Source organism: Bradysia coprophila, assembly GCF_014529535.1.
Source record: "Bradysia coprophila strain Holo2 chromosome X unlocalized genomic scaffold, BU_Bcop_v1 contig_173, whole genome shotgun sequence".
Lineage (NCBI taxonomy): Eukaryota > Metazoa > Arthropoda > Insecta > Diptera > Sciaridae > Bradysia > Bradysia coprophila.
In genome coordinates, this window is record NW_023503302.1 from 4,097,984 (window position 1) to 4,515,780 (window position 417,797).

Consider the following 417,797-nt stretch of genomic DNA (forward strand, 5'->3'; position numbering starts at 1 on the left):
TTGTACCTGCTTGACTCGTTAAAGACAATGTTGTCGTCTTAGGCGTTGGTGTTTCGGCTGTCGATGGTATTTCAAATTCTGTTGTTGTAGGCTCCGTCGTCGTTACGGTTGTCATCGTTGCAGTTAATGTTGAGCCGCTCACTAACAACATTTCTGTAGCATTTGTTGCATATCTGGATTCGACATTTACACTCGATTCGAATGATTTGTTGTAAGTATTTTGTGATTCTGACACTAGCTCGCCATTATCTTCAATATTTGAGACCGTTTGAAAAATAAACCAATGACAAAATACATAAAATGCGGTGAGAAATGCGATAGAGGCGAACATAAATTTTAGTATTCGCATGGAACTAAATGTAAAGCCGAGAAGACACCATCCACTATCAGATTGATGCACTTGCGGTACTCCAACAAAGGAAATCAATCCTTGCTTGTCCGTTATCCCATTGTCATCTTCAGGTGAATAGGAAACAACCACACTTTGTAGATGCTTACTGTCCATTGCGCTGCTGAACGAACGAAACTATTGTTCTCTCAATTGCACTTGTTGATGAATAAGTTGTGGCTGTCTTGAACTTGATGATTTTAAAGTAATTTTCAACAAAATTTATTAAACATACGAACAAAGAACTACCAGGCACGTAGCTACTGTATGCATATTTCTGTTCCAGTGGGTTTGAGCTCATACCAAAATTAATAAGTAAACTTGTGACGGTTCTGGTGTATGTTATATCTTATAACATCCTTTTCTTATCTCCTCTTTGTTCTTATTCAATTGTGAGAATTCTCTTTTGCATTTGTATAATTTTTAAATTCCATTGTTGCCTTGCTGTTGCTCCATAGATAATTTCCTGAGTGTCTCGACGATGTCGCAATAATAATTCACACAGTTTAGTTGTTCTCATTTCAAAATAGTGTACTCGTATGCGTATCGAGAAGTGATACATAAATATGTTTTGTACTGATTGTATCATCTTGGACTTTGGGTGAACTGTCGGACAAAATATTTCTTGGTAGTTGTTGCCATTCAAGTACGCCACATGAACGTCACATGAGATAATTTAAGGTAAAAATTAATCCAATACTACAGCTGTCGAATGTATAACAGACATTCTTGATTTTTTCACAACGCAGGCGAGAAAATAGTTATTTTCTCACCTCAACGGAAACTTCGGAAGTCTTTGTTGTGAATAACATTGCCTCGAAAGTGAGTTCAAGTAACGGTGGATAAAACTCGAAAAAGATATAACATTGCTTTAACTCCGGAAAAAAGCTGGAAATTGCCTTTTCTCGGGTGAATTGTGGCCCTTCTGGTCACAAACAACACCATAGAAATGCAATTTTCAATTTTTCTTCATTCAAATAAATAACTATTTTTGTTCTACTGAACTGTGACCTTCATTTAAGGCGGGGAAAAATTGCTCGAAAAGAGTATCTACACATTTCTTGGTACTATGTCGTTATGTTCTGATTTTGATGTACAGTCAATGAATGTTTGTTATTTGTAGCACATTTTCTGATAATTACGTGATAAAACAAAACACTTTTACCACCAGTCGACGAGTAGAACAATTAAAAGAACATTGAAAAAATTCTCGAACGTTTTCGGTAACTGGAAGTTTGGATGAGCCAGAAATAGTTTATTGTAATACCTTCAAAATCCTATGTTCTACTATGGTCGAGACTGGTGGTTATGAAAGAAAAAAACATTTGAGCTTATCGAATTACCTTGTAGTTTGAAAAAAAGAAGTGAAAAGTCGAATTGAAACTACACGAAAAATGATGGGGCATTAGTTTCAATAAATCGAAAATGGAGTGCACCAAACACGAATTGTTTGTACAGAGAAAGTTAAAAAATATTTTTTGAACTTTTTAGTCTCTCGTACTTGCATATCTCTGACTTCTAACAAAGAAAAATGGAAATTGTTGTTATGCTAGTAACTTTACGTAGAGTAAAATAGTCACTGGTATAAAACGATAATAAGAAGAGAATTGAAAACTGAATGTTGTAACATATTAGAAGTAGTTATACAGTTCGTTAATGCGAGAGAGATCGTCATTCGTTTTTTTACAGCATTGTATACCACTTCTTTAGATAAGCGAGTCTGTCAGCTGTATCAAAGTAATTTCACATTGCGACATTTTAGAATTACATCATCGATTTTGTGGAAACGGTCGGTGATGCAAAGGGGGCATGTCCGACTTTTTAACTTGAAATCATCTGATGATTGAATTTTAAGCGAACTTTTTGACCAGGCGTGTTAGGATTTTAGCAGCGCTAATTACCAGGGAAATGGTAAACAAGATGAAAATGTGTTCTCAACATTTACGTTCCCTTTTGTCGATTTTCTTTCCGATCAATTCAACCATCACTGAAAATCTATGTACTAAAACCGCCAAGCAAGAATATTTAGTAAGTTCTACGAGATGATGCTGTTACAAGCGCCTGATCCGGTAAATAAAAGCAAAACTTCTCATTTACTTACTTACTTCTTAACAACAGCAATGTATCTGCTTAGGGCATGTTGAGATTCTCCCTGTATTTCCTGATTCTTATAGACTTCCACGGTGAGGCTGAGTTTAATGGCTTTTTCGAGATCAGCTTGAAATACCACATGTGACATGTTTTTAACCTTAGCCAAAACATTTAACTCATCTTCGGTTAATGTTCGATTGTCCTGAGCTGCAGCGGTTGCATCCGAGACAGTTTCCTGCCGCTGAAGGTCAATGCCATGGTCGACGAGATATTTTTCCAGAATTCTTTTAATCGCTTTGGAATTGTGATAAATTTCGGTTGGCAATGCCTCGACCTTTAAATTTCTGTCGACTACATGGATCGTTGATTTATATTCGATTCCAAATGTTTTGGCTGCCTCTGTTGAGTTTATTTGCTTGATCATAAACTCTTTCTGAAGATGATAGTCTAGCGTTAGCTCATAGCCAATATGTTCGTTAACCGATGATGGATAGACTAAAATTGCGTATTTTACTGCGTCCGTCACATTGTCGAATATGTCCTTCGGTTCTGCAATGCGTTCCAGTGGCCTTAAGTCTGGCCAATGCGGCGGAATGTTTGTCTCGTTTTGTAGATAGTTCACGGTCAATGCTTTCATCACACTGATCTCACGGGCCGTACTCTGTATACCCAGCTGTTTCTCTTCTGGATCGTCTTTCAGATATGGTGAAAAATACCGAATCGATGGATAATAATGAATTTCATATTCTCGACATAATTCATCATTTTCGGAACAATCGATTGCTGCTACTTTGACGACATCGTTCCATGTATTTATGTCTAATGCAAACGATTTCCACGTTTGTGAATAACGACGGCAAGCTCCACAAAATGAATTGTAAAACTCTACGATGGATGCATAGTCCTTGTTGAACACAAAATCTCTGAAATCCACTTGGGTCAATTCAACGACATTCTTATCAAAACCGTAAAAATTAGCCGACGACATTTTCACAGCGATCAAGTGAATGAAAACATATTGCAGAAGCCTCCAATTCATGACTATATTCCACCCGCACTTTGATATGGAAAAATGCAAATTCAGTCGGTAAAAAAAGTAGGTGCAACCGTTCTATATGTATGCACAATCTAAGTAATTTATTTATTTGAATAATCACTCGACCGTACTGGGTTTTATTTTTATTTTTTAATTAAACTAAATTTTTGTCGCTTTGATAACAAATCGACCTCTCCGTTCACGGTTCGCATTCGACTGTTTTGTTGTTTTGCTTATTTTAGGATTAATAAATCAAGTGCGGTGAGCATGTAATGGTTTCGGTTTCATTGAATAAACAGATGTATAATACTCAGCCAGCAATCGTTCGTATTTGCTGTGCGATAGTACGATTTTGCTAATGACCACAACAGCTGTAGCATAAATAACTTTTTGTTTGTACAAGACTTTGCACTCCTTGCAACCGTTCTTTTACTGCTATTACTTTAGGCTTTTGTGTGGCATCCGAAACCACAAGTTTGGAGTTTTCCTATGTCCTAGATCATTATGTACATTATGCTAGTTTATGGAGATGTCCAAATTACTAATGCATGGAAGTATCGACTGGACAGGTACACTCACTCGCCCTACTGGTATAGTACTAGGTACCTTCCTGATAATCTAACTAAGAAAAACTTCTGTCCTAGAACGATTTGATGTAACAATATTGTGTTATGAAAACATTTACGTGCACCCAACTGATTAGCGATCAGTAAAATGTTTATTTTGTAGACAGGAATTTCAGCTTTGCTAGTAATAGTATATTACTTTCGAGATTCCAAGTTGTGTATTTGATAAGTGGGGTGTTACAGCCTGACCCGAAGGGGAGGGCTGTATTCCCCACTTGTCAAATAACAACTTGAAACCTCGGAAGTACAACGCTTTACGTGATTAGGCAATGTAAATGAAAATGAAACATGCATTAACACGTAAAATGCCTTATTTAACGATGAAACTTTCCGACGTCAAAAAGTCTTTCGACCGTGAGTAAATTACAATCTAAAATTAACCAATGAGTGACCACAATGATTTAATTGATTTTTTAGGTCATAAGCTTTAACACAATGTTGTCTTTATTTATTATCTGTTATCCTAGGCACTATAGGCTGCAACAATAATAAACCTTTTGAGACGAAGCAACTTCAGCTGTATAAACAGATCAATACTCAGTTATTTGATTATATTCAAGAATAATGTCCGTTAGGCTGGATAGAAATTTAAAAAAAATGATGAATTTGAGATTGGAGAAGCCATTCATCTATCAGGAGTGTTCAACGAATTTGTGGGACACTCAAATTTTTGAGAATCCTACGCCCAATGAAGAAATGTTGTAACTTACAGGGTGTGTACGTGTCGCTTATACCTGTTAAAAGCTTCTGTTTTCTGACACAACGACGAACGCCTCAATAAAAAAATATTTTTTATATTTTATCTGTCATGTGGGTCTAACAACTTTGGGTAACTTCCTCAATATGACGGTTGAGCTATTTAAGGCCCGGCCATAAATCCCGTCTCCACTTGTTGCAGATTTTTAGATCCCATCATTCACATGTTCTGCACCTTTTCTATGCCTTATCATGTTACAGACGGCAAGCATATGACTAGTATTATTATCGGGTCTATTACTTCCATCGATCAAAGTATTTTTAATCTGTTGATTTCAATCTTGTACTTCAATTTTTTAACACGTATTTTACGTGTTACGGCATGTTTCATTTTCATTTACATTGCCTAATAACGTAAAGCATTGTACTTACGAGGTTCCAAGTTGTTATTTGACAAGTGGGGAAAATACACCCCACTTATCAAATACACAACTTGTAACCTCGGAAGTAATATACTATTACTGCATAAAGGACCATATTACCCAGAGCTTGTCAATATTTTTGTCGTCGTTATCGATAACAGATGAATATGTGACAGGTTATAACACGCATGTACCTATAATTGGAACTAATATTTAATTCTTAAAAGAAAGCTTGAAAAAAGTCTTTCTGTGGTAGAAAGAAATTAGGAATTAGTGTAGTATCAAACCGTGGCCATATGTTGGACTGGTATGCACACAGATTCTTTATTTTCCATTTATTATTTCTCTATGGTATAACCGTCAAGCATTGAAGCTGCGACTTTGACATCACTCAATTAGAAGGCCAAAATCACATCGAGTTAGCTATTCCTTTTAAATTTTTGACAACCATTGTATGAAAAAGAATAACGAACTTTGATTGTTTCAGCCCTCTATTTGAGTGACGTCAAAGTCAGCTAGCTTTGCTGCTTGATAGTGCTTTGTCTATGGGGACAGTAATTGATAGAAGCTAAGACAAAATGAAATGTTGAGAATCGAAACGACACAATGTTTTATTTGACTTGCAATTAGTGAAGGTAATTAAACTTTACCTCAAAGAAAACATTTTGATTACAACAAAATGCCATCATTATAACTAATTCGAGGTTTTTTGTAATCAGAAAATTGCATAATTAGAAATAATGAACGAAAACACTGACATTACAAATTAATTTCGACTTTTGTAGGTCGTAAGCCTTACGCAAGGTTTTCAGTATTTAAATTCCTATTTCGAAAATAAAATCCGAGATAAATCCTTTTTGAAGACGTACGCAGGTAAATTGATAAAAACAGCATAAACCTTGATCTGTTTCTCTTCTCTATTTAGTTGATGTGGTAGTTGATGCGATACGTATCGATTCAATGAACCCACACAACGACTATGAATTTACGATAATTATCACTTCCCTATGCATAGAAGTGATTAGTTATTGACGATCGCTATGTTGTAGATATATACAAAGTCCGTCTTATTATTATATAAAATGCTAAAATCGATTTAGTTTTAGTGGGGACCTCATTGGATTTTAACTGTTTTAACATTCACTTTTGCCCGACAAGGAAATCTACTAGCGATGTAATGACAAATGATCATCAGTTCAATAAAATATTGCATAGAACTGCTACTAGCACTAACACTCGTCATAAATTCTCAAAATTTATACAGGTACGTGTTAACTCACACCAAGAAAGCTAGCTCCTGTTTTAATGAAAGAACTGCAAAGAATATTCTGATACAGTCTCCAATTATTTTGTACGTTATTGCTAGGAGCTGTGCTATAGGTATTGGTGTAGAATTGATGTAGACTGTCTAGCTCAATCACGAAAACGACATTCCGTGTATGTTGTAATACTACAAAATATTACAAAAAGCTTATGAAAATTAAACCTTTCGAGGTTTTCATAAGCTAGTATTGAGAATCTAATGAATAAACACTAATGTTGTCTTCCGGTAATTCAATTTTTTGTGGCGGGTTCCGGCGTAGTGGGTTTGCTTGGGTTTGTAATTGAAATCCCCTTTGAAATTCCGGTGGCCTTGGATGTTGCCGGAGAAAAGTTTCGCCCAACATTGTTATGTTTAATGCCGCATTCACGTCTGTTCCACACCTACATGAGAAAAGGAAATGCAATTTGTGTTAGAATAGCCTTGAATATGGAAATCACTAATAGTGTATCAGTTACCTATCGTTTACCATCGTTACAGCGACATTGAGCAAATCGTTCTGGTGGTTGTGCAATTTCGAGTTTCTTTCGGCATACGTAGCAAGCTTCCGTGGTATTGTGTTCGTCTTGCATCTCACATCGCAGCGACGACGCAGCTCCCGGGGAAATTGCCGTCTACAGCCGATCTCGGATGACCTTTCATCGATGAATCCGGCGCCATTTTAAAATTGCCAAGTATGATGAGTGTGGTTCGTTTGGCCGTTTCAAATTTGCCCTTGTTGGCATGCCGTTGTTCCGGACATTTGAATTTGTGTTGATGCTTGTATTGAACCGGACGACTAGGAATAACTTGGCCGGTTTCAGCTAATTGCTTGGCAACGTCGACAGCCGTTTTCGTGATGAAAATTGAACGTTTCGATTTGTAGTGGGCCAATACCGGGTTGACCAACATGTTCTGTACATTAATCAAATGTTTCAATTCGAATTTGACATAGTCCATATAATTCCACGGCTTTTCGGAAAGTTCCATACGGTGCCGGTAATCTACTTTGTTGAAGCCTTCTCTGCGATGCAACATTTTCTTTTGCCGGGCTGTAATTTTATTCTACGCTTCCAGTTTTCTCAGCCAATCCAACCATTTCTGCCGATTCCTTCTTCGGCGTTCGCACAGTTCCTCATCACGTAAATCCACGTTCAATTGATATCCGTTATTTTGGTTGTAAATCGGAGTATGAAGTTGAAAAGTTTCCCAGTCTTTTTCTACTTGCTCAAGAACATCTTCCGTTATAAGATGCTGCTTTTTCTTGAAATGTAACTGGCCGCTATCGAATTGGAATGATTTCGATTTGTATTTGGTGATTTTTGTGTTTACTTCCCCGGTGTCATTGCGACATGTCGCATGGGCGGCCACCAGCAATTTCTGTCCTTCGTCAATGCCGGCTATGATGTGGTATTCGTTGTTTTGGTATTTTTAGCGGATTCGATCCAATTCGTTTTGTTTTGCAGCTGTCTTTTGTTTATCGGTTATTGTTGGTTTCTTTGGCCGGGCAAACTGGAGTGAGACATAAGACGCTCCATCTGTAGTAATGGAGAAGTCGAAGTTCCGGTTTCCGGTTTCGAATTTCTGGTAATTTACGTACGGAGCCCAGGTGCCGATGAAATCCATTCCATTTTGTTTTATTATTTTCTGTCCCCGAGGTAGAAATGAGTTAATCAATCCACACATTGTCAGCGTATCAATGTGGATTGATTTCCGGCCATGGCTGAATTGCGGAATTATTGTGAAGTTCGGCAAATCATTGGCTTCGTTGAACCGCTGCAGGCGCCACAGATTGGGAATGTAGGCATACCATTGCTCATCCAAAAATTGAAAACTTTACCGGTTCATGACATGTTCCACCGTTGATATCAAATCCGGATCCGGAATTACTTTTTCTTCTTTGTTGAAGAGGTGCTGCAGCGTATGTTTAATTTTTTGCCGGTTTTTCTTACCGGGATGAGTATGTTGCAGCAACCGTCGAACGTGTCTCCGGGTGTGTGTGACGATGTTGCTTTTGAAATTTGTCCAGAATAGCTTAGCCGCGAACACCATTATGTTTCCCATGCGATCTTTGTTGTGCGCCGGAACAGTTCGAATTGCCTGATATGAAGAATGGAGCTTTCCTTTCTTTTGTAGTTGATAAAAGTACGGCAGAAAATATTCCATTTTCGGCTCTACGCGGCGTTCGAATTCTTCGTATATTTCCTCATCGCTTCCGGTAGCCAGCAAGTTGTATAAGCAGAAGTGGATATATAAGCTCGCCTCTACCATCCACAATGATGCCGTTAAAACTGTGGTGTTCAATAGTTGTTTAAACAATGCAACATTAGCCGGTGTCGCCACTTCAATTTTAGCTGCTTTTATTTTTTCCAATGCCTTCTTGTGACCCTTGCCATATTGCCGATCAAATGCTGAATGGAGTTCGGTCTTGATGTTGAATATCTCGTATTTGATACCCGGAACCTCGTACGGCTTCAATTTCTTTTTGGCTCGTGTTTTTTTGAGCTACTAATGATCTAATAAATAGCTATTTTTAGCTCAATTGCCTAATGATCTAATAAAACGCTATTTTTAGCTCACTTCTTTTTACAATTATTCCAATCTCATTTCTTCAATATTGCCCATCTACGAACTTAACCTCATGAATGTCATTCTCTCTCAATTGACAAAAAAAAATTAAAAATCGATTAAGAACTACTCGAGTTATCGCGTTTGTCGTTCAAAAAGCTATAATATGATAAACATTGCGAAAATGATTATGGAGAGAAGAGTCGAAAATGTGGATTTGTGGACTTAAGTATCAGTGAATATATTGAAATAATTAGGACTGGAAAACTGTGGAGCTCTGCTCCTCAGCTAATTAGCATTCACAAACACACTCATGCATCATTTTTATATCATTCAATAATCGACATGCTTGTTCGAAAATGTTCGAATCGAATAATAACATTTTGTGCAACATAAAATCGACTAAAACAGTAGATGAGAGAAGGTACTTACTTGCAAACAGAGCGAAAATTTTCTTTCATTAAGCTGAATCTACACATTTCATAGAGTTCTCCGCTTGGGCATCAACGGACCTTCACAACAAATTGTTAGTTCAAATCCGGCAGCAGATAATGATGATGATGCAGTTGATGATAATGCCGGCACTTCATTGGGCAAGATGAAGAAACTACGTTTAAATCCGGCAGCCGATAAGGATGATGATGCAGTTGATGATAATGCCGTCACAATTATTGGGCAAGAGGAAGAAACTACGTTCAAATCCGGCAGCCGATAAGGATGATGATAATGCCGGCACTCCAGCCAAAAATGCCAAAAATCCGTCATCAGCTGATACTTCCAAAGTTGCGGCATTACGGCAATCTCTATCTGCATTGGGAAAGAAACAATTGTCGGCCTTGATGGAGACAATTGGATTAGATTATGGCATGGCAAGGCGCAAAGAAGTTATGATTGAAGAAATTTTGAAAAATCATCACCCGGAAAAATTGTATACATGCAAAAGAATGAGGGATTTGTATTTCGACAGGTTTCAGTCAACCATCAGAAATCAGTCAACAGCCCTCACGATCGCTGCAATCCAAAGAAAAATTCCAAATTTCGATGGCATCCAACGCCCGGAAATGACCGGTGACGAATGGTATGTTTATGTTCAATTTATGTTGAACTTTTTCTTGGGCAGTGCCATAATGCGCATCGATCATTTTCAATTTACATTGACGGCATGGCGGTCGGAGTTTGCGTCTCTTGATTTAACTGAACAGGAAAACCGCCAAAAAATATTAACAACATGGAACTTTCTGAGATTGTTACCTCAATTCAATCACTATCTGAGTGAAACTCAGAGACAACAATATCAGTCACAAATGGACGCTATTATTAATTAGTGTTACGTACTCTACGTAGATGAGAAACCATCTACATAGATATGTGATTCAAGTGGTAGGTGGTTTAGTGGTGCGACTACTTCCTACTACTTCCCAGTAAATGTGCATATTTTGTTTTCTACAAACAAATAAATTTTGATTTTTGAATTGTTTGTTTAATTGTTTATTTGCCTAACTAGCATCTACGGGTGAACCCTTGAACCGTCGAAGTAATGAGCAAAACATGAAAAAAAAAAGTTCCATAGGACTAAGGAACATATATACACGACTTTTTCGACGTTTCCCCCTTCGATTCTACTATCTACTCTTCAACGAGTTATTGCACGCTTCTTAAAGTTCAGATTTGACAGTTCAGATTTGGGGTGTGTATTTTTGTAGTTTCATATCCAAGGAAAGAATGATGGAACAAACGTTTTTCGTTAGTGCATACTGCCGGGAATGCACTGAGTTGCAAATTGTAGACGAATTCAAGGTTAGTGATGTGGTTTGAATAAAGCAAAAAAATCATAACTTGTTCGCATGGCAAAATGCTGCTAATATTATATGGTAGTTATGCCCTCAAAATGTAACAAACAATCCACAACAACTCTCAAATCAGGAAAATAAAATAGCAATACCCTCTTGGTGTGTTTGGGACTAAACCTACCTTGTCCGTTTCTCTTCTATATACTCATTGAAGAGTATAATCTGAAGTGAATCATAATTTGCCGATCCATGAAGCAATTGTCTTCTTCTCGTCTTTTCTACCTCTTAACACATTCATTCCTGAACCCAATGCCACATCTGTATATAGAAATACAGTTAAAACAATGCTCTGATACATCTCGCAATGAGAATGGACATTTTTACCTGTCGTCTTAAGAAAGACGCACAGGCGTTTAGAGGGTCTACGGATTATCTGTGTAAGAAAAGAAATTTCGTCCACTGATCCACCGTTCACTCAGAGTAAAAAATTCGATATATCGATATTTCGGTCCGAAAATCCGATATTTATCGATATATTCCGATTTTATCGGTACATGATCATGAATTTTCAGATAAATATCAAAATAGCGATATTTTGATAATTATCGAATTTCGATATTTTGCTAATTATCGATATTATCGAATTGTCGATAACGATATGATTAATCGATTATCGATAATTTCTTTTGATTGATACTATCGATAATTTTGAACGTCTCCCATCCCTAATTACCATTTTCCTTATTGTGTCTCAGGTTCAGAAAAAGTTGTTTGAAATAAAAGTGACTCGTTTTATTGATACTTTAATTAGATTATGCCAACCACCCTTCACTAAAATTTCGACCGATAAGAGTCAACCTCAAATAACATGACCAGCATTTCACGCAAAACAACAGTAAGTCCGACACCTATGTTTTCATTTAAAATGACCCAATAGTTATTTGCACCATGAAATTACAGTATACATGTAAATTGGTATAGCGAGAGAATAGTTTTTGCATAAGTATGTATGTTTCGTCGAGACGAATCATCCATACGTATGCAAAAATTATTCTCGTGGTATACGAATTCACACATATTCTGTGATTGAGTGGTTTCAATCCTGTGACGCGCACAATGTTACACTCGTCACACCATGAAATACACAAAGAACAAAATCAAATATATTTATTTATTATTTTTTACCAAATATAATACACACCGTTCAAGGTTGAACTTGAATGTATAGAAGAAGAATGAGAATAAAAACGAAACCGAAAATACGCGATATAAAGCCGAACGAGTTGATCGTTCGATGTGCATCACACTACTCGTTGATACGGAGAGTAAGCTCCGCCTTCGAATCAAATTTCTCTCTTTGACGAATAACATAAACAAACTCCACCATTAAGTAAAACGTCTCCTGGATCCCTAGACCTGTTTGTAAGGTCTGCTGAGAGAGAACTAAAAAATTGTGGTTTCCGATAACTTTTGAAGCGTGATGATATTCAGTGTTTTCATGGTTTGGCGAGTGTAAAAATTATTACTTTGGTCGACTCAATGAATGAATGAACAAAAATAAAACTTGGCACCCTTGCATTGAGTAAGCACATGCGAGTAAATTCGGTTGTTATTCTTTGGGCCCGTACTTTGTGCTCCGATATTTTGCTGACTTATGCTTCACATATTATTATGTGATGTAGATAAGTGTATACATTTACTGTAAATTATTCTCTTCATAAAGCAAATACTTTTTCGTGAAGATTGTCTGGAATTCGGTTGCATTGCTCAGATTTGTAAGTGAGTGATTTGAAAAACAAATTTGTTTTTAAATTATAGACTGAAAATTAGATTTTGGTGGTGGTGGTTTCTTCATTCGGTTCATTGTTATAATTTGTCAAAAATTTGTTGTTGTCAATTAATAATAAATTGATTGAGTATTTTAGCCGAAGGCGCATCGGTTTTCTTTACATTATAAATTAAAGCCTAGACGACAAGGTTTCGTGATCTGAAAAATTGAATTCCTCAATGAATGTAGGTGGATCCTCCATTTTATTTACGTGTTTTTGATCAAGGCTGTATACTTTGGGGCCCCAAAGTATACAGCTATGTTTTTGATTTGTTGTGTAATGTATTGAAAGGTCCGCCACACTTGCCGATTATTTATTAGTGCAACAATGATCTGAATGACATGAATCATTTTCTGAGGAATGGAATACTGGTTATAGTTCCCACTGGTCCCACTGTTCTGTTCACACCCACTACCATGGCCTCTGAAGTATACTAAATTAATAACCTAACTAATGGTTTCTTTTTCAGCTCTTCACTGCTTACTAAAAAAAATGTCTGGGAAATCTACTAACGGTAGCCGCACATCCACTTCCTCACAAGAGCGATCAAAATACAGTGTCCCGGTTAGAGGATTATCGAGCATTAGACAAGAACCAAAAAGAAATCTGACCGCTTCGCTTGAGTCATTATCATTAGGTGCTACTTATTCCAGATTGGCAGGTCACTCAACATCAACTTCAAGATCGAGTTCAACGGTAATTATTTATTGAGTCAATAGTACTCCTTCAAATGCTCTAATTCAAAACTGGAATCGATTCACGATCTGTTTTGGGTTTTCTTCACTCTATTGATTATATTACTCACTCAGCAAGCCTTCACTTTTCTTTTTTCAGGAACAGTTCAAATTTCTTTCTGCTAACTACGAGAAAATCCGAATCAAAAGAAATTATGCGGAGATTGAAGCTTCTCAGCCGACATTAGATTTTGTTTATTCGACCCGATACCTGTCCAAAGGGAGAAGTTTTGGCGTCGCGGTAACTAAAGTTGTGAGCGAACGTCATTCCGATTTCTCGTTTATCATTGGATTTACATCATGTTCGTCAGCATCGTTACACACCAACAAGAAGCAACACTTCACGGTGCCATGTTCCCCGACCGGATGTGGTGGACACTCTCAACAATTGAAAATTTTCAACGCCAATAAAATTGGATCCAAAGTAACAGTCGAGCGTCAACTTGATGGGGAAATTTATTTTGCCATCGATAAATCGATGCCGATTCGCATTCAATTCAATCGGAACTCTTGTGACATTAATATGATTGGTCAAGAGTTGCTAACACCGTACATACAATTGTCCGGTAATGTTCTAGCTTTGACGGTATCGACCAATATTCAGAAGTTAAATATTCGACGAACAATGTTACTGGGAACTTCAAAGGCATATGGGCCACCAATACACAAACAGACATCGATTGAAACTAATGAGGCACATAAGGCATTCGTTGCTCCGTATGACGTTGATAATAAATTCATCGTATTGAAGTATCCACAAAATGATGTCAAGGTGTCCGTTAATCGACTGGCTGTTCTTCGCAAGAATGAGTGTGGCGAACGATTTGTATTTTATATCGACAAGATCCTCAAATTAAATGCCCGGATAACGATTCAAGTGACCAAAATTTACGATTCTGACAAATACACCAGCGATTTTGAGTTTGGCGTAATGACTGTCCAATCTAACTACATGGAAATGCTCGAAAACGAATTGTTTACGGATTCTCTCACCGAGACCGTACGAAATGCTACACATCGCTTCAAAATGCATCATAATTCGAAAGTGAATGACAAGTATACATTTACGCGCACCGGTAACGATGTGATTGAAATCAAGAAGAATGACATCGTCCACAAAATGTGGAAAATTGAGAGAATCGCGCGGGTAAAGAACATATTGCCATTTGTTATACTCGACGGAACAGTCAGCGGTCTAATGATCGTCAATAATGAAACAACCATGAAATTTGCTCAAACGTACGAGTTGCCAGCAATGGATATGAAAACGACATCAAATGTTAAGCTGACCAATGAGACATTACTAACATGGAGTCCGAACAGTGTGGATGGCGTTATTGTTAACGCAAAGCCATTCGACAACCTGCTGAGATTCATAATACGTGAAGTTCGAACATCCATTAATGGCAAGAGCCTGGCCTTCGGTCTAATAAATTCAACGAACATTGGATTTAAGACTCCGCTTGAAATGGCGACATGCCTTGATTTTAAGCACGACGATTTGATTCCATTACCAGCCGTGGGACTGAAGTTCAGTCTTTACAAATCACCTTACGGTAAAGTTACTTTAAAATGCGACAATGGCCACAGTGATCCGACAACATTATTCGCGGTGGAACCGACGCATTGCTATTATCCGATCATAATTCTAAACGGATCTGTGGCGGCAATTGAATTACTTCCAAATCACAAGACGACAATTAAGCAGATCGCTGGTGCGGCTACATCTTGTCCGCAACCATTTTCAGCATCAACAGACGATTGCAAGATTTGTATGGATCGCACAATCAATTCAGCATTTGTTCCGTGCGGTCATCGCTTCGCGTGTCACGATTGTGGCAAAGAATGGATGCGAAATGTGAGTGCAAGCTGCCCAGTATGTCGAATGAAAATTGATATTCTTTTGAAGACGTTTGATTGAAATCAAACTTTCGTATCGTTGACTCTTTGCAGTAGGACATCCTACTTCAACGTATTGGCCGTTATAATAAATCTTTATAATTTGTTACATTAAAGACGGTAAAAGCCAGATTTGCTTCTTTTGATATTCGATATTAGCTTGATCGTCCGAGGATGGAGTTCAAAATAAGGTTCGACCGACATCCATCCCCAATTTTTCGTTCAAGACTTTTTCCTTGACTCTATGTCACTAGTGTCATTAAAATTTCGAGAATAATAATCAGGTCGTTGGCCAGAAGATCTAAATTCCCGAGTCTGGAACAAAAGGAAGCTGCTGATTCCAAGCTGGAAAGTATTGGGAATTAACGCATTTAGGACTACTCTTTGACATAAAAAGAAGTTTGAATCATGGTGTTTGCCTTGAATTGCGGGCATTTGTTTTTGTTGTAGCTTTGTGAATCAAGATACTTCAGTGACATAGCCCAGAAAATCTAACTATTCCAGGTGTAGTACTTAATTCAACCGCATAAAGGAAGCAGAGGGTAGATGAACAAATAACCCAAAAATACCTATCTGCCTAGAATGATAATCTCGATGTTATCCCTCTAGGGAAAATTTGTTTCTCTCGATATATCTGTTCTCGGCAGATAAAATGACGTATGCACCTCTGTCCTAAATGTTTACTTTGACGATTTGGATTATGTACCACGCCTTCGGCTTGGTAAATAACTTCGAAATCGTCAAAATAAACATTTTAGACAGAGGTGCATAATCTACTCCTTTTTCATTTCGTTTGTAAACCTGTCTCGACTCACACTGCACCCAGGAACTGGCCAGGAAATATTTTCACCCAAGTTGCGTAGATAACTTTTCCATTGAATCAAACTGTAAAGGTTTTTCTTGCTTGGATATCAGTCTCCCTATTAGAACTCTGAAGAGTGCGAACGAAGCAATACTACACAATTATTCAGCTTTATTTGGACGGAATGTAATTAAGAAGATTTTATGTGAATATTTGAAACCGATTCCCACATTGATCGCCTTTGAATTGTCATTATCTTCATAGATCTGAACCAAAGGTATCCGCCCTGCGAGAGCAATGTTCTTGGCGAGAACCTTCATCGTCAGCTTACCAAATCCTTTTCGTCTCTGATCCGGTTCCGTATGAAATGCATGAATTGAACCAAATGGTAACGCTACTGCAAAGCTTACCAGCCTGTCCGGAACGGATTTATTAACATCGTCTACAATATACACACCACCCGAGCTACAAAGTTCAATCGATGCTTGTAGCATTTCTAGGTATCCATCGACCTTCTCAGGCCATCTATCTTGGACCATATGAGCATCACTTGGATGTAGACTACTTGCACGAATGTTGGAGTTAGAAATTGATATCTGATCTCTGTGAAATGACAACGGCTCGACTTATATGGTTCAGAGTGTAAAAGCATATCGGATGAGTTTAACAGAAATTACTTCTCAGAAAGAATGGCTAGAGCTTCTTCTCTAGTCATATAGTAAAGACCAATAGGATCGTTTTGATTCACAGAGCCATATTTAAGCGCCACTTCCACCAAAGTTGGAGAGATACTGGTATCGACACCTTCAAACTGAATTTCCTGTGACCAATCAAGTGCGGAAAGTAATGCTGCCACAGTTTCTTGCGTCGATCCAGTTGGCGGTCCACTAAATACGATAATATTTCGAGGTAGTCCCTGCAGTTGAACCAACCGTTAATTGTGGCCAACAAAGCAAACTTATCTTAATTCGAATACCAAAATATTTATCGCACCCATGAAAGTTCCATCGGAGTCCAAAGACCACATTTCTTGGCAATGATTATCAGCGTAAAATTTCACTGATATTTTATTGCCTATATTGAGAGACTGCGTTAGTCGCAATACATTGTACAACTGAGGAGAATGCAAGTTTTAGCAGCTGAGCAGGGCTTCTCTCCAAATATTTTTGGTCAGTCAAAGCTTACCATTCCTGATTTAGGAAGTCTACTTTCCAGCAATGCTTCCAACTTCGAGTAGTCCTCCTCTTTAACGTTAGCAACATCGGCATTTGTTTGCATTATGCGGTCAATATTTCTGATTTTTCTTAGCTTCTGTAATGTTTAACGAGATAAATTTTCTGTTGAAGTGAATGTGTGAACTAAAACTGCTCAATGTAATAAGGCTTATCAGTCATTTTATCAGTCATTTTTTTTTCTGACAAGATATGTCTATCAAATCACAGACATGATGTTTTATTTACAGTTTCTCTAGTCTCCTTAGTGATAGCAATAAATCAATTACCAATGGGTAGAAAATATTTACATGCTTGAGAGCGGAACATATATGACATATATATCTGTGAAGTCTGTATATTTATGCACTCAATAGAAAAATGAATAGTCACGTTAGCTTCTACTCAGATGAACATACCATACACCTGATGCCTGCAGTTTTCAAGCCTGCAGAGTGGTACTGAAACGGGACAGTGTATCAAACAAATTTTGGCACTGTAAAGAAATGTGGACAAATTTTTCTTTCTATTTGGCAGGAGTCACTCGAAGCATTTTCGCTTGAAGTGTGATGAAGGAAGATATTTTTTTGTACAAAATATTTTCATTTCATTTATTTAAAAAAAAATCTTTAACAAATGATCCACTCAGCTCCAGTATGTGTACTATTCTAAGGAGCTAGTTTGGCGTGGATTACAGCCTTCTAAAAGAATATGTAAAGAGCGGTGTTACGTATTTTCTTCAAACCGAAAATCGTGCTGTGCTCAGTGCTGATGGTTTCAAAGGCTAGCACTGGCCACACAAAACCCCAAAACGCCAGAAGGGCGTTGAATGGAGAAAATTTGAAAATCGCTCTTGTAGACATCCGATGAATATAACCTAGCAGGTAAACGTTATCAGCCCGCCAGTTACAGTAGACTGTGGTTTAAAAAAAATCTGAAAAGGAAAGATTCTCTGAGGCTCCTTCAATAAGCGTTTATGTTACAGTTTGTACATGGGGAAATCCCATGAGCGCATCAATTTACACCCCTGTAAATACTTTTTCTAATTTACTAATATCTTTGCCCTAACAAACACATCATCCCGGTCTGCACAATAAAAATCTTACTACCATTTCCATTCGATGACTGCTCTTATCTTAAATGCCCTCCCCGAAAAAAGTCCAATGCCCCAAATCCGAAAATTTTGTCCATAAAAATTGTAAAAATTTCAGTTTTTCATCTTTTCATTCATTTGTCAGTAACTTCTCCGTAATTTAAACGATTCGAACCAAGAGGTTTTTGATAATAGAAAAATATTTAAACATTTGGTGTTGCACTCTGAAAAGCCTACAACTTTTTTTAAATGCACATTGCAAATTTTAAAAATTCTGATGCCCGTATTCCCGGGCATCAGGTATGAGCTGTAGTCCACTTTTCCGGGTTCTGGATTGCTAAGCGAGTTAAGTATTAAGTCAAAAGTCATAGGTACAGATGAGTGGTAAAATATAACAAGGAAGCAAAAAAAAAACTTTGATTTATTTCTGACATTTATTTAATTTTCTTTATTTCAGTGTAACGCATCTTTATATTTATTTTAGTTTTTATACCCTAATAAGTAGCTTACAGAAATCATATAATTACAATCATTAAAATATTATCATCACATTTATGTTAAACTAATTTTTTCCATTTTTCTCTTTAAATTTATAATGTTTTTTTCATCTTTAAATTTTATTAAAATTTCATAACTTCGAAATTTGTTGTCTTTTTTAGTTTTGCATTAAAAGTTTTCTTTAATTTTTTGGATTTTTTTTTATTTATGAATTTTTTTCTTGTCTCATTAAATACGATTTCTTTTCTTTTAAATATATTATTTGATAAAATTATCTAAAAATGTACGTTTTATTATTTTTCATTTTTGGAATTGCGGGTTGTGTTTTAATGTATTATACTCAATTTACTTTCTTTATTTTATTTATTATTTAATATTTAGGATACCACAGGATCTTTTCTGCCGGAAAATGAAACTATTGATCGTATTCCTCTAACTGATGTCTACAACAAAATATTGAACGAATATTTGATGTAAAAATATTATCTGGAATATTTTTTCGTTAAATTGTAGGATATATTTATAACGAAACACAGTTATCAATGCAGCACATATTTAAAGTAATCTTTTTTATTGAGGTAGGTCAGGAGCGACATTAGATCAACGAAAAGTGGAAAAAGTTCACAAAAAAAAAATTTCGCTGTAATTAACGCGATATTACACCATTGCTGTTTTAACACTTTCATTATGTTATCGAAAGGCGTTCTATGTAATGGATACTCTTGACTCTCATCCTGTTCTTATTTCCATCATTTTCATGAAATCGTAAAATTAAAGAAACTATGATTCTTGCGATTCTCCGCAAGAAATATAATGCCTTGTAGCAAAACTGGCCATTTATATAGATCATCTTCAAGATACGGTACTTTCAGACGTAACCTCACTTAAGTTTCGTTAAGTGTTTCGCTCATTCATTCATTCATTTGTATGAGATTTTTTTAACGTTGATTAGTTCGCGCAAACAGCACAAGGAGGGAAAATGACGTTTTACTATGTAAGCCATAGAGTTACAATCGATAGATGCCAAGGTGGCGCTGTCATTATTTGAACATGTCTGGTTTCCCATATAATTTTGTGGTTTCCCTTGATCGACAGCGCCCCCATGCCATCTCTCGAGTGTAACTCTATGATGTAAGCGAACTGATTCGAGTACGTAGTGTCTATTCGCAGGCGCCTGCCAATAGCCAAATTATTCAAGACACTATTGGCAGGCGCCTGAAAATAACATCTTCCTTACAAAATGCTATTGGCAGGCGAACTTGCCTGCGAATAGTGTTTTCCCTTTTACACAGGCTATTGGCAGGCGCCTTCCAATAGCATTTTTCCTTTCACAAAGACTATTCGCAGGCGAAATGACGTGCCAATAGCATCTACGATTCGAGCATACTCTCCATGCAAACGAAATGGGAGTCTACTCTCTCTTTCTCTATTGCTGTTTTTATAGTTTCATTTGGGGTGTTCGTATTACGACTCATGTAAGACTTTGTCCATCACAGTATACCTAGAGAATTTTACATACATGGGTGCCGCCTCGTACACATACATCCACACTTAAAAACAATTCCCTCGTTATACAAATTCACCCTAATCCCGCATTTAGGTGAAATATCTATTTCAATGCTTTGAACGTGAATAATTTCTCAAAATTTGTGGGTATTACCTTTACATCATCACTCGATCACACCTGACAGTGGTGTAATATCTCGTTAAGTATTAGAGTTTATACGAATCGCACTTCCACTAATAAATAAATTTTACAACTGATTATGGTAAAATCAAGCAGCGCAGTCCATTCAATACGTTATATTTATTAGAGTCAACAGCTGGCATAATGTTAGCAAGGTAATTTCTAATCACGAGCACGACTTTTGTAATTTTTAATTAGATTTATTGGCACAATTTTTTCGGCAAATTTAAAACGAAGTTGGTTGGCTGAGCTCAGTTTCATTATTCTTTACGGACGGCTAAGTCATCTGTTATCGACAACGGCAACAAAAATAAATGAGAGCTCTGACTCATTATAGCGAAATGAATGTTAATCTCTTTAAAATGCTTCGATCAATACTCAAACAGACTCAAACAATATTTTGGTCATATGTTTGCTTTCTGTCAAAGATTAACTTGGTAGGGCGAGGGCATGAGTATCCGAAACTATTTGGAGTTGGCTGCAAGTTTTCTCTCATTTTGATTATTCCCTGGACTGTTATCGTAGAGTAAACTCTGAGAAACTTTCCTCACGTTCACTGGTTTGCGTCAATTTTTTTTTTTTTCAATTTCAATCCCGCTTTTCAATTACCATAATCAACGATAACGTTCTAAAGAGGATTACTTTTTTGTAAGCGATTACGTACTAAAATTGAAAGGAAAAAAGAGAGAGGAAATTGCAGCAATACTTTGAAGCGGTAAAAAGATGTTTAATTAAAATATTAAAACAGAGCGTTTCTAACAGCAATAATATCAACTAAAAGGTCTAAACGAACCAACACATCAAGAAAGAAAATTTTCTTTTTTTTAACAAAAACATTTCATTTATGAATTACCTAGTCTAACAATGATGATATCTCTATGTTGCGCAACTAAGTTTGATTTCTTTACAGAAAAGAAACTACAAAACTAACAGTAGCAGCAAAAAATTAACAAAAAAAAGAAAATTTCAAATAAAAAAAATTTAATATTATTGATTTTGTGTTACGTATGTGGAATCAATGTAAAATTTTTTTTTTGATATTTTTGTTTGTTTTTGTGTTTCCTCTATTTTAATTTTAAATACGACTTTATTCGAAAAATTAAAAACAAAACTCGAAACCACAAATAGTCTTGCTTCGTGCCTATTTAAATGAAGCTGAATTCATAAAAATTCATGGAAAAAATGTCAAATTTTTACAGCCAATTATAACAATCTAACCCATTCTATTCATTCCATACACGATGTGGTCGTTATCACATCGTTATCTACATACACTTAGCTCAAAATCTTTATGTGCATATTTCTGGTACAGCTGCTTGATCGCCAGCTGGTGTTGTTCGTTCGCCGGTCTGTAGACCGATGTACTCGCTTCGACCAATCGAATGAGCGTGTATGTGTTTTGCGGCGGTGTCAAAACAAGCTGTGCACATACAAATTTCGGACCAGTGGTACAAACATGGTGTCGGAATGTTGATTTTCATGTGACTTGTTTCATTATATTTTTCCAGAATTTTTATGAATCGAATTTTCAAGAATGTGCCTTAGATTTCTGTTAAGCCGACCATATTATGTATTTGTATGGTACTGGTCAGTACAACTGAAGATGGAAACTAAATTTCTGTAAAGATTTTCTAAGAGTCTATCGGGAAAAACAAGATAGAAAAAATTGGACCAAATCTACGATTAATTCCAACCTATAACTGGGATATATACAGGTCATTTTCAAAAAAAAATGTCGTTTTAACTAATGCGAAATTTTCTGATTCAAATATTACTATTATATTTTTTGTACAATACGTGATTCTAGAGTCAGCGCGCTATTGAGTACATTTTATGCTACTGTCGTTACTGTTGAACGGTTTTTTTTCTTCTGTATTATAAACTATTTAAAGCTCATTTCTTATGCGTCGTATAAATCTGTTGCTGCTATTTCTTCAAGTAACATCATCAGAAGACAAACAAAAAAAATACACCAAAGACTGGGGACGGGGACCTAATTTATAGTAGCTTCAAATCATGCGAAATAGCCTCTTCCCTGCGTCTGAAAGCAGTAAATACGCACATACTTAGAGTATAAGATTGAGAGTAATCTGTTATAGGGCAGATTATGGTAGGCAAACACAGAATTTTATTTTACTGGGCAGTAAAATTCATTTCCCGGAATTTAGTGAGTAAGATTAATTCTGTAATTGTTTGGAATTTTGTATTTTGCCTTGTTTGATTGCAGTTCTTGCCTTCGGCTCAAATTAGAACCGTCACACTTGGCAAAACCAAAATTTACAAATGAGGACATAATCTACTATCTATCGTCCCTCCTACATTTTGCTCTTAGCCCTACGTAATCCTAAGTGCCCACTGACGATGCTCCTTAAATTCATTTTAAATTAGATAAAAACTGTTTTCCATTAAAATATTTATCCAACGCTGTTTCCCTCCTATAAAATTGTACATCATTTAATCGCACTATTTTAAATGATGACTCAAAACTGGCAGTTACGTTAATTTAATTTGTGAAAGCTTAAATAAAATCTCAAAAAAATATAAAATAATTGAGTTCTTTGGTATCTCACATGTAATACTATCAGGTCGTGGTCGATTATTTTATCTGTAAAAATCTGGTAACATGCAATGAAAAATCTTAAATTTTATTGATTCCTAGCCTACGAAATTAAGAGTGTCGGGAAAACTCAATATTATTCATTGGAGAGCGATAAAAATCCATTTAACTTTAATCAGAGGTGTGGTTTCAATTTGACCAACGCCGATCTCTGTGTGAGAAATTTCTTTTTGGTTGGGTTCACAATTCCTTTCTGTTTGGTTTTACAATATATACCTAATGCCAGGCGTCAGAGCCGCCTTCAGAATACTTTATTTGTAAGAATTTAAATTCGCTAACGCACTCCTAGCAATAAATTAGCCTTGGTCAGATGTCAACAATGAAGATGCGGAAGATCTCAGACTTTGCTAACACTTATAATTTAGGTGCGTAGGTGTTCGACCTCACCCATATACGATAGACCTTGTATTCTATTTCCCTAACTACTACTTTGATCTATATAGGCTTAGCTGACTCTGCAATTGGCTACGACACCATCAATCCCGATTAGGGGTTAACAATATCGTGGTAGTTGGTGTTCAGTTGTAATGTTTTATTTCATGATTTTTATTGAAAAATATCAATTGATTGAGATTCATCTCCAGTAAAAATGCTAAAAGCGCATTTGCTAATAATAATCGAAACATGCGTAGAACTTGAAGCAATTTATTTTATTCGAGTTGAAGTTTTCTATGACCGTTTGTTAAACTCTAAAGCATTTTGTTCGATAAAAATTCAATTTCATCGACTCAAAAGCGGTGACAAAATGAAAATCAATTTTTCTAAAAGCCCAATTTCGAGTAAGACATTCAGAGTCCATGGACCTTATCGTCCTTTGTCGAATTGCGGATGGTGATTTGTGTAATATTGTTATAGTTTCCAAGATGATGTCTACGACATTTGTTGTTGATAATTGGACTTTTCAGGCATGCCAGACCTTCCCACAAAAACATTCATTTTCAATTGCATTCTTCGTTGACTATAATATCTTTATTTTGGCATCAATTTGGATTTTGTACGATGTGTGACGGCTAACATATATAACTAGGGCTGCCCTAGTTAGATCCCTGCTAGTGTTCGAAAACACGTCGTAGAACAAATGTTTTTCACCTTGCAAATCTAAGGGTTCAAATCTCCATCCGCAATACCATGAGGAACGACAAAACCAGTGAGCCTGAGTTTTTTCTCCATTTTCTTACCGCTTAAGAGTGAAGAAAATAGACATTTTCGTCCGGTCGCCGCACTGTGTGGCTCGCAAACATGATAATATAGAGAATTTACATTAGGAATAAAATATTTGTTCTCTCTATCGTTGTTCCTCTCTCTCTCCTCTCTCATTGTGAATATTCTTGCTTGTTTGTTTGTTTTCTTTTATTTGTTGTATACTTCTGTGGGATTGTCAATTTTTGTAAGATAGATGTAGATTTTTGTTTGTTTGTTCTGCGTATTTATATATATTTTGGTGAAGTGTTTCTCTTTTCTCATTTTTATTTTTAAACACAAAAAATATAAGAAACATATACTCATGATGTATGTATGGTATATGTGTGTTTGTCAAAGGATGTGTATGTGTGTACAATATAGATTCTTTTTATATATAAGTAAATTAACAAAATAAATTATTTCAATAAAATTTTTAATATAAAAAATATTTTGAAAAATCAAAAAACATATTTAACGCTTAACGCCAAATAGATTTGGTATCGATTTTACCTTCTTCTTTGAGCCATTTAAATACTCTTTGTACATATCGGACCGCAAATATCTTGAATATGAATCACTTTTCATTAAATGGTATACATGCGAGGCAGCCACATCGAAGCACCAACGATTCGGCGCCCCAGTCGTGTGCACTGCTTCACGGGCCAATTCCACTGATTTAGAGTCTACATTCACCGGACACGGTGCGTCTGGACCGAGATACTCTTTCCAAATATTATTTACGGCTTCTTTTACCTCAGACTGCGGAAGGGCTTTCATTTGTTGCACCGATTCCCAAAACCTTGAATTATAGTTTGTGAATTATTGTTAACTGTACCGTCAGTCATATATTCTCCTTCAAGAGAGTCGATAAGTTTAAAGGTCAGCTTGTTTTTTTACAACTAAAAAATTGGTGCATGGAAGCATTAGTTATGGAGAGCAACAATAAACGATAAACTCTAGTTCCATAGTCTTACATAGCGAAGCAAAATGTATGTTAAAATTAATGAAGTAAAAGATTTGGAATGCAACCTGATCCAAAATACTATGATCAAATGATAAATACGAAAAATGTGGTAGTACAGTTTTCGCTGAAAAGACTTCCACCTAAGTTTAAGCTCTGTCAACGAACTTCAGGAAAAAGTGACTTGAAAAAAGCTTGTTTTTTTACAGTTCTATGATACACTGTCCAGTTTCAGAACCCTATTAAGAGTTCCACTAATGCTTGAAGTGCTTTGGGTGTGTTCATAACTGTCCTTAACTTTACGACTTTGTTTAACAATAACTGATAAATACGAAAATAAAATTACTTTAGATTCTCTCCGCTATACTCCTTTTCCAGAAAACGTGTAAACTGCTCACGACCAACTGGATCATTTAACAATTCCCTTAAATCAAATCCCCATCGTTTCACCCGTCTTAATGGCACATCTCTGCTGCTCATTTCCAAAAAGAAATAAAACAAGCATTTAGACATCCCGTTCAAATTGCCTCCGAACAAAGTCTCACCTATTCTTATCCACATCCCACAATTCCGTATTGTCTGTTATCCAAGGATTTGGCAATTCTGGTGACGTTAAGAAGTGATCGTACTCACTATATTGTTCGTAGTATGAAATTAAACTGGAAAAAGGAGAATAACACAACTTTTGCATTTTGCATTCTATATCAATCTCATCCGATATTCAACTTACGATTCTGCCACTTTGGACACTTTAATGGTTCGGCGTTCTAACTTCATTTTTCTTAACGAAATCAAACGATTTATTTGCTCGATGGGATTATTATTAACTGCCGCACCGGACGAGCCACTACCGTGACTGCTAGCTCCTCGTCGGTAAGCTTTCTTTATATCCATTTCGGTAGTATTCACACAACCCGGCATCGGACGATGAACGTCCCAAAATGCTCGCTCCTGTGAGTCGAGCACCTTCCGTTCAAGTTTATCACGCTTTTTGTCTACCTTACTTTGTGCTTCGGCCTTAAATTTACGTTAATTTTTATCGGTGAGTGGCAGGCAATTGTTGTTAACAGATAAAATGAATCTCATTTGCTCTTGTAAATGACTAACCTGCATAAATATAAACTCCCATTTTCTCGAAAACATTTTTTGAAGTCGAGCTAAATTTTCAGCTTCGTAATCAGCCAATTCTAGACGTGTCTTATTTTGCATAGTTCTTTTACACAAGTACACAGCGTAGTCAGTATTTTCAGGTTCCCAACAATTTGACGGCCAAAAGTAAGGTGTTTGAAATCTGAAAGTTTAGAAACATTTTTATTTTGTCCCATAATTACAGTCAACCTCTGAATCCTAAATTTGCGACCTTGATCCTAAGCCACATTTTCACTTAAAGTTTGCATAAAGCTCAGATTCGAACTGAGTCCGCAATTCCAAATGAGGATGATGTCGGAAGATGAGTTGCAAATTTTACGATGAATTCGGATTTTTTCTACACTTACGTGAACCACAGAGCTTTTTTGAAAGCTTGAAAAAGTTTACTAAAATGGAGGGTTCGAATTTAACCAAATTTTAAAAAAATCGTAGCTGGTATAAGCTTGGAAATAAAACTAGACAGAGAGCATGAAGCTGTACGTAACCTAGTACGAACCGAATAATTTATGAATATAAGTTGAATCTAAGAATACCAAAATATTCTCCCACTTGACCTCACACTTAGAAGAACGTACCCGTTATGGGTATAACAACATTCACATTAAACAGCCTTTAATTGTTAGGCCACCTTAACTTTCCATAATTCAGTTGTGGGCCTTCATACAGTCACCTGTCATTTTCTACATTGAAATCCATTTTTCTGAACAGCAAAGTACAGATTATTCAGCATTAACTTCCCCGGACGGAGGACGACTTAGCTCAGGGACTAAACTAAGGAACATCGCAGGTGGGAATTTTCCCACCTGCGCCCCCCGAATTCCCACCTGCGAATCCAGATTTCTCCGCAATAAAAATCATGTAGACCTTACTTAAAGTAATCCAAAAGAAACAAAAATTCAATCAAAAATTTGTAACATAAAATGTTCCCTATCCTGTGATTGAAAATATACATGAGTGTAGACCAAAAACCTTAAATGTCTTTGGATAACTCAAATAATTCTCGACGTATTTCCAAAAACTTTTTTAAATCAACAAAGAATCAAATTCCTGAGGTTTAGTTCGAAGATGGGCTATAACAGTTTGGTGGCCTTAGAGATATTCGCAAAAGAAGTTTGGTGTCGTTGCTTTAGAAAACAACGTGAGACATTTTCAACGAATTTCCAATATTTTTTTGTAATTCCTGGGGTTGAGTTGGACGATGCGCGATTTAAAAAATATTCCTAACAGAATATCTCTCTCTCCTCTTTATATTACGACAATTTGATGAAATTAATTTTTTAAATAATTGGATGCGTGGTTTAGGTTTTTAAATTGAGTTTATTTCCTAGCTTTCGGCTGCCATCAGTAGTGTTCATCAAAAATAAGAAAGAAATTTCAACAAGTGTGAAAGTCGCTTCGCTCGAGTTGCAGGGGCAAATTTTCAGGAAATTTACTTGCTAGAAAGGTCTTAGAATATTGACAATTTCAATGAATGAACGTTTCAGCCAGACCAAATATATGACATCTTTTCAGCGCCTTACTCTGAAAAATTGTTTTTAAGAAAATAAACGGAATGAACAATTTTTAAATAATCAAGACAAAGAACTGCTTTGAGTAAGACCATTTTATGATATTTTTGTAACAATTACAAAATCTATTATGGATTCGAAGTAAAGGTGGAATGTCCTTCGATGTTCTGTGGCTGATCTAGCTGGATGATAATTTTGTTACTGGCGACAGATGTTATGGTCACACAGTCCTCGTTTTGCCTACTATCCGCCGATAGTACGCAAAAAAAGGACTGTGTGACCATAACATCTGTCGCACAGTGTTCCAAAACGTTACTGCCACATTCATAAATCTATTTTTGACATCATTACGTCACTTTGTGACCTCTTTATGTACTGAATTACCCTACAGTAACAGTAGAATTTCGAAAAACCAAGAAAATTTTTTCTTGGTTTTTTGGGTTTTGGAGCCCATTTTCCCCTTGAGGGTTTTGTAAATTTTCCTTGTTAAATATAAAAATCCTAAGGACGTTGCAACTTGCATTGAGACACCTCAAGCATATTCCTTATGGTATTTTCTATGTTCCCCTGCCTCTCGCCTTCACTTACTGCTGCAGAAATGTTAGAGACAACGATTTTATTTCATGAGGCTTTTTTGACATTTTTTGGTTATTGATGAAAGTGTGGAATAAGAGATCTGTTTTACAGCGATTGGTGAGCAGGTTGGTTCGGGAACATAGACAATACCATAAGGTGTATGCTTGAGGTGTCTCAGTGCAAATTGCAACGTCCTTAGGATTTTTATATTTAACAAGGAAAATTTACAAACCCCTCACGGGGAAAATGGGCTCCAAAACCCAAAAAACCGAGAAAATTTTTTCTTGGTTTTTCGAAAGTCTACTGTTACTGTAGGGTAATTCGGTACATAAAGGGGTCGCAAAGTGACGTACTGATGTCAAAAATAGATTTATGAATGAGTTAGTAACGTTTTAGAACACTGTGTGTCGCCAGTAACAAAAGAAAATCTATTGAAAATCAGTCAGTCAGGGGAACTGACCCACCGAAATGGTGAGGCCTAGTTCGGTATAAGCGAACATAATTTCCGTTTTTATCTTCATTTGTCGCTTTTACCTCTTAAAGTCGAAAAAGTTTTGAAGGCGAATTTCAATTAATAATTGAAAAAGAGATTAATTTTCTAACTGCAGGTTCCGAAAACGGGGTGGCTTGTCTGAAATATTTTTTTATGACACAGAGGCATCTAAAGTTTGCAAATTTTGCATATTACGATGCTAATTGGCATAAAGATATTTTAATTTCTTACACCAACTACTTTCATATCGAAATTATTCTGATATACATTTCGTAATCGCGAGGATACAATTTCATCGAATGCAATCTATCCATAGTAGGAAATATTTTCAGAGTCCTATTCTTGTCTTTTTTTTTAAATCGTAGGTGTAACGATAAACTAAGATCAACGTTTAAGCGCATTTTTATTTTTGGATAATTTGGCGCCCAAATATGCTTTTTAAGCGCCCCTTGGTGGAATTTCCCACCTGCACAAAAATCCTTATTTTAGTCCCTGACTTAGCTCATCTTTGATGTCTTTGATCAGACAGAGAAATAATTTCTGGAGTTAGATTAAAGAATTTTCGGGGTCAGCAGCAAACAAATAGCGTACGAAGTCCTGGATTCCAATTACCAAATGCTTCAAAATTAAAAGAGTTGACAGAGATGTTAAAAGCGAGATACTTCAAGTGTAATAGGACTGCTTTTTAAAATTATTCGTTAAAACGTTGAGGATTTTGTGGTGAAGCTCAAACAAACCTATAAAAAGTCCCATCGTTTTTAACTGTTAGTGCATGATCGTCAATCGGAAATAAGTAGCCATGAGAAGACAGTAAATATGCTAAATGTAAAGCATCCGTCACATCTTCAACTTCTAAATTTTTCAATATCCACGATATCAAATCGGATCCAGTAAACACGGACGGCCAATTTCTAAATTCAAACAAAAAAATGGAAACAAATTTCGATCGGTTATTTCACTCATATAACATTTAACTGTAATAATGTAATAACCTCATGAAAGCCTTTACTGTACGTACGGATACACCGCCATTTTCTCCTTGCATTTTTTCAATTATTGCTTCCATCTAAAACGAATATAATAAAAATCAATAAACTCGTTCAACGATCCCCGTAGGCTTGCAAATTCGGGTCAATTTTCAATTAATTTTTTAATTTCGAATTACCTTCTTGTAAACTAAAATGTTAGGTGCAACCTCACTTATTGAAGCTGTCGGTGCTGTCAGTACGTTCGACTTTTTCGTTAATGAAGACGACGCTTTGTCTGAATTTGATTCTGAAGTCATAGTTACCATTTTGTTGTACTATAGACCTGTAAATTAAAATGTTTTAATTTATTTTTTAGTTCCTTATTTTACTGCAGCTGTGACCGCTGCTAATTTTTTCCTATTTCGATTTTCATGGTTGATAGAACATACTTGACTGCAAAAATATTCCTATACATGCTAGCGAGCGGTTGCATTTTCACTGTCGCAAACAGTAACGTAATAGTTATTTTCCTAACGTATGCCAAAAAGCCCTTTAGCATAAGTTAGGAAAAACGTTTTTCTTAAACACTAGTTAGGGAAAGTGTATTTTACCGCACGCTTGCTTTGCTTGTATACTATTGTGATAGCAGATTATGCACATCTACACCTACTAGGCATATAACTGACAAATCGTCAAAAATACTTATAGATTGAGGAATTTGTTAATGTATTGTCCGTTGACAAGTAGATCGCCACCGGTTTCTGGTGGGTTTTTATTTTTTCACGTTATTGATAATTTCAAGATATTCTAATTGAGAGTTTACGCCGATCGCTTGGGGGAAAAAGGACTTCACATGGCACAAATTAAAGACTTTGGACATATGTTTGACATTGCAACGTACATAGATCAACTTAATTGCAAAGGCCACCGAAACATCGTGCTTCCATCTACATAAAAAACACATACCGAACGAGCCAATCTTAATCTATTGTCGATAACAGATAAACAATTTTTGCACTAGAGTGCGAGATTATCGTTCTATACGGATAAAAATCTTTCACTTCATTCACTCTACTACATTTTACTAAATGAAACCACATTAATCGGGGGTCATCGCTTATTATTAACTATTGATTGAACATATGAATAGCCGTTTCTGACAGGGTCAGACTAGCTACTAAAAGGCCCACCAGGCAATCGAATCAAACAAACAAACAAAATCGAAAGGCACAACAATATGAAACTTTCATACAGAAATTAAAAAATCCCAGTAACAGTAAGGCTAGTACGGGCCTGGTTTCTTAAAGATTAACTATTATGCAAACAGAAGACCTGTAAATTTTGTGAAGTCTCTTATTACTGCCAAATTAGAACATTATATCCTACAGATCGTTCAACTACGATTCGAATGAGCAATCACACCTGCAATGTTGAAATTTGAAGGCTAATTCTAAACAGTAAAAGTAAAAAAAGTTGCACTTTGGTGTGTCCCTTTTCTCAATATTGTATCCTTTCACATAGAGCAACCATTTCACTAGTCTGATACTTCCGTTGGGTTTTTCTTCAAACGATAAATTAATGAAATTTCGTCGTACATTCAAACAAATAATGTGTAAAATTATAATGAATAGCAGAACGACTGCATTTCACTTGAAAGCTTGAAAACACACAAAAAAGACGAAAATTTAAATAAACTTGGACCAGAAATAATTAGCTTTATAATCGCTGTTAGTCACTATAGCGTCGCGATAAATGGCACAAGAAGCGTTCCTAATGATATTATGGGATGAAATCACAATTTGTATAACTTGTGCAAAGTTAGTGGAATAACTATAAAAACGAGTTGCAAACTTTTTTACTCGTCAGTTTGAGTATTCCACATTAAAGGGCAAGGAAAAATGAAATTTTCAACAATTATTCCATTTTTCAGTTGCATTACGATCGCCACATGTTACCGTAAAAATTTTTCCCATTTATTGCTTCGCTAAACAAATTTCTGAATATTTTTACGATGACTTGGCAGAGTGTAAATGGACTGCATGTGAAGGCAGATTGATGAATGGTGATGAAATCTGTGGCCATTACGGATATGCTGTATACACAGGGAAACGGCGAAGAGGCGATTGTAATTGGGATGCGGAGGAGAAATTATGTTGCTCAAAACCTCCGCCAGTTGGTAGTTTGCATACCGCAAATTGGAAATAATTCTCTTTTCGTTTCAATATTTCCGATGATGTTACAGCCTGTAAGTGGTCATCATGCGAAGGAATATTTAAGAGTGGCAATGATGTCTGTGGAAGAAACATAATTGGTCATTACACCGGTAGAAAGATTAAAAGCGATTGCAAGTGGGATTCAGCGAGAATGGAATGTTGCGACAAAGCCCCAATGAGTAATATTGGAATCATTGAAACAAAAATTTGTTAACGAAAATGTTTCAGGTTTGGGATGTAAATGGGTTCCAACTTGTTTGTTAGAAAGCTACGAATCTCGAGAAGCTAAGTGTGCCAATGAATTTGGAGCCGAATATATGCCCACAAGAACTTTGCGTTGTGCTAATTTATTTGGCGTTGCGTATGAATGTTGTCCAAGCAATATAGAACAAGAAGAAAATTTAGTATTCGATGAGACACATTGAGGCATTGAGGTATACGACGCCAAATTTGGATTAAACCATACACGTCGCACAAAACTAAATTTTCTTTTCTTTTCTCAACCATTTCTTAGAGTTAGAAAAGTCGGTAACGAAAAAGGTTGCACTCAATGTTTAGATACAAACTACGTGTACCAAAGGTGAGTGAATTTCTAAAAATGTGCAGGACCGTTGTCCTCTAATACTCCACGGTGAGGTGAAGTAATTATCAATCGATCAATTGAAAAAAATTCTTAAGTTGCACAATACCCATGCAATATAGTATGCAATACTCACTTCAACATTTTCATTGGAATTGGACATGGGTATAAGTCTTTATTTTATTGTGGTACGTGAAGGAAGTTGATAAAGTCCCAATCTATTTAACTTGTCGAAAACATTGTACTACTAATACAACATACTCAATCGAACCGTTACGACGAATAGTTCTACAACGACTATTTGAACATCAAATCGTTTAGCTGTTCAATATCAAGAGAGTGCATGCTACGTTAAAACATCCATTAACACTTATTGAGTGTATTGTGGTAAGAAGTTTTTAAGTCAATACTGGGCCTGAAGGTGTTATTGTAACACGTTAAATTGAAAAAAGAAAAAAAGGTTTTCGATAAAAACTACAATTTAACAACCACAGATTTGGAGCAGAAAAATTATTGTGGTCTTGCAGTGATGATGGTACCGTTTTGAATCAAAGCCATGATTGTAATGAAATTTGCCTACTTCTGAGCAAGATTTTTTTTATTTTACCATTTTGTGTCCTCTTTCTTCTAGTCCAAAAAACTCCAAATGGTACTGCTCTACGCGAAATATTAACGGAGTTATTCACTCGTTTAACCAACAAGATGAATTAGAACGACGCACCGAATTCTATTACAAGCCTAACATTCCATAATCCAATGATTAAAGTTTTAAAAAAAACGAAAAATCGATGCCCAAATTTGGTATAACTTCTAATCGCCCAAAACCACTTACAGTGTAGGTGTGACGCAAGTCCTGTTATCCACTTACAAAAGAACTGATATCGGTGTTTGTGACGCTTACAGATTCGACACGCAAAAAGATATGCGTCACAAATGGCAGCTGATGAGGGAAGCACGCGAAAATTTAATCAACAAAAAATTTACCCGAAAAATTTTAGAAAGAAAATTATAACAAAAAAAAAATTGCGTCATAAGTGGCAGATGTTGAGGAAGGAAGATTTTTAAAATTGTGAAATATTTAAAGAATGGAATTCAAACGGAAGAAATCCGAATCATCTGCCACTTTTTGACGCAAATTTTTTTGCTATAATTTTCTTTCTACAATTTTTCTTTCAAAATTTTTGTTGATTAAACTTTCGCGTGCTTTCCTTATCAGCTGCCATTTGTGACACATATCATTTTGCGGGTCGAATCTGAAAGCGTCAAATACTTGGGTCACACCTCCACTGTAAGTGGTTTTGGGCGATTTTAAATCATTTCAAATGTGTCTGGCAACACTGAATTGTGGAATTGTCTCTTTCTCTCTCGATGCCGCATTTAAAATATGTCTGACATTTATGGATGAGCCCTCAGAACTAAAAGCGACATGCGATCTCAGGAAGGAGGAAGAATTACACATCTAGTGCCTAAAGAAACATTTACCACTTTGCATAAATAACAACTACAAAATTGGTCCTATCTGGCTGGATCTGTATACGAATCTCGTTTTATCAATCGGTTAATAAACATTTGATTTGTGAACCTGAAATAATAGCCAATAATGATGATAAGACTTATGTAGTTTTAGATTCTGTATCAGATGCTGTGCAGTTTGGAGTGCTCACTCCATAAGATTTATCTTGAATTAATTGAAATGTTAAAAGCTGTGTTGGTTATTAATATAGTGAACATCATTATGGGGAGTTTAACCTTTAAGAAACGTCAAAAGTATCGCAGCCAAATCTATTACTTCAATATGTTTATCATGAATTTTGCTATATATATGCCACTAGCCAGAGCACATCGCTTATTCCAGTCTTTATCGATAACAGATGATTTGCCGTTAAACGATGGGCTATGCTTTCTTATCAAATCAGAAAAATTGGCAGGTGAACCAGTGAGAAGGCGGAATTATCGAGTGACTTACAACTTTCAAGATAGTCGTATGTAGACTGCCAAGGATTTCTTGTCTACATATACCGAATGACTCAGTTGAATAACTTGGCGTAGATTAATTGTCTTCACTTTTATACCTTCGCAGTATGATTGAATAAGTTTACGACAACGTAATCGCCCAAAACCACTTACAGTGGAGATGTGACGCCAGTCCTGTTATCCACCTACAAAAGAACTGATATCGGTGTATGTGACGCTTACAGCAGATTCGACACACAAAAAGATATGCGTCACAAATTACAGCTGATGAGGAGAGCACGCGAAAGTTTAATCAACAAAAATTTTACCCAAAAAAATTTAGAAAGAAAATTATAACAAAAAAAATTGCGTCAAAAAGTGGCTCAAGAGCTTAAAACGCTCACAGTTCCGAAATTATAAGCTTTTATGAAAATTCCTTCACATTAATTTCGAATTACGTCCTTGACATACCCTGAAAATTTTAGCCAAATCCAAAAGTTTCGTTGTAACAGAAGGACAAAGTAACAAAGGTTGGTAAAATTCATATATTTCAAAATGTATGGAAATCTTCTTCATACAAATTTTCAAGTTTTCAAATTTAATATCTCGGCCAAATCTTAACCTTATGAGGCGTGTGATAGCTCGTTGAACTCGTATAAAATTACGTATAAAATAAGTGGGCGGTAGTAAGAGCGAAGGTAGAAAAGTCAAAACAATTGTGTAATATGTTCCTCAGTCAAATTTTTCAATGTGAACGGACTTGCGTCACGACCCTTTGACTAACGTAGGGCCATGATTACTCAGTTCTACGGGAAAAAAATGTTGTCAAATTTATCATTGTGTACGGTCTTGCGTCACGGCCCTTCACTAACGTAGGGCCATGATTTAGAACTTTAATAGACTCATTTCGAACCGTTTATTTATAGCAACAAATTGCTTGTTATTTAAACGATATAACTGCCATGGGTACGGGACAATGAAAACTATTACACCTTTGGTCGCAGCAGTTCATAGTTCACAGCCGCTATTGTCCTAATAATAAATCAACATTTGAAATAAATGTGTTGGTAGATAACTGTATATTAACCATCATCAGCAACAGAAATGAGAAAGAGAGAGACAAAATTTCATAAAACGCAGTCAAGATGAAAGTTTTCAAAACTTTCTATTATAACACGCAATTCGTTTTTCATGCCTAATTTATTTCCTTTTTTACGTTTTTTTTTCTGTCTATCTCTCCATATGTAATAGTAGACTACAGACACGTATCATGACCATATTTTGTCGAAATAAAACTACTAAATTATGGAAGGGGTTTTCTTTCTGTGGATTGCCTAGATGCACAGTTGATGTGAGTTTTGCAAAATATAGTGGAAACAGACACATATTCTTCGACCAGTCGCAGTCGTTCTCTATATCATAAACTTTTAATAGTGGTTCCTTGTCTGAGTCCTTGAAGAAATGAAATTTTCCTCGAAATTTTACCCTGTTTCAAGGTTTACTCTATTTGACACATCATCAATGTTCTACTACTATGCTAGTTGCGTTGATCAATGAAATCGGATTGGGTACTAACAAAACTCCATACAAATTTTCCCTTATTTTTTGACCATTTGAATTTTTACACATGCTATCTTCAAATTCTCAAATTTTTTACATTTCTGTATCAGTACAGATATGTGAGCTTCATTTAGTAAATGTTGACCTCAGAATTTCCAATGACTGGACATTTTTCGAAAGTATTAAGTTACTCATCAACAAAATTTAGCAAAATGGATCATAATTCTTTTGGGTGCTTTTTCCCCAATTGTTTTTTTGTCGCTGAAACCACCTAGAATTTTGCGCCTGGTGGTCTTCCTTCTACCGAACTCTGTTTCCTAGAGAGTGAATGTGCCTCACTAGGGAATGTGTCTTTCGCTCACTAGGGAATGTGTCTTTCGCTCACTAGGGAATGTGTCTTTCCCTCACTAGGGAATGTGTCTTTCCCTCACTCGTAAAGAACAAGGCCATACTATACACGTGAAATAAGTTGAGCCATCGGATTCTTTTACTCATCGGGATACGTGATGTGAAATTCCTTCACTGGTATAGTAATGTACTATTACCTATCTAGGGATACAGAGGGATTCTTTTGAAAAACAGCCTACCGAAATCGGACGCATTTTCTATTGGAAATTTTTATATGTACCTAGAAAGGACTTCGACCCTAGAAGCCAAAACCACTTTCAAAAAAATTCTTCGAAGCTTGTGTGGCTGGTAAAAGGTGAGCAAAAACCGAAAAATTGCAATTTTCTTACAAAAATTTCTTCAGTTACACGAGCCGAACAGGGTCGTGTGGGGTGTCATTAGAAAGGTTATCACATGTTCTATTGAGCCGAATAGGGACTTGATGGATTTAAAATTCATCCACACTGAAATATGTGCAGTTGAAGTTTTCAACCGAAGACTTACACTGTTCTTACAGAAATTTCTCGAGGTACACAAAACGTACATGGTCGTGTGGGGTATCATTTGAAAGGTAATTGTATGTGCTTTTGGGCCAAATAGGCTTTTATGTGGTTTGGATGTGGTTTCAAAAGAATCCCTCTAATACATTTCCCACAGACTATGATTACCGTTCGTACCACGATTACTGTTAGAAACCATCATACGATGCTCTCTGTTTTAGTATCTGCTTCAAACGGATAGCGAAAATCATTGGACACTAATCACAACAAAAATTGGAACACAAATATATGTTGAATTTATGAACATGAAAATTGGTTGATTCTCTCGTATAACTCGCCAAAAGCAGTGTAATAAGATTAGCTTGGAGGTAACATAATTTCTCACAATGAATGATAACATGAATTCTGATATTGATTGAACCAAAAATATACAATGAGTCGTTTCCGGACGGTATATAAGGTTCGATTAACTCTGATATGGAGCTACCCGCCCAGCAAAAAAAAAAAACGCTGTATAGCGTACTTACTAGCTTATCATTTTTTTTTTCTTTTTTTTCAGAAAAATTCCCAAACGTATACTAAGCTGTGTAGAAAAACTTATTAAAAGCATTGCTTTTGGTACACATCATCGTTAAGCCATAATATTGGAAACACATTTTAGCTGTACATATATTCACATGGCGATCGTTGACGTAGAATAATGCTGATGAGATAAACGGCAATAATTAATAGTGGTCGTTAAGCTGTGTATGTGTTAAATTGGTATTACCCTCATTTAAGCTGTTTCACGGGAAAAGTGTGTTATGCGTGTGGTTATGGGAAAAGAGGCCTCTGCTCGAATGATCCATTTGTTGGGATGTAAATAAGTACTTATAGTCCAAAATTACGAAATTTTGGGAGGGAACAACAGAGAGAGTGGAGCCAATCAAACTCAAATATTTTGAATGAACTATTACGACCACTAGCGTAATTAGCACAAAAAATAATCATGAAATTCCTGAATTCAACCATTAGTTAGCTTTCAGCTCGATATCATAGTCTAAGTCTATATGGAAGAAACGAATCATAAAACTCAACCTGACCTGACGTTCGCTGTCATTAACAGGTTTGTGGCTTTATGCAAATTACGTACATGTTTGGATGATGAAGGTATCAAGGATTTCGTATGTTCCATAGAAAAAAACATTTTTTTATATGGAAAAATCGTACTTAATTTGTGTACAACTCCTTAAGATACCTCCAAGTTGATAACTAAAGCCGTGACAACAAAAGATCTCTGTGGTGCCATAAATTATATGACAATGAGTGCGCTTAATTTTGCTGCCGCCGTGGTTCTCTTAACCTGTCCTTTCAGGACATTGTCTACTCAACAACTAGACGGATAGCTGACGTAAATATTAGAGTTTCATAACTGTTATGTCATATATAACGTATATAACATAATGTTATGTAACCCTTGGAGATGTACACTAGGGCAACGCTACCTCCTCGCAGCGCTCAGAAGCAAAAGATAAACTTTATAGCGAACCGTGGCCTTATGAGCCATTTGTAAGGTTGTTTCAGTTTCTATTTACAAATTAAAGACGATAGCAACCCATAATTAAAAGTGATGCTACGGTGTGAATGTGAACATAAAGTACATAAGAATTCATTGATTCTCGTCCACTATATGAATGGCTTGCATACATAAATTTTGAATTTTGTAGAATAAAATGAACAAACGAAAAAAACCCTCAAACTTTTTTAATATCAAATTAAAATTTATTTCTACAACAAGGACACTGGTTCTATTATAAAGCATAAACAGTTACCATGTCAAACATACAGACTACAATAATTGTGACTTTTTAATTAGCTTTGAATCGAAAGCTATATATAACAAGGAAAAAGAAAACTTCTGCGATGAATTTAGTTCAATAATAAATAAGAAAAGAGCGGTCAAATTACGAACATGAAATCTATTTTTGTTTTACAAATTACAATTTTAAAGTTAAAATGTTTTTATAAATGCGATAGCGAGTTTCCCTCACCACAGTTCCATTATAGTTAGACAGAAAATATTATCAAAAACTAAAAATCAATTAGGGCGGTTCAGTTTGAAGTATTGGCGAAAGTACAAACAGTAAGCTGAAGATCATTGAGCCACCAAGCTCAGCTTAGTGAAATTGAGACATAAATTTGTTTCTTGCAGCCCTGATTGCAGCCCTTTCCTTCAGCTCGGGCTGCAAACCTCATACCTCACAAAATAAAAAGATGTAAACAAGGACATAATCTAATGTTACTTGAATTGCCGACCAAATGGCCATTTTCGAAATGGAAAATGGTTTCGGTATCGATTTCTGAACCGAAAGAGTTTCAATAGTACAATAATTCGACCACATGGAAATGAAAATGAATATAATTTCATCCCATTCATTCGGATTTGATTTGATGAATGCAATTATCGGCTGTAAGCAGATGGCATATTATTGGAAATTCGTTTGGATAAAATATTATTTCCACCGAACACATTATCGGTTATCTTAGTGAGTTGAGCAAAACTTGGTACAAAGTTGGAATGAATTTTCCTGAAAAATAATTTGTCAATTTCCGATCAGTCCGTATGTTCATTACGTAGGAGAGAAGCCTCGATGGAAAATGATGTCATCGAAAGAACATCATATTTGAGAGAGACTGTTCTCAATCCCATACATTCACAAAGTGTCACAAACTCTTCCAAATATTGGATTGTCATTTTACCTTGATACAAACGTCCACATACTCTCCGAATAGGGACTCTATTTAATCAACAAGAAACGTTTTGTGTCAATATCTATTTCCTCAATGCACTTCCAGATTTAAGCTTGAAAATGTGACACAAACAACGAAGTCTAATTTACTACCTGTCGTCAATAGTGTGAAGATTCATTTGTTTGGAAAGATGCACCGGTGAAGGGTGACACGTTTTTCCACACAGCTTCACCTTCAGAACATTGAGAATATGCCAACATTACTTTTCCGAAATTGCATCTAAGGAATAGTGAGGACATCAAAAATCATTGGGAACCACCGGAAACTTGTAAATTATCAAAATCAAATTGCATCTGGAAAATAACAGAATTATACTGAAATCCAGATAATCTCTGTGAATCAATGTTCCCATTCGACAAAATTATGAAAATTCCAGTGCAATCCAAATCCAAATTAGCATTTACAATGAAACAAAATTCAGTGAATTATCTGTTATAGACAGCAATGACAAAGACAAGCGTTGGTCTTCGGTCTTACGCCGAATGAAATAAAAGATTTTGCATCAGAGATCAAACGAAACCGATTTTGGTGACAAACAAAGATTCTTGACAAATTTTAAAGCGAAATGTTTTAAATTTGATTCAACATCCTTGTAACAGTTCATCAAATGCGCGCCATCTCTTAATTCGTTTCGAGTTTATTGTCCGCCCCATGCGAAAGTAGATTATTCCCTTGACTGAAAGTCAGGGTCTTACGCCAGAAAATACCGAAAAATGTCTGTAACCATACATGTACACTTTGATTGAAAATTTATGAAATGTTATGAAAAACGTTAAATGTCTGTAACCGTTTTTTCTTGTGGGCAGGATAACTCGAGTAATTCTTAACCAATTTCAACAATTATTTTTTAAATCGATGTGGAATTAAATTCTCGTGGGAGAATTTGGAGAATCTGGAAGTTATTCCAGAAAAACCTGATTTTACACTGTTGATTATAGCCTCAATCGAAAAAGATTGCTTTGATGAAATTTGATTTGTTGAGTAGTGTGTGTAAATCGTATAAGTATGTTTTCGATAATGTGCATGAAACGAGTAGTAAGAAAAATTTCGTCAGTACATGGCCAGCCTCTAACCGGTAAATATCTCTTGTTAGTGAACTGCTAACAACTTGATAGTTGACTAACAAATCTGATAGTTGACTAACAAATCTGGGTGTTAGGGAATTATTATTATATTATTATATTCGAGCCCGCTGTATAACTGTATAACCTTACCACTCTTTTTAACAGTGGCACGAATAATATACGCATAGCATAAATTGGGATCAAATGTAGGCATTTGTATCAGTGATGCTTCGGAAGTTCAACAATGAAATCGATCAACAATATATTTAAAAAAATTGTCAGTTAGTTATTACATAAACGTTTGTTCCCCGCGAAAATGATACATTAAATGAATAATATTTTCGGTGAATTTCTTTGTTATCAAAGTTGACATACACAAGAAAAATGAAACTTTCTCTCAAAAAAGTGATGCACAACAAGCTCATTGGCAGCTTAGGTGACTAGAAACGATGGATTTCCTTACCCGTTATATCCTATAACCTAATTCTAAACTTGTCGAATAGACCGTTACAGAAGCTTTTATTGCTCAAAAACACACTTCTGAGTCTGTCTTTATCACGAAATTACATCATGCATAATGATTTACTTTCGCAGCAATGAATGTAATCTAGTATTTATCTCGGGCCTAATTTAATTCAAAAATAAAATGCAAACCATCGATCCATCCTGAAAGCATTACCGAAGCAAAATGTTAGTAATTTCCAATGAAATTTATTTTTGATAGCCGTAAAATAAAACAACGTTCGTTATTTAGAGCTGGGTGTATGCATTAAAATACGTTCCAAGACGTTAATGGTATAACGATCAATAAATTTCAGTTCAAAGGCAAAAAATAAACACAAAACTATTATTACAATCATAGTTCATTTCATAAAAAAATGGAGTAGTAGAGTCATACCATTGATCATTTTGTGTGTATGGGAAAAAAAAGAAAAGGTCATCAGCCTAATGTTATTATTCTAAGAAATTGTGTGTACAAACAAATTATTATGACTACGAACTATGAAACAATTACATTTAGATGTATGTTTGTATAAATTAGTACTTATATGCATAACCCAGCAGTGTTAACCCGGAGTAGGCAATTATTTACACTCCGCTTTTTTTGATTCGTTACAATAAAATTTTCTTCCATTCTCTGTTTTACTTTCTTTAAGTATATTTCCATTGTGAGGTAAAATATCGTCCATTAAACCGTGAAAAGCAACGAAAATACAAAATACAGAAGAGAAAAAAAAATTATAACCTGTGTGGATACGGATACGGTTATTTACTATGAGGGCTATATATCTCCTTTACCTTATGTATATTGGCACGATTTGCTAAAGATAGAAAAATCAATAAATAATTGAAAATCTCCCTTTCCGAATGTTCCTATCCGATCTGCCGCACACATACAACCAACTAACCGACCAACAAAAAAAAATTGTATGGAAGAAAAGGACTCACAAATCACAGAGTCGACATAATAAAACATACGAAAAATATAAACTGGCAAGTCGTAATATTGGAATGATATTGCTGAGGCCGATGGATAGACATGTTTTTTTGTTCGGAGGATCATGTATCCGTGTTGTCAGTCTCGCGTATGTGATTTCGTATGGTTTTCAGTTTTTTTTTTCTTCGTCTTTTTGTCAAAATATATTAATGTTCCGTTTGATGTAAAAATACAGACATAGAAATATGTTTTAGTAATTCGGTCTTTGGGCTTGGGGAAATCGTTCCTACACGGGGACATTGAACTTGATTTAACTCAATTTGTTACAAAATAAAAATTTCATCACATTTTCGGTCACAATCGTTTTTAGTTGATGTTATATCATAATAACGTCGATGTATGGTAGGGTATATAATACAATACACTAACTGATTAATATTAAATTTTAACGTCGAAACAAGAGGCTTCAATTTATAAACATATACGTGTGTGTCACATGTTGATGGGGTAATATATTTATGCTCTGAGCACATCACATTGAAACATCATAATCGTCATTCCAGGATATACTTTTACTATGAATTTTATTTTCTCAAAACAAATGAAAGAGAAAAGAAAGAGGAAACAAAATTGAAGCGAAAAAGGAAGTTTTTTTTACTGTTATCTAAATAACCCACTCACCTAATTAGAAATTGCCACTATACACCACCGTCAATTATGTCTCTCGATCAACAAAACTGCAATTTTCTAATTAATCTCATCATTTTTATGTGATTAAAGTCTTTCTCCACTTGATGTCATTCATCATTGCCATGCATTATGCATGTGTGTAGTATTTAATACGGAATGCAGATTTAAGTTTTACCACACAATTCTTTTTTTCATACTTGTACACGATATGATGATAAACCCCCATCCATACAGTTTATTAGGGTGCACTGCACAGTACATAACATGGAGAGGTAAAAAAAGTTCTCTTCTAGGTTCACTTGAACTGTTACTTGGTATAATTTTTCCTGTTCGTTTTTTTTTATTCTTCTTCTATTTTTTGTGTTCTATTTTTTGCACTTTACATAATAGGAAACTCACAAAACTGGAATCCTCATTTAAATTTTGTGTTTTATTCGTTCAGTCACAACTTCTGGTATTATTCAGACAATTATGAAAATCTTCACACCGCAGTAAAGGGGTGCTTTTTAATGAAAAATAAAATTTAAAAAAAAATTCTTTGCACTGATATGAATGACAAATCTTTTTATTTTTGTTTTTTTTTTTTCTCTATATGGTGGACACGGATGGTAGCCTTTTCTTTCTTAAATTTTCGTTTTTCACGGGAAAATCCAGAGAGAAGAGAAAAAGCAGCCCACACATTTTCGATTTTCCTTTTTTCTTTCCAAAAAAAAAATAGAATAACTTTGTTGCCGAATCTTAATACACTTTTGCTCCACCAAATCCACCAAATTTTATGCTGTTTTTCTTTCGTTCTAAACAAAATGTTACGTGCGATTAAGCGAACATTTGTTACTGATTTATAACAATTTATCCCAAAGAAACAAATTCCCCGTTTTTATTAAACTTTTCAACACACCGAACACACAAAAAAATATTAAAAACAATCAACCTACTATGCGCGATACATAGCATCCTACTACTGCCGCTGAATCCGACACAACTCTCCAGCTGAACAATTATTGGTACTTTGATAGTAGAGGAACATTTGTTTAAAAAAAAAATCCGTATCTCTTCTTCACCTAAAACGATTTTTTTTTATGTTGAAATTTATTTTACTTTGCTCAAAACGATAGTTTACAACCGGTCGGGATGCATAAACAGATAAACGAACTGTTAATAAAATTAATTTTTATTATCACTTTAATTTTTGAAAATGTAAATTGGATGCGTAATTATGTGTAGTTCGGAACAGAGTGGTTTTTGTACAATGTACAATCACTGTAAGAAGAATATCCCGGGTGAATTGGTGTGTATGGTGGATATATGTGTGTATAAAATGCCCCGATCTTGACAGTTTTCCAATGTGGAAAATGTGAAAGGGACATTCGAACAGCACCATCTATATTTACTATGGGAGTTTGGTTACTCGTTTAAAAAGTATGAACAGTAGACAGGCATCAATAGTAAACAGAAATTTTCAATTAATTTGTACAAAACGTTTTTAAGCCCACAGGCCCAGGATATGGTATCACTGGGATTGTGATTGGACGTTTTTTTTATTCTTAGATTACAGCGACGTCAACGGACAAATTGCGAACTATAAAATTTTGTTTTTAGAAAATTTTCGGTTGCTTTTTTAAATGACCCCTAAGTTTCAGATATATAACTGAAGAATTAACCAAATGATTCGTAAAGTGACTGTTAAAACCTCATTTTTCAAATGAATTTGATTTCCAACACTATATCATGAACGTTAACCACGACTAAATTTCATGCAACATAGACTTGTACATGCGTAATAGACCGTTTGAAAATGCTATCTAATTCATACGGTGTAAAACACTGTATGACTGTCCCCATCAGGAGCACAATGGAGAAGACTGCTCTTTGGAGAGTCTATTTATAAATTTAATTTTGGAAAGATGAGTCGCGGAAATCCGTAAAATTCGTCACATTCTGATGAAATAGCATAATCAAAAATTAGCAGGATCTCAAAAATGAAAATTTTGAGAAAATCACGTAAGGAAAGTTCAAACACAATTTTGTAGAAGTTCACCAAAAAAAGAAGATTTCGGAAAACGTACCTACAATGTTACCCCAAAAATCATTCTCACCAAAAAAAAAAACTTCTATGTTCATATCCGTGTAATGCACATGCGCCCAACCAAGAAAATATTAACGATCAATTCTGTTAGTGTATTATATATTTGATGTGATGATGGGTATGGTTGTTGGAAATTTGTTGTTTTGCGAGCCATGTTCTATGTACCTCTAAATATGCGCTCTTTCTCTCCTCTCTCCATATGGAACGATTGTACAATGTATGAACATGAACAATGTCTTGCCTATATAAGTATGTACACTATGTCTCTGTTTATTTTCTGTGAAATTGCAATGCATACGATGTAAAAGAGGATGCAAGTTCAAAATAATATAATTATGCATCTGCTCTGGATAAAGTCAACGAACAATTTATTGTCTGAATGCCTATTTGATTTTTTTCAGACACTCACAAAATCTTTCCTTCACATTTTTCTTTAATTCGACGAATTTTTTTTCTTTAAACTTTGTTCAACTCGGAATGTTTGTTGCACACTTGGGCATTAATATTAAGAGTATACAATAGAAAAAATGTTGAATACGGTAATGAATGTTTGAGGAATCTTTGTTGAGGGTCTGGAATATGGGACGCCTGTGAAAGTATTTTTTGTAATATTCCGTTTGTCTGCATTGTCTTGCAACACTTTGAATATAAACTACATCAGATTTTCACTGCTTTGAATTTTTTATAATTGTCCGTCCTTCCAGACTTCTTCCAAATCACAACATGACGAAAAACATTGAAATTTCTCATTAAACAAAACTACTGTATATTTACAGCACAGCGATCAGAACAGTGCCTACATGAATTTTCATACATTTACGCACTAGTGCGTCAAAGTGACATTTGTACAAATCAGGATCCTCCTCATGTATATAAAATCTTGTTCCTAACCAGTGCCTAAATGCAATTTTAAATTTCTGACTTGCGCTAAAATATTACATCGAGTGCGAAGTAGGTTATTAGGCTCTAGTGGTGAATCTCGCACAATTATGACTTTTCGCGTGTGAGAGATTCCCCGACACCGGTCTTTTTTTCACTTGTTGCGAAAAGTATTTTCGCAACTAGTGGCGAAACAGTTATTTATACAACCGATGTACAAAGTACTTACTTAGGCTCTAGATGTGTCATATATACACAATTAATACACATCGTGAATAAAGTAGTTTGCATTGAGTTGCATGCATTTAAGGTTTCCAAATTTTGTATATTATGATGCTAGGTGGCATAAATGACTATTTCTCATCTCTGCTGATACTTCGTGTGCCTTTGATGTGAAAAATTAAGTATTAACCTCCGAAAAAAATTAGGAAATTTCATTTTCTCGGGAGACTTGTACAGCCCTCACTGCAACCTCGCCACAAACAACACCCTTGAAATTAACGACGTTTTCCCTTTCTTCATTTAACTTTTTCAGAATTCCAGGCCAAAATAACAACCGTATCCCATACATGGTTTTCATTTCACTGAATTTCGACCCGTTCAACGTACTTCGAGTGTGAATAATACTCAACATAAAGTACTGAAACTGAACAGTGTGTCATGCAAAATTTGTCACTGCAAAAAATTACTAGAACCAATACCCGCTCTGGCAACCTAACTATGTTTATTAAGATGGTAAAAATGCAACATAGCCTTTGCTTTTTACATGTGAAATTAGAAATTAATCAACAGTGTATGATTCTTCAAACAAAGGAATAGGGTGGTATTTTGACAGTGTGAAATCAAAGTTTGTTTGCTAGAGAGGGGTTTGACCACATTGCGTTGCCAAAACTTTTAAATTTTATTTTCGAAACAGCGAAACGTTAGTTATAGGAAACCTCCGTTGGCCTGTAGAGGCACCACACTTTTCCTTATTACTTCTTACTTTGCGATCTATTTTCGGGTGAAATAGCTTCACTCTGGTAAATATCCGTGAAATGTCGTAACAGTTAAGTTGGTTAAATTGGCAAAATGTAATAGAATTAAGCAAAAATCTATTACATTTGAGCTTTAGTTTCCAAACAGCACAGCGCAAGGAATTTGTTCTCGCATTGTTCGTTCGTCAATGCATTGGTACATTAAACCCTCTGAAAACCCGTGCCTCCACCTACGTAATAAACACAAACGAAGCGAGTTTAACCTTAATCTATCTGTTCATGAAAGCAGTACTGAAAATTTTTCCAAACAACATGACGATTCTGCAACGTCTCTAGTACATATGCTTCTGGTTTTGACATGTCGAATGTAAACAAAAAATAATGTTTAATGGAAAAAATGGTTGAAAAAAAAACTAATTGGAAAACCTTTGTTGACATCTCATACAATAATATACCACCGATATTTACATAGATTGTGTCTTGAAATTTACTCTTCATTTCATCCACTCATTCATCAGAAACACTCATACTACAATACGATACGAACTTTACGGATACTTTAATTAAGAGACGTAATTTTTTTAAGCCGAACATTCAACAGACATAACAGTAGATCGCCGCATATGGTAATTATTAATATCGACAAAAACCGCATATAATCTATTTTATATAAATGGATTATGTATACACGATATACACATACCTGACGTATACTTTCTGAAATTATGTTATTACTCATATGGACACTCTCCCATTTCTCTGGAAAAATGAAATTTTTTCCCAATCGAAATGTCAAATAGTGTTTCAGCATGAACAAAAACCCACTGTTCTCTCCCAGCAATTTTTAGCTTTACGATTCTAATGAAAAAAGTGGGATTATCGACGTATATTTAAAAATGATGAGCTGTGTGTTTGGTGTACTGAGGTTTCCGGTTACATCTTGGAAAAGTAGAGCCAATTGTAGAAATTGAAAATATTATCACAAAGTCGTTAAGACGAGACTAACTATTAGATTTTCATCGATCATGTGCATTGAAAGTAACGTTCCTAAGCGTACCCAAGCTGCATATACTGTGTAGTCGAGGTGTTTGGTGCTTTCAACGAAGCGTACATAGATAGAAGATTGGCATGATAGACGTAGCCCATTTACAATGAATTCTGTGTACAAATATCTGAAGTTTACCTTCAGGTGCAGATATAGGTTTGTTCCAAGGACATTTCGAAATTTCATACACAGAATTCAATTAAACCTTAACTTGACGAAAAATTTACAAAGAAATTTGTTGACGTTTAGGTTACGTTCTTCTCTGTGGATGAAATCGTTGTCGTTCGTGTTGTCAACATTCGGGTTTACAGTTAATTGGAACAAACCTATAATTAGCACCAGACGAAAAATCCTAAAGCTTTGCTAACAGATAGGCGTGGTTCGGAATTCACGTTAAGCATATGGTTCACACTCATATCGGGAGGCTTACATCCAGTAGTGGATAATAAAGGCTACAAATATATGTGCATTGCACGGAAGGTTATGCACTCGCTTTTAGTGGGAATCAACAAAAACCATAGCAACACATACAATTTCCGAACATTGATTTTGTGCACTAATTTCATTAGAAAGGTAAATTTTAAGTTAGATTTATGAAATACTGTGAAAATATGTCGTGTTACTATACACATCAAACGATACGATTCATATGTCAAACATGAAATCTAACTCACTTACCAAAAGAGAATTTTTTCAATTTTTCCTTTGTTTACTTGACAGCTTTCTCACACGAAGTACTTTTAGTTGAGTTGAGGTTCTGAAAGAACTGGTTAGGCAATGTCACAAATACTACTGCTAAAAGAGCGTAAAAAGTGGAAAACCCAGTTAGTTTAACTGAGCTCGATGGGTCAAAATTTCAATCTTTTTTATGAGTGTGTACAGTAATGTTCGGTGAAGTTCTCTGTGAAAATTTTGACAGGTCTACCCATATAATTTATAAGGGTAGATGTGTCAAAATTCACTGGTTAACTTAAAGAAGAAGTACGATCTCTAACACTCGATATAGCATTTTGCTATGTAAACATCATGATACAGTGTCTCATCGATACACGAAATAACATCATGCACATAGAAAAGGAATTTTAACTGGCCACACAGTTCGCAATATCCACTTTCCACACTTTCGATATAAAACCATATTTGACAATACATGTACACACGAAAACCGTGACCCTTACTAAAGCAGTCGATACGTATCGTACTTTTCATTTTATTATTTCGAGCAATTCAAAATTACTCTCGTCGAAATTCCCACACTTTTTTTTGTTCAAAAAAGATACCTCTCACTAAAAATCACTGGGAATGAAAGAGGGTTTTCCTTTCAATATGGCGCGCAAAATAGTAGTTCCAGATGCGGCTATTGTCTGTCAAACGAAAAACGTACATCGGTCATCGTCCATTTTGAACCTGGCAAGCTTCATCGTGAAAATACATTTTGCAATATCGTCAAATTACAGTGCTTAAGTCATAGTTAGTCAATTGAAAAAATTTGTGTTCCAACGCTGGTAAGTGCCGGGAATAGATTTCTGCGATCGGCGTTAGCTCATACATATGTCTATCGCCGATACAGTGAAATAAAAAGGAAGATGACATTGCCGAGTGCTGCACGAGTCTACGCGGATGTTAATTCTCATAAACCGCGTGAATATTGGGATTATGAAAACTACGTTGTCGATTGGGCGAATCAGGATGACTATCAATTGGTGCGAAAATTGGGCCGGGGCAAGTATAGCGAGGTATTCGAGGCAATCAATGTGACCAACAATGAAAAGTGTGTGGTGAAAATTCTGAAACCAGTGAAGAAGAAGAAAATCAAACGTGAGATCAAAATTTTGGAAAATCTCAGAGGTGGAACAAATATAATTACGCTGTTGGCGGTTGTTAAGGATCCAGTGTCACGCACTCCGGCCCTAATCTTCGAGCATGTCAATAATACGGATTTTAAACAGCTGTATCAAACGCTCAACGACTACGATATTCGTTACTATTTATACGAGTTGTTGAAGGCATTGGACTACTGCCATAGTATGGGAATCATGCACCGCGATGTGAAGCCACACAACGTGATGATCGATCATGAGAATAGAAAGCTACGTTTAATCGATTGGGGACTAGCTGAATTTTATCATCCCGGCCAGGAATACAATGTCCGGGTGGCCAGCCGATATTTCAAGGGACCCGAACTACTAGTTGATTACCAAATGTACGATTATTCATTGGACATGTGGTCATTGGGCTGTATGCTTGCGTCGATGATATTCCGCAAAGAACCGTTTTTCCACGGTCACGATAACTACGACCAACTGGTTCGCATCGCTAAGGTTTTAGGCACCGAAGAGCTGTACGCATATTTGGACAAATATAATATTGAGCTCGATCCACGTTTTAACGATATATTGACGCGACATTCGCGCAAACGATGGGAACGTTTCGTTCACACAGACAACCAGCATTTGATATCACCAGAAGCATTAGACTTTCTTGATAAGCTACTTCGTTACGATCACTACGAACGTTTGACAGCCCGTGAGGCCATGGACCATCCATATTTCTTGGCATTGGCCAATGTAACGAATGCCGCTTCAAATTCAACTTAAAAATTCATCCAATCAAATAAACTTTCCGTTTTCAACGTCCCAACTCCCTTCAATACGCCCGTGGTTTCGCAGTTGAATCACGGATAAACATACATTACACACACACACAACAAACACCGTTATAGACATCAACCAGAACAACTATTTATCCAACAAACAACAACAACAACAGCAAGAAAGTAAATATACAACGCGCCCGTTTTTTAAAAAAATGAAAACCATACCACTACACAATTTGCATTGGAAATCTTAAGTTTTCAATTTTGTTTTGTTTGTTTAAAAAAATAATTTTTTTCTTGAATCTAAAAAAATTAATAAAATTTGGAACAAAATGAAAATCAATCTTAACTTTGAAACAAGACACCGATTTAATGGGACCATACCCCCCAGAGCAAGAGAGAGATATAGAGTTCTGCTAAATCGACGTTAAATGAACAACAACAACAACATCAGTACGAAAAATATGGGTAGTGCAACTTGACAGTAACAATGAAATTGAAAAACCATAACAAAAGAATGAAACAGCATCCCGACACCAACTCAAAATCAACATCAAACAAACAACAAAGTAAAAGAAAATGAGAAAAATTCCTACATCAATCAACATCATGGTGGACATTTTTTTTTTAATTAATTATAAAAACAAAATTAAAATAATTTAAAAAATGATGAGAAAAAATGATGAAAATACAAGATTAATAAAATATATAAATATATTAATAAAAATAAAGAAAAAATGGAAAGAAAAAGTAAAAAAAGTAAATTAAACAAGAGAGAGAGAGAGAGAGAGAGAAAGTAAGGAAAAAAAACACTGCAAAAATTAATAAACAATAAATCGGTACTGGTCAATTTAGCATCTGAATAGACAAAAATTTAATTGTTGTTGTTCTTCTTGTTAATCCTTTTTTTTGTATAACTAATTAAATTCCGGTGATTTTTTTTTTATTAATTGAAAACTCAAATTTTTCCAACGAAAAATTCAGAATCTATTCCACAAGTTTAAGAGAAAAACCAAACATTACAAAAAATACAATATAATTCACGAACTGGACGAGTGTTTTGAAGGCATTGTTGTTGTTGCATTTGTTTTTTTTTTATAAATTTTATTTTTTAAACAAAATCAAATTTAACAAATGAGCCAAATTGCGCACATTCGATTTATTGTTTATTAATTCATGTCACGGCTCAGTAAAAAAAATTATAAAACACAAAAAAATTAACAAAAAAAAAATTATGATGAAAAAAAAAACAATTTGTATTAGGACGATCTTCTAACGTATTTCTGGTATTGTATTTATTCAATTAAAAATCCAAACAAATACATAATTTGCAATTGTTTACTCGACAATTTTTCACTTGAACTTTTTTTCCGTACAAATTTTTCATAATTGATTCAGATTCAAACAGAACAAAAACAACGAAACAATAATTTCATTTCGCGTTCAAATCGAAACAATTTCTAATTTTCATTCAAAATTTACACATTTTGTGTTGATTGGTGGATTAGTAGGGATCAGCTATGGGGTGGATGTAATTGTAGTCAAAGAAGTTCGGTACCCTTCGATTGTACATTGCAAATTTTTTAAAAATTTGGTTCCTGAACACCCCTTGACATCCAAAACTATAGAAACCATGTAAGATAATACAAATCCACAAAAATACACGGAGCCTAGTTTCTGCGTGAATCCAGAACACCGCGTTTTGTTCATTGCCGCACTTACGATTTCAATGGAAATTAAATTCATCCGACAGTTGTTTTCCGTATTTTTATGTGATTCACTGAAGGTTTGTATTACCTTTAGTGTTTATATACTTTGGTCAGGGCTCTAACCTTCAGGAGTAAATATTTTTGAAGAAATTTAATTTCTGATTAATGATTGTTTTTTCAAATTCTGCAAAATAATGAAACCAAACAGATTCTTGCAGAATTTGGAGAATTTTATGTTTAGCAATTCCACCAAAAAAAAATCGGCCCGGATCGATTCTCATTTTGAATAAACACTTTTCATTCAGTTTGTAAATGTAATTATATAACGAAAAGCGAGAATGTTTACCAGCTGAAAGAAAACTTTTTGACGGTATTCAATAAATCCTACAGTTATACTCGATAGGTGACTTGGTGGATTTTAATCCCAACAATTGTATGGGCACATAGATAAGCAATAAATTCAGAAAAACATTGATTTTATCGATTACAGACACCATAGACAAATGGGTTGAAGGCTTTATATTCAGAAATATGAGATTTTCAATCCTGATTAGCTTATTCTGAATGTCCACTTTCTCAGTTTCTATATGGAACCATGTAGAAGTTCACTTGGACAGCTTTCCTTTTTGTTCATCGAAATGTACTTTCCTCTCGGTCTGATCAATGTTTTGTGCAGATCATTTAACCAGTTCCATTGGAGTCGTTCAATTATAGATCTTCTCTGTGACCTAGAGTCATTTTCATTTTGATTGTTCACCAGGCTTACTGGACTTATTTTCCCAGAAATGTTTCCTGAACTTCCTTGATATTTTGAAAATATTTCTTAAAGTTGTTCATTTCACAGATTTGAACAGAATCAAGGCTCGCAATAGTTCAACCTGAAGGAAAATAAATTAAATTGTTTTTTCAAAGGGCGTCGGTTAATGCATTTTAGTAGGACTAATCTGTAAGGCTTAAGAACACTTCAACTTCAGGTTCAACTAGCCTCACGGCAAAAGATGTCCATGCAAAGGTAAACTTATAAACGAATTAGATTGTTGTTGAGTTTCTAAAAACCAAAAAATTTCAAGAATAGGCCATCGTTTAAATAAAAAAAATTTGAAACTCATTCGATATCAATCACTGCAGTGGTAAAATAGCTTATGAACAAATAAACGGAAGGTCAGGTAGAAAATTTCATCGTCCATCAATTACCGTGAAGAAAAATGATCTATCTGTGTCAATATGCATAGCCGTCGTGTATGGCTTCCGTTTATTCTTTTTTTTTTTTCAATCGGCTACACGATTCCATTAATGTTTTCGCCCACCAAATTCTTTTCGTGCATTACCACACGAACAAACAACTTTCCATTTTCCCTGGATATTATTGCATGCCAGATCACATTTCGCATTAAATTTTTTGTAAATAATTTTTTTTCGGTTCTAATATTTATTGGGTAACTCGTAAACAACCGAATAGAAACAGAAATTTATATTTTCAACGACTTCAAGTTTTCGGAATTTCATTTTTATGAAATCACTCAATGACATGTTATAATAAGTTGTAAGTAGGTGGTTTTACCAGAGACGGTTTTTGTGATTCCAACGATATTTAACCTGGCGATAAAGTTATTGATTTTTATTTCGAAACACAAACATAATTCTATTATAGATTGAGCCGTAAACAAAAATACCTAGACGAGAATATACTTTGCATGGTGATGGGTATAAATATGTTATCGTTGATGTGGAAAAATATCGTGTGACGCGTTTGTATAATATCAAAATCAAAAGTTTAAATTGCGTTCGGAGATCAAACCTAATCAAATAATTTGTAAAAAAAAATCGGTCACATTACTCCTTGCGGTGTACTGGGCTCTTCCACTTCCGTCTATCCGGCGGTCCCAGCTCTCCATGAGTCATAGTTTATGAACCGTGTAGCAAAGAATTTTTCTTTCTTTGCTTCACGCTCTAAGGAGTCATGATTATTGAACTTGACCTGTAAATTCTATGACAAACACAATTTCTGTACTTTCTGGTGGACTAAATCATATCTACTGACAAAATTCTACCAAATGATGCACACTGTTTGTCTGGTCTTAGAACTCCTATACTTCCCGCACACCGAGCATTGCAGAGACTCGACGCTGTTTCCCTACAATTATTTGTTGCAAATTATGCAAAACATTTTCTTTTGGCTGTCGATGAAACTGTGTCGTATACGAGCGCAAGGTAAGGAAAAGAAATGTCTCATTGAAGTTCCGGATAAACCACTGACAACAATTACGCTGTAAAAATACTGAAACCAACTCTCGACGTTTTGTGCGTCTATCGATATTTTATACGATTTTATCAAGATGATTAGACCGAAGGCGATAAGACAAGTGTAGTCGTCTGTCATCGACAACGACGACAAGAATGTGTGGAAAGTCTAACTAATATATCGTCTTGTATAATATCAAAAATGTTGTAAGTATGTTTCAGCTTCAACCAACGCACGTGCGTTGCTTCAACTTACACAAAGTGAACGATGTTGCACCAGACACTAGGCGGTACTTTCAACAAACAAAGTAACAGGCTATACGAGTTATAAAAAGTGTTATAAAAAACAGTCTGGACTGGTTGCAATTTGAATATCTTGCGTAAGAATCATCTCAATGGGAAAATTTAGATATAGTCAGTCAAAACCCAGAAAAGAAAATTCACTTAGCCATAAGATACATCTATTATGTTGCAAATTGACTTAGAGTTGCATACAAAGATTGACTGTTTTCATTCAATCCATACAGCGAAAAAATCTTGTACTGTCGAGTTCCCTCCATAGAATCGATTTTCTGAGCGTTGTTGAGTTGGTATGTCTCTATAAAAATACTCGAAAAGCCTTTCAAAATGCTGTTAGGCTCAAGGCTGTATACTTTGGGGTCACGCAGATCGCCCATTTTAAATGATGATTTTACATATAGAAAAATTCACCACATCATCAAGACGACGAGAATCATCACAAGAGGTGAATTTTTGTATGAAATCGGGCATTTTATCATCAACTGTGGTGTGTAACCCGCGTATCTGTATCTGCGTGACCTCCCTAAAGTATACAGCCTTGGTTAGGCTCAGGAATCGATTAGATTGTGATTCAATCAGTGTCGCATCAAGCCTACTTGTCCTCTATTCTATTAAAATATATGATTACTCGCTTCTCTTGTTTGTCAAAGCTACGACAACTAATCGAATCAAATCAATAAAACCTCCAAATTTGACACTTGTCAATTCAGTGTTCATGCTAGGAGCAGTGCTGTGCTTATGTAGAAAGTCAACACAATGGAGGAATTAGCTTGTCCGATTGAAACAACAACCACCAATATAATCAGATCTTTTTATTACCACATTCCTATCCAATGAAGTGGGCTAAACATTCCATTCAAAAATGTGATTACTCGCTTCTCTCGTTTGTCGTCGTTTTATTTTTAATTTACGCTGCAAATGAACATCACATGGAAATAGTTTCAAGCAGTCTGCATTCCCTGAGATAAATTGATTTGTAAATCAGCGAAATAAAAGGAAATAAATCAAGTAAAACGTTAGCTCACCTAATCCAAAAGCAGCTGCCTTTAAACTTTCCAGAATTGATGTGTAGGATTTTTTCGGTGTCACTTTGGAAGATAACCAGCTCAATCCCAAGCTAAAATCAGAATAATTCATAGAAATTATGTTGACCAATCATCTCGAATTGCTCCAATATAGAAAAATAGGAGGCTGAAGAAATCACGCTAGCGCTCAATGCGAAACTTGTTTTCGTTGCGTACGTTCAATGTTAATGTTGGGATGCATTTTGCTACGTCTCAAATCATAGTTGCTCACTTAACTGAAGAAGTCAATGTGCACTGCAAATCTCGAAACTGAATATCCTCCGCCAAGAAAGAAACTTTTCCTATAGCGACAACTGGAACATTCTTAAGGAACTTCTTTAGATGGCTATTTTAGTTCTATTATTTCCTACATTTAAAGAGGACACAAATCGGTGTTGATGAAGTCGATCTAGGGTGTCTTCTGAGAAACTTAAAGTTTTTGGAATTTAGAAAAATCGACAATTTTCCTTCCTATCATCTGTTATCAATAACGAATTCAGGAATAAACGATGCGCTTTAATTATTCGCATGTTCGTAAAAATGAAATAAAAGATTAGAAATCGATCTCTTGAAAATAATTAGATCAAATGAAGTAACATAATGCTAAACCAAGATCGTTAATTTTCCATCAATTAGTCTTATCGTACTCACCCCCAGACTGGAATCCAAAGTCTTTGATTGTCCTTCAGCTCTCTGGAATATTTGTTATTTTCACAAATTGCATTCCATAAGCATTTTCCGTTATCTTGATCTGCTATTTGAACGGCGTCTATTGAAAGCAGAATTTTTCGCGACAGTTCGTTCATCTAAATTCAGAAGAAAATTATTTTTCGAATTTTGGTTTCAGTAATTGAAAGAGATCTTACGTAAAGCATTGCAATAGGTTCCGCAGAGCGACGTTTTCTTCGGACCTCTTCAGTACTAGCATCAATCAACAGTTCTGCAGGCTCTTCTCCACCACCTCCCCCCATATCCGTCATTGGCATCATCATCATTCCAGTGTCTGGCTTTGTCTGTAAAAATTGAGAATTCATTTGGGAATTTGGCATATGTAAAGTGCTGAACATTATGTTTTAATGTTTACCATTGTGATGCACATTAATACTTGCAGTATGAACATTCCGAACGATAAAAAGGCTAATGTGGTCAATGCAATGTCAAATAAATCCTTTAGGCCCATTTCTTTTGAGCCCTTATCGTAACCTGCGTCTCCGTAATGTTCGTATCCTAATCGATAAAACAATTTGAAAATCAGCACTTAGAATCAGTTTACTAAAGAGAATGGTTGAAGCATATATGAATGAAGCTTGAAGCTTGTGAGTGGGTGTTAGAGCTTTTTTATGATCGTTGCAGATTGAAAAATTATGTTAAAATCAAAGCTTTTTAGTGAATTAATGTTAGAGCCGTCTAACAGGCTTCTTGTATGTTCATGTGAGTTCTTACGTTTATGTTAGGGCGTGTGTTCAATGCTTTAAACGGATAATGAGGGACCAATAATTTTTTTTAAATCTCTTCGAAAAATGTTGATTCCATGGATTCCATCCTGCTTGCTGATCGCTTATCATTATCATACAGATCCAAGCGAATTAATCTAACAGATTGTTTAACAATGTTGATTAATCTACCTCCAAAATAAACTGGCGAAACTGAATATGATAAACAAGAAGAGTTAAATTGATCAGCGCGTCGATACAAAAAATTGACCTTTTGATATGCATTGTTGAAGACCTAGAATTTTTATAACTTCTTGTTATTCCTCTCTTCTCCGTTTAAAACATTTTAGAATTTTCTTTGGTGTTTGACTAACAAGCCAACAAAAAAGGTGCGAATTGCGATCGTTTGGGTTAGTTTTCTTAATCCCTTCCGTATCACCAATCAAGAGTCCATAAAGCTGTGATTGGGGTGTTATTTAATTAGTTATGTATTAAGCTGAAGCAATCTTCACCGAACATTTGAATAAGATATTTTCAACGGTGAAATCCAATAAATCTTGTTGAAGAACCGGAACACAAACGTTCGACCGGTATCAATGAGAATCTCTCGTTAACGTGAAATATTCCTTTTTCGCAACAAGTGACGAAAAGCAGGACTTTCCGTTGCCTTTATTGCGAAAAATGTTGTATACAACTCGATGATAAATGTTTTTTAGGCATACGATGTCTACACATCTAGCCTAAAAGAGCATTTATCACTCGGTTGTATAAATAACTATTTCCTAACTAGTGTTAACTAGCGACTTCTTCGCGTATTTTTTATATCGTTTATTCCTAACTTACGCTAAAAGGCATTTTTAGCAAATACGATCCCAGAACTCGCCTCCGGCTGGAAAGTCTCATTCGCTAAAAAAATCTTTTAGTTAGAAAAGAACTATTACAAAATGTAATATTGTGAAGCACCCCGGTGCGGCTCGAGATTGATATTTTCACAGCAATTCGACGTCGATGCATGTCATACTACAATTATGCTGTCAGTATTTTATTGAAGTTAGCCAAACTTATGATTCACTAGACTTTTTTATGCAAGACGGTATGACCTACTTCGAAGAGATTGTCATTTCTTTGCCACTGTTCAACTCAAAACCGTTCGAAATGATCGCTGAAAAGTATGGTCCAATTTCGTGTTTGTTTATTGTCCAATTGGTAGTTGCTTCTGTTTAACCTTTTCAACCTTTCTTCGTTGCTATAGATAATAGATGACTAACGCCTAGCCGTTTCTGAAAGGTTTGATTATTCGCACACCATTTTGCACCACAATATTAGTTTCTATTGCCTTAGTCATTAATTTAGTTAACAAAGCTGCAGTTAAGACCAGCAATTATATTTGTTGGTGGTCTGATGTGTGCGCTATGTCACACATCGCTACTTAAATACCTTTATGGTCTTGTTGTGGCTCGTTTTTATGATGAGAAAATAATTTCTTAAATTTCTCTTTTAGTTGCGTAAATGGATGCACTCCATGGTTTGTATTTGCATGATATTGTGCTGCTTTCATTTGCTCCAAATATTGATTATAAAGCATTAAATTGGACTGCTCGACATCAATCAAATATTGGTTTTCATTATAAAGATCAGAGGGATACTCTAGCGGATGGACATTATACGGATAAAATGGATATAATCGCGTCAGACAATTTTTTGAGGGATGGCACAGACAAAAATTTTAAATTATTATAATTAGTTTAAAACAAGCAAACATTCGGGTACCTATTTTATTTCCGGCGACATGATTAACTGAATGGGTATGATGATTGTGCAGATTGTCCAGCATTGGATTCATATGGGATGGCATGCCATCATTTGAATTCTGCAACTTTATTGCAAATCAAATTTTATCTTCTTAGCCAATAAGCCGTAAAATGCTTACCATAACACCAGGATGTTGCATAGCATACCCAGTCACATCACCTTCTTCATACTCGTTCTCATCATTTTTATCTTGACGTCGTGCAAGTTTATTTGTGAGCAAAGTCGATGAAATTAGTGAATTATTCGATGGTGTCGGTGCCATCATTATGTGACGGTAAATATCATCCATTGTAGCAGTTCTACGGTTGCAATATGTAAACGATCGTTTTAAGTTTTACAGATACCCCTGTTAGTCGTTATCAAAGCTCAACTTTGGACCAAAGCTTTTGGCTTTGATAATGACCAACATTTTCAATTTAGCTAACTTTGTCAACCAGTCTTTGTATCCGGTGGAACCTTGATCGTAACGCATAGAATCTTGGATGTCACTTGTTTTGATGGACCGGGAAACTTTGCGATCTGATTCGGTAGAATTACCTAATCAATTGTTAGAAAAATGTAAATAAAAATGAGCTTTCAATCAAGTAAAAGCTTTTCGTATAATGACTTGTTGTTGTTGCTGCAAATCCGAGTCTGGACTGAAAGTGTGTTGGAGCCACTTCACTCAAAATCTGTTCGGCTAGGAAATTACTGCATAGATATTCTTTCATCATTTTTCTGCAATTCAAAAAAAATTTAATATCATTGGAAAGTCAGACGAAAGTCAGCTAGGCGAAATTGTCTTGGAATATCAATCAAGGTCTTATAAGGTATGTGCAAATTACAGTAAAAATCTTTTCTTTAAGGTAAATAATATCATCTGATTCGCTCAGGCTGTTTTAATTAAGGCAAATAAAATGTTTGGTCTCTTATCTTGTTGTCTCTGCACTTGTCTTATAACAGCTGATTACGTAGACATCTTCGTAACATCGGATTTATAACCTTCACCTCCTCTACAAAAATAATTCACGCTGTGGAAGCCAAGTATGTTTAAACGTTCAATGGATTTTCTGCCAATGAACGGTAAAATCACATTTATGTATACAACTGAAAGTTAGTTTTACAGTTAACTGCTCATGTATTCAACGATATTTGTTTGTAATTTTATTTCAATTTGGAAATGTAGCTAAAGTAAAGATTTTAGCAGAACAGTAGTTAACAACAGTTCCATACCACTGCTGCTAGTAGCAGAGCTGTTTCAATTTACGAAATTCCAAAAATGGATCGACTCTTCTTTCGCATTTTTCATAAATTCTAGGAAGCCCTCTCAAAGAAGAACGAACTAACGACAATAGTAAAAATAGAAAACTGAAAAGACATTGAGTACCTTGGTACAGTGGATATTTAGCTGGTCTGGTACTCACATTGTTTTCTTCGTTAGATTTTCTCCAATCAAGGAAATACAAATTTAGAATCAAATGACCCGATTTTGATTGTTTACACTAAGATCAAAGATATTACTGAAGGAATCAGATAAATGCACAATCAGTTGAAAGATGGAGTCAAAAATTACAGAAAACGAGAATCATGTTCCCTGCCCTACTTTGGAAGAAAAACATTTGTTTTTTATTCAATTTATTTGTCGCCATTTTTCGAGAAAAAGTTTTTTATGCGATTTTCAAAATTTCGTCAAAGAAACTGCATAAAAAAACTTCTTACTATTTTGTTCTAATTAAAAACGCATAAAAAACTTCTTGGCGAAAAATGACAACAAATAAATCGCATAAAAAACATATTTTGACTGATTTTGTATTGAAATTTGACAAGAAGTTTTTTATCGAAATTATTTGTAAGAAAAGTTTTTATTGCAATTTATTTGCGCCTAAACTGGAATTCTGAGCACTTAAGCTGTAAAATATATACGAAAATCCATTATACCAGGATAAAACGTGGCAAGAGAGCTGGGATAATGTAGTAATTTCAGAAAATATTCATTCATTGACATTCAGTTCAGAAACAGAAAAAGCAAGATTCTTAGCATCAACAGTCCATGAATCAAGCGCCTGGCTTACAGCTTTACCATCAAAATTCATTGGAACTTTGCTGGACAATAATACATTCAGAATTTCAATTGCTTTACGTATTGGAGCTAAAATTTGTAAACGTCATAAGTGTAGATGTGGTGATATCGTCAGTGAAGACGGTTCTCATGGACTGAGTTGTTTATATAGCACTGGCAGGCTTCCACGTCATTCTGATTTTAATAACATAATTCATAGATCACTCCAGTCGGCTAATGTACTATCTATGCGAGAACCTCCTGGGGTGTTCAGAGATGACAGAAAAAGAGTAGACGGCGTTACTTTGATACCATGGCGTAACGGTCAATCAATGCTTTGGGACGCAACATGCTCAGATACTCTGGCCCCATCGTATCTACATTTGTCAAGCAAATCGCCCGGTCGAGTTGCAAATAAGGCGGCAAACGTTTAACTGAGCAAATATAAGAAATTGAAAAAAGACAATTACATAATCATTCCATTTGCAATAGAGACTCTTGGTCCATGGTGTACTGAAGCAATTCAATTCATTGACATCTTGGGAAAGTTGTTAGCAAGTGTAACGAACGAAAAAAAATCGAAGATGTATTTGAAGCAAATAATCTCTATTGCACTTCAACGTTCTAACGCCGCTTGTATAATGGGAACGTTCGAAGGGGATTTGAAGAAGTTAGATGAAGTCTATTATATTCTGTAATTTTTCTTTTGTATTTGTGTGAGATTAGTTTAGTTTAAGTTCGCTAAGCTAAGTTATCTTTCTCCTGTTTCTCCTGAATCAGGCCAGTTTCCACGGTTCTGGATAAATAGATTAGGGTAACTTTTGTTAAGAATAGAAGCCACTCCATGGGTGGAATTTGTTTCATATTCTGATACAAATTTAGGTTTATAAAAATGAATAAAAATACGAACAAAAGAGGAAAAGAAAAAAGGATATAAGGGGCATCAAAATAATTCAATTCATCGTAGGGCCATTATATAAAGGGCAAAAGTATAGGTTCTGTTTGAGATCGAGGTTAAACGGAAGTCTCCAGAAATGGGGTGAAGATAAAGTAAAAGCTTCCTGAAATGATACCGCTTTCCCATATTTTCCTCATTTTCCCAAAAAAAAATTTTTTTTTGAAAATTTAGGAAAATGGTCGAAAATATTCTCTTAAAAATGAATGACTGAACGTCTTACCTATGAAATCCCATCGTTGAATAGGCATTATTGAACGTCCCATCGTAACTACTTTCGAAGGTCCCGGTGTCATTATCCAATGTACGAAATTCACTTTGAAACTTTTGTTCTGGCAGATTTGTTTCCATGAAAAACAACGAGGCCGGCATTAACTTTTCACTGAGAATATCATTCAGATCAATCACAGAATTGTCATCCGTCATCCCGGCTGGATGGGAAAATTTCACATTCGCCAGAACAACAATAACGACCGTGCCAATGTTTCGCAACAACGTCATAGTGGCATCGATGAAAAATCACAACTGAAACTGAAATAAATTTTCCAAATTGTCGCAACATCTTTACTTGGTGCAGTGTGTCACAAGAACCACGTACCATGCATGTACACCAAAGTGGTTAAACCAATTCGTAATTAGATTTCGTTCGTTTCGTTAGAGTAAATTTGAAAATTGTTTAAACATAACTGTTGAAGAGAATAAATTTCTTTCAAAATTATCAACACTTTATGCTGTCATCTCATGTACTTGCGATGTTACCTCAAGTGTTACATGCTATCTTAAACACAATTTTCAAGTGCATTAACCTAAATTACTTTTGACGAAATTTACGTTTAACTAGAGATACACATCGTTGGACGAATGCATGCCATTTGATAGAATTTTTAGAGTTCCATATCCGTTACACGTTTAAGTGTTAAGGGTTTCGCCGAATACATCAGTAGGGTGGTTCAAAACAATATTTCTCGACTCAGTGTGAATATTTATTATGTTTTTACCTATTACAGATGGCAAGTATCACTATCGGATCTTTCACTTCATTTGATCTAAAGTTGAGCGATTGATTTCAAATCTTTTACTTCATTATTCTCACTAAGCTACTTGAGACCATATTAGTCGGAGCTTCTTGTTTTTTCCTGCAGAAGCTATCGATAACAGATGATAGCCGTCCGTAACAGGTTAATTCAGCATTGATTGAAGTTGCTTTGTTTCTGTTTTCCTTTATTGAAGACAATAATGCCATTTATGAAAGTGGTAAAAATTAGTCTATCGTCACTTCATCACAGTCTATTTGTTGCAATATCACCAGTACCATGTAGGTACTGGCTTTTGTAATTTGGCAAAGTACCATTTATATCGTTCAAAGTGTATTGTTTAGTCGTCGTTTACCTTTAAAATTAAAGAAGCCAAAGAACCGATCTAAATATGTCCATATTGGAACTTGAATTCACAATTTCAATTACCTTTCAGATAAAGTATTTTCATAATGACATAAGATCTGCTCAGGTTATGCTTTCAACAAGTGGACTATTTTTTGTGAATTTACACATACAAAAAACGATTTGCTATTACTATTTCGAATTCCATTAGTTCAAAATCATCGGTAACCTACATTTACACTTCGTCATAAGCCATACAAAAATGATGGGAAAATTTTTTGTAAGAGCAGCAATCTCTACCGTAACATTAAAATAACTGAATTTGAAATCGAGCCACTCTAATTGTTCTCTGTTTATGTTTTTATCCTTATCTAGTTGATACAATTCCAAGAAATTGTATTTTCACACCTTCCACCAATAAGATTTGATATCATCACATCAGTAAGGAAGCTGCAATAATAATACAAGACGATGGGCGGAGTTTCTTTACTTCGGCAATGTTGGAAATATAATGTACAATCATATTGAATATATATACCGTGGTAGCGCCGTACATAATAATAAAATATTTTCCGATTGTAAATATTGCTGACCATATTAAATGTGATGCGATAGGTGTTACACTTATTGTAACATGTTATAAATTCGAAAAATTCTTGTATAATGAAATCAGCTCCTTCACAAAAATGTTGACAGACTAAGAAGTTAAAAAAAAAGTTTTTAAGAAGAAACGACTTGTGCGGTATGTATCAGGTGCAGAGAGCGCGGAGTATTATAACATTTCTGACGGTATATTTTTAGGATTTTAACATACTGGTGTCAACCTAGACACATTACCATAATCAAACAATGGAATGGTCATTTTTAAGCAAATTTTGTAAATCATTTTTGTTGTTTTTTGTGGATATTTTTCTTGGCTAGGTTTTCAGTTTTTGTTTTCCTTGTTAAAACATTTTGAATGATTTTATCATATTTAGTAATTATCAAGATGGTGCAAAGTTTTCCATAGATATTAAATTGGCTTTTTAATGACATTTTACGAAGATTTTATTGTGCCATATTGCACACTGAATAACTAATTACCTTCCCACCTAGTATCGTACGCCAATTGATTTTTAGCAAAATGTATCCTCGAATAAATTACGCAATTATCACTAGCGCCGATGTTGGGCTTTAATAAATTCAAAAATTAATAGCAGAAAAAGCGGTACAGACAAAATCGTGTAGGTGTGATCAACTTGTCAATGTAACTCATAGGTAGCAATTGACTGGAAGTTTAACAGTAAGTACAGAAATACATATATTATAGACGACTTCGACGACAGAAGCAGTTTAAGTCTGAAAAACTGTAGAAATGCAAAATTTTAACTACAAGTGCAAAATTCTAGCACAATCAAATTCTACGATTTTAAAAATGAGTACACAATTCGTGAGGAATGCATGCAAAATCGACCGCTGCAAAATAATTGCAAAATATGACAGAAAATGTATGAGCCAAATGTCAAATTTTGTGTCATATTTTGCATGGGTCCATTTTTCACGATCTGTGTACTAGCCTTTAAGTCTAATACAATAACAAAAGTAAAAGTAAGAAAAAGGGATTATTAATAAAACTAAAAATTCAAAATGGAAAGTGTTAAGATCCAATTAACGCAGCGTTAAATCGTCCCATTCTCATGTAAGGAAGCACTGAATTTTACTTTACAGATCATTGATTCACTTACTCCTTCAATTAAAGTTTTTAAGTGCACTTACTGCGAAATATTTGTGTCATCGCCTCATATCGGTTGTCGAAATTGTGCGACTAGTCATTTCACACGTAATGCCACCTAACACCTATCTAATTCATGTCAGCAAATTGTTTTTTTTTTTTAACAACCCTCAAGACCGTCCATTTTCATAATTTCTATTTAATAACCGTGATAATAATCGAAACTTATTGCTAACTATATCGTGTCTCGTTTGAGTCCACAATAGCAGAGGGTCTCAGACCCTAAACAAAACAATTTCTTTTTGTCGCTGTTCATTCAAAATATTACAATAAAATATAATGCAATTTATTGTTTGTTATGGCATTTAAGTATACGTTCCACTACAACAACACCAACACCACGCTGACGATGAGATGAAAATATAATTAATGAGGTTTTAGAGTGTGAAAAATCACTTAACAGTCTTACCCATTATCTATCCGACAAATTAAAAAGCATTACAAATACCGAAATTATTTAACACGCAATCTTATTTTTTTGATTAATGTTCCGTGTGAATTATACTGCTGTAAATAGACCATTCGAAGTGCAAACGAATTTCCGGTATTACTTAAAAACGACAGCAAAATAAATTATGTCTGAGAGATAGCAGCAAATTTTTAGAATTTAGAATTTAGATGTAGAAGATTTAGAATGATCGTGTGCCAGGTTAAAGTAACATTTTTATATATACATAGATACTGTGGCTCGACGTAGTTTAAAATTAAAATTTGTTTTTATCATCGACCTACGTTTCACTTTCATATTTATAAATTATCTTTAATTAAGGATATCTTTTAGACACGACAGTCTGTCGTTAATAATTAAATCTACTACTTCTCTTGTCCGATTAGATCATAATCTATCACTCCCGTTGGTCGTAGCTGTCCATAACAGATGAGTCGTCGCTCATGAGTCGTGTGATTATTGGTGACCAGAAATTGACTGGCTTTTTTATTTTTAGTGCCCAATAGAAAAAAATCAAAATACGATTAAAAAAAGCTCGAAAAGCCGTCAAGAATCAGAATTATCTGAAATTTCCGATCAGGTAATTTTACAAAAAAAAATGACCTGAACCCGGTTTCATTCAAATCCGTTAAATATTTCAAATAATATTTAAGGTCAAACTTGATCACTATAATCAGGTTTCGGATAAAATCAGTTCCGGTAACTGATTTAATCAGGTTAGTGTCGAAATAGATTAAATTATTTTCTGTAGAGGTGAACCTGGCCTCTTCTGAACCTCACAAAAAGTTCAATTTGAAATATTTTTTTCATGCGATTCAATTGTGAATCCGACAAGACAACTTTTTTTTTACGCCGATCAGAATTCAGCTATTAATCTAATTGGATGACACTTCCACAGATTGAGGTGTGTAACAAGGTAAAAGGTTTTGTGTTCTAACTGAGAATGTGAATGTAATACAGCAAAATATTCGAAAATGGTTATTCGTTTCTTGATATCTCATATTCCTACAATAGATTGTAAAGTTGGTGCAAATCCTTTATCAATTTTTCGATTTCTATTTTTGACAGTGAGCTTATAGATCAAATGCTAAAAAAGACTTCCAGTTCCAGCAAATATGGTTTGGTTACCATGTCACAAATCGACACAAACTTTTCAAAACTGGTTACATTCCTCAGCCGTCTTTTATAACACCTGATTACTTGCTTCTGACAATTGGAGCTGCAGTAACGCCTAGGTCCATTGACATTTGAAGAATCCTTAGAAACTTCTAAGTTGATCTCTTCGTATCAATGACGACAATAATAAGCGATTTACTCTGGCCATTGCTCTGGTATGTAGCAAAATCTAAATTAAATTCAATGAAATCGAGGACTACTATACTCAATATACCGTCATTGATCAAATTAAGTAAGAGATTTAATCAGGGCATTGTGATGCACCTGTCATATTGATTTCACACCAACAAATCACCACGAACAATTCCACTATCACTCGAAATTTATGAATGAAATTACTGATCGAGGTAAAACAGAAAAAAATAAAATAAATTAAAATCTCGCTTTCTTTTCACACCATACCGGTGTAACCTTTATATCTTCGGATATCTTGCTGGTATATAAACACATTGATGAAAAACGATAATTTGTTATTATGGCACTTACGTTACAATGGACCAATGAGATTTTAACAGCTGTTTAGAAGTTTATCTTACGGCGGCGGTTATAGTGCCCTCATATAAACCACTTATCATATAAATCTATTTATATAAGCGAAATGTTTGGTGGTTATTATAGGGAGGTGGCTGAAACGATTTAATGGAAATAAATATAAAGGTGATCCATAACAAGCTATCAAAAAAGGGGCACACCAGAGGAAAAAACTTGTATTGTTGATTAACAATGCTTGTAGTGTTGCTGTGGATGTTGTATTTACATGAAAAAAGCATCCTAACCTTTCAAAACGTCTTATACATAGTTTCAATTGAGTAACTTGAGCTGATCTTATCTGGGTCGTTTTATTTGAATAGATTGTTGATGTTGGTGGTAAGTAGTTTTTAAATTATTGTGTTATATTTCTTGGGGGTGGGAGGGGATAAGCGTGAACTGAACATGGTGATTTTTAGTGATTCTTTTTTTTGAATTAGAGCTGACTCATCATCACTCAAGAGATATCGTAATAATAAATTATGCTATAAAGCTTTTACATACAGACTGATCTATTTGTTAGGACTAGGCAATATCTAGAAATTATTCACATACGGCGCATGTCGCCAGTGTAATCTTTGCATTACCTACTTGATTTTATTTTTATCATGTTGAAACGAAATCTTTTACTTCAATTATTTTGACAGACATGTTCAGGTTTCTCATTAAAATTACCTGAAACTGGCCTGATTTACCGAAAGCCTGTGACGGTGGGCGTTGTGTCGTCTTTTAAAAATCTTTTCAAATTTCAAAGGATGACTGTTGCATAGTCCAGGTGCTTGTGTCAATCCACTCGCTTTGCGTTATTCGAGATTTTCAGTTAGGAGATTCGATTGGAAACGAAAATCTGTGTAAGAATTACGTTTTTTTGAAAATCCACTTTTTCCATACATTTTTCGCGATTTTTTATGACACAAGCGCCTGTAATATGAGCAATAACAATATTTCTAATACAAAATACTCGAAATTAGAGCTATAAGTGATTGGCCTATAATATCAATTCAATTTTCACACTGAGTTTTCCACAGTTTTCCTCAATTTGTCACAACAATTTTGGCTAAAAAATTTCATTCAATGTTTTCAACAACTGTTTGTACCTACTACGAATCCTATCAAGTGATCAAATTCAAATGACTAGTTTTGCGGAAGATGTGAAAATTTGTGAGCCATAGACAAAGCTAAGATTGTCATGAAAGGTGGATTGTAGAAAATTTCGCTTGTGGTGAAAATTTTTTTGAATCGGACACACCATTTTTGTTTCCGGACGTTTATGGTGCTATCGATAGGTAATTTCAAGGTGATCATTTCGTAGAAGAAGAATTTTTTTAAAACGACCTTTCCGGCTCGGGACGACTCTAAGAAAATTTCAAAATTTCAAAATCATGACTTTTTCAGAAAATTTTTCCCCGAAATGAAACGACCCGGCCGGTTTTGATCTAATGGTAGTTTGTAGAGAATTGACAGACGATTCTAATAAAAGTATCGTCGGGTCGAAAGGCTGTAGCTGTGAGTCAGAATGAGGCATCAAAGTCCAATTTTATGGTTTTGTCAATGAGCACCCCAACCGATTTTTCATTTTATTGGCTTAAAATGAAGGCTAGCACATCCCATTTAACATATCAAAAAATTGGGAGGGGGTTTTTCAATTTTTTTCAACAAATCTAAAAAAACTTTCTTATGGGTGCCCACATTCCTGAGATTTTTTAATGGAAATGTATGGGAAGTTCTCCTAAAAATGAAATTAATTGCTATATACTGGTTGTCTCTGGTCTACCGAACAATTATATGCACTAACAAGAAATTTAACATTTTTACTTTGGGAATGTGGACAACTTTGACTGATTTTCTCACCATTGGGAAGCTTTCTGGTCATGTCTAGCTCATCCACTGCTGGGTATAGCTTCATTTGCTACTATATCGCATAGCCTGAGACCGCACCTTTCCAAAAATACCAAACTTGCCCTATTCGCAATCTGGCTTGTATTTTTTACGATGTCAAATATGTTGGTAAGTCGACCTACTCGAATGATTTTTGAGGAAGTTTGTTATTTCCAATTTTAACCGAAATAAAGTTACAAATTCTCTTGTGCAAGTGAATCGGAGCGAGGTATTTATGCCGAATTACCTCAAATTTATTCAAAAATCTTCTATTTCCGTTCCTTTAGCATGAAAGTGGTAATGCTCGCTTCAGGAATGCAGATCAGAAGATATTTCTGTGTGTTTTCTTATTTAGAAAAATATTTTCATCTTTTAAGTTCAGAAAGCTAAAAGATTCACTTCCACCATTTGTCCTATTGGTAAGTAAGGTACTATTGTAAACAAGCTTTTCAATCCTGCTACACACGACATATTATTCGTCCCATGATTATCTTGTTTGATTTCTTGTCTGTCCTACACTTAGCGGAAAATGTGCAATTTTTTCTCACAAAAATGTAAGAGCAACACATTTTCCATTGCAAACCATCAAACATACAATATTGATTCCAACCCATATCAACCATCATTTAACATCGCAATAAACTTAAGTGGAAAGCAGAGGTGATGATGATGAGATGTGGTAATGTGTAACTATAACAATATCTCCGGTATTAATGGAAAGAATGATTTTTTTCCTCTTCGTTGTTATATCTTACCATACTTAATGTTGATGTAGATGGTTTTTATGAAATTGGTATATCCGTATTGGTGTAAAAAGTAGGCGTTACCAAAAGTGTTAAATGGCCAGTATAGGTGGTTTAAAAAAGTAAATCTCGATGAAGATTTTTATTACAAATAATATTCAAGTGTGAACTAAACAGCTACAATCTGAAAAGTAATGTTTCACTGAATTCAGTAAGCAGTTGTTAATCGATTTAAATGGTTGATTGATCATAAAATACAGATCTAGGCAAATGCGTCGGTTCATATTTAAATGAATTTGCCTGTCGTTGAAAATAAATTTTATTTTTTTCAAAAACGAATTTCTTATTCGAATCCAACGAGTTCATATCATAAACACATACGTCCCTTAAAGAATGAATAACAAAGATATGGTGGAATATTCGGATCAGAGTAGTGACACCGATTCGGATTCGCAGGAAATTTGCATCGATAAGACGTTGGAATTGAAAACGTTTCGGTTGTGCAGTGATGGTGAAAATCGACGCTACTTCAAAGCGTCGTCAAAGACAGTGAAAAACAAAACATTTACAATTGAAAATATTTTGGGATTAGAGGATAACAGTGACGATCTGAAAAGTGATGTGAATAATAAATCGTGCTACGGTAAACCATTTCCCATTATTTCGCCGACGGATTTAAGGCAAATCAGTAAGTTGATGAAAATTGTTGTATGCTTTAGCTTCAAATTTAGCTACAAGTATAAAAATATTGGTAAACCTAGAAACGACATCCTGTTCCCACAAGACAAACCTCGATCGCCGATTTAACGATTTTTATGAATTTTCTTCGATTCGTTGAAAATCCTCAAAAAAATCCTTCAAGTTTAAAAAAAAAACTTTTATTCTTAAAACTTGAAGGATTTTTTTAATGATTTTCAACGAATTTGATGATTTTCTTAACAACTTTTTTTGTTTTGAGGTTAAAACCTATTTAACCTATTTATCTGCCCCACGACTAAACTCGTTCTCCACTTTAGTAAAACTTAGACAAATTTTGTGTTTGATGAACTTCAATTAGTCTTGATGAGAAAAAGTGCCTTCATAACTCTATTTTTTCACCTACGGTGAATTCCTTGTTTTAACGAAGAAAGGCCTAGCTTAAAATGAGTTTTTTAAGCTTGGCCTCGTCAGGAAATTACTCCTTAAAATATCGAATTGTTTTTTTTAAATAATCTTTGGTTTAATTTCTTAATGACGGCAAGCTCATGACCATTATTCTTATCGGGTCTATTACTTCCATCGATCAAAGTATTTTTAATCGGTTGATTTCAATTCTTGTACTTCAATTTTTAGCCCCGTACGAAGTACTGGGGGCTTATAAGATTAATATGCCGTTTGTAACACGTCGAATTGGAAGCAGACAGTAAGGGCAAAGCATTTGGTTATGTTCATAGATAACGAATCCGCAATAAAAAAAATGTCCGTCCGTCCGTCCGTCCGTCCGTCCGTCCGTCCGTCCGTGACCCCTCTAGCTTGAGCAAATCTCAACCTTTTTTCAAAATTCTTTTTTTCCCCGATTGGTATCGACAAAAGTAAGGTCAAGTTCGAAAATGGGCATGGTAGGGTCGGCCCTTCCAGAGCTAGGGCCCTATAGGTGTTTTTCAGTCTTTCGACGATATCTACCGAAATATGCACGCAATAGCTGCTTGTGATATATCAAATGAAAGGTATTGACGAGTAGAACGAAGTTGCTGAACATTGTTTTTGGGTAGGATGCAACGCGGGCTTGTTGGGAGGGCTCAAAGGTCGTTACTCGGCCCTAAGTATTTTTTGCACATAAATCGAGTAAGCCTCATCAGATTTTGCTAGATTTAGTTTTTTATGGAAGGTAATTGAATACCGAAAAGAACGTGGCGAAAAAAGTTTCAAATTTGGGCCCTTGGACTAAGGCCGCTACTCGGCCCTAAGTGGTTTTTGCACATAAATCGAGTAAATCTCATCCGATTTTGCTAGATTTAGTTTTTTATGGAAGGTAATTGAATACCGAAAAGAACGTGGCGAAAAAAGTTTCAAATTTGGGCCCTTGGACTAAGGCCGCTACTCGGCCCTAAGTGTTTTTTGCACATGAAGCGAGTAAATCTCATCCGATTTTGCTAGTTTTTGTTTCATTTGAGAAGTAATTGAATACCCAATGGAAAGTTGGCAAAAAATTTTGGGTTTCTAAAATAATGTCGTAAATTGTTGGTTTTATTTGAAAGGTACTTCGTACGGGCTTTCGTAATTGCGCTATGCGCAATTTTAAAATGAAACAGTTTCAGTAAATTTGACAATGCCCAACTTGACTTGCATTTTGGTAACAGACGCATTAGAGGATTGTAGACGTATTAGGGTTCCGGGCTTTTTAGGGCTACGGACGTATTATGGTTGCGGACGAAATAGGATTACGGGTTGTACGGGGCTAAGTCGCAGCAAACGCTCCGACTGTTCTGATGCCTTGTTTTAATATGTATTTTACTTTATAAAGGACCATATTACCCAGATCTTGTCATTATTTTTGTCGTCGTTATCGATAACAGATGAATAGCCGTATGTGATAGGCTAAAAGCTATAGGTTGTGCAAGATGCATCGTTTGACTGTCGCAAAACCTTCGTTTCAATTCTGAAAATTGTCGAAATTCTTTCCAATTTTCGGGATTCTATGAATTCTGTTTTCAAAGGCAAACCACTTGTCATTTTCATTGCTTGGTATTTGACCGCAAACATTGGCCAGTCGTAAAATTGGTTTCTTGGACACACAAATATAAACTAAAAAGTTGCAATCTTCTTAAACAAACAGGTTTGTTCAAATATAAATAGAATAAGTTGAATATACTTTAGTGTACATCAACGTCAACCGGTTGTCCTTGAGATGAAGCAGGGTACTATGTGCCATTATCGACATTTCCGTCATCGGAACGAAGGACAATCTCTTTTAATATAAAAACTGATGATTCGATTAAGATAGTCTATGGATAATTCCGGACATGAATAAATGCTTCATCGTTAGAAAGGTTGATCAGTTTAGAATTTGTGTTGTTCAAGATCAGTTTATGATGAGTAGACACGCTCATCAAAGTGAATGATAAGCTTAACAAAAAGGGTTTCTTGAAAATTTCCGTTCAATAATTCCTTGATCTTTCTATCACTTCTTCTGTCCTAAATATTTTCAACAGACTGAAAATCTTTTACTTCTATAGTTTTACACATGCCACCATATAACGCCTCCATATGCCAGAGCTGATCTCTCATTTTTGTCGTCACTATTAATGTCAGATGTCACTCATATAGGAGGAACAGCATAGCTGTGGATTTATTGCCCATGTAATGACACATTGTGCGAACTTATTATAGGTTATAAATGAACTAAATTTATCAAAGTCTAATCCCGACTCTGGGCCTATTTTGAGATATCGGTCTCTCAAATATTTCCGATAATTTATTCAAATCTTTTTAATAAGATTTTACCACTTCAAAAATTTATTACATTTCTACTGTAAAATTTCTCAGCTTTTTAAATGATTTCTCAAAAATGGACCCTACCATTAGAGGTAAACGATTTGATGATTGTGGTATATGCAAAGGCTTAAGGATTTTCTTAAGCGAAGTATTTTCCATCCGTTTGAATGTCCGTCGATGTTAGCCAGTTTGCGCAAATGAAGTATAATTTATCAGTCAACTTATAAGTTGGAAATTATAAGTAACCTTCCAGAACTTTTTTGTATGAAGACCTGACTTATAATTTTCAACTTAAAGGTTATCAATCAAATTATCAATCATTTGCGCAAACTATCTATTACGTCCAACAGTTTTCATTCAGCTCTTTCCATTCCCAATTCAAATTCCCCCGAAACGATTTAACGATTTTAATTTTCTTTTTTCTTTTTTTCAGCAACAGCACCAACTGTTTTAGACTACCTCAACTCACGCACGGCAAGTCTAATTGATAAATTACCACTAACAAATTCCACACAATCGCCAACTGTTGGTTCATACGATTATCACTCTACATCATTACCGATCAACAGTCCTCACACAAGTTTTATGTACTCAAATTGGATTGGATTGGCCAAAGCACCCAGCCAAACGAACTATTTACTCGGATTACAAGGTAAATAAAAAATAAAAAAAAAAAAAAACAAAAAAAATTCTATCAACACAAATCGTTTAGAAAGAAAAAGAAAAACAAAAATTTTGAAATAGTGTTAAGTTCGTAAGTATGGTCTTTCTTCTGGTTGCTTTTTCATTTTTGTTATTTTCGCTGTAAATAAGACATCATTTTGTTGATGCGTTTGTTTACAAGGGCAACAGTTTTTATGTAGAATTTAAGAAGACACATATGAGACCTCTGTCTTCATGAACGTAGACAACTTATACCATACCCAGTATAAAGCAGCTATTTTAAATATTTACCATTTTATGTGAAATACCGAGAATGCCAGAAAGTCTTAAAAAAAGGATTTATCAAAAAATATAAAAAAAATTCAAGAAAATTATCGTTTTGTTATTTCAATAATTAACAACTTTGTGTCAATTTCTCGAGGCACAGAGAAGAGAGTGGTCAAGTATGAAACATTATCATCATGGGTTGTGTCTATATATTTCAAGAAAAATTCATATCTTTTTATGTTTGACGAGCCATGTAAACGATAATGAATGCGTTAACTATTTTTAATATTTGATTAAGTTGTGTAGGCAATCGTGAATATTCAAGTAATGGTTTAATAAAATCTTATTTATTTTTCCATTCTTTTATTTTTATTGAATTTTTAAGTCGTCGTTGTTGTGTGTTATTTATTTTAAATGTGTAATATTAGACTCATCTCACTCATTTCGTCATTTTTTTCGATGGGCTATACGCGATGATCAAATCAATTGATTTTCGCGGGTCCATATGCTGACGATACATGTATAAATCTCGAGCGATAATGAATGGTAAAACCGCTAAACATAATGACATATCGATACAATTTCTAGGTGTTGATAAATTTTGTGTTGTGACCATAAAAAGACCCATAGAACTTAGTAACATATTTTTCACCGAGACAATTCTTCAAATACATTTTTTACCGAGGGGTGACTCACTTCTAGATTAAATGGATTAAATGGTATTAAATGGAATAAAAATTGGATTAAATGGATTAAATAGGAAAAAAGTTCATTTTACCAAATACTGTAAAAGTCTTAAAAATTGTTGATTTTGATCGAACCACGTACTACAACTCATACTACAATGTTAAAAAGCGAAAAAATCCACTTTTAGGAGTTTTTGGTGTAAAGTGGATTAAATGGATTAAATAAATTTAATACCATTTTTAACAAAAAAAAAATTCCTATACCTCACGAGCACTTAAACGAGCTGGGGATCGTGCAAATCTATTTTTCGCAATTACTTTACAAATTCTTCAGGTGGGTAGCCTAATTATTTCGGTAAAACTAAAAAAAAAAATTTGGATTAAATGGATTAAATGGATTAAATGGAAGTGCGTCACCCCTCGTTTTTTACCGTGAGGCTGTAGGCTCATTTTCGGGAAATTTTTTAAAAATGTGGACCATGTTGTCTTTTACACTAAAACATTAGCGATCTTGGCTTCATGGTAAAAAGAATGATTTTAGGAATGTCTCAGCCAAAAATATATCATTAAGGTACTTAAGCTACGCAGACTTCTTATTACCTGAACAACACACATGTGAAATAAATGAAATGAATGAAAGTCTGCAATCCACATTTCGTCAATTTAAGCCGTTAACGCACGAGTAGTATTGCGTTGCTAAAGATCGACAATTATGCTACATTTATTCAATGTATGCTACAAATCGTATTACAATGGAAAACACAGTATCAAAGAAGTTTACTCGCTGCATCCTCTGAAGACTCTTTTTCTTTCACTGGCACTAGCGTTAAAAATCGTTTCCGGTGGTCTTCACGAGTAAAATATACTATGTTATGGTTTGGATACTACGTTGACTTCGCTTTCGGTGCAAGTTACAAAAGCCACATTATTATGAAACCTAATATACGACTGTTGTATTTGAGACGGCCTGATTTGTATCAGTTAGTGTGCATCATTCTAATTTTTGACAAAATGGTACCTAATTATGCTATTAGAAGATAAATTTTAATTGATAGAGGTATGTCATGCAAGACCTGCCAAGTTTTTTACTGGTCTGGCACAACACATTTTCTTACAAAAATATAATTTTTCAATTACTTTCTTCATTTGGAATTAATTTGGATTTTCTACGATGTGTGACAAGAGGATACATATACTTGGCATACCCTCATTAAGACACACCCGCCCTGAACAAAAATAAAGTTTTACTGAAAATGCACCCAAAAATTGATCGCTGTTCTGAATAGAGGGACCCTAGGGGAGTTCAAAACGATGGTCCGTTAAGCTGGACCAGATGCTTCCCCAGCCCGTACAATTTTTTCCTTAGTTGTATGGGTGTGGGGGAAGCATCTGGTCCAGCTTAACCGGCCATCGTTTTAAACTCCCCTAGGGTCTCTCTATTCAGAACAGCGATCAATTTTTGGGTGCATTTTCGGTAAAACTTTATTTTTGTTCAGGGCGGGTGTGAAGAACACTTTTAATACTCACAAATTAAAGTAGTACAACAAATGTTATCGGGTAGTGTAATGATGGTGTTGAGGAATTTCGCGCCGAGTCATTCACAATAACCCACAAAGTGACATTTTCCTTATACAAAATGTGTCATTTTGTCAGTTATTGTGAATGACGCGGCGCGTAATTCCTAACAGCCCTAAAAGTCTTTTTTTTAGCGTGTGAGGTGAGAGGTTTCCAGACAGAGCCGAAGGCGAGGTCTGGAATCGAATACGCTAAAAAAGACTTTTAATCCGTGGTACGAATAATATTTTTCATACCCGACGGAGAAAAAGTGCGACGAAGTCGTACTTTGCGGTCCTAGATATGAAAAAAAAAAATTGTTCCTCGAAATTCTCAGGATGAAGTCATGACTTGTTTGAGTTACATATTTCACTTTGTATGCTTGCTAAGAGGACCGAAAGTAAAGCTGTCAATTGACATTTCTTTACTTTCGGTCCTCTTAGCAAGCATACAAAACTTAATACGTAACTCTTTTGGCCTACTCAATCGATACGTAAATAACTATTTCATGTGTCGGGGCCGAAAATGAGGGAGTTTCGAGATTTTTCTCGGGTTTTCGACCCCTTACATGAAAAATTTTTTGAGTATCTGTTTTGGACGATTGATTTTAGGCACTTTCGCATGTAGCCCTCACTTCGTTCGGGCTACAACTCGCGAAATTGCCTAAAAACAATCGTCCAAAACAGATACACAAATAACTATTCCACTTTATTTACGGTATGTCATCTGTTTTCGGGAGGTGTTTATGACGTAAATAATTTTTCATTACCTTGTTGCAAATACGAAGATCAAAAGAAGTAACAGACTCTACCTTGACCTTGACCAATTTAAACTTTTGATCTTCCTTTTAATGTGAACAGTTAGGCCAAATTTTTCATATTAACAATAAGCAACCCATTCTAATTTCCCGTGTCATTGTCGATCCAAAATTTGAAATCAAGATTAAATTCACGAAGTTCGTTTTTTTTTAAATTGAGGAATAGTCAAATCATGTCCAACATACTGGTTCAGATACAAAATTGCGTGGGAAAAATATTTGGTCATTCGTTAGCCGAAATTTGTCTAAATTCAGCAATTGGTGTTGTTTGCGGCTATTTGCTGATGAGATTTGCCAAATCTTCTGCTCTCGTTGCCGGGGCAGTATTACTTGCTGTTGAAGTTGTAGGTGAAAATTCATCTGTTCTGGTCGAACATTGTAGCACAATTGAAGAACGTGCAAGAGCTTTTCTGCAATTACTTACACTGGACGAGATATATCGAAGATGTGCTGCAAGAGGATTTGTTGGTGGATTGCTGATTGGAATTAGTCTAGCATAAGCAAAACAAATGATTTATCGCAGCAAATTTCATTAAATTTTCAGTAAAACATTTTTATGTAAATAATATCGAGTGTTGAGGCGTTTACTAGTATCGACTAGCGTTCTGTAAATATTTGCTTTAGCTAGTGATTTTCCTTACTATCTACTCTCCAAACTTTCCTGACAAAATGATTTTAATCAGGGCCTATTTTCGATAATTTAAATTCTCGAAATTATCGAAAAATTCTCTAAATTCTACAAAAATTATCGAAATTCTAAAATTTATTTTTGGAGAATTTTGATAATTTTTCGATAATTTCAAGAATTTTTTGATAATTTGGAGAATTTAAATAATCGAAAATAGGCCCTGATTTTAATTACAAACAATATCTGTTGAGTCATCGATAACGACGATTAAAATAAGCAACGACCTTTTCGAAGTGTATGATAAAACAACTGAAATAAAAATTTTACTTGCAGCAGGGGGCACACCATTGACACATGCGATAATTTTCATTTTCGCAGGGCTTCGCAAGTAATAGTATATTACTTCCAAGGTTCCAAGTTGTGTATTTGATAAGTGGGGTGTACGTGATTACGTAAATGAAAATGAAACATGCCGTAACACGTAAAATACGTAATTGTTTGGAGATTTTTATTTTGCCACGAGGGATTATAGCCCTCGCCCTCGGCTCTGGCTACAAGCCTCCTTCTCGGCAAAATAAAAATATCGAAACAAGGATAATGTGATATTGTTGAAGTAGTGTGTCATGAAAGACGAGCCAAATTTGTTGTTTGTCTGACACGAAACCTTTTCTTAAAATATTATTTTTCAATTGTTTTTTTCATTTAGAATCATCGATATAATATATGGTAGATTGGTACACACTAAGAACGAAAATTCGGAAATATATCACACACACAACGACAAAATTTTTTAATCACAACACAAAATAAAGCGAAGGGACATTAGGACATTCAAAAAGGAAGGGGACATTAAGATTTTGAAATGTGTATGGCTTTCTTCCGCGCTCTTTTTCAGAACGTAAGTTACGTTACACATACATTCTTGCATTATTTCCGCACAAACGTTCTTCGTGTGTACCAATCTACCCTATATTACATCGATGTTTAGAATCAATTTGGATTTTTTAAGACGTGTGACAGCTGATATATACTAGGCATACCCTCGTTAACGACACTTTTAATGCTCAAAAATTAAGGTCGTAGAACAAATGGTATCGGGTAGTGTAATGATATGACATTGGTTGACGCGGAATGCTTTTATGCATACAAGTTCTCGGTATGTCTTTTACGGTATGTCGACTGTTTTTGGCAGTGACGACAGAAGTAAAAGATCAGCTCACAATTGTTTATGACGTAAAACATTTTGCATTAATTTGTTGCAAATACTAAGATCAAAAAAAGTAACAGACTCTACCTTGACCTTGACCAATTTGAACGTCTGATCTCGCTTTCTATCTGTAAAGAGTTAGGCTATTTAATGTTTTCCCAAATTTTTCATGTTAACAATAAGCAATAAGCAATAAGCAAGCCAATCTAATTTCCCGTGTCATTGTCGATCCAAAATTTGAAATCAAGATTAAATTCACGAAGTTCGTTTTTTTTTAATTGAGGAACAGTCAAATCATGTCCAAAATACTGGTTCAGATACAAAATTGCGTGGAAAAAATAGTTGGTCATTCGTTAGCCGAAATTTGTCTAAATTCAGCAATTGGTGTTGGTTGCGGCTTCTTGCTGATGAGATTTGCCAAATCTTCTGCTCTCGTTGCCGGCGCAGTATTACTTGCTGTTGAAGTTGCAGGTGAAAATTCATCAGTTCTGGTCGAACATGGTAGCACAATTGAACAACGTGCAAGAGCTTTTCTGCAATTACTTACATTGGACGAGTTATATCGAAGATGTGCTGCTAGAGGATTTGTTGGCGGATTGCTGATTGGAATGAGTATAGCATAAGCGAAGCAGATGTTTTATCGGAGCAGATTTCAGTGAATTTTCAGTTAAATAAATTTTACATTTTTATGTAAATTATATCGGGTCTCAGTTGACTTTGCTAGTTCCCGGGAGATTCTGGTATATTCAATCCTCACTGCCTTCACTACTGTACGTGAGTATAAGGGCGAACCAGCTATTACAGCTCTATCACAAATTTATACTTCTGGATTTCAGAGTTTGATTCTAAGTATCGTGCAGGTAAACATGGTCCACTTGTGTAGGCCTAACACCGGCATCTTGTCAAACCACATAGCGTTGCTACTAACGACACAAACCTTGAGTGTATTTCACTAGTATCGACTATAGCTTGTGATTTTCCTTACTCTAAACTTTCCTGTCAAAATGATTTTTATACAAACAACATCTGTTGACAACGACGATTAAAATGAGTCACAACCTCTTCGAAGTGTTGAAACATTAGAAGTAGTAGATTCATTGATTATAATGTGATGCATTTCACTTCCGGCTTCGATTTTAATTTCGCTCACATAACTTTTGTCCAGCATCACCTCTGACATCTGTTAGTTTAATCATTATTGCAGTAGAAAACCCTGCTAGACAATGTGCATTCCCCCTCGCGTCGCATTATAGTAGTCGCATTAAAATCGTATTTTTAAAGTATGTTTGCGTTACGTATAAAAATAGTTGTACGTTTAGTACCGAGTACATTATTCTCAATTGACCATATTATGCAAATTTGTACGTGATAATTGGTAAAAAGAGTAACCGACCAATAACTCGTGACTTAAATTTTCTAATATTTGTGGTATTGTTATAGTTAACAATATTAAAATTTTGATAAATTTAAATTGGTTAGGAAGATTTTCGTAATTTTTAACGCCAACAACAGTTGTAAAGTTACCGAAATTGTTCAAACGTTGGCCATGTTTATTCGTTTTATCGACAGTTTTTAAATCGGTCCATTTAAATATTTCACAACCGAATACGTGTGACAATGGAAAAGGGTACGTTCCAGAAACGAATTCCACATAACTTAGATTGGGTTTTGCCTGAAGACTGCCTAGTTATACTGTTAAGTGATTTAAATTTATTTGCCGAGAGAGTTGTTTCATTGTAATAGAATTCTAGATGGAAGCTGTCCAGATGTAAACGGAAATTTTAAGCCGGAAAAGTCAGCCATTATTAAGTACTCCAGAGCATGCACAACCAAATGTATAAACCACATTCAATGATTTTTGACTTTTGAATATGTGTTCACAATAAAGGCATTTCGCCGGAATGCCTAGATGTTTCCTCTTGGGTTTCGCTCTGGTTCCGTCATCTTCGATACTTTAGCGTTTTCATTTCAAAGCGAAACTTTTCTTTTTTGCTGTAAAGCATGTCCATTTTGTCTTCTACATTCTCTTTTTGGATTAATTAAATACTTCACCTATTATTGATTAGTCACAAAATATTTATTTCGAACTTTAATCAACTGTTATCGACAGCAACAACAAAAATCACGAATGGGTAAACAGATGAAGTAAAAGATTCTTTAACAAACGCTAGGCGATACTATGAACATAGAAGTAATAGATTATAGTGATTATACTGTGATACACTTAAAGGTTAATCTATTTTATTTTGTTGGTACATTTCGTCGTGAAATTATTTAGCTTATTTATGTTGTGAGCCAACTGCACTATTACATCATTTATTCTGCATGTACAAGAGTGAAGTGGTTCATATGTAAATAGGCTACAGCGAATGTAGCCCTACAACAATATTGAATGCCTTGTCAAATTTGCCGACGGTAAATTGTAATGTAATTCAGCTGCTCGTTGAGAATACAAATTTGTAAGTCTGATATTTGGATGCTTTAAAATGAAGCCCGGAATAAGTCGAACGCAGTCAACAATTAGTTTTATCTGAAATTTCGGGATAGGCCAGGTTTCAGATAACCTAAATTTTCAAACAAATTTTCAGGTCAAACTGTCAGGTCTTATATTAGATCAAAATTGATTGATTCAGGTTTAGGTCCCAACAGGTTCAGGTATTTTCAGTTAAGCTTTCAGGTAGACCGGACCTGTTCGAGTCTTACTTATTAATACTATTATTCCTATAATTAAAGACTTTGAGAAAATTCGTACAATTTTTCCTCTTGATTTTCTGAAAAACATTACAAACTATCAGAGACATTAAATATTAATGATGAAACCGATTTTCATTGTTTAACACTATCACTTTACGTATTATTTTCTTCTATCAACAGCTCCGAAACCATCTGGTAAACGATCCCGCAAGCCTGGCGTCGATCGTAAACCACGCCAAGCATACAGTGCAAAGCAATTGGAAAAATTAGAAAGTGAATTCAAACAGGACAAATATCTGAGCGTCAGCAAACGAATGGATCTGTCGAAAAGTTTGAATCTGACCGAAGTACAAATAAAAACATGGTTTCAAAATCGCCGAACAAAGTGGAAAAAGCAGCTAACATCTCGGCTGAAAATAGCCCAACGGCAAGGCATCTATACCAGTCATTATCTAACGAATAGCTTCGGTGCTCATTATCCAATTTTCTCTCCATACTACCCGAATCCGCTGTGTATGATGAATGCAACGTCTATGCCGGATGGTAAAAGTAAGACAATTTCGACGGCGACACCATGATAAAGAATTGTGTATGTGTGTGTGCATTTTTGAAACAATTTATTTTTCACAAAAACAAAATTTGTTGAACAAATTCATTCTGCACAAAAATTTACTATGCAAAATATCGACATCGAAAACGCTAACCGCAGCTGTTATGTTTTGAAAGACAATGGAAGGAAGTAGCTAATTTTGACAAATGTTTTAGCAGTCACTTCAGTCCTGTGATCAGTGTCCTTAACAATGTATGTAAATACGTAGGTAGAACTGAGCTTTTCGCGACAAATATTTCACTAATTTTTGAACTTAGCAGCAAAGTCCGATGATTGTGCTATTAGACAGAAATTTGAGTACCGCGGAACACATAACATTTTTGGATTTTTATGAACCCTCAACGGTCGTATAGGTATTGTTATTAGCGGCAGTTGCTTTATATCAATCACTAGATTGACAAGTGTCGCTAATAACAACATGATTCTGATCACGGAAGTGTTGCATACAAGAAAAAGCGCAAAATTGTTATGTACGTACCGCTCTCACTTGTTCGATTAAACAAAAAGCTTTGTTGGTGAAATTGACAGTAGCTCACCATTATCGCAAGAAGGACATTTGATTTAGCAAATATCTACCCATCTGAATGTCCGAAACAGACGAACAGCAAATTTCGTATTTTTCATGCGAAATTTGCTGAACGTATGCATACGATTGACACATTATTGCTAACTCTACAGCAGGTACATAAGAAATGAATGAAATGATAAAAGCTTTTATGGGGGCAAAACTAATTGACCCGAATTTATTGGCCTAAGAGCTTTCACGAACTTTTATTTGGCAAAATTCATAGGCGAACTATAAAGTTAGAGAAACAATGACAGTATCACTCATCGTTGTTTCGTAACGTAGCTCGTTGGAAAGTAGATTGGACGTCTGATCATAGAGTGTGAAAGTGGCAGGTCATTTGGATGTTAATAATTGTTTGGAAAAGCTTCAAGCTTTTCGTATTTATTGTGTCATGTCATGATTGGGTTACAATGTCATTTGATGTCGATATTTTGACGGTGATCTTTACTATAGAAAATTTCTTTTTAATGACGCCAGTAGAATATTTTTACTTTAAAATGAAAAACTAAATTTTTATCTCAATAAAAAAAGGAAATAAAAAAAACAATTCGGAAACACAGGAGACATAAATTTTACAATTTTTTTTAAACAAGTTTTTCATTATTTTAATGGTGAATTTACTCTACACACAGTTTATGTTTAGGAGTTTGAGACAAAAATAAAAAACAAAAAAGAAATGTGAAAGAAAATTTGATTTGATTTGGATAAACGGAAAGATAATTTTAGCTTTCTGTTCTTCACTAGGGTGGCTCAATTTCAAAACAACTCCTCCGTTTTATTCTTCTTCATTACAACTTGAATGATTCTTAGGCTAAAATCAGAAGAGCTTGCCGCTTGCGGTACTCATTTTCAGGGCCGAATTGGCCAGCAGACGGCACCTACTCATCTGTAATATTTAGTCTAACCAAAATTAAGCTGTTGACATTTTCGTATGTCTTATATTTTCAGCGTGATCTCCACGAAACAATTATGAAAATTTTAACAAATTGAGAACAAAAATGTGTAGCGAGCCCGGGCTATTAATCTGCTAACAGTGGCACCGACTTCCACTTCATTGCGGTCAAAAACCTAAAACTCAACATATTTAAAAAAAAATCCTCTAATTATCTGTCGTTTTGGACGTGGCGATCGATACTTGGGTGTACACGCGCCCTACAGAAGTGTTGCTAAGACTTTTGTAAAATTAACGAAAATTAATGGATTTTGGAACGAACACCAGAAAACTGTTTGAACAAGCGGGGATCGCGTTGTAAAAGGAGAGAGAGGTTCAAGAAAGTCAGATATCGAAAAAAGACTTTCTAAGATTTTGTAAAATTTGCTCGTGAAGTAGAATCACGAGATCGCGCATTTGTGCAATGCGCAAATCCGCCTGAGGTATTTATTTTCGCATACTTCGAGTATCTCTCTCTATGGAAAATGATGTCCCTTCATTTACAAAAGTTACTTCTCATTCCGAGAACTGATATTCAAATCGAAGTATTGAAAAGATTATATGTGCAGTCATTTCCTCCGCTCAAAGGGTGATGAGAAAATGGTGTTCGTCTGATGACAGTTCGGGTTAGAAAATGCGTATTTTCTCTTTTTGTTTTGAAATGGGTGAAAATAGTCATTTTATCTTCGAACTTTGTTGTTATTTTGAAAAATGCTGTACCAAATTGATGTTTTTGTTTCGTGGAGAAAACGGCTAATCCCTACACGCACATATGAAAAACGTTGTATTAACCACTGGAAGAAAATAGGAAATTCCAACAAGATCTATGTTTGCGGCAAGAGAGAGAGAGAGAGAGAGAGACCAATAAGTTTTGGGATGACATTGATCGTTCCACTAACACACTAATTTTTCGCCTAATTTACGAAGTGTCTCTCTCGGAAAACAGATAACCATTTCTGTAGTTAAGGTTTTATTGAGTCCTGAAGATCGTCCCAATTGTAAATTTCGAAATTGGGTAATAAATTGAAATAATATTTTTGCGAATTTTTGCACAACGAAAAGCCACAGCACGACTGTCATCTAAGGTCCAACGAAAGTCTTTGAAATTATGCCATCCTATCGAATTAGAGCAGGGCTCATTTTGGGGAATTTAATTTTTCCGAATTTTTCGAAATTTTTCAGAATTTCCAAAAAATGAGCCCTAAGTTAGAGTCATAATTTTGGATGAAATTGATCATGAATTTTAGTTTAATTTTTTGATTGTTTTTTAATCAAATCCAAACATCAAAATTTCGCTCGTAATTTACACTTAATTTTAATTAACAATGAAAATGATAAATTAATACTTAAAAACTACTACCGCTACGGATTGTTGTTTTGTAATACTAAATTTATGCTATTAAGGAATTTGTAAAGTCTCTTCATATACTTTTTTTTTGTTGTCGTAAAATTTCTTTTTTGTTTCTTCTTCTTTCGGTTTATTTCATTTTGTTTCAAAAAAAAATCCAAAACCAAAAAAAACTTTTTTTTCTTTTGACTAATTTAGATTTTTATAATTCTTTCTATTTTTTTCTTCAACGTTGATGATCACTTTGTTTCAATCCCAATCTCGATTGAGAGCACACTTTTCCTAAGTGACGATTATACCTCTAATGTAAAAATTAAACGAAATCAATTCACTGTGTGGTTACAAATTTCTCATGGCTTGAATGAGGACTCATTGAATAGTTTTTCCTTCCTTCTTACTTTGCTTCCAATATACAATATAAATATAAATATCGATGATAATATGTGCTGTATAAATTAATATAATTAAAGGTAACTGGATTTAAATCGTATAATTAAGTTTTCTCTCATTTCTCTTTGTTTTTCTTTTAAATACTTTGAAATTATGTGAAATATTTTGTTTTATATAATTTTTTGCTTTCATTTCTCTCTTATCTATATATGTAAATCATTAATAATTAATTCAATTTATATTCTAATTCTATACGTATATTTTAGTCGAGAGATTCGCCTCCGGTACTTGGTAGAAAGAAGCAAAGGATTCCGCTTACTGAAATTAAACAAAGAAGAGAAGAAGAGAAATTGAGATTTTTCTTTTAAAGTCAAATGGTTGAAACGGATTAGCGTTATGCCATTTTGATATATTTTTATGTTAATAAAACTAGGCTAAAGAAAACATTGTATGCTGCATAAGAAACCACAATAAAATTTAGTTTGACTTTTCAGAATAATTAGACAAGTGATTTTATTTGGAATAGGTTTACGTCCTTGTTAGGACTGTTTTGACCTATAGACCTATAGATCATCTTCAAGGCTGTTTGAAATGCCATCCACGTCAAGAAATGCCATCCACGTTAAAAAAATCTCATACAAATGAATGAATGAACGAAACATTTAACGAAACTTAAGTGAGGTTACGTCTGAAAGTACCGTATCTTGAAGATGTTCTATTGTTCGTCAGAACTTCACACAAGCCGTTTTCCATTATTTTTCGTATTGATGAGTAATGTACTAATTAATCGGAAAGCCCAGCGGAAGGGAAAATTACCCTCACTCTCCCGTGTTACGCCAATAAAACGTATCATATTTGTGTCTTTGCTTTTAAAGAGCTTTCGAGCTCTCCTTTTATAATCCACTAAAATACTGCATTTTTCCAATGGAATCCAAAAGACTTTCCAATGCTTTCGAAAGCTCTCCAAAGCACACACACAATGTGATACGTTATTTTGGCTTACCACTGGAGTATTATCATCAGGTAATGAATCATTTCCGGTCGTTTCTGCGAGAACACTACATCCACGCATGGAACTTTTTTATGTTGTCAAGTGTGAGACGAAGGCATTGGTTGCAATCACCTAAATCCCAAACACTATTTGCCTTGAGGTTCTCTTTACATGCTTGTGGCCGGTAAAAAGTGATTATTCAGATCGTACTAACAATGAAGTAGACACCAACCACATGGGCACTACGAAATTATTTACTCTCTGTATAGGTACAGGCCGTTAGTAAAAAAAAATGAATCATCAAGCTGGCGCTCACAATTCTAAAACATTAGATTGTTTATCAACTTGAATAATGTTGATTTCTTCAACGTTCACTTATGACATAATTGTCGCTGTACTTGAAAAGTTCACTTGTTCAACATGATACACTCAATGTTTCCTGCAATTCATTATCACCATGATAGACGAAACAAATAAAAAAATTACTTGGAAAGTACGATGCTTGTAAGGCCATACAACATTTGGGAATTCTGGTAAACTTTTCGAATTTGTACAACAACCAACACGTTTCGTATAAAAATCAAAATCGTTGTCACTCAACTCGTTCGCTCGGTGCAGTGTTTGAAAGAGAAACCATTAAAGGCAATCTTAACTTCATTTCATAAATTTCAAGTCAGTACAATTGTTTTCTGTTTCGAGTTGTCCTGCTAATATTTAGTTAGGACTCTTAGAAAATTTACTGTTACTATTGACATCGAATAAAACACTCGAATTAGCGCATAGAAAACGTGCAAAGCTATTTGGGTTCATTCGAAATTTTTTAGAAGATCCACATCAGGAGATCAGGCCGAACTTAATAGGAACGAGCCTGTGTACACTCCTCAGACAAAATAACGAAAAGTCTTGGAAAAGGTTTTTGGTTACCCCCCGCCCTTTTTGTTAGCCGAAATAATATTCCAGGTTGGTATACTTACTGAACAACATTGCAGAAAATAATACTATTGGTACAACACAATTTAGATCGATTAGAAACCCAAAAACAAGATTCCCAATTAAGGCACCTCCTCTCCCAAACGTTAGTGATAGGGCTGCTGCCATGACCCTGAAACCAAACGGAAAAACAAAAGAAATCAAACCATATTCGCTTACAGCTTCCAAAGTGTACCTTAAATTCGTCGGAAACAGGTCAACCATCACGCAATAAACTGTACTTATTCCTAAAGAAGTTAACGCTTCGAATATACACGATAGAATGAGATTTTGCGTTGAGTCAATTACGAAATACAATCCTACGGTAACTGCACCAGCGATGACAAGACTAAAGACTGAAAACGGAAAAATTTAGTTAGACTTGACAATTGTGAACGCAATTCATTGTAAATCGCCTTACTCAAGAAGAACTTGGCTCCTAGCTTGTGTACGCATAGCGGTAACCAGAAACTAGTCGGAATGCATGCTAGACCAATAATTATCGTATGAAAGTACACACTGTCGTTTAACGGATCACCACAGAATTTCTCTACGGTCGTTCTGTGAAATGAACAAAAAAATGTTTTTCTTTCAGTTGAGAGCACGACTAAATGTTGCGTCTGAAAACACTTACCCATTTGTTAGAATAATCGATGACACTTCACAAACGGACGCATGTTGACCAGGATGTGCACTCTCGAATTCTTCAAATCGATAGAACAATTCCGGGAACCATATCATAAGTGTGTAATAACTGCACGGAACGAAATCGGAAATGATTGAGTGAATCGACGATGACGATAGTTTTACTGATGAAAATTACCTGGTGGTCAAACCGAATTGAATTGCACATGTGAGTATAGTATTACGTAAATGTGGTGGTTTGCACAGTAGTTTCGTTTGTAGCCAAATTTCCGACAGAAGTAGCTTCATTTCTCTCGGCTTTCGCATACTTAAGGCACGTACTGATTTCGATGTTTTGTGTGATATGGCACTGATTTTCTCTTTTTCTTGTAACGAAAGTATCTGTAAATCAACGGAAGTGTTTTGTTGTGGATCCTAGTTCCCGTACGGATAATACAAACTATACTTACGGGATATAATGCTCGATCATTTCCAGAGTTCACTTGGAAGATGTCCTTCAAAACTTCCAATGCCTCTTCCGTCTCTCCACATTCGATGAGAAATTTTGGACTTTCCGGAAAGAAAAACAACCAGAAGCCTAGGAGTAGACTGTAAACCGACAATAAGGTTAGTGAGTAATAATCATTTCTCGGCCGCGCTTCCCATCAAATGGCTTGAACTGTACCTGGGTATTGCACAAATTCCGACAAATAAATTCCAACTGTGGAATAGGAATCCATCCTGTTTGATTTCAACATCTAATGGAATTATGATCCATGCGATTCCTAAACGAAAATAAATAATTGAAAACCAGAAAAATTGCACCATGAAATGTTCGCCTTAAATTCTTATCAGGCGCGGTGAATGAATGGTCGGTGTATCAGTCTACTACATCGCAAATTAATTTATTACGCGCAAATGAAAAATCTTTTCCTTTCCAATCAGTACACGATCTTAATTGAATTTGTTATTTGGCTATAACGACGACATTAAGCGTACATATTTACGAGAGATTGTTATCAACACTAAATGGCCACATGATTGATGGACAGGAAAGCGTTTCGGATCTGGAAGGTGTATATTTTATCTCTGTTTCAACCATACCATTAGTGTTGTGAATTTGTCCGAAAGTCAAATGGCCTCGCGAGTGGCAACAATTTGTTTCACGAAACTCGCGATCTTGGAAGTGGAAATGAAGTGACGACAACAAATAACTCAATACACTCACGTGATTTCATTGATTGTACAATCTTGTTCAACTTATGTAAAAAATTAATCGACCAGACAAAATTAGCGCGAACGAAAACACAGAGAACCTGTAGTAGCGCTGATTTTTGAGAAATGATTTTTTGTTGAAATTTGTTGAACTTCCAATTTTGAGAAATTGAGAAAAAATATGATAATTTCGAGTAGTTGGGTGAAGTACGGCACCTAGGCCAGTGAGGCCTCTAGTCTCTGGTATCGGAGCATTGTACTGGAGTATTGAGAGTTTAGGATCTGTTCGAAGAAACTAAATGTTCACTCAGGAGTCTTTCGATGCGTCGGGACTGTTCATTCCGTTCATGTGTGTTGATACAGGAAATGGCAATAAAATTTCAGCCGAAATTTGCTTCAGCTAATTTTCGACTCATTCACTCATACAAAGAAAACTTACTATTGATGTTTATACGCTTCTACTACTCCCACGCGCATGCGTGTACTGTTAAATCCGTATAAAAACCAGTTTTGTTTATATGAGTGAACCAGCTGAAAATCAGCTGAAACAAACTTATGCTGAAATTTGATTGCCCATTGTTATAGTAAATCGATTTCATATTTTCGCAGACTGTAATTACAGCTAGAGATTCGGTTTAATGGTTAATGATCCAATCTTGGTCATATATTAATTGACGATGTCTTCATTTTTTTAAGATCCCCGGTTCCACTTGAATAAACATTGTTCATATAATTTATCACTTTAGGTTTAGTAGGTTCAGTGAGAGCAAAAAAAAAACCTCAGCGCTCTTGAATCTGACCTGAACTCACTTACCCTGAAGTAATAGATTTCAGGTTCATTCAGGTTGAACCTGAACCTTGACAAAAAATAGTTATTAACTTATCTGTTGTGAACGGTATATTTTAAGCAATTTCGCGAGTTGAAGTCCTAACGAAGTGAGGGCGACAAGCGAAAGGGCCTAAAATAAACTGTCCACATCAGATGCGTATACAACTTTTCATGTAAGTGGCCGAACACCAAAGAAAATTTTTGCAAAGTCCCCGTTTTCGACACCGACGCACGACAATTTTTAATTTAACGTTCAGGTCACATAACGCCTGATCAATTCCGAGCGTTACCAAAATTCAGTAAGTGAAGGTAAGGAAATGAGGCGCAACAAATAAATACGACTTTCGACGTTGTGCATTATATGCAGTTCAAAAAAAAACCATTTCAGATCAGACCATGGCGACAGTGTTCTGAGAACACTGTACCAATTTGCACACGAACAAGTCTAGCGAATCATAATGAAATTTGAATTAATCACTAACTTTGTTGACTCGTGGCGAGTACTGTGCTATCACAAAGCGAAACAACGTTAAGCTTTGTACATGTGTATGGATTATGGTCAATAGTTTTACTTACCAGGAAGAATGATAATTCCCAAAGTCCAAAACATTTCCATCCAGCACAAAATCTTTTCCCGATATTTAGTCGGCTGAAATTCACCTGTAATCATACATTTAATGGCAAACAATGACTCACTGAAGTTTTTCCGTTGCTGTGCATTATTTACCTAAATACGGAAAGCAAATACCCATAGCTCCGGCCACACCGAATCCATTAAAAAATCGTAACACCAAAAATAAACTGTAGTATTGTGACACCGACGAAATGAGCCCGCAAATGCCATCCAACAATAATGTAGCAATAAGCACGACTTTTCTGCCTTTTGTATCGGCTAAGCAGCCCCAGAAATATGATCCCAGAAGCATTCCTATCAGCAGAGAAGACAGTACAATTTAAATTATGGAACCGGAAAAAAGAAACATTCGAATGAAATTCTTATACGCACCGAACATTGGAACGGCCGTTAACCAGCCTTTGTCTTTGGATGTCATTTGAAAATCGCATGTTGCTGATGGTAACACAAACGATCTGGGGAAATGGAAATGAGAAATTAATTATTAAAATCTGTAAGATAGTGCAATGCGGAATCGTCGTGCATGTAAATGCAATTTGACGATGATTGAAATCGAATGAAATTACTCACAGTATCGTTATACCGACTGCTGTATTCAAATAAATTAGTCCACAGACTGCTAATAAATAATAATGAAATTTTCCGAATCCAGCATTTAGGAGGGCATTCTCATAATCCACTCCGGTGTTGTCCATAAAATCCAACCCTAAGCAATTCGAAAATTTTATTTAGAAAACCTTATTGAACAAACAACACTGACAAACAAGGACACAACAAAAAAAAATATCTCCAATTTACCCATGACGCAGGAAGTTCTTTTCGCTTGGGATGATGAAAAAATTGATTCAAGCGTTGTTCTCGACTCTTGGACATCAATTGAATTTATCGGTTCCAATTCTATGTGAATGGGCCGACTATTTGGCGAATCCAGTATATCACCTTTATAAGTATTCTTTATCGCAATAAAACACGGCTTCTTATCTTGTGAAAATGAGCCAGCGCGAATCGGTGTTGATCAAATGGTATATTGAGTTCAACGTTCACGTTCGACTGTATTAGAAAAAAGAAAAGAAAGCAAAAAATTTCTCAATGAATTTTGTAAAGAAAAAAGATCATTTCGTACACAATCAATGCACTAGAGGAGATGTCATGTATGTACACAAAGTAGAGACTAAATTTGAAGTATCAAGGTTCTTTTTGGGTGTCATTCGCAATTGCAAGTTTACACCAAAAATCTTTATTCTACCGGAAATTATTCGAAGGGCTAAACGTTTCTCCAAATTAAAGATTCAGCAGATTTTGTTTGGCTGTTGAAACTTTTAGTTTTTAAATTTTAAATAATTATCTCGGGTTTCAATCATAATTTAGAGGGCACTTTTTAATAGTCATGGTGTTGTTTCATCAACGTAAACGTATTCGAAAGCCTGCAGAGTGTAATAAGTGGTTTCGATGTTATATTAGTGGCACATTATTCTTAGTAAGATCCAAGTATTCCAAGAAACATACAACCGTTGTTTGCGAGTTTAAAGGTTCTGAACGAGTTGTGACGATAAATGACGATAAAAATGCGAACAAATTAATTGAAAAAGTTAAAACTTTTCGAATGAAAGTTGTCTACAAAAAGACAAATTGTGTCAGGTAATTGTTTATCTTTGCTTCGCAGTCATGTACAAAGGATGGACAAGGAATGTGTGATGTGATTGGAGAAAGTTACTGCGAAAAAGGTCCGATTAGAGGAAAATGCTGGAGGAGACCAAGACCAATGATGTGTTCTCGTGCCCGCTAAAGTAAAGTAGATGTAATTAGTCCGAAAACTCAACCAAATGAAGTCATAAAAATGAAGTAAGAATTGGTTTACACAAAAACCTCTACTTTATAAACATTTCCACCATTTATAAAGGTTATCGTTTAATGTTTACTGTTTACAGAGACAATTTTTTTGTTAAAAAGCCAGTTTTGAACTTTACGAAAGACGAACAAAACTTTGAATCAAAAACACTTTAGTTTTGCAATTACTTGTGATGAATAGTTCATTCCTTTTAAAATCAGGAATTCGGATGTTCGAAAAATTCACCCAATTTAGTGAAATTGAGCCGTAAAAAAAATTCTAAATATTAGGCCCTGAACAAGAATGTGGTGTGGTTATCAGGAAGTTCGAGATCTTGGTATTCCAGTGGATCTATCTAATAGCACACATGGAACGAAGATCGACGAGGGCCAAGATTATATAGTCAATATCGAAAGGGCAGTTTGGTGCGAGAGCATTAGGGGTGTAGTACACTGTGAGATCAGAACTAGAATTTGCTTCAGTCATTTGGTATCCATACCAACAGAATAACAGCGACGATATTGAGTCCGTCCAAAAACAATTTGTTATGTATGCATTGGGTGACATGAATCGTATCCCGCCGTATCGACTATTGCCATATGAAGAAACTTGGAAACTTGGATTGGACAAACTATCAACGCGTAGGATGATGACAAATGCATTAATGGCATACGATTTGTACAACAAAAAGATTGATGATGAGGACATTGAGGCGAGGTTCGTCAGAAGACATCAACATCGATTGCCGGGAAATGAAAGATCATTAGCTGAAGTTGTTTACGAAACGAAATACGGATACAATCAACCGCTTGCTAAGATGATACGGATAGTGAACGAATTCAGCGGGTCTTATTGTGTTGAACCGGAATCAGTTTAAAGTAGAAGTGAAAAAGAAACTTGAAGAACCGCCTGATGTCGTATGTGATGAACTGTTGAGTGACGAAACTTAGATTTTTCTTTTTGTGTTTTTATCAACGTTGACAATACTTTCCGTGATTAACACATTAACGACTACTGCGGCCAGTCGGATTTCAGCTCCCTAAATTTTTGTTAAGGAGTCTGGGAACTCCTCAAAAAAAATTCTAAAAATCAAAGATAAAATTCTAGAATTTTTTTTGGAGGTATGTCCTAACTCCATAACATCAATCGAGGGAGCCGAAATTCGGAGAGCCGCAATTATTATAAGAGTGAAGTAATTGAGTTGTTAATTTTTATACTTTGATTTAGATTGCAATTGGTTTTCATGTCTTTTGTAATTATATTCAGCTGATATATCGGGGATGACTAAATGAATTAGAATTTGAAATTTGGTGAAAATTAGTAAAATAATTCTCAAATATTAGGCCCTGAACAAGAATATTGTATTGGCGTTTCTTGTTCATCTGAACGAACAAAAAGTCAGAAGAGGGATCAAATCTATACCGGGACCGGCTCCAACTAACCTTTTCAACCTAATTTTCACCGTTTCCAATTAATTAATATGATGTCGTAGCAATATTGAATTAATTGACCTTCCCATCTGAAATCTCAATTACACATGCGTTAATGTGGGCTACGCGGGGCTACGTCGTGAGAGTCAAGAGTCACTTACATCTAATTTGTAATACAATAATGCCATAAAGACACTTAACGTCGACAATAATTTAAGAATTTTTAATCTATCACATTCTAACTACAAAAAAGACTTTGATCAGATTCTAAGAATGAAAACCTTGACCTATTAAGCATCATACCAGTTCAGTAACATTGACTAGACGCCGATAATGTCACAATAAAATTGTTTCAATCACATTTCACATACATGAGCAAATAAATTATGGATTCAGTGACACCAAATCAATACACAATAGAGATTAGGCGGAAAATTGATAAAATAAAATTTGTGAATCGGTTTGAATTGGTTATTGCTTAGATTGGTCAAAAATGATGAACGATTAACATTCCTGATAATAATTGGTCGAAGTATCCACTTAAACGTTTTAGACGTCATAAAACCAGAGAGCTTGCACTCGATAGCGTCTGCATTACAGTGGCAATCGAATTGTATATACATTCAAGATATGAACATACCTAGAGAACATCGAGGCGACACATCACGTTTGCGAAAATTTCCATTAGTATAATGATATAACCAAAAATTGGTCATTCAGAAGATGAATAAGTGAGATTACATGCCACACGCCGGTACTGACGCATTTGAAGCGTTTATTATCTGATTGCTATAAATGAGATAGATGGGTTGAATATTAAGCTATCGTTTGATTTTTCATGATTTCATCAACAAAATTAGTTCGATGAACGTTCGTTTGTAGCTAACCGAAGTACTAAAGCAGAAGATTAAAATTTGTCTTCAAATCAATCGAAAAACATCTGTTATTGCAACAGCGACAATAATTAGCGAAAATCATTGAAGGTTCAATTATATCAAAAGTACATGAAAACACTTTAAACAATAGAAGTAGTAATAGATTCAGTTAGTATGGCAATATAATACATTATCCATAGTCTACTCCGAGAAATCGAAGTTGAACGGACAATATGACTCAAAATTAAAGAGGTAAGAAATAGTACAATTGACTTTTTCGAAGATTTAGAAATTTCAAAGATCAGTCAAATGTCGGAGCACAATTCAAATCGTTAGTAATCACAAGGCACGAATGTAGCTATAGTCTTTCTAAAAACACACAATCTAAAAAGTTATTTACATTTTTGTCGATCAGATGATAAAATAGTGACTAGTCCCTAATTATTGCCTAACTTGTAACTTGACTCCAAACGAGCTTTACAATAGTTCAAACAAAAATTGGAACCAAAATAAGAACTGAATGAGTCACCAAATTCTGTAAATTACAAGTTTTGTCAGTAGATTAAGCAACTACTTCCAGATTTAGTTTGCATTTCTGTCAATTATTTCGTAAATCGGCGAATATTCACCCAGCAATTCATGAAGTGTTTAAATGACTGTAAAATGTTTCGCTAAAATTTTAATTCAGTTCAATACACTCTACATCATCCACAGAAAGTAAACCGAACTCAAGCTGACTTGAGTCCGAGGGAATAATTTTGAAACTTTTAAGTTACAGTCAGGAGGAACTGAAATTTCAGCATGAATTTGCTTCATCTGATCCACACATACAATCAAAACTGTTTATACTATATAATTGATATTTGATGATTTCATGCCAAGAAAAGGTAGTCAGGCTAAGCCGTGACTCCAACTTGTAAAAACTTGGATCTTTTCAATTTACAAGTTTTTGGAGTTACAGATAATATATTTGATTTAAATTTACACTTCTTTATAGGGTTGAAGCTTATAGACGCACGTGCGTCGTAGTGGTAATTTCACTGGCTTTAACTGTATATACATACACATAGCTAAAACAGCGATCAAAAATGAATCCATCAAAAGATCTCAAATAATCGAAGGAAAAGCCTCAGTAAGGATTTCATTATTAAGCCGCACCATTTATAGCAAGGTCAATAATAAACTAAAAAAAAATCGAAGACGTTTCCAGTATAACGATTACGTTCCGTTCTTATTAACCAAATTCAATTAAACACCAGCCTCAAATTTTCTAATGTCCTAAGTGCCTTATCAAAGGTTCAAGTTCAAAAACTGTCAACAAAAATTGATGAGCGATAATCAATCGAAATTTAATTTAACTTGTCAATAAAGTGAAAAAAAAGTTCAATTTCATTCAATTCAACTAGTTTAAATTAACAGGTGCAGCCTTGAATTACTATATGGATGTCACGTGTTTCCAAGTATAATCGTGTGTCCACAAGGCAATTATGTTGACTAAATATACACTGGAAAAAAGTCATATGGTTTTCCACAAGCAAGAATTTCAAATAAATCGACCATTTCTCCTTTATAGCGTCGAACGAAGCAAAAATTGGATATAAAAAAAAATGTATGTGAGAAAATACACCGGGGAGATACCAATATCGAACGGACAGCGAGTTGTTTTAAAAGCGATTTTGTAGTTTAAAAATCATACCTGACTGCTATCGAAGTTATCCGTACAAACATTTTTATTAGTAACTGCTTATGAGTGCCAACATTTTCTTTCGTGCGTTTCTTGTATCACCGTCACCAGAAGAAAAATATTTGAAAAAAAAAACCATGGAAATGAACTGAACGTAGAAGTTATTATACTTAAATAGCCACAAGGATTTTACTACACACGATTTAACACGATTTATTAATTGGACTCTTCGATGTAACATTAGTCAAATACAGACGGAAAAAAGTACTTTGTACATTTTTAATCGAAAAAATGTCTATTTATGTGTGATTATTTCGTGAGGTAGGTAACAAATTATTTGTGTTTCACCAAAAGGAAAGAAGGAAAAAAATGTGAAGAGAGAAAGAGGAAAACCGAAATGGGGAAAAGAAAATAATGTGTAGGTAATGTGTGTCCATAACTTGGTTCGTTAGCCGTTGTTTTTTTCTGTTATTTTCGTTTTATAAATAATAAAACGCGTCTAATTTTTATTTTTATTACGCCGTGCTCAGTTTAATGAAAATTGGAATAAATATTTAGTTATTACATTGGGTTAATTAATAACAAAGCCACTTATAATTCCGGTCGTTACACACAGGGATAAATTGACTTCCTCAACAGCTTTTATATAATGGTATATAATTGTTGTTACTGCCCGTTGGTCTTGTTGTTGTTTATACCCCGACACACACTACGGATTGCACACAGTACTAAAAACGATATCATAATCTTTCCATGGAAAAAGATGCTCAAAATTGTTTCGGGTCGCTTTTGAAAGTAAATAACGATACGGACACACTGACGTTTATACACTTACATTACTTGGCTAGTGTGTGGATGATGACAAAACCCATTTTATGATTTTATCACATGTGAAACTCATTATCATCCTCCCTTACGCTTAATAAAACATAAATTCTATTCATAGCCGCTCGGCTGATGTATTTTAATAGAATTAAATATGATAGCGTGACACACTCATTTTGTAAATGAGAAAATTGAATGGAAATTCAATCGACGACAATATGCACAGGTGGACGGAGTTTTTTTTTCTCTATTTTTCCGTCGGCGAACTTGTTAACTATATACGTTCCCGAGGAAACACCGACTATTCAAATTCCGATGCGAGAGAAAGTGTGTAAATTACCAAAGAAAAATTCAAATTTGCCCCGAAAATAAACAATTTCTCGCCAAAATAAGAATTTTGCATTTAAATGGACACCCGTCAACGGAACGAAAAATAGGCGAAGAAAAACAACAACAGCCCCCAATATATTTACTTTCACTAATGAAACGTATCCAAATACTAATCATTAGCGGAAAAAATACGCTTTTTTTGTGTTCCGTCTCCAATCCATATAGATTTCGAGTATAAAAAGGGCGTAAATTTATATACACACAATACAGTACACGTTGTGTGATGTTGTCCTGTCCAGTGTGTTCTCAAATTATATGTATATACACCTTCGAGAAGGCTGGAGCGTCGCCGATGGTCGACCGAGGCCAACAGTCTCTGCTGTTGCTTTCAGTTCGTTTTTAATTTCATAATTAGCTGTTAATCAATGTTTGATTGGATTTATTGACGACGCAAAATATTTTCATATCTGTGAGGACATTCGAAAAAAATTGGCCAAAGTTAAAAAAAGCTCGATTGAACAATAATTGTTCACTTTAGCAATGACGCATGATGCCTTTCTGTCATAACAATCAATTTTTTGTGCAGATCTGATAGTGTTAAAGGAGAGTAGAAATTTTTGACGAGCTCAGACCAGTTCATTTAACAGAGCTCAATGGGAAAACACTCTTCTTGACACTAAAAGATTGAGACGTTACAATCATTTTTGGGGGGCATTCGCGGATTTTTCTTTTTCAATCGGCTCTCGGCGCTACCTTCTACTCTGTATCATAAAAAATACCTTATTTTATATTCGTTTTCATATGCCCTGTGTACACCTCATTCCGATCATATATCAACTTATAGATTGGGAATGTATACTAACCGTATTAATAAATATACATCCGAGCCTGTAGGTGTTTACTGTCAATGTCACGACTTATTGACTTTTTTGGTGATATAGATTTTTTAATATTTTATTACTTTGTTATGAGCGCGTTATTATTAGGCACACGGGAAGGTTGCAAGAGCGGCACTTTCACGCTAGGAAATAGAAATTAATTTTGTAAATTATTGAGAGCGACACCGACTGACGACGGCTCTGGATCAATACGATCAATTAGGATTGTCATGAAATTTTATTTGCTTGAGTTTTTGTCCTGGCTAGGTGGAATGAAAAGAAACTATTCTCTGCAAGGTGGGCGAGTGACAAATATTTATTTAAAAAAAAATTATTCGCTCAATCGGACAAAGGTGACACAGTTAACGGATGAACAGTAACCTCAATATAAACTATATGCACAGATCAGTTATTTTGCATAGTACTTTTGGTCCGAATCAGAAATGACAAATGGAAGGTAGCATTCTGCTTTGATTTATGAACAAATCTCACATTAATCATATGTTAAGCTAAGACTTGAAATCCATCCGGTTTGATTATAATCGTACTTTAACTTGACCGCTATCAGTCAAGTGTGTGGTATATGTACGTTAATCTCGCACAATTGAACGGACGCACGTGAGTGTATCATTGCATCGTTACGACACGTTTTTTCTGCGTACACAGTGACATAGTGTCTTTTCGCACAGTGTCAACAAGCCATCATCTGTAGATAACGGGTAAATATTCTATTGAATAAAATGACTCGTTGTATTGCTAAGTACAAGGTACAAGGAGCATAAACTTAATCTACCTGTTGAACTAAATCTCCTTAAAAATAATCTTTCTGCGAATTAATTTCAAGATTAAATTTCCTCTAGTGAGAATCGGTCTGCTAATGACCCGCATGGGCGAATAGGATCCGAAATAATGAACGAAATATTTACTCGTGAGAGTATTTGGTCGATTTTGTTTGGTAAAACACAAATTAATGAATTGACAATTGCATTTAAAATTAATAAGGAGTAGACGACGACGGTAAACGTTTTATGGAATGGTGGCTGATATTAATTGGACATAACATTCATTATCGAATGGACACAATGATAAGCAACATTTCTATTTCGAATTGAAAATTGTTTTTATAAAATTTCTAAGTAGTCCAATTAGTCCAATTAAGAGTTCTGAGTAGAGATGCTTCATCTTCATATTTTATATGCAAAACTCATACAGAAAAGAATTGTCTCAGATTAATCTTCATCTAACAATGAATGCTTAACGAGGATGAACCAGTGTTAGCAATAATGAGAGTCAACCCAACGAGGATGACCTCTGTTGTAATTTTGTTGACACTATCAGTATAGTTGCTTCCATGTGTACTATGTCTAGCGGCTTCTTCTCAAGGTCTATTTTTGAGAATCTAATTCCTAAAAATTCCTAAAATCCTCAATTTTCACAAATTCCTAGAAACTAATTTTCAAAAATACAGCGCCTAATGGAAATATCTCTGATAGTGGAAGCAAGGTAAAGTATGGTGCAAATGATCTTTGATCTGGATTTCTGCTTCTCGAGAGGAGGAAACATACCAAAACTCTTATAGAGACTTCAAGTGACTACTGGTTTATTAATGTATTCTGTCAGTTGTATAACTAACGTCGAACTGACGTCGATAATTAGTAATTTCGCTGAACCTGGGGTCGATGAACACATTAGACGCAAAAATGTGTATTATTATCCTTTCACTCTGAGACACAGTTGGGTTCGTTTCGGTAGCCCGCCTCCGAAACTCACTATCCACTATTATGGTATGAGTCTGTTTACTCCAAACCACTTAACCGTTGCAATCAATTTAATTATGAGCACGAAGACCAAAAGAAGCGTTACATCGATAAAAGAAGAAGCGAATACACGTGATACATTTCAGCAACGATTACGTGGCGGGAACATCAATCAATCACGAAAGTAATGACAATTATTGTTGCCAAATTGTTGCTTTGTGCATGCTAGTGATGTCTTTTGTCGGAAATTAATTGACTGAACGAATCCATACTTTTAGGAATTCCACAGCAATTAGGAGTAAAACTCTTGAATATTAAGCTGAGATTTTGCGACATGACGTCCGGCTACAGACATGTTAATTATTGTCAGTAATTTAAAGATTTAAATTGCTACGACGGCAATCATGAGTTGTGCGGATATCCGAATATTCTAGAATGCTCCTTAAAAATTACGTTCAAATCAAAACACGAGACAATTGTTTCTTTACCAGACCACCAAACAATGCTCACACATCTCAATATGTTACAAGAGATTCTTAGTGACAGCTGCATAGCACAAAACAATAAAAACAAAACAGCGCGATAATCATCAACTTCCTACAATAAATCAAAGAGTTACAAGTTTATGTAGAATGCAAATTTTTTGTTTACAACCAAAATATAACAAAACTGAGCCAAGTTCTTGGCTTCAGTTATTTTCGAACAGCTACATAAACAAAAGTGTATTCTTTACCATATACATAAGGAAGAAACAAATTTGATTTGATGCTCGGAGACGTGTTAGTTGATATATTCCGCTAATTTCTTTTTATTTTTATTTTTTTTTAAATTGGAGATTAATTATATCGGTACGTACCTCGAATCAATGAGAATATCCTATAATGGACAAGCAATCACTTTACAACTCGGTTTGTGTATTGTAGCTAACCGCCGTACAGGAAGTTTCAAAATTCGATTTCTTTCCCTTTATTTTTTCCTCACTCCACGAATAACAGAATTCTTCTTATGTACCGAATCCAATACGTTCACAATACTTCTGCCCAATTGCATTAAGGTAAATATGGAAATCGACTAATTTTGATAAAAGAAGGATACGAATTTTTTGTTTTTTTCTTCTTTATATTTTATTATTTGAAAACGAACAACGAACGGAACATTCGATCATGTCCTTTTAATAAGAAAACTGTTAACCAACTATATTTACCGAAGTGAAAAGAATATTTGAAAACTTCTGTTTGCCCAATACACGTACAGTAACACGTACACACGATTTTAATAAAAACTGAAACGGACATTAATAGACTAATACACAACGTAATAAATATGAAGCAATTTAATGAAGCACTTTTCATTTTCATTCAATTTTTTTTTGTTCTCGTATACATAATTTCGTAGGGATAACATTGAGTTTCCGAGTTAATTTTTTTCTTGTTAATAAACATAAAAATAAAAATAATTTCATTGGATATATGAAAATGTAGCCGACTCTGTATCGGCCAATCAGTCAGCAATCAACTTTTTTTATTATTATTATTTCGGATCGAAGTTAACACAACTGGGTGAAAAGAAATTCGAAGGAGTTCCAGTTCAATATGTTGTAGTGGTAGTATATAGGTTGCAGTAGCGTTAATTTATAATTGAAAGTAATTTTTCCTTTTTTAATCAAAGAAAATCCATCCCGGAAACATTATGGCATTTTATAAAGTTTAATTGAAAAGGGATGAACAAAAAATTGGAAGTTAAATCAACAAGTTTTGATCTTTGTAGACTTCGGGTAGGACAAACAGCAGTACTATTTTTAAGAATTTCATTAAATCCATAAATTCATTTAAAAAAAACCTTCAAATTCGTAAATTTACAAATTACAATCAGATGCAGTGAAATTTCAGCATGAATTTGCTACAGTTGTTTTTCAGCAAAAAACAATCAAAACAGTCTATACTTATACTGTTGAAGCAACACGCACGCGCGACGTATAAACAGTTTTGATTGTTTGTGTGGATCAGCTGAAGCAAATTCATGCTGAAATTTCACTGCCTCTAACCGTAAGGAGTGCTTGGGATTATTATTATTAGAGGTATCACCTAAACTTTTAGGTTATTTACGACGGGACGAGGGAAGAGGAGGTCTATTATAGTAAACATGGTAACTATGGCTTATTGAAAAAACGGAGAGAATTTTTTATATGAAAATGTAAATATAGTTACTAACAAGGTCGATACAATTTGTGTTGACCATTTTAACACAATGACTAAGTAATTTTAGGAGTTTATAGCTTTCCGATGAAACGATACTTTTCAAGGTTATGATAACCTTACACGCGAATAGCATCTGAACATTCTTCTTGTTTGGATTTACATAAATTGCTTCATAATATGCAACACAATTTTAGACAGGTAGAACTCGGTAGCCTGAGTATAAAACAGACATCCGTTAAACTTAATTCACTCTGGATTCAACGGGAACTTAACCAAAATTGTGCACGGATGTATACAAAAACAAATACTGCAGGCCTCTCACTCTAAATTTGGACTCCTTATAAAGGAATTAAGGAGGTTTTAGCACAAAAATAAGGAGAAATAAGGAAATTGTTAGTTGAAATTAAGGAAAAATTAAGAGAAATTTTTCGATAAAAATCGAAATTATTCCAAGATATAGCAATTAACATCGGAAGTCAGCCTCAACTTTAAAATAAAACGCATTTATGTTTATTTTGACGTATCGTTTTTGTAAAGTTCACTTTTATCACGATGAAAATTTGAATATTTCATTTAATGCTTGAATTACATTCTATAGCAAAGCTTAGCTTCACCAATTATCACTGTAAGTGCGCTTCAAAATTCAAAATACAACGCATCACTGTTTATTTTGACGTACCTATCGTTTTTGTAGGGTAACAGTTTTCAATCAGTTTTCGATGCGACAAAATTTTTGATATTTAAAACGTACTTACGGCGTGACCTCACCCTCAAATTTAAAAACTTGCTGGATTAGAATTTGATCTCGTTAACTGCAATAGCTGTTGTTTGTTATCCCGTTCGAATTTCGAAAAAATAATAAATTGGTGAAAGTATAAAAGTATAAACTTGAAAGGTGTAAATAAGGCTAAAACCTTGAATTGTTTGTATTAAGGACGCAAGACAATGTTGAGGGAGATGTACATGTTAAATCAAATAGTTCTACTCGATACTCTCGAGCCGAGAGGCGGCATGGAACCACAAAAATATATGTTAAACCGGTCATTAATTATCTAACGATTAGCCGTTGATGTCTGAAGTTTAAATGCTCAAATCTATCGAAAAATGAAAAAAAAAATCGATTTTGGTACTGTCCACCCTGTATTTTTAGCGAACTGACTTCTATGGAGAGTTTTGTGCAGAATACAATACTCTGACGAATTGCCGAAGAAAACTATAATTTAATTTGTACTACTTTCCGCTAGGCGATGTCAAATATGTGAAAAAACACAATTTTTGAGGTTAGGATACCCATAGCCCGAGAATGACCAAAAATCAAGCTTATCACCCAAACTATTCTTTATCCGTTCCCACGCCTTGTTCCATAGCGAGTGTAGCGAGTTCTTTGTGTTAAATAAATATATAAAATTGTTATTTTTGCTGCGCAGCGATTTTTTTTTTCTTAATTTTGATTTCCGTCGATGAAATTTGCGAAAAATAAGGAAAATAGGGATTTTTTTAATAAAATAAGGAGGAATAAGGAGGTATTTATAACAATAAGGAAAAATAAGGAAATAAGGAGGTGTGAGAGGCCTGCAAATACTGTGTGTCCTGTAGCAACCATCCCGATCATCTAATTTTTAATTTGCTGTCTAGTTAACTATGCCACCATCAGCGAGGAATATTTGAAAAGTTTAAAATTATTGCCTAGTTGATTGAACGATCTTTATTACATAAATTGGCTGTACTACGTACAAACAACAAGTCGAAACGAATAAGTCGTCATTTTTCAGAAAAAGCTACATTGTCATACTCTTTCAAATTAAGTTTAAAAAAAATTATAGCGATTCAGTTCCGTTCAGAGACAAATATTTGATTTCTAATCACTGTGATACATTGTTCGCATGTGTGTGTATGCACTGTGCATACTCTTGGAAAGAACGATCTATGAAACAAGTAGGTTGGCCTGTAGAGGCGCCACATTTTTTTCTTAGTAATTTATTCTCTGCGGCTTATTTTCATGTAAACCAACTTCACATTTGTCATTTCAAAACAAATGTCACCATATGAAGTTGGTTCACATGAAAATAAGCGCAGTGACAGCAGTAATTTTATGACAGAATGTACTAAAATATGGAAAAACTCTATTACATTTCTTCTTAGTTTCTAAACATCATTCTCCTTTTAGAAAAGGTTTTGTCGTCTGTTAGATAAAACAACGTCATAAATAAGCGTTAACGTTCACAGCAGATGGTATTTTCGAAGTAATAGATTTTGTATTGAACAGTAGATTTTAGTTAAAACAACAGAAGTAATCGATTGATCAGAACATCATGCGCATGTCCCTCGGAAACTCTTAAAGAATGATGAAGTACATTTGACGCACATTCAAAAGAATCATTTAAAAAGATTGTGACAGATTGATAAATTTATTTGAATATGCAGCAATGCATTGATGTAGAAGTTTACAAAACAATAATCGACAATAAGTCTTGGTGGTCCTCTACTTGTAAACAATTTAGCACTTCTTACAGCAGAACTCATTCACAATCACATTATGTTTATAAACACTGACCAGGGGATGGTATTAGTGACAATCAGGACACTGTTTAATACAAGTTAATAAAAGAAGCTGTCATATTTACCCGGTTATTTATTTGGGAAGGGTTTCTGCTGTCGCAGAATGTCGTTCGACTTTTAACATTTTCATTTAATATCTAATTAGATTTGGATATAATCAATTTATCTAGCTTTAGTGTAGTATATGGATAACATACACCCTCACAATATGTAAATTTACGCAGCACTCACAAGATAAACTTTAACTTTGCGTCTTACAGCATTCAACTAATCACTTTTTTACGAACAATCTCTTTATTCCATCACTCAACTTTTATCAAAAACGTCTCTTTACTAAGTCATCAATAGAAATAATCTCGTTCCTACTTAGGAAGATCGTACAGTTTGTAGACTAAGTTCTGGGCAATCAATATTTGATCCAGCGAGTTTCCGTAAACAATGCAGGTTAAACGTTCACAAGTTCCTCATCACTTCCGACTCTATCAGCGACGAAAGTGTACCGTTAACGTTAGAAGAAAACGAAAAACATAAGCACAACAAACGAAATAAGTGCACTAATTTTGTCACTGCACATTTTCGCAGTGTATTACCTGGTACACAATCAAATCATAGAGATGCTACACAATATATAACTTAACATTGAGATCAAGGGAAAATCTTGGCCGTTAACTTGAATTCGTAACGAATGTATAAATAATGTCGTCTTGAATTGACGATTAATTAGATTAAAAATAGAGACAAAAATTCTGTTTTACATTATATACCTCTGAGTGAAGTAATTAATGTTTTGAAAATACATCAGTCATGAGAGAAGACATGTGTCTGAATATGTTACGGGGAATATGTAATGTCTTTATCTACGTAAGTAATCGATTGTGATTTGATGCGGATACAATATCGTGATTCAATTTATAGATTGGGTGATGAAATTGTTTTCAGTTGAATCTTTAAAGCCTGCTAATAATGGTTTCAGTGTTCTCGATTTTCATAGTTCGTCACAAGAATACAATACCAATCAAAACAATGGACAGGATATAAGAACCGTTCGAAGAATGAAATTAACATTCTAGAATTGGAAGAATATTCGTCAAATCGCTGGAAGCCTTATGACGACCTATTTTGTCTAATTTCGACATTTCTAAAACTGCACTGCAAGTCAGCAAGCGAAATGCGCCGAAGTTTAGGAAGTGCAACTACAACATAGAAACGAAATTACTCGACGAACTAATATTTCTATTGGTAAAGCAATTTCGATTTACGAATTGATTTGGACATGGGGCAAAAATAGATCAACCATTTTTTGTAGCATCAACTGAAGTAGCCCATTTATTTTATTTAGCGTATGGTGTTTACATCTATTACAATTCTTATATTACATATACATAGGACTTATATCTAATACTGGCTAAGTTAATCTCTTCACCAGGGCCTATTTTACGGAAACATGTTTCTCAAGTTTTAGAAAGTTTCCAAAATGTTTCTGAAAAGTTTTCTAAAGTTTCTCAAAGTTTCCTTAAGTTTCTAGAAAAGTTTCCTTAAGAAACTTTAAGAAACATTTTGGAAACTTTCAGAAACTTTCAGAAACTTGAGAAACATGTTTTCGTAAAATAGGCCCTGCTCTTCACAGTTAATTGTTGTGTTGATGTCTGCCGGGAGGATGGCCTAGCCAACTGATTCGGCAACCGAAGGTAGATGGCATTTTCGTCTTTCGACATCGTGAAGACCCATTTTTGTAAAATGCATACTGGGTTGCCATCATTCACATTCACGTCACACTCGCAGGTTGTAGGCGCCATCTTATGTGCAGATTTGTAATGACAGGTTCCATTGCTGGAGAGGTCGAATCGAACACACCATGGCGTAACGGTACGAGTGGCAAAATATTCTCTGGATAAAATTGTAATTTTGCGTTGAGAAACCTGGACGAGTTCGTGAAAAGTATGTTTGATTTTGTCCCTTACTTATAAATTTAAATGGAAGTTGTCCTCCTTTTCAGTAGTTCGCATATAGTTCTCAAAAACTGTAACACATTGATGTCCCTGATGAGTTCCTTAATGTGTCTGTTTTCACTTTATGATTCTCGGGAATTATGAAGATCAACTTCGAGGTTTTTTGTTTAATTTTCGTTTTTCGTGATGACAATGGACAATTTAATTTTCTGCCTTTGTAAATTTTAGAATTGTCTAGAGTTTAATTAGTGTAAAAACTATCTCGTTCTCGCTTCGCCCGAACCGATTAGAATGAAAGAAGTTGATTTAAACATGACAGACTGTTTCGGGGGATTCTTTTGAAAAACAGCCTACCGAAATCGGACGCATTTTCTATTGGAATTTTTTATATGTACCTAGAAAGGACTTCAACCCTAGAAGCCAAAACCACTTTTTAAAAAATTCTTCAAAGCTTGTGTGGCTGGTGAAAGGTGAGCCAAAAACCGAAAAGTTGCAATTTTCATACAAAAATTTCTCCAGTTACACAAACCGTACAGGGTCATGTGAGGTGTCATTAGAAAAGTAATCTCATGTACTATTGAGTCGAATAGAGACTTATTGGTTTTAAAATTCATCCACACTGAAATATGTACAGTTGAGGTTTAATAATAAATTTAATAATTTCGTTTTCGATGGCTCCAGATTTGCGAGTAGAGTGACTTCGATTGAAAACTGAATCATCAACAGCACTTGTTATGGATCAAGTATGGCATGTTTGGTATCGTTATTAGCTTATTCATCAGGCTACAATAATAGGCGCAAATAAGTTTGAAATAAGGCTACCAGAAAGGTACAGAAGTGGCCAAATTTCACCGAGGGTAGCGGAAAAATTAACTTCTCTGAAAATGTAACTTAAAAGAACATTTTCAGTTTTTTTTTTTCGCCATTCGAAAGAGCTTATTTACCGCGTCTAGAATCAATCTGGACTGGCTGGTTCGGTCACTTTGTCAAGGATATATCACTCTTCGAAAATGGTGAAATTTTGACTTTCAACTGTTATTGCTCCGAGAGCAGATGATCGAAAGAAATATTTTTTACACAGTATATCTTAGAATTGTTCCCTCTACCGATCCCCATTAAAATTTGTGATCAGGTTGTGTCTGACTGCTTGTGGTGGCGCATCCACTGGTTCTCAGAAACGGCTCAGGGGTTCGAGCTAATTTTTTCCTGTGTGATGTTCTTGTCCATCACTCATTATAAATATGAAAAAAAAATATAGGTGGTCGGCGGTCCCTATTTAATCTCGTTTCAAACCAACCGTGACTTACTTTCACTTTATAGTAAGAAAAAGAAACGTAAACTTTAGCCCTTGTTGGAAACGTGAGGAGGATTAAAAATCTTGAAAAAGGAACACGAAATTCGTGTATAATTCGAGACATTTTTGTAAGAAAATTGCGATTTTTCGGTATTTGCTCACCTTTTACCAGCCACATAAGCTTCGAAGAATTATTTTGAAAGTGGTTTTGGCTTCTAGGGTCGAAGTCCTTTCTAGGTACATATAAAAAATTCCAATAGAAAATGCGTCCGATCTCGGTAGGCTGTTTTTCAAAAGAATCATTAAAATTTTCTATACCAATTTTTGATATAAGTAATAGGTTTGTTCCAAGTAACGGTAAACACGATTTTACACTGGCCAAACGAAATAATTGTGATGAGGTTATGTCTATATGGATGAAATTTGACAGTAATTTGACAATTCGTATGGCCCTGGAACAAACCTATAAACAAAATTGAAATTGGAGAGGCAAGCAATCAAATCACGGCCCCATTTATTGATGGAAAGGAGCCCTCCATTTGTCACCAAAAAACCGGGACTACCATCAGGAGAACCCAGTCGAAAAGTCGGATTAAAAATTCTGTCATTTCTGATGAAATTTCTCAGAATTGGTAATTCATTCATAAATCTCAAATAAATTTACTTTGGCAGCGTTCACACTTCAATCGCCTTAGAACAAAAGATTCGTTTCGTCAATACTTGGGTTACTTCATCCATCAATGGTTTTGTTTAACAAAAAGAATTTCGATCCGGTTCTAAGTGGTTTGAATTGGTTTAGAGGTAAGTAATTTTAAAGTCAAGCAATTAAGAAATTGCAATTTTTTTCCACCAAGTAAACAAACAAAAAATTTACCGGAAAATCAGATCAATGTCTTCGATTAACTACGAACATAATCAATTTTACTCGAATCCATTAATTGTTAGGCAATGCATTCGCATATACACGCCAGACATATTTCTTAATTAAATTAAATATTTTTTGGTTTATTGTTTTCCGAATGCTGATAACGAAACGCTCACAACGAAATGGAATTTTTAATTCGCTTTTGCTAGAGCTTTTGTTTTCCTCATTATTATTACAGAAAAGAATAAGACGCAGTATTGTTGTCGTCCCATGGGAAATTAATATGGAATATTTATAAAGGATTTCCTGTTACTTGGAGTTGTTTTATACAAGCAGATTATCATCGGTCACTGTTAAATTACGTATCCAAGTTTTCATTTTAAACATAAACACAAGTCAACGAAAGTATTACACAGCATTTTGCAGCATGTTCAGGCTGTCGGTTTAGTGAGTGCTCTTTTGTTTTTTTTTTTTCAATTTTTTTTTTGTTAATTTATCAATCACTTACCCAAAATGCGTATTCCCTCCATTTAACTCTTCTCAGCTTGGTTGTCTTTTTTCGCTAATTGAACAATTCACTCAATGACAATGTGACACAAAACACGAAACGTTTAACATTGAGCCTCTTTTACATTGTTGATATGTTTTCAATTGAATTGTTAGGAATGTGATCTTAGGTTAACTTTCATTATTTTATGCTTCAATTTAAATCCAACCAGCAAAAAATTATTGTCTTTTTCACCGAACGATAAGCCGATTATTTACATTTTGTGTTTCACCGAAAAGACGCACATTTAATAATAATTGTCATCAGCATTCGATATCGTTCGATTTGAGCAATAACAACACTGACGGGGGTTGTGTTAGGCTACTGCTGTGATTTAGCCGGTGTACTCGTCACAACAGCAATGAAACTGAAAAGAAATAGTTTGTTATTGCAATATGGCGGTCTTTAAGGCTAGTAATTAGACTGCCAGAAAAAAAAATTGCCAACTCTGATTTTAGCAGAGAAAATGTTTTTTTTATGAAAATCCTATTAAATTGTTGGAATGAAAATAAAAAAATATTTATCAAGGTTTTGTTAGCGTACAGGTTTGCTTTAATTAACGCTATAAGCCTTCTTCTAATTTTGAATTTTGGATGAATCAATACGAATTTTGACTGGCCGATCGAACACGATTTCATCCACAGAGATCGGTTTACATATAATATAAATGTGGATGAGGTTATTTCTCTATGGATGAAATTTGACAATTCATATGGCCTTGGGACAGACCTAGAGATGAACAAATGAAAAATAAATTTCAACGTAGTGTGAGTACATACTAAATAGAGTATAAATTGAGAGAAATTGTCAGCTTAATAAGATGCACCGGTATTTAGCTAAAATTGTAGCCTACATTTGCGTCTCTCGTATCCCATTTTCGACTATTTCTTTTCATCCTTTTTGAAAAATGTACTACCGCAATAACGACCACGAATGTGGTACCTTTAAATAAAAATTAGTTTTGGTTGTTGAAGTTCGACCAGCTCTGAGAAAAGCGAGCAATTAAACGAAATTTTCATAAACTGCTCATTGTTCTCAGAGCTGGTCAAACTGCTGCAACCAAATCTATTTTCTGTTGAAAGCTAACAACTTAGTGGTCGTTATTCCGGTCGTACATTTTTCAAATAGGATTCTGGTAGAAAGATATCATCGAAAGTAAACAAAAAACCAAGGCTGTATACTTTGAGGAGGTCACACAGACCGCCATTTTATTAGATACGCGGGAACACACCACTTCTAATGATTTTACATGTAAAAAAATTCATCACATCATCAAGACGACGAGAATCATCAGACCCCAAAGTATACATATACAGCCTTGCAAAAAACCAGTATTTAAAAATCGCCTAAATGTATGCTTTTCAGCAAAGCACCGATGCCTCTTAAGCATGGATCGCACTACACTCACGGCAGAGTAAAATCAACCAGGCGGGAGCGGTTAATTTTTAAAACGTCATATAAGGGACCTAATACGCTGTATGAAAATGAACTCAAATGAACACTGACATAAATTGAAAAATTTTGTTCGTAAATTCATACAAATTCACACGGTCAACACAACATTCATTTTTGGGTAGGTCAACTCTCCATTATTTACCCTACAATTTCAGGAAATATTTTCATCAGCATAACAAGAGTCAAATTTGGAATGTTACGCTCTATTTTTTGTGAACTAACATAACTACTATGACATTTCATGGATATTTTATGAGAGTGGAGTTATTTAATCAGAAAACAGAGCACAAAGTATGGAGAACTGAAAAAAAAACCGTTATGCGTCTCTACTAGGGTGTAGCGTTTTGGCACGATTCTTGTTACATAAATAACTATTTCATCTTCAAAAATGTTTGGTGAAGAGTATTTATTTTCATCTATTATTTTTAAAATTTACCACCAAGATTGTCTTGTGCCGGAACAAAAATGTTTTGCCTCTACCCCACAAACATTTTTGCACAGTCAAACTGAACATGTACGAACTTTTTTATTTTATTTCTTTCAAGCTCACCGTGCTGGACAATATATCATAAAAAATTTCCATACAAAATAGAACTATTTAATTTAACAGTGCGAATAGAAGGAAATCTTCAATACACGCACGGAATTTTGAAAACCGACACATTTTCTGTTTCTGTGTTTTACTTGAGTTTTTGATTTCTCCATACACGCAAAATTCACAAAAAACAGAAAACGTGTCGGTTTTCAAAATTTCGTGTGTGAACAAAAATTTTCGGTGAAATTGAAGTTCGCTGGATTTCTACGGTATTTTTTTGGCATATCTTTTCAAAAAAAATTTCGTTTCCAAAAAATATTTTTGTTTCCAAAAAAACGTTTTGTAAGTATATAAAGAATTTTGGTTTTCAAAAAAAAGTTTTGATTAAGTATTTAAGGAGTTTGGTTGAAGAAAAAGTAACTAAAAAATACTTGTTTTTTCTACATATGAGAAAATATGGTAATAATTGATTGCAAAGAGAAATTTAGAAATGAAAACTAAAAGAAAATTGAGAAAATAGATAAAAGTGAATAAATGAAAGGGAATATTTTTAAGGGAAAGGATTGGTCTGAGCAATGGATCGGTGGTTGGATGTAATATTTTTTGTTTTTTGTGTAAAATTGATTTCTAAAATTGAAAAGGAAATAATTTCCGTATAACAAGTAAAAGAAAATTGAGAATGCAGATAATAGCTATTTTGCTAACATGTGCCTAAATGGAAATTTTGCGCAATAGATGTGACGATTGTCAATCCGAGGCGAAGCCGAGGTTGACAACACATCGTATGCCCAAAATTCCAGTTTAGGCACAAGTTAGCAACAAGATTTTATGTACTGTAGCAATTTTACACTTCATCGAATGCATATTTACGCACGCAAAATGAACATATGCGCACTACAGTGCATAAAAGTGATTAGATGCAAGGAAAAAATCATTTTCAGTTGAACCATCGAACTTTTATTGTCCAATTTGTTTTTATGTATATTTGCCGTCTATAATTTGGTTTTGTAAATTTAATTTTTTTGAAAAACAAATTACTCAGGCTAATTATTGGACGAGGCGAGAAAAAAATTAACTCCTAAGTTACCGACACCGTTCCGGCGCCCGGCTCGCATTGCGGCCCTCCGCTTCGCTCCGGATAGATAATCTTCAAATTGCAAATTTATAAAAAAAAATTCCATGATTTCACTTTACTCTCTCAATCTGTTGTTTTCTGATTTTGATTTGAAGTTGTAGTTGTACCTTCGAACTTTTATTGGAAAAAATCGCCAGTGGAGCACAGTGAAATATAACCACAAATACTTTTTGGGAAAAGTTGCTTTTTGGAGAGTGCAAATATATTCTCTTCATTCATGGATTTTTTATAAATTTGCAATTTGAAGATTATCTATCTAGAAGTTCGAAAGTTCAACTCAAGCCGTTTCGTCTTTTTACGAAATGAATACCAATTTTTATTGCACATAAAAAGTGTTTTAACACGCCGAGCGATCCGGCCCATTGCCCCGGAGCGAAGCGGAGGGCCGCAATGCGAGCCGGGCGCCGGAACGGTGTCTGTAACTTAGGTGTTAATTTTTTTTCTCTCGCTTCGTCTAATAATTAGTCTGTGTAACTCATTGCAAATAAAAAGTGTTTTAACACGCCGAGCGATCCGGCCCATTGCCCCGGAGCGAAGCGGAGGGCCGCAATGCGAGCCGGGCGCCGGAACGGTGTCGGTAACTTAGGAGTTAATTTTTTTTCTCTCGCCTCGTCCAATAATTAGCCTGTGTAATTTGTTTTTCATAAAAATTAAATTTACAAAACCAAATTATAGACGGCAAATATACATAAAAACAAATTGGACAATAAAAGTTCGATGGTTCAACTGAAAATGATTTTTTCCTTGCATCTAATCACTTTTATCTGCATTCTCAATTTTCTTTTACTTGTTATACGGAAATTATTTCCTTTTCAATTTTAGAAATCAATTTTACATAAAAAACAAAAAAAAAATATTACATCCAACCACCGATCCATTGATTAGTTTCAATAACATTATCATCCACAAACTTATAGTTTTTGCGCAGTCATAGGTAATAATGTAGAAAACAACAGATCAAGAGAGCAATATTTAAAAAGAAACTCAGCCCAATCCTTTCCCTTAAAAATATTCCCTTTCATTTATTCACTTTTATCTTTTCTCAATTTTCTTTTACGTTTTCATTTCTAAATTAATTTCTCTTTGCAATCAATTATTACCATATTTTCTCATATGTAGAAAAAAACAAGTATTTTTTAGTTACTTTTTCTTCAACCAAACTCCTTAATACTTAATCAAAACTTTTTTTTGAAAACCAAAATTCTTTATATACTTACAAAACTTTTTTTTGGAAACAAAAATAATTTTTGGAACCCAAAATTTTTTTTGAAAAGATATGCTAAAAGATATGCCAAAAAAAATACCGTGGATTTCTGAAGTTCCCAATGTTAAATTTATTTGAATCCATTTTATCTCATAATAATTATTTTCGCAATCGAGGTGCAAAGTACTGTATTAGAAAGTTCTTTTCATTAAAGTTGCATACAATGTTTAACGCATCAGAGACATCTAAAGTTTGCAAATTTTACATATTATGATGCTGAGGGGCATAAAGTATTTAATAATCTAAGAAGAACTTCACCGCAAACTGTCGTAATTATTTAAAGTAGCTGTTGTGGTAAAGTAGTAGCTAATCTTGTTCATTAAGACTGAACCAAACCGAATTGAATGTTCCTAAATCTTGCAAAAAATGCACTCATCAACAGGCAAGTTATCCATAAAATCGACCCCATATCAACAAATGCATGGACAAACTCAATAACGTAATCTTAGATCGATCTGTTAAGCTCTTCAGACGGGCAAAGTGTTGACTTACGGAATGAATAGACCACCATTGGTCTGTTGATTGAACTAAAAAAGTGAGTATATTCAGATCAAGAGGTGAAACAGAACAATGAAACAATACACAGTTCTGGTGGCCGTTGTCTGTGGTAACACGTGTATGTACTGCATTGAACATATGAATTTTGTAAGTCGAACTCTTTTTTCTACAAAAAAAATCTCACAGGCGATCAAATAACTACACCGTGTATGGCATATGATACAGATCTGGATATTACAATTTCTATTATTATGTTAATCACTTTCATAAACGTCCACAAATATCTAACGTGTGGCTGCGCTTTTATATTATTATATTATAATTAATGGATACAAATGCATAACTATAGAGCAAAGTGAATATTGGTTTACCACACAAGGATGTGTTGTGTTGGTCGTGTGGCCAGTTTTATTGATATTATTTATGTTTCTTTTGGTTGGTCCGTTGCTATTTATTTAAACCGATTTTTTTAGTAATGGAATAGGTAATTGATATATCTGGTGACAGTAATAATGTAATGAATATAGAATGGGTGATATATATTGTGTTACCTACCACTAAATACCTTTCTCACACAAGGTCAATAACGACTATGGGGACCAATAATTAAATCAGTTTGGTTGCTATAAGCAGTTTCATGCAAATTTCGTTAAACTGTCCACTTTTCTCAGATCTAGCTGGTTGAACAACTACAAACAGAAAAAATAAAAAAAACGCACAAATGTAGACTCATGAGAAGCATTCATAACGCCAAAATATATGCATGAGATTAGTGGAAATTTGTTCGATTGTGGAACTAAGTATTAATTCAAGTCAACAGGCGCGTTAGCAAGTATGGACAAAATTGATTGAGTGTAAAAGAATGTCTTGCCGTCGGTGGAAGACAATGTCGGTCCAAAATAAAGCAGGCTTGCCATAATTCGAAGAAATGTTAGGCTTCTTCAGCAGATAGAAATGTCTTGTGTCATAATGATAAGCAATCCCCATCGAAGTTAAACAAATTATCCCCGGGTGTTTCCTAACTAGCGCTGAAATATCGCCATCTAGTCGCGAATTTTCGGCTCATGCTGGAAACCTGTCATTTGCTAACAAAGCCAGTATATTTTAGGAAAATAACTAGTAGCCACCCATCACTTTCGAATGTTACAAACGTAACTTTATACCCATAGCAATTACATTTATTTCACGTGGAACACTTTAAACGGTAAAGGTAAATAAAAGTTAGCGTACAACGTAGTCATTAGAAAATTCAAAACCGGGTTTGAAACCAGTATCCAAAGCCGCTTCTAACAATTTTGAAAACCAGTTTTGATGCGGCAACAGGTTTCTTCCAAGGCCGTTCAAAATGTCAATCGTCATCCATAGAGGAGCCAACACAACCTCACTTTGAAGTTTTCACCAACAAATTTGTTTGAGTTGCTGTTATGTTTGCTTCTGTGGATGACGGTCGGCTGCTTTCGGCCTGTCAAAATCCGTTTTTACCGTACGATGGAAGAGACCTACAGTGGATAATGAGTATTTTGAGAAGTATTTCTAAACAACTGTTTTCATTGAATAAGCTTTCGTCTGACATTCTACGAAATGTTTTCGGACTTGGTTAACAATATGGTCTGAAATTTGGAAATGTGGCATTTATTCAAGGTGGAAACTACGCGAGCAAACTCTGTCTCACCCACCTCCATTGGCGTACTATTTCCTTCTATTGGTTCCATTGGTCTAATATGAATGGATATTAAACATCGCCTATTTTTGCGAAGACATTTTTCCACTATTTCCCGACATTTTCTCATTTTTCCATTATTTTCCAAAACTTTTTTCGGGAAAAAAGAGAAAATATTGGGGGAAAGCTGGAAAGTATAAGAAAAATTGGTAAATTTTTAGTCGTTGAGATTATGCGAGATGGCTTATAACGAGAAAATTAAAAAAACTTCAATGCAAAATATCAAAGGTCTTCAAAAATCCGATACAAGAAATGAAGTACATTTTCATGCTTCGGGGCCGAAAATGAGGGCAATTTTTCGAATTTTCTCGGGTTTCCGGCCCTCTGCATGAAAACTCACATGTGCACCTGCTTGGGACGGTTGATTTAAGGCACTTTCGCTTGTAGACCTCACTTCGTTCGGCCTACAATCCGCGAAATTGCCTAAAATCAATCGTCCAAAACAGGTACACAAATGACTATTTAATTCCATTTGTACCGACGAATCAATCAAAACCGACTGCTAAAACTCGACAGAAAGGGTATAGATTTGAGCACACACTTTTTTTTATTTTTAATTGTTCTATGATGATTCAAAATTATAACACATTTTAGATGAAAATTCAAATAATAAAAGAAGCAGAAACGGTTATTGACTTCGATATTTTCAATATTTGCTCAAAGCATTTTTAATGTTTGTCTGGAGAAAAAAACTGTTGGAATTAAAAAAGTGCTCAGTAAAGTGACACAAAAAACTGTTAAGACCCACCTTTGCTTTAGTTTAAAAGTTTAGACTTTTTATAACATTTATTGAAACTATTTCAAATGTCCTTATTAGAAGAAAGATGGAAATTGATGACAATAATTGTGGACTCTGGTGTTCGAGAATCTGTTTTTTATCTTATGGTTCAACATTTTCTAAGAGTGATATCATGTAAATTTGGAAACATTGAGAAAATTTACTTTCATTCTTACCCCCCGAACATTGAGTACATTGTCTTTGACATGGCTTGTGCAAGAACTGCTCAGGAAAGTATAGGTTTCATTTTTGGAAACCGATTTCCTGAATATAAGTTATCGATTAGTTGCTAAGAATCCAGCAAATTTTAGGGAATTCCAGTTGTTTAATTTACAAGGTCCAGCAGTAGTCCGGTAATGTCATCTAATATGTCATTAACGCATAGAACGTGTTTTTAAAATCCTGGGCGACCTGACTGAGTACCAATTTTCCAAAAGTCTAAAAGTTCGAGGCTGATCATACGCTATTTTACTCAACAAAGCGAAAAATCCACAAAACAAGAATCGACACAACATCGCGGGTGAACTGGTTCCAAGGGGATGTGAAAAGATGAAATTTTATATGTCGCCATTCACTCTTAGAATACCAACCCCTAAAACATGTCCATTTTACAATTCTCCAGAAAATCCTAAATAACAATATCTCTTTTCCGCTTATTCTAAATTCATAGACTAAACTACTTGTTGCTTTTAATCGTCATCGTTACATAACATATATAAAATGTAGAAGCTTAGTCTGTTATGTGTCGGATTTTCCTCAACATTATTAAAACAATGTGTATACACCACACATTTTCCGTTCGCAAACATTTAAATGCGCAAGTTTTGCAGATTGTGGTGGTGGAAAATGAAGTATAGAAATCGTATTGTCAGTGTTGCAAAACCCTCTGTAGCTGCAATAGTTTTTTTTCCAATTCATCACATTCGATAGAAATAGCGTAACAGTTTCATCTTTGCAAAAATTTAAATGCCGCAAAGATTTTGAATTTCAAAAAGAAAATCTCAACGTTGGTTGGAGGTGGATAATAAATTGTGAATCCGATGAATATATTTATCTCTTCATTATTCTATATGCTTTGTTGGTGCTAATAAAATGTTATTGATTACGGATTATTAAAGTCACTGGATATTAAATTACGAAAAGTTACACTTTTGTGCTGTGCTAGGTAAAGGAAAATTGTTTAATTGGATTAACGGTCTTTTCATTTTTGCTCGGTATTTTTAAATTGAACGAAACCGAATGTGAATTATTTAAAGTGTTGATATTATCATCCAAATTGTAAATTGTTAGACACGAATTTTTCTTGCATCTGTAGCAAGTTACTTTTGCGTCACAAGTTAACCGAATCAAAAATTTTGTTTTTGTCCAGAGGACATTGCTTAGCGAGCCATGGAAAAGTTACACTCATATCAAGGTTGGACGGGCAGATTTCATGGATGGAAGGACGATTTGAGGGCCCGTTACGATAATTGGCGTGAAGAGCATCCGGAAACGGTAATTGAATTAGTGAAACGAGTAGCGAAGGAACAGGCAGAACGCGGAGGAGAAGCAACAGATGATTATTCGCACATTTATAGGTGAGCAATATTATTATTTTGGGTAGTCAATTGACAAATGACTACATTATAGTCTTATCCAAAATAAAATAAAAAATTTTGAATCGGCCCTCATGTATCTATCTATCTAAACAATAACTTATGTTACGTTGAGAAGAGCGTGTTAAACGTATCTGGAGATAAAAGTGAAATTCGACACGTTTTCTACTTGGGGAGTTGTTGTGGTTTGTAATTGATTCCACAGCAATTTCGTTGAACAAATGAAAATCTAGATTTTTAAACAAACTTTTTGTAGAAACATTTAGAATCCACAACCACTCACAAAACAGAAAACGTGTCGAATTTCACTTTTATATCCCTGTTTCTGATTTTACTAACGACACGTAGAAATATAATCCCAAACGTCTTCTTTTTAGAGGACATTTCCTCTTTTTTTCGTCGAATTCTTCTTTCTTTTCTTTTTGCAGAAATTCTAAGAACATCACTTTTTAGACCCGTACGAAGTACTGGGGTCTTATAGGTCTACGCATACGTTTGTAACACGTCGAATTGGACTCCCTGAGTAAGGGGAAACCTATTGTGGTTGTCTAGAGATGCCAAATCCGCGAAAAAAAAAGTCCGTCTGTCTGTCCGTCTGTCCGTCTGTCTGTCTGCACGATAACTTGAGTAAGACGCATCCGATTTTGAAAATTCTTTTTTTTCCCGTTTGGTAATGTCAAAAGACAGGCTAAGTTCGAAGATGAGTGATTTTGGATCGACCCCTCCCGAGCTGTGGCCCAATAAGTGCTTTACGGTAGATATCTCCGGACATTTCAACGTTAAACTTGTAAGTGATACGTCAAATAAAAGGTATTTACAATACCGATCGACAAAAGTTCATGGAAATCGGATGACCGACTCGTGAGTTAGACCCCTTGGTGTGGAACAGGCACAGGGCGGCAAGCAGTTTTTGCTTGTAGGTCGGCCACATTTGAACATATTTCGTCTGTTTTAGCTTTATTAGATAGGTATTGACCGTACCAATCAGGGAAAAAAAATTTATGAAATTATGTTCTCCGGAGCGTGAGCTAGGTCTCTTGGAGTGAGCTCTTATCTGGCTACTCGGAAGTTCAGTGAACGTGGTGTATTTTGACAATATCTCGAGTAAATTTTGACCGAATTTCATGAATTTTTTTTTTGTTTGAAAGGTATTGACGAATGTAAAGCGTCGGTACTATTTCCGGTCTCCTAACAAAATGGCTGCCGGCGGCCATATTGGATTTTAGTAAAACGATATAAAGTGGGGAAAATGATGCTTAGAGAGTTTCTGTTAACATGGAAATAATGTTTTAAGTGTGAGGGGTTTCAGGGATTCCATATATGGACATCTATATATACCTATATACAGCTATATTGAGCTATATACAGGCATATAGAGCTATATAATAGCATATTCCTCTGTGAAATGTTTATTTACAGTGAAATATAGGTAAATATAGCGGTATATGGCTGTTTAAATAGGAATTTATGAAATTTGACTTCGTACGGGGCTGTCTATATTGCCTCCGGCAATTTAATTGTATATGATAACAAGGCAAAGAGTGGATAATGTAAGTGATTTAAAAGGAAGAATAGTTTTTCAGCAGAGAAGAAAATGAAGTAAGAGAAATGAAGAGTTTCACATTAAAGGCTTTTGATACGAATAGGTGTTTCGTACGGGTCGGCGTTAGCTATGTTTTCATATAATGTCCTCGTTTGTCCTCTTTTTTCATGTAACTAATTGCTTTGCTTTTTAGTAAATCTTTGTAGATTCGGAAAAATTTTAAATTACAAATTTCACTGCGCGGCTATTTCTTTACACAGTTTATGAAACATTGGTAATTTTTAAGGCTCCAATATCAAATGTCATTTTTCTTTGCTCATGTTCAAAAAACTTTGCTCGCTTCGGCCGCATTTTTCGTCACACTTAGACATGAAAAATCTTATGTAATTCAAGAGAGTTGAGAGAAGCTAACCAAAGAAAGCTGTTTCAGGCCTAATTACGTTCAAATGTAAATTTATTATGTTATTTTTAAAGGAAGAAATTAGTACACTTCATCAGTAGTAATAAATTAACGTCAAGCTAAGATTGTACTATTCATACCAATAAAAGTGTTTTTGAAAAAAAAAATTCAATTTCGATTGAAAATGTCATTTTTTCTGACAAAATTTATTCGTACATTGTCACCTACCGTTAATTTGATCGTTTCGCTTTCGTCCCCATGTAGTTTACCTATAGTTTACCCTACCCGTTGCATTTCACAGTAACGTTTAATTAGGTCAAATAATAATAGGCAAGCTATCCACTTTTCCAAATAAATCAGCGTCCCCTTTTATGTCAAATGTCCTCTTTCTAAAATTCACAATCTGGGAACCCTACCATATTACCAACATATTTTCCATCTTTGTATCTCTTCTACGAAAGGATTAATAGAATGAATTTAAGTTATCAACCAATCAATATATAATCACGTAAAGCACAGTACGTCCGTTGTCAAAATAAAAATTGGGAGCCACAGACGTAGTGTACTAAGTACTATGGTATCTATCAAAAGATTAAACAATTATGCAACGTTTGTATTAGGTTGAGTCTTTGTCATTACTGTGCAAAAAATTCCATCTTTTTGTGAGAAATGACACGATGGCACCGTCGAACAAATTAAAACAATTATTTTGAAATAGAGCAAGGCTTTGTATGGCTTTCGAAAGAGTGCATTACTTTCGAAAAAGAGCATGACTTTGGACACGGAGCAAGGCTTTGGAAACAGAGAGAGACTTTCGATATATTTTTTGTTAAGCTTTCGGTTATTGGGTCTTTTGTTACCTTCGCTGGCAAAATCTCATCGCAGGCATGAGCGCCGCCGAAAATAAGCCGCCGATCAAGCCGCCGCCGGCCATTTTTGAGCAAGCCGCGCCGGTGCCAAAAACACGGCTCAAGCCGGCTTGAAACGGCTGGAAAATGAAATAAAGATTTCGAAAGGTGAATGGGTGAAATAATTTTGAAAACCGAGATTCCTGTTGATCCTAAGCAGCTCAAGTACTTTTTGAATTTTTTTTTTCAAAATTAAGAAAATTTTGAAAATTTTCTTGAATTTTCATGAATTTTCCAGAATGGTATATTACGTCCTCGCTTCTAAGTTTGTTGTTTTGGCAAGTATGACCTTTGCGGAACGAGCCGAAGGCGCACAATCAGTTAATTCACAAATTTGAGAAAACTTTATCGATCTTTGCGAATTTTCTCGATTTTTTTTCTTTTCAATTTTTACTTGATTTTCGTGAGCTTTCGATTTCTTCTCGAAAACCATTTTCTTAATGAGTTAAATGAGTGTACCGGAGCATGATTTTCCATTTAGTTCAAGTTTTGAGGCAATAAAACTGGACGTGTTAGTGAACCTTAGACTTAGAGACTTGCTTGTAACAAGACCAGTTCCACTTGCACTTTGAACAACCTAATCTACCTACATTTTCGCTTTCCGTACAATTTCATTTTCATGCTTACTAGTTCATTTTCCATGAATTTATCTAAACGTTTTTATTTTGAAAAAAAGTTAAAAGGAACCTCCAGCCGAGCCGTTTTAAGCCGGCTCAAGCCGATTTTTTCGCCGCCGCCGAGAATTTTTTTTCGGCTAGCCGCCGCCGAAAGTATGACGCCGTCGGAGCTCATGCCTGTCTCATCGTCAAACGAGTTCAAACAGTAAAGCTGGGAAAATATCATAAACCTGTCATGACCTGAACCGGATACAAACCTGACAAGTTTATCTAAAAATGTTATAAAATTTATCAGGAAAGACATAGCACCGATTCCAGCATTATCACTGAATTAACAATCGCCAAATTTCGAGGCTTCGATGATGAGAGCTACCACTTAAGATTGTAAATATTGTATTGTATGCTTTAACTCATACGACGAAAACCGGTCATCTATCTCTGAAAGAAGTTGAGTCTTAACCGTAGAGGTTAAATTTTATGCCGTCGCGTCGCCTTCGTCCTAACACTTTCTTCCAGAACGTCGATACATCTTTACTAAAGAAACATGATGTGATTGCATCAGCCTTTTCTACGTTAATGCTAGGAGTAGAGCGCGAAATATTTCATACAAGTTGCAATAACTGAAACCAAATTTCCGTCTCCAATTCGTAGTGGGCATGATAGTGTCAGAACCCAGTTTCGGTCATTAACTCTATTTTAGACTGTCTATTTTAATCAACAAACTTTTTATTGCGAAGATTCTTATGGAAACCTAGAATAACATCTAGAAAATTAGGCATTGTATCAAGTGAACATTACGATATAAAGTCAGATCCACATCATTTACCATTTATCGTAACACAATTAATATGAACCCTTTACTTTGTGTACACCCTACAAAAGGCTCTGACCGAAATAAAAATGTCCAACTTGTACAAATGGACTCATAAAATCTGAACGAAACGGTTTAGTCGGAACGGATATTGTCAATTTGAAACAATTTAGCATAATCCTAAACACTGCGTCAATAAATTGTTTTTCAAATAATCGTAAACACCCATCCGAATCCATCACAATAAAGCGTAATATTACTCTGGCATACATTCAATTCAATTACACGTTGTGCGTCGCATACATCTATTTACATATAAGTAAATACAACGTGATAGTGTAAATTGACACCCTCAGCTAAAAAAGTTGAATTTATTTTCAGAACTAAAACGCGGTTGGAACTGATACAAATCTCATGCGCCGTTATGGGTATCGAATTTTCCTATGCTGCTGAGACTGCTTTCGTATCGCCAACATTGCTGAAAATTGGCGTCGAACATCAACATATGACGTTGGTGTGGGCTCTATCGCCGTTGGTTGGATTTTTTCTGACGCCAATACTTGGCTCGATAAGCGATCGATGTCGATTGAGTTTAGGTCGCCGACGGCCGTTCATTGTTCTTCTATCGATTGGCGTCTTCTTGGGTTAGTTTTGGTTAAACATTTCGAAATTTCATTCGACATCCCGATATTTATTTCTCAGGATTACTGCTCGTTCCAAATGGCGAAGATTTGGGATATCGATTCGGTGATTTCAATCCGTACGAACAAAATAGCTCGTACATTCCGAAGCCGGTTACATCACATCGATCAACAGCAATTGACGATCCAACTACAGAAAATAAAAGTGGAATAACGCCCCATCCATGGGGTATATTGTTCACCATATTGGGAACGGTTCTATTGGATTTCGATGCCGATGCTTGTCAGAGTCCGGCTCGAGCTTACTTACTGGATGTTACAATTCCCGGTAAATATTTGTTTTTCGGCAAGATCGAATTAGGAGTTGAAATAAAATGTTTCAGATGATCATGCGAGGGGACTGTCTACATTTACCGTTATGGCAGGACTCGGTGGTTTTATGGGCTACTCATTGGGCGGAATAAATTGGGACGCAACTTTTATTGGTAAAAGCAAAATTCTGAGCTGTTGATTGACGGTGATGTAACAAATTAATTCGTAACAGGCGCACTACTAGGTGGACACGTACGAGCTGTATTCACCTTAGTAACAATTATCTTCATTATTTGTGTCAGTGTGACCGTTACAAGCTTTCGTGAAATTCCCCTCTGGCGACTTGAAGCTCAACCGGAAAAACTACCCAATTTCTTAGATGATGAGAGTGTGCATGACCACCAGGAGGCAGAAATGACCAACGAAACGAAATTGATTGACAATAATGAAACGACCGATAAGATGACAAAAACATCTTCTTATGGTGCTATGGGAAATGAACAACTCGATGTTCCACCTGTGCACGTAATTTAAAGTCAATTATTTCAGTAGTGATGGTATATTTGGCCATTTTTTTTAAATTTAAACAGAACAATAAGCGACGATACACTATGCCGCCACTGCCAACGAATCCAGAATATGCAAGCCTATCCGGACAAAATGCCGACGAGAACACATTCAATCAAGGTGCAAACATTCAGCCATCGATACCGATCGGTCACGAGGAAGGCGTCGCATCATTGTCCCATTATTTGATGTCCATTGTTTTTATGCCACATTCTTTGCGAATGGTTTGTCTGACCAATTTGTTCTGTTGGATGGCTCATGTTTGCTACTCGTTGTATTTTACTGACTTCGTTGGCGAGGCTGTCTTTGGGGGTAATTTGTTAGGATTTCGCGTTTAATATGAGCGAATAAAAGGGTCTTGTTGTCAGGTAATCCAAAAGGAGCTGAAGGCAGTGACGAACAAATGCTGTATGAACAAGGAGTCCGCTTTGGCTGCTGGGGTATGGCTATGTACTCTTTGTCATGCGCATGCTATTCATTAATTATAGAGAAATTGATTAATCGATTTAAGTGAGTCTTGCGTAATATGAGGAATTTTTCGAGTGTCACCATGCTAATCAATTGTTCATATTTCTGAAAGGGCAAAGAATGTGTACATCGGTGGTTTGCTATTTTATTGCACCGGTATGTCGTTGATGGCTCTAACCAGGGCTCGTGCATCGGTGATAATATTTAGTTGGGCTGCGGGTGTAATGTACTCGACATTGTTCACGATGCCATATCTACTCATAGCTCATTATCACGCTCAAGGAACCGTAAGTATTGAACATTTCGTTGCATTCAATTCAATGGATTAATTTTTCCGCTCCTGCCAAATTAAAAGTTCGAAACGCACGTCAATGGCGAAGCGAAAATGGGCACCGAACTGCGTGGCCTGGGAACGGATGTGGCGATTGTGAGTAGCATGGTGTTTCTAGCTCAGTTCATTTTGTCACTGTGCATGGGAACTATTGTGTCATGGAGCGGAACAACCACTGCCGTCGTTAGCGTTGCAAGTTTTCTAAGTCTTTGTGGTGCATTATCAGCTACTCAGATCATGTATTTGGATCTTTAATTGGAAGTGAAATGTGCGATAAATTACAAGAGCGGACGCGGGGAAAATATTCGAATTTCGTGGTCTGATCTTCATAAATGTTAAGATTGTTGTGTATATGTTACTGGCTGAAATAATAATCAATATAGAATACATGATTACAAAGACACTTCTCTTTCATTTAACATTGCAACAGAAATTTAAACAAAACAGAAGACGGAATCACACAAAAGTGAAGATAAATGCAAAAGAGCAGTACATGCTCAATTAATTCGTTGTTCACTCCGGCATGCATTGTACTACATTATACATTGATTATACTTGCATCATGTATTTAGATCTGTAACAATTTTGCAGGAATTCATTGACTTCGTGTAATGACCTACGACAGCTTCTGCTAATTTTATTGCTACTGTTCACTTAACATCCATTTGAGTCAAAATAGCTATTTAGCTAGCTAGTTAGTAAAAAGGGGTTTTTGCGAACTAGATGTGAGTTCGGCAACACATCGTGTGCGTAAAACCCCCTATTTACTAACTAGTTAGCAAATAGCTATTTATAAACTGAAAATGTCCCATTAAAATTGACCTCAGTTAACTTGCACGAAGCTGATTAAATTTCCCTGAATTTTATTTTTAGGTAGAATTAAGAGATTCCTTAGGAAAAGAAAAGATTCCTTAAATTTAAACGTTAAATTTTCCCGGAGATTTACGAATACAATAACGGAAGACTTGGATCGCAAGTAAGTCCTTACACTGCTAATTTCGATATTGACTTCGACTACCATTTTGTTGATAGCACTTTTTACTGTTCTCTACGTTCTCCGAGCCAAATATTATTCAGAGATTGTTTCACTTTCATCCACTTGTTCATGAGCTCGGTGTACTTGGGACTAAACCTGTCTTGCCCGTTTCTCTTCTATGTACTCATTGAAGAGTATAACCTGAAGTGAATCATAACTCGCCGATCCATGAAGCAATTGTCTTTTTTAGCAATCCACAAACCAACCGTCTTCTCGTCTTTTCTATGTCTTTACGCATTCATTCCTGGACCCTCAGAGTTCGCTTTCAATCTGTGGAAGGTTTGTTTAAAAAACCAAATCGGAAGCGAATATTGGAAGTTGCAGTTTATGTCGAAAAGGGTTCTTTTGGGATTGGATAGAATGGAATTTACGCTGTAAATTAACTAAGAAATTTCAAACTTCCGTCGCCTCAATCACGACAAAAATTAACTGCAAAGCAATTGGAACCTCTCTAGTATCAGCCAATTTTTCTGACACATCCGATCTGCGATACAGCCAAAACACTACTGAAGAATGTAGCTAGGACAAAGAAAATTTGCTATCGTTTCATGTTGACAAAACCATCAGGATTCCGAAAATGAGTGTAGCGACTACGACGAAAAAACGGATTAAATTCCTCATTGCTTTGAGCTTGGAAAGCGGCATAACATGCTCGAAGAGTGCCATATTTGAAAAACGATAGAAAGTTCGTACTGCACCGTTACGCCATACATTCTCCTAACACAACGACAACAATGAAATGTGGCAGATTATTTCGACAAAATTAGAACTTCAATAAAACAGAAAATCGGTGAACACGAATAGTGTCAGGCGTTCCAGTGCGTAATGCAGTGTAGTTTAGTCAATAATGCACATACGAAAAACTGAAAAAATGTTCAAACGGATCCGGAAGTGGACCTATGGACCAGCACTCGGCGAATTTGGTACCATTCGGTAATTATCCCTGCTACACGATAAACATTTTAAATTGAAAACTGTCGTCCATCACCAGGGGCTATTTAGTTGAATTTTCAGCGAATTTTGGCGAATTTTGACGAATTTTGGCGAATTTTGACGAATTTTGGCGATTTTTTGTGAATTTATACATGATTTTAAGAAATTTCAAAGAATCGTAGAGCTTAGTTACATATTTTTGGCCAAGACATTCTAGAAATCTATTTTTAACGGGGAAGCCATGATGGCTTTTTTTTGGAAAAACGATGAAAAATGTCCTAATTTTGTGAATTTTATATATTTGTGAATTTGGTAGATTCTTGCATATTTTTGTTATGCTATATCACAAAACTAGCAAAATATTTCAAAAAACATAAATTTGGAAGAAAATTTTCAAAATTTGAATTTTTTAATTTGGGAGAATTTCGGCGAATTTCGACGAATTTTGGCGAATTTCGGCGAATTTCGGCAAATTAATTCAACTAAATAGCCCCTGTCCATCACTGAGTTATGTGTGTTTAAGTACGGGTTAATATGTATTAATATACGTGAGTGGGCTAGATGAAAAGCAGCTGAAGCAAATTGCGTTACAAATTTGGCTGTATTTACCTATAAACTCTTGATGAGCACAAATTCAAACCGTTTAAAACAAAAACAAAATATTTTTTTTTCCAATTTGTCCGATTTGTCGATGCTCACTGTAATTCACTGTAAATTATGTGTAGCCAGATATACTCCACCGAAAACAGTTTCTTTAACAGTCATGAGATTCCACATGTGATTTATAAAAATGATTAAATGACTCGGTTGACCAAAGAAAATCTAAAAAAAGGCAACGACCCTACGTATTGTGGAGATAATAATTTATCCCAACAAAAATCTCTTCGAGAAAAGTGTGACGCAGTCTTTGAAATACAATTTCTAAAATGAATGATATCGCTAGAGTTGACGCTTTCAGCTTCGTTACGCAAAAATTAAATTGTACACCCAATTAGTTCAAACAAGCTGGCTTAGTTTTCCTCATCATCTGACAAATAATTTTTACGAAAAAAAAAATTGACTGAAAACGACAAAAATTTTACCAAAAAAATCTGCGTCGCAAAGTGGCAGATGTTCCGGAACAGACCTACAAGAAAATTTATCTGCCACTTTGCGACGCAGATTTTTTTGGTAAAATTTTTGTCGTTTTCAGCCAATTTTTTTTTTGGTAAAAATTATTTGTCAGATGATGAGGAAAACTAAGCCAGCTTGTTTGAACTAATTGGGTGTACAATTTAATTTTTGCGTAACGAAGCTGAAAGCGTCAACTCTAGCGATATCATTCATTTTAGAAATTGTATTTCAAAGACTGCGTCACACTTTTCTCGAAGAGATTTTTGTTGGGATATCAGTCGTTTTAGAAGTGTAGTCAACACTGCTTTGCAGAACAGTTCTAATTCAAAAATTTGACGAAATTCGAAAATTTGACAAAAATCAAAAATTCGACGAAAATCGAAAATTTGACGAAATTTGAAAATTTGACGATATTTGAAAATTTAACGAAATTCGATAATTTGACGAAATTTAACAAAATTCGAAAATTTGACGAAATTCGAAAATTTGACCAAATTCGAAAATTTGACGAAATTCGAAATTTTGATGAAAATCGAAAATTTGACGAAATTCGAAAATTTGAAAAAATTTGGCGAAATTCGAAAATTTGACGAAATTCGAAAATTTGACGAAATTCGAAAATTTGACGAAATTCGAAAATTTGACGAAATTCGAAAATTTGACGAAAATTGAAAATTTGACGAAAATTGGACGAAATTCTAAAATTTGACGAAGAAAGAAATTATCTATCTGTCACCATTCAAGAAATACCTCTAAAAACATAATTAAACATAATTAACCCACCCATTTCTTTTTATTATTTTTTTTATTATTTTTTTTAAGGTATTTCAGGTTTTAGGTATTTAGAGTGATATATATTTGATCACCCTAAATACCTAAAACGTGAAATACCTTAAAAAAAATAAAAATAAAAAAATTTCCACAAAAATCATTTGCGTTTTCAAAAATTTCGCGCACAATAAAAATCCATATCACCCTCATTCATTTGTTGTCATAAACGGCGGATGTAAGGAACGAATCCAACGTTTAAAAATCGGTCAACTTTTGCCTGGTATAGAGCCTTTGATGGTAGACAATTTAGGCGTATAAAACTGTTTGTCAAAAGGGCCTAAATTATGAGAAAAATTCTGAAATGAAATGAAAATAACTAAGGTAACTGATTGAAAGTTGACCTAGTGGAAAAGTGATCTTAAGTTGTCCGTGTAAATTTGTATGGCGAAAAAATTATCGGTCAACTCAACATTCAATAAATCGTGATATGTCCTATGACTTTTGTATAGATAGGACAACTCACGATTCATATAGGTCAACTCTGTATTTTTATTAATTCATTAACTTTATTAGACGAAATCGGCAACAATTAATAAAATTTATATTAATTAAGTAAACAAGAGATAAATCTTTAAAATAAAAGTGGTTCCATGTAACATAGTTCCAAAATCGCTGAGAAATTCAAGTTCAAAGTTGAGATTTGTCAAATTAGGTCAACTTTCAATCAGTTACCTTAATGTCACGCAGCAGAGATCTGATGGCTCAGTTAAACAAGTTCACCCAATTTCGATATCGATTTCAATTGAGATTGTGCCGATGATGTTTCTCTGCGTGACAGAGACAAAAATTGTGTCACACCCATCAGTTGAACATTTGAATATTAAACAATCGTTGCACTGTCGTTCGTAAATGTTATGTTGCACGTTAATTTTTACGTTTTTCATTTTTATCATCAAGCGAAATTGTTATCACGTCAACAGGTCAGAAATAATAGATTTTTTGACTATGCATCTGCATCTGAATCTGCAGCATAATACTAAAAGTAATAATATCCGTATTTTAGACGGACGACAACATGTTGCCCATTAATGTGACTAATACCACTGGTACATGCCTGCATCATTTGAATGAGTATTGCCTCCTCGACATATTCTCGAGCAATTCGTTGACACTGTTGGATTTGTGTTCACTGGCAGAGACTTGTAGAGATTTCCAGCGAATAACGAAACGCGTCTTTTCAAGGGAATTGAAGATGGTAGTCGGACCTCACGCACGTCGATATTCATTCCAAGCAAAAAACTATTCCATTCGTTCCAAAGCTGCCAAGGATATACGACGAATATTGAAAAATTTCGGATCATATCTGACCGAACTTAAAATATCCCGCAACGACCCGATTGTTACCGATTCGGTGATAAAGTATTGCAGAGCCGGTACATTAGGGAGAATCAATATTTGTGGAAAAAGTGGCAAAAAAATGATTGAAGATCTCACAGTCAAATTTGAAGCGATCTTTAAACGGCTACTGGCGCTGTCATTTAATGGATTATACACGAAGTATCAACTTGGGGATACAAGTGTACAATTGTACTGTGATTCATTGTTGGAGTTGAAAGTCATCAATGTAAACGCTGACGCGTATAGGTCAATTCTGAACAATAATTTCCCGAAATTGGTACGATTCGAGCTTATGATCTCTAATTTTGATGTAACTCATGCTTTAATTGAGTTTATTGGACGTCATAAAAGCCTTCGATCTCTATTTTTGTGTGTTAAATCGATATGCATCCACGATGACTTAATGGTTGCAATAGGCAACAATTGCAAGGATATGCAGGTATTGACCTTATTTAGCTCTGAATTGGAAAATTTCATTTCGCTGGATCTTTCCAAACTGCATTGTCTTACCAAACTAAGGACATTGGATGTTGCATGTTGCTTACAAAATCAAATTCAGCTCGTTGCACTTTTGAAAGCATTAAAATCGTTAGAAATTGTGATAATGTGGCACATAGTTCTGACATTTGAAATGGTTGATGCTCTATCACAATCACAGAAGTTGCGAGAATTGCATTTGGTCGGTTTCATAGTCAAAATTCCACCTTGGACAATATTAACGCAATTAAAGAAATTACATTTGGACAATGCACAAGGACAACTTTGTGCAGCAGACGTTATTGATATTGTCTCGCGTCTGGTAAATTTAGAAGAATTGACAATAATCAACAGAAGTGAAAGCGATGAACTGACCGAAAAAGTGTATTCTGAAATTGTTAATATTGTTGAACGTAGACCAAATGTACTGACACTAAAATCTAATTTTAGACAGAATTTCCTGGAAAATTGTGATGTGAATCGAAAAGTTCAATTAATAAATTTTATTTGAAAATTTTAATCAATTATCCAGCATTTACCTGTTCCGAGATGCCGAGACAGGGAAAAGCGTACACAAAAGCCAAATTAAACTGAATTTCATTTTACATGCTTACACAAGGACGAAATTGAGTGAGTTTTGCGCATTTTTTCTCGTTATTTCGGTCCATTGCATGCAAATCTGTAACTGTTTTGGACGGTTGATTTTTCGAGAATATATCCCTGATTTATCAACAGAAGTTCATACATCCAAAGTTTTTTTTTCTGTTTTAGTAACTGGAACGTTGGGTCCTTCACTACAAACCCATACCAGCCAGTTATGCCTTATGCCCATAGAAGGGTTTTTGTTTACTGTCAATTCAGTTAGATTTTGAGAAATTTTTGCTTGAGTTGATATAACTCGACCAAAATAAAAAAAATATCAGAGGCTTCCAGTACGAGCCTCTACTAATCCTACTAGCATAAGTTAGCAACAACGTTTTTCCTGAACGATGGATGTTGGAAATCCGCAACGAAATGACGATATTTCAACACTACTTAGGAAAAATGTTTTTAAAATCTTTCTTCATTCTCTGTAGATTTATCTTTAGTATGAGCCGTCACAACAACATATCCACTGATTTTCGACTATATTTTCGAGTTTCCAATTTGCTCGGAAAATCAACCATCGTGAACTTTGATCTATCATTTTACCTTTTCCGAACTTTTTTCATTTGATTATGATAGGGTGACCTGTAGAGAGGAGAAAAAACATAGAACTAGACGAAAAAATTTTAAACCTTTTTTTTTGGTGAAGGTGAGAATAGTATAATGTACCGCTACCAATTGCAGTGGTCTAAGCACTACAATCCCCTAAAATTTTAAAGAAGTTAAAAGAAGTTATTCTCGATTGTTCTAAGAATGGACGATTTCACTGTTTAAATTTTTGTGAATTAAATTTTAATGGTTAAGGGTCAATTCGCCAATTCGTCAGCCAAATTTTCAATTTTTGAAACAAGCTATCTCCGATATTATTGAGTTATAGCTCATTCGATTCGTCGTTCAATTCTAGGGAACGATTTACAAAAAAAAATCCAATTTGGGTGATCAGTCAAAGTATGGTCAACTTTCAAAGAGTGCGTGCTGTATATCTGCAACATCATTGTTCTGAGGGGCCGACTACATATTATGGTAGCTGACCTCAGCCACCATCACATATCAAAATGTGACCTAAGAAGTTTTGTGTTGCAGGATTTGCGGACCATTTGAAAAAAAGTTGACCTTTACGGCTGCAATAAAAGAGTAAATTTGAACCAAATTTTCGTCCAAAATCAATACCCTCTCTAGCAACCAAACTAGGAAAATTAAGGTGGTAAAACTTTACAGTGTATTCTGACATAGAAAATTTTACACTTTTAAAAATAAATTAAATGAAGTATGAGCAGCGATTTCATTTTTTGTGTTGAAAATATTACGTCTTGATTAACCATTTCGGTGTTCGAAAATGAATAATTTGTGATTGTGACGTGTTTTTTGTTGTGCAAAAATGAAATAAAGTTTAAAGTTTGTCTTTTTCGTGTGACGTCAATATTGCTTTAAAAAAGAGCGCGGCACGGCAACTCTATTACAAGAAAAAGTCAGTGTCACATTTGTCAAAATAAGGTGGTATTTTGACTGCGTCAAAACGAAGTTTGATTGCTAGAGAGGGTATTGCCAAAATAGGTTTTCTTATTAGTAACGTGCCTGGGGGACAATTCTAGCCCATAACCGATCGATTCCGAGGGACTCTTTCTGAAAAAACACAATTTTTTTTACATTTTGCTCATAGTCGGGAAGCCACTTTCACTGTAGGGAAATGGTGTAGCGATGCAGAGTGAACATAGTCCTGAAAGCTAACCATACTTTGAATGATGGCTGGCCATGGGTGGTGAGTGCGGAAGTCAGGAAGGGCTCAAATTGTCGGCCGTGGACAGGCCAACAATCCTACAAAGTTTTAACTTTTTGGGTTCCCCCTTCCTCAAGATATTGCTAAAAAAAAGTGTATTCACCATCCCCTGACATCATATGACATGTATACACATTACACCCAAACTGGATTTTTTTTTGTAAAAAAATGGCAGACACAAGTTCGCTAGAATTGAACGACGAATCGAATGAGTTATAACTCAATAATATCGGAGATAGCTTGTTTTCCAAGTGGTCGAAAAATTTGCGAATTGACTCTTAAATTTTACACACAGGACCCAGTGCGTTTCAGAATATATTGTTTTTTAAACAAAAGTCAAAAAGAATTTCACTTGTGATTTATTAGGGTGACACCATCAGTTAACAGGTTAACCCGACCAGTGACCTGATAAGAGTTTTCAGTTCCAGATGCCAGTGATGTGACTGGATTTACAGGGTTTATTACAACTAAATACTGGTATAGGTGCTATTTTCTATTGGTGACCAATAGAAGGAAATAGTACGCCCATAGATGCGCCAATGGAAGTAGGTGGGACAACGTTTGACTTAAAAATCTGATTCTGAAACTTTAGTCTTCGTGGAAATACAAAATCCTCACTAGACGAGAAAGTTGTCCAAGATTCAGTATCGGTCGTTTTGAATGAATTCGTGAACAAAATTATCTGCAAACAAAATTGGATTGAGCTTTTGAGCGAGCATCAGCATAAAAATGTAATTGGATTCGCGTCGATTGTCGATTGGGCCTCATCTCATCTCATGAAAATAATTTGTTATCGCCTTCTGCAGAACGTACTTCCTTCTTTCTCATATAGATCCACTTTATACTCGCAATTTGCTGAACACTAAAAAGCGTGGGACAAGGGCATTTTCTTTAAGTTTATTTTGAGTAAAAATTCCGGTCAATTCACTTCTAAACATTTATTTCATTGTGCCTCATTGTAGTCAAGCCAACTTCTACCTATAAACAGGTCTTAACATCGTAAATTCGTTCTGGATTTGTCCAAAATATCCTTTTTGATGGACGGATAGTCGGGATACATTTTTAACACCTGCTGGCATACATCAATCGCATCCGCGTACCGTTTACTTTTCATGTGATTGTATGCCAATTTGTATCCAATGGCTGCCTTATTTTTCCCGCTTATACGCCAAGCCAGATCATAGTTCACTGCAGCCAATCGGTGATTTGGTTCTTTTTCCGCGATCATTCCCAGCAGTTCGTAACACTTACAACAGGATTTATTGTATTGACGCACTTTGTTCAATATTTCCACGGCTATGTCGGTCTTGTTCGATTGGATGTAAAGATCACCCAGCAGTAACCAGCACTTTTCCAAATATTCAGCATTTTCAAAGCTCCACTCGTGCTTCGCCACTCGTTTGAGTAAGTTGCGAGCCCGTTGCGATTGTTTCAGTAATACATGTGCTGTAGCAATACCCAGGATTGGGCCCGGATGTTCTTTGTACTCGTCTTGTGATGCTATTTTAGTGAAATTGAACAGTGAACTTTCAACCAAATTCTTAGACCGGTAGGCCATATCAATAAAACTCTTCAGCAATCTTTGATGCAGTGATTCGTTGTCCAAACCACCTGGCCGAATGCGCAGTTCCGTTATCAATCTTTCAGCCGTTTTCAGAGCAACCAATCGAGATTCACGAAAATCAGTCTCGTCATTCATGTCAGTTATCTCTGCCGGTAGATCTCCGTCCGGATTGATGCAGATCTCGATCATATTGAATACTGCCTGTTGACCCCATTCCGGATCTAGTCGGGAATGGTTGAATATTTTCAGGGCGCCGTTCGGATTGCCCGTATACCATTCGTAGAGGGCTTGGCAGTAGAGCAGACCTGCAAAATGATATTGTTAGGAATGATGAGGAGACAAACGACATTTGTGTCGAAGCAAATCAAAGACCTGGTTCATTAAAGTTTCGTGCTGTTGCATCTTCGGCTCGTTGTAGAAAAGGCAAAACTTCCGAGAGAGTGCCACTGCGACGCATAACTTCGATTAAACGAGCCAGCGCGGTCCAGTACGTCGGTTGCGCGATAAGAAGTTGAGAAAAGTGGAAACCAGCACTTTCGAAGTCCATCTACAATAGATACGTTCAACTGAATGATACCAAGCCTCATGCAAACAGATAGCCATCAACTTACTTGGAGAAATGATAGGTCTGCCATCATTACAGAAGCGCCCTCATGACTTTCGTCCCGTTTCAAAATATCTGCGCAAATTTTCTGGCACTCATCGATCTCATTATGGTGCAGATGTAAACGGGCTAAGGCAATCATAACGCTAGAATCATCGGGCATGACCTTTAATGCACCTTTGTAATGTTGTATAGCCTGACGATGGTCACGTAGTCCGATAGATTGCTCGGCCATCAGGACACAAATTCTACGAAAATTACTTTGTGAGCAAGGGGAAACAAATGAACTATCTGCCCGTTCGGTACGACACTTACTTCGATAATATTTTGTTCTGTTCCTGCATACTTCCACTCTGTTCCAGAGCCATTCGTCGTTGGATTCGAAGCTGATTTTCGCTGGCCTCTTTCAATGTGGATAGAGACGAATTCAAATGACCGGAACGTTCACGGATTCGTGCCAACAACAGTAACTGTTTGGTTCGTGTTTGTAGGGCCACAAGATCTTCGTTCTCACTGCATTAGCAAAAGAAGCGTTTGAGATAAAAATTTGAGCAAACGAAATACGTGTAAACCAAACACCAACCTGGTCAATGTTTCAATCTCACTGACTAGTGTCTGTTCCGCGTTTGTATATTGCTTCAGTTTCAAATACAATTCGGACAGGTCCAATTTGAGCGATGAATGGTCTGCATTCAGCACCGCTTCATTGTAATAATTGATGGCTTTCACATACTGATGGGTTTTTACATATGCCCGGCCAAGTTTAGAGGCTAGCAACGCATCGCTGGGATTAAGTTTTACTGCCTTTTTGAAGGCACTGATAGCCTCGTCGGGCTCTGCGAATAAAACAAGTTTTTACATTCCGCTTTCCATGTGAAAGGATGTGTCAATGTTTACCCTGAATGGACATGTAAGCATCTCCAAGCATCAAATAACTCTCTGGTCCAGGACAGTTGTCGACCAGCTCTTTAAAACATTGAGCGAATGCCAGCCGATCCTTTTTGTGATGAAGAAGGATGTTTGCCAGTTTTGTTTTCGCCTGAATTTGAATTTGAACGATCTGAGTAAGTCGACCGATCGGCAATGCTTTCACACAAAAAATGTCCTTACCTGCAAATAGTACGTCTGTCCGGGATGAATATTTTTTAGCATTTCAATAGCCACCGCCAGATCATTTTTACCCAATGCCAATTCTGCACTCGCAATGAGTAGTCGGCCTTCTTCCGGCGTACCGACAAACTCTTCCAGTGCGATTTGCATTGTTTTTGCCGCCTCTGCACTTTGATTCGTTACCATATACACATCCACCATTTCCAAATACAATGTCGCCTTATCCGACAAACTCAATCGATGGATCTCTTTAGCGGAGTTTTTTGTTTTGCTGGGCGATGAAGCCGATTCCAATCCGCTTAAATTCATCGTTGTCACGTAACACTTCAAGGCCTCTTCGTACTGGTGTTGGCTCTTTTTGATGATGCCGCTTAGCAGGTGGTACATTGGATTATCGCGTATGTTGAAGTTGTGGCTGAGGCAAATCTCTAGGCTTTGAGCGGCTCGTTGGAACTGATGCTGTTGAATGTGGATTTGAGCAATCAACAGATGTGCATCGGTGTATGTAGGGTCCAGGTCTTGGAGTATTTTCTGCAAAGTTGCCGCCGATGCAGCCATCTCTCCGCATAAAAATTCCACTTTAGCGAGTTGATAAACTGCTTGAACCAGCCCCGGACATGCTTTGACGATTGCTTCCAAGATATTTAGACTGTGTTTGATGGACAGATGGAGTGTCTCTTTGGAGACGGTAGAGTTGACAGCAACAGTCGGTTGAATCGGTGAATGCTGTATCAGTTCATTGGTCACTTGCAACAGAAATTCCGGATCGAAGCGACGTAGATACTCGACGCCATAGGACAGAGTCTTAAGGTTTTTAAATTGATACTCGCACGCTTGAACCAAATACGAAATAGCTTTGTCAGAGTTGTTTTTGACAAGTTTGGCTGTCATGTAAAGTAGCAGAGGAGTTTTGACCGATCCTTGTATCTCGTTAAGGAATTCAATTTGTTGATTTACTTGCTCAGTCGGTCCGGACTCGGCCAATTGACACATAGTTAGGCCGCACAGAGCGTATATGGAACTGTCGTCAAGTTTTGTCGCCGATCTAAAGTACTTGGTAGCTTCTTTATAGTGACCCAAGAGTATCGAATGATATCCAAGCTCTGTGATATAGTCAGCATTTCCCGGTGACATCTGAGCAGCCTTCTCAACAAATTTGAATGTAAATTCGATTATGTCCCTCCGCTGACCGCATATACGAGAAAACAATTGACCGATGTGAAGGTAGAGATCGCCATTGCTCGGTTCAACTTTCGCCACCGAACTGTACAGTGTATTCAAACAAGCCAAACCGTCCTGATACTTTCCGTCACGACACATCAAAATTAGTACTTTGACGCGCAATGCCTCAATGTTTGTCGGCTCGAGCGTCAAAATTCTCAGTGCCGTTTCCAGTGCATGTTCCCAATTCCAGCTGGCCAATTGAGTTTTCATCTTTTCAACCAATGGAATATTCAGCTCTGGATAGCGAACAGATAATCGGTTCAGAACGGAAATGGCTGCTTCAAAGTCGCTGTTCAATTGATGATATCGCATCTGCCCGAGGTTGGCGTCAATGTTTTTACCTTTTGTCAACGCTGAATCGAATAATTCCAAGATGCCGGAGTACATTTTTTGGTTGATACTCAGCTCGGCCCAGCCCTTCATCACCAGCGCTTCCGTCGATGCTGCGTTCAGCTTCAATGCCCGTTCTGCATACTCTTTTGCTTTCTCGTGCTTGCCACTCAACAGCAAAAATACCGATGCAAAATAGGCCGAGTTGGACGTTAGTTTTTTACGTTCATCTTTCAGCCGTGCGTCGAATGCCACCAAAGCCTCCTTGTCAACAACGGTGCATCGTTTATGAGCGAATATCAGTCCCAATATGGCTGACATTGCAAAGTCCTTTTCCACTATCAGCGGATTCAGCTCACGGATACCCTCCTGGATTCTATTGCCGAGCACCAGTGAAAATCCATTGTACAAGCGAAAGCAAGCGTTACCGGCAAATTTGCTGAGCGCTTCCAATGCGGCATTTTGCATGAGATGATAGAATTTCTCGCGACCATAGTAAAGTATCAGCGACTTGTATTCAAGGTCGTCCATTTTTCTGTTCTAAATATTTTATTTCAACTTGTGGCCGTACAATTTACAAATTCTTCACGATAATCGGTTCGTACTTGGAGCCATACTTGTCGTAGTAATGCTGGAGAAAATCGCAAATCAATTCGGCTTTTAGACCTTCCCGTGTGCAATGCGTGAGGACAGCCTATGCGGGTGAAAGACACAAAAAGTAATTAAAAAGTCGCAGTTTTGCATCATAGAAGTAAGAGTGAACCGAGGGGTCACGCACTTCTTCAAATTTAATCCATTTAATCCATTTAATCCATTTAATCCAAGAAATACATGGGATTAAATGGATTTAAATCCATTTAATCCCGAGTGCGTCACCCCTCGGAGTGAACTGGTTTTAGAATTTTGTGTTTGGTTGACTATTCAAACATTAAAAAAGAAAGTTTTTGCTGCGCCATTTCTGCTGCAAAAGAGAGTTTTAAGTACAATATTTTAGAGATTTTCAAAGTGATGGTAAATGGTCACGCCAGAATGGGTCGATTTCGGTTATACCTCACAATCCGAGGTTTTTGAATCATAACCTCGGATCGTGAGGTATAACCAAAAATGACCCATTCTGGTGTGACTATGAAAGATCAACTCGAAAACTGACAAATGGCCAGAAATGGTTAATAGAAAGTACTAGTCGTTGTGCATCTCAGTCGAACAAGATTGAAGTTCAGTTCGAAAATATAGCAAGTTTTTAGATCTCTGAAAGTTGATTCAGGGTGATGAGTCTCAAGAGATATTTTACATCAGTGAACCGATCAAGAAGTTTAATAAAATTAAGAAAACGACCGTCGTGGTGGTTGCAGCAAGTGACCAGATGCAATAGAGCTCTTCTTGCAACTTTTGAACTTGAATCCACTTTGGTTGAGACCAATCGTGATAACTTCAATAACTAAAATGAATTGCCAGACTTGTGAAAGCGAGTCCCATCAATTCTTATTTGAATGAGACTTTTGATGAGTACCGCTTCGAATTCAACCAGTTGTGCTATGTATACTAAAAGTGCAGTGTAAACAAAATTGATACTGAGGTTGGACACATTGTATGTCGATGAATTTTGCTGTAATTTTCGAACATTTTCGAAGCAGTCGAAATTTTGTATAAAAGACAGTAAAACCTAGCGACATTCTTACGGACCTCAGAAAAGAAATGACGTTAAATACATAGCAAATTGAATGTGTGGCATTGTTCGCAAGTCACACTAGTCACAATAATTAATATATTCTCCGCAACACAGCAAAGTTAAATGAAATTCGTCAAACCATATTGAATTGTCTACAAAATTCCGAACCAATCCACCCGATAGAGTCTATAATGTATAAAAATGTCCATCACACACACCTCTGCCAGCACCTTGCCCACACCTTTTCCACCAAAAATTTCAGGCACTACAGTGTGATTCAATTGCATAACATTTCCGACTAATGAATACTCAATGAAAGCTTTGTGATCGCCTAGTGTAACATAGAAATTCGAATTCTTTGTGTCGTGTTGCACACTTTCGGTTGTTATTGCCGATGTAAACTGTTGCACTTGCGATTTTGTGTACATTGCGGGTGCAATTAATCTACTGAGGTGAAGAGAATCATTAGAACCAAATTGAAGAGGAAAGTGTATTAAAGCAATTGAAACCTGTTGTGGTGCAATAGATTGATTCTGGACACTGTTTGTTTGAATACGCTGCTAAACATCACGTACAGTGCAAGAATAGATCTTTATACAGATTTTTCGTTTCTTTTCTAAAATCAACGATAGTAAATAGCGACTAAGATTACAAGCGATCTACATGCAAATTACGGGGGAAAAAAACATTATCAGCTTACCTGTTACGACGCAAAATGTTCGGAAAATTTCAATTTATTGTTTGTTTACACCTTGTAACCATGGACACGTCAAAACATTTTATGTGCAGATGATCTGTCATAAATTTGAACCGGGTGTGTCGCGATGCAACACAAAAACGGCGAATGTCGAGACAACATTTGAGCGGGAGTTTTCAAATGATTCAGGGTATTGAATCGTTTTCTGAGAATCAGATTTAAATTAATTTCTAATTTCAGATGTAAATAACATAAATATCATGTCGTATACCTGCAAGTCGGTGATTTTCTTGAACTTAAATAGGTAGATTTATGAACAGAAGATTTATTGGATATTAAAGGAAAGCAATAAGAAAACTCGGAAGGAGAAACGGAAAAATGTGTCACTGTCACTCAATTAAACAAAATCTCTTGTTTCTATCAACCGCTCATGCCATGAAACGTTATGGAGACACTGAATCCGAAACTTGCATAGGTTCTTAACTTACTTTCACTGTGTGCCGTACTATCACTGTAAAAAATCAGAGACGGTTTACAGAAACGGTTTCTTTAGTAGAAAGGGTAGTATGTGATCGATTGTTTGGTTAGGTTACCGGTTTGATTCGAATCAAACTGATAACCAAACCCTTACATTTAACACCCACGGTGAACAAACAAAACGTAGTATATAGGTTTGTTCCAAGTAACTGTAAACACGAACTTTGACAACCCGAACAACGACAATTTCATCCACAGCCGCTTACATGATATTTCATACAAATCGAGCAACGTCGCCTTCGCGATTAACACAGAAATATTATTCAGGTTATGGTTCTGTGGATGAAATTTGACAATTCATATGGCCTTGGAACCTATAATGATTGATTGTCACCAATTTAACGTAGTTGCAAAATTCGTAAAAGGTTTTTTTTGCAACTCTGACTCTTAGACTAATATTATGATTAGTCTGGGATCTTACTATTATGTATTTTTCGTAAGTGTAGTGGAAACCTTGGCTTTATAAGAGAAGAGAGATGTGGGATCTCAATAGAAAAAACTGACAAACCCTCTCAATAGAACCAACTGACAAATTAAAATAATTTTTCAATGAATTTAGCGTCATAATTCCTCTAGGTAGTCTACCTCTATGCTCGAATGTATAGTAGCTGAAGAGTATCAGTAAGTACATAGTACTACTACTTAAGGCTCGGAGGTGAACTGAACATGTTTACGAATAGAGTGGATGCCACGCACTTCATGCGTGAGTAGCACTGAAACTAGACAGTATATAAATTTTAGAATAGTAGAAAATTTTCGAACATATTTTCACATAAAAGTCTATTTTACAGCTACTTCGATAACTAATGCTTCCAGTGCGTTGGTGGATGTCATGTAGAAAGAAAGAAATATTTAGATTAACGAGCTTACCTACCCGAAGGCTTAACCTCTCTAAGAGGAGTAGATTAAGGTACGCTCAATCCGTCAATTGACTACCTTTTTATGTCAGTTTTCTAGCACCAGCATAGCCAAAGGAGAGTCGTTTTTAGCGTTAAAAAATTTGGTATTGGTATTGTCACTGAGTGGGTTTTCTAAGTTTTCAGTTTAAAAAAAGTGTGGGTACCATAGCCTGTTTTTGTAAAAAAAATTCTGAAATTTTGAAGAATTTCTCCAAAATTCCCAAATTTAAGAGTTTTTAGAAATTTAGAAGAATTTCACAAGTTTTACTAATTTTTTAATATTTTGAGAATTTGTAAGAATTTTTGGAACTTCTTTCTTCAAATTCTCGATAAATTCTTAAATTTAAGAATTTTCAGAATCTTTTGGAATTTTATTCGTAAAATAAGATACGGTGAAGGACCAATGCTCTTTTTAGCAGAGGCGAACAATTGGAAGCTTTTCCTGTTGAGAATTACCCTCATTTGGATTTTTGTATTAAAAAACGAGCCGTCAGAACAGTCGGAGCGTTCGCTGCGACTGAGCCCAGGGACTAAAATAAGGATTTCTGTGCAGGTGGGAAACTTTTCAAAGGGGCGCATAAACACGAAATCTTGGGCGACAAAGTAAGAATTTTTATCCAAAAATAATATCATGCGTACACGCAACGAACTTCAAGCAAGAGTGCTTCGAGTGACAGCTGCCAAATAGAGTACTATTTTGTATAAAATTTTTTTACAGATTTTTTTACAATGCCAAAATTTGTTCGATACACTGTTCCAATTCAGTACTCTATTTAGAGTACCGCTCATGCTTGCTTGAAGTACGTTGGTACACGACGTGTACTTCATGTTGACGTCAATATATCATCGATTTAAAAGAAATTACTCCCTTTACCGTAAATCTAAGGTCTTACCCAAAAAATCACTCAAAATGTCCGTAACGCACTATGATTGAAATGTTAAAAAAAAACGTTAATTTATGAAAATGTCCATAACTCGAGTTTCTTACCCGGTTTCGAAAGACTTTTTTTCGACAAAGAATCAAATTCCTGAGGTTCAGTTCGTAGGTGGACAGATGGACTGACTATGTAAGAGATATTCTCGAAAGAATTTTCAAATAAAATTATGCCTGTTATTTTGTCAACACGAAAGGCCAATTATGTCAACAATTGTTAATAACAACGGTTAACGCAATAAATCGTTATCTTCATTTGACTCATCGCAGTCAAACAATTGCATTACAGTCAGAGGCAGTGAATTTTCAGCATTAATTTACTTCAGCTGTTTTTCAGCTGATCCACACATATAATCAAAACTGTTGATACTTGCTTATACGGTTGAAGCTGCTACATGCACGCGCGTGGTAGTGGTAAAACCGTATAAAGAACATATAAACAGCTTTGATTGTTTGTGTGGATCAGTTGAAAAACAGCAAAAGTTAATTCATGCTGAAATGTCACTGTAGATTCCAAATATTTTTTTTTACTTCCATATAAAAAGTTGTGGTCAAAGACTTTTGAACTGATAAGAAAGTAGCGAGAAAAGAATCATAAAACTTACTGACATATTTCTGGCCAAGACATTCCTTAAATCGATTTTTCACCATGAAGCCATGATGGCTCATTTTTGGTCAAATGGAGAAAAATGTAGATCACAACCAAATCTACATTTTTCTCCATTTGGCCAAAAATGAGCCATCATGGCTTCATGGTGAAAAATCGATTTAAAGAATGTCTTGGCCAGAAATATGTCAGTAAGTTTTATGATTCTTTCTAAATATAAATTTTTGGTAGCATTTACATGTTCGAATATTAGTAAAAAAACAATATTGACTTCAAAAACCTTGTCCAAGTAATAAATTGATTCAAAAAAATTAAAAATTACCTTAAAAATGAATTATATGTCAAAAAAATTAAATTAAAAGGTTTAATAGATTGCCGAGTCGATCTCATATTTTTTTTTTGAAAGTCACTTTCAAAAAGTTATTAGCTCCAACTATCATCTTCGTCTTTTATTTTATGCGTAAAAGAAACAAACTTCAGTGGAGTCGATGAAATCTACTGTCAATATCTACTAAATATTTATGACAAAATACTACTACTATTCGCATAACTATTATTCCCTTATTTAAAAACTGCAATTTGGAAAATATCGTTATTTACAATTTCTCATTGTTGGGAGCTGCCGGTATTCTACTCCTACTGCGCTTTAGTGGGTTTAGCACTGCTATAGGTACTAAGGCGCAATATTCAAAAATCCTTCAGAGTGTAAAATACTTAGAAGGCGTGGTTCGGAATTCACGTTAAGCATGTGGTCCCTAGTGTTAGGTCATTACAATACCATGTAAAAGTACCTTCACTAGCTATAGCAGCAAATGGTAGCCGAATCTGTCACTTAAATGTGTCCTCCCGGCTGAACAATAACCATACGCTATTATTATTATTTACAATTTCTCATTGGAATTTTTCTTTTCAATTTTATTAGTATTTGGGAGAGTAAAAGCGACAAATGTGATACACTTTGAGTCTGTATCTGTGTTTTCATCTAAATGATGATAAAAGATTTAAAAAAAATTGATATCGGCAATGCCACTATCATTTCCCAATTCCCAATTACAAATTTGTATTAAAGTTAGATTCTTTTGATTATTTGAAGTCAGATAATTATAATTTTTCTCGTGGGTAAATCTGGATTTGCAGGTGGGAATTAGAGGGGCGCAGGTGGGAAAATTCCCACCTGCGATGTTCCTTAGTTTAGTCCCTGACTGAGCCCCGTACGAACCCGTACATCTATTGCGTACGCGACCCTAGTTCGTCGGTCGCCCTACTCTTACCCTAAACCTACTAACCTAAAATTCTAATGAAATGTGCACGTCTTAAAAATTGCGTATAGCGCAATTACAAAGCCCCGTACGACGTTCCTTTCAACTGTAACCCAAACTTAAAAATTTTTGCAACAATTTATATTAACCCATATTTACCTATAAATAAACATTTTACGAATAAATATGCTAGTATATAGCTCAAAAGAACTATCTACACCGTTATATAGCTCAATATAGCTGTATATATTTATAAATAGATATCCATATTTGGGATGCTTGAAACACCCCACACACATAACCAATCACTTCCCACTGATCAGTAACTTTGTAAGTATCATTTTCACCGATTTCTATTGTTTTTACAAAAATCCAAAATGGCGGCCGACGGCCATTTTGTTAGGAGGTGGAAATTAGTACAGCTGCTTTACATTCAATAATACCTTTCAAACAAAAAAAAATTCATGAAATTCGGTCAAAGTTTACTCGATATATTAACAAAAAACACCACGTTCACTGTACGCCGTACGGCCGAGTAGCCACATATAAGCTCACTCCAAGAGACCTAGCTCACGCTTCTGTAAACCGAATTCCAAGAACTTTTTTTTCGACCCAAAATTACCCATCTTCGAACTTAGCCTCACTATTTCGACTATATTTCAGGAAAAAATTTTTTTTTTTGAAATCGGATTTGATTTACTCAAGATATCGACGTGACAGACGGACGGACGGACGGACGGACAGACACAATTTTTATTGCGGATTCGTTATCTATGAACATAGGCAAACACTTTGCCCTTACCGTCTGCTTCGAATTCCATCAATTACACACGGCATCGTAATCCTATTAGCCCCTTCGTACTTCGTACGGGGCTAAAAAAACAAACAAACAAAAAACCAAAAACGAAACATTTTACTGTTATCTCTTTCATTCGTAAAATTTGTTCTTTATGTCCGTCGCCTACGAAGTACTGAACGCATCTGCAAAATCATTTTTCCATTTTAAATTACTTCTGATCGAATTGACAATCTCGGCCATAGTTTTCCTGTCTTTAAATGTGAAGAGGTCAGAATTGGCGCTGTAAAACATCTGAAACTGCAACGGAAAAAGTTTTCACAAAGCATTTAACATGACTTTATGTAAAGTTACCAATTTGTAATCGTATGTAGTCGAAATACCCTTCAGCAATGTCTTCAATGTTGGAAGACCGTGCATTTGCTGCAACTGTTGAAAGTTCGTATAGAAATATTCCAAAGCATATTTCTGTCCGATTTGATTGTCATTCATTGATCGAACTATTGTACCGGCATAGTCCTTGTATTGGCTATCCAATAAAAGTGAAAAATATTCGCCCAATATTCGCAGATCGGTAGAGCATCCAAGCGAATACAATAAAGCTTTATTGTAGTTGTGATTGTTGGTCGGATCGAAACTGTTTCTCACTAGGTGCCAACTTTGTGCATCACCAAATCTTATGACGGTACAGTACAGTTGCTCAACATCCGTAGCTGATCTCTGTGACAGCGTTAATGTGTCGTTGATGATTAAATTTTGGAAATCTTTCTGGGCATCAGCCACACAATCTGATAGCGCGAATATTTGACATGACCATTTCTTTATCAATACTTTCAATTTATGCGGCATTCCACCTAACGGGGATCGGACAATGTTTTTGTAGGCACGTTGAGTTAAATTGCTGAGTAAAGTCTGATCGAATAGAAAATTTTGGTTAAAAAACACAAATAAAATCTTCAAAATCAACGAACTTACATTAAAGCCATTGCCAATGGAAAAGTCGATGGAATTTTTGTAGACGAATTCCAAATTAACGAGTGCTGCCTTCCACGGCAAATATTCCATTTCCTGGTCATTCCAACGTTCCAGCAGCTGTTGTACGATCGAATAATCGAGGTAATTGTATTTAGCCAAATTGAAGGCATCGTCGATTAAAACAGCACGATCGTTCGCCGATAGTATTTTGTGATTCATTTGAAGGGCCTTTAGTATGGTCTGCCAACGATCACCATCGTAGTTTACTCGGAAATATCCTTAAAGTAAGTGTTGGTCAGTTCAATCGAAAATGGTGAGAATAATAAAGAAGAGTAGACGATTTCCATGTGAGACTGAGCCAAGTGAGTGGATTGGATAATTGCGTACACACATCTTTAGGTGCATGACTGTAGAACACCGTAACCATCCTCTCTGCAAAACTTTAATCCGACTTATTGTTAGAGGTTGTACTGAACGTCGCCAAACTTTTACAAGCACCTACCTTAGCGAATCTTCTACTTTATTTGTTCAAACAAATTTTTGCTAGATAAAAGAAGGCTTGGTAAAGCTGAGTCGATATTTCTGTCGTACATTTCGATAACAAGTGACTATATTATACAAAAATGACTTGAAACCATCAGCCTATCTGCTTCAGAAATATGCTATATAAAGCGCATGGCCAGATATGATTTGGAATCATACGACAGTTTCAATCCTAATTCGTGTCAAGGATTGTCTCATCCTTAACATTTCATATGGAATTGCCCATTACTTTCAACCGAGCTCTGAGCCGGTTACGTGAGTCAGAATCGTTTGTGCTTACCTGTTGATTTTACTGTTAGCCAGTCATCCTCAATATCGAATTTCGTTCCATTGTTCTGTAACCAGAGTGTTTGATTGTTGATTGTAATATGTGTGCTCCAAAAGTGTGGATTGGATTGACGAAGATTCCCCGATGCCAATTCCATTTCTTCAATCTGAACTTTGTTAGCCCCTATTTGCCGGATGTGAATTATTGGATAACCAATCTGTTGAGTCCATTCGTGAATGCATTGTTCCATCGACTTTGATGAATCGGCATTTAAGTTACCTAATGTTTCTAGAAAATTCGTCGTACCATTCGATCTGGAAGGAATTTTTGAAATTTTTTAAATTTACGAAAGGAAGGTACCGTCGTTGCCCATATGTATACTTAAAGAATCGTTGTAATCCCGTTTGATAGATTGGTTTTGTTAAGAGATCTTCTAACAATGTCAAGACATAGAGGCCTACAATAAAGTAGACGTGTGCAACTCATTGAAATCACCCAGGTCTCTCTCGCTATAATACCTTTACTCTGTGCCACATAAATCCAATTATCATCCAAACTTCGTTTCCTAAATTCCTTTAAATTAATGTCCAAGAAACTTTGCTCCCGTCTCAATGACTCCATACGTTTATTGATCATAGATTCGGAGCTTAAATTACTACTGGTATAAGATCGGTCGCCCAACATAATCAATTGCATCGAAAGAGCTTCGTTAATCCATTGTTGATCTTCGAATTCAATAATTTCCCATGGCTGAGACCATACTTTTCCGACTACATGCGATATGGTCAATTCCTTATTTTGTTTATCCGTATCGTCGTAGGCAATAAAAAACGATTCGCTGAAGGTAGAACACAGCAAAATTATTTCAAAACTTTGTGCGATGCGAATATATGCTACTGACCTTGCAATGACCAAACCCTTTTTGATTTCAATGACGTCATGGGTGGAACTCGGCATTCCAATGAAACTTATTGATTCCAATGGGTAGGTCGAATTCGTGTACCATTCGATTTTCTTTAATAATGACGGAATGACGGAGTCGATGAACGTTATATTAGGAAGAAGTTTCGGTCGAAAATATGAATTTATCATCAAATCTGGTGTTACTGTTACAACGACCGCCGGAATGTTTGTGATGACAAACCCAAAATTGTTCAACATCATCGGGTAAGTTCTCTGGTATGCATCTAGTGTCCAATCGTTTGTTCTGAAATTTGCCAAGGAAGTGTATCAATTTAGAGCGAAATTTGTTTTGTTAAATGTGAACTTGTAAGTCGAACGTTCTATTTACACCTCCTATGCCTAGACTGTTAAACAGATTCTCGAAATTCTCGAAAAATCGCTCTTAAAAATTCTAATGTAAAATTGAGGATTGAGGAGCTCTACAATACATACACCTGAAAAACAAATTCTTGACCACGGTTCTACGTACATTTTCTGTGACCTTATTAACTTCGACACTGACACCGACTGATGATCATTACGCCGAATGAGATTCAACTGAAATGTGACGTCTTTCAAGTAACTGTTGAAGCATGGGAAAAGAACAGGCGTATGATGTGGATCGGTTACAGTTGCTGCCACAAAACTGAAAAATATAATCATCGACATAACTGAATTGATAAGCGAATGTGAATTTAACTAAACTCGTCACCCGACTCCGATGTACCATCGTATGATTTGTACACCAATCCGTAGTCATTGGTCATATTACCGCTGAAGAAAACTTTAACGATGTAGTAGTGACCTCTACGCAATGCGGTATTCAGTGTGATTATTAGCTTCTGTCTGACCGCATCGAATCGAATGCCGTCAATTTGTAAATGGGTTTGATCGTCAGGATTCGGTTCCCTCAACATTGAGTCATTTTGAAATAGACCGTCCCACATTGTGTTGGTATCATTGTATTCGACAAATTCAGTTACCGATGGTTCCGATGGTACCGATGGTTCCGGTTGCTCCGATGAACTTTTTACTTCGAATTTAGTTGTTTCATCTTCGCTTCCTGTTTCGTTAAGTTCTGTTGTTGTTGTGTCAATATCATTTCCCTTATCCTCTCCAGGTAATTCCTGCGATTCTTTTTCCGCACTCGTATCGGGCGTATTTGAATCGATCCATTCGGTTGAATTTGACATCAATAAATCGGATTGATCATCTTCCACGGAAGCATCGTCCTCAACTAGCTGAGCTGATCGTTCATCTCGATCGTTTGTTAATTGAAAATTAGAATCTGACAAAATACGGCTACGATACACGGTCACATCGTCGGCACGGATATCTAAATTTTTCGCATCCAGTTCAATTGTTCTAATGTGATCGTGATTCGGCGTTATTGTTATCCAAACGTTTCCGGTAAACGAAAATTGATTAAGGGATTCGTTTAGCATTGAATTGAATATCAAACGGTAGTGCTTCGGTGCGATTGTTTCTTGACTTATTTCGTAGTTTTCATCTTGAGAGTTTTCGATAAACTCTTCTATCGACATTAGTGGTTTGTTCTGAAATGGAAGGTGAGGTGTTCCAACATTCATATCATTTCAAAATCGAATTCCTGGCTAAGTTAATAATTAAAATGCTGAAAATTTTCGACCACATGAAGTAAAAGATCAGATAGTAAAACTGTTAATATGCTTGCACGACAGAGCAAAGTTATTTTACTCTGCCGTGATGCTTGCCGTCTGTGACAGGTTAAAAAACCTAAAGCTTTCATAAAAAAATGCAGTTAGGATTCCTCACTGAGGAAAGAATGTGTTGCCCTTTAAAATTTTCATAAGCAAGTAATGGACAATTTTACCCCTTACCTGATATGCGTGTTTTGTTGTGTAAAATACGAGTAATCCCAAAAGAAAACCAAAAATAATGAACAAAATTGTCAGAAGTACTCCTTTCGATATTGTAACGAAGCAGCCACCTTTCCTGAAATTAATAATTTGCATTTTTCATTCAATCACATCAATCTCATGATTCGAAATACATCAATTTCTTTTCCTAAGTAATAGCCCTATCCATCGAAGTATTAGCGAAAATTGAAAATATCGAACGTGCAAATCAAAGCATTTTTTTTGTAAGTCAAGGTAATTCGGTGTACAACACTCGTTCAGCGTTTACGATTAGTGTACGCAACTATAATGAATTATAATGTGGGTGTGGACATTTTTTATATTGTAACAAATTAGCATTTGACGTCGTTCTTTATCACTTGACAGAAAATTAGTTTTAGAAAAACCAAATTGTTGCTGGCCATTTTTTCATTTAACTTATAATTCTATGAAGTTAGTGCTTAATCATCCCTATTCCCTAAAAAGTCAAGTAAATCCTTATTCTATTCACCACAAGCATGAACCACAAAAGAAATTCAAAGGCTGTTCTGATATAATGGTAATGCTAGGAGCAGTGCTATGTCATCGTTGATTTTTACAGACTATAAATAGATTAGTGAATAGTAATACGGATAGAGATCGTTCCTACTACCTACCAAGAATTACTAAAAGCAAGCTTCGTAACTTTCGGTAAAATTTAGTACATGAGAGATGCCCTATATGCCCTGTCTTGGCCTGAAAATTTTGTTCGTATTGGGTTGCACAATGTTGGTTTTTTCATCTGTAGTGATAGTGATATTCTTCTCCACATGAACCATATATGAGTATGATGTGGTGTACAAAACGTCACATCCAAGTTCAACTCCGTCTTACTATTCAAAATACCTATTTACGAATCAAAGGTACCTACGGGTAGATCAGAGGGATCTGAACAAAGCGTACGTGTCATGCATTTTCAACTACTTTTCCATACATTTCTGCAAATTTTGAATATACCTTTTCAAATTGGTGTTGTTTAAGATATTTTGTTCGAGGGATTGCTCACTTTGATTACGCAAAATTTAAAACAGCGATTAACCGTAATTACTCGTGATAAATGACTGTTATCAACGCACTCCAAGCATGAGTGGTACTCTAAATAGGGTACTAAAACGGTACAGTGAATGTATCAAACAAATTTTCGCACTGTAAAAAAATCTGGAAGAATTTTTCATACAAAATAGTACTCAATTTGGTAGCTGTCACTAGAAGCACTTTTGCTTGAAGTGCGTTGCTGTTATACATTAAAAAAATCACGATTTGTATCTGACTGACGATGTTTGACCTTGTTAATCAGTGGTTAATCAGTTGTTAATCACTGCGTAATCATGTTAATCAAAAGAAGTGAGCCACCCCCTCGATTTGGTTCAGAACAAGACTTTCGATAATTGGTTGATGAAAGAAAATGAACATTAAGGACCAACATTTTAGCGGAGAGATGGAAAGAAAAGATATCACCTTTATCTGAAGTCTCACGCTAGAAAAGTCTCTTTTTCCATAACGTTCCATCATCCGCGTTGTGTATTTGAAATTTCGTGTTGCAATCAAGTGTTGCAAAGAATAATTTTTATGACGACTAATCTATGGGTGCATAGAAAATTCCTCCATACCTTTCATAATCCATACTATCAACGGGCATTTCACTAAACAGAAAATTGTCCACTTTGTTTTTGAACTTGTGAACCATTCTTTTTGATGTTACAAGATTGTCACTTTCATTAATTAGAACGGTAGCACTTGACTGAATCAGTTAAAGCTAAAAATTGTTTATACGTTCAACGAAACACTAGTTTTGAACTGCCGTTTTTTTTTTAAACTAATTTTAAAATAATGTCCTCTATATCAGTGTTCGGTTGCAACTGAAACACCTTTACATAATAAATATTCTCGATTTCAATTCTGGGCATATATAACAAATAAAAACTATTTTCATTTTCTATAACAATTAACTACTGACTGGTGTACGTATATGTATTTAAGTGGTACTTATGTTATCAATGAATTTTAAGTATGTACTCCATTTGTTGTGTTATTTATATAAATAAAAAAAAAACAAATTTTGACTCAAAACTACACATGTTCGGTTGGCATTTAATATTCTAAGGTAACAACGACTTTCAAATTATCAATTTTATTTAAACTTTCGACGTTAATTAATGGTAAAATTCACTTGTTATCAAGCTAAACTGTTCATATTGCACACTCCATTTTTCATTGGGTGATGGGTGATTAACAATTTAATTCATTGAAATCGACTAAATTAAATTAGTCGACAAAAAGACGTATTTATATTCCAGTGTCGACATTTTTTTATATATTTTTTTTTCGTTTAACTGACAAAACCGATTACACACTCATACGGTTCGATTGAAATCGGTTAGTGCACAATATTTTTTTTTTCACATCCAAATGTTATGCCCGAATGAACATGAATCTGAATTCAAAGATTTTCTGACCCATGAGTGTTTTTTTTCTCTGTATTTCATGTTCCACGTATTGTATTGTTTCGATTTATTGGTTGAACTTTGGAAATAAATACATGTGACTCGAACGATATAAAATGTAATGGAAAAATTGAAACGACACATAACATGAGCCTCTGCTGATGAGGTTTAATATTTATTTCACAAAAAAAACGAATTGTAAAAGTTGTTCGATTTGTACTCGAATCATCACGCACATCAACGAAATGTTTGTTAGGAGTAAAATGGAAAGAAGTTGATCATTTTTACATTACGATGGATGTTAGTGGAGGTGGAACTTATAACATTTATACAACCAACTTCAGTTTTCCCAGGCAGCGGTACTATGTATCAGTATCATCCAAGTGGTAAAACAGCCACCATCGGTGAACGTTCTGTTCAGAAGAATCTTTAAATCTTCAAAAAGTATAGCGAAATGCTTTTAGCAACTAAACATTAAGTTTAATAGACTTTCCTATAATTCTATTACATTTCTTGTACATTTCGTCCTAAAACTACTAATGGCAGCGCTCTATTTCTTGTGAACCAACTTCACAGGTATGACATTTTATGGATATTTTACCAAAGCGAAGTCATATCACCTGAAAATAGAGCGGAAAGAACGAAGTACTGAAAAAAATTGTGGTATCCGAGATTTACCATTTATTATGGGAAATAGTTTGGATATTCTGGCGCGCGATTTCTTCAAAAGATTATTTTGATATCGTCGAATCGAAATATAGAATTGATCGTTTTAATATCGTCCTCGACGTATAAATTTGATTTCCCTAAAAAAATATTTTGATATCCCCTTGGCATGTTCTCTGAGAAATGTCATCAATCGATGATAAAATTTCTAAATAATCATTCAAATGCTTTATCGATATTCGATAAAAATTGACTACTAATTGGATTATCAAATTATTGTAACATTATAATATTCATAATTAAAATTGGAAATTTACCAGTAAATATTTACCGATTGACAGTCCATATTTAAATTTATCGATTATCTTTTGATCTTTCAAAAATTCGTTTGAAATTGATTTTTTTCAATATGTCAATGCAGTTGGAGACAGTGAAATTTCAGCATGAATTTGTTTAAGCTGTTCACGGTGGGGTTGAACAAAACTTAAATAGAGTCGCGACACCACCTCTGATTTTTTTTTCATGTTCTGGTTGAGGGACTCGAGTACTATACGAAACTGTTTTCAGTTTCCGGATCTGTCCAGCCGTTTCGGAGAACCGGCACACGTGGCCGTGCGGGACCCACGAGTCAGATTAAATACAGATTGTTATAGCAACAGATATAGGGACTAATTGTAAGTTAATTCGTGTCAAAATTGATTGTCTCAACAACCTGGCCACGGAGCAACAGCCAGCTGAAATCGAAATTTCGACATTTTTAAATCGTGATGTGTCCAACGTAAAGGGAGTTTGAAACTCTTTGAATGACGATATTGGTAGAGGATTCCATGCTTTGAACGCCGAGAATCGGTTTTTCAAAATTTGTCTGAATTGTGCAATATTTCGCTGCGAAACTTGGACTCCTCTGTAATTCACAGGTAGACCCTTCTTGCAACAAAACAATAAGGCCTGATCAGCCTGCAGTGGCAGTCTAAGCTTTACAACGATACCACATTTGTCATACCAGCTTCACAGCAAGTATCTGTTTAGACATTTTGTTTGCATCAAGGTCACTCTACGACGAAATTTTCAATTTATTATCCATCTACTTTAGGATGACTGGAATTGATATCCATTCTTCATAAATAAGTGGTTTAAGTTATTTGAAGCAATTCTGTCGGTTAAAGCTGATTTCCACATATTTTTGGGGTAAATTTTCTCTAACATGTAGCGAAATCAGCTTTGGCCAAAAGTAATACTAGAAAATTTTCAGGTCATTTTTTGTCCAAAAATATGATAATGTCTTCAGTTTATAGAAAGATTGTGAGATCCGATTTATTACACACATGAACTGATTTTGCTTATTAAGAGAAAGGAGAGCGTTAAGTGTAAATTGAAGAACAATGCATGTGTGGATAAAAGAGAGGAGCTTCAGGCGGAGTTTTCCCGATTGCGAAAACAAGTTAAAGAAAAGATTAAGAAATGTTTCAGTAATTACGTGGATGATTGTGAGGTCAAGTTGAAGTCGAATAGAACTCCTTTCCCAGCAGTATGAAGTTCGGTGACGTGATAAACTTCGATAGACAGTCGATATGTGATTCGTTTGCACAGTTTTTCAGTTCGGTTTATAGCGTTGATGCTGAGGTCTGAGATGATATTATCTATGACCCGTTCACTCATCAGTGTGATGATCCGGTGTCGGGTGACTCGTTTAGCAAAGAAGATATCCAAGAATCTATCAAGGGCTTTAATGTGAATAAGGTAGCAAGTCCTGACTCTATACCTATGATGTTTTTTATGAACCTCGCATTGTCTCTAAGTCTGCCTCTGTCAATTTTGTTTAATAAGGCTTTGTCGGAAATGAAATTTCCATCCGAATGGAAGGTGAGTTACGTGTCTCCTATTTTCAAAGATGGAAATAAAGAAGATGTAATGAATTACCGTCCGGTCTCCATCATGTGTGCGGTCTCAAAGATATTTGAAAGATTAATGTTTAACAGATTGTTTGAACAGTTTAAATCGCGCATCCATCGTTCTCAACATGGGTTTTTCATGAAACGTTCAACGCAGACGAATTTAATGGAATATGTTTCTACAGTTGCTCAATCGATAATTAATGGTGGCCAGGTCGATACCATCTACACGGACTTTTCAAAAGCTTTTGACAAGGTTAACTATCGTATGCTTATTGACAAATTAAAAAGGATTGGATTCGCGGATAACTTGCTTGAATGGGTTAGATCTTACTTGAAAGATCGCACTCAATTTGTTGTGATTGGTGCCACAAAATCGTTTTCAATTGTTCCTACTTCCGGGGTTCCACAAGGATCTATCCTAGGGCCACTGCTGTTCATCATCTTTATCAATGATCTATTGTCGATGCTACCATCTGGCTCTGGCTTCGCCGACGATTTGAAAGTTTTCCGTAAGATAGAAGATGTCTACGATTGCGAGACATTACAGCAAGATCTAGTGAAATGGTGTGAGGCGAATAAAATGGTCATTAATGTTAAAAAATATGCAATTATGTCTACTACCCTCAGCCACAACCTACAGGATGCTTGGGTTCGTATTTCGGTCCGGCAAATTTTTCAAAAATCAACAAAGTATGAAACTTCTATATAATGCGCTCGTCCGGAATCGCTTAGAGTACTGTTCGATCGTCTGGAGTCCGATGTATCTTAATGCAATTGATCAGTTGGAACGTGTTCAAAAGAAGTTTACACGGATGTTCTTTTTCAAGTTCAATATTGAGACCCCTCGTCCGCACTACCATGTTCGTTTAAAACGATTGAAGATGCATTCGCTTGAATCCAGACGTATTGAAAACGATGAGATCATGCTTTTTAAATTGGTTCGTGGATTCGCTGATTCATCACTTAGCCAGGTCCTTACATATCATCGACCGGTGAGATCAACGAGGCAAAATGCGACTTTCTATCTTCCAGTTATGTCAACGAATTACCAACTGAACTCGCCTGTTTATAGGATGCAAAGGAATCACAATGATTTCTTTAATGTTGTAGACTTGCAAAGGGGAAGTTTGGCAGGTTTTAAAGGAATGATTAGATCATTCTTTAATCTCTGATTCGCAATGTTTTGATTTCTTTCTTAATTCTTCTTTACTCGGCCATGGCTGTTTCTGATTGTTTGATCGATTTTTTTTTCTTTCTATATGTTTGTATTAATGATAGGTGAACATGTAATTGGGTGCAAACCTGTTCGTTTATCTTTAAATTAAATAAATAAATAAAAAATAAATAAAATAAAATTTCTCAGGGTGTGCTCTAGAGTTTTCACTGTGAGCTCAGGTCACCTTCGCTCCTATGTAGTCCTGAAGTGTTCGCTGCGTGTGGTCGTAAATATAAATGCCGAATACATGGTCAGGTCCTTTATTCCATGCAGAAAATTTTTTAGAAGCACTACTGTCCCGAAGATGTGATTTGCAAAATTTTTGATGCGAACCTATTTACTTGTCCACCCTACTAGACATAGAAAACTTAGTCGTGCATCGCTTTTGCACTAAGTTTTTTATGCGTTCTAGGGTAGCCCTACGCAAGACCATGTTTGAATGCAGAATCTTAAGATTGCAGATTGCGGATGCACCATATCAACTCCTAAATAAAAACTCAATGCTTGCGTGTAAAGACTCGTTTGTGTATTTATTAAATTTTGTATCAAATTACTATGTATCGTCAAAATTGTACACGCTTTCTCTACGATCTTGTATGTTTCTTCCTTAATTCTAAGTTATTGTTCAAATCCATTCAATAAAATCAAAATGCACTCGCCCCTATTATTCGATCTGTGCCTACGAAACTCTATCCGCTAAATTTACTCTCCAATGTGTTGGCACGCTCCAAATATTTATCCAGCCACTTTTCAATTATGGGCAAATTCTCGTCACTCCATTTCGTCTCCTCTTTAATGTGTCTCAGTGACTTTTCAATAATATGTTCGGCACTTCCGAATTCACCCTGTCGAGCCACATACAATTCGGAAACCATATCGTATCCTTCCTGCGTGGTAAACACTCCGGTTGCTGATCCAATCAAGTTGTCCCAGAGGTTCGTTTTGTTTTCAAATCTATGCAAGGCGATTAACAAAATTCGATTAAAGTAAAAAGTGTTAAAACAATGTGAAAATAACGTACCTCTGCCGTATCAAGTCCCAATTGTCAGACAAGAAATTGAACAGAGTTAAATAGCCGTTTGATCCACCCGACAACATGTTGAATTCCAAGAATATATCGTTCTCGGTGAAATTGCCATTTTCTTCCAGAATCGTTATGTTCAAAAGTCTTTCAATTTTGGACGATTGCATGGGACACGATACCAGGCATTTCAGCAAATAGGTTCTCTCACTCTGCTTTCGTGATGATGGGAAATTAATCACTCTCTGCAAACCGAATTCCCACTCTTCTTGGGTACCCCATTTAAAGACTGGACAGATGTACTGATTGCTAACGCTAAATTTAAACTTTATCAGAACGATCAGTCGGATGTAAAATATTGGAACTTACGGATTTCCATCGTCTGGATTTTCGATATCCATCCATTTTTTGTATGCAGCCTGAGCTTCTTCAATGCATGGACGATATCCAGCTTGACATAAGAACAACCTGGCTAAAGATCTCAGGTTGTCTTTCCACTTTTCTTCGTTCGGTTGTGCATATGGGCCTAATTCCTCGTAAAGTGGTGTCAGTAAGATACGGACATATGTCTATGCAAGAACGATCATTTAAAATGAGGAATTGAGATTACATTTCAAAAACAAAGAGAAATCGTGGAATTACTTGGAATTTCTTGTGCACAGAAGACATGTCAATGTGAGCGCCTATGTGATCGATCAGTGTGAACACTGGGTTCCAAACAATGTGATCCCTTTCATATTTCATAAAGAGGGTCATATTGAATGCTGTGGCAAAGCTAAGGTCTCCAGCGTAGGCCAAATTCCAAGCATCGTGAAGAAGTTTAGCTCTAAATAAAAGCAAATCGAATTAATTTGATGCACCAGCAAGTGTTTCTCCTTCATTCTGATCTGGATTACAATAATACACGCCTGTACCCACCTTGTGTACGTAGGAATGTGCTTCCTTCCTTCTTCTGTTTGAAGATAGTTGGACAATAAATTCCAATTGTCTGCATCATAGTTCACTGGGAATGGACCAATTTCTTCCGGATTGACGATGATATATTTATCGGCCGCTGGTAGACCGTCCAACTGCACATCACGGACTTTATTCAACCAAATTGACGGCGTCGTGTTACGGAAATTCAATTTGTCTTGCGACAAGACTACCAATGGAATCCACCACAACATTTTGTCTTGTTCCGGCACATCGTGCGGACGTTCTCGCAAATAAACTTTTTGTGTTGCTACTGCCGATTGAGTGGCATATTTTCGCGATACTGTAACGACCGGTAGGCGATCCTTGAATATCCATGATTCGACGATTTCGTTAACAGTAACCCCTGGCGGTAATGTTTTATCTGCGTGGGCTTGTTCGGTCAATGCTTTCCAAACATTGTCACCCACAAACGTTCCGCAATGACTATTTCCGCACGCACACACAAATTTTAAATTAAAATTTTGCACATTTTGCTCATAGAAAGTCTTACCCATCGGCGAAGAACTTCCTCAACCCTTTCTTGAATGTTTCGGCACCAATTGTGTAATTTAACATGCGTAGGACCAATTCCGTTTTTGTACATGTTGCCTCTTGTTTGAGGCCGGTGATGCGTGAATGGGGATATCTTTTGCTAAATTCATAGTAGACACTGTATAGTGTCGTCATTGGCCATTTACCATCGAATTCTTGACCATTATCAATCTACCATCAAACGACAACGAATGGTAAAATCGAATGTATTGGTAAGTAGAAAAAAGTATTGGATGTAAGTCTGTTGTTAGTGTTAGGCTTCGTCAAATGGAATGCGTATCAATGTTTAAGAAGTCAAGAAGTGTCTTACTTCAGTTGGTTAAAATATTTTGTGATGTTCGAAAAATCTTTTACTTCATAAGTTCTATCATCAATTTTGCTATTTAAAAGAACACAGCCAGAGCTGATCACTTACTTTTGTCATCATTACCGATAACAGATGACAATTACGACTCTTTATTTAAACAGAATGAGAGATCAGAGAAATCAAGGCGATCAGCTGAGGTACGAATTTAGGATTTTTTACGTGTACGAAAAAGTAGACAAAAATTCGGTTTGAGGTTAATATTGTGTTGCTTGCCAATTCTTTTGATTTAACTTGGTAATCGTCCATTTATATATAGTTCATATGAATCGAAATGGTTAAAGCGATACAAAAGGGTACATTGACAAATCTCGTCCTCAATGAATGAACGAGGAATGCTGTTTCAAAGTCTTTACGATAAATATTTAAATAAACATGTAAAAATCAACAAGGCCAGGGAGTTAATTCTGCAGGTGCAGATGGTGCCCAACGCGGGTTTAAAACAGGCCCGCCGAAGGGCTTATTAATTTCGTATGAATGAAGGGCAATGAATGGTTTTTTCAAATTTTTTCATACAATACCCGAAGTGATTTTTTGAGCCATTCCACCCTTGCTTCGAACGATCGCAAAACATTGATTTTATAACAATTCACGTCAATTTTGGTGAAGATATTTTCAAAGATATTTTTGGTTCGTATTAGAGTAAATTGTCCTTTCCTGAAGAATTAATTATTTTCTCCTTCTATTCAGCTTACTTTTTCTCTAAAAATTCCCAAATTACTCAATAAGCCAGCTGAATTATTGAGTGGGAGGCCCGTTTATATGTAGTCGGATTATTTAAAAAAAAATACCTCCAAAGCAGCAGAGGCAGCCAAAAATCCAGCCAAAGCTTTATTTAAATGAGCATCACTCCACCACAACGGCGTTACCCACGAACCTAACCATTGGTATGCAAGCTCTTGAGCTAGTAAATAGTATCCTTGATTCGACAAGTCGCTTTCTCTATAACATTTAATCGGATGATTTGGAAAATTTAAGAAAGAAAACCTCAAAAAATTACTTGAAAACGATAAGACCCCAGTTATCTACCGGCTTCAATGACGAAAATCCAGCTGGTAATGCTACAATATCCAATTTGCATAGCGGATAATCTTCGTCCCAATAGTTTCGCAGATATGTCAGCACTTTTTCGACCTTTCCATAAACATCCTGAACAAACAAACACAAAAGTTTGTTAGCGTTGTATATCTATCCCAACCAAAATCTAAGCAGCACGGTCTCAACGGCAGTAGACCCATTCAAAATTTGATGCAAAGGAAACATTAATTTCCTACCTTCAACTCATCCTGATAATCTTCCCTAGCCCAAATTCTGATAATTGGTTTCAGGAGTGGCGTTTCCGTAGTGATGTTCAGTTGGGTCAATTGTGAAATAACGAAGCCGAACGAAATTGTCGACATTGGCGGTGTTGTTTCGAAATGATCAATTTCGTAATCACCGTCCCTGTAATTGAACAATTGAAAATTGAACTCATCGTACTGATCTAAAATGGTTCGATAAAAGGCTCTACATTTCAACAGTCGATTGCACTCGAACGTTAAACAGTGTTGTGTAGTTTTTCGGTCTAGATATGCTCACAGTAAACGGTACTTTGAAGCCAGGTTCATCAAAGCATGGGAATATATGACGTGCGTTGTTCGGTCTTGTATGTGTGGCTAGATAATGTCTAAATCAAAGAAGCGAAACGTCTAAAATACGTTATCCGCAGCATTACTCACATTCGGTTACCTCTTATCGCCGTTACTATCTGAATACGATCCTTTGAACAAACCTTCAGCTGTTTCCCATATTATGCCACTAAATTCGATATGTAATTCCAGAAGTGCGCCTTTCTTTAATGGACTCTTCAGGAAAATCTGATAGATTGGTTTCTTTGGCATACGATTGGCCCTTTGGATCTCGATTTTTTCAGTTAACTCCTCATCGGTCCTAATCGATAAAAAATTTCTTTTATTTCTCTTTACTTCAAATTCGTTCGACGAGGAAACACAAAATGGCCAGCCCAACGAGAGCTACAAGTCCATGATTGACCAAGATCTAGATTTCTTCCATAACAAAATTTGTAGCTACCTCAGGCTGTATATATTTTGTCGTAACCGTATTCTGGATCATAAAAGTCATACGCTCATTTATCGCTTACGTTTCATTGTTTTTGAGTCGTTTGATTTTTATATCAGCCACCACAATTTTCATATCGAAATGTGAATGTAAGGCGATTTTATTTGTCTGTTGTTCGCAAGACATGTTAATTTTGACGATGCCGGAAAAGGTGGAATTTTCCAAATTTGGTCGCAAGTCCAGTACATAGCTCAACGGAGTGAAATCGGTTGGTAAACGCACGTCGGAGATTAATTGATGAGCAGCTGATAGTTCTATGCTTCGTTTATGCTTGCGCTTAATAATAATTTGAATTAATTTTCTTTGGCTTACAAAGTTTCTTTATCGAGATTCAATTACCTGTGGCTCTGCTGTTGCCAATAGACCGTAGCCACATAACAATATTGCTACAAGAGGCACCTCCTTGCCTCGCATCTTGAACAGACAATCTGGAAACCTGAAAGGAATCATCAGTTAGATGCCTGGTAATGCATTGCACTGATAAAATGAATGTTAAAGCCGTTGGCGTAGAAATTTTTCTTGTCCTTCAAATGCGTAAAATTAGGTGCAAAGGCTAAGATAGACTTAGCTATTTTATTTGTAATAAAGTTCGGTGTTATTCGAGCCTGTCCATTAAAGATTAATAGAAATATTTCTCGTAACCTGACAGGTTTCAGACCGGGCTTGATCTGATTACTATAATTAGACTTCAGTTCAATTAAGGTGAGGTCAATATTAATCATATCAGATTTAATAAAAAATATTCCATATTTTCCTAAATTTTTCCAAAAATATTATTAGGAAAATTTATGATTCGCTTTCACAAAAATAGTCTCCGCTTAATAGGTCCCGTTCAATAAGGTTTTAATGTCAGACATTTCATTAATTCATGCCTAAATTTCAATGACGTCACCTTTAAAAATTACAATTTCTCATACCTACTTCATAGAATGTGGCCTTAGGTTATATGTTAATGGAGATAAGACGTAAACGCTTAGATGAAAAGTATTCCGGGCATCAGGCATTCTTTGAAAAATCTGCATCATTACTTTATCGAATCCGTTTAGCTTAAGTATCTCACAGCCGTTTGAAGGAAATTTCGGGCTATCGTGAAAGTGCTCGTGTAAACTATGTTAACTTAATAAAAGTAAGCACTGCATGTACTTTCCTTAACGCAGTCACTTGGAAGGGCTGACATTTGGGGTTTAGCAAAATGTCAGGATCTCCCCTATTTCAAGGGAATGCGTTCCTCACATGGAGTAGGGCAGTAACATCAAAAGTGTAATTTTGGAAACCAACACTTTACGAAACTCATTTATGAGTACTCGAAACTAAAATAGAATTAGTCTCAGTTGGTCAGGGTGCAGTTAGTCTCAACAAGCTACGAATGGAGATGTGTGCGGATTTTCAAATTGGTAACATCGATCCACCCTAAACCATACGTCAAATTCAGGTCCAACTAACCTAAATCCGATCTTTATTGTTTGCATGAGTAACGAGAAATCGTTTTGCATCAATAATACCGGCAAATAAACCGTCCATACAAACTTTATCATCCTGATGCTAATGTGAATAAGCAAACATTGGCATAAGAGTCATTCAATTCAAACAATGTTGAAACAATTAATAAGAAGCAATTTCCGGTCGAAAGCGTGTATCGAAAAACGACAATAATTAAATTTCCTTATCCGAAAATTAAACAGAAAAAAAAGTTCCGTTGAAAATCATTTCTGATCGCATAAGGTAAGTAACGCAGGTATATAATTGTCACAAGAAACTAGACGGTATGAAAAGATAAACAGGAAAAAAATTCTTTTCAGAGAATTAATTTTCTAATAAGCTCAAGTAAATATCCGCTGTAAATAATTGTGTACTTAACTTACTACAATTAAATACTTATCGCGGCGTGTGTATATAACAAGAACCTACAATACAAAATACATCGCAAGAGATTTACTATTCTAAAACAAAATATAAATTGTTCAAATTTATTTCAGGTTAAATGTAATCTCAATATTGATCGTGATCACGTATTAATATACGAGTTACAACAAACAGAATGAAAAAAATCGACAAATCGAACAAAAAAAAACGGAAATGTTGTTCGCAACTTCAGTGAGACAAATGACAAATTAGAACAAATAAAATTAACTCATTTTACACCTAGAATGTGAGTGAGTAAGCACTTTTAGTACCTATATAAATACATATATTTTATTGACTTATTTGTTATCAGTTAACAAACTGTAAAAGAACAACATTTTACTCGCCACCATTCGTTCGTAACACATGCTTTCAATTCTTTGTGTTTTCATATTTTCTTCAATTCTATAAGATTTTCGACATATCAACAACTTGCATGAATCATTCATCTAAAACTGAACGGAATCCAATTAATTAGGTTCATAAACGACATATATATTCACATATTATATATATATATATATAATATGTGACTGAGGACCTGGTGTGTATTTATTGCCCTACCTACACACAAAACTAATATATGGAAAATCTCTGATTTCCATTCTATTAATTAGAGGCTATACAATTAAAAAGCAAACACTGTTCCGCAGCTCATCAAAGATAACAATACATACACCTCGGCAAAGATTCTTTTTTCGTCGTTTTTTTTGTTGTTGATTAATTGGCCAGAAATTCTTTTGTAATTGTAATTAAATGACATTTTTGCAGAACTGTTAGTAAGGTGTAGTGGCGGTTCTTTTCTTTCATTGCAATGTCACACAAAATACCATCATAAAATCTGCTACTTGTTTTGTTTAAACAATGCAGCTGCACAGTCCGAAAAAAGTGCTTTCCTCTTATTTCGCTCTCGAGTTTTCAAACTTTCATTGGTTTAATTATGTTTTATTCAGAATCTGTTACTTCATTTGTTTTAGCATACATTCTACTACACAAAAAAGGTAGTCAGTCGATTATTTTGTCGTCATTGTCGATGCCAGATGAATAACCACTTATAGCGGCGCTAAAAGAAAATTCCACTGAAAAGTCATTTTGTGGTCTGGAAAACGATCAAAATTTAATGCGCTGCAACTAAGTTTGAAGACAAGAGCCGGGTTGTGACTCTGTCATTCCCTCTTTTTTTACAAAAATAATGTTTTTAGTATCTGTAACATGTTTGCTTTGTAAATATTAAAAAATATTGTCGATGAAGCTATAAAGTTCGGTAGAAATTCAGGTACAATTTTTTTTTATTTATTTTAAAATTGTAAACGTAAAGTAAAATATTATTAAATAGAGACAAAGGTATCTTTCTGACTATTTTACAATTTTAATGTTTTGAAGTGAACATAATAATTGCAGGGTATGGCCGTTTTGAACATTTCCATATGCAAAATGTGCATTAAATTTGTATCTAAAATGACCGGTAGCGCTACACATTCATTTTAGATACAAATTTTATGCTGTCCGGGGAGCCACAATTTTTTTAGTACTTCATTACTTCACTCTTTGCGTTTTTTGGTGAAATAACTTCAGTCTTCATCCATCATAGCATTCATAGCAGGTTCACAATAAAATAGAGCGCTGGCATTAGTAACTTTGCGAGAAATGTAATAAGAATTTGGCAAAAATCTTAATCATTATTGGGTTAGTTTCCAATTAAACTTTTCATCTTTGTACGGCCATACCCGCCTAATAAGTGTTCACTGGGAGCTGCAACATTTAAAATGTAGTCAAAACAATAGGTGCTAGTTTACCTTAAATCGTTATATTTACAAAAAGAAACATTGCGACTCGACTTGTTGTGGTTTAGTCGTTTTATTATCTTTTGTCTATGAAAATAAACAGTTCTGTATAGTTTAGTCTCAAATGTTTTCACTCAACTTGAAATTCATCGAACAACATGCACGAAATTCTCGTGGAGTGAGTCAAAAGGATGCTTTCGTAAACAAAACTAAATCCCAGAAAAATTTACAAGCAATTGATTGTGCTTTTATTTACATTGCCCCACATCAAAATATGGATTGGGTGAAGAAAAATCGCTCTTCAGTCTAAGGACAAGTTAGGAATAAGAGTTTAGGTACTGCAGCAATTTTAAACTATCATCGAATGAGTAACGCTCACGCAAAATAAATATTAACACACTGGATTACCTACATAGGGTCGAAAGTGTCTTATTACAACCCTAGGGATAACAGTAATTTGAATTTATGCAAAAGCAAGCAAGTAAAATTCGTCACATAACTGGGGATAAAAATTAAATGTCTTATTTTCGTGTGTTTATTTACCTCGGCTTCGCCTCAGATCAACATAATACACACGAAAACTCTACTTTTTATCTTTTTATCCATAGTGACGAAAGGTAAAACCGTTTTTTTTTAGGAAAACGTTGTACGCAATTCGGTGATAGTAGTTCTTAACGAAATTTATGACCTCCTCCTCGTGTGACAATTACACATCTGGTACCGAGTTCGTAAGGAAAATTTGGGCTTGTGCTGAAAAAATCAACATTTCAAAATTTTGTGCACAAGATACTATTATGTACAGTAATAGTGCGTATAGTGCGTAAAAGTGATATTTGAAAAAATGAGGACCCCACTACTATAAATATAAAATCTTGTACCTAACTTGTGCTTAAACAGGAATTTTACGCAACTTCGGCTTCGCCTCGGGTTAACAAATTTTCACATCTATTGGGCAAAATTTCAATGTAGGCACATGTTATGAAAAAAGCTACACGATGTGCTTGCGACTTGCATCATTGTACATCAAACAAATAACAGAAAAGTAAAACGACTGAAAACTAAACTGATAACGAGACATTTTATGTCTGTCACCCGAAAACGAAAAAAAAAACATTTCCATCAAAAGCACCTCACTATTCTAATAAACAGATTAAATTAACATAAAAAATCTTATCTACGATATGTAGAAGTAAAATTATGTACTTCGACCAAAATAATTGTTTCAATTTGCCGCAACTTAAACTCTCGCTTTCAGTTTAATCGGTGATGCCGAGAAATTCGGTAAAAAAGTGAAATATTAATTCGTTGAAGCAATGAAACGACTATTGAAAGGTATATACAATCGTCAATGACAAAAAAAACGTTTTTAATTACCAAATTACTCAATGTTTTGATGTTCCGATTATTATTCCATTTATATACCTTTAATTCTTGCATTTGTTTGAACAGTGTTTCTGGTGTATCTACTTTACGACAGTGTTTCATCACAAGCTGGATCTGGACCCAATTTATCTTTGGTATGTTGTACAGGTCGTACATTTACTAAAAACATTACCAAATGATCTCAAGATGCCAATTCAATTTTTTCTCTTTTTTTTTGAACTCTAGTTCTGTCCGAACGAGATAAGTCTGGACGATAATGGTACATCAGCCCTTTGGCCAGTTACGGATAAAAATCGACGAATCGTAACTGATTCATCGCCACAGTGTTTGGACGATGAAAAGTATCTATTGACCAGAGAATGTTCAGCTGAAGGTTGGATACCATCGATACCACCGAACTGTTCGTACACTCAACCGAAATATGAAAACTCCAATAAATGTCCGCTCGGCTATGAATCAGTGCAGTGGAAAAGTAAAAGTTTGTGCGTTCTTGTGACTGTGCCACAGGTGTGGAATAATACGTGTTTAATGACGGGCTCGGTTCGAACAATATTCGATTTTGATAGTGATGAAAGGGAAGCGATTTTTGTTTATTTACGTGATCGACGCATGCAAAAGGTGTGGATGCCCGCGAAAAGACTGTGGAGTTATGGTCCGGTAATATGGACGTTGCCGGGTAAAACGTTTGGTGAAACGGTGGAATTTAACGATCTTTCCATTCGGTTGAGTGAGGAGGAATACGGAGACGGTTGTTTTAGTCTGAATATTCAAAATCGTGGACAGACTGGAGCGGTGGAAAACTGTAACAATATCTATCCGATACTTTGTGCAACTCGCGAAGAGTCTATGATTCAATTGGCTTGTCCAAATGATTTTTATACGACGCGCTATGAGGGATACCAAGAGTTTTGCTATTCCACACATCTGATCCAACAGCCTCCTATCGAAGATATCGGCCCTGTTAGCATAACAAGAGCCTTGGAAGATCCGTCTTTAAATTGGGTCACTTCGGAGTGCCGTGGTGAATTATTTACCATGAATTCAGTCGAAACAACCGTGATTTTTGAACGCATAGGCAAGTATGCGGAATTGCGCGACAACGATCGATGTTTGTTCGGAGTGCAGCCTAATTTGTACGTGGGCAGTGCTGAATCATGGACAGACATATTTCCGCTTGTAGATTATGTGAATTGGGCTTATCCGAAAGAAAACGGTACGGTTGTTACAGCTGATCGTCATGGAAAATGGCATTGGTCGAGCGATACATTGACCTGCATAGCCTGTCAACGACGCGTAGAAGTGCAGATGCCGAAAATTTATTTAAACTTTCTCGAAAGCAAGGAACGACTGTATGCGGTAGTATACGAGCAACGATTCTTGTGGAGGGAAAACAGTGACGATCCGGGAATAAAATGCTTCACCAATTCCGATTACGAATTGGTACGAACGGTGAGCGTAGAAGATGAAGTTTGGAGCGGTCTGCTGTCGATCACGGAAGATGGTATGGATATGAGCAACTACAAAACGAAAACAATTTACGAACTGAAGACGTATGGTGACGGTCCCGGTTATTACTGGTGCGAAGGACACGCCATACCGAATTTTCAACACATCCGATCGGATAATGTCGTAGCGTATAAGAAGGTCAAAGGGGAAATATTTGCCGTTTTAGTGGAATTGAGCTGTCGTGATTGTGGACAATATTTCCAGGAGAAGCGGATCAAAGACTTGGCTAAACGATTTCGCGAATATCTGGAAGACTTGCAGGACCATTACCAACATCACTATCACATATTTGAGGTTTCGATTGAAAACGTTCGAGCCATGCGCATCAATTCCATTGACAAAGTGAATGGAAAAGCGGAAATTGTTTTCCATGTCACAATTTCGCTGGATGACTTTGACGATGACGAAGAAGATATCTTGGAAATGTCGCTTGATATGATCAAAATCTACAAGATAAGAAACTATTTGCATGACTTAATGACTTCATCCCAGTCGCCGGAGTATCGTTATCTGTCTCTAAATAGTACCGAATATTGTTTACCAGATTCCATTTCAACCATAAACGAACTCAGTTGGATTAATGCAAAGATAGGCGAGACTGCAGCACCGCGAGAATTGTGTTTACTGCCGAATGGATTGCCCGTTCATCGTTCGTGTGTGGGGAATTTTATCGATGGTGGTGTATGGGTAAACAGCAGTCTGCAGCAATGTCACACACACGATGTGACCAACATAACGCAAACACTTTATGAAATCGATCGAACTTATAAGCATCCAAATGCTACGGCAGAGGTTGTGGAAACGGTTACGCAACTGTTGACCAGCAATCATTCATCACTGATTCCGGCCGACTTATTTTATTTGAGCAAAATTATGCAAACAATAACGAAAATTAGCAACGACTCCTCGCAGTTAAATCAAAACGAATCAAAAAACATTTTTACAATTTATAACAATTTAATGTTCGTGAATGAAAATATCACGAAAATGTCTGCAGCTCTTAATTCGACCAACATTCTACTCGACGCTTTTGATGGCATATTAAGTCATTTGTCGTCATCAGCGAGCAATCAAATGAATCGCATTAATTTAACGGAAAATTTAAATGACGGTACAATAGCCGTTGTGTCGCCCAAGTTGATTATGTACGCAATAGATCCGATGGTACGAAATTATTCCGGCATCGCACTCTATCGAACGGCCTCTAATGCATCGACGTTCGGCGAAATTGACGATTTCACCAATCCACGCTACTACATCCGCTTGCTGTCGACCAATGAATCCACTGCATTCCTACTGGAGGACGAAGAATTGGAGGTTGCATCGTTCGTGCCACTATCGCTACTGAATCGGCTGAATGAGACGCGTCGCTTGGGCAACGAAACGAATACAACCGTCGTTGATGTGGCACCCAGAGTCAGTATCGTCATAACGATTTACTTCAATGATCTTTTGTTCCAAGAGTACAAGAAAACGACCTACGCCAAATCGGGTGGCAAGATAATCAGCGTTTCGATACCGGGATACGGTCCTATGCTGCCTGAATTGATACCGATTCTCATCAAAACGAGTAATTTAACGGGAAACGCAACGGCCGACGTGTGTGGCTATTGGGATTTAAAAGGTGACAATGGATGGGCCAGAGATGGATGTCAATATGGTGGTAGATCTGGCTACTTTGAACCGGTAGTTTTATGTGCCTGTTCGCATTTAACGCATTTCGCTTATTTGATTCTGGGCACCTACGTTCATTCCATATCCGAAGAAGTGATCATAACCGAACTGCACCATGACGCTCTGGACATGATAACATTGCTCGGTTGCTCGTTGTCTCTGATTGGAATATTGGGAATTACGATTACAGCGATAATCTTTCCGACATGGCGAGAAAAACCGAGCTCCAAGGTACTTCTGCAATTGTCAGCGGCTATAGCACTGCAAATGATTCTGCTTTGTTTCGTCAATACCGAGGTGAGCTTGTTACATTTTCACGAAGTGGATAAGTGGTACGAATGCGTTGCACTCGGTGCTGCTCTACAATATTCGGTTTTGGTGGCTTTTTCCTGGATGCTAATTACAGCCTATCTGCAGTTCATGAGATATGTACGCGTACTGGGATATATCAGGTCTTCGCGGTTCTTTTTAAAATCGTTTCTGATTGGATGGGGCGTACCACTCATTCCGGTGCTGTTAGTCGTATGCATTACACCGAACTCGTACATACCCGATTTGGACCTTTTGCTGACGGGAATTTGCTATCCAACCGGATATGCTCTGTATTTCGGTGTGATTGTCCCGATCGGACTAATCATCACCGCTAATTGCATCATATTCATTTTAGTCATTTACAATATTGTCCGCGGTCCCGACGGTAAATTACGCACTAATGAACGAGACATAACACTAGCACAGTTAAGACTTTCCATATTTTTGTTCTTTTTGCTGGGTTTGTCGTGGATATTCGGATTCTGTGCAACGACACGGGCAGGGTTGGTGTTTTCATACTTATTCTGTTTAACAGCCACATTACAGGGATTCGTACTGTTTTTGTATTTCGTCATACTGGACCCGGTAACGCGGAGTCTTTGGACGAAATTCTTGAAAAAATATTTTTGTTGTTTGGGAAAGTCTATGAAGTGAATTTTAATGTGACTTTCGATTGCGAATCTTTTATTTTTGGATTAAAGAAGAAATTATTTATTTTTTTGATGGTTTGTCTGTTTGTCTGTTGTAGAGAGAGAGGCGATATGTAAATTAAATTAAAAAAAAATCGTTTGTAAGATTTGCATAAATTTTTTTAGTTGCTTATGGATAATGTAGTTGTTGTAAAAATAAATTTACTTTGTGATAAATTGTGATGTGAGTTTTAACGAATTGTTGGTTTTAATATGGAAATTAATTTGCAGACTTATTAGTTCTTCCAAAAATAACAAAAGGATAGACTCTTAACTTCAACAGTTTATTTTATGAATTATCCACACAACTGATGTAAGTAGTATTTGCCAACTCTTTGTAGGGTCTATTATTATAAGAACTGCCTAAATTTAACAAAATTTACCGAAAAACACTTTCGCAAAATTTTTGGTAAATTTAGCCTTGTTCTCCAGTTCGATCAACGTTGTGGTCGTCCACAGATAACGTCATGCAAAAAAGACTAAAAATGGACGAAAATCCATAAAACTTTCACACTTTGTTGAACACTTCCCCTTTCTCTAATGGTTTGAATAGCATTTGTGAACAACCCTTATCTCCCTTTTGCTACGCAGCAAAATAGGAAAATTTTTCTTTTTTACTGTACAACGAAAGAATTCTGCGGTCTAACCAGAAAAGTCAGTGCATCCAGGAGTTTTTTTTAAAGAACGAAAGGACATCTATTTTTTAGAGGACAGCATTTACTCAATCATTTACTGTTGATTAGATATAGAATCGATCGGATTTATTAAGCAATTTTCACGGCAAACAAAGAAAGATATTCAAATTTTGATACTTCTTTGGAGTGTTTTTCACAACACTTATTTTAACACTACCTGAATCCATATAACATCCCTTCAAAGAAAATCTTACCACCATTAAATTCAAACGCATTCTTGTGTGTTTGCAATAAAATCAAAAGCACTAAAAACTTCACAACCTTTAATTGAACCTACCTTAAGGGAACTTTAACGGAACACAAATTGTACTTTTCAAACTATTTATTCGGAGAGCTCAACGTTAACTGACTTGATTTGTTTTTCAAAAGATTCAGTGAAGCCAATTTCCATTTCAGAAAATTTACTAATTTTTGATCAAATTATTCAATTTACAGTAATAGAGGATTTCGTCTTGTTGAACCACATATTGTTGTGTGTTAAGTTGATTTGTGTTGGACAATCTGTAGTTTCTTTCTTGTTTTTTTTTCCTACTCAAAATGAACTACTTGTGTTTAGGTGATTATATTCAATATGAAAAACTACACAGCATGTGGTGATTGTGAGACTTGTACGAAGATGACCGCGTAAACCAACGTAGTTTCAATTTAATTAATTTGTTATGACGAATTTGCCATAAATTAGGATCTTTTCATCCAGTTCTGACCGGCCTACATTGATAGAGCACAATTCTAATGATTCAATTAAATATTTCAACATTGCCTGCAATGCGAACGGATGTATGATTTCTTGCATATTTTCTGATCGAATGTCTACTGTACTTTATTGTTATTGAAATTTCTCGGAGCTTTGATAAAATTCTGCTGACCTAGGATTGACAAATTGGGGACACTAAATGGAATTTTCATTGATCGGTCGCTTCATTGACTTTCTGACGAATTCCTAGGCGAGTGACGACCAGAAAGTGGTTTCTTAACGGAAGCATATCATATGGGATCTATTACTACATTTGATGTAACTATTTTCAAATCTTTTACTTCGTTTTTTTAACATTCAGAGCTTGTCGTTTTGTTTATTTCTAAAGTCATTTTCGATAACAGAAAATAGACGTTTCTTACAGGATTGTCAAGACAATAAGCGAACTATCAATAATTTCAACCAGTATTTTACTTGGTTTTTAACAACCACTTTCCGTTTTCCTGTCGTGTGGACGTCAATTTTATAACTTACCTTCTCTATTTGATATATTGTTGATAAATGTTTGGATTAACATTAAAATGCGTGGATTATACGTTACGGGGTCAAGGCTTGACCGTCAAGCTTATCACGAAGATATTTTTGAAAATAAAGGGAATGTTGAGAGCAAAATATTTAGGGATGTTCAAGTGTCCAGTCATGGGCGGTCATACTTAAAAAAATTCGGTGATAGACAATTCTAGGACTTCGTTTGTTAAGCAGACAACGTACCCTTACCAACAAACAACATAATACGATGAAAACTGTAATGGTACCACGCTATTGGAAAAAGTTATGATTTTAATCTGTTGGGACTATTTCTTTTCAATGGAATATCCCAACTTCCCAACTTCCTACGATATTCGAACCCAACTTCGAGTTTTTGACTGTTGATCTCGTGTGTGCAACTGCCTGTGAATTTCATGAATTATAAGACTGTTGTTGAGACACAATGAATAGTAAATCTACCAGTGGGCTGCGTTTAAGTAGGAAATGTTCGTCATTATTTTCTAAGGGATTGTTCATAAGAGGAAGAGATTAATGGACGACTTCTAAGGTCTGAACTAATTTTTTTTGTTTAGTTACAGTTTCACTTAGAGCTGCAACGGGAGACAGCAGCGCTTATCGGTTATTTCAGGTTGCACTATTGCAAAAACGAAAAAGGTAACGATGCCGCATTTTTCAACATTTTGCTAATATAGTCAAAGACAGTCAATTTTCAGCATAAATTTGCTTCAGCTGTTTTTCAGCTGATCCACACATACAATCAAAACTGGTTTTCCTTGTTTATACGGTTGAAGCTGCTACACGCACGCGCGTGGTAGTGTTAAAACCGTATAAAGATTTATAAACGGTTGTGATTGTTTGTGTGGATCAGCTGAAAAACAGCTGAAGCAAATTCATGCTGAAAATTGACTGCCTTTGACTGTAGCACGACACACTGGAAAAATTGCTAAAATAGTTATTTATGAAACAAGAATCGTATGACGCTAATAGACGAATAGAATTTTTAAAACTCATATTTCTTGTCTGATTCCAAATATACCAAGAGTTTATTAAAAATGTACTCAACTCAAAAAAACAAGCTTTAGTTAGAAGAACAAAGAAAATTTTCCGTCATAATGTGAGTTACTATTAAACACTCATTGTGATTGAATTGATTGATTAATTTTCATTTTGCATCTGATGAATTTTTGGTGTTGTGCTCTCTCTTAACTTAAAATATTAATTTCCGTAAATGTTATTGATCCAATAAATGTTCCACGAAAAAGGCAGGGATGAATACACCAATTTGCTCAAACTAGTATTCGTCTCCTTCGGCCAATTCTTCTGTAGAATCGACGCCAACTTCTTCGTAATCTTTTTCCAAAGCAGCCAAATCCTCACGTGCCTCGGAGAATTCACCCTCTTCCATGCCTTCGCCCACGTACCAGTGTACGAAAGCACGTTTAGCATACATCAAATCAAATTTGTGATCTAAACGCGCCCAAGCTTCAGCGATGGCTGTGGTATTTGATAACATGCAAACAGCACGTTGAACCTTGGCCAAATCACCGCCGGGTACAACGGTTGGCGGTTGATAATTGATGCCGACCTTGAAGCCAGTCGGACACCAATCGACAAACTGTATCGACCGTTTGGTTTTTATGGTTGCAATAGCTGCATTGACGTCTTTCGGTACAACATCACCTCTGTTTTTATCAATAAAAAAAAGTAATTGTACACGCAAAAAAAATCAATTAATTAATTAATTTTGGTTAATTACCTGTACAGCATACAACATGCCATATATTTTCCCTGTAAATGAACGACATACGATGAGAGATGAAGCACGTGAAATTTTATGGAAATTGAAATTGGATATAGAGATAAGAAAAATATCACCGTACATGTCTCGGGTCGCATTTCACCATTTGATTGGCAGGCTCGAAACAGGCATTGGTAATTTCGGCCACCGTTAGCTGTTCGTGATATGCCTTTTCCGATGATATTACCTTTTGATCGAGTAAAAAATGGTGATTATCGAATTCAATAATGCGGATGAAGCGAACATAAAAATTTATTATTTTGTGCACACAAAGAATTGTTGGGATTCCTTTTTAAATCTTTCAATTTGTTTTTAATCAAAGTGCATTCCGAACGAGGGGGGACTCACTTCGGAGTCAGTAAATCAAATTAAATCAAAATAAATCACATTAAATCACAACAACATTTTTAATGGCACTTTATATCATTTATAAGCATCTTGCCCAGTAATTTACAAAATTAAATTCATATACTAGCCCAACTTGATGCAAATTGACCCAAGCTGATGCATATTTAATACAAACGACATTTTTGACTTTGTTGATTTACCGTGATTTACTGTGATTTACTCTGATTTAATGTGATTTACTGAAGATTTACTGGAGTGAGTCCCCCCTCGATTCCGAATCACTTGCTTCTTCCGTTCTATCATGAGTTTTGCTTTAAAAAATCACCAAAGCACGTCTGCCAATATCTGATTTATCTGCCAATAATAAACATTTTGGAAGGGTTGACGAAAAAGTCCCTTTCTATACAAATTCTGCAACAACCTGGACGGTATCACCCTCACTAGCGGTAACTACTTCATGCAAGTCACTGATATCGCAACAAGAATTACTTAATGGAAATATCGAGACTTACGATTTCTTCACAACTTCCACGTGGGCTTAGAGTATTCCTAAGTAATTCCTGAATGCAAATATTGTTTTGAAAGTCTCAAATCCTTCTGAGTTACAACCCTTGAGAGTGGTGACTTATTATCTCTTGGGGGAATGATATATATTGTTGATGCGGTCCATTTGTTTAAAAAATTAATTTCGGCTGTTGTTAAATTTAAAACACTTTTGAGCCTTGAAGATTCCTTCCGAAAGTTGGGTTCAATCGTTCAATTTAACGACCAAAGTAGAGTTTATATTGCTCAGTCCAATCGAAACAATTTCGAACTTCGAATTTCAACTTTCAGATTCTTTTGACGAATTGAACTGAGAAATCATTCAAGGGTAATTCTGTTGTGTCGCATTTGTGTCTTAGATATAGATAGATTGCGAACGTTTGGAGCTTATATTGAATAACCGACTTTTTCAATGGAATCCAAAAGAAGCTTAAAGCTTACCAAAGCTCTTGAAAACAACAGTTGGAGGCAGTAAATTTTCAGCATGAATTTGCTTCAGCTGTTTTTCACATCCACATAAACAATCACAACTGTTTATTATTACCACTACCACGCGCGTGCGTGTAGCATCTTCAACCGTTTTAAAAGGTATAAACAGTTTTCTTTGCTGAAAAACAGCTGAAATTTCACTGCCTCTGACTGTAATTAACAATGTGATACGTTGATTTGGCCTACCACGACACATTTGCAAAGTAGTCTTGCCAAAAAAGTATTCAAAATCCTCCAAGCCCACTTCCGCAATAAGACATATGGGGCAAACATCGCGAATGATTTTTTCAGGAGCGCCTCCCTAATTTATATTTTCAATTTCGTGGTACAAACAAAAACATTTTCTGCGATAATTTTTCCAAAAATTTTCATATCTTTCGATCCACCCAGAAACAATTGAATCCAAAAAAAGTTTCTTACCGGTGCATAAGTTGCCAAAGGGAAATGAATACGAGGATATGGCACAAGATTGGTTTGAAATTCAGTGAGATCAACGTTCAATGCGCCATCAAAACGAAGAGATGCAGTTATCGACGAAACAATCTAAAAAGAAAATTAAAAAAAAGAAAAATCATTTCCTGTCGACTGTAAGTATTGCCAACCGCATTAAAAGACTTATATACCTGTCCAATTAGACGGTTCAGATTGGTATAAGTGGGGCGGTCAATATCCAAATTACGTCGACAAATATCGTAAATAGCTTCGTTATCGACCATAAACGCACAATCAGAATGTTCCAATGTTGTGTGCGTAGTTAAAATTGAGTTATATGGTTCAACAACCGCTGTGGATACCTGTGTGATTCGAATGTTTTAATTAAAAATTTACGGTAATAATGTGGTCACCACGACCAAACAACAAAATAAAAAACGAAACAACACGTCAATTACTTTCAGTTACGAATTGAATTTCCAATGAAAAATTGAAAATGAAATTTCAAACAATCGAACGATTTTCATTTTTAAATGGAATGGAAAACATTGTGAAAATTTAGTATATCAACCAGCTGCAATTATGTTGTTGGTTATAATTGGGGAACATTATTTAATGGTCTGACTAGACTGAGTAAACCTACAAAAAAAATCAATTATACTAGCATTATCGTTGAATCTACATGGATAACATGGGTTTTGTAGCGTGAGTGCGAAACTCGCATCCCAATGACGTCTGTGTCTCTGCTGCAGCCGCTTCACAAAAAACGTTGTAAGAATCTCAGGTATTTCGGGTGTCGTGAGTTAAAATAAAAGCTCCATAGGTCTCCCCTACCTATCGTTAGTACAAGGTCTAAGGTATACTGTATGAGTAATTTTTGTCTGCCTTCGATATTGTAGTAACAATAGATAATGAAGACCCTTAGAGTGGTTATTTGATCTCATTGCACCAATAACTGTCCCGTTCCCATTGCTTCTTCATTATTTTTTTGTGAGATGGTTCCAGCGGAACTACAAATGTCATCGGACATATTCAATGCACTATGCACTACTATCCGTGCACATTCCAAAAGTTAAAATTTGTTGCCTAGCGTAATATGCGTAATATATCAATTGATCATTGTTTCAGCGTAGTTTTTCAAAACGGAAAGTATTTATCACCACATAGATCTGTAGTAGAGTACATTTCACAACAACATAAAAATGGCTAGTGAATCGTTTAAGTTAATTGCCAAATTTTTTCTCGTCTAGCAACGTATGTTATGCGTCTTTTAGTAATACGCTCAACATCATTGTATACATTATGAGTTTCACAAAAAAAAATCTGGTAAATCATTTAGTGGTTTATAGTCAAAAATATCGGACATACGATTGTACTCATTCACACTGAAGTTAACGGTGCCTTGGTTGTAATTAAAAATGGTCAGTGTTCGTAATTATTCCTCCTAGTGAATAGAAATGTGCATTAAGATCCTAGACATAGCCGTGATATTTTTCTTTGCTTTCACTTGCGTAAATTAAATAGCATCTTTACAAACAACGTATGTTCAACGGATATAGAATGCTAGTCAAAATTCCTGTGCTAGTCAAAAAGATGTTGGGCAATTTATTTATCAATAAAAAGGAAAAACCATTTCATTTTTGTGCTTTCCCAATGGTCGAAAGTGGCTTATTACACACCTAGGGAAAACAATAAAATTTGTTTAGTTTTCAAAAGCATCTAATAGTATTATTCCATGTTACATGCGTCGAAAACAGTACTTTTCATGTGCCAAGCGCTTCTTTCGACGCCCTGAACATATAAAATCCATTACATAACTCGAGATACAAATGTAAAGTTTCATTTTCGTGTGTTTATTAACCTCGGCTTCGTCTCGCCTTCAACAAAATCGACGCGAAAACTCTACTTTTCAACTTTTTATCCCTACAAAACATTCTAAAAATGTAACAAAATTTGGACTCCGAGGCTATTATCCGTAGGGTACGTGTTGTTTTTTGAGGCTATTCCAGTGAGAATACTTAATCGAAGAGAAGGAAATCTTGTCAGGAGCAAAAAAGTTTCTGGCAATCAGATTACGTTCTGTGGATGCTCGTTCTTATTTTTGAGAATGTTATGTCTCGAAATCTCGAAAACATTTGTCACTGGCACTATCCTCACAATATTTTAACTAACATTTTCTAGAGCCAGAGAATGAGAAAGAATTTGAAAAAGTATGAGAGTCCGTTTGGGTGTGATTGCAGATTGACCGACACTACGTCGAATGCAGCCTGTGAAATTGTTCAGAAAGTCATCGATGGAGTGCTGTACAGTTGCGTTAGTATCGTTTAGATAGTCGATTTTGAAAGTGCATGTTTTTGTAATTCATAAATTCTGTTTCGCCAATTTTCCAGTGTGCTCTACACAAACATCGAGTAAAGTTATCTTGAAAATATGATAACCCACGCCCGGAATATGTTTCGTTTTTTTCGGAATAATTTCCTTTTATTTACTGGAATACGTTGTACGTTCTGTTCAAATGTAATTTTCAAATATATACACAAAATAAACGATTTTACGGTTGTTTAATTGTCGAAGAATGTATTGATAAATATTTTGAGGTTTGGTAAATTTGAGCTCAATAAACGAAAATTATGTGAAAAGCGAAAAACTCAGTTGGACGCCAGAGAGTTTCGGTTTATTTTTCTTTTTTAAATATTCTTATTAATTCATTGTATAGCAGCAATAAACAAAAAAAAAGTCTGGTGACTGTAGCCTGTATAACCAAATCTTACAAATGATTCAGTCGATGAATCAGAATTACGCTCTTCGAGGAATGAAACGCTCACACGAAAAATTAGTCTAAATTGAACGTAAATTTGAAGTTTTCAAATTCTACGTTAAGCAGACATCTGCTAACACTTACATCTGATAATGCGACAACAGAACATAAGCACTGAGCGTATGAATGGTCCGACTAACGAAGGGACAGGTGTTTACATAACTAGAGATGAAATGTAAAGCTTATATGTCGAGTTTACGAATATGTACAAGAACTAACACACAAGCTATGGTTACAAAATACCCATTTCACAACTGTATGAGATGTGCCATAGTTATAAATGTCAACAAGTGATAAATACTCCTTTAGGTACACCGTATGCCGGTGCACAAATTACTATATTATTGTCTATCCCTTCCGAAAGTTTACCATTACACAGCAGGTTTCCTAATGCGAAGGCAGGACATAAACCGAGATACATCAAATGCTGCTGAGTAGTTCATTAATTCGGAAAAAGCTTTGTGATTCTCATTCGTGTCTTTTTCGTAAAGTCTAGTCACCGAAAGAGACACACTTAAGGCTTTTTCTTTTATTACAAAATGGTTACCTTACAGGCTTTAACATTTCAAATGTCTCACTGTCATTTTTTTCAAAGAATTTCATTGTGAATTCTCAATAACACAATGAAACTCTCAGGCAAATTTGACAGTGAGACATTTGAAATGTTAAAGACTGTATGTAATGAATTACTTTCGCAGCATCCAATGTAATCTACTATTGCATCAAATTTATTAGAAAGAAGTATTTCTTTCTTTTATTGCACGTGTGTCAGACATTGTCCATGTTCCAAGTTGTCCAGATTAATTTAAAAAATTCAATAAGATTTTCTATCGATCGTTTTTTTTAAAGATTGATTTGAAAAGACACAACAACTTTGTATTCAAGAGAGTATACATGAAGACAAGCAACAAATTTCACAATTCCCGTTTAAAATTTTTGAATTTACAAAACACTATCCACAAATTCATGTTCATCGTAAGCCACGTTTAACACCTTGCAGTCGAAAGCTTGTAATTTTTTCTCGAATCCAAATAATGTAGTCACCTTGCGTCCAGTTTGAATTCGGCTCTCGTACCTGGATAAACGGAGTCGGTGCGAGAAAAAATTCATCGTTACCAGACTGTAACACTTTCATCACGGCATCGGAGCTGTGGTTGCCAATGTATGAATAGTTATGTTCTTTAGCATCGCTCCAAAACTCTTCCATGGCTTTTAAGTCTAGGTCAATGGTTGCTTTTAGCACATAGTCAGCTTCTCTACCTTCTTCCCTGAAGATGAGTTCATTAATTCACTCTCAAAATGACAACACGAAACGGTTTGCTTATATCCCCATACCTTTTGTCTTCGGCGTACGTGTTGCTCACGGATCCAACGGACTTAGTCGGTTTTGTTGATGTTTCTGGCCAAAAACTTATGTAGAGAAATGACTCAACAATGTACAGCGATACATGACCGACATCACCATTTCCGCCATACCAAAAATAAATTTCAATATCCACTTTTTTCAGATTTTTTGTTGCTCCTGCACCCATGGTTACGTTAATACGAAAGAATAATCAATGATTTTGCTTTGATGACAACAATCCGGTGTTTGCACATTGTTTACACAAAATCAAAATACTCTCACTCTCAACCTACGAACATAGTCTGGTATGATTACAAAAAAAAAATTGGTTTAGCCAATTGGACTTGCGCAGGACCGAGTTCCAAAAGATGCAATATAAAGACGTCGAAAAAATTTAAAAAAAATTGTTTTGGTTTCTCACAAATAAAGTTTTCATTGAGTTAAAAGAATTCAATGCCAGAAGGTGTTAGTGCCTTTTGTTGTTGAGTATTAAGAAGATGGTGAGTCAGTCAACAATATAGGAAACCCCGTTTAATTACTGTAGAGGACACAACGAGAACTATATAATGTCACATCATTGTTGAGGTTTTCAAAGATAGAAAACTATAGGTGACTGTCAACAGAATCGTTATCATTATCAGATCTATTACTTCTTTTGATATGACAAGTCTTTGCTATATTTGAGTTTTTGCATTCAGAGCTTGTTCTTAATTTTTGTAGTCGTTATCGATAAAAGATGAATAGCCACCCGCAACGAAAGAGAAATTTAGGATCTCTGCTGGAAAACATCAGCTCTACGAATTTAAAATCCGTGTAATTACTGTACCATCATCCTAAACAAAAGGACTGATCTGCAACATTCAAAGACTTTATGTGATATTAAGTCTTACAACATCAATTTTCCATATCTTCTTGGTATTATAAATTATCGATGCGTTCGAGATATTAAAACCCTTGTAGCATAATATACACACTACATACGCACATAAAAGCGAATGCCTTTACGAAGATGTTAAACCAGTAAATTTATGTTCGAAATACCTGTTCGTGTTATGTTACAAGCCGTGTAACCGATTAATTTACGAGCGTTTTAAATGCTGTTTTTCGTGCTGAATTGATCGTTCACAATGTTCATAATAATGCGGTCGTTTTTCATATTACAGAACATTATTCCAGCAATAGATTGGGTTAGAGTTATTGTGTGATTTTCATAAAAATTATAGTAAAATTATGGCTACACAGACCCGTAGGATTTGGCATACTTAAAACATGAATTCTAGTAAAGGCAGCAGTGTGTTTACTATACGGACTTCTACGTACATTCTCATTGTCTCAGTCAATTAAGTGATTAAGTATATCGTATATGATATTTTGGCGCAAAATTTGAATTCGATAAGTGATTGGCGAATTTTGTGTCAAAATATCATAACCTGGAATCACTCTATTAGCTGGGAACATCGATGACTGTTATACTCTAAAAAATCTCAAATATTTTCAAAATTAAAAAAAACTTTAACTCAAGAAAAACGCATTTTTGCACCGGACAACTGAAATACGACAATCTAGCTTATGTATTTTCTCGCACGAGTTGTGGTAGACTACTTCATTATTTGATTGGTCGTCGAAGTGATTTATTTGGTGTTTGTCTATTTCAGTTGTCCTGTGCACAAAACATTGTTTGTACCTCGACATGAAAGTAATTTTTTCAGCAAAAGAATCGGGTTTTTACTATTTCAGAAGTTAAATTTAAGCTGTACCACCCCTTCAGACGGTCGGTCATACATTTGAATTTTCAGAAAATCATATATGGAGTTATCAATGATGTATGGCAACACTGAATTGCGGAATGACCATTGTGATACACTATTCTCACACATTCAATTAAGAGTTTCAATATTATACGACCAATACTTTGTACGGGTCTTGAATAAAATGGGTTATCAAGACGTGTTGCTAATCCATTGATTATATGCGTGAAAATGGCAAAATTTACGTAGTGATGTTATGTATACACTGGAAGTTTTGGCTTCAAAAATAACAAAAAAGAAGTTTTCGGATTTTTTTTTCTTTTAAAATAGGAAATCAGAATTCGTAAATCTTTATTCCAAATGCCAATTATGTCCGAACATGCATTTTGGTATTTTATAAAAATGTAAATTTTATTAGCCCAATTCAATCACAATACACCAAATGAGTATTTCATTATGAGGTCAATAGTCTAGTCTATGTACGACTAAAATTAAATTTATTCCAGTAAATGGAAATTCAATCGATACATTCGTAAATAAATGACGCAATGTTCGTACTTCATTTAACACGAAATTGAAATTATGTTCCGATATATAAGTTAATCGACCTACCTGTGGTGCTGGGTAAATCGAGAATTCCAATTTACTTTTTTTACCATAGTCAACCGACAACCGTTCCATCAAGAGGGACGTAAATCCACTGCCTGTTCCGCCACCAAATGAGTGGAATACAAGGAAACCCTAAAGATGAAACCGGAATTAACACTCAGTTAAAAATATATTTTCACCCAAAATTCATACTTGTAGCCCGGTACATTGATCAGCTAATTTTCTAATTCGATCCAATACCAAATCGACGATTTCTTTGCCGATGGTGTAGTGACCACGAGCATAATTGTTAGCAGCATCTTCTTTTCCGGTGATTAACTGTTCCGGATGGAACAGTTGACGATATGTTCCCGTACGAACCTCATCTATTAAATAGAAAATCAATTTTCTGTTCAGCATAAAGCCAACAATCATGTCGATAAAAATACATACCGACTACAGTTGGTTCTAGATCAACAAACACGGCCCGTGGTACATGTTTACCCGAACCTGTTTCACTGAAAAATGTATTGAATGAATCGTCACCGCCACCGATGGTCTTGTCCGAAGGCATCTGAACGGAAATAATTTATTAGTTCAATTTTCGCGATCGAAATGTTTACCCGTTTAAACAGCTAATGTACAAAATTACTACCTGTCCATCAGGCTGGATGCCATGTTCCAAGCAGTATAATTCCCAGCATGCGTTACCAATCTGAACACCAGCTTGTCCAATATGTACTGAAATGCATTCCCTCTGTTTGTAATAAAAGATAAATATTTTCGTTAAGTTCATTCATCCATAGAGGCACATAAACAGAAAATATTTAAATAGCTAAGCATGTGTGAACGTATTGTGTACGTTGTGATGCGTATTTTAAATGTTAACATAAAAGGCGGCCTCAATTTAATACGATAGTAAAAAACGCAGCACTTGACGAACGTATTTGCTCTTTATTGCATCCACATAATTTGTTTGGACGGTGTAATAATAGCGATGACTATTTAAGTACAGTCAGATATCGAATTGTCGAATCTAGTACATATGGAGTGTAGCTGAACAGAAAAATATTGAGAACTGCCAAAATATATGGATGGGAAATCGATAATTTGACTTTGCCCACATTTCACTAGAATAAATTTCGGAGCTTCTACTGTATGTGCATAGTACATTATAGCAAACTCGGCAGAAAAACGAGGATCAACAAAAAGAAATTATCGAAATTATCTTTTCATATTTTCCTTGTAGGAGAATATACCACAGTGTCTATATACAAAAATACCAATTCTAAATTAAGTACCTCGGCTGAAGTAAGTAATCAGTAAACAATGTTGAAATACATCGTATGAAATTGAACACCACCACAACCACATAGGTATATCTATATTAGAGATGATCGGTTCCAGACCGACCTGACCGGATTAAGTACGAATTAAATTCTCGAAACCCGATAACCGAAACCCCATGAACACGAAACCCGAGCCCGACTCGAACTTCATTTTTGAAACGCGAGAGTCCGAAAGCCTGGTATAACTAAATCGAGTCGGGTTCATGTCGGGCTGGGTTTTTTACCAGTTTTGGGAATCTCTATCATCTCTAACCTATATTCTAAGCGTGAAATATCTTCCAATCAAAGTTTTCTGAAAATTTAGAGTAGGACCTAATCGTTTTTTAATCGATCAAGTGTCACCTTCCTCCTGGCAATGACCGATAAAATCATAAAAAGAATATTTATTGGACCATCGATGGAATATATTTCAAAAATTTGAAAATTCTAATCAACTTATGTGGGTTTAATGGATATATATATCATCCATTCCATATTCATCAACAAGAGGTTTTGAATAATGTAACTACAACTCAGATACCGCCGTATTATGTGTTAGAGGGTATAATAAATAATTCCAAATATTTTCCGTATTTAAATAGACAGAGTTCAACGATATTTTTGTGTATATAATACAACGAAATTACATTTTTGTCGAAATGAATCACACAAAATAATCGGAAATCTTTGGTTCAATCTTATTTGCATTAGATGGAAGGTGTAACCCATTTTAAGCTACAGATTAAGTCGGGAAGAATAAATTTTCGCAAACAATGCATATTAAACCAGGAGCCTCTAATTGTACACACATGCTGTTTTTCGCCCTTTAGACGTAAAACGCCTACACGAACACCACACAGCGAATAAATGTACGATGCTCAGTACTGAAACCAGAATATTATGTGCTTGCAAGTAATAAGTCTGCCTGATTTATTTCATTTTGCAGATGATTTGTAAACCTAAATGAAGAGGCAACAACAATAATAATTGTTGTAAGAAAAACAAACAAAAATATTTTTTCTTCGTTCTTTAGCATATTTTTGCTATGCTATTGACTCGAGGTTAATAAGCGAAAATTGGATTTAAGATATCCATAAATAGAGGAGTGCCAGACGTTATTAATTGTTTGGCATTTGGAATGTTGAAAATGAAAACATTGCAACAGTGAAGCGTAGTCTGCAAAAATTGTAAGTGTAGCAATTAAGAATTTAAGAATATTTTTCAGCAGTTCGTTGACGTAAAGTCTTCGAATACGTACACAACATAAATTCCGGGCGGTCATGTCAGCTGTTACGGACAGAATCGACAAAATTAGATGATGAGTTTTGTTTTGTGATGTCTTTTATAATAACAAAATGCATGATAAAACTAATGAAGTAGAAGATTCTGAGAAAAAGTAACAAACTCGATTGTACTGAGGATTGGCGACAAGATGATAGAATAAATCGTTTCTCTCCATCAGATACATTAAAAGAGCGAAGAAAATGAAAATTAAACAATGTTTTTCGATGGGTGATATGTTAATTTAACTGAGTTCGATGGGGGAAAACTCTTTTTGACATTCACTTTAAACTCGCGATTAGTATAATAGCTTCGCGCTGTGGGATAGTGCTAATGTTAGAAATAGTCCGTTTCGCAATTGTAACGTTAAAAAGCACTTCGCATATGTCAGAGTCACGGATGTTTGCAAAATTTATGCAATCAACCTTAATATGGTGAATCTGTTCATGTTGTGTCTGAAATATTCTTAATACCATATTCACTTTAAACACTCTGCAGATTGATTTTGTGACACGAAGCTCCACATTTTTGGATGTAGCTCAAAAAAACAATCACAATAATTTTCGGCTATTCTGCAATATTTCTATCCTCATCATTTTTGATACAGTGAACGACATCTCAAATGTCTCATTGTCATTTTTTTCAGAGAATGTCATTGTGAATTTGCAATGACACAATAAAATTCTCAGAAAAATCTGACAGTGAGACATTTGAGATGTCGTTCACTGTAATTTGCAGAAAAAAACCATGTCATTAACTACTGTATTGACTGAGTTACAGTTATATTGTGTAACATGACTTACGCCGGAATGTCACACCCTTGAGCAGGAGCACTGTGTTGAGCCCAAATCGGTTAGACATATCCATAACTGATTTCTTCAAATATTATCCCTTTCTAGTTCAAATGAATTGGCATATACGGGTCAATGCCACTCGATTGGTTGAACCTATTATTATATCGGACTTTCCAAATATCGAAATGACATCACCCATCTAATCAAATTGAAAACTATAATCCGTCAGGCAATCGGCATGGGGGCATCTTTTAATGTTTCGTTTAAAAGTGAACTGAAAATTGTTTTTTTTTTTTGTGTGTTGAGTTTTAGTTTTGAATAATTTACCGGCTTTTATTACCAACGACATCACGCAAACGAATACATAAACCATTTTCTGTGTACAAAATTATTACAGAAACGTTCAATGAACGTGAGGAACATAAGGTTTTGCTTTTTTGTGTAATAATGTTTGTTTGAAGTATGCTACTTGTATAATTAAATGCAAATAATTTTCGACAAAAAATGAATCAGCGATTTTTTTAAGAAGTCAATTCTTATTATTTGTTAACAACTTCTACACTTTGGCCACGAATAAGATTATACGCTTTTCGGATCCTTCTTTTAAAATAAAACTCCTTCAGCATGTAATAGCTATTTTCCCATTATAAACTCCAAGATGAGGATCTACCATCATTAGATTGCAAATGCCGTAGCGACTTCTTATCGTAAACAGGGAAATTTCTCTGATAGAAGTATTAGGGTCAGTGAACAATGATGGTGGTGGTGGTGATGATGATGATGATGATGATGATGATGAGGATCTTTGATCTGGGTTCCTGCCTCTTGAAGAAGCCTCCCAAACTCTAATCTATCTATCTAACCCGACTTTTTTGTGGAAATTTGTTATTCATGGTGTAAAACGTTCAGATAACACGAACCCGACCTGATGCAACCTGAACATTTCAGGTACAGATCACTATCGGGCCAAGCCCGAAAAATTCAGATTCGCGTTGAGCCCGAAATCGAAAATTTCAGTTTTAGGTAAAGTTCGGGTTGAACTTGAAATCATAGTTCAGGTTCGGGTTGAAATCCGGTTCGGATCAACATGAATTGATTTGAATCATTTAAACCGAGCCCGATCCAAGCCCATGTAAGACGAAATTGCAAATATAATACTGTGTTGTATACTCATACTCACGCCATAAGCTTATTATGGAGCATGACAATTTTTCAATTTAAGAATTCGTTTCATTTGAACAGTTTAAATTAATCTCTCAATTATTAATTGATTCATTTCTGTCGTAAAATTCAATTATCTATTTACACTCAAACGGATAATTACATGGGGTCTCCTATGGCTAATCAGTCTCTTAATTTTATTTATTTTAACATATCCAAAAGAAGCGGACAATTTTGTACACTTTATAGGAAATTTAATTTTCAATAAAAAAAGATTCCAAATTGTAATGTTCCATTGGTTAAACAGTAAATGAATGATAGAATGATCAAAGAAATTAGATCATCATAAACATGAAGACGAATGACTATTATGACTCCCATGGCTGTTATGCCTTTTGATATACCATTTAATATTAAATCGAAAAAATATGAATTTCTCAAATTTTTATTCGACATTGTTTTAATAATCCATTGCAATTGCCGTATGGAACGGAAATGAAAACGATAACACACCCACATTTTGTATCTAGGTATAATGAGAAAAAAAAAACAGAAACCAAAATCGTTGTACAAACAATGGGTTTCAATTTTTGAGATCGATTTTCTTAAATTTTAATCATTTTCTATAAGACGAATATATTCGGTTGACATTTAAGTCCTACCTACGTCATCTTCAAAATTAATTGGACGGTTTTGTAAACGGTCGTATTATTAGTTTCGGAATAAATTGGTCCGACTAATCACATATGCTCACGAAAATTAATGGCAAGTTGTTTTGCTTTTGTATTAATTTATGTCCAGCTCTAGATTTACAATTTGAATACAGTTAATTAATCAATTCGAAAGAAATTATTCCAGTTTTTTTTTCCTCTGTTGTTATTATGCTGAGCGGAAGTTGTAAGCCGTATCACGCAGCACATTCTTCATTTAATATTCCTGACTGAAAATGTTTTGTTTTAAAGTCGAATTGTTGGAAGATTCGAAATTTATTTACGTGTGTGAGTATGTTCAAGCAATAAAGGTAAGCCCATCGTCAATTAAAGTTAAAGTTAAAGTAAAATTGAATAATTCGAAGTTCCTTCTAGGTTCAAGTGAAGCATTGTATAATATTCGAATATTTATAGATTTTCTTTCTGTCTATGCATTTTGGTTGCCTACTTGCCATGATATGTAAGAGATCATCACAAAGAATGAGTATGTCATCTGTTATCTACGTCAAGATAGACTTTAGATATATATCAAAATGTATGTAAAGCACTGATCCGTTGAAAATTCTTCAATCAAAAGAAGTAATAGAGCAGATGTAGTCATATATCCGCCGTCAAAGAATAGTAAAACTAAAGACATCGTAAGCCTAAACGTATTAGGCGCTTTATATTAAATGTCCCGCAGTGCCGTGTCTACATGGAGACCATGTGAACCATGGTCCAAGGAGCTTGCAGACGATAGGACACGAAATATTTAAATATTTAAATATTTAAATGTCCCAGTTATGAATATAGGTGCGTGTAAAATTGATTGAAAAAATAAGAAGTCGCTCGATTAGATTCGTCCCGACCGTGAGCTGGCCGTGCTTGTTGAAATTTGCTATTCTCTTCTTATTGGCTGTTTCAATTTAAAATCAATTATTTTTTTACGTAAGTGAGTCGATGTTAATCGTATATGTGTATGTATGGACTGGACACTAAACCTCTTTTTTTATATTCCACATAATTGTGACCATAAAATATGGGATCAATAAAACTGAATTCCTTTATACTAATTTTTTTAGATAGTCATTGCAGTTGTTTGCGATGAAAACAATAACTTTTTTAATTTATGAGAATTTTATGCCACTCGTACAGCGTATACAAGCAGTAGTATACAAGAAAATCCATCGTTGAATAAATATAATCATCCTGAATGAACAAATCAATTGAATTAAAAATCATATGGTAATCGACAACGGTTATATAGATACGGAAAATTGAACCGCATGTTAGATATAATCAAAACATTTTCTGATTCTTGTTTTTCTGTTTCTTCTTTTTTTTATTATTATTTTTATTATAAAACAATTTATATTTTATGATGGGAAAAAAGAGTGTTCATTGAAGAATTTTCGATTATCGTGCCACATTGTACCAGTTTTTTGGTTAATACATTTTCAATTTCAGTAAATTCCATTAGATACATGAGTCTATATTTTCATACACATTCGACATGCGGTTGACTATATAGCTGAGGTATTGTAAAGAGTAAACACAACGAAAATGTATGTTATTGGCGAAAAGGAGTGAAGTACACCAACTGTATGGAATCGATATGAATAACCACTTACTAGGAGTGTCCGTTATTCATTTGGTAATTTTTTTCTGATATCAAGGTGGTGTTTAAATGTAATTTATTAATTACGTTCGATGGCCTATAGATACACAAAGCATTTGTTGTTTATTAAGTTGTAATTGTTGAAAGCAGGGGTTGGGTGAAGTTTGCGAAGGATTTTCTAGTGAAAGACTTGATTTTTTTTTCAAAAATTCAAACGACCTACATTACGCTTTATATCGCTGTAGGGGTATTTATCAGTTGGTCGATTTAGAGGTGTGAGAGCTCCGAAGACATTGGACGACATTCGAGGATAGATTGTTGAAATATATTGGCTCGAAAGCAGTGTGTTTAGGCATGGTCGATAATGATAATGATTATCGGTAATTATAGATAATCGATAATTATCAACTTTTTTTATCGAAAATTATCAAAAAAATATCGATAATCGATAATTATTGATATTTTGATAATTATCAAGATATCGATAACTCGATATATCGATATTTCGGTCCGAAATTCAGATATTAATCGATATATTCCGATATATCGGTATATTATCATGAATTTTCAGAAAAATATCAAAATATCGATATTTTGATAATTATCGAATTTCGATATTTTGATAATTATCAAATTATCGATAACGATATGATTAATCGATTATCGATAATTTCTATCGATTGATATTATTGATAAATTTGAACGTCTCCCATCCCTAAGTGTGTTCAACTTTTGACTTCTATACCTCAGAGAAATCTAACGTATTGTTATGCTCGCATTCTTATGGGTACGATTCTCATGAGAATTCCTATAATGGAAAAATTGTTTTTGAAAATTCAAAGAAATTTTGAAGAAGAAAAAAGTCGTAAGAAATTATCCAGCGGAGGTGACTTTGGACATATTTTTCTCTCTTCTTATGGATAAATGATGAGGAAAGATAAAAATGTGGCCAAAGTCCCACCGGCTGGCAAATTTCATTCTTCAAAAATAAAAAGACGTTTTCCAATGAGGACTCAGTTCCACCAATTTCAGTTACAGTTGAGCTTATTCCTATTCATCGAGTAATCAGAAATACAGTTCCTGCATAAGCGACATAATGGATGGCGTAAATATTGACGGATATAACACTAGCTAAAGATAATAAATCAATCGCCAATTCGGAAGTTCAAACCTGACTTACATGCATTTGTGCCCCAAATGTCATATCATCAGTTTATTTGACTAAAAGTCCTTCGAAATTTCATTAAAAAATTAAAAATTAGATCAAGAACGAACGAACGAGCGAGTCAAGCAAACGTATTAGATTTAAACAAACAATCATCGGTTTAAATGGACTAGCTGGACTAGTTTCAAGAGTATCGCGATGTGATCATTAAATTTTTCTTGCTCCGCATCGCGAAGTATTTGCTACAAAATCTTTTACTTCATTTATTTTAGCGTACATTTTATTAAATCAACTAGAGCTAATCTAATTTTTTTTGTCACCAGGGTTTATTGATTACAAATTGAAACCGGCATAAGTGTTGTCTGTATACCATACTAACAAATTGTTGATTAAAAAGCAAGAATCACCTCTTAGAGTAGTTACACAGTAAATTGTTAAATTGATAAGCTACTCACCATTCTGACTTATATATTCCTAAACGTTCACACTTAAACGAGTAAAAAAAGACGAAATTTTGTTGAATCGGTCACAAAAGAATTTTAACCACTTTAAAAGTAATCAAAATTACAGAATTAGAGAATATAATCACGGTTTACGTTTACGATAAACAATTACGTTTTATTGTACCGCCCCAACTTAACAACAAATCAGCAAATTTGTCCGTTATGCAACAAATGTGAAGATGGACTGAGCTTAAATCCAAGTATAGACCGACTTTTATAATCCAGAAATTATATGTAACAACCAATTCGTATATAATATATAAATCATATATAAAAATTCGGTGTTAGAGCACAACAAAAACAACGAACTGATGGATATATTCTTCCTTTCTTTTTCGTTTGGTTAACAGAAATCATATGTTGAGTTGCGTGTTTTATTTTCTTTTTCATTTTTTTTTTGTTATTGTATGTAGGTTAGGCTCCAAGAGTAGGGAGTGATATGTACTAATATCGAGACTAACTATTTTTTTTTGCTTTTGAAAGTTAGTCAAAATAGTCTCAATAAATACAGAATTATATTGGTCCCATGCGGTACTGTGTCTTCCATCATGGTTTGGCATCAGATTGTGCTAGAAAATGAGACCAAAAATTTAGTTTAATTTTTATTGTGTGGTCAAATTTGTCCAATGCACCGAATTATTCGAGTATCGGAACTGAATTCTCAAATATGCACTTCAAAGGTTCATTCACCGTGTCGCTGCCCAATGGGCAGTGTCCATCCATGATTAGTGGCCCTGAAAACAGTTTTTTGATGTTAGGGGCCGTTCATAAATTACGTAACGCTAAAAATGGCATTTTTTAGACCCCCCCCCTCCCCCCTGTAACGCTAGCGTCACAGAAGCTCGAACCCCCCCCCCCCCCCGGTTTGTCACGTAACACCTTATAGAAAACCAAAATTTTTAAAAACAGTGTTTATAAGGGTAAACCATTATGAGTTGTAAGTTCGTGAATATAGTTAGTGAAATAAGTTTCACGAAATTTTGTAAAATTCTGTCACTTGTTTACATCGCTATGTCGCTACACATACGAAGTTGAATGAAATCGAACTTTATTTATGACGCTATGACCGCATGTACCTCGCGTGAATTTAGTTTCACGGAAGGACTTTACGATGTTCTGAATTTCGACTAATCACATCGGTTTATTTATTTTATTGTATACGTGATGATAAGTCGTACTTTATCAGCAACTTTTTGAGATGGTAAATGTGACTTTATTGACAGTATTTATCCGTCTAGAGGGATAAATTCCAGTGTCTAGACGGATAAATCGCACTTACCATTGTATGTCACAAGGTACAATATTGTTGCAACTGTTGTTACAACTGATGTTACAGTATATATACGAGTGTGTTTGTGATGTTCGACATATCATCACTATTACAATAAAATAATATATTGTCACTCAGCGGAGTCTCGAATAACCATTCTCGTGTATATCACACACACTCGCTCACTTCGTTCGCTCTTAGTGTGTGATACACACTTGACTGGTTATTCTCTACTTTCCGCTGAGTGACAATAATCTTATATTACTAACGCATTTACTATCTGTGTAAATGTTGTGAAACTAAATTCGTATAATGCAATTTGCGACTTTTATGAATGAAAACTTTTTCAAGTTGACTATTGTCATCACATCAAATTCGCTACAACTTACGCATGACAACAAATGGCTGTTTTCACGCACGGCTTTCCAAAATCCGAACAAGTGCGCACCAATAACTTCGTGGTTTACAAACATATTCGGATGATTCGTTTACTCATCTAAAGGCCGTATTTCACGTGGCAATGGCTATATCCAAACATTCAAAACTCCATTTATTGCTCACAGACATTCTTTGTATGAAATCTGCGGTGTGACGTAACGCTACGGCCTAACCCCCTCCCCCCCCTGTCACAGAGTGTAACGTTTCACTAAACCCCCCCCCCCGGTCTTCAGCGTTACGTAATTTATGAACGGCCCCTTATCGTTGCATGTTGGAGTCGGGTGTAGAAGAACTGTTAGAAATTCATCGGTTTACTAAAATTTTCATTAACTTTTTCGACTGTTCATATCTCAGTGTGGACAAATTTTAAGACCCCACGACGTTTCATGTACCTGGATAAATTTCCATAAGAACAATGGTTCGGTTTTCGATCACCTCCCACCTCTCACACACACTAGGAACCAATACTTTTCTAGGCACATATAAAAATCATTGAAATATGCGTCCAATTTCGATTGACCGATTTTTTAAAGAATTCCTCTTATTCCCTTGACTGCAAGTCATGGGTTTTACAAAAGAAAATACACAACACGTTCACTATGATTAAAGATGTATGGAAATGTGATTAAAAAACGTTAAATGTAACAACTTTCTGCTCCTTGTTAACACGATAGCTTGAGTAAATCACAACGGATTTTCAAAAACTTTTTTTTTATTCGATGAAGTATTGAAATCCTCAGATCACGTTCGAAAATTGGGTGGTATCGGTAAGTTCTCGAAAGAAGCCTTTTCAGCTTTTTGTTAATACGACAACTGATGGAGTAATTCTCAACCGATTAAAAAAAAATGTTTTGTGGAGAATGGAATGAATTCCTGAGGGTAGGTTCTAAGATAGATTATGTTGGTCTAACGAACAAGCTGATGTTGCTAACAGAATTTTTGTATCTATTCCAATAGTATTTTTCTTGTTATGCGACTTTGCATTGTAAACAAAATCGAATAAATTGAACAAAAATTAACGAGTGTGAAGTTTGTGGCCAGAACGAGGCGAGGGCCGCAAATCACACGAGTCTAAGTTTCATTAGTGTGTAGACAACGGTTCGAAGATTTTTAATGAAACTAATCAGAATTAAATCTCCAATGAGAGAATTCACGGTGTGGTTGAACAAAGTCTAATTAAAAGTGTAATGCAAAGTAATTTTTTCTCCGAATTATTATTAGTGATGGTTTCCTGATCATTTTAGACCTAAAGAAAGAAACAAGTCGGCGGGCGGTTTTTGATATAAATTGAATTTTATGAAGTGGTGGTTGTGCAGCATGTCCAGATACGAATGTAGGGCTCAAGAACAAGGATTTTTAGGTATCTCTATCCTTGTTCTGCCGCCCTACATTTATATCTGAACACGGCATGCTCAGAATCCGCCACTGCAACACCTTTAGTTTTCCTCTAAATCTAACTTTTAGTCCTCATTCTGGACGCAGAACGCGACTTTAAGACCAATGGTATAGCATTTCAGAATCAGGGAGCCAGTCCAACTAAAACATACTAAACCGCCTTTCCGGAAGAGTCGAAAATTTTTTGTTGTGGCCTAATGATGTTTAAAGTAAAGTTGATAAAAAAACATGCCTATATTGTCAGTAGCATGGCATGCGTGGTATCGTTGGAAAGCTAGTGACATCAGCTACCCGCCACACAAACAAAAACAGAAAAGAATGTTTGATCCAGATCTCTTAAAATGGCATAAACTTTCACTTTCAATTTATCTCAAAAACCACCCGCCGACTTTTCTATTTCTTTAGGCCTAAAATGATCAGGAGATCATTACCAATAGTAATTAGGCAAAAAAATTGCACTTTTAATTAGACTTTGTTCAACCACACCGTGAATTATTAGACCGTTCTTTAGACCGAAGCTTTTTCTACTCTTGGTTAACACGATAACTGGAGTAATCTCAACGGATTGGTTTAACGGAGTAGTTCTCAAAAGAAGCCTTTTCTACTCTTTGTTAAAACGATCTGGAATCTCGTTATTTTATTTTGCCTTGTAAACAAAACCAAATAAACAGAACCAAAATTAATGAGTGTTAATTAATGAGCGGCCAGAGAGAAGCGAGGGCCACAATTCACACGAGCTTAAATTTTATTGTAAAATACGCCATTTTTTACCGGGCAATTTATAAACAAAGTTTCGAAGATTTTCAGTGAAACTAAACAGAATTAAAGCATCAATGAGAGATTTATCAGACCGCTCTAGTAGTTCTTTTTCTAAATGCGTTTTTGTGGCCATCAACATACAAAATTTCATTTCATTGAAATAAATCAATAAATCATTGCCAATAAAAATACTATTGAGAAGCTCAAACAAACAGTCAAGGGATCTGACTCACCCAACATGTGGGACCTAGTTATTACGCATTTTAATACTTAAAAATTCCGTAATTCTGATGAAATTTAATAATACATTCACGGAAAAGTGAGATCCGACATGCTTTCTGATTTGAAGGTGCTTGTGGTCTATAATTGTTCCCATATACATTTTGTTGAACTAAAGAACACCTAGATTTTTATTTTCAACTTATTAGGTCTGCTTATAATGGTGGTACGTACCTGTAGCAAAATTTAAACTAAATACTGATAGATTTGGTTCAATCTGTTTAAATTGTTCTGGGGCTGGGGCCGTCCATAAATAACATCTTTCCATCTGTGAAAAGTTTTAAAGAGGTCACAAAAGTTTTTTGTTTAGGTAACTTCCTAAAAGTATCGGTTATTATAGGGACAAAACCATCTATAAACAATTATTGTGTCATTACAGCTCCCAAGCTACCAGCTTCCAAGCACTAACATCCAAAAAAATTCGAGTCTCCTGTAATCGTAGTACACTCAGCATATACGTTTTTGTATGCATGAAATAGACTCCAAAATTGGCATTTAACCTAACATATTTTGTTGAACCCGATGTTTGCTACAAAATCTTGTACTTCTTCAGTTTTAGCAAACTTTTTTCAGTATAAGAGAATACTATAAAGGGCGCAGCATAAAGGGATTTATTTTTGACTTCGTCTGGATTCGCTGAACATTTAAAACCTTTATATCTATTACAGATTACAGATTACGTTAAACAAATGGTTGGGGTAGATAAGAATGTATCTACTTTTCAGCACAAATCTCTCAATTTAGGAAAGCACTTCGTCTGGAAAAGTGATGGTTGGATAACGACAACATTTTTGTGGAAATTTGTGGGTCGTCGTGTGGACCCGAGCCGCTCATAATAGTTGAATTTCTGGTTCAATAGGTTGGTAATAAAACACTTACAGATTGTAATAAAAAATTGTTTTTAATTTAGAACGATGAATGCACGACACTGTATAAGTTCGAGTACCAGCACCAATGCAAGGGTTGAAAGTGTGTTACGCCTACACGTCCACCATTCGCTGTGATGAAGCAACCTTCCGAGTTCCGCGACAGTCCTACGATACCATTTTTTATGTCTCAATTTTCATTATGTTGCTGTGCAACGACGCTACATGTCGTTTCATTGCGCTCTTATCGCTAAATGGTTTCGAACAAAATTCACATTCGAATTTTCGGCCAGTATGCACCAAACTATGACGACTCAGACCGGATGCATGATGAAATGCCTGGAATGATGGCAGTAAAAGGTAATTGCAGACCCCTTTTCGTTAAACGAAAAACCTACCTTCGAGCATTGCTGACATTTGTGCAAGTTGATGATCGGATTTTTTGAATGTTTTCGATTTATGTGTTGTTTGAGCATGTCCCGCTGCACGAAACCCTTATCACAGAATGTGCACTGATGAGGTTTTTCACCTGAAACAGCAGATAAAATTAGAAACGGTAATTTGTTTGAGATCAACCACAATTACCGGAGTGGATCATCTGGTGCCGCTTCAGAATTTCTTTCTGCACGAAGGCTTTTCCACATTCTTCACATCGGAACGGTTTTTCGCCTACAAAAAATTGATACGATCATTAGTTACCGCTATCGATTGGGACGAATAAAATTCTTTAAGCACCTGTGTGAATGCGTACATGACGAAGCAGCGAACTTCTACTCGGAAACCATTTTGTACAAAATTCACAGCATAAGCCTCGCTTCTTTTCGTTGGGATTTTCTTTGAGTCGCTTTTTACTCTCCGAATCGTTACTATTTTCCTGGATGCCAATGTAATACGTTTTCTCTGGATTTTCGGCAGACGTCACGGCAATTTTCGTTGATTTGCCATTTTTCTTGAACACCTTACATTCGATACCTTCACGGTCCGGCATAATGCCCGTGCACGCAGCAATGGTATTCTGTGTTTTCAGGATTGGATTAATTGGATGGAAATTGGTTTCATACTGGTTCACTTACACGAATAACTTTGGTCATTGAACTGAATTCAAGCGGAATCACTTCTTCATCTTCTTTTGCATCATCGTCATCAATCTCTAAATACTCCGTGTTTGTGTAGTCCTCTAAAGTATAGAAAGAAAATTATTCAATATTCTGATGTGCATTTGTAATGGAAATTGACATTTTTTTTTATTTCAATTTTCCAGCAATAAAGCAGTCAACAGGGAACAGTGAATGGTTCTACTAAACAAATAAAAAATCAAAACATAAAATTTGCGCTGAACCATCAACATTTTGCTTGTACTGTCCAATTAAAGCGATGTGCTACAGATACAGATTGACAATACCAAGCAACGACGATATCAAGAAACCGTTTAATTTGAGTATGTGGATGTGATGGTAAACAAATTCATGTCGATATCATTGCTATCAATTTTAAAGAATAAACACAACGAAAAACGACAATTTAATAGACTACGAAACATACAGTATATTAGGACCACTTCATGGAGTATGATTGCTTCTTCCATTATTTAGGGGCCATTCACATAGTGCGCACGCTAAAAATGACGAATTTTAGACCCCCCCTCCCCCTGCACGCAAAAATGTATGGAGATTTTTTTCCAAAATGTATGGAGCGCACGCTTTCGTCTAACCCCCCCTCCCCCCTTAAAAGCGTGCGCACTTTATGAATGACCCCTTAGGTTTAATCATCTAGTATCGTCGTAGATGATTTTAAAGAGATTTTCTTGTTTCAAAATGTCTGAGATCTGGTGTCGCAGACCAAGGAATCCAGTACTGCCACCAGATTTTTGGCGCCATGTGGAGACATTGTTTTCTCTTCAAAAATTTGAACATAGGCTATGGCTATGGAACATGACTGCGTTAGGAGAACGTTGATCAAACTATAAGACTTGAGTCAGTATTTTCAGATTGGTCTACACCCAACGTTATCTTTGTGAAGCGTCAATTGATAGCGACCCTTGTTCCATTGCATTTAATTCTTCAAAATCTATATTCTCAACAAATTGCCCGTTTTGACTTGAAAAATTTGAGAAATTTCCTATTAGTTTTAGTCAATTGAAAGTGAGCGATAAGATATGTTGTACCGAATGTTAGGTGAACTTTAAACCAAAGACGTAGTAGATTTAATCGTAATGTTGCGATACGTTTGCCGTGTAAAATGCTATGGACCGACGTCACATATTTGAGATGATGATTGGAAAAGTTGTTACTACCGGTTTAGTGCTTCCAGAAAGAGACTACCAACTGAAAGTTTCAAAACTCAATTACGGTCAGTAGTGACGATGCCTACCAGTCTTGTCTTTCCAAAATGTACCGAAAATACTTTTATGCTGAATTTGGAGAAGTTAAAGCACTGCTTTAAAAGCGTATGACTTCAGAAGATAGATTAGAATTAATTGAAGGGATGCGGAAAGGGTCGGAATGGGACAGACGTTAACTCAACCAATCAAATGAGGAAAAGATTTTTTTTTAGTATGAGGTACCCGTTTCGACAATAAATGAGATTCGAGACATCAATGATCTATCAGCAAGAGCACAAAAATGACACTGTCGCTACCAGTAAAAAGCCGAATACCAAAAGCTTTGTACTTACCGTCATCCTCTTTTTGGCTCTCACCATCACCATCAGCTTCCGTAAATGATATTTCAATCTCATCATCGTTTCCACTTAAAATATAATTGGTTTGGTCGCGATCAATAACATCGTCCCCGGCACCTTCCGATTCCTCTTCTTCGTCTTCAAACATCGAAGTGTAGTTATTCGCTTCATCGGTTATCATTTCATAATTCTCGTAGTTATCGTTTGATTCGAGAACCATTAATGTTGTCGAATATTCTTCACTGTCCATTTCCGTCGAATCGCATTCCTTCGTTTGTTTGTCTCTGACGTTCGGTTCATTTTTGATAATAAGCTCCTGGTAAGTGTTGTCCATTTCAAATGCGGATGTTTGGCTTAGAAGTTTTTGGTATTGTTCTTGCTTTTCACGCCTCAGATTCTCCAACTGCTCGACCTTTTTCTGCAGCAACATCTTGTCCAATTCCCATTGTTCCTTATCATTTTCCCATTTCCGTATCTCCAAGTTCCACTGGCGTTTCAAATTCTGAATACGGTCGTCATTGTGTGCAATTTGTTTATTCGCCTGCTGACCCTCCCATTTAGCGAGGATGGCAATTGACTGTTCACATTCTTCACTGTCATCATCCTCTTCTTCGAATACATTGCTCACTTTGCCAGCATTCACCAATCGCAGGTGCCGACGTAATTTTGTGTCTGCGTTTTTCGATTTTTTCCGGAACAGGTAGAATTTCTCCAGTCCATAGCGACACTCCACACACATGTTTTTCGGCAAAGCGTCACTTTGGCTTACCTAAAACATTGTTTTGACAAAAAAACTCACATTTTTCTTTCTTACTGAACAAAATAATTCGTTTACGAACCTCTAAAGCTGAACATGCCATTATCCTCATCGGGAGCGAACAGTTTTCATCGTTTTTGAAGATATCAACTAATTCCTTTTCCGATTTTACACTTTTCAAACACAAGCGACAAATTTTACTTAGATCGATGGCCATATTAGAATCACTTAGTTGCAGGTACAATTTATTAATTTGCCTTTGGCTCGAAAATCCATTTATACACAGTTTTGTGTTTGATTACACAAATGTTTTGATAAACTATTTTTGGTAGATTCAAAGAAAACAATAAATAAGTCGTGCTGCGTTAACAGCGTCTCTCTGCTTTCCCGAGGTTATACAACCAAAGCGTCAAAGACACATCAAAGGGCTGTCATCACTGTCATTATTGGTAACTTAGCGCCATCTTGTGTTAAAATTCTGTCAAACTGCATTTTTATTAGTAAATATTTTTGAATATTAGCGGGAAAAATTGATGGGTTTGAAAACTCTTCTTTTATATAATTGCTCTACCATTTGCAAGAGCAGCGATTCGCAATATCATTTTTGAAACCATAAATGAAGTGAGTCACTTTAAGTGACAGTTCGAGTAAGAATAGTTCTATTTTTTCCCCACAGGAGAAGAAGCGATGAACTTCTCACACTAGAAATGTCATTCGGCTGATCGTCAGCAAAAGGAGGAGAAAATAAGGTGAATCACATCGTAAATACAAAATAGTTATTTGTTAACTAAGGAGAGGTAAACACAACGTTTTTGATGCTTGCGTTTTGCGAAAATCCACATTTTGTTCTCTTTGAAGAAAATAAAATAAATAACGTGTTTTGGTATTCAGCCGTTTTAGGTGAGAAAATAATCATTTTCTCCCCTAAAATGGCGAGTTCAGCCATTGGCCGCTCTCAGAATAACTGCAAAACGTCATTTTCACTTCATAGAGGACAAAATAAGTGACATAATTCGACGTTCGTCAATCCGATCGATGTGTTCAGTATTTTGTCGCTGCCAATACTGACCTAAAAAAGCATGAGAAATATTTATTTTCTTCCTGTAGTACCAAAACCGTCACATTCACTCACCAAATTTAGTACCGAAAGAGCAACATTCTCCCCTACTATTTTCTCTCAATTTTCATTCCCGCTTATGTCATTTTCGATCCTATCTTTATTCTTTCCCAAATGTGTCAAGTTGTTGTATGTACGCGAATGTCTCCGCTCCGCTTCGCGTCGCTCCATCCCTGGACGTTTTCACCACCTGGGTCTAAAACACACCTTTTTGATCCTTGGTATGTAACATACTATTATTTGTCTGTGGACGGTAGATTTTAGGAAAATGATGTTTTGTTGACGCTTCATCTGATGACAGTTAGGTAGACATTTTCTCCCCTCTTCTTTTGAAAATGGTGTAACTATTTATATATAGCATTTTTGTGTGACGTATTGAGTTTTTAATGCATGCTGAGCTGAGGGAACCGAAAGTAAAATAGTTATTTACGTATCGATTGAGTAGGCCGAAAGAGTTACGTATTAAGTTTTGTATGCTTGCTAAGAGGACCGAAAGTAAAGAAATGTCAATTGACAGCTTTACTTTCGGTCCTCTTAGCAAGCATACAAATTGATGTTTCTGTTTCGTGGAGAAAATCTGTTTTTTATGTGTCGGGGCCAAAAATGAGGGGGTTTTGAGATTTTTCTCTGGTTTTCGACCCCTTACATGAAATTTTTTTGAGTATCTGTTTTGAACGATTGATTTTAGGGATTTTCGCATGTGCGAAATTGCGTTTTGCGAGTTGCTAGTACATGCGAAAATGTCTAAAATCAACCGTCCGAAACAGATCCACAAATACCTAAATCACTCAAAAGGCTCTGGTTTTGAGCAATGTAGCCTTTGCATATTTGTAACCTACATGTAGGAGGAAAAATATTCGTTTTTGTGAAGATTCTTTGAACCAAAATCTATTTTTCAAAAAGTTAAACCAATAAAGTACTCAAAAATGTGTTACTCTTAAACTCTTATTCAACTTGGAAGATACTTTGCAGATTGTTTAAATTTATAATCTGCACAAGGTTTCTCCAGTGGGTTAAGTTATGACTCATTTTTTCCTTGAAAACTTACACATTTTCACGCGCTTTTATGGTTTTCCTTTTTCAAAAAAATATTTTGGTTCAGAGAAATCATCAACAAACGAATATTTTTCCGCCTAAATCTAGGCTACATATTTGCAAAGGATCCATTAATATGTAAAACAACTGAAAACGTCGTAAAAAGGACAGTTACACTGCTATCTATATCTATTTATTCATTAATAATGTAACTATATCTAATTTCACCTCTGGAAGAAAATAGGAAATGGAGGCTAGAATCTGCAACCATTTTTGCCTATGCAACCGAGATGTTGTGTGCCACATTAGTATAGTAGATGAAATCATTTCTCTGTCTACAACAGACTGAACGGATTTTTGTGAAAATCAATTAGAAATTGAAATGTAATTTTCATTCAGCAATCGCAGCGATAAAATGTAGACAAAGAAAAGAAAACAAATCGGCTCGTCTTTGTGAAAAGTAGGTAAAAAAAGAGAGAAAAGAAAACAAAACGTCGTCGTCGTCTTGATACAATAATATAATATTTTCCATTGAATAGGGACTGACTAATTAAATTAACTTAAAAATCGAACAGCGTTTATACCCAGCCAGCACGTTTTTGTTGTGTTATTGCTTGCTTCAGTTATAATTATGTTATTGAGCAAATATATCTATACAATAAATTTTCTCGGTGCGTGTATAAAATATTGTTTGATCTGTAAGCGATAAACAAATATTTGATGTTAGATATCGTGTTTTTATTGAAATTGATTTCTGAAGGAAACAATGGATTTTTTAAAAAGTTTGTTCAATTTCAATATTCGTTTTTTTCTGAAGTAATATAAACATTTCATCTAAGCACCAGTATATTTTCGCACTCTCAATCTATACCTAATATAATATATACTCTCAGCCAGTCCCCACATTTTCACGGAAAACTTTCGATGAAACACATAAATTAATTTTAAATTATTTATCAAATTTGTTTTTCATTTTATATCAAGTTCATCCTCTTTCTCTCTCCCATGAATAGAAAACATTTGTATATAAAAATGTATACACAAGAGTGGACGAAAGGAATAACATTTTTGTATATTGAAGTCGTGACTGTACGTCCGTTGAATGGATTCGATATTTTAATTTTTGGGTTAATGTTAATTATGAGATGAAAAAAATAAAAAATTTGTTTGAGTATCTGAAACCAGATTTTAAGATTGTTACGATTTCGGTTGAATTTCGTTGATAGACTCATCTCCAAAGTGTGGTTCGTTCCTTTTTTGCTTGTTCAACAGAAACAAATCTTATCGAGGAAAATATATTTAGAAATTAATTCCCTCAAAATTCGATGACATCTTGTGGGATTTATTAGGAGAATTTTTGAGATTTTCGGTGAATTTTATTGGTTTTAATTTCCGGCAAATTTTAGACTTCATCCCAATGCATACCATCATTGTGAGTACATGATTTATGCGGATAATGCTGGCATAATTATGTGCTGCTGTATTGTAAGGGATAACATTCCCGGCATTAGTACATGGTATATTGATTCGGTAATGGGTTTCCGAGACATTGACTGCATTTATTATGACTATCGTGTACGTTCAATGTTGTCACGATTTACAATTCCCCGGCTAGATCATTTAGAAGCGATTAGTTGTCTCGTATCGGCAACAACATGGAAAATGCGATATCAGATTTGATTAATGTGGTCCTATCTTAGGACCTAATCATTCGGTCCAAGCTTAGGCAATAGTTAGGAACAAGATTTTATGACAGGAGTGGGATCCAAATTTTTTATAAACGTCACTCTTACGCACTAGTGCGTAAGTATGTGTAAAAATCCATTTACTACAGTGTCACTCGGTGGCACAAATAACTAGTTTACTTTTATTGAATTCACCAGCTGGTCAACAGACGCACACTCCTCGTATAGTAAACAATTGAAACACAGTTTAAACTGTGTCAATGTAGAAAAGATGCTACATGTGTGATCTCTCTTTGAAATATGTTTTCTATGCAAGAGTTTGTGTTTGCGGACCAGAGTGTAAATTCATCTGGAGCAAAAAGAATTGCATATTTGAACAATGCGGCTGTATCAATATTAAGAACCCTAGTTGACCCCGGTATTTCGATCCATAATTGACATAAAAATTCCTTTTGTCGGAATGCCAAATGTCTAGGCTCCTATAGAGAGACAAAAACACAAGCCTTCTTCATACATTTTCTTTTATTGCGGAATTTGTTAGTTAAAGTTAAAAATATTACATTACTCGCTCAAGTTCAATTGTTTGCCGTAAGTTTGGACGAAAATGGTTTTTCTCTGTTGATACACTTCAATGAAATACAATCCCATCGTCTGCATGGATAAATTTCAACTGTCAGCTGGAAAATTATTTTAGAAAAAAATTGACTCACCAGAAAGCTCATTGCCTGATCCGTTTCCATTTTATAGAAGAAACTGTCGTCGCCTTGATTTAATAAAAAGCCAATAATCACATGAATGGAGTGAAACACAAAAAATTCAGTTTCCATCACCAAATGTTCCACATTGTCCAAATTTTCATTCCACAAGAAATTGTTCATCGATTCCGTTTCTTTCAAATATTCGGCTATAAATTTACGTCGCCACGCTTCGTCAGGATAATCGCAGCTTCTACATAGGTAACCATCATTGTTTTCCACAATTTTCATGAGGAAAATTTGTCCGATATCTCGACCACGAAAATCCATGGAAAAACCTTCGTAATCGATGATCATCACTCTCTCACCAAACTTATCTGGCTTATCGAGTACTAGAATGTTGTTCTTGTTAATATCGCCAAGAGTTGTAACTATCCGACCACCAACTGAACTCTCAAGCTTTTTCAACCAACTAATCTCTGATTGAACATCAAAATGTTCATAGGCACTTATGTCGGTCATGCCAACATGATCAGCGACTTTCCGGAACTTTTCCAGGTCTCTGTTTTGAAGTTGATGCTCGCACGCCTCAAGTATTCGATTACGTTCCTTCGATATTGGTAAATTTAAAGCATGGAAACGAGCCAATTTCCTTGCAAGTTCCAAAACTGTTTCCGGTCTCTGTTCATAGTCTTTTTCACGAAGCACATGCGAAGGTACAAACTCTTCGACACGACCACCGTCAAATGAACCGTATAATCGCGGTCCTAAACCCGCCAGACTGATGGCATAGAACACAAGAGTCTCGTTAACTTCACAGCTATCCGTCTTAAACGGGTCGTCTTCATTTACTAATTTCCCACCGTAAAGACGAATCAGAAACGTTTTTGTTTCATTTGATGTGGAAGAGGAAATGTCCTCTAGTACATACAGGCGGCTGCTGAATCCTCCACTAGAATGTATTTTCATTAGACGGAAATATCAATAACATTGAGGCGGATCACTTCATGAATTTTCTTGAATGTACCTCATAACGGACAGTTCCACTTCATTTTCATTCACCGATTTCCACTGACTATCAACATAGCGAGCACCGAGTTCGATCGCTCTTGTTTTGTCAATATCCTACCGATCCATTGAAGTACGATCAATTAAACATAATTCATGTCTACCATCATTGCATTGATCATGGAGAAGTAAACCAGATAGGAAAATAATGTAACCCCAACACGATCATCAATAAAATACTTACAGAGAAATCGCAAGGGGAAAATGAAACGTTTCAACTACCAACTACATTCATAAATAACAATTCAATGAATTAACTTGTTGCCTTTGATATGTGGCTGATACAATTGACAGCTGATGAAACAGATGATTGCAAGTGCGGAAATGTCATTGCATTCAATCGAGATTTGGGGACGGGCGCAATTTTTCAAACTTTCTTCTGTGCATGAACATGTTAGTAATGAAACTTGCATAAACTAAGAAAGTTTTGCTGGATGTTACAGCCTCACTATCAACGGTGAGTGAAAAAGCTCTTAGGTATTTTCTGTTGAACGTGGAAAAATTTACTAAAATGTTTTTTCGAGTGAATTTTTCACACCCTTGAGTATCTTCATTTTCGAATCCTCCATTTCTGCGTTGCGTATAAATTTGAAATGCAGCATTAAATTCTAGATGAACAAACTTTACTTCCATCAAAGCAAATCCGTTGCAATAAAATTAACGAATTCCACCTGAATTTCACAAGTTCTATCTAGTCACTAGTCACATCAATTCAATATTCAGATGAACGCGACCCAATGTACTTAACGACGTAATTGTTTAGAAATTAATTTTGCAGCTGCTTCACACTCAAAAGCTTTACAAAATGAGCATTTTCTTCAAGTGGTGTAACCAAACCACACGACCTTATACCTTACGCTTGCTTGCTTTTAACGGTTTTAATTATGCAACGTTTTCGATGCCTTGAATTGCAAAATTGCTTGACTTACATTTTCAAACAAAATCAATAATTTAATAGACTGATATTGAGGTTCAGCTAATAATACTATATGCACACACTTTTCCATTCGACTGTGTACTCTGCGGGTTCTTCTTCACTCGACATACATTTTCATTGATATGTTACAGCTAGATAATATATTATATTGGCCACGCCATATAATATGTTAAGAGAAAAGTTAATGCACTCTCTGCGTTCATGGCATGCATATATGATGACGTGTATGCCATGTTACGTTTGAGTGTAATTTCCATACGAAAAACATTTTGAAATTTTAAATAATTTGTGTATAGTCAGACCGTAGTTTGATGAGTTCCGTAAAGAAGATCATTTCTGCAACTGGAGTAAAAAACGATCAATAACGCACATTATGTTAGACAAACGTTTTCCAATTTCAATTTGAATCAGTACTACGAAAGCTTTCGCTAAAAAGTTTGATTCTTTTCACCAGTTGGAAAGTCTGTTGGAACGCATCCATGGCTATAGGTGAAAATATAACGTCAAGAGACGAAAAAATAAAAATCCATTAAAGAAAATCCTCAACTTCGCCAAACCACTCCCTCGAGACTATTGAAGCTTCAGGGATATCCTTCAAATAAAATAAAATTCTTAAACTTCGCAAAACGCATCCGTTTTGGAAATCTGTGAAATTTTTTGGATCTTTTGGAATGACAACTTTGATCGGTTTTCCGAATAAATCGAGTCCGATAAATCGTTCGTAGATTACATTTATTTTTGTTCAAGAAATACCAATTAAATTGTTAAACCACTCACTCATAAATACTATGTACGATTGCCTACACACACATCGAAAAACTTTTTCATAATTCTTCCTATTTGCAACGAATTTCATTTCCGCATAGTGACTCACAGATTTAAGGCTCTTTGCAAACTATGTCTCCTCTATCTCTATAGTAGATTTCAATATACACACACATCAAACAAGTGATTAGAGTGTACACCGTATGCATAATGTACAACTTACGTGTACCTTACAGTTCATAGGGTGAAAATTGATCACTACTATATACGACTTTGACTTACCGTTAGAGAATATTAGTTAACCGAGTTAACTGATCCCCTGTTACGTCCATTCTAACTAAACTAAACTAAACTAACCGAGTTAAATAAAACCATTTCTTCCTTATGCCTTATGAGTGACTCATTACTGATATGCATTTAGGCTGTGGGTTTTCTTAGTTTGAGTATAACTAACTCTTATAAACTTAACGAATAGGTTGATCTGGAATCCTCAGCAGATCGGTGCAGAAAGTAAATGGTTCTCAGTCTTGGGATGAGGAGGAGGATTTATTGGTAGGCTCTAGCTAGTAGTTGAAAAATGTTCTTTTTCTATATAGAATACTGCAGCCGTAACTCCACCCCAGCTTAGGTCTCCTGTTACGGCACTGAGCAGTGCATACAAAATATAAGAAAAATTTGGATTGGAATTGCTTACTGTAGAAGTCATAAAAGTTTTCCAAGTAAAATTCAAGCGAAATTTCGAAAATTGTTTGTGTTTTTGTGTTTTTTGTTTGCTTTGTTGTGCACACTATATAAACTTTCCCACTACACATTGAAAATGGAAGAAAATATTTACACTCCAAACAAGAGCTAGTGTAGACGGTGTTGTGTATGCATGCACGGAAATTCATATTAATTAACCGAAATAAATGACGAATGCAACTCACGGTTTCATTATACAAAGGATTTTCCTAATAGAACTAAATCATACTCTATAGCAAAATAATCTTGTACGGCGTCTGCAAGTATCCACACCACACACAATCCATAAAACTTTATTTAAAATCCAATAACCAGATTATTGTTATACTCCATGCAAAAGCTTATGGAAATACGCAACAATGGATTAAGTCGCAAACAAACAGCTCGAAGAGGAAAATGTGCTATGCGAATAATTAGCTGAAAAGGAAATTTTTTGTTTTGTAATTACATTGCACTGAGTGTGAAAATTTTGATTTTCCTTTTTAAAATGGAAAATAAATTTATTTTCGTATGTCGTTGGCAACGAGTCGTTGAACGAAATTATCTTTAAAGTTATGGTGACAAGTTAGGATACTCATATCCATTGAACTTTTACCTTCAATGCAATAATTGCAAGAACGTAGATTTTTTGTTATTCCGAAGAAAATTCCTAATAAATGGACAAGTGAATTTTAATTGATAACCATAGTTTGGGGTTCTAATTCTGAACGACAGACTATTCGTAAAGCTCTCTTTTGCGATTTTTTTAAAAAACAATATCAATGCACTGCATTCCTATCATATCAATAAACTCAACTAGGCACTTACCAAAATATGGGAGTATTTGTATGGAACCTTTACTTGACGAACGTCTATATTTCTGGAAGGCGAATAATTATACAGAGTTCAACATAGCAGTTCTGAATCGGCGACGACGATTATCATTCGACAATTGCAAATTCCATCAGCGTTCAGTGTAGCACAGAGAATAGGAAGGAAAATACCGTCGTTCATTTGAACGATTACGAGTTACATGATTGACTCATTCGTAAATTAATACGAGTAATTCGTTAAATCGTACAACCTAAGTGTGTATACAATCGGTAAATTTGACTGGTGTGCCGAAAAACAGCTGGTCTTTAATCAGCTGGTGCTCATGTTATTACTTATATCACTAGTGTATTAGCGAAATAAACGTAAATTGTAATCGTCTTAAACGTGCATTCGTACTGCCGGTTCTTAGCGGACGAAGGTACATAGGAGTTAATCAATTGTTCTAATGACTGACAGAAAAAATTAATTTCCACCAGCTTTCAGTGGAGCGAATTTATCAAAGTCGCAAATGGATCACCTAATTATTCCGGTGATGACTGACAGACAAAATCATTTAAATACGGATTTTATGTCTCTAGACAAACTTATTTAAAGGTAATGTTCCCCTACTCTGACGTACTTCCATTTTATTGCTGCAAGCGGTAGGAAAAATTTAACAGCCCACTGTATTAGGCTTTAAAATTTTGTCAACCGAATCATATCCTTTATGCCTACACACATCATAACAAAAAGTTAAAATCAAAATTTAAGTACTCTCAATTATGCTGTTGCGAGCACACCATATTATGTATCTTGTGAAGTCCAACATTTTCCTTTTATTAAATTCGCAACACCCACCAGCAAATCGAAATTTATATCATACTCTCTTGTGTACCATATCCACCCTCTCAAACAACACCAACGCCAAATATTCACCATACATAAACACTAGTCCCACAAACAAAAACAAAAAAAAATGTTAACTTATGACACATTTTCATTTATACATTCCCGCAGGTATTCTACCGTCCATAAAAATTCCAAAAATAAAACTACAGAAAAAGTTTCTCTCGTTCGGCATTGGAAAAACGAGAGATTCGTACAATGTTACATCGTCCCAACCAGATAACCGAATATTTATTCCAACTATTTCGCTGCAAGTACATGAAAGTGTCGACGAAAATATGGTTCACAGTAACCCCGACCATGTCATCGGCGATAAACAAAAAAATCAAATAAACTCCAACTTTGCAACATCATGTATCCACAACAACCAGAACAATTTACAAAATATACTGGGTGCCAGTGCTACCGGTGGCGGTGGTATCACTTTGAATATTCCATTGAAAGCAAACAACAATGCAAGACGTGCACCGCGTGACATGAATCATGAAAAATTTACCCCATGTCAAAGACGCTTTCAGCAACATGAAAACTCCATTACCGACTACAATAAAAATGTGAAATTCTGTAAAGGTACTGGACCCAAACAAGGTGATCAAGATAGAGTTTATTATGAAGACAGATGCTGCAACGAAAATATGGTGAAAATTGCACCACCACCACGGCAAAGAAAATCCAAATTGAGACGAAACACTCCCGACCGAATGACAGAAATTGGAGAGACGATGGATGCGAAGCAACCAGTCAACCGAGCACTAATAGCTGGTGGCTTTAATTTCATGTCGTCTGATGAATGGGATTCAGACTGTATGAATACGGCGAAACGCTGTCATAATAATCCGAACAATAAATCAGATCCCTGGACGGTAAACGTAGATTACCGGAAATTAGGAAAAACACAGTCGCTTATGGCTGAAAATACAGATGTTGCGTCCGTTTTTCACACGTTTGAAGATGAGTTTGTGAATGGGGACGTGAATGGTAGAAACATGAATGAAAAACAGCGGCCGTTATTAAAACAATATAAGCGCCGAGAAAGTGTCAATATATTTGAGTTGGGTAAAGCAATCAATGTGTTCCATGATTTTGATGAGATATTCGATACGAACAAAGCCACAACCAACCAACCGGCGGCGGAACAACTGAAATCGAAATATGATTGTGATCGTAAAGTGAATAGAATGAAAGGGCAGCAGCCGCATGCGGTAGATGTTGTTAATCCGACCAACAAAAGAACGTTTGAAAGTAATAACACGAAGACCGTATCATTTGTGTCCAGTGATGCATATGCAAAAATGAAAAAGGAGCAAACAAATATGGCCAAATACAATGGAAATATTTTCGTACCGAATCATGGAAGTGAAAACGGTTTTCCGACATTCGAATGTAGCGGAAATCAAAATATTGCAGTAAATCATATGCTGAACCAAGACTTCTTTGCGGATGGTGGAATGAGAAACGATTCCAGTTGTGCTAAGAGGTCGGATAGATGTGAATGGGAAATGTTTGAACATTGTGCCAATGTAGGAAATAGAAATATTTTTTCCCTTAAATTCAGCTTGGACCAATTTCGGAACAACATTCAACGAAATAATGTGCTTCTCGATGAAAAGTGTTTGACAATTGTGCTGGATTTATTGGACAGTGAATGGAGCACCGGAAACATAAATGGTAAGTGATTTGATGTTGTATTTTGCCAGACTGTGGCGAGGGTTAGGTCCGAGGATGTTGCAATTAATTAAAAAATAATTTATGGTCACTGTCTGAGAAATGGATGAATTTAAAGGCTTAGAGTATGGTTTTCGGTTAACCTGAATTTAATTTCACATAATTACTTCATTCCGTACCTTATCAAGATGATGGTTATTTTCGATGTCGATATCCACGTCTGCAAAAGAACTTTCATCTCACGAAACCAATCCATGATTTCGATATATTTCATACTCCGGAAGTAGGGTGGCCACTATAAGCTCCAACAGGATAAATAGGATTATACTCAAATTGTGTAAGTTTGAGTAGCTCAATGAGGCATACCTTTTGGACCGTCAATGATCGACGTACGAACATATTTCTACGGCTCAAGGTGACTTAAGGAACGAGCAACTTTTTTTTTAACTGTTAGTATGCACTGTGCATTACAGCAAAAAAGGCAATGACTGGCGTCACAGATTTTTTTTTACAGAAAGTACTTTTTCAGGGCATTAATATGGGCAGATATTTGATAGTTTTTCATTAATTTTTGATAATTTTGAGAATTTTTTGAGAATTTTCATTTGAATGTCAAAATATTGTTAGCCTCACTTATCAGTTTTCTGGTGTAAATTATCGAACGTAATTATTTTAACAAATAAGTTGCCAATTTTTTGCAACCAAATTCGAAAAAATGTAAGAACATTCAGCTGTTAATTTTAGTGATTACGTTTTCGTTTATTAACTGTTACCTTTTAACTTAGCATCCGGATGAGTGTCATCACAATAGGAAATTATGCAAGAACAAACACCCAAATCCCAGTACTTCGGAAGCAATGAAAATGAGCGCTATGCACTCAAGCATAGTTTTCTTATCCGAAAGTCTTGATTTTGCAAGTTTTAAATTTCCCTATGTTTCTATAATTTTCTTGGAATATTTTTACTTTCATTCTCTTCTCAGGTATATGTAATCTCGAAAAGATTCGAAAAGATTCGAAAAGATCTAGATCTAGCCTTTACTGTATTCTATTCTTTGAATACAAATAACAAATTTCTGGAAGTATCAACCTCACACTCTTAGAATTTAATGAGCCAAAGTTTAAATAAATGAATGGGCGTTAATAGGGTTGTTTTAAAAATATACGGTCGATAACACGTAATAACTGCCAGTTTCGTATCTAAGATGTTCTTCACCGTTTCTCTGATTTTCTCATTTCATATGTTATTTCAAATGGAAAATCAGATAAATTAGAGAAACGGTGAAGAACATCTTAGATGCGAAACAGGTTACGCGTTATCGACGGTAAAGTTTTAAATTTAAAGAATTTTCAACTGAAGGATTTTTCCTCAATTTTAATTTCGCATAATTTTCTATTCCCTTTATTTGTCTCGCTTATTATTACCTAAGAGTCACCTGTACACACCTTTTTTTGTTTTGCTGTATAAGGGATTTAGCGATTTCGCTAAAGGCAGTAATCATAATATTAATTTGTGGCATTAGTTTTTATGAAATCTCTCACTTTTTGCTTTTTTGAGTGGCTAAATCGTATAATTTGAAATTTTGATAATTTTTTGATAATTTTTGAGAATTTAAGAATTTTTGAGAATTTTACTTCTACTTTCCGTCTCTAAGTTCGTTTTTGACGCGACTTTTTCTTTTTTATATATGTCGTTTTATTAATTTGTAAATTTGCTATTTTTTGTTTTTCGCGCAGAACATTAGTATAAGAATCTTCCTTTTTGTTCTTAAATAATTATTGAATAAATTGAATTAAATTGAATTGAAAAATTTAAATTTCAGCTTAATTTTCTCTAGCGAAAAAAATCGACGAAAAAGTATATCATTTCCCAACGAATGCTGAGGTACATATGTACACACCCTTTCTTCGTCTATGGTTGTGTTTATATATCAGTACATCTCAATACAATTCCGCACACTAGTGAAACATAAGGCTTCACCACTATAAACTAACATACTCACGACTTTTTTGGTGATTAAAAAATAAAATTGTTTGGAAAGTGTTCATCTTTTTACATAAATTGTATAATACGTTCGTTTCAAGCCAACTAACAATCCAAGCTGACGTTAAGACGCGAATTTTAAAGTTGCACATATATGAACTGTTTAATGCAGAAACGAGACATGTTACATTATCGATCTAACTTCGTGACTAATTTGGGTACGCTGAGTTTGAATATGACGAACAACGGCTGCACAAACATCTGTTTTGACACTTCGACCGACTTTCTTCAGAATGCCTAATATTTCGAGAAAAGACTCACTTATGTCGTCACTACCGATGTATGTTAGATATCACTGGAACTCTTGGATACTAGTACATCCAGTCCAGTACAGATAGAATTCATGATCTTTTGTATACAGAAATTCATTTGAACGATCAAGAAGGCTGTATTATAATACACATTGCGATGTGATATAAAGAGACGCGTTGAATGAAATCGAGTAGTCAATACTTAGTATATACGCTTCAAGAATAGGAGAATGGAGTTTAGAAACTAAGGGTAAAATCTATTACAATTTAGTACTTTTCTTCATCAAAAGTCTGCTGTCACTGAATTATTTTTTCATGAACAAGCGTCACTGCTGTGACATTTCATGTGAATGAATCAATGTGAAGTTGTTACACAAAAAAATGTGGCGCCTCTGCAGGCCAACCGACTAGGCGAATACGTTCGGTATGATTGTGTGACTCTATAGTCGAATGGCTATAGTCGCTGCGTTGTTTTTAAAAATCTTATGGTGTCGGGGGTTCGATTTCTGGTCAATGCAAGATTTTTATTTATAAAAATTTAGCCTTCGTTGAAGGTAATAGGTTCTTCAGCGTGCGAAAAAAAATTTCATATTGCACTGTGTCCGGGAATACAGTGAAATAAATACCTTCAAAACGACATTAAATGGATGCATGGAAAGGTGATGATTATGGACCGGAATTGCGAAAAATATTGGAAATTTTTCGCGTTTTTTTTTTAATTTAATTTTGCGGCCCCGAATATATTTTGAAATTTTTAATAGATGTTTTTGTTTCGTCGAGAAGAACGATTTACCACACCTCGCAAATATATAAAAATGTTGAATTAGTCAGGAAACAACGACTTTTTATAATTTATTTTGACAAATAAGCTTCTTCAAAATAAAATGATCGAGTCTGGTTTTTGACAATTGAAATTCAATTGTCAAAAACCAGACTCGATCATTTTATTTTGCTTTTACCTTATACTACAACATATGATAAAAACACAATTTTATATTTTTTAAATTGAAATGAAAATCCACAAAACTCACATCAAATTTATACAACAACCGGCAATGTCGTAACATGGCTCCGAAATGCCTTTGTTATTGTTGTTGTTTGTTAAATAAAAGTACTAAACTGTTCTAAAAAACTTACAGCCTCCTGACGGGGTAGGGTAATCTCGCACACCACACAAATTCATGGTGTGCGAGATTCACCTCTAAGTGGTGAATCTCGCACAGTCATGACTTTTCGTTACATGTCGTAAAAGGACGGATACTATGATCGCGTGTGCGAGATTCCCCGACACCCTCCTGACAGTCTCTTTACAGTCTTTTTGAATAATCAAATAATAGCTAGTAGCTTTTTCTTTCGTTCGAGTTAACGTTCGGTTTGACACCCAGTGATGTTACTAAAGATGTGGATTGAATTCATCATTGTCTCTTTTGTCATTTTTGTGCCAATCCAATAATACTTTTCTTATTGTCCTTATCACCAAAGACTTCGATTTCATAGAGGAAGAGCTGACAAAATCAGAAACTCAGATCAGACAGCAACATTTCGACGAAATCAATTTGCCAAATCATATATTATACAGTAAGCACTTAGCAATGTACGTTTTATAGTTAGGAAAGCACTTTGCACCCATTTACATAACATAAAAAAATGGTACAGTCAGTGATGAAATTTTAGAGTGAAAATAATATTTCGTTCAATGCACAGGGACAGCTAATTGATAAATTTTAAGTCGGGATAAAATTGAATTGATATTGTTTATTAGCAGAAAAAAAGTAAAGACTGTTTTATAAAGAATAAAGTCATTGGTACGGCCGTGTAGCGTTATACAGATTTTGCGCAGACATCAACATTCTACATTGAGCCATATAAAACGTAAAATGTGTACTCTCTGGGCGTTAAGTTTAAAAACACCGGTTAAGGAAAAATAAACAAACGAAATAGCGGCTTTCGATGTAATGTAATATACCCCAGCAATACTCAGTACACACATATCAAAATTATTAAAGTAAAATGTTGTGATCACAGCATTAAATTCCTCTACTGCTGTGGTGAAGCAATAAATCCTTGGCAGAGTTAAATTTGCGACAAAATTATTCTTGTACAATTCATATACACATTTTTGTGTTAACATTTACATATATGTATGTATAAAAGCACCTTTTCGTTCCACACATCCGCACAAACGTAATATACATAATAAAGTGTAAGTTCGTTGTGTTATTTACATTTTGCTACGTTTCATTTTCGTTCAATAAACATAATAATACAAGCTATGTTATACTTACTGTTTGGATATTTGTACGATACACGTAGCTTTTAAAGCGATTTTCATTATTCAATATTTATGAGTAGATTGGTGACCGAATAATGTTTAGACCGAAGAACGAAACCTGAAAATGAACGTATGGACGATAACCATGATGGTGGTTTATTCGAACAGTAATTAACGATTTAGCGAAATAATGAAATAAATGGGGTTGTTTTACGCACTCGATCTGAGTTTGCCGATACGAGTGAAGAGAGTTCGGCAACACCCCCATGTGGCAATAAGATTTTATCTACTGCTAGTGAAAATATTCATAATTCTCATGCAAATCCAGATCAACCCGTAACTAACACAGAATTCTACTGCACATGAGGACTAGGATTCTCTTAAATGCGTGCACAAATATTTGAACACGGAAATTTTCTAATTTGCTAAACTATGAATATTTTCAACTTATAGTAGATAAATAAACTTTGTTTACATCGCCATGAGGATTGTCAAAAGTTTGTGTCTATAACTAAATGTAGCGTCTTTAGACTTGTCTTACAGCTTTTCAAGCAACGTGGGGCGAAATAAAGATGAAAAAATACGAAATTTGTTATTTGATGACCGAGTGGAGAAAATAGGAAATTCCAACAAGTGCGACGGTTGCGACCAGAGCGAAGCGAGAGCGGTAATTTCGCTCAAGTTGGAATCTTCTATTTTCCCCCAGAGGTGAACACAACGTTTTTCATAACACAGGCGAGAAAATAAGTATTTTCTACCATCCGCTGAAACTTTGTAAGCCTTTGTTGTGACAAACGTTGTGTATGAAATATATATTTGTTCATCGAGGGGGGAAAAAGTTGGAAATTTAATTTCGAGATACACAAACGGAATTTTGAAAACCGACACATTTTCTATTTTGTGGTTTACTGTTTTTTTGTGCATTTTTCTTCTTTTTTTATGGAAAAATCGAACACTCAAGTAAAACACAGAAACAGAAAATGTATCCGTTTTCAAAATTCCGTGTGTGTAATTCTCTGTGAGAAAAAAAAAATCCAAAAAGAATGACGTCGCTCGAGTTGGAATATCCTATTTTCTCAACTATACAAAACAAAATCTTCCCGTCCACTTTTTCCGTGTGAACCCTCCACTTCAAAATTGAATATATTTGCAATCCTAGTCTAACGTCATATTTCATCGAATACCTTATCACGAGCAAGACAAAGTGTTATTACCTCACGTCCGACAAAACACTTTAAATCAACCAACTCAAATAGAAAGTTAAACAAATTCAAATTTTGAACAATCAATTCTCTAGAGTTCCCTTTCCGCGCTCTCCACATTAGAACGTATAAGTAAGACTTTCGGCAACTCAGCCACAATTTGGTTAACTTATTTTATGATCGATATTTCGGCTAAATTCAATATAACATGTACCCAACGAACAATACACTATAGATTTGCATATATGCACTTTTCTTACAACCAACGGTCCGTTTTTCTTCAATATGTGGAAAACGTTCAGAAAGTCATAAAACTCTTTTGTATGTATGATATGCATTTGGAAAACGTGTGTACCGCTACATCGTAAAATTGCCAAATTTCTTAGAACTTTTTCTTCGCATACATAGTTATACCAATCCCAGATGGAATATTTTATGGTTAAACTTTAATCGATAAGGTGGAGATGAATATACGAGCATTTTATATCGGAAGTGTTAGCTTTAGTGTTCCCTCGGTGTAAAAAAATGGCATTTTACTGGTGCGGTTGGATTACATGCTCTAATACACATAGCACACGGTATAGCCACTTCTCAGTCATTCCTTGCGTTTGGGGTGTGTGTGAAGAGGTAATTAAATTAAATTAGATATACTTGACGACGGGGCTCTGAATCCAACTTCGAAATTACGAAATATAAACAATTCCACTTTTACCTGAAAACTTTTAACTCTAAAATAGAAGCGGAAATAAATCTTTCTCCCTGATTACTTCTTCATTGCGAAATTCGCACGAATCGTATTAGTGCCTTTAATTAAAGGTTTTCTCGGGTGTATAAAACACAACATGCAATCCAATTGAAATTTCCAGAAATATAGAGCTTTTAGCATGCAGATAGACGAGTTAATCCTTTGGCTTATACACATAATTCTACTTCTGACTGAAAATGAAAAGAACAGGATGACTGTGTGAGTGTGTATGAATGTATTATACAGTGAATCTCGAAGAAAAGTTAAGCCTCTTATTACAATAATTCGTTTGGCTTTCAATAACCGAAGTTGTATTCAATTTTTCTTGGGTTATAGTATAATCGATGTTTTCATTTGAAAATCGGTCTGACGGCAACAATTTGTTCTATGGGATGTTGTATCATTTACCTAGCGCAAAAATTGTCGGTTCTTTAATCCCTCATTCAGCTCGGAATAAAAGTTCTGAGATTTTAGTACCACAGCTCTTTGGAGCGTTACGTATTTTATGAACGGTGTGCTGTCTTGCTTTTCCATTTTCTTTTTTACGCAGACATTGTTTCAGTTGGAAACGAATTGAGTGCCACTCAAATGGGACAAATAATGGAAATGCTGCTTCTTGTGTTAAATTTGTTGATCCGAGCGAAAGACCATGTAAATAATGACACTTCCACCATTTATCCCATGAAAATTTAAGGTGTTTCACTCAACCGTGATGTAAATTAAACTTTCGATCTCGTTGAGTAAAATGAAGAATTTTGTTTTCGCACATCAGTGGCGAAAGGTAAAACTTTCGTTGACTTTATTGCGATAAACGTTGCATGCATTATTTATTCAATGCGGTGATAAATGCTACTTTAAGCACATGATGTAAAAATCTCAACAGAACGAACACTTTCCAATTTACAAATATACAGTATTGCGGTTCTTCACATTGTTTACAGGGCCGCACTTACAATCTCCTCAGTACAAATTAATTGACCACGTTCACCTTTAATTGGAAATTCTTTTGCTGAAATGTGTTTCTGCAGAGAACAAAAAAGTTAATAAAAATGCCTCGAACCATTTACCATTTCTCGAACACAAAATACCCATCACAGTTCTCGTAGCATGAAACATTGTTGAAACCACTTAACTTCTGTTATTTTTAAAGAACAAAAATTTATTAAAAAAATTGTAAGAATCGAGAGAAATTTAGTTTGTCAAAAGTTTTGACATTTCTCAGTGTTTATAAACATAAAAGTTTAATGATTGAGTACAGCACTGCCTTTGTCACAGGTGCTTCATAAGGACGAGAAAAACCAATATAGCAACCAATGACATTAGCTCAAAAACATTGAAAGTTTACAATTACATATAATACAGTAGCTGATTTTAGAATGTTGGTCACTGTGATATGAAGATGTTGAATTTATTGTTCCATTGTTACGTTCCACCAGAACTAGTAAATTTTGCATTGTACATGAATAGCACGAAGTGACAACAATTTAACTATCTGCACTCGTACCCCTCAGTCTACTGCTTAGTCTCACTCATATATTAATATCGCCTGTTCAAGCAAACCTTCTAAACAATTTTCCAGATTCAACGGAATAACTGCATAACTTTAGTGAAGTAATATTTTGCATTTTACTCATAGCTAAAAGCTTCCACAAAATGTACATTAACATAATATTAAAGCTGTCTTTTGACTATAACTATCTGTAACGTAAAACGATCGCGAATTCAATTAACTCTGCATCTCCATACTCTCTCGTTTCTATTTATATCGAAACGTTCCGTGTTTACAAAGTAATATTCATAAACAATTTTCCCCAATATTGTGTTTATTGACGATATGCACTTGATTGCAACAACAAATTTTCCGTTTGAACTACACAATGCACACACAATATTAGATATATGTGTGTGTACATACGAACAGTATACATCGGTAAAATTTCTGTCGATGGGAAAATCTATTTGGCTAAATCTCACAACAACGAATCGTGGCTTTCGGCGTCACACACCATACGGCAAAATGTCGAATGGGGATACATAAGCAGATGATTGTGAGAAAACGATTGTAGTGGAAGCATAATGTAAAATTTTCGTTTTGTAGATGTAAACTTTAAAAATTAAAACCACTTAGCATGGTGTGTGCAGTGCATGTGAGATTCCCAGATTAGATTTCAAGTCATCGCAGTTCGTATTGGTGCAATATGTGTGCATAGATTGGGTGGATATATGTGCAGCAGTTTGTACTGAGGAATTTACAAAATGTACACATCTGTCATTATATGCATTACTCTTGTAGTATAGCTGTTCATTCATGTGCACATTGGAAGAATGTTTACATCAAATCTGTGTTAACCAGTGGATTTTTCATTTGTATTTTTGTTTACATAATTTATCTGCTTTGGCGCAGATAAAAAATAGCGCCGAATAAACGTACCATCCGAGGTAGGTTCATTCGGCGGTGCATTTTGTTCAATGGAAAATTGATTTTCTTTACTTTCTTTCCGAAGCATTTTTGCTCGATTTGGCTCACTCAGCTCTTTTACATCTAACATTCGCTAAGTTCTCTAAGTTGAAATTAGTAAATTTTGTTACGAGTGATGAAAACTTGTAAAGCTTTAGACTGCCGGCTGATTATGCATTATTGTATTGTTACAAGAAGAGTCTACCTGTGTATTACAGACTCTATAATACAGAGGAGTTCACTTTCGCTGAGGATGGTGAAAATAAACATTTTAAAATATTGTACAAATCAGATGATTTTTGTAAAAAATATTTTCTCGGTGGTTAATAGAGCAGGCAATCCTGTACCAATATCGTCATTCAACGAGACTCAAACTCTCTTCGTCTTGGACATATGATCATTGAAAAATTTCGAATTTTCGACTTTAGCTGTCTGTACCCAGGTTGTCGAGAGAAGCCATTTTAACACGAATTAGCTTAGAATTAGTCCCTCTATCCTTTGCGATAACAATCTGTATTCAAATTGACTCGTGGATCCCGCACGGCCATTTGTGCCGGTTCTCCGAAACAGCTCAGCGGATCCGGAAACTGTAACTGTTTCATGTAGTACTCGAGTCCCTCAACCAGAACATGAAAAGGTGGTGTTGCGACTCTATTTAAGTTTAGTTCAACCCCACCGTGTAGAAGGATAAATCGGTAATTATTGACAAGTGATCGTTTTCGATCATTAATAATATTAGTAGATTAATGTTTATTTTGACGATTTGCAAGTTATGTACCGAGTTGAAGGCGTGGTACATAATCCAAATCGCCACAATAAACAATTTTGGACAGAGGTACATACGCTGTTTTGTCTGCCTAGGACAAATATATCTAGTTCAAACACATTTTCCCTAGAGAGGTAAATACGAGATTATCGTTCTAGGATATCTAGGATAGGATATAGATACATGAGATGCAATCTCGGCAAGTCTCGATATTCTTATGTTCTCGCTAAATAACTCTGGTCATTTTGTTACAGCAAAAAACTAACTTTGCACAGGAAGTGCATGTTTTGCAGAGAATAATAGATGATTTCTCTCTATGTCAGCATTTATCGACGCTTCCTTATCGTTAAACGATAAATTAAAAAGTTTCCAAAAATCTAAGTAAAGTTTACAAATCGCCGAAATTCCACAATTTGCTACGACTTTTCGTTTTCTTGACCTGGTACCAAAAGTTTCTGATCGGCTCTTCAGTCTGCATGTGTAAAAATATATCGGCTTTGAATTAAATTCAGTTGCGATTTTCTGTTTTGACGATTTACTGTATTATTATACACAACATATGTCTGCATAGAGAGAGCGTGAACAGTTGAATATATATTTTTGGCTGGTTGGAAAATGCCTGATGTTTTCATAAGTTTTGTGAATGAGAAAATATACGAAATTTATTTTCGTTCGTTTTTAGTTTTAAGTCCGGCCTCTAGACGCACCGATCGAAATAAAATGTTTCAAAAAAAGAATTGAAATAATCGCGAACGACTTTCCAGATTCACATATCTCGGATACTGTTAAATTGAAAATTATTGTGCTTTTCGTTTCGTTTACAAATATTTTCTTTTTGTTCTGTTTTCTTTTTGGTGATCGTGATTTGTGTACGATAAATTTTCTTTTTTGATTATTTTAGTGCCAAATAAACTACAAATCGCATTGGTTCCAACTGTTTTTTTTTACATTTGTTTTTCCTATAAGATTCAGTACGCTACATAGTATGTTGATGTACCTTGCTATTTAGGAAAAATCGTTTTTCATGTCTCCGATCGGATGATTCTATTCAGTTATTCAATCATTTTCGCTTATATCTTGCTATTGATATCATTTTAGCTAAAAGGAATTTTATTTGACCCAGTGACGAAATAATAGTTTGTGTGATGCTTCGTTGTAGTGTAATTTGTAGATCGTACCAAGTACGCGAAATGCCATTTCGAAATGTTTCCTCAAGCTGTGCGTAATACGTTTTCACAATGAAGTCTTGTTAAAAGGTAGAGAAAAGTGTCAGTTACTGTTAAAACTGTACTTTTTTAGTTCAAATATTAGTCTTAGTTATTAGACAATAAATTAAATTTTCATTTTATTTTCGCCTTTTAAATTTAAGCGACGCACTCCAATAACTTCTGTTCTGTTATTGGAGTGACCCAAAATACAGGGTATATATCTTTTCTAGCGTGAAATTGCTCATTTCCAGACCCGGTATGGCTACCAAAAGACAAGTTGGGTTGTCTGCTTAAACTTAGTAAATTAAGCAAATTTCACTCGGAATGTTCGTCAATTTAAGAATTTGAAGTACAAAAGCATATATGCTCTGTCCGGACCTGTTCATTTCAATTAGTAAGTTCTGGTTTCGTTTTTCTACGAACTGTCTGACGCTCTAAGAAGGTGCAGTGACAACACCTTTATATGAACGCACTGCTAGCAGCGCGTTGGTTATACCAAATGGAATTTACTAAATGAACCAAATATTTATTTGCATGACAAATACACTTAATGCCAAACGGAATCACTATTACGCATTATAAATGTTCCTTCCGAAAAGAATGTTCGAAGTAAAATAGGAAGTCTCAGCCTCAAAAAAAAAATATTCTCATCTACTCAGGTGATGGTGACAAATGAACTCAATAATAACAATATCTCAAGGGTCTGGTCGTAGATTTCTTTTTCATTTTACGTAATGATTCGTTGTGTACTTACATATGTTTGAAAAGTTTGGCAAACAGCCAGTGGCTTGAGACTAAGAATTATTCACGAACTTTGTGTACCGTTTTTGTTAATATTTTTACATGCTTCCGGGCCGGCGTCTTCTAGTTAACATAAAATTCGGCTTCACCTTGGATCACACGAAAAACTTGACTGTTCGATTTGTGTGCTAAGTTTTCTAAATTCACTACAAAAGATAATAGTGAAAGATTTCGTGCGTAACGTCCGCCTACGGAAATGAAACAGACGTGTTAACGTTTTTACCCATCTCACACTTGTGACGATATTTCTCCAAGCAATTTAAATAGCTTTTTCAATGTGGTAGCACAATTTTGTTTCTGAAATTCATCCCCTATATTGAAGTGAAATACAAAATCTGTGCGTGTACGAGTAGTCTCACATTGTATTGATTAATTGACGATTTTTTTTTTAAACAATTTGTTTGGAAATTATGTACCACACTTTTGAACTGTAAGACGAAAGTCTCGATAAATTGGCTCCCAACAAATTTAAACTATTTAACCGGATCTGAATTTTATGTAATTTTATCCCTATAACAAGAGTACTAAACAAAATTGATTAAAAGGCACTCGAAAGTTATTTTCCACCTGTTTGTTTACAATAGAAAACCGATGTGGATGTTGTAAAGCTTTTAAGTTCTAACAGATATTTCTCATTAAATAGACAAAGGGAAATAAACGTGGTAAAGATACATAATTTATACCATAAAGTAAAGTTGGTGTTGCGACAAGAATGTGTATAATTTATGCTAAGTCTGAAGCTCTCAACGTACTTTCGATCTAAAAAAAAGAGGAAAATAATCAGTTTGTAGTGAACCGAATCCATTTCACCATTTAACTGAAAATCGTTTTGCGCAAATTGTCAATTTTTAATTAACCAGAGTGGGTTGTCCAATTCAACGAATCGTACATTCGATATACTGTGTAAGAGATAATGTGATTGGTGGTTGTGCAACTATACACGTATTAACCGGCACGTAATTAACTATTCAATAGTTTCGGATGCGGTGCATTATCCGCCCCCACAGAAAAAAATAGCCATCAGTATGACTTACAAGAACCACAATTTTAAAGATTTTCCGAACAAAATCCTTTTGAAGCTTAAATGTAACCATAATTACTATGCTTTCGTGTAGTTAACATTTGGTATAGCTGTGCAGGGACACACGGCGACATGAATGTGTAATGAATTCTGTTTACCAGTTTTTATATTAGCGTTTCTCTTAATTTTTTTGCTTTCTTTAAATTGATTTCGAAAATTGTTTCCGAGATAAATGCTGCTCATGACGAAATTACACACTTATGCGAGTGCAGAAACTTCACGAATTAAAGTGAGGTTAACCCTCAACATTTTCTTGTTTGACAAATTTATATGCTCTAAATGATCTGACAAGCATCACAGATGTTTGTTAATAATTCGAATTGCGAAAGGAAAGAAGATTATGTGTGCTGAATGTTGTGTAAATTAATTGCATTATTGCAATACATTCCATTCGTATAAATATATGTGATTCTATAAGGGTTGATAAATAATCACTGATTTTAATTGTAATTTTATTATTGACATTTTGCCATATTTTCTATGGGAATAACATTGATAGTGGCAGTATAATGCTAAAATTCCAGTAAATGATTTCTGTGAACGAATTTATTTATTTAATTCAAAAGTAAATTTCTCAGACAAAAGTTTTTCGTATCGGGTAGTAGAAAAAGTTTCAAACCGTGGCCCTATGAACATGATTTAGGGTAGAACTTGTGAAAATTATAAAAAAGGCAAGTTTGGTTGTATCGTTCAGACGTTTTCTGCTTCTATTGTATTGCAAGCAGGGCCTATTTTTAGAATTTTTTTTTCCAATTTTGTCTTAAATTTTCCTACATTTTTCCGAACTTTTCTACATTTATCAAATCTTCCCATTTTTTTTTTGGAAAATTAAGCAAAATTAGTACAAATTTACGGAAATTTCTTCCCAAAAACAGTCTCTGATTGCGAAGAATTCAAAAAGTGAAGCATTGATCGAGACTGAGAAATTTCAACAGTCTGAAAGCAGTGGGCTACGTAATATTATGCCAAGGAAATCATCTGTAAGAATTTTAATTTCGCCAAAACGGCCAAGATAAAGAGTCCGATCAGTCTCTCAATGAATTTCAATATATTAAGTTGTTGTCCAGAAAGATGAATATTGCTTGTATAAGATTTTTGATCGCTCTTCTCTTAAAATTGATTATTTTCTTTCGAAATTAATCGGTTTCTACAAAACAAGACGAGCTTCATAAGTGAGTCATCTCACGATTTCTTGTTTTTCTTTTAATCCGAATTCCATCACAGCATTTTTCGACTGTATTTCACTCAAGAATCGAATGTATATAATGTTTTTCATCGGTTGATTTCGAATGGACCCATGTACATAACTCTTAAAATGATCGCCCTCTATTACGCTAATGCGATAATTTGTATAAAAAACGCATAATTATCACATTCATAGCAATAAGTCATAACAAAAAGTTTCAACCTTGGCTCGCTGCCAGTCATAATTCGATGTATATAATATTCGAAATAGCAAAAGAAGAAGAAAAAAATTAAAAACACAAGAAAATATTTGAAAAAGAAAAAAGAGACGAGAAAAAAAATGCTAAAGAATTGCTTGAAACAATGCCAAGACATTTTTCTTTTCAATTTTTTTTTATATGATTTTCTGTTATGTTTTATTATTCACCGATTCCTTGTTTTACATTTTCTTCTTATTACACACATCGTGGAAAATGACATATTTCCTCGCGATGGAGAACGATCGCGTATATCCGATATCCATGCCCAATAACATGTCTGACTTTATTATAAATTGTGTGAAAATAAGATCTCATCTCCAGATGAATTTCTGCACGTGTGCTTAGCCCATGAAATCAAAGTGATAGCCGTTGATAGCCGTAAATCTCATGGATATAAAATGTTTCCAATTTATTTTCACTTCGAACAATCTGTATTATGTACACCCTAAACGTACACATATACATACGAGTCAATAGTCTTAAGCTATTTGCCATTTGTTACGGGGGGTTGCAATTCGCAAAGAGACACTAGCACAAAAAAAAGTTCTTATCAACAAAATAATGTCGGACTTATCTGTTTGTAATACAACATGGATTTACACATCTCGATGGTACGAAGGGTTTGCAGACGAATACATAAATTTATTTCAAATTGACTGTTTAAATTGTTGTAAATTTGAAGCGATTTTCGTTTGTTTTACCATGGATTATCCAAGGATTTTGGTGAAAGAGTTACATTTCGATGCATTGCAAACGAGTCACAAATATACTACACACAACATTCGATTCTTTGTGTTGAACAAATTAGCAAATCGCATTCCATTCAGTTGTTATAATAGCATTACCCATTTCAAGGTCGAAAAGCTTACAAACATTTTCTGCGTTTATCACAGCCATGACGTGCGCCCATTACACCGACAAATAATTGAGCAGGTTTTGAAGTGAAAAGGTAATTTTCGCTTGATCATTGAACAACTAAAAAATCTGTTAAAAGTGGAGGACGTCATTTACTTCCAATGGTGATTACTTTTATTAGTATAAATGCATGCATTCTACATTTTACGAGTCCCACGTAGCCATCTCCATCCTTTCTTTCTGAACTCACTCAGACCTAATCTAACTAAAAGTTTCGTTTAGAAATAAATCTTTTGAACAAAGTTGTCACCTTCTAGCTTCCACCCATTCACAAAAATTACAATCAGTTAACTCTTGAATAGAAACGAAAATAAATTGAATTGTGAAAAGTCTCGCATAAAACCTAAAGACGGTGCTTTAACTTTGTCGCAAAGTTTTCGCCATCATTTCAACAGCATGTGTGATAAAAGCTAATTAGACTAAACGCCACTAACGAATCTAATTTCGTTCTTGCGATGCAGGTATTCCATGATCTCAGAGTTAATTTTATTTCCTGGAACGGAAAATTTAAACCGAAAGTAACTGGCACCTTAACAAATATTTCATTCATATCAACGATAGAGGTATGGACTTGACATTAAGATTTTAATCTGTGTACATGCACTCCCCGTTTGCCATTTAATTAATTTTTCCCTCATACAAATCTAAATTAAAATGATTAGACTGAGACTGGCTGTTGGCAGGACATATCTGGAGGTAGGCCTAGAGCCTAGTAAATAACTTAGCCGTCAATCATTGCATAAAATCCAAATAAGTGCAGAAGATCTTCCGTGTCTGGTACATCTCTAAAAAACAAAAGTCGTATCGGACAGTCCCACGATATGGTATGGGTTTCAAATCGTAGTCTTATGAGAGACTGATATGAACACAGGTTTTCGTACTATTTATTGCACGTTACTTCCGTTGATAAGTTTTAACACCTCATTGCATTACATCCGAGGGGTAAACAGCTCTCGACGGGCGAGAGGATTTTACTTTTCGGAAAATTTACAGGATGATGATTTTCCTACACACCTGGACATTCCAGCTTAAGTCATGAACACATGAAGCTGTATCTCAGCTCAGCCAATAAGCAGCTAATGATATGGTTTCTTTTTGAAAATTATCAGAAATTATGAAATGAATGAATAGAAATATTACAAATTAACCGGAAATGGTTGCAAACGTATTTGCGGAGCTACATCAAAAAAGTAGAACTTCATGTCACAGAAATTCTGTGACAGAATGCCTTGAATTTTACCGTGATTTTCCGTGACGTTCTTGAGTCTTGAGACACTATTTTCCGAAGCTGTTCGCCCCCCGATTTTGTAGATGTAGTAGGTATGTGAATAATAGTCAGCATTTGTGAATTCTAGTTTATTATACTCAAAGTTTCGTCATCATAATTTTCTGTAACACTATTTGGAATTACTTCCATTCATTTTGCAAACCGTTGAGCACAAAATGAAAACATTAAAATGAAAATTACGTATACAAGATATCGTTTTTGCTGCTACTTAATCTTCAATTTACGATTGTTTGTAAGCTTATGTTTTGACGATCCATTTCTTTTCATTAAATTGTATCACATAGCCAGACAAATGCGTTGTTTTAAGAAGAATTTACTGAACACTTTGGTTTGTGAAACTTTGTATTTCTGACGGATTCATTGCTAATAAATTTATGATGTCGAACGTTAGCTGTATCAGTCGATGTGTCTCTGTGATTTTGAGATACCATCTTTAACAGTTTTGAATCACGTTTCCAACCAAGGACAAACTTGTACATACAATTGTCTTCTAAGTGGCATAATTTTCGGGAAAAAAGTTTCGTAAGTATGTTGCCGGTGCAACTATTACAACTTTTACTTCTTTCGAACTATGCAAGTGTTTTAAGTAGATTGATCAATAAATTTGGTATACTGTACGTGTACGTGCACATGTGATGCTATTCCATGCGAAAATTAGGTTGTCGAAAAGTTTATGTAGAATGGACGGAAAGAGAGATTACATAAAAACCTCATTTTTTATGATTTCCGCGACTTCCCTCAACTACCTCCAATCATATAATATGCACGTTTATTCATGGAGCAAATCTTTTTCTATCCGGCGATCGAAACTTCCGACAACTTAGCTATTTTTGACAAATTTAATTGAGATCACATTGCCTTCATCTAGCGATATTCGCTTAAATTTGTCATACCATACATTGAGTGAGTTCCACTCAGAAATTAAAAAAAGGAATGATGAATGAAGATTAAAAAAAAAAATCGTCGATAGCGTACACTGAGAAAAACGTTGACAGTTCTGTCCCCAGGTAATGTAATTGTGACAAGTAATGCTGTTTTTGTATGAGAAATTACATTACCTGGGGAAAGATTATCTGTCACAGGTAATAAAAAAATTTTGGCAGTGTATACGTACAAATTTTTCTCAGATGTAGCTGAAAAAGGAATAAGTTTCTGGCACGTTCAGTTTTTTCCGTTAACTTTTACTATCTCTAACCTTTCACATAAAAATCTATTACTTCAATTGATCTAAGTTGTTTTCAAGAGATCGATTTCAAATCTTTTACTTCATTGTGATCAATTATGGCACGACTAAAACAAAACTTAGCATCAAGCACATAATTCGGCATAGTTTTCTCACACACCAAAACCGTAAATCTGAAAATCTGTTTCATTTGTTTACAAGGACACAACGATAACACACACAATTAAGTTTAATGCTGTACACGTTTCAGTTCATAGCCATTAGAAATCCATTGACCGATTTTTAGATTTACTTATTTCTGTTCTGTAACCAAAGTTTGTCCTACTTAGCCGGTTAAATGCTGCAAATATTCGAGAAACATTTTCAAAAACAAAAACGAATAAATTCGCGCATCTACATAAAACATTACAATTTATTTACATATAATACAAAATGTGAAATAGTTGTTCGGAGCTTTGTCAGTTTTATGCCATCGAGTAAAATAAATTTTTATTTCTCATGTTTACGTACGGATATTAAGTATAGTTTTGTTTTCGCTAGGATAAAAGTTGCAAGCTGTATGCATGCATACGGTTGATGCATTTTTTTGCATCCTCTTGTATACTGGTTTCATTTGAATTTAAGAGTTAACAGCTACAACATGCATTTTTGTTGTTGTTAAATTTAACGTATCGATAAAAATGAGTATAACGATTCAATGTGTACTTAGGAAACAACGGGAAAAAAATAATTGGAACCAAATGGAATTTAATCTTGAATTTTTAACGTTTTACGTTTAACAAATAAAAAAAAATAATCGCGAATTTAATTGTTAAGACGGAACCTGACGTTACATAGCCTCTCGTGTTAAATGAATGCTTTTAAGAATGACATGAATTAATGCCACCACCCATTCTTTGACAGCTAATTGGTCATAATTTGAAATACATCAGGAAGTCGTTTTTCCAATCATTTCTTTTCTCATCACCTCAAAATACATATTGAAAAGTTTGTCCGTTGTAGCAAACTATTATGCCCGCCCAGCCCAAGACGCAATTTTTTTTAAACGATAAATGTCGAGAAGAAGCGGTCCAGTCATCGAGCGAGTAGAAAAAAATTGAGGGACAAAAATTTTCCGGGCGTCATGTCCCTGCAGTTATCTGAAGATTTCCATCTCAAGATTATTTCAATGAGGGACTAATATGTTCCTTAGCTATTGGTCTTTATAGTAAAGTTACTGAGTCGTTTCGATTTTTTTTTGTAGATTCATGTTATTTTGTACCTAATATCAGCGAGTTCAGACAATTGAGTGGTTATGCAATGTGTTGAGCGAAATCTTAACAGGAATTGCTTTCTTAGCCAGCAAAGTGCACGTCTATCATGACTTCGTCCAGGATAAGTGATCCGCAGACATTCATAGAAGACAGTGAAAATTCGATAATTAAATTGAAACTAAAAAAACCGAAATCATGGAACTGGGAACTGAGCACATCAAAGTCGTCGCCGAATATAAATTTTCCGAAAATTCTTTTATACGACCATAAGAACAATCTATTGGCGGAAACGGATGAATCAAATTGCATTGTTAACGACAAAAAGGATGGTAAATTGACAAACGGAAAAGTGGCTGGAAAAAATAAAATTCTGTCGTCATCGTCCACTATTTCAAGCAATAAAAACGAAACAAAACGGTCACCAAAGACCAACATTGATAGTAATTGCATTTACAACAGCATCGACCCCATTCAGAGCCACTCAGCCCAATTACAAAATGAAAGTTTGTCGCATCAAAGCAAAATCGAAACAAATTCCACCAGTACTTCAACGGAACCACTTAAATATCTTGGCTGTCGCAAACGATCCCTAAGCGTCAGTTTTAACGAGATGAAACATTTTCTGAACAATTTAAAGCATCAATTAAATGGTAGCGGCATTGATTGCAAAATAACGAACCACAGTAGTGAAAGAAAATATCCGAACAAAATCGGTTCGACTAATGAATACAAGCATTTAAACGAAAATTTCAATGAAAATCAACTTAGACGGATAAAATCAATTTCGGATATCAACCAAGCAAAAAAGGGATCGAAACAAAATCTACCTGAATCGGCAACAGCATTGATGTATAATGGAAAGGTTGGTGAAAAGGGTGCGTTACGTAAATCGTTTAAAGGAAAAGAATACACGGGAATGTCGTCATCATACCGAACAACATGTAACGTAGAAAATGTCGATGAACATGAACGAACAGCCACTGAAACCGTCAATGGTACAGACATTTTTGAAAATGATGTTTATTTAACCGGAAATCAGACAACGCTTAAACGAAATAATTTTTTACTAACGAAAAGCAAAAGTTCAATGGAAGTGGTTTCAAGTGGCGGTGACGTTCAACGAAACGAAAAGAAAAAATATCGTCGAGCACACAGCACAAATTCATTGAGGTTTTCGTCATCAATTTTGGAGCGTATTAGTGAGTTTAAGCGCCGTTCATCCTCAACGGATAGCGAAGATATTGGAAGCAATTCCACCGAGCACACACCAACAAAACCAAGATATTTTTTGAGAACCAGCCAAGCCGGTACACTGTTGATATGCAATGAAAGTTTCAAAAATAGAAAAATTCGTCGTCGACCAAGAAGTTACAGTAAAAGAAATGAAAATGGTGAATGTAGTCCGGGTAGTCGGGCTGTAAATGATGTAATTGATTCTAAAGAACGAAGTAACTGTGGGGAACACAGGGATGATACACATTTTTTTACAAATGGAACGTATAAGAGAGCATTGCCGGAGGAATCGTATGAAAATTTTGATAAATGTTCAAATCGTTATGAAACAGCTATTGCAAACATAGATGACCTGATTGCGAAAGTAGTTTCTGCTAAGCGAACAGAATCAATGAATGGACACGCGAACTGTAAAGAAAATGTTTTGGTTAAGAAAAAAAGTTGCTGTTGCAACGATGAAATACCAATTATTGATGAGCATCGAATCGAAAATGAATTACACAAAAACGAGAGTGTTGAAAATGTAATTAAAAACAGAGATAATCAATTAGACAAGTGCATTAATTTCTCCGACAGTGTTGGTAGTGAAGTTGTACGAGAGAAACGGAAAAAAAGGGCAAAAAGTTTGGGGAAAAACGGTTATTCAACGAATAAGTGTAAAAACGACAGTTGTGGGAAAGTGCAAAAGTTTTCCGGAAAAGTTCGATGTAGAAGTGCAAGTGTTGGCAGTGAATGTCATTCATCTTCGTCATCGGAAGAAGATTTGTCTATGAGAAATGCACAACGCGGAAGATCTAGAGTGAAACGGCGGCGTCGACAGCAGAATCAACTTCAAGGTGAGATTTTACACTCTAAGTTTCCATTATGCTTTGAACGATGGATGGAACAATTGTAATGAATGGATGTATAATTCAATGACTGTTTTTGGAACCGGTGGCCATAAAATTTATTGTAGGATGTTGTATAAGAATGACGTTCGATCATAGATGGGAGACATACTCTTTGCATTAGTATTTGTTGACTGACGTCATTGTTTGGAAGCGCTTATTTTGACGAGTGTGAAGTATGCAGCGCTGAAGGTGCACTAGTCAAAGTAACAAAGCACCAACAATAGCCTACGTACGTGGTTTTATTCGAAGCCGCGAGAAAATCAAATGCCTGTGACGCAAGACCCATTACAAGAATATTTTAAAAAAATCTGCAATTGACTTCAGATAATGCGTCATTGCCGTGGGATATTTCTATAACACAAAAGAAGCCTTTTCCAGCATTCCATGAACTGTTTTACGCTAAAGTTTTGCACGACGTCAAAAGAATTCAGTTTTACCCCTCACTGTAAAGTGAAAAGAAAAGCTTTTTCCCTAGGTCAGTAATCGACGTTCATTTCCATATATTTTACCATCTTTTCCGATGAGCGAAAACTTTTTTCGTCGAAAACAGTAAAATTAATGCTACACAACCCAAGACGTCGTTTAGGAAATGTTTTCCGTTTTCGTATAAATCGACTTTCCATTACACCATAGACTATAAATGACTAATTAATTAAATGTTGTTCCTTCTCTCATTTAATTGCAATTATGCCATTCTTTATTTTAAATGAAGGCTTTGCCGGAATGCAGTCAACTTGAAAATTCTATTTTGTGATAGCTCGACTGAAAGTAATTTTCAAGACAAAAAAAATTTCAAAAATAAAAATAGGTCAGTGGCAGTGATACACTGTTTTGTCACGGTATAAATAAACAGAATACGGACATTTATATTCGCAACAACAACTTTTACCAATCCATATAACAACAGCTGTTGTTGTTTTATAATCAAAAACCAAATTATTTTGGTGCGTGGGTTTATTTTGCACATTTTTTATTGTGTTTAACGAGAGTAAATTTGGAAAATATATTATTTATAAAAGCAACTCAACACAAAAACAACAGACGAACGGAAAAAAATCCACGACGTCAGATGGATATTGTATACACTGTTGTATACTGTTCACGTATAAATATAGTTCAGTAACGAAAAAATAATCGTTTCCTCTATGTACTCGCTTATATAGTTTGGTTGTTTAGAGGAAAATCAATAGGTTGAACTTCAATTCACAAAATCAATTTATGAGATTTTTAGACTCGCACGATATGCGAAGTATTTTGGATTTGGTGGCGTTACAAATTAACCAATTTTATCTGAATTAAGTTGCAGCGGTAACGTAGAAAAGTGTGCAAAGTGTATATTTATAAGGGTAGTATGGATATATGGGTAATATAGATAAACAGCCAATTAGGTTTCTATTGCCTGTAGAAAACGTTTTCAGATATAGATTTCGCAGTGCAAAAGGTTTCAAAAACATACAATCTTCTAGTAGATAAAAAGATGATTTTTATCCCGAGGTTTGTAATGGATTTTACATGCTGAGGAAGTCGAAAGCAGTGCTCAAAAGATGAAAAGTTTGGGTATCGACGCATGTAGCTTGTAAATCTAATTGAAACCTTTGAATGTGGAATCGTGTGGAATTTCTTTTAAAGGTATTCACTTAAACATAATTTCCAATTCTGTTCCAAAACATTGTACAAGAGTCTAATTTTATCAACTTATCGCCCACGTATTTGAGCGAGTACCATATGAAGCGAAGTATAGGAAACCTCAATTTTTTTCGGTGCTTCATTCTTTGCGCTCTTTCTCTATTTTTACTTCACTCTGAGTACTACCGAAATCGATCGTATTTTCTAGTGGACATTTTTATATGTGCCTGTGCCTTAGGCTAGTTTTTTTTGTATGAAAAAAACATTTGTCGGCTACGGAAAACCTTGACCCCCTCAAAATATTGTGCCATTAAATGCATCTCAAATATATTTATTTTTATTTTTTCATTCAGCCTTGGCGGTGGAAAAAATTCAGTAAAGAGCAACTTTCCCATACAATTTTTTTTTTCAAAAAACTTCAATGATTTTTTTCACCGCTAAAGCTGCATGAAAAAATTTAAAAAAATATATATTTGAGATGCATTTAATGGCACAATATTTTGAAGGGGTCAAGGTTTTCCGTAGCCGACAATATTTTTTTTTCATACAGTCAAAAACTAGCCTACTGTGCCTAGTAAGGTATTGAACCCCAGAAGCCACTTTCACCACTTTCAAAAAGATCTTCGATGTTTGGGCTAGTGAGAGCCGAATATACATGTACTTTTATTAAGAAAATTTCTCCATGTACACGAGAAGCATGGAGTGTGTGGTGTCATTAGAAAGGTAATTGCATGTACTTTCGGTGAAAATAGGGTCTTAATGGATTTGAAGTTCATCTACGCTGAGATATGAGCAGTTGAAAGAAGAAAAGAATTATTTCAGGAACATCTATCAGTTCATCTGCATCTGCACCGGAAACCGTAACAACTATGTCCAGGGCCAGGTAGACACATACCGTAAGACAATTGATTTATACCATAGGAATATAACAGGGGAATTTGAGTATAATGGAAAGGTGTATTTTATTGCCCGTTATTGCCCTCATCATTTAGAAGTTCAACACAAAAGCTATGCATGCCAAGAAGTATATCAAAATCGAAAGAACATGACCTCCATATGTAACAAAAACGAAAATTGTCGTCACTACAAACGTTAATTAAAACCAATCTCGCTTGCTATACATAACACTTCTACTCTCATACTTCACTGAAATCAATCAGCACATCTGGTATAACATTGTAATTTTTGACATAGGTAAATAGCGTACATTAGTCAATGAAAAGTTTTGTATTTCGGATGATTTGTCAATAAATAGGAATGAGGAATACACTTAGTCTTCAACGTTTCCGTTAAAAATCCATCAAGTGACGTAATTTACGTTTTCGCTTAATCTCGAGTAACTAAATTCTTCATTTTACCACTATCCACCTCATCAAGTACACGTGGACATTCCAATCAATTGCAAGCACAAGTGTTTAAAACGAGCGAAGTGAGTTCTATCGAATTGGTTTTCGTACGAGTCTCATACTAATATTTAGGCAATACGAAATTCCTACCAAATCCAATATTATATTAGTCATATGACAGACAATGTGTTGTATATAATGCCGACAAACATATGTTTCACATTACAATATATATATATATTTACTCGAGGCATTTATTTATACGAACAGACTTCTAGGTGTAAAACACATATTGCTTTTTAACTGCCGCTTATAAGACAAGATGAAATTATGAAGTGACGTCACACGTCTATTTGGTAAAGTTTTTATTAAAGGAGAACTGTACGTGCAATTGTATTACATTTAATTAGTATATGAAGCAATTCATGATCCGTGACTAACGAAATGTCTTTTGGAGTCGGTTCACTAGCAGATAAGGTAAAGTGACCATGAACCATGAAGTGTTGCTTTAAGAAAAGTCCTTTATAAATTTCGTGCTATTTCAAAGCGAAATTTCGTTCGTCATGGGACAGCTCATATCATGGAATTCGCCATATATCTACACAACGTGTTTAAGTGTGTATCACAAACAATTTCGCATTGCAAAACTGGCGTAGTGCATATCAATTCTTTTAACTTTTATTTTAGACTGATTTATGCCGTTATAACTCTGTCTATTAGTTCGTTAGTTAGTTTAGTTTCTATAAATAAATATTTTCCTAAGAAGCTTTTAAACTAATGACGTTGCAAAAGAAATTTTGTATATTCCATAATATTTGAAAATAAGATTAATGATTGAAAACTTTTCACTTTAAAGTGAGAATATAATAAATTGATGTGTATGTATAAATCTATGGAGTAGGAGTTAAAAGATGAATAATTAAATTTATGGGTTAAGTTCCTCTTTACCATCAAATGCTCTACTTAAATTCATTTTGATATATTAACGACTGTTTAATCTTTGAATAGTGTAACAGTGCTGGCATTCGATTGGCGTCCGAATACTAGAACAAAAGCACTGTTATTCGGTCGTTCGATTGTTGAATTCAGTTTTGTAGTTTCACTATCAAGATTTTCGTTTCAATTGTTCTGTCTATCACTGTGCTCCGTGAATTAGTTTATAGCTCACCCATAAAATTTGCTTGCGAATTTTCAGACGCTCTGATGAATAAGAAAAACTGATTAAATTGCATGAATTGAGAAACGTTATCTCGGATGTGGATGTGGTAAGCTCCTCGACCTCGTCTGACCGTTTACTCCCATCCTTGGTCCTAGATCCCATTTTACAGTTTTACAAGAATTAATAATTAAATAAATAAATTTTCATTTTGGAAATTTATTGTAGCTTTTCGGCAAACAGAAATCCTCTGAGGAATTCTTCTCAAAAACAGCAGACCGAAATCGAACGCATTTTCCATTGGAATTTTTTATATATACCCAGTAACGCATTCGACTCCAGAAGCCAAAACTACTTTAAAAAAAAAATCTTCGAAGTCTGTGTGGCTTGGCTGTGTAAGGTGATCAAAAACCGAAAACATGCTCATTTTTTTACAAAAATTTCTCCAGTTACGTGAGCCGTACAGGGTCGTGTGGGTGTCTTTAGAAAGATAATTGCATGTACTTTCGTGGCCTTACAGGGTCTTATTGGGTTTAAAATTCATCTACACTGAGATATGTGCAGTTTTTGCTTTTAAACGAAAAAAGGCTGAAAACTTACACTTTTCTTACAAAAATATGTCGAGGTAGAGTAGGCGATGCAAATGTGGAACACGTTCGTATTGTGGGACACCTCATTAGTTTTATAATTACCGCATTTCTACAACAATTTTTTATTTAAAATATAAAAACAGCGAAGCTGCAATCACTATTAGCGAGTTTAATGATTCTATTGAACATTTTAACCGATGCCAGATCCACTTAAAGATTTCAACCGTTTAAAAAACAAAATCACTCAGCATGCTTTTGATTTCGATGTCATAGTAAAGTCAATAAAACCTATATTGTTTCGGCTTATACAGTTTCGGCGTTCACTGTTTTACGATATTTAACTAAATTATTATCAAAATTCGGCAGGTTCTGAGGTAAATATTGAAAATTCTAGGATTGTAACTTGTGCAGTTAAAGTGAAACACCTGAATGATGTAATTGTGGAACACTTGATAATTTAAAGGTCAAACAAAATGCCGAAAAGAGGAACGAAGTCACGCGAATGGGACAAAGATAATATGGCCTCAGCTATTAGAGCTGTTCAAAATAAGTCGATGGGACTTCGCGCAGCTGCAAAACGTCACGGTGTTCCTGTAGGAACTTTGCATCGATACATGAAGTCAGAAAACCCTTGCTCGAAAATGCTTGTAAAAATGGGTCGAAAGCCAACACTCGGAGACGAAACCGAAAAGCAGTTGGTGAAGTATTGTCAACAAATGGAAAGCATTTACTTCGGACTGACACGTTCTGACATCAGGAGCATGGCTTATCAGTTAGCTGTGAAAAATAACCTGGTGAATAAATTTTCCCAAGAAAAAAATATTGCTGGTCGCTATTGGCTCAAAGGGTTCTTGAAACGTCATTCGGAGATGAGTTTTCGTCGCCCCACGGGTACATCCGTTGCTCGTGCTAAAGGATTTAACAAGGACAGTGTCGATGAATTTTTCAAAATACTTGGAGATATTTACCTCAAGCAAAAATTCCTGCCGCACCGCATCTTCAACGTCGACGAAACAGGATTCTCCGTTGTTCCGAGCAAACATCCGCAAGTGCTAGCATTAAAAGGAAAACGTCAAGTTGGATCAATCACATCTGCAGAACGGGGTTCCTTGATAACAGCTGTTACATGCATGAGTGCGAGCGGAATTTTCGTTCCACCGCTTTTCGTATTTCCTCGAAAAAATGAAAATTCATTGTTTATGAAGAACTCGCCACCCGGTTCAATAGCGAGTTTCCATCCATCCGGGTGGATACAAGTCAACAGTTTTACCAAATGGTTCAAACACTTCATTGGAATTACAGAGCCGTCCCAAGACGATCCTGTTTTGTTAATACTAGACGGTCACTACAGCCACACAAAAAACATTGAGGTCTTAGATTTGATTTGGCAAAAGCAAATTCCGTTGTCGTCATCTCGTTGCCCCCGCATTCGAGTCATAAAATGCAGCCACTTGATAAATCGTTCATGGGACCTTTGAAGACTCACTACAATGAGGAAATTCGAAAGTTCATGCGAGATCTGCAGAGAAAAGTCACACATTATGACGTTGCTGAATTATTTGCGAAAGCTTATCTTCGAGTTCAAACAGCTGAGATTGCTGCCAACGGTTTCAAATGTTCCGGAATCTATCCATTTAACCCACAAATATTCAGTGATGCGGATTTTATTGCCGGTAACAGACTCTTCATTCAGGTTGTAATTTGACGTTAGTTTTGTTTACGTTTCTAGCTGGAATACAACCGCAAGGTGATATGACTACACAAATACACCAGACGGCAGACTCATCGGTGCAATCAGTCCAATCGAACGAGCATATTGTCTCTTCACAGTCATCGACACATTCGTCTATCGCTCCTAATACAAGCACACTTCCAGCTGTCGTTACTCCTTGGGAAATATTTCCTCTACCAAAGTTGACCAAATCGGAAAATTCCCGTGGTAGAAAACCTACGAAAGCTAGATTATTGACTGACCCAACTTTTAAAGAGGAGCTAATTAAAGTTCAAGAAAGAAAAGATATTGCTCAATCGAAGAAGGAAGCTGCCGCTTTGAAGAGAGCTGCAAAGATGCTGGTGAGCCATTCTGAAGGTGGAACAAAACTCGTAAAACCTGTTGTTAAGAGCCGGGGACGAAAGAAAAAAACACCTGATGCTATTCCGACTGGTGATGCATCACCTTCTGCAAAACCTCTCGTAAATCGCTCACGAAAAAGAAAGGCGGCTAAACCAACCAAGCCTGCAATTGTCCAAGTAAAACCGCCCTGTCGCAAACAAACATCAAAGACTGCCAAAGAACCAAAACGATTAAAGAAGATGATTCACAGTGATAGTTCGTCATCGTCAGAGGAGGAGTTTCGTGAATCGGACGGGTCATCTGAATATAACGAATTCGACACTCCTTTGGTAAGTGATACTTGCATGTACTGCAAACAAACGTACGGGTCTGACGTTTCTACGAATAATTGGATTCCATGCCTTTTATGCAGCATGTGGACTCATGATAAATGCACAACCATGGGCCAGGAATTTATCTGTGAACACTGTCAATTATTTTAAATCGATCCTAAATGTTAATTTGATTGCTGGCCTGTAACTGGTGCCAGTTATTTTGAACTGATCCTAAATTTTATTGTGATTACTGGCATGTACAGTACAATGTACATTGTATACATGGTGCCAGTTGATTTGAACTGATCCTAAATGTTAATTTGAGTGCTGGCATGTAAATGGTGCCAGTTATTTTGAACTGATCCTAAATTTTAATATGATTGCTAGCATGTAAATGACTTATCATTAAACTGTTAAGATACATTTATACGAAAACATGCTTATTTTATTTCAAGTACCAGAACAAGTAGAGTGTCATATAAAAATAAACCATACGCAAAGGGACGCCTAGATTTTGATTAGCATTATTCAAGTGGCTCTCATTCTATTGTCATACCAGTTTAATGGGTAAGTCTCTTCAACAGCATATTTAACACAACTTTTGACCTATTCATTTATGTTCCACATTAACATCGCTACTGTTCCACATTTAATTCACTTTTTACAATTCGACAAAAAGTACTTCGACTACAATTACACTATTTTTTCATACTATTTATAATTTAGCTGTCATTCGCATATTTTTTTTTTGTCCTCAATACTCTGTAAAACATCTACTGAACATCTATTTTTGAGTTTGTATCAATGAAGTTTTCTCAAAAAATAAAAAAGTGTTCCACATTTGCATCATCTACTCTAATTAGAAAGGTAATTGCATGTACTTTCACGGCAAATATGGTCTTATGGGGGTTTGGAAGCATCTACGATGAAATATGAGAAATTAAAATGTTTAAGCGGTTGTATTGCATCGTAGGCGGCAGCAAACTTCTGTAAGACTCTACTTCCCCTGAATGTATATGCAATTACCTTTCTAATGACACCCCATACGACCATGTACGACGTACATTGTACGTTTCGTGTACCTCGACAAATTTCTGTAAGAATAGTGTAACATTTCTAATGAAAACCCACACGACGACTGGAGAAATTTTTGTAAGAAAAGTGCATGCTTTCGGGTTTTGATCACCTCACACTAGCCACACAAGCTTCGAAGAATTTTTTTTAAAAGTGGTTTTGTTTTCTAGGGTCAATACCGTATGGACACATATAAAAAATTTCAATGGAAAATGCGTCCCACTTCGGTCTGCTGTTTTTCAGAAGAATCCCTCTCTGCAAGGAAACAAAACAATATCAAAAATCGCTAGAAATTCCTGCAGATTAGAGAATTCTCGAATATAACAACTGTGCGAGGCATTGAAGCCCTTGCCTTCGGCTTCGGCAACAAACCTCCCTCTCGACAAAATAAAAATCTCCAAACAAGGACGTAATGTACTATTTCACAACGCAGGCGAGAAATAGTTATTTTCGCAACAAGTGACGAAAAGTAGAACTTTCCATTGCCTTTTTTGCGAAAAACGTTGTATATAACTCGTTGATAAATGCTTTTTTAGGCACTAGATGTGTAGATTGTCACTCTAGGCCGGCAGGTTGTATAAATAACTAACGCCTGCTAAAATGCTTTTTTGGCGAATGAGAGGTTCGAATTGAAATTCGCTAAAAAAAACCTTTTAGCATAAGTTAGGAACAACGTTTATCAACGCTACATTTCATAGGTAGCAAAAAAAACTATTAATTGTTTGAAACATAGCGAACGAAGGAAGCAAACGTATAGGGTAAAATTAAAAATGCATGAGCGGTGCTTCAATAAATCTGAATTAATGTTTGATTTTTGATTGTAATTAAAAAAAAAATCGAACGCAATCCATTTTCATAATTTTTCTTTCCATTTTCACCGTGCAAACCAATCTACAAGACTCGTATGTAATCTCCATATTAAAACAAGTCTAGGCAATCAACTTTTATGTAAATTACTCTTAGCTAAACACTTTTATATGAATATTTTAAAGATACAGACGTTTGCGAAAAAAATCTTTTAAATTTATTTATTTTTGATGAATTATTTATCGGGTTGACGAAGTGGTGGTGCCTTCAAATAAAACTTTAAACATAAGAAAGATTCATATTTTCAATACATCTACTACAATAATGAAAGAAACGTATTGTCCTTGCTTATTTAACATAAAAAAAATAATTTCAACTTTTAGCTGAAAGCTCTTTATATTTTTCCACAGTTTTATTATTGTTGCACATCGTTTTCAAAGTTGTCATGGAAAGAAAACCTGATTCACTGATGCGATGAAATTAACGTGGAACGAATAGATCGAGAAGATTTTTTTTTTAAATAAGTTCAGTGTATGACCGAAAAGTCGTAGAAGTTTTTTTTTATAAATTTACTCATAATTTTAAAAGTTTATTTTTCCATCGTTAAAATAAGAATGCAAATTGACTCATCCCTAAAACATTTTTTTAAATTATACTAGAAAAGTGTTTCAATTATCATTAGACTGTAAATATAAAGTTCTCAAAGTTTTGAAACGACTAACAAACCTTTTGCAATAGCACCATTTACTAAATATGGAGAATTGTTGTAATAAACTACATAGATATTGGTTCTGACCACAAATTCAAAGCCAAGCGAGTGTCCTATTATTAAGTTTTTAGACCCGTACGAAGTACTGGGGTCGTAAAGGTTTACGCATACGTTTGTAACAAGTCGAATTGGACTCCCTAAATAAGGGGTCACCTAAAAAACTGTCCGTCTGTCTCTCTGTCCGTTCTCTAACTGGAGTAAAACACAATTGATTTTGAAAATTATTTTTTTTCCCGTTGACCGTACCAATCAGGGAAAAAGTTTATGAAATTCGGTTAACCGGAGCGTAAGCTAGGTCTCTTGGAGTGAGCTCATATTCGGTACAGTGTACGTGGAGTATTTTGTCAATATCTCGACTAAACTTTAACCGAATTTCATGATTTTTTTTTGTTTGAAAGGTATTAATGAATATAAAGTGTCAGGACTATTTCCTGTCGATCAACAAAATGGCTGCCGGTGGCCATATTGTATTTTAGGAAAAGTGAAATATATTGGGAAAAATGTTTCAGAGAGGGTATCTGTTAACATAGAAGTAATTGATTATTATGTGGGGTGTTTCAGGCGTTCCATACATGCAGCTATATTGAGCTATATACAGGCATATAGAGCTATATAATAGCATATTCATCTGTGGAATGTTTATTTGTAGTGAAATATAGGTAAATATTGCGGTATATAGTTGTTTAAATAGGATTTTTTTTGTATATGACAACAAGGCAAAGAGTGGATAATGTAAGTGATTAAAAGGGCGAATAGCTTTTCAGTGGAGAAGAAAATGAAGTAAGAGAAATGAAGAGTTTCACATTAAATGCTTTTTATACGAATAGGTGTTTCGTACGGGTCGGCGTTAGCTATGTTTTTTTTAAATATCGGCTGCAGTTTAGTTTCGTCAAAAATATTACCAACTCAGCCGTCAGAACTGTAAACAAAGGAAAAACACTGGATTCAAAATATTATTTTCTTTTATATGTGAAGTTTTACTATATAATATGGCCCATTGGGTTCACATACAAATCTATTCGAAGATTTCAGGCTCGAATCAAAATTGACCTGAACCTGTAAAAATGATTTGAAGAATTTATCGGCTAAAAATATGTCACTAAGTTCTATTGGTCTTTCATATTTCTTATAATTCGCTAATGTGACATGTCCCCGTTCTTCATTTAACTATTCATACAATATGAAATATAATAGCAAATAATACCAAATAACAAAATAACCCATTGACCGTTGAGAATTTTTCGCTGCAAATCAAAGTTTCTCCGAACTCAAAACAAAACGAAACCATCAAAATAAAGAATCTAGCAAATCCTCCGGTAAATCAGTGTATGCATAAAATTTAGGTTTAATTATGCAGAAAAACAATAAACAAGAAAATTAATGCTTATTTGAAAGCATCAAAAGGACATTATTATTCATCAATTTCCTGTATAACATGCTCCTATAATTGACTTCAATTACCGTAGATATTGATATTAACGTACATACAAGAGAGACAACTATGTGTATAAAATGTAATATAGATTATATATAAGTCTGGCAATATACCAGTATATTTCTGTGTAATTGGGTGTTGCCAAGTGGATAAGTCAGCACAAACAATACATTTAACAGCACAGGTCAACGATCACAGGTATTCTGATTCCACATACCGTACAACATTTCTATGTTTTGTTATAAAAGCACCTTCCATTTGAAGATAAAATAGAATTCATATAAATTAAGCTTACAAGCTGCATTATCGTTTGCTTCTTGTTTGACTTAATTGTTATATAAATAATGCGAACTATGATGAGAAGTAGAGAAGTTCTTTATTGGAAAATGTTTTTTTTTTATTTTCCATTCGAACAATTTTTTGTAGTTGTTAAATAAAATCAACAAATTATACGATTTTTAGCTCCCGCATAAATGATTTTTATCCAATTTCACGTATATTACGTGTATATGGAAATGTTGTTATTCAAAGTCCACAATATTCCAGTTGATTAAAAATTAAAATTAAATTAAATATTTACATTTATCGTGATTATGGGATTGAAATAATTTACCTCACTTTGTTTACATGTGATTTATTACACGTAGACAATACATCAACTTGCCACCCCTTTACATGTAAAAAAACACGCGTATGGCGCTTGCTTTGCTGTCAAAATACACATTAACGAACGAAACAAGTAAATTAAATTTTACTGTAGTCACACAGAGGAATAGTACATTACTATGCAAGGGAAGTAAAGTGATATCTCGTATCCAGATGAGTAAAAGTAACCGAGGGCTTTAGCCCGAGGTACATTTACTCATCGTGATACGAGATATCACTTTATTTTCCGTGTGTAGTACGACGTTTTACTATGCGAGTGATGTAAAGGCTATTGCCTATACATGTAATAGCCTTATTACATGCACCAGCATAGTAAAATCTGTTTACCTTTCACTGACCTTTGCTGAGGTCAAATTCGGTATTTCAGATGCCCAATGTGCACCAATTTGGAACAAAATATTCGTATTATGAATATTTATACAAGTCAAAGAGAAAATATGTTCATGGAACGATTTATGTTCAGACAACCACCTGGAGGGGAGACTACACTTATAAGACTTCGTGGCTATACAGGGCTAATTTTTGGAGAAATAAATTCCTGACAATTCGCTAATTTTTGCCGACCGTTGTTTCTTTGGTCTTTTTCATGTTTTTCATTTTAAGTGACTTGTGAAATCGTTTTCTTAAATGAAAAAACCCCGAGTCAACGAGAACAACGAGCAACTCCGTCGCGAAAAGTGAAACTTCTGCTGCCTTTTTTGCGAAAAATGTTATTTGCAACTCGTGATAAATGCTTTTTTTAGGCACACGACGTGTATATTAAAGCACGGCCTGCGGCCTCGTTTGAAAAAAAAACATGTCTAGTGCCTAAAAAAGCATTTATCACTCGGTTGTATAAATTACTATTTTATTTAAATTGCAATCAACATGTTTCATCTTTTTGAGCTACACTTGCTAAAAGTTTCCTATGTGCAGAATGAGCACCAGCTGAATATCATCAACTGGTGTACAAACAAAAACACTTTGTACTGTAAACAATTCAAAGACAACCTACACACAACGCATTTCTACGTTAAAGTCATCTATGCGCGCACATAACACGTATGAATGAAGTAAACACATTGTTAAGAATGTGTTTTGATTGTTTATCATACAATAAGTGTGTGTTAGTAAATCCAGCTGATGATATTCAGCTGGTGTTCATTCTGCACATAGGAAACTTTTAACAATTGTATACAGATGACATTCGGATTCGGACTTTTTATTATGAGTTTTAATTGAAACCAAACTTCAGCAATTTTTTCAACTTTTGGAAATTTAATTTCCCTAAAATAGGCCCTGATATATTGCCAGTTACGAACACTGTAAACATGAGGTATTACAGGACCACTGATCATAGAGTTAGTTAAATCGTTTGTGTGCTCCAATACGGACCGAGGAGCCAGTTTGGCAACACATTTTTTTTTTCAAAATAGTTCCATTCGTTAGGGGCCATTCATAAATTACGTAACACAATAGAGGGGAGGTGGGGGTCTAAGACTTTCTTGACAGTACGCACATATTATTTTCTACTTCGAATGGTTTTGCGTTCAACAATAAACGACCGTTAAAATTGTATGTTTTAATTTTGATTTGCTACTAAAGTTTCTGTCTACATACGACCATTATCAAGCCATAATCTTCTCAAACTTGTAGTAGTTTAATTAATTGAGCTATTGTTCAAAACTTCTTCAGATATCCGTCGCATGAAGTTTGTTTTTAAAATCTCATAAATTTTGCCCAAAATTAACGTTTCGCGATACGTAATTTTTGAACGGACCCTTACACATGTTCTTTCACCGCTCCAAACAATTTTCGAATTTAGAAGAATTTAATATAGAACTGGTGATTAACTGGATAAAATACTCAGTGGGCATTTTTCCTATGTATTTTAAAAAGCAACGTCCTCTGGCATGGTTTGACCGCAAATATGGGTTTTATGGCATTATACTCAACATTAAATAAGATTATGAAAGTAATGCTGTGCTTCTTACGAAAATTTGCAAATAGTTTGAACCTTTTTGCCCTTGGTTGGAACATTAAAGTCTGTCCACATTTTGAAATATTTTTTTTTCTATCTAGGCAAGCATGCATTAGGAAATAGTTGTTTGCTGATCGATAGAGAGAACATGAAGTTCCAACAAAAACGATGTTTCGCCCGAGTTGGGATCCCTATTTTTCCGCGGGTTGACATGACAAAATGACATTTAGCTGTCTGATGACAACTCAGGGGAGAAAGTTTCTACTTTCCCCAATGTTTCTCACCTGAATTTTGTTGTTTTTAAAAACGTTTTTAACTAATTGGTATTTTTGTTTTGTGGAGAGAAGCGGCTATTCACACCATGCACACATCAAAAACGCTATTTGCTATTTTCTCTCTACCAATATGTGTCGTTTAATTGTGGCCCACTCAGTTAAAATCGCTTATAATCTGTTCGTGCACTCGTGCTACACAATTCGCTCTTTTTTTAAATTTACCATTTTCGCCCCCCAATACATACGTCTGACTATACCTCGACGAAATGATTTACATGAACAAACTTAAAATGAGGTAGAATGACATGATTTAAGGGTGTTTTTCTTTCATTTCTGCATGTGAAAGTGAATTGGCAACGGAATTGTATAAAACGTAACACGTTTCGTGTATGTGTTTTTGTATGAATAATGTGCCTTGTCGAAATTCGTAAACTAGCTGAATAACAACAATTTAGGAAAATTGGGATGTTCTTTTTATGATATTCTGCAAGTTCATACGAGCTGCTATAGACGAAAATGTGATGCAAGTTCAAGGTAGTGTGTATTCTGACAATAAAATTTAGATCGCGTGAGGTGAGGAGTTTAGACAAAAACGCTCAGCAATTATTATACAATTTTTTCATGCGTTTTTCCATTTAGGCATATGTTATAAAAGTAGCTATTTAGATACATATGATGAACCGGTATTTTTTATATCCCGTGTTTCGAAGTTTCGATATCTATGTCCAAAAATCCACACTTGTAACTATTTCGATGCATGTCACGGTGAGCTTGAAAAAAGTCTAAATAAAAAAGTCGTTGCATACGAATTTTTTTTATGGATAATTATTTAGGACCATGCGACGAGTTTATATCAATCATTAGCAAAAAAAGTTAACGGTACTTTTTTGAGAAAAGTCAATTTGAAAATATTATCAACCCTAAAATTACAAAAAATTTCATATTTCGAAATCTGTAATATTAAGCAAATAAATCCCTTTTCTGAACTTACTCCACTGCTTATGTTAGCCACTTTTCTTTAATCCACCTGAATATGTGTTTAAAAACACATTGGCGTCACAGAATTCGACAAATTATTTTAGGCATTTAAGAACTTCCACTGAGAATGGTTGAATCGTAAACTGGCAAGTAATTGTAATGGATATAATCAAACATATTTAACGTATTGCACAAAAACAAACGCAAATCCAAAGAAAATAGAGTAAAACAAATACTTTCTTGATCAATTTAATAACATTTTGAGTAGGACCAGTTATTGGTGGGTCAGCTCTAATAGCATGGTCTATGCAGTTCGAATCATAGCAAATGAGGTGTCGTTGTAAAGGTAAGACGTGAGGCTATCAAGTGGTGAATGTGGCATCAAAATATATTGACTTTCACAAGTCAAAAACTTTCAGTAGGGTTGACAATATTTTCAAATTGACTTTTCTCAAAAAAGTACCGTTAACTTTTTTTGTTAATTATTGTTTCAAGCTCACCGTGATGTGTCGAAAATAGCTCAAAATTTTTATGAGACTTACTGGCATTGTAATATTCAGGTGGATTAAAGAAAAGTGGCTAACATAAGCAGTGGAGTAAGTTCAGAAAAGGGATTTATTTGCTTAATATTACAGATTTCGAAATATGAAATTTTTTGTAATTTTGGTAAAATTTATTTCGAGGCTCTTATATTCGTGGCAATTCAGGGCTCTTATATTTTGTAGAAATACAAAATTAGTGCTAGATCAAGAATAGAACTTCTGGCCTATCGAGCTTCTCAAGTTGAAATCTCCAAAATTTGATTTGTCAGGCAAGACATGCCTTCCAATAAAAAAATGTAATTTTAAATTTTATTCTTTATTTTGGCATTAAAATGCAGCAGAACTCTCCCGCCTATCTATCAACAAATAAATACTCCCGGCTGTATTTATATAAACGTCGATGTCTTTAGCTCGACAACAGTATATATATATTTATAATGCTCGAATAAGTAATCAAATAAAAAAAAGCTCACAAAAGCATTTTTAAAAGCATATAAGTAAATACTCCAGTATTTTCTTGTTATCTCTTTAAAATAACCAATTTCATTTTATTTTATTTTATTTCATAGCACAGAAACCGTCTACACCCCCGAAACAAAAAATAAAAAATGTTACCCAAGACCCAGCAAATCCGTTTGTGAGCAAAAGAAAAGTTTGAAGATTGAAAAATATTGATAAATTTGTATTATATTATGAAGGGGTACAGTAATTTTTTTAATCAAAATTTTTGTTGCGTGCTGTGTATAAAATACTTGCAGAATGTTTCAAATGGAATGTCTTTATTCTGTATTCTTTATGAACGAAAATTGAAAATGCTTTACTGTCAAGTATACTTAACATAGCGAAAAATTCCATTTAAGACACAAGTTAGGAAATAGTGTTATATTAGGGGTGTGCGATGGATAAAGGATCGAGACTGGCGTAGTCCACAAAAAATTGTTATTGTCGTCCCTTGATGTCAAAAATCGATTTTAAAAATTTTGAAAAATTCATTTACAACTTGCGAAAAATCATAGAAGCTAAATTTTCGAGTTTTCGGCCTCCCACCTATATCGACCTCTACCAAAAAACTTCTTTGAGATTTTTGCTAGCTATTAGTCCTATGCTATTAATTGGAGTCCAATGCAACAGAATAAAATAAAACCCAGAAGAAGTTTGTCGGAAATTTTTTCTTCGTGAGTCGTCAAACTTCGCCGACTATTAAAAATTGAGTTGATCTTGAACTTGTAAATTGAGAAATTTATCAAGAAAATAATTCGATTTTTGCTCAGATGAGCTTAAATTCTTTGGAATGTTGTAGGCTATCCAGAACAGAAACGTTTGTGTCGTGAGTGTTTGTTTGGAATCGAATTTTTGAAAAAGTGTAAAAAATCTTCGATTTTAACTTGTTTGATCGAAAAGTGTCCACAGATATTAAATTCAATTAAATGAATCAAAAATAATGTTTTTCCTGCATATTTCAAAAATTCGATTTTCTCAGTTGAGGCATTTTGCCCCAATTTTAGGTCAAACAAACACGACAGAAACGTTTCTCCGATGATTTTCAAAAACTTTTCTATTCTGGATAGCCTACAACATTCCCAAGAATTTAAGCTCACTTGAACAAAAATCGAATCACTTTCTAGATGAACTTCAAGATCCACTCGATTTTTCATAGTCGGCGAACTTTGACGACTCACGAAATAGACTTTTCCGACAAACTTCGTCCGAATTTTATTTTTTGCCATCGATTTGAACTATCACTCATTCCTGTCAGTCAATCCAATTTTATGGGTACACCATACCCATCATGGTTTACACATCGTCGATATAATGTGTCGTACCGAAGTACTCGTATACATGACCTGGATCATCAAATCAATATGTAGACGTAACACAATCGATCTCATCGACATTGCTTGAGTAGTTTACCGAAGACAAAATTGGATACGCAATAACTGTTTCTGTTGTTCCATTTATGGTTTCGATTCGGCCTCTCTTCTTTATTGTCTCTGTCTTTTTCGTACCATCGCCCAACATACTAGCCTCACCATTTCCGTGGAAGCAAACACTCACTAAGAAGTTTCTAGAATTGTAAAACAGTCGCAAAAACCGTTGGTGTAGCACATACTCCGCTTAAATTCATGATTTTTTGAAATAAACATTATTCGACCTGATAACTCAAACGATTTTGTGGCTGCAATTCAAATAATATTCAAGATTTCTTTTCTCGCCAATGAAAAATGGCTTGACATATTTCACGCATTTTTTATTTCAAACTTCAAATAACATTAGGTTATTGCCTCGCGGATAATTTTTTATATGATTCCGTATATCCTCCATTCCTTATGTGTATACATAATATCGAACCGTGATTGAAGGCACATATTACCGTATGTTTCAGTCTAGATATAAATGTATATCAACTAGACTTGTGTGATGCGCCACGTCGTCTTGTTTTGCGTTTGATTTATAACAATTTGAGTATAGCGGAAGCGTCAACTGATTTTACATGCTTATGCACGGTAAAGTGAACTTTACATCACTGTTTGTGACAGGAAAAATGCACTTACCGTCCACAAACATGTAAAATGTGTTACGTCACTGCTTGTAAATATTTGTTTAGGCACGTGTGATTACTTCACTCGCCTTCGGCTCGTTCCGCAAACCTCACACTTGCCTAAACAAATATTTACTAACAGTGACGTAACATATACTATTACGATTCAACTGATACTAGCGGAGTAGAGATAGAGAACTGTTATCAGAGCACATATTTTATGATGCCTTTGGCTTTGGCATCTTGTTGGTCAATGGTGTCGTTGAACTACTTACCCTTTAATAATTGAGGGTAAACTGTGTCTCAATTTATGATAAATAGGCTACATTAAAAACAAATGACGGGACAAAATGTCCTAGCAGATTCATATCAATGGAAAATCGCTTTGTCTAAAACTATTTATATGTCACAATTTCGCAGTTTAAATGCAACCACGAAAATTGTTGGAGCATCATATCTAAAGTCTACCAATAAATTGAAAATGAAAAATGAACAACAAGTCTACAGTCCTCACCGAAAGCAATTTGTTACTTTTTTCACTTGCTTACTATAGGAAAAAATACAAGTATGTACAGTGCAGGTCCTTCCATGCCACCATCATACAGTCATAACTTTTTAAAACAAAATGTAGGTATTTCATTTGTTTTAATTTTAAAGTTTCGAAAAATATTTAAATTGAAAAAGTGCAGCATTTTTCCAGCGATATGAAAAATAAAAAGTTTTATCATCGGCTAATTGCAAGAGAATTTTTAAATTCCGAATGGCGTATATTTCTTGACGTAGTGCTTTTATTAACGTTGGACAGTAAATTTAATTTAATTTGACAGTAAAAAAAGCTTTTGGCGGTCGTGAAATTAGTCTTGTAGTCTTGTGTTCCAAGTGTATAGTAATGACGCTAAATTCCTAACTTCAACTTCCTGAAAAGTCTCAAAGGTTGAACTCTTGCCATATTTCTTGTAAGAGTAGCAGTCAACAATAGACTTATACACTGATAGACTAATCTGACACTGTTTAAAATTTTACACGAATACTAAACTTGTGCCGACCCAATAGCGCAGTTAGTCTCTAGACTCACACTGAATGCTGCGACAATGATATTGAATGAATAAGCAAATAAATCGTCATTCGTCAGTTGTCAGTAAAAAATCATAGATGACGTAGCCAGAGGAAAACACAAGGACAGTAAATAAGCACTGTGCACTGATGATTCTTGCACGATATCATTCGTTCCTTTCATCTGTTGAAATACATAACAAACTCATCAAATGTTATACCTTTTTCGAGTTTCTTCCACCGTTGCTTGAACTCACTTTTGAGTGAAATGAAACAAAACAATTCACTAAAAATTTTTCTGTATATATTTCGATTGCATAAATCATTACAATCATCCTCAGGAAGATGCGGGAAAAGGCAATAAGAACGCATAAGATTCTATTCAGTACAATTAGGCCGTGTGTCACCGCACATTCTTTAAAAGAATTAAAAAATTCTCAAATAAGTTGACATTTTTAGTCCGAACATTTCTGACAACAAACTTAATGTAAGCCTACACGCCAAATTTTCCAATTTTCAACAAACTAATCCTCGCCGAGTTAATACTGCAAAATACGAATACGACACACAATTTGTGACTTGGACTTTGCCAAACAAAAACAAATTGACAATATAATAGCATTTCAGTTGATCGCTAACAAAAATCGAATACACACAACATCGTGCTACAAGTTCACCACACTAATTTTAACTGAAAGCCAGACTTCCACTTCCAAGGACTTTAGGCAATATATACCTTGCGCTTTGCGTATTTGTGGGGAACATGCAAAAGTTCATCACAGTAGGCTATTGAACCCACTAAAATCTAATTTTAAATCGCTAGAATAATTCCATAAATCTAAATGTGATACTAAGAAACCACGTGTTTCAATAAGTCCTGGGAGCGATCCTGAAGACATGGACCTAATCTTTTTGGGCTGAACGGCGTACTTTCGTTCATTTTTCCAAGCCCTCTCAAGAAATATCACTAAATAACTAAAGAAATCCAACATTACATCTACATTACACATTACATTACACATTGCACATTACATTACATTACATTGTAATGTAATGTAATGTAATGTAGCGTTACAAACTGCATCTTTGATTTCTGAAGCCAATCGGCGAGATAAAATTTTTTGGTTTGCGAACTTTTAAAGTACTCACAAAAGTTCACCAAAGTAAGTTCACCAAAGTGCGCTGCTGAACCCAGAAAAAGTTAAGCCCGACTGTCTAGATTCGCTCCCTGAACCTTGCAATATTACGTAATATTACGTAATATTGCAAGGTTCAGTGAGCGAATCTAGCTACTAATACCCAACTTTTTCTGGGTTCAGCAGCGCACTTTGGTGAACTTTTGTGAGTACTTTAAAAGTTCGCAAACCAAAAAATTTTATCTCGCCGATTGGCTTCAGAAATCAAAGATGCAGTTTGTAACGCTACATTACATTACATTACAATGTAATGTGCAATGTGTAATGTAGATGTAATGTTGGATTTCTTTAGTTATTTAGTGATATTTCTTGAGAGGGCTTGGAAAAGTGAACGAAAGTACGCCGTTCAGCCCAAAAAGATTAGGTCCATGTCTTCAGGATCGCTCCCAGGACTTATTGAAACACGTGGTTTCTTAGTATCACATTTAGATTTATGGAATTATTCTAGCGATTTAAAATTAGATTTTAGTGGGTTCAATAGCCTACTGTGATGAACTTTTGCATGTTCCCCACAAATACGCAAAGCGCAAGGTATATATTGCCTAAAGTCCTTGGAAGTGGAAGTCTGGCTTTCAGTTAAAATTAGTGTGGTGAACTTGTAGCACGATGTTGTGTGTATTCGATTTTTGTTAGCGATCAACTGAAATGCTATTATATTGTCAATTTATTTTTGTTTGGCAAAGTCCAAGTCACAAATTGTGTGTCGTATTCGTATTTTGCAGTATTAACTCGGCGAGGATTAGTTTGTTGAAAATTGGAAAATTTGGCGTGTAGGCTTACATCAAGTTTGTTGTCAGAAATGTTCGGACTAAAAATGTCAACTTATTTGAGAATTTTTTAATTCTTTTAAAGAATGTGCGGTGACACACGGCCTAATTGTACTGAATAGAATCTTATGCGTTCTTATTGCCTTTTCCCGCATCTTCCTCAGTCAGATTCCTGAGACTAAATCAAAATCATCATACTAATCATAGCAAAACATTTTAAATTTCAAACCGAACAAAGCTTAAACAAAAATAAAAGAACAAAAAGAGCATTATGTGAGAGGAACATCATAAAACAACTGTTCTTCAGTAAAAACGACATAAGTAAAACAGAGACAAATACGCAAATCAAATTAACGAATGATAGTAAATAAGCGAAGAACAATTTTAGAAGAAATCATTGCGTACAGTTCTCGTGTGATAAGCTCAAATGTTCCTGAATTGATTCAGAATAGGACATCTTTTCTTCGATTTTTCTTTTGGAAATAGTGGCTAGTGAAAAACGTCAACGTTTCACTAATAACATTGGTTAACGAATAAAACTCTGTTGTGTTTATACAATTCCAAAGGCTCTTGCAGTAGAGTTATCAATCATATAGTGAATGATGATGAAGCTAGCTGTCCACGCACTCGAAATATTGATCACTGGAAGTTTATCTGATTATCCGTCCAATATTCTACAAAAAAAAAATTACTGACCAAAAATGCACTGCCTTTGAATTGATTTTACTGCCAAAACATTAAAGTTACTTCCCAAACGGATTAAATTTTTTGTAAAAGAAAATTATTTGATTCACCTTTATAGGGTGATTTGTCTCTAAATATTCTCCATGTGTACATAGAAACGATACGTTTAATAAATTATTAACATCACATGTGCAGACATTGATAAGGCTCTAAACATATATGCACAACTGTGCCGCCTGCCTGTATAATTTTAGTAATAGAAAATCGACACAACGGCGACATAGAAAGACTCCCCAGTTTGTGTATGTACTGTAAGTTGTATGTCTGACTTGTACTTTTATTGTACTCGTATAGTTTCTTCACCCATATTCCATAAATGTCGATGTAAAACTAGTAAAGTTTTCTTTTAAAGTTTGCATGCACGCCCTTCCTAACCATTTCATACATATATGGTGTATACAGCGACATAATGCATACATTTTCCTTAACTCTGTGGTACACACACAGAAAAAAAAAGAAATAAGAAAGACGCAAACGGAAAAAATTTATGTATTTTTGTAGTACATGAAAACATGCGCCAGTATACTTGGATGCAAATGGGGATAATGAATAAATTATTTGCCGAGTAAGAGTTTTCATTTTGAGGAAAATTCATTCGTTTAAGAAGTGTAATTCGAATTCATTAAATGTTTTAAAGAGGAAAATTGAGATGATAATTACAAGATAAGTTTTCTAAGAGTTTTCTGGTCGTTTATATGGGGATGTTATATATGTAAGCGTTTGGATCAACTTATGTCATGAAACGAGGAAGAAATTAGCACAGTTTTATTCATTGCGGGATTTAAGCATGAAACTTTTAATTTGTTAATTTTGCACAAAATTTTCGTTTCGAATTAAAACTTGAAACATTTTCTCTTCGACGCAGCGAGAATATCTTATATATGAATGAATGGGTGTGATAAAAAAGTAACGTAAGATTATTATAGAAATGCAGCAAGTGCTTCGAGACTTTTTACACTTCTTTTCAAACTGGGTTCATGTTACATAAATCTGCTCACAGAGCAACAATTTTCTTTGTATTTCTTTGTATCAAGAAACAAATTATTCTTTATGAAGACAGAGCGGCTCATCAAACATGATTTGTTTGCATCCAATTATGATAATTTTAGCTAATATACAAAAGTCGAGACGAAAAGAACTTTTTTGATATTTAATAAATTAGATGAGACATTCAGTTAAAATCATGTCTCCAGTTTACACAGGTTGTTCAAAAAAAAACGTGACACCTGCGTGTTTCTATATAAAAAGGAAAGCAGCAATAAGTAGCAATAGAATTTTTTCCTAACGCTAATGTTAAAATTACTTTTGAAGGGAGGTGATCCATCTCACCTCGGTTCAAGACAAATTTGGGGTCGGAATCAGATTCAAAGTAAACAATTTGTAGTTGGGCTAATAGTAGATTTTCTTTCGTCAGAAGAAATGGAAGTATAGGGTTCACGAGGCGAACGATCACTTTATGAACGTATAATGATAGGAGGTATCTTTCGTCTTGTTCGACGGTGTAAGATGCTAACAACGCTAATAGATCCAAGAACAGTCATTTTTTCACCGCAAAAAAAATTGTAAATTGCATTTTTGTTGTTCGAGCCACAAGTCACTCGAGAAAATGCTATTTTCAGCTTTTTTCCCGGGGTAACGACAACGTTTTTCACAAAAAAGGCGTTCGAAGTTTCAGCGGATAAGAGAAAATGTGTTGTACCCTTGACGTAAAGGGCCGTGTTTAGGATTGTAGCTCTTGCTGGTTAACAGACATTGAATCGTTTCCGAACAAATGTTTGTCCCTAAAGTAAACATCCGGCCGTTTCAATTCACTAATTCAATTTTATTAATTTAATTTTTTGATATTTCAAGAAGTTCTCTCCAAACCTAAATCTACACTTCAGTGTCAGTTCATTTGGTCTTTGATCAACAATTTTACCAATTTTCGAGTACAGTTTTTCGCTCAATAAATAATTTGAGTCCCAGTCATAAATTTCCAGTTCCTCTAAATTTGTCAGCTGAGAGATTATGTTGACAAATTCCTTCGTAGTAAATGCATGATTGATTAGACGTAGCTTTGTTAGACGAGGAAACATCGGCCATGGAATGGAAGAAAATGAGCAGCCGATCAAGTGCAGTTCATACAAATGTTGCAGTTGCGACAGAGCATCAACCACTTCGGCTTTCACATCCATATTTGATATTTTCACAATTTCTAACGACTTTAATGCTTGCAATAGTGTAACTAATTGGTTGTTAACATCCGAGAAAATTTCAAAATCCAACATCCTTAATTTGGTTAGGTTGTGCAGTTTGGAGAGGTCGAGTGTTTTGTCATTTTGACAACTTCTCAAAGTCAATTCCTCCAGTTCCTTGCAACTGTTGCCGATTGCACGCGCAAAATCATCGCGAAAGCTTATCGAAAAACCAGTATGCCATTCGAGTGCTCTAAGGTGCTTATGCCGTCCAATAAACTTCAACAACGTATCACTTCCCTCATCGTTGGACTGCTTAAAACAGAATCGTTCCAATTTTGGGAAAGTATTTTTCAGAATTGCATTGCAACAGTCCATATACACGACTTCCAATTCCAACAATGAATCACATTTAAATTGTATATCTGCAACACCAAATCGATGCTCCGTGTACACCCCATGGAATGAAATTGCCATTAGTCGTTGAAAGATTTTTTCAAATTCAACTCTGAGATCTTCAATTATCCGTATCGCAAAGATTTCGATTCGCTTTAACGAACCGTCATCGCAATGCTTTGCTACCAAATTCGTTACAATTGGATCACTGTCGTGCATTGTAAGTATGGAAAGAAATGATCCGAAATTCGTTAAAATTCGTTTGACATCTTCCTGGGATATATGATCTCTCGAATAGTTTTTCGACTGGAATTTATATTCGCGTGTGTAGTAGTCACATTTAGGTCCAACAACAATCTTGAATTCCCTCGGAAAGACGGCCTGAGTGATTCGCTTGAAACCTGTACAAGTCTCTGCCAGAGAGCACAAGTCCAGCGGAGTTAAGCAATTCTTTGAAAATATTTCTAGAAGACAAAAGTCATTCAATTGGACGAGATTTGTGCAGGTAGTATTCGGGATCACCTCCATTGGCAACGCAATATCAGTGTTGTCCTCCTAAAGCACGAAAATAGTTTCTATTAGACTTATGTCAATAAAGCGCCGAAATTCTATTATTTCTGACCTGATCAGTTAATCTGCCGTCTATGCGGCTTGTTTCATGATGCGCGTCCATGACAAAATTTCTTCGATGGTGGCAAAAGTAAAAAACACAGTAAAATTGACGAGTACAAAATTGTTGGACGTTTAATGCTCAGTTGTTCAGGAATGAATGGCCGAGCAGCATCTAGCTATATCTCTGTCTGTCTGAAAACAGACCTAAGCGCAATGATAATCGAAATCGATATCGAAATTTTAAATACTTTTTTTCAACAGAGCCTCCGTTACACAGTGCAGCAGTGTCAATCCTTCAACTTTTAATTCTTTCTATCTAAATCGCTTCGTGTTGCCAACTACTTTTTCATGAGTGGGATGTGATTAACCTTATTTTCTTCATTCAATATACATTGACAAAATTGTATTTTGTAGATGTTTAAATATATAATTTCGTTTATTGAAGACTAGTTTTTACAATGTTTACAATATTACATTTCGTACCTAGAACTAAAAGTCTTTTTTAGCGTGTGAGAAGTTTCAAGACGGAGCCGAAGGCTAGGTCTGGAATCGAATATAGCATTGAAACTGAAACAAATTCAGAGGCTTTTTTTACGTTACAATTTGGCATACACGGGCTGAGCATACATATATAACGCTCGGGGTCGAGGACAACTATGAGTAAATCATCAAAATCTCCTTTTCACATTTTTATTTTTATTCTGGGCAACAGCTGAGACATTAAAACGAAATTGCTTTAGTTTTTATTGCAAGCGCAGCGCGCAGCGCTGCGCCTTAATACATGACTGTCCCGGCATCTATTACACGATGCCCGCAGGGCATCGTACTTTCTAAAAATATAAAAAGTAGATAGGAGCGTTTCTTAGGGTGGCGAGATGGGAAAAAGTCGAGTTCGGACCTAGGTTAGGACTGAGGCCGTACCTCGGACCTAACGATTTTACGGTTGATTTCGGTAGAGCTTTTGATGCTGATTCAGGAAATGTAGGTCAAAAAAAAATTTTATGCGTCGCTTGGCCGCTAGGTGGCTTCAAAGTCGGAATTTTTGAAACGAAAAATGGCTGCCATTTCGCGTAAATACAATGGATTGTAGTGAAATTTGTGTCTAAAGGGTTTTCGAGGTCGGCGCTTCCGAATAAAAACATTTGAGAGCGGCCACATGCATGTGAGCCACCGCAAATTACCAAGAAGTGGTTTTTTGGGTGGTTTTTCTCAATTTTCTCAAAAACGGTACATAGAATTTTTGTGCAAGTCTTACCGTTGATAGCCGCTAAAAATACCTATCGATTGAGGTACATATCAAAAAAATCGGCGGAAGCGTTTTCGAGAAAAGATGGAAAATGTGTCAATTCAGGGTCCCAACTTTGATGTTTGTACGGTCACAAGATGGCGTCGTAGAGATTTGGTCTCTTCGGACAAATGTTCAAAAATGAAAGTTGTGGGGGGTCCTAGAACAAAATTTTTATGTCCGAGGTCATTGGACCGATTTTAGATTTTAGGTCACTCGATGTTTCCGGAGCCTCAAGGTGTGGCACCAAAATTTTATTTCACAGTTGAGATCTTTGTGTCGCTTGAATTTCGTGTTTACGTAGACAATATCATCATAACGCATCGATTCAAAGAAAAAGAATCTGTTTTCTAAAGTTCGGACCGCAATAATCTAATCTAATATAGTTGATGCTGGATCATTTTCCTAAAACAATTTTTCGAAAATAAAAATTTGGATCAGTGCATGTTTACGAATTAAATTACCTGCGAAAAGATAAGGCCTATCGATTGCGCAACATTTGATCATCAAACACTAAACATTTTATATTAAAATATTCGATTTTCGATTCAACTTTACAAAATTCCAATTGCATCAAAGAACCATTTTGTGGTTTGTAAACATCAACATAATGTTTCTGATTGATGTACGTCAAAATGGTAGTGCTAAACGTACTAGATCAAAAGGTGTCAAAAATGGTACGCTTTTTGTGAGCGCTAAAATTTTTAAAAGTTTATGTTCGTAACACATGCAAATGGAAACTGATTGTTATATTTTGTCATTGAATCAATAAAGTTGCAGTAACAACTGTTGTACGCACTATTTGGATTTTTCGAACATTGCAAACTTTCATAAAGAAAAAATATGAATTTTTTTCGGTAATTTGCTGAACATCGATGTCGTGGGATTGTTGTCACGTGGCGATTGTGGTTGCTTCTTTTTGCGCTATCTATTTTACTTTTAAGAAATGTTAAAGTGAAACATTTTGTTTGGGAAAAGTGTATTCATCCTTTTACAAATTGTTACAGTCGGCGGTTTAACCGAATTTATTCAATTTACGCCTTTAAAAATCTTTTGCGACTTTCGAACGGATCTTAAATAAATGATTACCAATTAAACGTTTCCCGTTATTCATTGAAAATAGGCTAATCCAAGGAAGTATACCGATGCGCTTCGGCTATTATTGTAAAACTTCTTTCGAAGAAAGAGTTAAAATCTTCGTGATTGTTTGTCCATTTTCGGATTATTTTGAATGTTCAGCGGAGTCATAAAGTGAAAAGTCGTTAGAGGCGTAAATTATGGAGAGGTTGTAATTATTGCTCATTCTAATACAAATAATTCACATACCATGATCGTCGTCGGGATGATAGAATGAATTTTGTTATTATGTAAAATCATTAAAGGTCCTATAAAAAAATTATTTTAGGAGGATTAAATTTGAATAAATGTTCAAACGCAATCTTTGATTCCAACAGATTATACAGACTGCAGTTTTTGCACTGAGTCAGTAATCCAAAAATATCCTATAGTCTGTATAAAAGTTTTCAAAACCAATTTATCTGTCCCATAAAGAAAACCTAGGAGGATGGTTAAGCAGCTTTAGCTGCTTCAGATGTATCTCCTTTTGAGTTTACCACAGTGTTTTGATCTTGAGCAGCGAGTAAGATATATAAGAGACTAGTTGTTGGTTGAATTGAATGTTAGGTGAAAGCAGAGACGCACGTTTTCGATGCAACGATTTTCCGACATAAGCAATTTGCTTTTGAATCTCTGAGAAATTTTCTCAATTTGGTCTTGGATTTTCGGTATGTTTGCAATTCTATGTAGATCATACGTAGGAAAAGTAATAGGAAGCCCATATATAAGTTTTAGGCACTTGTTTTGGATAGTCTGAAGTTTGACAATTTGTGACGATGCACACTCGCCCCAAACCGGATAAGCGTACAACAGAGTACTTCGAATGATGGCTTTGTATATCAGAACTTTATTCTGGACGTTTAACCTCGACCTTTTATTTAGCAGCGAGTAGAGGGACCCGAAAAGTCGTAGAGACTTTTCAACAGTAAGGTCAATGTGCTCTTTGAAAGTCATTGTTTTGTCGAGTGTTAGTCCCAGTATCTTAATACTGTACTTCCATTGGATCTTATTATTGAGAACAGACACTTCTTCTGCCGGATACCACTTTGTAGCTCTCCTTCTGGTAAAGAACGAGGCTTGGGTTTTATTACCATTCAGTAATTACCATTTATTGAGACTCTTGACGATTATTTTAGGACTCTTCGAGGACTTTTGTACTGACGTATCGTCTGCGAACATTCCTTTATCGCCGTATGAGATCTTTATATCAGACATGAAAATATTATACAGAATTGGATTAAGTACACTGGGGTACACCAGCTATGATGTTATGGGTCTTTGAGTCACTACCATCAATCGATACATGAAAAGACCTTTTGGTCAAGAATGATTTCACCAGGTTTGTGATGTACATTGGAAACTTGCTTTTGATCATTTTGAATAGGAGGCCCTTGTGCCATACACTGTAGCACGTTTTTTTGACGTCATAGCCCAGCATACCTATCGATTCTCTTTTTACAAGAGAGCTCTTGATTGATTTAGAGATTCTCTCTCATAAGTTGATGGTTGGCAGAGTGACCTTCACGAAAACCAAACTGATCTTCAGAAAGTACATCACACGCCGTTAAGTGATTTTTAATTCTTCTAGCTATGACCTTTTCTAGAATTTTACTCAACGCGTTGATGAGGCTAATTGGCCTATAATTGTTCGCGTACGATAGATCTTTTCCTGGCTTGGGAATTGGAATGACTTTTGCATGCTTCCATGAAGATGTTTTGTCTGATACAATTTCAGCAAAACTCCACTATTGTAGACTCCACCAGAATCTACTATTTTTTCCTCTCTGTAAACAAATAACTATTAGCCAACATCAATTCATTGTATAAATAGCCGAATGAGAGCTCGGCGTACGAACAGTTTAAAAAGAGAAATGACGAGTAAGCTACTTCACTGTTGAAACTAATACCAATCAGCGCTTCTTTAATAAAACCGTAGTTCTCTTCCCAAAAACGTTGGCTTCGAAATAGAATTGTTTTTCGTATTAGGTTAACTTGTTCTTTAAGAAGAGCCGTCGTAATATGTTAACACTTCCGACAAAATTTTCGGAACTAATTTTCAGGTTGATCTGAACCCTAAGCATAAAAACTAGTTCCAGAAAACCTTCAGGTTGAATCTGAAATAATACAGGTCAACCTGAATCTGATCGCAGTTACCGACTGTTCTTTCAATTTTTGAAACGATTTATTTTGACGCAAACAACTTTTCATCACCCCATCTCCAATTCTTCCGAGTAAATTCCTTTAATCATCCCAGCATATTGAGTACGTAATAGTTGCACATCACTCAAAGAATTTTCTCTTCTTATGCTTTTGGCATAAAATTTTCTAAATAAATGCAAAAGAAAAAAATATTTTAAATCAACATTCGGTTAATAAAATCAGACAGATATGTTTTCGTATGAAGAATTGCAGAAATCCGGAAAAGGGGAAATTTATATCAAACGAAAATCGAAGTCGTTTAAAGAGATCATTTTTTTTTGTATAGAGAAAATATGTTGATTATATCAAGGTTCTGAAAGAACAGGTTAAGACACCCACGAGGGCGGCTGACACACAAATTTTGACAAATAGATGCTATTTATTGAACATACTCATTACAGATTGTTTGAAATGTCAACTTGAACAATCTGTAATGAGTATGTTCAATAAATAGCATCTATTTGTCAAAAATTGTGTGTCACCGCCTTCGTGATCAACTCAGATGTGTCTTAACCTGTTCTTTCAGAACCTTGGATTATATCAGGAATTCCATAAATACAGGCCATTTACATTTATTCTGAAATATTTACTCTTTAAAGTTTTTGTTTCGAATGAACAACGAAATCGCCGTTAAATGAGACCAGGAAAGGAAAAAAAACTTTCCATTTTCCCCGAGAAAATAAAAGAAAAGTCGAAACTGAAAATCTTTAGCTGTTTTCAATTCACCAAGCACTGACGATAAGCAAGTATATATGGCGTAACAAAAAACAAGAAGTTAAGGGAAAACAAATCTCTAACCGAAAAGTATTTATTCAATATTACAGACGACAAACCATTCTTATGGATGACTTTCAATATTTCTTCGAAATAACTTTCACTTTGGAATTCCGAAAAAAAGGAATAAATTATACAAGGGATTAATAGAAAGTTTAAAAGTTTACTTTTAAAGTAACCAACGACCAAACTCAGTCGTTCCTTACTTTTGTTTGTCCTTTTTTTCTCGGAGCATTGTGTAATATATTGTGTATCCATGTACATTTCGGAGTAGAATACTGATTTCTTTCGTCACAGAAAAAAATACAATCAGATAAAATGAATCGAATAAGATCTTAAATTCGACCACTTATAAATTGGCACACTTTTGCCATTGCTCGTTGGTTATGTGCCGCATTCACCATTTTTCTTTCTTGTACGTTTTTTATGATTGATTTTTCTATTATTTTTTTATCTTTGTTGTGATATATTGCATATATTGCATATTGTGGGACTGCTTCACATACCGTGTAAATATGTTCAGAAGACTTTAACTGTTCAGAACCCGTAAACTACAACGTTTTTATTAACCTTTCGCCAACAATAATTTTTTAACCGTGGAAGAAACCTATAGACAAATATGATCCGATCAGAGTTGTCATGCGATCTGCTGATCTGATCCGATCTGCACTATCTAATTGAGTTACAAACAATTTTTTTTTTTATCGATGGAGAACCTATATATAAGACACTTTGTCTCGTATCATATGCCAAAAAAAGTTAAAACTTTTTTTATAAATCATTTTGAAAGTCACTAAAAACACGAAAATTCGAATAGAAATACAGTATATCATCAAAAATTTTTGTATTTCGATTCGAATTTTCGTGTTTTCAGTGACTTTCAAAATGATTTATAAAAAAAGTTGTAACTTTTTTTGGCATATGATACGAGACAAAGTGTCTTATAATTAGGTTCTCCATCGATAAAAAAAAAAAAAAAAAATTGTTTGTAACTCAATTTCTCACATATTTTTGCGGAATTTTTGTAGTTCAATACCTAACGATTGCTCGCACTTACCCTCAAGAATAAAAAGCATACAAGAACTGTTGAGCGATTCATCTTGAGGCAATGTAATAAAAACAAAAGAACGCAACCCGAACCTGATTTTAACTCGAACCTGAATCAGAATTTCAGGTTCAACCTGAATCTAACGCGAATGTTCAATTTAAGGTTCAACCTGATCTGGAACTAAATATTTGATTTCGGATTTGACCAGAACCTTAGCTGACCTGAACCTAAAAATTTTCAGTTCAGATCAGGTTAGGTTCGGGTGAGCAAAATTTTTTTTGGTGAAAATTCAGTTTCAGGTCGGTTACCGGTTTAACTCGAAATTAAAAGTGCAGATTCAGGTCAGTCAGAATCGGGTCGAACCATTTCAGGTTTCGGTCAGTTCAAGAACAGGTTCCGAATTTTACTCACAATGAAGTAGTAGACGAAGACCATAGTAACAGAAACAGAGTGTAAATAACTTGGAATATGTAGCTTTATTGCACGGTACACAGTGGCAGTATAACGATTTGAATTTAGATCTTAAAAAACGATTGCAAATACTTCACAGAAATTTATCTGTTCACGTTCCATACGGACAGAAACGATGACCAAATTTGTCTATTTATTTTGAGGCAAAAATGTAATCCCAAAAGATAGAAATTTAATCCGAGATTTTCCTCACCGATAAATACACGAGAAAACGTATAAAAATACTGCAAAATATTGCAAAAGTGCCTACAAAAACAGTCGAACGACTGGCATCGAAATTAATGTTAAACATTGAAATCAACGGCTGTTGAAATATTTAATGAAATATATCCTTGTCGAGAGTTTGTTCGACATTTCGAATAATATGCTGTGTGCTTCAGCATAGATAGCTGAAATATTTCCAACCACGTAGAGATTTAAAAATTTATAGACTACTGACCGTAACATCAAAATCATTGAAAAAGTTTTCGCATAAAAAAATATTTTTACTCTTATGGTACTTAGGAAAACTTCATATACATTTTTACGACTGTTGTATATAATACTGTACTAACTTTTCTAATGTTGAAGTGTAATAAAAAAAAATTGATATTGGCATATACACACATTTTGCCGTCATATTAGATGTATGTATAATATAGAACCGAATAGGATTGATGGAAAATATAATCCGAAAAGTGCTTTTCACCATTAAATTTGTTAATCTCTTTATCGTTCCATGTCTTCGCAGTGTCTATATGCTTAAACTCAAGATTATTTTTTTGTGATATCTTTTCAAAATTCGTCTATATATCCATCCAGAGATATCCAGGCATGCATACATATCACATACACACACACAAATACAAATTCATCTCCATCGTCTTCGTGGATTCTTATATGACTAAGGAAATAAAAATAAAAATTGTTCATGCATACGAGTGAAGTGTTATAATATGAATGCTACTCAAATAGAATATTTGATGGATTTGGATAACCTTTAACGGCTTTACGTTAAAAACTGAAAAGAGTATTAGGTTGAAGAAAGCAAAAAATAATAGAAGAAAAAAAACCGAAAAGGATTCCCAACTTGCGAATTTTTGGTATTGTCATTCCTCCATATAATATAGAAAAGTTGGGAGATATAAAAAAGGGAATCAATTCGTTTTAGTTATTGATTACGAACAAGGTGTTTAATAAGCAGTCTATGTTTAGATGGATTTCTTTGAGAGAGATCCACCCCACGAAACGACAAGAAAAATGTGAAAATATTCGAAATATTTTGTAGGTTAAAAATACCGAAAATATATTCCGCATTGTGCATCCGGAATTCTTGGTTAAACATTGAATTTTGGGTAAAAGTTTTCAGATTTTTAGACTTGTATTCATCAATTCGGATATTTTCGTTATAAACAAAGTTACATTTTCAAGAAGGCTTTGGTGATATCGATGTTCTTAGAAATTCGCCTTCGACTTACCTTTAATCTCATAAACAATTTTCGACATGTTATTCTAAGATACCTCAGCCGACCACTTGAGCAGTTCGTTTGAACTGTAATTCTTTAAGCAATTCGGAATGGCCATTTGAGTAAATTTATACTTTTACACGTTTGACTCGTACCCCACGACGCGACGTTTGAATAGATTTTTTAACAGTAGGGTGTTTCACACGAGATATACTTTCTGTTAGGTTCTCAGCTAGTTTTACGATTGAATTCGCAGGTGATCAATTCTGATGTACGTATTTTTGTATTGAAATTCATTGTCGAGATGTGTTCGAAGAAGGCATCTCTCTACAATGTGTATGCGGTTGCTAGAAAGCTGCCTTGTTTTGCCAATTAGTCAGATGAATTTTATATTTTTTTCATGTTCGATCCACTTTGGGTGTAAAAAACACTTTTTAGCAATAATTTGAGCAAGGAGCAGCACTAAAATGTTCATTGGCCTCATTGGATCGTCAATTCAGCAAAGGATTGTTTGTCGAAAAAAATGCAAATTGGAGTCAAAATGAACGTATTGGATGTCTTGGAAGTTGGAACGCAAAAAAGAATGTAATTGAAATTGCAGTTAATGTACGAGGCAAATTTTCATCTGATCACGCACGCCCAGCCCGCCAACGATAATTTTAATTTTCAATTCCATTCTTCTTTGGACTCCAATAGCTTCATTTTGACCCAATTTCCTGCGATATGTGATCGTTCTAGTCCTTCTCCAGATAACCAAATTCGTAGAACAAATGTTTTTCGTATCGGGTAATTTAGCAATCCAGGAACTAATTATACCGGAAACACATTTATTTCACATATATGTGGTTACATATGTGCCACATTTATTTCAAGCGACACAGAGTAAAGAACTAAGCAACGAAATTTGAGTCTAGGTCCCAGAAAATGGATAAATTCCGGTAAATTTGAACCGCTTTCTTTAAAGGAAGGTAAGAACTATTGAACTGAACGACGAACTTTATTATTTAACAAAATTCAAATACGACTAAAAATGGTGGCGCTGATGTTAATCGGCACCCAAAAGTTACATAGGCACCCAGACATGTTTAAAAATGACAGCGCCACCATGTCATCTCTCGAGTGTAACTCTATGGTTTAGCCTAAGAACGGCTTTTCAACTTAATTTAGTGTTAGTGTGTTAGTTATTTACATGGCGATGGGCGAGCTTTACTAATAAATAATTGATATGAACTATTGATTAAGAAGTGTGGCAATATTTGTTAACTGTTTCCATTAATCGTAATACAAGTTTTAATGGTAGTAAGATCACAGAAAGTAAATACAACACGCAAATTGAACGCAAATTTTCGTTTCCGTGAATAAAAAATCTTACATTTCCCCGCAACTCCCCATATGTGAAGCCACTTCCATTGAAGTGTCGAGAAAGATTTTCCTCAAATGTTATTACTTCGAGTGCTCTAGATGAGATTCAGCATCCGTAAAATCAATAATGAACTTTTAAAATTGTGAAATTATGTTGATAATAATCATCAGCCGGCAAATAAAGTCATGATAATGTCATCACGCAAACAAGAAAGCAAGATAAATTCCGAGAAAAAAAAATCGTATTGACCGTCTAAATTTGATAGAAGACGATTTTTCCCTTTCTTCCCTTTCTAATTCAAAAATTTCACCCTCGCGCAACTTTTGTATAAATTTAACGAGAATATACTAAACAAAAAAAAAACTTTTTGTTTAATAAGACAGCCAAGATGTTTATCAAGTTTAGCTTGGGGAAAAGTCTGAATACCGTACCAGCCAAATTGATACTGGAGCATATGCCCGGTGAATGTAAACTTTTTTTCCATTAAAATAATAGAATCCTGCTACCCTTTACTAAAAGGAACTTCTAATAAATCTAATATCAATTACACTGCATCTCTCTGTGTGCAAAAGTTAATTTATATGTTCTCCGTAATTCACATTACCTTTCACATAGCATCAGCTGACTCACTTATCGTTTACTTTATAGCATTATGTAGAAATGTGACAGTGGCATATGTGTTTGCCAAGAATCTAAAATATATGATTTCAACAGAAAAACTATAACTAAAAAGGTGTAATGAACGCTCGGTTCGTGTAATTTGTGTAATATAGTAAATATGACGAATAAAATATGGTTTAGTTTCATGTATCTCCAAAGCACTTAGTAATGTAAAACTGGTGTATGTCGTTTTTTGTCATTACTGTTAAGTATATGTTAAGCTGTAGACGCGACGTGTAATGATGTGAGTGTGAGACTCGCCAGAGCATCGCATAGGTTATTATTTGGCCATTTGCATATTCTCGCACTTTAAAATTTAAAGCAAACAGCCGTTTGATCAGACATTATACGATGACTTCTTTGTCCAAATAGAAAAATGGCAGCTCAGCAAGCAAATAACTTTATTGTCTACCCCATGCGAAAGTTGATCATTACATGGCTTTTTGCCCCCAGTGAAAATGATCCATTACATGAACGCAACGTAATTTACTATCAAAATAATTTTTTTTTACAAAACCTAATAGATGTGGAAATTGTAATTAGCCTTCTATATCGGACTTGACCCCACTAATGAACTAACACCTGAACAGAACTGCTTATTTCTAAAAGACTGACTTCAGATTGGAATATATCCAAACTTTCTGCAAATACCCCAAGCAAAATTCAAACATGGAAATGTCTAACTGAAATAAGTTCAACATCAAACTTACTGAAATGACCCTAACGTCGTACAGTTTCTTGAGAAGATTAAATAGAATTTTCGAAAATAATCTCTAAAGTGATACTTTCACTGGTAAATGTGAAGGCACCAAAGCAATTCTGAAAATGCAATTTTCTTGGGAAAACTTATTGTGATGATAATTAGAGTATCTTGAAGATATGTTTCACATATCCTCAATTTACCAAGAGAAATTTTATTCGCCGAAAAAATACTCGAAAAAAAGTTAGAAAAACCAGCCGAAACAGTTTCCTCTTCCCACAGTAAATTAATCTTTTTTTTTACAAAATTTACGCTTTCTCTGCTTTTCAAAATTTCAATATTTTCAAAGTTTCTCTCGTCAACCACGACCTAGGCTTTTTATTTAAAGCTTTTGTTCTCATTGTTTGTGTGTAAACCTAAAATACTACTTATGATGCGTCTAATAAGCAAATAAGTAACAAGCGAGAATACGGTTCCATGTACTTACAGCCAAGTAAGTTCCAAAGTACTATTCTCATATAACACAACCGATCCCAACGGGTCACATTTCGCGCGCATGGCAATTAGAATGCAAACGTTTTGTTTGTTGTTTTCGTTTTGTTGTACAACATGAATGTAACATGTAAATTCTTTTTTTTCTGTGTGAAAATACTCTATACACACTCTACACAACACAAACAGACGTTCAGTCAGCTGATTTTCAGTCATCTAGAACGGTAAAAGAGAGCAACATTGTAACCAAACATTTTTCGTTCCTTGAACCTCAATATTATAGCAGAGACTGGCATTTACACTGCTTGTATTTTATGTTAGGTTCACTCTAATATTCTCAAAAATGTTCTCCATATAGTCAAAATGCATAGTTACGCTTCGTCACCGGTCGGCAAACGTTATTGGGTGCTGTGTTGGGTAACACTGGAGAATAAAACACAGAAGGCAAAAAAATAAGTTCCACAATCAGACAAAATTTGTTCAGTTCTATCGGGAATATATCAGAGTGCGGTAGTGTGTTTATAACGTTGCTGCGCGACGATTCGTTTCGTTTGATGAATATTTATATTTTCATGTGTTTCTCATTGTCACAAGATTTTTTTTATTTGGAATATTAGCGTATTAGCGTATTAGTGTAAATAATATATAAAAACAATACGATCGCTCGACATTAAGTGTTCTCGTGTAGATTATACACAAAAGTTATATATGAAAGAAAAACATTTCCTTGTCGCTATATTTAGTTGATGCTATAAAATAAAAACTTTAACGAAATTGATTGTCGAGCAGCGGAGAAACAAAAAAAAAAGAAAATTAATAATAAAAAGAAAAAAAAACACAGAAACAATTTCGGTCGGTTAGCAGTAATATATTGGAACGGTTGATTTTTATTCATATTGTGCGGGTGCGGTTAAATTTTATTTCTTCGATTTTATTGCCGTCTTTTAATTTTACAAATTTTTGTTGTTGTACTTACAAGACAATTGTTCGATTACATAGAATTTAAAATGGTCTATCTTGAGTGAGTGTTTCGTTCGTGAAATTAAATTAAATTAAAAAAAAAATTAAACTCAACTTTGTGCTAAAAAATAGAATTTATGTAAGAAGAAAGTTAAAATTAACACCCGAAGTGGTATATTTATAAACATTGTATTGCATTATTCGCATCTCAAGCATCTCTTCTCGTAACCACAATAGATTGATTCATCATAATACAATAAATCGGTGTGTGCGTGCATTTTCTTGTTTATGTTTATTAACACTAAATTTTTGTGTGTTGTGATGATATAACGAACGGCACTGCAATTTATCAATCGACTTTTATATACGCAAAATATCCAGAGAAGTAATTTATTCAAAAATCTAATCGGTCAAATCAATTTAATTCCGTTCCGGCTGTCGGATAATTGGCTGTTTCGCAGAAGGTAAATTCAATATGAAAACAAATATTTTTTTTTTGATAGCCGGCAATGTGGTATATGTGTGTGTGTTTCTGCGAATGTGTGCGCTCACAACGTTTACAAGGTAGTTTTATCGCTTTTAGAGGTCGTTATGATAAATTACGTTTGAAAATTGATTTAATTTCCCATTGTTCGTTAGTTAATAAATTGGTCGGTCATTTGTTTGTTTTGTGATGCCTATATTATACCTACCAACCAGGCAGGTGTAGTTCAATCATTGCATTTCCAAATGACAGATCAAATATCACAGAAAGCAAACATTACAACAATGCATTTCTGATGCATTGCACAATTATTTTGCAATATGCAAGCGCATTCAATTTTGTGGAATAAAAATATTTACTTACTGAGTGTATGGAATGAAAAAGACATACGACACGGTTCCAAGGATATATTAGCTTCGAGCAGCACTTTTTTTGTCATAATTTGAGCGAAATTGAAATTCAATTGTTAAAGTGGTGGATTATATTGTTTTGAAACCAAGGCTGGTTTCAATAGTTTCGGAGAGATATGTGTTAATGACCTAAATTTTCCATCTGTTACTTCAAGTGTCAGCATGAGTTTGATAGTTTTTTACATGCTTTTGTTTCCTCTAGGGTCGAAAGTGGCTTATTACACGCCTAGGGAAAACAAGAAATTTGGTTTTGGTTTCAAAAGCATGTAATAGTTATTTACATAACAATGTGTAAAAAGTTGAAAAGTTGAGTTTTTGTTTGTTTATTGAGCTCGGCTTCGCCTCGAATCAACAAAATTCACACGAAAACACTGCTTTTCAACTTTTTATCACTTGATATGTAAATAACTAAACACACTGAAGATAAATGCGGATCGCTGTATTTCGGCTCCATCGATTGCTGTGAAGAAGTCAGGACATACCTCCAAAAAAAATTCTAAAAATCTAGAAATTTATCTTTAATTTTTATAAATTTCTTTTGAGGTGTACCCTGACTCCTTTAACAAAAATCAAGGGAGCCGAGATCTGACTAGCCGCGATTGTCGGTACTGTGTTAAATGAATTTGTTTTCCCGTGGGTCGAAAGTGGCTCTTTGCACACCTTGGGAAAACAATAAACTTGTTTAGGTTTCAAAATCATGTGAAATCCATTACATAACTCGGGATAAAAATGATAAGATTCTGTGTTTATTGATCTCGGTATCGCCTTAAATCAAGAAAATTCACACGAAAACTGGACTTTTTAACTTTTTATCGCTTTTTATGTAAATTACGCAGTGTAGGAATTACACGGTAGGAATAATTCATATTCTTCTAGTTCTATTTTTTCAAGATTAGTACCCACTACAAATTCGTGTTGACTTTTAAACGTTGTCGACAATCGATGATTTGCCGTTTCTAAAAGGTATTAATAATAGGTCCGCAAACATTTTTTTTAAATGACAGAAACCTACAACTGAACAATTATTCTGTTACTTCTCTTCTTCAAACTATTTTTAAGAGTTTTTGATTCTAAATCTATTACTTCATTAGGTTGAACATTTTTCCTACAAAATATATAATAGAACACGAGCTAACGTACATCGCTTAATTTAGTCGTCGTTGTTGACAGATGACTATATCAGATATGGAAATGATATTCTCTAAAGATCTCATAAAATAAATAAACTCAACCCAAATGTACCAATTGTAATAGCACAACTCTACGTGTTAAACAAACGTAAGAGTTAAATCATAATTGTCGCTATTGTGTATACGAGTACGGATAAAAAGATTTATCCGAATGTGTTTTTTACTGCTAATATCCTTATATTGTCAACAGCAATGAATGGATAGAATATGTAAAATATTAAATTCAACAAGTCCGGTGTGCATAAGTGAAAAATGGAAAATTACCAGAGATTGTGGACGTAACATTTTTCTTTCCCGTAATTCAGCGTTAAAGTACGAAAGAAAATTCTGACGTGTACAAGGTAAACAATAAGATTGTGAATGTTTACCAAACATAATTACCGAGCAAGAAAATCGATACAATTCCATTATAACCGAGTATCTCATGCACACAACAAACTAACAAACGTTTCGGTCATTGTTACCTAGAAACAACCCCGGCTTAGCATAATATACCATTGCATTATAGTAATCATGTCTACACCCAATGTTCTTATGTAGCGTGGACCGATTTTTTTTTCTTGCCATAATTAAATGTCCTCGGGCTGGGCTGATATTTATAATCCATCAAATTATAAGATTCATTTTGTTGTCTAAATAAAACATTTCAACGGTTTAACGGGAAAAGCATACCATCAATTATCCGACTCTTCTTTTACTTCTTAACCCAGAATCTTAAGCCAATCGGCAATTAACATTGTATACGGTTCACGGAAAATTATATCCACTACAGATATAAGTAGAAAAATTAAGCCATTGGCTAGGGTGTATAATGCCAAAAATAAAAAGTTTCAAAGAAATGTCTGTGATTCGAGAAGAAAATTTGGAACGAATCTCGTAGACAGTTTTCAAGATAATTTTCATGTCCAATTAATTATAGATACTTAATAATGGAGAGTGAGAGCCTACACATACATGTAGCTTTCTTACAAAGTCACGTTCCGAAACTAATACAACCTATGCCATATTGTCACTTGAAAAATGTGTGCTCCAACACTTATGTTTTTAAGCGCTAGAAGAGCGCTACTGGGAGGGTATTATCTACTGGAAATTAAGTCTGGAAACTAAGGTTTTTAGACTTATCTTGTCATTTGGCATTAGTACCTACATTGTGACACTAATTCGATTCTTCTGTGATGTATAATATAACCGGAAGGAGATTTAACCTGGGCCTATCCTATAGTTCTAGTTGGGTAAATTGCGACAACAAATATTTTTGGTCTTTAGTAGTGTGGCGATGCAACAACGATTCAATTCTCTGTCTCACTCTGTGTATTCACCTGTAACAGCTACGATCTAAGTAGTTGTATGAGCCCAGTTGATGCTGAACCACTTCTTCAATCGATTGTTATTAGTTGCACAACTCCTAGGAGGGTGTTTTGGAATATCATAACTTTGAGTTTTGACATCAGAATTTCGTATTTCCACTGATTCAATCGATTTTAACAAATATCTACTATAGCGATAGATAACTAGGAAAAGTTTCTCATAAAGTTGGAATAATAACTACAATGGTATGTACACCGCCAAGTGTCATGACAGTGTTGTGAAGGTGCAGTTTTTGAATGACGATACTATGAAACTTTCGCTGTCTGTCTCATTAAACCACAGTAAATGTTTGCAGCAGTCGTTCCTGGAAGTATATGTCTGTTTGACATTTTGTGCTAAAATTTAATTTGTTGCTTCTGGTTTACGCTACCCATACTTATTATATAGTTTCCACGCCTCGTTTTTTTTTGTGCTACAGGTCAGTCAAATCAAAAACATCATAGTGTACGGGAAGTGGCATGACCTCTTTGAATTCTATGTTGATGAATTATTTGAAGAGCAAAAAAGAAAACTTGATAATAAAACGTTTTAATGCAATGTTGCAGGTGTCTCAAATGTTAAACTATTAAGTGAAAATGAAGTTGAGTTGGGTGATGCGAAAGTTACACGCTTTCAACGTGGGTAGCTTTCAGGCGAACAGCATGAGTATGAGTTGCATTTGAAAGAGTCAATTAGAATATGCTTTTTTTATAATAACTAGGTACTTGGAACGGTGAACAAGTTGCAATAATTTTCTTTTACATCACTGCGTACGTAACATGATTCAGTGCCGGACTGGCTCAAAAAAGCCCTTCGGGCATTGTATGCAGAAATTTCTCGAAAAGCCCTTCGTCGTCATTTATCCATACAAAAATCAAAAGGCCTTTCGGTAATCGCCCGAACGCCCATAGGGCCAGTCCGGCACTGCATGATTGTTGATTATGTTATAACACAATGACAATTTTTCATTGATTTTTTTTAATGAAGTTTCTTGTAGCTAGACAATGCAAGCATGATTGGAGAGGATTTTTTCCACCTTTTTTTACAGTGCCAAAGTTTGCATGATACACTGTCCAGTTTCAGTACTCTATTTCGAGTACCATTCATGCTTGCGTTGAGCTAGAAAATCTATGCACTTAGAAAAAAAGTCTCTGTATGGTCGCATTGACAAACTTAAGAGTCCTTTAGTCGGTCGCAGTAGATAACAGTCGACGTAGACGTTCAGACCATGTTACATCAAACTGAACATAGCTTCAACGAAACGAATGTACAAAAAAAAATCGACCATGACATTGACCGTACTCTGAATGACCAATAAACAACACTAGAATGCTCACCACACAGACGCTTTCTTTTTATTAATCAAGACTTTACGAACGGAAGAAGTTGCCAGATTTCGAAATGGTTATTGCGATTTCAATTGAAGCTTCTACTGGCAATATACCAAGAAAATGTAACTATGTTTTATGTACAACACTTGATAGAATGGAACCGCATACGTTGAAGTTTTTATAAAAATTTGCTAAAACTAAACGACAGAATAAAAAAAGGGTGAGAACAGCAACAACAAAAACAAAATTCGAGCAATTTATTGTTGCTGAGTTGATTAATTTCGAATTTGTAAACATGTACTGTACAAGTAATATGTACAAAGCTAGTGTACAGCTATGTTGTCGTATACAGACAGTGTATGAAATGACATGGGAGTTTTTTTTCAACATTTTTCCCCGTTCCTAAAATAATCCCATCAGTCGGTTACATTTGCACGTATCATTTTCACAAAATTTTTTCTGCTAATTTTTTTAGTCCGATAAAAGGGTTAATTGTAAAATGGTTTCATTTTCCGTTTTTTTTTACTTTTCGTCATGTTTGAGGGCAGGCATTGAGTGAAAGTAACTGAAAAACTTGACAATGTAAATTAGTGTCATTTTACCAAGAATTTTCTAAATAACTCTTCACTCCTCACAAAACTAAAAAAAATTTGACGAATTTGATCGATTTACGCGTTATTGCATTGAATAGAGTCGCCAAAAAAATATGCGAAATAAGTGTCTGAAGCTTTCGACTTTTTGACACTCAAAGAGTATTATTTGGAACTGGAGGCACCATTTTAATTAGATGTTTGCTCCCCGCAAAACAATGGATTAACTACAATGTAGGATTAGGTAACCACAATGTAAGTACAGTGTCTTGGACAATATTGTACTTTAATACTGTTCTTATTTAGTAACTCGCTTGAGCAATCTAAAAAGTTTTAGTCAAAAGTGAAGTCGCAAAGACATTTATTTTCACCGGGGCATAACATGGACTATTTTTGGGGAAACGTTTTCCTCACGACAGAGTAAAGTTAACCAGGCAGGAGCGCTGATTTGACTAGGGACCTGAATAATATAGTAGCCCTACATTTTTTGCGAATAAAATTTTTCAATTTATGTCAGTTTTCATTTTCATCCAGTGTATTAGGTCCCTTATTTGACTTTCCGAACATTATTGTTTGTATGATTGGATCAGCTGCCACGAAATGCGGCACTTATTTCAAAGTCGCCGACTTTAGCTGAGGAAATGGGATGAACTTTAGGTCAGGTTTCTTCAAAAAATATTCCTGACCTGACCGGAAATTTCTGGTAATATGATCTTTTGATAGCGGTCGACATTTTGCGAGCATTTACTAAAAAGCCCACATACATAGTCAATTTTAGCAAAGGTATAATATGAATAGATCATAATATTCTTTTCTAAAATCACCTTAAAATATCTTTCGGATTAGTCAGAAACATTAATTTACTCCAATATATTAAATAAAATCGACTTCAGTAGAACATTTACCGCCATTTTTTTTTTGTATCTAAAAAACTCTTCCAGCTTTACATTATACTGTCTGTTTTGGCTATCAAAATTGGTAAATTAGGTATGAACGGATGAATAATTGAATTTACTTAATATCCATAAATTTCATAAAACTAATTCAATGCGCTAAATATTCAACTGTCATAATATGCAAATTTTACCAATATAAATTGTGAAATAAAATAACAGCCAAATATACGTATACATATACGGACAGTAGATTACTATGTACGTAGGGCATGCATACACATTTTCTAAAAAGCCAAAAAATTTAATCCAAATGGAAAATTGTATTTTCTCGTTTAATTTTTAATGAATACTCCAAGTTACATGTCAAAAACACAATTTGATATAAATTTACTAGAAATTTTTTTTTGTTTGGGTGGCGAAAAAAAAATAGGCAAAATTCAAAATGTAATTTCTCTGTGTGTTGTTTCCCATGTTTAGGCTCCGGCACAATTTATATAAAATAATTTGTATGTAGAGTCATAATTATTTTAATGTTTGGGAATTGTATGTAGTATATGTTTGAATGAATGTTATACCCATACTATACACACTCAACCAACATACACGCTCTACCTTTATTCTAATTAAAATGTGTGTATACCTTTTTTAGTCATTTGCATTCAAATAGCTTTGGCACACGGATAAGCAGCCTATACATTTTGAATTATAGTCTAAAGAAAATATCACAAAAAGCTTTTTTTTCGGATATTTCCCTTTTTTCTGTCTCTCTTACTCTCGTTATGAAATGTAATTCCGAAATGACTATTCGCCAGCGCGTGCGAATAGCATCTTATAGACTACTCGCGCGCGAAAAATAAATCATTTTTAGATTTTGAAAGCCCAGAGGAGAAGAGGAAAAGTGTTTAATTCGATTCTATTCAACTCATCCTTTTACAAATTGTATATAAGAAAAGTGTTTTGAACATTGTGCAACTACCCAAAGTATTACAGAGTGAGTCATAGTCAGGGTTTTTAGGAAATAAAATTTCCGAAAATTCCAAATATTCCTTAAAACACCCTAAAATTCCTACATTCTGGTTCCTCTTAAATCTTACAAAATACCATCCAAATATAATCGATTAGGCTTAAAATCATGTTTCATCGTAAAATGGCCATAAAAATAACGGAAACGCTGCGATCTATTGCTATTCCAGAGCAGCAGATAAAATGTGACAGAAGAATTATCGACTTTTTGGGAACTTTATTCCCTTTAAGTAGGCTCTGCTCACAGGATATTTGTTCTCGTGTGCGAATAGTCCATAAGATGATATTCTCACGCGCGGGCGAATAGTCTATAAGATGCAACGACCATGAAATTTTGACTTTGTTCGGTTTTGTTATAAGAAGTGAGTTTTGTATTCAAATTAATATAAATTCCGTACAGACGAGGTTTATATTTTATAAAAAGTTTTTCGCCATATCATAAGATCCATACGGTTTGTTTTCATAATACATCGCATAATAAAAAAGTCATTCTGCGATATAATTTTTTTCCTCTCTCCTGCTTTGTATAATTTCAACCTAATTTGATTGCCCTAATGAGACTCGGTGTTTTATGCCAACTTAATTTCCACCATTTATTTTCACTGGGAAATAACATAACGATCTAACTAAGGAAAATTAACCATAGTTAAGTTATATATTCGTCATACGTTCCACGTTCGTATACACGGTGTGGAGTTGAAATGTAAGGTATGTATTCAGTGTTATACTTGACGTATGCGTTGTCGTATATACTCCACCTACAGTTTAACATACAGCCAATGTCTTCTTTTATACACGAAAAAAAAACTCGTTCTAGAGAAAATGAGTTTACGTGGAGGAGTTTGCACATTTTGGTTAGTGGTGTGACTAAATGCAGGATATTTTTTTAGGTACAAGTTTCATCACAGTTTATAATTAATTTAGGACAAAAGATCTGTAATTCGATTAGCCTCGATCGTATTTGTGACTGAGTTCACATTTTTGGTAAAAAAGTATTAGCAGCCGAAAAAATACCTTGGTCGGCCGCTGAATTCGTCTGAGAATGGAATTCAATTGAATCAGGACGGTCGCATTTTCGATTGTGATCAGTGAAAATTTAAATATTCTAGTCAGAAGTTATCAAGCAGTAACAATCTCGCGGAGATTTTTGTTGTAATACATCTGTACTTTTTTGACAATTGACATTTTGTAGAAGTCTTTGTATTGCTAAACATTATGATCCTTATCGTTGCCTCGACAAGTTGGCAATTAGTAATACAAAATCCAGCTTTTCATCACTTAGTACAAAATATTCTTTTCATGTGTACGGTGTAATTAGCCTTATTTTCACCAATCAGAATACCTTGATAAAATGGCATTTTGTTGATAGTTTGGGAGATGAAAATTTCGACTTCGCCCCAGAAAGTTCAAAACGATGGTCTGTTAAGCCGCACTACATGCTTCTACATTTTCATACAACTAAGAAAAAAATAGTATCGGGTGGGGAATAGGGTATAGCGGTTCTTACAAAATGTGTTAGTTCTTTTAAGGCTCCTGGCGGCAGCACAAAATTAAAAGTTGTAATTTTTTTTCTTCCATAAAATGATCAGATGGACCAGCTGAGTGGATTTCCGGCGGAGGCGGAGCCTTAAAAGAACTAAGACATTTTGTAAAAACCGCTACAACCTAGTGGGGAAGCATCTAGTCCGACTTAACTGACCATCGTGCCTCTATTTAGAAAAGCAATCAATTTTTGGGTGCATTTTCGGTAAAACTTTACTTTTGTTCAGGGGATGTGTGGGAACACAACGTTTTTCACATGACAATTTATCAATTTGTTACACAATTTTTCAAAACAAAAGCAAACATGACAGAAAAGTGCCAATTTTATTTTAACAAGAGGAGAGAAAATAGACTACTTCTCCTCGACAAGCTCTACACAAAACGAGTTGTCGATCCATCCGCGTAATACATGATCATGATGGATTTTTTCTGATAAAAATTGAAAAAACTCTTGGTTGTTTCAGCGTACGTACGAGTGAAATTAACGAATAGCTTGATTTATACGACGAACGGTATGATAACATTAGTAATGTGTTAAAATTGGGAAAGCTCACATTTTTTAAATGCACTCAGAAAAGACGTTATGTTATTACGAAAAGTTTTTATTCAAACTTCTCTCCAAGTAAAACATTTCTTTCTCATGGAATATCCCAGAATTTTTCATTGGAAAAGTATGCTCGAAAGTGCATTTTTCACATGATATGCTAGAAGAAAGTCTTATTGAAACGGTTTCTTTTTCGACTGTAACAAAATTAACAATAAAATGTTGTAGTGTAGTATTACGATGCAGTTACCTTTTTTCTCGATTGTACATTGCACATTGTACATTAGTGCTCGAAAGAAAAATTTCTCAACCGTAAGAGCACCCATTAATTTCATGCTGTTGAATTCGTAGCTCATTTACATTCGTACTTTGTTTCATGAAATTATGAATATTTTGATTAGAAAAAATTACGTTTCACTTGTTTTACACAATCAGTACCGAACTGAACGTTGTGTCAGGTGAATTGAATGTTTTTGAAACCTTACCGAAAATTTAAACGCGAAAATCGCACGTAACAAGCGATAAAAATTTGAACAGGCAAGTTTTCGTGTGCAGATCCGAGGCGAAGCCGAGGTTAATTAACACACGAAAACGTGACTTTTCATTTTTATCCCGAACTATGTAATGGATTTTACATGCTGAAGGAGTCGAAGTGCTTGCAACATAAAAAGTACGGTTTTCGACGCTTGTAGCATGTAAAATGCATTACACCGCCGTAGGTGATGTGTTCAATTTTATGTGCATGTGTTATTTGAAGGAATGTAGCAGTAATGCTACTAATTCCTTAATGATTTAGTGAAACGCTTAGTAAGTTTTTCTCTCTCGAGAGCAATAATATTTTCGTATTCGTGTGTGGTATGACGCGACGCTAGTTACATTACCAGATATTTTTATAAGCTCAAGACTATAAATTGTCTTCGGTTCTTAAAAATCCTAAATTCGTTTTATCTGTGATAAGATGATCTATTTCTATCCAATAATGCTCAGCGCGCGAAATGCCTTTAGTCCCTGCAATGCACTGGTGTTGAGAACGGCGTCAGTAATATGTAAAACAAATGGTAGTTTATACTGCCCGCATATGCTAAGAATTACACAGTGCATGATTAATGACTAATCTACCGGGTAAACAAGTCACGATATAATCTTTTTGTTTAAATTATGGCTTAGTATTCGATAGGAAATCGTTAGGAAGTGCAATTGTGCGAGTAATGTCCTGTTTTTCATATATGCTCAGTTCTACCTGAGCACGGAAGCGGAAAATTTCTTTCATGAATAAAATATGTACTGCAGCGATTGAAGAAGTCAAAATAATGCCATTTTATTGACCATGGCTTCCATCTAAATTAGATTGTGCAATTCCTCTTGAAAACACTCACTTTGGATTTAAATAAACATAAAAGAAAATAATTTCTTTTGATGCGATAATATCTTTTTGTGCCGAATGATAAAAGAGCTGCAGAAAAATGGAAAATTTCTTATTCTTTTGTTGTTTAGTTTTTTTTTTTCATCTTCTCCAGTACACTCCTCTCAATGCTTATGCTATAACAGTGAGCTTACAAAGATTTTTTTTTTATTTCGAATTCAGACAATAAATATCTCGTTCTTTTGCAGATTTAATTTAATATAAATTTGTAGTACGGCTACAATTATGAATTGGATCTTCGTCTTTATTTTGTCTTCTATTTCTTTTAAATACTGTTTAAGACGAGAAGAGACAATATCGCGAAAAAAATCTGTATTGTTAGACACAGCGCTTTGTTGTCAAATGAAAAGATCTTATTCACACATTTTCTCGTCTCAAGCGAGTACATTTTGAAAAATGGAAAATTCGTAAACTACTCATTGTCCTGCAGTGGATGAATTTCGTCACAACACTACTGGTCAACAAGGTCATATTAACAGTACATTACGTCCGAGGTTCCAAATTTTAATTTTGACGAGTGTGGAAGTTATGGCTCGACCCGAAGAGGGGGTGTGTATTCCCATTCGTCAAAATAAAATCTGGAACCTTGGACGTACAGTGCTTTACGTGAATAGGCAATGTAAATGCATATTTCATATGAGCGAAAGGGAAAAAATGTAAACACAAATTTTTACTCGTCGCACTCTACGTAAATAAATCGTTACCTTCAATAACGTTATAATTGATGTGAGGTAGTTTTTCCTTTTGACAAGTGTAGCAATGCAACTAAACATGTCAAAACATTATTATCCAAAGCATTGCAAGGTATACCTTTATTTGCAAAGCGCCCTAGAAACGAGGCTAAACGGTGATGTCCGTGAAAGAAAGCGAGTGTCCATGGGATGTAACGAGTAAAAAAACTTAGAAATTTCTCTTGGAGCACTGGCCTTATAGAGGGCTTCAAACTTTTTACTCACTACCACTCAATACAACAAACTATGTCGTAAGTGGTACCAAGAAAATAATTAGAAGTTTTATTTGAATATTTTACTTTGTAGAACTTACAGCTGCTTTTTTGTGTCATGGCACGGTCATAATTCAAACCGGTCATACCTGTCATAACGTGAACATAAAAATCGTGTTTTACAAGAAAACCCGTATTCCTGATCGATAGTTTCGAATTCCGATTGATTAATTGGCACAGCTCATTAATTTTAACAGACGGCTATCATTTGTTATAACAACGATAAAATCTACACTAATATACCCTAACATAGCAAAAAACATGTTCAAAAAATGAAATAAAAGATTTGGCATTATAGTCTTTGGAAAATGCGTCGATCAAATGAAGTAATAGACTCAATAGTAAAACTGCTTTAAAGGTTTCTGTCTATGTTTTCGTTTGTCCTATCCGGCATACGCTCAGTGACCTATAAAGTATCAAAATTGTACTTGACCATCTAATCGAAACTTCTATTTTGGACTGCATCCAATTGACCTGATCTTCATAGGTCCAGAATCAGCACAATGACAAGAATTTTCGTTCCCTAATTCGTATTCATCGGAAAATTACTCAACCGTCTATTCCATATTACAGCAATGTGGAATGGAACATGTCAGTTGAATAATATTCCTTGAAGTTTCTGTTCAGAAAAGAAACGACAAAAGAAAATCGAAATAAAAAAACTTTTACTTGCAGCTTCTGAATATATCCAAAATGACAGAAAATATGCAATAAATTTTACACTTAAAGTTATTGCGTTTGATTTATTGCAAAGTTAAATATTTATATAAAATAATAACCAACGAAACATGGAATGCCATAGGAAAAAAGATGTTTAAAAAGGTACACCCAATCTCCGCTAATGTTAAGATAAATTGTCGAGCGGTACCCATTAATATAACCGGGGCGAATATATAATGAAGTAATATGCAAGTGTTTGTTATTACGTTCAAGTTGAAAATAAATTGTGTTTTACGAGTAAAATACTTTGTATCGCGAAATCGAACGTTTTAAAGCGCAAAGAGTTCATTCCGAGTTGTCCCTTTAACTATTTATGTCATACGCGACGTAATATTACACAAAATAAACGTTATCTATACGTTCACGAAAGCGGAAAACTTCATAATTTAACTACCACTATATTATACAACATAGTATAGACTGCGCTGTATGTAATGTAACAGACGTTAGCATAACATGTCTTTAAAGTTTAGCGAATTAATTTATGTTTCTTATAGCGAGCTTCGTTCATATTATAATAAATGGTTTGGGGTGTAACATTCTTGAAACTTACAAAATATATGCTAACCCTTTGGCTTTGTTGAATGTCTGTCTAGTCTTTAAGGGTTCCAAATGACTTAGTTAGTGCGACAACTTTTGTGAGTTACACACCGTATACGTTTATTAAAACTGGCTTCAACGTCAGTTATAGTTACCACTTTGTACACTTTGCATCTAGTGTCCAACAGAATTAGTATTCAAATTTATCATTTTGCAATGACTTCCGTTTGAAAGTGATTCAGAATAATGTTTTGCACCATACGGACATTGTGGTATATAGAGAGCATAGATTTATACCGTCAAGATTTCGACTGGTGGTGTACATTTATGAATATTTCTGTCAACGATATGTCGTTGAAATTGTCAGTAAGTTCGTTTCGTTTTTTTTTTGTTCTAAAGATTAGCACAATTTGCACAGAGACAATTCTATGAAAACTTTTATGAGCAAATGAAATGTTCGTTTGGTTATTAGAGAGAAAATTTTCGCTTTTTGTTCGGATAGTAATGTTTCCCATTAATTTCAAATTTAAACAAGATTTTATCATAAAAGTGTGAAGAATTTTCATTCAAAATGAGGACAATTTGTTACAGTCGTGTAACAGTTTGCTCAATAAGAAAGAAAAGATTTTTTTTGCGACATTCGGACAGATTTATCTACCATTTGTTTGCACGTAATTATCACAAAATGGGATGAGTCGAAGCTTACTTTTTTATAATAGATTAACTAATCAAATATTTAGTGTGGTAACGCACTACAAGCATGAGTTATTGTAGTGACAGCTGCCAAATAGAGTACTATTTTTGTGCATTGTTTCGATGCTTCGTTTTTTTGTTTAATATCAACCCAAAACTATGCATTCCTCAATGGTTTTGGTCTTGATGAAATGTGTCTACTTAAAAATGAGAAGGTTACCCGACCGGATTCACTTTTATCGTGTTTCAAATTCGGGTATGATTCGGTTTGGGTCTGTTTTCAGGATACTTTGGACTTCAGGGATGTGGGATTTAAAAAGATTAAAGTCCATGACCTTGACCCGCTATTGAGTCCGTCTATGAATTAGAAGAGCTGATTCAACGTGTAATTTTTTTTTTAAATGTCAGTCTTTCCGTATATGACTGAAAACTAGGTCAAAATTCGATTGAAATCACTAATCTATGTACTTCTTATTTTTTACCATTCTGTCCGAGATATGTGTCACCCCTAGCTTTGATTCCACACTCAAACGAAGATGACCCTTAACAAGGTAAAATCTAGGCACGAAAGAAAACTAGCGTCTGATTACAAATTACTTATTGTGTGAATTGACTGAATCGCTTATCAAATCTCATTCTACGAGACATGTTCTCAGAATAACACTATAAAGAATCAAAGGTACTTTCTATGTCAATTTGCTCAGTCGTATCAAAGTGCGTCCATTCGACCTTTGCGACATTTCGTCCATAATTTTTTTAATGACTGGACCGTCTGTGCAACATATTATTACTATTCCATACCTTAACCATCAATGTAAATAAAAATTTCATTCAAGAACAGACTCACAATCTCTTCTGTAATTATGATCGTTACACTGCACAGCCAGTCGAGATTTTTCTTTTCAATAAGATGTAACTAACTTATTGCAAACAACGCCAATAACAATTTATTACGGTTTATTCGAATAACCTCAGACTCCGCAGATGTAGCAATAGGCATATAGACGTATACCTTCCACCTAGCAAAACACACAACCAGTAAAAAAATGTGTAATAGAAAAAGCAGGAGAGAAAAAAGCAAACAAGAATATGCCAACAATATTGCGTTATTGCTAGTATCACAATAAATTTGCAACATTATTTCACAAATGATATCATACAAAAGAGCTTTCTGGAAATAATTGTAGACCTTTTGTGTTAGTGAAAATAATAAAATACCTTTTCGGAATATAATTTGTAGAGCTTGGGAAAGAAAAAAGAAAATCCGGAGTGAGGCAAGTTGTTGGAAGGGATTTGAATGAGAGTAATAGGATGATTCGTTCTTGTTACAAGGCATAAATAACTGTTGAACTGTGTGGTAATGCTTAGGGGTGATTCAAATGTATAAATTGAATGGTAAGCGCACATGGTTGTGAATATAAAATAGTTGAGCGCTTGACACTAAACCTTTGACTGGTTTCCGGTTTTAGATATCCACCGTAGAGAAACGTTTTAGAAAATTCACCGATAACCGACGGGAGGATTTCTAATTTATTTGCTGTTCAGTTCATTATAGTCTTCTATAACTCTCGTTCTAACTTTGTGATTGTAATGCGGAGAATATTTATTTCCACTTATTACGAGCCGTTTAAGACCATAACTCAGTCGTTTTGATCATGAAGGTAATAATAATATGAAGTTGCAAATTATAAGTCAAACCGCTATACAAGAATTTCTGTGTTGTTACTTGTAATTTACAAATCATAAGTTATACGTCGATTGCGCAATCTCTCTAATATCAAGGAGAGGTTAACACTTTGCTTCCTATTGCAAGCATTAGTAACTAAGTGAAAGTCGTAAAAGAAGCTGCGCGATTATTCCGTATAGTTTTGTCTGAGGTACAGTTAATCCCAATTTTTACGCTGCTTTTCAACTGGTCCCATCGGTTGTATGATTGTTTTATTGTATTATATGAGTTTTTATAAGAGTTTAAAAGTTTAAAGTTTAAAAACACGCGCGGGGTTTGTGGTAAGACTGTATAAACACGAATAAGACAGTAAGGATATATGAGCGGACCAGCTGAAAAATACCTGAAATAAATTGATTCACAAATTTCATTTGGACTCACTGTATGAATTAAAAGAACAACGACTTTCTATCGTATGCCTTATCAGATTGTATGACTGTCATTTTAAAGGTTACCGATATCTGTGACATCGTCCTTTAATTGGATAAAAAGTTCAACTTTAACTTCTCTTTAAAAAGGATAACAATCGAATGATTGACGAGGCTAACATCGCATCGACGAATTAATTTTAGTAGATGTGGTATCTCACATAAGGATTCTATATGATAAAAACTGTATAGCTTTTATGTCACAGAGTTTCGCTGGCATCGAATCAAAGCTCCTAGCAACTGATATACAAACATAAAATTAGATTGAAGTCGCATCCATCACCATACACTCTTCCTTTTTTTAAAGCCAAAGTGTAATTCATTTCTTCATTCCGGAATCACTTCGATTAAATTAAAATCACAAGTACAACGTCCTCGCCTAATCTAATTAGACAACACAGTTCGGATGCTCTTGACAACGAAATGACAATGTTCTGTACGAATGTCTTTGTTATTACAAATTACTTTTATTGTGTATGAAGGACAAAGTTAAATTAATGAATTAGTTATGTTTGATATATAAAACGAATAATAACAGCGAGAAAATTATGTTTATAAATTTATAAGTTTGCGTTGCCGTTTATTTTCCATTACAATTTCCTCCAGAATTTTCTTATCTGTGCCTGTGTATCCAATTTAATTAAAGGATACTTTCGTTCAATTTTAAATGAAAATAATGGAAAGACAGACAGAGAGAGAGAGGGTATGACCTACTTTGGAAGTAAATAAATTTAATTTAAATTGTCTTTTTTTGTAAAAACGAAACTTGTTGAAATATTGCCAAATTAGTCATTATGCAAATTGAATTGAATGAGTCAGTTGTCAAAATGTTGTTTCAAACACCTGAAAGTGGAGATAGATATAGATTATTGTTGAATATTTTATTTAAATCTTCAATACATGTTAAAATTAATCCTAAATTTGTACCTGTACATGACACAAATTCCACCCATGGAGTGGCTTCTATTCTTAACAAAAATTACCCGACTCTATTTATCCAGAACCATGGAAACTGGCCTGATTCAGGAGAATCAGGGGAAAACATTAACTATTGTTTTTTATTCTCATTCGAAAGAAGATAATAAATCTCGTCCAATGCTTGGGTTGACGGCAATGTACCGACCACAGAAGCAGAATTTCCACGTTGAATGTCTATGGATAGTCTCTGCCGAAGGAAAAGCGTAGCTCTCTTTTCGTTAGTGACATTCGAGATTCTCTTGCCTAATTCGGAAACAAATTGTTTTGCATGAGGACCCCATGGACCAAGCGTTTCAAAACCTAAAGGAACAATTAAAGAATTATATTAAAAATTGGCCAATTCAAGAATTATATAGTGTGATCTTTTTATCCTCTGCCGTTTCTGCCACCCAACCAACATGTTATTGTTGAATGTTGCATGTCCAATATAAAGTTGCATAAGTTTGCCTCAGCAGAGTGTGAGATTATCTGGTAAAACAGCTGAAGCAAACTTAGACACAAATTTAGGTGACGTTGACTGTAATGATCTGCATGTTGTAAATTTAAATTTGTCAGTCGGAGATAAGCGGAGGCTAGGAGAGCTTTCAGATGCATTGGAGCTTCACTCAGGTTTACTGGCATTCGATAGACAGCTTACGCCGCGTTGAAACATTCACATGTGAATTACGAAACGTAGAATACACATCAGTATAAAATGGAAATGTTAGTGTAAGATCTATGAAGTTTGTACATACATTTATGAATCTAGGATGATCTCTGAAGATTTAATGAAATTCATATTCTCAAACAGTTGAAAATATAATACGTCTGCCACGTATTATATTCGCGCCCTTAACTTCCCTAACACATCTATAACGTAGGGCACGTAATAGTTATTTGTGTATCTGTTTTGGACGATTGTCTTTAGGCAATTTCGCGAGTTGTACATGCGAAAGTGCCTAAAATCAGTCGTCCAAAACAGATACTCAAAAAGTTTTCATGTAATGGGTCGAAAACCAGCGAAAAATCAAAACTCCCTCATTCGGCCCGACACATGAAAAATATATGTATGTATACGTAACGTACCCTTGTTATAAAAGGTGTTTGTGTAAGGTCTATTGATTTTACAGGGAAAGAATTGACAATAAACAATAAGCTGTAAAGGGACTTAAATGCTCCAGAGGGCTAAAATAGGAGACCAAAATTTTTCGATTGTTTTTTTACATTCTACGGTTCGTATCAATGCATTCTTTCAAAATGTTGAACATCCCATTAAATGCAAAAAAAAAAAAAAAATTGAGGAACTAATAGTTCGTACACATTAAAGGCTTAAACAAAAAGGATTGTGTTAATGCTTAAATAATTGAAAGTACCTAGGCAGTGGAGAAATGATCGAAGTGAAACGTTCATTTTATACACAAAACCAGATTAGAAAAGATTAGAAAAGGGTATTCCAGAAATAGTAAATTATGGTCGTTCGTTTTTGGATTGTCTATATTGTGTGTTCCATTTAATTACCGAAGGTTTAGAATCAAACAAACGTTTAAGCTCCATTAGAGGCGCGTATTCACATTTACATATAGGCAAAATTACGTATATCGTCAAACACAATACAATGTATCCGGAATGCATGATATGTTTGATTTTACTCTCGCATTTCTCTATGGGATACAAGATTTATGAAAACAAAACCAATTACACGCAGATATACGTTCAGTCTTAATCTAACCAGTTAAACATTTTCGCAATTGGCAACAAAATGCTGTGGTTGAGGCATTTATTGTGCTATAATTAAACCGAGCAATATAAAGATAATGAAATAACTAAAATTTAATTACATCGGATTAGCCAATACTATTTCATGGATACGAGCCCCCCGACCCCATTCCTTCTATACCCGTTTTATGCTATACAACAATACTCATTCGAAATAATAATAATAATAAACTTGTTACAATTTCCACCGTTTTAGGGGGTGGTTAGGTGTGCATTCATTTTCATAGAGGAGAAACAATAAATGAAATCATATGTGTAGTCGATTAATTCATTTGGGGGCGTAATCTATACTTTATGTTGTGAATGGTGTAACTCCACTAAAATGTTTGCTATTTTGCGATATTACGGTTATCAATGATGATTATATTGTATGGCGGGTGTATATACAACAACCACCGTTTGTTACGCACTGAATACATATTTACATTGGTATCTACTTATATCGAGTTCCATTTTATAAAGTTTGATATGAAGAGAAATCATAATAATGTAATGTGCGTAACTCAATAACCTGCTGACGATGAGCACATAAACTTCGGGTGATATTGCGTTAGAGACAAACAAGTGAACCATGTGTAACATTTATGCAAATTATATTCCTAAAACTATACGTGTGATATATATCCTTATCCCATGTATTTATCACGGTTTCTGGCGAGGGGTATGACAAATTTGTAATTAGAGACCGACTAATTCAACTGATCTCTTTGCCATGAAGGAGTTAAGACAATATTTTTCAAGCGATGTTTTAAGGGCTAGCAACACCAATTATAGCAGTGACAAAATCTTAAAGGAACCAAAACCGAGTGTACTTTGCTGAGCTTTTTGATTTAGTTTTCGTAAGTTGTTCGTCACATAAAAAAATTAGAAAACCCATGAGAACTTAAAGATACCATGCACTTCACTGACTTTTCATTTATTTTTTTTGGCCTTACTGACCTGTAACCTTCAACAGACGGCACCCATCAGTATTGACTTTGTTTCTGAATCTTTTACTTCATCAGTTTAACTCAATTCTAATAAAATTATTGTAAATATTCGCCAGTGAATACCCCTCTCATTGTCAGACCGACACTAAACTCACAAACTTAGCTTATATTATACAGGCATTACACCCAACAGCAAGACCTAGTAAAACAATATTATTACTAATAATGCCTTCAATGTTGCTTCTGACATGTTAAAATCATAACATAAATAATGTGAGCTGCAAATACATTGCCTTCACAGATTATGATTATTTGCTTGGAAATATTAGTATACAGTATTAGGCTATCAACTTACTGGAAATAATTATGATGTGATGACTGAGTCAATTAGTTTTCCAGAAAAAAAATTTACTCTGCTTCCTTCTTAGTTAACTTAGTAATTTATTGTAACTCAATTATCTTGGGTCATTCTTTTTTCGACAGACATACCTGACGATTCTTTAGATACAAAGTTTTTTTTTACTTCTTCTCTGTATAGCCTATGCATAAGTAATGAGGCGTTTCATTTCTTTCATAAAAATGGTAGTCGAGTCTCGGGTGGATTTTATCCATCACATTTTATTTCGTTTCTACACCAGTGTTCATTAGGGGTGTCCAAAATTGTGTGAAAAAAATTAAACTGCCGAAAAACATGGGGCACCGGACGGAAAAAAACTGAGAAAAGGTGTCCCAAATGTCGTTAGGGATTCGTCAAAAGCAAAATTTGAAGAAGAAAGCTATATCGGAAATCCCTTAAAATCAAGTTTCTCATAAGATTTAATATGTCGAACTGATGATGCAGAGTGTTGTCGGGGCAAGTGTGTATCCCAATAAATCGTGTTTTTTTTCAGTCCACAGGTGTATCAAATTCATCTACATTCCGGAAAAGACTGTGAAAGACATGGTCATTGGTCATATAGGGTCATATAAACATATTTATGTTTTCGACGATTGAGATCTAAGCTAGTCTTTCGTCAGTATGTATTTTTTCATGAAAGCGTAGTCCGATATATTTCTAATGCCATAAGTTCCCGGATAAATATAACTTTGTACATAATGTGTGGTTGGACGATTGTTTAGGTTCAGCGAGAAAATAAATAACTTGTACGATATGTCACCTCTGTCCCTTCGGTGAGGTCCACCCTCACACACACCTATCTCTTACACGTAAATAACTACTCGTAAACATGATCGTTCCGTTAAAAAAATCACTTGTGATTTCACTTTGATGGTTGATTTCAAAACAAATTTCAATTTTACCTCTCACATTCTGCCTTTTTCCTTTTTTTTGTTGTGTAACTTTTAACCTTTAGCAAAAACGGATATGAAACAATAACTTCTCGTATTAATATAATCTCTTCCCTCCAGTCGATCTATCTTTCGTTTTATATGGAGATGTGCGTTTGTGTTTTGCTTTTTCCGGATACAATGTTTTCTTTGATGAAAAATTGAATCAATTTTAAGATTTGGTCTAAACAGATTTATTGTAATTTATTGGAGACAACAGAATTTAATAAAAAGCGGCATAGAATATTGAAAATTCTAATAAATTATGTATTATAATGTGAGTGCGTGTGCATGTTATCAAACGGCACACAGTTGGTGCTATGGAATATTTTATTTCGAATTCCTTTGAAATTCTCATATTACTGGATGGGTTAAAGGTAAGAAAAACAAATCTGAAGATGGGGGAAATAATTTAGGTAACAACTCTGTATACACACACTTTATAACAGCATCGTTTTTCGTTCCCTTTTTTGCACTCTATGATCAAACAGTCAATTTATTTAGAAAAATTTCCTTATTCCGATTTGGGGTGAAGAAAACGGATATCCGTCAACCCGGTGAATTTATCGAATAGTTTTACCATGTGTGCTGTTCATGGCATCTCGCAGACGTGTTCTAGATTTCAAGTAAATTGATCTTGAAGATGGATTTGTTTTAGCACAATATACAGTGGTTTTTTGAAGACAATTATGAATTCCTATGAATCCGTTGATAGAGGTTGCGGAATGATTTGTTTACATTTTGACATACCAACAGTGGCTAAGTCCCCCACATGTTGGATTTTTTTAAAAATACGGTCATGAGATCATAAGGATCAAACTTAAGGACGACGATGGAATTGGTAGAGGGACAAATTCTAAAATCTACCGCCTAAAAATCGCCTACGGCTCGAGCTGGAAACATCTCATTCGTTAAATAGTTTGTTGTGTTACAAGTATTGTAATGTTGATTTTTTCAGCACTAGACCCGAGTTTAGACCCCATTAGGTCGTGTGCTGAAAAATTTCATTACAATACGTGTAACACATCATGCTTTGTGCCAACCGAGAATTGAAATAGACAAATGTCCAAAAAATCATAATTTTCATTGTAAACAATCACTCTTCAAATTTGATCGATCACATTGCCTTGCATTTTCTCAAACGAATGCTGTAACAACTCATACAAATTCCATATCAACACTGCGTTGAGTGTTGTAATATCACATCAAACGGGTGCTGAAATAAGTCACTTTACAACACTAAAATTAGTGCTGAAAAGAGTCGTATTTCAATTCTCGGTGGCACAAAAAGCATTACAATACTTGTAACACAACATACTATTTAGTATGCGTTAGGAAAATAACTATAATCGCAAGGGAATTACACTTGTCGCTTTATGATAGTTGCGAGTGATCGCACGTACTTCGTCAGATGTCATGCTCACTTCCATAGTAATAAAAATTTAGGTTTAGAGCTATTGGTATTGGATTATATAACGCTCAGCGTTGAGAGTTTTTGTTGTTGTAAATATTCGTGTTGAGAAAAATCATGTTTTGATTGTGTTTCATTTCCTCAAACATCAAATATCCGCGTTCGGTAATGAATGTAGATATTGTAAAGCAAAATATTTTGGCTTGCAGTATTGACATTTTTATTACAAATAATCAGATAAATAGGTGCAAATAATCATAAACAGACAAAAAACAATGTGTCGATGCCAGCGATGCGTGAATCTGACGCCATGGTGCACACATCACTTATTCCAAATATTTTTCATTGAAAATACTTCAACAAAACGGCAGAGTGAAATTACACTGTCTGGCTTTTCCTTTATTTTATTTTTATATTTTTTGTTGATCAAATAATACAAATCCAAAATTCCATAGTAGTTTATGAACAAGCTTCCACAGATGATTGATGATGTTGTATATCCATTTCTCTACATTCCGTTCTACAACAAACTCACATTTTGTGTAGCGTAAATATGAAATTTTCAAGCATTTTTTTGATTTCTCATCTTCATAGCTCACAAACTTTATATCCGTTAAATTTTTTCTTCTTCTATTTGGTTGTGCTGGTTTTCCATACATGAAACTATGCTCATGCTTAAGGATTACTTGAACGTATTGTACATTACAATAGACGCATTACCATGCTATTTTCCTTAGTAATAAAAAAAAATATTCAGGATGTACACTCACACAGCTCGAACATATTTAATAAATTTTGTTAAACAACATATTTATATGCCAATATATTATGGTCGAAAAAAATAACAAATTTATCGGGAATGAAACCCAACGAAAATCTAGAGCCCAACATACCTACTGACTAGCAATTTTTATAATTTATTTGATGGATTCATAAATATTGACTCAATCTGATTAAAAATGATTTATACTTTTCTACCAATTTTATTTTTCGGCTTTTTTCGCTGTGTTTTTCTTTTGTGTCGTTATCCTTTTCCACAATTTATTAGTAGAGAAATTCTGAACTGAAATGTTTTTCGCATTTTCTTTTTTAATTTTAATACGCTTTTCGGAAGAGATAGGTCGAACTGCTTTTTATTATTATATTTACGTACCAAGGTAGAATACACAAACAAGACAAAAAATATAAACAAACCAAATGGCTATATACCGAACCGTGCGATTCTGTCGAATTAAAATAGATGTATCCTTCGGAGACTCTTCAACTCTTTGATGAGGAAATGGTTCAAATTTTGTAAACATTTACACCTATTTTACCAAGAACTAAACTGCAGTCATCAGTTATACACGGGGACTGGTACATTTTCTACAGAATCGAACAAATTACACTGGACATCATACAGCTCTCGTTACGAGGACAAAATCTTTTACTTCGTTTATCATCTTAACATACATTTTACTGAATAATACAACACTACTCAGAGGTCATTACTTATTATCGTTAATACCATATGTCTAGCCGTTTCTTTAAACTTTAAGTGACAATACTTCGTACGCGTCTTTGGGTTCTTTCTCGAGTAAAAGCGTTTTTTTTCACGATAAAATCCAGTATCTCTCTCACTTTCTCTGTATGATATTTTACCCTTCAATTAAACGAAATTTTATTGAAATGAGTCCGTCTATCTGTTTACACACTGTCTGTATATTTTTACGTGTATATGGTGCTACATTATATATATACTGCGACAGGTACACAATTTAACAATATTAATTATGACGGAATAATGTCACGCGGAATAATGGGTCAGATTAACGTGAAAATTTGAATTTGAGTTTAACAAGGTTATTAATTACATTAAAAAAAAGTCTTCCCTTTGTTGGATGTTGTCTTTTTTGTTATTATTTTCGTCGGATAAAAGTGTAAAGAGAATCATCATAAGAAACGTGGAAATAATTTTCATTTTGCCATTTCTTTTGTTCAACTTGTTTTGTTCAACAAAATAATCTTTTCCCTGAATAGCACAGTCAACGCTAATCACCATAATACTTTATATTCCTAGGCATGGTGAAACGAAACTCTTCCCCTTCGCAAGTTGTTATTGAATGCGAAATGCGTCTTTAACGTTTTCCTTTCTCTATCATTTTCTTAATTCCGAATTTTGGTGTATGGCTAAGTTATGAACCCATTCAACGGATTAAAGTGGCTACCTTAAATTTAATTGACTACACTACTAATCGCAGTGATAATCGGGATGTAATTTTGATTCCAATGTTAATAATTTGAGAGATTCGTAAGACCATTGTAGGCATTAATGTTCTGATCAGTGTGGAAAGTTATTGTAATATTGCTTCGGTACACAAACTTTAACTCTTGGGTGTAGTTTATACAGCAGGCACGCCCTGAAAGTTTTCGTTTGGGAAAATTGACCGAGGCAAAAACGTTTGAAATTTCGTTTTGATATACCAGGGCCCAACTGTTGTGTTGGTCAGGTCTTTTGATTGACCGAAATTTGGTTGGGACTATCGGACTTCGAGTCCTTATGTCGCGGACCAGTCAATACTTTTAAACCAAAATATAGAGAAAATAACAATCTGATTTAGGTGCTTGTCTTGCCACTTATCATTTCAAATGCTTTTTAATTGCTCGATTTAATTCTTTCTTGTGCCAAACGTAGTTACGAGAATACTCCACATTATTTCGTCCTCCCACAACTTGTTTATTATTTCGTTACAGCCAGAATATTAATGAGGAATCCGATCCAGCATTTTTAACTATAAACTCGAACATTACATTAATTAAATGTTTCGTACACTCAAAGTTTGTTTCTTCGTTTGCAAGCTGTTTAGTGTTCTTCAGTCATTTTTAAGTGTATGTGTGAGAGTGAATAGACATCGTAAAATCAACTTTTCGAAACAATTCAGCAGCAACCGACACGACAATTATTTTTATTATAAAATTAAAAACTTTTCCAGAAAAAGTTTCGCACAAAATGTCAGACTAAGTCTCTCAATTTATTTAAGAAAATTCTTTAAAAGTACTTTATCTCCATTTTTCACATTTACATATTTAATTTGTTCGTTCTACGGTGCGGTGTAAGAATGTATGTTCTTTTTTTCGTTCCTAAATGTTACTCCTTTTCGCTGCCATTCTTTATCTGTCTCGGCGGGAAAAAAATGATTTACACCGAACAATTGGATTGGATATTGTTCAGCAGACTCGTACGATGGAACGAGTCACTTCACATGGACGTGCAAATTAGTTCAACATTTTTCGAAATGAAAACGAAAGGATCAAAATTCAAAATCTAACGATAGATTTACGATACTCGCAGGAGGTGAATGCACCATCAACGTCAAGGTTTAATTCACTTTCGGTTTAAGATTATATGTCGGCAACCACGACACGGCTTACTTTCTACGTTGTCTTTTGATAGTCCGGAGAGTGATATCTATTATAAGGTTTCCAGAGAAGGGCGGATAAACGTTAAAATTCCTTTAGAAATTCTTACTGTGGTTTGGGAAATTCTTCGAGGAAATGAAAAAGCAACAAAGAATATCCTGTGAAATTCCTAGGAGATCCACTGATACTCCTTCTGAGATCTTATGTTAATGTTAAAGAATCCTTAGTCCCTCACGATTATCCGCCTCTCGGTATCCAGTATCGCCCATAAAATATATATGTTAACTCTAGACTCGAACCTGAACTGAACTAAAATTTTAAGTTTAAGTCAATACTGAATCTGAAAATTCAGTCAAGTTAGGATCGAACCTAAAATTTGAGTTCAGGTTCTGTTCTAAATCAGGTTCGGGTTCCTGATTGAACCCGTTTCGAGCATTAGATTGATGAAAAAAGCAATCGCTCGAGTTGGAATTGTTATTTGCCTCCGATTTTTAGAACTACGTTTTTCGTGTCTGTAAAAAAATAGCAAAAAATCAACCGAAAAATTGAATTGACAGTTAGGGGACAGAATAGTTATTTCACTAAAGAGAGCAGAGACGAAATAAACATTTTCTCTGCTGAACTGTCAGTTGTGCACTCATATTAAAAACCATTTTGTTTAAAAAATCGATTCAAAAATACCTGAAATGAGTTTTTTCAAATGTGTTCTGCTTTACTTTACATTAAACTTATATAGGCATCATATCCTGCTAGTATAGTAAAACCCACTCGAATACATTCTTCTTAGAGAAACCATGAATTTCATAATATTGTTGCTTGCACTGTATTGAATCATTATATTATATATTATATCGTACAAATTCAATTACTTAGCTTGTTTGTGTACAAAGTAATTTCGTAATAACTTCGTCGTATCCCGTTTCCGTATATATGCCCGAATTGCGGATATTCGTCAATTTCAATCGAAGATAATGTTAGTGTAAATTTCCTGCTAATATGTATGTATGCGGTCAATCGCACAGGAATAACAAATAATTCATGCCAACAATAGCGCAATTAATTACGTAATTACATACATTCGTGATCTAAGTTAGATAATGACCCATTAGCATCCACTCTAGGATCCCAAACGAACAATTATTTATATACACAAGAATTTCTTTTTAAATAGAGAGAGAGAGAGAGAGAGAGAAACAACTTTCAAGTCATTAATTTGTACTAGGGTATTTGACCGAGAGTTGAGGGAATGGAGGTACTTTTAATTTCGAGGCGTTACTGCTGGAAACCTACTTACAAAAAGAAGCAAATACAATTTTTATATTGAAGATTCATCCTTTGGCATCGTAATTAATCAATAATTAAAAAAAACGAGAGTTGCATTATGGTGATCCTGGTTGTTGGTATTTCATATAAAATCGCTAAACCGATAATTGGTTGTATTAGAAATGTAGTAACACAACTTACGGTTCATAAAAGTATCCATAAGCAACTCACAGTCAGGTTTTCGCTACTGTAACTCTCGGTCAAACACCTTACCAGATAATTAAGAAAATTTTAGAATTCTAACCATTTTAAGGGCAGAAGAGTTCCACTTCACATGTTATAATTAACAGTATGTCTAGTTGGGTAAATTTCAGTATATCTACTATAATAGTGATGTATGCACATATAGGTTATTATAAGAGCCGAGCAAAACATGAAAATGTTACAGCATCAATCGAATAAATTTTCATCCGTTTCAAGGGATGATAGAAAGAGAGCGAGTCAGAAGTGGGGCCAAAAAATTTCGGAATTAAATTCAATTTGCCACAAAATAAACCATTAAAAAAGTTATGGCTCAATAATTGTAACTTTTCTAATCTCATTTAATTTATTCAACGTACGAGTACGTGTCTCATTCCGGCATTTTTCGGGTCAAAAAATAAATTTTAACCAACAGCTTGTTTTTTAATGGTTTTCCTTAATGAAATTAAAGGAATTTTTTGTTGTTTAGCTCGAAAATGGCCCCTTTTTATTCCAAAATATACCTCTCTCTAAACAACCCTTAAAACCAACATTATGTACAAATAGTACTTCATTGTATTCTATGACCATATGGCTGCTGGAGATAGGAATATTAATGTTATCTGTGAATATGCTCTTTCCAGCTAGTCAGTGTTATAAACTATATTGAGTCTCAGTGGCTATTCCGTATTTTATACATGTAGGTACATTCCTCGTACGACTACTTTTTCAAAAGAAATGTTTTTGTGTAATGTGTGCGGTTCACAGTGTATATAATGTGCTAACATATCTGAATGAAAAAGTTGTGTGTGTGCAATGGCATATAGCGTAATAAGGACCAAATCGTATTTAACAAAAATTGGATAAAACCCAAAACTAGTGTGTTAGGAGTTTGTTGACAGAGTAGTGTATTTTGTGTTTTGCTGAAAAGTTTTTAACTAATTATGGGGTTTGAGATTGAGAAAAGTCCTATTTTATATGTCTCGAGAGATTAAGCTGTTTTTAATAGTAATTATTATCATAAATTATTCCCGTTGCATGTTAGAGACTCGCAACAATAGATGGCCAGCTTGTTTTCTCGTTTCGATGTCGCTGAACACAAGAGAGTTGCGAGGAATTGTAATGGATGAGCCTCAAAAATTTTTGTTTAAATTCTCCCTGAATATTTCCACGAGGATCGTAATGAGCACATACGAACACACCATGTTTAGAGCGGCCAATTCCAATGCCCAAATGCTCTGAGCTCTTCCAAACCAGTTGCGTAAAATGACCCGTTTTCATTAAGCAACCGCCATTATTATAATTGTATAGGGAACTCTCATTGTACCAACTCTTTACTGCTTGAGCAACAACTTGTTCATCCGTCCCCGCGGAGTTTTCGAATATATTTTCGCCAATACAATGTCTTGATCACTGTGCATATCTTTGCATATCTTTCAGCAGAGGCGTTTAACTAAATAACAAGAGCAAAAAGTATTATCCGAACAAAATGTTGGTCCTAAATAAAACTTACCCTATCGCAGAGAGACAATTTTGGCGCACGATGTTTAACACGGTAGCGATTATGAAGTTTGAGTCCATCGTCCGTGAAGTCGGCAATAGCCAGACCTATTACCGCACAAAATACAATCGCAAGGCAAAATGCTGGTCGCATGGTTTCGGTGCCTGATATTGTTGAAAAATAGATATAGGGAAATAAAAGTCCTTCATCAAAATACTTTTGAAAGAGGAGTTTCTTAAGCTATAGAAATGATCCGTAGAAAACACTGACAATTTTTATTTTAAAAAATGTCCTTGGTCGATTATAGTACTTCTAAGCTCTCACTTACTTGTAGAACACAGTACAAATACTTGATTTCGATGTGTAATGAAATTCACTGGAACTAAGTTCAGAATTGAACAGCTTCTATTTATATGTCTTTTCTTTTTCTTTTTAATTATTCTGCGTGCGATAGTTGTACGATTGGACTGTTTTTTCCATTATTATTTTTATCAATAAATTTTGGCAATTAACCGCATTGCCATATATTATTTGTCAATTTAATAATAGGTGAAACATTGGCAAGATTCATGATAATATTGAAATTGCGAAATTAGCCAGAATTAAAGTGCAATTAAGTGCAATCATGAGCAAAACAGTGGCGTAATCATCTTAATTGAACCATCTATTTATTGGTACAAAGCAATTTACACATTTACATTCGTAAAGATAAGATTTTTTTCCAATTTCGTACAAATGAGCCCAATTTGTTCATTGAATGGCAGTTGGCAGTGGTATAATTATGTCGGTAAAGTATAGTTACCGAATGGAATTTCGTTCACCTGTAGTGAAGAAATTTGTAGAAAAATTGGGATCATTAATGAAAAAGGCAACTGGTGAGGCTAAATCAAAGGACTATCTTTTGCAACGAATTTCAATCGCTATACAACGTGGAAACGCCGCCTGCATTTTGGGCACATTAGGGAAAAATAGAATAGATGATTTTTATTTATAGTAAATTTAATTTTTTTTTTGGAAAAGATCGCTTTTTTACAGGCTGCGTCATTATTGTGAGCAGTCTTTTTTTGCGCATTTAAATAAATTTACAAAGATAGTGTAAAAAGTTCACCTGTAGTCATGCAAAAAAGATTACGTCTGATACGTATAAAGTGTGGTAAGGAAGGCATGTATACGCACTTACACACGTCACGTATTTCCATATAATATACGATGACTAAGGTAAGAAACATGCCACTCGTATTTTATACAAGATGTATGTATAACTTCCTTACTACACTTTGTGCGTGTCAGACGTAATCTTTCTTATTACGTAAGTTTTGACAAGTTACCAGCTTTGATAGGCGAATGGATAAAAGTTTGGGGTAGGCTATTCCTCAATTAATTCTGATCTCTCTGGGTAATTTATTTCATTTTTTTTTAAAAATAACATTTACTTAGCTGCTGAACCTCAGCATTAGGTCGTCATGTGATTCTGAAAGAACAGAGGTTTTGACTCCTGTGGGTTAATCACAATGTCAGTGGTAACTTTTTTCTTTTTACTTTGATAGCGTCAGCCGTATAGGCTACTCGAAAATTTTAATTTTTTAATTTTTCGCCAGTTGACATTATTTCAGTCCATAGTCTTAACAGTGGTTCTATGGACCACTAGAATTTTTTGTAGACTGGGGTCTTTTGTGCTCCGTAGAATCGACAATCCCTAATTTAACATACAGTTGAATGCATCTAACTAATTCATCATCATTTGCCAGAGGATGACAGAAATGCTCAAAACTAATTTCGTTGGGTAGGCTGGAGGATCGTTGTAGATGCATTTTAACATCTAGTTTTGCTTCACTTTTGCGCATTGTTTGTGATGTGCACAAGCAAGTCAATATTATGCATAAGAGTTGCTTGTTAACGTTAATGGTCTCATCAACGTCATCATCGTTAATTGTCAGTTTATACTTGACATTATCGAGCAAATGGATCCACCATCGGTTGTAGTCGATTTGTAATAATTAGGCGCTAGCAATCACGATAGCAAATTTTTCCCATCAATTTGATACTCTTCATATTACTATACCACCATAAACCAAAATGTTGGTACCATCGAAGTTGTTTCTGATAATTCCAGATTTGTTTTTGTTTGCAAAAATTTCCTCCAACATAAAACTTGTCTATGTGCCAACAACGGAAAAGTAATTGGTTGACAGTTTCTTTCAATACCGTCTCGTTTTTAATTTTGGCAATCCAAGCACTTGACGAGTCGTTTGGTGCTTATTTGGCAACTCAATATTACATGTGTAGTACATACCGCCAATTATTTGGAGACTTGAATTAGATCCTATTATAACGATAAAATCGACGGAAAAATCTTTAAATTGCATTTACTTCAGCCGAAAGATATAATTTTCGGCAAAAAAAAATTCTTTAAAGAAAAGGTTCAGTTGGCGGCATTAAAAATGGGGTAGAGGTCTAGTGCAGATTTCGTAAACATCCGCTCCCTTTTATAAGCTCAATAATTAAACGGAACAACAGAAAGTGTGAACAGCAGAAAGATCCTAAGACAACTAAAACTGTGAAGCTCGAGTTGTAAAAAAAAAAACAGTGACCTTCCTCAGGCTCGAAATAGCCACCTTAAATTCCCTAAAAAAACACCATTCTGTCGGCTCTATATTTGCTGGAAATAAGCGCCATATTTTGGACTTTAATTCATTAGCACTCCATTGGATTATTTAAATGGTATTGGAAATCATGTTCACCTTCCATTCAGTAGCACCAAGCATCACAACTCGCTGTAATCCTTAAAACCTATCAAATTATTTATACTTGATATAGCACACACACAACATAAACTGGTTTCGGTTAGAAAAACATGTACATACATCTACCTCGACAGATATAATTTCTATTAGATTTTGATGACAAAAAAGTACATTACAGCGCGAATGATTTTACGATATAAAATATGCCAACTCAATTCCGGGAATATCGAAAATTATTCGATAACGCAACTGGAAAGATTAAAATCGGTAAATTGGATTAGGCCTTTTCGGCCAATTTACTAAAAAAAATTTAGAGTTCGATTTTTTTCGCTAAAAAAAGTTTCACTTGAAATTTGGTCTGAAATTTGTCGCTAGACCGCTTTTGTTTCGGAACAAAAAGCGGTTGAGAGCAGTCATTTCGCGACAATGACATTTACATGCCAATATAAAATGCAAAACGGGAAAGTGTTTAACTAAACTAAAATAAAAATCGACACCGCGGTGGTAAACTGCTGGGTCTGTTGGTTGAGTGATTGTTTTTAGATTTTCAATCTGAGACCTCTCCCGAAAAAATTTCTCATTGGTTTTGGAAAGATTTCATTGACAGTCTAGCCCAAGATTTTATATGAAGAGGTTACGAACGTTGGCACAAAAAAAACAGAACTGTGCTGCACAGTTTCAGTTCAGTTGACATTTTGTAAATCAGTTATTGTCATCGACATTTTCGGCAATACGAAAATTGGCGGTCTGCGCACAATTTTAAACGTTTTAAACCAGTCCCAAAACGATTTCAACCAAACTTCAAAACCCAGGATTCTTCTATTCAATCAAGTAATTAGGCAATCAACAAAGAAAAAGAAAATTAATTTGTGATGCGTAGACACGTAAAGTTAAACGTTGAAAGCTCAAAAGCTTCCAACATAACGACAACAAACTCAACATGACACCTACTTGGCTAATGTATGGATGGAACGGATGGAATGAGTTTGTTTTTTTGTGTAGTAGATGGCAAAAACGCATGGTTTCACATTCGTCTTTTATGAATACTGAATAGTTCCTAATGGGTTTTCCGACTTCACTTTCAAACACATCACTTTCAAACACATCACTTTCAATTCCATTTAAACTGTCTGTGTCTACCGTAACAGACAGAACCGCAAGGATGAATTTTCTTGTTTTTTTCTTCTATTTTTCAAATGTGTTCTGTCATACATTAATACTAAAGTCTAGAGCAATGCTTCTGGAAAGGATAATTGTTAGCTTCTTTGAAGGAAAGCGCACCCTCATTTCACTGAAAACATTTTTTATTTTGTAGTGATACTACGTTGTTGTCATTAGTAAAATAGAAAAAGAGGATAAACTAAGAGCCGTATAGCACAGTTCATTCAGGGAATAGTTAAACCAACAACGACTGTTTATGCAGTGAATTAAATGGATGTTTGCTCTTTTCTTCCAACAAACATAAGGAAGCACACACATATAGGTTATTTAGCTGAGTGATAGTTTTGGTTTTGTAGTTTGTATAGCGGTAAGCCGATTGTAAAAGCTGCAGGTTTGTGTTTTTGTTAATTTTATACGTTAACCGAATGAAACTTCGACATGTTCGATTTTATTGAAGTGTATTGATCTGGGATGAAGTCAATTTTATATTGGATTTCCACTTACGCCGCTTTGCCTACGTTCAGCAAAACCACCCCTCTTTTATTTTGTAAAAGTAAACGGTGAGCAAACGGAGTGTAAATGGTGTAAGTGGAAATCCAGCATTAGAATGTTTCGTGAACGAATCTTTCATATAAAACTATGGAAGTCTTATGTGTGTCCAGAATCCTCTCTAAAAGTGGTCATGTTACGATCGATAACTTTACTACCACTTTTCCCTGTTAAACAATTCTCAAACAACAGTACTATTACAACATTGAATCTTTTTCCATTCTTAGAATCACTTCCACTGACTGGTTGTATAATATAATGTACTACCCACTCAAAGTTGACGGCGAAATTTCGCTCAACAATTCGATAATCTCTACTCAATATGTATATATACGAATACGATACATGCTACCTCACGGAATTGTGTAATTTATAGAATTTCTTTAAATTATTCATTTTTGTGAAAATTTCAAGTCGAAAACATATGCACAACAATTTTACCCGGGGAAAAGTTGTTTCATTTAAATATTTTAGCGAAACAAACTCGAAATATTGAATGTTTTCATACATTAAACTGAGAACGGAGAGTGGAGGTAGTTTGCAGATATAATATGTAATGGTATTCCTTCGTCGGGGGAGGCAAAAAGCAATAATGTAAATGTTTGAGTTTGATTTTTGAAAATTGTTCGCAAGATTGCGAAAGATTATCCTAATTTCATTAAATATGTTATGATTATATGCGGTGAATCTAATGGTGTAAGTAGAAGTATTTCATCATTGCGTAATAAAGTAACACTGACTGTTACGGCTTCACGAAGTTATGCTGGAAACAAAACCTATCTTATAGCCTTGCACGTTCGAGTTAAACCAATTGACCTATTCATAATCGCACATCAGAATGTTGCTAGTCATATTTTCCCTTATATCTCTCGATATGTTATGCAAGCGAAACAGATACTCTTTCAGCTACTTTGAGTCATGCGAGTAGTCTGCCTAATGTTTATTAAATAATGTCGTCGCATAAAGTGTACCTTTGCATTGTGTGTGGATTGTAATTATCGTTAATATCTCTATCTGAATCGAAGCCATAGAACTGAAACATGTAACAGTTAGACCGTAATTAAATTAATCAAAACTGTAAGTTATCGTGAAAACGTAAATTAAATTGCTACTTTTACTAGCACAATTATTATAACTAACGAAAGTAATGCACATGAGAATTAATTCTCTTGGGCAATCACTCACCAGAACGTTATTGTAGAGAGTATGTACATGTGTGTTGTTGTTCAATGAACGCTGTTCGTTGTAGGCGAAGGCGTTTGAATTTTATTTTCAATTTTTGCTTATCAAGATTGCAAACTATTTCTGAAAAAAATCGGCGAAATAATTCAAATTAACTGGAAAAAATGGCACACTTTTCAAATAAGTGAAACGAAATTTAGGTTGAAAACTGGAAAAATTCTAAGAAAACCATTTAATTGCGGGACAATCCATAGAGAATTTGTACTTGGGTTCATTGTGTGTTAAAGGAAATTTTTTCAGTACTTCATCCTTTGCGCTCTATTTTCAGGAAAACTTCACGCTGTTAAATGTCCGTGATGATAACCGATAACGCCAACCGCCTTTCCCTATACATATCCATATTGAATTCCATAGCACCACACTGATATGACTTACTTTCTTACTTAAGCGGGTAGTACAACCTATTTCTAGTTTTGACCCCATCCACTATTATTTTCCAATAGGAAATAGGGGGTGTTCAAAAATTATGTCACACTTATCTTCGATACTACTGTTGACTAGCAACCCATAAGGTAAAAAAAAACAAAGCAAACAAAAAAAAACATTCACCCCCAGCGTATAGAGCCCATTTGTCTGGCATTAGTAAATTGTCATGTATTTGGTCTTTTTTTCTTTGACTTTTAGACCGAACTCAGCACTTACATATTCAATATTCATGAAATTCTCTGGAATAATATCATTCCGTCGATTTCTAGGGTATTATGTTTCGAAATCTGACCTTGTCTCTCATAAGTGTAGTCATATCACTCTCTGCTTGATGGTCCGTTGTTGAGCGATCGTTGCGGAATCCGCCTTGATTGCACTAACGCTCGATCCAATAAATCTACGGCTTCAAGACAATTTAACATTTACCATATCACTCAACCTATCTCAATAGCTAACATTCTATCCCTAGACTTTCTGTACTATTCAATTCTATTAACAGGAAATGCATTCGAATGCATCAGGGTACACTGATTATAGTTATTTCATAATTCTCACGTTTTCTAATTTACTTTTTCTTTTCATTTCAGGTATGTATTTAGCCGTATCACAGCATTGTCGCGCATTGAATATGGGGTCTGTTTGGTCTGTAGAATTGATTGAACGCAACAAAATTGTATAGCGTTTCAGCTGTGCTGACGTTTCAGAAGTGTAAGTTTTACAACAATACTGTTAATTCTCTGTTAGTAATTATGATATTGGATTACAACAGCGTTATCACATATACCGGTTAAAGTAAATTAAGTTCGAAACAATTTACATCGATATTTAATTAAAGACTCTGCGCTAAAAGCAAGCAACGATTTATTAAGATGCATTGAATATCTAATAGAGAGAATCTGAAAATGGATTTTAATTATCAACAGACAAATCTTACTAATGAACCAGTTTAAATTTGTGTTGAGTGTTGGAAGATCCTACTGCGCCGATCAAAACTAATGTTAAATAAATTTATATTGAAAACAGAAGAATCTGTGTATACTGATTTTCATGGACAGGTACAGCGATTGTCTTTCAAAGTAAATATAAAACTTTTCCGGTACAGCTGTGGAAATATAGTTGCCACTGTGGCATGCACTTTCAATTGAATTCAATTTATTATACATACGAAATCTATACTAAAGTACGTACTACAGACTGTTACTACGGGTCAGGTCAATCTGAAAATATCAGGTTAGGTTATATCTATATGAGACAACCCTGTCCTTCGATCACCATTTATTTTATGTTTTCTTAACAGAACGAAGCTAAATATTTATGAGGATTTACCTTTAACCATACGATGTATAGTCATTTTATAGACTGTAGATCACAGTATATTACAGATTTTCGCTTCTCGCGAAACGGAAGTAGTTACTTGCACAGATATTGCATTACTGCTTTCCCTGTCTTCTGTGCTTCATTTCTATTCGAGAATTATTGAAAATTCTATAATTGGACGTAATTGACGATCTGTCTTTTTGTAAGCTTTTCTGGAATTTCAATGGTTTCGGTACCCTAAAAAACTATTTCTGTGGAAAGGTCTAATCTTCATGCCTACTTCTTTCTTCCTACGGGACTTTTGGACGTTTAACTAGTTTGAGGCAACCAGACGTCAGTTCCTAAAAATAAGTAATGGCATCGTGGTCGACTGTCTTGCCTTTCCTAGAACTATAGAACCCCTGGTGAAAGTAAAAATCTCAAAAGTTCCAAGAGCATATGTTCATTACCTGCTGGGCGTGAGTATACAGTTTTTGTATTTTTAAAATTGTTATTTTTACCAAGGACTACAAGGAATTCTGACGATGGCTCTCTTTGGCTATAAAAACGATATCGAATGGTTATTGTTACTTGTTAGTGGTTGGTGGTTACGTGTTGAATCACGACAGAGTAAAATTAACCAGGCATGAGCTCAAATCAGCGCTCATGCCTGGTTAATTTTACTCTGTCGTGATTCAACACGTAGGGACCTGAATAATCTAGTAGCCCCATTTTTTTTGCGAATAAAATTTTTCAATTTATGTCAGTGTTGATTTGAGTTCATTTTCATACAGTGTATTAGGTCCCTTATTTGACGTTTTGAAACTGAACCGCTCCTGCCTGGTTTATTTTACTCTGCCGCGGTTGAATGAATTATTTTGTCAAAATTTGTGGGTCTTTAAATGTGGATTCTGTTTGAAACAAAAATTGTGCTGCTGTGTTAAATGATCTGATTTTGTTCTTTTCTTTAAAATCTAAAATATGTACAATCCGATACATAGCACAGATACTAACAATTCAGTCCAGAGGTTATTTCCGTTGTCATTAAAATAAAGTACGGATCCTTCTTACTCGAAGCCTATGACCCAGCAAGCTGACATTTAAGCCAGCATCAACACATTTCCTATGCCTTTAACGGCCAGCCTGTGTCAGATTGCTTTTTGTTTCCACTCCACAACGATACAATTTTTTTTAAACAATTGTCTATTAAACAAATTGCTAACAACTCTACTTGTCCTACCTTGCAGAATTCTTATTAGTTTTTGCTTAATTTTTTTTTATTACAAACGATATAAATCCTCAATGTTTAAACGTTGCTCTTTGGATGCGTCATCAAAATTCACAGTCGTAACATCAGCGCTATATAATACACTCACAAATACTTGCGTATACAGAGTGAAGTATTATAAAATAAAATATAAAAAAAAAATCAGTGGAATGTAGTTCTGAATTATGCACTTGAATTACTTGGAGCACAGCAACGTCATACATACTTACATGAATATATAAATAAATATATACATTGATAGCTTATAACGAATAGAACGAATAAAAAAAATCATTTCATTACTCAAGTCAGACCAAAGAAAGAACAACTTCAGCTAACGAGAAAGAAATTTTTAACAGTACACACAAAACTACCTTCGCTTCAAGTCACGGTAAAATGTCTTATTACGTTGAACGATTTTGGTGCGCGAAAGAATGATAAATAAAATCGACTTAGGTGAATTTTTTTGTTTGGTTTTGTTGTTGTTGAAATTTTTTTTTAAACAAATTTATTTTGATCGCAAAATGGAAAAAATAAAAATAAAAAAGATTGTGTGCTCTATGGTTCAATGAAAGAGAAAAGTTTTTGTTTTCGTTATAGTTGTGCCTTTGTTTATTTATTATAAATAATATAAAGAATGCGATTAATCAAATTGGATTAAAATCGGAGATAAAATGTGAAAATGTTTCGGTTTATATTTTGAGAAAAAAACAGTAACATTGAGTTGATTCAGATGAATGTAAACTCGGTTTTTAAACTCTTTTTCAATTTTTAATTAATGCATTTCGTGCCTTAACGCTGAACTGAGAAATGTTGTAGATAGTTTGTCTACCAATCTTTTTTTCTTGGAATACAAAAATCACTATAGAAATGTATAAAAGAATACGGTGAATATGGTTCATGATTTGGTACTTATAGAAAGATAAGTTTAGAAGAGACTAGACTAGAGATTTTAACATAAAAACATATTATTTTTTACTTAAATCGATTCCTTCAAAGAATGAATAGAGAGACATAACCTTACCGAGCTGGGTTGAAATAATGGAAGAATAATTTCGCAAAAAATTCTCAAAAGATTAGCCTTTCTGGTCAAATCAATATTGTCTCAAGTTCTTTGTCGCTGGTCATTGTTCTTAATAATAAAATCTGCACACAAAAACCGACTTTACCACCGTAATAGCGGTCTAGTGATTTACTGTTTGCCAACCGAACGCGGTACTTTTGGTACTTGCAAGTCAGCAATCAATCAATCGAAGCAATCAATAAAACAAAATTCAATCTTTTAAAGTTCATTCATTGAAAGGTATAGCGAAATACACTGCGCCAACCAAATAAATCATTTCGTAGAGACGCATTCGAGCTCGTCTGATGTCTACCGTCTTCACATCGATATTGTATACATTCTAGAGCTTAAAATTGACATACTCAGATCGGTATTGTTCGACTCGTACGATGTAAAGTAATCGTAATGGTATCCTGGAATTGGTAGTAGTTTAACTGACTTGGAACGCTCTTAATTACTCAAATTGAATGACCACCAGTTTCGCTAAATTTTTATGTCTGTAGTCTGCATACATGAAGCAACAGATGTCCACGACGGATTTTTATCATTTGTTATTGATACGGTTGCAGTAGTAACCGACAAGCTCTGAATAATGCTAAATTAATTAGCAAGAGCCAATAAAAAATTAAATTAAAAGATTTATACTTCGATCAAGTGAAGTAATAGACTTGATACTAAAGCTGCTGATATGATTGTCATCGGTAAATTGACTGAAGCCTGAATTTATAGAAAAACATTGTTCTGATAGTGAGCCCAAGTACTTGAAGATAATGAATACAAAGCTTAACCTTGTATTTACAAAAATAACATTGATCCAACATTACATCGAATTGCATATATCACGACAAGCCTTGGCCGGTCAGACCATGTTGGGCAGTGTGTGCTCTGAGTTAACGTTTCCAGTTGGAAATTTAAGCTACACAATATATAAATGGCATACAACTCTATACTTTTTGACTATCTCTACTAGAGTGTATGCAGCTGATGATTGCCATTTTATTCTTTTTGTCAAAGAAACGCAACTTTTTTTCGGCTTTTCGGTTTAAACATCAAGGCAAAACTATAAATAGTTCGAATTATCAACGGAACAATGAATCTCAACAGTGAAGAACGGATTAAACTCGCTGAAGTTGCAAGAATCAATTCCGTCGTACTTGTTTTTTTGTTTCATTTAAATAAACAAAATCAAATCGCAACACACTGTACAAGCCGCGTTTAATGGGCAACCTCTTGAAAGAATTTTTTACACATCAGCGACATAAAAGTGCATACATAATATGCAAATGCACTCTAAAATAATTGTTGAGTCCACATTCTGGTTCTACTTTTTCAACCCAGCAAAAGCAAAATAAATTTTAATCGACCCAATGATTATTAGCACGACCGACGAAATTTCACATTTAAAATTATAACAAAGTGCTCGAGTTCACAAAATATCGACGCTAAAAGTTTTTTCTAAACATTATGTTATAATGGCAGAGCCGATTTATTTAGTATATTGAGCCCGTTCCATTCTATATAGATTGCTTTTGCTGCATTTAAATGAGCAGGCATGAGTGAGTATCAATTGTAATTAAATCTCTCTGAAATTTTATACATTGCATTTATAGGTCGGTCATAAACAATGAAGAAAATCTATTTCCATTTTATATTTATTTAGTTTATTTATGCACTTTGTCTCATAAAATGTAGTCTACATACACACAGAGACAAAATTTGTCGTTTCATTGATAACTTTTTGCGATTGTTATTGATAATTGGTTTACAGATCCGCTCGGGATTAATAAGTTGTGACGCTTTAAAATTTTAGCATCAGCTTTTAAACGTATACTTGAACGTGTGCGACAAACGCAAACGAACAGCTTCTCATAACCTTTTAGAAAGGGTGGGCGTACCGCATTATAACCATTAAATCTATTACTTTTTATGTTTAAAGTTTCAGAATGTGTCTGACCAAGGCAGCTCTCTAGCAATATCACACCAATTGTTTACAAAATTGGGAGGCCAAAAATCGTACAGTGTCCGCTTGTAAATTTCATTACACTGTATTCATACACTTCTAAAATAATGAAATTTACAAGCGGACACTGTACGATTTCTGGACTCCTAATTTTGAAAACAATGGGTGTGATATTGCTAGAGACCTGTCTTGGTCAGACATATTGCGAAACTTTAAACATAAAAAGTAATAGATTTAGTGATTTTTATTTATTTATCGTATGGTTTGAACGACAAAAATCATTAAACATTTTACAATCGGATTACCAACATTAAACACAGCAAGCAACATATTAAACGATTGCTAATGACAAACAATTGAATCACACTACATCAGCCCGGGATGTCCTATTCGGAGTTCAGCAGCTATTATGATGAGCACAACGATCAAGAATCCAGTCGAAGCAATCGGTCGGCTAGAAATGATCGGACGGTTCATGATGTGGGAAAGAAAACGATTGATTGGTGAATCCACTTTCACAATAGTCCGGGATGTCCATTCGGAATCAGCAACTAAATGATGAGCGTAACGATCAACCATCCAACCGAGACCATTCCCCATTCCAAACTTGTTTGCCAAGTGTTCATTGACGTGGATACCATTCGAATGTTTCATGTTTGGTTTCGATCTTAGCAGTTGTTGATTCCAGTCGTTTTGCCGTGATGTCCCGCAGGAGTTCGACAACCAAATAATGTTATTTCTTTAAGCAATGCTTAAACGATGGACTCTTGTATTCGAGTTAACATTTCCCATCGAAGAACAACATTTTCCGAAGAAGATTTTGCTAGTCAGATTTAGTGATTATAATGCGGTACGCCCACCCTTTCTAAAAGGTTATGAGAAGCTGTTCGTTTGCGTATGTATAAGCTGCCTTGGTCTGACTCTAAATCTTTTACTTTATCATGCCCGCACGTTAGTTAGCGGGCGTGACGCAAGTCCACTACCAAAAATGTTTTAACAAAAATTTTTTGAGGACGGCGGAGCATATTTACAGCAACTTTTTTAGTTCTCCCTCTTAACTCCAATGACCCCCAAACTTAGATATTTGGAATCTGGGCATCAATACGAGTTCAACGAGCTATCACACGTTACTACAGCTTCAAAATTGGCCGAGATATTGAACTTCGAAATATTGATGTTTGTATGAAAATAAGCAAAATCTCGAATTTTCATGTAATGAAAATCGCCTACGTTAGTTAGTTAGTTAGTTAGTTCCTATGAAAAAGGACGATTTCGTAACTCCTAAACGTTTCTTACGATTTTCCTGAAATTTTGGTTATAGGTCAATCTCGGGCCCTAGATCAAAATAAGATTTTAAAAAATGGGGGTATGCAAGCGTTTTTGGGAGCTAGGACTCCTGGAAGTTTCCATACAATGCCATGTAACAGCGTGTGTTGTGTGTGTGTGTGTGAAAAGAAATAATTTTTTTTTAGCTAATAATTATGAATGTTGGAAAAAGTGTTTTGATGGATTTGGGTTATTTTCGTCATAAATCATGTGTTCCAAGGTTGGTTCCTAAATTTCGGGATGAGAGATGATTCCTCTGGCACTTCCTACCTTCCATCGGATTTTTCGATGGATTGGGGTTATTTTCGATATAAGTGAAGTGTTCCGAGGTTGGATCCTAAATTTTGGATTGACAGATGATTCCTCTGGCACTTCCTAACTTCCATTGGATTTTTCGATGGATTTGGGTTATTTCCGATATAGGTGAGGTGTTCCAAGGCTGGTTCCTAAATTTTGGAATGAGAGATAATCTGGCACTTCCTAACTTCCATCGGATTTTTCGATGGATTTGGGATATTTTCGATATAACTAAGGTGTTCCAAAGTTGGTTCCTAAATTTTGGGATGAGAGATGATTCCTCTGGCACTTCCTAGCTTCCATCGGATTTTTCGATGGATTGGGGTTATTTTTGAAATAAGTGAGGTGTTCCGAGGTTGGTTCCTAAATTTTGGGATGACAGATGATTTCTCTGGCATTTTCTAAATTCCATCGGATTTTTCCATAGATTTGGGTTATTTTCGATATAAGTGAGATGTTCCGAGGTTGGTTACTAAATTTTGGGATGACAGGTGATTTCTCTGGCACGACCTAACTTCCATCGGATTTTTCGATGGATTTCGGTTATTTTCGATATAAGTGAAGTGTTCCGAGGCTGGTTCCTAAATTTTGGGATGACAGATGATTTCTCTGGCATTTCCTAACTTCCATCAGATTTTTCGATGGATTCGTGTTATTGGTTCCTAAATTTTGGGATGAAAGATGATTCCTCTGGCACTACCAAACTTCCATCTAATTTTTTGTTGGATTTCAGCTGTTGTCGACATGAGTTGCTTACAAAACTAGGTACCCTTACACCTAAACTTCCAAAAGAACTGATATCCGCCAAAAAACCCTAAAGGGTAAAAGTGTGACGCAAGTCCTTGTTTCTACTTACAAAATAACTGATATCGCTGAGGGTGACGCATTTTTCGCATCAACGCAAAAGTGTTATCAACAAAAAATTGAACCAAAAACTTTAAGATAGAAAATTTTAGAAAAAAATTGCGTCACAAGTGGCAGATGTTGAGGAAACTACTGTTAGGAAAATAGTTCAAATAGAGAAAAATATGTCCTGAATCATCTGCCACTTGTGACGCAATTTTTTTCTAAAATTTTCTATCTTAAATTTTTTGGTTCAATTTTTTGTTGATAACACTTTTGCGTTGATGCGAAAAATGCGTCACCCTCAGCGATATCAGTTATTTGTAAGTAGAAACAAGGACTTGCGTCACACTTTTACCCTTTAGGGTTTTTTGGCGGATTTGTTATATCAGACATTCTGATTCATACGACTAGTAGGACTGAGTAGGGCTTATCGCTTACTTTCGCCGTAACTGTTGTTAGTAGATGACCAGCTGTTTCAAAAATGATCTTCCATCAAAATCAAAGTTGTAAGAGCCGGTTAGCTTTCGCGCTGTTTTTCATTTTATTTTCAGAATATTTAGATGCTGAAATCTTTCATTTACCTCGTTTTGCATTTCCGTTAGTTTTAGTCGTCATGTTTCTTCAGTGTATAACTTACTGTCTAGATTAAGACCTCTCTTTCCTTATTCACCTGGTAAAAGTTTAATGGTCTTACTGTACAATTTCTGCTACTTACACAGAGGGTAGGATCAATATTGATTATTGAATCATGTTTAGCCATTTCATCGAAATTTTCTGATTTTCTTCTTAAAAAAAACGTAATCGTAATGAGTAATTTAATTTTTTTAGTAAAAAAAAATCGGAAAGAAAGAATGGTATGACGGCAGTGAACAAAGACTCAATTATAATACTTCTCTTGCAGGAAAAAACCCAAGCTGGTGTAGGATTCAAGTCAATACCTAATGTGTAAATGACTTTTATTAAGTTTATTAGAGTACCAGTGTCGAAATCAATTTCATCCCATCGCCGGTTTGATCGCGCCGCTGCTAAAAATGAATTTCATTTCAGCAGTTGTAGTGTCGTAAAGTTGTACTTATCACTATACTAACGGAAAACAAGCAATTTTTTTTTGTAAAACGAAATTTCAAAGATATATCAATGTTTCAAGGCTTGCTGATAAACCTACATTTGAAGAAATTAACGAATGGCTTATCTGAGTTACGTTTTTAAATCCACATGCATTTCTTCGATTTGAAGATAAATTTTCGTACAATGATTTCGATTTTTTTTTTATGTGACATAGCAATACATACTTTCCCGCAGTAGTGCGCTTAAGGGCTAAAGACGATTTTAGCAAGTAGACTAAATCTGGGTTGTCTTAGTTATATGAAGTGTTGTTAAATTCACCAGCGACTCTCATTGACAATTTCATATATAGTAATAGTATGCAAAACAACGCTGGCGCCAATACCCTCTCTAGCAAACAAACTAAATTTATTAAGGTGGTAAAAACGATTGAGAAACTCTGCCAATTGTTTACGATTCGTGAGTCTGTTCTTTTTAAGCCTTATGAAGAAGCATAGTTTCTCAAACTTATTTTACACCCTAATTCGATTTTTTAAGAGAGTTTGTTTGCTAGAGAGAGTATTGCTGGCGCACATTCCCTTGGAAGGGCTGACATTTGGGGTTTAGAAAAATGTCAGGATTCATCCCATTCCAAGTTAATGCGCCAACCTTAACTCTTGCACCTTCTGTTGTATCAGCTCTGAGATCTTTAGATGAATTCTTATTGAAAACTATTAAATTCCCTGAGTGGAAGTAGATTAGATTAGATAGATTAAGTGGGTGAAGAAACTAGGGGAGAACACTGCACCTTGGCCGCCAATGGGCTTGTTATGCGCGTGATAGTGGAAGTAAGGCAAAATATCTTTGATTTCTTCTTGTGAAGAAGGAGCCTCTACCTACAAGTCTAATCTAAAACCTATCCATTTCGATACATATTGCCGAAAATGGGTTTGTGGCGCATCTTTAGTCCCTTATTTTTCTCTGTGTGTACTATTATACAACAACACACGTATAAGCGAGTGTGCACCAATGTCTACCATATAAGCTTTATTTATAAAAATAAAAACTTTTTTTTTCATTGAATCGAAAAAGGTTCGTTATAAATCGAAATGCTGTGTACAACAATTTTGGTAATGACGTAAACTTTTTACTCAATAGCGCTTGCATTCCGATAACGAAACTGTTATCTGAAATAAATAAATAAAGAAAAAAAAAAACAACAACAACAACATTCAAACCATATTACATCTACATTAGGTGAAAAGATATATAGCATATGATTGATGAATCATTAGTATTGCTGGTTGCTCCATGCATGCATTCCATACGCACTTAATCAATTGGACGATATCGTTCAGCTTTGGATGTTTTTCTCTTTCTTCTTCAAATATTTTTAATTGATCAGTGTTATTAAAGTAACGAACGCTAAACTATGTGTCTGGTGTGTAACGCTGTTCCATCAACGGAAAAGCAGTGAACTTTAAATTGTGCGGTTTCTGTTTTTCTCCAACGCAACGAGTGAGTTTAACTAGTGAATGTGTTTTCAATAATAAACATTGAATTAATCGTACATCGAGAGAGGATCAATAGCATCAGAGGCTCAACATTTTAATCAATCTAGCAATATGGGTAACGTTTTTTTTTCATTAGCCATTCAAACTGTAAAGAATTTGCAAACAAAAATTTTTGTTGAATGATGAATATATGGAAACGTACCTACTCCACGATTTCGAAACTATGTTGAAAATCGTCGGGGCGGGGAATTGTATTCATAAATTTTAAGAACTAATTTCATTAACAATAAAAAGTTGTTTGATCGATATAACCCTCATTGTTGTCCGTGAGAACAGCAATTTAATCCCACTAAGTTTCGTTCTTGTTAATATGGTAAAAGCATACATTTTTGACGTGTGTCGATTAGTTCATGTGGATTGACTTCCTTTATTAATAAAGTTCAAATATTTACCTTACAAATGTTTGAAGAATAAACCAACTTTGAGTTCATAAAAGAAAATCAGTGAAAAGAAATTCGGCAAAGAAGAGAACTAAGTATACGGAAAATGGAGAAAATTTTGACTGAATCGAGGTATGCAATTTAATAAATTGAATTCTGTGCAAGGAGCTCGAGAACTTCATTTTTATGATTTATAAGTGATTGAAGTTAGATAAAGTTTGAGAAAGCTACAGTCCCAGTAAACGCAATTTGTATTTCGGATCTTTCTTTTTCATTTAATGGATTTTGAGAAGGCTTTTTTTTACTTTACCGATATATCACTCAATTTCGACCAAAATCACAGATAATATGAATGTAATGCCAAAAATATGACGATAATGTCGAAAATATGTCGGCACTTCTATATAATGCTTTACGTTCGAATAATATAATCGTTGAGGAATTTATTAAATTCGAAAAAAAAAATCAGAGATTGACATACAATTCCAATATACTCTGGAATACATTAATTGTAAATGTGATGGCATTCATAATTTCCATTGCTTTCATAAATTTACAAGTAGAAAATTTCACGTTATTGAGTCACCATTCCGAAATGTACCCAATTCAGTTGCGCTCTCAGATTCGTTTGGATGGAAATAGAATTACGAATAAATTAAGCGAATATATTTATTGTGCATTTTGTAGTGTAGTGCAAAGTACCATCTTAATAAGCGAATGGTTGTACATAACATCCGATTTTCCGGTAATAAATTTTTATTGCTACCTTTATCCGTATCATCAAAATACAATCATGCTATCATCGGTCGTTTGATTGATTGATTGATTGCATTCCAATATTAAATCAGTACATTTTCGTTTGCACATTTTTCATTTTAATTATTGATTTTGCGTAATAAAATTTCGAGTAGTTTCAATTTCTAACAACGATTGTCGCTTGCGTTTGTAGTGGAAAGGGAAGCTATTAGGTTTTTTCACATAGTCCCTTGTTGTCCCTGTGATGTTATTTAATGTTCACTCGATGAATTTCCTATTTTGATGAAGTTCTGAAAAGCTTTGGAGGATTGAAAACTTCCGTTATACCGAAGCTGTAAGGGGTAAATTTGTATGAAGTGGTGAAACTTTCGAAGTTCAGTATCAATTTTCCATATCCGTAAATGATGTTTTGGTCTGGAAGTACGAGATTTTATTTGAATAAAATACGAAATCTAGTACTTCAAAGTCTGATAGACATATTTGGCTGGGTGTGGAGGTGAAAAAAGGAACAGAAAATCGTTTGTAACGTTGTTTATATAGTTAACATAAACAACAAAAGTTTGATAATATTATATCTTGACATAGATCACATGTGATTAACTCCAGACCGTCATTGTGCGAAAATGACGATCACGTTTGGATGCGTGGATGCCACAATCAATAGTATTATTGTCACAACTACACCTCTCAGGCTATATGAAACTTTACATTAAAATGAGACGATTAAATAGACCAACGTCAACCAAACAATACGTTAGACGACTTGGCATTCGCTGTGAGAAATATAATTGTAAGTGGAATTCCTATAGTGTAAGGATTTAAATTCGAGAGATTAATTTCAAATGAAATTAAGCGTCTGCTATCCCAACTTTCTGATAAAATGAAGGAGCACTTTCCATCGTAAATTCAGACCCGTTTATACATATAAAAATACACTTCGGTATAACATTTTGCACTCGTAATACGTATACAGTCCGTGCTGTTACTTTACATAATCGCTCATATTATGAATCTGACTCTTGCGCGCTTTAGAAGATTTTGTTCTGAATCCTAAATCCATCGAGTATATTAACGTACATGTTTGTTCATAGTGAACTTAATGAATATAATCACCAAAACTATGTGGCTGTGCACAATGTTCACCCAGATAGTGGAAATAGTGGTTTTCATTAAATTCTAAATGCAATCATCAAACTAAAGACAAAATAATATAGTCCATGGTTCCAGCAAAATAGCCACTTACTGAATATATTTCTATACGTGACACTTAATATAAACGACAGATAGCCCGGTCAGGTGTTCCAAATAGGTTTTCGATTAAGACATCCAATTCAAATTTTACAAGAACCAGAGTCAATTTAATTTCGGCTAATTTGGGACGGTGAATCTTTAACGTGACGCAAGTCATGGAACAGACAAGAAAAATCGGCACAGTACACAGTGGTATTTGTAAAAAATCGAAGTCGATATCACAATAAAATTGCCAAATGATCTTTCAATTGTGTGATCGCTGTCAAAATTCTATCTTAAAACTAGCAGTTTGCATCATTCATGAAGTCGGTCACGCGTGATGACTATTTTCATCCATTTCGGATGCCTGATATACTGTATATACGATCCCATCCGGATACATCTACTGACGCAATTGCCTGTATGCGTTTCAATATAAATCAATCATCTCCCTATATGAAAAATCACTTCTACGCACTCATGCTACATGTTACTGAAAATTCATGTCGCTGCTGTTATTATGTTACAAGAAAGTGATTGGCGTCACTCTATCATGCTATAGCTTCATTTAGTTTGCGTCTAATGAAGACATTGTTAAACGACCGAGTGGATGTGCTGTTGCTGTAGCATGAGCATGAATGAATTTAGGATTAAAAACCGACTAAAATATTACAAAGCGCCGCGTCGTTTGCCCCACACGAACGCGTTCTTCATAGGTCTAGCATGATTTGCATAATAATATGTCAAATCCGTCTCTGCTCGGAAAACTCTTTTTTTTCACTTCTAATCTAAAACCATAAGATTTAGAATTCTATTAAATCTACAATTTTCACATTTTCTCACCTACTTTTCAGTCTTCATTTAGCTTTCGAAGAAAAAATACTGTTGCAATAGGTTAAAATCTACTCAATTACGTGCAGAAACTCTAGCAGGACTTACTCTAAATCCAAGTAATTATGATCCCGTGAACTCATATTTATTAACATATTTTCCCTGATTGGTCTATCGGCCTGTTCTTTCATTCTCTACTCTATTAACTGTTTTTCAGTTGATTCTTCTGCATATTTGTTTGAAAAATTCCTCCTTAATGGAACTTTATCAATCATACTTAAATCAAGCGATTTTCTTATCTTTGAAATTAAGCCCGCAACTTCGAATTATTTTCAGCAAAAAGAAAACTTAAGATCGGTCTAGATTTACTCCGGGCATGCTCTTCATGTACAGACAGATAGAAGGAAAGACTATTTTTAGTGTATTTGTTATAGTAAACCCCCGCTCTTATTCCTCTTTCGGAATTAAAGTGGCAAACCGTACAGTAAACCTAATAGCTACGTCGCGACGTACAGGACTGTGAAAATACATGTGATGGGTTAAATTTCGATGGAATTGTATTCTTTTTGTTCAAACTATTTCCGTTTCCAATAATTATGCATTCCATTGTTACGAAATGTTTGCACAAATTACCGCCGCACCAGCCACATATAATACCATTTTTTAACGTCAATGTCAAAAATTGTCGCGTAAGAGTAGACACATTAGTCATGAAAAGTGTAATGAATTATTATGATGTACGGTTCCATGACTACGTTAAATGAATTTAATGTTTTTTTTCTCTCTCTCCTACTCTTTCTCTCTTTCTGTTTGTATTGTAGCTATGTGTTTACACACAAAATGCAAATTTTCAGAAGTGAATGAGTTTTTTGTAAACAAATTTTTGGATATGTATAACACGAAGGTATAATACAACATCCATATCATGTTTATACCCGTTGGATGCTTGCTTCTCTCTCGCCCACTTTCTCTCTTGCACGCATACCTACCATAAAATGAATAAATTTTTGGTTTAATTTTTCCTTATTTTGTTTGCTTTTAAATAAATCATTGCAAAATTGAAACTCATTAATTAAGCCGAAATGTACATGAATTTATTCGATTCGGGAGCTTTGCAGTGAATATGTAATTGCGTACCTATCTACCTATTTAATATTTTCAATTTCCATCCATTTATTGGAATTAAAAATGTGTAAGTCATATGAATTGATGATCGGATTGTAATATTTGATGTGCTAACATATTTGGCAAATTGGTCGTTTCATTTCAGAAGTAACTGAAGTAACGGAAAAAGAGCGGAAAAAGTATACCTTTTTCAGTGATGAATGCAGCATCCAATTTAAAAACTCAGACCTTTTAAAACGGCTAATCATCTGCTGCTGATTGTCAACTGTAAATGACTTTTCAAAAGCTCGGAATAGTCAACCGCGCTCAAAAACCAGTATTACCTGAAATTCCAGAGCGGTCAGGCAATTTTAGAAACAAGCCTAAACGAACTTGAACCTGGTTTCAATCAAAACTACCAGGTCAGGTTTCAACTCAGCATCATAACGTGTAAAATCGTCACACTTTCGATGCCTACGTTGCATAAAACGTTATGTGAATCTCGTTACAAAGTCTAATCATGTCCCTAAAAATTCATTTATCACGGAGTTGCAACGTTTTTCTCAATAAAGACAACACACAAAGAACTAGAGTGGTGTAACTTCACATTAAAACAATTGAATGTCGGGTAAATTGAACTGATACCGAACTGCCACGGAACTGTATCTCTGGATTTTAAATGTGGAGTTATGCTTCAAAATGTCACTTGCCAAAGGGCTTAAGCTATGGTTGTTTATAAAACAAAAAAGGAAACTATGGAACATATACACAACCATTCCAATTTAATGTTTGGTCTGTTGAGATTCCACCATAAAACTTTACGTTCTTCTTGGTTTAATTTTACGCTTCTTATTTAGAGGTTAATTTATATTCAAAGCATAGCATGTCACAGTTGTTAAACAAAAATCTCCTGAATCATACAAAACGTAGTTTCTTTTAAGCTTTGGGACTTTTTGTCTGAGCAATTGTTGTCTTTTTTTTATCAAAATGATTCAACCATCAAGTTTAAAATGTTTATGTGTACAGATATGCTTCACAAATGAGACTGTCATCCTAGTACATCATTGTGGTAACATTAGTTTCAATTTTTTTTTCTTAGTAATTATTTGGATTAATTGAAGATTGAAACAGGGAAAGGATTTCATAGTCACAGGCGTGCGAGTGGTATTGGTAAAACCTTATCCGTAAAAGCAGAGTGATTGTATGATAGGACCAGCTGGTAAAGCACGATTTGGGTTGACATTAACTGTAAATTGAAAATGAAATAAAATGTTGTTAGACACAATACCTTACTCGTCACAAAATAGATTTCATCATTCGCTTACATTTCCGACTGGTGTCAATTCATTTTTTCACGTTAAACATATTGTAAGATAAGAAGGTATGATTTCAGACTCGTGGATATGGAAGCGTTGACTTCAATGTTGACGATCGACCCTCCAGCGAGAAAGAAAGATTTGTTCAATCAGTTTTTTGTGTCACATGAAGAAATGTTTTTTTTTACTTGAACAGTGAAACAAAACATAGCTGAAGCTGATGGGGGAATTTATCATTCTCCCACGTCTGTTTTCTCGTTTTGAAATGAAATATCGTATAGACATATGAGGTAAAAAATCGAAAATTGAGTAAACGTTCTTTATGTAAGTAAATTATTATTAGCTTGAAATCAAATGTTGAAAGTGACAAATTTGGTGTGACAATGAGAGTTGACATTAAATACGCCTAATATCCAAATATTTATGCTGCCCATGTCTTCCAACTCGTCAAAATAAAAAGTGCAAAGCATCTACTACAAAGTCACTAATAATTATTTTCCTAACGAATGCTAAAATGCTTTTTTAGCGAATGAGAGGTTTCCAGCACGAACCAGGGATGAAACAGTGAAACAGAAATAAGCGACGAAATCATGATATTTCAACACTAGTTAGGAAATATCTGTTTCCTTTACTAGGGAGGGAAAATGGACTTTCCGTCCCTATAGTGGACCTGCTTAGGCAAATATTCGTGCATCTCGAAAGATGCACGATTAAGCCCTTTTTTCAGCCTAAGCAGGTCGGCTTCGCCTCGGATCAACAAAACTTACACGAAAACTCTACTTTTCATCTTTTTATTCCTAGTCATGTAAAATACTACTACTTCGTTTGTTTATAAGATAAACTATACATTTCGCTAACGAGGATCTAGAACTCATCGCTTATTCTTGACATCATTGTCGAGAACTGTTCCTGAAATGTTATGTTTCAGTCTTCTGTTTGTTCTTCCAATCCCACACGTGCACAAAAAAGTTAAGTCTGCAATCATTAATCAATGAGATTGTGTACAGATGATTACGTTAAATTTTTAAATAAATTTTGTAATACCAAAAGCCTGATAAACATAAAATGATCTGAATTTGTAATAAGCGACAAAATTTATTCTGGAAATCGAAACAAAAATTGATTCAAAATTAAAATTTTATATTAAAAATACAAATTGGATATTTGCATGGATAAATCTACTCCCATTTATTACGATCCATATTTTTCGATTCCGTTTCAACAAACATTCACGGATTAAAAAACAAAATTTTATATTTTCGATCATTCGGTTTTTGTTGCCATCGTATGTACCGGTTAATGGTTTACAAAGTCATAAAAATAAAACTTTTACGATACGGTTGAATACACACTAATCAATGAAAAAAAAATATGTGTAGTTCCAAATGAGTGTAACCGATTGCATTTCTTTGAAATTGTCCATAAACATACACTGAATACTGATGCATGTACACATTTGTTTGGCACTACATTAATTTTGTTTTTTTTTTTTTGCATGTTGTGTTGCGGTCGGTTTAATTATTTTTTAATTTACAATTTTTCTACATATACGTAATAATGCATAACAGAATCCAGTAATCCTCTCGCTCTAATTTATTTTATTTTTATTTTTGGTTCTTGTTTGTTTTTTTCTGTTTTAATTCACTGTAAACACACGTTTTTCCCTCTATGACTATTAAAAACACCCCTCACCATCACCAATTCTGATACAGTGGAGCGACTAATTGTTTAGAGCGAATAGTGCCTTTGACATGTACACAGTAGGTCGCATTCGCACCATGTCGATGTTCGATGAACTATGTCGCGCCATTAATCAGGAAATGGAGGAAGTGTGAAAGTTTTCGTGTGAGTGATGTTGATCGCGGCTCGGAATAGACTGAGTTTGACCTGAGAAGCAAAAGCCTGAATTGACGACCTGTTTCAAATTCAACCTGAAATGACATGACTTTCAAGTGGCTACTTTATATGGAGACGGTGGGTGTCTGTAGACCATTAAAAGACGACGGAAAAATGTGAAAACAAATATTTTCGGTATTGTCTTGTAGCCACAATGTTTTGTGTGCCATGTAGAATCGAAATTTGAACAACAACAAAAATCATACATTAACAACGTTAAAAAGATCCGTAGACTATGTGAAATATATCTGAAATATTTTAGTCGTTACCTGATAATAAAGATTATTAAAAAAAAAATTGTCGATACCAGATATGTTAAAAACTATTTCGCCACGAATTAGCAAATGTACCAGGGCTATGCTCGCTTGAAACGAACACTGGAATATCACAAATAATATATATTTTACGTGTTACGGCATGTTTCATTTTCATTTACATTGCCTAATCACGTAAAGCATTGTACTTACGAGGTTCCAAGTTGTTATTTGACAAGTGGGGAATACAGCCCTCTCCTTCGGGTCGGGCTGTAACACCCCACTTATCAAATACACAACTTGGAACCTCGGAAGTAATATACTATTATCACATAAGCGAAAACGAGACAACAACATAGAACTGAAGTGTAATTTTTTAATTATTCTTCTAGTTAAGTAATTTTGACATCCGAACACCGCGCGTATGTGATTAATTATGGAGTATCTTAATTCTATTGATCTAAATTCTTTAGAAATGTACACCCAAAAAAGCTACATTTCTGCTTCCGTTTCCGAAATCGCACGTCCTCTACGCGAATCCGGATATTCGCCTGTGTCTTTCATTTTTCACAAAGTTCAATAGAAACGGAACCAATAAACTATAACAACAACAAAAAAAAAAATCACAAAAAAATCAAACGATTGTGCTCAGAATATTAAAATCTTTTTATTTCGGATCGATTAAACGTTCAATTTGATGTGGAATGTAATAATATGGATGCAAACTGTAAACGACTATACTACGATGATAAAGGACCATTCCTATGTTATAACTATAATATACAGAGAAGCGCATATGTCTACGATATATGAAGCTAAATATGCCAATCCGAATGGTTGTAAGCTGAACGTACACACCGAACTAAAACATGATATGAATTTCAAAGTAGATTAAAAACCTTGTAATTCAATAATATTATTACGTGTACACAGTTCCAATTGGAACGAGTGGTTACGATGTACGGAAAAATGTCTCGACTATGTCAATGAAAGTACAAATTTTTCAAAAGAAGTCAACGTCCCATTACAATTAGACTGAACATTTTCAACATCCCTTAGAGTTAACAAATTAATTATTTAACAATAGTTCAGGGCTGATTTATCGACACACATTTAATGATGCAGGTTTTACAGTGTAAATTAAGGTAAAGAGCTCTTTTTCAAAGTTTTTCGAAGCTGTTTTTCTCTGATTTTATTCTTTGTAAGTTCGCCTAATTAAATTTTTAGCATTTTATCTGTCCACACACTAGAATACCGCACCAGGCTAATAAACTTATTATTTAATCTGAAATTACTTTTCGACTTTTACGGTGGCTGGATGAATGTAATGCTGTTATGAATAAAGGGTCAACTCTGATTACTGACGAAATTGTGGTGTAAGGTGCATAAATCTAAAACAGAAACGACCTTTGGTATTGTAGACTTATACTATAAACATAAGAGTGTCTTATGTCAGTTGTCTTAAGGTGAATCGTTGAGATAACTATCCCAAATTTCCTGCGTTCGAAAATAGAAAGATTCCCACCTACAACGGGCCAGTTTGGCTTCAAAAGGAAGTACTTAGAAAATAAGTGTATTCGAGCCGAGGAGTGACTCACTTCTCCGCACAGTTTATTTAATCCATTTAGGCCGATACTATCTGTTTATTTTGATAAACATTTATTACGACATCCCTCGGTTTGAGTCTCACAATAAAGTGTCCATGCCTTAGTTGTTATGCGTGCAACATTTGCGGAGCAGTAATCGTTCTATGTATATAGTAGGTACATGCAATGCATTACAAATTGTTTTTCGTAGTTCTTACACTTTGAAGCAATTTAGATTCCACTTAATTTTTCCTTTATTGCTGGAATTCTCACGGGACAACTTGCTTTTACCATATGCAATACATTTTTGGATTGAAAGCAAATAAACGTCTGAATGGGTACGGACGTCAGACACAAAGCAAATATCAAAAGGGTATATATAAGCCGGCTTAAGCTATTTATGTATGCTGTAAACTTTTGTTGTTGCGACTTAAATTCACTGCAATTTTCTTGAATTGGCAATTGTATTTTATTCTTTATTTTTCAGGTGATCAGGTTCTAGCCGTTACAAACAGCTTATCTCTAACGCAACTGGACTCTGACTGTAAATATTGTGATTCGACCGATCAAAAGGTAATTAAATTTAACATCACATTCAGTAAAAGGACATTTGCAAAGTCGGCCATCGTCAAAATTACAAGTTAATCTACAGAATGTTTCATTCCAATCGAACATTTTGATTGAAATATTTTCAACGGACGACACTAAAATTTTTTAGTGTACTAAACGTCCACTTCTCAGTTGATGTGTGAGAAAATTTAGCTGTCACTGTCCTCGTGATAATCTCGAACACGGGCTTGACGCTATTCATGCTGTTCTTCATTTTTTAAATGCTGCTATTCACAGAGTGTGCAGCCCGTGATCTCGAAGGAGTCTATAGCGTGATCTTCGTGGAGTTATTATTAAAGAAATTCGTTGTTTTTGATGAGGCAATTTGCTGAACTTTTGTAGAAATTGAATCCGACACTCAGGGAGTTCCATCATTAAAACTCCTTGATATTGGGAACATTTCTCGACTAATTATATAATATATTCAGACCTCTACTTTTTCAATTTGTTGTTTAGGCTCTTTAGCCTTCTTCATCTTCTACCAAACCAATGGTTCCGGAAAAAAACTCTATACAAAGCAGTCATTACATTTTTTTAGGCCATTTAACCGATGAACATTTAGTTAATATTTGACTTCCACGAAGCACAACCAAGTGCTCAAAATGGATTGGCAATTTTCGGGCTTAGGCAGGTTAGCCACTGCCTGATTCAATCGCGGCCTCGTGTGACAATTCCACGTCCTCAAAAAGCACTTATCACTCGGTTGCATAAACGACTCCTGATTCTTAAGATTTCAATAAAAAATTGATTTATTTGTAACCATCACTGAGAAAATGCTTGCATTTTTCAACAAGGATTTTTGTAAAAAGATATTAGTGAAAATACAATGCGAAACGCCCAAATGTATACTCTAATTTCAGCTAAGTATCCATGCCTCTTAAACTTCCATTTTAGAGACCAAACTTTTCCGCTTAATTTTCGATGAAGCGAAAGAGAGTTGAAAGAAAAAATTCAAAACGTTTCTCTTAAAAGAGCTTTTAATTTGAATACCGATCAAAAGAGCCATAATAATGAAGTAAAATTTATATTTCATGCCATAACAAACGAGTTCCTTTTGAGCCGTAAAGCTGCTTGTGTATACAATCAAATGATTAAATCCTACAATGTCATTTTAATGTAATACCGTTCGGTAAATGGTGCATAGTTAAATTGGTAAATACATTTCGCGAACAGAAAGTCTGTCATAAATTAATTCATATCAGTGAATCACAGAAAAAAAGCAACTTAATTTTCACCCTGATATGTTTGTTTGAATTTTTTATATAATCAATTAATCCTGCCCATATATTTTCGTTTCCAGTGAAATGTTTTACAAACAACAACAAAAAAAAACGAAAAAAAAACGAAAAAAAAACATTTTGATGCGATAATCCGAATTGAAATGTCCCGTAAATTTTTCGTTTTTTTTTTGTTTGGTATTTTTAATTTGTTTTGTGCCACCGAGAATTGAAATACGACTCTTTTCAGCACTCATTTTAGTGTTGTAAAGTGACTTATTTCAGCACCCGTTTGATGGGATATTTCAACACTCAAAGCAGTGTTGTTATGGAATTTGTATGAGTTATTACAGCATTCGTTCCATAAAATGCAAAGCAATGTGATCGATCAAATTTGAAGAGTGATTGTTTACAATGAAAATTATGATTTTTTGGACATTTGTCTATTTCAATTCTCGGTTGGCACAAAGCATGATGTGTTACACGTATTGTAATGAGATTTTTTCAGCACACGACCCAATTTTCCTTACTCGCTCCGCTCGTAAGGAAAACTTGGGTCTAATGCTGAAAAAATCAACATTACAATACTTGTAACACAACATACTATTTGTCTAACGATGTATGCTCAGTAAGTGTACTGCAACGTTATTTATTTCGTTTCTCTTTACGGAATGATTATCGTTGAAAGGTGGTCGGGAGCAAACTTCTTACAAAGTTTCGATATGGTAAAAGCTTTAATTCACCATCAACCAACTGAAATATTTATTATAAAAGTTTATGGTTCACATAGTCGACTGGCTCAAAAAGGTCTTCGGGCGTTGTATGAAAAAAAAAATTGTAAAAAAGTCTGTTATTGCTCTTCAAAAAACATTTCGATCATCGCCTGCATACCTACAATACCATTTCGGGTCTGATGTTTCGGCTTCATATTATGTGGCATAATTCCTTAAAATGTCTTCTATCAATAGCATTTCAATTGCATTTCCATCATATCCAAGATCAAGGTATAAGAAAAATGAATTGATTGCAAGTTGCACTACAAATACAAATTAAGACTATACGTCGTATTACCTATGTCTATGCATCGATAAAGTCCTTTTTAAGGAACTTAAATTCTTAAATGTTGTTGGGTGGGTTTACCAATATGTTGCCTAACTCAACAATATAAAATCAACAGATATGTCAGTTGGTTATTTCTTTGTCACTTTTGCTTTGACATGATTATATTGAAACAACGTGTCGCATCACCTCAATGACATGTTAAGTCGACTGTTGGAGGTTTGGTGTATACAGCGCCTTCGTTGTTCAAAAATATTATTGTCTGAAGCAGCAATCAATTCGATTCTAGACCTAAATCGAGCCACCCTTCGAAGGAATATTTCTTTGTTAGAAGGCAAAAGATGTTCAAGTACAAAAACGACTAGTCGGATAGTATGCAATTTGTTTACTTCAAATCCTATTTCCGCAAAATCAAACGAACCACCATTATAATGCTGAAAGTGCTGAAACATATTTCAGAATTTGAATTATACCTCCAAATACGTTGCACCTTCGATGGAAATATTATGAATTCTCGAAACGATTTATGAAAATCCAATTGAAACAATAATCCTCATAATAAGAATTTAATAGGATTGGTATCAAATAACGAGGAAAAATAAATTCACTGAATCTAAAATATTTATTAATCAACGAAATATGGACTCCAATTATCAGTTGAAAGCTGGGTCACGGTGTGGAATATATTATTTAGAATTTTAATAAAAAAAATCATTTTTCAGTTAAAATATTGAAATCATTCTCAACGTATGCAGTAGATATAGATTGAATTTTTGACGGATTTAAACGTTTTCCGAAACAAATTTCTCAGCTGTACGTTTTTTACACATTTCCCACATTTGTGTAATTGATTTTCAATAGTTGCTTACGTATCTGTTGTGGACGGTATATTTTTTTGGAGAATTTCGCGAATTGTAGCCCGAACGAAGTGGTCACTTTTGTTTGTCGCCCTCACTTCGCTCGCTACGCTACATTCGTCCACAACCGTACTTTTCATGTTTTCGACGCACTCAACATGTAATCGTATTTTATGTAACTACAGTGAACGACGTGAACGACATCTCAAATGTCTCACTGCCAAATTTTTCTGAGAATTTTATTGTGTCATTGCAAATTCACAATGACATTCTCTGAAAAAAATGACAGTGAGACATTTGAGATGTCGTTCACTGTACCTCGGCTCTGTCTGGAAACTTCTCACGTGCTAAAAAAGACTATTAGTCCTAGGTACGAAATGTACTATTTTATAACGTGTACATAACTCGGTGACTTAAGCATTAGTTTAGTTGCTTCAATTAATCTATAGCAAAATAATCAAGAGCCACCATGCTGGAGTAAAATTCGGTTAAGGAAATGTGTAGCATCTTATACAAAATCCTACCATTCAAATTGTGTAGGGTTTTTGTTGTTTTCGTTAGCTTCAACCCTCATTGGAATGTTTGAAACTCGATTCCCGTGCATCACAAACATCACGAACTATATTTCACGATGTATGCGCATTCATAATATGAAAAAAGAACTTTCTAACAAAATCCAATTAAAGACTGTTCCTGATAGCAATATACAGAAGCGTTCACCGAAATCTAAAACAAATTCACAAAATCCACATTTTCTATTTACCCTCTTGTACAGTAACAAATTATTTATGTTTCAGCAAGTGTTGCTGGCGTTAGTACGGCGTCTTGCATCTCTGCAAAATTATTCTCATTTACATTATTCGGAAGCACCACATAGGAACGTTGATAAATTTAACCCAGAAATTCCGAACACCAACAACAGGGAGCATATCAACGGCAGCAGCAGCATCGGCGGCACTACTATAGTAGCATTACAGAATGTTAATGATTCTGATAAGAAAAGATTAAATGGTTTAAGCAAGTCAACTGAAAAGACAAATGCTGCTAGTTTAATCGGGAAAAATGAAAAAAATAAAGAAATAATCAAGCAGAGTTGTGCCAGTGGTGAAACGGATATTAATATGGGATCAAATGTGTCCCGGCATTCTGGCAAAGGATTATCTGGACGAAGAACTAGGTCGTCAGGTAAAATTAATTTCATTTCTTTCTTTTTTCGTTGTTATTTTCATCGGACTCCTTAAGTCCCCATAATCCATATAATCACCACCATGCATAGCACTTTATATTACAAAATCATAAAAACGAATGGACAGAAAAAATCCTTTTCATCCACATAACCCAATTCTCTACATCCAACACCACTCTTCCATGAAAGTACATCAAAAAACATTTTTTGTTGTTGTTGTTGTTTGTGATAATGATTTGATTAAGTATCTTAGATTAAGCATAAGAGCAGCACAAAAACCGATTTCTTTTTGCACATTCCATCCCTTATACAGCACCTTCCTCAACATCACGATTCTTCTTCGTAATAATCATAATATACCACCGCCACCTAACACCGTATTTAATGTTATATAGGCGATCTGTGCAATGAAAATGATGAAATACCAAATGGTTCGTGTAATACGCCAAATAATAAACGAAAAAGTGAAAATGGAAAATCCAATGCCATTTACGAGCACCACCACCACCACCATCATCATCATCAGCAGCAGCAACATGATGAAAATACAGCTGAATCATGTCCTGTTAATACGGCCACCAAACTAATGATGGCTCCATTGTGTGTTAGCAAAAAGGACCGAAACAAATTTTGTGGAAGTTTGCCTAATCACTTGGATGCTGATGATGTGTGCGGTGAAAATGGTATGTTATTTTCACGTTTTTTTGTTTGTTGTTGTTGATTCTCGTCTCTTCTCTCCGTAACGTATAAAACACTTTTTACATAAAATAACCGATATCCAAACACATCGAGCATAATACACCGAAAAGCATTTTTATTGATATAAATTTATTGATGGGTTTCTCTGCAAAAGGTAAGGGTTACATTCGCTCTATAGTTTACTCGAACATTAATTTTAACGAAAAGTTACGAATATCTTACCGACACATTTCTGTACACCTAATGAATTTTTAGTCGAAAAACTTCGACGGCAATTTTCATTAGCGATATTTATGTTACGTTCCCAAATCCATCACTTGTTTCTATATCCACATTATTGCCGAAGAGGAGGCATAATACATTGTAACAGACGAATGTTTAGTAATAAGACAACGATATCACAGCCTTTTTCGAGTATAACTTCAATTCCTACGCAAGTTGATTTAAAAAAAAATCAAAACCAGACCAAACCTAGTCCACCTACACGTAAATATAATTTTGAAATCGTATTTGATATTGACGTAAAAATACGCTGATAAAATAATTTACGGGGTTTAAATCAGTTGAAATGGACCGCATTACATTTATCAAACCATTTAATACCGTCGAGCACGAATAATGCCTGCGGATGCTTTTGCAGTTCATGCCGAATTGAATTTGTGGAGAATTTGTTTAGTTTGTACAAGATAAACTCGTAAACTCTAGGTCCTGAAGCCTGTATGCTTATCATTCTCTCATAAGATCACAAGGTTCAAAACCCATACCAATGCCACATAATTATACCATCAGGAGAAACATCTGTTCTGCGAATTTTGCGTTCGAAAGTTCGAAAGTTCGAAAGCTAGAAGAAACCTAACGTCTCATTGGTTGTACTTTTACCCAGGCTCTTCGCCTATTAGCGTCTCTTTTTTATCATCGTATTGAGTTCGATCATTAATGGTTTTGAAGAATTTATGCTCCACTACATTTTGCAATTAGTGGCATGTCCCTGCTATCACGTATTTGCTCTTCAGGATGAATAACAAATGAGTAATGTTTGTTTATTTGAAAAATGTACCTCATCTTAATATTACTCAGCGTTAAATTTGAAATTGGTAGAGTTTCAACCACACCTCTTCACCTCCAAAACATACAGCAGACCGAGCAATTGTCAATTGCTGAATACCAATACAACGATCCGAATTCGATAAAATCTGTTATTGAGTTTATTGTCTAAACATCTTATACAACGTTATCTGCGTAAAATAATTAAATCCCAAAAATCTAATTACCAACCATTTTCAAATCCACATCTTCAACACACAGCTCACATCGATAACAACAATACACTAGACAGAGTTGAGTACGTGACAGTCGCCCCAAAGAAAAATCACACCCCACATCAAATAGAAAGCTCACCATACCACAATAGTAGCAGTGAAAAGGAGTCAACGTCTTCCTCAACAAATTTGGGCAGCACGTTTCGCTCTAATCACGGTAAGTTTTACTGCGTTTATGAGAGGGGTTTTCTTCTTATGTAATATATTAAACGAAATGTTCCTTTAAGTACAATTAGACCATAAGAAAATTACGGTGAGGGTGTCATCATTATAGAAATTATTTACACATTACACACGGTACAACAAATCTATTAATTATGTGACCAGTTAGGCAATCGATGCCTTTTGAATAGCTCTGGTGAATGTTTATTTTCTGTGACAAAATTTCATTAAAGATCTGACCAAATAATTTCGATAGTTACTGTACCTGTCCGGAAGACAGATTATCTAAATTCAAAACATCTATCGACTTCGACTTTACCATGACCTATGACCAAGGCAATTATTCTGTTGATAGAGTACCGAACAAATAGGAATTCATATCCCTCTCGTTTGTTATGTTTCGGAATAATTTCGAACCAAATTTCACTATATTCCGCATAGCTACACATCATTCATTGCCGTTTGCGTCTTTTCGGTATTATTAAAAATTTAGGTGGCAATTCTGTGTGTTGAAAACAAGTGCCAAGCCTTAAGAGTATTTTAAATACCTAATAAACCCGGAGTTACTGTCAACAATCATCCGTATAGCGAACTACACCAACAACACTTCGGCGAAATGAATCTAAAATGCTTCGTGTACGAACAAAATGTAAATCCCACACGTAAAATGATGGAAAGTTTTACTGATGGTGTGAAAGAGTTTTTTTTTAAGAAATGAATTAATCTGGCGACGTTGTATTACACCATCAGTCCGTAAGGAGGGCTTGTAATAACACTCTTTTTAAGTTGCAAAATTTCTGAAATTGAAAACTTTTATAGATTCCAATTTCTACTCTTTGTGTGCTTATACGAACATCTTCAAATTTTCTTATTTTAATTTCTTCGGTCGAGGGGCGTAGGTAATGTAAAAAAAATCGTAAAAACGAGTAAATGCTTGAAAAATGTGCTCATATATCAAAGTAACGTTGAAAGAAATTCGAACCTTCAATTGAACGATTGAAATTTTCTTTCATTTTGCAAAAGCTTTCAATTTGGAATGAAAACAATCCACGTTTGATGCACAATTACCCTAAGAGGCTTTCATACCGCTTATCGGAACCGATTAAATTCAGGTCATGCAGTTATACTCAATCTAACCAATAGATCGAAGGTGTTCAATGAATCGCAGCATAAAATCCATAACATAAGTCGGGATAAAAATGAAAACTCTCGTTTTAGTTCGTTTATTGACCTCGGATTCGCCTCGGATTATTGTATTACATAATTCGAGCTCTCCATTTCTCTGTACACACACTAGATCGAGTTCGCACCCATTTCAAATTTTCTACTTCTCAAAAAACCAAATCGAAATCACAACTGAAAAATGGATCGGCGCGAAATTCCTGTCTAGAGATTCCTGAGTACGAATCTCACTCCTGTTTTCACCATATAAATCTTGGAATTTCCCGAATTTCCCTCTGTATACCAAGGTTGTCTAGCTGCCATAAAAGGTGTTTTAGCTTATGTCTTTTATTCAGAGTAAGTAGCTTTCAGTTGCACATACCGTTGTAGAGAACCACTTCAATCTCCTATCAGATAGTTCAAGTAGATCCGTCCGGTTGAACGTGAAGTTGGCTTGAATGCGTCCTAATGTAGCGGCAACGTATACAACGGGAATATGAGAAGGCATAAAACGTACGGCCGACGGTGGAAGATTGACAAAAATGTGTTCACGTTCTTCATTGCTACCCCCAAGACTATAATATTTTATTTTATAATCGTTTTCTACCCTGCGAAACTTGTGTACATTTTCAGTCGTTTTTCACACTATCTCTGGGTGTAAATTCTCAAAAAAAAAATCGAAGAAATTCTTTTTTTCTGACTGATCTCTAAGCCTAGTACTACGTACACTGTGGGTCCCAAATCAATGTGTTTAGACTGTAGAAGCATCCCACAAGGAAAAATCTCCATGGTGTTTAGCATAGAAAACAATGATTTTGTTTCCTTTATTACAGAAAATAGGCCCGACATTCAACTAAAGCTACCAATAAATCGTTCCACTTTCGATACAGGTTGTGATCAAGGCTACGCGTCGGAACGATCACCCGAAGACGAGGTGCCACCACTATTTCCTCCATTCCGTGGCCCGTCGTACCATTCAATGCATCATAATACACAACAACACTGGGACTACGAGGGACGGAATCCTTGCGATTATAGTTTCATTACTCCAGGTGAGTAAAACGTTTTTTTTTATTTTTAAAATAATTTTTAAGGTTGTCCGGTCCCATTTTTCGATGTCAAAAATTTTATTTAAAACACAAATCTTGAAAACAATAAGTGGATTCGGATGTGCTTTTCTTTCCTTTTGAAAAAAACCAAACAAAACAATATGTTAGACGTCGCATTATCCATTAGCATTAGAATAGGGAAAAAAAAGTTTTCTGCTCTGCTGTGTGACACAAAAAGTGTAAAAAGGTAAAAATAAAGAAATGAGCACATCTCTCAAGCTCTATCCATTTTCAACATTAAATTAATGTACAGAAGACATTACGGTATACAGGGAGAAGATGATCGTAAAAACCTCGTATGGCTTGTGAATATTTTATGTTAATAGTGAAGGTTGAATGGGAATTACATGACTTAAGCAAAATGTATTGTATTGGAGTGAGGGATGCGTAGTTGAAAATGTTCCAATATTGTACATTAAAAGTGCCGTTATACTCATCATTTATGTCATTTTCGATAGGTGGGAGAGTAGTAAAGGAATACAAAAAATAATAATCGAAGACGAGGGATGTGTTATGTTCTGGTTCGATATTTTTTCTTTCTTTTGTTTTAAGTTACAGTCATAAATATCTTTCATAAACTTGGCAATTTATTATCGAAAAACATATATCCCTTCATAATGACAAAAATTCACTCTCGAACCCGAGTCCTTTATCTTTACGTTGATGCTTTTATTTATGCTTTGTCGGAGAAATGAGTCCACGATGTATAAAATTGTTGTGTGTTTGTGCACGTTATCGCTATTTTGATTGATTATTTTTATAGAAATTTCGTGTAGAGCGAACAAAGGTGTGTACGTAATCCAACCGATCATCATATCGGTCGTTATTATATAAATAAATAACTCACACAATTCAGAATGTAATTGGTGACATATTTGTTTACGAACATTTTTCATTAAACCGAAGGAAATCTTGCATGGATGTCCTTGTACACAGGTGCGGAATTTCGGCTAAGATTGATTTGCTTTCCATGCAGGCAGAATCGCAGAATTGTTTTTTTTTCACAGCTTTATTGAAAATCGAAATTTCACGTGGACATAAAGAACAAAACAGATTTCCACACAGGGCATTTGACGTATGGGGATGGGGCTTTTATAACTGTAGATAATAAAAATGTTACGAGAATCTGGATCAACTATTTTCGATATAAGTAGTGAATGTGATTGTTGTAAAATTATACGACCTGAAGTCGAGTTTGGCAACGTATCCTGTTTGATTTGAGCAATAGTATCGGAAAGTATCCCGTTACAATATGACAGATTATGATATTGGAGTGATTTCTGTTGACATATCTTTATATCAACCAATTTGCCCGTTTAACTTAACCCGTAATGTAACCCTTCGTACAGATTGACCATGTGATATTTCCATCTATATTTCATCCTAAAGGCCTTTAAATCAACCAGTTCTACCTTGTGAGAAATTAAAAAAAAAACGAAAATGAAGCACAAGAAGGAGAAAAATGCTCCACCACCAAACATTCTGTCGAGCGTTTAATATCGAATTAAAGACATAAATCTTTATCCCTTTCTATAAAATTGTTTATATTATTTCCACGACTGTTACGTTTATATACACGACTATACCTAAGATACTACATATACAATAGACATAGACATACATATAGCCCAATAGTAATTCTTTTGCCACGAACATTATTTTCAAAGATTTTTTTTTTGGTTTTATTTACAACTTTGTATCAGCAGAACAATCAACGAATCAAAGTACATATTACACAATCCGCAATACGTGACTTATTTTATGGATTTTTCTTACGGCCCCTTAAGATGTTTCATTAAATTTTCCTTTCAAATCATGGATAAAATTTGCTGACTGGAATTTTTCTTTGCTTTCTCTTTCTCTCTCTCTCTCTCTCTGTAAAGAGTTTAGGTAATTTACGTCGGGTTATTTTGTACATTTATGTTCAGATTTCCTTGCAAATGTGTATGTTTGAAAGCAACAGTAATGTTTGTTTTTCATGTCGGTAAATATATTGCTAGCTGAGCGCAGTTTTATTTAAACTTTCAAAATTGTTGTAATCAAATTAACATGAAAATTTCGGTTCAAAGTCTTGGTCAGAAGATGAGTGTATGCATTCAAACGGTTTGTATATGTTCCGGCATTATATTCGGTTCTAACCATGCACCTACGTAAAGTCATACTGACATTTTTTTTATATTTTCATACAAGGCAATCCAGAGATTCAATTCAAGTCCTTTGGGTATGTAGGACTAAATTTTTTTACAAACTAATGTTCTATGAAAAACATTTGACCCGTAAAACAGTAGCCCTTGAAAATAGGAATATTTACGTTATATAACATTAGGCAACACAGGTGCAAATGATAGTAGATAGTGCGTTGGATCAACGCACTCCAAGAACAGGCACGAGAACAGAATTAAATAAGAAGCCTCCACGACACATTAGTCTAAAATTCTCATATACATTGAATTTATTAAATTCAGTTTTTTTATGTTGGTATAGACCCTTGCGTTACGGACGTTCCATACAAAATATGAGGCCAAATTAATGACCGTTAAAAAAATCTGTTCCTGTTATTGGAGTGCGTTGGTTAGAGTTGGATAGGTCTTGGTGCTTGGAATAAGAAACGCGTATCCGTTGGTCGTAATAACGCCTGTGACGCCCTGGATACTTGTTGCACCAACAACTACCCCGTTCCCATTACTTTGAATTTTTTTCTAAAGTGGCTGCAGTGGAACCACAGACTTCACGTTCACATTCCAAAAATGTCAAATTATTTCCTGGTATATATAATTTATGAACAGCTCAAATATTAACGGTCGTAACGTTGCAGATTGTTGGTCAAGTCACCCTTTAGGCCGCCTATTAAGGGAGATTTTTGATTAAACCAATCTCATTATCAATATTCATTGTATGTCAAGGAGCGACATTCGCCTCTAACATTCGCCACTCGAATGACTTATCTACAATCCGTCGTAATTTATAGTATTGACATCAGTTCAAAGCAATGAAGTGTTTGTTCTGAATTTTCATTGTGTCCTTAGCGTAGCATCTCGACGCTAAGTAATGACACTGACACAAACATACACACTTGAAAATGCAAACGTTTGTCCTCCATTTTATTGTTATTTCGGAATGTGTGTTAACATAAAGGAAGTGGAAATCAGTTTTAGTCAAACAAGTATATTCTCTGCACTGGAGTACGCATAACAATTTACTTCCGGTAGACAGACACACCCGAAATGTGTGTATATTTGCGAGAAATTCTATTTACAAAAATGTATTTTCTATCTTGAAATAACTTCTATTCGTATTATTCGCTTATAGCAATTTCCATGGTTAAAAGAATTCCGTTTTTATTCAGAGAACATAAACTTTTTTTTATTGAAAAATATGCATCGAGTATCATGGAAAGAATGTTTTTTGTTTATTTTCTTCACTTAAAGCACAAAAGAAAACGAATTATTCCATTGCATAAAGTACATACAACAAGTAAAAACTAATAATGTAAATGAAAAACTACGGAAGCATTCACTTTATGTTGTTGTGGTATAAATATATTCCATTGGTGCTCATGCACCAAGTACATTTTTACCGAATTTCATTAGCGTCCGCTTGCAAAACCTTCACTACACAGCATTCAGCATAAGTTTTGTGCTCAAATTTCTGCTTTATTTGTTCAAATAAACATTTTGCCAACCTTTACTTTAGGTCTTTGACTTAACATTAAACAATGGTGGTGGAAACAACGACTCTGGATTGCACTAAAAATGAATAAAACAACTTCCAGTTGAGCGCATTGATTCCTAGGAGAAATAATTTATTAGATTTTCTCAGAAAGATACTCTTTGTTACTGACCAGTTCATTTTAATTGTGCATATTTGTATAGAGTTGCACCCGTACGATTTCGTGCAATCGGACTAAAAGATGATCGTAATTTGACCAATTTGGAAAGGGAAAGTCATGAAAGGAAATTATTATCTTTTGCAATGTATACCAGTTCCACCATTTTACACGGATGAATAATTTCTAAAACTGTTAGGGTTTCTGGAAATTTCAAAAGGCTTATGTAGGGAACTGATTACAAAAGACATTTACGATTTCTAGAATACCCAGAAGACTTCACTTCTACACTTCAGAGTAAATTCTCTTTTGATTAAAGGTAATGAAGCGGATTGTAGAAAATCAAAACTTTGCATATGTGAACAACATAAGCAAATTAGGTTTCAAGTTTTACAGAGCTGTCATTATTCTGCGTGAAGTCATGTGACGCTTGAACAATTAGTTAACCTTCACTCTCTTTAATAGCACATTTATGTTCCTGCCAAATTGCTTCACGATTTATACACTAATATTCAAACACTCAAGAACATAGAAAAATAAAAAAAAAATCAGAAAAATAGAAAAACTTGAGGTGGGTAAAGAAAGTTGTGAAATAAGGTTGATACATCAACCTCAAGATCCACCGTCACAATCACATATAAAGCTCTGAATTTTATGAAAACTTATTTTAATATTTTCTTTGCTGCTTTCAGCAAAAGAAGAGAGGAAGAAAATAAAACAGGAAATTGTATTCGACGTTAAATAGCCGATGTTTTATTATAACTTTAAATGTGATGGACAGTTTTGATGGCAAAGTTTGACTTGCTAAAAGCTATTACGATATACGCATTGTAATATATTTTTTTCTCCTTCTTTGGTAAATCATTTTTCCTGTGATATAAACGCCTCGAGCAATCTGCAATAATAAAAAAAGTAATCCAACTGACTTACATCGGCATCGTTACGTTTACGTAATACGGATTTCTCGCCTTACTTTTTTTTATTTAAATGTATAAAAGGCAGATCCTTTTATGACGTTTAATGTATTAAATTTGCCGAAAAATATGATTTAGCCGTAGGAAATTTAATGAAAGACATTAAGGTTTAAGGGTTAAATCTTTAAGAACGAGTAAAATAAAAAGCGTTCCCATGTGAAAATGATACACCAGACACATGACACAGTAGAGTCCTGTTACCGACCAATTCTATACTGTTTCTGGATTCAAGTTCCAGTAGTTGAAGTATTCATTTAAATTGTTTTCACAATTAAAATAATAAAATTAAAATAACATTTACACCGCTGATACCTAGGGACGATGCACTAAGGCCTCTTTGATTTTTTGTGTGAACTTTGTCTTTTGGACGGCCAGCGGGGCCTTCTCATACAATAGTAATGCAAAAGTAGCTTTGCTCATATCAAATATCCATTCACATTGCTTAATCATGTAAAATGCAATACGTACGTGCTTCAGAATTCGAATTTGGACGAGTGAGGTAACAGCTCTTTCCTTCGGGTCAAGCTACCCACTCGTCAAAATAAAAATCACGAACGTAATGTAGCATTTCATGTAAAGCTGTTAAAAAGATCTGCTTTGTACACTAAATGTGGTATTGGCGATACGAGCCGAATACGAGTACGTCAACACATCATCATATGAATCGTGTGTGTGAGCTGCACATTTCAAATTTTCATAAAAAAAGAGAAATTTTGAGGACTATTTACCGTGGTGAATGTTGTAAGACTCTCAGGTCTTTTTTTCGCGAATTTGAAGCTAATTTTCAGGTGAATTTATTTCTATATGAAGTCAGACATATGACACTGTTGTATTCTGTTCGTAAATACCTACAATAACTTCAGCCGAAAGCCGAAAGATAATTTTCACATGGGAAACATTTTCTATTTATAAGCCGAATGTCTGGAGATAAATTAGTATTTGTTGGTTTGAAATCTTGATATTTCGGAGCGGACAGTATGACACTGTGATAAATGCCTATACGTAGGTGTTTAACATAGTATTGCATAATCGATGTGAGCATGTGGTATATTTTATATAAAACACCTAAAATCCTTTTCATATCGCCCAGATACGACCAGACAGGACCGGAGAAAAAAAATGTTTATAGTGTTGACAATAACAGTTAAATATTTTTACGACCATTTCTGCCGAAAAAGAGTCTTAAAAAATAATTTTTATGCGACCGTAAAAGAGTTTACGATTATATTTTCTGTTATATGGTTTGTTTGGCCGATCTATTTCATTTCATTTCCGTTTTCCAGTTAAAATATGGCTTCGAGAAGCTTTAAGATTTTCAATTGTCTGTTCCCATCGTTTGTGAAAATTTCACTATTTCTGGTGTATAAAATATTCCATAATTCATATTCTTTAACAGGCAGAGTGTTTTATTTGTCTGTCTGTCTTCGTTTCTGTCTTCATGTACATCCATGCGTCAGCGTCATGTACCCGTCAAAATTGATGATGCACAGAATTTATGGTTTCCATTTTTTTTTCGACCTAAAATCCCGAAATTCGAGTATTTATTTTACAATGGAATCTTAGGGGTTCATATTAAGATTTGGAAAAACTTGGGGAAAATGATAAATAATTGTTCGAGTCTTGCACATAACCTTGGAAAATTAAGTTCACTCATGATTCGAAATCCCTACCACAAAAACATTTAGCATAAAACAAACCAAAAGGTGTAATTTCCGCTTTAGCGAGATGTAGATAATAATTAGAATACTACACTCGGAGCAAATATTTTGCGGAATGTGGTGCATTGTTTGCGAAAGAATTTCATACACCTCATTCTCGTGACTTTTCAAATTGGCACTCTATTTATAAAATAATTTTCGAAAATATGCTCCGTTGAGACATTTTCTTTGCAAGTACATGATATTCTCACATAGATAGACTGGAATCCCATATGTTTTCGCCCCATAACAAACATAACAGGAAAAACAAAAATTTCTGCCGCATTAACTACGGGCAGATTCAATTCATTTTTAATACTTGAGAGGCACCAAACGAAAGGACGATACACACGCGAAGTATATATAAATAAAGCACACATTTACCAGGCATAATCCCCGACCAAATTTCACGTTATTATTTCTTTCTTTCTTTTAAAAATTTAATTTCTCCTCTTGATTGCATGAACCAACAGATTGCTGTTTTCCGGTTCAAATAACACGAAGTGAACGTGGATTAGGTTTATCCGTTTCTGGTGGTGTGGACACAAATGCCGCATTTCCTGGTTTAATTCGTATCAAAAGATTATTTGCGCACCAAGCCGCTTGGTCTACTGGGATGCTTCAACCGGGTGATATACTATTAGATGCTAATGGAATCACACTTACCGGCCTGACAAACAATGTAAGATATAAAATGAATAACGACACAAAGAGATATTCCGGTTTTTCTTTTCTTTTCCCAGAATTGTTATGGTGTTGATGATTCCTCGATGATTTTTTATTTTTTTCTCGTTCATTCGCAGGAAGCGTTAGAGGTTCTTCGCACCACATCAAGCATAGTCAATTTAACCGTTTGTCGTCCCCGTGACGAACAATACCGGAAATTATCACCACCCGCTGAACCACCCAAACCGCCACAGAGAACACATCCCAACTGTTTGCCGCTGGACCCGCTGTATCCCATTCAGACGTATTATAATGGAGTGAGTGTGTTGTGAATGAAATATTTGCTTTACTTTTTTCGTTTGCTGTGTGTGCCTCCCCCCATTTTTATTTTATTTTCGCAAAACCTCTCCCGGTAAAAAGTTGTTCCATGCAATGTGATAATGGATATTAATTTTTTTTAAATTCTTTTGTGTGTTGTTTTGTTTTTATAAATGGTCGCGTCGTTTGACTGGACTATTGTATTGTATTGTGTACATTGTGTACCACGGCATTTTCTGTATGTGTTGCTAAAATGTTACATCTTATTTTTGCAGGAGTTTGAAATAATTATGGTAAAACAGCAAGGTTCATTAGGTTTTACATTACGCAAAGAGGATGAATCTGTACTGGGACATTATGTACGAGCTTTGGTACGAGAACCGGCAACAACTGATGGTAGGATTAAGCCCGGTGATAAAATTATTGCGGTGAGTGTGGAAGAAAAATGTTATGAAAATAAACTCATTTTTATTTGCCATTCTCCGGTGGTTCTTAAATTAAAAAATAAAAAATAAATAAAAACAAGAGAAGCAGAAGAAACTTTGTTAGTTATGAATGTGGTTGATTAAACAAGCTTTTGGAATAAATCGGTCTGGATAGGGTTGTCCAATGGTTGTTTGTCGATGAAAAATGTTTGGTTTCATTTCGTTAGCGCATCCCTAGAGACTAGTAATTGTTTTTTAGGAATCAATGAATGTGTTTTGGTACGCAGCCTATTATCGGCGGATAATTCCTGTTGCTCCACAGAGTCAGATTTTTTTTACACCTTCACTAATCATCGGGATTTTGATCATTTATTAATTTACCAGGATTTATGGAGATCCAAAAAAAGTAAAGTCGCAATTCTGTAAACCTAAAATGCATCAAAAATGTACCCAAACACAATCACACAATCCTAATCCCTTTCGGGACTGGCAAAATTTAACTGTTTTAAATTTATCCTTCCTTTACAGGTAAACGATGTACCACTGTGTCCAATGACCCATGAACAGGCTGTGATATTTTTAAGACAAGCAGCAGATAAAGTGAAATTGAGACTTTATCGTGATGATTCCCAAACACCAATAGCTTCAATGTCTCCGTCGAACAATGAAAATCGATCGATATGTAGTAGCAGTTCCAAATCGAAAGTTTCCTTACGGTAAATTGATATTTTCTTTACTCATTTTTGTATACATTTTACTATTCTGTTTTTCATTCTTGGTCTGTATCAACATATCCAGTCCGGAGGCTATCAATTTGTTAACTGATTTAGCGTATAGACAAAAGAAGAACGGTCCGAATCCCGAGTCGTCGGGGTCGGGTTCGTCATTTAGATCGAATACAACATCACCTCGTCGGCTAAGGCGTGGCAACAACAAGTCCGGTTCGTCGGGTACAACAACTTCCAACAGTGAAAATGAAAAGACTGATTCCAATAAAAGTAAGTGAATGCCCATTTGTGTAAGTGCATGAGCGAGAGAGGATGCCAATTAAAGGAGATCAGATCAGATCAGGGGCAGGGGAGAGGTAGACAAAACCGGACTAACAATATATATTCGTCGGCAACATGACTAAAGGGGCGATATCTCAGGAACTACTGAACCAATTTTGAAAAACTTTTTTTTCCTGAAAAGTAGTAACAAACTATGAATTGTGAACTTTAAAAAAATTCAGTAAAATCAGTATTTTTCGTCGTTCTCTCTAAAGGCTTTTCAATTTTTCCATAATATCTTCCGAACCGTATGGCCGATTGATTTCATGTCGAGCTCAAAATTCATTACTTTTGACTACCTTTCAGGGAAAAATAAAAATAAAATCAAAATCGGCTCAAATGTCTCACAAATTTTGTTTAAAAAAAGCTGTTTTTTTAAGTTTTTCGACAATATTTTCTGAATCAAATGGTCGGTTGACTTTACGTCGGGCTCAAAAGTCACAACTTTTCACTGCCTTTCAACGAAAAAAAAAGTTTATCAAAATCGGTTGAATAGTTTCTGAGATATCGGAGATACACCCTTTAGTTATGTTGCCGACGATATGTGAAAAATATGGACGTAGGAAAGAATGGTCAAAGACTATCAAAAAGTATGGACGTCTTTTATTGGACGTCCCCTGATTGTTTCGTCATATAATTGAATACAATTTTGACCACAAAATCTCAGACCATTCCCAAATTGTGATTTATTGGAAGTGAGCAACCCCAAACCCGACTACCCCATACGACAACCATAATACTTATGCCGTCCACTAAAATAATCCGAAAACAACTTGTAAGTAAAATTTAACAGCAAAAAAAACTTTCGGTAAAACTTTGTTCTCTACAACTTTTCCTTTTGTTTACGTTAAACGTACAATACCATCTTGGCATGGAGTTACGCTCCAGAGATTTTTTCTCTACTTGTTTAGAACTCTATGTAAATTTTTCTTATGTCATCTCTGGACTGGAACTAGAAAATAGAGTGGATCGGTGGCTTGCGTCCAAAGAACTATGCATTAGTCGGACTACCGGAACTGCACAACATACGCTGTTTTTCGGAAAACGTTCCTATTCCGCTCTTCAGAAATAATTTTTTTCACAGCAGAAAGTCGGCGTTCTTTCCAAATTCTGAACCACCTATGGATGTTGTAGTTACTAAACGTATTTACCTTGTCCACAGGTTACATACCTGCTGATTATATCATAACAAGTCAACCGTCATCTTCAGTGTGTTCCGATTCCGAACAGTCGACCATAAGCCAGTGTTCCTTTTTCGTTCCACCGAAAAACGCTGTCGAAAATCCACTGAGCGTCACCTACACCATTCCCGAAAATGAGTCAACCGAATTCTATGGCGAAGATGAACTATGGAAAATGGACGACGAAAGTGATAATAGCGACAAGCAAAATCGTCCCAGCTATCTCGACTTGGCGGGCAACAGTGGCAGCACGCCCGTTGTGTCACGCAAACCTCGATTCCAATTCACAGGTAATATGAGGCTTATGGTCAGAGACTCGCTTATCGATCAGACAATTGAAATTCTGGTAATTTTCAGCTGCAGCTAATTCGTACGAATTAAACAATCTGAACAACGATGCGTTGGATGCGCCTATTTATAATAATCCCGTATTAAATAGTCAACCAATCGATGGCGATAACAATCAAAATTTTAGCAGTCTACCATGCGAAACGTTTCTGGTTGCATGCAAGACTGAAAGTGATTTGAGCTCAGGAAACCGGAATTTCAATCACAACAATCCATTGTATCAATCCGCCCAAGTTCAATCCAAAAACAATTCCGACAACTTGGTGTTGCCGAAAGCAAGTGAGTGTTACATTGATATCCTTTTATAGTTAAACCATAAAATGTTTAAACTCAAATTTTCATTTCGTTGATTCCCGGAGTTTATCTTATTTTTCGTTTATACATATAAGCAGCGTTCAAAACAAAACAAAGCAATAAAAAAACATAGCTAACGCCGACCCGTACGAAACACCTATTCGTATCAAAAGCCCTTAATGTGGAACTCTTCATTTCTCTTACTTCATTTTCTTCTCTACGGAAAAGCTATTCGCCCTTTAAAATCACTTACATTATCCACTCTTTGCCTTGTTATCATATACAAATAAATTGCCGGAGGCAATATAGACAGCCCCGTACGAAGTCAACTTTCATAAATTCCTATTAAAACAGCTATATACATACCGCTATATTTACCTATATTTCACTATAAATAAACATTCCACAGATGAATATGCTATTATATAGCTCTATATGCCTGTATATAGCTCAATGTAGCTGTATATAGTTAAATATATAGATGTCCATGTATGGAATGCCTGAAGCACCCCACACACATAACCAATTAATTCTATGTTAACAGAAACTCTCTAAGTACCATTTTTCCCACTTTATATCACTTTTACTAAAATCCAATATGGCCGCCGGCAGCCATTTTGTTAGGAGACCGTAAATAGTACAAACGCTTTACATTCGTTAATACCTTTCAACAGGGCCTATTTTACGGAAACATGTTTCTCAAGTTTTAGAAAGTTTCCAAAATGTTTCTGAAAAGTTTTCTAAAGTTTCTCAAAGTTTCCTTAAGTTTCTAGAAAAGTTTCCTTAAGAAACTTTAAGAAACATTTTGGAAACTTTCAGAAACTTTCAGAAACTTGAGAAACATGTTTTCGTAAAATAGGCCCTGCCTTTCAAACAAAAAAAAAATCATGAAATTCTGTCAAAATTTACTCAAGATATTGACAAAATACTCCACGTTCACTGTACGGCCGAGTAGCCAGATAAGAGCTCACTTCAAGAGACCCAGCTAACGCTTCGGTGAACATAATTTCAAATACCTATCTAATAAAGCGAAACCAGACGAAATATGTTCAAATTTTGCCGACCTACAAGCAAAAACTGCTTGCCGCCCTGTGCCTGGTTCACACCAAGGAGTCTAACTCACGAGTCGGTCATCCGATTTCCAAAAACTTTTTTTTTTGTCGATTGTTATTGTAAATACCTTTTATTTGACGTATCACTTATAAGTGTAGTTTTTAAATGTCCGGAGATATCTTCGAAAAAACCTTAAGCACTTATTGGGCCTCAGCTCAGGAGGAGTCGACCCAAAATCGTCCATCTTCGAACTTAGCCTTTCTTTTGACATTACTAAACAGAAAAAAAAATCGTAATCGGATACATTTTACTCAAGTTATTATCGTGTAGACAGACAGACAGACCACAATAGGTTTCCCCTTACTCAGGGAGTCCAATTCGACGTGTTACAAGCGTATGCGTAAACCTATAAGACCCCAGTACTCCGTACGGGTCTAAAAAGAGAGAAGAACAAAAAGTAAACGAAATTTCTATTTGTTTTTTTATATTTATTGTTCCATGTTCGTATTAAATGTTCATCAAACTATACGAAGTTGATGTGTTAAATGTACAAAGTTTCTATCTCAAAAGTGATTTTTTTTTCTTCTCGTCTCGGTTTCTCTTGAATGGATGATAATGATGGTTTTTCTTTTATTATTTCGACAAGGAAAAAGAACGCTCTTTGCGAAAAGCACAACAATAAAACAACTACGAAAATTGTGAATTTAATGGCTAATGGAAATTGTGTTATTTTGTGCTGGGTGTATGGTGTATGTAAGGAAATATTTATCGGGCATTGTTATTAGCTTTCAAACATTTACAGAACAGTGTGAGTGTGTGCATGTGGGTGCTTTCGGTGCGATTTAACCGTTGCCAATTATAATAACTCAACATATTTCTGGAACACACTAACAAAGCCTTCCGTTAGCATCTTCTCGTTCATATTAAGAATGGTAAATCGGATAGGATTTGCTGGCGGCTATAGTGTTCTCGGGTGCTTAGTGGCGGTTGTTAATCATACAAAACAAAGAAAATTTTCTAAATTGTTATAGTGCGAGCGTTTAAACAATGAACCTTGGGATGCAGCGCTAACAAAATGATCACGATTCTCTAAATTTTCTTTTGTTTATGCATTTGCCGGAAATAACTCCTACTATGAGCGTTTTTAACATAAAATCCTCTTGCATTTGTCACCAGAATCACAGTCAAAACTTGTGTAAAAAGCCAGCGCATTAGCATTAAAGCGCTAAATGTGACGCCATTCAATGGCACCTGTTTCGATTTTAGTGCTTCCATTTACATTCCACGAAGGGCCATTCACAAATGACGTAACGCTCTTTTTGGGATTTTTCGTCAACCCTTCAGACACGCAAGTTTAGGTTTTTGTGAAACCTTCCCTTAACGCCGTGACGTCATTTGTGAATTCTTAGGATTTATGGTGTCTGTATTGACTATATCGGGAAAGAATTGGGGCTATTGTGGCTGTTGATACAGCTCTTAGCAAGGATGTTCGTACGGGGCTTATAATAGTAGTTTTCTAAAATCCTAAGTAACTTTAAGATCCTAAATGGAAATTTTTCCTAGTTTTCAGGTTATTCGGTATTAACCTTTCACAGACAAGCATGTCACTAGTATAATTGACGGATCCTTTTTTCTTTGGGACAGGGCATTTCCATATCTTTTCTTACTTGGAAGAATCGCTTGCTTAATTTTGTCGTCGCTACCAATAATCATCACAGCTGTAACTCCCAGTTATTATTATAACTCTGTTGTTATGATTTAAGAAATTCTTTGCTGTTGTCCCGTTGTTTAATATAAATATCATTGTCATCATATGGGCTACTTTTAATTTTCGATTTGTCTTTTCAAAAATGTTTGTTTTAAAATCTTCGAAAAAAGTGTTAGAAGATATTGTGAAAATACGGTTTATCACCCCAACTTTAACCTTTCATAGCATACGATAGGATCTGTTACTTCTTTTGTTTCGAGGGGTGACGCACTTCCATTTAATCCATTTAATCCATTAAATCCATTTAATCTAAAAAATTTTTTTTTAGTTTTACCGAAATAATTAGGCTACCCACCTGAAAAATTTGTAAAGTAATTGCGAAAAATAGATTTGCACGATCCCCAGCTCGTTTAAGTACTCGTGAGGTATAGGATTTTTTTTTTGTTAAAAATGGTATTAAATTTATTTAATCCATTTAATCCATTTAATCCACTTTACACCAAAAACTCCTAAAAGTTTTTTAACATTGTAGTATGAGTTGTAGTACGTGGTTCGATCAAAAGCAACAATTTTTAAGACTTTTACAGTATTTGGTAAAATGAACTTTTTTCCTATTTAATCCATTTAATACAATTTTTAATCCATTTAATCCATTAAATCCATTTAATGCATTTAATACCATTTAATCCATTTAATCCATTTAATCTAGAAGTGTATTTTTCTTGACTTGTGTCAAATCTTTTACTTCTTTAGTTTTACAGTATTTTTTTGCGATATAAGAGAACATTGGTCGGAGCTCATGTCTTATTTTTGTCAGTCGATAACAGATGAATCAATTTACTCTTAAAAACGTCTAGAAATTTAAAACAATAAAACACGCTACACACATTTTTTGAGCTTCTGCTTTATAGTTGCACTCAACTTGGTACTCAATCCCCGGTTTCATCTTCAATTCTAAAAATCAAACAGCAAATCCAATGATGTTACAGAACTAACCGCCGCACAAAATTATTTATTTCTTTTTGATTCACGTCAAATAATAAACGAGTGTCAAACTGCTGAACAAATCAAATAAAACATTTCAAATTAAATAAATAAAATCCCCTTACAAGTTGATAAATGACGTGAATTTTCGATTTATCAGAGAAGCAGCCATACATGCAATATACGAGGATACTCGCAACTAAACATTTAGTGTGTGAAACAGAAGAGATAGAGAGAGATGGAAAGTTTGTTAAACTTGTTACTGGAAAAAAGAAAGATTGCCTTTTATGTTGGCACCTTTATCAATTAAAATTAATTTGCAACCTCAAAATGGAAAAGAATTATCAATAACAGATTAACCACTCCTCAGTAACGATAGATAGATACAGCCCTCTGTCTGTATTATAATTTATATACGCACCGCTAACATCAATTAATAATCAATAAATTTTCCAATCATGTGGCCTATACATTTCCACACGCCACTCCAGCTAACAATTTATTCATAGATAAATTTTCGCAAGAAAAAGATTTTCTTTTACCGTTTGTTTCTCTTGTTTTCGTTCACTTTATGGTCGACTCATAAAACGATCTTCCAATAATAAATTACTTCAGAAAATGCTTCCTTTTCTACTTTCCTTGGTTGTTCCGTTTGATTGTTGTTGTTGGTGGTGGGTGCGGGTGTTTTTTTTTCTTATTCTTTCGTTCATATACGCCACCACCGAACGTTTTTGTTATGAAGGGAAATTTATTTTTCTCGCTGAATATGTTCGGAAAATATTTATTTATTTTGCGAATGTTAAACATCTACATCTTTATGTACACAAAACACACACATAACGCACTCTGCGGCATCATTTATTTTGTTTGCGCGAATGTGTGACAGTAGAGTAACTCTTTTCGTCATAAATATGTCGATTTGTAATTTAGTTCTGGAAGTGGAATAAAGAACTTGGGCACAACGATTAGATCAATGATTGTAAAATCCCAATAAAATGTTAGTTGGGAAATGAAATAAATTGAATTGCTAAAGCGAAGAAAAATGAATATCTAAATGTGGAAAGGAGACATGTTGAGCTAGCGAATTATAAGAAAAATAAAATTTCATTGACTTGGCTTCATCCTCAATAGGCTGACAATGTGTTTTCTTCTGTAGTATCGAAAAACTTCTATTGTCATCGTCAGACTATTCGAAACGAAGTTAAGCTTGGATCAGGTCAGGTATCCTCCTATCCACTAGTCAAAAACGTCGACTTATGAATCAGACTTTAATGCACGTGATTTGATTCCGTTGAACTATATGGCTTAGATAAATCAGAAACAACTATCAGTTCCAGTCAGCCCTTTAAATGTAAGAAAATTTCTGTAAATAAATTGAGCACACCGTGGTTGAAAATACAAACATAGACGTGAGATCAAGCGCACAAATTGGTAATAACATATCCATAAACATGGCTTCACATAATTCAGGAAAATCCATAAAGTTTTAGAAACCTCCTAACGACCATTTGGTGACACCTTCGATTTGAAATATATTTCTGGGTTCTTCTCTGTAATAGCACGTACTTGCTCGCAAAATTGTCGATAATTTCAATAACTTCTAATATATATAAGACCTAGTTTTGAGGATTGATAAGTTAAGAGTAAAAATGAGAGACACTTTTATTGGTGTTCACAATTTTCGCACAGGTCTCTTTTATCAAGTCGTAAGATGAATATGTAAAATCAAATAAAACAAAATTTAATTTGGCGTCTCTAAATACAAGACCTACATTCGCCCATAATTCATACATCTCAAACTCGGCTACATTTCCTTTTTAACTTTAACTTTTTCATTCCATCCAAATTCACATTCGAACAATTTATTATCAATTGCATATCCGGGAAGCGAGAAAAAAGATTCCACAAAATGTTGTCCATAAGTTTGGATATTATTTGATTTACGACAGTTTGTGTGATAATTTTCAGCAAACCATTATCAAGTTACCCGGCCACAAACCGCCAAGCATTTATAAATTGTGGATTATACTCACATTCCGATCTCGTATGTTCGACCTGATTTGCTTTGCCAATAAAAAATAAATCCGATAATTTCGTAAATTTGATAGTCAATGGCTGTGCTTTGTTGGTGATATGTTTTGGAGAAAAATGTGTGGTTTGTCCTCGTTCGATGATTCTTTCAATAAAATAGAATTGCAGAGAGGTGAATGATGTAACGAATGCACATCAAAAAGTGATTTAAATTTACAGAAATTTGGTAAAATTAGGTAGATACGTTTACGGTCGTTTTTTCGGCTGCTCTTCCTATCGTAGGCTATTGTTTATGGAAAATGGATCAAATTTTTCCCATGAGCAAGGGGTTCATCGGGTTTTATACACAAAAAAGATTTTTGATACTGTCTTCGTATCGTTTACAGGTTCGACTCGCTCCGCTCTTCTTCAATAAAATGTATAAGAGTTTCGATAAATTTTTAGATCAATCATTTCGTCTTTTCAAGTACGTTCCTGCTTCGACAAGACGTTGGACAAGTCGAAAAATAATATTTTTATTCAAAACGAACTTTCTCTAATACCCGAAAAAGGCTAACCCTTTCGATTTCCCATTTACTTTTACGACAAATTCGATAGTTTTGGATAATTATTCAAATCATATACTTGAATTGGTAAATCATGTTCATCCCCCAATGGTGCTTGGGTCTGAATAAGCATAATGATGTGTGGTTGGCCAAGATAAAAAGCTCTACATTTCTATATTCCGTTTCGCAAGGAGACACACATCCATATTAGAGTCGGAAAAAAAAGAGAAGAAGCACCCACCAATATTTAACATATTTTTTTGTTACTGTTGTTGTTGTGTGTGATCGTCGTCGGTCCCCTGTAAGCCGGTATAGCAAATAATAACGTATTTATACACACTTGCCTTTTTCCGATAAAAAATTTATTTATTTTTTTTGCTTTACATTCCATTTATAGCAACTAAAAGTTTGCTGAAGTGGAAGGGCGTTATGTTTTCATCGGATGAGGAAAAGGAAACACCCGAAGGAGATTCAAGTTGTGCAGCAACTGTTGGTACTAATCCTACCCCAGGGACGGAAAAAGACTTTGATTTTAATGGTCTAACGACAGATGAAGATGGACACAAGGTAAAAAAATATTTTTTTTTTCAGTTTACTTTTACATCTTGGCTGTTATATGCATGTGATGAGGTTTTAAGCGGTGGATACGGTTTCAAGTTTTTTTTTCTTGTTCTTACATTTTTTTGTGTCAGTTTTTCCTTCTGCCGTCAAAACTTTAAAGTTTTCTTCGTAATTTTTTACGTTCGTTGAACAAAAACACTTCCTAAATAAATATCTTGTCGGAATATTTCGGCATGAAGGAAAACCATTTTCGTTTGAACACCCTTCCGCTGCTTGGTATATATATGGATATTTTATTTGTAACCGTCGTTCTCGAGTAAATTTATTATACATAATCTTGTCTATTGTTTATCTTTATCTTTCACTTCGTCGTCGTTTTTGCGTCTTTACTCTTTACATTATTTTGTGCGAAATGTGTGCCGTCATATAACGTTTGTTATGTTCTTCAAATGGATATAATGATGTAGACTTTTTACGTATAGAACCGACTGGCGTAATAAATGGATATATCGGTGTGGATGGCACACATCGACATGTTATCGTACACTGAGTGAAAGTTCGGATTAAATTTGAAGGTTTTAACCGATTGGATAGCAAACTTTGTATGATTTAAAAGATAAAATGTCGGTGTAGACATAGTGACACGGAGACTTATACAATTTCAGCAATCGTACGCATTTTTGCCATCTAAGGAAGGCTTTGAAAATGAAAATTTTAGAGTTGTTTGTCGTTCGGGCAGAAGTAAAATTTTACTGAATTCGTTTAAAGACATAAGGAAAGCTAAACAAAGCCAACTTGGCCATTAATCAAACTTGGACGTCATTTTTAGAAAATGTCCGCAGAAAGAATGCGAAAGACTTCTCTAATACAATTCCACTCATATTATTTGTTGTTACCAAACAATGCACACTCAAATGTTTCGTACGGTCGGTTCTCATGTGGAATGAATAGAATAATTTCTGCAACACCGCACCCAAGTCTACAAGTTCCAATTCCATTATTTTTTTAAATTTCTCATGACCTCTCCGAGCTTAGAGAAAGTGCAAAAGTTTTTAAGAAGAATTCAAGATCTTATCAACGATATTTCACAACTTTTATTCAAATTTTATTTGGAAAATTGTCGAAGAATCCACCGAGTAGATTAAATGTAGAAACAAAAAAAAGGGAGACAGAGACAGTGATTCACTTTCTTTAATCATTTGACAGCAATTTGAATATGTTGAGCCCAATATTTCCTTCAAAGCCCTTTAATCCGAAATTTTTCTCTATGTACACATACACATTCGCCAAACAAATAGAAAACACAAAGAAACAAAAAAAAATTCACAGAAAATGTCGATAGCAAATAAATGGCAAAGCATTCATTTAAGAAAATGTTTTGAATTTCAGATTCTAACCGTTGAATTGAATAGGGGTTGGAATAGTCGTTTAGGCTTTAGCCTACAAAGTGATTCAAATACGAAAAACACTTTCATCAGCGCTATTTACAGCGACAGCGTTGCGGCTAGGGATGGAAGATTAAAAATCGGAGATCAAGTGCTTATGGTAAGTTTATGTTTTGTCGTTTCATTTATTCTTCATTGACATTGTCTTATATGTGGATGTGTTGCTGTTGTGCGTATTGTATGAAACACTTTTTTCTCCTTTGCATTAGCTTAAATTAGTGATAATTTATAAACATATTCTCGTTAGTCATTATTAACTGCCGTTTTTTATTTATATTTTGATTATCATGCAAATATTGCGAATGTCAGCTGAGAAAGTTTTATTAATTCGGGAATGTTTGTGACAACACTAGCAACCTCAATCGTAATGTGTATGAGAACTATTTTAGGACTGTATAAAACAGGGACTATTTACGCGAAATTGAATCCTACAATTCATTGAATTTTCCTAATATTTACCGACATTTACTGAATTTACCGGAAATTAAATTTGGAAATTTTTTTCGGAATTTTGTAAAAGTCGATACATTTTGGAAAATTTCAGAAATTTCAGTAAATCATCACCAAAAATAGGTCCTGCTCTGCGCAAAGAATATATGGAAAAATTAGAAAGAAAAATGAGATGACAGCTCGTGATCTTTACATTTTCACAAAAAATATTTACGACATCTACAGTGTATCGGAAGTGCCACTAAATGAGGATATTTTAGGATAATTGCTAAAGATTTTGGAATATTTCGACCGTGAAAAATCATGAATATCACGTTGTCGGTTATTGTGACTTGTCAACTTTAGGCAACACCGGAAAGTGCTAAGGGAGTCGAGGAATACCTCCAAATAAATTTCTAAAAATCAAAAATTTGACTTTTGATTTTTAGAAATTTATTTGGAGGTATTACTCGACCCCTTTAGCACTTTCCGGCGTGCCTAAAGTGCCTGCTCGAAGCCCTACGTGATATTATAGTGATGCTTAGAGTATACTTAAAATGTTTTTGATGCTTTCACGTAGCGTCAACACTTGCTAGAATTTGCCAATTTTAGCAAAACATTTTCAAATTATGGAAAATCATTTTCCGGAAATTATGTCATGGTAACTTAGTAATACGAACTTTTGGAATAATAGATTGTGGATTTGAACACTACTTCACAGGACAGTCAATGATTGACGCTGTCAGCAAGTTGGTCACTTCTGTCACTTCACACGAACAATATTTTCATGGGCTATGTTGATTGTAAATTTAAATTTCCTAACAAATGATTTCGTTTTTTAAATTCCCATCGCTGATTTTTGCGAGAGTGACGATCAGAAATACCAAAAACGAGCTCTCGAAATCTATTCAATTTAAAAAAAATTGTGCTCTTATCGCTGCCTAGTCAATTAACATAATTTCCCAAAGTTCTCTTTCTTTCTTTTTTTTTGAGTCATTGCATCACACTGCAACATCCTACACTTCCACATTTTTCAAAGAATCCAAAAAAAAAAAATCGAAACCAGTGACCGTGTCTAAGAATTCATGTGCAGAGTATACATCTTTCTTGGGAACATTATTCCATTTCGCCTTTAACTATTGTAAGAAGTTTAACATCTGATTCGTTTTATTTTCATAACTTTAATATTTTTCCTTTAGTTTTTTGATTCGATCAAAATGAGTTAAAGGAAAAAAAACTTCTCCATTCTTTTATCTAAGGGATTTATCTGAACAAGTTAGGATGAAAGTACTTTGTGTGTGTGTCTGCAATAAATATAAAAATTGTATAATATCGAACAGAAAAAGAGAGAGAGAGAGATGAATGCATAAAAGTTTTTCTGTGGGGAAAGATGTGGACGGTAAAATAAGTTGTACGTTCGGTTTATTATGTTCTATTATATGTATATTGCGGTTAGAGAGTAAAAGCATATTTTAATGTGTACATTACGGGTAAAAGATATTTAAATTTATGTGCATTGCGAAAATAGCAATTTCTTGTATATGTGTAGTATGGGGTAGTACTCGTCATCAGTGTGGTTTGGAGGATAATGTCACAATTTTAAACTTTTTATATGTATACCAGAAACGATGTGGTTGGATAATCAAAGACCATTTTTATTGAGCTGGTACGTGTCCCTATAATTATGTTGCTCTAACGATATTTGCAATCGCAATATTAGACTTGAGTGGAGGAGAAGCCACTTGAAATGAAATGGTTGAAAATTCAAAAAATATTGTCGGGTAATTGAATTTGAATAGAAAGTTTTATTTAAGTTTTTTTTTTGAATTTCCTTTTTAATAAAAAATCGTACTTGAAGGATGATTGACTTCTCAGAGAAATTATTTCGTATTGTAGGAAAATTTTCGGTTCGTGGTTATTAGCCCTTGTATTGTGGTACTTCTATTGCTTCTGAAGTATGCCAAGTAATTCTTTGATCAGACTACAATCGTTTTGGATAGCTTTGCATTATTCTGCCCAGAGACTAAAATAAGGGATTTTAGTGTACCAAGTGATGTTACTGTTTTCATTCCAATCGAAAATATTACAAAATTTTGACAATTTTTGTTATTTATGGACAAGGCATAGTTAAATAAACCAGGCAGGAGCGGTTTATTTTTGAAACGTCAAATTAGGGACCTAATACACAATATCAAAATGAACTCACATGAACACTGACATAAATTGAATAATTTTATTCGCAAAAAATATGGCTACTAGATAATTCAGGTGCTAGCCAAATCAAGCGCTCCTACCTGGTTTATTTTACTCTGCCGTGATGGAAACATATAAACGCATCTTTTTCATCTTTTTGTCATCTGTTATCAATAACGAACACTAAAATGAGCATTAGCTGTATCTACCGTAGTCTTAAATGGAAAACGGGAACGTGAAAACAAAAGATGTAAAAGATTTTCTAGCAACCTGTTGAGAATACGTTATTACAATAACAGATTCGATGATTATAATGCCAGTGAAATGTTAAATGGATCATATTAAAATTTTGTTAATTTCTAATTGTTGTATTGCTGGTCCGGTAATACTAAATTCCTAAGCTGTTGTATTGCTTTGTTCCGCCCATAGAGGTAGACTACCTATAGGAATTATGACCCGAAATTCATCGAAAAATTATATCACACACACCACTAACACGAAAACGTCAACTTTGCTTTATTTTGACGTTATGGGTCCCTTTACTTTTGACATTAAGAGTCCCTTTCTACTATCTGCACACGAAGCTGTCACACACACATTTAAATATATGATTTTTCATTTTAATTTGTCAGTTTGTTCCGACCAATGTTGAAACATTTTTTATTTCAACGAAAAAAATGAAACGTGTTACCGTTTACACTTTAAATGAAACGTTTTACCGTTTACATTAAGAATAGACGAATACAAGGACAAACGATGCTGATTTCGGCGTATCACGCCTCATCATTACACCTATGTCTTGCCAGGACAATATGTAGATCAGCACGTAAAGCAAAAAACAAGTTTTGAACAGATGACGAAAAGTGTGTGTTGCCGATGCAATCGATGTGACTATGTCACTCCAGTTTGTGTCGTACTGATACACATTGTCCTGGCAAGACATAGGTGTACTGATGAGGCGTGATACGCCGAAATCAGCATCGTTTGTCCTTGTATTCGTCTATTCCTAATGTAAACAGTAAAACGTTTCATTTAAAACGTAAACGGTAACACGTTTCATTTATTACGTTGAAATACAAAAATGTTAACATTGGTCGGAACAAAGCAATACAACAGCTTAGTAATTTAAAATTTTGTTTAGTTACTGTCTGCATCTAAGTATTTCGTTGCGCGCGTACGAACGGATAGACACTAATTAGAATAGAAAAATGTAGGAAATTTAAATCGAGAATAGTGTATGGTCAGTAAATTTTACCTAAAATGGCATAGGTACTTGTATGGTAGGTCGGAATGATCAATTAATATTGCCAATGTCAAACGACACTCTGGAAATTCTTTCTATGTATAGCCAAACCACAACATACTTAAGTCTAGGGGTTAATTTTGAGTAGAAAATAACTGAGAGATTCAAGCTCTCGTACTCCAACTTTTAATTTTTGTGTGATGTTCCACAGTCTTATTTGCACCACATCGGGGTCAAAATGACTTCAACGTTAAGAGAACTGTTATGCATTGCATTCAGGGACTATTTTTGAGAAATTTTTTGACAATTTTGAGAAATTTGAGAAATATTTCTTTAAATGTCTCAAAAGTTTACAAAATATTTTTCTGGTTTTTCTGAATAAAATTGAGGAAAATTAACTTTGTTAAGTGTCTAACGATGTTGATAATATATTAAACATTTTTGGAACTGATTTAGACAGCTAGTTTTGATAAATACTTGAAAACTGAATATCGAAGGCTTTAATTACTTCTCTTTGCTCTTTTTCGACTGTACGAATTCTCTGGTTACTTGTATGTCTGTCTACATATAAAATTACTTTGTTATAACATGTTTTATAGTTTTGAAAAATTTGAGAAATTTCAAGAAATTTGATAATTTTGAGAATCCGATTTCTCAAAAATAGTCCCTGATTGCATTGCATCAAAAGTTAATTACAACTATTGGCTCCAATGGAATCCATAAATATATATGACTTAAAATTAGTTCAGTCCTCATCTGTGTAACATTCGTGCCAAATTTGAATTTATGAAATTGAGAGAATTTGACTACTTTTCATAACTAAATCCTATATCTGTGAAGAAAAGCCTACGTGTTTTAGATAATGTCTTTCAGTCTAAGTCTCTATAAAATGAATCTAATCAACGAGGGCACATATTCGACGTTCACATTATCTTAACAACCCACAAAACGCTCAATGACTTGCTGACTGAAATGACAAATTAAAATTTTCGAACAGACAATCCACCCAATTTCATATCTTTATGAGCCGGTTCGCCATTGAATCACATACCGAGAAAAATGACAAAATGGAAAACCCATTGTGCTGCATCGTTAGTTATAAATATATAAGATTTACTGATCGAAATCTGCTATTATTTTTCTGTCGTTTTTTTTTCTTCCTTCTCCCAATGTTTCCCATTCATATCCTCGTTGTGTTTGCTTCATTATTGAAAACCGAAAAGATAAGTGAAATTGAATGAAATTGACTAGAAATGGGTAGACAAATATATTTTAAAATAAATGCCAATTACGCATCCCTTTTTTTGTTTGTGTGTGTGGTTGGTTGGTTGGTAATAGCCGTTTGAACTGGAATTTTTATTTTCAGTGGATTTTTGTTGAGCCCTTAATACGACCATTAAAATGTGCACGTGTCTGAGGAAATTTTAAAAAAGAAAATGTTTCGTGCTTGAACTGAGCTTTTCACTCTTTTCATAGTAATTTACCAAATATTTAAATTAGTTCGAATTAAAACTGTTTTGCTTGGCCATGCTAAGAAACAAACAAACGTAGAAATTTGCTTGTTATGATTTACACACAACCATGATGTATCATACATTTCGTTGTGCAATTAAAACTTTTCATTTCAACGGATTTCCGTTGTTTCTACATTTAGAGCATTTTTTCCATGTTGCAAAGATTTTTTCAGAACTTTTTCGGTATTTTCGTTTCTTATTTACATTTTCTATTCACATTTTTGACGACACAATTGCCCTAAATTACTTCAATATTCTCAACGTTCCACACATTCCATTTAAAAAATTCAAATTAAAAAAATTTACAACAATTTAAGAAAGTTGTAGATGCTCTGTCAGCACTGTGGTGCGAATAGGTACTGCATTTTCGAAGGCGGCAGTCGAAATCTAAACCGATCCATGTTGCGGCTGGGGTTTTGCAAATTTCGTTTCGAGTGAGGTTTATCAGCAAGGCGAATGCTTTCGAAAATTTTTGAATGTTTTCTATAACCACTTGCACAATGACAAATTGAGGTCTGATGCAAAAGAAGTTTATCGCGATGCAACCAGTTATTCGCAGACGGATGTGAATAGTTACATTGTATGAAAATTGGGGCAATTAAGGAAATTATTTTCTCAAAACTACATTTACAATTTACGGTTTAGTTCCAGTTCATTTCATTTCTATGCATGAATTGATATAAATGTTTACGCGAGTGTTCTCGTCCTTTTTAATACACCGTTTTAACAAATGGAAAGTATCTGTTGGAAATGGCTGAACTAAACTAAGTTTAATTTATAAATTCACGGACTGCGTTTTATTCACTGAGAAACGTTGGAGAGGGAAAGAAGTGGGACGCAAATAGAGTAATCCTACCGAGATTTATTATTGTCTATCTGTCGATTCTATTTCCCTAAATTTTCTAAAAATTCTTCGGCACATTTTTTGTAAATATAACCAATTAGAAGTCGACCATTTTGTTTATAAGTGTGATGATACCTCACAAAAAGCCTTTTTTAGCCTCGTACGAAGTACTGGGGACTGATATCGGTTAATGTGAGCAATTTATTCGTCATGAAGAACATACATTTTATCCAATTTTGGAAATTCCTTTTTCTGTGAGAGGTTGTCGCAACTGTGAGTTCAACTTCGAAGAGTAGCATTTCAGTCGAACATGAATACGGACCGGTCAGTGAGGCATCTACTTTGCCATAAGTTTTATAATTTCACAGGTAAATAAAGACCGAAAATATCTAACGCACCAAATTGTGTCTAGCATTAACCACCAGGTATACGGGGTGGTACTGGGTTAATCACAGCAATTCTCTGTGATCTGTACCTGATTTTAATATTTTCAAATATTCTTACATCAACATGCCAACCCTGCCAATCAAATATGGGTCAGATATTCGATCGAATATTTACATCGCATGATTAACAGCAACACATAAATTAATATTCCAAACAATACCGACAAAAAACCCCATTGATTGCTTATTAACTAAGCCAATCAATCAACATAACCCAAATAAATGAAGTATCAGCTTATTAAGAACACTTCAGGTCTCATTATGATTACATATTGGGTCGGTGTGGCATCTTATACAAATTCATATCAAGTTACATTCTGTACATTATATATATCCGTAAAACCGAAACGCAAAAATAACAGGGAAAGAAACATCATTCCCGCCAACCGTATACAGTCTTCCACCTCTCCAGAACGAACAAAAAATCATATCCAACGTCAAGTAAGAACAGAGGGAAGATGGAAAAAAACAAACTCTCTCAATGAAAATGAATCCTCAAGTGAAAGTCTTACACACAACGTATAGAAAACAATGAAATATGATATGGATGTTGGAATGTTGCGTGGTGAACGTTCGTGTGTTCTGCCGCCGGTTGGTTTGTCGAAAATTTATATGCGCCGAAATATACGTTACTTACTTGTGGATAAAATTTATTAGATCATTAGAGCAAGCGGTTGAAGATCATGATTTGATTATTAACAAAATACAAATTTCGTATAACCATTTTCTGCCAGCTACATCATTCCGCCACTCGGCCCTATGACACCAGCTATACATCATTTATGTATACTTCTGCAGGATAAATTTTATTGTTTACGTCTCAGGTCGGAATTTGGTCGGGGGGCCAACAGGGAATGTCGGAATGGCGCTTCAAGGCTTTTGCATTTGTTGTTGTTGCATACATTGTCTGAAGGTCTTTCTTTTACAGTCAGTCCGGGTCTGTTACATTTTGTAACGTAAGCATATTTTACATCAGACTATCCATTTATTTCATGAAGAACCAATTTATATAAATTTCGTATTCCTGCAAATGTTCTTCGAGGATAATAAAATCATTTTGTTTAATAAGCTTTACCTCTCCACTAGATGCTGTATGTGTAAAAGTGGCTGTGTGTGTATGTGTCCCGGTGTGCTTTTCGTGTATATTTATTTAATATCATTTTCGATTGTCGATGGGTATATATAGGTACACAGCTAGTTGTGCGTATTCAAGTCTTAACACAATCATTGTTCATTGGTGGTGCTTATTTCGGTTCCCATTCAAATAATGTATAGTGAAGTCTGTGTAGCATTAGCATTATTGAAGAGGCAGTTCGTTAGAGACAATAAATTTTATTCACGTTCTTTGTGAGCATTAAGGTAGAAAACAAAAAACAAAAAAAAAAGTGAAAAGGATGACGTGCATAAAGTACTGAAAAGGGGTGAAACAATTTATTGCGCTAGTCTATGTGTGTGTATAGTTAGCTTAAATTAAGGTTTCCAAATAAAAGACATTCGTTATTCGCCCCGGAATTGAGTTAAAAATTGCTTTTTGGAAAATTTTGTTTTTGTGGATCTCTCTCTCTCTATCTCTCTTCTATTGTCAATTAAAATCCTTTGCTGAAAACTTTCTTTACCGACGTTCGTTTTGTGTCTGTGTGTATGTTTGTGTGTGCTGTGCCTGCATTCGCACAATCATTTAAATTTATCTGCGGTTTTATTTTGTTAACTAACTCCACTTTTATTTTCATTTTGTTTCTGGATTGGTTTTTGGATTGCATGCACAAAAGACAAACTGTAAATATTCACAGGAACCAGACTATATTGAGTACTTCTGATGTGTCTGTATCAATTAGAAATTGAATTTAACAATGTAATAGGATTGAATAAAAGTGGTGCTTTATATTACGTAGCCTTACACTTAACTGCGATGTACATTTGACATTTAATGAAGAGTTACAAAGACTGTGCATTTTCGGAGAAATTTTTGAATTTTCTCGAAAATTTTCTTTTGGAATTCAAGTCAATCAAGGAAATTCGAAGAATATTTTTTAACTATTTTGCACCTGTAAAAAGTGCCACTTTCGTATCAAAGCTTTCCTTGTTTTTATTCTCCGTTTCTCTGATTTCCTGTTTTTAACTGGAAAAAACAATGAAACATAGAAGAACGGCTTAGATACATGTGCAAAACAGTAAGTATCAGGCATACTGCTTGAGAAACGTACCGCGGTAGATTGATGTTCTTTAAAGAAACACCTACAAGAATGATTTTAATTTTATACTTCGTCATCGTTTAATGTTCTCAAAGTGTGAAGGCCTCGTCATTAAACCATTTTCCAGCTTAAGCAAAATCATGTCTAAACTTTACTGACGTCGACTGTACGATAAATTTGATCAAAAAAGTCAGCGATTTCCGCTACAATTGAGAACACGGTTTCAGTTACGTTAATTACCGCAAAACTCGTTCTAACATTAACTTGAAACAAACGTACAAACGAATTGTAAGGCTACGTGAAGTAAACAAAACCACCAGTTTACATACAATGTTTTCTTCTGTAATTAAGTTTCGATTAACTGTTTTTTGTTTCATATTTTACCAGGTGAACGAAGATTCTGTGGAACATATGTCAACCGCTAAAATCATCGATCTACTCCGAATCATCAGAGGTTCTATTTGCCTAACTGTGCTGAGGAATGAGTAAAAAAATAATAATAATTTTGTCTCTGATGGGTATGTGCTGGGTGATTCGGGAAAATAATAATCGGCAACTTCTTAATTTAATGTAAAATTTAATTAATTTTCGGTTTTACGTTAAACTTTTTTGATGAACACTTGTTGTGTAAAAAAAATCATCGAAAAATTATTTGGAGTGGTGTGAGAGAGAGAGAACAAATTTAGCAAACAATTAAAATGGTTCTCCTGGCCGAAACTTTTTTCAATATTTCATCATCCCTCTTGTTCACTGAAACTTTTTAACTTTCCTTCTTAAAATATTGGCTAAGCAAAAAACATCTCATTTTGGAGTGATGAAGGTCTCCAATGATCCTACACACCATCAAAATACTTCCATACTTCGTCTCTATACAACTTATAATTGACATCCGGAAATCACTGCAGGGAATAATGGAAAGTTGTCCGACAAAGACGACGATCTCACGAATCGTATTGACAGGGAACGTCAAATGTCTAGATACATCAAACTCAACTCGTATGCAACGAATGAAATGTTACACAACGGAAATACACTACTTGCATATCAGAGTCACTCGTAATATAATATTCAGAACGGCTTTCGCATCATATATCCTCATACACAGAAAAATATTGTAATGGTCTTTCGTGCAGAGAATATGCACCAATTTTAAGATGAGAACTAATGTGGCTTCTTTGCGATATGTTATCAGACCTGTACGAAAATGTTAGAGTGGCTACGTTCACCAATTGGTTGGTTTTGTATGTATTCGGTAAATGTGAACATAGAAAAATGATGGGGTTCGAAAATAGTTTGAACAACTGAAAACAAATAAAGATATGAATCAGCACCACGCTAAAATCAAGTAAAACTGAACCGATTTACATGACTGTATAACATGACCAAATTATATCAATTTCGGATTTTACTTCGGGAAAAATCCGTCAGCGTATAAACGTTCAGTGTATTCGTCTAGTATTTGAAGCAAAATCTTTTACTTAAACGGTTTTGCCATACATTTTTTTATAAGACAACACTATCGCGGGCGCGTGGCTCATTTTTGGCGTTGCTGTCGATAAATGTAGGATATGTCGTTAACTTCGTCTTACGGGTACGTGTGGTCCGTTGTTTTCGAACGAACCGGGAGACGTTCGCTCTTTGTGTTTTTCTTGAGTCAATATATGAATTACCCAATACTTTCACATTCACAGCGAGAAAATGGTTTTTGTTTTCCAAACTAATCGAATTCGCTGAACTTTTATAAAGAAGTGGAGCAGAAGAAATGAATTTACATGCAAAGGAAAACCGTATCGTCGGTACTTTCGCACATAGTACGTGATGTTTATCTTTACAAATTGCTATTCTGACGAGAGGTGGTGTGGTTCTAGTCATAAACAGTTGATCCAATCTAATACGACAAATGGTTTCTGAATCGGTTCATCCTCAAAATTTTCAACTGATCATCCGGGTTCATACCACCTAATTCAATGAAATCGTCTACAGAACCAAAATTTGGAATATTTTGTTCTACAGACGAAGTGGCAGAAGAGCTTAGTACAAATGAGTGAAGAAAATAATAAAATTTTTGTTGTTGATTAAGTCTGCACCATTTTAAAATGTACATAAACCACCTCTAATTTCAACATCTTCAACACAAAGTTTACCCAGCATAATTCGGATCAATTCTCAATTTTCTGAAGCATTTAACACCTTCTGTTGGCACAAGAAGTTTATTTTACCAATTACCCATCATAAAAAGATAATCCATAATATTGAATCCATATTCAAATTCAAAGCGTTGTACGAAATAGCTGCAAAACCCGTCTTTTATTATCCATTTATCACTAGAATATTGATGCCATTTCCATACCGACCGAAATACCTTGGATTTATGCTGAAAAGTTCAATTGGCACACTCATGATTTTCGGGAGAATACATCAAAATCGTAAAAAAAAATTATAAAAAAGTGTAATGCGATTTCACACACAACCAACAGGCGAACAAACTTTTTCAATTATATTAATTTGAAAATAAAAAAAAATTATTTAACTCTACAGTGCATCCAATTATCGTAATAGATAAATGTCGGCATCCACTTCACTCAAAATACTTTCGGAATATTTTTGAATTTAGAATTTGTTGGTGAACGATAACTTTTTTTTTATCGTGCCTGCAAGGCTCCTCTGTTGGAATCAGTTTCCATAAAATTTTATAGCTACAATCACAGAACTACGCCATGGGCCATCAATTTCAATTGAAGGCATACAGGATGAATAGTTGAACTATCCCACGCGCACGACAGAGTAAAGTTAACCAGGCAGGAGTGCTGATTTGACTAGGGACCTGAATAATCTAGTAGCCCTATATTTTTTGCGAACAAAATTTTTCAATTTATGTCAGTGTTCATTTGAGTTCATTTTCATCCAGTGTATTAGGTCCCTTATTTGACGTTTCGAAAATGAACCTCTCCTGCCTGGTTTATTTTACTCTGCCGTGCCATGCGTCTTTTAAAAATTTACAGCTTCGTTTTACTGTATTGCTCCTGAAAATTCTTAAATCTCATTCGATCAACAGAAGCTACTTATGGAGAACCACACGGTAGCGTAAGTTTAACCAGGCAAGAGGAATCAATCTAGGTTTCTTTTATAGTAAAAATATAAAAAAAGCTGAGGATATTGAATGAGGATGGATAATCTCAGAAAGCGAGGACTTACGAATATAACTAAGCACCAAGCATAGATAAAAATAGTAAATCACGACAGTATACCATCAATTTCACATTTTGCAGTGTTGTACAATTGACGTCGAAATTACTCTATTTGACATTTAGGGAACATACAACTTCTACGCTAGGTGCGTTGATTTATGATCATTTTTCAATACTCTTGACATAAAATGTCGAAACAACACCTTGTCGAATAAATTTTAATTTCGATTGTTCCCTTTACTAAAATATCAACAAAACGATTTCCAATTCAGAAACAATGGCACTTGTACATAATACAAAGTTTTTGCAGCATACCACTCCAAATAAAATTTGAAACCAAATATGAAAATAGAAAAAACTCATTTGCTCTGCTTGTGATATATAACTAATAAAAAATCGTAAGTGCAGGTGAAACCACACACATTCACCAGCACTCTATTGAAAATGGAACATAAATTATAAATGAAAATAATAGGGGGAAAATCCATAAAAAATATCAATGAAATTCTAAACAAAAATAAATAAATTATTGTGTGTCGTTAATAAAATTGATGTGAATGTTGATTTTTGTTTAACAAAAAGAAAACTTTTTTTAAAAAAATTATTGTGAGATTAGGAATATAAAAAAAATCAATAGACGAAAAAAAACCAAAATTAGTTTACTCTGAGTAAAGATAGTTCGTGCATATAGTTCACTAAATTATTTAATAAAAATTAAAAATCTAAATAAAAAGCGCATGATGGTTGTATTAATTATTATTGTTAATTATTGCAAATAAAAAAAATCTTATCATCTAAGAGACACAAAATGTGAATACACCTATATACGAAACAAAATCAGAGTTTCTTTCTATGACGATCACTCTATAACGTTCTGATTCCGACAGTACTAGAATTTTTTAGTTGATAATGGCCGCATCTCAAAAAAATTTACATTTCTTCCGCAGTGACGCAAAACATCAACCATTTGCACCAAGTGTTTATGATAAACAGTTTATCGAACAAAACTTTTTGTATTTTGATTTCGAACTGAGCACCTCGATATCGAAATGAACAACTACTGTTTCGCACTAGTGCGACAAAAAAATAGTTGTCTCGTAAGAATAGTATTTTTCGTTACGAGTAATGAAAAGTTGAATTTTTCAGGATTAGTCGAGGCGAAGCCGAGTGGGACAAGCTTACGACGTGTCCTGAAAAATTCTGCTTTCATCATGAGTTACGAACTACTTTTGTTGTGCCGTAAGAATCATAATGAGACGGAAGACACAAACAATAACAAGGAAATCACTCTACAACAGTTTCACTTTTACTTGGCATACTCGATTGTGTCCGAAAAAATATGTATGAAATTTCAGTGTTGGCTTTGTTTATCGGCCGACAAAGTTACTTTTTCGGGCGCACATATGTTACTGTATAGGCAGTACTTTGATTGAACTTTTCGATCGTAGGTGCAGTAACGAAAAACGTCGAATTATGATTCTCAGGCACAAAAATACATATATTGGTGTTTTTACGATTTCGATTTCAAAATACAAAATAGTATTTTTCGTTACGAGTGATGAAATTTTCGGAACGCGTCGTAAGCTTGTCCTACTCGGCTCAGCCTTGTTAGGACAAGCGTACGACTAGTCCTGAAAGGTTCAACTTTCATCACGAGTCACAAACGACGATTTTTGTGCTTGAAAACTGAAATGAGACGAGACCACAACAACATTAATAAAGAAATCACTCTACAACCATTTCGACAACAAAGCATCGCGGCCGGAAAAATATGTATGAGAATCCATTTTCGGCCGCAAATACCTTTCTCTGAGAAGTACAGAAAAATCAAACTTTTCGATCATAGTTTGCGTGTCTACCTTGGCAAACTATGTCCGAACTAGTGTTGAAATTTCGAGTATTTCTGGCATCGTTTAGGAAAAATGTTGTTCCTAACTTATGCTGAATTTTTTTTTTCGCGAATTCGATTCCAGAACTCATCTCGTGCTGGAAACCTCTCTTTCGCTAAAATAGCTTTCCAGCATGCTTTAGGAAAATAACAATTTCTTATTCAAATCTAGATAAATTTTATGTTTTCGTGGTGTAAAGAATTAGTTTAGACATACAATGCGGCAATGCTATGTCTGTACTAGGAACGTTGCCATCAACCAATGATCTTGAAGAAATCTTTTATCTTTTGCCCAAGCAGAAATCGAATATAAATTAATGGAAATTGATGTAAATTATGGAATATTTTCTTTTTTGTATCTGGCATAGGCTTTGATCTGAAATAATTATAATTATATTTATGAGAATAATGTGACCATTATCAATTAAAAAAAAAAAAACAATTTAATTCAACCAACAAGTAATTGCTGTCACATAAAACGTTGAAGAACAGCCGTAAATTGTGCAAAATCAAAACATATTTACAGCATTATTAGAGAACATGTTAGATTTTTGCTTTAAGAGAACTACATATTAAAAATACGGAAAATACTTATATATTACCATTTCGTGATTGGCGGATAATTGTATGTAAAAATAATAATTCAAAAGTAACTTTGTTTAACAAATTCAAGACAACAAAATCGATTCAAGCAAGAAAATTTTAAATTTAGTAAATTGGTAAATTATATACTCGTGTTAATAATAGCATCCGAATTTAAATTATTTTGTGTAAATATACTGGCTAATTAAAAAAAAAGAATTGTTATGAAAAGGAATTAATAAATAAAATGATTTGTTTATAAAACTTGAGATTATATGAATTTAACATCGTACTCTAGCTGAAATCGTCGGAGTACATGAATGAGCCAATTTATGAGAGTTTTATGTTTTAAACAATTCTCAAAGACAAAACAAAATGTTCTAAATGGTGATTGACTGAGGTAGGTAACACAGCTCATTAAAACTAAACTGAACTCAAGAAAAATTTTAACTTTTTGTCGATTTTATTTCTCTCATTCGTTATTGTAGTCGCAGTTTGTGTTTGGACTAAACAGAAAAATATTATAGCGCAGTAGAATTGCGATAGAAATTCCGCTCTCTCATTTCTCTCAATTTGATCTGTCAAAAAAAAACTGACATAACCTCTTCAAATTGTTGTCATATTTGTTCTGTTCTGAAAGTATTGGCAAAAATGGCAGAGATATTGAAAAACGTTAATAAAAAACGGGCTACAGATGAAGTAAAATACTATGCTTTATACGCATATTACTTTCTTGGTCAAAGCAAGACTCAAGTTGCAAGAACTTACAATAAAAGTATTTCTTCAGTCACGAATTGGATCAACTATTACGAAGCAAATGATACTCTGGTTCGACCATCGAGAGTTCGAATTCCATCAAAATTCAACGAGGAGAAAATTCAGTGGCTACTGGATTTGTACCATGAAAATCCAATTTTGTACTTGGACGAGGCAAAATATGAGTTCCACGTTCGCTTCAATATTTCCATTTCGACATCGCACATCTGTAACATTTTACACGCAAACAACATGTCGTGGAAGACGCTGGAGAGAAGAGCCGTTCAAATTCGAGACACAGACATTGTGAAGTTTATGGCTGAGCTCAACTGTATTGATTGGGACTACAGCAATTTAGTCTTCCTAGATGAAATATCCATCGACAACCAAGGTCTAATGCGAACAAAGGGTTACGGAATTATCGGGCAGAAGCTGTTATATCGTGGAAAGTTCAACAGAAAGCCACGTATGTCAATGCTAGCGTTCTTGGGTCAAAATGGAATTTTGGAGACATATGTTACAGAGGGCACCTTCAATCGGTTAAAATTTTTCGATAACTGCAAGGACTTTGCACTTTCCGGAATTTGCCAGAAATATCCCGGACGTAACTCAGTATGGATATTGGACGGAGCAAAAATCCATTGTCATGCCAGCATAATTCGGTATTTGAGATCCCTTGGAATTGTACCGATTTTTCTCCCGGCGTACACACCATTTTTCAATCCAATTGAGTATGTGTTTGGATATGTGAAAAAGCATTTGAAACGACAGAACGCGGGGAGCAGAAATAACATGGATATTCTGGTCAACGAAGAATTTACACGAATGAGACAATTTCCATGCACAAAAATCTTCAAGAAATGTGGGTATGTTCTTAGCGGAAAGTTTGACCCGGACACAGCTTACCAACAGAACGTCAAGGATTTTGGTTTCAAAAATTGAATCGATGGAGTGTATACGTTCGATGTACACATGGCTGCACCTATAAATACAAGACAGCAAAGAACGACATCATTTAATGCCCAACATCAAACCTATCTGGATCAGGGGTATTTTGCCTAACTTTTTTTTTGTATTCGTTCGTCTCCATTGTGAGGCTATAAAGGCAGTTCGTAATTCCAAACATCAAGCATGAGCCAAAACAATTTAACTTTTCGCCAAATTTTTATATTCATTTGCCTCCATTGTGAGGCTATAACAGCCGTACATATGTGAACGGTGATAATACATTTTGAAGAATAAATAATTAACTGTGATCCAGGTCCATCGCATCCGTTACTTGCTCTTCCTCCTCCAAACTTGTTGCATTAACTTCAATGTGCAGTGCACCCCCCATAGCACCTACCAATCTGCCGTTCGCAACCAACATTTCTTCAGTGGCCTTCAATCGGACTTCGTACAAAGCAAACACACGAGCTACTGCTTCCTTGACATTTTCGAATTCGCGCCGAAGAGTTTGCACACTTTCTGTGTACGAGTCATTTATGTTGCCAGCGATCTGTAAACCGTGTTGTGCTGAACGCACGGTCTCAGACTCGGTAATCGGAACAGACCGAAACAAATGGATCAAATGAGGTGGTGGCATTTCAATGACCATTTCCTCTTGTCTGTATGGTGGAGCAGAGTGTATGGAATTTGCCCACATTGTCCACGAAGATGTGTTGCCTGAAAGATGCTGGCCGTGAGTTTCCTTCAACTTTCGCGTCAATTCTACCAATGCCACAGTGCTATGCGCACCAGCTCGATCTCGATCTACGGGTTGCAAGATAGCGGCAGTCATCTTTGAGTGTATCGGCTTGGACGCAATTGCCTTCCCATATACATGAACCATTATGTGGACGTGTTTATCACGAAGTTTCTGCAAAACTTTGGATGTCAGTTGGCTAACTGAAAAGTTTTTTTTGGCGCCTTTGTCATGAAAAATGATGAATTTCCCAATTTCATCTCGGTCGGGCTGTTCCTTTTCAGCAAAAGAAAATGTGCCCGCGTCAACCAAAACTTCACGTTTGATCCAAGGCTTTGCTTTGTCCCAGATCGCGTCTAACATTTCTTTAACGCTGTCACCTCCAACATCTTCTTCTATATCTGTGCCAATTGCCTTTTGGCCTACGAATTCTTTTTGCTGGTAGTGTGCTCTGAATCTATACAACACTCCCACAAAATCGACTGGATCTGCCATTATTGTGAATCTTCCGAACGATAAAATGAAAAATGTGTGAAATTATGTAAGAAATTTGGACTGACTCAATAAGACCAACCTTTCAATATCTCACAACGCAAAATCTATCTCATTAAAAACAAACGCAAAGCAAGTAAAATGTGGTTAACTAACCTTACAATTTCAAATTATTTCAACTGTCACTTAATGGTACCATTAGTGTTACCAATACATTTGTGTTACCGCTGTTACCACTCATATTGGTAAAATATACGTTGTCGCAATAAAATATAGAGAGAGCAGAGAGAATGATGAAAATCCAAATTTAAACAAAAATCACAATATATTCGCTTCACATGTATTTCACCTTTTGATGTTGATATAAATCATTAACAAATTATTTTAAGAATCAGAATTTCTAAGGTTTTTGTATGATTAAAAGGATTTTCCTTTAGGCGGAAAACACACGAACAATTTTGCGTTGATGGGATCGACAATTATGATGCTTTTTCCATTGTAATTCGATATTCACCACAAGCTTCGTGTACAGACAGTAAAAAGGGACTCCTAATGTCAAAAGTAAAGGGACCCATAACGTCAAAATAAAGCAAAGTTGACGTTTTCGTGTTGGTGGTGTATGTGATATAATTTTTCAATGAATTTCGGGTCATAATTCCTCTAGGTAGTCTTCTTCTATGGGCTAAACAATGGAAAACGCAGCATAATTATCGATCCCATCAACGCAGAAAAGGCTTTACCGTTTCTACCGATTTTAAAGGATTTTCTCTCACTGTGAGCTTGCAATTTCTTTTATTCGACCTCTCGTGGACAAGAAATGTTTTTAATGGTTTTTGTAGAGGGCACCACGAGGAAGAGAGATTCTTTTGAAAAACAGCCTGTCGACATTAGACGCATTTTCTAGTGGATTTTTTTGATCTGTGTCTAGATGGGTATTGGTCACAAGGAGCCAAAATCACTTTTTAAAAAAATAGTCGCAGCTTGTGTGGCTAGTGAGAGTTGACCAAAAACCGAAAACATGCACTTTTCTTATGGAAATTGCTCGTATGCAACGAAATCTACGAGGTCGTGTGGGGTGTCATTAGGTGGTTGAGGTAATTGCATGTACTATCGGGGCATATTGGTTCTTGTTGGGTTTAAAATTAATCCATACTGAGTTATGAGCAGTTGAAAGTATGGGTAAAAAATGGATAACTTCGGCGAACTTCTAACGGTTCACGTTCGTCCGAAAGGAACGGAAACATAAAAGAACTGTTTTCCCTAATGATACTGGTCTTAGCTTTCCAATAATACCAAACAAGCATAGGTAGTGTTTCAATGAATATGGTTTTGGAATCAAAATTTGATATTGACTACTCGAGATTTTTGATGAAAAAGTATTTTTTGCAGCAATTTCAGCTGCTGGTTCACTTTTTCGAAGTCATTGTATTATTGCAGTAGTTTGTAAAAGAATCCCTCAGAAAAACCGAATAACGATTTTCCCAGTAAAGTCACATTCTGGTAAGAGTCTATTGATTACCGATTCAACCCGAAATCAACCCACAAAGCCAATTCTGTCGAGAATTCCTAAAATGGATTCACGAATAGATTGTTTGATGCCAGTTCGAAAGTAGCTTTTCTAGGACACCAATTGTGCAACGTGAATCGACTGCGCTTTTTTCAAAATTCCAATAAAAGTTCCATAGAGTGACAGTTTTTTTATTAAAAGGATATTAACCACTTTTCAAAGCAGTATATTATACACACCACATGTTCAAACTTTTATATTCATCCACGCCACGTATCATATTCCAATTACGTATGCCATCTACCGCTTACCCTATTCAATGTGTAGCAACTTCATATAAACGTCTATGAGCTGTTAGCATAGTTGTTCGGATGTATGAATTATGTATATACATCATGTCCGTACACTTCATATATATAATGGCGTGTGGACACAACAGATTATGTCACTCAAGGATAAAATGGACTAAATCCTGGTCATGGTGTGTTTTCCGTTCAGACATAAGTCCAAACTCATAATTTTTTGAAACAATGGAGCAAATGAAATGACTGCCTCCGTTGAATTATATACAAGTGAGTGTTGTATGAGGGTTATCCAAAAAAGGATTGCTAAATTATTTCAACGGTTGATCGATGCAAATAAAAGAAAATTTCGCTGAAATTGCCATTAATAATTCATCGTCGAGTTGTGAGAAAGAATCATCCAAAAACTACTTTAGCCGGTAAATGTAAGCATTTTGACAAGAAATTCTCGACGAATTGCCGAAAATCCCTCCCCAACGCAATGGGTGAATTTCGATAATGGAAGTCCTGCTAAATAATGGATTTGAAGAAATTTTCTTTCAAATATTTGTATTGTTTTCAAGAGACTTTGAGTTTTGTTATTACACTTACAAGGTATGTTGAATCTCGTCTACTGCTCCAAACAGAAAGTCTACTTATACTGTGACGGCCATCGTGTATAACGTCTATGTAAGCTGTCATTGAAAAGCTAGAATAGAAATACTTTCAAGACAATTTAATGTAATTTCGTTGGTGTAAGAGAGGCGACAGAAATTTTCCGATCTCATCGAATACGAATTTTGATTTATAAGGTTAATTTTTTGCGTGGATGACCGACGTACCCGTAAGTGATATTATGATTGGTAAACACACCAGGTGTATCTCAGTCATTCAAAAATTTAAGGAAAACATTTTCTGGTGATGTGCCAGCAATTTCTGCCTTGAAAGGATCCATCTTTGGCCATTGTTTCCATATTTTTGACTGCAATATCAATCAATTTGTCAAGGTGTACCCAATAAAATATTCCAGTTCGTTATAATTTAAAAGAATTGTGGTCCGCAGCCTCAGCTGTGCGAAAACTGTGCTAACTATTCTAACTGGCAAATTCTATATTTCATCTGAAATTCTCATGTTTTTCGACCGTATTGTGTTACGTCTTCAACGACTTTCTAAGCAATGTACATCAATCAACGAGCATGTTTCATAGAATTTCCGCTTAATCCAATTAAACGTCAGTCATCCGATTGCTGCACATCTGGCGATATGTGAATAATTTAATCAATTCAGCCAGCATAATAAAGACCCCTCGCATGGTTGATTGTAACCTATCCTGTAATTTACCTAAGAGTTAAGCTTTCCAGGGATAATATCTTGTTGAAATAAATGCCTCGTATAACATGCGTTATAACCGAAACGGTTCCATTGAATAGATTATTGTAAATTCAAGGCTGGTATATCTCCTCTTAACTAGGCCATAAAAAAAGTGTATAAACAAACCCTCTAAAGCTTCGGCAAGAATTTAAGACGAAAAGGAGAAGCAAAAACTATTGGTCCTTGTTTTACACAATATAAATAATGCATAAACGTAACCCAGAATATTCACAATTTCTTTGTCTACATGGGCTGCTTTTGTGGCAGAATAAACCATAAAAACAAGGGAAAAAAAATAACTTCGGTGCGGTACATTCAAATATTCATCTCCTACTTAAGAAGGTAAACAGCCATTAAGTGAATGAGTGTACCGCTAGGGCTATTTTTACACGGTCATTTGCGTACACGTACGGCCACAATTTACGGTACAAAATGTCGGAATATTTTGTGTGCCGAAACCGATACAGAGCTGCATTTTATTCCAATTGATGTCTTGTTCCTCCCACTTCTCATTCATAATCATAATGTTTTGCATACCAAAGGTATTTTCTATACCCACCACTACTTTCTACCTATATAAACAACACCATGCAAAACAAAAACCACTTTTAATAACCTCCGAATCCATTTCCCAGTTATTCCGAGCAAAATTACTTCGGTGACCGACCCTGTTAGGAAAATTTGTCTGCCATATCCGTGTAGTAGTGCAAAGGTGTCCTGGATAAATATGGCACTTGAGAATCATAAAAAAAATGTTGATGGCTTTTGTGTTTCTTTTGTTTTATTTGGTTTTCTCACTTTCATCCCACTCTCCTGTTCTGTAGTATGTTTTTGTAATAAATGTAAACATTGTCGGGGGCTTTTAAAAAGCAGAAACAAAATTCAATAGAATTTAAATACCATGCCGAATAAAAAGGTTGTCGAGAGGGTTGTTGACAGACTGGGAAACCCAATGACAAAAGGTTTAGCGTGTAAGGTCAGTGATCGATGATACGAAAGAGACGAATAATACCAGAGACTCATTAATCAATTGGATTTTGTGTTTTTTTTTTCGTTAATTTCATTTTAAGACATTTCATCAAGTAGTTGGTATGTAGTACGGTCCCATTACATTATTATTTATGTAGGGCTTAAAAAATTGTTTTTCTACAACACAGGAAATAAATCCTCAACAAAGTGTCGACACGACCTCACTGAGCAACATCACTCCTCAAATGACTCAACAGTGATGTCGCTTTTGAATTATTATATGTTACACACTTGTCACGAAGAAGTCGAGGCTTGCTGAGACTGATAGTGACAATTGTGTACTCTATTTTATCACATAAGCGAAAACGAGACAACAACATAGACCTGAAGTGTAATTTTTGAATTAAACTTCTAGGTAAGTAATTTTGACATCCGAACACCGCGCGTATGTGATAATAAATATTATGCACGTATGACAAAGCGGTTAAGGCTTGCCGAGACGGCTTGTCATACGTGCACATTCTTTTTTATCGCATAAGCGAAAACGAGACAACAAGATATGCGAATGACACTTTGACAATTTACAGAAGTATAATGTTTGTTTATATATCCTAGGTGAATTATTTACGTATCGATTGAGTAGGCCGAAAGAGTTACGTATAAAGTTTTGTATGCTTGCTCAGAGGACCGAAAGTAAAGAAATGTCAATTCAAGGGGCGAAAGCGGAAGCTTTCGCCCCGCGAATTGACAGCGTAGTGTTCAAGAAAATAAGTGAAAAGCTCGCAATTTGAATTGTTCGGCCTAGGGAATGCAATCCCGTACCGATTTTTGAATCCCGGGATTCGGGATTGAGAAACTCAGTACCGGTACCAGTACCGGGATTTCCGGTACTGAAAAGATATGGATTAATTATCAGTAAAAGAAATTATTTTCATTTTATTCTCATTTTTTTAAGTTTTTTAATGGTACAGTTAAGTGTGCTTACTCACAGTGAAACATGTATCGAATTTATTTTGTTCTAAATATCAAATTTGACACTACGACAAAAGAAATTCGATACTTACGTCGCTGTGTGCTGCCCTGTTAAGCCAAAACAGCGTATTGTCACAAATTAATTCATAATGAAAAGTAACGTATGTCACTCCCATAGAATAAAAGCACATCGAAGCTCGTTAGCAGCGGTGACCTTAGAGCGCACTCATCAAGTATATTTAAACGAACTCGACGATTTATGTCAGTTAGTTTTGAGGTTATGATATTTTAATTCAAACATAAAAATATTGTACACAGCATCGCCGCCATTCAAATTGTTATTTCAGAAGTAATGGCATCAGAGCCAAAATTATTCGTTCACACAGACAAAATTGAGCTTTGTTACGCTGACCAACTGTCGAGTTCCGAAGAACTCATCGAAATTATCGAAGTTGATGATAATTGGGTCGACCACACCCAAATCGAAAATGAAGTCCACGGTGTTTGTGCAGTTGATGCAGACGATCAAAATGTTCATTCTGAAACCGAAAGAGAAGATTTTTGCATCGAGATGGTAGACAAGAGTTTCTCCGAAGATGAAGCCGATAAGTCGGAGGCAACAGGTACCAATCGTGATTATGTTTGTTGCAGAGACTGCCTACGTTTTGTTTGTGTTCTTCTTGTCTCTTAACGCCAAATGTAATATGGTTGTTTCTTAGATTCAGAAGATCAAATCGAATTGATCGAGGTTGAAGAGGACTGGGATCCCGAAGACCAAGAAGCCGTTTGTCAAGAAATGAATGTGAAAGAAATTCCGAATGAAATCAGCACCGAATTTTATGATAGAGACGAGGGTACGACGAATTGATTTGCTGTGTTTTTCTTCGATTTTTGTTCATTGTCTACTGTCGTCGGATGTGAATGTTAGAACGAATGTCAATTTTTTCCAGGTCGCATCGGTGAATTGAGAAAATCAGTCAACGAACTCAGTGGGAATTCAAATTTCAACAAAAAAGGATCCGCACGCAAGCGCAAAACGTTTAAAATGCCGTTGAAGCAGAGAATGGCAATAAAAAAGCAAATATTAGAACACCAGCATAAGGTGCGCGATCCATGTAGTCACGACAATTGCAACAGCATCGACTTGAAACGTCGTTTGGCGATCAATAAAGAATTTTGGGACATGCCATATCGCGAGCGTTACTCTTTCGGCCTGCACTCAATTCACCGTAGCGACGTTAAACATCGACGCAAAGGGACTTCCTCAAAGAAAGAGAACCATAATGATTATTTCCTGAGAAACGAAGATGGTGAAATGCAGGAAGTTTGCAAAGTATTTTATCTGACGACTCTGGGTTTCTCGAAGAGGAACGATAATTTTGTAAAAACAGCTGTTGGTAACAAAAGATTCAAGGACCCGTTGCCACGGATTATAAACCGAGTCGATAACCTCAAGCTAGAGGCGTTCGACTATGCATCAATCATCGCTCATATCAATTCGTTCAAACCAAATGTGTCACATCACCGACGTGTGCATGCGCCGAAAAAGAAGTACCTACCCGAAACGTTAAACATAAAGTCGATGTATGCTGACTTCAAAAATCGTCACGCAGACATGAAATGCTCATACTACCTGTACAGACGTATTGTTTCAAATGAATTGAACATTTCCTTTGCGCAATTGGGGCACGAACAGTGTGAAACATGTGAGGAATACCTTTTACATAACAAGTCCTTGCCATTGTGTAATTCGTGTGATCTGTGCGTTGAGTACCGAATCCACAAAATCAAATACACGGAGGCGAGAGAACTGTATGGAACCCAACGACTGTTGAACACCGAAAAGAAAGCATTTTACTCGGGTGACATGGAAAAAGTCATAATGCTCCCACGTTTGGAAATGTTCAAACAGGCAATTTTCACAACTCGACTCTCTGCATACAATGACACATTCGCTCCACTGGGAGGAATCGAACACAACCCAGCGTCATCGAAGCCCGTTGCAGTAATCTGGCATGAAGGTATATCCGGTAGATGTAAGGAAGACATTATCAGCGCATTTTTTAAGTTCTTCCTACTTAAACGTGATATCGACGAGTGTGTAATGTGGCTCGACAACTGCAGCAGTCAAAACAAAAACTGGGCACTTTTCACTTTCCTGGTATACATCATCAACTCTGATCTAATCAACACAAACAAAATTCAATTCAACTATTTTGAGCCCGGTCATACATTTATGTCTGCAGACAGTTTTCATTATCAGGTATACTGCTCAAAAATAGTGAACTGTTGTATTTTCATGAGCTTCGAACAAAACCTTAATTTCGTCCTAGGTCGAAAGGTCAATGGGTGAAATGAAGAAGCTGTATGATTTCGAAGATTTCGAAACGGCGGTCTCCAAAGCAAATTCGGGCAATGTTACAGTAGCTTCGATGCAATCAAACGACTTTTACCAGTGGCAAGATTTTTCATCAAGATCAAAAAAGATTTCTGGTCAGCATTACATGCATGAGATGGTTCAAGTAACCGCAACTCGTGGAAGCTTTGACTTGTCGTACAAGAAAAGTTTCTCTTCGAACGAGGAGTTCTGTTTAAATTTCTTGCAAGAAAAGTACAAAAAAGACGGAATTCCAAGTCCGGTACAGGCAACAGCCGATTGTGGCATATCGAAGGAACGCAAAGAGAATATCCTCAAATTGAGTAGAATTTTGAAGGAGGACAAAACTCAGTTTTACAGAGACTTACCTGTGTCGAAAGCTACAGTAACTGCCAGTGAACAACTGGAATGGAATGCGATACCAGATCCACTGACTTCTTTCGACACAACGACTACCAGCGAACATCCGAAATTGAATGCATTGCCAGATCGATTGATTTCCTTTAACAGTGAACAGCCGAAATTGAATTCGACACGAAAGCACGTTGCTTCTAAGGCCACAGAAACTGCCAGTGAACGAACGAAATCGAATGCGCGACGAAACCCAGTGGCTTCTAAAGCCACTGTAAGTGCCAGTGGACAGCCGAAACCGAATGCTTCCCAGGCTACTGTTATTGTCAGTGAACAACCGGAATCGAATGCGATTCTAGATCCAGTGGCTTTTCATGCAACAATGACTGACAGCGAACAGCCGAAATGGAATGCGAGACCAGAGCCAGTGGTATATCTTGCCACAATAACTGGCACCGAACAGCCGAAATCGAATGTGATACCAGGTCCACTCACTTCTTTCGACAGAACGCCTGCCAGCGAACAGCCGAAATTGAATGCCAGACCAGAGATAGTGATATCTCATGCCACAATGACTGGAAGCGAACAGCCGAAATTGATTGCGCGACGAAATCCAGTGACTTCCAAGGCCACAGCAACTGCCCGTAAACGATCGAAATCGAATGCGCAACGGAACGCAGTGGCTTCTAAAGCCGCTGTAAGTGCCAGGAGAAAACCAATATCGAATGTGTCACACCACCCAATAGCTTCTAGAGCCACAGTAACTGTCAGTGCACAGTCGAAACCGAATACGCGACGAAACCCAGTGGCCTCTAAAGCCACTGGAAGTGACAGTGGACAGCCGAAACCGAATGCTTCTCAGGCCACTGTTATTGTCAGTGAACGACCGGAATCGAATGCGATTCTAGATCCAGTGGCTTTTTATGCAACAATGACTGACAGCGAACAGCCGAAATGGAATGTGATACCAGGTCCACTCACTTCTTTCGCTAGAACGCCTGCCAGCGAACAGCCGAAATTGAATGCCAGACCAGAGATAGTGGTATCTCATGCCACAATGACTGGAAGCGAACAGCCGAAATTGATTGCGCGACGAAATCCAGTGACTTCCAAGGCCACAGCAACTGCCAGTGAACGGTCGAAATCGAATGCGCGACGAAACGCAGTGGCTTCTAAAGCCGCTGTAAGTGCCAGTGGAAAACCGAAATCGAATGTATCACGGCACCCAATAGCTTCTAGAGCCACAGTAACTGTCAGTGCACAGTCGAAACCGAATACGCGACGAAACCCAGTGGCCTCTAAAGCCACTGTAAGTGCAAGTGGTCAGCCGAAATCGAATACAGAACATAAAGCAGTGGCTTCTCAGGCCACTGTTACTGTCAGTGAACAACCGGAATCGAATGTGATTCCAGATCCAGTGTCTTTTCATGCAACAATGACTGGCAGCGAACAGCCGAAATGGAATGCGAGACCAAAGCCAGTGGTATCTCATGCAACAATGACTGGAACCGAACAGCCGAAATTGATTGCACGACGAAATCCAGTGACCTCCAAGGCCACAGCAACTGCCAGTGAACGATCGAAATCGAATGCGCGACGAAACCCAGTGGCTTCTAAAGCCACTGAAAGTGCCACTGGACAACCGAAATCGAATGTGTCGAGTCAACCAATAGCTTCTAAAGCCACAGTAACTGCCAGTGCACAGCCAAAGCCGAATACGCGTGCCAGTGGACAGCCGAAATTAAATACAAACAAACCTGGTAAAAAAAATTGAAGAGAAATCTCAACGATCGAAATCAAGAGCTAAACAATAGAAGTGACATACCGTCTTCGTTATTTTATTTTAAACTATTTGATTCGGATTCTTTTAAATTTTCTTTTCCCATTTTTTTTTCATTTTAACTTTTGTGCAAATGGTTTGGTTACTGAACTTTTCAGAGTTGTATAATAAATCTGTTGAACATTGAAAACTTGATTTTGTTTAGGTAACAGCAGTCGTCTGAGCTTAGAAAGAGCTGCTGGAGAATCAAATGAGCAGTATAAATTGATACAAGGCTCGGTTCGGTAATCAAGATCAAGACTCCTATGAAATCCCTTACGTAAAGTCTCTATCTTCCATGTATACCTCTGATCGTTGCAGCAAATAGTTCCATGCTTGACTCTTACCTTTATCCCTTTACATATACAATCCATTTTGCATTTTTTTAATTCTGCTCATTTTGTTGTTCATTTTTATTCCATCAACAACAACGATGTCAACATAACCAAAAATTCGATGACACGAATTCAATGCATTCAATGTCAATGAGTGCGTTTACATGTAATCATGCGAAAAAGCGCTGAAAGCATATTAGAACGATGTGCTTTTTAATCTGACATACGTTGTTTTTCACTATAAATAATTTGTGACAATACGCTGTTTTGGCTTAACAGGGCAGGTGAAGGCCGGGTAACTTTAACTTATGTTTGCAACAGCGTAGATGTCACATTGTAAATTCAATTTTCTCTTTGGAAAAATGCTCACAATGCACTTAACGTATCATCGTTCAATCTTGAACGTATAAGTTGTGGGACTTGTTGTCGTCACAATCGCAAATTTTTGTGCTTTGTGATTTAAAAATTAATTGATTTGTTAGGTAATGTAAATTTTCAAGCACGCTGCCTTTGAAAATATAAATCGTGTGAAGTGACAGAAGACCGACTTTCCGACAGCGTCAATTAGTGGCAGTTTTGTGAAATATCGCCTAAATCCACAATATATTTTACTACGCAAGTAACGGCAAGCCGGAAATGCACGTTCAGATTCAACGCTTGTTGGTTTGATGAGCAGCAGACACTCACCAGAAAGATTTTAAACACTTCAAGCATGGATGATACTCTAAATAGAGTACTGAAACTGGACAGTGTATTATTCAAACGTAGAACACTATAAAAATATTTCCATGTAAAATAGAGTACTTTCTGCAGCCGACCACTATGATCATGCATGCTTGAAATACGTTGCTAGCCATCGTAGTTTTAAAAACGTCTTTTTCTGTGTTTGCAAATAATACGACATAAGAGAAAAACGTTAATTAATCCTATGTTTCAATGTTTATCTTATATTGCCATTATAGTAGTTTGAATCATACAAGTTGATCGATTTCAAAATTCTATAAAAAAAACACTGACAAAAAAGATTCGAACTCACCTGTTGCAGGTAACTTTGTCTCCAGGTAATATACAATAGCTGCCACAACTGTAGCGCCCCATGCAAAAAATACAGCTGCGGCAGATAATGTAGATTACCTGTAGACAAAGTTACCTCCAACAGGTGAGTTTTTCGAAACTTTTTTGTCAGTGAAAACTGGATTTTAAATTTCGGTACTAATCTCGGGATTTTTTGATCAATACCGGGATTCGGGACTGGGATTTTCCGGTACTGGTACCGGGATTGGTACCGGGATTGCATTCCCTAGTTCGGCCATAAGTGTTCTACTTGCGTTCTGCGTTTATAAAATTTGTTTTTTTTTTTTAAATGATAAAGTTGCAAAATTTATTAGCATCAACACGATAGCAACAACAACCGCTTTTATTTCAGTGTTTGAGAATTACAATGATGACGGTCTTGTATAGATGTATGTAATGAGCTTTTACCTCTCTAGTGAGGTAATAAACTTTCCCGATAGGACACAAAATATGTCCATAGGAAATAAACGATTTCCGAGGGGGGCATACGTACATGTAATGTAAATTTTCCGAAGGGGACATGCAAAAATTTTAAATGAGATGACCATATAGGCAAAAAGTGGAAAAGTTTCATTCGAAATGGACGAAATCGGAGAGTATGGTCTGGTCAGGAATGAACGTGGAGACAAGTGCAGCAATAAGCAATTACGAAGACTCTGCACTGATAGCGATTTAATTTCATGTCGACTTTATAGAATGTCGCATGAATTATTGCCTTGTTGTAACTTGGCGTACTAACAAATTTCGGTCTTTTTTTAGTGTAATTTTTTTCTATTGGAAAGAGATTTTGTCGAATTTGGACAATTGTAAAATTAGGTCTAGCTGCCCTGTATAAGAAAAACCTGTAAGAACCATTTAAGTTTAAGTTTAAATCTGATCTGAGCCTGATACAAGAAAACCTGGTTTAGATCAGGTCAGTTGACCTGACTTAGGTCTAGATTGAACCTAGACCCGAAATTTTTTATTCTTGATAGGTAACTTACGATCAGGTTCAGCTCAATATGAAATTGTTTGACCTATATTTGAACTAAGGAAACCTGATCCAAAATGAATTCTGAGTAACATTTTGATTGCAGTTTTGATATTAGTTCCAATAAGAGCTTTTTCGGAGCCTTCCAAACATACAGTTACACAAAACTGTAATTCATATTACATCATATCAATCAATCAACATAATAATGCTTCCATTGTGCGGTTAAATTACCGTAAAGTATGCACGGTGCTACAGTGGCTGTAAAATTAATATCTAATCCCTTGTGTCTACATTTTTCCTTAAACTTTGAATACATTTTCGTATATAAAAAATGTATGAATCTCTGTGGAAATTGATAGGTTTTCCGTTTTTCTCAAACAATATCAAAGTGAATGAGATGTATATATACTTTTCTCTTTACATTTTGAGGTACACACATATCTAGAATAAACGTATACAGCAGATTGCCGGTAAAAGTTTAAATTACACTTGTACAATGTTTGTATAGATATTATACATTATGTGTATGTGTGTGTGTGTGTCTAAAGCTAACTTTATATATGGATATCATTGCCATTTATATATACACACAAGGATTTATTATATGACAACCAAACATACGGCGGGCAATCAAAACAAAAGTATTTTGATTTAAAAGTATAAAATAAAGTTTATTTGTTACAAAGCTTATAAGTTTCATCTCTGGATTTCTTATTAAATTTTTCCTTCGACAAAGACTTTTTATGTTATTGTTTGCGATATAAATGTATTTTATCAGATATTCGGTTTCAGATCCGATCCGATTAAGGAAAACTTGCAAAATATGATGGTTTATTCGAACCGATTTATTTACTTCCATCTGCCATCCTTTCTTTTCTTTATCTCTTTTTTATCGATATCTCTTTCTCTCTCAATGTACAAATAAGTCACAACATATACCACCGGATGTCGATCAAGACGTGTCCGGTTTTGAATGCAATTTGTTTCTACTTTATGCAAATGTTTCTTGAATCGTTTCTTCTTCTTTTTTCCCTTGACTGAAAGTCTTATGACAGAAAATCTTCTGAAACGTCCGTAACGCTAAGTTTTTAAAATGTTCTACATTGGCAAAAACGTTATTAACAGAAAACGTCCGTCCATTTAGTACCGCGATAACTCGAGTAATTTTTAACCGATTTCAAAATTGTTGTTTTAATCGACGAGGTTGAATTCGTAGATGTTAGAGCAACGAGATGGAAGAAATTCCACACAGGCATTTTCCCTTACCACGCAACTTCAGTAGTTTCCACCCGACTTTCAAATTATTTGTTTTTATTCACAGCAGTTTTTGCTTGTAGGTCGGCCAAATTTGAACATATTTCGTCTGTTTTCGCTTTATTAGATAGGTATTGACCGTACCAATCAGAAAAATGTTTATGAAATCTGGCTACTCGGCCGTACAGTGACCGTGTAGTATTTTGTCAACATCTCGGGTAAATTTGGACCGAATTTCGAAGGTATTAACGAATGTAAAACGTCAGTAAAATTTCCGGTCTCCTAACAAAATGGCTGCCGGCGGCCATATTGGATTTTATTAAAAGTGATATATCTTGATAAAATTCTTCTTCTTCTTTTTCAGCCTGTTTCTGTCCACTGCTGGACGTAGGCCTCCCCAATTCTTTTCCAGTCCGAACGATTAGTTGCCACTTGTTGCCAATTTGCGCCTGCAATTCTCTTTATACCATTACTCCATCTCTCTGGTGGTCTACCTCTAGGTCGTGTTTTAGGTGGTCTCCAGTTCATGATCTTTTTGGTCCAACGTTCGTCCGTCCTTCTTGCAATATGTCCCGCCCAGCTCCGTTTTAAAGATGCTATTCTTTCCATGACATCAACGACTTTTGTTTTGTCGAATCCATTGATTTGTCATTCTATCTCTGAGCGTAATTCCAAGCATACTCCGTTCCATGGCGCTTTGTCCCACTCTTAATTTTTTTCGGAAGCTTTTGTTAACGTTAACGTTTCCGCTCCATATGTGAGCACAGGAAGGACACACGTATCGAACACTTTACGTTTCAGACTATTGTTCATTTTGCTTTTGAAAATTAGCTTGAGTTTTCCGAACGCTGCCCATGCAAGACCAATTCTACGTTTTATTTCTGCAGTTTGGTTTTCTAGACCCAACTTCAATTTGTGACCTAGGTACACATAACTGTCGACTCGTTCAATGACAGTATCACCGATTTTAATGTCTCTGTCGTCGTCAATGTTTGTCATGATTTTCGTTTTCGACAAATTCATCTTGAGGCCGACTTTGTTTGACTCCTCATTCAGCTGTTGCAACATAATTTGCGCCTGATCTAGATCAGCTGCCATCAGGGAGATGTCATCTGCGAAACGGAGATTACTCAGGTACTCTCCATTTATGTTGATACCCATTTCTTGATAAAATGGTAAATAGGAATTTATGAAATTTGACTTCGTACGGGGCTGTCGATATTGCCTCCGGCAATTTATTTGTGTATGACAACAAGAAAAAGACTGGATAATGTAAGTCAAAATTACCTAAAATAGCTTTTCAGTAGAGAATGAAGTAAAGGAAATGAAGAGTTTCACAGTAAAGGCTTTTGATACGAATAGGTGTTCCGTATGGGTCGGCGTTAGCTACGTTCTTTTCCTTGTTACCACGAAATTTTTGCGTTGGTTGGTTGTAAATTCTTTGATATCACGTTAACTTGAGTAATCTAGCTAGTAATCTGGGATTCCTTGCTATGAAGCGCGGCAGAGTTCACTTTTCATTTGACTGGGAACCTGAATTTTCTAGTAGCCTCATTTTTAGAAAATAAAATTAATTCAATTTATGTCATTGTTCATTTGAGATCATTTTCATACAGTGTTCTAGGTCGCTCATTTGACGTTTCATAAATGAACCGCTACTGCCTGGTTTATTTTACTTTGATGTGTAAAAAGGATAAATATTTGAACGAGTGTGAACTTTGCCAGATAGAAGCAAGGGCCAAAATTCACACGAGTTTCATTGAATCAAGGGTAAGACAAGAAATACGCCACATTTTCAACACTTTTTGATAAACAATTGTAGACAATTCGTTGACTTATATTATGAGTAAAACATCGCTCGCTGAACCTTCAACTCATAGGTCTCTTTGTTTCTTTAGGAAAATAAAGCATGAGATGGCTGATCTTTTCTAAACTCGAACCTATTAAGTACGAGCATCTTTGCAGTTTACCAGTGACATTAAAAGAGATGAACACTTAATGATTATTTTATCTACTTTTATTTATATTCTGGAATTATTGAAAGATTTAGTCAGTCAAAGGACCTGACCCACCTAAGGAATGGGGCCTAGTTTTGATTTTTTATGACAATTATTTGAGTTTAAAGATTATTATTTGAAAATATTGAAATCGAAATTGACAATGACGATGACATAATAGTTTCTTCTCTAACATCAGGTAGTAAGTGCTGTCTTTAATCGTTTGCAATATATGAGGCATAATTATGATGAATCTTTTACTTCTTTCATTCATTTTCATTTAACAAATATCTTGAAAATCTTCTTCTTCATAAGTTTCATCTTGCATTTTGCTATATAATACCGGACTTATTTTCCTAAAATACAAACTTTTCGAACAAGATTGACAGAAATGCACGATCTTGACTCATGTGTTACCGCTTATTGACTGTCCCAATAATTAATGGGACAAGTAATTACGAGACGTTAAGAAAATAGGTTCTCAATACTTCTTTCAATTGGAGTATTTTCAGCAGATCCTAAATCTTTTACATCTTTTTAATTTTAACGGACATTGCAATAAAATTGTCTTTTTCTACTCTTCAATCTACATTTGGCCGTTCACGTTCTTGTAATAAAAGTGCTAAAAGCAGAAACGAAATTAGATAAATTTATCATTCGAACTCACCCGGTGGTCGAGAGGACGAGAGGGTTTAGTGACATTCTAAATCTCGATGAGAAAAGGTTTTATCTGATCGATGGATGGTACGGAACAGACGACTAATCAATTGGTTGTTATGGATCACCAACTCACGAATATCTAATCGCTTTTTTATATGATTAAATGTTGAACCAAAATAAATCTTTGAAAGATTCAATAAAACGCACAAACATGAGACTAAAATCAAATTTCTTAGAGGAAATTATTTGTCTTTCTTTTTCGATTTGAGAAGTATTTTTTGTTTGACGATACCACGGTATATATTTGTGAACAAGTTAACTTTGCATTTTTAATTTAACTTTCTGACTTGTCTACCTAGGGAAAAACATAAGTCTCATTTCCGTCAAGATTTAAAAAAAGAAAGAAATTATCTATAATAGCGGAACAGATATAAAAACTTCGCTGTGTTTTTCAAGCAACTGACAATAAATGTTTTAAACTGAAAATGTTCGATGTAATGTTTTGTGTTCAATCGAAACTGTATTTTACCTGTCTTTTTGCATCTGGCATACGGAAAAATCTACAGACAAAAAGGAAATGTATTGAGTTTCGAATTCCGGCTCTTTGCATTATAAATGTCGGCAACGATTTCACATTATAGAACCGACAGCAGACTCTTATTTTTTTACCAGAAATCGTACATTAATAAACACATAAACTTTTACTAGCTCACTGAATTATGAAATTGTTACCGAGAGGAAATGTGAAAAGTTAGAACTGTTCCGATTTTAATTACAAAATTGTTTCTTGAGTCTTATCGAACAAAATATTTGAAATGATATATGTGATAGATGTTGATAAAACCGACGATTTACCTTTTCTCAGCGCAGATCTGCATTTGGGGTAAACCATTATGTCTCAGTCTCGTAAAGTAAATATGCATTTACATGCCAAATGCGTGGAAAACCGTACTTTTCATGTTTGAAGCACGTCTTCCCCTTCGGGTCGGGCTATAACGTCCCAATTCGTCAAAATAAAAATTTGAAGACACGGACGTAATCTACTATTACGCAAGCATTCTACGAACGTTACACATCCTTTTGGATTCAACCAATCAAAGCACAATTCATTTTAGTCCGGGTGCTTGTGTAATTCCGCTTGCGTTTCGGTTTTCGATTTTTTTTGATATCGCATGTTGTTTGTGGTGAAAAAGTATAGAACTAAATTTTTTTCTGGGAAATGGAAAATCGATTTTCCGGCCGGAAAAGCCATTTGTATGAAAAACTGAAAAGTGGAATATCTCGCGATCCAGATGACTTTTTTGAGATTTTATTTTTGCGTTTGTTAGAGTGATTCAATGCTAAAATATTATAGAAGAAAGTTTTTTTTTGAAAAACAAAATGGCGACGGTATTCATGTTCCAAGAAAAAGTGTCCCGGAAAATTCCTCAACTTTGCGGACTGATAACTTGGCCAAATGTTAGTCCTTTTTGACGAATAAAACTGATTTGGAAAGGTAAAAGTAAACTCTTTCGAAATCTGCCCGGCGGAGCTTGAACCGATTTGTGGTTCCCAAGATATGAGCCAGGATTCCCACCTACCTCCAAATTTAAGTTTTCGTTAAATTTTGAAAATTTTTCCTCTGTATTATTGTGGTAATTTAAATTTAAAAAACTTGAAATTAATAAAGGGCAATTACGTGGGTATCATTTCTCATATCGATAATTGATAAGTATCTCTTCCCGGTTCTAGAACTCCCAGATTTAACGAGTTTTACCAGACTTTTTTTTGTTTTTTTCTCACTAAATGCAATTATTGAGATCTTCAAAGGTCAGTTCCTATGTGTAGGGTACGCTTCACCTCAGAAATTGATACCTACGTCTTCCAAGTTCTAGAACCTAGGAATTCAATGAACTTCCATCCGACTTTTTGCTGTTTAACTTGAAAAATCGTCATAATTGAGATTGCCAGAGGTCAGTTCCTATGTGTAGGGTACTCTTCACCTCAGAAATTGATACCTACGTCTTCCAAGTTCTAGAACCTAGGAATTCAATGAACTTCCATCCGACTTTTTGCTTTTTAACTTGAAAAATCGTCATTATTGACATTGCCAGTGGTCAGTTCCTATGTGTAGGGTACTCTTAACCTCAGAAATTGATATCTACGTCTTCCAAGTGTTAGAACCTAGAGATTTTAATTAAAAAAATCGTCATAATTGACATCGTCAAAGATCAGTGAAATATAAGATTAATTGTATTGATTACAGCAACACAGGTTTAGAGAAAATTGAAGAAATCCCAACACGATAGCCCATCAGCTTCTGACTGTATATCCTAGGAACTACAAATCGTTTCAATCAATTTCTGAGGTGAAGAGTACCCTACACATAGGAAATGACCTCCGGCAATCTCAATTATGACGATTTTTCAAGTTAAACAGCAAAAAGTCGGATGGAAGTTCATTGAATTCCTAGGTTCTAGAACTTGGAAGACGTAGGTATCAATTTCTGAGGTGAAGAGTACCCTACACATAGGAACTGACCTCCGGCAATCTCAATTATGACGATTTTTCAAGTTAAACAGCAAAAAGTCGGATGGAAGTTCATTGAATTCCTAGGTTCTAGAACTTGGAAGACGTAGATATCAATTTCTGAGGTGAAGTGTACCCTACACATAGGAACTGACCTCTGGCAATCTCAATTATGACGATTTTTCAAGTTAAAAAGAAAAATGTCGGATGGAAGTTCATTGAATTCCTAGGTTCTAGAACTTGGAAGACGTAGGTATCAATTTCTGAGGTGAAGAGTACCCTACACATAGGAACTGACCTTTGAAGATCTCAATAATTGCATTTAGTGAGAAAAAAACAAAAAAAAGTCTGGTAAAACTCGTTAAATCTGGGAGTTCTAGAACCGGGAAGAGATACTTATCAATTATCGATATGAGAAATGATACCCACGTAATTGCCCTTTATTAATTTCAAGTTTTTTAAATTTAAATTACCACAATAATACAGAGGAAAAATTTTCAAAATTTAACGAAAACTTAAATTTGGAGGTAGGTGGGAATCCTGGCTCATATCTTGGGAACCACAATTCGGTTCAAGCTCCGCCGGGCAGATTTCGAAAGAGTTTACTTTTACCTTTCCAAATAAGTTTTATTAGTCAAAAAGGACTAACATTTGGCCAAGTTATCAGTCCGCAAAGTTGAGGAATTTTCCGGGACACTTTTTCTTGGAACATGAATACCGTCGCCATTTTGTTTTTCAAAAAAAAACTTTCTTCTATAATATTTTAGCATTGAATCACTCTAACAAACGCAAAAATAAAATCTCAAAAAAGTCATCTGGATCGCGAGATATTCCACTTTTCAGTTTTTCATACAAATGGCTTTTCCGGCCGGAAAATCGATTTTCCATTTCCCAGAAAAAAATTTAGTTCTATACTTTTTCACCACAAACAACATGCGATATCAAAAAAAATCGAAAACCGAAACGCAAGCGGAGCCCTTTTTTCTGACACAAGCACCTGGACTATTTATTTTATGAATCGAAAAATATTTACGCAGGTCTTGCGCTGCGGAAATGTTGTAAAACGAAATTTGTATGATGAAATTTGGAAGTTGGATGAATGAAAACTGCTGTTTTGAAGTTGGTTTGGGTCATCGTAGCAAATTCACGAAACTGTGCACATGACAGCAGGCTTTACACAGACTTAACAAATGTAAACAAGTGCGTACCATTCGCTCTGGTTTTTTACATACGAGCCGTTTATACATGTCTTACTTACGAACCAGGATGCATACGAACTTTACAAATCATAATGGTTTACCTCTAATATATCTTACAAACAAGTCAATGAAAGTAGATAAGTAGGTATGGCCAGTCCATACAAGTCGGAGCACATACGGATTTGCATGGCGCCACCTCAAACGAAGTCATTTCTAGTGGGCACTAGAAATGAGTTCGTTTGAGGTGGCGCCATGCAAATCCGTATGTGCTCCGGCTAGAACAAATTTGAACGTTTGACCATACCTATCTATTTACTTTCATTGAAACAAGTGGGTCATGACAGCCTGAGTTTCAATGCGATCTATTTGACATAAACAATAATCTACTACTTTGCTAGGTGCTTTGAGCTCACTCATGTTACGTTCCCGAAGCTGCAATTCTAAAAGCTAGTTTCCAATACAAAATTATGAATGTAAATCTGTGCTTTATCGGTTTTCTGTGGGTAAAAATTATCCATTTAACGAAAAATTAAATCACTTCACCGAGTGGAGTAGCAACGTTAGAGCGCGGTTGTTTGTGGGAAACAATAATATTTTGCTTTCCCTTACTTTTCTGCTAATATAACACTCTTTGTTAACATTTAACGTAGTTAATGTACCGAACGTTTTCAGTATCTGTACGCGGTCTAACCGATCTGCTTAACAAAATTTGAAATTAATCTCTCTCTCCACCCCCTCACATATCTAAAAAAAGGTAATAAGAAAATTGTATTTTTATTTAAATTTCCTGGAAATTTATTTTCTTGTTAATGAGCATTTTCTAAGTAGATATTCCAAAAGTGCTTATTAATTATAAAAGTTTTATAAAAAAAAACCTGAAGCGAACTTTTCAGGTTTTATGTTCGACGTTGTTTGGTGCAAGAAAAAAGTACTTTAAGTATCATGGTTCAGCAGTTGCCATGGATATTTAAGCATCCAGTAGGAAGGTATCATCAGTGTGGTGAAACATTTTAAAGCAATTTTAACGCCATCGTCCTCATAACAAGCCCGATCTTCCAATGTTAAAAAAATATTAATTTGTTATTACCTAAGGGGTTAACGGGGGTTCAATTTACTTCGCACAACGTTTTTACAGATTCAGTTTAATTAATTAACATTAATAAAATTAATTTTGTGATTAGCAAGGTTTCAATTAGTTACTTGTTCACCGAAGGAGGAAAAGATGGAAATTTGTTCAAGGATTCCATTCACCCGAGAAAATCTAACTTACTACTTTTTTTCCCGATGCCAATACACCACGTATATGACTACAATCTGTATGCAACTTTTTTGACAACAAAGGCTGTAAAAGTTTCAGCAGAGGTGAGTGACATTCGCCTGCGTTGTGACATAGACATTTTTGGATGTTACTAATTAGTTGGAGCAGGGTTCTACGGCTACGAAAATAGTGATCGAGACGAGGGGTGACTCACTTCTAGATTAAATGGATTAAATTGTATTAAATGGATTTAATGGATTAAATGGATTAAATGGATTTAATGGATTAAATGGAATAAAAATTGGATTAAATGGATTAAATAGGAAAAAAGTTCATTTTACCAAATACTGTAAAAGTCTTAAAAATTGTTGATTTTGATCAAACCACGTACTACAACTCATACGACAATGTTAAAAAGCGAACAATTCACTTTTAGGAGTTTTTGGTGTAAAGTGGATTAAATGGATTAAATAAATTTAATACCATTTTTAACAAAAAAAAATCCTATACCTCACGAGTACTTAAACGAGCTGGGGATCGTGCGAATCTATTTTTCGCAATTACTTTACAAATTTTTCAGGTGGGTAGCCTAATTATTTCGGTAAAACTAAAATTTTTTTTTTTGGATTAAATGGATTTAATCGAGGGGTGACGCACTAAGGATTAAATGGATTTAAATCCATTTAATCCCATGTATTTCTTGGATTAAATGTATTAAATGGATTAAATTTGAAGAAGTGCGTGACCCCTCGGATTTAATGGATTAAATGGAAGTGCGTCACCCCTCGGATGGAGAACTTATTTAGGTCGCAACATGTAGTGGTTAGAATTCTGATAGCAATGAATGGTACTAAAAATTTATAAAATACGGGCTGAAACCCTCGGACACTCGGACACTCGGACACTTTTACTCATCTGGATATGAAATATCAAATTACTTCCGTTATATAAGTAGTAATGTACTATTAATTGTATAACTGCATAACTGCCGTGCAGAATGACGATGATTAAATTTTTAGTAAATCCTATATAGGGCAGGCAAGTTTATACGATTTATAAGATTTCAATTCTAAATTTTTTTATCGAATCTACAGTTTGTTAAGTAAGCACAATTTTAGATTTATCAGAGTTCTAAAGGTCATATCGATGTTTTCAGTCAATTAAGTGATTCCTGTTAAATATCATTAACATGGCGCAAATTATCATAGCCTGGAAACACTTAATTGACTGGAACTTTAATGACTTTTAAAGTTTATCACTGTATTTCGCCATTTTACATTTTTTCTAGCTAATAGAATCGACTGAAATTACTCGATTGTGAGGTTATGTAAGGTGCGCCACAACACAAACAGTAAATTTCACTAATTTGTTTCTCAAATTCTAATAAATCATTGAGTGTATAACATTATGCATGTTTTTCGGAAGTAATAAAATCTTACTCGAGCAAACTTAACTCCCATATGTGCAAAAGTGAATATATAACCGAAAATGTTGAAAAACTTGAAAAATAGAAGCATCGGTGACTTGAGCTACTACAAAGTGTCATGTGAAAAATTTATTTCGCCAATTTTACGATGCGACACGGCAATGAAAAATAAATCTGTATGCCGGTATTAACCACACTTTATCGAGCAATACACATGAAACTAAATTTTTACGAGCTCAGGCGTTTGCATTTCACTGTACAGTAAGAATGAATCACAACGAACGTCTGTATCGAATGGTTTTTATCAAGTTGGGATTGACTTCGGTGGACCCAACAAGTGCATGGAGTGAAAATGTTTCTGCTCTTAATTCGTTGGTGGGTGCCTGGTATGAAGAATATTTCAGCATTTCTACTAGCATCTTTAATAATGTAAAAACAGATGTCGATCCGTGTCACTTAATATTACATTTTCGTTTTCGCTAGACATTCCACAATTTAATATGGAAGGGAGTTACACATACGCTACACGTACTCTAACATAATCATTTGAATGAAACTATGTCGATAGAAGAAAAAAGGGTGACTGGTAGATTTCAGGATGGATATAATGTTGTTAAGTTTGATGGATTTCTTTACGGAATCAAAAATTAACGAGAAAAACGATTTTCCATCATTGAATCACTGCAATTATGTTTGGCCCATAATAAATTGACACAGAGGGAAATCTAGAGTTTGGGTTGAAAAACATTTTGGAGATTAATTTTATTTTTATTCGTTAAATCAGTTCAAAAACCTTGCCTTTGCAACGTAATGAACGTGTATCACGTGTATACAAGGTAATAAAATCGACTTGTATGAGACGTGAAAAGTTTTATTGCCTGCCCCCATGCGGAAGTTGACCATTACTTTCGCACTTTCGCTTTACATGAATTTCTTCTAAGTAATCCAATAATTAGAAAAGAAACGTCTCTTTGGAACAGCTACATCAGCTGTTACTTTGACCAGTGAATGCATTTCATTTGATTGAGATACAGCTTCGTCTAAAAATATGTGACTCGTGCATAGCATGTTTGACATCTACCTGATGTATGTGGAAAAGAGTCAACTGGAAGATGTATTGCACCTGGTGCAAGTAGCGCCAAGGTCATTGAGGCTAGTCGGAAACGTTTATGAAAAATTATGAGTTCTGGACCATTTTCCTCTCCCTGTTCGATAAAGCATGCAACCCTACAACTCATATCACCATTCGTCAGACTTGCGAACTTACTTTCGAGTGGGTAATCAATTCGAAATAATAGCAAGAGGTATTTACCCTTCCCTTACTTCATAGAGAAAATTTATCACCAACTGAAAAATGACGAAATTACATCTGAGTTAGATAATTTCCAACCGGTTCTCAGTAGCGATCTTGATGATTCTTTCCTATCAATATTCTTTAAAAAATTGTTGTCGGTTTCAATTGTCTCCATTTAAAAGTTCGTTTCAAGCGCACCGTGACCAGCGTATGGCTAATGAGATGGATGAATATTTTTGCAAATTTATTATCTCAGCAGACACTTCTAAATGGTTTTAATAGAACCCTTGTGAAATGTAAAGAACGACTCTCAGAGACGGTATTACATGGGCAAACTTTTATGCCATTTATTTACATAACTATTCAGAAATCGAGTTCGTAGACGAATCAGAATCTTCTAACGCTTTCAAATGGGCACTTTTTATCACTCATAAAAACATCCCAACATATTTTACCTCGTGCACATGGTTCATTCCATATTATATTCCAGAATGTGTTGCTCGTGTCGTTTTTGGCCCATAACAATATCAATTAATTGCACCCACAAAACATAATCTACACTCTAATGTCTAATGACCAGCCCAAAAACCCTTATTAAAACACGTAATTAAAAGACAGGGAAAGTTTTATGTAACTTTTGCGGTTTTATTTTTCTTTTCTTGTTATGTTAGTACTTTGGAAATTTGGTGTTGGTTATATATTCGTAAATGTGTGGGTGCGTGCAAAGGATAAAAGTTTAGGCAGAAGCGAAAAAGTGTATACGTCGAGCATCAGGGGACATAGAGAGATGGATAAGGACTGTGAGTGTGGGTATGTGTGTATAGGCATTAGTACATTGTGAACACTTAATCTGTTTATTTTCTTTTGATTTATAATTCCATTAAATAAACAGCAAGTCATCAAAAACACATTCGTAAATTAATGTTGATGTTGATTTGACGGGAAAAAATCAGTATTGAGACTTCATAAAGTCAGAGTTTGCTGAACATAACTTCACGTATAGGAAGTGTCTGCTATGATTTATTATTAAGGATGTCGAAATATAATCCATAATTCACACACGACTTCATGGAATCAGTTCACATGAGGAAAGTATGCGGGACAAGATTGACATCCTTTTTGAAATAACAAAAATGAGACAATTTCCTTGCAATTTTTCGAGACATTTGATGTTTTGTTTCAAGACTTTTATGTTGTCGGAAATTTGAGCAGAAAATATGGTAACCATATTCACAGACGACCAACATATCACCAGTAGTCAATTTTAATTTATGGTATAAAATTGAAATGACTCGTAGTCTATTGGACAATTAAAGGATATGGTTCGAAAACATTTTGTACTTCCTCCTCTGCATTTGAATTTCTTCAACGCCAACTGTTGCGATTTCCAATCATCTTGCAGTTTGTGTCGAGTATTCGAGTGCTCTATTGTTGTTCGTCTTACTATATTATGTTCTTCCTGTCTAAGCTTGAATGGTTTGATTACGACTACGATAGTTTTATAGACAAATATATCACTTACCTCGGCCCTCCTCAGAAGAGAGCTTTTAAACAGGTGCCTTAGTTAGGGCCAATTTTAGTGAATTAAATTCCAGAAAACTCCAAAAATTCCTTGAAGTTTCCTAAAGTTCCTGAAAGAGTTGTAGTTGCTCTTAACCTGTCACATACGACTATTCATCTGTTCTTGATAACGACAACAGAAATAATGACAATCTATGGGTAAATATAGATAAATATGGTCTGTTATATAGTAAACTACATGTTAATAAAATTGAAGTACAAGATTGTTGATTTCAAACAGATTAAAAGTACTTTGATCGGTGGAAGATAATAATACTGGTCATATGATTGCCTCCTGTAACAGGTTAAAATGTCGTGCGAGTATAATCGATCTAGGTTGAAAACATAAAAAACGAATAAAAAGGCCATAAAAGATACGAAGGCACTTCGATTCATTGTTGTTTGAGAGGCAGATATAACGAGAAAATTAGGAAAATTTAATATAATAGGCCCTGGCCTTAGTCCATGGTATCACTTGTTTCTCTAGATATTGACGATGGAACCGAGGTGCTTAGACGACTGGAAGTACTTAAATTCATTTATTGGATCGTTTTCTTCCAATACTTGAATATGTTGCTGCTTGTCCAGCATGACGTATTTACTTTTGCTTCTGTTTACCAGTAAATTTTTCTCTAGTAAGACAGATAGAGACATTGTTACGTCCAGCCGATCTAAAAATTGACTTGTTTACTTCTAGAAAATTCCCGTGAATTTCATATGGAAAAAACACTCTCGGGGACTCCGGACTCGTCAGGGACAGATGGATTCATAGGCGTGTATAATAAGGCCCACGCATAAGCTTAATATGTTGTGTTCCCAAGCATATACTAGATTTCAAACTTCTAGATGTTGCAAAAGAATCTATTATCTGGTGTATTCGATGATCCACTAAATCAAATTCCTTGATATTAAATCAAATGCAATCCAATATCAAATAAAGTCAATCTGCTTCGCGTTACATGCATGCACTGTCCAGTCCAGTTATACTGTGGTCTCACACAAACTCACACAATGCGAGTAGTTGTAGGTAGTAGGTATCTAATTAAATTATTTAAAATTCATGAAAATACACACAATACACAAGCGGACGGTTTTTTTTCTCCATCATTTTCAAAATTTTAGTTCAGTTATTCACATGCCATCGCCTATACCAGTATTTGGTTTTCAATACTACGTGATTTTGGTGGTATAATTGTGTTGCATATCCTCAACGACTTGATTGAATTATTAATTTTGGCCATTGATAACGCGATAGACAATAAATAATGGATTATTTGAAAAGTTGGTAAAAAATTTCCAATATTTTTTTTTTTCGCTGTGTGCGTGTGTGTGCTAATCAATTTATTTAATCGAGCAAATCGCATTGATTCCACTTAAATGTAGAGCGAAAAAAATAGTGTTTGACCGAGTGGCTAGTCAATAGAGTCATACAATAAAAATAAAAAAAAACTCACCCTGGAAGCTAGTGTGTACACATTTTTATGGTTGGTTTGTAATGCGTTGAAGCCATAAATCGATCGTAGAACCATATGCTTACAAAATCGATATAAATTAACTGGAATTCGTAGTCATGCTAAGGTGGACTTATTCGTGTGAGTGAGGACACCATTTTTTTGAGGTTTTTTTTATGCGAAGGTAATTTAGCAACCAAAATCTTTGATTAGTTGCTTGGTAAATTAGTGAGATGTCCATAGAATTGAATTAATTTGAATGGAAATACGCTTCTATCTTTCGGCCACTTAGATTTTCATAAAATACTTCAAACGAAGTTGTAATCTGTTGAATTTAACGATCGTTTAGCATTCTTATTTCTATAACGACGATGTATCTTGTACATCGATTATGAGATGGATAAAATAAAAACAATTTTGGAATATATCGAAGGGCTCTCAATGCAATTTAACTTTTTCCGTCGTAGCGATGTTAAAATGAAGCAATTTACGAAGAAAAAGTTCAATGGATAAACTTATAGAACTTAATTCTTTTACAAGTTCTGTGCCAGTAGCGTGGCTAATTTTTTAATTCCTTATCTTATAGCGACTAGTGCCGCTATCAGTGAATGTCATCGGGGATACGACTTTGGTTTAACTGCTACAGGTTTAGGAATAACGCATTTGCATAAGTGCAGATTGATGAGACTAATGTAATGAAAGATGAAATTCGTTGTGATAATTGCATCAGTTAACTGTTATTGGCAATTAGCGAATGCATATTGGCGCGGTATGTTTTCTAGAATTTTTCAGTCACAATTTTTTTGGTTTGAATTAGCGCTATCGGGGACCCAGCTATGCATTTGCATATTTTTTTTTAATGACAAATATTCCACTTACAAGCGGAGGAAAATGCGACGATTACTTTGCAAAAGTTTGATTGAGTTCAGCATTATGCACAAAATTAATTATTATCTCTGTTCAAGCGTTTAAACATAAATGTACTGCATTAAAAGTGTAGTTACGTGTTATTTAACAAAACTTTAAGATAAAACTAACGTCTACCCCGAGGTCTACTCCTAGAGGTTGAATATTCGTGTATTCGAGTTGAGATTGAAGTCCGAAATGTATTCTTTCTTCAGTGCGGGGGCCGCTTTGTGCAGCGGCCCAATCTTTTCTAGTAGGGAGTCCTTACATTACCCTTTAGACTAAGGGTCCACTGCGGTGGATTTGTTAGAGTGAGCAAGGTCGACTGGGGGGGAAGAGACAGAGCCTGCGGGTGATTTGTCCCACCAGCTTGTATGTTAGAAGTGTCTCTGCTCAAGCATGTTGCAAATAGTTGACAAATAGGGCATTTCCTAAAGCATGCTAATAGACTTTTTTTTAATCCAATGAGAGGTTTCCGTCGCAAGCCGGGGGCGAGGTTCTGATTAAACTGGTGCTGACCGTGCATCTTTAGGTTCTGAAATGACAGTTTGAATCTCTGAATTTATCGCGTAGGCTATGGCTCCCAGCATTTTTTTACTCCTCTGCCATCTTGAAAAAGAATTACCTCTCTACTTAAAGCTTAAGGAAGTATTGAAACTAATAGTTCTAAAAAGAGAATTGGTCGCATTAAAGAGAAAATACGCTCGCAGAGTACATTTTGCTACAAAATGATTAAAATTGAAAACTTGACTAAAAGTGCATGCAATCCTTATAACAGGGAAGTATTTTCCTTTTACCAACGCACTTCAAGCAAAAGTGATCATAGTGAAAAAGCGACAGCTGCCCAGTAGAGTACCCTAATTAGAGTACCACTCATGCTTGAAGTGAGATGTTTTTACAAAATTATTGAGAAAGACTTTTCTTCTACTGCGATCAAATTCTATTTTCCTTTCGATCAATTCCTCTTTTTCTTGCGATTAGTTCTTTACGATCAGTTTATATACATGCCAGATGGAATATATCCACTGAACCGTTCAAATTTGACTTACATTCGTGGGTAACTCAACCTGTTCTTTCAGAACCTAGGCAGCAATTACAGGAATTAGGTACAATTAAATTAATTGAATTCGCTTTAATAATGGAAGCGCATAACAAATTACGTTGGCTTTAAAAGCCTAGAATTACTATTCTTGCTTAACTTCAATTATACCTGTCCATTCACAACATTTACTTTCAATGATATATTTGTGTCTGTACATACCTAATTCCACCTAACATCAATTTCCATCGACCATTCAACCTGTCTACATTTAAGTTATTATTAAATTTCATTTTCAAATTGCAATTTCTCTTCATAATTCCAAAACCTTTCCACGGAAAATTGATTTTTTTTATTAAAAAAAAATAATTGAAAAATCAACCCAACAACATGTTATCTACACTCCAGTATTTTATTGGATTATTATAATAAAGAAATTGCTTTTACTATAAAAAATGCCACCGACGACGTTATGGAAAAAAAATAATCCGAGCAAAAAAAATCGATTTCGATTTGCAACCAATCCACACCCATTTCGAAGAGTGCATATGAAATATGTACTGACGACCACACGTTGTTGAGTAAAATTTGGAATGCTGTATATGGCGTTCTATGTCAGTGATGTAATGTGACTCGTACGAGGGAATATTTTAAATAGATTCGACCCCACACATCTAAGGATTTCAAAGTTGGATAGAGCTTTAGACACAATTTCATTTTCCATACACCTTGTGAACGTGGTGCAATGTCGACAATTTCTAAAAATTTGCAACAAACGTCACCTTTCAACTTTCTACACCACCATATTCACATTTTATTTAGTGATATACTAATCGAGTACTCCGAATCAACCACGGTGTTACATGTATTGTCAGGGTTGGGCTCAAGCATGGAATAACGGGAATTTAGTTAGGAAATGCTTTCTTAAAACAAATAGAAATTAGAATCTTCAAGAAACGATTTCTACCCGGTAACGCTACTTAAATTTTGATCGGTAAAACGTCAAAATAAGGAGACACGTAGAAATCTGTCTCTTACAACTCCACCAAAAAAAACGTGTGTTGTTTGCTACTGAATTTAGATTCGCTGCCAAAATTTCATCAATGAGAGAATATGTGGTGGTGAACTCTATCGTTTACCTTTAGTTTCGAAATGTGCCGTGGGAATACAATCGTGTTTATACTAAGTGATTTTCAGTAATGAAAACACCAAGTTATATGGGCCATTCTACAGTTTGTTCCGTTACAAATTTCGTCATTTCTGAGCCATAAATTGTACTGTGTTGGCTATGCTTTTCGATGACCAATCAACCAATTATTTTTCTCCACTTAAGCAAACTGAAGTTTTAAACTACGAAGTAGGACCTGCGTGGTAGCTTTGTTGCGTTACACTTTTGTGACATTCTGATATAGCTCAGCCATAAACAATATTGGCTATTGGCAAGACACGTATTTTGAGCCCCATACGAGTTCAACCCGTCACAGACTCATGTGGTAAAAAAATAGTCTTTTTTCAGGGTTCCTGTATTGGTTTCATAAGCGTTATGTGGCGTTACCAACAAATTTGCGGAAATAGATATAGTAAGAAAAAGGTGTAGTAGGTAGACGTACACTATTCCTTCCATGAAGAAGAAAACAGTAAAAATTGGTCAAGTAGGTTGGGGGCTAAAGAAATTGGAGTGGGCGGAACTGACCAACCTCGCCAGTAGAAAATCGACGCATAGTGGCATAGTTAGAGTAAATGGTGTCGATTTCGATAAACTTTCCTGAAATAAATTGATTCTGACTTTCGTTTGCGTTGACGTTTCCTGCGCTACATTCATTAGCGCTCTACTTTAGCTTTAAATTTTCATTTATATTTTGCCATTATACAAATCATTTAACCTGCTGAGCCTCATAAAGCTTTTAGAAATTATTTACGGAAATCGTTTCAGATTTCGTAAAATTGAAATTGAGCTGGAATGTCCCATATGTTAAAACAAGCTGCCCTTTCAGACCACCCAATCCATATTAGAATAGTCGGCAATATTGGCTTCTAACATCATCTATAACCCTTCACCGTCGTGCTATGTCTTAGTAAAATGGAAATAAATTAATATTTCATTATTAATATAGTTTGACATTATGGTTACATTTTCGGTACACTACTATTATACAAAACATATCCCCATGTGGAGAACATAAATTTTAAAACGATGTGGTATAACAAGTTAATCCATACATCTAGCAGAATGTGAAGATTTTATGTTCTGCTTGGCTACGGTTTATATAATCCCTTTTATATTGATAAAAAGGGTCAGTGTCAAAGTTGGTTCGGATTAGACAACCGTTATACGAAATGGCTAATAAATTTATCAAAAAAATATTTTTTTTTGTGGAAATATTTTTCTGGTGGTTGCTGTTTGAAACGGTCGTTTTTAACGCAGGTTCAATTTTATTCTATGTCGGACTTAGTGCTCCAGTTTTTATCAAAATCACGTACCACATAGATTCATCGTCTTACCGATTATTCGGGCTATGAGGATTACTACAGTTGATGGAATTTGGAATGGGGAGGAAGGGTAAAACATTTGCTTGTGGATACTAAGGTCTCAAAAGAAATTTATTCGACCAGAGCACAACTTGCACAAACTAGTTTAAAAATTCCTTTTTACCGTAAAGACGTTCGAAATGGTGAATTTAAGTTCGAAGAGGAGAAGAATCGGACGAAAAACTCCGCACTGGATTACGAAATAGAGACTTTGAATTATGATCGGAGGACGTGCTACCTGACCAAAAAAGAATGAAAAGGGTGTGGTTCTTTGTAGGTTGGTAGAGTAAGTTTAAATCGATTTTCATAACTGTTCTATATGAAAGTAGTGCCTTTTACTCTCCTGATATTGTCTTTAGTCTAAAAAGGAGAAGCCTCAAAGGTCAAAACGGTTTCTTGGTTTTCGAATATTTTTTTAGAACTGCCAGCTGGCGTGATCTGTAATTTACGTTAACTATGCTTTTTAAATAGATTTTTCGTACGCACTATGCTTAGCTTACGTACATACCTGATATAGGGGTTCGTATTGGGCTAATATAGTAGTCTGGTTTATACTAGTTTAAAAGGAATCAGTAATTACAAGATCTTATCCCTAAAATCAACATTTTCGACACGACGAACCTTACCACAGCACTGCTTCGGAGCAATGCTGTGACCGAACACAATATCCTACTTTTTTCTGGTGAACCGCACCGTAACACGAAACGTTTGTTTAGAGCTTTGTCTATTCGGAGTACACGTTAACTAAAAATTATGCAAAAGCTTAGAAAAACCTCTTCAGATCTTACACAAACAGTATAATGCATTGCTTTGTATGGTTTGACTAAACACAGTAACAGGCCCATTGGCCATGGCTAAAATATAATTTTACTGTACAAGGGAGGTAATGGGGCCATTCCCTCACCTAGCTCGCAAAGTAAAATAGCATATTGCACACGGGAAATAATTTGATATCTCGTATCACGATGAGTAAACGTACCTTGGGATGAAGCCCTCGGATACTTTCTCTCATCTGGATACGAGATATCAAATTACTTCCCTGTTGTAGTAATCTACTATTATTTCATCAACTCGAATTTTATCGATCCTTTGCAGATATGAAACCAAACATGAAAATGCCGAAACTTCAAAAAATAAAGGAAAGTGGAAATGCATTCATCAATCGACTTTCACTGAATATTTTCGGAATGTCACAAAAACGAAATAACCAACCGGGCCGAGTAACCATCCAATCACAGCACATTTCGACGATATCATCGTTAGTGGATAAAACAAAATCGGGTACATTTACGTATGACACAAAGAAGGAGAATTATGGCCTGTACGCATTGAAATGTAATCGGAACGCAATCAAGCAAGGTCTTCTGATGAATGTTAATTCAGAAACGAATTTCCATCCAGCTTCAAGAGCAGCGAACGCAGCATCTTCTACGGATGTGCATGAAGTTTTTTCGCCATGCGATAACAACAAAGATGTGGAAAATAATTTCAATTCAATAGAGCAGTACCATGAGTACTATAAAATTGAATTTAGTGAAGAGCGATGCTTGGAAACCTCTGTTATTGATCGTAATGCGAATATTTCCAATAACAACACAAGACGAATTGAATGTAATAGCAATTCCAGTAGCAAACGAGTGCCACCACCGAGACCGAAAAAAAAGCTTTTATCGCTTACGACTTCAACGGTCAATGATAATAACAGAAAGTGTTCCACTTCCACAAAGCCAATACTCAACAACGAAAGATTGTTGAAAAATTGCCAAAAAAATCATTTATCAAGTGCGTGTTCGATTGAACCAGAATTAAGTAGCGACAACCACAGCCGGAAATTATCGTATGGTGAAAATGAATTATCCACAAGAAATGCCGATTCTTCGGAGAAAAACGACAGCGCATTGTACCGAATTGTTCAGGCTGAAAGTATTCTCAACAATTCCGATAGAAATCATGGTTTATGTCATGCGGGTCAAATCAATTCGAAAATGATTGCAATTGATCAATACAGTTCAATAGACAGCGGTAAAAGTTATTTGGTTTGATTGAAAGTGGTGTGTGTCAGTGTGTACGGTGTGGGTGCACGGATGTGGGTTTGTGGAGAGAAAACAACCGAAGCGTAATTTTGGATGTCGGAGAAAGCCAGAAAAATACAATTGAGATCTGCATTGTTAATGACGTGGTGTACAAATATACAAAAAGCTGCAATCGATTTTCAACAAAGAGGAAACTTTTTTTGCAGGCTTTTCATTTGGTATATGAAAATTATGTTTTCAAACAATTTCTATTGAAAATATAAAATAACAGTGGGTAAAATAGCTCGTTTCAGTGTTTCATTTCGGTTTCGTTTTGTGAGTTCTGAACGATTCCGAAAGTCGTTGGCAACTCTTTTTTCATGCTTCGGGCCAAAAATGAGGGTAAGTTTTGATTTTTTCTCGAGTTTTCGGCCCTTTGCATGAAAACTCACATGTGCACCTGCTTTGGACGATTGATTTTAGGCACTTTCGCTTGTAAGCCTCACTCCGTTCGGCCTACAATCCGCGAAATTGCCTAAAATCAATCGTGCAAATCAGGTACACAAATATATCACACACACCACTAACACGAAAACGTCAATTTTGCTTTATTTTGACGTTATGAGTTCCTTTACTTTTGACATTAAGAGTCCCTTTTTACTGTCTGTACACGAAGCTGTCACACACAAACACACACTAAAATATATGACTTTTCATTTTAATTTGTCAGTTTGTTCTATTGAGAGGGCCCTTGGATTCTGGTAAAAAGATATCATCGAAAATCGAATTAGAAACATAAGAATGGAGGCTGCAATTTTAGCTAAGCCCCGACGCCTCTTAATACATAAAATGCAGAATGGGATGCAAAGTTTTGACGACGTTTTGAGAATGAATGGATGGACGACACAGATTTATTGAAATTGTTATCGGGAAAATATTACCACAGCTCTGCTTCTAGCATCAACATAAGAAATATTCAGAGGCTTATGCAATCAGAATAGGCCTTGTATTTTCCCGTAAAGATAGGAATCACGAATAAAAACACATAATCGTAAATCGTACACGCATACATGTTTGACAATTTTTGGGTTTTTGACGTTCGAAAAATGAGTGTTCGTGCTAGAAGCAGTGCTATGTTGATATGCAAATATTGATAATTATTATATTTCACTAAAGTTACCAATATGTAACTGTGGACTGTAAAATTCCACAGATTTTTCAAACATTTTTCAGTCAGTGGACCGTGTGCTATTTTTCAGTCGTTTTTCACGAACTGTGTACTCGCCTTTATGTAAACAATCTGACGTTACTCCCCACTACTCCCCACACTCTTTATTCGAAACGCTGTCTAAGCTGACAATCTTAAAACAAAATATTTGTGCACCTGTTTGTCGGTAATAAATTTTTGAATTTGACGAAAATGTATCAACAAAATCGGAACTCCAGTGTTAATAAACAAGCTGATTATTTGACTCGTCAACATGATTGGGCAGCTATTATGGAACAATGGATGTTAAAGACTGAAAGGTATTCAAACAATGAAGGCATACCTCCGGCACCACTCCCACCAAATATTTCTTCCATGTGCTATTTCGAAGGTACAATTTAATCTCTCTTCAAAACGAATGTGTGTTCCTTACCTGATGCGACTTTTAGCAGAACCCACCCGAGATGAGACAAAAGTTAACAACGACCGTGATCGTGGTGAAAAAGTTCAAAAGGCACCACGTTTGCTTTCTACAAAAAACACGAGCGTCGGCCGAAATTGGAATGACTGGGATCCATTAAATGCTGTGAAAGTAGAGCCGGAAGAAGAGTCACATACGAGTCGAAATTGGAGTGTGCGTTACCGTGCCGGCATTGAGAATCGAATAAATGCACCACTCCCGGAGCCTACCAAAAAGGGTGATTATTGTTCGTTGCCATGGAGTCGCGTGAAAGTAGAACCTGAGGAAGGGCCAGTTTCATCTACAGAATCAAGTCTGTACTGCATAGATTATGTTGAAAGGCCAAGTAATCGAGAAAACATCTCGTGTTGTGAACATTTAAAGGAATTGCAACAGGGAGTACCTGAAAAAGTGACAGCAAAATTGTCACGTAAAAACAATGCAACTCTTGGTTACGATGTGTTCATAGAGAATCCGAGAAATGGCATTCTCTCCTCATCTTATCAATACATTAACAACGAATTGCCATCATCCGAATCCATCCACTCCGAATACTGGCTTCCAATTTTAAGTCGTATCGAGGATTGGCCGTACATAAAAGAGGAATTCCTGTCGTCCGTTGACCGAATTTGTGCAGGAATTCGTTTTTCCGGTTCTGAAGCGGAAAAGGTGTTTAAGGTGTGCGCATCTCTGATGAACACTGCCGTTGTGAAAATAATGAAAAATGGCAGGAACGAAGCGGACAACGATGCATACATCAACGGTTTTTTTTCAATCTATCGGATCTTGAAGCAATACGCTCAAGATGAAAAAGAGTTAGTCGAATCGTCGAACAGCGCTTTGACGAATTTCATGGCATCATCGTCGGCACGTATTAAAAGAGCCGTTCCAAATTTGGGCGAATTTATTATGCATCTGACGGTATCGACACAGTGGACATGGAAACAAATCTCAAATGTTTTCATGGACGAATTGGATACAAGAAATGTATTCTGGTACTGCTTTGGCAATCACAATTCTCCACCGGCCCATCCAGAGCTCATCGACCTACATCAGTACAGATTTGATCGTGAGGCCAAAGTATTTCATGCCACCACAATCAGTCGCAATTTGGTAATGTTCCAAGTGAAATTCGCGAACATGACCAAATCTATGGAATTTACCGAGTTCTGTACGAATTTCGGCCGCGTACAAGATATTCTCACCGCCAAGCTAAAGAATCTGTTTGGTACGGTGGTTGCGATTAAGAATTGGGATCAATTCTATGATTTTCTACAAATGCCCCGAGTAAGTTTGGCGAAGCGTAACAGCGATTTGGCTCGGGCTGTTACACGATCGGCCGCTCAGGGTTATCACAAACGGAAATCAGGGGCAATGAGCGCAGGAACCTGTAAAAAACGACGGATGCGGTAGCAAATTCAGTTTCTTACGATTGAAGCCTATAAACTGACAGGATGACAGCAATGCCCTCAGTTCATTTTTTTGTGAATTTTGAACTGTACGTTACATGACTATATCAATAAAATGAAATATTCTTTCTGTTTTCACTTTTTTAAGTTCTGGTTTGGATGGAAGCTGGAGGATATGGATATACCCGTTGTTCCGTTCCGATGTGGATCCGCAAGACAATATTCACTTAATTTCAAGTATCGGTTCACTACTTGGGTGAGTTACGGTAATAGGAATGACATCATTTTCCTTGACGGAATTGACTCCTCTAATACCAATTGTAATTCTTGGGTTTCTCGGGAATCAGTAATTGTACACAGAAGGACCGTTCCCTTGTTTTACATTTTACAAACACTTATGAAATCGATAATGTTTCCGTATAAACCAGCTGGCTAACTTCTTTTAATAATTGTACATACATTCACCACATCATCACAGCGATGATGATTGTGTGAATTGTATGTATAATACGACCGAAATACGGTAAATTGGTACCTGTGGGTGGACTGTAATTCCACAGATTGTTCAAACACTTTTCTGCCATTTGGACCGTCTGCTATATTTCAGTTATTTTCCAACCATGTTCTAAGAACTGTGATCTCGCCCTAATGCAAACCTTCGATCACAAAAACATGGAACCCTACTTTCGGGTGAATTTTAGGATAACATGCCCTGAGTGGTGGAACAATATTAGTGATTAGTAATCTTGTGTATTTTTGCGGATCTGCATTACCTTCTACTCTGCTATGCCGAAATATATTCTCCAAGAGTCAATTTTTCTCAAAAGCAACGCACTTCAAGCATGAGTGATGCCACGACAGAGTAAAGTAAGCCAGGCAGGATCAGGCGACTAAAATACATTCAAAGGAGTGACCTAAATCCCGTTATGAATTTAAATACTGGCACACAACTGTGAAACACTGTAAAAAAAACCATTTCATGCAAAATAGTACTATATTTGGCGGCTGTCGACTATTATCACTTTAGCTTGAAGTGCATTGTCAAAAGTCAATTTTAGGAAGATTTTATTTTATTTTTTATTTTTCGGAATTTTCTTTTTTAAGTTTACATGTGATTTCCTTCCTACCTCCTGCATTAAATAGTTGTCTTTTTCTCACTAAATTATCGTCAATGCTGTCCAACAAATTTTCATAACTTATTTTCATAACGAGCCACAACCATTTCACCCACAAGTACTAGCAATGCAATGCTGAAACCGAGTGCCAATAGCCAAAAGGACACTTCCAAATGACGTAAATCCAACACAATATCTTCAACAACAATATACCTGTTGTGATGAAAGTTGTATTCCAAATCGAATGTGAAAGCTGTATCTCTGAACCACTTGATAATCAGACCTCCTTGGGCTATGTGGTTTATATAGTCATTTAACACATCAGCCAAAACATAGTTTCGGCGTACGATCAAGGCTAGAGTATAAGCTCTGAAACATACAAGTGTTAAATTTGTATTGCTTGGGCGTAGCTTCAGTTTAGTTGTTACTTAGGACATTCATTAACAAAATTTAATAGACTTTGACCGTTGGATCGCCTGAATTTTTTAGTTTGACTCGGCTCATTAAGACCACGTTCGAGTACAGCAATACCACCTTCATGTGCAACTCGTTCAAAAGCCGTGTCATCAATGTTAAAAAAGAGCTTGTGCTTCAAACGGCCTTAAAAAATCGATTTTCGATGTTGTATGCGACATTGAACAAAAACCAAATTCGAAGTTAACTTACTCAATGGTGCGTCCCCACGGTCTTCAAAGAGGTCTACCACATTATTATTGAACTGAATTCCGATCCAAAGACCACTTTTGTCTAGCGCATCCAAAGTTTCGATGTTTGGATATGTAAATGGTTTAGTATAGACTTGAATCAGGCAACCCTATTCGATTAGAGAAATTCGATGTTAGAATTGATGATTCCAGGTTCTTAATTTTTATGGAAACCTTTCAGGCGGTGCGTGACCTTACATAACCTTACAACTGATTTTTCTCAGTAAGCGAGCTATCCCGGAAGCAACACTCTGAACTGATCTCATTTTTTATCAATTCATTAATTTTATTCAACAGTCAGTCGGTCAATTATATAAGGTCTACCAAATGCTAAACACCACCCAAGGAAACTGTACCTGGAAAGCTCCAGTTAAAATTAAAGCATACAGAAGACACATGCCCAGCAAAACTCTTTCAGAATTCGTGTCACCAATTAAGCTGACTGGTTTGGTGAGTATAACTCCAGTTATATTCACAAGTATGTCAACGAAATTTTTCAATTTCTGTATGATTGACGTGTCTGCTTGTAAGATGAGAATTTAGTTTAAGAAAATTATTTACGTTCTGTGATGTAAATACATTCAACAGTTATGCTATTGTGGCCTTTGAATTGAAATATTCACTGTAAAGCAGAAGGACTGGACTCTTCCATTTTTAGATAAATAGGAAATAGTTTACATTTGGATATTGGATATGACTGCATAACTCTGAATTTAATATTTTCCGCAATAGTCCATTCTCGTTGGTAATTTTTCGTTCAGAGGAAAATTTGCATATGAGCACCGCAAACATCGCATGTAATACTACATTACACGCCGAAACCGAAAATTTTCTATATGTAATGGTTTATTTTCGCAGGGGGCAAACTGCCATGTAATGATCGATTTTCGCACGGAACAGGCAGTAATAACCATTTACAAGGCATTCGTTATCTGCTATTACACGTATCCCATGGGAATCAAAATTATCACAAATATTCATCAGATAATAAATAATCATTTCTGTGCTGTGTGCAAAAATTATTGTACCCACCAGAAAGTAAATCAACCGATGAAACAGTCATAAGAAAACCGGACTATTCATTAAGAAAATTGGTGAAATTTTGCCATGATATTGAAAGCATTCGTTAAATAGTTGGAATGATTTGTGTTTAATTGAAACCATAATATTATGCCCTCTTGTCGTCTATGATATCTTCGATTTCAATTTGTGCTTGTTGTGCATACATTGTATGTTATTAATACACCGTATACGATTTATTTTATCATATTTCTCATCATTATATTTAGCTAGTTTGTGGTGGATTATTAATTTGCAGAATTCGTTCATTCGTTCATTCAGCGATTGCACTTTATGTGTACTGTGATATTTAACATTATACATGCATTCAATGGACGTAAATTTAACTTTGAACTGATGATAAAATTGTTTGTTTAGCGCCCACAAATGAATGGTATGATTGAATAATTTTACGTACATTGACTTGGATTTATGTCTATGCACTAGTGTCTTCAAAATAAAGTAAATTAGGTGCACGTACTCGTTTGGCATCGACTACGGAGGGCTTATTATATATATTCTGCTATATATAACACGGATGCGTAGAATGATAATTAAGGAATTTCTACCAGAGATGAAAGGGACTAGAGGTGAAATTTTAGATGTGAAAAGTATGAGCTTGGTTGTGTGCCAACGAGAGATGACAGATGATGTTAGGATTAGATTGAGGTCCTCGATGAACTTCTGTTGCAATTCACATCGCGCCGTAAGTTCACCGCAGAATTTGGAGTGTCATTCACAAATTAAGTTAGCCTAAATTTATGGGCACTGACAAAAAAGGTTATAAAAACTCAGCTGTTGCAGGTAACTTTGTCTCCTGATAATCTACAATAGCTGCCACAGCTGTAGCGCCCCATACAAAAAATACAGCTGCGGCAGATAATGTAAATTACCTGGAGACAAAGTTACCTGCTGCAGGTGAGTTTTTCGAAACTTTTTTGTAAGTGGGGAAAATTTTTGAAAATGTAAACGGAGTGTAGTGTAATTTGAAATAGTTTCCCTTGTTAGCCCCTTCGTATTCTCCATTTTGAATTTTCAGCATACTTACGACCGGCGTGAATACGTTACTCGTCTTGTTACCGATAAAAATAAGGCAAACCTCTGAGTGTCCTGTACTGATTTCCCGTAAACCGTTGAATATCATTCAAATATCCGACAAAAGCAAAATAAACTGCGCTGAATGCCACGATTGTTACGCCGATACAGGTCCAGAGTTGTTCCGTAAATATTTTTAGTATGAGCAACGCTTTCGGAATCTGTAATTGATTGGATTTAATGTTAATCACTGAACGACAAAGTAACAAAGTAAAGGTTGCTAGGAATCTCGCGCCGCGTCATTCACAATAATACACATTTTGTATAAGGAAGATGTCACTTTGTAACTTATTGTGACTGACGCGGCGCGAGATTCCCTAACACCAAAGTAAACGCTTAAATAGAGAAGCATGTGCCAATGATTGAACTTTTGTAATAACATTTCTGCTGATGCAAAATTCAAATTGCGGTTAAACAAATATTCCACAGACGACAAGCAACGATATCAAGGATAGTTATCGAATCTATTACTTCATTTTATCTAAGTATTTTGCTACGTTAGCTAAAGTTCGATATTTAGTTTTGTTATCGTTGTAGATAACATATGATAAAACTATCACCGTCCATAGTTTCAAATTATTAATTTCTGAAATATGATAAAGCCATAACCGTCCATAATTTGTGAAAATATAAAAAAACACAACTGACTCCACGCGCAGAAGCGTATTATAAACAGTTTTGATTGTTTGTGTGAATCAGCTGAAAAATGCCGATATTTCGCTGCCTCTAACTGTACCCGAAATCGTAGATTTTACATTCTCTCCCGCGAAGCTGCGTCCGTTTCCAATTTTCACTTTCTTTGAAAATACCGTAAATCGAAAAACCAAACCGGGAAATTTGTGGGTCTGATTTTCATACTCTAACGTAGAAAACCTCGTTTGGGGCGAGATTATATCAATAAAGTAGATATTTCGAATCTATGGGCGTGAGACTCCTAGCAGCTGTTGTTAGTTTGAATCGCACAAATAAAATTTAAGTTGAACGAACACACAAATCTATTGCAGATAACTGCCATCGATCACACATTTGTGATAGGTTTGCATTTTTAATTTGCAAAACAATCACGTCGCGAAATAACGTGAGTAGAATTATATATTACAAAAATTCGCACAGTGTGATTGTAGATGCATGCACGGTCAGCAGAGCATATTGTTCTGCTGGTTCTTATTGCAAACAGTTCTATATGCGAATGATTGAATTAACACAAGCAAATGTATAGAGCAAAATATTTTCTATGAAAGAAATTATAAAACAAAATTTATGTACCAAATCTGCAGTTCGTACAACAACACACATTTCATCTCCGTACACCGCTGATGTGAACTGCAAATCCCTGGTCTCGTAATCCTTAATAAAAAACGCGTTCATAATAAATTCAGTTCTTTGATATAGTAGATCACCCAGAGCTCCAGCATACGAACCGTTCTGTTGCTGCTCTGCCATCGCAAATAAATCATCGACAAAAAGGATGTATATACATATATATGAAGATGGTGTATACGCAGCAGCCAGCGTATAACACATAAAGGAAAAATGAAGAGAGACGAAAAAAAGGGAAAAGATAGAAAAAAACGAAGATGAATAAGAAAAAGCTTTGGATAATAATATAATTTCATTAAGATGGATTACCCGAAAACCGTAGTACTGTTTGTCAGATGGATTAATTACGTGAGGTGTAAAATTAATTTTTCTCGCAAATTCTTTTAATATCTCTGCGTCCACACCGAAATAAATATTCGGTGATGTTGATAATGGATCGAGTAAATGTTGTTTGGCTGAAGTTTGGGCGAAAAGTTTCGTTTCAGCTTTCAGATAAGCCATTGTCGTCGGAAAAAATGACACATTCATCGCCATTCCATGTAAGTTGAATCGTTTCCTGTCGATTTGCAGAAAATCATTAAAACTTTTTGCTATATCACCATCAGCACCACCCTCGACACCACCGTCATCATTAACAGCGACACTATTGCGATAGTTGGGATTCGTTGATTGTTTCGAATTAACCGGATAGACATGATTTGTTTTCGATTCACTTCCAAGTGCTGAAAATTTTCGTAGCATTCCCTCTGCGCTTCGGATGTCCTTAGGATACAATTCAAAAGCATCGTACACATAAATGTCGTCAACCAAACATTCTTCGTATTCATAATCATCGCCATCAACAGCTACATTTATATACATCGTGCTTTGATTCGATTCGATCAGACACAATGGTATATAGTAGATGTGTAAGACCCGATGTTCCATCCACAATTGTTGGGAAACATTTTTTACTCCATTCTCGTACAGTGTCTTGTTATGAAAACACTCTTTGTAGTTCAAAACAATTTTCACCAAACTCGGTTGGTCTATCATCATGCGATACGTAATCGGCATGTCGTCGACACTGCTCACAATGAATGCCATGGAAAAAGTTTTGCTTAATGTGAGTGGTTGTTGTGTTGTCGTCGCATAATTGAATTCTTTGTCTTGTGAATTGGGTAATGTGCTGCGATTTTTCCTATTGTTGAGGCTATAACCGGCGGTGGAGAGAATAAATTAAATGTAAAAAAGGTTGTAAAGTGTTAGGTTACGCTCACTATAAATACAAACAGACAATTGAGATGTTTTCAATTAATTCGATTGAAAGGTGGTAGCAAACACAGCTAACAGGAAGCTTTACAGCAAGCAAAACAACGAAATTAATTGAATTGGGTTGAAACCTGGTCAGGCAAAAAAGCTCACAATAGTCATTCATAGCACTGCTCTAGCATCACCACTGAATTGACAGGTGTCAAATTTGACCGCTTTAGTGATAAGAGCTACCGCTAAGGATTTTTTGTATTGCATGTGATTTAACTCTTTCATCAACCTCCGAATATTTTCTATGCTGGAAGCAGTGCCATGGACTATTTAATTGGGCATGCGTAAAAGTGGCGGAAAATATACATACATTATACAGTTGATGTGTAGTCCCGAAATTTTCTTTTTCTCAACTTGATTACTATTAGTCACTGACTATAAGTAAAAGTTCCATTGCGTTTTTTGAGAAAAACGTTGCATGCAACACGATGTGTATAGTCACATTCTACCTAGGCCCCACGTCATTTAGAAAAAACATTGTTGCTAACTTATGCTAAAATGCTTTTTAGCGATTTCGATTCCAGCACTCGTCTCCGGCTCGAGCTGGAAACCTCCCATTCGCTAAAAAAGCATGTTAGCATGCGTTAGGAAATTAACTATTATCACTCGGTGTCAACGAAAGTTTTACTTTTCGTCACAGAGTTGAGAATAAAACTATGTTGGTGCCACCGTCTTTGAATGTTTGACTTTGGATAAAGAAAATGTGGAACTGTTAGGTGTTCATGACTGTAAATCAAACAATCGCATCAAACACGAGAAGTATATGGGCCTATCTTATATGTATGGTATATCATCCTGAGTCTCATCTAAAAAATCTACATAAAAGAAAATTGTGTCTTTACCGACAAGTTTAAGTTAATACAACCCTATGCTACAGAAAGAGCCAACAAGATTAATATCATATGTATATGCATGTGCCTCGCGCATCGCGCTTCGCTAACTCGAATTCTTTTGTTTTTCTTCTATTACGTCTGACAGGTATGAAAAACGGCACAGAAGATGATGTATGAATGAGGATGAGACGTGGATAAATTTAAAACTTTATTGTAAAACACTTTAAAATGTGGCATGTGCACGAAATTGTTTATGTAAATAGAAAACATGTGTAGATCGCAGCGCGAGTGAAATGCATTCGACATCATAATAGCCGCAAGCCGTGAAGTAATGTTTTTGGTAATATTATTGAAATGTTACCCCTAATAACGGAGTGGTGGATGGCCTAACTGATGTTTGCTTAATTATTGTTGAAAGCTTTAAACTGCCCATGGCATAAACATAATACATTCAATTGTATTACACATCACTTGGTAGATGATAATTGTAAGACTCAAAGGATTTCAATATAACTGGAGCAGATAGATTCACCGTGTTATTGCTTTTTACTTCACTAACTTTCTCATAGGTTCCCCAAAATGGGAATATTTATTGTATCTATCTCGTCCCGAATCTTCACATTGACATATTGTGTTACTAATTCTTTGAGAGCTTTTTTCGTGCTTTTCTTATGAATGAAAAACTCGTTGATTGTTAAATGATGGAACTTTATGCTAGCTGTTGCAGGAGAAAAAAAAGCAAATGATTCGGGAACGGTGGAAGGACAACCTATTCATCTTCTAAGTATAAAACACTTTGTTTTAACATTATAGCATTTTCCTGACAATACAAAGGAAATATCCAAAAACCAAAAGCAATGACAATTTCATCCGGAAATTGCGAACAGTATTACAAATAAATATGCATCTGCAGCGACCTAAACGGCGGCTTGTCCTTCTTCATCAGGCTTTAAGGATACAAATAAATTGCAACTTTTGTTTGTATGAATAGACCAGCCCAAAAATAGCTGAAGCCGATTCATGCTAAATTTCAGTGGCTTCAACAGTAGGTATAGAAAAATTTGGAAAATGACTAGCTTAGACTACAAAATAAACATAGCTAACGCCGACCCGTACGAAACACCTATTCGTTTCAAAAGCTCTTCATTTCTCTTACTTCATTTTCTTCTCTGCTGAAAAACTATTCTTCCTTTTAAATCACTTACATTATCCACTCTTTGCCTTGTTATCATATACAATTAAATTGCCGGAGGCAATATAGACAGCCCCGTACGAAGTCAAATTTCATAAATTCCTATTTAAACAGCTATATACCGCTATATTTACCTATATTTCACTGTAAATAAACATTTCACAGAGGAATATGCTATTATATAGCTCTATATGCCTGTATATAGCTCAATATAGCTGTATATAGGTATATATAGATGTCCATATATGGAATCCCTGAAACCCCTCACACTTAACACATTATTTCCATGTTAACAGAAACTCTCTAAGCATCATTTTTCCCACTTTATATCGTTTTACTAAAATCCAATATGGCCGCCGGCAGCCATTTTGTTAGGAGACCGGAAATAGTACCGACGCTTTTTATTCGTTAATACCTTTCAAACAAAAAAAAATTCATGAAATTCGGTCAAAATTTACTCGAGATATTGTCAAAATACACCACGTTCACTGTACTTCCGAGTAGCCAGATAAGAGCTCACTCCAAGAGACCTAGCTCACGCTCCGGAGAACATAATTTCATTTTTTCCCTGATTGGTACGGTCAATACCTATCTAATAAAGCTAAAACAGACGAAATATGTTCAAATGTGGCCGACCTACAAGCAAAAACTGCTTGCCGCCCTGTGCCTGTTCCACACCAAGGGGTCTAACTCACGAGTCGGTCATCCGATTTCCATGAACTTTTGTCGATCGGTATTGTAAATACCTTTTATTTGACGTATCACTTACAAGTTTAACGTTTAAATGTCCGGAGATATCTTCGAAAAACCGTAAAGCACTTATTGGGCCACAGCTCGGGAGGGGTCGATCCAAAATCACTCATCTTCGAACTTAGCCTGTCTTTTGACATTACCAAACGGGAAAAAAAAGAATTTTCAAAATCGGATGCGTTTTACTCAAGTTATCGTGCAGACAGACAGACGGACAGACGGACAGACGGACATTTTTTTTTCGCGGATTTGGCATCTCTAGACAACCACAATAGGTTTCCCCTTACTCAGGGAGTCCAATTCGACGTGTTACAAACGTATGCGTAAACCTATAAGACCCCAGTACTTCGTACGGGTCTAAAAATACAATTTTTATGTTTCACTAAATTTTGTCAACATTGAACTAATAAGGACATGAGTGCGTGCAGAACCTTTAATTTTTTTGCAATGAGTAAAAAATAATTTTTCGCGAATTTTCCCAACAAAAATCTACATGACATGTGAAACTACCAAACACAAGCACCTGCTGTAATACCAGCTTTTTCTTTTGTTCGTTCGTATGGAAACTTTGAATTGAAAAATCAGCATGTAGAATTATGCTAGTTTAACACTGCGTACAGCCCATTTAAAACGAACTCTTTTTTACGTATTTTGCACAATTCAATTCATAATAACGATGTAGCACTTTGCCTACACACGTGAACCACAGCAAGAACATAATTCCATACGCAATGCAAACAAAACCCACCCACTATACTGGGAAAATTCAACGAAAATCACTCAATTTGTCTGTCTGACAGGTGCTGGATGGGCTACACA

General features: G+C 35.1%; 24 protein-coding genes and 5 long non-coding RNA genes across 50 annotated transcripts in view; 14 read left to right on the forward strand and 15 right to left on the reverse strand.

The window, feature by feature from the left end:
- LOC119068239 (sulfhydryl oxidase 1-like) overlaps nucleotides 1–3,744 on the reverse strand; it is a 6,115-nt gene extending 2,371 nt beyond the window's left edge. The window contains exon 1 of the mRNA XM_037171764.1: nucleotides 2,494–3,744. Within this exon, the coding sequence (XP_037027659.1) occupies nucleotides 2,494–3,518 (1,025 nt within the window). The 5' untranslated portion in view covers nucleotides 3,519–3,744. The remainder of the gene's footprint in view (nucleotides 1–2,493) is intronic.
- Nucleotides 3,745–12,504: 8,760 nt separating this feature from the next.
- On the forward strand, nucleotides 12,505–15,505 carry LOC119068235. Of its 4 annotated transcripts, none has more exons than XM_037171752.1 (3): nucleotides 12,505–12,696; nucleotides 13,216–13,442; nucleotides 13,581–15,505. In XM_037171752.1, the coding sequence occupies exons 2-3, from the start codon at nucleotides 13,239–13,241 to the stop codon at nucleotides 15,399–15,401; spliced, it is 2,025 nt and encodes a 674-aa protein (XP_037027647.1). In that variant the 5' UTR covers nucleotides 12,505–12,696; nucleotides 13,216–13,238; the 3' UTR covers nucleotides 15,402–15,505. The 4 variants fall into 4 exon arrangements, with proteins under 4 accessions (XP_037027647.1, XP_037027648.1, XP_037027650.1 ...); XM_037171753.1 differs by having other exon boundaries at nucleotides 12,505–12,692; XM_037171755.1 differs by having other exon boundaries at nucleotides 12,526–12,603.
- A 789-nt stretch (nucleotides 15,506–16,294) lies between these two features.
- LOC119068257 lies at nucleotides 16,295–17,544 on the reverse strand. 2 transcript variants are annotated; one of them, XM_037171797.1, is made up of 4 exons: nucleotides 17,367–17,544; nucleotides 17,158–17,295; nucleotides 16,859–17,097; nucleotides 16,295–16,806 (listed from the first exon to the last, which is right to left on the reverse strand). In XM_037171797.1, exons 1-4 carry the CDS (start codon nucleotides 17,457–17,459, stop codon nucleotides 16,764–16,766), a joined length of 513 nt encoding a protein of 170 aa, XP_037027692.1. In that variant the 5' UTR covers nucleotides 17,460–17,544; the 3' UTR covers nucleotides 16,295–16,763. The 2 variants fall into 2 exon arrangements, with proteins under 2 accessions (XP_037027692.1, XP_037027690.1); XM_037171795.1 differs by having other exon boundaries at nucleotides 16,295–16,784; nucleotides 17,367–17,541.
- A 1,628-nt stretch (nucleotides 17,545–19,172) lies between these two features.
- Nucleotides 19,173–44,752, reverse strand: LOC119068244 (regulator of G-protein signaling 7). Its single transcript, XM_037171775.1, has 10 exons — nucleotides 43,291–44,752; nucleotides 30,322–30,467; nucleotides 30,149–30,222; nucleotides 29,894–30,067; nucleotides 26,538–26,721; nucleotides 26,161–26,447; nucleotides 25,976–26,089; nucleotides 25,777–25,902; nucleotides 24,980–25,268; nucleotides 19,173–19,426 (listed from the first exon to the last, which is right to left on the reverse strand). Exons 2-10 carry the CDS (start codon nucleotides 30,448–30,450, stop codon nucleotides 19,361–19,363), a joined length of 1,443 nt encoding a protein of 480 aa, XP_037027670.1. The 5' UTR covers nucleotides 30,451–30,467; nucleotides 43,291–44,752; the 3' UTR covers nucleotides 19,173–19,360.
- On the forward strand, nucleotides 32,002–32,815 carry LOC119068259. Its single transcript, XM_037171799.1, has 4 exons — nucleotides 32,002–32,080; nucleotides 32,148–32,300; nucleotides 32,367–32,516; nucleotides 32,566–32,815. The coding sequence occupies exons 1-4, from the start codon at nucleotides 32,023–32,025 to the stop codon at nucleotides 32,760–32,762; spliced, it is 558 nt and encodes a 185-aa protein (XP_037027694.1). The 5' UTR covers nucleotides 32,002–32,022; the 3' UTR covers nucleotides 32,763–32,815.
- On the forward strand, nucleotides 32,871–36,177 carry LOC119068272. Its single transcript, XR_005086122.1, has 2 exons — nucleotides 32,871–32,917; nucleotides 35,797–36,177. It is a non-coding gene; the product is annotated as an uncharacterized LOC119068272 (long non-coding RNA).
- A 4,892-nt stretch (nucleotides 44,753–49,644) lies between the features above and the next one.
- LOC119068255 (casein kinase II subunit alpha) lies at nucleotides 49,645–52,223 on the forward strand. Its single transcript, XM_037171793.1, has 2 exons — nucleotides 49,645–49,791; nucleotides 49,857–52,223. The coding sequence occupies exon 2, from the start codon at nucleotides 49,873–49,875 to the stop codon at nucleotides 50,881–50,883; it is 1,011 nt and encodes a 336-aa protein (XP_037027688.1). The 5' UTR covers nucleotides 49,645–49,791; nucleotides 49,857–49,872; the 3' UTR covers nucleotides 50,884–52,223.
- Nucleotides 52,224–55,941: 3,718 nt separating this feature from the next.
- On the reverse strand, nucleotides 55,942–62,944 carry LOC119068245. Its single transcript, XM_037171776.1, has 10 exons — nucleotides 62,658–62,944; nucleotides 60,049–60,158; nucleotides 59,867–59,978; nucleotides 59,560–59,740; nucleotides 59,400–59,505; nucleotides 57,281–57,423; nucleotides 57,063–57,209; nucleotides 56,848–57,002; nucleotides 56,158–56,249; nucleotides 55,942–56,091 (listed from the first exon to the last, which is right to left on the reverse strand). The coding sequence occupies exons 1-10, from the start codon at nucleotides 62,933–62,935 to the stop codon at nucleotides 55,976–55,978; spliced, it is 1,440 nt and encodes a 479-aa protein (XP_037027671.1). The 5' UTR covers nucleotides 62,936–62,944; the 3' UTR covers nucleotides 55,942–55,975.
- A 7,646-nt stretch (nucleotides 62,945–70,590) lies between these two features.
- LOC119068258 (homeobox protein vab-15) lies at nucleotides 70,591–83,985 on the forward strand. The gene is made up of 3 exons (XM_037171798.1): nucleotides 70,591–71,045; nucleotides 74,265–74,483; nucleotides 82,528–83,985. The coding sequence occupies exons 1-3, from the start codon at nucleotides 70,751–70,753 to the stop codon at nucleotides 82,923–82,925; spliced, it is 912 nt and encodes a 303-aa protein (XP_037027693.1). The 5' UTR covers nucleotides 70,591–70,750; the 3' UTR covers nucleotides 82,926–83,985.
- On the reverse strand, nucleotides 71,220–110,854 carry LOC119068243 (synaptic vesicle glycoprotein 2C-like). Of its 4 annotated transcripts, XR_005086113.1 has the most exons (15): nucleotides 101,920–102,265; nucleotides 92,255–92,506; nucleotides 92,027–92,162; nucleotides 91,829–91,911; nucleotides 91,550–91,750; nucleotides 91,399–91,482; nucleotides 89,464–89,563; nucleotides 89,249–89,387; nucleotides 88,978–89,180; nucleotides 88,789–88,908; nucleotides 88,576–88,715; nucleotides 88,351–88,510; nucleotides 88,160–88,287; nucleotides 86,036–86,512; nucleotides 71,220–71,232 (listed from the first exon to the last, which is right to left on the reverse strand). XR_005086113.1 is itself a non-coding variant. In XM_037171771.1 (14 exons), the coding sequence occupies exons 2-14, from the start codon at nucleotides 92,256–92,258 to the stop codon at nucleotides 86,457–86,459; spliced, it is 1,554 nt and encodes a 517-aa protein (XP_037027666.1). In that variant the 5' UTR covers nucleotides 92,259–92,506; nucleotides 110,437–110,854; the 3' UTR covers nucleotides 86,373–86,456. The 4 variants fall into 4 exon arrangements, 3 of the variants coding, with proteins under 3 accessions (XP_037027666.1, XP_037027667.1, XP_037027668.1); XM_037171771.1 differs by lacking the exons at nucleotides 71,220–71,232; nucleotides 101,920–102,265 and adding an exon at nucleotides 110,437–110,854 and having other exon boundaries at nucleotides 86,373–86,512; XM_037171772.1 differs by lacking the exons at nucleotides 71,220–71,232; nucleotides 101,920–102,265 and adding an exon at nucleotides 105,886–106,332 and having other exon boundaries at nucleotides 86,373–86,512.
- Nucleotides 110,855–118,743: 7,889 nt separating this feature from the next.
- LOC119068236 (proton-associated sugar transporter A) lies at nucleotides 118,744–126,523 on the forward strand. Of its 4 annotated transcripts, XM_037171756.1 has the most exons (11): nucleotides 118,744–119,025; nucleotides 119,230–119,437; nucleotides 124,116–124,378; nucleotides 124,437–124,703; nucleotides 124,759–124,860; nucleotides 124,920–125,212; nucleotides 125,278–125,566; nucleotides 125,623–125,764; nucleotides 125,835–126,009; nucleotides 126,078–126,337; nucleotides 126,381–126,523. In XM_037171756.1, exons 2-10 carry the CDS (start codon nucleotides 119,250–119,252, stop codon nucleotides 126,306–126,308), a joined length of 1,950 nt encoding a protein of 649 aa, XP_037027651.1. In that variant the 5' UTR covers nucleotides 118,744–119,025; nucleotides 119,230–119,249; the 3' UTR covers nucleotides 126,309–126,337; nucleotides 126,381–126,523. The 4 variants fall into 4 exon arrangements, with proteins under 4 accessions (XP_037027651.1, XP_037027652.1, XP_037027654.1 ...); XM_037171757.1 differs by having other exon boundaries at nucleotides 118,744–119,437; nucleotides 124,920–125,206; XM_037171759.1 differs by lacking the exons at nucleotides 118,744–119,025; nucleotides 119,230–119,437 and adding an exon at nucleotides 123,575–123,604.
- Nucleotides 126,524–130,776: 4,253 nt separating this feature from the next.
- On the forward strand, nucleotides 130,777–132,292 carry LOC119068367. The gene is made up of 2 exons (XM_037171935.1): nucleotides 130,777–130,886; nucleotides 130,970–132,292. The coding sequence occupies exons 1-2, from the start codon at nucleotides 130,821–130,823 to the stop codon at nucleotides 132,290–132,292; spliced, it is 1,389 nt and encodes a 462-aa protein (XP_037027830.1). The 5' UTR covers nucleotides 130,777–130,820.
- A 2,834-nt stretch (nucleotides 132,293–135,126) lies between these two features.
- LOC119068229 (tetratricopeptide repeat protein 21B-like) lies at nucleotides 135,127–141,501 on the reverse strand. Its single transcript, XM_037171737.1, has 8 exons — nucleotides 141,405–141,501; nucleotides 137,482–139,729; nucleotides 137,269–137,410; nucleotides 136,955–137,207; nucleotides 136,687–136,884; nucleotides 136,379–136,619; nucleotides 136,140–136,314; nucleotides 135,127–136,072 (listed from the first exon to the last, which is right to left on the reverse strand). Exons 2-8 carry the CDS (start codon nucleotides 139,564–139,566, stop codon nucleotides 135,195–135,197), a joined length of 3,972 nt encoding a protein of 1,323 aa, XP_037027632.1. The 5' UTR covers nucleotides 139,567–139,729; nucleotides 141,405–141,501; the 3' UTR covers nucleotides 135,127–135,194.
- A 5,035-nt stretch (nucleotides 141,502–146,536) lies between these two features.
- LOC119068230 (aminopeptidase Ey-like) lies at nucleotides 146,537–153,671 on the reverse strand. The gene is made up of 11 exons (XM_037171739.1): nucleotides 152,688–153,671; nucleotides 151,021–151,135; nucleotides 149,867–150,717; nucleotides 149,652–149,807; nucleotides 149,121–149,426; nucleotides 148,738–149,057; nucleotides 148,601–148,676; nucleotides 148,232–148,533; nucleotides 147,409–147,686; nucleotides 146,788–147,345; nucleotides 146,537–146,733 (listed from the first exon to the last, which is right to left on the reverse strand). Exons 1-11 carry the CDS (start codon nucleotides 152,762–152,764, stop codon nucleotides 146,599–146,601), a joined length of 3,174 nt encoding a protein of 1,057 aa, XP_037027634.1. The 5' UTR covers nucleotides 152,765–153,671; the 3' UTR covers nucleotides 146,537–146,598.
- Nucleotides 153,672–157,897: 4,226 nt separating this feature from the next.
- On the reverse strand, nucleotides 157,898–172,633 carry LOC119068234 (aminopeptidase N). The gene is made up of 14 exons (XM_037171750.1): nucleotides 172,533–172,633; nucleotides 162,650–162,746; nucleotides 162,333–162,586; nucleotides 161,921–162,121; nucleotides 161,703–161,858; nucleotides 161,467–161,635; nucleotides 161,193–161,341; nucleotides 160,984–161,134; nucleotides 159,788–159,999; nucleotides 159,238–159,720; nucleotides 158,962–159,145; nucleotides 158,689–158,888; nucleotides 158,320–158,634; nucleotides 157,898–158,252 (listed from the first exon to the last, which is right to left on the reverse strand). Exons 2-14 carry the CDS (start codon nucleotides 162,722–162,724, stop codon nucleotides 157,988–157,990), a joined length of 2,814 nt encoding a protein of 937 aa, XP_037027645.1. The 5' UTR covers nucleotides 162,725–162,746; nucleotides 172,533–172,633; the 3' UTR covers nucleotides 157,898–157,987.
- LOC119068228 lies at nucleotides 167,170–171,759 on the forward strand. The gene is made up of 3 exons (XM_037171736.1): nucleotides 167,170–167,328; nucleotides 167,446–167,513; nucleotides 167,605–171,759. The coding sequence occupies exons 1-3, from the start codon at nucleotides 167,310–167,312 to the stop codon at nucleotides 171,523–171,525; spliced, it is 4,008 nt and encodes a 1,335-aa protein (XP_037027631.1). The 5' UTR covers nucleotides 167,170–167,309; the 3' UTR covers nucleotides 171,526–171,759.
- Nucleotides 172,634–174,510: 1,877 nt separating the features above from the next.
- On the reverse strand, nucleotides 174,511–192,341 carry LOC119068248 (tubulin alpha-1C chain-like). Its single transcript, XM_037171780.1, has 10 exons — nucleotides 192,099–192,341; nucleotides 184,263–184,364; nucleotides 184,061–184,181; nucleotides 183,821–183,993; nucleotides 183,632–183,760; nucleotides 177,300–177,470; nucleotides 177,097–177,219; nucleotides 175,379–175,483; nucleotides 175,255–175,286; nucleotides 174,511–175,180 (listed from the first exon to the last, which is right to left on the reverse strand). The coding sequence occupies exons 1-10, from the start codon at nucleotides 192,099–192,101 to the stop codon at nucleotides 174,790–174,792; spliced, it is 1,350 nt and encodes a 449-aa protein (XP_037027675.1). The 5' UTR covers nucleotides 192,102–192,341; the 3' UTR covers nucleotides 174,511–174,789.
- On the forward strand, nucleotides 178,177–179,722 carry LOC119068266. The gene is made up of 3 exons (XR_005086116.1): nucleotides 178,177–178,529; nucleotides 179,290–179,421; nucleotides 179,499–179,722. It is a non-coding gene; the product is annotated as an uncharacterized LOC119068266 (long non-coding RNA).
- On the reverse strand, nucleotides 180,781–181,759 carry LOC119068260. The gene is made up of 2 exons (XM_037171800.1): nucleotides 181,262–181,759; nucleotides 180,781–181,194 (listed from the first exon to the last, which is right to left on the reverse strand). The coding sequence occupies exons 1-2, from the start codon at nucleotides 181,456–181,458 to the stop codon at nucleotides 180,897–180,899; spliced, it is 495 nt and encodes a 164-aa protein (XP_037027695.1). The 5' UTR covers nucleotides 181,459–181,759; the 3' UTR covers nucleotides 180,781–180,896.
- Nucleotides 192,342–197,332: 4,991 nt separating the features above from the next.
- LOC119068240 (zinc finger protein 12) lies at nucleotides 197,333–201,003 on the reverse strand. The gene is made up of 7 exons (XM_037171765.1): nucleotides 200,672–201,003; nucleotides 199,827–200,601; nucleotides 198,227–198,330; nucleotides 197,889–198,168; nucleotides 197,739–197,822; nucleotides 197,552–197,682; nucleotides 197,333–197,492 (listed from the first exon to the last, which is right to left on the reverse strand). Exons 1-7 carry the CDS (start codon nucleotides 200,804–200,806, stop codon nucleotides 197,337–197,339), a joined length of 1,665 nt encoding a protein of 554 aa, XP_037027660.1. The 5' UTR covers nucleotides 200,807–201,003; the 3' UTR covers nucleotides 197,333–197,336.
- Nucleotides 201,004–204,958: 3,955 nt separating this feature from the next.
- On the reverse strand, nucleotides 204,959–206,289 carry LOC119068254 (choline/ethanolamine kinase-like). The gene is made up of 3 exons (XM_037171792.1): nucleotides 206,149–206,289; nucleotides 205,137–206,073; nucleotides 204,959–205,077 (listed from the first exon to the last, which is right to left on the reverse strand). Exons 1-3 carry the CDS (start codon nucleotides 206,151–206,153, stop codon nucleotides 204,988–204,990), a joined length of 1,032 nt encoding a protein of 343 aa, XP_037027687.1. The 5' UTR covers nucleotides 206,154–206,289; the 3' UTR covers nucleotides 204,959–204,987.
- A 16,140-nt stretch (nucleotides 206,290–222,429) lies between these two features.
- Nucleotides 222,430–363,531, forward strand: LOC119068226 (disks large homolog 1-like). Of its 10 annotated transcripts, XM_037171724.1 has the most exons (18): nucleotides 222,430–222,601; nucleotides 230,992–232,975; nucleotides 325,963–326,048; nucleotides 330,015–330,402; nucleotides 330,799–331,086; nucleotides 332,408–332,578; nucleotides 334,578–334,796; nucleotides 341,824–342,032; nucleotides 342,154–342,333; nucleotides 342,610–342,762; nucleotides 343,288–343,475; nucleotides 343,558–343,757; nucleotides 344,971–345,279; nucleotides 345,347–345,616; nucleotides 352,350–352,519; nucleotides 353,903–354,058; nucleotides 362,397–362,447; nucleotides 363,207–363,326. In XM_037171724.1, exons 2-17 carry the CDS (start codon nucleotides 231,013–231,015, stop codon nucleotides 362,442–362,444), a joined length of 4,998 nt encoding a protein of 1,665 aa, XP_037027619.1. In that variant the 5' UTR covers nucleotides 222,430–222,601; nucleotides 230,992–231,012; the 3' UTR covers nucleotides 362,445–362,447; nucleotides 363,207–363,326. The 10 variants fall into 10 exon arrangements, with proteins under 10 accessions (XP_037027619.1, XP_037027618.1, XP_037027621.1 ...); XM_037171723.1 differs by lacking the exon at nucleotides 362,397–362,447 and having other exon boundaries at nucleotides 222,431–222,601; nucleotides 363,207–363,531; XM_037171725.1 differs by lacking the exon at nucleotides 362,397–362,447 and having other exon boundaries at nucleotides 222,432–222,601; nucleotides 334,635–334,796; nucleotides 363,207–363,531.
- On the reverse strand, nucleotides 256,742–258,309 carry LOC119068247. Its single transcript, XM_037171778.1, has 2 exons — nucleotides 258,133–258,309; nucleotides 256,742–258,065 (listed from the first exon to the last, which is right to left on the reverse strand). The coding sequence occupies exons 1-2, from the start codon at nucleotides 258,181–258,183 to the stop codon at nucleotides 256,752–256,754; spliced, it is 1,365 nt and encodes a 454-aa protein (XP_037027673.1). The 5' UTR covers nucleotides 258,184–258,309; the 3' UTR covers nucleotides 256,742–256,751.
- LOC119068271 lies at nucleotides 281,493–284,461 on the reverse strand. Its single transcript, XR_005086121.1, has 3 exons — nucleotides 284,428–284,461; nucleotides 282,385–282,390; nucleotides 281,493–281,503 (listed from the first exon to the last, which is right to left on the reverse strand). It is a non-coding gene; the product is annotated as an uncharacterized LOC119068271 (long non-coding RNA).
- Nucleotides 363,532–365,745: 2,214 nt separating the features above from the next.
- LOC119068267 lies at nucleotides 365,746–368,539 on the forward strand. The gene is made up of 2 exons (XR_005086117.1): nucleotides 365,746–367,139; nucleotides 367,620–368,539. It is a non-coding gene; the product is annotated as an uncharacterized LOC119068267 (long non-coding RNA).
- A 589-nt stretch (nucleotides 368,540–369,128) lies between these two features.
- On the forward strand, nucleotides 369,129–370,175 carry LOC119068368. The gene has a single exon (XM_037171936.1). The coding sequence runs from the start codon at nucleotides 369,129–369,131 to the stop codon at nucleotides 370,173–370,175; it is 1,047 nt and encodes a 348-aa protein (XP_037027831.1).
- Nucleotides 370,176–397,738: 27,563 nt separating this feature from the next.
- Nucleotides 397,739–404,806, forward strand: LOC119068256. The gene is made up of 2 exons (XM_037171794.1): nucleotides 397,739–397,876; nucleotides 403,616–404,806. The coding sequence occupies exons 1-2, from the start codon at nucleotides 397,861–397,863 to the stop codon at nucleotides 404,560–404,562; spliced, it is 963 nt and encodes a 320-aa protein (XP_037027689.1). The 5' UTR covers nucleotides 397,739–397,860; the 3' UTR covers nucleotides 404,563–404,806.
- A 1,049-nt stretch (nucleotides 404,807–405,855) lies between these two features.
- On the forward strand, nucleotides 405,856–407,716 carry LOC119068241. 3 transcript variants are annotated; one of them, XM_037171768.1, is made up of 3 exons: nucleotides 405,856–406,130; nucleotides 406,189–406,519; nucleotides 406,562–407,716. In XM_037171768.1, exons 1-3 carry the CDS (start codon nucleotides 405,953–405,955, stop codon nucleotides 407,610–407,612), a joined length of 1,560 nt encoding a protein of 519 aa, XP_037027663.1. In that variant the 5' UTR covers nucleotides 405,856–405,952; the 3' UTR covers nucleotides 407,613–407,716. The 3 variants fall into 3 exon arrangements, with proteins under 3 accessions (XP_037027663.1, XP_037027661.1, XP_037027662.1); XM_037171766.1 differs by having other exon boundaries at nucleotides 406,189–407,716; XM_037171767.1 differs by having other exon boundaries at nucleotides 406,192–407,716.
- Nucleotides 407,717–409,157: 1,441 nt separating this feature from the next.
- LOC119068273 lies at nucleotides 409,158–409,858 on the reverse strand. The gene is made up of 3 exons (XR_005086123.1): nucleotides 409,784–409,858; nucleotides 409,390–409,537; nucleotides 409,158–409,323 (listed from the first exon to the last, which is right to left on the reverse strand). It is a non-coding gene; the product is annotated as an uncharacterized LOC119068273 (long non-coding RNA).
- Between the last annotated feature and the right edge of the window lie 7,939 nt (nucleotides 409,859–417,797).

What these genes read in the sequence shown, in the direction of transcription:
- LOC119068235 (XM_037171752.1), top strand. Translation starts at nt 13,239, where the DNA reads ATGTCTGGGAAATCTACTAACGGTAGCCGCACATCCACTTCCTCACAA. An exon ending in CTTCAAGATCGAGTTCAACG is followed by an intron (nt 13,443 to 13,580) that starts GTAATTATTTAT and finishes TTCTTTTTTCAG; the next exon opens with GAACAGTTCAAATTTCTTTC.
- LOC119068257 (XM_037171795.1), bottom strand. Translation starts at nt 17,459, where the DNA reads ATGCAAACAAATGCCGATGTTGCTAACGTTAAAGAGGAGGACTACTCG. An exon ending in GACTTCCTAAATCAGGAATG is followed by an intron (nt 17,296 to 17,366) that starts GTAAGCTTTGAC and finishes CATTCTCCTCAG; the next exon opens with TTGTACAATGTATTGCGACT. An exon ending in TGGGTGCGATAAATATTTTG is followed by an intron (nt 17,098 to 17,157) that starts GTATTCGAATTA and finishes GTTCAACTGCAG; the next exon opens with GGACTACCTCGAAATATTAT.
- LOC119068244 (XM_037171775.1), bottom strand. Translation starts at nt 30,450, where the DNA reads ATGGTAACTATGACTTCAGAATCAAATTCAGACAAAGCGTCGTCTTCA. An exon ending in GTGTCCAAAGTGGCAGAATC is followed by an intron (nt 26,090 to 26,160) that starts GTAAGTTGAATA and finishes TCCTTTTTCCAG; the next exon opens with TTTAATTTCATACTACGAAC. An exon ending in TATAGCGGAGAGAATCTAAA is followed by an intron (nt 25,269 to 25,776) that starts GTAATTTTATTT and finishes CTATAATTCAAG; the next exon opens with GTTTTGGGAATCGGTGCAAC.
- LOC119068259 (XM_037171799.1), top strand. Translation starts at nt 32,023, where the DNA reads ATGAAATTTTCAACAATTATTCCATTTTTCAGTTGCATTACGATCGCC. An exon ending in TACGATCGCCACATGTTACC is followed by an intron (nt 32,081 to 32,147) that starts GTAAAAATTTTT and finishes ATGACTTGGCAG; the next exon opens with AGTGTAAATGGACTGCATGT. An exon ending in CTCAAAACCTCCGCCAGTTG is followed by an intron (nt 32,301 to 32,366) that starts GTAGTTTGCATA and finishes ATGATGTTACAG; the next exon opens with CCTGTAAGTGGTCATCATGC.
- LOC119068255 (XM_037171793.1), top strand. Translation starts at nt 49,873, where the DNA reads ATGACATTGCCGAGTGCTGCACGAGTCTACGCGGATGTTAATTCTCAT.
- LOC119068245 (XM_037171776.1), bottom strand. Translation starts at nt 62,935, where the DNA reads ATGACGTTGTTGCGAAACATTGGCACGGTCGTTATTGTTGTTCTGGCG. An exon ending in TCAACGATGGGATTTCATAG is followed by an intron (nt 60,159 to 62,657) that starts GTAAGACGTTCA and finishes TTTGAATTGCAG; the next exon opens with AAAAATGATGAAAGAATATC. An exon ending in TGTCGCCGGAAATAAAATAG is followed by an intron (nt 57,424 to 59,399) that starts GTACCCGAATGT and finishes TTTATCGATTAG; the next exon opens with GATACGAACATTACGGAGAC.
- LOC119068258 (XM_037171798.1), top strand. Translation starts at nt 70,751, where the DNA reads ATGAATAACAAAGATATGGTGGAATATTCGGATCAGAGTAGTGACACC. An exon ending in GACGGATTTAAGGCAAATCA is followed by an intron (nt 71,046 to 74,264) that starts GTAAGTTGATGA and finishes TCTTTTTTTCAG; the next exon opens with CAACAGCACCAACTGTTTTA. An exon ending in CTATTTACTCGGATTACAAG is followed by an intron (nt 74,484 to 82,527) that starts GTAAATAAAAAA and finishes TTCTATCAACAG; the next exon opens with CTCCGAAACCATCTGGTAAA.
- LOC119068243 (XM_037171771.1), bottom strand. An exon ending in GGGAATTATCATTCTTCCTG is followed by an intron (nt 89,564 to 91,398) that starts GTAAGTAAAACT and finishes ATTTTCGTTTAG; the next exon opens with GAATCGCATGGATCATAATT. An exon ending in AGGAGCCAAGTTCTTCTTGA is followed by an intron (nt 88,511 to 88,575) that starts GTAAGGCGATTT and finishes TTCCGTTTTCAG; the next exon opens with TCTTTAGTCTTGTCATCGCT.
- LOC119068236 (XM_037171756.1), top strand. Translation starts at nt 119,250, where the DNA reads ATGGAAAAGTTACACTCATATCAAGGTTGGACGGGCAGATTTCATGGA. An exon ending in ATCGATTGGCGTCTTCTTGG is followed by an intron (nt 124,379 to 124,436) that starts GTTAGTTTTGGT and finishes TTTATTTCTCAG; the next exon opens with GATTACTGCTCGTTCCAAAT. An exon ending in TTGGGACGCAACTTTTATTG is followed by an intron (nt 124,861 to 124,919) that starts GTAAAAGCAAAA and finishes AATTCGTAACAG; the next exon opens with GCGCACTACTAGGTGGACAC.
- LOC119068367 (XM_037171935.1), top strand. Translation starts at nt 130,821, where the DNA reads ATGTTGCACGTTAATTTTTACGTTTTTCATTTTTATCATCAAGCGAAA. An exon ending in AATTGTTATCACGTCAACAG is followed by an intron (nt 130,887 to 130,969) that starts GTCAGAAATAAT and finishes TCCGTATTTTAG; the next exon opens with ACGGACGACAACATGTTGCC.
- LOC119068229 (XM_037171737.1), bottom strand. Translation starts at nt 139,566, where the DNA reads ATGGACGACCTTGAATACAAGTCGCTGATACTTTACTATGGTCGCGAG. An exon ending in GACAGACGTACTATTTGCAG is followed by an intron (nt 137,411 to 137,481) that starts GTAAGGACATTT and finishes ATTCAAATTCAG; the next exon opens with GCGAAAACAAAACTGGCAAA. An exon ending in CAGACCTATCATTTCTCCAA is followed by an intron (nt 136,315 to 136,378) that starts GTAAGTTGATGG and finishes TATCTATTGTAG; the next exon opens with ATGGACTTCGAAAGTGCTGG.
- LOC119068230 (XM_037171739.1), bottom strand. Translation starts at nt 152,764, where the DNA reads ATGGTTCACAAGTTCAAAAACAAAGTGGACAATTTTCTGTTTAGTGAA. An exon ending in GATAGTATGGATTATGAAAG is followed by an intron (nt 151,136 to 152,687) that starts GTATGGAGGAAT and finishes TATTAATTTCAG; the next exon opens with GAAAGGTGGCTGCTTCGTTA. An exon ending in CAACAAAACACGCATATCAG is followed by an intron (nt 150,718 to 151,020) that starts GTAAGGGGTAAA and finishes CTTCCATTTCAG; the next exon opens with AACAAACCACTAATGTCGAT.
- LOC119068234 (XM_037171750.1), bottom strand. Translation starts at nt 162,724, where the DNA reads ATGCGAGGCAAGGAGGTGCCTCTTGTAGCAATATTGTTATGTGGCTAC. An exon ending in TGGCAACAGCAGAGCCACAG is followed by an intron (nt 162,587 to 162,649) that starts GTAATTGAATCT and finishes ATTATTATTAAG; the next exon opens with CGCAAGCATAAACGAAGCAT. An exon ending in ATTATCAGGATGAGTTGAAG is followed by an intron (nt 161,342 to 161,466) that starts GTAGGAAATTAA and finishes TTGTTTGTTCAG; the next exon opens with GATGTTTATGGAAAGGTCGA.
- LOC119068228 (XM_037171736.1), top strand. An exon ending in CTGGACCCAATTTATCTTTG is followed by an intron (nt 167,514 to 167,604) that starts GTATGTTGTACA and finishes TTTGAACTCTAG; the next exon opens with TTCTGTCCGAACGAGATAAG.
- LOC119068260 (XM_037171800.1), bottom strand. Translation starts at nt 181,458, where the DNA reads ATGGGTGCAGGAGCAACAAAAAATCTGAAAAAAGTGGATATTGAAATT. An exon ending in ACGTACGCCGAAGACAAAAG is followed by an intron (nt 181,195 to 181,261) that starts GTATGGGGATAT and finishes ACTCATCTTCAG; the next exon opens with GGAAGAAGGTAGAGAAGCTG.
- LOC119068248 (XM_037171780.1), bottom strand. An exon ending in CGATTTACCCAGCACCACAG is followed by an intron (nt 177,471 to 183,631) that starts GTAGGTCGATTA and finishes CGAATCACACAG; the next exon opens with GTATCCACAGCGGTTGTTGA. An exon ending in TGAAATGCGACCCGAGACAT is followed by an intron (nt 175,287 to 175,378) that starts GTACGGTGATAT and finishes GTTCATTTACAG; the next exon opens with GGAAAATATATGGCATGTTG.
- LOC119068240 (XM_037171765.1), bottom strand. Translation starts at nt 200,806, where the DNA reads ATGGCCATCGATCTAAGTAAAATTTGTCGCTTGTGTTTGAAAAGTGTA. An exon ending in GAGCCAAAAAGAGGATGACG is followed by an intron (nt 198,331 to 199,826) that starts GTAAGTACAAAG and finishes TCTATACTTTAG; the next exon opens with AGGACTACACAAACACGGAG. An exon ending in TCATGTACGCATTCACACAG is followed by an intron (nt 197,823 to 197,888) that starts GTGCTTAAAGAA and finishes AATTTTTTGTAG; the next exon opens with GCGAAAAACCGTTCCGATGT.
- LOC119068254 (XM_037171792.1), bottom strand. An exon ending in ATCAGGCAATGAGCTTTCTG is followed by an intron (nt 205,078 to 205,136) that starts GTGAGTCAATTT and finishes TTATCCATGCAG; the next exon opens with ACGATGGGATTGTATTTCAT.
- LOC119068226 (XM_037171723.1), top strand. Translation starts at nt 231,013, where the DNA reads ATGACTTCGTCCAGGATAAGTGATCCGCAGACATTCATAGAAGACAGT. An exon ending in GTGATTCGACCGATCAAAAG is followed by an intron (nt 326,049 to 330,014) that starts GTAATTAAATTT and finishes TTTATGTTTCAG; the next exon opens with CAAGTGTTGCTGGCGTTAGT. An exon ending in ACGAAGAACTAGGTCGTCAG is followed by an intron (nt 330,403 to 330,798) that starts GTAAAATTAATT and finishes AATGTTATATAG; the next exon opens with GCGATCTGTGCAATGAAAAT.
- LOC119068247 (XM_037171778.1), bottom strand. Translation starts at nt 258,183, where the DNA reads ATGGACGCGCATCATGAAACAAGCCGCATAGACGGCAGATTAACTGAT. An exon ending in ACGGCAGATTAACTGATCAG is followed by an intron (nt 258,066 to 258,132) that starts GTCAGAAATAAT and finishes TTCGTGCTTTAG; the next exon opens with GAGGACAACACTGATATTGC.
- LOC119068368 (XM_037171936.1), top strand. Translation starts at nt 369,129, where the DNA reads ATGGCAGAGATATTGAAAAACGTTAATAAAAAACGGGCTACAGATGAA.
- LOC119068241 (XM_037171766.1), top strand. Translation starts at nt 405,953, where the DNA reads ATGTATCAACAAAATCGGAACTCCAGTGTTAATAAACAAGCTGATTAT. An exon ending in TTCCATGTGCTATTTCGAAG is followed by an intron (nt 406,131 to 406,188) that starts GTACAATTTAAT and finishes TGCGACTTTTAG; the next exon opens with CAGAACCCACCCGAGATGAG.